At 36.1% G+C, this 526,321-nt stretch overlaps 18 protein-coding genes, 1 long non-coding RNA gene and 1 pseudogene across 32 annotated transcripts; 11 read left to right on the top strand and 9 right to left on the bottom strand.

Annotated features, from left to right (window-relative positions):
• Positions 1-7,687: 7,687 nt before the first annotated feature.
• spock2 (SPARC (osteonectin), cwcv and kazal like domains proteoglycan 2) lies at positions 7,688-51,021 on the top strand. The gene is made up of 10 exons (XM_051126297.1): positions 7,688-8,019; positions 24,214-24,259; positions 32,914-33,028; positions 34,217-34,325; positions 36,500-36,614; positions 37,325-37,444; positions 38,799-39,017; positions 45,509-45,571; positions 48,530-48,667; positions 49,038-51,021. Exons 1-10 carry the CDS (start codon positions 7,822-7,824, stop codon positions 49,181-49,183), a joined length of 1,269 nt encoding a protein of 422 aa, XP_050982254.1. The 5' UTR covers positions 7,688-7,821; the 3' UTR covers positions 49,184-51,021.
• Positions 51,022-51,807: 786 nt separating this feature from the next.
• On the bottom strand, positions 51,808-56,815 carry tysnd1 (trypsin like peroxisomal matrix peptidase 1). Its single transcript, XM_051126972.1, has 4 exons — positions 55,373-56,815; positions 55,097-55,227; positions 53,444-53,629; positions 51,808-53,158 (listed from the first exon to the last, which is right to left on the bottom strand). Exons 1-4 carry the CDS (start codon positions 56,428-56,430, stop codon positions 52,956-52,958), a joined length of 1,578 nt encoding a protein of 525 aa, XP_050982929.1. The 5' UTR covers positions 56,431-56,815; the 3' UTR covers positions 51,808-52,955.
• A 1,192-nt stretch (positions 56,816-58,007) lies between these two features.
• On the bottom strand, positions 58,008-62,176 carry sar1ab (secretion associated, Ras related GTPase 1Ab). The gene is made up of 7 exons (XM_051125155.1): positions 62,019-62,176; positions 61,216-61,289; positions 61,023-61,142; positions 60,805-60,870; positions 60,555-60,658; positions 59,205-59,336; positions 58,008-59,117 (listed from the first exon to the last, which is right to left on the bottom strand). Exons 2-7 carry the CDS (start codon positions 61,271-61,273, stop codon positions 59,001-59,003), a joined length of 597 nt encoding a protein of 198 aa, XP_050981112.1. The 5' UTR covers positions 61,274-61,289; positions 62,019-62,176; the 3' UTR covers positions 58,008-59,000.
• A 929-nt stretch (positions 62,177-63,105) lies between these two features.
• ppa1b (inorganic pyrophosphatase 1b) lies at positions 63,106-68,507 on the bottom strand. The gene is made up of 11 exons (XM_051126852.1): positions 68,347-68,507; positions 67,167-67,231; positions 66,700-66,753; positions 66,297-66,416; positions 64,958-65,044; positions 64,703-64,829; positions 64,490-64,617; positions 64,326-64,411; positions 64,024-64,099; positions 63,852-63,891; positions 63,106-63,770 (listed from the first exon to the last, which is right to left on the bottom strand). The coding sequence occupies exons 1-11, from the start codon at positions 68,483-68,485 to the stop codon at positions 63,739-63,741; spliced, it is 954 nt and encodes a 317-aa protein (XP_050982809.1). The 5' UTR covers positions 68,486-68,507; the 3' UTR covers positions 63,106-63,738.
• A 1,606-nt stretch (positions 68,508-70,113) lies between these two features.
• eif4ebp2 (eukaryotic translation initiation factor 4E binding protein 2) lies at positions 70,114-73,932 on the top strand. The gene is made up of 3 exons (XM_051126298.1): positions 70,114-70,424; positions 71,192-71,368; positions 71,528-73,932. The coding sequence occupies exons 1-3, from the start codon at positions 70,292-70,294 to the stop codon at positions 71,557-71,559; spliced, it is 342 nt and encodes a 113-aa protein (XP_050982255.1). The 5' UTR covers positions 70,114-70,291; the 3' UTR covers positions 71,560-73,932.
• Positions 73,933-76,012: 2,080 nt separating this feature from the next.
• On the top strand, positions 76,013-99,770 carry pald1b (phosphatase domain containing paladin 1b). 2 transcript variants are annotated; one of them, XM_051126575.1, is made up of 21 exons: positions 76,013-76,413; positions 79,559-79,744; positions 80,205-80,307; positions 80,471-80,650; positions 83,523-83,687; positions 83,812-83,972; positions 84,134-84,209; positions 85,853-86,004; positions 86,138-86,231; positions 86,433-86,537; positions 86,670-86,765; positions 86,881-87,015; positions 87,661-87,777; positions 87,879-88,058; positions 90,166-90,363; positions 90,434-90,574; positions 90,718-90,789; positions 91,002-91,142; positions 93,765-93,920; positions 96,922-97,080; positions 97,918-99,770. In XM_051126575.1, exons 2-20 carry the CDS (start codon positions 79,572-79,574, stop codon positions 97,069-97,071), a joined length of 2,595 nt encoding a protein of 864 aa, XP_050982532.1. In that variant the 5' UTR covers positions 76,013-76,413; positions 79,559-79,571; the 3' UTR covers positions 97,072-97,080; positions 97,918-99,770. The 2 variants fall into 2 exon arrangements, with proteins under 2 accessions (XP_050982532.1, XP_050982531.1); XM_051126574.1 differs by lacking the exon at positions 76,013-76,413 and adding an exon at positions 78,932-79,256.
• A 6,241-nt stretch (positions 99,771-106,011) lies between these two features.
• Positions 106,012-110,911, top strand: qrfpra (pyroglutamylated RFamide peptide receptor a). 2 transcript variants are annotated; one of them, XM_051126474.1, is made up of 7 exons: positions 106,012-106,498; positions 106,878-107,036; positions 107,175-107,236; positions 109,154-109,389; positions 109,729-109,826; positions 109,901-109,966; positions 110,061-110,181. In XM_051126474.1, exons 1-7 carry the CDS (start codon positions 106,159-106,161, stop codon positions 110,084-110,086), a joined length of 987 nt encoding a protein of 328 aa, XP_050982431.1. In that variant the 5' UTR covers positions 106,012-106,158; the 3' UTR covers positions 110,087-110,181. The 2 variants fall into 2 exon arrangements, with proteins under 2 accessions (XP_050982431.1, XP_050982430.1); XM_051126473.1 differs by having other exon boundaries at positions 109,901-110,911.
• Positions 110,912-112,403: 1,492 nt separating this feature from the next.
• Positions 112,404-116,010, top strand: rps24 (ribosomal protein S24). Of its 2 annotated transcripts, XM_051126625.1 has the most exons (6): positions 112,404-112,495; positions 113,158-113,223; positions 113,315-113,524; positions 114,766-114,879; positions 115,436-115,464; positions 115,933-116,010. In XM_051126625.1, exons 1-5 carry the CDS (start codon positions 112,493-112,495, stop codon positions 115,439-115,441), a joined length of 399 nt encoding a protein of 132 aa, XP_050982582.1. In that variant the 5' UTR covers positions 112,404-112,492; the 3' UTR covers positions 115,442-115,464; positions 115,933-116,010. The 2 variants fall into 2 exon arrangements, with proteins under 2 accessions (XP_050982582.1, XP_050982584.1); XM_051126627.1 differs by lacking the exon at positions 115,436-115,464.
• Positions 116,011-180,933: 64,923 nt separating this feature from the next.
• zmiz1a (zinc finger, MIZ-type containing 1a) lies at positions 180,934-347,686 on the top strand. Of its 9 annotated transcripts, none has more exons than XM_051125690.1 (26): positions 180,934-181,185; positions 223,994-224,112; positions 251,270-251,344; positions 284,113-284,165; positions 299,653-299,772; positions 306,802-306,915; positions 313,254-313,359; positions 325,830-325,865; positions 334,927-335,062; positions 335,645-335,759; positions 335,846-336,063; positions 336,380-336,575; positions 336,669-336,959; positions 337,046-337,228; positions 337,962-338,030; positions 338,139-338,307; positions 338,641-338,782; positions 338,975-339,185; positions 339,455-339,560; positions 339,667-339,827; positions 340,868-340,935; positions 341,037-341,105; positions 341,227-341,471; positions 341,731-341,897; positions 343,271-343,528; positions 344,690-347,686. In XM_051125690.1, exons 5-26 carry the CDS (start codon positions 299,704-299,706, stop codon positions 344,795-344,797), a joined length of 3,237 nt encoding a protein of 1,078 aa, XP_050981647.1. In that variant the 5' UTR covers positions 180,934-181,185; positions 223,994-224,112; positions 251,270-251,344; positions 284,113-284,165; positions 299,653-299,703; the 3' UTR covers positions 344,798-347,686. The 9 variants fall into 9 exon arrangements, with proteins under 9 accessions (XP_050981647.1, XP_050981645.1, XP_050981646.1 ...); XM_051125688.1 differs by having other exon boundaries at positions 180,935-181,185; positions 341,227-341,477; XM_051125689.1 differs by having other exon boundaries at positions 180,935-181,185; positions 284,113-284,159; positions 341,227-341,477.
• Positions 347,687-350,006: 2,320 nt separating this feature from the next.
• Positions 350,007-353,089, top strand: ppifa (peptidylprolyl isomerase Fa). Its single transcript, XM_051125190.1, has 6 exons — positions 350,007-350,247; positions 351,014-351,044; positions 351,220-351,308; positions 351,446-351,542; positions 352,300-352,375; positions 352,476-353,089. Exons 1-6 carry the CDS (start codon positions 350,107-350,109, stop codon positions 352,609-352,611), a joined length of 570 nt encoding a protein of 189 aa, XP_050981147.1. The 5' UTR covers positions 350,007-350,106; the 3' UTR covers positions 352,612-353,089.
• Positions 353,090-354,182: 1,093 nt separating this feature from the next.
• zcchc24 (zinc finger, CCHC domain containing 24) lies at positions 354,183-400,087 on the bottom strand. Its single transcript, XM_051126220.1, has 4 exons — positions 399,597-400,087; positions 396,922-397,122; positions 360,206-360,370; positions 354,183-358,365 (listed from the first exon to the last, which is right to left on the bottom strand). Exons 1-4 carry the CDS (start codon positions 399,831-399,833, stop codon positions 358,252-358,254), a joined length of 717 nt encoding a protein of 238 aa, XP_050982177.1. The 5' UTR covers positions 399,834-400,087; the 3' UTR covers positions 354,183-358,251.
• A 153-nt stretch (positions 400,088-400,240) lies between these two features.
• On the bottom strand, positions 400,241-408,323 carry wu:fj13e08 (uncharacterized). 3 transcript variants are annotated; one of them, XR_007828986.1, is made up of 6 exons: positions 408,113-408,323; positions 407,264-407,843; positions 404,316-405,257; positions 402,221-402,921; positions 400,850-400,951; positions 400,243-400,620 (listed from the first exon to the last, which is right to left on the bottom strand). XR_007828986.1 is itself a non-coding variant. In XM_051126470.1 (5 exons), exons 2-5 carry the CDS (start codon positions 407,769-407,771, stop codon positions 400,931-400,933), a joined length of 2,172 nt encoding a protein of 723 aa, XP_050982427.1. In that variant the 5' UTR covers positions 407,772-407,843; positions 408,113-408,323; the 3' UTR covers positions 400,241-400,930. The 3 variants fall into 3 exon arrangements, 2 of the variants coding, with proteins under 2 accessions (XP_050982427.1, XP_050982426.1); XM_051126470.1 differs by having other exon boundaries at positions 400,241-400,951; XM_051126469.1 differs by lacking the exons at positions 400,243-400,620; positions 400,850-400,951 and having other exon boundaries at positions 401,935-402,921.
• Positions 408,324-408,899: 576 nt separating this feature from the next.
• On the bottom strand, positions 408,900-410,623 carry LOC127175423 (peroxisomal N(1)-acetyl-spermine/spermidine oxidase-like; annotated as a pseudogene).
• A 2,081-nt stretch (positions 410,624-412,704) lies between these two features.
• Positions 412,705-416,194, bottom strand: LOC127175422 (peroxisomal N(1)-acetyl-spermine/spermidine oxidase). The gene is made up of 7 exons (XM_051126471.1): positions 415,927-416,194; positions 414,549-415,041; positions 414,247-414,446; positions 413,869-414,124; positions 413,678-413,790; positions 413,359-413,513; positions 412,705-413,202 (listed from the first exon to the last, which is right to left on the bottom strand). Exons 1-7 carry the CDS (start codon positions 416,084-416,086, stop codon positions 413,056-413,058), a joined length of 1,524 nt encoding a protein of 507 aa, XP_050982428.1. The 5' UTR covers positions 416,087-416,194; the 3' UTR covers positions 412,705-413,055.
• A 3,722-nt stretch (positions 416,195-419,916) lies between these two features.
• On the bottom strand, positions 419,917-451,017 carry rassf4a (Ras association domain family member 4a). The gene is made up of 12 exons (XM_051126453.1): positions 450,897-451,017; positions 450,732-450,794; positions 443,188-443,273; positions 443,022-443,097; positions 425,640-425,785; positions 423,703-423,773; positions 423,154-423,314; positions 421,146-421,247; positions 421,018-421,069; positions 420,805-420,926; positions 420,401-420,498; positions 419,917-420,320 (listed from the first exon to the last, which is right to left on the bottom strand). The coding sequence occupies exons 3-12, from the start codon at positions 443,241-443,243 to the stop codon at positions 420,251-420,253; spliced, it is 954 nt and encodes a 317-aa protein (XP_050982410.1). The 5' UTR covers positions 443,244-443,273; positions 450,732-450,794; positions 450,897-451,017; the 3' UTR covers positions 419,917-420,250.
• LOC127175409 (uncharacterized) lies at positions 429,021-430,138 on the top strand. The gene is made up of 2 exons (XR_007828984.1): positions 429,021-429,143; positions 429,535-430,138. It is a non-coding gene; the product is annotated as an uncharacterized LOC127175409 (long non-coding RNA).
• On the top strand, positions 444,245-446,223 carry LOC127175407 (uncharacterized). The gene is made up of 4 exons (XM_051126454.1): positions 444,245-444,380; positions 445,266-445,395; positions 445,488-445,571; positions 445,724-446,223. Exons 1-4 carry the CDS (start codon positions 444,326-444,328, stop codon positions 445,827-445,829), a joined length of 375 nt encoding a protein of 124 aa, XP_050982411.1. The 5' UTR covers positions 444,245-444,325; the 3' UTR covers positions 445,830-446,223.
• Positions 447,717-450,055, top strand: cxcl18a.1 (chemokine (C-X-C motif) ligand 18a, duplicate 1). The gene is made up of 4 exons (XM_051126456.1): positions 447,717-447,862; positions 447,973-448,105; positions 449,280-449,357; positions 449,817-450,055. The coding sequence occupies exons 1-4, from the start codon at positions 447,793-447,795 to the stop codon at positions 449,890-449,892; spliced, it is 357 nt and encodes a 118-aa protein (XP_050982413.1). The 5' UTR covers positions 447,717-447,792; the 3' UTR covers positions 449,893-450,055.
• A 1,529-nt stretch (positions 451,018-452,546) lies between the features above and the next one.
• On the bottom strand, positions 452,547-459,147 carry tmem72 (transmembrane protein 72). The gene is given in 6 exon segments (XM_051125230.1): positions 452,547-453,638; positions 454,274-454,361; positions 454,363-454,414; positions 454,530-454,601; positions 457,368-457,434; positions 458,837-459,147. Coding segments are annotated over 6 exon segments (738 nt in total). The 5' UTR covers positions 458,907-459,147; the 3' UTR covers positions 452,547-453,249.
• A 50,998-nt stretch (positions 459,148-510,145) lies between these two features.
• On the top strand, positions 510,146-518,330 carry cxcl12a (chemokine (C-X-C motif) ligand 12a (stromal cell-derived factor 1)). The gene is made up of 4 exons (XM_051125291.1): positions 510,146-510,307; positions 512,072-512,189; positions 514,489-514,572; positions 516,220-518,330. Exons 1-4 carry the CDS (start codon positions 510,241-510,243, stop codon positions 516,248-516,250), a joined length of 300 nt encoding a protein of 99 aa, XP_050981248.1. The 5' UTR covers positions 510,146-510,240; the 3' UTR covers positions 516,251-518,330.
• Positions 518,331-526,321: the final 7,991 nt, after the last annotated feature.

A 526,321-nucleotide genomic window follows, 5' to 3' on the forward strand; every position in this document is an offset into this window, starting at 1 on the left:
AATGCTAAATTTAGGGTTTGGGTAGGTGTAGACGTTAATAAAACACAATAGGTAGAACAATTAATTTCATTGTTAGTTGTATCCCTTCACATCCCTGGTGAAAAAAACAGCATATGCTGGTAGGTATGTTTTGATGCTGGTTTAAGATGGTCCTTTGCTGGTTTATGCAGGTCCTTGACCAGCAACATGACCAGCAAAAACCAGCAAAGGACCATCTTAAACCAGCAAAGGACCAGCCTAAACCAGCATCAAAACCTACCTAACCATATGCTGGTTTTGTCACCAGGGATCGGTGTTTAGATCATCTTTTCTTCTGATAAAATCAATGTAATGGCAATATTTCCATCTGCTGAATGTAAGCTTTTCCATATTCCAAGCTTGCCTAATGCACTGGTGACTTAATGTGCTTGTGCAAGTCGTGAATTTTATGAAATTAAATCTCGTAATTATTGGATTGTTGGGGGTTGAGGCGTCAAAAGTAACGAGCTGTTTTATGGATGGTAACTGTAATATTATTACTAAAATTTTATTAGTAGGTTACTGAAAAATAATATTAGTTACTAACCAGTTACTGCCCAGCACTGCACATGACTCTTTAGAAATCATTAATATGTTGATTTGGCGCTACAGAAAAATACAAATTTCTTTATATAAATAAATAAAAAAATAAAAAAATAAATCTTACTGACCTTAGGTAGCAGATATTGGGTTTTGCAGTAGAGAAGTCAGTGTTAAAATTGCACACCAGGAGGCAGTCATGAGCTTTGCTATTAGAAATCATTAAAGAAATGAAAGCAACATCTCTCTTCTGTGGTTATCACATTGGAATAATACATAAACATACAAAAGACAGAAGCATAATATGAAATATGCTGTTGCTAGCCTAGCATTTCATGCTAGGATTATTAACTTTCCCTTTCCATGCTACATTCATAAACCCATTCTATCGGTGTGTTACTGTATGATCAACACCAGGCATATGACCAGGCATATATTTGATCCACAGCAATACTTTACCTATATATAAATGTGCTTTCAAGACCTAAAAAAGCATTTTTATTAGAAGGAAATCCAAGCAGACTAAAGGACGCTGCGAGTGTTTTGACTGATGCAGGTGGGCTCAGTGTTGGTGGTCAGAGTTTGATGAAACCATGGACTGAGCTGATTTAATGGGCAGCACAGTGAGGGGAGGAGCAACAGAACAGTCCCTGGACTGCTTTGAGTAGTCAGTAACCATAGAAACACCATGCTTTTAGGAAAGAAGACAGACTCCTGTTCTGTGGCCACTGAGTCTTCAAACCATTATTATCTCCTGAACTATAAATTGTTTTGGAATGACAATATCATCTGGCTAAATACTGGAGCATTTCGTTTTTTCTGCGTGAGAGAGAAATGGGTTTGATTATTAATATCAAGAACATAACCGAGTATAGATGCACACTGTGTCTAAATAATGTGTCTCTGTGTGTCTTCATCCAAAACACTGTTCCATTTAAGATTTGATTTATTGCAGGGAGGACGAAAAGGATCCCAGCTCCCAGAGGACCAGGAGAAACTCTGATGTTGTTGGATAATTCTTGTTGAGATGTAGTGTTCTCTCATGCAGTTCCAATACGCAGCACAGCAAGTTTAGATGTAAAGTTGCACTTAAGGTTAACATAGAGAGCCGAGCCACTTATCTAGTGGACCATGAGGAGGTCAATTTCCTTTAGCGACATTATTGCACAGATGAGTAATTTATTAAAATGTCATGCCATTTAAGATTTGGCCCCCTTTGTGGGGAACCTAACCCTAAAACATCTCTGAAATCCTTCTGTCAGCAAAATTGTGCAAAGATCATGTCTGCCAGTATTGCTGTATATGGAGGAAGGCAATAATAGGCTAAGGCATTGTTTAACGCCTTCAGCGAAGATTAATTGAGCCACTTTAAAGATTATGCTGTGTGCTTCAGAGAAAGAGAACGCAGATGCTGACATTTTGAGTGCAGATTTATACTGGGGAGAAAGCACTGAAAAATGACACCTTCCAAAGAGGAACTAAGGATTAATGCTTTAAATACAGAGTAAAGAAAACATAATCCAGAGAGAATAGATTATCAGATATTATTTTTACACATCGTTCGGAATCTTTGAGGGGGATTGACATAGTGCAATGACCATATCCCTTATCAAAACTCAAAAAATTTAATTTCTATATTTAAAATGTATATTTTACAGTCACCCTTGTGCAGATCAATCATAAACACAGCTAAAAGGCTTCCTACCAGTGGCCATCACAAAACTTAACATCTTGCACAGTTTTATCACAGGTGGAATGCAAAATGTTTGAGCACAAGCATTTCAGTCAAAGGTAATTTATGCAATATTTCAAACGTTTAACCCACAGGAGAAAATCAGCCCTTATGCAACTGTTTAAAATCAGGCCAATTCCATGCAAAAAATGTGAATTTGGCAACCCTGCATCCAACACAAGCTGCAGGTATCAGATTTAACTGATCGTGGGTCAAGACAAGAGTAAGAAGAGATGACTGACAAATCATGCTGTGGATTTGCTGCTCACCAGAAAATGTGCTCATATCTGATCTTGTAATGTGCTCCCTTTATACAGGGTTCTTGTGATCGCGAAATTGAAAGTGAAAGTAAATAGGCGCTCATTCAAAAGAGATTTAAATACTTTGCATACGATAGCAGCTCCCTGATGCGTGAAAATTATATTCAACATTAGCATGATTGCGTGAGCGTGCGTGAGCAGGCAGTAATGGCCCGAAGTTCAGCAGGAGCGGGATTAAGAAAATGTCCCGCTTAGGGCTTTAATACAAAAACGCACACAATGAATGGCAACCATAGAAGGCAAAAGCTAAATTCTGGACATTTTGGGTGATTCAGAAATCGCAGCTGGAATCTTTTTTTGTCCAAAAAGAGGACATGTCCAGAAAAAAAGAGGACGTTCAGGAAATCAACACGTCTATGATTAGCTACTTTGCTCAATGCTGCAATACATTGTCAACAGAAACATTTGACACTCTCCTGAGTGCACAAATGCAAATACACACTATATCGTTGTTTGAGGTGATGGGTTTTCTTACAAATGAAGAAAACCCAGTTTATGTTCCTGTTTATGTCTTGGCCGGGATTTTTAAATTACTTCAAATGTCTGGGTTTTGGCTTCATTTTCCTATAGAGCATTTTCACAACGTGTCATCAGTCGGCCATATTGGCGGCACAGAACATAAACAATGCCACTGAACCAAATGGAACTATTATGTCCTCCTCCATATGATTTAGTGAGAACGTGGGATCTACAGAGAACAATGAAAGCAAAGCACATACATGTACATATACAATCTTAGAGATAAAGGTGCTTCACGATGCCATAGAAGAACCTTTTTTGTTTAAATGGTTCCAAAAAAGAATCTTTAACATCTGAAGAACCTTTCTGTTTCACAAAAGGTTCCAAATGGCAAAAGAAGGTTCTTCAGATTATAAAAAGGTAGGAAAGAGACGGTTCTTTAAAGAACTTTTGACTAAATGGTTCTTTGTGGAACCAAAAATGGTTCTTCTATGGCACGCTGTGAAGAATCTTTTAAAGCACCTTTATTTTTAAGAGTGTAATATATGAGGACTGTAAAGAGCATGTCAATAGGAAAACAAAGCCAAAACTCGGACACTTTAGGCAAATTTAGAAATCCTGACAAGGATATGTCCGGGAAAAAGAGAAAGAATGCTCACCCTAACCTTAAGTTTTTACCTTGAAATATCAATTTTGATGGTACACTGACTTCTAAAAATGCGAATGGTTTCTGTTTTGTCCCACGAATTCCAGCTCCCAAGTTGCAACTAAACAGTTGCTTTAAATCAGTATTAGGCTTCCTGTATGTTTATTTATTTGATGAGCAAGCGGGATAGTGTACAGTCCACCGGTCATTATCGATATGATCAATGAGATATGACAGCTTTCCTATAACCATGTTAGTATATATATGTCTATATGTCTCCAGTTACCTTTGAAAAAACTGCCACCTTGAATCAGCAAAGCCAAAACTGAGACCAAAGGTGAAAAGACATATCAGTATCACTAAAAATCACTAAAGGGAAACGTAGAAGAGTGTGACTTGCCATGCAAGGTAATGAAATCTGGGACTTTTCAGAGTCTCATTGCAGATGAAAGAATGAAATGAAGCAGGGTAAGTGTAGGATTTGCCTTCACTGCAGCATATCAGTGGCAGAAGTGACACTGCGCTGCAGTGCTGGGAAGTGCTGAGAGCAGGGAAAAACTGCACCCTGTCCTGGTCCGTGTGGTACAACATCACCTTTAAACATTGATGTTTCTTTCTTAGTACATACGAAAGGAGAAGGAGTAATATAGAGTCAGTGTGTCTGTTATGTTCTTTCCTATCTGACTCAAACAGTGCATAGTGCTGGCATCAACAAGACCTTGGGTTTGATTCCCAGGGAATGTGTGAACAGATAGAAAATAGTTCTATAGACCTTACTCACCGTAGGTGCCATGCTGAATTTTACACAGATGTAAAATGAGTTTGTGGGGGCTAGATTTATAGTCTACAATGACGTGCACTAAATGTTTTAGACTGCATGTAATTGCAAGATTTTTAATTATAATATGGAGTGTTGTTTTTTTTTTTTTGGAAGGATCAATCATGGAAAAAGCCTCTTTATTTTCTTCAAAATTGTACATATGCTTTTTCGATTAAAAAAGCCTTTTTCATGTAAAATATATATATATACTTGTTGTTGTTGTTAAATTTGCATGAATTTGCACAACGGCACAAGGTCACTTTGCATACAATTGTGTCTCAAATGCATGAATGTTCTCTTGAGTGTTCTCTTCTGATATATACACATATCTTTATATCTATATCTACAGATATATAGATAGATATACACACAACTGTGACAGATATGTAGACAATAAAGTCAGATCCCTGTCTTTAATAGAGATGTATGTTCTCTGTCATGTATATTGAGGTTTGCATTGCTTGCCTGCAGCTTATGTTCTTTCATATGAATCAGGTGTCACACATATTCATACATATATGTATGTATGAAACTACAGCAAGTGACAGCTATAGCTATGGTCAAAAATGACCACTTGAAACCCCCTTTGGGGCTTTCAGGATTGAGTTACGCTATACGCTGACATATTCACACACAGCTAAGCGATGTCATGTGTGTTCTGTCAATTGTGCTGTCAGTCACTGCTTTGTATGTCACATCTTTTTTGGTGTCAGTATCAGGGTGCATGTTTCTATCTGAGCACTTTAAGTTTCGTTCAAATAAAACATGGTATTTGCTTGCTTGCTTGGGTCCATAATAACACCCTAAAACCTAAGCTGCATTAAATATCATGCTCATAAATGGTTTCAATCCAAACACGTATTCGTGCTCCTCATTAATATGAACTGGTTGCGTTTGGGAAACAGATTATATTACTTAATATCCTGCCATTAGCAATAAAGTAATAAGATTTTCCCTTGTGCACACAAAACGTCTAATGAAACTGAAGGCCTGCTGCAAATGAAGGTGTAGCAAACCATTTTATACTCATTGTTTTGGTGCACCTGCACAGCTCTTTACAAATAGATTATTACTACATGGCAATTTGCAACAATATTACACAATTTTTTTATCAGCTGATTTATGGGTAAGCTAATAGTTGATTCAGTCTATTTAAAGCAAATTTCAGTAAACAGAAAGTAGGAGGTGTGCGATTCTAAATATGTGCAAATCAACATATAAATATAATGTTTAAATAAAACGACATTTGTGACCCTGGACCACATAACTAGTCGCGGGTATATTTATAGCAATAGCCAAAAATACATTTTATGGGTCAAAATTATGTTTCTTTTATGCCACAAATCATTAAGTAAGTAAAGACCATGTTCTATGAAGATATTTTGTGAATTTCCTACTGTATATGAAAACTTGATTTTTGATTAGTAATATGCATTGCTAAGAACTTCATTTGGACAACTTCAAAGGCGATTTTTTTCAATATTTTGAATTTAGATTCCATATTTTAAAATTGTTGTAAAGATTGTCCTATCCTATACATCACTGGAAAGCTTATATATTCAGCTTTCAGATGATGTGTAAATCTCAGTTTCAAAATATTGACCTTTATGACTGGTTTTGTGGTCCAGGGTCACACATAAATATAAAGTTTACATAAAATATTTACTTTACAACATTTTATGGTATGTCAGGCGTACTGCACTTAAAGAAAAAAAATAGTGTTTTCTAGATATCATGTGTCACTTGGGAAAATGCTGAATTGTTGAATTAATGATTCAGTGATTCACTCATAAAGACAGTGGCTATTACAGTTTCTGCAATAAAAAATTATTGTACAAAATGTATAGTTAGTATGGTAGCGTTCTATGCCAAATTTAGCCAGTAACTTGCTTCCTTAAAGGGATAGTTCACCTAAAAATTATAATTCTGTCATTAATTACTCATCCTTATGTCATTCCAAAAATGAAAGATCTTCGTTCATCTTCACAGCACAAATTAAGTTATTTTTGATGAAATCTGAGAGTTTTCTGACCCTGCATAAACAGCAACACAACTACGACATTTAAGGCCCAGAAAAGTAGTAAGGACGTTGATAAAATAGTCCATGTGACATCAGTGGTTCAACCGTAATTTTATGAATATAAATAATGACTTTAACAAGTTCTTCATTCTGTAAAGTCATTATTTTTATTTGCACACAAAAAGTGTTCTTGTAGCTTCATAACATTATGGTTGAACCACTGATGTCACATGGACTATTTTAATGATGTCCTTACTACCTTTCCAGGCTTTGAACGTAACAGTTGCATTGCTGTCTATGCAAGATCAGAACGCTCTCAGATTTCATAAAAAAATATCTTAATTTGTGTTCCAGAGATGAACGAAGGTCTTACGGGTTTGGAACGACATGAGGGTGAGTAGTTAATGACAGAATTTTCTTTTTTTTTTTTTGGTGATCTGTCCCTTTAATAAATGTGATACAGTTTTGTCAGACTGAGTGGGATTGATTCAAGGACAGCCCCCGGTTTTATTTGTAAATGAATCAGCGTTTTAAAGGAATCGGTTGATAGAATGAGCAACGAAAAACTAATAATGATAGTCTTGTGGCCTCCTACTGGAGTATGTAACCTGCCTAAATTCTCTCAGATCACAGTCTGATCATTTTTCTCCAACAAATTGTACATTTTTTTTTAGGTATTTTGATTCACCTCATTTATTTAGGTCGCAGTATAAGTCTAGATAATATATAAATGTAATACAGTCTAAGACGACTATAATATTTGCTATAACTGTACAAATGTTTATATGAATATTTTACAATATAGTACTGACGAAACGTAAAACAAATTAAACCCTAAAATGTATACGTTATAGCTACATTTTAAAAACGAAAATTAAGTGAATGTTTGTTTTAAAAACATTCAAGTCCTCATCCTTCGTTCTAAGTGGACAATACTTCTGTTTTAAAAAAACGCATGGCAGTAAAAGTGTAGAGCATATTTATTTTTCCATGGTTATTTACTGTTTTAAGTGATGATGGGCTAACTGACATCTCGAATGATCCTATAATGTAACGATAGCGGAATTTAATGAAATTCCGAGCGCGCATTCACTGACAAGCTTGATAGCAGCAGCGCTTCGCGTCTTCATCTCTCTCTCTCTCTCTCTCTCTCTCTCTCTATAGAGGGAAGACGCATCCTGTAATCAGGTCACACTTCACTGTAGTCTCAGCATCCGTCTCTCGCCCTTTAAAGCAGAGGAATCGAAACATCAGACGAGCGGAATAATGGTGTGGATGAATGTTCTGGGATGTCTTCTCGTCCCGTTACTGATGCTCGTACGGGTTTCCGTGCAGGTGGACGTTAAGAGCGGAAAAGAAGCGGAGGAAGCGGAGAAAACGGGGAATTTCATGGAAGATGAACAGTGGCTGTCCACCATTTCCCAGTACAGTCGCAAGATCAAGCACTGGAACCGCTTCAGAGATGTGAGTTAGCTTTGAGTCGATGAATGATGACATTACTTGACTCTATCTGCTTTAGCTCGTATCAGTAAGTGTTAGGAATGGTTATGTTGGACAGTGTTGCTCCTAAGACACCATTAGTCCTTCAACATTACCTCAGAAATCAATCTTCCTTTTCAAAGCAGTTGCTTTTAAGATAATAAATAGCCTTTGGAATATAATAGGTTGAACTGTTGAGGTCATGCTGTAAATGGTAGCCTACTCTTATGCTCTAAATATATACAATAATCTATCAAAGACTTCAGGCAAATCTTTAAATGTGTTTTCCAAAGGTAGAAATGCTTTGAAGATGCTCAAATCTTCTAACCCTATATATAGCCTACTTGGTAACAATGTACCATCTGTTGTTGTTTGTTTAATTAACAATAGGTTTGATTACAGAGTAAAGCAGATTGCATTAGAGTGTCATTCATTGCCCAGCTGGTGGATGTGATGTAATAATAGGCAACTTTAATAATTGATAGAACTTCACATGTATTCAGAGGGAGATTTATAGATTGATTAATCTCCCAAAGGTCACGTTGTAGCATGTGTCCTTGTACAGGTATGTTATTTGATCTTTTATTCAATAGTATTTCTTGATGAATATGCTTTGTTGGTCAAAAAACAACAATTATAATGAATATGCAACACAATCAGAACTGCATATGGTGACGATTTACATTAAGACTTCATGTTTATTTATAGTTTGCAGATGACCTACTGTTCTTGAAAACTAAAAAGGTCCTGGATTGTTTTGCTGCTCCACATGAAACATTAAACCGTCCAATAGAAGCTGTGATTTATCTCCATCAGTGTTTGGCCGGAAGCTATTTTTACCCTTCTAGAACTGGATTAAGTGTATAACTCCTTAAATGATTACGGTGGAAAAACACATCTAAGAGAACCCGGAATTTATCAAAATGTGGGAATGAAAAGATTAAGTGCGAATTAGACTGGGATTATAAATAGATGGACGTAGCATTTCTACATCAGTGGCTTACATTCAAACTAGGCCCTGCAGCAGAGTTTATATTCTGTGATCAATGGCTATTGATCACACCATCTCAAACATATGAATAGCAGAAGAGCGATGCTTGTCCAACACATGCGGGTGTTTCGGTAGAAGAAAAGAACACCAAAACAGCTTTGAGAAAACAAGTCTCAGCCCTTTCACTGTGTCTGACTCAAGCATCTAATTAAAATGCAGGTTGTTCCTGCTGTTGTTTCTTGAACTGTACTTGAGGTGACACACTTCAGTAGCAGTGAATAGCGCAGACCCATGTCATGCTGTCTGCTGTTTTGTTTGGGTTGTCATGTCATTGCACAGATGGGAAGTTCCTAATTGTGAATGATTAATGCAAAATAGTTACTTTTCCTTTTAACATTCAATATGTGCAGAATATGACAGAAGCAGAACCCCTTGAATAAGAAAATACACCAACTTGTCTCCAAGCAAAACTAATATAATGCTAGAATTTTAATTATAACTGACTGCCTTAAAATCCATTTTACTGCCAAATTCTTACCTTAATATATGCCCAACCACACACTTAATGGATTAACATAATTTGCATTGTAATTGGATATTGATTTAATGCGCTCACAAACTGTCTCAACCCTGTCGAAGCAAAACAAAGAATCAATATTAAAATGCATTCAGACATGGTTTCATATCATGCTTATTAATGTGTTTATTATTCTGAGATTGCAAGGATTCTGAGACATCAGCAGGCCCTCTGACACAGTTCAGTACCTTTTAGGAGTCGCCTGTTATCTTTGATCAGAGACAGAGATGGAAGTGATGTAGACTCTGAAAATTAATCTCTCTCTGAGCACGGTTTATTTCATCTTTAAAGTGTTGCTTGTGACAAAGGCAAATAATCCAAATTGATGTTGGCTTTTAAAGTCCTCTGAGGTTCTCGGAGCAGAATAATGATATAACTCAGGCGAACACTGATGAAAGCGGCAGAACATGAAAGGCTCATGAATACGCGCTGATGCACATATAGAGGAGTGTAATTTGACATTAATATTTCATATTCATTGTGCATTCCATTCTTGGTTGATTATAACATTTTTCATTTTTTAGATGCAGTATGAGGTCATTGTAATGAGACTGTTGTTGAAGTTCATTTACGAACTCTTAGGACGTGTCTTTGCTCTTCTGACGATTTAATTATTAATGGAAATACTCTGACGATTTAATTATAATGGAACATTTAAATGAAAAAAACTAATGTTTTCATATATAACTCTTCCATATTATGTACACTACCAGTCAAAAGTTTTTGAACAGTAATGTTTTTTAAAGAATTCTCTTATGCTTACTAAGTCTGCATTTATATGATTCAAAATACAGAAAAAGCAGTAATATTGTGAAATATCTTTACTATTTAAAATAACTGCTTTCTGTTTATATATTAAATATATATTAAAATGTAATTTATTCCTGTGACCAAAGCTATATTTTCACCGTCATTACTCCAGTCTTTAGATTTGTAATCCTTCAGAAATTATTCTAATGTGCTGATTTGCTGTTCAAGAAACAATTATTATTATTATTATCAATATTTAAAACAGTTTAGTACATTTTTGTACTAAGGATTCTTTGATGTATTGGAAGATCCAGTTATCTGAAATAAAAAGCTTTTGTAAAATATCTTTTTTTTAGAGAAAGAAATTATTGAAATTGATTTTATTTAGCAAGGATGCTTTAAATTGATCAAAAGTGATGATAAAGACATTTATAATGTTATAAAAGATTTCTATTTCAGATAAATGCTGTTCTTCTGAACGTTCTATTCATCAAAGAAACCTAAAAAATCTACTCAGCTGTTTTTAACATAATAGTTTTTTTTAACAGCAAATCATAATATTAAAATATATATTTCAAATAGAAAGCAGTTATTTCAAATAGTAAAAATATTTCTAAATTTTACTGTTTTTGCTGTACTTTGGATCAAATAAATGCAGGCTTGATGAGCAGAAGAGCCTTCTTTAAAAAAACATTAAAAATCTTACTGTTCAAAAACTTTTGACTTATAGTGTAGATGCAGGCAATATGTTTTTGTTTTGTTTTCTTCTTTTATGCTTACATGAAATATCACATCAGCCTAAGTGTTTAAAAAAACGCTACAAGTGAACTACCAACCTGCTGTCAGGCCTGTAATTCAAGGGTCCCGTAATGGTATGCGGATAGATTTTATTACCTTGTTTTGTCAAATCTATAAGATCATATGAGATATGATACCTGAAATTGAAAAGTTGACACAAAGATCTTTCAGACAATTGATCTACTTCTCCTACAGATCATATAAATCTAAAACTGACTTTTTTAAAGTGAAGCCATAGTCTGAAAATGTCCAGCCTTTGGAGAATAGTCAGGGCATGTCAAAGCTATACCGCACATCATAATTTGGGTCCATCTGGAAATCATAGTGAAATATGTCAGAGACTCATTTTAACATATTGAGTAAGCTCTATTTAAAAAGCCATTCTAAATAATAGTTTGGTTTTGGGTTTTAAAATGCTTGTAATGTTTTAAGACCTCCAAAGTGTAATGCTTTTTGGTCAAGTTTACATTCATTTCTTAAATCATAGTGACTGCTTTAGATTATATTACATTACATTCTGATCATCTGACTGAATCAGAGCCACTTTTGTTATGCTCTTATATCTATTTCCATACAAGTGGAAAATTAAATCTTATTTCATGGTCAGTATTTAAGACCAAATATACGCAAGGATGTAATAGACCGGGTCGTTTAAAATGACAAATCCCCGTTGGACATAATTACATTTCCGATTGCCTTTGCTACATTAATTCTGAAGTGAGCTATACATCAGATTTTTCTAACATTATGAACAAGACATGATAAAAATAATTCAAGGGAGAAAAAAGAAATGATGGAATGGAACAATTTAGTGCACATTTGCTCACTGGACTTTTCTTCGTAATAAACATCTTGGGTGATACATTCATGTTCATTATCTGTGAACGCTATTAGAGAGGCTGCGGGTGAACGAATGTCTAATTTCACCCCACACCTTACCGGCTGTTAAAGAAAGAATCCAGGAGTGAATCCGTTATCTGTTCGACTGAAAGTAAACAACCAGCAGCTCTGGCCAAATCTCCGGTGGCTGGCAAGCGCTCTCTTTCTCTCCCCCCCCCTTTCTCGATGTAGAAGAAGCTCATTAAAAATCAGTGCTTTCCCTTAGCTCCGGAACGCTGTGTCGGCTTGCACCTGTTATTCCTCCACTACATTTTTAATGAGGGAAAAATGTTTCAAGCCTACACTAAAAATGGTCTTCCATTTAACCATTCATTGGCATTTCATTTAAAATGCACATTGTGTTTTACAGGGTGGGTGGAGGAAGCCTGTTCGCTGTGATTGCTTTAGATGTGTCTGTTTCTTAATTTATGACATTTTCACTGTGTCTCTTTTTTGGACAGAATTCTGTCGAGGGCTTTGTTTGGCACAGCTAAGCAAGTATGTGTCCGTCGCTGATGAATGTAGTTTAAAATAACCTGGCGGTATGCAAATGCATCGATATTTGGCTGTCAAAACAACTGAGTGATCTCAACTGACAAGCCGACTGGATGTGCAGACCTACCGCAGAGAAAATCAGCGATTGGCCCGTCACAGCCTGGGTCCATCAAGATTCCAGTCGCATGCTTGTGGAGGTGGGAATGCCCTCACAACTGCCAGAGCAGCATAGCATATGGTCCATAATTACGGATAATGCAGTTTAAGATGATACACCCAAATACCCCATTAAGATCTCAGCCATCAGCAATCAGTGCACTCAAATGCAAAACATTATGCTTTTTTTTTTGGAATGCAGTCGATGCATGTTTATGCACATCTGTTTGTCACTCTCAACCCCATTTGAGAGACTCAACAGGCCGGATTGTCCGGAGAAGGAGGTCGAGGGCCTGCGAGGCAGGGGAAATTGAGTGCGGTAGGATGGCTGTTGACAAAAGCGAGAGAGGGCATTGCAGCACCACGTCTTGGCTATAGACCAGAAGTGTAGGTGGGCTTTAATTGAGTGGAGAGAAACTGGCCTTTCATCATTCTGCTCCTGGGGTCTGGGCCTTTCTTGCTGAATTGGACTTTTTATCTGGAGAGTGCAGGTGCGGTGCGTGGCATACCCAGGCTAATTTTTGGAGGCTTTGGTCCAGTTCCAGACATGAAATTGGTCTTACAACTCTTTTACCATGTATTTCCTTTTCCAATATGTGCAGTACTTTGTCACTCTTTTGACTGTTTCCTGCAGCCCTTGGGTACCAAACACTGTACTCTCTGAAAATCAACCCGACCTACCAAAACCGCCAAATAAAAAAAGGCTCTTGCTCTGGGCATCTAATTACAAATACAAGCATGACAGTGTTATTTTGCCCCCAAGAATGCTCATCCTTGATGAACATGGCATTTATTCTCAGTGTACTTTAAATAAGACATGGTTTCTGAAAATGTCCAGTTTAAGTGACTTGTTTTAAAACACGTTAATGCCTCTAGCATTAATGAGGCTGGATTAAGCCTAAAGAGCTCTGTATAGTTAAGGTGTGCAGGGGGGCAAGAACTGTCGAGGCTGTCACCCCCCTATATCCCTCCAGCATTTGAATCCTTCACTTCTTCCGTTCACAAGCAGAGAGTGCCTTATTGACTGCTTCTAGTGTCAGATTTGCTCATTTAAAGGCAGCACTTGCCTGCGCTGTATTGTTCTCTCTCACTCTTGCTTTCAGTGCTGCTGTCAGTTGGTCCCTTAGAGTCGGTGGGAGTGTTATTGACGCTGAAGAGGTTGGAATATTGAACCTTTTCTGGGTGTGTTCGAGATCATTTGATGCTTCAGATCCCATTAAGAAAGAAATACATTTTATCTTGATATGTTTTATATAATTTCTGCACTGCTAGAGTTTCTTATCTGCCATTGGTCTGACTACCATATAGTCCCACCCCAAACTCATGCCATTGGTTGGTTCAGTATTTTGGGTTAGTTGGGATGTTTTCAAAGGGGTTATTAACTGCTTTTTCTGTTCTCTGAGGTCTACTTATAAGGTTATCAAGATTTTTACATCAAAAAACATCATAATTTAGAAGTAATAGGCTATTTTCTGTCCTGCTTTTAACCCCCCTCATCAGAAAGCTCTGTTTGAATAGGCATGGCAGATTGTAGACTCGGAAGTAAACGTCCACTGCTATGAATGGCTAACAGCGTACTTTCATTCCTCATAGATGGACGCCACTGGGATTTCGGTTTAAAACACATAAACAACTCAGTACATATCAAACAATCTGTAAGAAGAGACAAAGCAATAGTGACCACGTAATGAAAACAGTTACTCACACTTTTGTTGCGACATCACTGTTGGGCCAAGACAGTTTTTTCCACAAATTGGCACTGCAGAACATCTTGTTGTTTTCAGAGCCATCTTTATTGTTTGGTTTTTGCTTAGACCTGCGCGTTCGCCTCTCTGATAAACATAATGCATGAATCGGTGGGCGGGGCTAAACAGGCAGCGATGTCAATCTTCTTCTGGGAGAGGCGGTACTTATCTACTCATTACATCATAGAGTAGAACATTCCAAAAGCTGCCGTTTTGGCAGACTGCCTTCAGTATAAGCTGTTTTTAGATTAATTACAAAGTTTTGGGTTCTGAAACTTGCAGGATGTTTTTTATAGTACAATGACTTCAAAAGTCAAAAGATCAAGGGAATTTTGGTTTCTTAGTTCATGACCCCTTTAAAGTGCCAGCTTAAACATATAATATAATATATACAACAGTTCAACGCTCAACCGATTTGTTCAAAAATACAGATTTTTCATTTCTGATTGAAATAAGTGACCATCTTTATTTAATTAATCATTCACTTGAATGATTAGTTTAAATACTGATTCATTCTGTAATTAAACAAAACTATGGCATGTTGATTCACTACTACAACAGTTAATTTGCCTGTGGCTTTGTTTGAAACGGTCTAAAATCAAAGTCTTGTGCACTAAAAATGATAACTATAAAAATATTGTTTTAATAATTGTTCTAATTCTGTAAGAATATTGATGTCCACACCACAGTAATTCCACAGTTTATTAGTTTCACAGAAATTCACATTTTCCAGCTGATGAACACTGACAGCCAATCAGAATCTTTGTGATTTTAAAGAGCTTGAGTATTTAAAGAGGTCATGAACTGAGAAATCAAAATTCCCTTGACCTTTTGACATATAAGAGGTCATTGTATTAAAGACTAGGGCTGCCCCTTAATAGTTGACTAACCATTAGTCGATGAGAAGAGATTGGTCGACCAAAATTTTATTAGTCGCTTAGTCGCAGGAAAAAAATTCCACAGGAAGTTGCGAAGTTACGCAGTCCGTGGTCACTTGCTCTTAAAATACTCCGTCATTTTTGGTCATACAGATTAAAGTAATGCATCTTTCGAATCTGTAAAGACTCTTATTTGTGTACACTCACAATAACAACAAAACGTTGTGCTTTTGTAAAATAATTAAAGCAAACAAGATTCGCTTTCTGCCATCTCGGTGTCTGTGAACTTGAGCTTGAAACTTTGAAACTCCGTGTATACTTGCCTAACAGACATGAAAAATATATCTTTTTCCCTGACACATTTATAATTATTATATATGCCAGTGTCCTGTGGCAAACTTTTTTTTGCATGCGCTTGAACGCTTATTAGGCTATGTATACAATTAAAGATTCTTTAAGATTTTTATGATTTATATGGTTTATTTATAAATGTGCGACTAATAGTTAACTAATGCTTAAAATGAACGATTACTAGTCAACCAGAAAAATCTTTAGCCCTAATAAAGACATCCAAAACTAACTTTCTTGTTAGTCTTTAAGCAGCTTATATTTAAAACCAATCTTCCAAAGCGACAGGTTGTGGAATGTGCCACTTTATGATTTAATAATGTGGATAAACATGCCTCCGCAGAAGAAGATCAACAATTGCTTTTACATCACTGTCTGTTTAGCCCCACCCACCGATTCACAAACGTAGTGTAAATAACAAGAGAGGCAAATGCAGCTCTGCACAGAAACTAAGTGATTAAGATGGCTCCGAAGACAACAAGATACATTAGGAAAGAGTGGTTGAACTTTATTTTTAATGAAGTTCCAGACCATGTCAGTAAGAACATGGTCCTTTGTTCACTTCAGATTTGTTTACAAACAAGGCCCAAATCAACACAAGATTTTCAGAAAGATTGAAACTAAAAGACAATAACAGTACAAAGTAACACAAAAAGGCAATTCATGACCCCTTTAAAGTGGCAGATAAAATAACTGCACCATGTGCTTATAATAAACAGAACATCAAGTCAGGTCAAGTCAAGTCAAATGTTATCTTCCACTGGTGTGGATGACAATATAGTTATTGTTGTAGTTACCTTTATAGTTATAATTTTTGGTGTGAACTTGGCTTTGCTCAACATTAACTTCTTATTTACTGAACTGTGTATAACACTTGAGCACTTCATTTTATTCCAGCCTGGGGCTCAAGTTGGTAAACTATGATTTATTATTAGAAGTTACATTTGAGTTGCTGAAATTGTTAATATTACAATGTGATCTCATTGTCCATCTGTGTGTTGTCCATTATAGCACATTACAGTGCTGTGTATCTGCTGGGCATCTGTGCTAGATAATTCACTTCATCTGTTTACAATGAGTCAGGCTTCAAGAAGTCAGGCAATCTCAATTTGTTACATTTCTCATGCATCAAAGTGCACACGGTAACCCCTTATGTCTCCAAGAGATAACACTAAAAGTCACCACAAGGCTTTCAGCCTTAGTTATATGTTTTCACGTAAAAGCATGAGTCAGTGACAAACGCTCTCAGGGCATTCTCTCTGAGAAGTCAGCACTGTCTTTGGAGTTCTGTCCTGGAGGAGCTGCCTGCCGCTCTTGGCTCTACAAAAACAGAATGGCAGGCCAGAGTTTTTTTCTACACGAGGAAAGCCAGGATATGTTCACAGTCAAGGGAGTAGGCTGTTAGCAGCGCTTTTGATGTGCCCGTGTGCGGCTAATCTGAAAAGCCCAGTCGGAAAAGGCCCAATGCATAAATCAAGTGGGAGGCTTGTGCTTGCCTGTCAGCTATAGCCGTGGTGTGACAGTAAAAACATAGTTGGGAAGCTTCCGATGTATAATACAGTATCTGTTTTTCCTCTTGATTTCTTGGCTTGTGGAACACGGCCGATTAAATTCACAGTCAAAGGGAGAATGGATGTGTGGGTCCTCAGCATCATGCACTGCCTAGGGTGTTTATGAACTGTGAGGAGCCTGTATGATTGCCGGCAACGTGGTGGAGTGTTGAATGCGTAGGTGTGAGGCCATTGTGAGGTCATTACCACCAGGGTCCATCCGGCTTTAATCAATTATGGAAGGCTGCTTCACTGTGCGCCTCCAACAAGGAGTAATTCTGAGCATGCGAAACATGTCAGAGTGAATCTCTAGTATGTGTGGAAACTGAAAAAGCAAAATAGTCACAGCCAAACTTAAATCCCCTCAGGGTTACAAGGCATGACATGAAATTAAAGAGACAACAAGGTGGGAGGCCATAAGCTGAAAGCAGTGTGTCAAGCAATAAAATGAGAAGAGGCTCCAAAATTAAAATATTTTGGAGTGAAATTGTTTTTTGGACAAATTACAGAATTGCATGATGAACACTATTGTTCAGTTGCGCTTCAGCGTATTAAGCACAGAACCTACTTTAATTAGGAGACTTTTTAGTAGATATAATATGACAATTTAGGATGTTCAAATTTAATGCTCTTAGTGATTCTGATTGGATGTGTGCCATACAAGATACATCACTGAAATATCTGTCTGTTTGGGGGAAATGTTAATATATATTTACGAATGTCATTATTAGGCTAATTTATTTAATAAAACTCTACAGTGTCGTGTATAGCTGTATTTACACTTTGTTATATAATAACACCCAGTTAGTAAATAGACTGATGCATGTCTCACAAACCTGAATCACACATCGTGGTCCTGATTTATTTAGAATCTGACAAATCCAAGAATTACTCATAGCTAAGTAAGGGCTGTGAACTCAGTAACAAATCTGAATGATTTACTTCCTGAGTGAGTCTGATTCTAACTTAACGGCTGATTCTTTTATGACTGACTCAAGAATTAGATCATGAGAGTAATTTTTCACAAATCAGACATCATGTAGCTCAAAAATGCTTGATGTGGAAAATGCTTAATGTGGATTATTGTAGTAAGACAGAGATATCAAAAGATCAAAAATGTTTTTTATTAATAATGCATACTATATACAGTCAATCAGATAAGCCAATAATACAAACCCAGTGCATCAAAATGCAAGTTAAAAGGATAGTTCACCCAAAAATGAAAATCCTGTCATTAATTGCTCACCTTCGTCTTGTTCCAAACCTGCATAGACAGTAACGCAACTACCACGTTCAAGGCCCAGAAAGGTCGTAAGGACATTGTTAAAATAGTCCATCTGACATCAGAGGTTCAACCTTAATTTTATGAAGCTACTAGAATACTTTTTGTGTGCAAAAAACCTAAAAATAATGACTTTATTCAGCAATTTCTTCTCTTCTCTGTTAGTCTTTGCTTTAGTAGCACCACATGCATGCACCGTGGTGCTCTTGTGAACTCTCGTCAAAGACAGACACAGAAAAGAAGAAACTGTTGAATAAAGTTGTTATTTTTGTTGTCTTTGTGCACAAAAAGTATTCTCATAGCTTCATAAAATTACGTTTGAATCACAGATGTCAGATGGACTATTTCATCGATATCCTTATTCCCTTTCTGGGCCTTGAATGTCGTAGTTGCGTTGCTGTCTATGCAGTGTCAGAAAGGAATTTCAAAAATATCTTAATTTGTGTTCTGAAGATCAACGAAGGTCGGCTTTGGAACGACATGAGGGTGAGCAATTAATGCCAGAATTTTCATTTTTGAGTAACTATCCCTTTAAGCATTTTCTTTATAATAGCTTTTTTTTATAGGAAACCTCTTAATGCAAAACGTTTTTTGCGTTACGATTATATTTTAGATCATATTCAAGAGTATTTATGCATCATCAATACGTTGTATACTGATTTTGTCATTTAATATCACTGTCTTAGGGTGTGTTCACACTTGTCATGTTTGGTTCGTGTGGTTGATCTGTTAGAGTGGTTCGTTTGAGTAAGTGTGAACGCTGCCATCCGAACCCTGGTGCGCACCAAACAAGCTTCCAAACAAACTCTGGTGCGGTTTGAATGAAGTGTGAATGCAACACAGACCAAACTTACAAACAAATTAAAAACAGGAAGTAATGGCAAGAAGCGATGCTATGCGACATGATTTCACCAAAGAGAACAAGCGGTGTATCCAAAACAAAATGAGCAGAGGACAAACGTGGAGCAGCGACAAGGTAAAGTGCCTTTTATGAGGTCTTTGTGAGTTTGCAGGTGGAGAAAATAAAATCATATACACGCAACAATGAGCACGCTTAGTACTGCAGACGGCATTAGGTGTATTCTGCGCTGAGCAGACCGATTAGTTAATGGGCATTTTGATGTCAAACACCCACATCGCCGCTTTAAGTCAAACGCATCTTTTCCTTTCGTTTGGAGTGCTCGGTGAGTTCCGTCAAAAAATCCACGTCATTCAGCCCGACAAATCAGGTTGTGAACGTATCACTATGCCTTTAGGTTTGGTATCTTTAGGTTCACTGTCAAAATTGCCAATGTGAACGCTAAGCGGACTAGGACCAAATGTATCATTTTCCTTTTTGGTCCGGACCAAATGAACCAAATGAACCGAACTACAAGTGTGCTAAGTATACTTAGTATATTAGGACTTAGTACAAACCTAGTAAAAAAATAACTGGCAGGCAGCAGAGGAAAACCTTGTTTTGCCTTCCAGGTGGAAGGATATGATGTTACATGAAACCTGTGAATTGACAGGAAAATACATGTTATAATGTACCTTTAAATGAACCTCTGCTGTCATTTGACAGTTTTGAAACTGTCACTATTAATGAACCTGTATTTTTAGTGATTTTAGTTCCCTGATATCTTTGTGCTGTGTCACTGTCGCAGATGTTTTCATAGCAGCAGCAACACTGGAGCACAATGGTACGTTCCTGCTTTTTTTTCCTCTGCATTGTGATGTAGCTGTCAAGTTTGAGTGAAAAAGACAGATCCAGTTCACCCACCAACTGCTGCTTGAACACACACGTACGCACGTATGTGTGTGTATCACTTTTCATCTTCTTCTCAGGTGCCAGTCAAATGTTCGTATGTCATATAAACATACACAGGTGTTTTGAGGGCCTTCAAATCAAAGCTGAATTTACAGAGCCCATGTTCAGACATGCCCGATAACATTGCAGAGATATGAGGGATAAAAGAGCTGTCAGTCAGCACAGGAGGGGTTGAAGTGTTCTGTGGTGTTTTTGATGAGACCGGGGTCCTCTGAGGGAAAGTCCTGGCAGCCTTCACTCGAGGCAGGCCAAAGATGAGCTGACTCCGGATACAGGAGATGCTCATCTGTGGATGGCTGCTTCCTAGACTGTGGTCAAGTGCTGCTGATTCTGAAATGTCTTTATGCTCTCAAAAACAACAAATTGTAGGGATTCCACATCCACATGTGATCATATTTTGGACTGATGCATGTTAGAATGTTTTATGTGCTAATTCATAAAATATATCTTTCATGAAAGGATTAGTTCACTTCCAGAATAGAAGTTCCTTAATAATTTGATCACCCCCATGTCATCCAAGATGTATTTCTTTCTTCAGTCAAAAAGAAATTATGGTTTTTGAGGAAAACATTGCATTTTTCTCTATATAGTGGACTTAAATGGGAGCCAATGGGGTGAAGGTACGGATACACGATATTATCGGACCAATATTAGAATCAGGTGTTAATGGCTTTAAATGTAAATATTGGCATTGGTCATAAGAAAAATTATGACCATATGTCTTGCCGATAAGAGGAATAACTGACATGTGCTCAGGGTGTGTTAGTGATTAGATCACATCAGTAGTGTGGCTCAATCTTGAAGAAAGTTTTGTATGAGTGATGATTAGATTCACTGTTTTGGATCGCTGCATTTAATCTGAGAATGCAGGTACAGAACTAGCAGCCTCCCCCGGGTCCTAATGCCCGTTCGGTGAGGAATTTTAATTCCATAGGGAGCGCTGTTGGCCCACTTCTAATAAAATAAAAGTGAAGTACACAAATAACGTTTAGGCTGTGTTTATGATTAAATAAAGTAATTGATGTCATAAAAGTCATGAGTATGTTTTGATTTAAAGGTCAGAAGCTATAGCTTACATGAACAAAAAAAAATCACAAACATGACACATGTAAATTAAATACTTTTATATATACTGATTTATTCATTAATGTGTAATCTTATATTTTTAAAACAAGTTATAAATTCTAAAAGATTTTCAGAATTTTTACAACTCTTCTGCTTTAGACATCTACAAATGTTAAATAAAAAATGCAGTAATTGATATATAGTTTATTTATATTTATTTTCAAAGCTTTAATGTACTGTCATTATGAAAGGACTTAATTATTGTTTATTTATTTCTAACAAATAAGTTCTTGTTAAAAACTATACAAAATAAAAAATAATTTGCTTATCATTTCCGCACAGGATAGACTTGTTTCCAAACAAAAGGAAATATATCGGTATTGACATCATTTATCAGCCAAAATGAGTTGAAAAAAGTTGGCGTATTGGATATTGGATATTGGATATCGGATATTGGCAAAAATCCAGTATCGTGCATCTCTAGTTGAAGGTCCAAATTGTAGTTTTAGTGCAGCTTCAAAATGCTCTACATAATCCCAGATGAGGCATAAGGGTCTTATATAGCAAAAAGATCTGTCTAAAAAATATATATACTTTTTAACCACAAATGCTTGTCTTGTACTAGTTCTGCTATGCGCGCATTGCATAATCACGTTGGAAAGATCACGTGTGGATAGTTCTTTGTCTGTGTACTTCGGTTAAAAAAGGCAGGGTAGGGTGAAAAACTTATCTGATGTTGTTTTGCAAAGGTTATTTGACTTTCTTCACTTTGTAAACACTGGGTCGGTAATTCTGCCTACGTCATGCATGTGCGATTACATAATGCGTGATGCTGAGCTAGTGCAAGACAAGGATTTGTGGTTAAAAGTATATACATTTTTCATTTTTTGTTGGAAATTTTTTGTTCATTTTTTGCTGTCTGTTTCACTAGATAAGATCCTTATTCCTCGGCTGGGATCGTGTGGAGCCCTTTGAAGCTGCTTTGAAACTGCAATTTGGATCTTCCAGCAGTTCCAGGGCTGTCCACTTTTCTTTCTTTTCGACTGAAGAAAGAAAGACGTGAACATCTTGGATGACATGGGGGTGAATAAAGTAACAGGATTTTTTTATTCTGGACTAAACTTTTAAATAAAGTATGTAATTTCTTAGCCACCAGCCGCACCTTCGTTAAAAAATAATGATTTTTTCCAAACAGGTTTCCTTTGGATGCTCTCCTCTTCTTTTAATGGTTAGTTGAGCCATTGTTGCTTACTGGATATAGAGTGTAATATTTGGGTTCCAGAAGTAAAAATCCCTGTGGGAAAAATACTTCTGAGACCAATGTTGATGAAAAAGTGACTGGACACTGTTAAGCTTGAAGAAATTTGAAGCTTTTATGAAATCTAGATGGTGATGTGTTGTGATGATGGTCATATAAATTTAGATGATGATATGTTGTGGCAATATTTCGGTTAGTCATGGCGATATTTCTTTACTCTGACTCATTTTTGCATCTTTTCAGAGAGGGGGAACACATTGATGTGGCACAATATTTTAATAACTAATAGTTTCTTATTGAGTGCACAGCTCACTTCTCAAAAAAGTGCATATTGAAAGAATTTAGGGTTGTGTTTGCATGGGTGGCTGCTCCCATTTGCATAAACTAAAGAGAAAAAATATATTCAAGAGGTTTCACCACTCTATCCATTTGATGTTTACTGACATGGACATCTAATGTTTCAGTACCCCACACAGTATCTACTTTACCAAGACAGCAAAAACTGACTTAAATAATGCAGGTATCAGGAAATCAATAACAAGGTTGTCCAGCACCAGGGATTGTTGCAGTAAAGCAATGCAGCACTGAATTTGGAGCCGCTGGTCTTTCATTTGTTTTGACAAGGTTATATCATATCTATATAGTAAAATAATAGTGATTTTAGGATGTTTTTCATTTTAATTCAGCAGAATAGATTTAGCAGTGAAGTATTTCATCATGTCCTACAAAAGTGGCTGGTATATATTCATGAAGTGGAGCTATTAAGTTAAATATGTAACGAAAATGTCATTTTTTAATGGTCTAAATTTCAGCAGTGATAAAGCATATTGCCACTTGTGACTTGTGACTTAAACATTTTCTGCTGAAAAATAATAATTTATCACGCTGTTGTAGCTGACAAAGCCAAATTCAGTCAATATGCAATTTCACCTCCTGTTTACACCTACAACTGCAAAGATAAATGACTGCTGATGAAACTAATAAGCTTGTGAACTTTACAAAAAAGGTTGTTATTATTATTAGTCAGAGTGCTGAAATATTTCAAGCGTTATGAGCACCAAGTGTATAATTATCTTAAAGCAACTGCCTCTTATATAAGGACACATGAGGGAATATCAAGGATATATTCAAAGTTTTACCCAGGAGGCGAAGAGATGTTTTTTAGCAGTTGGAACCTGTCTTTTTTCTTGATAGTTGCTCCTCAGAGATGCATCGCTCTCCCCTAACTGTCTCCTTCTCTTTTGTCTCTGATTCATCCTTCTCACATTTCACCAGGAAGTGGAGGTCAGTAGTGCTGTATCATGACTTTGCTTGTGTTTGATGTCTCTTTTAAAATGCTTGATCTAATATTCGCTATCAAAGCCGTAACCCACTTTTTATGCAAGCTAAGTTGCTTTTGCATCTGCATTTGACATTTCATTTAAGCGTTCGCATTTTTTGTCTTGTTTACGTCTCAGAATTTTTTTGTAAGTTCCATCCCTTTTTCCATTAGTGCTTTTCCAGTGCATTTCACAATTAAAAGATCTTAATATTGTACTTTTAAGTTTGGTTAATCATAACTATTCATTTCTGACTGTCACTTCTTTGTTTTTATCAGGACGATTACATCAGATCATGGGATGAAAGTCAAGGCTCGAATGAAAGTAAGTCATCTTTAATATTACTAATAGTATTGCATTATTACATTTATTAAAATGATCTTTTAGGCATTCTATTTAAGCACCCAAATCGCATTGACCTAGTTTATTTTCAATTAGGTTAAAAATTCTAGATTTTCAGAATTAGTGCCAGTTTTATGTTTTGTTTCTCGCAAATGAAGTCTGCTGTTGCCATGATGCTAAACAAGGATTTTGTTTTCTGTCAGATGCACACAAAAATCAACACAGTTGCAGTGGAGTATATTTGAGGACCAATCACAGTTCAGTATGCAAATAGATGTAAGAAAGAGTACCCAGTATGCAAATATTAGAATGATTTGAATAGATTTAAACATTTTCAACACATAAGTCGGAGATTGTTTCTTTAATTTATTTTAAACTGTATTAGCTAACCTAATTTTTAAAAAATATGTCTAGAATTAAAGTTTGAACCCAGACTGCATGTTAAGCGCTTTAATCTGAATTAATTACTGAATTAATTTAGTCAGAAATGTAACATTTAGTGTTTTAAAACAAAGCCCTAACAGTGGCGTGCAAACACTGTAATTATTATTCAACGGTATGGTTAGGCTTGACCGTGATCTGCGTATGTTTGTCACAGCAGACAGCCCTTCTTTTCTTCTTGGCTGCCAAGCGCTAATTGCTTACACAAGAGATGAGGTCATCTCCTCGTTTTGCTAGAGTAAAGAGACTGCCCGGGCACATTTGAACATTATGTCTTGATTTTTCAGTTGAAGTGAAGTCCTCAGAATGGAGGAGTCCATTAGCAAATATCTCAGGATGTAATTAATGGATAATTGCTAGTTCCACTGAAGGCCCAGTAAGAGCCCCGGAGGCTTGATTTAGCATTGACTGACACTGGCTTTGTTCCTTCAAAGCACAAATCCACTTAAGCTTCATATGTCCAAGAACAGAGGTCCATGAACCCAGTGGTCCATTTTTTTTTTTTTTTGAGCTGGCACTAAAGCTTCTTGCACAGCCGTCACTACTCCCACCACAAATCTTTTGTTTGAAACTCATTATTTGAACTCATTCCCTGTGACAATTAGGGCATTATTATCAGATCCATTTGGCAAAGGTGTTGTAGAGCAAGAATTCACACATATTACATTAAATGTGATATTTAAAGCTGAGGACAAAAGTTTACATACACCTTGCAGAATCTGCAAAAGGTTAATTATTTTGACAAAATAAGAGGGATCATACAAAATGTGTGTTATTTTTTTATCTAGTACTGACCTGAATAAGATATTTCATATAAAAGACATTTACATATAGTCCACAAGAGAAAATAATAGTTCAAAAGTTTACATCTGCATGATTCTTAATACTGTATTGTCACCTAAATGATCCACAACTGTCTTTTTTTTGTTTTGTTTAGTTGTTGAGGTCCCACAAATTCTTTAGTTTTTCAGTATTTTTGTGTATTTGAACCCCTTCCAACAATGACTGTGTGCTTTTGAGATCCATCTTTTCAGACTGCGGACAAATAAGGGACTCATTTGCAACTAGGGCCACGTTCACACAGCAGCAGAATACGGTTGTCAGTTCACTTTTACATGTTGTTTGAACATTAATGTGTGTTGGCAGTGTATGTACAAATCTACCCTATAATGATAAAAATACATGCAGTGGTTTTTAATTCATCTGTAAAAATAATATCCCCTTTTTCAAATCGAGCCATTCTCAGATGCCTATTGGTGTGGCGTCACACTGACAGAGGCCGCTCCCACGATAGTTGATTGACATGAGCATCTTAACTCAGACCCGCCTTACATCAGCTGTAACAGTCGACCTCCAGGGATGCAGGGAGCAGGGATGTAAGTTGGACAAGAATATCTCCAATTGAGCGATTGAGGTGTTGTGTTGCTGGATGTAATAATGAACATAGTGGTTGTCATTTACTGCCGATATCTGAGCCGCTGAAGATGCAGTGGATTACATTTGTTTGTGAAGGGAATGCGCCTCCCAATCTACATATATCCGTCTATGTCCGTGCAAATCATTCGTGATCCAGCTTCACTTACAGCTGAAGTGAGTGTAAGGGTTTTTTATGAATCTTTGTGATCACTTTTCCTAATAATTTGCTAGTTAGCAAGTTTAGTGGCTAACGCGGCTAAATGCGGTTAAAGTAAACAGGCTCGTCACTCCACAGAGAGAAGAGAGGGGGTGGGGCGAGCAGAGCTCAATAACATTTAAGGCAACCTCGGCCAGAACAGGATGATTTTTGCAGAGCTGATTTTATAGACTTTTCATTAAGAATCACAATAATCTAAATAAACTAAAGAATCATATCAACTTGTGGAAAATGGGCATCCGATGACCCCTTTAATACGGTTGTGTTCACACACAGTACGGTTATTTTTGGGTGTGACAACCCTATTCTATAACCGAACTCACACCCGTAAGTTTTCAGGAATTCACAAACGCATTCTTGGAACACACGAGCTGTGTGAACGGAACAGGACTGGACAGCTAGTTGTCTGTCACGTCAAACAGTGTTAGAGAGCCGCTTTGCCACACAAATGCATGTCTACTGCATGCTGCATGCTTTAATTTGTGGTTTCCGTAACTTAGAGTGATGGAGAAATGAGCTGTGTGTCATCTGAAAGTTTTATATCCAGTCTCCACCGGAGCCGCTCTATTCCATCAGTGTTGTGTTCTGCGTGTGGCTCAAATGCTCCACTTTCCACTCAAATTTAAAAGCTGCTGTCGGTTAATGATGATTTGATGAATGAATTCGCGGCTCGATTGGCTTTTGTCGGGTCAGAAAGTGATAAGACTTTCAGTTTTATGGATGTCACCATCTTTGATATTACTTTGGTCATTATTGCTATGGTTACTCGTAAGGAATAGGGGCTTGACTCCTGTTGAACGTCCATACAGACAGTAGTCGACAAAGCTACTGTAAGTTGCTGTGTGAACGGGACATTTTCAGACTCACACCTCTAAGTAAATGTTGTTGTCAGTCGCAAAAACTGACAGTGTGAACGTGGCCTATTACAGAAGGTTCAAATGTTCACTGATCCTCCAGAATGAAAAATGATGCATTAAGAGAGGGGGTGTACATTTTTCTTATTTTGACTAAATATCCATTTTTTTTTATTTAGTACTGCCATATACCCATACTTTCATTTAGTACTGCCCAAGATACATACATTTTAGAATAAGTTAAATTTACCCTGATTTTCAAATTCTAAAAATTTTCACCCCCTTAATGCATTGTGTTTCCTTCTGAAGCGTCAGTGATCATTTGACCCTTCTGTAATAGTTGCATATGAGTCCTTCAGTTGTCCTCAATGTGAAAAGATGGATGTCAAAATCATACAGTCATTGTTGGAAAGGGTTCAGATACACAAAACTGCTGAAAAACTAAAGAGTTTGTGTGACCTTTGTGTGAACTTGTGTGAATTTGTGTGACTTGTTCGTGATTGGTTGCAGCTGTGTGCATGGTGAGTGAGGTGGAGCGTGGGAAATGTAGTCCAGAGTGAAGTGCAATAGACTGTGTAATGTGAAATGGCAAGGCGACCTCTGGTGGCGAAAAGACTGACGATCAGGACCAGATTCGTAACACATATACTTATTTTTTTTAAATGTATTAAATAAAACCTATTAATCTTACCGCACCGAATGCATTTTGTCTCCTTTATGAAATAATTAATGAGGCAGTGATAAAAGAGATTTGTCCCAGGCCTCAACACCCCAAGAAACAAGATATTTCCACTTAAAAGCAGCCAGTGCAGGCATCAGTCCAATTCAGATCCTTTTTTCTTTCAAAGAGAAAAACAAGAAGCAGTTCACTGATCTTATAGTGTCACAATCTCTTGTATTTTGCAAAGAGCTGCAAGAAGTTCTGAAGGAATTTTAAAAGTAAAAGAAAATCCATTCAAAATATATTAAAGAGATTGTTATGGCCAACAAGTTTTAAGAGAGTTAAAATACTCCCTTGTTATGGCATGTTAGGAATTAGATTAGATAAATCTGCAGTGTTGAAGAAATGTTAAATAGTATCAGTTATTTACTTTATGTTGGTGTCTAATTGGCCTTGTAAGACTTTATTTATAGTCTGATATTTCAAGAACATCTGCTCTCCATGTTTCGATTTTCAGGCGTTAGACAGCTAACAGATTCCAAAGCAGCCGAAATTCCCAAAGTGCCTTATTTACAGTGTCTTCTTGGAAGGTAGCACTGGCCCTTACCTTTTTAATGAGGAACAAATTTGCATTTTACAAGTTATCAATGCAGCGGTTGTCACACAATTTAAACAAATCTATGATGTATGTATTATGACAGTAGTTTTTCTTAAAACACCAATCATGATACTTGCTCTGTAAGTCTATAAAACAAAGAGGTCCTATTATGCTTTTTCACTTTTTGAATTTTAGTCAGTGTGTAATGTGTATGTTTGGGCATAAAAAAGATCTACAAAGTAGCAAATTTTAAAGTCCACTCCAAAAGGAGATATTTAGTTTTTTAGAAACCACTTTTTAAGAACTACAACGGACGGCTCCTTTGGACTACAGCGTTTGTTTTCCGGGTGCTGTGATGTCACAACATGGCCCATTAGAATATCATTAAAATAAATCCTGCCTACGGAAATTCAAATGGGGTTGGGTAGGGACGAGGTGGGGGATTAGCCTAACTTTAGCATTGCAGCACGGAGAGCCGCTTCTGGGACGCTTCAACGAGGTGTAAACACAAGCATTGACTAAAGTGGCCGCAATCAATGTTCTTTCCTTATTTTCTGTAGCTGCTTTTTGAATAACTAAGGAAATGTAAGCATTATAATTAGTAACTTATGTTTTTATTCAATTGTTTTCATGTTAAATACAAATTAAGTCATATTAAAAGCATTAGGCTGTTTTTAGCCTTATGCAGGAGCTGGTTTCAGGCAATGAAACTAAGTATGTAAATAATTAAATAAATTAGCATGATAATTTCATGTATGTCTTGCAGGCCGTCAGGACCCAACACTAGCGTATTATTTACTCACCCTCCATGCATCCTAGGCGTATATGACTTCCTTCTTTCAGATGAATGCAGTTGGAGTTATTCATTATCCTGGCACTTCCAAGCTTTATAAGGGCTTAGACAGGTTTTTTCTTCATCAGTCCAAAACAAGTCCAATAAAGTGCATCCATCCATAATAATAATAATAATAATGTGCCTCATTTTTGTAAGAAAAATATCCATATTAAAACGTAAGAATCACTTTAATCTAGCTTGCGCTAACAGTTGTACACAGAACTTGCTGCTTTGTCAAGGGCCGTACTGAAACACCGTCTAAGCTGTTTGCCAGTCACAAAGCACTGGGACAGCTAACCAATCACAACACATTTTGTTTTTCGGAAGGCGGGCCTTCATCAAACCCATAAGTAATTGAGCTATTTGTGCCAGGCTGGGGAGAAAGGTATTGTAACAAAGGTATTGTTTACTCCCGACATCTGAGCCGCTGAAGATGCAGTTGATTATGTTTGTTTGTAAAGGAAATGTGCCTCCCAATCTACATATATCCGTCTATGGTCGCGTGAATCGTTTGTGATCCAGCTTCACTTACAGCAGAAGTGAGTATAAGGTTTGTTTTATGAATCTTTGCAGTCATCTTTCCTAATAATGTGCTAGTTAGCAAGTTTAGTGGCTAAACGCGGCTAAAGTAAACAGGCTCGTCGCTCCACAGAGAATAGAGAGGGGCGGGGCTAATAGAGCTCATTTGCATTTAAAGCAGCCTCGACCAGAATGAGATGATTTTTGAAGAGCTGATTTTGGCAAGGTAAAAAGGGTGTTGTTTTACACTACCATTGAGAATTTTTAACCAAAGTATATTATAGAGTTTTCATTAAGACCCTAAAGAATCATATCAACTTGTGGAAAATGGGCATCCGATGACACCTTTAAGAAAACGTCTATTTGTTTCTGTGTTTTTGGAGATGTGAGCTCCAAAGCTTTAGCAGCCATTCAGCACTCATGAACCCGCTGAGAGCAGCTTTACCTCAGACAGTTCTTCTGGAACAGTAAAACAGCAATATTGTGAAATATAATTACAGTTTAAGATAACTTTTTTTATCCACCTTTTTTTTCCTGTAAGAACAGGCACGGCCATCTGTAAATTTTATGGGTGTGGCTTCCGGTCTCATGTGCGTCCAGCTGTTTTTAGCTGTACAAAACAGCTCCTTTTGCAAATTGGTGTGTCTTTACCATGTATATCTTAATTATAAACACACATGTTTGTAGTGCAAACAGTCTTACTGTTTACTACATGTTGTTATTCTTCTCGTTATTTCTCTATAGCGGCTAATGAACTCAGAAGTCTCGCCCATAGGCTTACTTAAGCGATGAAGAATAAGACGGATATTTGAACATATTTTGTACATTTGCTAAAATATAATTTATTCTTGTAATGGCAAAGCTGAATTTTCAGCAGCCGTTTCTCCAGTCTAATCATCCGTGTCAGGTATATGATGTTATGAGCTGCGCACATCCTGTAAGTTGAATGTGTATTAATAGGTCAATAAAGTGTTGCCGGTACGTGAACAGATTTATCACAAGCAGATGTTTTTTTCACATTCCCAACGTGTACCTGTGAAAAGAACATCTCAGCAGCCGGTTGAGTCAACCTGTACCAGAATTAAAAGGCCATCAAGAGGATACAAAGCTTCAGTTCATTAAAACAAATGGAGACGTCTTTATTTAATCAGCGTTCGTGTTTTATTTATCAGCGTGATTGTATTTTCTCTTCTCTGTGTACCCAGCATGTATCGCGTCCTTATCTCCGTGAACCTTTCCCCGCGAGTTGATCTGATATGCTGAGCATTAAGTGGCTCTGGCTGTTGATGTGTATTAGCTGCATTAGCTCAGCCACTGGCTTTGCTTGATAGAGTCAGTAGCTCCTTACTTGTACTCCGCGATTGTAATGATCACATTAAATGCTGCCCTGTGTGTAAACAAAGGATGAAAGAGACGATGTGCCGGTGACTGGACGAGATTCCTTGGCTCTCTAAGCCGGATTTGGCATCGCTTACATATGGAGACATTCGTAATGCATTTTATAGGGACGAGCTCATAGGGCAACTGCTTGGAAGATATATTTAATGTTAAAGGAAGTGCTGATTATGGATAGATAGAGGCAGAGAGAGAGAGAGTTCTTTGTTTCTTTTTTTTACTTATAAGAGCAGCTAATCAGTCCACACTCTGGAGTTGGACTGTTGCTATAGCAACATCATTATTCTTGTGTTCTCTTTAATCTGCTTGAGCCTGTTGTGATGAATTGAGGCTTACTGATCAACCTTGCGCCGTTGTGTATAGATCGCAATAATCTGGCAGGTTTAAAATATAGGTTTCATGCAGTGAGGATTATGAGTTTGTTTGTAATATTATATGTGAAAGGTGAGATAAGGTATAAGGTGTAATTATGATGGCTTACCGAAGAACATAAAATAACATTTTCTCTAAGCGTCTCTCAGGCTTAAGCTGAAGCATAGAGAGCATTGCAGATGGACAGGCGCTTTTGAATTTGTGTAACGCAAAATTTTTATTTTGCATTAATCTCCAAAGATTTTGAATCAAAGAGTGCTTGTCATGATATGTTTCTTTTGGTGTATAAAGGAGTTTTCCTGAAGATTCATGATTAAACTTTAGGTTTTAGTTGTGTTAGAGATGATATTGCCAAATTAAATAAATAAAAAAATAAAATATGCAAAGCAAAACATAATTTTCCTGCTGCTTCTGTATGTTCAGGTCAGAGTTATTATAGTTAACTAAAACTAAAATCATAAAAAATTAGTTTAAATGAAATAAAATAAATGTTAACAAAAATAATAATAATATTATTAATATTTAAATATTAATAAATATTAATATTAAAAAGGCAACATTTTTCTTTTTAACTTTTTGAACTAAAATAACTAACACAATGCAGAATATACACTATTAAAAAAATAATAAAAATTACAACAAAATTACTAAAACTTTAAATAAAATTACAATGAAAGCAGAAAATCTAAATATTAACAAAAACTAAAATAATGTATCAGTTACTAAAATAACACTGATTCAGGTTGGCAGCATTTAATAAAATGTCTAACAAAAATAACCAGTAATAATTACATATAAATAATTTAAATATTAAATGTATTATTGGAATTGAGTGTTTTCACAACGCGTCATCAGTCGGCCATATTGGCGTCACTGAACGTAAACAATGCCTCTGAACTGAACGAAACTGGCATATTTTGCTGATTATTGTTGCAGTTATTATCATGTTTTGGGCTGTACTAATCGGTTGGACTGGGAAAAACATTTGGAGTACTACAAACTGCCAAAAGTTATAACAAATCAAGGAGAAGAGTGCAAAAAACTGTCTGAGGAACAAAAGGTTTGTGGTTGGCCAAACTGAACCAGGTTTTCCAGGGCAAGAATCTTGACAACATCAAACTACACCTTTGTTTCTTTGTTTGTTTTAAATATGCGCCCTCATATTTAAAATTACATACTATGCTTTTAGATACATTTTTATATTATTTATTCAGAGGTTGTAATATTGGAATCTCAGGGAGCATCTAAAAAAGCAAAACAAAAACAAACATGCACACAACAAATGGAATGCATAGCAGTTTATTGGTGCACATCTCTCTTCATTACAGATGTGGACACTACTAAAGATCCTTGCCAGAAGGTCAAATGCAGCCGACATAAGGTGTGTGTCGCCCAGGGGTACCAGCGTGCTGTGTGCGTCAACCGCAAAAAGCTGGAGCACAGGTGAGCCCTTCAGCTATAGGACTGTCTTCATGCACATAACAGTAATACATGACAGGATAGTGTTTGTTTTTTTAGGGTATGAATAAAATAAACTGGGTGCAATTTTAGGCACTGTGCAGAATGTAACTGTCCAATCTAGCTTTTCATTATTCATATCATGAAGAATCACATTTCTCAGCCTTTCAGGTCCAGATGATTTGCTGAGTGCTTATGAGCAAAGAAAGAAGTTACAAAAACACAGCAGCAAAAAATTTGATCTTAAAATTATGGTGCAACAAACCTTGACTAACATTTCAACTGGACCCTAGAGAAAATTTAATTATTAAAATTATTATGATCCTTTTATTTCCATAAGTGTTAGTAAATGTTCACTCACTTGTGAAGAGAAAGTCACATTTTCATAGAGGTGAAATAAGAGCAATTTATTAAAGCAGGCATGTGTTGTCAGGTGGCACATTGTGAGGTACATAGATTTAGTCCCTGGACGTTTGTTCTTTTTACAAATTTAACTTGTTCCTGAAGCCATTCCTTAGGGGGTTGGTTCTCATTGTAGCACACAACTAACTATAGAGAACATTCTGGTAACTTTAAATTAAAAAAACAGGCCAATGATACACTGTTTTTGTGCATTTGAGTGGCCAATTACTAAGCATGCCTCAGTTTATATATCAAATTGATGTATTGATGTTATTAGTTATGCCAAGTTAAAGGATTAGCTCACTTCTAGAATAAAAATTTCCTGCTCATTTACTCAACCCCTTGTCATCCAAGATGTTCATGTCTTTCTTTCTTCAGTTGAAAAGATTTTTGAGGAAAACATGCCAGAATTTTTTCTCCAGTGGGTCCAAATTGCAGTTTTAACAGGCTCTGCATGATCCCAGCTGAGGAACAAGTGTCTCATCTAGCGAAACGTTCAGTCATTTTCTAAAAACAAAAATGAAAATGTATATACTCGTGTAGAGCACTTTGAAGCTGCATTGAAACTGCAGTTTGGACCTTCAACCCATTTGCTTCCACTGAAGTCCATTATATGGAGAAAAATCCTGGAATGTTTTCCTCAAAAACCTTAACTGGAGAAAACTGAAGAAAGAAAGACATGAACATCTTGGATGAAATGGCAGTGAGTAAATCAGGAAATTTTAATTCTGGAATTGAACTAATCCTTTAATATTGACTGATGTGTTTTAGGTTGAAGCAGCAGGTCATTAGACAGCAGCAGGAGAGTAACTGTAAGCCTTGTCCTGTATCTTCCTCTGGTCCCGTTTGTGGCTCTGATGGACACAACTACGCCTCTCAGGTACTTCACACTGCATTCAACTTCCTTTAATTGTACTAAAATGAGCTGAACTGCAGAGAAATTGATCATATGGATATGATCAATTTCCCTGCAGTTTGGCTTATTGTAATACAATTGGATTTGTTGCACTTTTGTGCTTGTTCAGACTTTTTCTGACAGTAGTTTTTTTGGGTCGACTTAGGTAGCCAAAAAATGTGCTTTATATTCTCCAAATGAGTCATTCCCAGCCAGGGATCGGTTTTGCTTTGTTAAATCTTTAAAACAAAATTGAACTACTATGGCTGACAGTAGATTAAAATATTTAACAACTGCATTTAGTTCCTTTACATATAACAATTGTGTAAATCGCTGATGTATTTCTGTCACATACTTGTTAAGCATCTGAATTCCACCACATATATCCTTCTTTAATTTTGTTAAACATCCCATCTGGGTTCATTTATAAAAACATTTGCTGCTAGGTCTTTAGTGGAGAAAGTTTCCTCATGAATGCCCCCAGAACATTTTCCCAGAGAGCACACAATCATTTGTGAAAGACAAATAGGACACATCTCATTAAAGAGAAGGAAAACGACTTAGTAAGCCTGTTGTTTTAAATGAATCATTATAATAATGGCCACTTTAATATGAATTACAATGATGAATAATATCTAGTATAATATCGTATAATAGTATCAATATAGCGCAAAAGTTTAGGAAACACTGATGTAGCCACAAATATTATTTCATATAACTCAGGGCTCGACATTAAGCCTTGACATTCGGTTTGCCTTTTTTTGGCGTAAATGTAATCCATTCTGAAGCAATAGTCTCATCACTGCTCTATGAGGTTTTACTTTAATCAGCATGTTGCCTTAAATTGATTTCTAGGACACTTTTTAACTTTATGAAGGGCAGTATTTTCCTAACCTAACTAAATGGACGTGTCAACATTTATGTAAAAATTCTTACGTTTTATCAATACTTTCAGTTAGAATAATTAGACTCTGTGGTTGTTACCATTCAAATGAAATCAGTATCAACAAACTCCATCTTTCCACTGCAGAAGAAACACTGAAGCTGCATCGAAAGACTGTTTAATGAAGGTTCCATAAATGTATTTACACAGTAAAATTGCAAATAAATGTTTTGGAAAAATGCATTTTTAAATATGAAACCAAACCACCAGTAGGTGGCACCAAGTCACTGTCTTAATGAGCGAGTCATTGATTCAATCGATTCATTCAAAGGCTAATTCATTCAATAAATAAAGCAAGTGACTGTCTTTATGAATCACTCACTGAATCACTGACTCACCTGATTCATTCAAAAATGCTGAATCATTTGGTAATTAAACACGCACGAACGCACGACTGTTCTGCTGTGGTGTGATGTTTGTTTATGTTTGTTTCTTTGCGTGTGCTGTTGCGCCTATTAGTTTAGATTTTTTTTGTGATACTTGTGATATAACCTTGATACTGTCCGTTATCAGTCACCGTTTACACTGAAAATAATAAAATCAGAATCCTTCTCACCAAAGTTTCGGTGCTGCCCTAGTTATTGTTTGTTATTGATGTTTTAATCAGATTACTTGTCCGGTCAGGCAAGTAAAATTCTCTTTCGCTTGCCCTTTCACAAAATCCACTTGTCCTGGACAAGCGGACGAGCGTTAATGTCGAGCCCTGTAACTGAATTAACACCAACTAAGGTAATTTTTAAGAGTCAGATCAGGTAGAAATGAAACCTGAAATCTGGACAATGATTGTTATTTCTATTCTTGTTATTCAGTGCCATTCAAAAAAACATCTTTGTGACTCATGGATCAATCTGCTTGCACACTATGGGTAATGATGTCTATTATACCTTGTATTCTGGCCCTTGACATCCTCAAAAGTGAAAGAATTGTCTGAAGAGATTCTGGGTACTTGGGGATAAAAGAACCATTCTGTTGAATTATGTATTATCTCTATTATATCTATTTCTGACCTTGTGAGGGAAGAAATGAAGGTTGACATCAGCTTTTTAAAATGGAGATGTCTTGTCTGAACCAGCGATTTTCACTTGTCTGTAGATATAATTGTGCTCTGTCTGGGCTTAACAATTCATAGCACTGAACTGGAGCATGTGACACCGGACGAGTGTTATGGTGGCGCTGCTTATTCTTTGTGTGTTGTGTGTGTTGCACCTGAATTTAGTGCAAACTGGAGCAGCAGGCTTGTCTCACAGGAAAGGAGTTGAAAGTAAGATGTGCTGGTCTCTGCCCCTGTACCGCCACCGCCGCTCCCTCTACAGATGCGGACAGCAAACACGGTATTTATTTGTCACACACTTCCAAAAGGTACAGTTTAGTCTTGCAATGCTTGTTAAAAGGGTAGTTTAGCCAAAAATCATATACTTAAAGGGACAGTTTACCCAAAAATGAAAATTCTGTTAATAATTACTCACCCTCATGTCATTCCAAACCTGGAAGACATCTTCAGAATACAAATTAAGATATTTTTGATCCGAGAGCTTTCTGGCCCTGCATAGACAGTAATGCAGCTATCACGTTCAAGGCCTAGAAAGGTAGTAAAGACATTGTTAAAATAGTCCATGTGACATCAGTGGAATAAACTGTTAGATGAACTATCCCTTTAAGATAAACAATAAAAGGGCCAGCTTTTAAGTTTATATGATCATATTCTGATAATAATAATGAATGGTTTTATTCTAAGATTTCTTCAGATGCCATTTGTCTCTTTCACATCCCTTGTGCAGTCTGCAGTCCTTGCTCTAACAAAGGCTTTATTGATTTATCAACAGACTGTGCTGCTCTTTTTCTTTCTTTGCTGCTTGCTTTGTGAATTTCTGCTGACTTTGATTATGTCTGATTTATGTCTGCAGTCTCCGCAGGCTTTTCTTGTCAAATTCAGAAGGGCAAAAGCAGGACGATCGGTTCTTCACTCTTTAATGCCAATGTCTGCCAACACTCCCTTATCTCCTTTCACTGTCTCTGTCTTTCTTCTTCTTTCTGTCCTTAGAGAGTTGCACAGGGCAGGACCTGGCAGATCTGGGAGATCGCCTGCGGGACTGGTTCCAACTGCTCCAAGGCAACGGCAAGCAGAACAGCACAGGGAATCCTGTAGCCAGTTCTGCATCAAGTGAGGCTTTTACATTTATTAAAAGAAATGCCACAAATGCATAGTATTTTCAAACATGGACCTACAGTTGAGGTCAAAAGTTTGCATCCCCCTTTCGGAATCTGCAAAATGTTAATTATTTTACTAAAACAAGATGGATAATACAAAATGCATGTTATTGTTTATTTAGTACTAACCTGAATAAGATATTTCACATAAAAGATGTTTCAATTTAGTCCACAGGAGAAAATAATAAATGTAACTTGTTTTGTCTTCTGGGAAACATGTAACTATCTTCTGTAGCCTCTGAAGGGCAGTACTAAATGAAAATAATATGATATTTAGGCAAAATAAGAAAAGGCCTTAATGCATAATTGCATGATTTTTCCTTCTGGAGCATCAGTGAGTGTTTGAACCTTCTGTAATAGTTGTATTTGAGTCCCTCAGTTGTCCTCAGTGTCAAAAGATGGATCTCTAAATTATACAGTCATTGTTGGAAAGGGTTCAAATACACAAAAATGCTGAAAAACCAAAGAATTTGTGGGAATGAAAAGTTTTTCTGAAGAACAGCAGGAGGTTAAATGTTCAGGACAAACAAGGGACTCATGAACAACTATCACTAAACAAAAAAACAGCTGTGGATCATTCAGGTAACAACACAGTATAAGAATCAAGGGGATGTAAACTTCTGAACCTATTTTCTCTTGTTGACTATATGTAAACATCTTTTATGTGAAGTTTCTTACTAAATAAACACTAACATGCATTTTGTATGATCCCTCTTATTTTGGTAAAATAATTAACATTTTGCAGATTTTGAAAGGAGAATGCAAACTTTTGACCTCAAATGTATGATAATTGGCACTAAAAAAAACTGCTAATGAGGACCAGCAGATTCAGAGCCATTATGTCTGAATTGTGTTCTGTCCTGATGGCCATATAGCACAAGCAGCATTTTATCCACTCTGTCTGGCTGAATTGTAAAATGCAACTGAATGCTTAAGCACTCCATTTGTACCCACTTCATTTTAAAATGACTAGATCAACCATATGCCTCATCAGTTCTCTAACTAGCTATGCCTCTTTTGTTTGCAACATTTATTTGCTTCTGATTTATTTAGAAAAAAAAAACATCTAAAAGAAAAAACTTCTGCCCATGGTTTCCATAAGAGCAATTTACTCTCTTATCAGCAACATTTCAACAGTGAGTTTGCTTTAAAAAGGACGTTGATTAAATTTTTACAGCTAATATGATGCGATCAGCTGTTCAGGGAATGATGGCTCTTAGAAACCAGTTTAAAAAGTTTCAAAATGCAGAACTATTAAGCTAGTATTTCTTTGTGCCGAAACATACAGTTTGATTGTTTGTGCACAGTTGTGGACCGAACTCTTGTCGCGACCTGCAAGGACTCTATTGGCTGGATGTTCTCTAAGCTGGACACAAACAGTGACCTGTATCTGGATCAAGCTGAGCTGTCTGCCATTAATCTGGACAAGTATGAAGTGTGCATACGGCCCTTTTTCAACTCCTGTGACTCCTACCGGGATGGCAAAGTCTCCACAGCCGAGTGGTGCCTTTGCTTTTGGAGAGAAAGTGAGTTTTTAGTATCTTAATACAATTAAACCAGGCCTTAAAGGAAAATGCTGTTATTAAGTACTCACCCTCATGTCATTCCGAACCCGTAAGACACAAATTAAGATATTTTTGATGAAATCCAAGAGCTTTCTGACCCTGCATAGACAGCAATGGTATTAGCACGTTCAAGGCCCAGAAAGGTAGTAAGGACATAGACAGGTGAAAAGTCCAGGGCAATCAGAAGGGAGACACGGATACTTAGAAAATGGCTCTGTACTTGTGGCTAACACTAGGTGAGTGCTAAACGCTTAACAATACTCAGCGATAGGAGAAGGAAGTCCAAGGCTTATATAGTGTGTCTGATTGGATGCAGCTGTGTGTGTGTAATCAGCGCAATGGATGATGGGAAACGTAGTCCGGGGTGTGGTGCAACAGTCTGTGTAATTTGAATGTCAATGGAATAAGAGGGTGACATCTGGTGGTGAGCGGACCGAAGGCCACAGGCCAGATTTGTGACATTGTGAATTTTATAATAACATAATTAATTATTCTATATACTACCAAATATTCAGTACACTATTATTGAAATATGGAAATATTTTTACATTTATTGAGTCTCTTATGCAAAAATACAGAAAAACAGTTACAGTTATGTTGTGAAATATAATTATAATATTTTATATTTTATATTTTTGAATATATTTTAAAATGTAATTTATTCCTGTGATGCAAAGCTGAATTTTCAGCAGCCATTACTCCAGTTTTCAGTGTCAAATGATCCTTCAGAAATCATTATCTTTATTATCTGAAGAATCTTTTTTCGCCACAAAGAACCTTTTGTGAAACAGAAAGGTTCTTCAGATGCTAAAGGTTTTTTATGAAACCATTTAGACAAAAAAGTTCTTCTATGGCATCGTGAAGCACCTTTATTTTTAGGAGTGTATTATCATATATTTACAAAAAATCTAGAAAGAATATCTTAGTTCCAAATCCTAATAAATAGTGCCAACCCTGACTAAAATTAGATGGCATTTTAGTAAAACTGGCTAAAAACCAAAATGAAAGAATATGGCATGGCAAAGATGTTGACTAAACTGACAAAATATTTTCATTCAGAGGCAAAAAATCAAAAAAGTAACACTGGAAAGAAGTTATTTTGGCAATGAAAACTTAAAATCAGCTCTAACTGGGATCATTGCCTCAGCATTGCACATTTGTGCCCTGCACCCTGCTGGTCAGTGCCACGGTCCACAGTTTGCTCTGCTTGGTTATATCAGCGTGACAGAAGGGGGACACATGGCCGAACATCAGTGCCAGCGCTAGTCCGTGTCTGAGCGTGTTCAACACTGCTTCAGAGAGTTGGGGCTTTCAAATCTGAAATGATGTTTGAATTGGATTTGAGGGGCATATTTGGTTATCATTACAAAAGCCCAGAAGACGATACGGCATGCAAAGACCGGAGCGATAGCAAAGAGCATTTATTTTACATCAGCACACACTGGACTGGCATTAAAGATAAAGAAGACACCAATCGGTGGAGGCAGGGCTTTAGAAAAATCCATCTGTGTGCCGAAAGTTCTGCAGACTCATGCCACTAACTCATTCAGTTTGCATTGGATTAAGTTTAATTGGTTTTCTAAATATAATCAAACATTAAAGCGGGGAGGGGGACCGTATGTTTGGATTATTGTAATCCAAATCTTTCATTTTCTCTACAAACACCCCCTTTGGATAGAAAATGAGAGATGGGAGAGCTGGAGAAGGCGTAAATTGACCTTTAGCTGTTTGTGGCATGTGGAGAGAGTGATTTAGAGTTTTCATTTTGACGTGATGCATAAGTCTGGAGGAATTGCTATTCAGTGTGTGTTGCTAGGGTGACTGACAGTCAGTGTGTGTGTGTCAGCGGGGGAGAGCGTAGGTCTGTTTGCATGTGCATGTGTTTTTCGGCAACATGCTCTACATATTAATGAGATTCGTCAGTGTGTGAGTGTGTTCTTTTGTTTGAGGAATTCCTTTGAGTATGTGTGTGTTTACTTAAACCATGGAGCATGGCAAGTTTCTTGACACAAACAGGCTTATGCTCCACTGTGCATCGCACTGGAGGGGCACAGAGCTGTATCTTAGCAGTATCTTTACACACACACACACACACTAAACCAGCCTGGCTCTTGTTTGATGTGATTCTACTCACGATATGTGGCTGGGCACTCTCATCTCTCCTGGGTAGGGCACAGTTGCTTTTGGCCTGTCACACTTTGTCTTCCCCTTGTATTTCCCCCGGTGGATAGGAAATGGCCATTGCAGAGGGAAAAACAACATCAGTGTTGGTTGTTGACAGCCTGCTCAGCCTCAAACTCTCTGGGACTAAACCAGATGGGCAGTCAGACAGAAACCCGCTGCATTTTTTTAGACTTGACCTGCTCGGCCCTCACATACAGCTGTGAAACATGATCGTGTTGAAGCACTGGCGAATATTCCAGTATGTGCGGCATTGATTTATTTATGAAAGGAAACGTTCTGTCATCGTTTAGTAACCTTTGTGTCATTCTCGAACCTGTATGACTTTCTTCCCTATGTGGAATAGAAAAGAAGATGTTTGGGAGAATGTCCAGGCTGCTCTTTTCCATACAGTAGAAGTAAATGGGGACTAGGGCTGTCAAGCTTCAAAAATGACCATTGAAGTGGTTTGTACAACTTGTGTGCTACTTTCCAAGACTTCTGGATTCAGACTTGCGTGATGTTTGTGTGTGAGGACCAAAATTGTTTGATAGTAGTTGTGTGCGATCTGTATCTGAAATAATATTGTAATTTCAACTGAAAGAGGAAGACAGGGAGGGACATATCAAGCAGTCCTGCCCCCATTTGTTTTGTTTATATCACAGCTTGGGCCAGAGCAGCCATATTTGACAGTGTATGACAGCCACATCTCATCCATATCGCTGAAAAATATAGCACTCAATGTAAAATTCAAATATTTTTCCACACTATCCACTCCTTGCTGTCATGTCTCGGGACCAGAGCAGACTGTGCACGCTGCGGCAGTTCACGTGACACAGCACGAAACCAGATTTCTTTTGCCAAAATGGAAAGCAGATTCACACTGTCTGAATTATTGCCTATCCCCTATATAGTACACTACGTGGCATTCTCTGTATAGAAAATACTAACACTAACTCACTGAACAAGTGACCAATTTGCAGCTTCAGCGTCTATTTATAGTGCACGGGGCAGGATGCTTTGGATTCTAGAGGGCATTTGATTGGACAGAAAGTTTGATGAGAAACTGAGGTGAAGGGTGATGTCATCAAAATCATTGATTAATTTTAGCGGAAGTTGAAAACTAAGTTTTAAATGCTTATATGCTGTAAATGAGAATTTTGTCAGTGTTTAGGAGCACACTAGCTTATAGAAAAACTTAAAGGAGTTCCAAAGCTAAAATTTACAAATAATGTACTCACCCCACTGTAATCCAAGATGCCTTTCTTCAGTTGTAAAGAAATTATGTTTTTTGAGGAAAACATTTCAGGAATTATCTCAATATAGTGGACTTCAGTGGTGCCTGTGAGTTTGCATCCAAAATGCAGTTTAATTGCAGCTTCAAAGGGCTCTAAACGATCACAGCCGAGGAATAAGGGTCTTATCTAGCGAAATGATCATGATTTAAAAAAAAAAAAAAAGTAAAAATTATATAATTTTTTAACCTAAAATGCTTGTCTTGTCTAGCTCTGCGATGCGTGTGTGTACTCTGCGTAATCCGGGTCAATACAGTTAGGATATGTCAAAAAACTCCCATCTCATTTTCTCCTTCAACTCAAATTGTCCTACATCACTGTTTTACCTTTTTTTTTTGTAAAGGCCGTCTGACCTTCTTTACATGTTCACTTTGTAAACACAGAGTCGGTACTTCTGCAGCGATGTAGGATGATTTTGAAGTTGGAGGAGGAGTTTTTCGACATACCCTAACTGTATTGACCCGAATTACACAGAGTACGCATGCATTCAAACTCTCGGGCACCACTGAAGTTCACTATATGGAGAAAAATCCTGATGTTTTCCTCAAAAAACGTCATTTCTTTATGACTGAAGAAAGAAAAGCATGAACATCTTGGATTACAACGGGGTGAGTATCTGTAAATTTTTGTTCTGGAAGTGGACTTCTCCTTTAAGGCTGACATATTAAAAACCATAAAACTTAAATTTGTATTTCATGGGGACTTTAAAAAGATTATAGGTAAGGTTGGAAAATGTAAGCATTCATAATGTTTTTATGCATGGTGAATAAGTAAAGAATAATTGACGACGGGCCTTTGAATAATTAGAAAATAACGCACACTTGAGTTGGTGATGCAGCCACAATGCGAAGCAAAGTTTGCATTATTTTCTAATAATTCAATAGATTGGAGTCAATTATTCTGTTTATACTATGGTTACCACACCTCAAGATATTATATTTCAAGACATTCGTCCAGTTTTTATCCTTAAAACAGTAACGCGAGTTACGTGATAATATTTTTTTCAAGTAACAAGTAATGCATTACTTTTGAGTTTCTAAGAAAATATCTGAGTTACTTTTTCAAATAAGTAACGGCAGTTACTTTTTTCCCCGTTAATTGATTGACAAGTCTCCTGTCGGGAAATTGGGAGTAAACATGATGTTACTGTATTCTAGACTAAATGAATTCATCTCACTCACAAAAAACAGATTCAGTATTCCTCAAAATGAATAAAAACAGTGAAATGCAAACTCAGAATATGACACAACCCTGCAATAATTAAATATGTTAAATAAAACAAATATCCTTTATGTATTTAATCCGCAAAAGTAATGTAACGCATTACTTTCCATAAAAAGTAACTAAGTAACGTAATTAGTTACTTTTTCAGGGAGTAACGCAAAATTGTAATGCATTACTTTTAAAAGTAACTTTCCCCAACACTGATGGCGATAGTTTTCCGCAAAAGAAACAGTAAAATGCTTATGAAGTGAGTTCTAGAGATTATGTTCATGTGTTCATGTACTCATATATTGAGGCGGCAGAGGCTGAAAACACAGTGAGCGTCACGCGTATGTGTGTAGTAAACAAAACTGCATGTCTGTGCCATTCACTAACACAGACACGCAGAAATACGGCTCTTATTAAAATGCAGGGTATCGCGATACTTTTTAAGTACCGGTATATCGTGCAACACTAGTACAGTAGTAGCAACTTTACATGGCTGCTCAATCTAATGTTAACCTAGAAGAGTGTGTGCTATTGAAGTGTCTGTGCAGAATGTGGAAGCTGAATAGTAGCGCGCTCACTGCATGACAGATGGAGGTGCCGGTGCGGTCACTTGCTCTTAAAATACTCCGTCATTTTTGGTCATACAGATAAATGTAATACATCTTTTGAATCTGTAAAAACTCTACGTTTACTAGTCAACCAGAAAAATCTTTAGTCGAGAGCAGTCCTAGTCTCTTCTAATAGTGAATTTAAGTTCATCTTTGAGAGCAGTGCCATAATTACCTCGCTAGTGAGAAATGACATGTAGCTTTCAAGTTGCTAAACTATTTTACTGATAAAATCATAGTAGTGCTAACAACACATTTCTGTGCGAGTGTGTCTGTACTGTATGCGTGTGCATTTGTAAGGGAGATCAGAATTTTGTGGCAAAAACGTGTCGTTTTTATCCTGTTGTTTACTATATTTATTTGCTTGGTCAGTGTTGTGGGTTTTGGTCATTTTAGACTTGTGAAATAACTTAAGTCATCTGGTGAAGTGATATGGACATGTAATGCAGTCAAACCCTGCCTGGAACTACTTCAGCCGTGTGTTTCCCTGAAAATAAATGCAAACCTTAGAATGTTCGTCAGCCAATCAGATTCTAGCATTCAATGGTGCTGTGGTATAAAGAAAAACAAGTAGTTCTGTCCAGCTCTGAAAGAATCTCTAAATCTAAACACAATACATTTTTAAATTGGGCATATTGGTTCGTGCTCAATAGCTGTGGTCACCATTTACTTTCATTTAATGGAAAAGAGCAGCTTAGACATTATGCAGATAACTACTTCTGTGTTCCTCAGAAGAAAATTTTTTTTAAGTTTTGAATGACTTAAGGGTGAGTAAATGATGACATTTTTGAGAAAAACCTTCCTGTAATTTATTGTAAGAAGGTTGTACATTTCCACTTAGGGCATTAAAGAGAAAGCTGCAATAAAGAAAATTCCATAATAGGTTTTTAATTTTGTTCAAAACACATGCAAAACAAGTTCTGTTACTCCAAATTTAATTTACTCTTTCTTTTCATAAATTATATTGCCATAAAACCAGAGATTAGAACTATCTATTGTGCCACTTTTGAAAAGCGTGTGTGTTTGGGTGTGATTTGATTGTGCGGCTGCATGGAGAGCAGCCCTGGTGTAATGCCGCCTCATCTGGGAGTTGGTGGGGGAGCTCGTGTGAAGCGTTTGTCTGGAGGAGATTAGCGCCGGCTCTTCCCTAAAGGCACTGATTGTTTTTCTTCCACAGAGCCTCCCTGCCTGGCTGAGCTAGAGCGAATCCAAGTGCAAGAAGGAGCCAAGAAGAAACCGGGTAAGAATGAACGCTCCGCTGAGACTCATTCGCTGTACTATCTCGGGAAGAGCAAATTAAGGTGTGAAGGAGAGGTACAAAGGGAGATCCAGAAAAAGATGTTATATAGAATGTATACAACAGGTAAAAGAATGAAGGTCGGTAAAAGGAAAAAGCGAGGCAGAACGGAGGTAGAATGTAAACTCAAAGAGGGCGGCTCCGGCAGAAGTGACTCTAGAGGAGTTTCATTTAACAGATGACAAGCACAAGGCTGGGATTAGCCCCTAATCAGGTGTGTGGATTAGAGTGGCGCTCATGGCTCCGGGCGGTGCTGCATGTTTGGCTGCAGCGCTCTCAGGACTCTCCAAGGACGCGCTGCAGATGCTTCAGCCTATCAGAAGCAGCCAAAATGCAAACACTCCCTGAAGACTAAGAATAAATAGCAATGAATATAATACAAATAAATAGTTTCATTGTTATTTTGAAAGCTTAACCTATGTTTGCTCTTGGATACATTTATTATAAAACTTCAAAGGGAAAAAAATCCTCTTTTTATGTCAAAACAGGGATATAATATATAAACCTATAATATACAGTAAACCCCTTTTTCAGTATGTGATGCATATTACATTATATTTCACCCAAAATTAAAATTCTGTCATTAATTACTCAACCTTATGTTGTTACAAACTCGTAAGACCTTTGTTCATCTTTGAAACACAAATTAAGATTTTTTTTGATAAAAACTAAGAGCTCTCTGACCCTCCATAGACAGCAAGGGTACTATCACGGTCAAGGCACAGAAAAGTAGTAGTGTTAAAATAGTTCATGTGGCATCAGTGGTTTAACCATAATTTTACAAAGCCACGAGAATACTTTTAAGTATGCAAAGAAAACTAAAATAATGACTTTATTTAACAATTCTTCTCCGCGTCACCCTAAAGCTCCATTATGGAGAGTATCACAACGCAAGCGTTGTGGAAGAGAAGAAATTGTTGAATAAAGTCATTTTCTTTCGCACAAGAAGTATTCTCATAGCATCGCAAAATTACAGTTGAACCACTTTTGTCCTTACAGCGTTTCTGGGCCTTGACCCTGGTAGTACCCTTGCTGTCTATGGAGGGTCAGAAAGCTCTGAGTTTGGTAATTTGCAAATGTGGAACTCGCAAAAGAGGCAGGATTTATCACATGAACCAGTCACAGCTGAATATAACCAGTCATATCCAATCATATCGTGATGGAGGCATTGCCTCCTCTCATGTGACTTTCCCCCATTTATTCTTAATTACCCCCCACCAAACTTACCGCACACTTTAGGGAGTCTGTTAAAACTCAGTGGGCTCAGCGGAGGCAAGAGAGATGCGGACTCCTGTTGGGGACAATGTTTCTTTAGAAAAAACAAGTGATTTTTCCCCTTTTTAATGTTATTTTTTGTAATATTTGCGTTGTTTTATTTTTGTACTATGAATTTTTTTCTCATCCAATTTTTAGGAGACACTGCCTCCCTTGCCTCCTCAGAGGAAGTGCCACCCGATATATAAAAGTTGCATTTAGAAGTACATAGTACAAGTACATTACTTTCACCAGCTGTACTTAATTTATGTTCTTATAAATAAAAAAACACAAAGACATAAATAGGACAGTCAGGTTAAATTATGGGTAGGGATCAATGGAACCACCCGTGGCGATGGTTGGGATATAACATCACATCCTGAATGTTTAAAACTGGCTTTTAAAGATTTGTCCCTTAGTACACAAAGTGCATTAGGAGGAGAAGTTCACTTCCAGAACAAAAATTCACATATAATGTACTCACCCCCTTGTCATCCAAGATGTTCATGTCTTTCTTTCTTCAGTCATAAAGAAATTACGTTTTTTTGAGGAAAACATTTCAGGATTTTTCTCCATATTATGGACTGCTATGGTGCCCCGAGTCTGAACTTCCAAAATGCAGTTTAAATGTGGCTTGAAACGATCCCAAATGCAGCTGTAAACGATCCCAACTGAGGAAGAAGGGTCTTATCTAGCGAAACGGTTATTTTCATTTAAAAAAATACAATTTAAATACTTTTTTAATCTTAAATGCTCGTCTTGCTCTGCTTGAACTCATGTGTATTCTGGTTCAAGACAGTTAGGATATGTAGAAAAACTCCAATCGTATTTTCTCCCTCAACTTCAAAACTCATTTCAAAATCATCCTACATCGCTGCAGAAGCACCGACCCGGTCTTTGCAAAGTGAAGATGCAAAGCAGATCAAACACCCTTAACAAAAAAGGTAAAACAGCAATATAGGGCGATTTTGAAATTGAGGGAGAACATGAGATGGGAATTTTTTCGATATACCCTAACTGTCATGAACTGGAAAAAAACAGAGTTCAGGCAGAGTAAGACAAGGCGAGCATTTTACATTAAAAATTGTTTCACTAGATAAGACCCTTCTTCCTTGGCTGAGATCATTTACAACCGCATTTGGGATCGTTTGAAGCTGTATTTAAACTGCATTTTGAAAGTTCAAAGTCCATTATATGGAGAAAAATGCTGAAATGTTTTCCTCAAAAACAATTTATTTACGACTGAAGAAAGAAAGACATGAACATCTTGGATGACAAGGTGGGGGGAGTAAATTATATGTACATTTTTGTTCTGAAAGTGGACTTCTCCTTTAAATCCTGCATTTCATTGCTAAATAGATCATGATGATTATGTGAACATATAGTTTTTTATGACACTATGCAGTTGGTTTTTATCGCACATCATGATTCGAAGCACTGCAGACAGAAACCCAGCCCTCAACCCTCGCCAAGGTTACATTTTATGCATTACAATGAGCAGTCACTTGAGTCTGTCACATGATTTACAGCAATATGCAAACTAGATTGCAGTGTCACCCATGAAGCAATGCTCATTTTATATAGGATATGAAAATGAATGTAAAACACATTGTGCTTCTCAAAACGTGCGTCTGTTTCTCGTTTCAGATACATACATTCCCAGCTGTGATGAGGACGGCTTTTACAGGAGACTGCAGTGTGACAAGAGCAGAGGGGAGTGCTGGTGTGTGGACCAGCATGGAGGAGAGTTAATGGGCTCCAGAATCCATGGCAACCCCGACTGTGGTGAGCACGAGCACAACACACACACACACATGCTAGACAGAGGACAATGCTCCTTCTGTAGCTACAGGGCTTAGGGCTTAGATCCACCAAATCATCAGTCACCCATCTGACAGAAGACCAAGTGCTACATTCATTAGGCCAGGTTCATTTCCATTCCAAAAGAGCAGTTGTCTCACTGAAATAAAGGTCCTTAAGATTAATTACTACTGGCTGCGACGGACCTGCAGGTGATAAGAACAAATCCCCTGACTGGACATAAAACAGCGATTAAAAAGCCCAACGTCAAAGTCACACCTCCTGTTTGTTTATTGTCCTCGTGCTAAGCGCGTATTGTTTTGCCTAAATCGCTCGCGATGTTTCTCTTTCGCAGATGAGGTGGTCACGTACTCCGGCGATTTTGGCAGCGGGCTCGGATGGGAAGATGAGGAAGAAAAGGAGGCGGAGGAGAACGCCGAGGAGGCTGAGGAGGAGGAAGGGGAGGTGGGAGAGGTAGATGACGGCGGATACATTTGGTAAAACGAAATGCGTTTCTCGCCTGTTCGACGTAGCTTTCTGTGGCCCATTTCTACAGAGGCAGCTCTATCTATGACATTAAACCGTGGACACTGGAGAGTCTGTCATCTTTATACTGCACTCCAAACTGCATTGACTTGGGGAGGGAGGGAGGGTGGGGCTTGGTTAGTGTTAGATGTAGTAAGATTAAGGAACGAGTTTTCAACTGTTGGGCTTATGAATACTTGTGAAACATCATGTTTTTGTTGTAAGTGCAAGAGTTTTCTCTTGAATCAGTCTCTAGCATCTGCAAACACAAGCTCAGATTTAGGCGCTTGATAGGTGTGATGTGATGCATTCTTATGCAAGTCTTATAAATACATACTTCGTCACTATATGATATTAAGTCTGATGACGTTTTAAAGTATGTATATAAAGATAGACAGGCTTCAGGGTCTAACCTGTTTCATTAGAGATCTTCTGTCGACCATCAGCAAACTGCTTTCTTTGGGAATTGAGACTGCTGCTAATGTTTTTGCTGTTTAGAGTTTATGTAAATTGTTTTAAATGTCCTCCAAATGATTTAGCGTATATAAACAGACACAAAGTCCAAAAAAAAAAGCTAAGACTGTTACTCTGTTCTGTTCTGAAACAGTCTCTGCATTATTTCTTTGCTACATTGAAGTAGATATAGTCGTAAATGTCTTGAAATAAGTAGCCTAAGTAGCCTGTTTCTCCACGCTCGCAAACTACAAACACGACTTTAGGCTACTTGCCAGAAATACACAATGCACTTCTACAAGACGCTCCTTGTCCTAAAGGCACTATTTTTTTTCCTCCTGTCTTTTGTGTAATAATCCACCGAAACCAGAGATGGCAAAGCATTATATTTTCATATAAATTACGTCTTGATGCAGTAGCTTTCTCCCTCACCCCGACGTCCAAATCATTGTTTTCTTTGAAATGGACAGTAATAAATCCTGAGATATGCGCTCTCTGGTTTCATATGTCTGTCATAATAGAATTTGCTTATATTCCACTAGGTCAGGCTGTAATACGGTACTTCTGATGCAACACGGCTGTTATAACGAGGCAGTGTATGGATGAACAGGAGAGGCAGGAATGAGCTTTCGGAAATGCATTCTGACATATTCTCTCTCATATACCCAAAGGGACCAATCTGTCTTTGCAGATGTCTTCTAATCAGATCTTCCCATCATTTGCAGTGAAAGATGTGTTGGCTGTAATGTTCCTAGGTGTAAATCTGGTGCTGCAGGGATTTATATTTGAGGTCTGAATCTTAAAATCTACAACATGAGTATTGCAGTAAAAAAAAAAAATATCAAAAGCATCAGTTTTTAGGGTTAAATAGACTTGTTCTGGCATGATAATTCACTCGGAGCTCCACACAGGCAAGAGAAATGCATTAGATATGGTAACATCGGCAACGTAAACACATTCATCAATGTACCGCGGCATCTACGGGAGAATATAAATCCTTCAGATGTCATTGAAACGGATTTTGGCGATATTTAAATTAGTTGCGGATTATCATAGGCGGCGCACCTTGCTGGTGTGATGGAGTGGAAGGACGGCCTGCTCATTAAAAGTCAATAGTGAATGTTCTGATGTCTTACTCAGCAGTGTACAGGAGTCTGCTAACAGTGATGTTATACCACTTGGACTAGTGTATGATTGTATTGTACTGTACATGCCATTATTATTGTAAATACTTGGATTTACTGATTAGAAAACATTATATTTACGCTGAGTTGCAGTATATTTGCATTTAGTTGCATGTTTCTTTGTCCGAGTGTGTCATCTTTCTTGCCTGAATATGATTAAAGGCACTGGGCCCGAAAGTGCTGTTCTTTTGTTCTCCTAATTACTCCCAAGACTCCGAGACATGCTAATTTTCAAGTGGTACTGGAGACATGAGAAAACAAATCTTTTCAACCCACTTTTAAACATGTTTTTGTGACAAGTGCAATTTATAATAACCACCAAAAATACCAACAAAAGCAGGTTCTCAAGACATACGAGTCACCAGAGGGTTCAAAAAAAAACATATTTTAGTTTTAATGAAGGGCATGATGTAAACACATCTTTGGAATATTCACTTACTGTCTTTAAACCGCATTTAACATTAAAAGAAAAAATGTGCATGATGAAATTATAATTATCTGAAAACACGCTATTATACTCTATTATAACACTGCATTGATTTCAAACCATTGTAGGTTTTTATCTCTGGTTTCTAACTATTTTACAAAAAAAGTGTATGATGAAACACTTTTTTTTTTTTTTAGCACTGCATTGTTTTAGTGTTGGCACACATTTCATATATTAGTGATCCAGTGCAGCAAACTCCTCGGTAGCAGCTTAAAATGGTTAGAATTAGAAACAAGGAATGAAACATTTTTACTCATTTAAAACATTTTTATTTTTATTTTATTTAGATATAATGTTTAAAGGAGAAGTTCACTTCCAAAACAAAGATTCACATATAATGTACTCACCCCATTGTCATCCAAGATGTTCATGTCTTTCTTTCTTCAGTCGTAAAGAAATTGTGTTTTTTGAGAAAAACATTTCTGCATTTTTCTCCATATAATGGACTGATATGGTGCCCTAATTTTGAACTTCCAAAAGGCAGTTTAAATGCGGCTTCAAACGATCCCAATGCGGTTGTAAACGATCGGTTATTTTCATTAAAAAAAATACAATTTAAATACTTTTTATTCTCAAATGCTCGTCTTGCCTTACTCGTTGAACTCCAATCCAAACTCCAATCATATTTTCTCCCTCAACTTCAAAAATCAAAATCATCCTACATCACTGAAGTACCGACACAGTCTTTGCAAAGTAAACATGGAAAGCAGATCAAACACCCTTAACAAAAAAGGTAAAACAGCGATATAGGGCGATTTTGAAGTTGAGGGAGAACATGAGATGGGAGTTTTTCAACATACCCTAACTATCATGAACTGGAACAAAAACAGCTTAGGCAAAGTAAGACTAGACGAGTGTTTAACATTTAAAAAGTATATAAACTGTATTATTTTTATAAAAATAACCGATCGTTACGCTAGATAAGACTCTTCTTTCTCGGCTGGGATCGTTTACAACCGCATTTGGGATCTTTTGAAGCCGCATTTAAACTGCATTTTGGAAGTTCAAAATCGGGGCATCATATCAGTCCATTATAGAAGAAAAATCCTGAAATGTTTTCCTCAAAAAACAATTTCTTTATGACTGAAGAAAGACATGAACATCTTGGATGACAATGGGGTGAGTACATTATATGTGAATCTTTGTTTTGGAAGTGGACTTCACCTTTAAGAATGTATGATAAATTATTATTTTTTTAATCCTAAATCATTGTAAATGTAGAGTTATATGACATGATACAGAATGCTGGAAAGAAAATGTTTTGACCAGTCATTATGTTTACTTGCATGTATCTGATTATTAAAGGAGTAGTTCACTTCCAGAACAAAAATTTACAGATAATGTACTCACCCCCTTGTCATGTTCATGTCTTATATATTTATACTTAAATATGAAGTTTATTATATGGAGAGGAATTCTAAAATGTTTTCCTTAAACAACATAATTTCTTTACGACTGAAGAAAGAAAGACATGAACATCTTGGATGACAAGGGGGTGAGTACATTATCTGTAATTTTTTGTTCTTGAAGTGATCTAATCCTTTAAAAAAAATCAGTTCAAGGAAATTAAGCAGGATTTTTGTTCAACGTTTAAAGAAATCTCACAGAAATGTTTGGAGACTGATCAAAGCTTGCTTTGAATGCTTTGTAGTCTCCATATCTTCTTGATATCATCCTCTGCACTGTCTAAGACCTTAAACACAGCAGCATCTCCAGTTTGAGAAAAACGTCTCAGCAGGGGCTCTAGAACAGTCACTGGGATGCTGAAGTTCAGGTGGGGATATGTCACTTTTGCTGCAAAGTCTCTTGTGTTGCTTGACACGATACCTAATAGTAGAATATATAAGAAAAAAAAAACATATGAGGAAGAATCTGCCTATGAAAAATTGATTTAGTCATCAAATGAGGTCTGGAATGCTTTGATGCCAAATGGTAAGAGAGAAACATGCTTAATTGGTCACATGGTGCCCCCTTTTGGTTACAGAAGGTACTGTATATTTCAGTCTCCACTGAATGTTGGATTTTTACTGAACACCTGGTTGATATACTGATAAACAAAATTTTTTCCATGAATTCCTAATTTTTTAAAATGAAATGTGTAAATGATATTACCTAAAAGTTCCCCAGTGGCAGATCGAACCACAGCTCCACCGCTGGCTCCAGACTGCACTGCACATGTAGTCTGCAGCATCACAGGCCTTGACTGATGGGTAATAACTCTGGATAAAATCCCTGAGGTCAACGAGGGGCCACAGCTTCTCCCTAAAGCTCCATAACCCACAACAAACACATCCTCACCTAAACAAATACACAACATGAAAATAACAGGTGGTGCACATGGACAAAGTACATACAGTTGTAAAATAATATTTTATATAAAGTGAAATGGATTATTTATAATACGTTTAAATGTATTATATTTACAGAATGATGACTTATATGTATATGTGCACACGTATGGTCGACAAACAGTGAATTTAGAAGCATCATGCTTTGGTATATCATAATTATGACAAAAAAAAAATGAAATCAGTCATAGGAATTGAAATTACGAGATACTAAGTCATAATTTGAAGTTGCAATGACTTAAGTCACAATCTGACAATTGTTGTCATCATTTTAACTTTTTATGTATATTTTGTCACTTACATCATTATGACTTGCCATAATTTTGACCTGCTTGCCATAATGACATTTCAAATCATGTCATAAGTTTTACTTATGTCATAATAATTATGACTTCTCATAATTTTGACTTGCTTTGGTAAATCATAATTACATGACAAAAATGTAAAATTATGACTTAGTATCTCATAATTTCAAGTGTATGTCCTATGACTATCATAATTTTTTATTTGAAATGACATCATAATTTGACACTTCTGACTTATTGTAATTGTTGTCATAATTTTTACTCTTTATGTATATTTTATCACTTACATCATAATTATGACTTGCCACAATTTTGATTTACATGCTTTGGTAAATCATAATTAAATATAATTTGACAATTCTGACTTATTGTTGTAATTGTTGTCATAATTTGTACTTTTATGTATATTTTGTCACTTGCATCATAATTATGACTTGCTTTGTAAATCATAATTATGGTGAAGAGTTGAAATCATGAGATATTTAAGTTGAAATGACAAAGGTCATAATTCTGACTTATTGTCATCATAATTTTTACTTTTTATGTATATTTTGTCACTGACATCATTATGACTTGCCATAATTTTGACCTACTTGCCATAATGACATTTGAAATCATGATTGTCATAAGTTTTACTTTTGACTTCTCATAATTTTGACTTTCCGTGCCATAATTATGACTTTTTATCATATCATTTCAACTTTTTTTTCTTATCTCAGAATTATGACATAATGTGTCACAATTTTTCCTTTTTATTTCTATATGATTTACCAAAGCATGATTTTTTTCTTACGTGGCGAAAAATAAGCTTCCATACTTGTATTCTGCATGTAAAAGACTGGAGTTGAATATAAATTATAGTGTCAAATATCACACTGTTGCATGTAAAAGACTGGGGTTAAATAAAAAAAAAAATATAAACATAGTGTCAAATATCACATTGATACAAAACCAGTTTAGTTATCACACATATAAACTGATACACACTGGACAGAACAAGTACTTTTTTCATATGTTAATGGTATTAGACATCCACAAAAAAATCATATCTAAACCTCAAAACAAACATGGCTAAATATGAGTTTCAATTCAGCAGGTTTGTAGCACATTACCTGGGTGAAAGTATGTGGTAAACTGTGTTTTTACTGAGTCTGCGAGGGGCTCCTGAAGCTCCACCACAGCGATATCATAGGGAGATGATGGTGCTGATGAATACAGCACCTTACCATATACTGTACGAAATCTGAGGGGGAAAGTTTGGATTTTATTAGAAACCCCATGGTGATTCAAAATATAACAATACCAATAACATGTTTAACAAAGTTCAACAAAATGTCACTTCTTTAGGCCTCATAATAATGAATATGAATATATTCAAAGCTCATTACCTTCCTCCATTGTTGACTCTGACTGTAACCAAAGTGTTTTCATTCACCACATGCCTGCAGGTGAGAACCAGATTCTGGTTTAGCAGCACACCAGAACCCCACAGCTGGCCAGACTCGATCAGCGCAACTCCAGGGTAAAATTCAGAGCTTGGCTTTCGGTTTGCAGTTAATGGAGCTTGAAGAGAGCCAGTGATTAACTGAGATGACTTTTCTATCAGTGACTCCTGGATGACTCCAGCCTGTAGCATGTTTTTCAGAATCAGGTGAACCGAGCACACAAGTGTCAGCCCGATCCATTCATCCGATTTCCAGCACAGAGGTGAAACGATCAAACCCAAAAGGTAAGATCTGCCACCTTTGCTTACAAACACACCGCCTCCTTCAGTGCCAGGCAAGCAACGTGCATCAGTCAGGATCAGGGCATTCTCATCTCCTGCCAGATTACTTACTACACCTTTACTAATTGTGTTCATAAAGAGGTCTGGACAGAGACCACCAAATGGAGACCCACAAGCCATGACAGGACATCCTTTTTTAAGACTGCCACTCTTCACCCATGGAATAGTTTCCTTACAGGTGCACGTGGAAGAAGTGGGCACTTTTAAAAGTGCAAACCAACTTAAAAACCTGGAGTCTTCCAGAACTTCAGTATCCAAATTGCCACTATGAAACCCCCAGTTATCAGCCCCCTGGAAGATCTTAAGAAAAGCATCTTGAAACTCCACACAATTGATCATCATTAACAGCTGAGCCTCTTGACGGTTCGCATTGCCTCTGTCCGTTTCACACGACTGGTTGGTGCAAACGTGAATGTAATCTACATTCACTTTTATCTTTTTAGCGAACCTTTCAGAATGCAGTATTTTCGCGTGTTTCTTCATGAACTGTTTATCATTGATAAAGCGTGAGAACAAACTGCCACTGCAGACTACAATCCCAGACTGGTAATTCAGAAACACTCCACTACCGCTCATTTCTTTATTCTGAGATCCAGATGTGAGAATGAGTGGCTTCTCGGATACTGTGACAACACAGCATGTTTCTTCCACATTCTTCATTTTCAGACGTTAGATATATATAACAGCAGTAGGTTGGTTCAGTAAAATGGTCAGTTTTTGAACTAATAGCTGATGAGTTCTTGCATCTTGAAATGAGTTACACATGTCAAACGCGGCGCTGGACGTCAAATTATAAATAAGAACACGCTAACAACACAGTTTGTCAGTAACAACTATTTAGGGTTGCAAAAAATACTTCTAACCGGTTAGGTAATTTAAGAAATGTCTATATTAACTTAACGCCAACTTGATATTGGTGCATGCCTTATCCATCTGCAGCGCTTCCTTGTGTGATTTCATTGGCTTAACAGCAATCACGTGTTCGATTAAGCGTTCTCCTATTGGTTAATCCAAAGCTGTTTACATGTTGGAAGTCCGACTCTCTCGAACGATTCACTTCATACAACCGGTTCACTGATTCTTTAAAGTATTCGTTGTCATAAGAGAAGTTTCTCGCGTCAAACGAATTGTGAGAGTCGTTCCGTCCGTTTTGTAGCTAAATAAATTATGAGACATTAACCCGTTCAACAGTTCACTGAAAAGAACCAACTCCAAAGAAAGGTTCGTTCACAAATTTGGACGTCGTTTATACAGTGGACTTTGTTCTTGTGCAATGTTCTTGTTCATTCTAATGGTCACTGAGCCTACGTCACAAAGGTAAACATTTGGTATTGCCAAATAACCTTTTTGACTTCACTATGGTGTCACAATTGTTTTCTTGCATTAAATGTTTATTCAAATTGCTTTCTAGGATTCATATACACTACCAGTCAAAAGTTTTTGAACAGTAAGATTTTAATGTTTTTTTAAGGAATCTCTTCTGCTCACCAAACCTGCATTTATTTGATCCAAAGTACAGCAAAACCGTACAATTTTTTAAATATTTTACTATTTAAAATAACTGCTTTCTATTTGACTATATTTTAAAATGTAATTTATTCATGTGATTTCAAAGCTTAAATTTTAGCATCATTACTCCAGTCACAGGATCCTTCAGAAATCATTCTAATATTCTGATTTGTTGCTCAAAAACAAAACAAAACATTTATTACTATGCTGTAAACAGCTGAGTAGAATTTTTTTAACGTTTTTTTTTTTTTTTGGGATGAATACAAAGTTCGGTTGAACAGCATTTATCTGAAATTAAAATCTTTTATAACATTAGAAATGTCTTTATCATCACTTTTGATCAATTTAAAACATCCTTGCTAAATAAAAGTATTATTTTCTATAATTTCTTCCGAAAAAAAAAAAAAAAAAAAAAAAACACTTAAAAAAAAATATTTTGACTCCAAGCTTTTTAATGGTATAGTGTATAATGTTAAAAAAGCTTTTTTATTTCAGATAAATGCTGATCTTTGGATCTTTCTGTTCATCAAAGAATCCTGAAAAAAATGTACTCAACTGTTTTAAAAATTGGTAAAAATAATAATACATGTTTCTTGGACAACAAATCATCATATTAGAATGATTCCTGAAGGTCATGTGACACTAAAGACGTTAAAAATCTTACTGTTCAAAAACTTTTGACTAGTAGTGTACATATCTGTATGATTTATTTAAGAGCAAAGTACACAGCAAATTCAAAATATCTTTATTTTTGTTGCTTCAGTGAATAAATGCAAAGTGCTACAGGTGGCATGTACATAATTAGCCATTTTGAAAGATAAGCAAACATAAGCCTATTTACAAGGGTAAAAGTGACCTAGTAATATGACACATTTTCTATTGCACAGGCATATATTGAATTCATGAATTAAAAAGCCTATGTACTTTCATGCCATAACTGCAAATAAGTCACAGATGACAGTCAAAAAGTACTCATTGCACAGCCAGGTAGTTTAGTGTTGAAACAGGCTAATGTAGACACATCACTGGCACTGAGTGCTACATAAGCACAGTCTTAAATGTATCAAAATACTACATACAGATCAAACATTTGTACTTTTAGAAATATTTCATTTTAAATCTCAGGTCATTTTGATAAGCAAGCATGTATACATTGGCAATCCACACTAAATCACTTCAGACGTTTTTTCTTTGAACAGGTGGGAAATACAGAACTAGGAAAACCCACCAACATTAAGGCACTGAGGTAATGTAACATGAAAACAAAAACACTGATTCTGTATAATCTGATGATTTCACATCGGAATCATCACAGCACGAGTGATGTTCACCTGATTAAAATCCTTCACATTCACATGTTCGACGGTATGTTTACCTTTCGCGTGGTATAATATTGACACTGGATTGAAAAAAGTCTTTTGGAACTTGATGCCATCTCTTAAAATAACCCAGCTCAGTCAACTGTTTAAACAAACTGTATTTCTATCCCTGCTTTTAGAAAAGGAAACAGCATAAATTACTGCTAAGGTAAACATGACTTGCATAAGTAATTGCTACTGTAGCTTGAATGAATGCATATCTTAGATACTTCTCTATCACCACACTGAATTTTATAGGCTCCAATAATATATAACACCCCTGGTTACAAGTTTTTATTGTAAGATAAATAATGAATTAATAAATAAGGATAAACAGGATTTTGGTTTAATAAACACTCTATGTTAATCAATATATTGAGAAAGCCATCGAAAACCTTCACCATATCCTTGTCTCTTCAACACACTGCACATAAAGACTTCCATTGGCCTCAGATTGAGTTCTTTTAGGGATACATTCCCCTGTGTGAGACAAAAGATCATGTGTTACATAGAACATATACACTGTATACCACAAAATATCCTAAATATGTTTCCTCAGTGACCTACCTTTCCTGTGGTGTGTCCATAAAGTCCAAACATTCCTCTCAGTGCGTCCTCACTAATTGCTTCTGGACGGTCGATTTTATTTCCCAAAATAAGGATTGGCACATTGGAGATGGTTTCATCAGTTAAGAGGGCCTATGATTAAAAAGCAAGGTGCCCTCATTATTATTCAAATTCTGCTGTTTTTTTGATTGGTGGGACTGGAAAGAATTTAAATTAGTGCACTGAAGTCAGTGCGATGATATTCCTCTGCACTCTCAAACAAAGGTACAAAACATTCACTGGGTGGTACCCTTTCAAAAGATACTAATATGTACCTTTAAAGTACTAATATGTACCATTTAGTGGTAAATAAGGTACAAAGACGTACTTTTTAGCTTTTGTATCTTAAAGTACCTCCCCAGTGACAACTGTGTAACTTTTTTTCTGAGAGTTAGGATGTGTTCATAGTTAAACATTCATTCATAAATATCTTGTCATGAGCAAAACCCTTGATTATACACTTGAAGTCAAAAGTTTACATACACCTTGCAGAATCTGAAAAATGTTAATTATTTTACCAAAATAAGAGGGATCATACAAAATGCATGTTATTTAGTACTGACCTGAATAAGATATTTCATATAAAAGATGTTTACATGTAGTCCACAACAGAAAATAATCATTGAATTTATCAAAATGACCCTGTTCAAAAGTTTACATACATGTGATTCGAAGTACTGTGTTGTTACCTGAATGATCCACAGTTTTTTTTTTTTTTTAAGTGATAGTTGTTCATGAGCCCCTTGTTTGTCCAACACAGTTAAACTGCCCACTGTGCTTCAGAAAAATCCTTTAGGTCAACAAATTCTTTGGTTTTTCAGCATTTGACTGTATGAGTTTGCAATCCAAGTTTTCACAAAACTGAGGAACTCATATGCAACTATTACAGAAGATTTAAACGTTCACTAATGCTCCAGAAGGAAAAAACGATGCATTAAGAGCCGGGGGTGTACACTTTTGAACAGAATGAGGATGTGTACATTTTTCTTTTTTTTTGCCTAAATATCATATTTTTTTATTTACTACTGCCCTTCAGAAGCTACAGAAGACACTTAAATGTTCCCCAAAAGACAAAAAAAGTTAAATTTACCCTGGACTTTAATTTTTTATAAATTCAATTATCATTTTCTCTTGTGGACTATATGTAAACATCTTTTATGTGATCTCAGTACTAAAAAAAAAAAAAAAAGCATGAATTTTGTATGATCCCTCTTATGTTGGTAAAATAATTAACATTTGGCAGATTCTGCAAGGTGTATGTAAACTTTTGACTTCAACTGTACATATTAAAAAAAAAAAAGGTAGACTTACATCCAACTCAATTTTGGCTTCTAGTAGGCGTTCATGATCAGCACAGTCAACAAGATACACTATCCCATTTATTGCCGGAAGATAATTCCTCCAAACCCTTCTTGCTGAGAATTGAGAAAAGACAAAATCAATCTGCATTGTCCAAGATTGTTCTAGAATTTGTTTCTAAACTATTTTGTTTCTAATGTTTTTAATTCTGAAATTTAAATTCCAAAAGTATTAATCATTTAATAGTAAATGCTATATTTACCTTGAGCATGTCCACCCAGGTCAAATGTTGTGAAAGTCATCCCAGCAATAGTCAGTTCTTCAGATGCTAGCAGACAGAACAAGATACGGTACATTGTGTACAATGGTTGCTTCAACATATATAGAATTCATTTTGTAAGAATAAGCCATTTTGTTTTTGTACTTTCCTGTCAAAATGTTAACACTTCATATTAACACAGTAAAATATGTGGCACTTACTAGGGTGAAGTGTTGGAACATGTTGCCCAAGTCGATCATCTTTAAGCATGTGCAATAATGTTGTTTTCCCAGCATTGTCTAATCCGAGAAAAACTAATTTCCCGGACTTTTTATATAGTCCTAAAATAAAAGCACAAAAATTCAGTTACATGGTGTTCATCATCAGTATTTTAATATCTGGCAAATACTTTACCTAATAATTGTAACACACTGCTGAATCCTCTGTACAGCCAATCAAATATGAAAGACATTTTTGCAGCCTGTTCCCTGAAATAAAATAGCAGCAGAATGAGAGAATTGTTCCAATGCAGTACAAGACTCTGCTAACTCCAAAATAAGCTCTTTACGTAAATCTACAGTAAGCAGGTGAAAAACATCTGATCCTACGTTACTAAATGACCCAAGTTAACGTTTTGTCTCGAAGAGTGCATTTAAGAAAAGAAACGCAAACCCCACGTAGCTATTAACCAATATTCCGCACACAACATGAGCAAGAAACTATTTCTAGTTGTGGGACCTTGTCACTTGACGCCATGGATATAGCACACAGACATAGCTGTCACTCAAATGACAGCAACTCGCGTTCAAATTCAAGTGCATTTTTATACATTAATAACGGTGTTGTGTTTTTTGTATTGTAAATTAAGATAAATAAACGTTTGATCTAATATTATTGTTACCTAAATGTAACCATCGCAGTACACACAGCCTAAATGTTTAGCGCGCGTTTTCCAGAAGCACGTCTATACAGTGGAGACGCACAGTGAAAACAACAGCCAGATATGCTGAAGTTGAATGAGCAACGTAGAGTATAGCAAAGGTAAAAACGCACACAATGATGTTATAGATAAAACCTTAAAACCTTGCTTTTGGTGTTAAAAATGTTTCTGTTAAACATTGTGTCCAATTTCTATTTTATAGCCGCGTCATTTGTCATGCGTCATTGGAAATAACACAACACAGTGCGTTGTTATAGGGAAATATTCGTGTCAGTACCTGGAAGGGTCTGCTTCTGTTGTAGACCAGTCAGTCCGGTCTGTGTTCCGCTGCTAAAAAACAGCCCGAATTTGACGTTTAACCGGAACTGCGTAGCTGCATAGGGTGGTCTCAGATCGATTGTAGGTTAATGTGTTGGCATCTGGTTGCTAAACGTTGACTGACTTGCAGCTCTGGGGTTTGACAGCTAAGACTTTTTCTTTTATTCTCACCAAGGCTGCATTCATAAAAACACAGTAAAACAGTAATATTGTGAAAAGCTGTTACAATTTAAAAGAACTGTTTTCTGTTTTAATATATTTTATATGTCCATTTATTGAGTTGAAAAGCTTACATTTCAGCCATATCTCCAGTCTTCAGTTTTACATGATCCTTTGGAAATCATTGGAAATATGCTGATTTGATGCTTGAAAACATTTCTGCTGTGTAATATATATATATATATATATATATATATATATATATATTAGGGCTGGCAAATCATTAATCGGATACAAAAAAAAGTTTGAGTTTCCCTAATATATGTGAGTGTGCTGTGTGTAATTATTATGTATATAGAAATACAAGCACATTCATGTACATATGTAAGAAATATTTTAAAAAATATGTATTTATTATAATTTTTCTAGAATTTATATTTTATATAAATAAAAATATTTTGTACAAAAATAACATTTCTCTTAAATATATACATTAATTTGTGTGTATTTATATATACATAATAATTACACACAGTACACACACATATATTAGGCAAACTCAAACTTTTATTTTGGATTTATTGCCAGCTTTAATATATATATATATATGTGTATATATATATATATATATATATATGTATATATATGTATATATACATATATATATGTATGTATGTATGTATGTATATAATTATTATTATTATTATTTTATTTTTTTTAAACTCTGTTAGACTTTTTAAATCAGGATTCCTTGATAAACAAAGTTAGAAAGATCATAGTTTATTTAAATAGTTTATTTCGTTACACTATTAATGCCTTTCTTGTCACTTTTAATCAACTTAATGCATCTTTGCCTAAAATAAAGCATAATTTCATACAAAAAAATCTTACTGACCCCAGAATTTTTAATAGCAGTGGTAGTGTAGGAAAACATTTTAAACTGTTGTGTAAATTCTACATGGTAAAGCGTTAGTTCATCAAAAAACAATTTTTTGTTCCACACTTGTATTACACTGTTCTGTGAAACAGAGATTTCAGGTAGAATGGCATCTCCATTCACCATTCACTTTTACTGTATGGGGAAAAAAGACATGCAATGAAAGTAAACAAGGCTGCCAGCATAATCTGTTGTTGCACAGAACAAAGAAAGTCATGTGAATTTCAAACAACATGAGTTTGAGTAATTGACAGAATATTTAAAGAATCGCATACAGAACAAAATGTATTAAAGATAACAGTGTCATATGAGAAAAGCTTTATTAAAGCATTTGTTCAGAATCTTACAGTACCTGAGTTTGACCAGACTATTAGCTATCTTTAATATCTGTTACACAGAATATTTCACCATTATCAAATACAGCCCATCTTAGCAAGACATTGGTTAGCTCTCCTAAATGTTAATGTGAGATCAGTCCCCAAATAAGTGCCCATGTTTTCATTAAATACTATAATTCTAGACAGATAATGACATACATATTTGAAATAATGATCAGACTGGTCTGTTCACGGTGTTATGTTCTTCAGTTCTTCGCATAGTAGAACCATTTGTCAACTGAAAAAGACAACACAACAAAGTAAATATGTTACATCTTGGAAGAAAAAGTGTAAACTCAAACAAAAAAAGAAATCGAACCTGAGCTTGGAACTGGACTAGCCTCTCCACATGGGCATGACTGAAATTGAAAAGAAAAATTAGTGTGACGTCTTGACATAAGGCACCACTATTAATGCTAGAAATCTGTATATACAATTCATAAAACAGTGCATAAATTCCTGTTAATTCAAAGCAAAAACAATGTTCTTACTCCATCAACAACTGCTTTGGCTTCATCCGCCGAACAGCAGAATGGACTGTCTCCTTCTGAGACACATGTGTTCTTGCTGCATAGTAAGAGAGGAAAAAAGCAACATGACTTATGTTAAAAAAAAGGTGGAAAAGGCAAAGAAAACTCTTTATTTTAGATTATGTTGATGTGTTCCAGCAATAAACCATGTCTGCAACTTTACAGGTTATCTGTAGTGTTTGTAAATGGAAGTGCAAACCTGAAATAAAATACTATGCAAAATAAGTAAACAAATGCAGACCGCTGAAGAAACATTCCCTTACCAGTTTAGTTCTCCAGCTTTGGTTTGTTGTGAGATGAGTGCCTTCCAGAAGCCGTGGGTGGCTTTGATTGTCTCAATGGCAAAGTCCTAGAATAAACGTAGCATATTTATCTGACGAATATGGCAAATTAAAGCTTGTTGACAACACATTTCTGTATGACATACCTTGTCTTTGAACTCTCCGTTGAATGCAAACTGGTTTTCAGGTTTTCCATCAGGTACCTTGTACCTCCTGAACCAGTCAACTGTGTTCTCAAGGTAGCCAGGCTTGAGTCGATTCACGTCACTAATGTCTATATTTCACAACAGAAAAATGATAGCAATCACATAAATGCGTCTCTCTTCTAAGTCACGTAGAAAGCAACGAGGGTTACTTACTGTTCAAGTCTTTTGCTTCAGGGTCATCAACGTTGATTGCAATGACTTTCCAATCAGTTTCACCTTCATCAATCATTGCTAAAACACCCAGGACTTTCACTTTGATAACATCTCCACGACAGCACACCTGTGAAGATTAACCATTGTGGGGTTTGTTTATCTAATCCAGCTATAATTGCACATATGACAGCTTGCTTTATAAACTTGGCTTTATTTCTTAGAATATTTCAAAAGACAAACAACTGATATCTATACCTTGCTTCCAATTTCACAGACATCGATCGGGTCATTGTCACCACAACATCCTGTGTCATTGTCTTTGTGCCCTGGGTCTTCCCAAGTCTATCAGAAAAAAACGTAAAAGTTGTTGTAAAATCTATGGGGTAAAAGACGAAATGGCACATGCAATTCACATCTACAAGAAAGATTTTTAATTTCAGTTTGATTTTCGGTCTCATGAAATGAAGGAAAATCTGTACAATCGTATTTACATATTGACAAGTCATACTAAATCATACTCACACAATTACTAAAAGAATCTATTTAAAGAGAACATCAGATGCCCATTTTCCACAAGTTGATATGATTCTTTAGGGTCTTAATGAAAAGTCTATAATATACTTTGGTTAAAATTCCTCAATGGTTGTGTAAAACAACACCTTTTTTACCATGTCAAAAACAGCTCTGTTCACAGACCTGTTTCGGTGCATGTCTCTTTAAATGATAATGAGCTACTGCAGACCCCGCCCTCTCTTCTGTTTTTTGTGTATTCGGTGGTGCATTGCCATCAAAAACAAACCTAATCCACAGCTTCCTCAGTGGCTCTGATGTTGGGAGAAAATTAAGACTCTTATGTTCACTTTTAAATTCAACTACAAAACACCAAGACATCAGTCGCTACAGCTGCTTGAGCACGGAGAAAATAGCAGACAGCGTTCAAGTGACTAACCACGGAGATATACTAATACGGGACAGTCTGTCAATGGTTGTGGGCGGGGTCTGATCAATATGACATCACACTACTCAGAAAATCAAAACAGCTTGATAATTGAGACTGTTCAGGTTTTTTGGGGATTACAAAAAGTTAGCAAATTGATTTTTATCGTTGTAGGGTTGTTGTGTCTACATAACTTTTGAACTTCCATTCAAAAGTTTGAGGTCAGTACAATTTTTAATATGACGAGGTCAAGAAAAATGTTTTTATGAACTTTGTATTCATCAAAGAATGCTGAAGAAGCAATTTTCCACAAAAATATTGAGCAGCATAGCATTGCTATTATTAAAGAAATGTTTCTTGAGCAGCAAATCAGCATATCAGAATGATTTCTGAAGGATCATGTGAATGGCTGCTGAAAATTCAGATTTGCCTTCACATCAATAAATTAAATAAATTAAATACATTTTTATTGGAATATATCATAATATTTTACTGTAATCAAAATATATTTCTTTCAAAAACAATAGTGTATTTTAAAAGTGTTGTATCAAACAAAAGGTTTAAACATTTAACTAAGATTGCAGAATCAGAAGCAGTTTCTACCTCAGTCTGTTTTATTCTTTGTTTAATGTGTGATCAGTGCTTTAGAAGGCTTACTTGAGGGATTGCTCCATAATTCCAGATATAGCCTTTGTGAGGGAAAACATTGGCCACATAGCGCAAATTTCCCTTCTTCACGTCTTGCTTAATGGGGTTCAGTGGGTCTTTTGTAGCAATCTGAAAAGTAAACCATAATGTTGAATGACAGAATATTCATGCAGACACCAACTAGTTGATGAGTCATTATTCTGTTTGAATGTCAATACACAACCCACCAAAAATGTAGGCTAAAAGTCTTTTACTTTCAACATAGTCAACTGCAACTGTCCTGTAACCATTCAGGTTTTAGGTGTGTAAATATATGTCCTTGCAAAATAAATAGCCTGTTACAAAGTCCTCTTTTCTATTGTTTTATTCTGTTATACTGTGGTGTAGTTTTGTACTGCTGGTCATACCGTACCTCCATTTTTGCATTTGTCCATCGTGGTACTTCAACAACCATGTGGAAAATGTTCTACAGAGAAAATAAAAATGATTTAGTTTTTATAAAAAAGGTCTATAATAATTTAACCTTCATATTACTAAATATTCTAAAATATATTAAACACATATAATTATACTAAACATATTACTATTACTACATTATTTACTATTACTAAAATATAATGTAAAGCTATGACAATGATTAATCAAAGGTTTACACAGGTATGATATCAGAGTAGTCCAAAGTATTGAACGATTTAAGATGACACTATTTAAAGGGTAAAGATCACATTCCTCTACAGACCAAGTCCTTTCACCCAATAAAGAGCTGATATACACTGTGCTGTGCTGGATTGTGAAATAGCCAATTACTGACAAGGGGGTCCCATAAGGGAGGGGGATCTACATTGAGAATAGGAGACATATTAAATTAACATACTGTACCTGAGCTTCATCTGCATACATAGGTATGTCGTGGAATGGTGAAATGTACTTTCCATCTGAGCTCTCTGTTTAAAAAAGAAAGTTTGAATTACATAACATATTTCCGTAATAATAAATATTTCAAAGTCAGCTGTTTCTGATGTTATCTGATCAGTGTTATCTGGCTGAGCACCTAATTTCCTCTGTTGTTAATCTTGAAATTGATGCATAATATACAATTATTTGTTTGTTTTTTAAGAGCAAGAAATATATATACACCTGGGTGTGTAATAATTGAAGAGAGCATTTTTTATATAAGAGAATACCAGACTTTAGGAAATATGTTCTGGTCAAGCTCATGGATTTTTTTTTTTAAGTCGAAATATCAAATAACTCAAAACATGGAATTTATCACACCACTATTCATGTTCAAAGAAAATATTCTGCAGTTTTTCACAGGGTGTTCCACAGAAGAAAGCTTTGACGCAATCACAGTTTTAATGATTTCTGTTGATGTTAATGATAATAATCATGCCCTGTGTGCATTTAACTTGTCACTCATGTCAGAAGGAAGCTGGTGATGTCATACTGCTGCTAAGGGTGAGATGTTTAATGCACAGCTGGCAACAAAAATACACAAAGCACACCCTTTTTGTGGAAAATGTTCCAGTATATCTGCTTTACTAACTTCATCTTGTATATATCTGAGATATATCTGAAATCATTTTAGAGAACACAGTACAACAGAAAAAAAGATGTTCTATGATCATTTGTGAAAGCAACCGACTGATGCAATGAGCAACCCTGTATTTACCCGTCCTTCATTATATATTTTAATAAGCCTATGTTGTACAAGCAACGCAAGGAATAACGTAATGGTTGGTAATAAAAGCATATTATCCTTTTTTAGGACTTTCGGTTTTTACTGTGTAACCGGTATAACAGGATTACTTACTTCAAACTAAAATTAACTTTGCACAAATACATGGTTAATCAAACCTTTAAATAAAATGATTGGGTCGAACATCAACTTAATTCGTAAAATCGTTAAATTTATGAATTTTATTAGCTTTTAGGTCATAAATGACGCGAGGAAAAGCGACACGTGGGACTTGCGGCCCAGCCCCTTTTATCTTAATACACCGAACAGACCGTGCAAACTTCTCATCACCAATGCCTGAAGAAAAGAATTCATACTTACTGAAATAAACCCTGTAACTCAACGTGTTAGGGTTTCCTCTTTCTTCAATGGAGAAACTCATATTGTACTCTCTGTGTATTGATTCCGGTAGGCTGTGCGTAAGGAGGACTGCAACGACGCGCTTGAGGAAATCGCGCATGCGCAGAGACCGACTTGCGCAAAAGACCGAGTGTGATTTGTGAATCGTTAGATGGACAGCGCGAGAAGATCTTGTAAAAAGAAACGTGAAGTATCACACTTTTGTTGCGGTAGCTTTCAATTTAAAACAGACCTAAAAAAGCCCTAGCTGTTTTGCTGCTCTTGGCTGGTTTAAGCTGGTTTATACAGCCTGGTCAAGTCTTCCTTTTATTTTCTAAAGAGTTCACCTGGTTTAGCTGGTGCCCAAATCCATATACTGTACAATGTATTAAGCAGGGGAGGAAATGTATTTGCAATTGTAAAAAAAAAAAAAAAAAAATGACGGTTTTATATTGTATTTTGATCAAATAAATGTAGTCTTGGTCAAGTTTTTGAACAGTAAGATTTTTTTTAAGTCTCTTCTGCTCACCAAGCCTGCATTTATTTATTCCAAAGTACAGCAAAAACAGTAAAATTGTTAAATATTTTTACTATTAAAAACAACTGTTCTCTGTTTGACTATATTTTAAAATGTAATTTATTAATTTGATCAAAGCTAAATTTTCAGCATCATTACTCCAGTCTTCAGTGTCAAATGATCTTTCAGAAATCATTCTAATATGCTGATTTGCTGTTCAGGAAACATTTATTATTATTATTATTATTATTATTATTATTATTATTATTATCAATATTTAAAACAGTTGAGAAAAAATTATTATATTGAAAACAGATGAGTAGATTTATTTAGGTTTCTTTTGTAAATCTTTTGTAACATTATAGATGTCTTTATCATCACTTTTGATCAATTTAAAGCATCCCGCTGATTATAATAATAATAATAATAATAATAAATGTTTCTTGAACAGCAAATCAACATATTAGAAAGACTGGAGTAATGATGCTGAAAATGTTTAATCACAGGAATAAATGAAAATTTAAAATATAGGCTATTCAAATAGAAAACAGTTATTTAAATTGTAAAAATAGTTCACAATATTACTGCTTTTGCTTTATTTTGGATCAAATAAATGCAAGCTTGGTGAGCAGAAGAGAATTCTTTAAAAAACATCTAAAATCTTACTGTTCAAAAACTTTTGACTGGTAATGTACTCTGAAGCATACAGAATATATTCATTCATTGTATTCTATTTTTATTCTGTCATTACCTTTATTTTCTAATAATATGTATAATTTTATTATAGAATTCTAAAATACATCCATTTTCTAACATCTAGCTATCTTTTCTCTCTTTTATTGCAAGAAAAAAAGAACAGCAAGAAACAGCACTGCATTGAAATACAATGACAAAATAAAGGGGAAAAAAACAGTAACACCTCAATCAGTAAGAAATGTTTAAGAGATTTAACAATAAATAAAATCTCAGCAAGAAAGACATCAAATCTGGGTAACATCTTGATTTGTTTTTGTAAATAAAAAAAATAACAGTGCAACACAAAGAAACGAACAAGATCATCCCTGCCAGAAAAATACACTAATATATTTTTCAGCGATAAAAGAAGATAAATTACAACTTCTCCCAAAGAGATTTTTCATCTTTTCTCCCTGAATATGAAAATAAAAAATAATGACGTTTATGCGGGGTGGGGGTTCGTGCGACGTGATTCTCCCTTGACGTCATATCCTCCCCGCGCTCTTCGCTTCCTGCCTGGCGGAGGGAGGGGTCGGTGCTGACGGCTGGGAGGACGAGCTGAACGTGAAGAAAGCCTTGGGAAAGCGATAAGAAACGAGGGGAAAGGGCCCGAGGTTTTACCTTCCATCGGGAAAACTTATCGCTCGACTCTGATTAGCACCCGAAGCAAGTGCAATGTCGTCCAGTCGTCAGCTTAGTGAGAGCAGGGCCATCCCGACCAGGACGGTGCTGATCAACGACTCAACGCAGCTACCTCACGACTATTGCACCACTCCTGGAGGCACTTTATTCTCCACCACCCCGGGAGGTAATAACTCGCCTGAGACGTGTGCTGTACGTCCAGGCTTATATCTGCAGCCATCTGCCTGTTGTTTGCACGGAAACCGTCTAATGTTAGAGGGTGGCCTGTGTTGGCCAGGAAGCCGTAACCACATAAAAGGCTGTGTCTCAAAACCTAGCGTTCAGCCTGCTTAGACAGTTTTTTAGGGGTTGTAGGAACGCTTAATTAGTTTGCATGCAAACAGTCTGATGATGCACAAAAAGTCGAGACGTTGAAATCGACGATGACCAAAACATGTTGCCTAGGAAGGCAGGTTTCTGGGCGTTTGAGACACAGCCATGGAGTTCAAAACAAAAACAGCGCCGCCTGTGCGTCTCTCTGATCAATATGATTGGTCCACAGAAATTGATGGACAGAAAAGAACAGAACAAAGGAATGCATTGCATTAAACATATGTACATGTAGCAGTATACACCCTACCGATTGCAATCAATCAGTATTATTGTTGTGCTTTTGGTTTTATATTATTGTTTGTTGTGACTATTGATGCTAATTTAGTCACATTAATCATCTTTGGATTTCAAATGCATGTCATTGTAATGTCTACTTCGCATTTCTAAGGCATACGATTGTCATTGAATGGAAAGTTCACACAGTTGTCATTGCTTACTCATCCTCATGTTAATTTCAATCCTATATGACTAACACAACAGGAAATGTGTCAGATTGCTCCAGGATTATGAAATGTTATGCAATAAAACCGTCTTATAACAACATTTACTATGTCAATGCAGGAACCCGAATAATCTATGATCGCAAGTTCCTGTTAGACCGGCGTAACTCACCCATCGCCCAGACCCCACCAGCACACCTGCCGGTTATCCCAGGAGTGACAAGCAAGAACGTCCTCAATGAAAACAAGAGGAATGAGGCTAACAACATCAACAACCATGATGCCAAGCCAGGGCAAGGTTAGTCTTTAAAACTGACCTAACTGGAACTGTTTCCACTGGAACCTCCCTGCTTTGTGGTTGATCATCTTATGTACACAAACAGTAATAGATCTGGTTGTTAGCTCGTTTAGAGGTCATGCATGATGCAAATGATTTTTTTTTGCATGTGTGTTGCAGGTGAAGATGCTCAGTTTGAGATGGACATCTAAAGAAGAGGAACCAACATGAAGAACGATTAATTACCTGGTACCTGTGTGCCAGTGGCTTGGCTTGTAGAAACCAATGTTGTGAGCCCTCTCCTTTAGCTCTCTCTAGCTGCTGGGTGCTGCATAATCATGGGGATAAATGACTAAAAGTTTGCCCAGTGGGGCTGCTGGAGCCCTGAAAGTTAACCTGGGAGCCTGTTGAGCTCTTTTCGTTTAGGTTTCAGGGCTGCCATCAGCTGTACTTGCTTAAGTCACAGAGCAAGGGAAAAATTCTGTATTGTAAGTGCCCGGATATATTACCAATTTACCGTAACAGACTCATAAACAAATCAGCCATCAGAGATTCACTGCTGATAGTTCAGAGTACACTGTTCCAGTCGATACCCTTAATGCAGTCTATCTGGTTCACATGTAAAACTGATTTGCGCTCAAGTCAGGAAATGCAGTTAACTGTATGTACATGTATTCCCAAATGTAATTTTTTTTTTTTCATCCAAAACAATTAATGAAAAATCTTTCCCTAGTTTTATTTAAAAGGGACAACAGGATTACTTTTGATTTAAAAATGAAAGGATTCCATATTCATTCCAAGTCTTTTATATCAGTTAAAATGTTTTTTTTTTCATCTCAGAAAAATAGTTTTATAGAATTGTCCAAAAACAGACCACAGTCCTTAATTACTCAGTTGAATTTAAATATGATTACGATGCCAAACAGATTTTCTGGTTTGATTTAGAACTACCCCAAAACGAGCAGTTTCTTTCACCCTTTTAGTTGGTTAATTTTAAGTTAAATAACATCTGATCACAATTTTGAAAGACCAAACTGTTATTTTAGGTCAGAGAGAATGTTTCCGTTCAGATTTGTCCTGCTAACAGTGTGATTTCTACCTAACTTAGCATGGCGAGACACTTGAAATGTTAACATCAGCTCTGAATTTACGTCGTCTGGTTAAGGTAGACAATACCAAGTACTGTTGAACTGATCATGGGTTTAATAAACTTTATAAAACGATGACAAAAAGAGAGCTGGTCTCAGGAAGCACTTGCATTACGTACCTAACAAGTACACATCTTACGGCTCCTTTCATGGGAGAAAAATAGCACGGTGAATATTTAACGTTAATATCAGCTGTGACATCTACTGTCACTTTCCGATTACTACGATCCTTTCGAACCTTGATAATCAAATCAAAGGTAGGAAAGCACTGAAGTGTTGTTTTGGTCATTTTACTATTGTCTGTCTCACAGCCACAGAATGTGAACGATTCGTTGAAAGATGGATAGTTTTGTAGTGACCAGACATTCATATTTTGATTCAGATCAAACATCTTGAAAACTTGAATTGAATCTTTCCAATGCTCTTCTATGCATGTTCTTTTGGTCTGCTTCTTAGTCTTTAGTTCACACGTCGGATCATTTAAATGGTTTTTTTGGGATGCCAAATCTTGTGGAAGAAGGTTTGATTAATATTGAAAGAGAATTAAGCAAAGAGATTATCCAAACAAAGTGACTTACAGAGGATAAGACTTATTCTCATGACTGTGCTCCAGTCATTCTCTGAAGTGCAGATTTTTTTTTTCTCTCTTTCACATTGATCTCTTGTGCTTAGCCTCTGTATCCATGCCTTACTTTACTAAGCTGAGCAGCTGTGTCAAATACAGTTCCCTTTCATACCTTAAATACAGGATCAGTTCCTTTCCGTTTGATTTCTTTCCAACTTTCAAGTTGAGGATAAGATCAAGATATTGCTATGTTTTACTAGAAAACATTCTATTTTTGGAAACATGTTTGTTATTATTTACTTTCTTACAGAGATGGAAAGATTTGCAGATACAGCAGTGTAATATTTGTAATAGTAATGGATTGGTTACAAAATAAACACGGTTTAGGTTCGACTTTGATCGGTTGCAGTTAACTTTCTATAAAATATTCAGTACTGGTGATATCCTTGACAATTAGATGCACATTTTCATTTCTGGTTTGAATAGACTTTAGACTTTTGTAAAAGTCATATTCAAGTAATAATGATTTACAGTAAAGGGAACTTGATATACTGTCCTTCTGTAATAGATTTGTCAAATCCCTGCTTGTTTCAACTCTGAATTATGGATATTTAGATTTATTTTTTTTTATCTTTCTAAAAAAGGATCACTGCTTACTATTTCTTCATACTTTCCCCAGGTCTCAGAGACTTTCAGAAATGCATTTAGCTGTCTGTTTGATGGGATTTAGGATGAAAGTTTTATCTAATGTGGCAGAAATTGGAAACTGTATTTTCTTTCTTCTTTGAGACCCTGTTCAATTTAATTTTAATGAAATGCCAATGCCAGTGGACACTGTTACAGCAAGATCAATAAAAGTTCCTTGATATCAACTTGATTGTTTGTCTTCTCTGCCAAATGCTTGTGTATTTTAATATGCTTACAGGGATGGTTCACCCAAAAATGAAAACTCTGTCATTAAGTACTCATCCTCATGTCGTTTCAAACCTGTAAGACCTTCGCTCATCTTCGGAACACTAATTAAAGGAGAAGTCCACTTCCAGAACAAACATTTACAGATAATGTACTCCCTTGTCATCCAAGATGTTCATGTCTTTTTTTTTTCTTCAGCCGTAAAGAAATTGTTTTTTGAGTTAAACATTAGTATTATTGTCCTTTCATAAAATTACAATTGAACTGATAAGACATAGACTATTTTAAGGATGTCTTTACTACCTTTCTAGACCTTGAACATGGCATTTCCATTGCTGTCTTTGCAGGGTCAGAAAGCTCTTCGATTTCATCAAAAACATCTTAAAGGAGAAGTCCACTTCCAGAACAAAAATTTACAGATAATGTACTCACCCTTTGTCATCCAAGATGTTCATGTGTTTCAAATGTTGCCCTCAAAAAAATTGTTTTTTGATGTGTATTCTGTGTATTCTGTCTTAAGACAGTTAGGATATCTCAAAAAACTCGTATTTCCTCCATCAACTTCATAAATCATTTCAAAATCATCCTACATTACTGCAGAAGTACCTACCCAGTCTTTGCAAAGTGAACATGCAAGAAGATCAAACACCCTCAAGAAAAAAGGTAAAACAGCGATATAAGACGATTTTGAAGTTGAGGGAGAACATGAGATGGGAATTTTTTGACATACCCTAAATGTCATGAACCGGAAAAAAAAAAGCTCAGGCAGAGTGAGACAAGATGAGCGTTTGACATTAAAAAGTATATAAATTGTATTATTTTTATGAAAATAACCAGTCGTTTCGCTAGGTAAGACCCTTCTTCCTCAACCATTTGGGATCATTTGAAGCCACATTTAAACTGCATTTTGGAAGTTCAAAATTGTGGCACCACACCAGTCCATTATATGGAGAAAAATCCTGAAATGTTTCCCTCAAAAAACAGAATTCCTTTGCGGCTGAAGAAAGAAAGGCATTAACATTTTTTTTTTTTTTTGATGAAATCAAAGAGCTTTCTGACCCTGCAAAGACAGCAATGGAAATGCCATGTTCAAGGTCTAGAAAGGTAGTAAAGACATCCTTAAAATAGTCTGTCATATCAGTTCAGTTGTAATTTTATGAAACTACAATAATACTTTTTGTGCGCAAAACAAAAATAACTTTATACAACATTCGACGCGAGTCCGGCGTTCTAATATAGAACCCGGGTGCACTGCGGTTTGTTTACAAGTGGAGGAACCCACATGCATCTTTTTACTCTCCTAAACTGGCAGTGAAAACTGACATGGAAAAGAAGATATTGTTGAATAAAATCGTTATTTTTGGTTACTTTGAACACTAAAGTATTCTTGTAGCTTCATAAAATTATGGTCGAACGATTGATGTCGAATGGACTATTTTAACGATGCCCTACTAGCTTTCTGGGCCTTGAACGTGGTAGTGCAGGTTCAGAAAGCTCTCTAATTTCATCAAAAAATATCATAATTTGTGTTCCAAACATGAACGGGTTCAGAAACGACATAAGGGTGAGTTATTAATAACAGAATTGACATTTTTGGGTGAATTATCCCATTGAATGTCATGTAAAGAGTTTGAAATACCACTAGATGGAGTAGTAGGGTAAGTGTAGCGTTACTGCTCTTAGTTTGCTCTTCTGGAAGTCAGTTCTGGCTCTGGTTTTGTAAACGCTAAACTGTGTTATACTAAAGGGGGAGTTCTCAGTGTTTTCTTCTTTTGTCTCTAGCTAGAAGCCCTTATTACAGTACATGAATGCTTTGTGAAGAGAGCCTGGTTGCTTGGAAACACAAGGCAATACAATGTGTCCACTTCACACCAGCAGTTCAAGCAGAGGCTGTTTTCAATGCAATGAAAGACATTCGACACACTGGCAGTGGTGAAAATTAAGAACTTGGCCGCCGAGCAACAACTTGAGCTTGAGACGTTGCGATTAACTATTACCATTAAGTCTTGCTAACCCAGAATATTATTGTTTAAACTTATCAGTGCTATCTTATTCATACTCAGTCCCCCACACCGCAGGCTGTTCAACATTTCAGGCATCTCTGCAGCACCGTTGCTGGGAGATGGAGCTGTTACTGACTGGTGAAAAGATGAGAATCCACCCACCGACATCCTCCTCTCCCATAACATTTATTGCCAGTGAAAGAGGCAGCTGAAGGAGGTGGCCATCTCTCCTCCTCATCTCCTCCCCCTGTGTTATCCATCTGCACTACTGTATGGTGAGCCCCGCTATGCTGGATTCTCACCTGACTGCGTGTTTATGGACCTGTGAGGGGCTTTAATTGACAGGACTCAAGATGAGTGTGACGTGGACTTGGTCGTCTTCTACGTTTAATTGTCTCTCTCAAGTCCTGACAGGTGTCTGAGAGAGCGGGTAGCCAGGTGAGGTAACTTTTACGATATTTACTTTCCCTATTACCGTCAGGGTAGAAATATTTGCTCTGTTAAGTGTACAATTATGTCTTTTTGACTTGAACTTTGCTTGACATAGCTAAGTTTGATTCTTTCAGTCAGCATCAGTACTTACTACAGTGTACTACATGTGAGCTGAGTTTAGAGCATTCTGTGATAGAGAATGGGATATTGTTTTATACAACAGTTTAATTAAAATTAAAGTAAGTTAGTTAGAGTATTGCATTTTACACACTGTATTGCCAGTTAGTTTGTTATTGTTTACTCCGAAAAGAACAATGAAAGTATTTACAAAGGAAGCCGAGAATCATGTCAACATATCTGAAAGAATCAGTGTTTTGAACGAATCAGTTGAGTGAATGATTCCAAGCACGAGTCACTGGCCAACTCCTGGCATAGGCCTATCAATGTAATATGCAGAAAGAGTCACTGAATAGTTTGCATACACCTTGCAGAATCTGCAAAATGTTAATTATTTTACCAAAATAAGAGGGATCATACAAAATGTATATTTTTTTATTTAGTACTGACCTGAGTAAGACATTTCACATAAAAGACATCTACATATAGTCCACAAGAGAAAACAACTTTATAAATTTATTTAAAAAATGACCCAGTTCACATACGCTTGATTCTTAAAACTGTGTTGTTACCTGAATGATCCACAGCTGTGTGTTTTCTTGTTCTTTTTTTTTTTTTTTTTTGTTTAGTGATAGTTCATGAGTCCCTTGTTTGTCCTGAACAGTTAAACTGTCCTCTCTTCTTCAGAAAAATCCTAATAAATTCTGGTTTTTCAACATTTTTTTGTGTATTTGAACCCTTCCAACAATGACTATGATTTTGAGATCCATCTTTTCACGCAAAAACTGAGGGACTCATATGCAGCTATTACAGAATGTTCAAATTCTCACTAATGCTTTAGAAGGAAAAATGATGCATTAAGAGCCAGAGGTGAAAACTTTTCCACAGAATGAAGATGTGTATGTTTTTCTTATTTTGCCTAAATATCATATTCTTTTAAATTAGTACTGGCCTTCAAAAGCTACAGAAGATACTTACATGTTGCCCAGAATACAAAATAAGCCCCAAAAAAAAGTTTTCACCCCCCTTAATGCATTGTTTTTCCTTCTGAAGCATCAGTGAGCATTTGAACCTTCTGTAATAGTTGCATATGAGTCGCTCAGTTGTCCTCAGTGTGAAAAAATGGATCTCAAAATCATATAGTCATTGTTGGAAAGGGTTCAAATACACTAAAATGCTGAAAAACCAAAGACTTTCTGGGACCTGACAAAGAACAGCGCCCAGTTCATCTGTTCAGGACAAACAAGGGACTCATGAACAACTATCACTAAACAAAAAAACACAGCTGTGGATCATTCTGGTAACAACACAGTATTATGAATCAAATGCATGTAAACTTTGGAACAGGGTCATTTTTATAAACTCAACTATTATTTTCTCTTGTGAACTATATGTAAACATCTTTTTTGTGAAATATCTTATTCAGGTCAGTACTAAAAAATAACATGCATTTTGTATGATCCCTCTTATATTGTTAAAATAATTAACAATTAGCAGATTCTGCAAGGTGTATGTAAACTTTTGACCTCAACTGTATCTAGAATTTTCTTTATTTGCAAATATTATGTAGTTAATTTTATTAATGGCCAATAAAGACATCAGGTTTTATTATTAACAAAGGTTCTTAGTTGTTATTTTTTTTTATTTTTTATTTTTTTAATTAGGACCTGGTTTGACTCACCATATGCATTTTGAAAACTTACAGTGTGTGTAATTGTTACACAGCCACTTATGATTGTAACTCCATTCTTTCAGTATTTTCAGATTCTAAATGTGATGTTGATTGAAAGCGTAACACACATGAACAAAACACTGCGGTTGTTTTTAAACTCTTCATTTCTCAGCCTGAATAAGGATGTGCCAATCACTGGTCTCTCCCACTCACTGCATATCTGTACACTGATCTGTGCAACATTGTACAAATGCATCCCGGGGCCTTTCCCATCCATATTTAGAGATTTTTTGTTGTTGTTGTTTTTTGTTCTGTGACCGTGATACTCGGACACAACTGGAATTTAAATCAAGCCCTTGAAAAGGGAAGCATTGCTCTTGGTGCCAGCGACTCAGTATCCCAAACTTTCAATAGACCAGCCAGTTATATAAACATAAGGCAGGAATGTCCTAATGACATTCACAGAGCTATCATATATTTCCCAGTGATATCTCTCTGGCACAAAGTTGATCTTATGAAGGAGGAGGAGGGAGAAAAAAAAAGCAGAATTTGTTTAATTAACTGCATTATCGCTACAGTGCATGGAGGAGATTGGTTTAGCTTCATGATTCTGACTTCAAACACTTGCAGATTTCAGTAGATGCAAAGGCATCAGAAATCTTTCATCTTGCACTTTCTCTCACTTTTGGCTTTCTGTAATGTCTCCGTCATGGCCTTTGCATGGGCTGTCCCTGTGAATGTCTGGAGCCGCCCACACTGTCGTCTGGTTGCCAGATGTACTGTATTTCTTCGTGGCCCCCAGAAGGGTTGGAACTGCTATCCTGTCACTGTGAGAAGAGAACCAGAGAGGCACTGAGCGAGAAAGAGAAGAAAAGAGATTAGCAAAACTTCACTGGTGGTTGGAGTTAAAACAAAAGGCTTTTTATGTAAAGATTCTGCTAGCAGCAGGAAACTGAGTTCGTGTTGACAGGATTTACACTTAAAGAAAGACCTGAACCCTTGCTGAAACTAAGATGCAAAAACCAAAGGATGTGAACACACGCGGCACAGCTGCAAGACCGTAAGCCATTCATTTATCAATCAAATAACATGACAGAGATGCTTTGCACATGTAAATTTGATAGTCTGACTTACTTTTAGGTTTGTAGAACACATTCAGAGCTTCAATAATATGTTTTATTGGGGGGTTTTATTGTGCATTGCATGTGTTGGGGTTCCAGGAAATTGAATATTTGTGGTCTTGCAGCACAAAGTGTGTCTAGCTCTTTAAAAAGTGCAAATGTTAGAAATAACCCCATGTATAATGACTAACATGTCTGCCTGTTTACTTTATATTAGTCACAGTGTAAATCCTCATTCCAGCTCTGTGCAGATTATGGGTACGAGTGCCAGTGCAACTTCCCAGGCTGCTCCGTTTGCACCTACACACCGGGCTGATCACCAAGGGAACAGCATGGCTGAGCGCAGACGCTCACTACAGTCGGCGAACATTCGCAACAGCAAGGCCAAGTCCATCATCACAAACAAGGTGGCCCCTGTTGTCATCACGTAAGTGACAAGTGCAACTTGATGCTTTTTAAAACTGGCCGTAAGGACCCTCGTATGCACAAAATGTAACGCCTGTGTGTTACTCTTTGAATGAAAACAATTGTAGATACCATTATCCACCTCACTTTGACTTAAAGGGATAATACACGCAAAAATGAAAATTCTGTCATCGTTTGCTCACCGTCACATTGCTCCAAACCATATTATAGGTTTGGAGCAGAAGATATTTTGAAGAATGTAGATAACCAAAGAATTGACCACATTTTGGTTACAAACATTCTTCAAAATATCCTCTTTTGTGCTCAACAGAAGAAAAAACACAGAAGAATAGGTTAGTAAATTATGACAGAATTTTCATTTTTGGGTGAACTGTCCCTGATGTATATACAAACGTGTATTATCAGTTCGGGGTTTTTAATCTGACATTTTGATAGATGTTATGAGTGTTGTCTCGATACAGAAATAACTGCAGGGAAGAGTTTCAGATTCATGACAAGATCCAAGCCGCGAACTACTCGAAGGGAAGGATATCTGACCTGTTGCCAGAGCACTACCTCGTGCTGGTATGTTTCACTTTTTGAGTTTTAAACTAAATACTTAAAAAAGCATAATGGTATAACGTACGATCGGAAAAAATAGTAATGAGCAGGAAATGTAGATTAACGATGGAAATTTCTTGTCATTTACGATGAAATAAGTTTTATGTCTTGCTTTTATATTGTCCAGGGGGAGTTTTTTATGGTGCAGGATGTATACAATAGAGCTGATGTCTTAAATACTACAAAAAGCCACGGGGCCCCCAACTTCCGCAAGGTCAAGGGAAACTATCCCCTTTTTGGAATGGGCCAACCTAGCCTGAGTGGTTTCAAACAGGTCATCCAGAGACTGCAGATTGACGGCTGTGAGGTCAGTGAGTGTTTGTTGTCCTTGTCGAGTAGGATGAAAGGCAGCGAGGCACTTTTTATGGATACAGTTCACTTTGGGGTTTTTATTATTTTTCCTGCAAGAACCATTAGATACAGTTGAGGTCAAAAGTTTACATACACCTTGTAGAATCTGCGAAATGGTAATTATTTTACCAAAATAGAAGCGGTCATATGAAATGCATTTTATAACATTTACACAACCATTTACACAACCATTGAGAATTTTTAACCAAAATATATTACAGACTTTTCATTAAGACCCTAAAGAATCATATCAACTTTAATACTGTATTGTTACCTGGATAATCCACAGATGTGTGTGTGTGTGTGTGTTTTGTTTTGTTTTTTTTGTTTAGTGATAGTTGTTCATGAGTCCCTTGTTTGTCCTGAACAGTTAAACTGCCCGCTGATCAGAAAAATCCTTTAGCTCCCACAAATTCTTTGGTTTTTCACCATATCTGTGTATTTGAACACTTTCCAACAATGGCTGTATGATCTTCTCACACTAAGGACAACTGAGGGACTCATATGTAACTATTACAGAAGGTTCAAAAGCTCACTCACACTTCAGTAGGAAACACAATGCATTAAGAGCTGGGGGGGGTGAAAACTTTTTGAATTTGAAGATCAGGGTAAATTTTACTTATTTTGTCTTCTGGAAAATATGTAAGTGTCTTCTGTAGCTTGTGAAGGGCAAAAATAAGAAAAATGCACACACCTTTCTTCTGTTTAAAAGTTTACACCCCTGGCTCTTAACAGTGTTGGGGGGTAACGCATTACAAGTAACGCAAGTTACGTAATATTATTACTTTTTCTAAGTAACTAGTAAAGTAACACATTACTTTTTAATTGACGAAAATATCTGAGTTGCTTTTTTCAAATAAGTAACGCCAGTTACTTTTCCCCCCATTTATTGATTAAAAGCTCTCCTGTCCCCATGTTGAGAGAAATCAGGAGTAAGATGTTAGTTCTAGAATAAATGTGAACATGCATTAATTCATCTCACTCACAAAAAACAGATTCAGTATTCCTCAAAATGAATAAAAACAGTGAAATTCAACTCAGAATATGACGCAAACCTGCAATAATTAAATATGTTAAATAATACAAATATCCTTTATGCATTTAATACAATTTTATTAACCGATGTCTTTGCTGCCGACCTTCGATGATCCAGTTCAACCGTACTAATTAGCAATAATTACTCAAGGTAATCTAACATTTGTTTTCCTTTTTTTATTGCTGAAGAGTTGATATCTTTTCTTTTGCTGTCTGCTGTACAGACGTGAACTTACTTTTCTCAAAGCCTGAGGCTTTTGATGTGAAAAGGCTTTTACATTTGCCAAAAATAGAACTTTTTATATTAAAAACAAACAAGCAAGCCCTTTAAAAAGTAACGCAAAAGTAAAGTAACGCATTACTTTCCATAAAAAGTATCTAAGTAACGTAATTAGTTACTTTTTAGGGAGTAACTCAATATTGTAATGCATTACTTTTAAAAGTAACTTTCCCCAACACTGGCTCTTAATGCATTGTTTTTCCTTCTGGAGCATCAGTGAGTGCTTGAACCACCTGTAATACTCACATATGAGTCCCTCAGTTGTCCTCAGTGTGAAAAGATGGATCACAAAATCATACAGTCATGGTTGGAAAGGGTTCAAATACACAGAAATGCTGAAAAACCAAAGAATTTGTGGGACCTAAAGGTTTTTTCTGAAGAACAGCAGGGCATTTAACTATTCAGGACAAACAAGGGACTCATGAACAACTATCACTGAAAAAAAAAAAACAGCTGTGGATCATTCAGTATTATTCAGTACCAACACAGTATTAAGAATCAAACATATGTAAACTTTTGAACTGGGTCATTTTTAAAAATTCAACTATTATTTTCTCATGTGGACTATATGCAAATATATATTACGTGAAATATCTTATTCAGGTCAGTGCTAAATAAACAATAAAATGCATTTTGTATGATCCCTCCTATTTTGGTAAAATAATTAACATTTTGCAGATTCTGCAAGGTGTATGTAAACTTTTGACCTCAACTGTATGTTAGTTGTTATGTTATTATGTAGCATAAAATTAACTTAAAACCTTAAAAATATAGCTGTGAAGAATATTTTAATTGTCTAAAGAACCTTTTGAGCAATGGAATGATTAAAGGCTATTAAAGAACCATTAAAGAAATTTTGTGTTTTAAGAGTGTAGCATGTGAAGTAACTAGTTCAAAACAAACAAATGTCTATATTATCTTGTAAAATGGTGATATCTGATTAACACAAAAATTCATCCCAAGAACCCAAAACTTTAAACCCAGTGCCAGCCAGCAAACCATATTTATATTTTACAGTCACCAGTAACATCAATCTTTGTAACTGTATTAACAAAGACAAGTTATAAATGTTAACTTAAAACCATGAAAAATGACTTCAGGTATGTGCAATGGAATGATTAAAGGTTCTTCATTTAATCATTAAAGCCATTAAAGAACTTTTATGGTTTAAGAGTGTAGCACAGGGGTGGCGAACGTTGCCCCTGCATAGTTTTGTTTCAACCCTAATCAAACACACCTGAACAAGCTAATCAAGGTCTGAAGGGTTACTAGGAAGCTACAGGCCGGTGAGTTTTTATTAGGGTTGGAGCTGAACTCTGCAGGGCTGCGGCTCTCCAGTGTTCACCACCCCTTGTGTAGCATGTGAAGTAACTAGTTCAAAACAAACAAATGTCTATATTATCTTGTAAAATGGTGATTTGGTCTTGACCACCTTGACTGCTATATTTTCTGCAGATAGGCCTTCAACTGATATAAGGTTAACTGCTGTTTATCCCACAAAATATGTGAACAGGAGGTGATTTTTATCTGTTTGAGGGAGGAACCAGTGGTGTTCTTCCACTCAGATGGAGACTTTATTCCATACACTCCCAGAGGAAGAGAGAACCTTCATGAGAACCTGCATGACCTCGACAGAGAGCTCAGCTCAGAGCAAATAGAGCTCTCCATCCGGAAAGAGGTCTGTTATAGAGCAGAACTAGTTGTATAAGGAGAATCATTTGCCATCCTTTTATGGTGAAATGTTGAGAGAGGTCATAGTGTCTGCTCAGTGTCAGGTTTTAATTCCCTCATATTTTCTCTAGTTGTGTGACTTTGCCAAGCTGAGTGAAAATATGTTCTATGTCTATAATGACATCGAGCATTTTAAAGACGAACCTAAGCAGGTTCACATTCTGTCAGAGGAGGACATTCACGTCACTGAGGAAGTCTACAAAAGACCACTTTTCAGTCAGCCACTGCACAGGTAATTGCTCATTTTATGACAGAATAAAATCTGTACTGTTCAGACGTTTTGTGTTATTGAAAGAAATTTCTTATGCTCATCAAGGCTGCATAAAATAAATCTTACTTTTTAGATTCTTATAGTTCTTTTTGTTGTTTAATGATACATTTTGATGAATTTAGATATTACAGATTGCCGCTCCCTATGGAAGGGGCACCACTGGAGGAGACATTTGATGCCTTTGTTAGTATACTCAGGGTAAGATCTCTATGAATATTATATATCTTTTTTTCTCCCTCTGCTTTCTAAGTTTAAAATAACTCCATGTGAGCTCTGGTTTATTTATATCTGATGATTTGTGTCACGGAACACAATAATTTAAACCAAGCGCCAGCCAGCAAACCATATTTATATTTTACAGTCACCAGTAACATCAATCTTTGAAACTGTATTAACAAAGACAAAAGTTATAAATGTTAACTTAAAACCATGAAAAATGACTTCAGGTATCTGCTCATGATCAGGAAATGTCAAGATTTTTTTATTCCATTTTTTTATTATCTTTATTATCTCCAGTTTATTATTATCTTTTCCATCTTGATTTCATTTTCCCTTTATCAGAGTTTGACAGCCAAAAATGAATGTGTGTTCTTGTTTGAGGTTACATAAATATATGGGTCATTCTACAGAATTAGTTCAAAGTCAGGAACAAATATCTTTTTCCACATATTTTGTATCTATGCAAATTGTATAATATCCAAGGAACACATTTCTAGTAATTGTGCAGTTAATTCTCATATAGTATTTTCAGAAAGTTTGTCACTACCAAAAACACAGTAATATATAATTTAATAAGAAGAGTTATATTGACAGATTAAGATTTGCTTACATCTGCATTTTAAGTGTATTTTTTTGATACTTTATTAACATTTGTATTAGAGGTAAATCAATAACAATTACATTTTTAACAATATTTCAAGTGTAATTTATGAGATTTGTTGTATTTTGAATCAAATTTTTCTTTGTAAAAGGCAAAAGGTTGATCATACTGATTTCAAACTTAAGAATTCATTAGTTTGAATATATGTTGAATTTTAACCCACATACTAAAACCTACTAAAATATACTAAAATATGAAGAATTTGCATGATGGTACAAAAATTTAGTTTATTTCCCCCAAATAAAGGATTGTGCTCCCTTTTGTCACTACCGAAACAATGGTGACATGTTTCGGTCGTGACAATTTTGTGGGATAACACCCACAAAAACAAAGATGTCACTACTGAAACCAGTTGTTTCGGTACTGACAATATTAGATACTTTTTAACCTAGCTCAAAGATGCTAATCAGCACATGGTTAGCACAGTTGTACAAATTTTAAAACTAAATGTTGTGGAATAACTCCCAAAAACGTGTTTAATTATAGAAAACATAAAAAAAAAAACATGCACTCGGTAGTACCATGAAAAACGCAGGACACATTTTTTAACATAGTAAAAAAAGTTTAATAGTTTACAAAGAAAATATAAAATAAATATTTTTTTGAACTTCCCTTTTTTTTAAAAAAAAAACAAAAATATATTTTTTGAAACAACAATGGCATAAAATGCAAAAAATATTTCAATATTATATACAAGCTTAACATACCCAACTGAAAGTACCCACTGAATGATGATTTTATATAGATTTAGCTTACTGATATTTTAAATATCATTCTGGGTTTTAGTAGAGTATAAAAGGATCTTAGTAAACATCTAAGATTTAAATACTTAACTGTTTTTAAATGTGTTTTTTTTTTTTTTTTTTTTTTTTGGTTGTGGGACAGCCATTTTTTTGTTCATTTGGTTTCCTTTAGTTTGGACAATGTGCTTTTACAAATTCCCCCACCTTTGTGTCCACAGGAGACCCCAAACCTCTCTTTGATGCGGGACAGTTCCAGACCCCTGCCTGCAATGCTCTTCAGCTGCCAGGTGGGGGTGGGACGCACCAATCTTGGCCTAATTCTGGGAGCTTTAGTTTTCCATCACCTGCAGGGGGCATCAAAGAGCCCCAGGTATCTATAGTACACTGTCAGTACAATTTCAATTACTGTTTACCTTCTAAAAGAAAAGCACTAGTAATTAATAGTGCTGTTGTGTTTTAAGGCCTTTTCTCTGTTTAAGTTCTACTTTTTATCTCTTTCACAGGCAAGAAATACAAAAGAGTGAACACCAATTGAATTTCCAGGTGATTCAGTTGCTAATCAGTCGCCTACCTAAAGGTCAACAAGTCCTTGATGAGGTTAGTATATTAATGATGTTTGTAAAACTCTTGGTTCACGAAGTCCAATAGTCCAATTGCTTTCAAGCGTTTATTCATATGCAGAGGTAGTAGAGGTAGTAGAGCCTTTTATGTTTTAGAAAGCATATACCACATTAGGATTTAATGAATAAATGGTTTTACATAACTCATTTTAAGTGTATTTTTATGTATATACCATAGGTTGATGATGCTGTTGCCATGTGCTCTGAGATGCATAACATAAAAGATGCTGTGTATGAAAACAAACTAAAGCTGGAAGGTATTGCTGAAGATTACCAGATTCAAGTAAGTCTCGATTGAAACGTTCTTATGTCCCATGTTGTCAAATTACTATGAAATGGTTGTTTTAATGTAAAAATTAGCTTTTTGTTAAATGAAGGTCACATATTTGTGTCATTCACAAATTTTTGTTTGCAGGGAAGCAGCACAAAAGGCTATTTCCTGCAAAGAACACTCCAAAGTCTTGAACGCTATGTGTACCTACTAGTATTCAATGCGTATCTTCACGATCAGGTATTGCTAAACAAAATGCTACCATATTATTATATTTCAAAGCAGTTTTTCTGCCAATATGTGCCATTGTTATGAACATTTTTCCATTATCTGCTGTCTCTCTCTATCTCTGTAGTATCCACAGGCATTTCCTCAGAGCTTCAGTCAGTGGCTGTGTATGAATGCTTGGATCTACAGACTGCTGGCCAGCATAGATAGCTCTGAACTCTCAGCACCAGCCAGCCTAATAACAGATGGGATTCGAGTTCTGGTAAGGGCGATTAATTTTTGATTCCCAGAACATTATTTTATAATTCTATAAAAAAAAATACACCAGTCAAAAGTTTTTGGACAGTAAGATTTTTTAATGTTTTTTAAAGAAGTCTCTTCTGCTCACCAAGCCTGCATTTTTTTAAAGGAGAAGTCCACTTCCAAAACAAAGATTTCTTCAGTGGTAAAGAAATTATGTTTTTTGAGGAAAACATTTCAGAATTTTTCTCCATATAATGGACTGATATGGTGCCCCGAGTTTGAACTTCCAAAAGGCAGTTTAAATGTGGCTTCAAACGATCCCAAATGTGGTTGTAAACGATCCCAGCCAAGAAAGAATGGTCTTATCTAGCAAAACAATCAGTTATTTTCATTAAAAAATACAATTTAAATACTTTTTAAATAGTTAGGGTATGTTTTTGCTTTATCCTTAAATAGTCCTTTTCTTGCTTGAGTATATCTGATATGCCAGTCTTTCTAAAAACAAATATTAACAGCACAGACTGAATCTCATTAACATGAGATTTTCTGTCATGGCTCTTATCAGAACAGAACTGTGACCTCCTCCTTCTCATGCAGCTCAACAGACTCTCCCTAAAACATAGACATGCGCATTATGCACATAATATCTTAAATTTTTTGAAAGGTGTCCAGTGAGTTTTTAGCGACGGATCTGCTCAGCACAGCCAAGGAAATGAAAGTGGCCAATTTCAGACGTGTTTCCAAAATGGCCCTATATGGGATGGCCCAGCCAAACTCTGAGGTAAATCCTTCCTAAAGCTAATTTCAGCAGCCCAGGCTCTTAAATTGTGGCTGTGTAAAGTCTAATAATAAATAATCAAAGCTTGTTTGTGCCCATTTCAGGCTCTGGCTGTCGTCATGTCCTACCTGACAGACCAGAGGCGAGGGCACTCTACGATTCTCTGGCTGAATCTGCAGGAGGAGCTTGTGCTGGAGGCAAATGGACAAATGTTTACCCCCCGAGAGCCAGGCTGTCTGGAACAGCCTATTCCAGTCTGTGTTCAACATCCACAGCAGCTCCAGGTGCAATTCTGTTCGGGGCAGATTTGTAGCAATATGTATTAAATAAAACTGGAGGGTAGTCTTTCAGTGGCTTTATATGGCTGGGTTGGACAAAGGTACAGCATACATACTGAGTGCAATGCAGAGGTGTAAAGAGTACCTGAAAATCACACTTGAATAAACGTACAGATACCTTACAGTGAAAATGACTCCACTAGAAGTTATTAGTCACCACTTCCAAAACATCCTGAGTAAAAGTCTTAGAGTATCTGATTTTAACAGTACTTAAGTATTTTACTTAGACTAAACATAGGCTCAGAGATGCACTATTCATAGAGACATGCCAGTAAAAAATGTAACGTTGTGGAGAAGCTGGGGAAAAAGGCAGAGGCAAGGATCTATGCGCAAGTATTTTAAAAAAGTAGAACAAATAATAAACAAAATATAATGTGTAATTGCAACACTCATTACAAACATAGTGGCGTGCAGATACTAATTAAGATATAGCTGCAAGCAGTGATTACCGGGGTTCAAGCGCTTAAGGCATTTAAGCATATAAGGGAAAATACATTACATATTATTTAGCAAGGCTGCACCCACCTAAATCAGTGATTAAAAAAGCATTTTTTGCAACTCCAGGTAATTTACCATAGAAATATGTTTTTTATTGTTTATGACTATTATAGGGCCAGCTGTGGTCTGATCCCCTTAAAACTTTGCATGCTTGTTTAGAATCATCTGTCATATGTGCTCACTAGGATTCATAAAGTGCTGAGTTTTCCTTTAGGCTTTATAGGATTTGGGGTAAATTTGGACAGGCCCCAGAGTCCAGAGAATTGTAATGCAGTGTTTTTTTCCAGATTGAATGAAAAGGACTTGCAAAAGTAGGTTTTTGACATCTTCTCAATCATTTAACAAACAATTTGATTGACAGCAGTGGTTCTAGAGGCAAAGTTGTTTGGAATGAGGAGTTCTAACGTATGATACGATATCGTGCATATGTGCGAAAAACACTGCAATGCACAATCGTTTTCGCCCTTAAAAAATGCGATGTGCCACCCCCCCCCCCATTTAATAGTAGTATTTAGTATTGGGAAAAAGTGTGTGCTCGTTATAAGACGAGCCTGTTTTTATGAATGATTCAGCAGTAAAGACTTTTATATTGAAAGAAACTAAAACAGGTTTTTAAACAAGCAAGTTATTTTTACTCTCAACAACACCTTGTAAGACGTAGCCAACAAATGCACTGAGCAGCACTATCATCGGAAATCACCCTAAACAGATGAAAGGATAGTACGACAAAGATATTGCTTTCTTCAGTGGACATTTAAACAACTGTCAGTGATTTACGGCTCTGTGTATTAATTGCTGCTTCAGCTGAACGCACGTGATGGAGCTTTACTACTAATCAAAGTACCGGCTTTACTGACTAAGCGCGCCTCATAAACGCATTCGATTAATCGTGCAGCCTTAATTTAAACTAATGTTTTATGCTGAATATAAGATTGAGCTGAAGAATGAATGCTGTATCAGATGCAGATCACACTCATAATACAGTGAGTTTTTAATACAGTAATAAAATAGGTTTTCAATGAAGCAAGTCAACGTCCCTTCATTACTAGTTCTAAAGTGACGTTTTCGCATTAGTAACAGAGGATTGGGCTCAGCCTTTTAAAGTGTCAATTTCAAAATTGAATCAGTGGTGGAAGGAAGTAGTTCACACAAAAGTGGGTTTTTAAAGACACTCCGTTATTGTTTTAGTTGTTTACGTATTTACCCACTTGTGCCGTCAAACCGTTGTATAAACGCAATATCACACTTGTAGCCGCGTGATATGGCTATATATCGGCACGCTGTGATTACCTACGGCCAAATCACAGCGTGCCGATATACAGCCATATTGCACTGCTACTCGTGTGATATTGCTAATTTATTGCATGAGTAGCTAAATATTTGATCCATGTCAAGTTTTGTTACATTTTTTTTCAATTTTACATGCACATGTAGCTTTTAATTTCATCATAAATTAAGATGAAAGTGAGATGAAAATGTTTAATTTTTCACCCACAAGAATTGCTGCTGTGATCTAAGAAACTAAGGAGCTTTAGCAATATGGCCATCTCCACAGGAAATGGAGCTGGCACTGAAGCAGGAGATCCTGAGGTGTGAGAAGTGGCTGGAGGTGATTACAGAGCAGGATAAACAGATGAGGAAGTTTAAGAGTTGTCACACCATAGAGGAGCTCTTTGTCCATCAGAAGAGCATTCATCCAGGACTCAGCTACCAGCGGATTCCCCTGTCTGACTGCTGCGCACCTAAAGAAGAGGTGAGTCAGTACACTATAAGAACGGTACAGTATTTGACACTTTAGCTGAAATGTTGTTGCTCTCCCTCAGGTTTTTGACCGGTTGTTGGAGGCCATGAAGAGCAGTCTGGCTGAAGACCCCAACTGTGCTTTCATCTTCAACTGTCACAATGGGAAAGACCGAAGTACTGCAGCCATGGTCATCGCCACTCTCACCCTGTGGCACATTAATGTAGGTCATTTTCAGCTAACAGCTATTTTAGTAGCGGGAGGAAGTGAGAATTAAGGTATTCGCCCCCAGGACATTGTTTAGAAGTGGAAAATGTTTAAAATGAGCTCAAATCAGTTTCATAAACCTGACCCTGTTTTCTTCAGGGCTTTCCTGAGTGTGAAGAAGAAGAGATCGTAAGTGTTCCAGATGCCAAGTACACCAAAGGAGAGTTTGAGGTACCATGAGGTCATGTTTCTTTGAACAGCTGCCAGTGTCAACCTTAAAAGAGAAATGTTGTTAATTTTGAGCATATACATTCTGATTAATAAACTTACCTATGCAAAATAAATTAATGTATTTAATAGAAAATAGTTTCTGTTATAGATGTACATTTAAAAACATTTGATTTGATGAATTTTGACTCATGTGTGCATGTATGTGTGTTCAGATGGTGATGCAGGTGGTAAGGGTGTTACCTGATGGTCATCGTGTGAAGAGAGAAGTGGACGTTGCTCTGGATGTTGTTAGTGAGACGATGACTCCCATGCATTACCATTTACGGGAAATCATCATATCCACTTACAGACAGGTGAAATGTTTATATATATATATATATATGTATGTATGTATATATATGTATATATATATAGTACCTTTTATGTTTTTGTGTTATGGATGCATAAAGTTCAGCAGAAAAAGTTGAGTGTAAAAAAGAAAGTTAATAGGACAGTTAGTCAGTGCTTTTAGGAGCCAAGTTGAATAATAGATTGCTTCCAAATCAATTGTTTTTGTTCCCAACATAGCCTTGAAAAGTCTATAGAGATGCAGTTTTCTAATTTGTGCTGATCCACTTTTATTCTAAAGTGAAGACCTTGAAAAACAACAGTCCAAATGAGCAAAGAGCTTTCAGAAAGAATGCTTTGAAAAGCCCTGAAAATATTTGTTAGGGTCCAAGACTTGATAGTTTTATCTTTTAAAATATGTTCTAAGGTATTCATTTGGATCCCAAATATAGATGATGACAGTTATGTAACGATATGTGCGATATACAGTTCTACATCCAAGATGTATGAATTTTCACCAGTTAATCAATGTTTGTGTAATAAATAATTAACACCAAACTTCTTTAAAACTAATCAGCATGGACCGGTGAATATTTCTCATGCTACACTGCACATGTGAGAACACACATGATTTGTACTATTACTCTAATAAAACTTTATTTCAGCATGTGCCATTTTGAGAACCTGTGAAATGAAATTCACGTACAGTTCCTTGCAAAAGTATTCATCCACCTTAATTACTTTTTCCCATATCAATTTGCACTCCCTACATCCTAATGACAAAGCAAAAAACTGATTTGTGACAATTTTGCGAATTAAAAAAACAAAAAAAAAACACTGAAATAAGTACATTGCATAAGTATTCATACCCTTAACTCAGTACTTAGTTGAAGCACCTTTACAGTCTCAAGTCTCAAGGTATGATGTGACAAGCTTTGCACATCTCCATTTGGCAATTATCTGCCATTCTTCTCCTCACCTCTTCACCTCTCAAGCTCTGTCAGGTTGGATGGGGGCAGATGCACATTTTCAGGTTTGTCCAGAAATATTTGATTGCATTCAAGTCAAACCTCTGGCTGGACCACTCAAGGACATTCACAGAGTTGTCTATAAGCCACACTTGCTGTGTGCTTAGGGTCATTTTCCTGTCGGAAAGTGAACCATCTGCTCAGTCTGAGGTTCTGAATTCTCTGGACTGGGTTTTCATTAAGGCTATCTCAATATTTTGGTGCACTGAGCTTTCGTTCTACTTTGATGAGTCCCTCAGTCCCTGCCACTGAAAAACAGCCCCACAGGATGAGGCTGCTACCAGCACACTTTACTGTTTGAATGCTACTGTGTAGGTGATGAGCAGTGCGTGGATTCCTCCATACATGATGCTTGGAATTGAGGTTCATCAGACCAGAGAATCTTGTTTCTCACAATCTGAGAGTTATTTAGGTGCTTTTTTGCAAATTCCAAGTTGGTTTTCATGTGTCTTCACTGAGGAGAGGATTGAGTTTTGCCACACCGCCATGAAGATGATTGGTTGAGTTTTCCAGTGATGTTTGTCCTTCTGTGTGTTCTTGGAGCACAACTAGAGTGACCGTCAGCTTCTTGGTCACCACTCTAACCAAGGCCCTTCTCCATCAATTGCTCAGTTTGGCCAGGAGGCCAGCTCTAAGAAGAGTCCTAGTTGTTCCAAACTACTTCCATTATAGATAATGCAGGCTACATGCTTCTGTGAACTTTCAATGCAACTAAATTTTTTCTGAACTTTTCTCCAGATCTGTGCCTTGATGCAATCCTGTCACTGAGCTATACAGGCAGTTATTTTGACCTCAGGGCCTGGTTTTTGCTCTTATATGCATTTTCAGCTGTTAGACCTTTTCTGAGAGGTGTGTGTCTTTCCAAATCATACTCGTTCAAATGAATTTGCCACAGTTTAACTCCACTCGAAGTGTAGTAAAATCTACAAGTAATATGAGTGCTCCTGAGTTAAATTTCAAGTGTCCCAGAAAAGGGTATGAACACTTTTTTGTATTTCTTATAAATTTGCAAATTTGTTACAAACACTTTTTTTATTCCTTATGAATTAGCAAATTTGTTTTGTGCTTTGTCATTACAGTGTATGGAGTGTAGGTTGATGTGGAAAAAACTTATTTAAAATAGTTTAACATAAGGCTGCAACAAAATAAAATGTGAAAAAAATGAATATGAAGGGGTATGAAAGGGGTATGAATACTTTCGCAAGGCAGTGTACATTTATAATTAATCATCCATTCCTCTTTACCATCTGTGAATAGTATTTGACTTTAAACATATTCCAGCTGGTCTCAGACACTTGCGATATCAGGTCAAAATATTTAAAGGACTCGATTTAAATCAACAAGTCATACTATGCCTTGATGATTATATGCAGGTGATGCAAACACCCGGTTCTGTTCTCCCCTCTTCTGCTGTCCTTTCCTGTCATCTTCCCTGTCTTTGTTGATAAAACATAAAAATAGTTAAAAAATAAAAAATTCTGCAGACATTGAAGATAACTGAAATGATAGTCTTAAAAAATGAATGAACAGCTGATAATGTCACGCCATCAACATTTTGTCACAGACAAGAAGGAAACTAGATGAATAACAATGAGTTCACTGGCATTTCTTCCTCCTCAGATTAAGATGGCTAAATCGGAGGCTGACGCTCATTGGTTGCGGTTAAGGAGCCTTCAGTACCTCGAGCGCTACATTTATCTTATCCTCTTCAACTGCTACCTCCATCTGGAGAAGAAAGACTCCTGGAGGCGATCCTTCAGCCAGTGGATGTACCAGGTGAAGCTGACTCACTTGCTTACTTTAGGGGAAAAAAACATGTCACAAGTTTATTATTACGTAATAGTGTTTTTTAATTGACTAACTGTGGAATAACAAAAAGTAGCATGGGTATATTTGTAGCAATAGCCAACAATATTACAACAATATTAAAATTATCGATTTTTCTTTTATGCAAAAAATCATTAGGGTATTAAGTAAAGATCATGTTCCATGAAGTTATTTTTTTTTATAAATATATCAAAGCTTAATTTTTGATTAGTAATATGCATTGCTAAGAACTTTAAAGGCGATTTTCTCAATATTTTGATATTCCAGATTTTTAAATAGTTGTATCTTGACCAAATATTGTCCTATTCTAGCAGTCCATATATCAATCGAAAAAAAGATTATTAATTCAGCTTTCAGGTGATATATTCTCAATTTCAAAGTCTAGGGTCAAAATAAAAGTGAATTTCAAAATAAAGTGTATTTTTAACATTTTTACATTTTACCATCAGAGAATTCAGAGTTCGGTTACAACAGACATTATGACTTATATCTAATCTTTTCAGTATTTTAAATACTTCTTACTCATTTTATCTCATAACTTTTCTTTGTTTTCAGTTTTACGAAAAAAACTAAATGACAGATTTACTAAACAAGGCAAATTAGCATTAGAGCCCAATTCCATAAAGGTGCAGATGCGAGGGGAAAATTCTGTGGGTGATTTACTAACAGTGCGCTAATTAAAGACCACAGACACAGCCAGATAGTTTCCATAATGACCAGCGCAATCTACCAAGAGCAGCGCAAATTACCACCTGCTTTAAGATGCTGAAAATGCTTTTTAGTGTTAAATAACCAGAAATTTGACAAGTGCAGATGTTAATAAATCACGTTGCGTCATCATTCATTTTAATACTCTCCTCCCATAAATTTAGCGTCTGAAGGGGAAACTCAATCAAATGCATATTCAAATAACTGTGTCCACACCTTTTCAGTGATAATTCTTCACTGCGTGTCTTTAGTAAATCCTGACAGTACTATTTTAACGCCAAAAAACAGTTTGCGCTGGCATAAGCAGTATGCCAGTAAATCTGGCCCTAAAACCTTATTTCCGGGTTTAAATAAAAAAGTGGTCTCCTACTTACAGAGTGTGAGTTTATGTTAACACAAAAATGGCAAAAACAAGTGTCTTAATCATTTTATCAGCTTTTTCACTACAGATGACCCTGTTTCTGTTTAAGACATCAAGATAAAGTGTGCTGTTTTAAAGATATCCTCTTAAAAAGCAGTTACATAATAACTGCTTTCAGTCTGAAGAAGGATACAGGTATAACCTGCCATTCATACTCAACACACAAGCCTATCTACAGTGTAAATGTCTCTGTACCCTTGAGAAGCTGATGGGAGGACACCCATGGTGCAGCAGGCCAGTGCCTTGTGGCAAGATGAATGGCTAAACACACCTCAGGCTCAGTGTGCTGCAGCTAAACTTAGTTCTGAGTTCCATGAAACATTCATGGGAAATGTCAGTCTGTCAATATGAAGTTGTAAATGTATTCTGTCTCATTCAGAGGTTTCCTGAGCCAAACCTTAGTTTATAGCCACAGCTTTTATGTCCAGATTGACAGGGTACAAGAGAATTGGAAGACTGCAAGTCACTTATTGTTATCTTATTTTAGTATTGAAAACTATGGCTAATCTCACGATTTTCCAACTTTAAAAAGCAGAATGAGAAATTAAATAGAAATAATATCAAATATGCAAATATAATTGCATTAGGCATAAATGGTAAGATTTTAATTGTTTTTAAAAGTGCTCACCTCATTTTTTTTATTAAAAATACAATAAAAAGAATACTGTAAAATATTATTACAATTTGAAATAACTCTTCTATTTGAATTTATTTTAAAATGTAGTTTATTCCTATAATGGCACAATGAACTTTCAGTGGCACAATGAGTATTTCAGTGTTACATGATCAGAAATCATTCTAATATGCTGATTTGGTGCTCAAGAAACATTTGTTATAATCAATACTGAAAACATTTAAGCTGCTCAATATTTTTGTGTAAGCCATGTTACTTTTTGAACGCATTCTTAGAATAGAAAATACAAAAGAACATAGTCTATTTGAAATATAAATCTATAAATATCTTTTTTTGCCAGTGCTGAATAAACGTATTGATTTCTTTCTTTCAAAAAAAAAAAAATGTTTGAATGGTGGTGTATTTATTTGTTTAGATTCTACTTTGAAGAACCCTGTTCTAACATATATAGTTGAGCTTGAATTGTTATCACTTCATTTGACCACTAAACACTCTGTCCTCAGATTTACAAAGGAAAAATACAAGTTGTTCTTAAGGTAGATTGAGCTAGTACTTTGTAGGTTTTTATGAAAGCTGAGCTTTGTGGATTTTTTTGCGAGTACAACGCACCAGTTTAATATTCTGTCAAGGTCACGAAAAAGCATTTTACAGTCATCCTGCCATTTTTTAAAGAGGTAGTTCACCCAAAAATGAAAATTCTGTCATTCGACTCACCCTGTTATTAATTATACATGTTATTCCAAACCTGTAAGATTGTTCATTTTCGAAGCACAAATTAGATATTTTTGATGAAATCAGAGAGTTTTCTGACCCTGCATAAACAGCAATGCAACTACCACGTTCAAGGCCCAGAAAGGTGGTAAGGACATCATTAAAATGGTCCATCTGTAATTAAACCTTAATTTTACGAAGCTACGAGAATACTTTTTGCACGCAAAGAAACCAAAAATAACGACTTATTCAACCGTTTCTTCTCTTCATTTAATGAAGATCTTCATTAATGACTAAATTTTCATTCTTGGCTAAACTATCCCTTTAAGGGACAAGTGAGCAGCTGTGCCACTTTTGAGCCCCACTTTACATACATATATTCAGAAAATGCAAATATTGGAATATGGAATATCAATTATGACCCTTTTTATTGTTCAAGTATCTGAAATGCATTCATGAGTTGTACTGGTTTGCAGGTGGCAGCTAAAGCTGGTGTATATGCCATCCTCAACCATCTGGGCTTTTCGGAGTTTGAAAACCCTGACGACTCTCCATTGGCCAGGCTCCGTTTCCGCTGGCTCCCACACAGCGTCCAGTCTATTCCCATGCGAGGGCAACCTATTTAGAAAGGCACAGTATGTCGAACTGACCAAATACTGACTCGCATTTCATAAAAATGTGTTTTATTACAATTTCTGTCAGACTCATTAAGTGATTTAATGCATCCTGTTTTCTTATTTACGTTTTCCACTCTATCTTTGGCTTGGCAGTGTTACGTTTTGTCCTTTTAAAATATCAGACAACAAACACAGAAGACTGTTGACCTAATAAACCACACATAAATGCTAATAAAAGTTTTAATGCCAACCTTTAAAAGGTACATTTGTGCACTGTTATAAAAATGTCACCTCATTTGTATATAAAACGTCTAATTAATTGAATAATGTGTCAGTGTTGCCGATGATCATTTGCATTCATGTGCATGTAAATGGTTGTAATTAAATTACTCTTTTTATACATATTTATAGAACAGTTTGCTTTATTAAGTCATTACATAAACTGTGTTATTTGTCCATTAGAGCCATTATGTAATAATTTCTTGCAGTTAAATAAAGTAATACAGAAAAAATAGCACAGCTCAAATGTTTTGAATAGGCTAAAGTTTTAGACTGAACAAAGAGAGGTCATTGACATAATTTCTATCCTTCTAGCTCTTCAGACTTGAAATATATCTAAAACCTTCTGACAGGTTCAGGTTTCTGACGAAATTTCTGACAGGTTCTGTTTTGCTAACTGTACATTATCTGGATGAGATTGACCAATCAGAATCAAGTATCCAAAAAATACATAATTGTAGTTCATTAAAGAAATACCCAATTAGAATGCAATCTAGGTGTTAGGTGTAGGGAGAAACAATTCATGCAGTCTTAAAGGCACAGAATGTGTATTTTTTTCTTTCCCCGTGTTTTCAGGCTCACGTCTTCGATCTGTCTGTGTGTGGAGGACTGTGGACAAGGTAAAATGAACCCTGCATGGCACTCAAGAACAGTGAAGAGCCATGTGCTTTGGAGAAACTGTATCTCATACATACTGTAACCTGCCATCTGTAGCGTCCTCCCAGCATTCTCTTATTATCCGTAGCTCTGCCTCATATCATGATCATAAACAGCCCTGTAGCTTGTGTCAGGAGACCAGCGCTTCACTGGGGAGACTGAAAACTTTGTCGGTTTCTTTTTTGGATTCTAATATCTTCTCCAGACTCAACTTCTTCCAATCCTCAGTTTTTAGAGTGTCTTTTTATTCTGGCAGTTACATTAAGTTATTTTTTGAGATTTTTTTTTTTTTGCTGATTTTCCATAAATTTGAGGGCACAAACACTTTCTCGCCATCTCAGCTAAATCTTACATCAGGCTTGTGTGCTTTTTGTGTGCTTTCGGACGTGAGGCTGTGACAGCTGTTGTTTCCAGATATATCCTGCGTATATGATAAAATACGTTCAGCATCACTGTTCCAAATCTATAAGCACCTTGACACTCATAAGGCATAGTATGATTGTGTTTGTATATCATTACACAAATGGGAAAAAAAAAATATTGACAATTCTTGTCACAATAGTCATCAAACTAACAACTCTCACAACTAATGTTGTTGTCATCAGAACACATTTGGAGAAATTTAGCATTGTATCACTTGCTTACGAGTGGATTCTCTGTAGTGAATGGGTGCCGTCAGAATGAGAGTCCAAACAGCTAATAAAAACATCACGATAATCCACACACCTGTAATCCAGTAAATCAATTAACACATTGTGAAGTGAAAATCTGCGTGTTTTTAAGAAACAAATCCATCATTAAGTGGATCCATCATCAAAATCCACCAACATGTTTGTTTAGAAATGTTTTGGACAATTTTCATTTGTAAACATTGCTTAATCTGTGCATATTTCTCTCCAGATTCAGACAAGAAGTCTCTTTCACTGGAAGTAATATTATATGACTAGAGAAAGCAATGGTTGAAGTTAAAAATATCTTGATGTTTATTACAAACATGCAGCTTTTTGCTTCACAAAACTTCAACTAATAGACTAAATTTGTGTCAATTACTTTTGGATTATTGTGATTTTTTTTTTATCAGTTTGAACTCTCATTCTGACGGTACCCATTCACTGCAGAGGATCCCTTGGTGAGCAAGTGGTGTCATGGTAAATTTATCCCATTTTTCATCTACAGTACATATTGGATGGCCTAATACTTGAGAGTAAGTTTTCATTTTTTGAAAATGGAATTACTCTGTGACAGTAGTAGTGCTCAGCTCTGAATTCAGAGTTAATTTCATTGCATGAAGGAACAACTGGAGCTAAGGTTGTTTTTGGGTTTAACAGACTGTATAATGAGGACAGGACTGTCAGGAGCATTGATCAGAATGATGCTGAAGAATTTATTTTCCAGCACTGCCATACAGGCAAGGGAATAGAGAGGTAATGACTTAATCTTATGCATAATTAATAAAAATGTTTTGAAATAATACAGCATCTTTCATTTAAAAAAAGCTCAATCAGTGCAAATAGTCAGATAAATTTTTACTTAACATTTAGGTAAATCCATTTATTTATTTAGTTGCATCACTGCAGGTACAGCTGAGGTCAAAAGTTTGCATCCCCCTTTCACAGTCATTAAAAATGTTAATTATTTTACCAAAATAAGAGGGATCATACAAAATGCATGTTATTGTTTATTTAATACTATTTAATTACCTGAATGATCCACAGCTGTGTTTTTTTGTTTAGTGATAGTTTTTCATGAGTCCCTTTGTTTGTCCTAAACAGTTAAACTGCCTGCTGTTCTTCAGAAAAATCCTTCAAGTCCCACACATTTTTTGTTTTTCCAGCATTTTTGTGTATTTGAACCCTTTCCAACAATGACTGTATGATTTTGAGATCCATATTTTCACACTGAGGACAAATTAGGGATAAATATCACAGAAGGTTCAAACGCTCACTGATCCTTTAGAAGGAAACACGATGCATTAAGAGCTGGGGGTGAAAACTTTTTGAATTTGAAGACCAGGGTAAATTTAACTTATATGTCTTCTGGGCAAAATGTAACTAATCTTCTGTAGCCTCTGAAGGGCAGTAATAATTAAAAAAAAAAAAATATGAAAAATGTACACATCTTCATTCTGTTCAAAAGTTTTCACCCCCCAGCTCTCAATGCATGTTTTTTTTTTTTTTTTTTTTTTTTCTTCTGGAGCATCAGTGAGCATTTGAACCTTCTGTAATAGTTTCGTATGAGTCCCTCAGTTGTCCATAGTGTGAAAAGATGGATGTCAAAATTATACAGTCATTATTGGAAAGGGTTCAAATACACAAAAATGTGGGACCTGAAGGATTTTTCTGAAGAACAACAGGCAGTTTAACTGTTCAGGACAAACAAGGGACTCATGAACAACTATCACTAAACAAAAACACAGCTGTGGATCATTTAGGCAACAACACAGTGTAAAGAATCAAGTGTATGTAAACTTTTGAACAGGGTCATTTTTATAAAATTAAACTATTATTTTCTCTTGTGGACTATATCTAAACATCTTTTATGTGAAATATCTTATTCAGGTCAGTACAAAATAAACAATAACACATTTTGTATGATCCCTCTTATTTTGGTATATTCAACTGTATATTCATCACTGATTCATTAAGCATTAGTTAGTTGAGGATGTATTTTGGTTTGCTCATATATGCCCATATTTTTTCATATTTACATATTCTTGATCACACTAATTGATGCAATGAACAGATTTTTTTTAAGTCATGTTGAAATGTAAATGTCAATAAAGTTTTAAAAAATACAAAAAATAATGTGCGATCAGTTGCTGTCTGTTGAGACTTCTCGCTTTTGCCTGAGAAATGTCTAATCCGGTTCTTTCAGAAGACTGAAACTAATGAGAGAGCATTTCATCAGATGAATCATTTCTTTAAGTCTTCACTCCTCTGTAGTCAACTAATTAAACACCTACTTCCGTTCCTGATTTCAAGATGCTGATTATACGCATACATGTAATGATCCTCATCCATGTTAAACAATGAGAAGCACTTTCAGATCCCAACCCACAAGAGCACTTTGATCACAGATGTATTCTAATTCCTCGAAGGCTCATCAGAATACTATAGCATAATTAATGCAAGTACAAATGCTCTGCAATCTCTAATTAAACTAATCTGGGAAATGAATGTATTAACAGAACATTGCTTCATATATATATAAAGTGATTTTAATGATCTGTTCTTTTAGCTCACAAGACATCCATGGAGGTTTAGTGATACGCATCTCGTGATCCCATGCTCCCTCAGACAGCAGAGCACGATCTGAACACACTTCCACAGATGGCTTCTCATTAGTGCTAAAGTTTGCTGTTGCCCTCATACTGCTCTGTAGCAATTTGCAACCAAAGGTGATTTTCAGTCATAATACACTGTACTCTGATATTGTGTTAAATATCTAAGATTCAGTGGTAGTTAACGTGAATCATGAAAACGATAATATTTAAAAATATTATATATTATATATTATATCCACCTTATTTTTCCCATAAGAGCTGGCTACCCGTCTCATCCGCGTCCAGATATTTTTTGCTGTACAGAACAGCTCGTTTTGCTGCTTGATAGTGCAAATTTGTGTCTTAACATATTATTTTAATGTAGTATCATAATTATGAACACACTGGTTTGTAGTGCAAACAGTTTTAGCACATTCCAAAGATCAGCATTATTTGAAAAATATATTAATGTATTATAACATTTGAAATGTTTTTACTTTAACTTTTCATGTATTTAATGTGTCCTTGCTAAATAAAAGTATAATAATAAAAATAATAATAAATATAGCTGCAAGCAGTGATTTCTGGGGTTCAAGTACTTTAAGGCATTTAAGCACATATGAAAAAGACATTATTTAGCAAGCTTGTAACCACCTAAATCAATTATTTGAAAAAGCATTTTTGGCAAATCCATGTAATTTACCATAGAAATATTATGTTTTTTAACAGTAATGGCTGTAGCATCAGCTGTGGTTCGATCTCCTTAAAACTTTACATGATTGTTTAGAATCACCTGTCTCCTGTGCTCACCAGGTTTCGTTTCAAGTTTTTCTTTAGGCTTTATAGGATTTGAGGTAAATTTGGACAGGCCCCTTTTTTAAATGACCCCGTTATAGCCTCCCAAAGGGTAAATTTCAACTTTTTTTTATAATTATTGACCTAGAGAACCTAGAGAATTGTACTTAAGTGTTTTTTTCCAGATTAATAAAAAAACCTAGGACTAGTTTGCAATTAGATTTTTGACATCTTAATCATTAGCAAATGATTTAAATGACAGCAGTGGTTCTAGAGACAAAGTTGTCCGGAATGAGGAGTTCTGTCGTCTATGCAAATATTGTGCGTATGTGCAAAAAACAGGCAATGCGATATTGTCCCACCAGTGGCTGATTTCTTTCAAATTTCTCTCAGACCTTTGGGTCAGTGAGTCAAACAGGCTCACCGAGTTTTGTTCCGATCGGCCTCCGTTAACCTTGTCTAGCAGGTGCTCAAACTTCGTCTGCCAATGGCGGCTATGTTTTTTTTGTTTGTTTTTTTGAGATAAACAAATGTCCTTATAGACACTTGTGGCACTTCGGACCACGATCGTTCAAACCGATTTTCATGTTAAAAAGATAAATGGTTGCGCAGTTATAGACATTTTTATGTTTTTCCCCTTTCAAATGGCGCCAATAAAAAGTTCAACCTTTTATTGATAATTATTGACACTGGTTTTGTTCTGATCAAGTGAAAAACCTAGGACTAGTTTGCAAAAGTAGGTTTTTCAAAAAATGTGAAATACCTGAAATTTTTTCTAGGCTCACAATTGAATCTGGGATTCCAAGGATTCCAACGACATAAGACACTTAAGGCTGCGACTGACAGTTTAGGAGTTATGAGCGATTTTGTACTTTTGTTCACTATAGCGTCCATTTTTTTGGGGGGAAAGCCTTGGTCATGTTGTAGGCGATGTGAGTACTACCGTCCTTCCAAGTTTCAAATCTCTACAACTTACGGTTTGGTCTGCACGATCAGTTTTACATGGAGATCTTTGATCTGTGAGCATTCTAACAATTACAGTATGCGCTATGCGTTTGAACCCCTAATAATACAAATTTACTAACCCTAAACTTTTAACCAGTACTGTGGTTGTCCTACGGTCTTACTTACAAATTGATAATTTGAGCTTATAAAATACGTTGTTATGGGTAAAGCCTAAAAGGGAGTTTATATTATTGGAAATTTTGTAAATGCATGGTGCTTGCTATGACTGTCATATTTTTTTTTTATCCATTTTAACCCAAATTCAATAGTTTTCTGTCACTGATCATATGCTATATAATATCCATATCAAAAGAAATGTGCCACAAACATCTTACCATGTGTATTGTGGTTGATGTCGTCTACATGCAGCTCAGAGTTCAGCAGTGTCATCTTTTCATTTAATGTTTGAATAGAGTACACAGTAAATGGCTTTTGATACTAATCAAGTGCCCTATAGAGCATACCATCTTTTTTTTCTGTAAAGCTCTTAGAGTTGCACTTACTACCCTGCCTATAATAAAGACTCTGCTAATACAAAGAACCACTAATGATGCACAAGCTGCTTTTGGCGGTTGTCAGGGTTCCATTGTGAAAGTTTGACATGCTTGACTGGTTCCATGGTAATACTCACTTCATCACAGAGCCCAGTGATAAAAGCCACTCAACATATTTAAGACCTCCACCTCCACAGGTTTACCAAGGGCTGATGAAACCCTGAAGATCTTTGCCATGATAAATTTATAATACATTGATTCTCATCCGTACCTAAAATGATGCATTTAGGTTCTCTCAACCATTGTCTTAAAATTGTCCTAATACTATTTGTTTCATAAATCTAAATTTGTTTGTTCAATAAATGCACAATGCCCCATTCATCAAGGCAACATTTAAATAAAGTCAACAAACAGAAAAACAATAATCCTATAAAAGTAACTTGATAATTTATTCATGATGTAATGCACAAACACTTATCATTTCTGAAATACGTTTTGTTAAGATAACTGCATTTGACTAGTTTGGACAACATTTGAGAATCTTGTTCTTACGCAGGTTTTTAGTTTCAAGTAATTCAGAGTATTTATCACTTAAAGAGGTCATCGGATGCCCAGTTGATATGATTCGTTAGGGTCTTAATGAGAAGTCTATAACATACTTTGGTTAAAATTTCTCAGTAGTGTAAAAAACACCCTTTTTACCTTGTCAAAATCAGCCCTTTTCAAAGCGAGCCATTTTTTTGCGTTTGCCTTTAAATGCTAATGAGCTCTGCTCACCCCGCCGCTCTCTTCTGTGGGGTGATGAGCTGTTCTGTTTACTTTAGCCACATTTAGCCGCAAAACTTGCTAACTAGCACATTATTACGAAAGGTGATTTGCAAAGATTCATAAAAACCCCTTGTACTCACTTTTGCTGTAGGTGAAGCTGCATCACGAATGTTTCCAACATAGACGCATTTATGTAGATGGCCCGGCGCATTTCCTTCAAAAACGAAAGTAACGTTAATCCTCTGCGTTTTCAGTGGCTCAGATGTCGAAGTAAATGACGACTGCTGTTTTCACTATTAACTCCAACAACAAAACATCTCAATCGCTCAATCTGAGACATTCTTGTCTACTCCTTCTCCACAGTCGAAACAATGCCGGTTGGACTGTTCTCAGCTCACTCAGGGCGGGTCTAAGGTAAGATGGCCATGACAATCAACTATTGTGGGAGTGGCCTGGGTTTTTGTGACGTCACACAGACAATATGCTAAAAATGGCTTGATTTGAAAAAGGGGATATTACTTATAAAGATTAAAAAAAAATACCACTGGGTGGATTTTGATCATTATAGGGTGGTTGTGTACACACACTGCCAACACACATTTATGTTCAAACAACATGTAAAAGTGAGTTTTGCATCCAACGACACCTTTAAAAGGTCCCACATACTGGAAATAGTGTACATGCACACACACACCGTGAACACACACCCGGAGCAGTATGCATATACATATAAGCAAAAACATCTTTCTGTGAGCTCCAGGATCAAACAGACATTAATTCAAATTAATTATGGAGTAGCAGCATGTGTCAGCAGCTGTGTGTCCTCTAGAGTTCTCCACTTCTATCTTGGGCCAAATGTCCAGCTTAATTTATTCTTTCATGGAAAAAGTAATGATTTGGACAAGTTCTTGATCAGGATCTTTACTGAATATTGATTTGCAGAGCCAAACAGCCACAAGTGAAAGTGAACTCTGTATGAAGTTACATTTATGTAAGCTGTCTTATCATCAGCATATGGATTAATACTAATAGTTGAAAAAGTTGAACCCATTAAGCTGTAGTTCTTATAATATGAGATAAAACAGACTGAATGAATGAAGGAATAAAATACAACAAATACTACAACATTCTTGACATTATCTTTAACTGATTTCCAAATAATTCTTATTTATGTATGTGTATATATAGAGATATAGATATATATAGATACATAGTTTGTTCGTGCATTCATTTCGTTTGTTCATATAAGTAGATTTGTCAAGAATCAAATGGACTCAAAAGGTAAAAATATCAAAAATAAATTCATCACATAATTTTAACATACAATAATAATAATAATGATTATTATTATTGTTACTATATTAAATATTAGTCTAGTTATAAATCTAATGTTTTTATTTACCACTTTTATTCTTTGTTTGTCGTTATACTTTGTTCTTTTTTTCTGCAAAAGCAAAATAAGTGGGGTTTTTTTAGATTAAATTATTATTATTATTTTTAAGATTAAGTTGTGCAAGTGATCAGGCATTTTATACAATACATATCTTTTGGACTCTGCTAAGCACATGAAACTACAAACTTAGTGAGCTGCTTTTTATAGACAGCATGCTTGGGTGTCAAGGCGTCTCTCTAAAGAGTTAGGAAGGCGACTCACTATAGGCTATGTTTTGAGACACAGCCGATGATGTCTCACTTGAAATGCGCATCAAGGAGCTTCTGCTGCTGCTGATTCAGTGTGAAGAGCCGCGAAACGGCAGCAGAGCAACACTGACTACTCAGCCTGCGCTTTGTAAAACTTTGATTTTTTCGTCCCGTTTTTAAAGACAAGCTTTATACATGGGGGATACGAAGATTACTCCTGAGGTATTGGAGCAACTACTACAATTTTATAATCTTACTCGTCAGCAGTTTATTGAGGCGTATCAGATTCAGCCGTTGGTTTACATCCCTGAGTTACCGGCCGGTGCCAAAACTACATTTGTTATTGTGTACACGGTGATTTTTCTCCTGGCTCTCATTGGCAACAGTCTAGTTGTCTATATTGTCTTAAGAAAGCGGGGGATACAGACTGCCACAAATATTTTCATCTGCTCTTTAGCCGTCAGCGACCTCCTGATATCTTTCTTCTGCATCCCATTCACTCTGCTGCAGAACATCTCCTCTGAATGGTTCGGGGGTGAGTGTCATTTATAAAGCATTGTTATTATAAAAGTAAGTTTGTAAGGATATGCGATATGTTATTTTGCATGTTTTGTTTTCTGCTGACAACTACTTTAAAGGTTTCATTCCAGTGAATCTACTATATGCTAGTTATAAATACATTCAAGAATTAAAATGTATGGTAAGAATGTCTTAAATGGACAAAAAAGAAATCTTTTCTAGCTTCTAGTAACCTAGTTTAAAAACACATGCCAAGTTCTTAGAAAATGAATGTTTGATTACGTTTCATCGTTGGGCATTTCTTTCACCTTATCAGTGTCAAAATCTTTGATGGTTTGTATTTAGAGTTTATTTAAGCAAAACACAGTCTCTTTTAAACATGTACATGTGTGTAGGTGTGCTGGTGTGCAAAACGGTTCCCTTTGTTCAGACAACTGCTATTGTGACTGGCATTCTCACAATGACCTGCATCGCTGTGGAAAGGTACCAGGGGATTGTACACCCTCTGAAAATCAAAAGACAGTGCACTCCACAAAGAGCATACAGAATGCTGGGTAAGTAGTTTCTGAGAACCAATATCCTTCGTAGTCCCCTCACCCTATTTCAGATTTAATTCATTTTTGAAGTATTAGGTGATGAATAATTGAAATTCCACATCTGTGCATAAAGCATCTCTGTTCTCTCTCTTTTAGGGGTTGTCTGGATTGCAGCCATGATGGTTGGATCTCCAATGCTCTTTGTTCAACAATTAGAGGTACTGATCAGATTTTTTGGCTGAAATATTCCACTTGAAGCTTTCAGAACATTCAAAACATCCTCGTCCAACTTGTCGAAACATTAGTTAGCGTGCAATCTGTGGGTTCTGTGGATGTATTACTGTTACAGAAGTATACTTGGTGATTTCCCCAGGGTTAGAAGTTGTCAGGTGCCTTCTGGTCCAAGGCCAAAAGTATTTACATTATTCACATAATACTGGTCTGTTTCATAATTCATATGCTACAGCTATTGATAATGGTTTCCGTATCCTAATTAAGTTGGCTTGAGAAAGCCAACTTACTGATCTGCTATGTAAGTTTCTTCTTCTTCTGAGCCAAAACTTCGTCAGTACGTCAGTATCTCCTTCTAGAGCCTTAAAGCTACAACCACCAAACTGGGTCAGACCTTCAGACTGGTCTGAAGTTAGTTGCTATATCTTTTCTAACTGATCCAGCTTACGGTTTTTGAAAACCAGACTATCAAAACCACCTAAAATCCCGTAGACTTTCATTGAAGGGGCGAAAATTTTTATACGAAGAGATGGCACCTATGGTGCATCTAAGCCGTTTATTGCTATAGCAAAGCTTAACAGCTCCCTACTTAAAAAACAGCTAAAACAAGCCAGGAATGGCTGCTTTGGCTGGTCTCCCAGGCTGGTTTTAAAGTGGTTTTTGCCACTTATTAGCTGGCCAGGCTGGCCTTAGCTGGCCAAGCTGGGAGACCTGCTAAAAGACCAGCCAAGGTTAAACCAGCTATATTCAGACTAGACAACCAGTCTAGGCTGGTTTTAGCAGGTTTTTATGGAATTGCTAATCATGCTACATTCTAGTAACTTGCTAATCATGCTAACAACATGCTAGTAACATGTTAGTCATGCTAGAAACACGCTAGCAACATAATAATCATGCTAGCATCTAAACTGTTTATTGCTATAAAGTGAGACCTGCTAACTAGCCAATGTTAAACCAGCTATTTTCATCTTAAACCAGCTAAGACTAGACAACCAGCCTAGGCTGGTTTTTATGTTTTTTAGCTGTTTTTTTCCTGAATTGCTAATCATGCTAGCAACATGCTAGTAACATGCTAATCATGCTAGAAACATGCTAGTTACATGCTAATCATGCTAGAAACATGCTAATCATGCTAACAACATGCAAGCAACAAGCTAGTTAACAAGCTAATAATGTTAGAAACATGCAAGTAACATGTTAATCATGTTAGCAACATGCTAATCATGCTAGCATCTAAGATGTTTATTGCTATAGCTTAACAACTCCCTACTTAAAAAAACAGCTAAAACCAGCCTAAGCTGAATGACTGCTTTGGCTGGTCTCCCAGGCTGGTTTTAAAGTGATTTAAAGTGGTTTTGGCCACTTTTCAGCTGGCCAGACTGGTCTTAGCTGGTCAAGCTGGGAGACCTGCTAAAAGACCAGCCAAGGTTAAACCAGCTATTTTTTACATCCTGATCAACTTGTTAATCATGCAAACAACACGCATGTAACATGCTAATCATGTTAACAAGGTAGTAACAAGCTATTAAATGTTAGAAACATACTAGTAAAATGTTAATTATGCTAGAAACATGCTAGCAACATGCTAGTAACATGATAAGCATGTTAGAAACATGCTAACAACATGCTAATCAGGCTATAAACATGCTAGTAATATGCTAACAACATTGTAATCAGCCTATAAAAGTGCAAGCAACAAGCTAATCATGCTAAAACATGCCAACAAAATGTTAAATCATGAAAGCAATGTGCTAAATCATGTTACCAACATCAGCTATCATACTTTTACAACTGCTTCAAACTTTCAGGCAAGGCTTTCCCAAGTCAACTCAAAGTTTGTTCTCAAACTTTACTCATCTAGTTATTTATTTCAAATCTCTCTGTTTTTTTCCCACTTTGTACAGGTGAAATATGATTTTCTGTATGATCTCCATCATGTGTGCTGTCAGGAGCGCTGGAGCTCGAGTGCTCACAGGAAGCAGTATGCAACTTTTATTCTAGTATTCCTCTTCCTCCTGCCTCTTGCAGCCATGCTGCTACTCTACACCAAAATTGGTATTGAGCTCTGGATTCGCAAACAAGTTGGAGACTCCTCAGTCCTCAGTGCCATGAACCAAAGGGAGGTCTGCAAAATATCAAGGTCATTTTTTTTACTTTTATCAGTGCATGATGATAATTAATATATATATATATATATATATGTATACTTCATAGTATGCACTACTGGTCAAAGTTTGTTTTGCCATCACATTAATAAATTACACTTTAAAATATTAAGTTAAATATTAATATTAAATAAAAATTTAAAAATAGATCATTTTAAATAAGATTTTTTTTTATCTTATTTTTCCATCAAATAAATGCATAAGAACAAATTTAAAACCTTAATTATTCCAAACTTTTGGCTGGTAGTGTATAAGGGACTAAATATTTAAAAACCGCTAATTACTTATTACAATCCTCCCGCTTTATGCAACAGAAAGAAGCGAAGGGCCATCAAGATGATGGTCACCATTGTTGTGCTGTTTACTGTCTGCTGGGCACCTTTTCATACAGTTCATATGCTGTTTGAATACAGTAAGTATCTGTGCACATTATGGTCTCAAAGTGTGTGTTTTTTTCCAATTTCAGCATCCTTTTCTTCTTTCCAGGTTACCTGAACAAAACGTATGATGACATCACAGTCAATATGATTATTGCTGTTGCACAGGCCATAGGTTTTTCGAATTCTTTCAACAACCCAATCATTTATGCTTTCATGAATGAGAACTTCCAAAAGAACTGCATGTCCACCTTTTCCTTTTGCATTAGGCGGTCCAGTCAACGCGTGGATGTGAAGGACAAATCGACAAAGGACAAAGTACTTTTTTGTAAGTCTGCCAGACAAGAAGAAGACATCTCTGTCGTGCCCAGAATACATATAGACGATCAAGTGCAGTCTGCAAGATCAAACATGCGAACATCTCTGCCATTTCTGGAGGAGAGAATCTGCTGAGAGCAATAGGATGTACGCAAGATGTATTAGAGACTGATCTATATGCATATAAACTGCCGTTCAAAAGTTTGGGATCAGTGAGATTTTTAATGTTTTTAAAGAAGCTTTTTTTATGATCATCAAGGCTGAAATAAAAACGTTAATATTGTGAAATATTATTTAAATGTTTTCTATGTGAATATATTTAAAATGTAATTTATTCCTGTGATGCAAAGCTGAACTTTCATCACCATTACTCCAGTCTTCAGTGTCACATGATCCTTCAGAAATCATTCCAATATGCTGATTTAAAATCAATGTTGAAAACAGTTGTGCTGCTTAATATTTAGTTGGAACCTGCGATAGAAATCCTATAAACAATATGAACTACCATTTCTTTCTTCTTTTTTTTTTTTTTTTTAAAGAAATTACTACTTTTATTTACCAAAGATGTGTTACATTGATAAAAAGTGATAGGAAAGGCTTTTGTTGAATATTGTTAGAAAGAATTTCTATTTTGAATAAATGCTGTTTTTAATTTTTTAATTTTTTATTTTTTTTAATGCTTTTTAATTTTTTATTCATCAAAGAAGCCTGAAAAAAAGAATTACAGGTTCCAAAAAATATTAAGCAGCACAGCTGTTTCAACATTTATAATAAAGCTAATAAATTAGATTATTTGAATGATTTCTGAAGGATCATTTGACACTGAAAACTGAAGTAATGGCTGATGAAAATTTGAGTTTGCATCACAGGATTAAATCAATTTTTTTATATATATTAAAAGAGAAAACCATTATTTTAAACTATAATAATATTTCACAATATTACAGTTTTTTCAGTATTTTTGATCAAGTAAATGCAGCCTTGATGAGCATAAGAGAAAAGCATTAAAATATATTTAAAATACTTTTGAACAGCAAAAAGTATTGTTACAAAGTATTAGCACAGTATTATTAAAATTTAAAATAACTACTTTATATTTTAATATATTTTAATGTAATTTATTCCTGTGATGAATTTTCAGAATCTGTTACTTCAAAGTCACATGGTCCTTCGGAAATCATTCTAATATGCTGATATGGTGTTCAAGTAACTTTGTTTTATTATCAATGTTGAACAGTTGTGCAGCTTAATATTATTGTGGAAACTGTGATATTTCTTATTCAGGATTCTTTCAAGTTCAGAAAAACAGCATTTATTTGAAATAGAAATCTTTTGTAAAATTATAAATGTCTTTACTGTTACATTTGATTAATGCATCCTTGCAAAATTAACTTATGTCAAAAAAAAAAAAAAAAAGAACTTTTGAATGCTAGTCCAATCCAAAAGTCTCCGATACAATGACAGACCATTAAATAAATATATTTCAAAATGTTATGTTTTTCCTTTCCACCGATAAGATTTATGCGTATAGCAAGAATATATAAATCATTTTTAAATAAACTCTTCTGTCAGATACTGGTCTCATTATTGCTTATGTGTGTTTTTGTCCAGTAATTATTAATTACGTAATTACGGCAAAAGTGTAATAGTAAGTGAAATTTATTTAAATCCTGCAAAAAAAAAAAAAAAAAAAAAAAAAAATAAATAAATATATATATATATATATATATATATAATAAAAAAATATTTTTTAAAAATTATATTATTATATTATAAAATTATATTATTATAAATTATAATAATAATTTAAAATATATATATATACATATATATCAACTGACAGATCAAAACAACAGGACTGTTAGAATAAACAAGTTTCAGCTTCAGGTAAATCGAAGTACTGGTAAATCTAATATGCCTACGAGGTCATTGAATAGTGTGCGACTGACTCCTAGCTGTAGACAGTTAGAATTTCATAACATCAATAAATTGTACTTTACATTACTACTAGTTGTTTATTTAGACGTTTAAATATTCACATCTTAATTAATTAATACTGACTTAATTCAGATAATGAAAATACTTTCGTTCAAAGCAGCCAGCCGCGACTTACAATCACTAACTGCGTGAGTTTATTGGTCTGTGGGTTAATGTATTTTCATATAGCACTTTTTTTTCCTCACTGTCAAGCATTTTTCAAGTCTTATCTCTTAAATAAAAATGTTTAAGCACTTTCTGAAAACAAATTTTAAACTCAAATTTTATTTTGCATGGTTTTTCAGTCAGGCAGTAACTCAATATACTATACCATCGCTCAGGCATATTCTCGGGCACCTACGGGTCCTTCTTTCTTTTCCTCGTCCCTTAGCGAGCCGACGCCAAGATGGTGAGTCGACTGTGGACAAATGTTTATGAAATCTGATTAAATCTTCTCCATCCAGCGACATTATGTTGACATTGTTGCTGTAAAGCACAGTACATATATATGATAACCAATATATAGCGTCATTTAGAAGATATAATGTCGACAAACATTTCGCTAGATTGTAAGATGATGGTGTCTCGTTTCATACCATCGTGCTACACTTAGCAGTGGCTAAGAGGAGTAAATTGTTATCATATAGACATATATGAGTATCCGTCATGAGGTATGACTTGCAGTAGGAGATATATAACGTTAGAAAACCTAAATTGACCCCGTATTTCGTATTGAGCACAGAAAGCTAATGTAGCTAAAGTGCTAACCATGATTTCGTGCTCATGAAGAGCAAGTGTCTTTTACTGCACATCTTTCCGTCTGCATCTTTACAAGATGCCCGGGTGTCCTGGTGAATATCGCTAAGAAATACTGTTGGAGTTTTCACAGTACATGACTGTCAAATAACTGTTTAGGGTTAAATGTGGCTGTCATGACATGAAGAATGAATTGTGCTCTGGGAAATGGCTTCATCCAAAACTAACTCATAGTTTTCAGTTAAACCTCAGTATTTCAGCTGCTTCACTGTGCTTCCTCCTTCAAAAGTTTCTAACAAATGTTTCTGTTTGCAGAACGAGACCGTCACCGTCAGGACCAGAAAGTTTATGACAAACCGGCTGCTTCAGAGGAAGCAAATGGTAAGCATGTAGTATATTTTGTATGCTGGCTTGATGTAATTTATTTTGTATTTTTAGCATTTGCTTATTGCTGTTTTTGTTGTTGTTTCAGGTTGTCGATGTCCTGCATCCAGGCAAAGCAACAGTCCCCAAGACAGAGATCAGGGAGAAGCTTGCAAAAATGTACAAAACCACCCCAGATGTGGTGTTCGTCTTCGGCTTCAAAACTCAATTTGGCGGTGGCAAGACGACAGGGTTCGGCATGATCTACGACTCGTTGGACTACGCCAAGAAAAATGAGCCCAAATACAGGCTGCAAAGGGTATGGCACACATGATGCTTGTAGGATGGTGTGATTAATCGATTTAAGATCAGAAGGCTAGGATTTTAGCATGCGCTGCATGTTTCAGAGTGAAGTTTTGTATTGATCAGAAATGCAAAAGCTTAATGTTTAAGAATGAAGAAATTAAAATGGCCATAAATATTAGTACTGGATTTTTACACTTTAGTTCATATTTACAATAGTAGTAATTTTTATTTTGCAGCAATAACAGTATTTTAGTTATTTTTTTTTGTAAACACAATGTTTGAATTGTGTGGTCTTGCAGACGAGCACAGCAAACCTGCAGCTTTTTAAAATTGCAGTCTCAATTTTTATCAAAGGTCCTTTTTTATTGACCCTTGCTGTTGTAGAAAATGCTTAAATCAACAAATGAAAATTGTCATTGACGAATGCTGAAAACCTTTTTCCAAAAAGTTGTTACCTGTTCACTACGCCAAAAGTTTTTGAACAGCAAGAGTGTTTTTTTTTTTTAAATATAAAGAAGTCCCTTCTGCTCACCAAGCCTGCATTTATTTGATCCAATACACAGCAAAAACAGTACAATTTTGAAATATTTTTAATATTTAAAATAGCTGTTTTCTATTTGAATATATTTTAAAATGTACTTTATTCATGTGATTTCATGCTTAATTTTTTTGTATCATTACTCCAGTCACATGATCCTTCAAAAATTATTCTGATTTGCTGCTCAAAAAACTTTACTGTTAAAAAAGGCTACATAGATTTATTCATCCAAGGTTTCTTGGATGAATATAAAGTTCATAAGAACAGCATTTATGCAAAATAGAAATCTTTTGTAACATAAATCCAAGTTTTTGAATGGTATAGCGTACAATGTTACAAAAAGTTATTATTTCAGATAAATGTTGTTTTTTTGGATCTTTCTATTCATCAAAGGATCCTGAAAAAATGTACTCATCTGTTTTAAATATTGATACAAATAATTGATCACATTAATATCAGTTAATTACATTTTAAAATGTATTCAAATAAAGTTATTTTGAATAGTAAAAATACTTACAATTTTACTCTCTTGCTGTACTTTGGATCAAATAAATGCAGGCTTGGTGAGCAGAAGAGCCTTTTAAAAACATTGAACGTTTTGACTGGTAGTGTATGTAGAGAGATAATTTTGGTGTGGCATGAGTGTATAACAGCTTTTATAAATTAACATACTGTGTTTTATTACATGTTTTCTAAAACTTTCTTGTTTTCCTTAGCATGGCCTTTATGAGAAGAAAAAGACATCTAGAAAGCAGCGCAAGGAACGCAAGAACAGAATGAAGAAAGTTAGAGGCACCAAGAAAGCCTCTGTTGGTGCTTCTGGCAAGAAGGTAATGTTCATTTTTCGTTTTGAGTTCTTGGTTAGGATTCAGAGCACTTCTGTTTCTGTTCCCCATCATAGATGTTTGTTTCGTCATCACTGTCTTGAGTTTTTAATGTGTAACTTGTCATCTTTCCTTTTTTATCAAATGTACATCTGGATTGTAGAAGGTAAATACTTTAATAAGTAGACTAACGGCTGTGGAAGGAGAGTCTGGAGTGATCTGTAAAGTTAACTCCAAACATTTAGCTGATATGTTGATGGCTAATGCTATTGACCTGTATGTGATTGGAAGTAATTCTTACAGTCACCTCTGTTTAATCCCACTCGAGTAGTGCAACTAGTGTGCTCACTAATAGTGAAGTGCTGGACTATGTAGTAATCAGTAGAATAAGATATTTTGCAGTTGCTCTCTGAAAATGGTTTACAAATTCTTGAGGCTTGGTTTACATACCAACCATGAAAGTCCATTTCACAGAGCAATTTTAGAACCTAATAGTGTTAGTTGAAAGTTCTCATTTTTGTCCAATCTTTTGCCCTCTTTTGCCTCCCTCGGATGTTTACAGAAGTGAAAGACTTGAGGTTTCAGGAGAAGGTAGAGTGGAAATCGGCATGGTGTGCTGATGTGATCCACTTTTACCAGTTACTTGAAGTGCTTTGCATGTTCAATCCCAATGCCTCACCTCACTTGCAGATATTTAAACGATCCGGTGTTTCTAACACGGATAAAACGATATGTTTTAATTTACGTGTTTGAATTGTTCCAGTCAGCTTCTTTGACTGTTATAAATCACTACTAATTTGTAGCATGCTGTGTGTGGTTAGCATTCACTCATTTGAGATCAACTAGCCACTTGACTGCATGTCTGCAAGTTTGACAGAAGCCACTTTAGTATTTAGAAACCACCTCTCCCTCAGTTATATTTCCCCTTGAAGTGAGCTTGTCCTTGATGAACATAATTAGGGATTTTGTGTAGGTAGTTTGTGTATAATAGTTTTGTAGTTTGAGTGTTGAAATGTTGTAGAAATCTCACTGTAATGTGTTTTGTCTTTCCTCTTACAGTAAGACCTTCAGGGAAGACCATTGGCCTGAAAATGTTCTTGTACATTGTCATCAAATAAATTCTTTAAAAAAAGTGGATCTTGATGTCTTTGAGTGCTCCATCAGAAATGCAAAATTTCTGTGTTTTTGCTTGAATGTTTAGTACAATAGGACTGTAATAGTTGATACAGATGCTAAATATTCTAAAAACACTTTACAGCAGTGCTTCTCAACTCTGGGCCTGGGATGCCAGTACTAGAATGACAACCACTGCATTACAACAGCCAGCTACCTGCACTTTTAAAACCATACTACATCTGATTTCTGTGGTATCATCTGATATCTTCAGCTTAAATATATTAAATATAAATCAAATATATTTTAAAAAGTAAAATTATATTACACATTACTGTTTTTACTTTTATTATAAGAGACTTTGAATTGTTAAAAAACTACAAACTTTTGATTGGCAGTGTACTGGTTTTGTAGCCTCTTTGCAATATTACTTCCCAAAAGTCTTTATTTCGCTACTTAGGGATGTTAAAGTCAAAATAATTCTAAACTTTGTTCTTGCGGTTAACCCAGCTGAACTAAATGTGGTAAAAAATCTGGAATAATATTTACAGTTGTACCTGCCAAATGCATGTTCATTGCTGTTTACCAGTGTCATGACAGAAATCAATGGTAAAGAAATGTAATTACTATTGTAACCTAGACTAGTGCTCCTGTGTGATGCTAATGACGAAAAGAAACGTTTTCAGAACAGAAGCGAACATTTAAACATCCTTTTTATTGAAAGTGGTGCTCTGATATGCCAAGAGACATTTAGAAACATTTCACCGCTTTTGCTGTACCTTTTACGTCCTATAGGCTAAATGTGCCATATTTATGTATGATAATCACCGCAGCTTACAGTGGGCAGACAGTTTGAGCTTATTAATAAATAAACATGGATGTCTGAGAAATTAAAGAGCGGTATGTGCTTGATATTAAAAAGAAATATTAAAAGCGTAATAAGCCGCAAACTTATGCGTTCCTAAACTATCAAATACCAGTGTTGACAAGAATTTGGAAAATACATTTATACTGCTGCTATGGGCTGAAGCGAAATCACTCGTCCGCCTGAACACTGGAGCGCAAATTGGGATAATTTTGAGAAGCAACTGGGCTGGTTTTGTTAGCAGACCTGGCAACCCTGAAATACACGTAGTGACGTCACAATGACCCGCGTTCTAATGATTCGCGCCTTCAGTCTCATATATCAGTTGAATACTTTGTCGAGCTCAGCGTGTCTTTAACTGCAGGATGGAAAGGTAAGTTCAATACCGACGGTCGAGTGAAGTTTCTTCGTGAAGCTTCGTTCGGCGAGTCTGTGCTTAGGACTTCGCGGGATGCGTACGCTAAACGCAATTCCCGCGAAGGACTTGACGTGTCTGCTGCTTCAGTTGTGCCGCGAAGCAGCATCCGGTTATTGGCACGGACTGGCACCCGGTGAGGCGCTAGCACACGCTTAGAGAGTGTGTAAGGCTGGAGCTGAGGACCCCCAGGCAAACCCCCAGGCATACTTTTTTATAATCTGAGAAACATACATTCAAGAAAACAATTATTGTAACTGAAATAGAATGATATTAAAACATGACCCATACAAGATAATTCATCCTATAACAATTTAGATAAATTAACTGCACAATTTGCATTATGCCTAAACAGTTGTACTGTACAGGCACATGCGCATTTAAGTTATTTTGCAGTAATCAGTTGTTCCACAGGGTGGCAACACTGTCCTGGGCCGTTGTTTGACAGTAGAAAACGAAAGTAAAAGACGGAACAAGAAAGTAATAGCAACAGACGTTCATTAACAAGCGCGTGTGAGTGAGAAGGCATGAGACAGCTCAGTTTTAGTTTAAAAGAGTTCAGAAATATTTGTTATCGGTCATAATTTATAGGAGAATATAGAGCAGACGCTGAACATGGATGAAGTTGACTGTACGCATATGTTAGCATACACTCTGACCCTCCATAGACAGCAAGGGTCCTACCACATTCAAAGTGCAGAAAGGTACCAAGAACATAGACATTGTCCATGTGACATCAGTGGTTCAACCATAATTTTATGAAGTTACAAGAATAGGCTACTTTATGTGTGCAAAAAACTAACAACTTTATTCAACAACAATTCTTTGTGTCACCCTAGCGCCATTTTGGAGAGTACCTTGACGCATGCGCATGGTGTTGCTGATGTAGAAGAGCATGACTTGTTTACATTCAGAGGAAAGCACACACATGCGTCGTGGTACTGTCCAAAATGGCAAATAGTGTTACAAAAGAAGGTATTATGGGTTTGGAACGACACAAAGGTTAGTAATTAAAGGAGAAGTCAACTTCCAGAACAACAATTTACAAATAATTTACTCATCCCTTTGTCATCCACGATGTTCATGTCTTTCTTTCTTCAGTCGTAAAGAAATTTTTTTTGAGAAAAACATTTCAGGATTTTTCTCCATATAATGGACTGATATGGTGCCCCAATTTTGAACTTCCAAAATGTAGTTTAAATGCAGTTTCAAACGATCCCAAATGCGGTTGTAAACGATCCCAGCCGAGAAAGAAGGGTCTTATCTAACGTAATGATTGGTTATTTTAATAAAAATACAATTTAAATACTTAATGCCAAACACTCGTCTTGTCTTACTCTGTCTGGACAGTTAGTGTCGAAAAACTCCATCTCATGTTCTCCCTCAAGTTTAAAATGGTCCTATCACTGTTTTACCTTGTTTGTTAAAGGTGTTTGATCTTCTTTGCATGTTCATGCTGCAAAGACTGGTTCGGAACTTCTGCAGTGATTTAGGATGATTTTGAAACGATTTCTGAAGTTGAGGGAGAAAATACGATTGGAGTTTTTCGACATACCTAACTGTCTTGAGTCAGAATACACAGAGTGTATTGATAAGCATTTGAGATTAAAAAGTATTTCAATTGTATTTTTAAAATGAAAATAACCGATTGTTTAGCTAGATAAGACTCTTCTTCCTCGGCTGGGATCGTTTATAACCGCATTTAAACTGCTTTTTGGAAGTTCAAAATCGGGGCACCATAGCAGTCCATTATATGGAGAAAAATGCAAAAATGTTTTCCTCAAAAAACATAATTTCTTTACAACTGAAGAAAGAAAGACATGAACATCTTAGATGACAAGTGGGTGAGTACATTATGTGAATCTTTGTTTTGGAAGTGGACTGCTCCTTTAATGACAGAATTTTCTTTTTTTGGGTGAACTATCACTTTAATACCAACTCTCTATGGCAAGCCAAGAGGCTCAGAATTAAGCTATAGATAAATCACGCTTACATACAAAACAGTCCTAATAGCAAATGCCGTACAAGTGCATGAAAATTGTAAAGAATGCAGCATTTTAAGGTATTGTAGTGTTTCTGAAAAAATGTTTGGTACGAGGCTTTCAGTTCGGTATCCACACAAACTGAACGATTCGTTGGATTAATCCTATTACATTTGGACAGTAGAAGAGCTTAAAGTGTGTGAAACATAATGTTCTCAGTGCCACTGTCCTCAACAAGGTAGCCCAAATGACATAACATGTTTGTCCCACTTTTCCTCACTTTTATTCGCTTTTAAACAGCTTCTAGATGCCTGGGGGGATTTTACTTTTGAATTAGCGGCAATTTGGCGTCAACTGATTGAATTGACAACAACAAAACTGTACAACAAACTCACTTATATTAAACATAGAATGTTTAATTAATTAACAAAACAAATACAAATACACCATGCTATAGGCCTGATATAAAACAACAAATAGCTTGCACAAAGTTCAAATATAAAACACTGAAAATCACGGTGGAACCAAATAAATAGGAAACAAATGTTTAAAAAGTCTTCCAAAATCATCTTAGATAAATGGCAAAAGTCAAAAGGCCTTCCAAAGTCTAAAAATTTTTAAAGTAGGTGCTTTTGTATTTCATTTCGAAACTAAATCTTTCGCCAACTTCTTGTCTTTCTCACCTCACTCGTCAGCTCAACGAATGAAATGAACAATGAAATCCGACTCCTGCTGCTGATCTGAGATGCGACGGTTGTTCGACACACGACATTGTTCAAAGTAAAAAAAAACCCGTTACACCTCTACAATTTACATGCATTTTTGTTTTAAACGTCATGAAACAGCATTTTGTTTGTAAATGCAATTTATCTATAGCGTAATTCTGAATCTTATGGCTTGCCATAGCTCTCTGCAGTTGTGTGTTCGCGCTCTTACAGTGCATCACAGGTTTCTATTTACAACACATTATTGAGCAGTGTAGCCAATCACAGATATATCTGTTGATTTCTTGAAGACAATGGCCAATCAGAGGCATTTAAGTTAGAATCCACTCACCACTTATAAGGCTGTTTTTTTGTTTGTTTGTTTTTGTCCAGTACACACTTGTGAATCCATTTCTGACCTCTGTCCTAGAGTTTGCTTGATTGATGGTTAAATGCCATCCAGTTTTACTAAAGTCAACCTGAACTAAAGAAAGTGCAAAGCAATTGTCAGCTCATACTACAGGTTTACTATTACATTGTAGCATGTGGTTGGTCCATTGAAGATTTCAAACCTTTTTTTTTTTTAGCTATTCTCACATAATTATGGGAACTGGGTCTGGCAGAGCTATAAAAGAAATCAATTGGGGTGTGTACTTTATTACAATGTAATTGATTTCAAACAAAATCTGTATGTGTAGATATCTCCAGTCCTCATGTGTTTATGTTTGTGCAATTAATTAGCAGCAAATGTGGCACTGACCTGTTCAAGGTCTTCTGATGTGGAGGGGAAAAAAACAGGCTCTGACAGTCTTGTGCAAATGATGTCTTCAGGGTTCCCATGTAACCAGAGTAACCCAGAGCCCCTGTCTGCTGAGAGCTGTGTGTTGGCCTAGTGATTTGTGATTCATAAAAACAGCGAACCGGAGGGGGAAATCTGAGGATTTTATGCCTCTTTGTGTTCCTTCCTTAGGGCATTGCACTTCTCCAAGGAATATTTTATTGACAACACACACAGGTGCATTGCAAAGCACGTACTAAGCGTGCACTGTGCTCTGATACATACTTAGAAATATCATTGCGTGTTACGTAACATTTCTTCACACTAATTGGTCTCATTACATTTGACAATGTTGATTAAATGTTCAATGATAAAATTAAAAGATCTACTTGAAATTCGGCCGTTGTTATCAAGATTTCTTTGGCATTTAGACTGAGTTAACCCCCCCCCCAGTGTAACTGTTGATCTGGGGCTGGAATGTCTGCGTTTATTCAACTTTATGGATATTATGCAACGAGCGTGCAAGACCCGTTCGACATTTTCTGAAGTGTATTTCATTAGCATGCCTGTAAAAAGCTATTAAATATGCACATAATCACAGTGGATACCAATAGTGTTTCCCCTAAGGATCTCAGAGGTTTGCATTGCATTATAACATTTATTTGCCTGGCAGATGTCCTTACCTTTGGCAATACGCGGTAATTATATGGTGACACAGCTTATGGCTGCTTTCGAAGGCATATGATTTCAGTACAAGGCAGATAATTTGTGTTACATCAGAATCTGATTGACTTCAAACCTCTCAGACAGATTCAACAACAATATGTTACATCAAGCACAGGTAATGATAGAAATTTGGCATCATTTAATCCCTTAAGGCAAAAAATATATTTTCAAAAATATTTTTTTAAATATGTTTCAAAATATACAAAAAAAAGTTCAGAAAATATATTTGCTAAATTATGTTTTAAAGTATATGAATGTAAACACACAAATACAACATGATATATATATATATATATATATATATATATAAAACACCACCAAATTAATAAATATAAAATATTAATAAACATTTTTACTTTTTTTTTTTTTTTTTATTATATGTCTTTATTTGATTTTTACAATTTAATAATGCTTTATATAAATGAAGGTTGAAACTACATATAAAATAAATAATTTCAAAAATATATTTTCATTAAGCTTTACATTTACAACATATGTTTAGCTTTTTTTTGCTGTATGCTGAATGGGCTCATGCTAATGTTATTATATATATATATATATATATATATATATATATATATATATATATTATTATAAAGCCATTATATTAATAAATATACAGATGTATTAATATTATTATTAAATATCTTTATATGATTTTATATTGTTATAATGCTTTATATAAATGAAGGTTAAAACTATGTATAAAAAATAATTTCAAAACTTTCATTAAGCTTCATGTTTACAACATATGTTTTGCATATATTTATTATATTTTTGTCCAGAATTTTTTTCTTCTGTATGGGTTCATGCAAATGTTATTAATATCATATATATTAAGCCATTATATTAATAAATATAAAATAATAATTAATATATAGATTTATTATTAGTATAATATGAGTTTTACAATGTAATAATGCTTTATATATACATGAAGGTTGAAAGTAAATATAAAACCAAGCATTTCAAAAATATATTTCATTAACTTCACTGTTTACAACATATGTTTAGCGTATATTTATAATATATTTTGGCGAGCTTTTTTTATTTATTTATTTTGCTGTATGGGCTTACAGTAATGTTATTAATATTAAGTCATTATATTAATAAATATAAAATATTAATAAATATATAAATATGTTATTATATGGCTTTATATGATTTTACAATGCAGTAACGCATGCTTTAAATATATGAAGGTTAAAACTAATAAAATAAATCATTTCAAAAATATATTTCGTTAAGCTTCACTGTTTACAACATATGTTTAGCATATATTTATAATATATTTTCGCAGAAACAAAATATTTTTGCTGTATGGGCTCACGCTAATATTGTCGTAAGTCTGTATTTTTGTGTTTCCTTCAAAATATGTTCTTTTGTGTTCCGCAGTAAAAGGAAAAAAGCCATACGGGTTTGAAGGTGACTAAATGCTGACAAAATGCTCAGGTTTTGTTTAAACGTTTCAGAGCTGCCACTTAGCGGCGCTGTTTGCCTGGTTTTGCGCGTTGACTCTTAGTAATAATCAGTCACACATACCACACACAAAAACACATTCCCTGTGGTGAGGCTGATTCAATATTCCACCAGCTGATTTATGCAGAACAATTCTCCACAGGAATGGCTGGAGCCAGGCAGAGGAGGGGGTAAAAACATCTCAAAAAAGACTGTGGTAAAAAATAATTATCTCTGGTGTCACTGTAGCAACAATCTTTGAGGCTGATGTCAATGAAATATTGAACAGCACAATCACTTTGAATGTGATCTGAGGAGGGCTGGCGGTGGGTCAGGCAGAGCCACAGGAGCGCGCTCAGAATGTTCCGGAAACGTGGGCTGAATGCAGAGCGGGGAGCGCACCACTGTCTGCAGTCATTTAATATGTCAAAACACTCCTGCTTCTCCACGTCTGCGAACCTGGCGTGTGCCAGTTTGCTTTTTCGAAATGAACGTCACGTCTGACAATATATATAATTAATATCGCAGTGAATTATTTCTCATTTTGCCACGCTCTGCCATGTTCTTCTGTCTGTCTTTGTTTGTGGCAATAGCGGGGTTTCCTTTTGCTTTGTGTTCCACACATTGAGTTTGTCATGGTCTCGCTGCCAAGTGTGAAAGCCAGTCGTTCTCATGCACCCGTAGAAGTCTGATTTCCTCGGGCTGCTGTTTAACTCGCTTAACCGCTCAAAGCAAACGGTCAGCAAAAAGTTGCATTTTAGCATCGTCATCACATTGACCACGACCTTTTAAAGAGATTTGCATAGAAACAGAAGGTCCTTGATGACGAAAGGTGCATGCTGATGGTTGTCTTTGAGGTTGCAGATTTAATAAGAGCTACAGCGACGGCTAAACCTGAGGAAAACTTATGACTGTATGACTGTGATAGCAGATTTTTATCGCCTGCATTTAACGCCTGCTTTTTTTTTCCCTCTAGCAGTGAAACTGAGCTTATGACACACTTTACTTTGACCAACTCTTAAGTAGGTCGAATGAGTTGAGGCGTCCTTGGTGTCTGTCTCAGCGCGCGCTGAAGAACAAAACATGAGGTCTCCTTGACTTTCCTGTATTGTGTTTTCAGTTTCTGTTCACCAGCCTCTTTGCATCTTTGATAATTAGCATATTTTCCTATTCAGTCAGGTAGATATCAACAGGTATCATAACAGATTGGTTGGGTATTTTCTTAATATGAACAGTCATCATGGGGTCACTTCACGAGGGCACAATAGTCAGAAACTGTAGTAACCTTTTGTTTAAAAAGAGGATCCATGAAGATACTTGTGAACTAATGTACCATATTTTAGGTAAACTGGGCCATTAACATTAGGAAGTGTATACATTTGAAGTCAAAAGTTTACATACACCTTGCATCTGCAAAATGTTAATTATTTTATCACAATAAGAGGGATCATACAAAATGCATGTTATTTTTTTTTTATTTAGTACTAATCTGAATAAGATACTTCACATAAAAGATGTTTACATATACATAATTTAATTTACATATGTTTTAATAGTTGATTCTTAATACTGTGTTACCTAAATGATCCACACCTGTGTTTTTTTAGTGATAGTTGTTCATGAGTCCCTAGCTGTTCTTCAAAAAAATCCTTCAGGTCCCTCTAATTCTTTGGTTTTAAGCATTTTTGTGTATTTGAACCCTTTCCAACAATGACTATGATTTTGAGATCCAACTTTTCACGCTGAGGACAACTGAGGGAATCATATGCAACTATTACAGAAGGTTCATACGATCACTTATGCTTCAGAAGGAAAAACGATGCATTAAGAGACAGGAATGTAAACTTTTGAATGGAATGAGGATGTGTACATTTTTCTTATTTTGCCTAAATATCAGATTTTTTTTCATTTAGTACTGCCCTTCAGAAACCACAGAAGATACTTATGTTTCCCAGAAGACAAAATAAGTTAAATTTACCCAGACTTTCAAATTCAAAACGTTTTCACTCCCCTGCTCTTAATGCATTGTTTTTTTTCTTCTGAAGCATCAGTGAGAGTTAGTTTGAAAAGATGGATCTGACATACAGTCATGGTTGAAAAGGGTTCAAATAGACAAAAATGCTGAAAAGCCTAAGAATCTGGGGATCTGAAGGATTTTTCTGAAGAACAGCGGGTAGTTTAACTGTTCAGGACAAACAAGGAACTCATGAACAGCTATAAATAACTAAAAACAAACAAACAAAAAAGCATTCAGGTAAGAACAGTATTAAGAATCAAGTGTATGTAAACTTTCGAACGGGACCATTTTTATAAATGTAACTATTATTTTCTTTTGTGGACTATATGTAAACATCTTTTATGTGAAATATCTTATTCAGGTCAGTATTAAATAAAAAAAAAATAGCATGCATTTTGTATGATCCCTCTTATTTTGATCAAATAGCTAACATTGTGCAGATTCTGCAAGGTGTATGTAAACTTTTGACTTCAACTGCAGAAAGTTTAAAAAACAGCAATCATTTGAAACAAGGTTTTTGTAACAATGTGAAAGTCTTTACTGTCACTTTTGATCAATTTAATGCATCCTTGAGTTGATTTGTTGACATAGGAAATGATACATTTGTGTTCAGTTCACATTTACATATTTTGCCTCAGAATGAACAAATGCATTTAATGACAGATGACAACCTGAAGTCCTCATTAAAATGCATGCACAACTAAACAAAACATCTACAGCATTTTTATATCTACAATCATGTATATTTCCATCCTAGTTTTCAAGTTTAAGACTATTATGCAGGGAAACACAGTGTTAGGTTACCAGGTTAGTCTAACCAGACATCTTTTCAATACATGTAGAGTGTGTGGGCGCCCTCGCGTTCGATATCTCCTGACCACCCTGCATCTCACTGCAAAGGTTACAGCGTGCTCTCCCCACAAATTGATTAAAGGAGAGTCTCACTCAGTCACAGTATAGTGCAAACAATCCAGCGCCCATCGATAAGAAAAAGGGGCAGCCAGGTAAACTACTGTGTTCAGGCAGTGCTTTGAACACAGCACGCATGGCCTTTTCCATTTTCCGTGCCTACTTCTTAACCCCCTGCAGTGCTTCGTCTCTGTTCCTCAGCTATTCACTGTCAGTCCGTTTCTTATGTTTCCTTCACTGCACTTCAGACTTCTATTGTAAAAACGTACAGAGTAACAGTTCTGGCAGCTGTTGCTTTGAATCTTTTATGCTTTAAATCAGAGATAACAGAGCAGAGCAATACAACAGTTTTAGATCCGTCTCAGAATGCATTCATTAATCATGCTGTGGTATTTTTAGAAAATGCCAACTTTTTTACAGTTTTTATTTATTTATTTATTTTTGTTGTAGTCCTTGAATTTCATTAACTGATATTCAGTCCAACAGCATTGGGACTTTTCACCATTTGTATCACTTCTCCGTATTTACGAGTTCCAGATAAGCTGTCTGTCTTGGTAAACAGCAATCTGATCACAAAGTTGTGTAATTTATGGGCTTACAAAGATTTTGTGTATTTTGTGGGGGGTTTTCACTGACTCTTTCTGCATGTTATATCCTTACGTCAGTAGGTGATGATTTCATGAGTCTTTACGAGTGAGTCAGTGAACCACTCATTCAACTGATTAATTTAACTACACTGATTCTTTCATGAAAGAATCACGTCTTTATGAATGAGTCATTCACTCGTTTAAAACATGTCATGAGTGAGTCATTAAATAATTCACTTAACCAAATCGAATCACAAAAATAGATTCATTTCAGACACCACGGCTGTGTGTTTCTTGGCGCTGTGCTCATTCAGTGCTGTCTTTGTTTGGAATTCATTAATTCATTATGTAAATTTGTGACGTGGAAATAGAGCAAGTAAATGGCAATACTGTGTATAAACGCAACAGAGCACTTGCATTTGAACAGTCTAGTCTGAATACATTGTCTGCGGTCGAATTGAGAACAACAGCGCTCTTTCTCGTGTGATATTGCTTAAATATTGTGTTAAGTTATGCTTAGGCCATAAATCTGTCTTCTAATTATTGCAATGACTGTGAGTTGTTGATGAAAGAGTCGGAGTTGTGGTGCATGCAGCAGTAGAAGAGGACGCGTTGCTTGTATGGCAGTGGTAAGAATGACATAAATGGAGCTTTCAGCTCAGGGACTGGTAACAGATGGTCTTGGAAAATGAGGTTCTTCTCAGCAGCGCTGACGTGCACTCCCAAGCCCCCACCGCCCCCTATTTCTCTCTTTTTCTCTCATTCTCTCTTTACTGTTTTTCCCTCTTCTTTCTTTTTGCAATTTCTCGTGCTTGCTCCCTTTCATCCCTGGTGATTTTGCAAAGGTGCAAAAGCCAGAGAACTCATAGGAGTAGTCCTACATTAGATTGCTTTATCCATGCCAATAGAGGTGAAAAGAGGTGCACGGAGGGTGGGGAGAAGACGTAAAAAAGGGAAAAATAGACAGCGACAAGAGGAGAGATGCTCCTAATTGAGTAGAAAGTACACAGAGATCTGCTGTCTGCTTTTTTAAAATCTCTCTTGCACCTCAAAAGTAATCTAAAGTGTGGATTTTTTAAAAATTGTTACTGAATAATATTACAGAGACAGCTGTAAGTAAGACTTAGGTTGACTGATTTAACCAAAAAACATATAAAAAATATTGTTCTGGCTGATCCTGATCAACCCAACATGGCAACATTGGCTCAACTAATAGAATGCAGCAGTCGGGTTCTGGATGTAAATATTTCATACGTTTTTTATACAGGAAAATTGATGTTAATATATAACTTATAAAGCTGTAAAAACAAACCTACTTTGAGCCACTTGGTTGTTGGAGCCATCAGCTCATATTATTAGGGGTTCAAGCATGCAGCACTGAAACCCTACTGTAATTGTTTAAATGGCCAAGGATCAGCACGTATCTCCACAAAAAACCGTCTTAAAGGGACACCAAAATGTTTGAAAAGGACAATGTCACTTTTAGCCTGTAACTCCTGAACAGCATTGGATAGCTGTCAAACTCAGAACACTTATGTAGGAGCTCATAGCTATAAGATGGAAAAACTATAAAAATGGCTATAACTACATAACAATTTGTCCTATCAACATGAAAATCACTGTGTACTCTTGTGGTCCAAAGTGCCACAAGTGTCCATAAGGACATCTGTGTATCTCAAAAACATGGCCACCACTGGCCAATGATGTTTGAGCACCTATTAGACAAGGATAACAGAGACCAGTCAGAACGAAACTTGGTGGACCTGTTTGACTCATGGTCCCAAAGGTCTGAGAGAAATTTGAAAGAAATTGGCCACTGGGTGCGATATTGCATTTTCCAAGAGCGTAAACTGTGACTGTACACTGCACAATTTTTTTGCACGTACACATGATATTTGAATCACATGATAGAACTTTTAATTCTGGACAATTTTGCCTCTAGAACCACTGCTGTCAATCAAACCGTTTGTTAAATGATTGAGATGTAAAAATCCTACTTTTGCAAACTAGTCCTAGGTTTTTCGCTCAGTCTGGAAAAGAACACTGCAGTACACTTCTCTGGATTCGCTAGGTCAATAATTATCACGTTGGGAAGCTGTAACAGGGTCGTTTAGAAAAGAGGCCTGCCCAAATGTACCCAAAATCCTATAAATTCTGATTCTAAACAAGCATGCAAAAAAAGATCAGATCATTACCTGATCAATTACCTGATTTGCCAAAAATGCGTTTTTAAATCATTGATGATTAGGTGGTTACAGGGTTGCTAAATAATGTCTTTTTTCATATGAGATGACTTTATAAAGAAATCTGCACCTACCAAAAAAATCATGACAAGAAAATTGCACCAAAAGAACACTTTTGTGCCCACCCACTCCTATAAAGCAGTACAAATGATGTAGAGTCGGTTTGTCTATGCTCTAATACAACTTAGACCTAAATGATTGTAGAAACCTTAAAAAAATAATCAGTATCTTTAAATCATTAGTTTGATATTTCTCAATCCTTTTTAATTTGATTCATTCACACTGCTTTAAAATTGTAGTTAATTCCCTCATTAAGGCCATTTAGTTCACAGTACCTTTTTCTTTTTTTCTGATTTTCGAATACTTTTTTGCTTCAGATCAAAGTTTATAATATTGTGATTCACCTAGCAGCTGGTTGGTTTGGCTTATGGCGCATGACACTTAAACTATAGTGTTAGTTTGGGAGGAGGCAATCTGTTTTTCTAGCCAATTGAGGATGGGGGTGTCCTTCAGGTTTAAAAAACATCCCTTGGTGACTAATATGTGAATTTGAGATCCACATTTGGCATCCTCCAAAATTGGCCCGTGTCATCTATTATGCATTAAGTGGTAAACTGTTTCCCTCTTAAGTAGACTAGGGAAATTGACTCATTTATTATGTTCAGACTGGACTTTAATGCTCTCCTGTCTGGTATTCCCATAAAAACCATTGGTAGATGTCAGCTTTTTTTCTGTTGCAGCCAAGTCTATTTGACATCCTGCATGCCAATTAGGACCTCATGCCATGGTTTTCTATCACTATTCTCCTTGCTCCAGTTGAATAGAATTGAAATAGAAGAACTGAGAGGTAATAGGTACAGTTGCAGGTTTATCATGCATGGATTTGTGAGGTTGTGCGGCCAGTTCTGTCACCTGGGTCCTGGCAGCCATTCTGGCTCTTCCAGACGCAGTTAGCAGATGGTGGGGCTGTGCCTGCCCTTCTCCAGGGGCTTCTGTGGATAGAAAGAGAAACTGAGACGAATGTTTTGCCGCTGTACCTTTGTTACAGACTAGGGACATCCCCTAGCCAAGGAGTGTGTCAATGTCAATGTGTCCATATTTGTTGAAGTGCGTCAAACTGTGTGTTGGTATTTGTCCAGAAAGACCAATGAGATGTCATCCTTAATTCAGCAGCACCTCTTCAAGCGGGATGCAAAGTCAGTTCCAGGTTTTGATGCTTGAACACATGGCTTAGCTTGTAATAGTCTCTCACCATTGAGGATTGGCAGGGGTGATTACCGCGCTACCTCGTGTCAAAGCAAACAATGCTTTGACAAAGATCTTCCTGATACAACTTGAGGTTTATGAAACAAGATTTATATTCACACATACAGCACTTGAAATGAGATGGAGTGGATTTGATGGAAATATCAGCACTATATTAATCACTGGTATCCTTTGATCTGTTGTAACTTTTTGCAAAGCTGTTCAGTTGATGTCCTCTTAAATTCGATGAATGATTTACATAATTTATCAGCAGCAATTTATGCTGTAAAGCAGACATCTCTGTCTTTCAAAATGCACGTGTGTGGCCTGCAGTGGCGTTTTGAAATGAGGGTTCAAAGTCCTCACTTTTTTTTTTAATTAAATGTAAAATTTATGTTCCAGTCATATTTACCAGAATAAAAATCCATATTATATATTTAAATTAACAATGTAATTAATAGACTATTCTGTTTATTAAGTATAAATCTCATCACTTTAGTGCTTTTAGGCATTTTACATTTATTCCAAAATTATAACTTAAGGCAGTAACAATTTCAACAATATATTTTAAATCAACAATTATATATTTATCTATGGCTACGTTCACACTGTCAGTTTTTGTGATTGACAACTGCATTTACTTACAGGTGTAAGTTTTTTGATATGTTTTAAACTTAAGCTAATTTTGACGATTTTTTAAATTTGTACAAACATATGTCTGCTGTTGGCAACAGCACCTCAGGTAGCACTGAGTCTAGAGATGATGTGAAACGAACAATGTAAGTATTGCCTAAACATCCTCTTCATAATCCATAATTTGTACTTAAATAAACTAATACCGCATTGTGCAGCCATGTATGATCTGACGTCCGTTACAGCGTGTTTTCCGAGAATGTGGTTGTGAGTCCTGAAAATTTGCGGGTGTGAGTTCGGTTGCAGGATGCAGTTGTCACAACCGTAAATAACCGTACTGTGTGTGAACGTAACTGTATCAAGGACTCAAATACAGGACTGACAAACATATTATTCTGCTGTGTGAACATGGCCTATCTATTTCGTAATACACCTATTTTCGAAACATCAGAGCTCGGTTAACTCTAGTCACAGATGCAGAGATGTAATTTTAACATGCTGTTTGCTCACTAAAACCCAACAGATCATGTTTTCAGGCTATTTGAAGTTTGATTTTTGACTTGACAAAGTGGTGATATAAGTGTGCGAGTTGTTTACTTACTTTTTTATTAGTCTTCCCATTAAAGCTATTATATTGTTCATTCAGACTGATTCACGTACATGGAACGCACAAGAACACAAGAGGTGGGATTTATCACATTTATCGAAACGATCACAGCCAGACATAACCAGTCATACTTCAATGGAGGCATGGCCTCCTCTCTGACTTTCCCCCATTCATTCTCAATTATCCCCCACCAAACTCACGACATGCTCTAGTCTAGGGGGTCTGTTAAACTCAGTGGGCTCAGAGAAGGCAAGAGAGTTTTTTTTCACAAGTCCACAAACCAAGTCAAATGATATATAATTTTGCCACCTCATATGAGTTATGGGAACATGTTTTACTGGTCATTTTTCAATTCTGGGCATGAACATATGAACGTAGTCTAGACATGAGTTGCGTGGGAGGGCAAGATTATCTGTAAATAATCACCTAAATGTCAGCCTGTCCATCACACAATGCTATTTTCTGTGCTTTTTTGTAGCGGTCACTAACTGTTCTGCGGTTAGAGCTACATAACGAATCTTTGCACAGGTCGTTGTGTTTAAAAAAGGTTTGGAACGACATTACAACAGAATTTTCATTTTTGCATGAGCTGTACCTGTAAGGGCTAAGAATGTGTTATTTCATTTAAACATGTAGCTGCTTGTTTTATGTGTGTTGCTGCTGTTTTCAGCAGCAGTCTGTTGTATCGGCATCATTACCTCTACATGTCTACTGTGTCAGTTGCTAGGTACTAATATGTAAAATGTGTTGCCTTTAACCCCCCTCAGGACCTGGCAAATGATTTGCTTCAGAGGCCACGTAGGGTTGGTAGAATTCTAATCATGTGTGCTGAATCCCAAGCTCAGCTCAGGCTGCGATTCTTCCCAAACACAAAGAAAAAAAAAAGCATGAGGCATGAAGAAAACAACCCGAATATCCCCCACAGACCCCGTCACGTCTCTCATTCCAAGTAGATACATATGCTGGTGTTGCTATGTAGCAGCTTCAATGCTTTTGGTCAACAGATCATTTCCCCCTTTCTCTCTCTCAGTTTTCAAATGAATGTCTGAGTGGATGTCTTTCAATCATGCATCTTATTTTGTTCTTTCCTTCAGACCAACATTTTCTCATTCCAAGCCTCTCCTGGTGCACTGCTGAAAAGAGATGTGTCAGTGTGTGCGTCTCACCCGCTTGATTGTGCAGGAAAACAGTGTGAATGAGATCGCAGCATGCAGCGGACCGGCAGCATCTGCACTGTAAAGGACTCTCCTGGCTCCCTCTGATCGCACATCCCTGTTGTTTTCATGCGGAGAGAGGGAGTGACTGAGGAGTCGTGGCTTCAGCAGGGCCAGCAGATGTTCAGATCACTGAAGGAGGCTGGGATGGACTGAGAAACAGGCTCTGGTGGTCCAACCAGAATGACAAATTTGATTCCCTGGATGAGGGCCCACAATTTGTTGAACAGATTGCCGAGCGGTGGCGTGATTGGACGCCGTGCGGGCTGATTTTGAAACGGACTGAACCAAGAACAAGTTTTGTGCTCTCCATAATGATTGCAAAGCCTAGTGATAGGCTTGTAGGAGGACGATCTCAATCCAGAGCTTTAGCTCATGCATCAGTCTGTTCTTTTATCTGAACTGTGGCTGCTATCACATAGGCTGGCACCTTTGGTCGTCCGTCACTTACCTGCGGCCGATTATCTCCAGGCTAATCAGAGACCGAGGATTGACTGAAAATGATTCAGTCAGCTGTCAGGGATTAAGGCATCTTCATTCAACACGGTCAGGACTGTATCAAGCTACGTTTTGTGTACAAACACTCACTCATAACAGTTTTTGTTTCACAAGATCACAGTGATTGTGAACCACAGGGAAACTTCAGCACCCAGTTCTCATTCAGTCCTCAGTTAATTCACACAAAAATAGGAATTCTGGCATCATTTTTTCACCAGGATGTACTTTATACAGTCATAGCCAAAAATATCGGCACCCTTGCAGTTCTGTCAGAAAATGCAACACTTCTCTCAGAAAATTGTTCCAACTGCAAATGTTTTGGTATTCACATGCTTATTGTTTTTGTTTGCAGTGCAACAAGACAAAAAAAAAACAAGAAGAAAAGTCAAACTTGATAATATTTCACACAGAACTCAAAAAAAGACTGGACAAAATTATTGGCACCTTGTCAAAATTGTAAGAATTAGTTTTTCAAGCATGTGATGCTCCTGTAATTTGTATTTAGACACACCTGTGGCAAGTAACAGGTGTGGGCAGCATAGTAATCACACTTGCAACCAGTTAAAATGGTTCAACTCAACCTATGTGTTGTCTGAGCATGGAGAAAAGAAAGATGTGAAGAGTTGTCTGTGGATTTGAGAGTAAAAAATTGTGGAAAAACATGGACAATCTCAAGGCTACAAATCCATTTTAATGTTCCTGTGTTCACTGTGCACAATATCATCAAGAGGTTTACAGCCCATGGAATTGTAACTAACTGGAGGTGGACGGAAGAGCAAAATTAATGAAAAATTACAACGAAGGATTGTTTCAGATGGTGGATAAAGAACCCTGATTAACTTACAAACAAATTCGAGTTGATCTGCAGACACAGGGTACAACAGTGTCAGCTCGCACTATCCGTCACCATCTGAATGAAAAGGGAGGCTATGGTAGGAGACCCAGGAGGACACCACTGCTGACACAAAGACGTAAAAAAGCAAGACTGGAGTTTGTCAAAACTTGTGTGACAAAACCACAATCCTTCTGGGAGAACATACTGTGGACAGATGAAACAAAAGTAGAGCTTTTTGGTACAGGACATCATGGCACTGTTTACAGAAAAAGAAATAAGGCCTTCCAAGAAAAGAACACAGTCCCTATGTTTTGGGGTTGCTTTGCTGCTTCTGGCACTGGATGCCTTGACTGTGTGAATGGTATCATAAAATCTGATGATTACCAAAGAATTTTGGGGCGCAACGTAGTGGCCAGTGTCAGAAAGCTGCGTCTCCAGCAGAGGTCATGGGTCTTCCAGCAGGACAAATACCCTTCAAAAAGCACTCAGAAATGGTTACAAACAAAGCGCTGGGGAGTTCTGAAATGGCCAGCAATGAGTCTGAACCCCACTGAACACCTGTGGAGAGATCTCAAAACAGCAGTTGGGAGAAGGCATCCTTCAAATCTAAAATCTTCAAAACTCTCGGATTTCATCAAAAATGTCTTAATTTGTGTTCTGAAGACGAACGAAGGTCTTACGAGTTTGAAAAGACATGAGGGTGAGTAATTAACAAGACAATTTTCATTTTTGGCTGAACTGTTCGATATATTGCACTGTGTCAAAATTGATTCAGCGAGTTGGTGATTAACTCAGGGAGCTCAACTTGAGCAGTATGATTCATGAACTGAATCAGTAGATTCATTGAAAAGAATTGATTATAAAGAATGATTCACTCATTGATCCAGTATTTGATTTGAACTCTGATTGATTGATTTTGATGTCTTCTTATCAGCTCACAGGAAGACACAATTATCTGAGAATAGCAGCTTTTATAATAAAGATGAGTGTGCATAGATTTTCTCATTTGCGTTCTACATAAATATAGCACATAATATAGGGTTGGCACAAGAATGACAGTACTAATTTTGTAGTTGTTAAATTTTTGTCCATCCAGTTGTCCATGTTTGAGTGAATTGTTCCTTGTAAGTATTCCTTGAAGCTTCCTTAAATGCATTTTAGTGAGCTCAGAATGTGAAAATGCCTCATTCCAAACAAGAACCATTATAAAAGTGCATTTTCAAGCATTTCTGTATTTGTATGCCAACTGGTTTTTAATCAAATATAGATGAAATAATTTCATTACTGTGTGAACAAAATCTAATTCATTAAATGTGGAGATAAGAGGGCTTCAGAATTGGCTTTCGGATCCAATTAAATGTTCCGCTTTTTGTGCCATGTTTAATTCATAGGTGTGGGGGTTGCTTCTTTGTTGCATGGTAAACTATCATTTGCAAAATTCAAGTCATATGTCAGTAGCCCTTTCGGTCATAAATTTTGTATGCATGATGTAAGGTGCACGTTCATGCAAATTCAGTAATGGACCTTTCATTCAGTAATTTCAACACACTAATATGTGTTAGCAAATATGATTTATCAGTAATGGATGCCATTATTTTTGCTGGCAATAAATCACTGGCTCATAAATGATTTATCTGTCAAGTTTGTGATGCATTTTGCCTCTTACCAACAACTTACAGGAAACTAACAAGAGAGGCGCCAGTAAAACAAACTAGTTAAATGGGTAATTTTAATTTGAACGTCAAAAAACTGTATATGCTGATTTGTTTAGAATAACTGAATAAACCTGAATCATATCTGCAATTCAGTAATATATGTGACCCTGGACCACAAAACAAGTCATAAGGAGCAATTTTTTTAAAATTGAGATTTATACATCATCTAAAAGCTAAATAAATAAGCTTTCCATTGATGTATGGTTTGTTAGGATAGCACAATATTTGGCCGACATATATATTTGATATATTTACAGTAGGAAATACAAAATGTCTTCATGGAACATGATATTTACTTAATATCCTAATGACTTTTGGCATAAAAGAAAAATCGATAATTTTGACCCATACAATGTACTGTATTGTTGGCTATTGCTACAAATATACCCGTGCTACTTAAGACTGGTTTTGTGGTTCAGGGTCACATATATGATTGTCATTACATGTTGAGAAAAAGACGTGTCTGCATAATTTTAACTAAGTAGCAACTATTTTCATATTTGTTGAGCATGAGTATGCATTTCAGGCTTTTAGGTTTGTAATTTTGCCTAAGTGTGTTATGGATGTACATAAAAGCTGCCTGTAAATAGCACTAATTTGTTTTACTGTACATGGATGTCATTGCAGGTCTAGGCCCATGCGTTCCTGGGATCCATTTCAACATTAGGCTGTATTACTGAGAGTATAGCCTGTGTTCTGACCGTCAGGCAGGTGTCATTACCGCACTTCATTTGCAAGGTAAGTGACTATGGGCTGTGACAGTGGTGGAATTAGTAATGCGCTCCCGCTGTCATTTTTATCAACAGGGCCTGCAGGGAGGACGTGATAAAATGGATATTCCTCCCTCTGCATTAATACCCTCTGCCCCACTTTCAATTCCATTTACTTACCCGAGCACAGAATGAGGAATTTTACTATCGATTGCCAAGAGGAGAAGCAGATTCTTGCACTAACGTGTTGATTTTACTGCTGGAAAACCTCACATCTGCTGGATTAGAGAAGGTATTTGGAAAATAATATCACCATCTTACTGCAATTTTTGTTTTCTTCTTGTTATTAGGGAACAGAGGATTGTCCATGAATGTGAAATTAAATGTGAAGGAATCTCATAATACGCATCATCAGGGATTCCATTGTCTCATTTTATTGGATAGACTGGGGGTAGTTGTCACAATTACTCCAGTGAATAGGGTAGGTTTATTTTTGAATGACAATTTCTGATTGGTCACAAACTAATAAGACTAAAAAAGCTATGAAACACCACTCTTGTTATCCAGGAAAAGATACAGTTCAGTTTCACAATATGGAGTAAGTTGTCACAATTGACCCTTCACAGGGAGTTTGATTGACAGAATTTGCTATTTTTGTCTGACAAACAAACCAGACAGGAGAGTAGATTAAAGGAGAAGTCCACTTACAGAACAAAAATTTAGGATAATGTGCTTACCACCTTGTCATCCAAGATGTTCATGCCTTTCTTTCTTCAGTCGTAAAGAAATTATGTTTTATGAGGAAAACATTTTCTCCATATAATGGACTGCTATGGTGCCCCGAGTTTGAACTCCCAAAATGTTGTTTAAATGTGGCTTCAAACGATCTCAAATGCGGTTGTAAACGATCCCAGCCAAGGAAGAAGGGTCTTATCTAGCGAAACGATTGGTTATTTTCATAAAAAATAATACAATTTATATACTTTTTAATCTCAAATGCTCGTCTTGTCTTACTCTGTTTTTTCCGGTTCTCCTATCTCATGTTCTCCTTCAACTTCAAAATCGTCCTATATCACTATTTTACCTTTTTTTGTTAAGGGTGTTTGATCTTCTTTGCATGTTCACTTTGCATAGACTGGGTCGGTACTTCTGCAGCGATGTAATAATTTTTGAAGTTGAGGGAGAAAATGCGTTTGGAGTTTTTCGACATACCCTGTCTTGAGCCAGAATACACAGAGTTCAGGCAGAGCAAGACAAGACGAGTGTTTGAGATTCAAAAGTATATAAATTGTATTATTTTTTATGAAAATAACCAGTCGTTTTGCTAGATAAGACCCTTCTTCCTCGGCTGGGATCGTTTACAACCGCATTTGGGATCGTTTAAAGCCGCATTTAAACAGCATTTTTAAATGCTGAACTGAAATTTAAACATAACTGAAATGTTCCCAGGCCCATGAACGTAGTAAGGGCATCCGTAAAACAGTCCATGTGACATCAGGGGTTCAGAATCACTGAACTGAACATACAGAATCATTTGCACTGAACTGGAGATACAGTCCTTGTGACAACCTCCCCATGTGACAACTAGCCCCAGTCTCCCCTGTGTGTTTGGTGATTGTCATCACAGCAAAGTGATGCCGCTGGTTCAGCATTAGAGGCCAGTGATGCTGTGTAGCAGACAGATGCAGCTTACAAGCTGGGTGGGGGAAGCAAATCAATATCCATTGACCTCATGGTTCCTTTTCTGCTGGAGTGACTGACCACAGAACAGCACAAGCTATTTTGGACTGCCCTTGTGTTTAATACAGCCACCAATAGGAAGTCAACATTTATGAATCATAACGAGGATTTAAAAGCTTTGTTTTAGTCAAATAATGTGCACTTGAACTTCCACTCATAAAACATGTTTGTAACATGATTAATCCGTAATCCGTAATGTGCACTGTGCCACAGTGGGGTTCACATCAGAGCGTAGTTATAAATGAATTAAATGGTGAAAAGCAGTGTTTAAATATGCATGTGATGTGGAGATAGATAGTTGGGAGGTCAAACTCCTGACTACTTACTTACCATTCAATTATTCATGACAAAATGTTAAAATACATCGCTGCCCATATTTACCTGCACTTGGGTTTGACAGCGCCTGGGAACACTGTCCGCCCAGGCTGGGACTGGAGCATCAGCTGTGGACAGAGCTGTGGATGAAACGCTTTGGGGATTTGAACCAGAGACCCTGGTCTCATAACTCTCTGCCATACGCACTGCAATATTCAACATTTATGAGGTTATGATTTATGAGCTGGCAACCACACAGGTCACTCTTGTTTCTTCAAAAGCATCAGAGGAGTGTGGCGTTTTCACGACATGAGTCTAGAGGCCTCACAGGAAGCAAAACACCAGATTATTCTCTATATCATTTTGGACCCATGATATGGATAGTTCACCCAGTAATTAATCAAACACATATGAATTTTTGTCTTCTATAAGGAACATGAATTTTTTGAAAGTTTGAAAGAAGTCTCTTATGTTTACCAAGACTGCATTTATTAGTTTTATATATATATATATATATATATATATATTCCTGTGATGGCAAAGCTAAATTTTAGCGGCGAATACTCCAATTTTTAGTGTTACTTAATTCTTTAGAAATGATTCTAATATGCTGATTTGCTGTTTAAGAATCATTTCTTATTATTATCGATGTTGAAAACAGTTGTGCTGCTTAATATTTTGTGGAAACAGTGATAGTTGAACAGAAAATTGAACAGAACATTTCGGTAAAATTACAAATGTCTTTGCTGTCACTTTTGATAACTGTCATGAGTACTTGTTGAAAAAAGCATTTATTTTAAAAGAAAAATAATATAATATAACATAATATAATATAAAATAAATAACAAAATAAAAAGTAGTAAATGAAAGAATTGTAATTATTAGAAGAACTGTCCATTTAATTGGCCACTGTAAAAAATGATAATATAATATAATATAAATAACAAAATAAGAGGATGTAAATAATAAAACAATTGTAGTTGTTGGGAGAACTTTCCCTTTAATTGCTCATTGTAAAAAAAAATATAATAAATATAATATAATATATAAACAACGAAATAAGAGGTAGTAAATGATGAAAGAATTGTAATTGCTGGGAGTAATTGGCCACTGTAAAATATAATATAATATAATATAATATAATATAATATAATATAATAATTGCTGTGCAACGATTAATCGCAATTATTCACATTTAAAATAAAAGTTTTTGTTTACATAAAATGTGTGTACTGTATATTTATTTTGTATACGATGTATTTATTTATTATGCATACATGTATATATGTTTATTGATATAATCAATATTAAACATTGTATATAAACAGTGTTTTTTTTTTATATATATATCCATGCTTGTGTGTGTTTTTATATATACATAATAAATATACACAGTACACACACATATATAATACAAACAAAAACTTTTATTTTGAATCCGATTACTCATGATTAATCATTGCTACGCACCAATTATAATATAATATAATATAATATAAATAAATAATAAATTAAGAGGTAGTAAATAATGAAAGAATAATTGCTGGGAGTACTGTCCCTTTAACTAGGCACTGTAAAGTAGCTAATTGGTACAAAAAAAAAAAAACATCTAATAAAAAAGCTCCACTTGTCTGAGTTCCGACAGAAGTACAACAGAACTGAGTTATGACAAAAGTGCACCTTGTACATTCTTAATGGATCTGAAATGTATGCATGATTTAGTGCCTGCAGGCATTACTATTTCAGGCACAACAACTGACGCTTGGAGTCCCTGTGGAGAGCCTGTTCATCCTGCATGAGATTCTTCTGGAAAAAAAAAATCAGAGTTGTAAAAAAATCTTAAGCTTTTGCAGAAATCAGATCAATCAATGTTCAACAATTAGCGGTATTATCACAGCAGCGGCGTGACAGCCGTGCGGATATCCAGAGAGAACTGTAGGTGTCACTCCTGACATAGAATGGGGGCCTCGGCCGTTCAGTCGGAGCTGTCATTCCGAGTCAGTGAGCTCTGTCTTGCTGAAGAGGGCCCCAGTCAGATGTTCACTATGCATGCTGCATTGTCTGCTTGCCTGTTCGATAGGGCTGGCAGCAAAAGGTGACATCTGGTGACTAATGTGCTCCCATGTTCCCCCTCTTCTCTGGGCGGCAGATGCTCTGCACAGGCAGATAGGAAGAGAGGGGGGTGGGGGAGCGGGGTGAGCTCGAGATGGACAGGCAGTGTGACGCGTGTGTGTAATAAATGCAGTCTTTTGTAGTGCTTTTTTGCTGCTGATCTGTTGGTGGCTGGTGAAGAAAGAGAGGAAACAAACAATTAGCACGTTGAGCGCTGGTAGATCTAAAACCGGTTCAGATATTTTGGATGACAAGTTATTTATAGACAAAGCCAAAACACTAATAATAAATAGACTTTTTAAAATCAGTATTTGATGAAAATGTCTTGCTTTGACAAATCTGCCACAGTCAAACAATTTGAATGTGAAAAGGTTATTTCTTTAAAAAGCATTGCTATTTGGTGTTTTTGCCTTTTTTCAGTTTAAATATCTAAAAATCCTTAAAACTAGATTTATTTGCTTGAGAGGCACAATTTTTGTAGGTAATTTCTTGTTTTTAAAGTATATATCTTGAATGACTACTTGGTGCAAAAAAATAAAAGTTTAAGATAATATTATAAGGTATATTTGCATTTTTATTTTTTATTACATAGTTTGACTATTAATTATTTATTCCTTTCTCATTCATTTATTAATTTATTCAATAATGTATAATTATTTTTATTTATATATTTATTTATTTGTTTGTTTCCCTGAGCGGCATGGATTTTTATTTTTATTTCTTGGTTCTACTGTTTGTAAAGTATCAAGCTGAAATTACAGTGTACTAATTAAGAACTTTATTTTATTTTATTTATTTTATTTTATTTGTCCAGAGAGTACTGTTTCACTTTGGACATTGAGATTTTTTTACTAATTATATTTATTATAATTGTTCTTTTTTATTTACATATTTTTTATTTTCATTTTTAAAAATAACACTTTATTTTTTTATTTTATTTAGAGAACTGTTTTACTTCTGACATTGATATTTTTTCACTAGATAAATTTATTTTATACATATAATTTATTAGATTTGTTCTTGTTTATTTACATATATTTATTTAGATCTTTAAAAAATCATTTTATTTTATTTTATTTTATTTTATTTTATTTTATTTTATTTTATCCTGACAGAATTGTTTCACATCTGACATTGAGATTTTTTTGCTAGATATATTTATTTTATACATATAATTTATTATATTTGTTCTTATTTATTTACATATATTTATGTAGATTTTTAAAAATAACACTTTTTTAATTTGATTTTATCCATAGAATTGTTTCACTTCTGACATTGAGATTTTTCACTATATATATTTAATACATATCATTTATTCGTTCTTATTTATTTACATATATTTATTTAGATTATATATATATATATATATATTGATATATATTGATATTGATATATTTAATCTGATTTATTTAAATATATGTATATTTTTAAGACTTTTCTAATTATTTTGTTATATAGTGCAGTTCTACCTGGATTTTTACGTTTCTTGGCTCTAGTTTTCTGTGGTCGTTCTGGGATACACCTCAGTCTTTAGGTTTAACAGTGTCTAGAGATTTTGTTTCAGCAAATCTTAAAGATAACACTTCCAGGGAGCTTCTTCAGCCCCGGTCCCTTCACTACCACATATTCCCATCACGCCATGTCACCCAGACAGCTGTGCTTAACCTCCCTCTGGCCTTTCTGCACAGCTGCAAGTGGGCTCTTTTACCCCTGTCTCACCCATGAGTGGGCCTGCGAACGCGAGTACATGTGACAGAGCAGTGGACAGCTCCCATTCCGCTTCCTAACAGCCCTCGTTGTTTCTTCACCACACAGAGACTTACAGCAGAAGTTCACACAATGCCACGCTGTGTCAGACCGGCAGCGCAAAGCTGTGCTGTTTCTAGACAGCCTCCAGCGTAAAACAAACACAGAGCGACGACAACGGACTGATGAAATGTCTCCGTTGCAACATAATATTTTCTCGAGAAGCCGTCGCTTTGTAAGATACGCGTCTATCGTGGATTAAAGCGTGCAAAAATGGCACGTGTTCCACTCAGTATTGGTGATAGTCTCTCTTGTTGTCTACACAGGGGTGATTGAACTGCCTTTATGCTGATATGGCAATTCATACATTCCACAGGAAGAAGTTATTAAATGCCTTTTCATTTTAAGCTATATTGCCCTGTCTTTCCAGAGAAAATACCCGTCCTCTTTGAGATGAAAAATCTGCAGAGAGAAAATGAATTGGCAGGTTGCTTCCCCCGGGGTCTCCTCTATCAGCTAGTGCAGTGGGTGACAAAATGCAGCGCATGTGTTCCCAATACAAACCTTATTCCATCTGTGGCCCTATCAGCCAGGAAATGACATATTTATCAGAGCAGTGTGGCCTCGCAGGCAGCAGAAAGCATAGAGGCTGCTGACTGTGAAATCTCCCAGAATTAACTGGGGCTGTCCTTTTCTCCCTCCACATTACTGTTCCCTGAGGGCCGTGCCGGTTCAAAGTATCCTGCATCAAATTGCTTTCCTATTTGTTGTGCTGCATACAATTGATAACATTTGTTTTGACCGAATAAATGCTTGAAAATAATAAACGCTTTCGTTTGAGCATGCAAACTATGCCTCAAAATAAAGAAATCACCGGACCAACTGTAATCCTTTGCTATCTGAATGATTTAATCAAACAAATGTGTAAGCAAGACGTGGAATGAAAAGAGTCTTGCAGGAATTGGCGAGGTTAAAGATCTAGCACCGAGATTGAATAAACCATTACTGTCCTCAGTGCCAGGGACGAAAATGCATGCTATCAGTGCTCAAGCGTTTCAGAACAGCCAGAGGAAATTGTTATTGTCGCAGAAAACTTATGCATGAGAGTAGGGCTGGGTAAAAAAATATCCATTTACGAAAGGATATTGATTCTTAAATTCCAAGAATTGATTAGTCTAGCCTGTTTTCAGGTAATGAACATTGTAGCACAACTCCCATCCACTGAATTGCAATAAGCTTTGTGCTTTCTTACTTTTGGTATTTCAAATTCTGTCTATTTTATTACAATAGTCAAACAATGCTGTTTTGATGCTGTTTAATGTTAAGTGACAGATCACTGTTGCGCCTCAGTTCAAGAGAAGCGGCAGCATGAAATGATTATCTCCTCTACTTTAATACCAGTTTCAGCACAACATGAATAAACATGCAAAGGTATGTTAAAAGAGTACAATTTACAGAAATCTGTCTTGTCTCATGTAATCGTTCAATTAGTGTTTCAGCCGCACAAAGACGTCAGTATAACCGATTGTAAATGTCAGAAAAAAAACTCGGTGACTATATATTCATTTAAATTTTTACTGTTCTTTAATGTTTACTTTATTTTCAACAAAATCCATCAAGTTTTTATAACAGCCTCCATTGAAATGCTTGTATTTCAAAAAATGAAAACGAAACATTTGAATCTGAAGTATAGCCAAAGTAATCAATATCAAATCAAATCATGAAACATCTATTTTTGGACCATGAGGTTGTTAGACTACAGCTAACTGGTTCCATTTGAAATTGTTGCGTAACAATGTGTGCCATGATGAAATACTTATGCACTTATTTTAGTCAATGTACGAGGGTTGCCAGGTTTTCATAACAAAACCTGCCCAATTGCTACTCAAAACTAGCCCAAAAGTAAGCTTCGAAGGGGGTCCCTTGATAAAAATCGTGTTCCAAGAGGTAAAATACAAGTTTTTTGGCGGGGTTCCTCTGGTAAAATTAACATTCTAGGGGCTAAATATTACGTTATGGGGGTCGCTTCAACCCGCAGCAATAGTATAAAAGTAGCCCAATTCCGTGGACTTGGCAACAATGCAGTGAACTAAAAATTCTCAACATAGACTAACTGGAAATACATGCCTCTATACATTTATGCAAAACTGAATAATCGTACATATGTACGAATCACCGCAGTTTCTAGTTGAAATGAAACTTTTGTTCCTTTTCACACAAATTTACAGGTTCATAGCTTTGATTAATAAGCCTAATTTTCACACAATTACTCGCTGAACATTATGTTATTACTTCAAAACAATTTTAACATTCTGCGCGATTTGAAAAATGATTTTGAACGTTGTTGCCACATAGACAGCTTCATATGCATAAGTTTTCTAAATCAGTAGGTTTGCCCGGTAACTCACACGACACGGCATTGCACTTAAATGATGAAGAGCTCCGGTACGAACCCCGTAAAACTACGGTTTGACAAAACAGCTCAAACCAATTTAAAGAAGTTATAATAGCACGGCTGCATCTACAAACGTTTTTATATCACTTTTGCATTTGTTAAGACTATTAGTAGGTTTAGGGTCAGGATATTTCCAGTCCGATAGAGCGTTAACCTTTAGCAACATTCCCGGATATTTGAATTCTGAACAGTCGCAATACATAGATATATCTCAAGCAGCCTAATAAAAATGCAGCAATACAAGCCTGTACCAACGTAATAAAAACGTGCCACAGTCACGTACTGAACGTGTTTTGGCACCACTCTCTGGACATTACACTTTGAAATTGTTGCAAAACGTGCAGCAAGGTACATAATTACGGTGTCGAATGAGTGTATATAGAGGCACATATTTTCATGAGCCTGGGTTGAAAATTCTAAATAGAACAAAAATAAAAAATAAATAAAGACCAATCCTATTTTTTTTTATTTTTCAAATAAATATTTTAAATTGTAAAACAGTTCATATAAAATAATTAATATAAATATTTCACAATTGTCTATTATTTTGCAGTTCAATACAGAAAAAACAACAATAACAAATAATGGCTTGGCTGTTGTTGTTTTTTTCACACACAGTTATGTAAGTGGTAGGACGAGGTGGAGGTGTGTAAACAGATGTGGTGTCAGTGTGGGGCACAGTGCCAAGGGTGTATTCATGTGGCTTTCCTGCGTGATCAACAACAAACAGATCTTACACACATCTTACACACTCTTTCACATGTGCCACAATGTCAGTCCAAGTTCATTCCAATCTTAGCGATGTCAGTCCGTATGGTTTATTTCGGTATGTGGCGTAGCAGAATAAAACAAAGACAACAATGCAAACACACCCAAATGCATTCTGAATAGCTTGAAAATGAATTATTCACTTTGATTGATACACTCTTAAAAATACAGGTTCTAAAAATGGGTTTTTGTAGCAATTCCATAATAAACCAATAACTAAATAAATAATTCTCGGAGTGGAGAATATTTGAATTATCTAAAGAACATTTTTCCACTATAAAGAACCTTTTGTGCAATGGAAAGTTTTCTTGGATGTTGAAGATTCTTCATGGAACCATCAAAGCCAATAAAGGACCTTTATTTGTAAGAGTGTATTGTCTGGTTTTCAAGGGCGTTTAGACGGCTGATGGTTTTGTGATGTGTGACACCTTTGGAAATTGGATATTACTGAAAAGCCGCCATTGCTTTATGAGTATTTAGGGGCGACTGGCCACTGGTGAGCCGTACAGTATATTTTAATCAGCCAGGAGTACACAATGTACAGAATAACCACTGAATAGTTTCCTTTAGCTAACAAAGGGAATGGGATTAAATGGATGTTAACTCGCAGAGCACATAATATTGTGTGAAAAAGCTGTATTTGTGTGTAGCTGGTTGAATAAATCACATCTTTTCTCCTCAGTGCTATTAATCCATCAGTTTCCTTTAAGAATAAATAGCTAAAATGGGCAGTTTTCTGTGTCTAGGTGTTTTTCTCCTATCAATCTTATATATTTGTCCCATAGGACTGTAAACAAGAACATTCCACCCTTTAGTCACCGTATTAGAGCTGTAAAGTGCAGGTAGCAAGAAAACACATCCGATCACTATTAGCCTGGTAAAATCTTCTCCTGTGTAATTGCAATGTTCCACTTCAAAGCCTCTGACAGGAAGGCTGGTGTAGGAGTGAGATATCCTTAAAATAGCAATTAAAGAAGCTGAGGAATAATATGACCTCCGCTTCCCTGGGTCACAACACTGAAGAGACTGAGTATATTGAGATTCTCAGCTGTACCTTTCAGCCACAGTTCAGAGCTTTTATATCAACATCGCTGCTTCCCCGATTAACATTCTCTCGCTTAAAGGATTATTATGTCACTGCACGTCTCTATTTAGGCTGTTCATCATAAGCACGTATGGTAATGCGGCGGCAAGTTCATTTGATACGTCCAGTACTCTGCTTCCAGCTGCGCTAAAATCACTTTATTTAATGGATGTGCCAAGGATGTAATGATTAAATGCAAACTTTTCTTGCAAGACTGTTTTTATTTTCATTCAACAGTATCGATTTGCAATTGTGATTGTTGTGAACGTTAACCTGGACGAGGGTGGGCAGGAAGTAGTTAAACTCACTCCTTGCCACATTTGTCACAGTAGCATGTATGATGCTCTCCGGGTTGGTGGCCTGATTTCCATTTCGGGATGAGTCTCTGTTTGCCTGCGCTGCCTAGTAACGGTCAGATCTGGAGTGTGATTTATGTAAATCGGCTGGCAGGGGCTCATGGGTCAGAAGCGATCTGTTGTGAGACCACTGCTGGGCAACTGCACGACATAAACAGCGGGACAAGACTCTGCTATCAGAGTCTTCTGTAATAAAACATCAGGATAGAATACCCAGCACCTTCTAATTATGAATCATCATTCATTTGCATTCATTTTGAATTGATGAATTTACAATGGATAGTTTCATTGTGTCTTTGGATCCAGCTCAGAGGGATAGTTCATCCTAAAATGAAAATTACCCTATGAGTTACTCACCCTCAAGCCATGCTAGGTGTATTTGACTTACTTCTTTCAGACGAGCATAATCGGAGTTATAATAAAAAACATCCTGGCTTATCCAAGGTTTATAATGGCAGCGAATGGCTGTTGAGATTTTGAAGCCAAATAAAGTGCGTCCATCCATCATAAAACAAGCTGGTCTCATGATGAAAACGTACCTGTGGGAATGTTTTCGCAAGGCGCAAAATATGTACCAATAAGTACAAATCACTGCAGATTCCAACAGAAATGTCCACAGAGTGGTGCTAAAAGAGTGTTTTTTCACCGGAACAGATGAACGTACATATGGTACACTTTATGCGACGTTGGTTTTGTAGGTGTCACCGCAGTCCTGACTTGAAATGTCCATTAAGTGGCGCTATAACTCCTGCACTACACCTAAACCTACCCCATAGTACGAACAAAAGCAAATGTGGTGTAAAAATATGGGATTATTTTTGTGCCAATAAGAATGAACGTAACTTTATAAAACTGAACGTAACTTTCCAAGAAACGATCAAAAATATGCCACTGCAAAAGAATAAAAACACAATGAAAATGAAAAAAATGAACTCAGTCGCACGAATTTAACATGCTCTTCAAATATGCTTCATTCTTTGTTAATGATTTTCAAAGAATCGTTTTCGCGAATCATGGATTCTGAATGCGTTGCCACAGCTTTCGCTTCGCAAATTTTCGTTTGCTGTTTTGGCACAAACCTCTCGTGGGGGCGGGCTTAACAGCGAGCTACTCTGATTGGCTAATGAGCTTTTGATGGACAGTTGCTCTCTGACCTGGAAGCACGGACGGTGACGTCAGTGGCGCAATACGTCGTGCTTTGTTTATAGAAACTATCAGAACTGTTGCACACTGTACATGAATAAAACTTTTATCGATGTTATTGATTAACGTTACTTTAGCAACACGAACTTACTTCAAGCTGCCCTGAGGGACAAGCTGAGGTGGAAGATGATGCTGCTCCGTGTCTCTCCTGGGAGCTCATCTTTAGAAACTAAGAGACGACCGTAGGTGAAATACTAATAACATTAATACTTAATATAAACAAAGCACGACGTATTGCACACTGCAACAACTTTCCAATATGTGCGCCACTGACGTCACCATCTGTGCTTCCAGGTCAGAGAGCAACTGTCCATCAAAAGCTCATTAGCCAATCAGAGTAGATCGCTGTTAAGCCCGCCCCCACGAGAGGTTTGTGCCAAAACAGCAAACGAAAATTTGCGAAGCGTAAGCGAAAGCTGTGGCAACGCATTCAGAATCCATGATTCGCGAAAACGATTCTTTGAAAATCATTAACAAAGAATGAAGCATATTTGAAGAGCATGTTAAATTCGTGCGACTGAGTTCATTTTTTCATTTTCATTGTGTTTTTCTTCTTTTGCAGTGGCGTATTTTTGATCGTTTCTTGGAAAGTTACGTTCAGTTTTATAAAGTTACGTTCATTCTTATTGGCACAAAAATAATCCCATATAAAAACGCAATCACAAGCATTAGGAATGTCAAAAAAAAAAAATCACATTTCACATATTCGTAGAATCTAAAATAAAAATCCACATTTGAATGTTAAACATTGCAGTCAAATTTTAGGTGTAAGTCTGGCACACAAGATGCAATGACGATGTAGGTAGGTGTCATTGCATTTTTTTCTCCTGATGCCTTTTAAATTAGAATATAATTCGAATTTAGTTTTTCAGCCATGTTGACAGCCCTAGCAAGCATGCCGTTTTAGCTTGTTTTTCGCTCTCAACTTTTAGCTCTTTCATCGTAAGTCATGTTTTTCACAGGATTCATACGAAGGATTCTGCATCCTAAGTCCAATTTCGTGCTGGATGAGCTTGTTATGTCTGGAAAGCAAAACATTAAGAGCTGTAATCATAACTGTGTACGAAAACAATTACAAGTGCTCTCTGTTTTGCCACCTCTAATGATCATTTCTGTTGGTAACTGCAGTGATATGTACTTACTGGTATGTATTTTGCGTCTCGCCATGAGATCGGGTTGTTATAAAAAGTACTCCACACGACTGCAGGGGGTTGATAAAGGCTTTCTGAAGTGAAGTGATGCATTTGTGTAAAAAAACTATCCATATTTAGAACTTTAGAAACCATAACCATAGCTTCTGCTAAATGTCCTATGCATGTTCGCAAAAGAGTGTTGTTCCAGCAGATGTTGTAGGACATAGGCATAGCGTAAGGTCTGGTGAGAACCAAGTTTTGTTTACAGCAAAGGAAAACTAGTCACTTCTTAGCTTATATCGAAATCCTCCTATTTTTTTTTTTTTTTTTTCTTTTTACAAATCCTTGTTTTGTACTTCTAATTTATGACCGGTGTTTTGTTTTGCTCTACGTCATTTACGTTCTACGCCTACGTCATCTGCTGGAACTCCACTCTCTTGTGAACACGTTTACGACAGTTAGCGGAAACTAGAAATTACGGTTAATAAAGTTTAAATATGAATATTTGTTTTACACACACGAACCCTGGTGCGCACCAAACAAGTGGGCCAAGACTGCTAAAAAGATGGGTCTCTGTCTGCTTCCGAACAAACTCTGGTGCAGTTCAAATGAAATATGAACGCGACACAGACCAAAGACTTCTAAATGAACAAAAAAGAGAAAGTAATGACAAGACGTGATGCTATGCGTCACGATTTCACGCAGGGAAGTGAGTTGTGACTTTGTGTCATATGCATGCAACAATGAGCACACTTAGTCCAGCAGATGGCATTAGATGTTTTCGGCTTAAATGTTTTCATCATTTATGCACCCTCAAATTGTCTACCCCTATAAAGGGGTCATCGGATGCTAAGTTCACGTTTTCATGTTGTTTGAACATTAATGTGTGTTGGCAGTGTATGTACAAATCTACCCTATAATGATAAAAATCCATGCAGTGGTTTTTAATTAATCTGTAAAGATAATATCCCCTTTTTCAAATCGAGCCATTCTCAGATGCCTGTCATTGTGGCGTCACACCGACAGAGGCCGCTCCCACGATAGTTGATTGACATGAGCTCTTACCTTAGACCAGCTGTCACAGTCCAGTAACTTTCCATGTTTTGATGCCAGAGCAGGGATGTAAGTTAGACAAGAATATCCCCGATTGAACGATTGAGGTGTTGTGTTGCTGGATGTAATAATGAACATAGTGGTCGTCATTTACTCCCGACATCTGAGCCGCTGAAGATGCAGTAGATTACGTTTGTTTGTGAAGGGAATGCGCCTCCCGATCTACATATATCTGTCTATGTTCGCGCGAATCATTCATGATCCAGCTTCACTTACAGCATTTTTTTATGAATCTTTGCGATATCATTTCCTTATAACGTGGTAGTTAGGAAGTTTAGCAGCTAAACGCGGCTAAATGCAGCTAATGTAAACAAGATCGTCATTCCACAGAGAGAAGAGAGGGGCGGGGCGAGCAGAGCTCATTTGCATTTAAAGGAACAACCCCTTAGAATGAGATGATTTTTGCAGAGCTGATTTTGGCAAGGTAAAAAGGGTGTTGTTTTACAAAACCATTGAGAATTTTTAATCAAAGTATATTAGAAACTTTTCATTAAGACCCTAAAGAATCATATCAACTTGTGGAAAATGGGCATCCGATGACCCCTTTAATGCATCTTTACACAGACTGTCTCAGCCCAGAGTAAACAATTGTAATTGCTGTGTAAATGCATTTATGCCACTTTGGAGCAGCATTAAACAGACCTTTTGTCAAATGTGAATTCATTTTTCACATAGTGTATTATGTGTTAGGTTACCTTACCTCTGGGTATTCAGTTGTAAAACAACCAAGATGATCATTTTTAATCCTTCTAAGAGTTTATTACCTCAATATGATTGTTTTGCCACATTGAGGAATAGACCATTCCTTGAGATGTACTGCCCTATCAATACAATGTACACCAGGGATGCAGCTCTGTGGTTATGTCAGTGACTTCAAAGAAGTCACACACTATCTGAATGCATGTGGGTTTTGCCTTTGAGTGCAAATGTGTTTGCAACTGGGTCTGAATTAGAGGAGTGCATTGTAGTGTTGATCAGAGTGCTGTCATAAGCTTCAAGCCATTCTTATCTCCTTTTTGCAGCATGGCTTACAGTGCCTTCATTTGGATCACCAGCAAAACAAAACTGGGCAAAACAGAAGCAGGAATTAGTCCATTTTCTTTTTATCCCCTTGTGTTCAAAAATGCTAACATTTGACACAGCGAATAATTCCGAGAGGTTCAAAAGAAGCATGACATTCGCTAGCATTCTGTTCATTACCTTAATAGATTAACGATATCCAGATGATGCAGAGCTCAAGAAAAGTCACGCAGACGTTTCTTTAAACAGAGGCGAAGTGTCGTGAAATAATTAGAGCGGCGCTTTGCCGGTCCCTTGCGACGACCGATGCGACTCGCCTTGTTTTCGGAAAGCTCAATCTGAAACGACTCTTGTGAGGGTGAGCGCTTCGATACCGGTGCAGATGGTCTCGGGGCCATGTGTGCCAATGGGAAATTTAATTGCGCTGCATTTAAAAGTATCTGTTTTAATAGCAGGGTTCTGGAGTTTCCCGCTGGCGCGTTTTAATTAGTTTGAATACATTAGGCTCCTGTTGGAGCTCTACCTGCCAGGATTGATCACCGGACTGGGACTACACAGGGGCCATTTGCATTCACACCCGTTGGCCCCATAGATTGAAGCAGTTACACATCCTGCGATTCAGTGCACGGTACTTCTGCTTCTCTTTATCAGCAGCAGGTAAAAATGGAAACCTATCGCCTGATGGATTACAGCAGTTTTAAGGGTGTGAAAGTGTCTGAAAGCAGGAAAATCACACACTGAGCCGTTTGCAGGAAAAGTGTGGAAAGGTTAAATCCGTTAGCGCTGTATCCATGAAACCGCATGGCGCGTTTTTCTTACTTTTTCTCTTTTTGTTTCTTATTATCCTGTCAGATTTATTGATGTGATGATGTACCTTTGTACTAAATTAATCTTTAGCAATTGCTCTGCGATTTTGTACTTACAGCAATGACAAAGAGATTCAATTTCATATTAGGCTGATGTATATCTTTCAGCACACCGTACACCGTACACGCATATGCTGTTGATCATCAGGCTTACCTAACCCAGATGTTCCCTGAAACAGCTTTTTCCTCTTTCACAATCGTAAATTGGGTGTAGAATACAATTCCACACAAGCAGAACAGCTACGCCCTGATAGAGAACCACAGAGCTGATGCTCAAAATCCCCCGGTTTCTTATCTCCTCCAGTGAAAAGTGCACTTACAGCTCCTCAGGACCCTTACTGTATCAGTCAGCAAAAACAAGCTGACTTAGGTCTAATTTGTGTTATGAAAGAGAGAGCGAGAAAGTCTTAATTTGAAAAGTCCTGCATCATGAGCCCGCAGGCTCACACTGGCACAGACTTCATAGCCGTCAGGACTGCAGAGCATGAAACACTGTGTTTTTCCCTGCTGCTTCAATATCATGATTTCCTGTGCGTCTGTAATGGAACCACAGGCTACTTTCAAGGAAGGGTTTCTATGCGGAAGAAAGTGTTTAGTGTGATTACGGGGTCCAGGCATTATTGACTCTTTGAGAAGAAAAAGGTGGTAGTGTTTATAAGTTATTAAAGGTGTATAGGTGAGGTTAACCACCTTTGAACCAAACTTAGCCACTGAAGTACACAAGTCTTTTTGACATATAAGAGGTCATTGTGCTATAAAAATATCCTGTAAGTTTCAGAAATAAAATCTTTCTCGTTAGCTTATATTAAAGCCAATCTGGCAAAAATGTCAAATTGTGGAATGTGCCACTCTATGATGTAATAGTGTGGATAAGCACCGCCTCCGCAAAAATCAATGCCTGCTTCTACATTACTGCCTGTTTAACCCCGCCCACCAATTTGCACATGTAGTGTAAATAATAGGGCTGCCCTCGACTATTTTTCTGGTTGACTAGTAGTTGTTTATTTTAAGCACTGGTCAAATATTAGTCACACGTTTATTAATAAATCATATACATCATAATAATGAGCCTTACATAGACTAATAAGCGCTTAAGCGCACGCAGAAAGCACAGGCAGATAAAATAATAATAAATGTGTCTGAGAAAAACAGCAAGGAGACTAAATTAAAGAAGTCCACTTCCAGAACAACAATTCACAGCTAATTTACTCATACCCTTGTCATCCAAGATGTTCATGTCTTTCTTTCTTCAGTCGATAAGAAATGATGTTTCTTGAGGAAAACATTCGCAAATTTTTCTCCATATAGTGAACTTCAATGGTGCCCCCAAGTTTGAACTTCCAAAATGTAGTTTAAATGCAGCTTCAAATGGCTCTAAACGATCCCAGCCGAGGAAGAAGGGTCTTATCTAGCAAAATGATCTGTCATTTTCGAAACAAATTGACAATTTATATACATTTTAACCTCAAACGCTCATCTTGTCTAAGTCTGTGCAAAGTCTGTTTTTTCCGGTTCAGTAAGGTCAACACAGTTAGGGTATGACGAAAAACTCCCATCTCATTTTCTTCCCCAACTTCTTCTTTGGCTGGGATCGTTTAGAGCCATTTGAAGCTGCATTTAAACTGCATTTTGGAAGTTCAAACTTGGGGGCACCATTCAAGTTCACTATATGGAGAAAAATTTGGGAATGTTTTCCTCAAGAAACATCATTTCTTATCGACTGAAGAAAGAAAGACATGAACATCTTGGATGACAAGGGGTGAGTAAATTATCTGTACATTTTTGTTCTGGAATGGCTTTCTTTAACAGTGTTGGGGGTAACGCATTACAAGTAACACAAGTTACGTAATAATATTACTTTTTTCAAGTAAAGTGCATTACTAAATTTCTAAGAAAATATCTGAGTTACTTTTTCAAATAAGTAACACCAGTTACTTTTTTCCCCATTTATTGATTGACAGGTCTCCTGTCAGGAAATTGGGAGTAAACATGATGTTACTGTATTCTAGACTAAATGTGAACATGCATTAATTAATCTCACTCACAAAAAACAGATTCAGTATTCCTCAAAATGTATAAAAACAGTGAAATGCAAACTCAGAATATGACACAATCCTGCAATAATAATAAAATATAATAATAATAAAATAATAATTCAATATGTTAAATAAAACAGATTTCCTTTATGCATTTAATCCCATTTTATTAACCAGTGTCTTTGCTGCTGACCTTCGATGATGCAATTTAACCATACTAATAAGCAAAAATTACTTTAGATAAACTAAAATTTGTGCTTCATTTTTTTTTATAGCTGAAGAGTGATCTCCTGCATAAATGTACTTTTATTTCAGCCTGAGGTGAATTCATTTCACTATTGGTGTAAAAGGGCTTTTACATTAGAATTGTTTTATATGAAAAACAAAGAAGCAAGCCCTGCCCAGATTTAAAAAGTATTTAACCTAAATCACAGCAGCGTCCTTCTGTGAGGAATGTAGGCTGTCAAACATACACAACTGTTGGCCAATGATAGCAATAGGTGTTTATTTCCAAGTTTACAATCTGTTATGCCTATTCAAACAGACCATTCCTATGAGGGGGGTCAAAACAGGACAGAGAATTGCCTATTACTTCTAAATTATAATGTTTTTTAATGTAAAAATCTGACAAAATTAGCAGAAAAAATGACATGACAACACTGATTATCTGATGGCACCATTAGAAATCATATATACGCTGGTTAGCATGACCTCATTAGCTCCTGCTGGCAGATGTTGTAACTACACCATCTGTCAAAATAATCATCTTTTCTAATGACAGCCATTCAGATAAGAAATAAAATGGTCAGTAAGCAACATTTTAATTTCAAATATTTAATTTAATATTGTAATTTTTATATTTATTATGCTAACGTGTGGACCACAAAACCAGTCATAAGGGTCATTTTTTGGAAATTTAGATTTATACATCACCAGAAAGCTGAATAAATAAGCCAATATTTGGCGAGATACAACTGTTTGAAAATCTGGAATCTGAGGATGCAAAAAAATCTATATATTGAGAAAATCACCTTTAAAGTTGTCCAAATTCAGTTCTTAGCAATGCAAATGACTACTCAATAAGTATGTTTTTATATATATTTACGATCATATATATATCATTTATATCATGGAACATGATCTGTACTTAACATCCTAATTATTTTTGGCATAAAAGAAAAATCGATAATTTTGACCCATACAATCTATTTTTGGCTATTGCTACAAATGTACCCATGCTACTTAAGACTGGTTTTGTGGTCCAGGGTCACATATGTAAAATTAATATGCAATATTATTCAGTTGGAATATTAAGTTAATTTGTTTAAAATAAATTGGTTGAAATTTAGTTTGATGCTTTATAGATAGATAGATGATAGATAAACCGACTACTGCTTATGAAGCTGAATAAGGCAATAACTTTAATTCATTTCAACTACCATTTTTCTGCTCTGCCTGGTGAGCATCTAAAGGGATTGACAGGTAGAAACCACATCAAAGTCTTCTGATTTGGCTAAACAAAGAATCTGACAGCCTGTCACGTTTATTTTTGCAGTTGATTTATTTTAAGATATTTCATGACATCTAATTCACTGATATCTGTCAGATAAAGGGATATGTTCTGAGTATTGTTACACATTGAAGGCAAAATCGTGTGAAAATACACTTTTAAAAACCTTTCAGATATTTATTTTTATTTGTATTGCCATACATAGGTAAGTAGTTCTATAAAAAAGCCATAAGTGTTTTTTTGGGTGAAATATCCCTTTAAATGGAAATGGAAAATTATTGTAGCTTCATAAAATTACAGTTGAACCACTGATGTCACATAGACAATTTTAACAATGTCCTTACTACCTTTCTAGGCCTTGAACACGGTAGTTGCGTTTTTGTCTATGCAGAATCAGAAAGCTCTTGGATTTCATCAAAGATGTCTTGAGTTCCGAAGACGAACAAAAGTCTTATGGGTTTGGAACGACATGAGGGTGAGTCTCTTTAAGTTAATCAGAGTTAATTCGCTCTTAAACACAAATGATTCTACTGTAATTCTACAGGTTGCACGTCACGCTGAAGGAATTTTCTATCGCTTCCCGTCTGCTTCAACATATTGGCTGATGAGTAGACATGATAAATTGAGATCTCTAGCTAGAATTTGAAATAAAACATACATAAAACCATGAGAAATACCTTAGTTTATGATCAGACATCAATCACCGTGCAGTAATGGAAAACAGACGTGAAAAATGTGGCAGGAATATTATTATTAACCCCGTTGCCAAGGAGAGAAGTGAGTGTGCGAGATACTGAGCGTGTGTGTCCTATAACAACCAGAGCCGTTCTGAGCTTACTAGTAAAAGCAGATGTTCACCTGAGACCCTGCCAAAGATATGTGATGTAACAGGTTGAGCTGTGAAGACCCTCCTTGAATCTTTTCCCACTGGTTCCCCACAGGCCTAGAGCTGTTCAGGGCCTCCAAACCTGAACAGACTGCAAGGAGGAGTTCTGACTACTCCATTCTAATACCGCCACATGACACACAGTTGCTGTGGAAACGTGTGTGGGGTACTGGGAAGGGCGCCCTGTATGCTTTTTGGATGCTTAGGAGACCCATGTGCTCTCTTTAATGATGCTTTTTGTTCCAGTTCAATTTTAGAAGAACTACCTTATGCTTATTCACACAGTTCTTTTTTTATTTGAAAACTTTTTGAATATTGACATTGAAATCCATACCTTCCAATAGCAGGCAACAGCTAATGCAAATTTGACTCCGTAGTTCTAATTTAGAGAAAAGCCATGTTTTGTGATCATTATGTCTAACTAATCTCAAAATCATTCAGAGCTGAGGTATTTTTATAAATGAACAATGAGGATGATACCAGACCGTAGCATTACATGGCCTTTGGCAATACATGAATAAAAGAGTGTGTTACTGCATGCATAAAAAAAATCTTGTAAATTATTTCACAATTTATTGTCTAATAATGCAACATCACTCTTCTTTGTGGAAAGTATACTTTCGGTCCCTTTTTTAGAGATTAAAAGTTTCATTGCTTATATTACACTATTTTTTACAGCATTTATTAATCTAGATCATGTAAATTTATACATTTGTTCATTGTTTTTTTTATGCTCAATATTTAAAAAATTTTTTACAAATACAAAAATACACAAATGTTAATGGAGTTAGTACGATTTTAAAGTATTTTTAAAAATACCCTAACCAAAGCTGTGTTTATTTGTAAAAATATTATTTATTTATTTATTTATTATTTTTTTAAAAATCACATTTCATATTTGAAAAATTATATGTGTTTTTGTGATGGCAAAGCTGAATTTTCAGCAGTCATTACTGTAGTCTTTATCACATGATCCTTCAGAAATCATTTTAATATGCTGATATGATGCACAGGAAATATTTAGTATGTTGAAAACAGTTGTTGCTTAATATTTTTATGGATCTTTTGTTCAAATGTAGAACATTTACTTGAAATAGAATCCTTTTGTAACATATTAAGTGTATTTTATGTAACTGTCACTGATCAATTTAATGCAAAAAAATAAAATAAAAAAGAAAATCTTACTGATCCCAAAATTTAAAAAATGACCAAACAAATACAAAAAATGTGATTTAATTAAAAAAAAAATAATGTATGTAATGTTGAAGTCAACATAAGGTATGAAATAGTAAATGTAAATAAATAAATAAATAAATAATAATAATTCATTTATTTTTCCAACATTTATGCAGTGATCTTTAACCATCTTATCTCAAGGTGATTACACAAATGTGTCTGGAGTTATTTTAAAGTGTTTAAAATAAAAATAAAAAAAGTATCTTATACTTACCGAGGGTGCATTAATTTGATCAAAAATATAGTAAAAACAGTATTTAAAAAAATATATAATTTCATATTTTAAAATTATGTGTTCCTGTGATGGCAAAGCTGAAATTTCAACAGCCATTACTCCAGTCTTTATCACATGATCCTTCAGAAATAACTCTAATATTCTGATTTGCTGCTCAGGAAACATTTAGTATTATTATCAGTGTTAAAAACAGTTGTGTTGCTTAATATTTTTATAGAACCTTTGTTCAAATAAAGAACATTTACTTGAATATATACTTGAACTGTCACTGATCACTTTAATGCAAAAAAACAAACAAACAACTTATTGATCCCAAACTTTGGACTGTATTGAAAATGATAAAAAAAAAATGTAATTTAATTTAAAACTAAAATGTATATGCTGAAATTAACATTAATTATGAAATAATAAATGCAAATAAATAAATAAATAAAAATGAATAATAATTTATTTATTTTCCAACATTCTTGAAGTGATCTTTAACCAGCTTATTTTAAGGTAATTACACAAATGTGTATGAGTTATTAATATTTAAAAGTGTTAACAAAAAAAAAAAACATTTACTTGAAATAGAAACCTTTTGTAACATGTTAAGTGTATTTTATGTAACTGTCACTGCTCAATTAAAAAAAAAAAAAAAAAAAAGAACATTTACTTGAAATATACTTGAACTGTCACTGATCACTTTAATGCAAAAAAACAAACAAACAACTTACTGATCCCAAACTTTGGACTGCATTGTAAAAATGATAATACAAAAAATGTAATTTAATTTAAAACAAAAATGTATATGTTGAAATGTACATTAATTATGAAATAATACATGCAAATAAATAAATAAAAAATTTAATTATTAAGAATTTATTTATTTTCCAACATTTTTGAAGTGCTCTTTAACCAGCTTATTTCAAGGTAATTACACAAATGTGTCTGGAGTTATTAATATTTGAAAGTGTTAAAAAAAAACATTTACTTAAAATAGAAACCTTTTGTAACATGTTAAGTGTATTTTATGTAACTGTGAAATAAACCTTAATGCAAATAAATAAAATAAAATGTATTTATTTATTTTTCCAACATTTTTGAAGTGATCTTCAGCTTATCTCAAGGTGATTTGCAATAGCATTTATTTGATCAAAAATATAGTTATTATTTTAAAAAATATAATTTAATATTTTAAAATTATGTGTGTTCCTGTGATGAATGATGAAAATCATTCTAATATGCTGATTTGCCGCTCAGGAAACATTAGTATTATCAGTGTTGAAAACAGTTGTGTTGCTCAATATTTTATGGATCCTTTGTTCAAGTAAAGAACATTTACTTGAAATAGAAACCTTCCGTAACATAAGAGGTCTCTTTCATTTAACTGTGACTTAAAAAAATAAAAAAATCATATTGATCCCAAACTTGTGAACGACAGTGTATAAAAAAGGTATATGATAAGATTAACACTACCAATAAAATAATAGACGCAAACAATTACAAATAAAAAAAAAAATTCCAACATTTTCTCGAGGTGTATGTACGTAGTCGGGTTCACACAGGTGTCCAGTTAACAAGAAACATGTTCGACTAGCATTTGACAACCAGAAAGTGTTTAAATACTTTGTCGGACCACTGTATATGTACATTGTTTTTCGCTTTTCTGCAACTGCTAACTTTGTTGTATTATAAAACAGACATCAGATAAGACTGAACCACAAACTCTAGGTCGTGTGTTTCTATGCTGCTAATGTATGTCTCTCTCTTGAAAGCCTCTGTCTCTGTTTCAGACCCTTGAAGTTATGGTAAAGGAACTGAAAGACTCGCAGAGCCCTGAGGGTGATTTGTTGTTAAGGAAACCAGGCAGGAGCGTGTTACAAGGCATCAGTTCACTCCGAGCCGCCTGTCCTCTGCTGTGCGCTAGAAGAGCGGGTAATGGATCAGACCGGGGCCCAGGAGACCTTTGCCTGAATCAAACCGTTCAATACGTGCCAACACAGGCTCCTCTGCCTCCAAGCAGCAAACAGAGGAAAGAGCCGTAGACAGACACCTGATTTAAAGCTTCAGCTCTGCACATATACACTCGCCCTCAGATGTATTAGCATATAACACAGACATATTCTTTTACTCGGAGAAGAAAAACTCACCATTGGACTGGCCTGATTGATTCGCTGTGTTTGTGTATAAGAGGTTGCTGTGCTAACATGGCTTTGTTCCTTAGCCACAGAGCTTTCGTATCCGTCACTGTCCCGTTAAGACTGCCTGCAAATTAGTCTCTGTCTGCTTTTCTTTCCAGGATGCAAAATAAAGGAGTTACAAATGATGAAGTGCAGATGTATACAGAAGTGTGTTTGCCCTCTTTAGGACTAATTTAAGTCCTTGCTGAATTTGATTACCACTAAGTAGATTGATAACTCTTGGAATATCAGCGCGGCTGGCTAATCTACTGAATGCAGTTTTTTTGGACATGATGCTAAGAACACAATTTTTAGCAAACATTACATCAGGGATGGATAATCACACTTAAAAAGTAAAAAAAAAAATATATTGTGAAATACAGTAATCTGGGGCACTATGTAATGTGGGACACCTAAACTTCACAAGCTCTGTTTGTATGTTTACATAATGTTTTTATATGTCTGATTTATGTAATAATTGATGTCATAAAAGTTTGTTTTGTGGCTTGAGAACCTTTTGTATCTTTACCACCTGTAAAGGTGTAATCAATGCTGTTGTTTACATCCGAGTATCGCCAGTATGGCCGTGCATCCAGGTAACTGAACAAACCGTGACGTAAATGCAACCCTCTATTGTTTGAATTTCTTAGCTGAGATTTTATTTCATACCTAAAGTAACCTGCTCTTTCTTTATTTGCTCCGAGATGTATTTTCCACTGCGTGAGAACTTGATGTGCAGGTTGAGAGCACCGTGGTTAGTCGGACAAAGCGACAATAACGAAGTGGGTGAAACGTACATTAGCTGTGTTCATTTTTTCAGAACACACGAAACGTATAACATTATTGTGCTACGTATGTATATATACAATCATATTATTGTAAACACTTCCACTATTTAGAAAAAATCCCAGTGAGGAAATGTAATTACTGCAGTTCCATTGTGGTACAGAATTGCCATATGGTAACATGGTTCTTTTTACTGCTGGTACAGAGTGTCCATATGGCAATGTCCATATTTTCTCAATTTTCTGTGAAACTGTGTTTGAAAAAGTACAGCTATGAAAAACATCTATTCAGCCTTTCAAAGATGTGGCAAAACATCCAGATGTGAAAGAAATGTGTATAATAGCACCATTTGAAAAGCACTACAGCATGTGTCTTACTCAAGAAAAGAATCCAATTGAGAAAATGTCATGTGGCTTGAAAATTGCATGGTATTTACTTTAAATATTGCCCTTAGCTCACTCAAAAATTAAACCTTTAGGCTATCCAAGATATAGATTAGTTTGGTTTTCATCGGAACAGACTTGGAGAAATTTAGCAATGCATCACTTGCTCACGAGAGGATCTTCTGCAGTGTATCAGCTCTGTCATGAGAGTCCAAACGGTTGACAAAAACATCACATTAATCCACAAGTAATCCACACGACTCTAGTCCATCAATTAATGTCCTGCAAAATGGAAAACTGCATGTTTGCAAGAAACAAATCCATTATTAAAGGGATAGTTCAACCAAAAAAGTTTAATTACTCACCCTCATTTTTGTTCCAATCCCGTAAAACCTTTGTTCATCTTCAGAACACAAATGAAGAGATTTTTGATGAAATCTGAGAGCTTTCAGACCCTCCATAGACAGCAATGTAACTGAAATTCTCCCAGGAATGTAGTACAGATATCATAAAATAGTCCATGTGAGCTATCCCTTTAAGGCATTGTAACTTTAAAGCTTTGCTTCTGGCCAAAATACAAGTCCATAATCCAAAATAACTCTCTCTGCAGTGAAAAATCCAAAATCCACAACATATTTGTTTAGAACTATTTGGATACGTTTTTACTTGTAAACGGTGCTTGATCTGTGCATATTTCTCTCCTAATTCAGACTACATGAATTTTCACAAGAGAAAGTAATATTATGGAGAGAGAACTCATATTTTAGCCAAAAGCAATGGTTTGAAGTTTAAAAAACAAAAATCTGATAGATTTGTTTCTTATAATCATGCAGATTTTGACTTGAATCGTGTGGAATACTTGTGATATTTTTATCAGCTGTTTGAACTCTTATTCTGCCGGCACCCATTCACTGCTTAGGATCCATTATTGAGTAAGAGATGTAACATTAACAAGGGTGCCGCTATGGTTTCTGCGCACCCTGAACAGCATATTGATTTGGGCCCCCCTCGATAGAAATCGCCTTCAGGCCCCCTTTTCCTCGCTGGGCCCTTGGAATCGCCAAAACTGCCTCTGAATGCTAAATTTCTTCAAATCTTTTCTGATAATGAAACAAACAGTTACATCTTGGATGGCTTAAGGGTGAATATATATAAAAGCAAATTCTCATTTTTGGCTGAACTATTCCTTTAATATCCACAACTAAGTTTATTGTCAATTTCTTTTTGCACAAATGAAAAAGTGAAAGAAAATGTGTGCCATATTGCAACACTGTATTATAGAGGGTGCAATAGAGGCTTTAAACACACCAGATGTTTTTTTGTTTTTTTTTTAGTCTTGCGGCAGCTAAACTGGCTGTGTAAATTTAGTTTAATTAAAGTGTATTATCACATATTATAAATATTCTAGAATACTTTTTTTATTCCATGTAAACATTGTATTATTTTTAGCAAGTTTGAAAAATTACAGCTTACTCCCATGACACTCACACTCCAGTAAAAAGTAACAGCCTCACATTGTTGATGAGTAAATATCTCATACCAAATTGAAATAATATAGTGAAGGCATTACACTCGTAGAATCACATACAACAGTTTTGAACTTTCTACAGCTTAAACGTGCCTTTGAATATGGATATTATTATCTGTTAGGAGACCAGGTCACTTCCAGAAGACCACTTTAAAAGTGGATAGAGCGGCTGACATTTATCAAAAGGGCAGGAGCATTTCATACCATTAGGGCCTCTGGCTGTGTCTAGAGAGACTCAGCTAAACCAATCTAGAAACCAAATGTCATAGCAGCGTGCTCAGTCTATTCAACCTGTTTTAAAATCAAAGTGGTGAATGTACTTTGCTTTATATTGATACGGGCCTCCAACATCTGAGCGGTGTGGACCTCTCCCTGTGTTTCTCTGGGAAGAGCGTTCTTCTTTTGCCCTGAGGACGTCCTTGCCGGCTCTGTCGGGCCTCAGCAGCTATAATTCAGATGATACATGTGCTACCCGTGACCTGCCTTGCTTTCCTCCGTCTGCGTGCCATTATTACTTGGAATCTTTAATTGCTCTAGACGTTCATTCTCCAAGTAAGGGTATCTTGTTCCCAATTAAAGTACTTGCTGTCTCAGTTCTTGTATTTGGATGGATTTAGCCTGGAATGGGGCCTGGTTTCATTGTTGCATTTGTTACTGCAGTGACTACAAGGGCTCTACAAGGGTCAGAGGTCACGCTCGGCAAACATACGTCATTGGCTAAACAACCGTGTATTCTAATCACCACAAATTTTTATAGACCGTGCTATGACTCATGAAGGTGCTTACATGCTCATCTTAAATAGTCTGGTAAGGCTTTTTTTAAAAAAGGAAAGTAATACTTGTTTCTGCAAGGACTCATTAAATTGATCAAAAGTCAAAGGAAAGACATTTATAATGTTACAAAAGATTTCTAATTTAAATGAATGAATAAAAGAATTTGTGGGGGAAAAAGTATTATGGTTTCCACAAAAATATTAAGGTACTTAACTGTTTTTAACATTGATAATGATAATTAATGTTATCAAATTAGAACATTGGAATGATTTATGAAGTATAATGTGATACTGAAACTGAAGTGAAAATTCAGCTTTTTCATGACAGGAATAAAATAGGAAACACATGTTTTAACTTGTAATAGTGTTTCATAATATTACTGTTTTACTACATTTTTTGATCAAGTAAATACGGCCTTGGTGAACATAAGAGACTTTAAAAAATATAAAATAAAATAAAAAAATTTTATCCACGACATGAATAGTTATTAGTATGTGCATTATTGTTAAGAATTTCTTTTTAAATTTAGATAGACTTCTGCCACTGATAAAACTGGATTCTTTCATGATCAACATTTATTTAAAATTTATAATAATATAATATACTACAAGTTAAAAGTTTTGGAACAGTACGATTTAATGTCTCTTCTGCTCATCAAGCCTGCATTTATTTAATCCAAAATTCAACAAACAGTACAATTTTGAAATAATTTTTACTGTTTAAAACAACTGTTTTCTATTTGAATATATTTTAAAATATAATTTATTCCTGTGATTTTTATTTATTTATTTTTTTAGCATCATTACTCCAGTCACATGGTCCTTCAGAAATCATTCTATAATTCTGATTTGCTGCTCAAAAAATAACTATTATTGATATTATGTTGAATACTGAGTAGAATTTTTTGATGTTTCTTTGATGAATAGAAAGTTCAGAAGAGCAGCATTTTTCTGAAATAGAAATCCTTTGTAATATTATAAATGTCTTTATCATCACTTTTGAATGATTTTTTAAAAGATCATGTTACACTGAAGACTGGAGTAATGATGCTAAAAATTTAGCTTTGATCACAGGAAAAAATGCATTTTAAACCATATTCAAATAGAACAGTTATTTTAAGTAGTAAAAATATTTCACATTTTTACTTTTTTTTGCTGTACTTTGGATCAAATAAATGCAGGCTTGGTGAGCAGTCGAGACTTCTTTCAAACACATTAAAAATCTTACTGTTCAAAACCTTTTGAATTATAATATAATATAATATAATATAATATAATATAAAATAAAAGCCAAAAAAAAGGCTAAATTAAACAAACATGAGGCTTAAATTTAAATTCAATAGCTTAAATAGTTTAAATACATTTACAAATGTGTACAATGTGCACAAGAAAAAAGGAGATAGTCTTTTTTTTTTTTTTTTTTTTTTTTTTTTTTTTGGTGCTTCGTAATATCAAAAATTACATTATATTTGCCTCCAAAAATACATTTGCCTCCATGTCCTTTAAGCATGACGCTCTGGTTCAAAGTTCCGAGAGACTAATACTAAAAGGTAAAGGTTGAATGACACTGGAAGATCTGTCAAGATGTGTGAGGTATTAAAAACGTTCTTTTCATAATAAACTCAAGTGTGAACCTGATTGGCATTCTCAAAGAACCAAATCAGCTCTTTATCAGATGAACAAGTTTTCATAGGGATTTATAGCTCTTATGGGAGGTTGTCCATTAAACTCAAACTGGAGAAAAAGAAAGGACATAAAACGATGGCGCCGGTTGCTTCTTGAAGCCCCTCTTGCGAGGGGACGAAATACTACCCTCTGCCTTGAGGATATTAAAAATGAAATACAGAGTCATTTGCCGCAGAGGGTCAGCCTATACTGATCTGTTTTTGATTAAAAACAAGGAGCTTAGAGGCTTTCCTGTTGCCCTGATAAGGCGTCATGTCATAAGTCTGATTTTAACCGTGGCCATACGGACAGTAGTAGTGAGCTTTGGCTGTACCTTAATAATCTTCCATCTAAATGTGTGAGAACTCTCTGAACCCTACAGCATCAGGCACTGCTTTTAAGCTTACAGGTTTTGGCTTTGATGGATCTCTCTTACAAACCTCAATTTGGAAAATCTCTGCTCCTTCCCCTCTCTCTCTCTCTCTCTCTTTCCAGCCTTGTACTTTTTCAGGCTGACTCCGAGGGTAAGATATGAGGAATCCACTTTGTTTCTTAATACTTCTGTAAGCTTTTGGATGCAATGATATTTTCATAGTCCAAAGACAGAAAAGAACTCCTGACAAAATGCAATGAGGAAAAGCAATAGACTTGGGATATATTACTCTCCAAATATACTACTGTGGATATCAGGAATAGCTAAGCTGAAACTGACCTATATTTTAGCACTGTAAATGTTGAATTTTCTGCATGGGTGACATCCACAAATGCTTGCGTGGAGAAATCATGCTCCACTTTTATTAGCCTCCGTCTCAGAGCTGTGTAGATGAGCCTAAACCAACATGGGCCATGGCAAGTATGCTCGTGCTGAGGCTACATGGGACAGTTGTTGAAGTACATGAACTAGACGGGCTATTAAACCTTCTCCAGGTCAATAAACATTTATGATAAGAGCAGTCCCCTTTCAGAAAAGCCTTATTTTACAGTCTTGGTATTGCTCTGCTTTTCTCAGCTGCATTGTGCTGAACACTTTAATCCATCCAGGAGGGACTTATTCTGGGCTGTGGGGGCCACTCTGTCCCTCTCTTTCTTTTTGCAGAGGTTCAATGGCAGAAAATCCATAGCCTCTCTAAGAGGAGGAATTCCATTAGATAATAGATATGGAATCCATCTCGATTCTCCACCTTATCTTCTCTCGGGGTGAGAAATCAATACAGAAGCTTCAGCTCAACTGCCAACAATAACAATAAATTGATAGGCTTGTGAGAGAAGGAGAGTGAGGAAGAGCATTAATGGACAAAACGCCACACTCTTCATCGGCAATGACGCAAATCAAAGCGTTAATTGTGCAGATAGTCCTCTGAAAGAGTGAAGGTGGGACAAACCATGTATATAGGCTATATATAGAGTTGTTAGCTCCAGTCTTATTTTGTGTGTGAGGTGGGGATTTCTTACTCTTTATGTGGCTGCAGGTTGCATTGTTAGGCCAACAAACCAATTCAGTGTTTGTAAACGATGATGATGTTATTTTGTGGGCGGAGCCTCTCAGCTGGCAGAAAATTACAGATTTAAAGTAGCAGTCTATGAAAGCCATGGATTAAAAGAATAGAGTTTCTATTTCAAAATTCTGACTTTATTCTTGCAATTCTAAGATTAGGTCTCTCTTTACTTTCTGAATCATGAGTTTATATCGCACACTTCTGGCTTTTTTTTCACCCTCAGACTTGAAAAACTTGGTATTGTTGAGTTAAATCAAATTATAAAGTCAAAGTCAGAGAGAAAAAAGTCAGAATTGTGAGATAAAATAGTAAATGTAAGATGTTATATTGGTTTAAATGGTATTTCATGCTGTAACTGTAGGGGTAATATAATATAAACTGCGTGTGTGAATATTATGAAGACCTATTGTTTAAATTCAGTTCACATTTATGCTTTAAAAGTAGAGTAATCATAGCAGGTTTCATCCATTAGTCTGTCCGTTTAAACATCTGCGCTTAGCTTTAAATTGCGTCTTTGATGACCGTATTCTATAAAAATGATTTGCGTTCTGATTCTGACTTCCAAAGACAAAACAATATATTTTTTCTTTTATTCTATGGATTTTACCTATTTCCCTCCACTTGTTAACAGCGTTTTTCTGCTTGTCACAACTGTGACATCTACTCCAAATTTGTCAATAGGTGGTGACAAAGGACTTCAAGTTACTGAATCATTTGATTAATTAGTTAAAATCCTCTTATTTATTCAGGAACGAAACAAGGGACTTATGAGTGAATTACTGATTCATTCATCTAAACGATTCACTTAAAACCCACTGATTCAGTCAAGAAGGAAGCTGTGCTGTGTCTAAAATCACTCGCTCTTTTGCTCATTCACTAGGGAGTGCCATTTGAGTTGACTTGAACAAAAATGAGTCTGTGAATTCGGACTATGGGGGATTGTCTTTATGAGTGAATTATTGAATCATTCGACCGATCAACCGATTAGTTCAAATCCTTAGATTTACTCAGGAATGAAACAAGGGACTTATCAGTGAGTCACTGATTCATTCATTTAACTGATTTACTCAAAACCATGGATTCATTCAGGAAGGAAACTATGCTGTGTCTAAAATCGCTAGGGAAAGTCATTTTAAGCCTACCATACTGGGAAGACTCGAATGAAAATGAATGAGCAAATTTAGAGGGGGGTGTCTTTATGAGTGAATCACTGAATCATTTGACCAATCAGCTGATTAGTCAAATCCTCTGATTTATTCAGAAACAAAACATTGGACTTGTAATGAGTCACTGATTCATTCATTCAAATGATTCACTCAAAACCACAGATTCATTCAGGAAGGAAAATATGCTGTGTCTAAAATCGCTCGCTCCTTTGCTTATTCACTAGGGAGAGCCATTTGAGCCTATAGAGGGAAGACTTGAACGGAAATGAGTGAGAAAATTCGAACTATGGGGCATTGTTTTTATAAGTGAATCACTGAATCATTAGGCCAATCTACCGATTAGTTAAATCCTTTGATTTATTCAGCAACAAAACAAGGGACTTATGAGTGAGTCACTGATTCATTCATTCAACTGATTCACTCAAAACCACTAATTCATTCAGGAAGCAAACTCTGCTGTGTCTGAAATTCGCTCGCTCCTTCACTTATTCACTAGGGAGAGTCATTTTGAGCCTACTATACTGGGAAGATTTGAATGACAATGAGTGAGCAAATTCAGACTATTTGGGGGGGGGTTGTCTTTATGAATGAATCACTGAATCATTTGACCAATCAGCGATTAGTTAAATCTTCTGATTTATTCAGGAACGAAACAATGGACTTATGATGAGTCACTGATTCATTCATTGAACCAATTTGCTCAAAACCACAGATTCATTCAGGAAGGAAACTACTGTGTCTGAAATTTACTCACTCCTTCACTCATTCACTAGGGAGAGCCATTTGAGCCCACTATAGCAGGAAGACTGAGTCAGAAAATTTGGCTTATGGGGGATTAATTCGACCAATCAACGATTAGTTAAATACTCACACAAAACATGGGACTTAAGACCCTGCTTGAAAACAAAAACACTGCAGAATTTGTAATGGTTTTACTGGTTATAATGGGAATTGTATTGCTTTTAATGGAAACTGTAACGGTCCCTGTGGGTTTCTACTGTTAATTTGTCGCCTTTTATTGATGGCTTTTTAAAACCATTAAATCCTAATGAAATATGTCCCGAAACACACTACAGGAAACCATTATTTAATGGTTAATAGTTGATGGTTTGTAATGCTTTATTCAGGAGGGTAGTGAGTCACTGATTCATTCATTCAACCGATTCACGCAAAAGCTGGTTCATTCAGGAAGGAAAAATATGCTGGGTCTGTAATCGCTCACTCCTCCTCTCATTCACCAAGGAGAACCATTAGAGATCAGTATACCTATCGGGGACTGTCAGTAAGAATCATTGAATTATTAATTCAACCGATTCGTTCAAAACTAGCCTACACACCATGACTGTTCGCTGCATCATTTGGAGAAATTGGAACCATTTCCATTGACTGGAACGAAAGCCATTTAGTATTTACTTCTTGTTTATCAAAACACTGTATAAAAGTAAAATCACACCTGCAATCGTGCTGTGTAAATATCACTCAGCATTTCGAGCAACAGCACTTCTGCTCCTGTGATATTGCTTGTGTGTGTGTACAGTTAGATGCATGAATCTCTGGTTAAAGAGACATGAGTGTGCAAAGGGCGGGCTTTCCCAAGTGCTGTGTGGTTTCCTGTTAGAACTTTAGGACTGCCAGGTGTGCTGTTTGCTTCGGCTGTTGCTTGGTGACACATTCCAAACAGCGTTGACAGCAGCGGTGTGGAGAGCAACCCCTCATTCTTTTAGCGTGAAGGAATATCTAATGATATTGCAAAGATCAACCTCCCGTTACAAAGTATTTATACATTGTGCAGAATGTGTAAAGTTTTTTTGAGTATTATCAGTATTGATGCGAACCGTATTTAAATTCACCACGATGACTGAGAAACGAGCGTTGCATACCACATATGCTCTTTCTATTGACTGTTTGACAAAGAGTGTTTATTTATTCCTAATGTTGTTGCCTAGAGAAGCAAAAGAGAGTTAATAATGTACATTCTGGATGTTATTCAGCATGCATCTCACATCCTGTGATATATAGAATAAGTAATTTTTTTGGTCATGGAAATGTAGTACAATTACTTACTTATGATATAAGTTTGCTTACATTAATTGAATTGTTCTAAACATAATATATCGTAATTGTCTTTTGCACATAAATGCAAATGTGCTTGAATGATAAAAGCTAACATGAGGTGACTTTTCTTAGCATTTTAAGCTGGTAGACACCTTAGCTGATAACCACTTAGAATTAGCTGTGTATTTAGTGCAATAAACATTTATTGCTAATATTTCATTATAGACTAGTAAATGTTTTACAGGCACCCAATCTTTAAAGTGTGAAATACACTTATGTTTCACCGTCACCGTCATCTTCCAATAGTCGTTAGCGAAGTGAATTCTTTGCACATTTTTGTGCCCCCATCAGCCAATCGGCATCATCGTGACATTGTAATGCAACTCCAGAGTGAAAAGTCACATGTCATCTGTGGTTCAGGTTATTGGCTCAAACACTTGTGTTCCCATGAGCAAAGATGACAGATTTTCAATCATGTACTTCCACCTCCAGGTCCTGCACCAGCCAAACAGCTACCATTAAGATGAATGGGAATGCTAACAGATAGCTTTCTCCAGGCACATGACCTTCCTTTAAAAACACTGAACATCAACTGAATATCACAGCCATAAATCTCTAACTAAAGGCAGTGTTTCCCTTCTAACCTCACTCAACCTGCTTATATTACTGACACTTAGCCAGCAGATGTCAGTCTTTTCTGTAGTATCAATGGCACAATCCAAATGGCATTGCCCTGGAGGCAGATTTAAAGACTGAAGGGGTGAAACTGTTGGGAGAACATGTAATGGTTAAGAGAAAATGTTAATTAGGATGGACTTAATGAGAATGGCAGGCTCTCAGCACCATTGACTCAGCATTAGATGCAAGCTCTAACTATTAATGATAACATTATTCAATTTAAACTGCACTTGAGGCCTAATCATTTCATTTACATGTATGAGCAAACAGTTTAATCAATGCGTAGCCGCCGCATAGAGCGGAATCATGGTGTTTAGCTACAGAAAGAGTCACAGATACTCTGGAAAGCAATCAAAAGCCACTGCTGTGCCATTTGGCCAGTTAACTAGCGCTTTAGGAATAACACTTAAGAGTACGTGATGATATAACGGCTCATCCTAGAAATTTCAGGTCAGTCATAACGAATGAATTAGCACTCAGACGTATTCTTCAGGAGAAAATCAAAATGGAACAATGGTACGGCGGTAATATATTTAAACCATGTCATATCTCTTGCGCCTTACACAACTTATCTATTACAGCTTGCGTGGGATCCGTTAGGCAGTTCCCTTTTTCATGTCGAGCCGTGTACGGAGGGAAGACCACCCTCATTGGGAATTGAGTGCAAGTTAATTTCAACCCACACAATGACACAATCTCGAAGACTGCAGAACAGTCTTTTGTGCTGCTCCTCTCCCCCAACCTAGTCAGTGGGAGGCATTAGCATCCCTGTCATCAGTGCCTGAGAGCCATCACTCCTTTGAAGGATTAACTTCATTAGCATGTTTTCATGCCACTCGTCTTCTAATTGCCCAATTGAAGCGCCCACTTGTTGTGCTTGTGAAACATGCCTGGACTCACAAGACCCAGCCCGGGACTTTCGTTGAAGGTTATCGCTTTTGTTTCATCATCATGTGTTAGTGTTATTTGAACTTTTCTGTAGTTATTAAAGTACTCAAAAGTCAGATTTCGTTGGAGTTCTATCTAGTGGGGTTGTGTGCCATTCAAAATTGAATTAAACTCCTGAATTTGAATTGAGTTAGCATTGCAAAAGCTGAATTTAAATTTTAATGAAAAGAAGTATAATTAAACTGATTTAAAATAAAAAGAAATTCAAATAATTGTAATTTTTCACTAGAAACAGACAGATTGTCACGGCAAAATTTAAATGTTGGCTTGAGAAAACGCTATATATAAATATAGTCAAAAGTTTACCTACATCTTGCAGAATCTGCAAAATGTTAATTATTTTACCAAAATAAGATGAGTCATACAAAATGCATGTTATTTTTTTAGTACTCACTTGAATAAGATATTTCACATACAAGATGTCCACAAGAGAAACTAATAGTTGAATTTATAAAAACGACTCGGTTCGAAAGTTTACATACACTTGATTCTTAATAATGTGTTGTTACCTGAATGATGTAATAGCTGTTCATGAGTCTCTTGTTTGTCATGAACAGTTAAACTGCCCACTGTTTTTCAGAAAAATCCTTCAGGTTACACAGATTCTTTGGTTTTGCAGCATCTTTATGAATTTAAACTCTTTCCAACAATGACTGTATGATTTTGAGATCCATTTTTTTCACACTGAGGGACTCAACTATTACAGAAGGTTCAAATGCTCACTGATGCTTCAGAAGGAATAACGATGCATTAAGAGCCAGGGGTGTAAACTTTTGAATGGAATGAGGATGTGTACATTTTTCTTATTTTCCTTAAATATCATATTTTTTCATTTAGTATTGCCCTTCAAAAGCTACAGAAGATACTTACATGTTCCCCAGAAAACAAAAATAGGTCAGATTCTAAAAGTTTTCACCCCCCGGCTTTTAATGCATCATTTTTTCTTTCTGGAGCATCAGTGAGCGTTTGAACCTTCTGTAATAGTTCCATATGAGTTCCTCAGTTGTCCTTAATGTGAAAAGATGAAGCTCAAAATCATACAGTCATTGTTGGAAAGGTTTCAAATACACAAAAATGCTGAAAAACCAAAGAATCCGTGGGATTTTTCTGAAGAACAGTGGACAAACTGTTCAGGACAAACAAGGGAGTCATGAACAACTATCACTAAACAAAACAAAACAAAAACAGCTGTGGATCATTCAGGTAACAACACAGTATTAAGAATCAAGTGTATGTAAACTTTTGAACAGGGTCATTTTTATAAATTCAACTATTTTCAATCTATATTATAGATTCAAAATACTACCTTTAGAAATATTTATATACTTCAAATGTTTTCATATTTTATACATTTCATTCCATAAAATGCTCTTTATTTATAAAAGGTATATAAAAAGTATTCTGAAATACCTTTTATTGTATTTTATAAAATACCTTTTACCATCAATGTATTGTTTGTATTACAATGCAGTAAATTCCTCAACCTTTCATTCCCATTCATATTCCAGTTCAAATACTTGTTGGGGGTGTGTCCAAATCAATTGACCTGAAAGGGAGCCAATTTCTCAAAAGCACATTTTGTACAATCCTCCTATTTGTTGTGATCTGGAACATCATGCACCTTTTTTGAACGTGCCACAGTGTCAGTATCAGCTTACATGGTGTCCTAGGCAAGATATAATATGATGAAAGAAAGAAAAAGCACTTTTTAACAGCTTAGCAGTTCTTTGAAAGTGCTCCAGTTCTCCTACACATTCAATTTATTCAAATATTCATGGCCGTTTTATTCAAATGTTTAAGAGAAGAGAGAATAAAACTGTGTGAGAGATCTATTGCATCAAACATTTTCATCCCGCCAAACAGAGAGAGAGGTGTCACCCTGCCTCAGTGACCACAGAGAGAGAGAGATGGAAATCCAAAATCAAAGTAGCATGTATACATAGCCCGCGGCCCTCCTCTCATTTCCCTTATGAATCACAAATACAGACACTGCACGCTTAAACCAAAGCTCCTGCCCTCTGAAGTTCTCTACATGATGTCATGTACAGGAAGGTATTTCTCAGTCTCAACCTGTCTGCTCATGCCAGTTCTCCAGTAATACGATACACATCTAAAGGCTCTGAGAAAATGCTGGTCATTCTCAGACAAGGGCTTCATTTATTTCCCAAGAACGAGGCTCATTTTCCCGCAATGCAGTCTGGACTGCGTTTCACGCAGCGACTGAAAATTCACTCATTTCATGATGTAATTGGCACTGTGTTTATGCAACATGCAAAGAACATAAACACTAACTCCCTTTTATATTTTCACTTCTCTGTTTGTTCAACACTCTGTAATCCAAAAATCAGACTGTTTTTCTCATTTGCTGACAACCTGTGCACGCATGTTATCTTGTGATGCACTGTATAAAAATGAAACATTTTAAACTGAAACTGACTCCCGACAGATTTGAAGCGAATGTCAAAGGCTGTTAGAAAAGCTTTCGATATTAAAAAGCTGCTCATAGATGTGGTGTATCTGAGAGATTAGAGAATGTCTGATTTAAGAAGCAACAATCAATAGACTTAAAAAGGTTATGTGGATCAATGTAAAATTGTTTAGTTTGCCAGCGCTATCATTTGATTATTGCCATCTTGAAGAACAGAAAACATCTTCTGTTAAAGGTGAACTATAATGTTCCTTAACAGTGCAGGCATTGAAGTTTTATTTATTTTCATTTTTGTTTGGAGGTCAGGAGAGCGCAGCTGGGTGAATCTAGTGCCGGTCGCATGAATTTTCCAGAATGAGCCTGGCAGGGATTGAATCAAGAGGGAATTTGGCCATCTCCTAATTTACTCTGAGAGCCACTGAGTAAGTTGTTTCTCAGACAACTTGTCTCATGTCATGTAATGGGGATAATTAACAATCAGACCAAATACGACGGCAAACTTTACTCTCCGTTTTCTCTTCCAAGTTCAAATGCTAAAATTAGCCTTTAGGGAGTGGCATAAATTTATTTTTTGTGGATTTGCAATTCAAACACTTAGCCACGTACGCATAGTCATGTCTATTATAAACTGGCTAAATTAAAAATTAACATTTTGTGCGGCTGTAAACTCTCAGGGTCAAGTATACCGTGTGCATTCCAAGAGCCTGTCCTGTCCAAACGTCGCACGTCGTTTTTCGTAGAAGAGGTGAAAATAAACCTCATCCTGCATTGGCTCTTCATTAAGCTCCAAATAAACCTTAACTTAGTCTTTATGTCCATCCCCTACCTCTCTTCTCAATCCTCTTTCTCCTCTTTTTTCTTCCTTCCTACATGGCCTGAGGGAGCAGTTAGCTCTCTGAATGCTCTCGCTCTATTGTGAGCTCACATTGATTGCCTCTACCCTCTCCAAAGCCAGTCGGGCCAGTCAGCATGGGGTACAGGCTGTCTGCTTTATCCACCGTGGCTCACATTTTTCTGAGAAATAAAAGAGGGGGAGAGAGAGAGAGAGAGCCTCGGAGTGAGTTCCTCCTCCACTCCTGCAAACAGAGAACCAGATGCATCTGTTTTACCCCCCCCTTCTCTTTTTCTCCCTCTCCCGCCTCTCCTCTCAGTGGCTGTACTCTAAAGGGAATCAATAGTGTACTTAAACGGATTTCTCTTGTGTCTTGTTGTCAAATACGTTGTGCACCTCTGCCTTTCTCCGTGTGGGCTGATCTTTGTGCGCTGTGGTAACGTCTCAGCGCCGCTCATTTATATGCCCTTGATCTGCATTTCCGCTCTTTGTCTGTTTTACACTTCTGTAATATCCTTTACACCTACCCAGTTAATGGTGCTTTGGCACAGACGCTTGTGTTTCCTCTAAGGAGGTCTGTGAGGGCGATAGAGCGCTGTGTAAAGGAGCTGTAAATAATCTGTGAACGCTCAGTCTGTGTGTGAAAGCTTATGTCAGCAGAACTGAAACTCTCCTTCCATCATGTAGCTATGAAGTCCCAGCAGCATCAATCATTTCCCCTGTGATTGTCAGGGAATTAGCTGAGCTGTGGCGCTCCGTGGAACACCGGCTCACGTCAGTTCGGGTCGAAAAGTGCAGCAAAATGAGGATACGTGTCCGAATTGTCTTTTGTGTGTCGTTTCATTTGGCCTTTCATCTGAGAGGAAAGTAGCAATTAATCTAATCATATTGACACCTGCCAGACCACAATTGAATTGAGCATGCTTTTTAAATTCCAATTCTGTTGCAGAATTTAAATAATTTGAAATGCAATTAATTGACAGTTGAATGGTGACAGCGCCTAGTTTGGTTTTGAAAAAAAGTCGGTACGTATAATAGATGCACAGATATTATAATTAATATTTATGGACACGATTTATTTATTTAGTCTAACAGTATATAAATATTGTTACATTTAATATTTGATGATTTAATACATATTTTAAATTTATTAATTGTATAAATCTGTATACATTATATAATACATGTACATATATACATATATATAAAACACTTACATTTAATTATTTTTAAAAATAAAATATAAATATGAATTGCATCAAAAATCATTTGCATTTAAAAAAAAATGTTGGGTTACTATAAAAAATGCTATACATTTTGCTTAAAATGCACCCAAAATAGGTTGTAAATTAACATTTATTCATATGTTCAATAAATGATTTATGAATTAATTGCATAAATAATATTTAAATAATAAACATGTTTAAATTGCTTAATAAATGTTTTTGATTATTGCTGGTGCATCCAGCAATTGTGTGTCTGATTTTTAATTTACAACCTATTTTGGGTTCACTTTAAGTCAGCCATATGTGACCCTGAACCACAAAACCAGTCTTAAGTAGCAAAGGTATATTTGTAGCAATAGCCAAAATTACATTATATGGGTCAAAATTATAGATTTTTCTTTTATGCCAAAAATCAGTAGGATATTAAGTAAAGATCATGTTCCATGAAGATATCTTGTAAATTTACTACTGTAAATATATCAAAACTTAATTTTTGGTTAGTAATGTGCATTGCTAAGAACTTCATTTGGATAACTAAAGGTGATTTTTATTTTTATTTATTTATTTATTTATTTTTTGCACCCTCAGATTCCAGATTTTCAAAGAGTTGTATCTTGGCTAAATATTTCCCTATCCTAACAAAACATACATCAATGGAAAGCCTTTTTATTCAACTTTTTAATGATGTATAAATCTCAAATTCGAAAAATTGACCCTTATGACTGGTTTTGTGGTCCAGGGTCACGTGTTGTAATTTTTAGACAATAGTGAAGTTAAATGGTGTATTTAACCCAGCATTTTTAGAGGATGTCATTCCAGTTCAACGTCCTGTGGAATGTGGCCAACTCAGTTCAAATTCACACTCATGATTTGAAAGGGAGCCTGTTTTTCACTTCTGAATTTTGCACAACACTGTTCAACACGTTCCCAGACCTTATTAATTCTATCTTGATTTCTTGCATCTGCGTGTGTATGAAATTATACCGAGGTTCAGTCAAGCTGAAGTCACTCCACCTAAAGTCCATCCATCTTCTTGGCAGCCATCTGGTCATATTGTCTCCGAATGTAAGAGTTGAGGGCTTATCCACGAACACTAAGAACCCTTACAACAACCAGCTTTGAACTGAAGTGTGCTGTTCATTGACTGCTCGTGATTTTGTTCGCATGAACCGTGGCATCTTTGAAGGACTTCACAAAAACATGATTAATGGCCCAGAACACAGGATATTACAAGCAGCTTAAAAGGTATATCACAATAGACACCGAGGTACTCGGCATTACTAACGCCGTGCTTTGATACTGATGTTACACGGGGATATCCATCTTTGCAAAAGCCATCTGAGGCACCCGTCATCCTATCGACAAATTCAAACAGCATCTGTTAAATCACTTTGAAAGTCAGGCCTTGATAAAGTGTCTCGAGACCTTTCGGAATAAGTGCATGTCAACTAAAAGACCAGCCAATCAGAAGCGAAAAGGAAGTGTGGTTGAAACAGGAGTTGGAAAACTAATGGAAAATATCTGAAATTGAGGAAAAGCATGCTTTGACATTGACTGCGGCACTTAAATTGTCATTCGACGGATCGTGAACTCTCCTTCTAAGAACAGGACAGAAATAAATATGAATGACTGCCTGTGACCGATGATGTCATCTGCTAGATTTATCCCTGCCAACTTAGATAACTGTACAGGAGCAAGTGTCCTTGAGACAAAGTGTTCAGAGAATGGGCCCCATGCATTAATGTCAGCAACGGTGCGCTGGAGATGCTAAGGATGTCAAAAGACACTTCCAAACACTTTCTCTGAAAGCACTGGTCAAAGATTGTTAGGAAATAATTGACAGATGGCAGGGGAAAAAATCTAACACCCTATTGAGAAATATGTCACAGCGTTCCTATAATCAAAACAATGGATTCTGTGAATTGACAAGCGGTGTCAATTGTCACACCTTCAGTTTAACCAATAATAAATCACTCAAATGTATTAAATTCAAATTAAATCACTAGCACACAAGACCACAATCCTCCTGCAGTAAAAAGTAGACTTGGTGTAAAAGGAAAAAAAGTAGTTTTTCACACATGATTTATAATTTGATTGGTGATCAGGTTAATGGATGAAGGATTATTTTAGTTAACTAAAACTAGAACCGGAACTAAAACTAAAAACCATAAAAAAATACTTGATACTTGTTACTTGAAATAAAATAAACCTTAACTGAAATAAAATAGAATAAATAATAATAATAAAAAAACTTGGTAACACTTTACAATAAGGTGTTGTTAACATTAGTTAATGTATTAACTAACATGAATAGACAATGAACAATACATTTATTACACAATTTATTCATCTTTGTTAATGTTAGTTAATAAAAATACAGTTGTTCATTGTTTTTCATGCTAGTTTACAGTGCATTAACTACTGTTAACAAACACAACTTGTGATTTTAATGCATTAGTAAAAGCTGAAATTATAAATGCTGTAGAAGTATTGTTCATTCTTAGTTCATGTTAACTAATGAACCTTATTGTAAAGTATTAGCAAAAACTTTACTAAACTAATTTAGTTGATCTTACTGCAGTAACTAAAACTGAAACTAAAAAAACTATAAACGTATGTAAGAAAAAAAAAAAGACAAACTTTGACTACAATTCAAATAAATAAAAGTACGGTGCCACTAACATGAACAAACAATGAACAACACATTTTTTTTCACTATTTATTAAGCTTTGTCAATATTAGTTAATGAATTAGTTAGTCCACCATGCATTAACTAATGTTAACAAACACAACTTGTGATTTAATAATGCATTAGTAAATGCTGAAATTAACATCAAAATTAATAAACGCTGTAGAAGTATTGTTCATCCTTAGTTCATGTTAAATACTGTAGTTAACTCATGCAGTAACACTTTATAATAAGGTGTGATTTGTTAACATTAGTTCATGTATTAACTAACATGAACGAACAATAAACAATACATCTTTTACACTATTTATTAATTTTTGTTAATGTTAGTTAAAAAAACAGTCATTGTTTATTAATGTTAGTTCACAGTGCATTAACTAATGTTAACAAACACAACTTGTAGATTTTAATAATGCATTAGTAAATTCTGAAATTAACTAAGATTAATAAATGCTGTAGAAGTATTGTTCATTTTCAGTTCATGTTGAACACTGTAGTTAACTAATGTTAACTAATATGAACCTTATTGTAAAGTGTTACCAAAATATTAATAAAAGCTTCTGGTATGTCAACGATACCAAAATAACAGTGATTGTATGACAGAAGTGGGATCATATAAATCAGCAGTTTCTTTTAATGTGGTTTGAAACATTCACAGTTTGTAATCAGCATGGTAATAAAAACTAGATGTGCACATAATGTGGCATACACAGTATATTATGTATATTCAGTGTTTGCTTTCAATTAAAATGAATCTTTACCATATTGAAATAAAACGTTTGAAGTCAAATAGGGGTGGTGATGATAATTATTTTAAACAAGTACTTTAAGTTAAGTACAAAATTTGAGCAAGTGTTTTCTATTAGTGTTGCAAGAAGTTATGTAGATTGTATTAGTATCACTCTTTTGTCAGTAATTTACACAGATTTATAAACTGCTTTAATCAGTAGCAAACAAAAGGGAATACTGTATATATACTGTAAGTGTGTTGCTCAAAGTCTGCCAATATTATAAACATTAATACCTCTTAGTCATATATTGAGCACTTTGCTTTGCTCCTGTCAGGAGAGAAAAAATGTGACAAGCTGTAAAATCCCAGCCAGAGCCTTTGCATATCTCCATATTTTAGGACATAAGTCATACGGACATGCTGGAATTTTGTTGTGGTGGTGTGAGGCAGCGCAGCGTGTGCACTGAGCGATTCTATCTGATGCACTACTAGACGCTCGCTCGGCGGCGGTGGCGGCGGCCTCCCCCCGGTCAGTTGAGTCGTGCAGCATTGGCTGAGGAGAGGAGGCAGTAGATGCGCGCTGTGTCTCGGCACTGTTGGAAGAGTCATTGTTCCTTGACGTCACCACTCAGCCAAGCCTGGCGCTGCTGCTCTCAAACATGTCTTTGTTATTCAGAGCTTTCCATCGGCGAATCGCAAAATACGGAACGAGCTGTTCCTTTTATTCGCGGGAAGCAGGAGGACTCACATGGACGCGCGTTTGTTTGTGTTTGGGGAGGAGAGCAGAGAACTTCGAGTCGTTCAGACTTTCTTAAATAGAAAAATACGGATTTGTATAATTTATTATTATTATATGCGTATTATAATACTACATTATTATGTGCTTATTGTCAAACATGACCCGGTTTGTACAAATTTTTGTTTTTTGTGTCAACACAAAAATATGTAATTTTGTTTTTAGAAATGTAGAAAGGATAAAATAAAGTTATAAAAACTAAAGCATGAGAAAATCAAATAACACAAAACTCGACATAAAAGGGTCTGCTAAATGCATAAATGTACATTTAATGCTTAATTTTCACACAAAAATCGATCTTTATGTATATAATTGTGTGGGTGATGTTTACTCATAATTAGAGCCTGCAAAGAACGTCAAATTTTGTTGCAGTTCGTGTTTATTTAAAATACTTCCATATTAGTCAGACTTCATAAACAGTACGCCATAACGATAATTGCGCTTTACACACGATGTTGTTTTGATACATGTTATATCTTTCGTCATACTAAGTGTTTATCAGTATCCTGAAAAGGCATTGTGGTCTCCGTGGTTTGATTACAGTAAAATAAAGGCAAACGACATACTGTAGTATTCAAACAGCAAACAACTGGCAGTCGCGCGTAAATCCAGTCCGTTGATCTGCACACGCCGCCTGGTGTCTTCCAAAGGCGCGAGTGCTTTACGCGACTCTGGGACACATTTTGTCAGCAACCAGCAAGCATGGCTCTGTGGTAATAGAATAGCCCGTGTAATTTGACACTTCAACTTGCCGTGCACTACGTTAGTTGATTCAGACAGTCACACTAACGAAACGCCGTGCGCTTTTCTCTCAGTGTTTGTGAAGTGTGAGGGGAGAAAACAGAATCGCAACTTCAAATCCAGGAGATTTTCGGCGCCGTGCTGTGATTGGACCTGAAAGTAAGTTGTGTTTGTGTTTTCCTATGATTTTCACACCTCGCTCGCTGGGAAGGTTTTTATGCATTGCATTGAAATGAATCCGTAGCCTCCGCGCTAGCTCCAACCTCAGCTAACAATAGAGTGACTTAAAGTATCGCTAAGATGTGTACACATGTATTTCTGCGCAGGAAACAATTGCACTAACTGAAGCGTTGGCGATACGGCTTTGTGTTTTCGAAGCAAAACACTATTGAGCAATTTTTCCTGGACAGTGGCGTTCAGAGGAACGCGGAATTTGGCTGAACCGGAGAAGCCCACCGTTTACATACCGCTCAGCATATCGTTCTGGTGTGTTGCATTGTTCAGATGAAGAGGGCACTGTCATGCGGTGGACGGTTGGTTGGCACGTTTAGATGGGCACATTTGGATGCCTTGGTTGCACGAATGCGATTTAAATTCGCCGGGTCTTTTTTTAATGAGCTGAAATTATATTCTGGCTGCTTGATAAGTAATAGGAAACAAGGCTTTCAACCATGTGCTGAAATGTGATGTTTCATGCTGTGCTCTAGTAACAGGACAACCGCGTTCGGAAGCACGATGATACGTTGTAACCGCTGATACATTGTAACATCTCGTTCGAATCTTGGAATCCGTGAATGCTTCAATGTAACATTGGAGCAGACTTTGAGGACACACGCAGTGTTGGGTACCAACTGCCTATATGTGATCTGGCTTTGGTAATACGATTAGAAAATCAAGTGTTTGTAATTAGAAACCGTTACGTTTTTACATACATAATTAGATGACAGTTGACTTGTGGGTTGGATGATTGCACATGGGTTACGTTAAATACCGCGAAACGGCAGTACATCAATGTTTAATAAATTTGCTGTAATTTACTCATTGTGCGCCATTCGTGCAAAAATAAATTCAAGCAGTTCATATTGTTGTTTAATGCAGCTGACGTGCTTGTTTAACCTAAAGATATATAATTTGAACTTTATACATCTATTTACGATTCAGCTTTCACCAAGACATGTAAGGTGATGTTAAAAAAGTATATCCAAAATCCAGAAGTGAACTGATTAGTTCACCTAAAAAGTAAAAACCTAAAAATGGTCACTAATTAACTGATTTTAGACTTGCAATTTTTTAATGGGTACTACTAGATTACATTAAAAGTAATCTGGTTGCAAGATGCAATACAGTTGTCCATCAAGTGTTAATTCACATTTTTTTGTGCTTAGTAAGTGAACAAGTTGGAAATTCTGCAACTTTCAGATTTAGGTAATAAGGTTGTGTTTTCTACAAGATGCTGAATGAAGTGATTTATTGATGGTTTTTGATCAAGCCTGGCCCATGCTTTACACAGGGTCATGTTTATGCTTTTGATTGTGAAATTATTGATGTCGAATCATTGCGGGTGACTCTATTGCCAACAGTACTGCCAGAAGCCTATAAAGGTAGCCAAAGTTCTTGCTAGCAACAATTGGAGTTTACAGTAAACTATCATTGTGTTTATGAAAATAGGATTTGTTTCCTCAAAGCTAAGTTTTAACAGTAGAGTTTCTCTTTGGTGGAGAATTAGAAACTACTATTTTCCAGCATGATTCTTTAGTCAGAGTTGTCATTTGATGACTGTTGCTTGGTCACCTCTCCAGTACAGTACAATCACAGTCAGTGTTTACATGACTATGTGAGTACTGATAATGTTAAAAACTTCCCCCTTACTTCAGGGTGGATTGCTCCTGGAACAAAGGTGAAAGTACTGAGCTCTCAGCCTGCTCGTTTTGAGTTGTGGTATCGGAGGAGGTATGTTGTTAAGGCCAATTATTGTTTGCAAATGTTTAAAAATGAACCCACGCATAATCTCGCTCGATGAGTCTGCTGGGGGTGTATTTTAAAACACAGCTGATTTGCCCACCAATGTGATGTCCCCTTCTATGAGTGGCTTGACTTGTATGAGTCAGGAATGGAGAATGTGTCTAGGAGAGGAGAGGAGTTTATTTTCCTCCCTCCTTCAGACGGGGGCCCCAGGTTGAGGATCATCATTACCAAGGGCAGAGGCTTTAGCCATAGTCATGTAAAGGCACAGACAGAGCTCAAGTCATTCTGTCAACGGGACTAAAGAGGTATTGCGTAGTACTTAATTGAGCTTAATGTTGGATTAAACTTCCATAAGATCGCTGAAAAGTTGCTTTTACATGCCAAAATCGAGGGAATCATCAGTTATGTCATTTAAACGAATTAACATGGTTGAAATTGATCAGATTTTACACGCAAATTATTCAGTAACAGGTTTATTAGTCATTATTGCTCAGATCACTGCCTAAAATGCACATTTGTGTTTCTATTGTGTCTAGCCTAACAAATGTGTTCAAGGTTGTCCAGTTTAGGAGCCAAGTCTAGATGATCTCTTTTCACATTCAAATTCTTGGCATGTGTGACAAAAGCCTGCCTAATTCACTGGGCGATTTAAGGGTGGGAAACGTGAGTGATCCCGCTAGAATATTATCGTGATATTTGGGTCACAAGACCATACATAAAGGGTTCTGTTTATGAGTTGTGCATTCTTTTTGATTTAACACCAGCATTTAATTTCAGCATGAAGTGGAGTGGTGCAAAACCTTTGCCTTTAGGTTTTTTGAGGTCCCAAATGAGTGATGGAAAAAAGCTAAATCAGGAGTTTCATAATAAATTTGCTTTACCCACTTCAAAACAACTAGTTCAGATTTATCACAGAACAAAAGTTTAAGTTTAGAAACTTGAAATGCGACCTACTATGAGGCTTAGTTTATTGTTGCACGCTTGAGTGCAAACATAGTTTAAAATGATTTCATTAATGGTGTATTTCCTCTTCTTCCTCTAGAATAAGACACAATATGTTTATGACAGGTTTACATTGAACTGCTAGCACACTGTTGTAGTGAAATTGTGAAATAGTTGGACCACGATCATTCATCATAAAGCGAACAGTCGTCTAGCCACCACCCGCACACGCCCACTCTTGAACCCGAGTCAGGCTTTGTTCGAGTCCACATGCTGCACTGTGGATCATTTATTACGCTTAATACGCTGATGGCCTTTTTTAACGGTTCACATTACGTCGGCATAACCGCCTGCTCGACTTGTGCTTGCACTTTTGTTTCTGCGGTGATCGGGGTTAATGCGTTAACGTGAAGTATAGCCTCCGAACCGCAGATTATTCAGACAATAGGAGTGCATGACTTGCGATTTCCTCGCAGACTTACGGGTATGTTGCTCCGTTTCATCTCGCGGTTCGTGACCTCGGCGAAGCGGAGGGAGAGGGACTTTTGATTTTAATTACATGCATCTGCAAAGAGCGTGGCGTGGGACCGAATCTGCTTCCAGGCTGCATAAGTTGAAAGCTTGTCGGAGGCTGCCTCCGACTCTCGAGCTGACAATGTGACCGTGGATGCACTGGGATGCGATGTGCAAAGCATTAGCTAGCTGGTGCCATTCTAAGTGCTTTACCCCTCAGATAGGGACTTTCAGGCCCACACTGTCACAGGCTCATGCATGTTTGATTTGACGCTCTTTGAAAAATGAACGCAGAAGATGTCACAATGGCTGTATCCCGTTTCTGTCGGCGAGAGCAAGTACTTTGAATCAAAAATGACACCCAGCTACTCTTTTTTTCCAATGCGAGGGCTTGATATTTGGCACTATAGCACAAAATGTCCCCACCACACTGACAATTTTGCATGATCACAAGCAATTACCTTCATTTTTCGGTGCCAATAAAAAGCTCGCAGTGCTTTGAAGTCTGCCTGCCACTGTGTTCCGTGCAAATCCAGCTTAAGCAAAACAAACATATTGTCCTCAACCTGTTTTCTTTTGACTGAGGCAAATTAGTATACATTCAGTGAGCCATGTTCTCCATGCTAAACTGTGAAGTCCTTCTACTCTCTTAAAGAGATCCATCTCTCTTTGAGAAACAAATATCGGCGTTGTTAAGTACACTGATTCCATAGACTCAAAGTCAGGGCTCGGTTTCAAGTCATTGAAAATATTAGACTCAAGTAGCTTGTTGTACAAAAGCTATCTAATAGATATTTCAACACACTGAATTTCTTCAGCCGTGTTTATCTGTATGCATTTATGCAGGCTTTGCAGAAGAACGCCAATGCATCTGCGTTCATTTTATGTATTGAAATGCTGCCATGTATTCCATCATGTGGAAACCTTGGACCTTGTCACCGTGTCTGAGCTGTCTGTCTCTGTCTGCGAGCGGGAGATTTCCTTCCATCCCGGCGAGTGATCGCTGTGTTTCTGAGAGGGACTTGCAATTACGTTCAACACGGCCCGGGGGATTCATACATGTTTTCTGACAAAGTAAATTAATTAGGTTTTCTTAGCAAAGATAAATATTATTTCGCACCCAAATTTGCCTTTTACGGGAAGGAGGATTTGCGTTCGTGCCAGCCAAATGACACGCACACATAACCTTGGCTTAGACATTTGCACAAGGTGAGACTAAATGAAAGCTGAATGAAAGGCAACTACGAGATGTCAGGAGAACATGACAAATGGACGGTGGCGAATGAAATTCGTACTAGATCCGCCAAATCCCTTAGTGGCGCAGGAAAAAGGTGAATTTATATTAAACAGTAAAAATGCATTTCATTGTTACTCCCGTCTCTTTTTTTAGACACTTGGATTGATTTAGGTATTTTTTTGCATGGATATCAGGTTATGATATTAAAGTTTAAGCTGATAAGTCCAAATTATTCATTAAATGATTTTTCAGTTTCTATAGGCAGCATCTATTTTGCTTGCTTTTTTCCAGTAATATACATGCTACAACAAAGTACTGTTTTTTTTATTGAATTCCCTTGCTTGAATATGTAACTTTAACCTGTTAATATGTGATGAATCACCAATGACCCATTTCTCTATCTTAGGTTATATTTACAGCATTAATATAATCTTGACACACTATTTTTGAATGAAAAGTTCAAAGTCTTGAATCAATTTTTGACCTTTGTTTTGTTATAAATATCTTAAAGTGACTATAATTTCATATTTGTCTGGAGGTATGCAAAACTCCATGCCTATAAGTAGGCACACTTGTGAAGTTTTTATGATCAACTAGTCAATAATTATACTGATTCAGTCTTGCAAACTTCATATTAAGTAAAGCATTCAGCACACAGTTTTTTAGAGTTTGAAGATTTCGAATCTTTTTTGAAGTTTGAGTCTTTTTGATTGATTTGAGAATCAGATTATAGTGGTTGTGCTGTATGTGGTATAGAAAATAATGCTAAGACACATTGTGTTTGCTTTATTTTGTGATACCCAACTCTTTCAGTCATTGCATTCGGATTGCAAGTTCATAACTCTAGTAAAATGACTTTTTCTTGACACTGTGGATTGAGCAGCAGCCGAGCGCTACTGTTAAATAATGGCACGGGAAACACTGGTATGGTGTAATGTCATATTAATCTTGCGTAGTATGCTGTTAAAGCAGCTCATTTTCTTTACATTAAGCAATTTTCCATAATCTTTCTGTCGTATCGCATACATATCATTCAGATTTTCAGTGTTTTTGTTTGAAACCTGCTATTATGTGGATTCTGCTGCGTCAAAATCACAGAACCGCACGACCCAGCGCTTTCTTTAGCACTTATTAACCGTTCGAGGCAGATCTCCCAATGAAAATGTATTCCATCTGAGAACACACCTCTTGCTCCACAAATACACTTCATGCATCACAGCCTCCGTGCAGAGCTCATGAGGTGACAGCTGTAGGCAACAGAGAGACGTTCATGGAGTGCTAGTGCAGACTCGGCGCCAGATAGAGCATGATAAATCCAGAGCCGTGTAAGTGTGTTTGTCTGCGCGTGTATGTCCAGGCTCAAATTGGCATGCAGTGGCAAGCACCACTTCCCAGGTAAGTGCTGTGTGCCCTGGCTCTTAATGACTGTTTCATAAGCCACACTCTTGGTGGCCACTATGTGCCCGTCCCTCTTGTTCACCCCTGCGGTTCTGAACCAGACTGCTTCACACTCTTATGAGCTCATGTCTTTTAATTTCTCTACCTGGGCTGTTCAGATAAAGAGCCATATTAGAAACCCCAGAGTGCAAATATTGTAAAATGGCAGGTCTGCTGTAGTGGATTTCACTGAGCCTCGTCATAGGGGAAAAAGTAGGGTTGATTTAACGCTGACTACTTTCTTAGAAATCCAAAGCAATTAGGTTCACACAAAGTGCTCCGATGTTTATTTATGCAGTGACAAATTGAAACGGTAAGTTTTGTGTCGTCTGAATAGCACCACAATAAAGTTGTCAGCTAAAAGAGGAGCGATAAGAGTAAGTGATATCGCAAACTAAACCTCGATATTTCATACCTCATTCTTGCGCGCATCTTCTGAGAAAACAGAAGCCATTGTTGCACTGATCATTTATCATTGCTGTAATGAGATTAAACTAATCGTGTATTCCAGAGACAGCAATGATACACTGTGTGGGGCTTGCCAGGGATCATCTTCAAACAGTATTTGTCATTGTCTCTCAGTGCTTTTTAATTAACTGTTGACAAACAGCGTAAGCCTTTTGGGTGTTATGATTTAAAAGCAGTCCCATTTCAGTGCGTCATAAAATATGGTTTCTGTGAAAAACAAAAGGTAGAAAGAAACAAATATGTTTCACCGTCTAATGGACAGAAGCTCTCTTATGTTCCTTTCCAGAATCTAGTGAGCCGACTATAACCTTGAAGAGGTAGTTCACATAAAAAATGAAAACTGTCATCATTTACTTATCCACATTGGAACACAAATCACATTGTTCATACAATGAAAGTTAAAGGGATAGTTTACCCAAAAATGAAAATTATCCCACTCTATACTCACCCTTCGGGCATCTTTGTTTCAGATGAATCCAGTTGGAGTTATATTAAAAAATTCTTCCAAGCTTTAGAATGGCAATAGGTGGGTGTTTCTCTTCATCAGGTCAAAACAAGTCCAATAAAGTGCATCCATGCATAATAAAAAGTGCCTCACGTGGCTCTGGGGGGGTGAATAAGGGCCTCCTGTAGTGAATCAATCTGTTTTTGTAAGAACGTCGGTTTTGTAATACATCGGTGTTGAGCATGCGCTGCTCAGAAGTGACGAACACGAATGCGCATGCAGTTTGAAGAAACCAGAACAAAACAAAACAACGGTCACGAATTAGAAGTTCAGAATGAGGATTTGTAAAGAAAAATGTTGATATAAACTTAGAGGAGATTGGTTTTCCTTTGCTGAATTAAGGAAGCTTTGCTTCCTTTTCTTCTGTAAACAAACATTGGTTTTTACGAGACTCACCAGCGCATGTGCAACGCCGAAATCCTACGTCATCCACCCGGAGCTACTTCCGTGTACGACCAGTTGGCGCATGCTAGATTAAAGTAATTATTGGCAATATTACGTTTTAAATATGGATATTTTTCTTACAAAAACACATCGATTCGCAGGAGGCCTTTATTCACACCCCGGAGCCATGTGAGGGACTTTTTATTATGGATGGATGCACTGTTTTGAACTGATGAAGAGAAACACCCACCGACTGCCATGATAGAGCTTGGAAGTGGCAGGATAATTTTCTAATATAACTCCGATTGGATTCGTCTGAAAGAAGGAAGTCGTATAGACCTAGGATGCCTGCAGGGTGAGTAAATAATGGGCTAATTTTTATTTTTGTGTGAACTATTCCTTCAATATTGCCTTATATGGACAAAAGCAGCAGCAACGTTCTTCAAAATATATTCTTTTGTGTTCAAGGTTTGGAATGACATGAATGATGACAGTTTTCTTTTTTTTACGTCATTTTTAGGTAGTATTAGTATTAGCAACACGCTAACTCCAAACGTCATTTAAATTGATTGTGATTCGCTGCCTATGTAGAGCGTTTCAAATGGGCAGTGTTATTTTAGTATTATTTATAGTATTTATTAATATTCAGAAATTATTTATTTATTTTAATGCAGTTGAAAGTTTTAGTATTTTTTTTTTTTTTAAATATTTCTATATAGCTTTGATTTTTATTTTTATTTCCATAGTAGTAATTTTTGTACTTTAACATTTCAGTTTGTTGCCATTTCAACTATAGTTATCAATTTAGGTTTTCATCTAATAATATATATATATATTTTCAGATTAATCAGTCACTCATAATGTTTCGTGATGGTTAGAATGTTCCCTTAAAAGGCAGCTGCCTGTGTAGGCAGCAAAGTAGCTTGCTAGGTTTTGCTAAGCTTCTAAGTGAGTAGTTTTTGTAAACACATTCAATGTTTCATTAGTGGCTGCTGAGATCGTTAATCTGATCTTTCTGTAGTGAGCTTGTTGCTGATGCATAAGCAAACAGTGTTCACATGAAATGTTTTAATTGCACATTAACCCACTGCTGGCATATTAATCTGGCATGCCTTAAAGACGGCACGGCGTCCGTTACGTTCCCCCGTAGTTTTCTATGATGCCGTGGCCCTGGGTGAGACGTTGAGCATCAGAGTGAATTGTTGTTTTATTAGCTAGATTGAGCCGGTGGCGCGTTGCACGTTGGGTGCGTGTCCTCTGAGGACGGCTTTGAGAGCTCCTGACTCCGCATCTGCAGTAAGTAGTCACCAGGGACGGATGGCACATGCCAGCTCAAATTTTCACGGCGGCCCTCAGACGAGAAACAGCAGCCGGGAATAACATGCAGATCCTTTTTTTTCATCGCCATCACAGATATAGGAAAGCAAAGCACCTTTTTCAGGACATCTCGAGCGTCTAATCGATATCACTGAGCGTTATTGAGGTTGGCTTGCTGTGTCTTACCCTCTCAAAAGCTGGCTTCATGCACATGGCTGTCTGTCTAATTTTCTCTGGAATTCTTTTGACTCTGGGACACAGGAACAGAGGAAACTCAATCTGGAGTGCCCTGAGGGGTTCCTCTGCAAGAGAATTCCCACCCAGATAGTTGCCAACACCCACACAAACATTTATGTAGGTCTGTTTTCAAGGAAGAGAGCGCAAACCTCAAACCTGCGTCATGCCACAGCCATTGACGACCGCAGAAGGCGAAGCAGCTTGTTTGTTAGTGGGCAGGTGGGAAGTGTAAAGGCAGTTGAACATGTGCACAGGGGCCACTGCTTATGTGCCGCAGTATCATTAATTAGATGGCAAGTTGTAATAACAAAGAGCCGCAATGTACATGCTTACTTATTTAACACGTTGGTCCATTTTGTACTCTACATTCTTTAGAGAAAAATTAGAGGAGGAAACACTGTGTCTGAGATTAATCAGAATATTTGATTGATTTCTGAAGGACCATATGACAATGAAGACAGGTTTGCCATTGCACAACATTTTTAAATATATAAAAATGTCAAACAGTTGTCTCACAGTACTGTGTCAAATAAATGCAGCCTTGTTGACCTTACAAGGTTTTTTTTTCAAAAACATGAATATTATTATTCCAAACGTTTCACCGCTAATGTATATTAAACAGATTTATGACTAGGTGTCTATTATATTTGGGTAATTGACATTCTAAGCAATGACAGCTGTGTTTATCTCAATTTTTCTGAAGTACTTTATCTGAGTCGATTGTATTGTACAAACTTTTTGCTACATTTTTGCATGTTTGTACTAAATTAACTTGTCATACCACAGAGTTGCAAAATCTAAAAATAATTTTAATAAGTAGTCTAATATTATTTGTCAACTGTCCACTTTCTCATTTACAAAGTGGCTACGTGTGAAATTGATCTTTAAAATTCTTTTATTTAGCACATTTGTGGTGATCAGAAATCTATGGAAGGCCATTTCTGCCACTGAATAAAAAATAAAAAAAGGTAATTGCGACTTTTCCTCAGAATTGACTTTTTTTCTCTCGCAGTTGTATTATACAAACTCGCAATTGTGCGTTATAAAGTCAGAATTGCAAGATTTAAAGTCGTAATTTTGAGAAATAGTCACAATTCTGAGAAAAAACTCAGAATTGCGAGTTTGTATAAGGATATTGAAGAAAAAAGTCAAGAATTGCGAGAAGTAAACTTGCAATTACGAGAAAGTCAAAATTGCAAGTTTGTATAACACAATTCTGCAAAAAAGAATTGGAAGATGTAAACTCGCAATTGCAAGAAAAAAGTCAAAATTGCGAGTTTGTATTATGCAACTTTGAGAAGTAAACTTGCAATTGTGAGGGGGAAAAAAGTCAGAATTACGAGATGCAGTTACGAGAAAAAAATCAGAATTGCGATTTGCATAACAATTTTGAGAAAAAATGCGAGAAATAAACTTGCAATTACGAGAAAGGCAGAATTGCGAGTTTGTATTATGCAACTCTGAGAAAAAAGTCAAGAATTGCGAGGAAAAAATCTTGCATTTGCTAGAAAACTCAAAATTGCGGGTTTGTATGACAATTCTGCGAAAAGGTCAAGAATCGGAAGACGTAACCTCGCTATTGCAAGAAAAAATTGCCAAATATTGCGACATGTAAACTTGCAGTTCCAAGAAAAAATAGAGCATTAGAGTTTGTATCACCCAATTCTGAGAACAAAAAGTCAAGAACTGCAAGATGTAAACTTGCAATTGCGAGAAAGTCAGAATTGTGAGAAAGAAACTCGCAATTACCTTTTTTATTTATTAGCTTCCGTAGTAATGCCCTGTTGTTGCTGTAAGAATATTTTAATTATTATCAAGTATTAATATTTCATTAATATTTTTCTCTGAGAATCTGCTGGAATGAAATGGCCAAAAATATGTTTTGAGATTTCAGTGTGTTTTCAATAAAGAACAATGTGGTTCCAAGAACAATTTTGTCATGCCATCAAGGTCAATTGTGCTTTTTGTCTCTACATTAAAATAAAAAAGGTTTATTTAGACAGAAGAACAAGAGTGTTTTGTCTAGAATTGACCCTAATAATGAGGTGGTGTTGTTAGCTGCAGCTGGTGTCTAAAGAATTACCACACGTCACTGCCCTCTGGCTATGGTTCGGCAGCTCATCTGATATTGAATAATGATCGCGGCTGGCTTGTAGCAAACCGCCGTTCCAAGTGTGTGTCACTTTAAGTGACTTCCACAATGGCAGCCTTTTTCTCCACCCCGTTCGGTGGTGGCTTCTTTTAAAGGGTTGAATTGAGAGCGCTCGGGGTCTGCATCTGTACTAGCGTGTTTCCCGTTCTTGGCCTCCCGCGAGCGGAGGGGGTTGGCGGTGGCGGTCACGTGAATAGTAATTGTATTTGTGTTGGGTTCCTTTCAGGCTGTCGCTGTAAATCTGTTTGACTCGTCACTTTGTAAATCATTATGATGGCTAAAAGCCTTTTTATTGAATTAAGGGAGGGGGAGTTGTTCTCCTGAGCAAATATAAGATGTTTTTTGTTTGTTTGTTTGCCTCACGCTCATCTTTGGTGAAGATATCACACAGTTTTTCTGTGCTTCTGTCAGAATTGTTTCTTTAAAAGGAAAAGTTGATTTTGTGCTTGCATTTTGTTTTGTTTTTAAGGGAAGACAACCAGCGAATTAGTGCATATTTTTAATACAGATCAAGCCTCATTTGCAAATTTAAACATAACATTTTAGAAGACGTAATACAAAAAAATTCTCAAAAGAGTTGATATACAAGTTTTTAACCCTTTTTAAAAAGCAGAGTTGCATGGGATGTTCCAGATGCTGTAACAAGATAGAAGAATATTTTATAACTTCCAAACTGTTTGAAATTTGGGACAAACAGGGTGAAAATCACTAGATGAGGATTGTCAAACTCAAAGTGTCACTTACTAGCAGAACTGGTTTCGGCTGACAGAAACATGACAAAGTACATCATGTCCTGAAGATCAGCTTGGCTTGTTGTCTGATAAACATCTCCGTGCTCCTCTGCACTCCCCTCTGCCACTCGTGGCTGGCATCATGCGTGGCGGCAGGCATTTGTCACTCTGAGCTGATGTACTGTCAGTAACACGCTAGACGGGATAAGAGAACCGCGGATCTCCTTTATTCTGTTACTTGTTCGTAGAGGCAGAAAGAAAGTCATGTTTTTGAATACTCCTTTTATCTTTTCCATAAGGATGGAATTGTCAGCTGAATGATAAGTTTCTTGCTGTTAGAGATAGGGCTGTTATGAACGCAGGTTTAGATTTGAATGAATGCATGTCCTCAAGTGTCAGTTGTATATTGATACATTGAAGGCCTCAAACGGGTAATGTCAACTTTTAGGTGCAGCTACTGACGTCACGAGTGTCCTGCTTGAAGTTACTGTGAAATGCTGTTTGCAGTCTAGTTTGCTTCTGTAATCTGAACTGGATATTCAATGAGACACATTTTTTATACATCATAGAGATTTGCTAAAAAAATAGTTTAGTAGTGTTAAAATTATGAGTTTTAAGGAGTAACTAAGTGAGCATTAGATGATGGCAAAGGTCATTTTTAAGGGGTGTTCTACCAGCTTTGAAAGCTTGATTGTGTTTGTGTGGTGCACTGTAATATGTTCTTACTTCGTTTTTTAAAAAAACATCACATTATTATTCACATGTTTTACCTTTATTTTACACTGCTTTTCTGTTATCCTGAAAACAGTCTGTTGACTTCCTGGTTCCTCCTTTAGAAATTCGCAATGGGCTCAGATTGGTTAGCTGGCCCATTGTGTTGTGATTTGCTAACTGCCTAGTGTGCGTTGTCTAGAAACATCACGCCTCTTACTATAATGGGTAGTTGTGTGTTCCTGGGGGAATGGTTTGTGATGTCACTAGGGCTGGGCAATTTAAAAAAAATTAATATCTCGATATTGTAAATTTTTTACAGTATTCAGTATATATCTTGATATGCTTACAGTTGCTTTAAATACTAAAAAAACATGATTTTCTTTTCCCTCTATTAAGAAAACATGCGCATGGTTGCCAGATTGCTTAAAATAAGCAGGTAGAAAATGTATCCTTGTAACAGCGAAGCTCTGATTTGAGGATTTGAACTCTTGTTATCTGGCAACCGTACTCACGGAAGCTCGTGTAGTAAAGCTCTCACGAATGCGCATTCTTTTGGGAAAGTATTTTTGACCTTGAAATATTCGATATTCACTATATTTTCAAATTTTAAAAAATTGCGATATTATCACTAATATTCAATATATCGCCCAGCCCTAAATGTCACTAACCCAGGAAATAGGTCATTGTAGTCCCTACCAGCCATTTGCTGTAGGCCTTAAAAAGCGAATTCTGTAAAATATAATTTCTCCCTTTGCATTGAACTTTGAATGTTGTAACTTTGCAGATGTTATTTATGCTCAAACAGCCACATTACACACTAAATGCTTATGTCCCCTAAAAAAAGAGGACTTAAGCATGCACATATCCACTACCATATCCAAAATAAATAAATACATACAAATTATCTCCTTATATACAGTTTTGGAAAGGTTATGTTGGAAATGTTACAGATTACAAGTTACTCTATTTAAAATGTAACAAGTAGTGTAACTATTTCAATTACTTTATTAAAGTAACATAACAGATTACATTTGATTAGTTTGATTAGTTTTCTAAATTTCTAACAAATGTTTTAATCATTTGAAAGTTAAAGCAGGCAGTCAAAACATTACTGTCAGACTTTTAAAATCCTTAATCACTTGAATTAAGTTCATAATAATTTAATTTTAAAGCACGGCCACCACAAAATCAGACTTTAGCACCAAACTTTTTACTTTCGGATCGCTCTGAGGTTAAATACAGATTTAAAATCGAAACAAGAAAGAGTTTAATAGCTACAATGCTGTTTTTGAAATCAAAGCTATGACAGGAAACACTGGCATCTAACTGTGCCTTGGAAAAAACAGTTTATCTTAAAAAATAAAACACATACATAAATCTGAATAGGAAGTAAAACAGTTATTGAATAGTGTTTCAAACTCTTGAAAAATTGGCATCTCATATTTGTCTTAAGTAGCACAGGTATATTTGTAGCAATAGCCAACAATACATTTTGGGTCAAAATTATCGATTTTTCTTTTATGTCAACAATCATTAGGATATTAAGTAAAGATCATGGTCTGAAGATATTGTGTACATTTCCTACCATAAATATATTGATACTTGATGTTTGAGTAGTAATATGCATTGCTAACTTCATTTGGACATCTTTAAAGGTGATTTTTCCTCAGTATTTTTATTTTTATTTTTATTTTATTTTTATTTTTTTTTTCGGATTTTTAAATAGTTGTATCTCAGCCAAATCCAAATTCGACTTTCAGATGATGTATAAATCTCAATTTCCCCCCAAAAATTTGACCCTTATGACTGGTTTTGTGGTCCAGGGTCACATTTTAGAACAGTCAATCAAAAACTGTAACTGTAAACAGTAATTTTTTTTTTCTCAGTAACTGTAACGGATTACAGGTACATTTATTTATAATTAAATTACGTATCGCCATTGCATGTAACTAGTTACTACCCAACAGTTCTGATATAGTACCAATACTGTTTATCTTACAGTTCTAATCAAAAATACTATTTTAATTTCAGTTGGTTATAAGAAAAACTACTTATGTATTTGCTCCTAACTGTCTTAAAAGGTTAAACACTCAATTGGGTTCCAAGTTGACTTTACCAGAGAAAGTTGGTTGTATGTACTTTAATATGTTTGTACTCCGGGAGGGCTCGAGGTTCCTGGAAGCCTGTGCTCTGATGGGCAGCTCCACTTTTGTAGTACGAGGGAGGAGAAACTGCTGGAATTTCTCACAGTTGCCTGTCTGACAGAGTAACAACTCAAGCTGAAAACTCTTCTGGAAAATATTGATGTTGGAGGAAGTCAGTAGGCTGTCACAAGCGTGGAAGACTTCGTGTGCACGGTGATGAATGTGTCCTTGGCAAAACAATTGCATCTCCAGTGCGTTTGGAGTTTTAGTTAAACACTTGGATATTATCTTTGTGAGCCTGATTTCAGTTCAGTTCACTAGCTGTAGAATCAGTCCGGATTTTGGTCGTTTCAACAGTTTATCAGTCCTCCAAATTGGTCGTGACAATTGAGGAGAAGATTAATAATTATATCCCATTACAGTAATAGACGCCCTAAAACTGCCTCTTGGAAAGATGCAGCTCTCAAAGGAGCGTTGATTTGATCATTGGCTTAGGCTTCTGTGAATTATCTCAGAAGTGAATCTGACATTTTGTTTATTCAGTTTCCCCACAAAGTATTGTTCAGTGAAAGACAGTGCAGACAGATTGCGTTCGGGCCTGTCAGTCACAGGTGCAGTCTTTTCCGTCTCTGATAGCTAATTAAGTCGTGACACATGTTTGGCAAGATGCCCACGTCCCAATGGATTATGAAATTATTATAGAAGCCATTCAGAATAGAGGAGCAGAAAGATCAATATTGCATGTTTGCATAAGCTCATTACTAAAGACTTCAAACGCAGAAAACCATGTCTGTTGTATTATGTAGTGGTTAACACGTGGTAGACCTCTCACTCTCTTGTTGCTAATTTGCTAGCGTAATAATAAATGTAAATGATATGCTTTTAAACAAAATATACAGTTTATCAGCTTCATTTACTGACACATTCAATGTAAACAAATGAAGTTGCCTAGGACTTTAAATGATAAAATATAGCCGTGTGGCTCATATTTACTTGATTTTTGCGTTTTAAATGATGTTGCATGTGTTTTACATATCATGATTTGCATTCAAATATTTTCGATCATTAATCATGGTCGAACTGTGGCATGTTGTGACTTGTATTTGTATTTGCACAGGATCACAAAACTTCAAGCACGCTTGTTTTGCATGGTTACAAGGTTTTATTTTCATACACTATTTGTTAAATTAGTGACTGCTAATAACCATCATGATCGAATGTATAACATTCTACGTGTTTCCATTTTTACTTGTGTGACTTGTGCTCGTTGTACTCTAGGTCGACTGTGAGTGAAATCAAATAAATAAGATTGACTGGATGAGAGCCAAGACAGATTACTGGCACAGGGATTGCTGTCAAAAACATCTCCGAGGATAATTAGTGCTGTGCTCCGTAACCGCCGTTTTGGCTTCTTAAAGCCACGTTTATATACACGATGCCCAGGCCTGTTAAGTCTAGAGGGTGTGTAATAAATTATTGTGACTTTATTGCTAAGGTAAATATTAGTTTCCAGTAATTTACTCAATAATAACATATTATTTGCTAATAATGAATCAGATTATATATTGTCACCGCAATTGGAGTGATACACAGCAGAACGCCCACCAAATGTTTACCTTCTTAAGACCGGCTGTGATGTGGCTTTATAAAAGTGGTTGGTTCGCGTTCAAAACATCCTACTTGTGCACCAATGCAGTTTAAAGTCATTCTGCCATGAATAGCAGGCGGGTGTTGTGCACTTGTCGATAATTTTATCATATTTCCTGTCTGATGCGATTTCTCAGTTTGCCAAAGCTGTCTTTTAGCCCCACTCGAAGTCTTTACTGTATTCTGTGTACAGTACAGTATGATATGATCTGACACTGACGCTGCACAAAAAGAGTGCTTTTAGCTATTATCCTCAATCAAAGGTCATTTGGTTGTTGTAGAGACAAATCAGAAGCAATAACAGAATTCAGCTGAAATGTCATTGCAGATGGTAGACGAAATCGATGGATGGAGAGACGGAAAGGGTTGTACTGGCAAGGAAAGTACAGGAGCTTAGTCACAGCTTTGGAACCTAGGATTACTGTTGACGTCTAAGGAAAGCCTCGACCTCACAAGGGATTCCCCAAATCATTGATGTGTTCCACCCTGAAAACATAACTTTTTCCACTGGAAGAGAAAACATGGGATGGTTTAAAGCGTAATATTATACATCTGACTGGATGAGCTTTTTAGTGTGTTGTATAGTTTCTGCTTAGAGTCTGTTTTTAGTAAGATTTCTTAAAGTGCCCCATTTTTAAGGTTTCTAATGTTGTTTTAGGAGTCTCCTATGATAGGTTTACATGCATGCAAGGTCAAACAGCGCTTTTTGTTTTTCTCAAAATATGCATTTAGTATCACCTCTTTTTCCAGCGATTCTCAAACGATCCGTTTGAAGCAGTTCAAAGATTGAGTCTCTACTATGTACAATGTGTGTCAGAAACGATACGCCCATTGTCATTGTTTTGTATTTTGTACGCTTGATAGAAAATATAAACATGTTATTTAGCATACTTCCAGGTTGTGATTCAGTGAGTCAGCTGGTCCAAATATACTGGGTACTGCGCCATCTGTCAAAAGCAAGTGTTTTGTGAATCCTGCGTTGAACTTCACAGCATAAGAGAAGCGGTCATTAGTAAAATGACATGTTTGTAGGCGAAAGTGGGATTCAAATGACGACTCGTTCAGGTTGTTCAGAGTCGATTCTTTCTTTTGGGAGACAATAAATGTATTTATCGTGTACTTTTGGCTTTGCAACTTTGGGGGGAGGGGGATGGATGGGGCAGGGGTGCCGGTACCCAACGGTACGTTTTATTTATTTCAGTGGGAAAAAAAAGGAGTCCAAAACTCTCAATTACAACATTTTGCACAATAGGGCCCTACAATCTTTTTCTTTTCTTTTTTTCCTGATAATCAAATGAAGGCATTAAACATTTATTTATTTTTAATCAAATTAAAATTAAACCCAGATTAAACAAACAGAGGTTTACTGTTAAAATTAATACATGGAAGAAAATTTGAGTGAATAATAAGTTTAAAAAGTTTTAATAATAATTATAGAATTTTTTTTCTACAATTAAGTGGTTATTCTGGTTGTAATATTTATTTTTAGCATTTTATTGTTTTATTCAAATTGGCCAGAAATAGAAATAAAAGTAATTTCAAAAGTAATAAGAGTAATATATTTCTGTTACAAGTTAAACCATACTTTTATTTTGACAGGTTGCCATGAAGTTTCTGTGTGTATACAGTATGATACAATGCTAGTTTTCTCAAATGAAATGGTTATTTAACACGAAATGACTCACAGCAGCTTTAGAGATGAAGTTCATGTATTCATGTCGTCATATAATGAGCCGCAGAGGCCGAAAATCACTGCGAGCCTCATGTGCTTCAATATTTCTGTAGTAAACAAAACCGTGTTTCTGCCATTCATACATACAGAGCCAAGCAAAACATGCAGGATTCATATCTAAACCGTCTTTTTGCGTTTTAATATTCACAGACATCAGTCCATATTGTGATTTGAATTAAGTGACAGACCCCATTTTGATTCATTCATCCAAAAACTGACGAATTCTGTGGCATTCCACGCTACAGAGTAAATTTTTTTTTTTTTTTTTTTTTTTTTTTTTTTTTAACGGACTCCGCGATCCTATCCGCGTTTTTGCGGAGGAAAAGTTGTAGACACACGTCCAATTACAGACCGAAATGACATGCCGTCGTGTAAATAAGATAAATAACATGAGACCATTTGGTTTGTTTAATAAAATAGCAAGGCATAGACCTGTTCTATAGGAAAGGTAACCTTGAATGACTTTGTTGTGATCTGGCGCTATATAGAAAATAAATTTAAAATACAAATACAATTAACTTGACCTTCAAAGGGGGGCGGGCCACCCCCCTAATATAATGGCAGGGGAAACACTGAATATGAAGGGCAATAATCTACAATAATGGTTTTTGCTGTAATGTTGCAGCCCTATGAGCTCCTGTTTTTTACATGTATAATTTAGATACAATTTTAAACAGTTTATTTTTTTTGACTACAGTTTAAAATAGTAATTAAAGTAATTGAGTAAATTTAAGTACTTGACATTAAAGACATCATAGTATGGTTTTTATTATAATAAGGTCATTATAAAAATTTGCCTCACAAATAAAAAAAAAATGTCCCTAAATTGAAAAGTTAATTTCTGACTCTGATCCTTGCTAAATGAAAGTGTTATAACTTTTTTACAGTAAACCTTTGAACAGTTATGTATACTACTACAATTATAGTACTTTACCCTGTTTCTGCAACCTTTGAAGGGCTTCTGACTGTTACAGTGCTTTGAGATCAGAGTGCCATTATGCCCAAAATAAAACAATGTTGTTACTAAGTTTGTAACCTCAAAATCCCCATGACAAATTATGACATTATAAGCAGAGCCTTTCCTTCAGATCATTGCACTTCTTGTTTTTGCTGATAGAGGAAACCCCAGATGTTTGTAGGTGGTTTCAGTGATTCCTGAAGACAATACCCAGCTCTGATGTTGGCAGGTAGACTCTATCACGAAGGGGTTGCCAGCCTTTGATGTTATGATGCCAGGGCAGAAAACACTTGCATGCAGACACTAATTGGGCGATTGGCACCAAAGGATTTTGCACAGAGATACTCTGTCTTCCATTAGTCCGAGTGGGTGCAAGTTTGATTATGCTCACCGTAGGCATGACCTAATAGAAAATATTTGCCTGGCTCTATTTGCAATTAGACATACTGGCAAGTGTTTCCCAGTGCAGCTGACTGATTGTCAAAGATATGGGAGATGAAGCTGTTCGTTAGTCCACACACCGAAGGTATTTGTTAGAATCCTTGACCTAGGGATCTATTCTATTAACTGCAATACAATTTGTTTAGGGATGATAAATTCTAATTGTCTGGTTTATTTTAATCCTTCAATTGAAGAGAGATATCGGAGCGTAGGCCCTCCACCTTTAAGTGAGATCCGACACTTGAGGGAGTGAAGTGTTTTCGCTGGGAAGCGCATGAATGATTGATAGCAGGAGCAGAGCTGTTTAAAATCGTCCTGCTCCCTGCTTATCAATAATTCAAAGCACTTTCTGTATTTTGGTGGCACATTAAATATCAGTCACCGGTTTGAATTCTCAATTTGATTTATATCTGTCAAATACATTAGTGGTTTGTCGTGATTCTCTTTATTTAAATGAGTTAATTTTGCCCACGCTGGGAGTTATCTCGCTTGTCTTAGTTTTCTCGTTACTAGCGTTTCATGTTACAAGAGTAAAGTGTTGATTAATAATTAGGCAGCTCTTAGAAAGAAATGTCTGTCGGGAACGTTGACACAGGATCACCGACATTGGTTGAAGTTGACCATTTGATGTCTGCAAGGCAAGTAATATACTCAAAGTTTAAACATTTATACAGGTTTTTTTACTTCAAAATGTAATGTTTAATTCACTGTGTTACTTGGCATTTCCGTTACTTGGCATAATTCGTTATTTTATAATTATATATATATATATATATATATACTTTTTTTTTTTTTTTTTAGACCTACTAGGACAGTAGTGAGACAGGAAATGAAGTGGGAGAGAGAGGGGGGGCGGGAATGGGAAAGGTCTGTGAGCCGGGACTCAAACACGGGATGCCCCGTGTTAAAAGTTTAACAAAAATTGCATTTTAAGGTCCTGTTAAATACGTCCCCCCCCCCCCAAATTCAGTTTTATTTTTACCAAATTCTGTGTTTTCCATTTAATTTTCTTGATTCTATTTAAATGGTTTCATAAAATTTTAATTAAAAAAAAAAAACATATTAATTGATTTAATTAAAAATATATATTTCTTTCTTTTTTCAGAAATACTGTGTTTTTACATTTTTTTTTGTAAATAAATTCTGGTAAATATTTTCTTCTGGTAAATATTCCTTAAAATAATGTTTTAATAATTTTATTATTAGTAGTACAATCATTACATGTAGTAATATTTTTGTCACTGTTTCTTCAAGTTAAATCAAACTTCTTTTTGATGGGTTGCTGTTAAGGCCTTAAAGTTTCTGTTTGTACTATATAATATGATGATAGTTTTTTCTCAAAAGAAAATGGTAAAATGCTCATGAAGTGACTCTCAGAGCAGTTCTAGAGATTGTTTATGTGTTCATGTCCTCATATATTGAGGTGGTAGAAGCTGGAAACACTGCGAGCGCCTGTAAACGAAACCATACTTTTGCAGCTTAACATTCACAGACACTAGTCCATATTACGTTTTGATTTAAGTGTACGAACCTATTTTTGATTTATTTATCCAAAATTTGGCAAATTCTGTGAAATTAAATTTCACTTTTTTTTTCTATGACTGGATTTTGTCTGCGGAAATCATAGGCCCTAGATTATGCACAGCCCGAGGGTTGTTATTGTGACACGGTGAAGCTGATGGTCTTGTATCACTCTAGAGGGGTTGGATTTGCATTTATGATCATGGAACATTGATTTAAGGTACAATTAGTTTATTTTGTTAGACCAGAGAGTCCACGAAGAGCATTACAGCCTCATACCAAATTGTTTGCCAGGGGCAACGGTCAATTATACAGTGTAGTGGTCATTACAGGAAAGTATTTGACAGCAAACGCCATGATTGACTAATCAGAATCAAGTATTTCAGAGAGCATGCAATCATTGCTCCTGACGTGACTAAGCGCTCCTGTCTTACACATGATTTACTGTAGGGCACTATCAGGCTGTGTTCAACATGCCTTCATTTTCCTCAGGCGATACAGTGACGGTTTGACCTTTACCTCGCCAGAGGTTGAGAAGCTGGTTGCGCATGCTGATGTTTCCATTTGTTTGCTCTCGTATCCATGAGGAGCTACCAGGATCTCCTGCAAGACCAAGAGGGCTTTTACATTTTCGAAGATAAATGACGCAGCGCTATCGCGTAAGTGCTTTTTGCACTGCACGGATCCCTGACGTTAAGAGTCGGAGTCGACTTTGCTCTCATCCATTCGTGGAGACGCGCAGCGTCCGGTCCATTTGCATTAACTGGGAAACACAAAAGGATTTGAAGGAGGAAATTGCCTCTTGTAAACACAATGGCCTTTCCTGTGAGTTCTCATGATAATGTCCTGAGTGGCCTTGGGGCAGAGTCTAGAACATTCCGTTGAAGAGCACACTGAGGTCTGCCTCTGTTTGGCCTTTAGCGTGAAATGGCAGTGAGACTTGCGCCCTGGATATTGAGCCGCAGTGAGCGCAGTGGCTGGCTGATGTATACTAACAAGCTTGAATTTAACGTCAAAGCTGTCTGGATGCACAGTGCCTTGCGTGTCTGTCAGGCAGAGCCGGAGTGACTGTGGCACAGACGTTGATTTCCTGTGCCTTAGGGACCTCCATGTTGGCTTTAAGAGGAGGAATGGTAAGCAGTAGAAGTGTCCTTCCTCCTCCACGTTGTAGCCCTGATTAAACATTATTCTGCATGATTGAACATCCTACTTGAACTGTTTTATGCTGCTGTTAAAGGCATAGTTCACCCAGTAGGATTATTCTATTTGCCAAAATGTGGCTCATATTATTTTTTTGCCATGTAGTATATGTGGAACATACCTTGAGAAACTTAGCTGTAGAGATGTACAACACAAGCCATGTAGTGATGCACTGACATATAAACTATTTTAAAGAAAGTTTTGAATATTGTATTATATACAAAAATGTGTGTATATGAAGTTATAAATAATAAAAATATATATATATATATATATATATATATTAATGCTGTAATATTTTAAAAATTACATTAGTTGCATATTGTTTATATATATATTATATATATACACACACACACACACACACACACATAATATTTCATATATAATTTGTAATACAAACTGAATATGAAAAAATGTTTTAGTTGTAGTGTTGTGTATGTCCATTATTTTATAAATGCGTCTTATTGATTATGATGGGCCTGCTGTTGATGGGTTGAGCTGTAGCTTTTGGCAGTAGGAGGAGGAGAGGGACAATTTACATCAGTTGACATTAGCGTCCATGGCTGATTTTGTTATCGCCTGTTCCTCATCAGCTCAGCTTGTCAGTTTGCTGAAATATAGTCGCACTCTTGTGTCAACAGCTAATATTTACATAATCCCTTTCCTCCCGCTTTGGTAACATGCTCATCTGAATGGCCAGTGTTTAGATTAGAAGATGGCGATTCATTTTTAACGCCAGAGGCACGTCGTGAAAGTCTTGAAGTGGGATGTTTGGCCTTTTGAGAGGAGCTCATGTAGCCTGCTAATGAAGTCTGGGAAGTGTGCATATGCAAAACATGACAAAATGAAATTTTAATTTGTGTGCAAACACTCTTTGTGTTAAGCATGGTGTCAACAGTGTAACTGCTGAGCTTTAACTCTCCAGATTGCTTGGATAGATAATGGTTTTGTATGTAAACTTCCTCTGCTTGTGCTTGAGGTTTTTGCCTGTGACATGATGATTATGCTCTTTGCTGTGATTCACTCATCTATGATTTTTCCTATGGGTCATGATTGCATAAGGTCAGTTGAATCATACAGCCTGTAGTCCGCATGCTGCTCAGTAAGTCAGGGAGTTGCATCTGACAGCGGAGAAGTTTATTAGGTTTTTGTTTTTTGAATTGGTAATGCAGCCCTGCGTCATTGACACTCCTGGTGCAGTTGCACACAGAGCACATTGTGTTTTGCCTGATAAACAACCTCACAAATCGAACCACCACAGAAGTAATTCAGTGGAGCCTGTAAAAATAGACAAGAGGAAGTGCATTAATGCACTTGTGTGCCCAAATAATGAGACTGTCCAAATACCTGGAGACACTGCTCTCACCTGTCATAGGACTGGTTGATCAATGATAAGAAAGTATACTAATTATAATAACTTTATTAATAATAATAATAATTACTATTGTTGATGACACGTAAAGATGATATCATTGAAATCAGTTTTAATGCTACGTGTAAAAAAAAAAAAAAAAAAAAAAGTAGTTCACCTAAAAATTAAAATTACTCACCCTCTTTTTGTTCCAAACCCGTAAGACTTTCATTCATCTTTGTAACACAAATTAAGGTTTTTGATGAAATCCAAGAGCTTGAGTTGACCCAGCAACACAGAAGAAACGTTTTATGGCCCAGAAAGTTAGTAAGGAAGATCATTAAAATTGGTTACAAAAATACTTTTTGTGTCCAAAGAAAACTTTATTTAACAATATCTTCCTTTCCATGTCAGTCTCTGTCACCTCTCCTGAACGCAACACGTAAGGGAAGAAATTGTTGAATAAAGTCGTTATTTTTGTTTTCTTTACTCTCAAGGTATTCTCGTAGCTTCATAAAATTAAGGTTGAACCAGTGATGTAACATGGATTATTTTATCGATGTCCTTACTATCTTTCTGGGCCTTGAACCTGTCAGTTGTGTTGCTGTCTATGCAGGGTCAGAAAGCTCTTGGATTTCATCAAAGATATTTGAATTTGTGTTCTGAAGATGAACAAAGGTCTTACAAGTTTGGAACGACTTAAAGGGTGAGTAATTAACGACAGAATTTTCATTTTTGTGTCAACTATCAACAAAAGAAAAAGAGAAATCACTTGACTGCGCTAGTCGCTGATTAACTTTTGTAGCTTGAATAAAGATTAACCTGTATAGTTTATACATATACAATTTATAGTTTATGTGAAGATTGTTTTAAAATCACTTAAATTAAAAGTTGTTATATATTACAAAAAAAAATCCCTAATTTCTACACACTGCACTGCAGTAACGTTACCCATTTAAACCGCTAACTGTCAGCAATTTTTCTGCGCTTCTAAGCTTTTATTTTGACGGAAAACTCCAGCTTCTGTGGAAACAGGATTACAAAAAACGCGTCTCACTACAAATCTAGTGAAATGCTGTAATCATCTGCCGCGAAAATAAAGCATAACTGGTGGCCATTGCATTCCCAAATGCGCTCTAAACTCACAGTACATGCAATAAACAAGTTCACTGCATTCATTCACCGCGAACAGAGCCGTTCTGAGGCGAGGAAAACACAGAATCACGAACAGATTGACTCAAATGTGTGCGCTTCGCTTTGAAACGTGCAGCGAAAACAGACTTATTAAGCCATATTGTTACCTTCAGTTTTAGTTGACAGATACTGTGTCAAAGCATAATGGCCCAAAACACAATTTCAAAGGCCGTTTATGTTAGAATAAGAAGTTTAAATATATTTTAAAAACTACACTTTTTGCACAAAATGCCTGTTGGTAATATCGTTATATCACTAGTGTTTGTGTATTATATTGCTGCATATAAATGCATTTGTTTGTGAATTTATTTTGTGAATTTGTGTTAAATCTAATTGCTATGATGGCTGTTTTATTGCCAAAACTGTGAAATAATGAGAGATTTATTTTCAGCCCTAACATGTAAGGTTCATAGAGAATAGAGAGGACCAGGACACACACTCGCACTCAGTAAAGCGCTTAAAAAAGCAGGAACAGAAACCTGCCTGAAAGGACTGCATCACGGTGGCTATTAAAAGGAGTGGTGGTTGCTCCTGATAAGCTCAGTTTGCTTATTGCACAGCACAAGTGTTGGGGGCAGAGGATTATTGCCACTTGTGTATATTTCTGCTGATGTATTTTTTTTCTATCCCTCTTCAGTCGGATGGTGCATATTAGAAAAACCTGTCTGATGCAGAAGTGGAAGGCGTTTACTCTCACCTGAATATAAAGTGAGAACACTCGTTTTCTCACTTAAAACAGCCGCACACTTAAAACGTAGACAGATTTTTGTTTAACGTGACATCTGTCAAAACGACCAGATAATATTCTCACACCTCACGAAAAGCCTCGAAGGCCACACCCTCGCCTCCTCGCTTTTCAGCCACCTCCCCACATTGTGTCAGCGGCGCTGACGTTATTTACATAAATGATAAACACGGCGGATGGCTGGATTGGCAGCGTAATCCACTTGCAGTGTCATTAGGGAGGAAAAGAGAGAAAGGCTATTACGGCTCTTGCTTCATCAGTGCGTCTCTCTTAGGCCATTTATGGAGGTAATGGAAACCTCTCTCATTAAGGTGCCGCTCACTGTGGCGCTGAGAAACATCTCCACTCGGTAATTGATCTTGTTGGTCTTTAGTGCTGGAAAGTGGCCCTGAAGCGCCGCCCGCTTGCTGCATTCATTTTTCAGCTCCGTCAGAGCCGCCCTGCTGTCCAGTCACCTTCACTTCTGCTGCCGAGCACCTGCATTTGGTCTGCGCCTTTTGCTCTTTGTGTGTCTCTTAGGAAAAACCGCAGCCGTGTTTGTATTTAAAGAAACTGTTCTGTCATTATTTACTCTTTCTTATGTTGTTCATTTTCCTTGCTACACACAAAGGGGAAACAGCTGTTTTCTATACAACGACAGGGCAAAGTCATCATTCACTGATCATTTTCCCCTCCAGTGAGGTGTTAATTCGAGAACTGCTGCGACCGGATCACTGAGTCAGTTGAACTTAAAAAGATGGATCAGCGAATGATTCATTCTTTTGAACTGGTTCTTTTCAGTGAACCAGTTGATCCGGTTCAGATATGAATCAGAGTTCAACTCGCTAATTTCATCATCATGTTGTAACAATTCTTGAGTTAACGGCTTGAATTTTAATCTGTTCTTTGAACAAAGTTGTCATCTTCAGAAGACTCAAAATATAGCGCATGTGTCTTATGGATTTCATTTAAACTGCTCATTTTGAATCATAACAGCCGTGGTAAGTCACTATGGACTGTTATTTGTGGAAAATGCATGTACGAAGAAGAAAATGTGTCTTATCTAGCAAAACGATTGGTTATTAAAAATAAATATATATATATACAGTTTGTATACTTTTTAACCTCAAATGCTCATCTGGTCTAGCTCTTTGTGTACTCCGCTTCAATACAGTTAGGGTATGTCTTAAAACTCCCATCTCATTTTCTTCTCCAACGTCAAAATCGTCCTACATCACTGTTTTAACTTTTTTTTTGGAAAGGCTATTTGATGATCTTTGCATGTTCACTTTGTAAACACTGGGTCAGTACTTCTGCAGCGATGTAGGGTGATTTTGAAGTTTGAGGACAAAATGAGATAGGAGTTTTTTGACATACCCTAACTGTCTTGAACGGGAATACACAGAGTTGACGCAGAGCTAGACAAGATGAGCATTTGAGGTTAAAAAGTATATCGAGCCCTTTGAAGCTGCATTTAAACTGCATTTTGGAAGTTGGCTCGTGGGCACCAAAGAAGTGCACTTTATGGAGAGAAATCCTTAATTATTTCTTTACGACTAAAGTAAGAAAGACATGAATGACAAGGTGGTGAGTAAATTATCTGTAAATTTTTGTTCTGGAAGTGGACTTCTCCTTTAAGGTCATCATTCAGAATTGAAATCTTTTTTTTTTGAACTTTTAATAAAATTAAAAGGCTGATTATACTAAAATAACACTGCGACTTTAACCTTCTTGAAATAGAAAGCAATTGAATTTGCATTGTATTGTTGGACCTGGATGATCCAGTGTAGCAAATTATCACCTTTTGTAGAGAAAACAGTGAAAACACTTCAGTTGTAGTCTTCAGTTGCAGCTTTTTATAGTAAATAGGAGCGTGCACAATGAGAAGTGTTATACAGAAGTGCTTTATTGAGTTGTCTATGTTTCCATATAAGTGTGCTCTTTATTATCTCTGTCTTGTCTCAGTGGGTGATGTGTTTATGTATAAGTGTCTGCAGCTGTTTTGGTGTGTGTGTCAGGCTCTTGGGGGCCACTGGGAGTTGTGACATGTGTGGTGTAATAATAGACGAGTTTTTGTGATCCAAACAGCCTGCTCCGCTCTGTGACTCACTGTAGCTGGGCCTGAGGTCTGGACTTGCATCATCACTGGGATCCGCTGTGCTGTCAAGAGCACGCAAGGGATTCGGCTCTGTCCGTCAAATGAGAAAATTGAGCATTTCATTCCCTACATTTTCTGTATTGTTCAAAAGCAATCCTAGCACAACTAGCAAAAGACAAAACTATCTTGGTAGTCTGACAGTAGATCAAAGTAGTGTAGCTTTCCAGTAACAAACTACTTTTTTACTACTGGGCTGAAATCTTACATGATTTTTTATTTTTTTTTTGTAAAGAGCTGAAGGAAGAATAATATACATGCTCATCTAAACAGTTCACTCTCATATACTGCATGTGTAATTGGAAAGTCTGATTTGTTGTAGTGAATATGTTGCTTTGGAAAGTTCAATTCATTCTGAGTAGGTTGGTCTTAAATGATCTTCTATCTCACATGCAGCTTTGGAACGTCTGATTCGTAGTCAGTCACTTTGTTCTTAAAGAAGTTGTTCACTTTCAGAACAATTACACTTACAGATATTTTACTCACCCCCTTGTCATCCAAGATGTTTATGTCTTTCTTTCCTTCAGTCATAAAGAAATTGTTTTTTGAGGCAAACATCTCAGGATTTTTCTTTATATAGTGGTTTTGATGATGATGCCTGTGAGTTTGAACTTCCAAAATGCAGTTTAAATGCAGATTCAGCAGGCTCTAAACGATCCCAGCCGAAGAAGAAGGGTCCTATCTAGCGAAATGATTGGTTATTTTCTAAAAAAATTACAATTTATATACTTTATACTTCAAATGCTCGTCTTGTCTAGCTTTGCGTGAACTCTGTGCTTTCCATGTCAATACAGTTAGGGTTTTTTATGCCTTTATTTAGATAGGACATTGTAGTTGGAAGCGAAGTGGGAGAGAGAGAAGGGGTTGGGATCGGGAAAGGTCCACGAGCCGGGATTCAAACTCGGGACGCCCGCAGTGTAATGGCGCTATATGTCAGCATGCGAACCACGCAGAGCTAGACAAGACAAGCGTTTGAGATTAAAAAGTATATGAATTGTACATTTTTTAGAAATTAAATGATCGTTTTGCTAGATAGGACCCTTCTTACTCGGCTGGGATTGTTTAGAGCCCTTTGAAGCTGCATTTAAACTACATTTTGGAAGTTCAAACTGACGGGCACCATAGAAGTCCACTATATTGAGAAAAATCCTGAGATGATTTTTTTTTTCCTCAAAGAACAATTTCTTTACGACTGAAGAAAGAAAGACATGAACATCTTGGATGACAAAGAGCTGAGTAAATTATCTGTACATTTTGTTCTGGAAGTGAACTCCTTTAACAATGCTCTCTCTTAGGTAGTGTTGGAAAGTTCGATTCATTCCAGTGAACTGGTTTGTTTGGATGTAAAATTATTTGTTTGTATACTTTTATTGTTATATAAGTTGAAATGAAACCGAAGTAGCAACATAACTTTAGCATCGTGACACGTCTGAGTAAAACAGATTAAAAGAAAAAATGTGGGATGGTATTTTGGTTCTATTCAATGCTTGTTGATTGCAAGATCGCATTCAGATCTGCCTTCATCTAGTGAATTGTAATAAAAGGGCAGGTTTTAGTGGACCAAGTGATTGGAAAAGTCTTTCCTTGTGAAACGTCGTGTGTCGTGACATTTTTATTTCAAGGTCAAAAATTGAAACATACATACATGAATTGTTCTCAGTAAGATGCATTCATAAAATAGATAGGGTATATTTCCATTTCATGTTTTTTTAGGAAGATTGTCTGTTTGAGTAGCTTCAGTGTAGTTAGATGATGTTATAATATTGTAGTAAGATAAACCCGCTGTAGTTTTATTATGTGAAAGCAGTGTAAAATGTGACCCTAGACCAAAAAAACGGTCATAAGAGTCAATTTTTTGAAATTGAGATTTATACATCATCTGAAATCTGAATAAATAAGCTTTCCGTTGATGTATGGTTTGTTAGGATAGGACAATATTTGACCGAGATAAAACTATTTGAAAATCTGGAATCGGTGGGTGCAAAAAATAGAAAAATTGAGAAAATCACCTTTAAAGTTGTCCAAATGAAGTTCTTTTCAATGCAAATTATTAATCAAAAATTAAGTTTTCATATATTTATGGTAGGAAATTTACAAAATATTTTCATGGAACATGATCTTTACTTAATATCCTAATGATTTTTGGCATAAAAGCAAAATCGTTAATTTTGACCCATGCATTGTATTTTTGGCTGTTGTTACAAATATACTGGTGTTACTTAAGACTGGTTTTGTGGTCCAGGGTCACAAATAGTAGTGTACAATGTCCTGAAATATGACCTAGCACACAAAACCGAGTTGCTCCATTGCTTTTAGTGAATGTTAGTGAGCATTTTTATGCTATTGACTATTGAAATGCACTTAATTGTAAGTATTTTAGAGTGTTTCATAGAACGTTTAATTTTTCCAGCGCTCTGTTCTTCCCCCTGTGGCGACATGCTTCCATTTAGACCCTGAAATGAATTATATTTACTGTTTGAGGGATGTTATTGTTCATCTCAGACAAGCAGTGGTTGGGTTTGAACACACTCAGTCAGACCACTGTAATGTGTCTGACCTTTTGTTCCCATTGACGGATGAGGTATTGGCTCAAAGGAAAATGAGATATTTCCAGCGTTCCCTTTGACAGGCATACAAATGAACGAATCAAACAGCATGATTCCACTTAGACGGATCAGTATTCTAGCATGGTGAGCAAGAGATCATCAAGCTTCATGGAGAATATGAAAATTCTGCCTTAAAGATTTGTTGGGCTTTTTTTTCTCTTTTTTTCTTGTTCCTCCTGTGCAGCGAGCGTAGAATGGAATGATCAGAACTATTGCTTTAGTTATTCCATATAATAGCTCAATGCGCTTTATGTCCTTATAGTGTCAGTTGACGTAATAAGGGGCCGCTGCTATCATCATCAGTCACTCTGCCCTTGATAAGACCTCCGACATCCCCCTCGAGTGTTATTCATAAAGACTTGCGCGTGAATGAGCACATAGCTCTAGGCTACGTCCGAATTCTTGTACTACATATTAGAGTATGTTCTGAATTTCATCGTAACTATTGATGAAGTACGCACCGTAGGTGTGTAATATTAATGCATTCCTAGATATATGTGACCCTGGACCACAAAACTAGTCATAAGCGTCAATTTTTAAAAAATTTAAATGTATACATTATCTGAAAGGTGATCAAATAAGCTTCATTGATGTATGGTTTGTTAGGATAGGACAATATTTGACTGAGATACAGCTATATAAAAAAACTAGAATCTGAGGGTGCAAAAAAAAAAAACTAAATATTGAGAAAATCGCCTTTAAAGTTGTCCAAATGAAGTTCTTAGCAATGCATGTTACTAATCAAAAATTAAGTTTTGATATATTTACAGTAGAAAATGTACTAAATATCTTCATGGAACATGATCTTTACTTAATATCCTAATGATTTTTAGCATAAAAGAAAAATCGATCATTTTGACCCCTACAATGTATTGTTGGCTATTGCTACAAATATACCAGTGCGACTTGTGTCGACTTAAGGTCACACATGCTACTGATCAAATCTTTTTTTGTTGTTGTTGTTGTTGTTGTTGTTGTTGTTTTTTGAAAGAAAATCTAATTTTTATTCATCAAGTATAGATTACATTGCTCAAAAGTGACAGTAAAGATTTCTATTTCAAATAAATGCTGTTTATAACCTTCTTTTCATGAAAAAAAATCCTGGAAAAATATCACTGTTTTAACTAAACATTAACCAGCACAACTGTTTTCAACATGGATAAGAAGAAATGTTACTTAAGCACCAAATCGGCATATTGGACATTAAAGACTGAAGTAATGGCTGCTTAAAATACAGTTTTACCACCGCAGGAATAAATTACATTTGAAATATACACTACCAGTCAAAAGTTTTTGAACAGTAAGATTTTTAAAGTCTCTTCTGCTCACCAAGCCTTCATTGATTTGATCCAAAGTACAGCAAAAACAGTACAATTTAGATTATTTGTGTCATATTTAAAATAACTATTTTCTATTTGAATGTATTTTAAAATATAATTTATTCCTGTGATTTCAAAGCTGAATTTTTAGCATCATTACTCCAGTCACATGGTCCTTGTGAAATCATTTTGATATTCTTATTTGCTACTCAAAAAATATTTATTATTAATATTATGTTGAAAACAGCTGTGTAGAATTTTTTTTTTTTTCAATTTTTTTTTGATAAATAGTACATTCGGAAGAACAGCATTTATTTGAAATAGAAGTCTTTTGCAACATTATTAATGTCTTTATCATCACTTTTGATCATTTTGAACATCGTTGCGAAATAAAAGTATTAATTTCTATTAATTAATTTTTTTCTCAAAAAAAAAAAAAAAAAATAAAATAAAATAAAAAATTAAACCGACTCCAGGCTTTTGAATGGTGTAGTATATAATGTTGTTGAAGCTATTTCTTTCAGATAAATTGCTGGTCTTTCTGTTCATCAACGAATCCTGAAACTCAACTGTACTCACCCGTTTTAAATATTGATGATAATGATAATGATGATGATAATAATAATAATAATAATAATAATAATAATAATAACAATAATGTTTCTTGAACACCAAATCATCATACTAGAAAGATCGTGTTACACTGACAACTGGAGTAATGATGATCATAGGAATACATTTATAATTTAAAATATATTCACATAGAAAGCAGTTATTTTAAAAAGTAAAAATATTTCACAATATTACTACTTTTGCTTTATTTTTGATCAAATAAATTTAGGCTTGGTTAGCAGAAAAGAATTCTTAAAAAACATAAAAAAACTTACTGTTCAAAAACTTTTGACTGGTAGTGTATGAAAATAGAAAACCGTTATTTGAAACTGTAGTAATATTTCACAAAATTGCTGTTTATACTGTATATTGATCAGATAACTGTAGCCTTGGTGAGCAAGAAAATTCTTTTAAACACACATGCATGTAAACAAACTTTTAAACAGTAGTATACTACTAACCACTGACTTAGTTTTCCACATTTTTCAAATACAGTGGTTTCTCAGATGGTTCTTGAGCTGGTTGCACATTTCAGAACATGCATTATGTCATCCAGGTATTGTTCACCCATCAGTATTGAATTTTTTAGGATCATCATTATATACTGCTGTTTGAATACTGAAGTGTACTGTTTATTCGGACTCTAGTTCTGTTTTGGTTTGACCGTGTTTTGCTTTATATCTAGGTCGTGTGTATCTGACTGTTATCCCCAAAAAACAGGCTAAAGACAGTTTGGAGGTCTTGCCCAGTCACTCATTCCAATCTGCTTTAAAGAAGCTTATACAGGCTTTGCTGAATGGCTTCCCGAATGGGCAGATTTGCGGAGAACTGAACAATCTACGAGCAAATGAATGATTTCAAGAAAAGCGTTCTTTCTAAGAATTAATATATGGGATGCCATGTGTCATATCTTGATCAGGTTACTAATGCAGGAAAATGAATCGTTAATCAAGACACTGGGGAAGTGTGCTCAGCATGAAGCAAATTACCTGGATTAGCATAGCAAAACGCTGCATAATGTACCTTTACCGCTATGCGGAGTCTCAGTCAGAGAGAGATGCCTCTGTTAATTACAGTAGCGGTAAACAGAATGTGAATGTGACAGTGCTAAATGGAGCTGAGAGAATGGAGAAGCTAAAATGGAGTCCGATTTTTATATTCCCATCATGTTTGTTTTGAATTTGCTGCCTGAGTCTTTGACATTTGACTCGGTATGCACATGATGTCTAAATGGATGAGAGACGTTGGACTCCAGAGGTACTTTTTGACAAGTAAAAAGTCATCAGTATAACAGAATCTCCTCAAATGGCCTATAATCAAATGGTTTTAGGCCAAGAGCTGCATAGTCAAATCAGGACAAACATTAAACACTAACAACTCTCCCTGTAATTTTTTTTCTCAGCTTTAATGACATTCAAATCTCTCTCGTGAGCCACAATCAGTATATACATTTTATCATCAATATTAATATTTCTGCATTAAAGTGATAGCATACCCAAAATTAAAATTACCGTTATAAAACAGATACTTCCGGTCCTTGATTTTGATTGGTTGAGCCGCATTCGAAGCTGTTGTAAATCTACACCTTTGTTTGCTTTTGTGTGTTGCCCTTCAACCACTTTGTTGCAACCACACCGTTAATGAGGAACTACATTGTTTGGCGGAAGAATGATGTTTGTATTATTATCATTACACTTTATTTGCTCTGTTTTATTTTGTGAAACCTTACTACGTATATGCAATAAGCCGTAGTTTACTGGTAATTTTACTTTTGGGTATGCTGTCATAGCCAATATTAAGCCCCAAAAAGCGATGGTTACATTGACTTTATAAAACGGATAGTTCTGGTCCTCGATTCTGATTGGTTGAGCTGTGTTCAAAGCTGCTGTAAAATATTCTACAAACATACACCTTTGTTTACGTCTCCGTTTTGCTTGGCAACCACAACCTTTTCTGAGGAACTACATTGTTTGGTGGAAGAATAATGTTTGTATTAATATCATAACACTTTATTTGTTCTGTTTTATTTTGTGAAACCTTACTACGTGTATGGAATAATCGTTTTATAAAAGCAATAAGCCTAGTGAAGCCGTGGTTTATAGTGAATTTAACCACAGCTTCTTGGGGCTTACTGGTTTATTTACTCATCTTGTTTCAAACTCATTTGACTTTTTTTGTTCAGTAATGCCCAAAAGTTAGTTTTCAAGAATTTATTATTTTTTTAATTGAAGTCAACAAATACTTGCGTCTGTCAAACTACATCATAACGACAGAGCAACAGTATCATAAATGTAGTCCATATGACTTGTGTGCTGTTTTTCAAGTCTTTTTATGTCATATATTGGAGAACAGATATTTTATTTCATTCAAGTAGAGCAACTTGCTTGGTTTAGTTGTCGAATGACTAAAATGACTAAAATGCCCATCCCTAGTAAATGGTGTACAGGCTGTACCATAGTTTGCGATTCACTGATGTAGGACACTATTTGTAGTTGTGTGCTTGTTTGATGGATGTGCTTTTGGCAAAGATGTTTTGGTTCAAGCTAAATTTGAGGGAAATTTAAACAGGCAGTGATAGTAAATTAGTATGTTTATTCAGATATTGTCTTCATTGTAGATGATGGACTTTCCCGCAAATATATGGTCTGAGGTTTATAAATACATGCTCTTACAAAGATTTACCATTGTAACCACAGTTTCCACTAAATTATTATGTGGTAGAACTGTGGTAACTTGCTATTAGCCACTGCTGTCATCCAAAAAAAGTAAACAAAATGACAGATTCTAAAATGGTTGTTTTATTGTTTGCAACAAATTTTAGTTGTAAGAATGACTGTCATTGCTGTGGTATTATTTACAGATGGTTCCCTTGGTAATTTTTTGAGATTATGTGGATAATTTGTGTGACGTTATTGTGCGGCTCCTTTCAGAGCCACAGTCTGTTCACACTGGTGACAGATATAGGTCACTTAAACATAAATGCGAGTTACAGTCAAGACTAAAGCAAACAAGACCTGATATGTTAACGTAGCCACTGACAGACATTTTGAAGGAATATGATCATATTGTTAAGCATTTATCTTTTAATATCCTGAATATTTTCACATCTGATTAATGTATCTTAAAGAGCAGGTCATATGTTTTTTTTTAAAGTGCCCTAATATTGTGTTGGAGTCCCCTACAATAGGTTTAAATGCATCTAAGGTCAAAAAAAGCATTGTAATTTTCTCAGAATATACATTTATACATAGTCATATGTCAATGATTTTAAAACGGTTTGTTCGAAACATAAGCCTATAATTGTTCCATAAGCCTGTTCTGTTCTGATTGGTCAGCTGGCCAAGCCTGTTGTGATTGGTACAGAGAGTAGTACTTGAGCAAGTTAGCAAGCGTAACCATCTGTGTTGCCAAGTCTACGGTTGTTTTTGATGTCGCGGGTTGAAGCAACTCTAATAATGTCATATGTAGCCCCTGGAATGTCAAAATGTTTATGTTACTCCTTGGTACATGATTCTTAATGGGGGACCAAACCCCCCCCCCCACCCCCCGAAACCTGATTTGTCTAGTTTTGAGTTGCAGTTGGGTGGGTTTATACACCTTTACGTAAAACAATAATATGTGACCTTGGACCACAAAACCAGTCTTAAGTTGCTGGGGTACATTTGTAGCAATAGGCAAAAATACATTGTATGGGTCAAAATTATTGATTTTTCTTTTATGCCAAAAGTCATTAGGAAATTAAGTAAAGATCATGTTCCATGAAGATATTTAGTAAAATTCCTACTGTAAATATATCAAAACTTAATTTTTGATTAGAAATATGCATTAGTAAGAGCTTCATTTGGACAACTTTAAAGGTGATTTTCTCAATATTTAGATTTTTTTGCACCCTCAGATTACATATATTCAAATAGTTGTGTCTCTGCCAAATATTTTCCTATCCTAACAAACCATATATCCATAGAAAGCTTGTTTATTCAGCTTCCACATGGTGTATAAAGCTCAATTTCGAAAAAATTACCCTTATGACTGGTTTTGTGGTCCAGGGTCACATATAGCAAGCAAATTGTGCCCACAGCTGAAGTTTAGCTGTTAACTGTAAACACTTAACAAAACAATAATGGTGGATGTATTTGGCAAGTGCTAACATGACTAACTGATGAAACAATACAGCCTGTAAACCAAAATATGTCTAAGTTACATTCTTTATTATTAAACAAAGTATTCAGAACAATAACAGTCTACATTAATCGACACATTCCTAGGAGACAGTGGGTTAACAGCGAATTATAAAAACTATTTCAGCAAGACAGTAAACCTAAAGCTGCACTAGGTATACATCACATATTAGCACAAAAAACAAGATATTTTAAGCTCTCCCTTGAAAAAGTACACCTAACGTATCAATCGTACTTACAGGTTGTGGTTTGGAGACCCTTGTTAGTCCAAATAAAGGAGATTAGAAGTCAAAAAAGATAAAGTCCAAGTTTAGGGTCCTCAGTAGAATGACAAGCACAACAAAAGGTTTGAATTATTTTGCTGTGCTATCATGGAAAAAAAAGAATTTTATCCACTGATTCTTCACATCATCTTTCGGCAGTGAAAACGAAACAAACTTGCTTTCACAGCGCAGAGCAGCGTCTTCTCGACATGATGTAAACACACTAACTAGCGGAAGTGTTTGTGGGCAGGTCAGACTGTTCGTATTTCATGGGCAGGCAGGGATTATGCAAATGTGTCACCCAGTGACGTAGATCGGTAAGATTCGAAAATGTGATGACTCGTTAAGGCGATTTGTGGACTCTTTCTTTTAAAAGACAATATGTCTTTATGTATAATGCACTTTTTTAATTAACAACTATGCAGACTGTTTACACTGAAGGATAGTTACGTTACAAACTGCAAAAAAGATTTTTTTGAAAACCCATATGACTTGCTCTTCAAGTAGAAAATCATGTTTGCTTCTTTTATAAATTATTCTGTTATAGTAGCGGAAAGTTAAAACAGTTCTCTTCAAAAAAAAAAAAAACGAGATCTGTGTTAGATCTGGATCTGGATGGACTTTTCTCTGACAGGCATGAACATCTGGCCTGGGCATTGAATGTTTCTGCAACCAGCACTGTTCCACTTGGAGTCTGTTTGTGCACAGATATTTGAGACAAAGGGGGGTTTTAGAAGAAAATTGTTGTCTGCTTCATTGAAGGTAAACAATCATAAATAATGACTGTTTTTAAACAAGTTTCCTGAACACTCCTCCTGTCTTTTATTGGTTGATAAACAGAGTTCCGCCCCAAACTCACTCTATTGGCTGAGCTGGTGTTGCTGTGTTGGTCTGGTTGGGATTTTCAAACAAGCAGAGCAATGTTTGATAGAACCACAGGGGATTCATCCTGCGAATAGCTTACTTATTGTTGTCTCTGCATAGTAAGCTGAGGAAAGTAACACTTTTAACAATCTTTAATGGAATTGTTAATGGACAAATGACACTTTTCAGCTTAAGTGAAGTATAAAAGCAAAATGCTAGTTAAATGGCACAACATCTCAATTGGAAAACCAAAGGAAATGTTTTAATCACATCATCCCTGAAAATCTGACAAGTCCTACAGCACTAAAGCCTTTGCAGTGTACTCATTCCACTCTTAAATACAGTATTTGCTTTCTGCTATACCCCCAGGATGTTTTAGAAATGACCAATTGGAAGGAACTGTGCTCAAATCGTTTCAATTGTTGACATTTACTCTGGAGCTCCAGTTGATGATATCACTGATTTGGGAGCGAACGCTTGACCTGTTTGTTTTTTTTGTTTGTGGGGGGGTATTCCTTAGCTAATTTCCCTCTGATAAGTATCTGACGACCCATAGTGTGGCACATTATCTCCGGCTGAGGAAAACGGTTTCTTCAGAGTGTGAATTGATTTTTCTGAATGCCTGTGCGGCGCGGCACTTCAAAACGCTCACTGTTTTTTAGATTGAACCCATTTTTTGCCTTCTCTATTTGCATGTAAATGATCAATTATTGCTTTTGGCAGGGTTCTGCCACCCGACTCTTGTCTGTAGTGAGGAACTGTACTGTTTCACCTTAACAAATGATGTTTGCACTCCCGCCCCCCACTTCCATTCGCAATTATCAACTGTTTGCACTGCTGGCTACATTGATTTTTTTTTTTTTTTTCCCTTCTTCTTTCTTTCTGCATGTCATGACTCAACATTTAGTAGTCTGTTTAAATTGAATTGAGGGTGTGTTATGTGAAAATGACTGGTTCTTTCAGAATTCTGCCTGAATTTTAGGATGCAGAGAATTACGTGCATGCAGGAGCGTGTCGTCTGCAGTTCACAGCATTTAGAGTTTGGAGAAGGGTCATGGTTTTGAAGAGTTGAAGCAAATCAGTGCAATTGTGCAGGGTTGAAGAATAAAGTAAAAGGGATATTATGTCTAAATGAAAGCTTTTTATACTATTATTTATTTATTTTAATGCAAGGAAATCCTTTTGGCAAATACTTAAAAAGAAAAAGTTAATTATATGGTTAGTTTAATTTAATTTTATGTGTTTAGAATTGTTTTTTTCACAATTGTTGTCCATGAACAGGCCTGCGAGGCACTTGTCCAATGCTTGGAAAATGACTTGTGTATAGCACTTCATAAAGACTGATCACAGAGGATCAACACATTTTAAAAGCATATGCAGATGTTTTCTCTGTATCAGTAACTGTATTGACACTTCCAATAATCTGTCTCGTTTGGAAACACATGCTATTACTCAGGCATGTTTTTGAGGGCTTTTTGAAACCTCAGTGAGAAACAGTTGATACTTGATATCAGTTCGATTTGCCTTAGCGGCCTTCTTTCTTCCTAGATCTGCACATGAAACTTGATTGCAGATATGCACCAAATTTTCCACTACATTTATTTTCTCATGAATGTTTGCATATTTCAGTGATTGCCTTCTAGTGGATTCAAATATGCAGAAATGGCAATCGTCCTCTCCTGGAATGAAGCATGTACTCATTTCACAGCCTCTAATTGTGTTTCTGTAAAATGGTCAATTGTTCCACTCGCACAAAGACTAAAGTAGAATCCTCGCTCTGATCGTTCATATCGGTATATGATATAAGTTCACTCACACAAAAGAAAGTATTACTTAAGTGTGTTGAAATAACTACCTGAATACCATCTGTATGACTTACACGTCTAAAAGTTATTGCCACGTCATTGCTTTCTGATTGCTAATGTGTTTAGAGTGTTTTTTGCCTTGTTGCTATGAGGTTTTCAGTGTCTTTTGGGAGTTATTGGTCTTTGCCTTTGTTGTTCTGTTCTCAAATTGTGACTCAAAACTTCTTCTTCAATGTAAGTTTTGTCTTTTTTTTTTTTTTTTTTTTTTTTTTAAAAGCGATAGATCACCCAAAAATGACAATTTTGTTATTAATTACACACCATCATGATGTTCCAAACCCGTAAGATCTTCGTTTATCTTTGGAACACAAATTAAGATATTTTTGATGAAATTCTAGAGCTTTCTGACCTTGCATAGACAGCAACGCAAACTGACACATTCAAGGCCCAGAGTGGTAGTAAGGACATTGTTAAAATAGTCCATGTGACATCAATGGTTCAACCTTAATGTTATGAAGCTATGAGAATGATTTTGTGTGCAAAGAAAACAAAAATAATGACTTCATTTAACAATTACTTCTTTTGTGTCCTTATTATCTTTCTGGGCCTTGAACGTGGTAGTTGTAGTGGTAGAAAGTTCTGTTCTGAATGTGTGTGTGTGTGTGTATATATATATATATATATATATATATATATATATATATATATATATATATATATATATATATATATATATATATATATATATATATATATATATATATATATATATATATATGTATGTATATATGTGTATATGTGTATATGTATATGTGTATATATGTATGTTTTTTTTTTTTCGTATCAGCTGATATTGATAATAATCACAATAAATGTCACTTTTTTATTTCTTTCAAGTTTAAAGGCAGATTTTTGCTACAGTGTGAAACCAGACGTTTAATTGTGGCTTTAAACTATTCTTTATGGTCAGAACATGATGATAACTTCGTTTTTTTAATTCTTTTAATTTTTCCAGTCATTTTTTCCTTAAAATAAATAATAAGTATCTTAATAGGAAAAATAAGTATCTTAATAGGAAAAAAATATTTCTTAGTTCTGCATGTTCTAATGAGTGATATTGTTTCAAATCAAGAAATAGGTTTGTGTTGCCTAATAATATTAAGAACGCAGATTTATATTTGTTCATTATCAAAATCAGTAATAGCTGTAAAAATTGTAGCAACCTTATTTTTATATGGTGAAATTTAGTTGTTTTTGTTTTGTTTTGTTTTTGGTTAAATTAACCATTGCTCTTCCATAGCAGCATACATTTAGATCATGTTAAAACCACAAATATAGCACCTCACTACCATGGTAAAAACAGTAGTCTAAATACATTTAGTGTAAATGCTTAAATGCTATAGCATAATCATAAAATATACTTTAATTATATTCCATTACTCCTCCTTCAATACATTTATTACATGTCTATATTAATAATATAATCAAATTCGACACACATATACCCACATTTGATACCCACAGTGCTACTACAGTAAATCTATGGTAAATGATGGCGATTTGTAGATTAAAAAGACTGTATCGTTGCGCACAGCGTTTCTCCTGTTTGTCAGCGCTATTTGTCAGAGTCATTTGTGTTCTTCACTGAATTCAAGCGCTTCACATTGGATCTCACAGCGCTGTTTAGTGACCGAGCAGGGTTGCCAGGTTGTCACAACAAAACCCGCCCAATTGATATTCAAAACTAGCCCAATCAACAAAACAATCCATGGCAAAAGTTTTTAAGTAGCAAGCAGCAAAAGTTTTAAAGTAGCAGCTTGGCAACACTGTGACCGAGACTCATCAGCAAGTGAACGCATCTGCTCTAGTAAGTTCGCGCCATGCCAGCATTTGATCTTTGATCCTAGTGGATAAACGGCCCGAGTGCTGCGAATGACTGGCGCTTTTTTGTTCCACCTTCAACAATTATCGAACTCTTGTTATCGCTTATCGAGGAAATTTATATTGCGCAATAATTATCGTTATTGATATATCATCCAGCCCTACTCTGCGCACACCTTCGCAATAGAATTGCCATTGGCTAGTAAATATAAAAATCAGGTTACATGTTACAAAGATAAATTTATATGTCATGTGATTTAAAGGTAATTGCACATTTTAGCAAAACGTTATTTTTTAGTAATTAGAGCTACAATATGTCAAGCATGTATGAAAAATGTATGAATCTGTCATGTTAAATAGAATTTGTTTCTATAAAAAAATTAACAAGAATACTGATAAATCTACTGTGAATTCTGCAAATAATAATATAAAACTCAGTAAGATCTGATGAGCTGTTGGATTAATGATTTTTAATCATAAAACAAAAACAAAAAACAAGAAAGAAGTATTTACCTGTAGCACATCTATTGATATCAATAGGACTAGTGCGGAGTAAAGACGCATAGAGCATAGAGTGTTCAGGTGTAGGCGAGTGAAAATATATGTGCTAAACTTATTTTTAGCATCTAACTCACTCGCTGGCAAATGAAATCTAACAACAGAAATGTAGTTGCCTTTAATCGCATTGGTGAGTAATTAGCTCACAATGTTGAAGGTTATAAGTCTGCTCATTTAGAAATGTGCAAATGATATGCATATCATTGATGTTGTGGATCCCCTTGGTTAAGATGAGGTCTAAAAAACTGGTTCGAAACAGCTGCTAGGATAAGTTAGAGACTTGGCTCTTCTCCTTATGTCTTACTTTTGCAACTTGACCAGCACAACGGAGACTCAGTGTTCCTGTGTTTGCTCCATCGCAGACATTGCTGCACATCGTCATCCGACGATCCTGTTCTCAGCAGCTTAGAACATGTGTGTATCGTGCTCGGAGGGATGTGATGCTTGGCCATCCAATCCAGTTAGCAGCTATCTGAGCCGGGTATGATGAGAGGGCCCCATCATTATCACTTGCACATTTATGCCGCACATTACCGGTCTGACCTTCCCGTCGCTGTCACTCAGAAAGTGGCCCTGGTACCCCTGTCACAGGGTGGCCGTTCGTGCCAAGAAACCAAAGATTCTCCACCCCTATCACTTGTACAGGGTTAATAGGCACTTAATAGGCTTACCTGGCAACGTGCGATCAGTTGTGAGGTCGGTAAATTAGATTTGCCGCTGACACGTCGCACTCTACGTGGTTATGGCGCTTTTGTAATTTCACAAAGCATCTCTGTCCGTTTTTACCCCCTGTTTTACGCTGTCCTTACCCCCCAGCGAACTGTGAAGGAGCTCAGCCAGCCGTTCAGGAAACGTATCGTATTAAAGTGTGGTAACTGCTATATGTAATGAATTTTGGATTAGGAGCGACAAAGCGGCTCTATGATAACCTTTCGGAAGGACGCAGAAGGGAAGCGGGTTATAGCAGGAGTCTCTACTCCCAGACACCCCAGGGTGGCTGCGTTTGATGTCACTCTAGCTGAAAACTCCCTAGCGCAACACAAACAAAACATGCCGTACCAGACCTGTGCGGGATACATCAGTAGAGCGGGAAATGTCAGATCGTCAGGGGTGTGCGTGTGAAGTGAATTACTCTGGTTTGGGGAGCGGTCCTGAGAGGATACTCTAATTTCAAGCTCAAGGTGTAACGTCTCTTTTATTTTTTCGCAGGTGCGGTGGACCCTAGTGTAGACGGGAGCTCACCGAGGGACCTTCCCCACGGACTATATGAAGGGAGGGGAGGGGGAGGGGGGGCTGCTGACGTTACTCCCAGCTTGCAGAACACACAGGTTGGCACACCTTTAAATTTGACGTTGTTTTTCTTTAGATTTCATGGTGCAGTTCTTTTTTTTGTTCATTTTCATTGCCTGGAAATTTAGATGTTCGTTCGTTCTGTACAGCTAATTTATTGTCTTACTTTTTGTACCTTTTTGCATTTTGATTAGCACTGTTTTATGTTATTAGCATTAGTGTTCACATGCAGCCCAAATTTGTGCACCCAAGGTGTGAATACAATAGTATGCATGCAAGGTGTGATGTTCAGAGTTCACTAGGTGATACTGCAGGTCAAACTCATACATTATCTCTCATCTGTGGTTGAGTGTACGTTGAAAGCTGTGTGGTAACGGATGACAGAGTGGGACATGGAAAATGAAATATAGCTGAACCTTTAGGCTCAAGTATCCCTTCTTTGACATCAAATATTGAATATATTTCCTTTTAGCTTAATTAGAAAAATCATTAGATTACTTGGGATTAATTATTAAAATGAATTTAGGCTGTCAAAATGTAAAGAGAACTGTATAACAAAGGAAAAAAAAATCTGGTTTCATATTTTAGATTTGAATTAAAATGTATAAAATAAATAAATTATTATATATAACAGTTATAATTATAATATATTAATGTGTATGTGTGTGTGTATATATATATATACACTAAACACTATACAAATATATAAAATAGAGCAAAAATAAATAGTTGTGAAATGTATGCTTTAATATTTTTGTTATATTGTATAATACTTTGTCATGTAAATAATATATTTACATGATTTGTTGTTGTTTTTGTTGTTGTTGTTGTTGTTTTTTGTTATGCATTTATTTTTTGTGACTTTGTAAAGTGGATAACTAAAATGAAGTAATCAACAGACAAAAAGAGAAAACCGGGCTAGGATGTAACCCAGGCCGGTCTTGAACCTTGATCAAGCACAACTTTTATAATAATAATAATAATAATAATAATAATAATAATAATAATAATAATAATAAATAGCTTGTCCCCTGAAGAGCCCATGTTTCTCAGCAAGCCATTGGTAACTGCATTGTTTTCAAAGCAGTTAAAGGTAATTCATGCTCGCCTTCTCTCGTAAATGAACACGATGAATTACACTTGTGAATAGGATATTGAAGTAGAGATCGGCAAACTGCAAGCTTACCAATGTTTTCTGAAAGCCAGCACTTTAACCACAGTGGAGAGAGTGTGTGCACATGGTTGCCAGGTTGACAAAAATAACACACTTAGCAGCTATTGCTGTATTGGGCAAATGTGAACCTCTGTTTTCAGGATTAAGTTTCATTATATCAGGCAACCCCAGTTGTGTTCCTCTGTGGCCAGATTAAACTTTTTTGCCTATAGATTTCTCTATTCATTATTTTTTATAAACCTTGCACTTATCCACTTTAAATGCTGTTCTTGTATTCAAATTAAGTGCGGTCCACTGATGCTCACTTGCTGCGTTATAGATACCGAAACGGCTGTATCGATTAGGGTTCAGCCGATTATCGATACCACTTGTTATGAATATCGGTATTGGTCATTTTCAAAATCAATTTGCTGATAAAATAATTTAAAAGCATTTAGCGAGTTTTGCTCAGAGCCCTTGTTGTTCTTACTTTTGATATTAATTTAAATTTTTCACCAGACATATATATCCGTTCAGAATATCGGTAAACGGTCTACTTGATCTGTATTGATCAGTATCCACATTGGTACTTAAAAACACATATTGGTTGACCTCTAGTATTAATACCCGTGTCATCAAATCGTATCGAAGCAAACACAACCCTACTCTTTCTATGCCCTTGCAACACACTATTATCTTTGCTACAGCTCTGATGATTTCAGCAAATTTTTAATCAGTCTACATATCAGCATCAGCTGTTAAATTCTCTGAAATTCTGGTTGACCCCCGGTACTAAAGCAAAAATGTTGATAAGAAGATTTTCATGTGCTCACTATGAGTGTATGTAAATACGACTCCCATTGTCTCAAAACTCATGACAAATCACCAAACAGTAACAACATATTTCAAGCGGCTTACAACAAAGTACGTAACATCTGGAGAAAATTTGACCTTTGCCACATCGTCCTCTGTACCGGCAGCGGGTCATTCCCGTCCTCTGCCATAAGCTTCGAGATGTTTACATATCCCGTGCGATTATGCCTTTTCATGGGAGCGCGGCGAGCATAGAGGAACATGCTGGCTTGATTTGGCCAAATTGGAAGCCTGTGAGTAATATACGGCAGAGCAGAGCCGGGCTGGATGGCCGTCTGGTAGTGTTTATGTGCAGGGTAGCTGCATCTGCACACAGTCCAGTCCTGCGGATGCCTCGTACCCTGAGGCCTCCAGCACCTGCATAATGGAACAACAGAGAAGAAAGAGGAAAAGAAAGAGATCAAATGACAAGGGTTTGGGTTTCTCACTTCAAATGTTTCTTATTTTTGTGACTTACACCGGGAAAATATTTCCACAACCTCAGAGAGTTGCGCGTCGATATGATGGAGCGGCCTCGTCGCCGTTTCGTAAACATTTGTCTTATTGCGTGTTTGACCGTTCTCCCCAACGCCGCTCTTGGAAATTCGTGGAGGAAAACAAATTTCTGTTAAAACGATCGCTGGGTGCTTTACACAATGATTTAATATAGCGCCTTTTTTGTTTCCTTTTTTTTTTTTTTCTCCTCTCTCAGCTTTTTAGTCAGGGATTAAGAATTGGGGCAGGCGGGGGCAAGGAGGGAACGAGGGAAATAAATAAATATATAAAGGTGGCGGTTAATCTCGCTTAGTGCAGTGTGAACGCTGAGCAGTGCTGTGGCCTGACAAACATCTGCCTCACACACAGCCGAGCGGGATCAGCTAAAGCGATTAGCGCGCTCACGTCAGCCTGTGGAGACGGGTGCCCGTTACAAAAGCCAGAACACCAGCCTTTCCTCCCACACTCCACCTGGAACACTGACACTGCAGCGAGAGAGAGGCCCCGCTCCTACAGCAGCGCAAGAACCGGCGAGCGATACGCTACCCTTCTTCCAAAACGCATATGCTCTTGTCTGTTTTCCCCTCTCTCTGAACAAAGCAACATGTAGCTCTGAGGATTGAACAATCTGTTGTGGTACTAAAGCAGATGCTTATCACAGCCAGAGTTGTATCCGAAACTTCTTAATTAGCATGTATGTAATGAAATATGCCATTCATTAAGGTGTAATTGTAATTTTACACTTGCTTTGTACCGAGACGGCGGCCTTGATGTGATAGCAGGCGACCTTTCCATTGCTGTGTGTAAAGGGGGAGACTGGATCCTGCACATGCTTTTACAGTTAACCTCATTAAAGCAAAGGAGGGGCGATACTTCCTGAAAGGGGTCTTGACAGCTTTCTTTTTTCACTTTTTGTCCTTTTCATTTTCACTTCTTTTTCATTTCATTTCTGTTTTGTGTTCTTCACTGCAAACAATGTTTGTAATATGCATTCTTATCTTGTTTCCCAGTAAAATATCTAAATATTTCTTTAAAACAAGATAAATGTAAGTATTAAGGTCTTTCTCCATAATTTTTGGTAATATTTAAGAACATTTTCTGAAAACAGATTGTAGTATTTTGTGTTATATTAATATTTTGCACCTAATAAGTTGATCTTGGTTCGATATTTTACTTGGAAACAAGTTTATAATGCAGATTAATAATGTTTTGGCATGAGAAAAGAAGAAATGAAAAAAGAAAAGAAAGAAAACTGCAATTAAACATTTTTCTTTTCTATTTTTATTTTCGCCCAGTATAATATTGAAACATTTTTGAAAAGAAATGAATACATATAAATATAATGTTATAATGTTTCATATTTATATTTTATATTTATACAGGGTTCCCACGGGTCCTTGAAATCCTTGAAAGTTTGTGAATCTAAAAAAAAAAAAATCCAAGGCACTGGAAATTTTTTGAAAATCAGCATCCATAGATACAAGTCCTTGAAAGTGCTTGAATTTATTTTGTGCAAGAAGTTTTTTGGAAAAAATTCCGTATTATTTCCTCCGATCTGCTAATGTATTATTTCGCTAACACTTCGTGGCCTAGCTTGCTTGATTTATGTTAGTTGCGTGCATTTCTGTCAGATCTCTGTCATATGGCCAAAAATAAATGCAAAAAAAGCTTTTTTGCATAGGTGTGTTTGACACATGAAAACTGTAACAATGTATCTTACAAGGTAACACAATGTAACCTTGCTCTCACTTGAAATGTGTCCTCACATTAAGTCCTTGAATTTGACAGTATTGGACCTAGAAAGTCCTTGAAAGGTCCTTGAATTTGAAGTTAACCAAGGTGTGGGAGCCCTTTGTTTATAATTTTTCATCCTTAAAACTTTCTTTTTAAAAAATCTCAAGTTGTAATATTTTGTATTTATATTTGCTATATTAAATATTTGACTCTAGTAAAAAAAAATATATAATTTTTCGATCTTAGTAAAACTTCTCTTAAAAATTAAATGTGGAAATATTTCATAATCATATTTTATATTTGTTATAATAAATATTTTGGCTGTAGTAAATTAAAATTAAAAAGAAAAACTTTTCTTTTCAGTAAAATATCTAAACATTTAAGGCATTAAGACTGTTTTTCATAATTTTTTGATCTTAAAACTTCTTTTTTTTTTAAAAAAAAATCTCTTAAGTTTTAATATGTCAGATTTATATTTTATATTTATGTTATATTAAATATTTTGGCTCCAGTAAGTTGAAAAAAAAAAATTAAAAAATATATTTTTTCCCCTTTCTTTTCAGTATATTATCTAAACATTTTTGAAAAGAGAGAACATTTTGAAAAGGGAGAACATTTAAGGTATTAACTTTCTTTCTATAATTTTTCGCCCTTAATAAAATGTCTTTTTTTTTAATTAAATGTAATATTTCGGATTTATATTTTTTCTTTTCTTTTCTTTTCTTTTCTTTTCTTTTCTTTTCTTTTCTTTTCTTTTCTTTTCTTTTCTTTTTCTTTTTCTTTTTTTTCAGCCATAAACTGTTCTTCTTTTATACCCTCTGCCATTTCCCTCGCTTCCTTTTTTCTTCTCCCTTTAATCTTGAAGTTCAGATTCGAGTGTCCCCAGCCGTGGCGAAGGCAGCGATGCTCTGTGTGAGGTTGACTTGGTTCTCCGCCCTCATTTTTCCAACAGCATTGTGACTTGCCTCTTACATTGTGTGGCTCTTCAAACATGGCTAAGTAGCTGGTGATTTACTTTTCTGAGAACAAATTGGCCACATTATTTACGTATTCAAATATTTTAAAACGTAATTTAAAGCTTAAGTGTGTAATTTTGTAATCAAAACCTAATATATTACTCTGCTTAAGCAACCCAACCCTTAAAAACAACATTGGCCTAACTATTAGTGTGAGTTTTGGGGCAGGGCTGTCTGTTTGACCGTCTAGTGGCACAAAGAAGGAGAAAGTTTGATAACCTGTCATTATTTAGTATTAGCTTTCAAGTCTAGCCACCTTTTTTTTTTTTTTTCATCAAGACTGAAGATGTTTTGCATTGAGATGATATTTATGTCTTCATTGTCTCCCAAACCACATGATAAAGCGCCACGGTAAGAAATAACTTTGCCGGTTTTCTCGGGGCTTGTGTACAAGCCACATGGTGCGTTTGATAAAGAAAAAGGATGTCAGCACTCTTAGGATTAGCTCACACCATAGGAATTAACATCAACATCCCAGCTCCTGTAGCACCCAGGATTCACTTCTCTTTGATATCTAGCCTGCGCAGTTACAGGAGGAAAACACATCTGAGTTGAGGAACACTCCCAGTTCTATGTTTCTCTTTTCGATCTGTGGGAAGGTAGTCTTTACCTCGGTAAATTACTGTGTTCTCCGTTGATAATAGCACAGCCTTGGCCAGTAGTAGCAGTGTACTAAAACTATTTTTTCTAAAGATGAAATCTACTCATACATGGAGTATTTAAACTATAGCGAAGCTGTAATTTGAAGTAGTTAGCTGCACTCCAAGTTACTAAGAAAAAGTGACAACATTAAAGCTATTTAAAGGGACAATAACGTTTTAAATATATACACACTAGTTTGAGGGTTGGTAAGATTTGTTTTACATGTTTTTGAAATGACTTTATGTTCACTGAGGATGTATTTATTTGATTGAAGAAGTTCACTTCCAGAACAAAAATTTACAGATCAATCCTAGATGTTCATGTCTTTCTTCTGTTGTAAAGAAATTATATGTTTTGAGGAAAACATTTCAGGATTTCTCTCCATGTAATGGACTTCTATGGTGCTTTTAAATTTGATCTTCCAAAATTAAGTTTTAATGCAGCTTCAAAGGGCTCTAAACGATCCCAGCCGAGGAAGAAGTGTCTTATCTAGCGAAACGATTGGTTAATTTCTACAAAAAAAAAAAAAAAAAAATGTAAAAATTATCCTCCAACTTCAAAATCATCCTACATTGCTGTTTTTTTTTTTTGTTAAGGGTGTTTGATGTTCTTTGCATATTTACTTTGTAAACTCTGGGTCGGTACTTCTGGAGTGATGTAGGACGATATTAAAGTTTGAGGAGGGAATGAGATATTTTAGATATACACTAACTGTCATGACCGGAAAAAAAAACCAAGAGCTTCACACAGAGCTAGAGCAAGACAAGCGTTTGAGTATAAATTGTAATACAAAAAAAAACAGATCGTTTCTCTAGATAAGGCCCTTCTTCCTCTTCAGGGTCAAATTTGGGGGGCATCATGGAAGTCCATTACATGGAGAGAAATCCTGAAATGTTTTCCTCACAAAAACATAATTTCTTTACGACAAAATTTTTGTTTTGCACGTGAACTAAACCTAATATTTTGAAATTTTGAAATATTATTATTTTTTTTTTTTTTTTTATTGTATTATATCACCATAAATTAAAGGGTTATTTTTTCGTACTGTTCTCTGAGATTTTTTTTTTGGAAGCCCGTTTCCGCCACTAAATAAAAAATAAGTTATAAAGTCATAAATTTAGAATCGCGAGTCGCAATTCTGAGAAATAAATTTGCAGTTGCGTGATATAAACTCTCAATTCTGAGAAAAGAAGTCAGAATTGTGAGATATAAACTTGCAATTCTCTGAACATAGTATTTTTTTTTTTTCTCCCCATAACTAGACTGTGGAAGGAGGAGCAAACGACAGACACAGTGGGTGTGACGTCAGGCCTCAGAGAGGCTTTTATTAAACATAAAATAACCAAAAGTGTCCAAAAAGGGGTAAATAAAAGTATCCAGAGTAAACAGGGGATCTGGTGTCCTCATTGTGCTGGGGTTTCCGTGAAGGAGGGGCAGTGTTCGAGAAGAAAGGGTCCAGGTAAGGGGCGGAGTTCGGCGGCCACATGCGCTCCCCTCTCAGGTCCATGGCTCTAGGGGTGGCGGCTTCCTTCAGCGGCTATGTCCTCCTTGGCTCACGGCACTTCTGAGGGATTCAACGGCCTAGCTTCCTTGCTCGTCAGCCGTCTTAACGGGTGTGGTACTCGTCCGGACCGCGGGTCCAGCAGCTTGTTGCTTCGGCGCCGCTCGATTCCCTCAACGCTCCCTTCTTAGACCCACGAGGACACCAGCGTGCATGCACAGGGAAGAAACCGGTCTGCTGAGGAGAGGCACGCTCGCCACTTCAACAGCAGTGGTGATGAGGCTTCATTTGCGTCAGGCGTTATTACTCGCCACTTTTATTACTCGCAATTGCGAGTTTGTATCTCATAATTCTAAGAAAAAAAGTCAGAATTGCAAGATACAAACTCGCAATTGCGAGAAAAAAAGTCAGAATTGTGAGTTTATATCCTGCAATTCTGACTTTATAACTCGCAATTGTGTGTTAGCTCAAAGTTCTGAGAAAAAAAAAATCAGAATTGGAAGTTTATATGACACAATTCTGAGATAAAAAGTCAGACTGGCGAGATGTAAACTCAAAATTGCGAGGAAAAAGATAAAAAGTAGCAATTACCCTTTTTATTTTTTATTCAGTGGTGGAAACGGACTTCCATAATAATTACATAAAAAACATTATAATATAGAAGTAATAGGCTATTTTCTGTCCTGTTTTTAACCCCCTCAGCAGAACACTCTGTTTGAATAGGCGTGGTGGACTGTAGACTCAAACGTAAACGCCCACTGCTATGATTGACTAACGGCGTACATTCATTCCTCATAGTTGGATGCCACTGTGATTTAGGTTAAAAACACATACATAACAAAGAGACAAGAGCAATGGTGCCCACGTAATGAAAACAGTTACTCAAACTTTTGTTGCAACATCACTCTTGGGTCGGATATAAGTGGGATAGCATTGTCTTTTGGTTTCAGTCTTTTTAAAAGTCCCAGGTCGAATTGTGTTGCTCCGGTTACTAATGTAACCTTGGTTCCCTGAGATATGGGGCATTGCGTTGCTGAAGCTATGGGTAATTGTAAACGAATCTGTGGTAAAATGAAATAAACAAAGGACTGAGTTCATACTGATGTGGTCTGGAACTTCATTAAAAGTAAATTTCATCCACTCTTTCCTAATGTTGGGATTATAAGGAAGGCAATGCCAAGACTGTTTTTTCCACAAATTGGCACTGCAGAGCATCTAGTTGTTTTCAGAGCCATCTTTATTGTTTAGTTTCTGTGTAAACCTGCACATTTGCCTTACTGGTAAACACTGTGCAAATCGGTGGGTGGGGTTAAATAGGCATTGATGTCAATCTTCTTCCGCGGAGGCGGTGCTTATCTATCTATTACGTCATACATAGGAACATTCCAAAAGATGTCTTTTGGCAGACTGCCTGCGATAAAACTTAACAACAAAGTTTTGAGTTCTGAAACTTGCAAGATGTTTTTTATAGTACAATGATCTCTTATATGTCAAAAGATCAAGGGAATTTTGGTTTCTAGTTCATGACCCCTTTAAAGCCATAGACCTTACTGAGATAAGATGCCTTATTGAATTTAATACGAATGAAGCAAGGCTTTAAGGGATAGACTCTGAATAAAGGTCATAGATCACATAATTTTTGCCAGCTCAACTGTTAGAACTCTTATGGGGTGTTTTTTTGTTTTTTGTTTTTTCAGAAAGACTTTCGTCAGCTGAACTCTTGGTATGTTGTTAATCAACAGTACAATCCATTGAACGCCCTGTACTCTATCCCTCACAGACTTGTTTCCCTTCCTGTCAAAAATTATGACACTGCCCTGACTAAGGTCTATTATTTCAGTCTTAAGTTACATGATATTTCAGAAATGAATTTTTTATGTTGGTGCTTAAGTTGGTAACAGTTGTGCAGTTCAGTATTTTTGTGGAAATATGATTTTTTTTTTTTTAGGATTCTTTGAACAAAGTTCATGAGAACAGCATTTATGTGAAAAAGTTTTTTGTAAATCTTTACTATTATTTTTCATCAAATGATTGCGTCCTTGCTGAATAAAAGTATTAAAAAACAAAAATTAATATGACCCTAATCTTACTAACCCCAAACTTTTGAACAGTAGTGTAACTGTGTGATTCTATAATTCATGTTTGCCTCATTGTGAGTATTTTTCTAGCGCAAAAACAATAATGATCTTAATTAGTCACAGCAATTAACTTAAATTTACGCAAAACGCATCTAATAAACTAGAAAGCAGCCTAATTAAGTTGAAGTATTTTTCTACAAAAAGACTATAAAATGCTCTTCTGAGAGTTCTCTTCTGGTAATGCATTTGTGAATAATTTAAAGCAAACACAGTTTTCATTCATCTGAATGAACCGATTCACAAAAATAAACCTGAGTTCTAAACGTTTGATTTATTACCGCAGTTTGTTTGATTGTAAATTTGCGTGCCTAATATACGTCAACCAAAAACTGATTTATCACAAAAAAAACCCTACAAAACAAAGCTGCTACTATAATACATCAGCCTCGCTCAGTCAAATAATACCGCTTTGCCAAGAGTTGCCTATATACTGGCACTTTGTTGTTGTTAATGGAGGTTTGCCATCAAGTTACTTTACTGTTTTTTTTTTTTTTTTTTTCATTGTTGGCTCAGATTAAGTTCAACACCCCTTTTGAATGGAAGGTGTTGAAACAAGCTGAAATATCGCTTCTATCCATGCCAAAAGTGCATTCATGAAGAGCACTGACTGTTCAATGCGGGACAGATGTGGTGGTTCCTTTGGAAATATGTTTTTTGTGTGGAAGGGAAATGAAAGCTTAGGCTGGGATGTTCTTCATCTCACTTCTGGAGGTGAAGCAGCTGAGGATTGTGCATCTTTCTTGTGTTTATAGCGACAGCTAGCATCCTGATAAGGGTCAGAATTTGACACTGTGCCAAAGCTGTAGTTAAGAACACAGTTTCAGTGTAGCATACATTTGAGCATGCTTGTAGTCTTGTAACCTATTGATTTTAGAAACTCAGCTCACTGGAAAAATGTGTCTCTTCAAAGCTTTAGGTTATGTTTATTGTGAAATGAGTGGAAAAGTATGACTGGAGCATTATTAATCAATTCGCTTTTTGTGTTCCACAGTGGAAAAAAATGCTTGACTTTACTTTAAAAACCATCTGAAGTGATTGTTACGCATATGTTGGCATAGCAGTCAGACATAAACTTTGGCTTTGTCAGTCACTCGCCGATAAAAAAAAACCTAACATCTGAATCATTAAATGCACAGACGTGTTTGCCACCCTTGACAGGAAGCTATATGATTACAAAAGATGTTTTCTGTTAGCCTGCCAGGCCGTGCAGCCATGATGAATGAGTGTAATATAAAGTGCATCAAGAGTGGACACATGCATTAATGGCTCTCAATAATTTGAGCAATACATTTCAAATGCTACTTTCACGCAGAGCCTGATTGTTTCTGAATGATTTAATCTTGTTGAGTTGTGTCTCCCCCCCCATTCGTGTCAGTAAACAGGAAAACAATGTGCTCATTTGAATAATATCACAAATTGTGTAGTTCCTGGCAGTCCTTGTGCTGTGTCGTGTGAAGAGTGCCAGCCCTCGGGGTCTGAATGAACAAAAACAAATCACTGCATTGCTTACACAATTACAAACCTGCGTACTATTCATCTGCAAAGGATATGCGAATTACTTATCTGAATGCGTCTCCAGATATGATCTCTAACGCAGAGTGTTGCACATATTGAGATGTATTAGATATAAGTTCTCGAAGCAGATCGGTGTGCATATGCATAAGAGAAATCTGGCTGGCATAATAGGAACATCATTTTAAACGGCACCCATTAGGCCCCATTTTACAAGATGTAATATTGGTCTTGGGTGTCCCCAGAGGAAAATATGGAAAATGTTATTTTTGGGGCGTGTCTATTAAAGAGCTCTCTTGGTGTGTATCACTTTAAATGCAAATGAGCTGCATATTCCCACCCCGTCTTCAGAAGAGGGTGTAGCGCATACATCTCTGCTTTACATACCTACAGCAATAAACAGCGGTTGAAGCAACCTGAGGGCGAGAGAACCGGTGTTCACCTGTACATATGAGAAGCCAAACACACTGAAAATGGGATGAATCAACGTCCTCAGTGACTTAGATGTTGGGCAAAAAGTCTTATGTTCAGTCTTACATCCAAACATAGAACTCTGGGATTGTTTACGAGACATTGTTGACTTTACAGCTGCTCAAGCGCTGAGAAAATAGAGGACGTTGTACAACCGAAGACAACTCGCTGAAGGTGGAAACTATAGCTGTGGGCAGGGCCTAAACTATGTGATGTCACATTGCTTAAAGGAACACTCCACTTTTTTTGAAAATAGGCTCATTTTCCAACTCCCCTATAGTTAAACAGTTAAGTTTTACCGTTTTTCGAAGCCATCTAGCCGATCTCCGGTCTTGCGGTAGCACTTTTAGCATAGCTTAGCATAGATCGTTGAATCCGATTAGACCGTTAGAATCTCACAAAAAAATTACCAGTTTCGATATTTTTCCTATTTAAAACTTGACTCTTGTAGTTACATCGTGTACAAAGATGGATGAAAAATGAAAAAGTTGAGATTTTCTAGGTCGATATGGCTAGGAACTATACTTTCATTTCGGCATAATAATCAAGGAACTTTGCTGCCGTACCATGGGTGCAGGAGGCGCAATGATATTAGCTGTCGATTTTGCCAGCTGCAACTCTACATCTACACAAACTTAGTGCGTAATATCATTGCACCTGCTGCACCCATGGTACGGCAGCAAAGTTCCTTGATTATTACGCCGGAATGAGAGTATAGTTCCTATCCATATCAGCCTAGAAAATCACAGCTTTTCATTTTCTGTCAGTCTTAGTACACGATGTAACTACAGAAGAGTCAAGTTTTAAATGCGAAAAATATCGAAACTCTGGTCATTTTTGAGTGAGATGCTAACGGTCTAATCAGATTGAATGATCTATGCTTTGCTATGCTAAAAGTGCTACCGCCAGACCAGGAGATCGGCTGAATGGATTCGAAAATGGTAAAACTCAACTGTTCAACTCTAGGGGAGTTGGAAAATGAGCCTATTTAAAAAAAAAAAAAAGTGGAGTGTTTCTTTAAAGAATCAATACGGCATGTCTAGTGAGACCAATTTGGTTTAATGAGAATTAAAAAATGAGTTGTTTGTTGTTGTTTTTTTTTTTTTTTTTTTTTTTTTTTATAAATTATAGTAGGGTGGTTGTGTTCACACACTGGGGTGTGCGATATCGTCTATGATAATATCGTAATTGTTGTTTAAACTATAATTGACATTGAGTATATTGCAAAAAAACAGACAAAAGCACACCCAGAAAGTGCACACATACTCTGCATGATGTAGGTTAGACTACTGCGTGAGCACATTTAGAGTTCTAGAGTTTTCACTGCATCATTGAGTCTATTAAAATATGTGTAGAAGTCCCCTAAATTCAAGACAAGGGGGCAAAATGTCCTCTATACTTCTATCATCTGATATAGTTAATATCACATGAAGAGTGAAGTTTTTCTCCGAACATCAGCATGATGTGATATTGATTTGATGAACAGCTTAATAAACAAGAAGCTGATATTAAGTGACTTACATGCTGTATTTTTACAACAAAAAAACGTTCCAACAAAGCCACAGCAGAACTGTTTTGCATCTCTGAGCAGCACACGACAGTGTTTTGTTACAGGGTTTTGTAATCAATCAGCCATTTGAAGGAATTGGTTGAATGAATGACTCATTGAGTCACTCATGCAGTGATTTGCCATCACCTACTGGCGATTTTAGGTTTATGTTTAAAGCATACCCCCCCTCCCCAATCATTTCAAATATCAGTATTTAACTTCTTTTTATTTTAAACATCAAAACAGTAAGTTAGTTATGTTCAAAGGATTAATCACATCCACAATAAAAGTTTTTGTTTATGGAATATATGTGTGTATACTGTGTATATATGAATTATGTATATATACAAACATACAGTATATATTTTGAAAATATTTACATGTATTTACATGCATATATTTATATTCTTATAATTTATATTATATATAAATACATTTAATATATAAACATAACATATTTTTCTTAAATATATACATGCTTGTGTGTGTATTTATATATACGTAATAAATAGACAACAGTACACAACTATATATTATGTACACAAACTTTTATTTTGGATGCGATTAACCATTGCCCAGCAATAATTAAGTTCTAAACCTGTTGAAGTACCAGCATATTAGCACGCTTGGCAAAATATTGTCTAAGTATTATTACGGAAAATATTGAGAGATAATTTTTGGTCATTATTGCACACCCCTATAAGATCTAGGAAGATCGAAAACGAACATAATTCCTTTTTTTTCTTCTTTTTCTTCAGTTAATTCTTCAGTCAGTTAAAAAAAAAATCAGCATTATGGTTTGAATCGGGCTCATTTATCCAGTAAATCATTTCAAGCCATTACTGACTCACTCACTGAATCATTTTTTGGTTCTCTTGGATTTGAAGTGAAATAAGCACCATTATGGTGCTGTTAATTTTAGGTTTTGTCAGACTTACCATCATTTGTTCATATAATGTGTAATTAAAGATTAAAAATATGTGACCCTGGACCACAAAACCAGTCATAAGGCTTTTTTAAATTGAGATTTATACCTCATCTGAAAGCTGAAATAAGCTTTGTTGGGATGAGACAGTATTTGGCTACAACTACTTGAAAATCTGAAATCTGAAAAAATCAAAATATTGAGAAAATTGCCTTTAAAGTTGTCCAAATTAAGTTTTTAGCAATGCATATTACTACTCAGAAACTACATTTTGATATATTTGTGGTATGAAATATACAAAATATCTTTACAGAACATGATCTTTACTTAATATCCTAATGATTTTTGAAAAGAAAAGAAGAATCGATAATTTTGATCCATATAATGTATTTTTGGCTATTGCTACAAATATACCTGTGCTACTTAAGACCGGTTTTGTGGTCCAGACTAGATTTTATTTTGTTTTGCTTAATTTTTATTTATTTTGTAATCAACCATCTACAATTTGAAGTGATTCTTCACTTTGTTTTTCCGCCCAGACATCTAAAAGAAAAAGTTATTTGGCTCTTAAATGATTCATTTTTGGAGGCAGTGGCTTCCTAGTAGTTGTTCTGGTCTGGATCCCTGGAAGAGCTTGAGAAGTATTGGGGTGGAGGCTGAACTCAAACAAAACCTTGAATTATCAGAACATACTGTCTCATCCAGCTGCACTGATTATATGAATTTCTCTCATTTATTTGCTGGTGATTTAGGGCGTTCACGATGTTGGTGTTGCTCGCTGGCAGAACTATCTGGAGTTGATTTACGGATGCAGTCTGTTGGATAGAAAATCTGAGCCTATTATGATTCTGCCCAGACCAACATTAAAATGTGTATTTATTGCACTTCCAGTTTTTATGTGTGATCCGTAGCAGGCGGCGTGCACCAGATTGGATGCTCTCATTTGACAAACCTCCATTTTGCTTGTATCTGACAGCAGTCATCCGACGCATTACATCCAGCGTACTCGTACTACTCCTCCAATCATATATTTTCATTCTCTCCTTCCAACTCTGAGCTCTTTATAGACTCCATAAAGAAAGACAGATGTTTCAAGTTTCTTGGTTTCCCCCTACCCCAGGCTTCCCAGGTTGGGTCTCGGTGCCACCTTCGGTTCAGAAGGACCCGCAGATGTGGGCCGGCGTTCGCTCTTTCAGAACTGCTGTAACAAAGCAATTAAGGAGCTGAGATGATAGGGAAATTTTATAGTGTCAGTAAGGATGTCTCTGAATGTCTACGAGGAAAGAGGAATGTGGTACGCATTTTAAAGCAGCAGGGCATTCAAGAGCTGAATGAAAATGATTCCATCTCCAGCGAGGCTTCCTGTAGCCCCACACCTTCCAGAGGAGGAGAGCTTGAAAAAGACATGCAGACGGAGTTTAAGGCCTTTGCGCTTGTGTTAATGAAGCACAGAGAGGGAGGGAGAAGGGGCCTCTGATATGTGTTTAATTAGCAGAGGGTCTAGCTAACTGACTATTAAACTTCTGATTACAGTGTGGAATTTCGCTTAAATTAAGGAGTTCAAGAACTCTTTGAATGGAAGTGACGGCAGGAATAGGACAGTTGTTCAAATAGGTAGCTTGCTGTTTCTCGGCTCTCGTTTTATATGATAGAATTTTGTTATTTATAAGTCAGTTTATAGTCATTTTTAAACATTTGTTTTAAATTGTTCATAATATTATATTCTACATTTATATTGTAAATATTTTTTATTATACATGTATTTCTAGTAATAATAATCTAATTTTATTTATTCATTTTGTTCATGTTTTGTGACTTTTTTTCATAACAATTAAGCTGGTTTTACTTTAGTTCTTTTCTTCTGCACAAAAAAAATAAAATGATGAAAAATGATTAACAATATTTAATTAGTAAAATATTTTAACTTAGTAGTATTTTATGTTGTGCCTTACTTGTCAAAGAAAATCTCAATGCATTGTAACTGAGAGTTTATACATTTTATCGTATACTGTTTTATTTTTTATTAAATTATAATAATGTTTTTAAATGTTTTATTATATGTAGTGATATTGTATATTCATATTGTATTTTTAAATTTGTAGTAATAGTAATAATAATGATAATAATACATTTTATTTATTAATTTATTTTTAGTCGCCAAGATTTTTATTTACTTTATTAAACTTCTTTTTTGCAATGTGAAAAAAATAACATTAACAAAATAACACATCAAAGAAAATGAGAACTATACATTATATGTATATTATACAGTTTTATTATTTATTAAGTTATAACAATATTTTAAAGTGTTTTAAATATATACTAATATTTGTATATTCATATTGTTTTTATTATGTTATATGTATTGCAGTGGTAATAGTAGTAATGATGATGATGATAATAATAATAATAATGATGATGATGGTTTTTATTTAGATGTTTTTTTTACTTGGTGACATTTTCATTACAATTAAGCAGATTCATTTATGCACAAACTCAATTCATTTTTGCAGTGTGAAAAAATAACATTGTTTGAATAGTAAAATCTTTAGTAATGTTTTATGTTATTCATAACTTATCGAAGAAAATTGTCTCAATGCATTGTTAATGACAATTTACTCATTTTATATTACACAGTTTTATTATTATTTAAATGTTAATATTTTAAAATGTTTTTTATATTCGTATTGTATTTTTTTAAATAAATATGTATTGTAGTAATAGTAGTAATAATAGTATTAGAAGTAGTAGTAATAATAATAATAATAATAATAATTAATAATAATAATAATAATAATAATAATAATAATTATTATTATTATTATTATTATTATTATTTCTTTTTTTTTTTAGCACCAAGATTTTTACTTTGGGACATTTGTATTACAATTAACCACATTTTAACTCAAATTTTTTGCAGTTTTTTTTTTTTTTTGTAAAATGTAGTAGTGTTTTCTGTTCTGCCTGTAACTAATCAAAGAAAGTTGTCTTGATGCATTATGTTAACGAGAATTTGGGAGGGAAATTTGCATAATTATCATAAAATGATCATTTGTGGTCCTAAAAATGGGTTTCATTTTCTTTTTCTGGCGTAAAAAGACTTGCATACATTTTTGTAAGATTAATATGACTGCTTCGAGTTTTGGAGCCAAGCTGTAATTCTTAGCATTACGACACATTCAGCTATAAAGGTTAAAGTGTCACAAGCTATCTGCTGACGTTCTCCGATATTTCGCACATGCACAAGCACAGTTTTAACTGTTTTGAGAGGCAAATAGCTGCATGGCTGTGTGAGCTGCAGTAGATTGTTGAACCGTCCAGACCCAGATACCAGCGAGTGAGTTATTCCCTGCACCGTGACCTGATTAATTGAGAACGTCTGAGGTTGTCCGTGGGTTGTGTTCAGGCTCCAGTCACCGCCCCAACCTCATCCATCTCAAATGCTTGTGTCTAAAGGTTGGCCTCCGAACGCTGACCTCTCGCCTCAGCTGCAGACAAAAAGTCAGTGTGCTTAAGTTGATTGAATGAGAGAGAGCAAGAGAGTGAGTGTGGGATCAAGAGAGAAAGATAGCGCCCGAGCCAGCGAGAGACAAAAAGAGGCAACATTTAGACAGCTGCACGCGTAGCGCCATGTATCCGTGTCTGTCAAAGGAAGATATTTCTGTCTCCTTAGTGCGGCCCGCAGGCTTCCAAGCAGGCCATCTCGATGTCATCACCGTCACCCTGCTGTCATTGGCTAAAAAGGCCTGGCTGCGTGCGTGTCTGAAGTACAGCGTGTGCTGGAGTTAAGGGCTCTGCTAGCCCAGGCCTAATTGGAGTGCGTCAGTCAGGCTGCTTGACTCATCGAAAATTACTGGGAGCAGTGCGCTTAATAGGAAAGCAGAGAGGAATGACAATAAGGTCATGATACCACCACATCCAATGGCAACGATCGCATTCCAGGGCTGCGGTAGTTATATCTTATGAGCACCTCATGCTGACAGCGTACGCGGCGATAGACCGTCACATGGCTTTGAGAATGAGCCCTGTCATATACGTACAGTCAGGGGCCAAAAATAACACTTGTGCCAAATGCAAGTAAAAATTGGCTTTGGTGAGTACAAGAAATCACTTGCCAGTTGGACGGGTGCTTTATTAGGAGCTGCAACATAATATGCTGTTTAAAGGGGTCACCGGATGCCCATTTTCCACAAGTTGATATGATTCTTTAGGGTCTCAATACAGTCTATAACATGCATTGGTTAAAATTTCTCAATGGTACTGTAAAAAACGCCATTTTTACCTTCAGCTCTGTTCACAGCAACCCATTTTGTTGCATGTCTCTTTAAATGCTAATGAGCTCTGCTTACCCCGCCTCTCTCATTCATGGTGTAACGAGCAGGACTGTTTACTTTAGCTGCAGCTGGGAGTGCATTCCCTAGCAAAACAAAAGTAATCCTGTCGATGCTGATGGCCTGTGGTTAGTGCATCGACATATAGTGCAACTGCGCTCACAGCGACCCGAGTTCGATTCCCGCCTGCTGATCCTGCTCCCCTGTCTCCACCCAATACTTTCCTGTCATTTCTCCACTGTCCTCTTACAATAAAAGGCACAAAAGCCCATAAATATAACTTTTTTTTTTTATTATTATTTTTTTTTTAATATTTATTTTTGGTGTTTATTGATAGGACAGTAGTGAGACAGGAAATTAAGTGGGAGAGAGATGGGGGACGGAAATCAGGAAAGGTCCACAAGCCGGGACTCGAACACAGGACGCCCGAAGTGCAGCAGCGCTGCATGTCGACGCACTGCCGCCGACGCACTGTTTATATTAGTAAAGTTTTATTTTTACTAATGTAGGTCTTTTTGGATTATTTCATATATCTGGACTACAATACCAGTCATAAGATTAAATTTTTGGCAATTATGATTTATACATGAATAAATTTATACTAAATAAATAAGCTTTCCATTGATGCATGGTTTGTTAGGATAGGACAATATTTGACCGAGATACAACTATTTAAAAAAAAATCTAAATATTGAGAAAATGGCCTTTAAAGCTGTCCAAATGAAGTTCTTAACAATGCATATTAATAATACATTTTTTTTATATATTTACGATAAGAAATTTATAAAATGTGTATACAACAGCTCAAAGTTACAAGGGTGTAAATAAATAAGAAACAACAACGGAGTGTCTTTAAAAACCCTGTTTTGTGCGGAACTACTTCCTTCCGCCACAGATTCAAATCTGGCAAATTCCAGATCATCTGGCTGAGGTAAGGCTGCTCTCGGTGGGTTCGTGAGCGCTGAATGACTGCTGACGACCTGGAGCTTACATCTCCGAAAACATCGAAGCAAATTTTCAAATAGACGTTATGCTTATAAACGAACCACATATTTGAAGTCTAAACGAGTACATTCACAAATAAAAAAAAAAAAAACTCTTTAGTTGAACTACATTCCGTGACACAAAAACAGCATTATTTATACATTTTTTATGAATTTGGGCAATTACCATGACAATCACGTTGAGAAATCCCACAAGCGGAGTGATACAAATGGTGAAACAGTAGAAGTTCTGTTATCACTAGAATATTGCACTCCTCTCAGCCAATCAGATTCGAGAACCAGAAAGAACTGTGTGTATATTGTGTATATTTATGTGTATTTATTTTTCATAGGTTTTTTTGTTATTATTTTTGACAATGGAATTATTTTGTTTTGTTCTATTTTTATTTATATAAAAGTCATTTTTGTAGTCCTACTGATGTATCGGTGACAATCTGAACTGTGGGAGCGAATTCAAATCAAAGCAAAATGCTGAGAGATTTCTTGTGTCAGACTGCCAGTGCCTCTCGCATGCCGAAGGTTAGATTGATGGCCTGAACCTGCTGTTGACTTATATTTGAAGGAGCTCCCAGCATGCATTTCTCAAAGTTTTTCACTGACGTTTGGTTCTGTAGATGTAAATGTGTGGAGTGTGAACACGCAAACCATAATCGAGTGTCACGTTACATGTGATGTCATTTGGAAGGCACATACATGACATTTTTTGTATTGTCAGAAATTGAAGCGTTACGTTCGGTGCTTCCTAAAGATTGCCTCGTAACCTCGCGGCACGCATGCTTTCGCGGTGAAACGTGAGGTGGGTGTTTATGTTCTTTAGGTTAACATGGTTATCTGTGGAGGAAACCTGGCCTGCTGGCTCTGTTCTGATGAGCTGACTTCACTCCGCAGCTGCAGAAATATTCTCTCTCACTGAGCTGCAGGGACATGCCAGTATTTTCATTCCTAACTTCAGGCATTTCCGAGCTCTAACAAAGGGAGAGTGAGGTGATGAAACTAGGGTGGAAGCTGTTTTCCAAAAGCACCAAATTATTTTTCTGTGTGAGCAGTAGATGCCTATTTCCACAGAAGCTTTATTAAGGTTTGTTCAGAAACATTTCATGCGGTTTCTTTACAGTAAACATTGTTTCTGTAGATGCTTTCTCGTGAAGATTTATCTACCTGACACAAATATTCCACCAAGTAGAGAAGACTGGGAGTTCTTGTCACACAGGAAAGGTTAAATAGTGTGAAAAAGTGAAGTAAAAACGAGTGACGGCACTAGTCTGAATGCCACATCAGCACATCTATTCCCTCCATTTAACACTACTTAACACAACTGACTGTATTGGAAAATTACAAGCTCGCGCTGTTGTCACCATCTTGTTTTTAATCCTTTTGGAAACCGCTTCCCTCCTGTCTAATGCTGAGGGATCGGCCCGGAGTAACACTGCTTGCCTAAACCGGAATCCCACTCATTTTTGTCGAGTTACGCTCAATCTTCTCCCATTGACCACTGGGAAGGCTCCTGCTGAGGATTGACAGGGAGAGCCTTTGACAGGCGGATACCAATAAACAGGGAATTGCCCTTCCAGAGAAAATAGCTCTGTAATTGTTGGGTACGTTCAAGCTCGGCCGCAAAAGAAAAGGCTGGAGTGGGCCTGTGCATTTTTCTGCCCTGTGTCAGGGTTGTAGATGTGTCAGCAAGCCCCTCGCTCTTGTGCGCATGGCTGTGGCTGTCTGCTCGACTTGGCCCGCTGGTGGAGGCCCAGCTGAATGCTTAGTGGTTGGCAGGGTTGGCCGTTTGCCTGTGTAACTGGAGTTTGAATGAAAGGGGCCTTGTGAACTTTTGGGCTACTGTGGCATTTTCCAGCTGCCGAGCAAAGTAATTAAAAATCTTTAGCTATATTGCTGAAACGTGTAGAGTTACAGTGCTCGGTTTGCTAGAAACACGTTGTGGGACTTGTTTCTTGCTCTTGATTTTGTTCCTGGCTCTGTCTGGTTTCATATGCACACATTTGCACTTTGCATCATTGGATCTTTAACTCTGTCAATCTGTTTACTGCCAGTGATGCTTTTTAAATGTGTTTTTTGCACTTGTTTCCCACTGTCTTTGACAAAGAGGCTTTTTGATTTGAGAATAAACAGGTTTTTTTCTTAGACTGTAACTCATCTACAGTATCCAGGATTTATATGGATATGGGAAACTTGAAAATATTATGAAATTTCTATTATTATTATAAATACATAGCTACATTAGCTACATATATTTTGGGCAATTTTGAAGTATATGAAAATCTGTGTAATATTGAATACTATTACTAGAATTATAATTGCATGCTTTTTATATGTATATGTATACTTATAAAGTATACATATATATATATACTTATATATACTTATAAATGCAACTAATATTTATTATATTGATAAAATTCTACATTGTCATAGAACTAATATATTGTATTTAAAATTGGTTTTATTTAATTATATTATACAATTATATAGTAATAAATAATTGATAATATTAAATAAATTTAATTTAATTATATATATATATATATATATATATATATATATATATATATATAATTCTACATTGTCATAGAACTAATATTTATTTTATTTAAAATAATTTAAACAATTTTATATTAAACAGTTATATAATAATAAATAATTGATAATATTAAATAAGTGCATTTAATTTTTTTATATATATATATATATATATATATATATATATATATATATATATATATATATATATATATATATATATATATATATATATATATATATATATATATATATATATATATATATATTTATTGTGTATATATGTTATGTTACATTTCTAAACCATGGTCATGCAACTAATATTTATTATATTAAAACATTATTTATTATATTTGTGTAATTATATTAAATAAATATAATTATAAATAATTAATAATAATATTTAAAAATTATATTTAATTATATACGTTTATTATATTATATATATGCTATGGTAAAATTGTAAAACATTGTCAAGCAACTAATATTTGTTCTTTTTAGAATATTATTATTGTATTTATTTAATATACTAAATATGATATAATAATAAATAATAATTATAATTATATTTAATTATATATGTTTATTACATTGTATATGTTATGCTAAAATTCTAAATCATCTGCAAAATGTTTTTCTTTTTTTGCGTGCATAAACTCTAAAATTGGTCTGTATTAAAATCTGTAACATGGAAAAGCGTTTAACTGTTACCCTGCAGACTTACATTAGCGTTTTCTTCTACACTGATGACCCTCTTAGAGTGTATCTTGCCTACTACAGTTACTGAGTAAATTAGAGCTGCAGAAAACATGGTGACAGATGTCTTACATCACTCTCATGTGATTGGCTGTGAGTTTTTTATTGTCTGTGTGAAGTCTCATTACCCACTGCCCCTGGAAAAGAGCCTAATAAGGCAGACAACAGTCTGCAGTCTCTATTGAACTGTACAGAGAAAAATAAAGGTCTGCACCACATGTAAAGACACCTGCTTGCTAATTTGTATGTCCGCAGAATGCTCGTGTCGTGCCTTTTTTTCCAGCCGGAGCAAATATATGCTCTGATTTTGATGTGGAAAACCAAAAAAAGAGATCCCTCCAGCGGGTTGAGCCCTAAATGAATTATTCAGATCTGCATGTTGTGTGTTTTGCCGGCCCATTCTGCTTAATGGCATCTTTTATGGCACGCATCAGAGACGACTCCAGATGCAAGACAGCCTCGGCATTCCAGCTTCGTGCATTGCCTCACTGCGTGCCTGAGAAACAAAGCTTAAAATGCTGGAATTCATTTCACTTTTAGTGTCCCCTTAATAAACGATTCGCAAATCAATGGCCGCTTTTGTCATGTAATTTGTTTCCGTGCTCAGTTTTGTGATAATGTTTTGCAAGCAAGGCTCTTTGGATCAATATGAGATTGAGGGGAAAAACACAAGCCTGGCTTCTATTTTTCTCTTCAGATTTTTGGGAAATGATGCAGTTGGTGCATTATCTCATCCAGAACAATTTAGCTTCATAATGGAATGGTAGTTTTGCTTCAGATAGGACAGCAGAAGTGTATTTGTGCATGCAAATGAAAGAAGATTAATATTAAAATCTATTATAATTCTGTTTACATGCTTGATCATACACTGATTATTCTTAATGATGTGTAAGTTAATGCAAATGCCTAAAGCTAAGCTTTTATCACGTAAAGGTCATAACCGTTTAAGCACAAACTTGACACTTCAATGTCAAAATCGGGTTTTCCCGCATTGACGGATTTTCAAGTCATCAGCGCTTTGTTTTACATGTAACGGTGTGCAACACCTCTGGTAGTGCGTGTTTTCTATCTTTGTGTGTTTGTCTATGTTGTGCCTGGTCTTTCCTCAGCTGCACCTGCACTAATTGTAAGTGTGCAGCTGTGATGTGAGAGCCGTACTCCAGCTGGGAGAGCTTGTTGAGCTGCCACACAAACCCGGCGAGCTAAACACCCCAGTAAGTCCCTCCTTGACTCAGCTAATGAGTGTGGAGCACAGACAATACACCCCAATCCAACAGCCCATCTGAGCGCCACTGCAGTCCAAGAACCGGAGGAGGTCGGCTATAGACGGCTCTCAGTTTGTGCTCCGTGACCGTGAAAGTGTGGATAATCAAGCCTTTGCTGTCTCGGCCTCCTGTATCCCGACTGTGTCTTTCCTTTATTGTTAGTATCAGTCCATCTCATGGGTTTCTCTCACGCTGAGTGACTCCAGATCACTCATCCAACCTGAAGGTCATATTTTCTTCATAAGTAAATGATAGGAAGGTTTCAAGTTCATGCAAGGGGTTTTTGTATTATTTTTTTTTTAAATGTTTTAGAAAGACATGCATTTATATTTTATAAAAACAATTGAATTATTATTATACATTTTGTATGAATTATACATTTCTATGAGTTTTATTATAATGCTGGATGTTTCATCAGATGTGGGTTTCGATAACCTAATTGTACCAATTAAAACGGTAGTAGCCCATTGAAATCTGGAGCAGTGGCAGTCCTTAAGGAATAACCTATAACATCCTCGTGTCTAAACCTTATTTCAGTAAGTCCTTGGGCATCGTGTCCGGAATAACACTGGTGGATGTTCTCTGAGTAGGATGTTAATGTGCACTTCACATTTTGTCTGTTCTCAAATGCAAGTACTGTAGAGCATTTTGTTAATTAAAAGGATATGTCCAATTTCATTTGACTCGAAAACAAGAAAATAAATGAGGGGGTCACAGCGGCCAACCAGATTTGAGTGTAATTTAATAGCATACCGTGTGGAAGTTGTTATTATTTTTATTACCATCATCATTCTGCTATCCGTAGTCACTGTGACCTGACACAATATTCTGGTCGAATATCAAAAGTGGTATGTGGCTATTAGAAATACAGTCAGGAATAAACCAGACCATTAATAGTCAAAGCATGATCCCATTAGGATATCAGTAGTTTTGCTTTTGCAAAAGCTGACTTGAAATATTCATATGAAATTACAGCTATGAGGTCCGTAGGGGTTGATAGCAGGAATTCAAGCAATAAACACACCTAATAGACCCTGCGCTCCAGTCGCATGCGGAGGGCCGAGAATCAGACAGATTGTCACTTTTCCCCTTTGGATTATAAGCCCATTTATTCAGGCTCAATGACAGTTGCATGACAGGATACGGATGGCGGAGCTGTGGAAGCTGATGAGAAAGATAAAGACACAGACAGAAAGTTTTGAACGAACAGATTATTGCTGCCTTCAAGTCATGTCAGAATTATCGTATTTACGAGAAGAGCGCACACGTGTCGTAAGTGCCAGTGGGAAATCCTGGATTTTCTTTGAACCCTGACTATTTGAGTCAAGGATGTGTCTGTTAAATAATCACAGTGGGGGATTTTGCTTATTGGCTATAATTGAGCTGGAGTTAAGAATGTTGACTGTACAATTTAGTTTTTGCGTTTCTTGCTACATTAGTGCTAAAAAGGCTTCCAGTGTTTGTCTGTAAATTACATGTCTGTTTTTTTCCTAAGTATTTAATGGTGTACATAAAAGACTTTGAAATTCGCAAGATGGTATATGTTGTTAAGTCAAAGTTTTTTTTGTATAATTTCAAAATTGAAAACAAAAACAGAATGGTCTGACCTTAGCTTTGTGATATTAGGCGTTACCTGATCTCATGATGAAAACGTGGGAACCTTTTCACAAGATGCGAAATACATACCAATAAGTACATATCACAGCAGTTTCTAACAAAGATGAACACTAGAGGCGGTAAAACAGCGTGGACTTGTAATCATTTTCATATACAGTTATGACTACAGCTCATATGTTTTGCTTTCCTTTACAAGCTTGCTCGGTAGCTCAGCTGATACGGAATTGGACTTAGGATGTGGAGTCCTTGGGTGCAAATCCTGAAAAACATGACTTATGATGAAAGAGCTGAAAGATGAGATGCATGCTTGCGATTGCGTTTTTACATCACAGGCCAAGGCCGCTCCCCGATAGTTGACTGACATGGCTGTTTTACCATAGACCTGCCCTGAGTGGGCTGAGTGAGTTGTGAACTGTTCAGGTACTTTTTCATCATGAGATCAGGTTGATTATGTTACATAAAACATATCTGAATGAAACAAATCAGCAGACAGACTGAATGAGAGAGTGCAGTTTCACACTCTGACAGCAGGTGGCGCTTATGGAACAGCAGCGATACAGCGTTTCTTTGACTAATGCTGTGAAAAAAACAACGCAGCACTTTTAAATACTACATAATATACATTATATGAAGGTAAGATTAAAGGAACATACAATCTTAAAGTTTTTTCTCAGAGGTACATTCATATAAACCCCTCAGACTGAGATGAGTATTAGAATTAGAATTAGAATATATTTCATGCATTGGGAACAGTGCCTGCTACAGTATTTTCTCTTTGCGTTCATCTTCAGCATCTCTGGTGTCTGTTAACGGCTGTTTACAGTTGGTTTATTTGCCCAGTTAAAGAATTAGTTGTGTGTTATTAATAGTTCCAAAAGTTTTCAGTCAGAAGTGTATGCAGTTAACAGGGATCTCCTCTCAGTTAATGACGCTGTGTACATTTTTTTTTTTTTTTTTTTTTTTTTTTTAATTCGTCCGTTTGAAATGATATATCACCCAGGTACTACAATAAATGTGTTTTTATTTTAGAGTTACTTTTTATTTGGTGTGCTGGTTGTGACGTCATGGAACGGCAAATATTCCTCATGAATATTAAGTTATGAACAGATAGTTTAACATGATCTTTTATTGTTTTAGTGTGTTACCTGCTTGAAATGAATGTTTTTACATCTTATACTGTCAGTGCTAGGTTTTATTGACTTTTCAGCACTATTACAGGTTACTGTCACAATGGTCATAAAAATCAGTGAATTATTTTGCTGTTACAACAAAAAAATCAGCATTAAATAGACCAAGAATGTTAAAAAAAACACAGATGGCTCGCATTACAAAACTGCATTTAGCATTCAATACTTTGGGATGGTCAGTATGAATCAGTGGATCAGTTATTAAAGACAGCTTTTTCTTGTAGTTAAATTTGGTTGTTGTTTATGAAACCTATTACAGTTGCTGTTCTGTATTTTTGCTGTACTGCTTGATTGTCTCTTATACTAGCTGCAAAATGCCACAGATCGTGATGGTACATGATCCCATGTGCAGAGTAAGTCTAAGCGTGTGCTTCCTTTATTTAGCAGTGTGACATTATCAAGCTGGGAAGGTACAGAACGGGGGGATTATGAATACTGAGAAGAACATATGTAACCATGCACATCATTTACTTTGGCAAAGGATTAATATAATGTGTTCTTTTTTTAAATTCCAGATCACTTCTATGATTGATGAGGATATGTGAGTGAATTTGCCAAACACTGAACAAAGAAATCTACTGCATCCTCTGGTAAGCGCTTTGACTGATGATCCTTCACTGCTCATTTCTCCTAATGATTGTTCACCTAATCGCAGATTTGCACACATGTGCCGCTCGCATGGTGTTATCTTCAAAACAACTTTCCCGAATTAACTCGAATGGCGTAATTGGTGCTAAAAACGGGAAAGCACGCACACTATCGTGTCAGACGCTCATATTTCTTGAGCGCAGTCAAACGACGAATTTATTTAGTGTTTTTGAGCAGCAACAGAACACTCTGTATAACATGAGTCATAATTAGCAGCGGGGCCTCTCAAATCACTCGCTGCTTTGTTGTTCCCCCTTACAACGTCAGTGTCAGTTTTTTTTAATGTGATTATTAAAGGCAGGCACAATTACTGAGATGTGAGATTCTTTGAACGAAAAATAAAAAATCAGTCTTAGCAGGCAGTCGGAGACATTCGTCTAAACAGCACATGCGGTGTAAAGCGTTTCATCCCGAGCCTGTAATATGCTTTCTGCCTGGTCTTGTGTACTGATGAGACACAGAACAGCTCGAAGGTGAAAATGTGTGTTTTTTTAGTAGCATCTACATTATGCTAATGAGTTTGCGATGGGGGCGGAGCCATAAAGGCCAGATTGCCAGGAGAAGAGGGAGAGGAGAAGCCTGTAAATTATGGATGCAAACTGCCATTTCTGCCAGGGCAAAGAAAAGAGAGGCGCTAGGAGAAACCACAAGTCATGCATATCAGATTATCCTTCCTTTACCCCTCCCGCTCCCTCACTTTTACTAAATTTTCTTATCATGCTTCTTGAGCAAACTTGCACACACAATCTGGGCTGTGTATCTCCAGTCACATGAGGGCCAGAGGTGCTGACGAGCTGGAATGCTTGGCCTGGTATTTCCTGATGCTCGCACACACATGTACACAAACACACACTCGCGTAAACACACAGGGCAGGCTATATATTTGTGGACGGGTTCATGTTTGACTTGGTGGCAGAGTGGCAGAATGATGAAAGAGGATTTTACAAAGCCACCATATGGTTATCAGTTGATTTTAGAGATTTCTTTTTATTTATTATATTATATATTGCAGACAAAATGTATTGCTGTTCAAAAGTTTTGGATCAGTACAAATCAAAAATCACAGTAAAAACTGTATTATTGTGAAATATTACAATTTAAAATAACACAATTTCTATTTTTATCAGTTGTGAAGTGTAATTTAATCCTGTTCAGCTTTGCAATCACTTTTAACAGCTTTTACTTTAGTCGTCAGTGTCCCATGATCTTTATAAAATCATTATCTTATAAAACAATTCTTATTATTTCTTCTTGTTTACTCTCACTTTTGATCAATATAATGTTACCTTGCTGAGTTCTTTCAAAAGAAAAGAAAATTAAATGGCACTGTCTATGTGTATGCAGTTGAAACCAGAAGTTTACATGCACCTTGGAGTAGGTGCAAAATGTTAATTATTTTACCAAAATAAGAGGGATCATACAAAATGCATGTTATTTTTTTTTTATTTAGTACTAGTCCTAAATAAGATATTTCACATAAAAGACATTTACATATAGTCCATAAGAGAAAATCATAGCTGATTTTATAATAATAACCCTTTTCAAAAGTTTACATACACCTGATTCTTAACACTGTTGTTAACTGAATGATCCACAGCTGTTGTTTTTTTTTTTTTGTTTGTTTTTTTTCTGAAACTGCCTGCTGTTCTTCAGAAAAGTTCTTCAGTTCCCACAGATTCTGTTTTTTTTAGCATTTTTGTGTATTTGAACCCTTTCCGACAATGTCTGTATGATTTTGAGATCCATTTTTTTCACACCGAGGACAACTGAGGAACTCATATTCAGCTATTACAGAAGGTTCAAACTCTCACTTATTCTTCAGAAGGAAACACAATGTATTAAGAGCTGGGGGGTGAAAACTTGGGTAAATTTAACTTATTTTGTCTTCTGGGAAACATATAAGTATCTTCTGTAGCTTCTGAAAGTCAGTACGTAATAAAATAAAATATGATATTTGGGCAAAATAAGAAAAATTGCACGTCATTCTATTCAAAAGTTTACACCCCCGGCTCTTAATGCATCGTTTTTCCTTCTGGAGCATCAGTGAGCATTTGAAACTTCTGTAATAAAAAAAAAACGTAGTTTGTATGATCCCTCATATAGATAATTACCATCCTCGCTTATAAAGACACACTATATGTCTTATTTACAAAAAGATTGTATGAAAACTTACCATCTGCTCTGGCACGTGACAGGCAATTATTTTGTTGAACTGAAAGATTATGAATCATTTAGCTTTGTAATTGGACACAATCTTCACCAAAGGGAAAAAAAATCAGTCTATATAAAATAATTGAATAATTCCAAGGCTAATTAATTGCTGTATGCATTATAAAAACCTTTCACAAGGTAAAATCTTTAAGATAAATGATTAAACTCATTAAAGTCTTCTTAAAAAGGTCTATTTTCAACCTTCACTTTAGTTATTCAGTGATTCATTCTGTTCTGTTTTGTTCCCACCTTCACAAAACGGGGGAATTTCCGATAGCGGTAGGTTTCAGTGAGATCAGGTCAGAAGTGGGTGGATCTCTGTGAAAGTATATGTGTTTGTGGGGGAATAATGGAGCCATTCTTCAGCTCTATGGAAGCTGCTGTACAGTGGCGTGTGGTGGACATGCCAAAGGCACTGGGGTCTCCTTAAAATAGCTCCAACCCTCGAATGTCAGAAGCAAAGCTGAGACTGCGCACCGAACACTGGCCATTTGACCGAGAGCATCAAAGAAATCTTTATGAAGTCCTTGAGAATTTTTGCTGCAGTCAGGAAAACATCCAGTCGTAATAAGTTAATCATGTTTTGATTTTGATCTAATATTGAAACGTGGCAGTCTTTTGACATTTGTGCAGGAGTAAATTTCCGTATCATACCACAAACCCACAAATCTCTGTGAATGCAAGACAGCCAGATCCAGAGAGCTAGCAGGCTGCCCATCAGGATGTTTGTTTAGTAATGATTCAAAAGGTCATTTAGTTGGACTGTGGTTAGGATTATGTTGTGCTATTTTGATATAATCAGAATGATTTCATACTAAGTCACATGCTTGACATGGATTCATGATTTCACTGATTAATTTGACTGCTGCTTGCACTACATACAGTAGCTGAAAGCTCAGAGAGAACAGAAGCAGGGCTTTAAACTTAATTCAGTCTGCCCATGAGTGGCATAAGTAAACAAAACTAACTTCTAAATAAATCTGATTATTTTTTTTCATTCTTTTAGAAACCACACGTCTCTAAAAAAAAACAAAACAATCAGAAAAGTCTATGCTGTTTTTCTGAGATATTATATTAGTGGTGAACCAATGTGCTTCTCGTTTTGTTAAATTCGTTTAGCCAGTGTGTAGTGTTTCACCTCTGTCTTATTCAATAACCACTCACAATCTGGTTTTACCAGACTTTATTTTTGTCCAGTCTTTATTTTTGTCCAGTCATTGAATGAATGAATTCATTTGGGTGCAATTTTGTTTGAACCCCAAACATTCTTCAAGACCTTGTTTTATGTTATGCAGAAGAACTAACGTCATACTAATTTGGAATAACATGAGGGTCAATGATTTAAAATAAGATGAATTTACTTTATAATCAGTATTGCATGACATTATAATTGTAAAATTAGACAAATACTCAATAAGAATAGGATTTGGATTGTGCATTGTTCACTTAAGCTAGTTAACGTTGCACGGTTGCGCCATTACTACTCAGAAAGCAGGTGTAAGCTCAATTTTGTTTACATTTTCTATTGTTTGTGACAGTATTAATTCTTCATTATGTTATGGAGAAGAGCGTTGGAACTGTTGGTGTATCCATATGTATAGACAAACTTGTATTTGTTATTTTAAAGAACTGATTTCGATCGCTAGTCCCTGTAAAGTATGTCAGATTGTGGTAGTCTGTCGTGTCACTTAGAATTTCTACAAGATGGGAAAATCCTGGCGTGCATATTGTTTAGTAGATTTTTTTTTTTTTTTGTTTGTGTGCTTGTACCATTACCTGCATTGCACAAGTAGTATAACGTAAACAAATGGTGCTATTAGTGTGTGCAGCCTTTGTTTTGTCCTTAACCTTCTGCCAAAGTTGATGATGTGACTGTGGCATGGCTGTGTTAATGGTATAATAAAGTGTACTGTAGCAGTTTGAGCAACAAATGAATTCCCGGTAGGGCCACTGGTGTTACGGGCACCTTGCGTGTTTCACCCTGTGCCTAGATGAGTGTAATCAATGGCCGAATGGTTCATAAATAACATACTTGATTTCTCAGGCTCAATGCTTGGCCGTAGCGAACTCCCGCCACGACACCTCATGTGTACTTTTAACCTTGCTTGTGCAGACAGATGAGCACTGGAATCGACCCTCCAAAGGGGATTGAAGAGAGCTGAGACAAATAACATTAGAGGGCAAAAGCAGATCAGGGGAGGTTGAGTTTTCTGGATACAGACACAGCCGACTGATCTCATTCGATATAAATCATGATTTGAGATGTATCATATGTAGAAAACCTGTGTTGAGCTGCTTTGAAACTGTTGCTTAGTTTCATAACTACATCTAAGTCGCACTTTTTGAAGTGTTAAAGCTACGTTTGAAGCTATTTAAGGGAGTAGTTTAATGTCAAATAGTATGAGGTCTGAATTTGACAACTTAAATACACTACCAGTCAAAGGTTTTTGAACAGCAAGATTTTAATGTTTTTTTAAAGACGTGTCTTCTGCTCACCAAGCCCGCATTTATTTCATCCAAAGTGAAATTGTGAAATATTTTTTACCTTTTAAAATAACTGCTTTCTATTTAAATATATTTTAAAATGTATTTTATTCCTGTGATTTTAAAGCTGAATTTTAGCATCATTACTCCAGTCTTCAGTGTCACATGGTCCTTCAGAAATCATTCTAATATGCTGTTTGCTGTTCAAGACACATTTTTTATTATTATTATTGTCAATATTTAAATTTTTTTTCAGGATTCTTTGATGAATAGAAAGATCCAAAGATCAGCATTTATCTGATATTTAGCTTTTGTAGAATTATGATAGAAATTAATTACATTAAATTATTTATTAAAATTATTTGAAATGTGTTTATTTAGCAAGGATGCTTTAAATTAAGTGATGTGATAAGTGATGATAAAAACATTTATAATGTTACAAAAGATTTTTATTCTTCTGAACTTTCTATTCATCAAAGAAACCTGAAAAAAAATTCTACTTGGCTGTTAATAATAATAATAATAATAATAATGATAATAATAATAATAATAATACTAATAAATTAAGCAGAAAATCAGAATGTTAGAATGATTTCTGAAGGATCATGTGACTGGAGTAATGATGCTAACAATTCAGCATTGAAACCACAGGACAAAATTACATTTTAAAATATATTCAAGTAGAAAACAGTTATTTTAAATAGTAAAAATATTTCAAAATTTTACTGTTTTTGCTGTACTTTGGATGAAATAAATACAGGCTTGGTGAGACTTCTTTAAAAAACATTAGAGATGTTACTGTTCAAAAACTTTTGACTGGTAGCTTAAATTTACACTTAACCAAATAAAACTAGAAAATGAATGATGAAAATGACAAATGAATGATTCACTTGCTTGTTTTGTCATGCTACACCGTTAGTTGTTGGGCACCGCTACTGTTTTGAACATAGATAAGCTGCTGAAAAATGTAGATAGTGTTTGTTAGTGTTGCTACCTTTAGTTAGTTCCGTCCCAACACGGTGACCTATAAATGTCACGACTAAGGACTTTGTTAACTGACCCTTGGACGTTAAGACATGTAATGGGTCTGTAGTTTACCGCGGGCTCTTTATGTGATTTACAGCCCTGTTCCTGTCTGAACTGTAAATATTCATGTCCTTGGAGCAGGCCGAGACATGATCTCATTCGCTTCAGCCAGGGCATCTCGTGTAGGCACAGGCTCTGCAGATGTAAATCGCTGTTTACTTCATTACATCATTAGCTGTGTTTCCTTGGGCCCTGGAGAAATGAGGTGAAACACGCTGGTTACTGTGTGCCCTCTGTGCCCTGTATCGAGCTGGAGAAACCCTGCAAGTGAAGCTTATTTCCTCCATCTATTTGCAGAGGAGATTGTTTGGAGATCCTGTTGAATTTCTTGGACAAATTGAACGTGTGTGCACATCTAAATTATGGAACATTTGCCAATTTAGAAAGCCCTTTCTTGCGTTTATCATATCATTGCACCTTTATTTGCCTCTTCAGTGATTTCCGGGTGATTGGATTTCAACACGGATGGAAAGATGGCAGATATCATTGAAAGGTTTGTTCAAAACCGCTCCGCACAATAGCGCTCCAAGGTAAAGTGCTAAAAGAGAGGCTCTTGTTTATGAAAGGGGTGTGTAGGGCTTAGAGCAGGTGCAGAAGTAGATCATACTTACAGTATAATGTCTTTATTGTGGACTCCTTCCTACTAACGTGTTTGCTCTGACAAGGTGTGTTACATTTGATGCTTTTCTTTGTTTGTTTTAGGAATCAGATAAATATCGAATAGTCTGCTGTAAAAGGAATGGAGTTCAATGATTAACGTGCTTTTCTCTAAAACAACTTTCAATTAATTTGAGGAACCAAGACATGATTAATTTAACAGCATTCTGTGAGTCATTTAACATCACAAAGAAGGCTTTCACGCACCATGGAATCTGGTATGGTAATCCTGGCATTTTATAGAAAAATAAGAAGGCTTCTTGGGTTGAGATGGTACTGGAATTTGTTGCTCTGCTGCTGCCATTAATGATGCTTTTATTTTATTTTATTTTATTTTATTTTATTTTTTTATTTATATTTTATTTTACTTTTCTTTACTTTACTTTACTTTAATTTCATTTTATTTTTTTATTTTATTAAAATAATCAACAACTTGTGACCAGTTTTATTTTATTTTATTTTATTTTTGTATTTTTTTTATTTTATTTTATTTTATATTTTATTTTAATAATCATCAGCTTGTGGCCAGTTTTTATTTTATTTTATTATTTTATTGTATTGTATTTATTTTACTTTAATTTCATTTATTTTTTTATTTTATTTGAAATAATCAACAACCTGTTGTGGCCAGTTTATTTATTTATTTATCAATCAATTATTTTATTTTATTTTATTTTATTTTATTTTAATAATAAACAGCTTGTTGTGGCCAGCTTTTATTGTATTTTATTTTTTATATTTTATTTAAATAATCAACAACATGTTGTGGCCAGTTTATTTATTTTATTTTATTTTATTTTATTTTATTTAGCTCTTTATAATTTATTTATATTATTTTTTTATTATTAGTTATAAATTTCTTTCCAAATAGATATTATGTAAAGGCTTACAATCAATGAAAGATTTTATGATGCCTATAGACAGTTTAAGGCAACTTCTGCTTCCATTTTGGTGACTAATTAGAAGCATTTCATAGTACAATTTATAAAATGAGTTATTAATTTGATTAGATAATTATTGGAATCAGTAAAAACATGTCAAACATTATAAATTTCTCAGCTGAGTAATATCAGTGGTCTTGGCACAATTTTGAAAATGTTGAAAGCGAATATTCTGTTGCACATTATTAGTTGAAATTACTGGTATCAGTAATAATTCCATTATATGTATTTTCCAGATTGTGCACCTGAAAACCTGAGTGCAAGAATCTGACAAAAGAAAGACTCTCAGTCTCCCAACGGTGCGTACACACGTGTATTTGAAGTACACGCTCCGTTCAAAAGCCTCTCATTAGGAGCACAGGAAGCTTGTCAGCATGCCAGTTAAGTGTTGGTGTGAGTAGGACCAGCGTGGCCTCTTGTACTCACTCGATTACGCACCTAATCAAATCACCTGCTTGTTTATACGCTCGCTACTCCTGCGTCAGAAAAGCAGCCCGGCTTCATTCATACCGCCCGTTTTCCTTTGAGTACCTCCAAACAATATCCATAACAAGCCCAGCGGTCTGTGCCTTTCCTCCCAAAGGCAGGCTGCTGGATTTAAATTTCTCTTTCTTGTCGGCCTCTCAATCCACACGCACTGTAACATGTTCAAACTGTTTTCCGCGTGCTTTAGGAATCCTCTCATGTTCTGAAGCAGCGATTGATTTGTTTAGAGCCGGTGGCATCATAATCACCCCGCAAGTGGAGGGAGCTGACTTACATTTTCCGCTCTGTTATACTTGCGTTATTGGAGTGTGGCTTTCCTGAATGCGCTGGCTGAGAGTTTGTGGATATTGCATTACAACAATATTGTCTCTGTATGCGCTTAGTTGTTCGCCGAGAGACAGACTACAAATGGCCGGGTTGCTGCTTGTTTAAATGCTCCCAAGCATTGCTAATGCCTGGATTATCTCCTAGAGAAATGATTTAGTGAAAATAATGGCTTCACAATGGCCCCACTGCAGCAGATATGCGCACCAACCCAATAACCAGTCCTCTGAGAGAGCGTATTGATTGTGGCAATAATATTGCCCTATTCCCTTAGAAAAGAACAACAAGATATAAATACAAGAATAAAAAGCTGCTTTTTTTAATATTTGTCCCAAAGTGCTGAGCCCACCTGATGCTGAATCCGGAAACGAATGGCAAACGTGGCTTTGGAAACCCTTTTTTTTCGTTTCCTGTCAGAAGTGCAGAGATCATCAGAAATATTGGCATAACTTCACCCGGCTCATTGTCTCCGGTCGGAGCCCCTCCACCCCCGCTCCGTGTTTACGCTGAGACACTCTGCCTGCCTTAGGATCAGATATGACATCATTTCGCCACAGCTGCGGGCCGCACACGAGGCGTGGAGAGGGAACAATTGACCAGGGGGGACGCAGGAAGAGCCGACTGACCTGATTGCTCAGCTGGCCGAGCAACTGGGAAGGAAGGCCCAAGGCGGAGCCGTGGATGTGGGGAGGGGTGATGGTGGTGGACAGTGCCCCCGTCGCCCTCCCCTCCTCCTGGATGCAGCGTTTCGCGATCGCCCTGCCCTCTGCTGTTCTCCTGCCTGCCTGCCTGCTTGTCTGAGCCAAAGCAGATTTGTACATGAAAAATGATCTACAATCTCTGTGGCTGTATCAGCTTCCAGATATAGACGTTCCTGATAGGCCAAATCCCCTTTAAAGAGGGCTTTATCCCGCTCGCTGAAAAGCCACGGAGAACAGCACATTCTTTTATCTCTGCACCTCGGCGTGCTCTAAATGCGCGCCGCGACACCAATCTGTCCCGATCGGCTTGTGTTCGGTTAACGTGGCGGCGTTTAGCCGGAAAGGTTATTGTTTAAATGTTAGCGCAATCTACGTCGCATTGATCGCTCTTAATTATTAGACGCACAGCTGCTGCCTGAATACGAATCAGATGGACGTTTCATCTATGTATAGATAGACAGCTGGAAAGGGCACGATGCATATGACCTACCACATGTTCATTTCCATGTATAGAAAGAAGACAGCAGTGTACAATAACTTTGATATGAGAAACACTCCTCTTTAGAGCATGTTATTTTGTAATTACATTTCATTTGGTATTATTGTTTTTGTTTTTGTTATCAATAATCATACTATTATCAATATTATTAGTATTGTTTATATTTATTCCATGGTACCTCCAAATACTGGATTCTGATTGGCTGGCAGGTATGCAGTAAAATCATTTAATGCACAGGTAGTTCTAAGACAGTTTAATCAGTGTTCTATGTTGATGCACTGCTTTAATTAATGCACACACACACAAAGAGAGAGAGAGAGGTCGGAGATCGCAGATTGCACTGTGCACACACACAAACTTCTTGTCAACGCTTCCCTGTGATTTTTATTAATAAAACAGCCTAGATACTAGATCGTTACATTATATTCCTCAGCAACAAGGCGGTAAAATCTCTCGGTCTCTCGACTGATAGTTAATTTAAATAAATGCTACAATTCATTTAAATAAATGTGATCTTACCACACTATTTCATCTCTGTGTCTGATTTAAAGTGGGCAGAATGCTAGAGCTAACGTGCCGTAACCTATGGAAATAATTGTAATTTTTACCCATTCGGTCAAATATTGCGCTGCAAAGAGCAGTGCTCTTTGCTTTGTGTCGGGTGGTTCTTTGCCTTTGCGTCATGCATTTAAAATTCTTTATTCATGGCAAACCATTGATTATCCCTTACTAATATTAACAGTATAAAGAAGTAGTAGTAGTAGTAGTAGTAGTGTGTGGTAATTTAATTAAAATGTTTGTATTATATTTATTTTAATAATATAATATTTATATTTAATACTAAGCTTAGGGGCCCAATGAAATCAGTTTTATTTTCTCCCAAATTCCATTTTATTTTTTTTTTCCACATTCAGTTTTTCCACTTTAATTTTTCTTGAATTCCATTTTTTTTCCTACACTCGATTTTAATGGTTACATTTAAAAATATTAATCAAAAAGCATTAATTAATCAAAAAGCAAAAAGCAAAACATCTAATTAATTGAAATTATGACACTTAGGCAATTTAACAGCAATTTAATAAGTTTTGAGGCCCTATGAAATTTATTTTCTCAAATTCAGTTTTAGTTTTACCAATGTCTGTTTTCCATTAATTGTTTGGATTTTTTGTTACATTTTGTTGCACTGTTGCACTACGGGCGTCCTGGGTTCGAATCCCGACTCGAGGACTTTTCCCGATCTTTATCCCAGTTCACTTCCTGTACGCCATGATCTGTCCTATCATACCAAAGCTGAAAATGCAAAAAAAAAAACAAATGAAAATAATAGTAATAATAAATTAAAATTAAATTAAATTAAATAATATTAAAAATGGCTGAAAATCCAAAAAAAAAAAAAAAAAAAAAATAAGCAGAGGCTTCAGTATGTGCAGAAAATGAAAACGCACATCTGCGCCATTCATTCACACAGAGACACGCAGAACATGCAGGATTCAAATTTAAATAATCTTTTTGCAGCCTAATACTCACAGACACTAGTCCATATCGCATTTTGATTTATGTAAACTGACCTACTTTTGACTTATTTGTCCAACAGTTTGGCAAATTCATTGACTTTAATTGAATGGGTAATTTTTTTTTTTTTCTCCAAAATATTTCATTGCATTGCACAGAATAAAAAAATTGCATGCAGGTTCAGAACAAAGTAAATGATCACTAGTTTCAGTTTTGGGTGAACAATTTTTTTTGTAGACCCCCAGGGATATGCGTACCCATGGTTGGGTATTGCTGAACTAAGGAAGTTGTGTTTCAACCAATGTAAACCTACTTTTTATTTGAGGACAAGAAACAAAAGCCTGAAAATAGATGACAAACCAGAACGCATAAATATGGCGAGGGGCAATCGGGTGCATTTGTGTGTGCATGTTTGCGTTTGGGTTAGAGATTGCGATAGCCCTTTCCTCCTTAAGAGATATGTTTTCAGTGCAAAGAGCCGATTCCCGTGAGGCGGGTGATCCTTTTTAATGACAGGGATTCATCTGTTAGCGTCCCTCAGGCCCCACGCAGCAGTGTGCGGCGCGGCTCCCAGCAGCCCACAGAAAATGGGCGGCAGCCTCAGGAGAGCGCACCTCCTCAGCCCCTCAAGATGCCGTGTGGGAGTTTAATTATTCCTGCGGCCACAAACCGCAGCTTACGCGCTCTCATTACTACAAATGCCTTCATTCTCTGCTGTTTTTAATCATTTTTAGGCAAAAATATCACACCGGAGATGCCCGTGCCAAAGCGAGAAATAGAACTGGAGCAGAAAGCAAGAGATTGCTGTTGTGAGGGGGTTGGGTTGGTTGTGTGTGTGGGGTCGAAGTCAGGGTGCTAGCCTTCAGGGAGCAGAGAGGGGGCTTAGAGACCAGACTTTGGATTACTAACTCGACAAAAAGGACTAAACATCTATTCAGTCAGGTCCTTCTGGTCTTTAGGGCCTATCCCTGCTGCTTTAATGAACTTATTTAGACTCAGTTTACTTCATCCACCACTGCTTAGGAGAATTAGGCTACAATTTGTCTGCTCATATTTGCTTAAGACTTTAAAGTGTCACCACTTGGAGAAGCCCACTGTTTAAAAGAATAGTTTGTGTAGAACCTGATGATCCATGTTGTCCAGGAAGATTTGAGATGTTCCAGAGAACATCTTGTGCTTAAAGTGAACTGCAGATCTGAAGCTTTCATTGCTTAATATTTTTTCTATACAAATATGAAAATTTATGTCGTAAAAGTTTATATATATATACAAAATGTATAGTCATAAAAAGTCTACAAATCATACATCCATACACACACACACATATATATATATATATACACTTTTTGTGGAATTTGGAAATGTATTTTATATAAATAAATTTGTATTTATGTATACATACACTTTTTGTGGAATTTGGAAATGTATTTTATATAAATAAATTTGTATTTATGTATGTATGTATGTATATATATATATATATGTATGTATATGTGTGTGTATGTATGTATGTATGTATGTATGTATGTATGTATGTATGTATGTATGTATATATGTATGTATATGTGTGTGTGTGTATATGTATATATATATGTGTGTGTGTATAATGTGTATATATATGTATGTGTGTGTGTGTGTATCATTTTTTAATTATTATTTTTATTTAAATACATACACACACATTTAAATCTATTATAAATAAATATATACATATTTAAAGTTATTTTTAAAATGTTTTAAATATTTATATACATTTTTTTTAATGTATTAATTATATATATTTAATACATTTATAATTATATACACTTATGTACATTTAAATATTTATACACACACACACACACACACACAACACTATGTTATTTATTTTATTTATTTTTTTATTCTGTTGTGGGCAAAACATTTTTGTGGTTTCCTTTTGTTTGGTGATATGAGAGAATTTGCATAATCCAAATTGGACAGAATCTGGCTAATGTCATGCATTTGCTTATTTAATTAGTGACCTAGAAGTAGTCCAGAATCTGATATATTTGTATTGATTTTACATTATAAGTTTAAATTAAAAAAAGCATTCTGCCTATTTCTGGTTTAGAATTAGATTTTCATCTGATTTTTTTTTTCTGTCCGCAAACCACCATCATCAAAAAGCGCTCCACATGCATCCTTCTTTGCTGTATTGTTTTCACTGTTAGATGTGCCAAGAGCGTGCACTAATGTTTGTTAGTTAAATGTACTCCCAGTGAGGTAATGAGTGGCAACCCAATACGTGCTGCATTCTCCTTTTAATTACCGTTAGTCCACTAGCTGTTGTCTAATGAGGTCATGTCAGTATTGAGCCTTATACTTCCCACTGCACTCAGGAGCTTCCAGGGAGCAGACACACTGCCCTCCTCACTGGATGTGCTGTAGCAGACTGGTCAATGATCTGATTTTGTGTATTTATTCATTTCTTCTCTGCCAATCTGTTAAAAGCTTTCTGAAAGGGTTTATGTCATCTGTTCTACATAAGTAAGCACCCTTGTGGTGGTTACACTTGCAATTGGATCTGTCTGAAAGAGGCTCTTCCTTGCCTGTCTCCCGTCTCTCGCTTTCTCAGCCTGGTTGTCTCTCGGTGAGAGTGTGAGACATATTACTGGCTGTAACCCGGCTCTCAGGGGCCTGCTCTGGGTGGCTGCCGTCTGCATCAAGGGGAATTTCTGCAGACATTGTGCAGGCTCTCAGATCATTACCAGCCTCCTTCACTGAGCCTTTGTTCCCCCCCTCCGCCTGCTCGGGCGCCGAGCTGACACGCGGCGTTCTGTCGACGTGAAGACCAACCACCAAACAGCGCGTCTCCTGACGTAGCGCCGTGCAGAGGACAAGCTGACTGTCACTCCTCCGCTTGTCTGTCCCTCCTCCCCTCACTGTGTCATCTTAAATCTGTTCATCTGTTAACAAAGCATCAGACAGCTTATTATGAAGGTGTGAAAAGCAGAGAAAAAATTCCACATTCCTGCATTCAGACACTGTGTCAAAAAGCCAGTTTCAGTGAAAGCATCTAAATAATAGTGCAAATCTTCAGTGTTCCCTTTTTGCGTGCATTATACTGGGGAAAAAAAAAACATTTTGTTAATCCGTATTTTTGTCATGATTCCCAGTTAAAATATACAAAAAGATAAGCACATAATTTTAAAAATGTATATGTTGTATAAACTTTTTAATTTTTATGTGTAAGAAAAAAAAGGCTAATGACAAACAAATCTAAAATATATTATCAATATATTTATATTTAATTTTTTTGCAGTATTTTACATAAAAAAAAACAACTTTAAAATGCTCTTTCTCTGTTTAGAATAGTACTAAATATTTTGTATTTTTACAATTTAAAATATATGAATCATTTATTGATCATACTATACTATACTAAAATGTATTATATTATATATATTATATTATATTATATTATATTATATTATATTATATTATATTATATTATTATGCTGTTAAAAATGACCTTATTTATATAAAATGCATAGTATTTAAGTAAAAATATATTAAAATAAATATTACAGTATTTTATGTTAGATTAATATTTATTTTAGATGAAATGTTTGAGTTTTGCAATTTAAAATGTATTAATTATACTATATTAAATACTATAAATACATTATTATATTAGATTATATTATATTATTATGCTGTTAAAAATGTGACCTTATAATTATTTTACATAAAAATGCCTTTAAAATGCTCTCTTACTCTAGTTGAAATATTACTAAATATTTTGTATTTTTACAATTTAAAATTTTATAATTACACTATATTAAGTACAATACTATACTAAAAATACATATTTTATATTATATTATATTATATTGTTATATTGTATTATATTATATTAGATTTTGACCTTTTTTGGTCTGTGATTCCTACGCACCTACAGATTGCTGTCAGGCGCACGGAGACTAATTGGTAATTTACTTTTTATTTTTACAATTTAAAATGTTATAATTATATTAATTTAATTAATTAATTAATTAATATCGTAGAATTATACTTATTATACTAATTATAATTATATAATATATATTAATTAATTACATTTTGCACTTTTATTTAAGTTTAAATAAATATATTAAAATAAATATATTTCATGTAAGGTTAATATTTATTTAGATTAAATTTGATTTTACAATTGAAAATGCATTTTAAATGGTAAAAATCAAAACATTTTAATTGAATGAAAGAAATGAAATGTGTAATATTTATCCTAGTAAAAATAAATATATTTAAATAAATATTTGCAATATTTTATATTAGATGAAAGCCTTTAAACCACTCTCATATATACATAAATATAAAAAATACTGATAATAAGAAAGGTGTTTTGTAGTGCAAATGGATCTTTATAGAAAAGCGTTTGCATGTGTCTGGGAAGAGCAGCCTGGCCAGTTGTCTTCTGCATCCTAACTGATCGGCAACACGGGAGCTTAAGTTTCAACCTGCGCCGTGGCCCTGTGTGCTGGGCCCCTGCCAGGGTTCAGAGGTCACACTTGTGAGGCATGTGTGTGGAAGGGGGGTCTCAGTTTGGGGGCCCCCAGCTTCACACAATATGTCCGTCAGCAAATCTCTTTGTTTTCTCCCCTCTTAACCGCTCAAGTCCCCACTCTGTATCCAAGGAAATGTTGCCAGGGGAGATGAGCCTGGGTAACGGTACGAGAACCTAGGGGTATGCGCGGATGCTCTGTTTGCCTTGATAAATGCGTGGTGTCCAAGGCATGCCTGATTATTTTGCTGCCGCTTCTTTTTTTTTTTTTTTTTTTTTTTTTTTTTTTTTTTTTTTCCTCCCCAGGTCCTTTTGCCTTTGCTGCTCCTGGGGGACCCATGCATTCTGTGTACATGTGTGCACGAGCTAGTGCGTGCATGTGTGAGTGCTTCCATATGTCTAGACAAGAGTGGAATCCCAAGGGCCCCACACGTTTAGACTCAGGATATTAAATGACCTAATGGCCATGTTATTTGTGTAGGATTCATTTAGAGAATCTGGCGAGGAGCATTAAATCATAATGAAGAGGGTATGAATTTTGATGGAAGGCGGAAGGCTGCTTTGGGAGCTTGTCCAGGTAAAGCTGCGGCTAAGACTGCTGCATAAAACCCTCATTCAAAGCTCCAGGCTGTGACCTAAGCGCACAGACAAGTTTGAACAGCCAGACGTAGACACGACATGACCAGAGCTCGAGGTGCGCGCTCAGACCTCTCCGAGAGTAAGAAAAATGATTAACACCTAAACAAGACAGGACAGACATCCTCGCTCGCTCTGTTATAAGAATCAAATCCCTTTAAGAGCCCCAAATAAAACACACTTGCTGATCTTGTATAAACTTGGATGAGTAGTTTTGTCGTTGCGTTCGGATTCAACAGCGTGTTTGGGGACTGTTGCGTCAGGTGATATCTGAAGCGTCATCTTGCTGAAGTCAGAGCCTCATTAAGATAAGAGAGAGACTGCTTTTCAGACACTTTATGTAATGACTGCCTTTGATGTTCTGGGCAGGCCAGGACAACAGTCCATCAGTCAACATCTAAAGAATTTAGCCTTAAGTATGCTTACCTTTGCTCAGCATACGTTTCAAAGGCAGGGTTATTTTGAGTTTTTATTTTGTTGCAAATTTTTTTTTTTTTTTTTTTTTTTTTTTGCGCACATGGTGGTAGCTTCGTAAAATTACAGTTGAACAACTGATGTCACATGGACTATTTTAACAATTTCCTTACAACTTTTCTGGGCCTTGAATGTGTCAGTTGTGTTGCTGTCTATGCAGGGTCAAAAGCTTTGAGATTTCATTAAAAATATCAAAATCAACAATCTTACGAGTTTGGAACAACGTAGGGGTGAGTAATTAATGAAAGAATTTTCATTTTTGGGTGAACTATCCCTTTAAAAAATTACTGACCTTGGAGTTTTGAACTGCAGTGTATATATTTTTTATATAAGATGAGAATATTTAATAGTTTTTAACAAAGTATTTTTTTTTAAACTGAAATTAAAAGAAAACGTAAATGGAATTTCAGGTTTTTATGTATATATTTTGCATCTTTGCATTTTATGCTGTGATGCTCCTTTTAGGATGCTAGGGCTGCCCTCAACTAAAGATTTTTCTGGTTGACTAGTAGTTGTCCATTTTAAGCATTAGTCAACTATTAGTTGCATGTTTATTAATAAACCATATAAATCATAATAATAAGCGTTTAATTGCCTATATAACCTAATAAGCGCTCAAGCGCACAAAAATAAATCTTATATAATAATCATGAAAGTGTCAGGGAAAAACAGCAAGGTGTCACGTATCGTCAATGTGAGACGAAGGTCAAAGATAAAGTCTTTATTATATTCCACAGGTAAATCCAAAACCGGTAAATCCACAGCAGGTGGGTAAAACCACGCATACATTGATGTTCACATTAACGAGACCGGACGATAAACACAGAACTCAATGCAACTTATAAAGACAGGTGATAATGATGAACATAATTAAGGCACAGGGGATACAAGGTTAACTAATGATGATGAAACAGGAACAACCAAATATGGGCGCAAGATGGAAAAACCAACATAAACAGTCCACACGGGTGTGACACAGGGAGACTGCATTAACAATTTACAATCTTTGTTTTCGACCTGAGAGATGAAGTCGGCGACATGGACTCGTCATCTCCACGGTAGTGATGCACTTGTATGCATGTTTCATACAGATTACATAATCTGACAATATTTGTTTTCTATTTGAATTGTTTCATTTGAAGGTAGACATTTTGCTCTCTATATATATATTTTTCATGTCTGTAAGGCAAGCATACATGAAGTTTCGAAGTTACTTGCGCAATTTCACAGAAACCGAGACAGCAAAAAGGGGCATTTGGTTTGCTTTCATTATTTTACAAAAGCACAACGTTTCGTTGTTATTCTGAGTGCACACACAAAAACGTAGAGTCTTTGCAGATTCGAATTATGTATTACTCTTATCTGTATGACCAAAAATGGAGTATTTTAAGAGCAAGTGACTGCACCAGGTCCTCAATCCATATTGCATTAAGTGCGCTACCATTCAGCTTCCACGCTCCGCACAGACACTTGAATAGCGTACCTTTTTTCTAGTTTAATGTTAGATTAAGCGGCCATGTAAAGTTGCTACTACTTGCATATTTCAGATGAAATATAAGGTCAATGAATGATAAGCTAGCGTTTGGATGTCCTGTGTGATGTACTATATTACCACATAAACCAGCCGTTAATAATCTGTCTTCTGTCTTGCGACTACGCGACTAATAAAATTTTGGTTGACCAAGCCTCTTCTTGTCGACTATTAGGCGGCAACCCTATAGCATGCAAAGTTCAGCCATGTTTTTGGATACTGAATTTTATATGATTAAATAATGGGAACAACTATAAGTAAAATATTTGTAAGTTGGCTTCTTTCAAGAAAACACTGGCTGTGTTTGAGCGTGTCGACTTCTGGCTCATCCAATGGTGCGTGTTTTGGATGGAGCTTCCTGTTTGGCTGAACAATGGAGGACTGAGGGAAAGTTCAGGAAACCTGGTTTGGAAACAGTTAAGCAGTCATTATATATTCAGTTTAGTGCCGCTAGTGGCACAGAAATTACACACTGCAGCTTTAAGGCTATTAAAGTTAGTTTACAGGCCCCGAGATACCAATAATTATACATAAATGTATAACACTTATATTTAGCTCTTACATGGGCCTATCAAATTCATCATTCCTGTATTATAAGACTTTTTAAACTATTTATCTAGGTTAAGCAGTAATGCGCTGCTGTTATGAGAGTCTCAGTGGCGTGAGGCCTCTCCCTCACCCAACGTTCCTCAGCTAACAGGAACTCCCTTATTTCCTGAACTCCCCTCACCATTTCACACACACACACAGCCTCAGGTGTCACCATATCCAGAGGCCAAAAATATAAACCTATGTGTCTGTTAACATCCATGTGCTGAAACAGACTAACATTGTGCCCTTACCAGTAGCAACATAAGGTTCCAGCAGCAAGAAATGTATCAGTCCACATTGACAATACAGTCGCAGCCAATCAGTACGTATTTGATATGGAGAAGGAGATTAGACCAGTGAGATTTCACTGTGGGCTGGGCTTGGACATGGTGTGAGACTCTCCATGTTTGGTTTAAGCTTCCTGATCGATCTCTGAGTTAAGGTTGATGTTTCATTCATCAAATGAACAACCAGGTGATCGTTATCTGTTAGAAGCCCAAGGCAATGATTGAAGCTGCAGAGAGAGCAGATTAGCGAAACGTGTTTCTGTCTAGATGTTGGACAGTGTTTTCATGAGGTTGTGATCTGTTGATGTACATGTTAGAGGTTCAGATGATAGCTGGGTGAAAAGACAGAGTGAGTGAGAGGAAGAGAGCAGAGCTCTGTGACACAGGGTTGGAGACCCCTGCTCTGGGCTGATTGACCCTCTGTGCTCTGGCCAGTGGATGTTGGATTCAAAGCTCATGCTCTATTGATCCACATGAGCCCACTCCACTCACAATGACACACACTCGCACCAAAAAAAAAAGAGACTGCACAGTCAGGGAACATGCCAGATCTCTTTACAAGGATATATGCAGTAAAAAAAGTACTTTTCATTTTTTATTTTTTTTATTTTGTTCTAGTAAAATAATCACCCTAAAACAAGATAAATGAACTTAAAGCAAAACTGTCATATTAGGACTTTTTTTTTTTTTTTTTTTTAGGAAATATTTAGGAAACCTCACTAAAAGCTGTTATATTTACACTTGAAACCAGAAAACAATTCCAGTGGGGTAAGAAAAATACTTGATTTTATATTAATTCTCTTTAAACAAGTCAATGTCTTTTGCTTCTTGTTTTTTAGGTAAATGTATCTTGTTTTCAGGATGTTTTTTTTTTTGGAAAGCAAGATGAAAATACTGATTAAGAAAATGTTTGTTTGTTTTGCAGTGTCTCCATCTGATATGCATGGATTTGTTGAAATATTTGTTTTCATTTATGCTAATTGCAATCATGAAATTTATACATGATTGTGTTAGAACTGGGAGATATATTAAGTATGTACAATATATGCAATATGCAATATATATATTTTTTAGAATGTAAAGTTGTACTGATAAGTTTACAATTTTAGGTTGAGATACCCCAGGTGGGAAAACAACTAAACTAAACTAAAATAAAATATCCCACTTGATTGATTACATTAAAAATTGCAAAAAATTACGTTTTCTGAAATATTGTGTCTGAATATGCAGATGATGGGTTATTTAATTAAATATGCACTAATTTGCACGCATTTCATTTTGTTGACATATTAGACTTAAATAATTTTACAGAAGGGATTTTGGATTTATCTTTTTATTACTCAGTAAATCAGAAAATACTGACAAAATTACTTTAACAATTTTTAAGGAATAAAACTAGGAATAAGTATAAAAGCAAGCAAATTATACTGCATATAACCAAACCCCTCTTTAAAAACCTTTAGAATATAAGTAGAAATAAAACTGTAAAGTTGTAAAGGTGTAAGTACACTCTAAAAACAAAATAAAAAAAACAGGGTTCAAAACAACCCAGTGCTGGGTCAAATGTGGACAAACCCAGCGACTGAGTTGTTTTGACTCAGCGGTTAGGTTAAATGTTTAACCTACTGGTTAGTTTTATTTAACTCAGCTATTGCTTAAAAATGACTATATTTCTTAATTAAAATGAATGGTTGGAAATTAACATTTGTTAATAAGTTTAATAAATAAACATTTATTGATAAGTTGAATAAATAATAACTTAAATATTTTTTAAATGCTTATTAATAAATATTCACCTTTTGATGCCCCTAGTAATTATGTTTTGGGTTAATTTTAAACCAGCCATATTTTTAAACAATAGATGATTAAACTGAGTTTCTATATTTAACCCAGTGCTGGGTTGCGTCCCTGCATTTTTTTTTTTTTTTTTTTTTTTTTTTTTTAGAGTGAAAATATTACTGAAGTGGAGATTTTTGCAGGGACAAAAACAATTCTTTTTGAGAAAACAGCCTTTATAGAAACAAATACCTAAATACTTGACACTGAATGTTGGGATGTTTTCTTTCCACTAGCCTGAAAAAATACTTGAAAAAAAAAAAAGCCCAAAATCTCAAAATGACAGGTGCATGAAAAAACTGTGTTTTAACTAAATGTATTAATTGTTGCATTAGATTCAGAATCTACAAGAAGTTTGTTTTAACATAATCGTCTTTTTTTAAATCACACTGTGAGCCATTTTAGTCTTGTAATATTGTATATAAATAATAAACAGAATAAGAGTGCTAAAAAATCTCACAATATAAATGTTTTAGCTTCATCGCCCACCCCTAGTTGCACGTCGTATTTTTGTGTGTCTGTTTGTGCTCACAAGTGTAAGTGTTTGCCTCTGCGTGTGTGTGTGTGGTCGCACTTAAACAGAGTTGAGGGTGGGGAGAGAGGCAATAAGGGAAGAATGATTACCAGACAGGCCTCATGCTCGCTGCAGATATGCAGGCCTAGCAGTATTTTGCCTCTGCACAGTGTCAAGCATATTGATCAGCCTCTTGTAATAGAGAGAGGGCAGTGTGCAAAATCAATGTTCAATTTTTTCCCCCCTCTCTCGCTCTCTCTTTTTCTCTCTGTCGGTGTCAAACTACCTTTCTAACTTGCACTGAAGCTGATTCACATCTCTAGCTGTTTATTCTACCACACTTATGGCGTAATAGGGATTTGAATGTTCCATTGTTCGACCTTTATGCTTCAAAGACCTAAAAATGGAAAAAAAAACAGTTTAATATGCATTCGTTCATTGATAATGTGCGTGATGGCAAAGACTGGAAATGAGGTGTCTGTGTAAAACGTTACATATCTTATCCTCATGCTGCTTAAAACCTGCTTTCTTCTGCGAAACACAAAAGATTAGCATTGAAAAATGTTTTTCTACACTCCGCAGTGAAAGTCAATGGGGCCCGGGTTTGTTCAGATCACAGTCTTCTTAAAAACAATGTTTGTCCACAGAAGAAAGTAAGTCGTAGATATTTAGAACAAGGTGAGGTGAGTAAATGATGACAGACTAGTTATTTTAGTGGAACTATCCCTTTAACTAGGCTGTCCAGTGTAGTCCAGTATGAGGATAAAATCAGGCATCTTTCTGTTACGCAAGTGTTCCCATTTGTTCCCTTTTCCCCCTCTCGCTCAGCGTTTGATACAGATTATAAAAAAGATTAGGTCTGGCGTTACTGTCCCAGTCTGTCTACCATCAGAAAATAGAATTCATTTAGGTAATCCAGATGGTTTTCCTCAGTTTGTGTGTCTGGTATTTGGCCGGCAGTCAACAGCTTTTAGCAGCTCGGGGTGAGCTTTTGTGTTTGCACAGAGTGCCGAGGACTTCGACAGAGCCGTTCTCCGGCATCATCGCCGACAATGAACAAACGCACACCTGCCGCTGATCAGTAGCTATTGTTTAATGTTTAAAAAAATACGCCTCGGATCCTCTTTGTCGTCTTTTTTCCGACGCTACCGAGAGAATTGATCGATTCTTTCTGTAAACCAATTAATGGCTAAATGCACCTGTATATTATATTGTTTCTGAGGCCTGGCTGTCGATATCTATTTGGCTAATTCATTGATTGGATTCACGAGAGGGCTCATTAGCATATAGCGGATGCAAAACAGTTGATGTTGAAAACAAAACGGACGCCGCTTAATCTTTATTCACCTTTCTGTCATGTACGCTTCATTTTTCACTCTCTAGATTCAGCCCCGCGAGTCTTTGTTGCACTCATGTAAATGATCTGGCGTGGGCCGCCGTGTGACCTTATGGCAGCGCGGACCCCATGACATCAGTCAGCGCTGTTCGTCTCGAGGCTGCAGCATCTTAATGAGCGTTCGCTGTGCCAGACTTGGCCAGGCTCAGCCTCTCTCTGGTTTGGTTTGGACGGCGGCCTGTGCTCCTCCAGAAACCACCCTGCCCCACTCGCAGCCCCACCACAGACGCATGCGATCCGCCCAGTGGGATAATCTTTCCCTACTGTTGCAGCACAACGTGCTCGGAGACGCGATCCCTCTGCGAGCAGATGCCCTATCTGGAACGCTTTGGGCCCCGGCGGAGCAGGTTGGGTTGGGGTAGGGCCGTCGGGCCGGGGCTGGCCGTGTTGGATGGGCGATGATGAATGGGGCTCACCTGGTGGTCTCTGTGAGGGCTGGCAGGCTGCGCCGTGGGGGTCTCCCACCAGCCTGTCCCAGGCAGCGTGTGGCAGGAGGCAGCAGCCAGGGCCACATTAATCAAACCCTCCACCTGCCTCTTTTTCACTGTCTCCCTCGCTCTGTCTCCCTGCTCGTCTCTTTACACATTCTCCACCAGGCTCGTCGTGCAGAACAATGAGTCTTTGAACAGAGCCAGAGCAAGGCCAGGCTGTCTGACAGTGGCCATTTTACAGCTAAACCTTGGACTCTTTTTACATTCATGTACTAGGTGTTTAATGCTATTACGGCAAGGCAAACGTTCCTCTCCCCTGTCAAGCCCGGGAGCATGTATAAAAGCTGAAATAGACTAAGGTTCCTTTAGCACTTAACATCGGTAGGCCTTTGCCCTGCTCTGAAGTCTTAACAGCTTTGGCTTTCTAATGCTAGAGTTAGTGACACCTCCTTTTGAGGTCACTGAACACATAATTGGGTACTTAGTGGGGCCCGGTGCTTGGCGTGGATCACTTGAAGTTATGCTTCGAGACACTCTGGATGTGACATCCAGCGATTTGATCATTTCAGGGCTGAGCGATAAATATATTTTTTGCTGAATATCTAAAAGACAAATGTGAAATATATTTTAAATTAGAAAATATGTGATTCAATTATGTATGACATAATTTACACAAACACACATATTAGTGCTAGGCATAAAACTGTTCAAACAGTAAACCATTTTGAATTCACATAGACGTGTCATGAATTGAGAGGAGATCCCTGTTAACTGCATACACTTCTGACTAATGGTTAGAGAACTGTTAATGACTAGTGGTGTCAATTGATTTAAAACTAATTAATCACACATTTTTCTGAAATTAATCACGATTAATTGCGATTAATCCCACAGGACAGGTTTTTAATTATACTTTTATATTGCAGTGATTTCACGTTCAATCTTCAAATTAATGTAGAAGCAACATAAATAAAGTGTTTTTTATATATTTGTTTAATGCCATCTTTTTTTTTTTATGACTAAAGGGAAGTGTCACTGATTCCAAATGGTGTGTCTATGAATAAATATTTAACCATTTTAGCCTTTAAAAAATAACTTTTAATTTAAATGAACTTAAAACAATCTTCAAATAAACCCATTATAATAAATGTTATATAGCTACCTGTGCCCTTCAGCAAGAAAATATAGCCTAATTTAATAGTTATCAAACACTAAATTTTAAATTAAATAAAGATAAAGCTTTTTTTAGTTTTATTCTTTGATTAACAGATATTACAGCAGCTGGTTATTAGGATATTTTGGCTGCTGTTACTTTGTTTTTTACTTAGTTACTTAATTTTGACACCACTATTAATGACAACTAATTCTTAACCTGGGAAAATAAGCCAACTGTAAATGGCCGTTAACAGAGTTCAGATACTGAAGCTGAATGCTGGAAGCTTAGATGATTTTTTTTTTTTTTCTTCATCTTACCTCCATATAATGCATATTAAAGTCCCCATGAGATCCTTAAGGTTATCTGCAAGCTAGTGTGCTCCAAAACAATGACAAAATTCACATTTAAAAGAAATAAGCATTCAAAACTTACAGTCTCTAACTTCCTCCAATATGGATTAACGATTTTGATGACATCACCCTGCACTTCAGCTTCTCATCAAACTTTCTGTCCAATCAAGTGCTCTCTAGAATCTGAAGCGTCCCGACCCTACACTATAAATAGACACAGAAGTTGCGGCTGCAATCGGTTACTTCGATGCCGGAGCAGGGATGTAAGTTAGACAAGAATATCTTCGATTTAAATGTTGTGTTGCTGGATGTAATAATGAACATCGTGGTTGTCATTTACTCCCGACGTCTGAGCCGCTGAAGATGCAGTGGATTACATTTGTTTGTGAATAAAATGCGCCTCCCGGTCTACATATATCCGTCTATGTTCACGTGAACCCTTATACTCAGCAGAAGTGAGTATAAGGGTTTTTTTATGAATCTTTGCGATCGCCTTTCCTAATAATGTGCTAGTTAGCAAGTTTAGCGGCTAAACGCGCTAAATGCGGCTAAAGTAAACAGGCTCGTCACTCCACAAAGAGAAGAGAGGGGCAGGCAAACAGAGCTCATTAACATTTAAAGCAACCTTGACCAGAACAGGATGATTTTTGCAGAGCTGATTTTGGCAAGATAAAAAAGGTGTTATTTATACTACCATTGAGAACCAAAGCATGTTATAGACTTTTTATTAAGACACTAAAGAATTATATCAGCTTATATCAGTGGACCTTTAACCCTCTGAGGTCGGAAACGTTGTATCGCTGCTGTTCCATAAGCGCCACCTGCTGTCAGAGAGTGAATTTGTAATCTCATTCAGTCCATCTGCTGTTTTTGTTTTCATGCAGATGTTTTATTTAGCATGATTTCACAAAGCTAAGGTCAGACAATTCTGTTTTAATTTGTTTAAACTATACAATCATACATCAAAAACTGCTTGTACTACATGTAGAATGTTTGTTTGGATTGTGATTAAAATGCAGCGGTTCTGCAACTGTTTCATGCAGTCTGATTCATATAAAGGCACAGTCAGGAAAAAATGTGATGAAGCATCAAACCACCAGAATCCTTAGAAAAAAAGGCAATACCGGATTTTTGATCAAACCGCCTGGGAATAATATATATATAATTTTAGATGCAATCCTATTTCGTTTTATACATTTTTCTGTAAAATTATGTAAAAAATGTACATGGTGGCAAAGCAGCACTGGCCCAAGGCCATTTGTTGTCTTGAATAACATAAAAAAACAAAACTAACAGAACAACACTACAGCAGCAATTATCGAAGAAATTCAAAAGCCGACATGAAAAACTCAATCGTTATGAAATAAAACATAAGCAGCAACTCGTCCTAAATGATTATTTACTGCATGTGAAATTGACCGTTGTTTCCCTTGTGATTTTTTTTTTTTTTTTTTTGGGGGGGGGATCAGATGAGCACTCGAGCCTCATTAAATATACATGCTGTGTATTGAGCTGAGCAAGCCAATTAGCCGGGTTTTCTGTCGATCGCTAATAATTGCTTGCTGTTTGCAATATCACAAGACTCCACCTCTCGTTTGCCTATTTGAGGATTTATTTCTTGCCTACATACACACAGCAGCAAAATACAGTTGTCAGTCCTCTCTTAAAGCGCTAAATACAGTTATGTCCCCGCATTCTGTGACCGAATCAGCTGATTCAATCAGCTTCCATGAACGGGACTATTTTAGAGTCGCACCTGTTAGTAAATGCAATTTTCGATCCCAAACACTGGCTGTGTGAAAGTAGCCTTTGTAATGTTGTCGCAAAATAACATTTCCACTAGTCACAGGGATTTCGCATTCCTTCTTTCAAAAGGCAGCAGCATCTCAAACAGACGTTGATCTCGAATGCAAGCTGCCTCGTTCTGCAGGTGGCAGCCTGACTTCATTATCACACTGTCTGTGCGCGCATGTTTTAGAGCAGCTCCGTAGATGAAGGCTGAGATGATACAAAGTGATCTGTGTAGAAGCAGCCTCCGTGCATCAGCGTCGACCGCGCGTGCGTGTCATCTCTATCGTGAGGGTTGCAACATGGCTTTCAGACATCAGTCGAGCAGCACTGACGCTTTGATGCTAAACTGCGTCATCAAAGCTGAATAAATAGTGTTTACAGATACATCCTCACTCTTCCAGGATCAAACAGTCCTGTGTTAAGCATGTACAATCAAACTTGAAGTGTCAGCTAGCGATGACGACATCTGCAGACGAGGTTCAGCGCGCCTGTGTTTACTGCAGTCGCTAAACGAGGGCAGTTTACAAATGTGTGTTTCTTTTTAGCAGAAGCCGTTTTGAAGTAGTGCTCGCTGGTTAATCGTCTTATCTCCATGTAATTAAGGGCTAGAGTGGCCTTCCGTGCATTTCTATTTCAATCATGCCAGAGATACCGTGAGAAACAAACAGAGACGGGCCAAACGCGACTCAATTACCGCACGCAAGAGAAGATCTAAAACTGTCTATTACGGCACATTTTACGGATAAACTGTTGCTGCTAACTCATAAATTCTGCGGCTCATGCGCGACACAAATCTATTAGCGCAATTGAACGCTCTTAGATTTTTAAAGGATAGCTTTGCGAGCTACCGTTGACTCCACTGTTGTTGTGTGAGCTTGTAGACGTCTACAGATTTGTCAAAACGCTTGATTTTGATTTGGGCTTGGAAAGCTGGCTTTCCTCTCAGGAAGTGTTGTTCCTCTCCTTTTTCTATAAACAGTGGAAAAGAGACTTGAAGAATATGTCCCAGACTCACTGTTTCCACTGTAAACACTGTGCTGTTTCCATCCACAGCAGTGGCTTTCGTCTGGGTCTGCCCAAGGGCCTTTTCTTGGGAAGGATTTTCCAGGGAAGAACTTTGTTTGGATTTTATAGCAGCATTGCTAACTGCTATCCCTACAAGGGTGTGGATGTTTATGCAAACTGTTGCGTGGAGTTAATGTGTCGTCTGTAGACTTGGGTACTGAAAACCTGTTCTTATTCAGAACAGGTTTCGTTTCATTTCAAGTACTGCTAAATAATTTTTAGGAGCATTTGGTCCTGATTCGTGAGTGAATTAATGATTCATATGAACCAGTTCTTTCAAATAAATTGGTCTTAGACTGTTTTAGAATGATTCTAATGATTTTAGAGTGGTTCTTAAAGGGATAGTTCACCCCAAAAATGAAAATTCTGTCATTAAAGGAGAAGTTCACTTCCGGAACAATAAGTTACAGATAATTTACTCACCCTTTCTTCAGTCGTAAAGAAATTGTTTTTGAGGAAAGCATTTCAGGATTTCTCTCCATAAACTTCTATTGAATTTTCAAAATGCAGTTTAAATGCAGCTTCAAATGGCTCTAAACGATCCCAGCCAAAGAAGAAGGGGCTTATCTAGTGAAACGATTGGTCATTTTCTAAAATATTTACAATTTATATACTTTTTAACTTCAAATGCTCATCTTGTCTAGCTCTGTGTCGTCTCTGTGTATTCTGGTTCATGACAGTTAGGGTATGTCGAAAAACTCCCATCTCATTTTCTTCTCCAACTTCAAAATCTTCCTACATCACTGTTTTACCTTTTTTTTTTTTTTTTTTTTTTTTTGTAAAGGCTGTTTGATCTTCTTTGCATGTTCACTTTGTAAACACTGGGTCAGTAGTAGTCGGTGGAGGAGAAAATGAGATGGGAGTTTTTCTATTTACCCTAACTGTCTTGAACCGGAATACACAAGAGTTGACGCTGAGCTAGACAAGCATTTGAGGTTAAAAAGTATATAAATCAGAAAATAACTGACTGTTTCGGTAGATAGGACCCTTCTTCCTCTGCTGGAATGGTTTAGAGCCCTTTAGAGCTGCATTTAAATGGCATTTTTGAAGTTCAAACTCGGGGGGGGGGCAGGGGGCACCATAGAAGTCCACTTTAAGGAGAGAAATCCTGAAATGTTCTCCTCAAAAAACACAATTTCTTTACGACTGAAGAAAGAAAAACATGAACATCTTGGATGACATGGGAGTGAGTAAATTATCTGTACATTTTTATTCTGTAAGTGAACTTCTCCTTTAACCACTTATTCCCATGTCATTCTAAACCAGTAATACCTTCGTTCATCTTCTAAGTAAAAATTAAGATATTTTTGATAAGATCTAAGAGCTTTCTGACCCTGCGTAGACGGCAACGCAACTGACAAATTCAAGGCCCAGAGGTTGCGTCATACTACTCTTGAGAAAGTGTGTCGAAGACACGGAAGAGAAGAAATTGTTGAATTAAGTAGTTTTTTTTTGTTTTTGCACACAAAAAAATGTTTTCGTAGATACATACGATTACGGTTTAACCACTGCTGTCGCATGGGCTATTTTAACAATGTCCTTTCTACCTTTCTGGGCCTTGAATGTGTCAGTTGCGTTGATGTCTATGCAGATTCAGAAAGCTCTTGGATTTGACGAAAAATATCTTAATTTGTGTTTTGAAGGTGAACAAAGGACTGTGTTGAGATGTATGAAGGCAAGAATGTGAGCTTGCAGGTGATTGTATGGAAAGGAAGGACCGGGGTTTGATCAGGAAAAGTTACCAGAAAAATCTTGAAATCTACCAAAAATGTAGAAAAAGAATTATGTAGCTCACTATAGCTCAGATAGCTCAGATTTTCCTCTTAATGTAAATAAGTAACACATTTTTTCCGTTCTGTGTTTTCCGAATCTTTCTACCAACTTAATTGAATTCACTGAAAAATCTTCATATTCGTCGCTTAGTAGCTGCAGTAGCAGAAGTGAACCATCTTCCTTCTTTGTTCCCTTCACACTGACTCGATCTTCCACTCTCTCAGCAAGTAATTAAACCGTTGTGTTAAGAGGGGAAAAAAAATTCCCCGGTATCGTACACCAGCTATCTGGCCGATAGTAGAGGTAAACCTGTATTTGAAGCCGGGAGAGCCATTTTTATTGCATCGTATCAGCCGTGAAAGAGGTGCTAAGATGGACACTCTGTATCACCGCCGCGCCAAAAACTAATCTAAATGGAAAACACATTGTCTTCATTATTTTGCAAGTGCTGAAAGAACATTGTTGCCATAGTAACTGGCAGGGGAGGCCGAGGGCTGCTTCAGGGCCAGTGAATGGAGTACAGGAGAGCCCTCCCGAGCCGTCTACAGAAATGGCCAGTTAGTGAGTGTAAAAGTGCTGCTCACTCATGTAATTAATTTCAAGGAGGATTGGCGTGCGGGGGGTGCCGGGATGCAAGGTAACAGATTTAACATGGATACTTAGGAGCCCTTCGCCGTGAGTCAAATGGCAGCCCCGGAGCATGAGAGCGAGAGAGAAGGACAGTGTGCGGGTGTGCGGTGGGGGTAGATGAGGGAGTGTGTTTGATTAACAGCAGCGATGATGACATGCTGTTTTGCAAACATGCGGCTGAAATTGCTCGCATCCATAAAGCCGTGGCTGCCAGGCATAGCTCGAGTTTTTCTCTGGAGGATTTTTAACGAATGCCAAGAAAGCTGTTGTTTTCACGAGGTGGTACCAGACAGAGCGCACGCACATACACACACGCACACGCGTACGGACCGAAAAAAGGCTGAAGAGCTTTATTAAAAAATCATATGAGGAAAAATAGCATCAGTTCATATCACTAATGCCACGAAATCCAGACCAAATCCATCCTGTGCTTGTATTTATCTCGTCTCATATTTTGAATACCAAAAGGATGTTCTTTTCAAGCTGTTGGCTGTAATTCTGGGAATCCAAATTATAAAGGTCTTGCCAAATGGGTGGGGCTTAACCGTTTATTTTAGCGTTGATTTCAATGGCTTTGTGCGTCAAATATAAACCGTCTACTCGGTTACGGTAGGTGTTGGTTAATGATCTCCCGGTTGCCTAATGAGAAAGAGCTAACCGAGGTGGGCCGGGTGTCAGGGACGGGGCTCTTCTCCAAGAGGGAGGACAGCGGCGTGACCGCTAATGGCCGCGGCGCTTGTGTGCGGAGGCTGTTTGTCATGGCAATTCATGTCAGGGTGTAATTGGTTTACCTGGCCGTGTGTGTTGTGAGGCTTGTCTGCATAGCTAAAAACAAATTACCCACCAGTGACCTTTCGGCTACACCGACCGCCTGGCCACACAGAGGCAAACGGGTGGGGAGGAAGTAGAGAAGATGCGAGAGAGAGAGAGAGAGAGAGAGAGAGTTGGAAACAGTGTGCCATGATGGCGCTATTTCTTGGCTCGCCACTGTTTGAAGGAGAGTGGGATGCCTTTGGGGATATTTATTTGAGCCGGTTCACAGCATGCAGGTTTTAAAAGGAACAGCGTCCCTCGCAGACCCCGTGCTCTATTTGCCCGTGCCTAGATGAAGGCGACCGCTGGTTTTGAAAAGCGGCGTTTGTGCCATGCAGCTTGCGCTTGCACCACTTATCTGTCAAGAGCAGTAAAGGGGGGAGAGAGGGATGCCGTAATTCCCTACTTCCTGCATGAAGGATACAATATCCATTTTAGTGACAGCGTAGATGGGCCTCAATTTAAATCTTAATCCACGGGGGCTGAGTCGCAGTCGGCCGGATTGATTCTAGCCCGCTGCGTGTGCGACTGCGTGCTCCAGGCGACACTGCACAAGTTGATTTTCTTTGTGAACGTCTGACACTTTGCCGCCACCCTCTGTGTGCTCGTTTCTGTCTTCGCTGGCATGTACGGATGACAAAAGCACTCTAGCCCTGTTTTGTTCATGCCTTTCTCTCTTGCTAGAAGACACTTCCACATGAAGAGTGGAGATTCATTTCTTAATTGGAGAAATGCCGACCTGCTGTTCGAATCAAATTTTTGATTTTTATGTAGTGTATTTAAACAGTGTCAATAGTAAGCAATATATAAAGAGTTCATTTGCAAAAACAGATTTTTTTTTTTGATTAGGTAAAAAATAACTAACAAGTACAGCGAACTAACACAAAACATAAGAACATAACATCAAAAACATGATTTTTGAGAATTAAAAAAAAGTTTTCTGTTTTTGCAAATAAACTGTTCATATGTAAACATGTAAAAGTACATAATAGATGCACACAATCATATATATATATATATATATATATATATATATATACATGCATGCATATTTTTGCACATTTAGATTTATTTCTGTATTTTAATTTTCTTTTTTTTGTTGTTGTTGTATTTATGTATTATATAAATTATATTATATAAAATTACAGTTATACAAATTTAACATTTATCCACTGTCTTGATTTTACATTTACAAAAACGTAAGATTTTTCATGTTTTTTTTCCCTTATACTTCTTATTTTTTAGGCTCATCAGGGCTGCATTTATTTGATCAAAAATTCAGAAAAAACTGTAATATTGTAAAGTATTATTTCAGTGTAAAATGACTGTTTTCTATTTAAATATATTTTAAAGTGTAATTTATTCCTGTGATGCAAAGTTGAATTTTCAGCATCATTACTTCAGTCTTCAGTGTCACATGAGCCTTCAGAAATCATTCCAATGCTGATTTATCAATGTTGAAAACAGTTGTGCTGCTTAATATTTTGTTGGAACCTGTGATACTTTTTTTAGAATTATTTAATAAATAAAAAGTTAAAACAGCATTTTAAAAAAAGAAAAAGAAAAAGAAAAAAATCTTTTGTAACAATATATACTACCATTTAAAAGTTTGTGGTCAGTACATTTTTATTCTTTCGTTTTAGAGAGAAATTAATATTTTTATTCACCAAGGATGTGTTAATAATCAGCATATTAGAATGATTTCTGAAGGATCATGTGACACTGAAGACTGGAGTAATGGCTAATGAAAATTCAGCTTTGAATCACAGGAATAAATTATATTTTAAAATATATTGAAATAGAACACCATTATTTTAAACTGTAATAATATTTCACAGTATTGCTATTTTTTCTGTATTATTCTGATTACGTAAATGCAGCCTTAATGAGCATAAGAGAATTCTTAAAAAAAAAAAAAAAACATTACAGCTTAGTTGATTATGCTGATCTTCTTGTTAAGGGTGGTTGATCTGTGTTGCTGATCAACTTTTTCTTTCTTTTTTCCAACAGGGCCGACCACTTCTTATGCAGACAGGGCCTGGCCAGAAGATCATGTGGTAATTGTGAGTTTGATGTCAATCAATTTCAGATTGATCCCATTAGTTGTGCAATCTGAGTGTTTTCTAGGCAGAAAAACCTCTTTTCTAACCTGCTGTACTCAGTCCTCTAGCCTCCAGACAGAGTGCGTTTGTAAACAGGTGTAGCAGCTATGAGCTATAAGCGCTGTGCCATTGATCAGTTTGTTTAATTAGTGAGTGAGATAATTAAAACACTGTATTTTCAGTCAGCTGGGTTCATCACCATATTTTTTTAAACCAATACCAAATAGCAGAGTTACACCCTATTGACAAGTTCTATTCTTGGAGACTCTTCTTTTTGCCTCTAATAGTTTCTTCTCATTTAATTGGAGTTTCACACTAATTAGATTTGTCTTAGAAAACAGAAGAAAACTCTAGCACAGCAGGAGCAGCCGAGCAGGAGGTCGGATGTTGGAGATATTTGAGAAATGTTAGTCTCACTTGTGAACAGTATGTAAGCACGTGGCTGTGTTTGAATCGCTCTGTTTTTCTCATCTGTGATCTTGCTGTATAAATCAGGGCGACGACTTTTACATAATGTGCTTTTTTGTCATCAGCTTTCATTTGGATGCAAATTTACTGACATAAGTGATACAAAACAGCTGTTCAACCCACATCATATTAATATACTGTAGGAGTCTGAATACTGTTCTTTTCTGACAATATACATAAATACCTTTTGTGTGCATATTACCCAAATATTCATAGGAAATCTGAGTCTATGTATATTTTTTATGTAAATGTTTTGGGGTCAATAAGGTTTTTTTTTTTTTGGAAAAAAATGTACATATTTATTTTGCAATGATACATGAAATTGATCAAGTCAAAGTAAAGACAAAGTATTTCTATGTCAAATTCCTTTGAAGTTTCTATTTATCAAAGAATATAAGAAAAAGTATGTATATATACACTACTAGTCAAAAGTTTTTGAACACTACGATTTTTAATGTTTCTTAAAGAATTTTCTTCCACTCACCAAGCCTTGATCCAAAATACAGCAAAAGCAGTAATATTGTGAAATATTTTTACTATTTAAAAGAACTGTTTTCTATTTGAATATATTTTAAAACGTAATTTATTCCTGTGATCAAAGCTACATTTTCAGGATAATTCAGTATTCAGTGCCACATGATCCTTCAGAAATTATTCTAATATGCTGTTTAAGAAACATGTATTATTATTATTATTATTATTATTATTATTATTGTTGTTGTTGTTGTTATTATTATTATTATTATTATTATTATTATTATTATTATTATTATTATTATTATTGTTATTGTTATCAATATTTAAAACGGTTGAGTACATACACACACACACATATAATATATATACACACACACACACATATATATAGAGAGAGAGAGAGAGAGCGAGAGAGAGAGAGTTTTTTATATTGAATATATTTAAAATATATTCAAATAGAACACAGGTATTTTATTTATACCTTTATACCTTTTATTTTATTTATTTTCAAATAAATGCAGGCTTGGTGAGCAAAAGAGACTTCATTAAAAACATTTCAAAACATTTCAAAAACTTTTGACTGGTTGTGTACATATACATGTTTGCATCAAAATATTAGGCAGGTTGGGGGGAGAAATTGTAGAAATTAATACTTTTATTTAGCAAGGATGCTTTAAATTGATCAAAAGATGATAATATATTTATAATGTTACAAAAGATTTCTATTTCACATCAATGCTGTTCTTCTGAACTTTATATTCATCAAAGATACATGAAAAAATTCTACTCGGCTGTTTTCAACAATAATAATACGTTTTTGAGCAGAAAATCAGAATGTTTCTTGAGCTGCAAATTAGAATGATTTCTGATGGATCGTGTGACACCGAAGACTGGAGTAATGGCTGTTGAAAATTACAGTACATTTATATAACAGTTCTTTAAAAATTCAAAAACTATTTCTACAATAACAATATTACTGTTTTTGTTGTATTTTGTTCCAAATGAATGCAGCCTTGGTGAGCAGAAGAGACTTTATTCTAAAGCATTATAAAATCTTGACTTGTATGCATAAATGAGATCCAAGATGCACTTTATTAATCTGCACACCTATCGTATGTCAACAATCTTCTCATTTGCATCTATTTTTATCTGAGACAAAGTTTTTGCATACATGAAACATAAGTGAGACAAATAAAGTTGTCTTTTAAGTCTCTTCTCTGTAGTTATTGGCATTAGACATTGAAAAAAGCACTAATTTTTAAAACATTTGTTGAAATATGTATTATTTTTGGATCTTCTGACATAGGGGAAAGAGCTCCTGTATTTCAGTCTATGAGTGAGAGTCCAGAGCCCAGCGGTAGACGGCAGTTGCTGATGTTTCAGCACTTTTAGGGCAGGCCTGAAACAGAAGGCCGTGGAATTTCTCAGCTTACCTATTCAGCAGTAAGAGCCCTGAGGTGTCCACCAGCAGCCAAGCTGGTCCGCTGCCTGCAGGGTTCGGTTTACACCGGCCTGTCAGCTCTAGTCCTCACTCATGGTCCACAAACCCAATGTTTTGTTCTGCTGAGCTCTCAGACAGAGCCAGAGCTCTCGTCCCTCAGTTTGAAATACAGCCATTCACTTTTACCAACGGTGCAGGAACGTAAATTACACTTTTTTTTTTTCTTGTTCTGAAAAGTCTGGCCTGGAATTCCTCCTCTCTGCTGTCACCCTAAATTAGAAATCTCAGGATTTATGCATTCTTATGAAAGACTGCATTTTCTTTCAATGATACCACTGAAATAATAAATTGGTGTAGTAAACTTCCAGCATTTGCCGTGTTACTGCCAAGTCTTGAGTTTTCTCTTTTTAAAATAGTAAATTGATATGTAAATGTATGAAATCTTTGTAACTTTCACATGACAAGCATTCATCTCATGCGACTCTACTTCTGAATCCATTTGAAGGCGTCTTTTATGCTCTGAGAGATGCTCAGTAGCTTCCTTGCCTTGATGTGCATTAGTGCCTATTTTTAGATGGGAACAGTACATAAGATTCACAATCATGTGTCTCACTGTGACCTGATTTTTGAAGACTTCTGACCATCCATTCATAAGCACAGCCTAGAGTAATGAAAAATATACAGAAACAGATGTAAAACTACAGTGTATTTTGATTGGTTTTACATCAGTGATCCACAAACCATTGTCTGTCAGGTTTTAGGAAAACAAACAAACAAAACAAGAAAATTCATTATGATTTGATTTATTAGTTGATTGACTCAGTGTTGCTGCTTTTGGTCAGTATTTTTTTAAATTATTTTATTAGTTTATAGTGAAACCTAAAATTAAAAAATGGTTAAATTAATTTTCTTTTTATAATTACATTGTTGATACTTATTTGTAATTGCATAATAAAAAGCGCCAACTTTAAATTAATCAGTTTAGGGTCAATAAGATTTCTTAAAAATTATTTTTAAAATCTCTTATGCTCACCAAGGCTGCATTTATTTGATCAAAAAGATATTAAAACCTACTACTTTTTTTTTCAGGTTTCTTTGATTAATAGAAAATTCAAAAGAACTGTTTATTTGAAATAGATTTTTTAATTCAAATTTTTATTTATTCATTTATGCAATGATGTAAAAGTCTTTTATGGAAGTAATTGTGACTTTATCTCACAATTATGACTTTTTTCTCGCAATTGCGAGCTTACATGTCACAATTCTGACTTTTTTTTTTCTCAGAATTGCATGATACGAATTTACAATTCTGTCTTTTTTCTCATATTAGATGTGATATAGACTCACAACTGCAAGTTATAAAGTCATTTGTGAGATAAATTCAAAATTCTGAGAAATGAAGACAGATATAAACTCACATTTCTGACTTTTTCCACTCAGAATTGCGTGATATAAACTCACAATTGCAAGTTATAAAACGTAATTGTGGGATATAAACTCACAATTGCAAGGAAAAATTCAGAATTGCAAGATATAAACCTTGTGTCTCGCAATTGTGAGTTTATATCTCGCAATTCTGACTTTTCTCAGGATTAAGACAAATAAACTCACATTTGAGAGTTATAAAATCAGAATTGCAGGATATAAATTCGCAATTGCAAGGAAAAAAACTCAGAATTCCAAGATATCTTTGTATCTCGCAATTCTAACTTTTTTCTTGCAATTGCGAGTTTATATCGCACAATTCTAATTTTTTCTTTAGGATTGTGACATATAAACTCGCAATTACGAGTTACAAAGTCAGAATTGTGAGATGCACAGAACTGCGTGATACAAATTAACAGTCAAAAAAACATTTTTTTCTCACAGTTGACCCTTCGCAAAGCTTAATTAACAGGCAATCTGACCAATCATAATGCCGAATCCACCATTCTGTCTTACAAACAAATGAGACGGGAGAGTAGATTCATTTTAGTGGACTTAAACTTGAAACGTGTATTGACTCTTTTTGCGTTTGAAATAAAGTAAGTTCTGATGTTCATTTATGTTTTTTTTTTTTTTTTTTTTTTTGTGCTTTAAGTAAAGAAGAAAAGATAATAGGTTTAAGTGTCTTTGATCTAATGAGGCAATAATAATTATTATTATATTATAATATTTAATATAATACTATTAATATCATGACACATTAAAGAGCCACAAAATGGTATTTATTGTTTGAATTCTTAAAAATTACAACATTTTAAAGCTGAGAACTTGTTTCGTACCAGAAGTAACCTGCTCTGTCTTGTTTGTCAGCTTGTTGTCAGTTTCTTCTTTGCTTCGAAATGTATTTTTCATAACAAGATGTTGTGTACTGTTTGCCGGACATAGCAAAAGTAACTAAGGAGGGCGGGTTTTTGCGAAGCGTCAATTTCAAATTTATATCTTGCAATTCTGACTTTTTTGTCAAATTCTTTTTCTTTTTCTTTTTTCAAAATTTCGAGTTTATATCTCACAATTCTGTCTTAATAACATTTGCGTGTTATAAAGTTAGAATTACATCTCGCAATTTGGAGTAACGTGTAAATGGTGTAAATCAATTATACATTTGTGATTTAACATTTAATTTCAGAGAAATAATAGCAAAAACATAATTTTGGCTAATTACACATTGGCAAAAGTGTTTAAGAGTTTGCGGGTCATGTACAGTAGTTAAAACTGTAACAGTTGTTTTGAGTTTGTTGGTGGTGTCTTCCTCATTTCGGTTGTTAGTTAGCTACCTGAAAAGGTTGAGAACCACTGCTTTATGTTCGTAATACGATTCAACGGCAAGTGAAGGAACGTAGCAGAAGCAGCCCCACCAGTGGGAGACTTGTGCTGGTTTACTGCTTCTGCCACTCTAACCCACTGTGAGGTGAAAACGCTTCCTGGTTTATTTACACAGGGCTGTCCAGGCCTGGCACTTGGCGATCTCTGACAAATGAGAGAATCTCAGGATGAGCCAGAGCAGGGTGAGAGAAGATTGTTAGGAATGCTGGACATGCTTTTCCTCAGCCTCACAAAGACACACACATACACCAACAGCCATGCCTGGCAATCCTGGGCAGTGTGTTGATAAGAGCGAAGGGTTAAATCGTGATTTACGCGCGCGGTGATTTGTTGGCGTCTCGGGTTGGACGGACCGAGCGCCACACAGACCTGGGGAGCTCTTATCTGAGATAGCTGGAGTTTTTCACAGCTCTGGTCTTGCCCTGCGCAGTGAATCAGAGCTGAAGTGAGCAGACGCTGAGGAATGAGAGCAGAAGGGAGAGTGAGTTCACGAATCGCCCTAGAAACATCGTCTCTGTTTCCCCCCCAACGTATTCATGGCATGATGGGATTGTCCTGGGGTATCTGGTGACACATACCTGCCATTGTAGAGACCCCTGGCACCGTACCGCTGTTCAATATTTATAGACTCCAAACGCTCTCAAATATCAAATAGTTAAACAGCTGCAGACAATTTCAAAACTGGCTGCCCGTTTTGGGAAGTGCACAAGCCGCAGGGATGGTTGCCAGTGTAAAACAGTTCATTTTCTTCATCACTCTCTTTATATTGGGTAATTAATTGATTTTAAAGAGTGATGTCGTACTTGTTTCCGCGTGGTGAAGTTCAGGGTGTCTAAACGGCCGCTGAGGAGGAAAACTCAGCGATAAAGCAGTGATACACAATAAAAAGAATCCAAACTGACCCCAGATTAGTAGAAAAAGGTTATTATGTGTTGGCATCATGCGGTGAGCTGATGAAAAATGGCTGTCACATCCCCAGCCTGGCGTCAGCAGCTCCCTCGTGAGAACTTCCCCTCAGGTGAGAAATTAAAGTGGATATTATCTGTGCAGCGGCCCAGCAGCAGATCAGTATGAGGCCAGGATCCATTTTGCTCCCTGCACACAGGAAACGCTGGGTTGACATTATTTTCAGGGCGGCCATACTCGCCCTCTGTTAGTGATGTGCTTTTCATTCACCTACTCAAGGGCAAGGTCAAACCGACTGAGGTCGTTCCGCTTCTACGGAGGTGTAAAGGATTTGTGAAGAAATGCAGCGTGTGAAGAATCACAGTGTTGAATGATTTCAGATGTGAGCATTCGTGATAATACGTGTGGTTGGTGAATTGTTAGTTAACTTTTCTTGTAGCTGATATATACAAGAACGTCATATAAATGCATATACGCATGCGTATTTATTAATTGTTAATGTATGTCCACGTACATATATGTAAATGTGTAAATCTAATTATAATTATAATTTTTTTTATATATATATATATATATATATATATATATATATATATATATATGTGTGTGTGTGTGTGTGTAATTTTTATATTAGAATTATATTTGTGTACATTTTTGTACATTTAAAATATATATTATTGATCATATTAAGATACTTAAAGTAACTAACATTAAACAAAGAAGTTTAATAAATAATGCGATTATCTTATTATCTACCTTACCTTTTTAATTTAGTTTTAATGTGGTGTTCATTTGTTTGGTTGGATTGTATTATACTATATTTATAGTATATTGACATTATTATGTATGTATTATATTTAACTGTATATTATATTTATGCTTTTGTATTTATTTTCACATCTTTTGAAAGAAAATATGAATCTGAATATGGCAGTAAAGATATAATATAATATATATATACACATACAATTTTATATTTTTTATTTCTATATATGAATAATATATATATTTTAGTTTTAGATATACAAATATAATTTTGTTTGTTCTATATTAATAATATACTTAACAGTAATATATATATATATATTTTTTTTTTCTATCTTTTTTATATATCTAAATAATATATTTTATATATCAATCATTAAGACATAAGATATCAGTTGGGATCAGTAAGACTTCAAATGTTTTTCAAAGAAGTCACTTATGCTCATCAAAGCTGCATGTATTTGATCAAAAATACAGACAAAAACAGTAATATTGCAAATATTATTACAATATAAAATAGTGGTTTTTATTTTAATACACTTTAAAATATAATTTATTCCTGTGATGCAAAGCTGAATTTTCATCAGCTGTTACTCCAGTCTTAAGTGTCTCACAATCCTTTAGAAATCATTTTAAATATGCTGATTTATTATTAGAATTATCAATGTTGTAAACAGTTGTGCTGCCAAATATTTTTCTGGAACCTGTGATTCTTTTTTTTTTTTTTTTTTAGGATTCTTTGTTGAATAACAAGTTAAAGTATCAAGTATCAACCATAAATCCAAATTATTATTCTGAAATTTCAAGTAAATATTTTGGGTGATTAAATATTGTGTAAATTAAAAAGGGTTGTTTGCTTAAATTTTGCATTCATCTGTATCTAATTATTATTGCTATAATACATTTCATAAACAGACTGCATTAGCTGCTATCACCAGTATAATGGCTGACCACTAATTAAAATAGTCTGTTAGTTGAGGGCAGTTTGTGGTGGGGGTGGTCTGTCTGTACATGTGCCCTCCCCTCTCCCATCAGCTCACAGATGGGCCACACCAACCTTCTGTTCCAGCAAGGATCCCAACAGATCCAAGCTTTCAACAAATAATGAGAGAGAGAGACAGGTAGAGAAAGAGGAACAGAAAGAGCAAATTAAAGCGAGCGGGAAGGATGGGGACTGTGATATCGTGGAGGACGAGGTGAGGAGAGAGGTGAAGGGACAGAAAAGCAGACTCGAGTCAGTAGCTAAGTGCCTTGTGACCAGAATGAAACAGAAAGCCTCAGGCAGATGTAAAGAGTAAAGAAGAAAAGGAGGGGGTGGCAGAAAGGGAGGAGGGAAGCGGAAAGGGGGGAGTCGGTTTGAGAGTAAGAGGAAGGTAGAGTGAGTGAAAGAAATAAATAGAGAGCGTGAGAGGAAGAGAGAGGGAGGGCGACGGTGGGGGAAGATGGTGAGCCGGTGCGGCCGTGTTGATTGGCTTGTATGAAAACACATGACTGCAGTGGGGAGCCTCTTGCTCAGGGTGAGTGGCTCTGCTTCAGACCAAACCACATTAGATGAAATGAATCCATTCCCCAGCCTGTTAAAGGAGCGCGCAGCCTGGGTTCCGGAGAGAGAGAGAGAGGGAGAGGGAGGAGGGGCGGATTGAGTGGCAGGAGAGAATGGGGGAGAAAGAGAGGGAAAAAAGGAGAGATGGGGGCAGGAGGAGGCCAGCACACACACATATGGTGCTAGAGAGACTGCTCAGGAGATTACGGCACATTTTAGGTCAGGACAATAGAGAGCAGTGGAGAGCCTTTGCGCTGCCTTTCTGGACTCACATAACAAACGCTGCCTTGTGCTGTCTGCAGGGGCCACTGTCCAGCTCACTGCTCCTCGCCACAAACGCGCAAAATGGGTTTAGAGCACCGATGATATGCCTTTCTCTGTGTGCGTATTTCTCACAGTTTTTGGGCGTAAAATGTGTTGGAATTGGAGATTGAAGTTTGAGCTTTTGTACTTTTGATATAGAGTGGCTCTGAAAATATAAGGATGTTTGGCTTTTATGTTTAAGACAGACAGCATATGCACACTTTTCATGCAAAGAAATTCAAAAAGTTTAATACCGTAGGTTTTAAAAGTGAATTCAGTAGATACTGTCCATAATTATGAGAACTTGAGGGCAACTTGAGAGGAATATCGCTGATTATAGTAAAGTAATTTGTTTGCTGATGCTGTTTGGTTAAGTTTTGTTACACAGACGAAAGTATGGGGCCATTAAGATTCATTTTATTTTATTTTATTTTATTTTATTATTTTTTTATTATATATAATTTTTATTTTTTATTATATTTATATATATATATATATATATATATATATATATATATAATATAAATTTTTATATATATTAATTTTTATATATATTAATTTTTTTTTTCGTTTATTGGTAACATTTTACAACAGTGTCATTTGTTAACATTAATAACTAACATAACATGCATACAGGAACAATGAACAGTACATTTATTACACTGTTTATTAGTCTTTCTTAATGTTAGTTAAAAATATAGTTGTTCATTGCTTGTTAATATTAATTCACAGAGCATTAGCTAATGTAAACAAACACAACTTGATTTTAATAATGCATTAGAAAATGCTGAAATTAACAATAACTAAGATTAATAAATGCTGTAGAAGTATTGTTAATTCTTTGTTCATGTAGTTAACTAATGTTAACTAATGGACTTTACTGTAAAGTGTTACCATTTTATTTTATTTTATTGGTAACACTATAAGGTGTAATTTGTTAACATTAATGTATTAACTAATATGAACAAACAATGAACAATACATGTATTACACTACTTATTAATCTTTGTTAATGTTAGTTAATAAAAATACATTTGTTCATTGTTCATGTTAGTTTACAGTGCATTAACTAATGATAACAAACACAACTTTATTAATACATTAGTAAATGCTGAAATTAACATTAAGATTAATAAATGCTGTAGAAGTATTTTTTTAGTTCATGTTAACTAATATAGTTAACCAATGCTAATTAATGAACCTTATTCATTTTATTTTATTTCATTTTTTTTATATTTTATTTTTGTTACCATTTAATTGTTACTGTTTTATTTAATTTTATTTTAGTGGTAATTGATACTTTTATTAAGCAAGAATATATTACATAAATCATTTGATCATTGTTGATAAATTGACAAAAATCTTTAGTAAAATTATAAATGGTTTTCTATTTGCAATAAATGCAGTTTTTTTTTAAAACTTTCTATTCATCAAAGAATCCTGACAAAACCGTCATGGTTTTTTACAAAAATATTAAGATGCCCAACTGTTTTTAATATTGAATTTATTTATTTTTTTTTTTTAAATAGCAGAAAATCAGTATATTAGAATGTGATTTCTGAAGATTCACTGAAGGCTGAAGTATAATGGCTGCTTAAAATGCCACAATATTTTTAAATTTTTAAAAATAGAAAACAGTTACTTTAAATTGTAACAAATATTTCACAATATTACTGCTTTACTGTATTTTCGTCAAATGTATAGCGTTAATAAGCATTAGAAAATTCAGTAAAACTTTACAATAAGGTTCATTAGTTAACATTTAGTTAACTACTTTAGGTACTTCTACAGCATTTATTAAGCTTAGTTTATGTTAATTTAATCAATTAACATTAGTTAATGCACTACGAATTAACATGAAGTAACAATGAACGACTGTTATTAACTAACATCAACAAAGTTTAATAAATACTGTAATAAATGTGTTGTTTATTGTTCATTCATGTTAGTCAATACACTAACATTAATGGAACCTTATTGTAAACTGTTACCAAATGTTATTTTATTTTTTTTAAACTTTTTAAATATCTTACCAACCCCAAACTTTTGATCAATATGTGTACAGTAAGTGTCAATGCTTTTTGGGGCCACTATGTCTCTTAGGCTTACTTGGTGATGCTCGATATGAGCAGACAGCAGAATGTGGCACCAAACGCAGATGCGCTTGCCGTGGACCCTCATCTATTTGTCACTTAGCTGTGGCAGTCACACCAACAGGTGCTGAGAGACTTCCCTCTGTCTCTCCACCGCAGGCGGCCTGATCTGATCAGCCAAGCTGAAAGCAAGTCTTATACGTTACACCCACAAACCGCCCACAGTCAACGCACTGACCGCCTGAGGCATTTTGTGCACGAGACCTGGCTGAAATTGCCAGTTACGATCTGATTGGCTGGGGCCACCCAATGTCCTGAAGTCAAGAGTGCGCCAGTCCACTTGGAAATAAACATGAGGTTTATGAGCTGTTTTGAATAGAGAACTAATAACTAGTTTAGTTGAGCATATGAGCGACATCAAATGGGAAATGTTCAGATATCTAAAAGAAGGTGACTAGGAGGGAGCAGAAGTATATATTCTTTTATATTTCTTCTGGAACATGAAAGAAGATATTTCGAGTCTCCATTTTTTTCAAATCTCATAAGAAACGCATCCATTTGAAACAACATTGAAACATAATTTTTGAGTGAACTGTCCCTTTAATGATTTCAATACCTGTTCTGATTGGTCATTTTACATGTCAGTCACACAGATCTTTCCTGAGTAAGTGGGCAGCTCTTGGCCAGAATAAGACTGACTTAATGCTGATTGAGTTGTGAAACTTTTGTCCTGCGGGCATTAAAGCAGCGAATGAGAAGTTTACGCCGCGTGAACGAGTCAAGCTGCTTTGAAAAGATCTCTTGGTCGGATCTGAGCGTGAGCTGTAATTATGATCAGTCTTTTAAGCTTGGCCTTTTTCTTGAGTTGTGTTCCAGGCTGGTATCAGTCTCTCAATCCCTGTCCTTAACCCAAGAGAGCGACTGATGGTATTTATAGAGAGCTGCCTTTGAAAAAGGGAGTCAAGCGTGAGTGGAAATGCAAAACGCACTCATGCGGTGTGTGTCTGATTATGAAGAGATAATTCTCCCTGCACAAACTAAGTTCTCTCTCTCTTTCAATTTTTCCATCCATCTCTCAGCCCTCTGTCTGACCCCACCTTTCATAAGATTAAACAACATCTTTCCACCATGTTTTTTATACTTCACTTCCTTGGTTTTGTTTTGGTTCTGACAATATGAATTACGTCTAGTCTTGTTCATCTGATATGATTTATCCCACTGTTTTTTTTTTTGAGGTTTAGCTTCTGTATCCTGCTGTTTTTTTTTTTTTTTAATAATACCTGGATCTCAACAACTCATCTCATTTTGTATGGTTTGATGGTGTGAATTCCACAAAATATGTATTTTTTTTTTAATTTGTAAATTTTTATTTGTATTGTTTATCAGTATTTTTGTTATTCGCACTCGACAGCTTGAATAACTTTAAGTTAAACTTTTTTTAATTATACACTTAATATTTTTTCTTTTTTTCAAGATGTTTTAATGATAAGAGTGCCAAATATAATGACAGAAACACACATGCAATTATATTTAATTAATAATACAAATAACAATAAACATTATTATAATTTTCTATAAAGAATATGTGAATTGAGTTAGTTAGGTCCAAGAGCAGTGCTTCGAAATGCTTCCAGCATGGCCAAGTATCTGACTGTAAACTTTTAGTTTGGAATGACTCCATGGCCGGCTTCTGCTTCTCTTTGAATAATGAGAACAAGAGTTTGTTTTCATTGAGGTAGTTGGTGTGTTATATAACTGGTGTTTTTCCAGCCTTCATTGCCTGAGGGGTGAGAGAGTGACACAGAGAGAGAGAGGGATGCGTGATCAAGCTGTGTGGAGTTTTGGACTCTGCTTTACGGCTGTTTGACGTCATAGATCAGGATGTTCAGCTGCTGCTGTAAAGATGTTTTCATGTCATCATTGGCCTCTCAAAGCCCGTAGCTTGGAGTTTGCACACCAAACAATAGCCTCACGAGAAGGAGGAGGAGGAGAGGACTCTTTCTTAACCGCCCCCCCCCCCGCCCCTCAATGCTGGTAGCTGGAGGTGAGAGTGACAGCGGGGTAAGGAGGGAAATAGTTAATCAATAGCCACAAGGTCAGACAGGCGAGCCTCTGGTTTGAGTGTTCCCTGTTAGTGGGTTGGAGCAGAGGATTTGTAGCGCTTGTAAAGGCTTAAAGGAACACTCAGCAGTTATTTGTGGTGGTGCTGATGGTCAGGGTGGCAGGGCTGCAGTGTGTGAGAGAGAGACACCTGCTGGCCTTTGACTGTCACTGCAACCACAACCCGAATCCTGTTTGAGCATTTTGCCAAATTAGCATTGCATTTACTCAGTGGCAGAGGGATGTATCCTGAGCGATTTCCATTCAGTTAAAAAAAAAAATGTATCCATATTTGGGATAGATTTTGTTGTTGTCCAGTAAAAGTTCCAGGAAAAAAATAAAATTAAAATTAAAATGTAGAAATAAATCTAAATGTGTATAAATAAATATATATATATATATATATATATATATGTATGTGTATATATATATATATATATATATATATATATATATATATATATATTATATATATATATATATATAATTACACACACAATTTAGAAGCAAAACTGCTTAGTATATGGCTTGTTTAGAAAGAATATAGCTTTTCATTCATTTTTCAAACATATTCAGGCATATCACTGCTATTCAAAAGTGTGCATTCAGTAAGGATTGAAAATGAATAATTTCATTAATCATTTAATTAATCAAAAATGCAATAAATTGATCAAACTATGTTATTTAAATATAGAAATGCAGCTCTAGTGAGCATAATAGACTTGTTAAATGGTTGTGTAAATCTAGCAGAATAGTTGTTTTTATGCTTTGAAAGACAAAGGTAATACATAAAAAAGGATAATACATATAAATATAGATAAATACAATAAGCCTTATTGTTTACAGTTAACAATATTTTCTTATTCTGAGATAAATATGTCTATACTCTAGGATAGAATATATAATAAACTTAAGAGTTTGTTTTATTTTTATTTATATATATATATATATATATATATATATACTTATTTGCAGTGTTTCAATCTCTTGCACATTTAATGAAGACTTGAGGACTGATGAAGACATTGCTGTTCAAGAAACATTATTATTATTATTTTTATTATTATTATTATTATTATTATTATTATTATTATTATTGTTATCAATATTTAAAACAGTTGAGTACATTTGCTTCAGGATTCTTTGATTGATCCAAAGATCAGCATTTATCTGAAATAAAACGCTTTTGTAACAGTATACACTATAACATTCAGAGGATAGAAGTCAGTATAGTTTTTATATTTTTGAATTCATTTTTTATTAATTTTTTAATTAATTATAGAAATGAATACTTTTATTTTAACAAAGATACAATGTAATCATGCTGAAAATTCAGCTTTTAAATCACAGGAATAAATTACATTTTAAAATAGAAAACAGTTATTTTCAAATATTTCAAAATTGTAGTGTTTTACTGTACTTTCAATCAAATAAATGCAGGCTTGGTGAGAAGAAGAGCATTCTTTAAAAACATTTCAAATATTACTGTTCAAAAACTTTTGACTGGTAGTGTATATTTATTTTATTTATTGCAGTGTTTTAATCTCTTGCACATTTGCTGGACATTTTTGGTTCAAATGGGAGCAAGTTGTGCTTTTGTCCAACTTTGAGGTTGTGAATTCAGCACACTTCCATTATGCAGGTACCAGGCCTATGTCGCCTCATCCGTGACTTACATGCTTAAACATTTCATGCGGGCTTAAGAAAGCACTCTTAATACCTGTCCCGACATCACTTCCTGAAATGCACTGACTGCTTTAACATATATAGGGCACTATCTAACCCTCCTGAGAGCCAGAGACGCTCCCCGTCCTGTCACGCACACAGCTGAGATATTTGAAGAGAGCTTTATCAGACCGCTGCAGTGGGCGGTAGGGGAATTTTGCCGTCTGCCTGTTTTTTTTTTTTTTTTTTTTTTTTTTTTTTCCACATTTGTGCCTTGGAATTTTAAGAGTGATGGTGGTGAAGTGGCCAGATGAGAGATGAAGTCCCGACGCTCCCGTTCCTCACCAATTAATCCTTCCGCGTGTCGGCGCAGTGAGTTACAGCGCTGGCCATGGGGCCTCATGTTTATTTGCCAGCGAACGCAACTGTAAATCAGCCCGCGGTGGCTAAATTGATAACCTTGAATGTAAGGCCTGATACCTTTAACAGCGTGTAATAGACACGCTGATGGGGTTCAAGCATTTGCAGAGGTCTGATTGGAGTGTAATTGGTCACAGTTCGTCCTATCAGCACACACACACACTTTCCCTGCTCCTTCCTTACAGAGTTGTGCTGTTTGTTTTGCTAGCCTTTTTTCGTAGATCACAGTTGAACTTGTAAGAAACCGAGAGGGGTGTTAAAGTTACACTGGAGTGACTTTGTCAACATGAAAGATGGATGGGACGGCTCCTCCTCACCCACTACTGAAATGTCATCTGAGCGCTCGGTGTCTTTCAGGGCCTCGTTGAGCGTGTGTGGAGATCACAGATTTGCGCTGAAGTGCTCTCCCGTTTTTCTCTCAGCCTGACACACTCCTCTCTTTGTCTGTCCATTTTTCAGAGAGAAGAACTTTAATGGCTTCCAGGTAGAGAGAAAGAGGCAGCAGTCAAGATGAACTCGATTCCTTCGATGGACAGGCACATACAGCAGACCAATGACAGGCTGCTGTGCATCAAACAGGTGAGGAGAAAAGAACCACAGTGACACCATGATCGTCTGTCTGTCTGTCTGTCTGTTCATTGTTCCAGGGTCTCCCACTGTCACTCTGATGGGGATCTGTAGTTTTCCATTAGCTTGGCTCATATCAGGTTGCTGAATATGGTTGGAGTCTGAACCCTGTTGTCTTCCTCGGCTGTTTTCCAAGCAGCCCTATCAGCCGACGCTTGTTTTTTGTGTACACAAACACAGGCACACTACTTAGCTATCTAAATGCAGAGATGCTGTACACTTCTTTTACTTTTAAAGGAGAAGTCCACTTCCAAAACAAAGATTCACATATAATGTACTCAAAATGTACCCAAAATGCAGCTTAAATGTGGCTTCAAACGATCCCAAATGCGGTTGTAAATGATCACAGCCGAGGAAGAAGGGTTACATCTAGCGAAACGATCGGTTATTATCATAAAAAAAAATATAATATAAATACTTTTTTTAATCTCAAATCTCGTCTTGTCTTGCTCTCCCTGAACTCTGTGTATTCTGACTCAAGACAGTTAGGGTATGTCGAAAAACTCCAATCGTATTTTCTCCCTCAAAATCATCCTACATCGCTGCAGAAGTACCAACCCAGTCTTTGCAAAGTGAACATGCAAAGCAGATCAAACACCCTTAACAAAAAAGGTAAAACAGCGATATAGGGGCGATTTTGAAGGTGAGGGAGAACATGAGATGGGAGTTTTTCGATATACCCTGTCATGAACTGGAACAAAAACAATCCAGGTAGAGTAAGACAAGACGAGCGTTTGGCATTAAAAGGTATATAAATTGTATTATTTTTATTAAAATAACCGATTGTTTCGCTATATAAGACCCTTTTTTCTCAGCTTGGATCGTTTGAAGCCGCATTTAAACTGCATTTTGGAAGTTCAAAATCGGGGCACCATATCAGTCCATTATATGGAGAAAAATGCTGAAGTGTTTTCCTCAAGAAACAATCTCTTTTACAATCTCTTTAATCTTTACGACTGAAGAAAGAAAGACATGAACATCTTGGATGACAAGTGGGTGAGTAAATTATTTGTAAATTGTTATTCTGGAAGTGGACTTCTCCTTTAAATTGAGCTAATTATACTACTGTTAAAAAATGTGGGCACCATAAGATAAGAAATGAATATGTTTATTCAATAAGGATGCACTGAATTGATTTGAATTGAGTGAAAGTAAAAACATGTATAATGTTACAAAATACTTACATTTTAAATAAATGCTGTTCATTTAAACTTTTTATTCATGAAAGATATGAATAATAAGCAGCACAACCATTTTCAATATATTATACATGTATTAATTTCTCTGTAATATTATTAGTAAGGATCGTGTGACACTGAAAACTGTAGCAGTGGTCGCTGACAATTCAGCTTTGTCATCTCAGGAATAAATAACATTTTGAAATACACCGCCTTTCAAATGTTCATCAGTACGATTTTTAATGTTCTTTAAAGAAGACTCTGCTGCTCATCAAGGCTGCATTTATTTAATCAAAAATACAGAAAAAAACAGTGCACACATCACAGGCTCATGCTTTTATACAGAGTTTCTAAACTATGTTGGTAGGTATCAATGCATTGAAAGCAAACATTTGACTGATATAAGTGCACTTCATTTTATGAAAACCACTTTAAATGTTCGTACGTTTACATGTCAGAGAGGACATTTGAAAAAAACAACTATAGCCAAACTTACAAAGACAAAGTAGGTATGACCCAAGGCTATGTCTTGTGATTCTAGACTTGGATAATTGCAGAGTGCTGTGTAGGTGTGACATTTCGCATCTCTCGACAGATTTATGGAAATATTTGACATGCCAACTTGTATATTACAGACAGTTCAGCGTTTTTCATGTCCGCGCAGATTTCCGCTAGGCTTTGTTGTCTCTGCATCAATTAGGCAAGTCTTAGCGCTAATAAGATCATGTCTACCGCATGTAAGAATCCATTGAATTTCTGAGCCTATTTAATTGGTTACAAATGACACTGTTATCTCTGTTTTGCATAGCAGATTGAGCCTGATTAAAGCTAAAGACAAAACGCAATCGATTGCTGCTTATTAATAATATTGATATGTCACATTTAGTGATGTGAGAGTCGTCCATTTAGCTGCCAGGACTTTAGTCCCAGTGAGCTCAATTTAAGCATTATCATTTTATGTCCACTTAATATTTTAGTCAGTATGGAACAGAACTGGCTGTATTTGCTCCAGTACATTTAAAACTTCCATGTGTCGATGACCTCTAGCTTTGTGGAAATGCCTATACCTTGACAATTTCTGAATGTTATCTTGTTTGTGACATCAATATGTCAAAAACCTGATACTCTCTTAATCTAATAGGGGTGTTTCCTTTCCTCTCTGTCCCATTTCCCTCCTTTCATCATTCTGTCATCCTGTCACTCAATCATGTGCCTGCCTGTCACACAATCTATTCTTCCCTCAACTTTACTCGGTTGGTTATAATGACAGTGGTGTAAAACATTATGTCCAATCTCATGACTAACACCCACATGAAGCCATCAGCATGTTGTGATTGTAATGTCGATCAAACGGACCATTTTCTCTCTTGACTTCTTTGACTTTTTCTATCCGCATACAACCAGACTCTCGCACTGCCATCTGACTTTCATTTACACAGCCCTTCCTACAGAATTCCTCTGTTTTCCCATCGCGGGCTTCCTCACCGGCAGTTAAAGCCCGCACGCTGAGCAGTCGGCAGCCAATAGCTGTCAATCACACAAAATGAGATCCTCTTCTGTCTGAGAGGAGCAGACTGACATCACAATCAACTCAAGTCGAACTGGTGCATTGAACTGAATCACACGCTCACCCAGATCAATTTCTCTTGTAATTTTGTTAATTTTAACTGTATATTAAACAATTCAATTTACTTTTATACATTTATACTCATAACATTAAAGGGATAGTTCACACAAAAATGAAAATTCTGTCGTTAATTACTCACCCTCATGTCGTTCCAAACCTCAAAGACCTTCATTCATCTTCAGAACACAAATTAAGATATTTTTGATGAAATCCAAGAGCTTTCTTACCCTGCATAGACAGCAGTTCAACTGAAACATTCAAGGCTTTAAGAAAAAGTATGGAGCTTTTTTTTTCTGTTGTCTTTTCCTTGTTTGTTTAGCTTTAATTCGTTCTGCTAACTAAAGCTAAAACCCTTTCCATTCACAGTGTTTACCTTTGAATGCATGATAAACGCTGCTTGATCAGAGCAATTCTCTTGGCTCATTCTCCATCAAGAACATGAGGAGGAATTTAATGATCAGAAATAATAAGTGAAACATGGCACAGCGACTCAGTTTAATTAGACAGTCTTTCTTTTCTTTTTTCTTCTTAAGAAGAAATTATCATTCACATGGAACATGAATACAAATGTGCTGAAGAGTATACTGATACTGGAGGAGGCAGTTATTCATGGTCCATGTCCCGTGTAGGACTGATGAAATGAGCTCGTGCTCAGGGATCTCCTACGACAGATTAACCGATGAGAGAAATTGCCCTTAAGATTTCAAGATCCTGACCTTCGTTTTTTTTCTCTTTTGTCTGAGTGAAGTATTGAATGCGGTTGAATAATTGGAAGAATCCTTTCCATAAAATTTCCTAATAGAGTTTTATTTTTTTTAATGAAGTAATTAAAATTTAGTAAATGTAGAGTCATGTGTTGTACTACTTATTATTTAATCAAGTTTCCTGCACCAGAGACAAGAATGTAGTTGTTTTTATTTAAAACGTTTTTTTTTTTTTAAATTAAAGCTGCCAGCAGCGTTGAAAGGGCCCTTGCTTTAGGAAAACAGGGAACGGTGAGCAATATGCATTTAAAGTGGTAAATATAGACGAAGTATGTCAAAGTCATTTATATGTGCCAAACTTCCTGCTGCCAGCAGCCTGCTGCCTGTTTAAATCTCTAGGAGGAGTTTGTTTAAATAAAACAACTGAAAATAGCAAAAACGGCACTAAGCTTGCTGAGAAAATTAAAGAAACAGACTTCCTGTTGAGTTTCGGCCTTCATACAGAACGTTTTTGTAGGCACTGGTATGTTACAAGTGTCTGCCGAATTTCGTGAATGTATGTGAAACACAGCTTGATAGGCATTTAGTTGATATTTTATAGGTGGCGCTATCGAGCCATTTTGCCACACCCACTTCTGAAACCCATATCAGATGTAAATTTTCCACACTTTTGGCTTGTGCAACATTTCATGAGTTTTCGAGCATGTTTAGGCCCTCAAAAATGAATTTTGAAGAAAAATCTGAGCAATTCCAATAGGGTTATTTATATAATAATTATATAAATATATTATAAATTGCATTGCATTCATAAAAAAGGACCTAAGCTTAAAAAAATACCTTGATATTTCCATGCTTTCCATGTGTGTAAACAGTGTATGTGAATATTACTTTGCACTGTTTCATTTTTTCTGCTTAGCTCCTATAATTGAACTAGGAGAACAAGAAAAAAAGAGCAAGAAAATCTTATTTTTCATTATTCAGTGACTTTAAAGGGGTTCACCCAAAAAGGAAAATTAATTACTCACCCTCATGTCATACCAAACCCGTAAGACCTTTGCTCATCTTCTGAACACAAATGAAGATATTTTTGATGGAATCTGAGAGCTTTCTGACCCTGAGAGAGCAACGCAACTACCATGTTCAAGGCACGTAAGGTAGCAAGGACGTCGATAAAATAGTCTGTGTGACATCAGTGGTTCAACCGTAATTTTATGAAGCTATGAGAATACTTTTTGTGCGCAAAGAAAACAAAAATAATGACTTCATTCAACAAGTTCTTCTCTTCTGGACTAATTTAATTATGTTCTTACTACCTTTCTGGGCCTTGAACATGTCGGTTGCATTGCTGTCTATGCAGGGTCAAAAAGCTTTTGGATTTCATCAAAAATATCTTAATTTATGTTCTGAAGATGAACGAAGGTCTTACAGTTTTGGAACGACATTAGAGTGAGTCATTAATGACAGAATTGTAATTTTTAGGTGAACTATCCCTATAATACACTAATTTTGTAGTACGGTTTATCAGAAGTGTTTATGTCCGGACCTAGTCAAGCAGCATGACTTTAATGTCTCTGGAGTGACTGATCCTAACACACAGAGCTGCCCTGAGGTGGAGAAGGTCCTGTTTGGACACCGCTTACTTAGCAGGGGAAAGGTGGAGTGCTGAGATTTGGCTGCTGTTGCGTTAACACCTGTGTTGTGATCCTGCCAAAAACCCTTCATTGCTGACACACGGCTCTGAGTGCCCACCATCACAACAGCGAGCTTTCCATCCCCTCCTCTCTTTTCTAATAATCGTGCGGTCAGAGCCAGACACCAGAATGTCCGCTTAAACAAAGAATTGCCTCCCTTAAAATGGAGATTCTTTTCCACCAGCTTTTTGCGGCGAGAGGGGGAACATTTTCTACCCGCATATCCCTTATGCTGTGCAGGATTTACTCAGCGGGGTTCTGCGGCAGTAGACATTGGCTCTTTGTCAGATGAGCTCTTTGTCAACACACACACACCAAAGCCGCTCATTCAAATGGCGACCTCTGCCGCCCTCGGAAGACAATGCCGCTTCCTCGCTGCGAGCCGGGGAAGAGGAGGTGTCCGTCGGAGTATAATGGTCTTCAAAGTGCACAGTCTCCTCCTCAGAGTGCCCAAACAGCGCCGGAGCATTAAACGTGCAAAGGCTCTGAAGAGGGTGTACAGATTGCTCGTTTGTTTAAATTTCTTGTCATGTCTTGTGCGCCACCGGTCGCTGGAGAGTTTGGGTGGGGGGGAGGGCGGTCCTGAGGGGAGGATAAACAACCTCGCCGCTCAATAAATAAAAAAAAATCGTAGGGAAAAGAGAATAAGCCTCTTCTCATTCAATTCTGCCACAAAGCCCCCCCCTCTTGTGCTCGCCTTATTGGCCGGCCCTGCTTGACTATTGCTTTCAGAGGTGCAGATCTATTACATCTTAGTGGACAAAAGATGATGAAGAGTCTGGATTAGGACGTACTGCGGTGTGCGAGGAGGCCTTGAAGCACACTGAGCTCTTTGTCAGGAGGGTGGATCTGTCCCAGAATGCACAGCTGCGTTCAGACCAGGAGGCCTTGGGTTACCGGCTGGGTTCTTGCAGGGCTGTGCAGATGCACCGAGTCTAAGGGCAGGAGGAGTTGGAGCACTTGGCCAACTGAAAACGATATCCACTTTAAACTTAAAATACCACCCCTTGTCAAATATTAGTCGTAAATGATGCAGAAAAAAATCTGAATCAGTTAAGTGCTTATTTCTTTTGGTTCACATGCTCTTTTTTTATTCTTTATATATTTTTCAGAAGGTTTTCAAGTGCTTCTGTCTTTTTAAAGAAATATGCTAGAATAGAATATCTTTTTTTTTTTTTTTTCCATAAAATAATTTTGACATGTCCCTCAGCATTAAAAAATAACAGGTTTCAGAGTTTTTAAATGCAGTTTTAATATGAGTTTATTCATAAGTAATAGTTGTTGCAAAATTAATTTTAATTTTATGATATATTAAAGTTTTAATAAGCTCATATTTTAATTTAAAAAATGAAAGATAGTTTAATCAGTACTTATTTACTTGCCCTCATGTTGTTCTGTGGAACGTAAAAGATTTAAATTTTTGGTCACATTGACTTCCATTGTGCAAGTTTGGAATGACAGCAGGTTGAGTACTAGATGAGAGCATTTCCATTTTCCATCTCTTTAAGAGTGTTTTCCAAATCATCATTTTAGTAAAATTACTTTCCTAGGTGGATGAACATACTGATGCTTATCTTGAATTCCTGCATGTGAAGTTTTAGTGTCGAATATTATGATATTTATGTGATATTTATCTTGTCACGGTTTAAGTAATTATAATTATGCTTTCAAAATAATGTTTTTCAGTGATAACTTTTAATTTTTTACATGTGGTTAAGTGTTCACTTGATTTTTCCCTCTAGATTTTAATGTAATATTTGTGATTTCTTCTCTTCGAACAGCACTTACAGAATCCGGCCAATTTCCAAACAGCGGCCACGGAGCTGCTGGACTGGTGCGGAGACCCACGAGCCTTCCAGCGGCCCTTTGAGCAAAGCCTTATGGGATGCTTGACGGTAAGTCAGCAGCTGCTCAAGTCTTGTCCTCATGTCAGGGGCCAGTGACGAAGGTTAAAGCAACAGTCACGCTTCACGTGTCCCTCTTCCCACCCACCGATCTCTGTTTCTTTTATTCCCCTTCTATAACCTCTGCCAGAGACTGGGTTTTATTTTTTTTTTAGCTTAAAATACCTTCTTCTGTCTCACCATACCAGTGTTGCCAAGTCTGTGGTTTTTCAGCAGAATTGGGCTACTTTAACAATGTTGCTGCGGGTTGTTTTTCAAAAAACGTAATATTTAGCCCCTGGAATGCTAATTTTACCAGGGGAACCCCTTTAAAAAAGTAGCAAATGGGTGGGTTTTGTTGTGAAAACCTGGCAACCCTGCACCATACAGAGTCAGGTATGATTAAACTATTAGTAGGCTGAATTTTTTTCACATTTAGTTCTGTTTGGTGAAGGTAGTGATGCTAAACATACAGTACACACTTAAAAATAAAAGTGCTTTAAAAGATTCTTCACAGTGATGCCACAGAAGAACCATTTTTGGTTCCACAAAGAACTATTCAGTCAAAGGTTCTTTAAAGAACCATCCCTTTCTTACTTTTTTATAATCTGAAGAACCTTCTTTCGCCGCAAAGAACCTTTTGTGAAACAGAAAGGTTCTTCAGATGTTAAAGGTTCTTTATGGAACCATTTAGACAAAAAACGTTCTTCTATGGCATCGTGAAGCACCTTTATTTTTAAGAGTGTAGGTCACTCGCCCCGCATTCTCCATGACAGTCATTGATCATGGCATATTGCCAGTGTTTAGCACCTTCAGTCTGATTCAGGTCTCCATTCCAGGTGGTTTTCGTGGGTGTACAGACATTTCCCATTGATTTCCACTGGACTTATTTCAGCCCCACTCCCACTCTGTGATCTGAATTCCTCAGATATTGATTTACTGGGAAGCTCTCAGAATATGGTTGTTCTAGCTAGACTTGGCATCAGGTATCTTTGCTGAAATTTGTTTTTTTTTTAAAAAAAAAAGCTTTCATCATATATCCTACATTGGTGATTTTTAACCAGGGCACCACAGAAGGGCCACAGTAAGCTTTAAAATAATGAAATTAATACTAAACATTAAACTCACATCATATTTTTGAGTATATTTATTTTTATTTTTAACAGACGTACTGGAGGTAAATATAAGTTTAGATACGAAGACCTCTGAATATCATCTTGGACAAATGGGTGACCTTAAGGTCAAAAGTTTGTGAAACATCGCCCTAAGATGTTTATGCCTACAAAACTGTAGTATAAATAGTGTAAGAAATGTGGTTATACTGAAAGTTCCCAAAAAAGTGTATTTTAAATACCCTGTTGATGCACGCACTTAACCAAAAAAAAACAAAAAAGAAAGTGTGTGAAAAGGGCTGTATTTCAGTGTTTTCAATGGATGACAAAATTATACTAGACACTTTATACTAGAGTGCATAGTATATAATAGTGCCTCATTTCGGGCGTAATTTTAAATTAATCTTGAGCTAATCGTTTTGGAACTAAATGACAACTTTTTCCCAACAATAATGTAATAATTCTTTAAATACTGCTCCTAAACCTTTAAAACCCATACTTAAACTCCCATTAAGTTATTGATTGAATCCCTTTATAGCTTTTTTTTCAATTTTTAATGATGAATGTACATTACAGGTCTGGAATAATTAAGATTTTTTTTTTTTTTTTTTTTGGAGGAAATCTCTTATGCTTTTTAGAAGTAAGAACTCTTTTCAGCACTGTAATAAGAAGAAATGTTTCTAAAGCACCAAATCAGAGTATTAGAATGTTTTCTGAAGGATCATGTGACACACCAAAGACTGGAGTAATGGCTGCTAAAAAATTCAGCGTCGCCATCAGAGGTATAAATTACATTTTAAAATAGAAAAGTTATTTTAAATTTACTGTTTCTAATTGTACAAATGCAGTCTTTGTGAGCATAAGAGACTTCTTTCAGATACATTAAAAGATCTTAATTATATAATATAACTGGTAGTGTACATGTAGATTTGTCACAACTCAGGATAGTCACTAATAAAAAGGTTTGGGACTGTTGAGGGTTTCTGTGTCCGTGCGTAGCATCATTAAAGGGAAAGTTCACCCAAAAATGAAAAATCTTTTATTAAATACTCACCCTTATGTCGTCCCAAATTCAAGACCTTAGTTCATGTTCAGAACACAAATTTAGATATTTTTCATGAAATCCGAGAGCTTTCTGACATTGCATAGACAGCAATACAACTGACACATTCAAGGTGCAGAAGGGTAGAAATAAGATGTGATTTTTGTTTTCTTTACGCACAAAACATATTCTCATAGCGTCATAAAATTAAGGTAGAACCACTTGACTATTTTATCGATGTCCTTACTACCTTTCTAGGCCTTGAACATGGTATTTGTGTTGCTTTTGGGTTTGAAACAACATGAGGGTGAGTAATTAATGACAGAATTTTCATTTTTGGGTAAACCATCTCTTTAACCAATCAGCATTTTCATGATATTTGGCATGGCATTAGCTCAAAACAACCTGACTGCATCACACATTGCAGAGGTTTCTTCACCAGCGAGATTCTGCCTTTGAGATGAATGGGAATGTTAACAGACAGCTTTCTCCAGGTATTCCTAACCAACTTGGTGCTGCTGCTGCACAGCTCTGACAGTCTGAGTTTGGTTCAGCCACTCTCTCTGGAGTTTGTGTCATGTGTGTATATGACGGTGTGTCCCCAGACGCCGTCTTCACACCACACGTGTTCACTCCGAAAGGATGCGCAGTATGTTTGTGCTCTGTATATTGTAATTAATTTGTCTGATGCATTGCGGGTGCCCTCAGAGAGCAGCGGAGAGGTTCCTCTCCCCAGGTGAGGATGTAGCGGTGAGGATGGTGGAGAGATGAAAGAACTGGGGAGATAAGAATGTTGGCTGACAGATGTGGACATGTCTTACACATTTCCCCTCAGGCAGCAGGTAGCTCTCTGCTCTCCGCAGACCTACATATGGAGCTGTTCTTCCATTGTCTCCCAGCTGCACAATATCAGCACTCAGCCAAATGATAAATGACATCTCCGAACTGTCAGTAGCTTTAGCAATGACAACTTTCTCTGCTGTTCCACTGTCTTTTCTTGTCAGCCCTGCATATCTGCAGTGCTATGGGCCTCGCTCTGGAAAGAAATAAACAGCTATTGTTTTTCTTGTGTATTAGATTGCGAGTCACTGTTTGCGTGTCCTCAGCCTTTTAGCAAAACTGTAACCGAGGAGATTTGCGTTGCTCAGTGATTCCGATTTATTTATTTTTATTTTTTTCTGTTGAATCACTTTAATATTTTAGGCCTGCGTTCTGAGAAGAGAGATTATGTGGAAAAGGCTTAAGAGAGGATGCATTTCTAAACGGCAGTGGAATCTATACCAGCCCTCATGGCAGCAAGCCTGGCTGCTGCGTTTGGCAAGTGCAGCTGCAGAAGGGAAATTAAAGTTTGGCAAGAGCACACAGGCGCTGCCTGTCCAAAAATCTCAAAAAACTGGAGGACAAAAACTGGGCTGGATTTTCAGTTTCATAGATGCCATTCTAGAATCCCGTTAAGCCATTATTTGACCATTAAATCATGAATAGAAATCTGTCAGCGCAGGTTTGATTTGTGGTTTTTGTTGCACGGCCTTGGTAGCAGATGTATGACAATTTATGATTAAGAAGAGTCACGTTTGCACCCCATGTGGAACACAAATTGCACGTCAAGCGCTGGGTGTTAAGAATTGAGAAGGTTAGTAAGTGGATAAATGCAGCGCACAGCTGCAGCAGTGTCATACATGAGTCATTAAAGATCATGTGCAGCCTCGTTCAGATTTTACAGCAGATATTACAAAAGGTTGAATGCCTCTCGTTTTATATTGGTGGTGTCTTTTTTGATGGATGGAATAATGGAGAGTGAAAGGGGAGACGAAATGAATTCTTTCAAATTGAATGTTATTCAGAGCAATATTTAAACTCATACCTTTAAAATGAAAAACAGACACTTTAACCAGTGTAAACGTTTCTGGTCTAAAGTATTTAAGTGTTCCTGCTGTGTATCATTTTAATGGGATAGGTTACCAAAAATAATTTGTCTTTCTTTGTGATGTACTTTTGTGGAATATAAAATGAGATGTTTGGCAGCTGCTATTTTTCATATAATGAAAGTGAATGGTCACCAGGGGCTGAATAATGATTTAAAGGGGTAGTTCACCCAAACATTAAAATAGGGCACTATGATTTCCGCAATGTGGAAAATGTAGACGGAATCGCAGATTCCAGTTATAAAAATGGAATTTACTATATAACGCTGAATATGACGGAATTTGCCAGATTTTGATGAATAAATCAAAAGTAGTTGAGTACACTTAAATCAAAATGAGATATTGACTGTGAATATTAAGCCGCAAAAAAATATTTAAAAATGAATCCTGCATGTTCTGTGTGACTCTGTGTGAATTACTACACATATACTGGTGTTTTCTGAGATACTGACAGTCACTTCATGAGCATTTTACAGTTTCTTTTGAGAAAAACTATCACCATATCATATAAGTTTAACTTGAAGAAACTGTGACAGGAATATATGACTATGTATTATACTAGTATACATTATTTTTAAGGAGTATGTGCCATAAAAGTTATTTACCAGAAAACACAGTAAATCTTAATATATATATATATATATATATAATATTTAGAAATGCTTTTGATTATTACATAAATCATTATTATTAAATCAAACTAATTTTAAGAAAAAGTTAAACATATTTCATAGGGCCTTAAGTTATTATTTTTTTTTTTTTAACTTTTAATAAATAGCTGTTAAATGGTCTAAGTTTCATGATTTCAGCTAATTAGACATGCTTTTTAATTAATCAAATTTACTTTAACCATTTAAACAGAATTTAGAAAAAATTAAAACAGAAAATAACGGATTCCAGATTTAATTGGAAAAAACAGAATTGGGGAAAAAATAAAACAGATTTCACAGGGCCCTATGTAAATTACCCCATAATTTACTCACCCTCAAGCCATTTTAGATGTAAATGACTTTATTCTTCCAGATGAATACAATCAGAGTTATATTAAAAATATCCTGGCTCTTTCAAGCTTTATAATGGCCGTGAATGGGTGTTACAATTGAATAGTCCAATTGCACGTCCATTCAGCGTAGAAAGTGCTCCACACGGCTCCTGGGGGTTAATAAAGGCCTTCTGAAGCAAAACAATGCCTTTTTAAGAAAAATATCCGTATGGTGTAAGATGTAGGCATAGCGTGAAGGTGAGTAAATCATGGGGTAATTTTTATTTTTGTGTAAACCATCCCTTTAGGTTTTGCTCTCTTAGACTATAGCCCCAATGTCCATATGGATTACTGTTATGGCACTTTTTTTTTTTTGATAGAAGTTTGATTGCAACTTGGTCACCATTGAATTTCATTGAATGGAAAAGAGCAGCTTGGACATTCTGGCTTCTCTTTTTGTGTTCTGTGACAAAAAGTAGTAAGTCATGCAGTTTTGGAACAATATGAGGGAGATCAAATGGCATTTTTGGGTGAGCAGTCCCTTTATAAGATTCCACAGGTGAAGCCACAGTTATGTATTGTGTGCGGTAGCATTGTCACCTACCGCCTCTGTCTTACATGTGGCTTTAGGGTTTTATTTACACGCTTTTGAATTGTTCCGCGAAAGATCACAAGATGCTTTGAAAGAAGCTGGAGTTGCGAGTTCAAGGGGCCAAGTGCGGGCTGTGGTCTCTGCGGATCAGGGTATTCAGAGAACAAACACAGACGTCTGCGCACCAGTCACACGGATCTCTGGGGAAAGCTCATCAGTCGCGCCCTGCAAATATCAACACAGCCTTAACACTATTCTGCATCAGTGGAGGTGGCTGTTTTATCTTTGAATACATTATTCATGCACATATATAAATATTTGATATGATTGCGCTAAAAAAGGGAAATTGCTCTTTTATGAGTAGTTTTTGGAGAGATATTTGGTGTACAAGGAAGAGGAGGGGGCGGTAGTCGGGTGATGCGAGTATACCGCTGGTTCTCGCCTCTCTCATGGGAGTCTGGGGTAGAATTTCAAGGAAGCTTAATTGCACATAGCTCATGTAGTCTATTGAAAAATTCAATAGCCTTAATGCTAAAGAGTGTGTTTAGAACATTTCAGCTTGATTTTTCTTCAGTCTTTTAGCGGAGAACTCTGTTTGCACCTCTCTTGTGAATGCAAATAATGGACACACACATGCAGATGAACCGCATGAGGACACAAAGACCCGTTTTAACCCTCACACGGTCTCTTTCCGCAGGTTGTAAGTCGGGTGGCAGCGCAGCAGGGTTTCGACTTGGACCTTGGCTATCGGCTCCTGGCCGTGTGCGCGGCGAACCGCGACAAGTTCACCCCTAAGTCGGCAGGTGAGAACCGCTCCTCTCATTGCGATGTTTCTTCTCACTCATCATAGCTACAGACGCTCTGCCTGTAACACATTTCTCATTTAGCGATGTGACAGGAAATCTTTTAATTGCGGCATTATGCAATCGCAGCGCACGGCCATGCATTAGCATCCTTTCACTTTCCTTTGTCCGACACTCACTCATCTCCTCGAGACGTCATGAGGCGATTCGACTTGCAGAGGTTGTCTTTTCCTGCCGATTTTACACGCGGAGCCCTCGACGTGCCAGAAACACCCCCGAATAATTCATTGATAAGCCGCCAGAGTTCACTTTCCAACAATCATCCATCAGCAGAGCAGCATCGCTTTGTAATCAGCTCTGTTTGAAATCCTGACCTTCTCAGCCAAAGCTGAGTGTCCTGTTCTTGTACATTTGTCAAAGTGAATTGCGGACGGGCATCAGCCAAACAGAGATAGATGGCCGGCAAACGTCGGGGTTGAGGTGTGTGAGTGTACTTCATTTGAGAAAGGCCTGACACGGCTCGCTGTTGAGAATGAAGATAAACTGTCCATTTGAACCGTGGTTACTGTGAGACACCTTGGGCCTTCCAGAAACATTCCTGTTTTTTAGATTACTGCAAAAATTATTTTCTTAATTAATATTTTTGTCCTACTTATACTGGAAAATAGTAGTATTTTAGTATTATTTATATACTGTTGCAGTATTTACTGAAATAGCTTTAATTTTCATGTTTTCAGTTTTTATTTCAGTTTTAGTATGTGCTTATGTGTCTTTTTTAATGTCAATTTTCATTTCAGTTTGTCATTTTAGTAGTTAGAATTATTTTTTTTTTTTAAGTTTTTCATTTAATGTTTTGATTTTATTTTATTTTATTTTATTTTATTTTTCACTTAACAAAACAGTGATTATTAATCATTAGCAATAAAAAACATTATTTAAAATGTAAGTATTTATTTTATTGTATTTTTATATATTTATTGTTAATTTGTATTCTTTTTTTTAACTTTTTAATTTACTTCAGAAATTTTTACTCGAAAACAAGACAAATACAAGACAATAAAGACAGCATTTCTCTTAGTTTTTCATTTAATGTATTATTTTATTTTATTTTTTCAGTTACCAAAACAATTATTAATAATTAGCTATATACATTTTTTATATATACTTTTTAATTTACTTACTCCCAATAATTGAATTTGTTTTAAGGATGTTGGAAATTTTTACTAAAAAAACAAGGCAAAAATTCTGATTAATAAAGACAACATTTCTCAAGTTTAAGTTTTTCATTTAAATTGTTTTATTTATTTTATCGTATTTTATTTTATTTTGCTTATTTTATAAAAAAAAAATTCACAATTCACAATCAGTAACATTATTTAAAATGTAAGTATTTATTGTATTTTTATATTTATTGTTAATTTATATTCATATTTTATTGTTTTACTTTTTAATTTACCTTTTTTAAGGACGTTGGATATTTTTACTCGAAAACAAGACAAAAATACTGATTAATAAAGACAATATTTCTCTTTTTTTACTTGCGTGCTTCATTTAATACGTTTTTTTTTGTTTCATTTTTTTTCAGTGAACAAAACAATGATTATTATTAATTAACAAGAACATTATTTAAAATATATTTATTTTATTGTATTTTATATATTTATTTTTTTATTTTTGTTTAATTTTTTTTTTTTTAACTTTTTTATTTTGCTTTTTAGTTAACAAAACAATAATTAGTAATTAGCAATAACAATAACATTATTTAAAATTTAAGTATATATGTTATTGTATTTTTATATATTTATTGTTTATGATTTTATATATATATATATATATATATATATATAAGTATGTATATGTTTTAAGGATGTTGGAAATTTTTCTTGAAAACAAGACAAAAATATTGATTATTAAAAGTATTTTTGCAGTAAACAGCTGTGATAGCGGCAGTACGCTGGTAGTAACACTCACGTGGTTTGTTGTTTGATAGCGGAAATATTTCTCCTTTTCAGTGATATCTTCAACATTTCAAATCAAGCAGAGTTTATACCAGTAGTTGCATTCATAACAGCGGGTGATAAAGAAATGGCTGGAAGCAGATATGACTCAGACTTCCTCTCTCTCAGTGCATCATGGGGGCATCCATCTTACCTCTATCATAAGGGCGTCTGCCGCCCCAGACACGCAGACGACAGTGGCAGGGCTCAGTCTCATAAACCCATCCTCCGTCCCTCTCGTTTTCTGTCCTCCTTGATGCCACACACTCTTTCTCTCTTTATCTGTCTACATCCATCACGTAAACACACACCAAAAGAGCGAAAGGGGAAAAAGAGAGAGAAGAGATATGCACGTCAGGTCAGGGATTTGTCGAGAAAGTGCAGCCCCAGCGAAAAGCCAGTGACAGGCAGGATGGCGACAGAGGGGCGGCCACCCGACACCACACACCGGAGTTCAGTGTGTCTGGCGCGCTCAGAGCCAGAGAGAAGCGAGACACTCCCACATTACACGATCAATGCGCAATCAGGAGGCCGTGGAGAGGCAGTCACCGGCTGCAGGATGAATCCGTCATGTTTTGCTGTCTCCATGATATACAATGCAGCTGACACTTGGCTGTAAGGATGGCCAAAAGTCATCCACCTCCACTTAGAATTACACTTTTATTTGCCTCTCGTAAAAGAATGTTAAGTACCTGTAATGGAGAAACGCCAGAAGATGTCTTGTTAGATATAGTAAAGTTATTCATATATTTATGCTTTGAGCTCTTGTTAATGTTACATTTGAAGTTATAGCGCTATAAAATGGTCAGTTGGGTTCCTTTGTTTGTTTTTTATGTGAAATGGGCAAATCTAACATACTTGTACTGCATTAGATAGCTTAAAGTGTGGTGTTTTTTTTTTGGTGAGTTGATGAGCACACATTTACTGACAATGTGAAACAAATCTTATCAATATATTTCGTTTTTTTAGTTACAAAAAAAATATGAATCTGATAATCTGATAAAATTTCAAAACCGTTAAAAAATACTTTTTTTTATTAAGTATTAATATTAATTTTGTAAATAACGTATAAATAATAAATTATATATGAATTAACTGAATTAATATAAAACATTAATTTATACATCATAAACTTGACATAGGGAAAAAATTGAAAATGTGAAAAATGTTGTATGTAAGAATTTTATTATTATTAATTCCAAAAGGTAATAAATACATTTAGAATTAGAATTAAGTTTAAAATTATATATTAAATTAATTTATACTGTACAAAAAAAAAATCAGGAAAAAAAATTGAAAATGTGACAAATTAAATGTGAAAAACATCAACTCTATATGTGAGACTAATAATAATAATAATAATAATAATAATATACTATTATATATTTTATTTACTGTATTGTTGTTATTATTATCATCTGTAATGCTATATTTTTTATTTACTTATTATTATTATTATTATTATTATTATTATTATTATTATTGTAGAAAAGTAGCATATTCATTTTTATTTACATTATTTATTTATTGTTTTTTATATATGATTATATGTTCATATTTGGAAGTAATTAAAACATACTGTCTCATTAAGTATTAATATTAATTTTGTAAATAACATGTTTAAATAATAAATTATATAGATTCATTAAATAATATAAAACAATTTAAAAATAGAAAATGTGAAAACTGTTATATAAGATTAATTATTATTATTATTATTATTATTAATGCTATAAATAATATATTTAATAATAATTTATTAAGTTTAAGTTTAAACATGATATTTAATATATTAATTTATACTGTTAAAAAATTATTTAAAAAAAAAACAGAAAAAATAGAAAATGTTGGAAAAAAAATAAATGTGAAAACAATAATTCTATATGTAAGACTAATAATAATAATAATAATAATAACAACAACAATATACTATTATATATTTTATTTACTTATTTACTTTATTATTGATATGGTTATGAATGGTATATATTTTGTTTACTTATTTATTTACTAAATTATTATTATTAATGCTATAAATAAATAATACACTTACCATTAGATTTAAATATAAATTTATATATTAATAGTTCTTTGTGTAAGACTAATAGTAATAGTTATAATAGTATTAGTAGTAATAATAATAATAATAACAAATGATAATATACAATTATTTATTTATTTACTATTGTTTTTATTATTACTATAATTATAATCGTTATTATAGAAAAATGGCTTATTCATTTTTATTTCAATTATTTTTTTACATAGATTTTTAGGATGATTATATGTTTACACTGGAAAATTATCCAAACGTACTGACTGAAAAAGTGCTTTTTACAGTTCATTGACAAAAAAAAAGATATAATCAGTGATGGAAGCGCGTTGTGCATTATCACCATCTGATCTTCAGGAATGTGTCAGAGATGGGTTGTGTTCGTGTAGATGAAATCTAGTCTGTCGGTGCGTGCTGGTTTGTGAGTGCTGACCTCTCTGTCAGCAGGATTATCCGGCAGTATTAATCTGTGATTATGGGAATTATCTGTCCACGGTGTGTTTGCATCTGTTTGTGTGCGTGTGCGTGTGTGCGCGCTCTTACTGAGTCTGATCGTCTCTGCTTACATGCTTCTGACAGACTTTTTAACTAGGCTTTGTTTGGCACCCCACTGCCAGTGCAATAAGATAATTATTAAGTCTAAAATCTCCCTCTTTAGAGCACACAGTTGTGTCTGTAGCAAGAAACGCTAAATACCTCGTCTGAGATGCTTTTATGCAGCATATGTTAATTATACGCAGCAGCACAATTGCTTTTGACAGTATTACAACAATATCCTGTCAGTCACAACAGTCTCCTCACTTAGATCAAAATCAAGTTCGTCCCTCTGTATGTGTCACGCTGATATTTAATCGACAGCAGGTTAGTTGAGAGATTGACAGCTAATGTGTTTGTCTATTAGGACATGTTTCTCACTCGCATGGAAAGCCTGCTATTATTTTAACATTTTCCTGAAAAAAAAAAAAAAAAACTCAACTTCCCAAATCACGTGTGTGCCTGCATACAGGAGCAGAGATAGAGTGGCATTGTTCAGAGTGAGATGTTGCGACAAGATAATTGCAAGGTGTGTCTCAATTCAACTGTTTTTAAAGTCTGTTATTGAGCGGATTTGGCACAAACCGCAAAAGACATTAAGTACAGGAATTTAAACAATGCTTTGTTTTTCCCTCTAAAATCTTTATCCGGTGTTTACAAGAATTCCATAATTGCACGCTAACGGTTTTTATGTTGCTTATTGATTGTTATAATTGATAAATGATTAATATTTTCATTCATTAGCGACTAAAACAAGTTTATGCACTCAACAACCCTTATTGAACGATGGTGCCCACATTTAATTGCATTTTAGTGAGAGGTCTTTCACCATCTTCAAGTTTTTGGCCCTGTTTGTTGATTTTTTTTTTTTTTGTAATTTAGAGATCAAATTGTTTGACGCAGTTGCATGTCAAAGTAAAGTTGGCACACGGCTGTTCTCTGAGCAGCGGATTGGCTAAAGTATGAAGTTGGCCAATGGCCACACTGTGGGGTGAAACGGATCTCTCAACGCAACGGTGAGGAATGTTCCTGCTCTACATAGGAAGTCTGTCAGCAGCTTGTAAATCAGCCCAGCTGGAAGGCACGTCAGGAGAGCAACCAATCCGCCATGTCGAGGGTGACGGATCGCTTTCCAGCACCCAGCAGTAATTCACATGTCATGTACACACATGGTTTACAGAGAAGACACGAGTGCAAATACACAAGAAACTCAAGCCCGGGGACCTCCCCGTTGGTTTGATATACCGCAAACCCTGCCTACGTCTATCTGCATACAGTTCTCACTTCATATATGCACATCAGACGTTCACTGTGAAGATCAACATCAAACATCAAACATCAAAGTGAAGATCATTAGTAGGTCACAGTCACATTTACTGTCTATGAACGCTTGCTTACGGTGTCAGAATTAACAATTGCTAAGCAAAAAATGTGAATAAATATTGACTTTGCTGATTAGCTAGTTATTTGTTAAACATACATAAACATACATAAAATATAAAGTTGTTGTTTTTTAATCAAATGGAAATTCTAGAGCTGAAGTTTTTAGGGCTGTCGAACGATTAATTGCATACAAAATAAAATTTTAAGTTTGCCTAATATTTGTGTGTGTATTGTGTGTAATTATGTATATATAAATACAAGCGCATTCATGTATATATTTAAGCAATATTTACAAGTATATGTATTTGTTATAATTTTTATAGAATTTGTATTATATATAAATATTTTGTACATAAATATTTTCCTTAAATATATACATTTGTGTGTATATATACATAATTACACGCAGTACACACACATATTAGGCAAACTCAAACTTTTTTGTATGCGATTAAATGTGATTAATCCTACTTAATATATGTGTGTATACTGTGTATATTTATGTATATATAAATACACACACATACAGTATATATTTTGAAAATATTTACATGTATACATTTTTATTGACATAATTAATATTATATATAAATATATTTAATATATAAACAACTTTTTTTCTTAATACATCCATGCATGTGTGTGTATTTATATATACATGATAAATATACACAGTATGCGATTTATCGTGATTAATTGTTGCACAGCACTAATATAAATACACACAAAAATATGTTAGATTTATATGTAAAATATTTATATTTATATATAATATAAATTATATAGAAGTGTTTACATATAAATATATATTTTAAATATATTCATATATATGTGTGTATTTGTATATACATAATAAATATACACAGTGTATGTAAACATAGTGTATGTAAACACAAACTTTTATTTTGAATCGATTAATCGCGACTAATCGTTTTGCGGCTCTAGGAAATTCGTCCCAGTCATGTTTTCTTTGTTAAACAAACATTACTTACACTATCAGAAAAAGAAAAAAAAAACAATTATTTTATGTTTTTACATTACCAGTGTAATTAATATTCAAATTATTAAAGTCAAATATGAATCTCCTCAAAGTACTATTTTTAAGCATTTTACATTTATTACAAAATAATAAGTCAAGGCAGTAACGTGAACTTAACGTGCACCTATTATTTGTAATAGTTAACTTTGAACTATTTTAGAATTTTTTAGATCATCAGTCATCAAAGCTCGGTAAATATTGTTCACAGACATAGACATTTACTTTAAATTTCACCAAGCTGATTACTCACTAAAAACTCCCACAGATGATGTTTTCATGCCATTTCAAGTCTTATTTTGACGTAACAAAGTGGTTATATCTAAATGTGTGAGTTGTTTAATTTTTTTTTACATTAGTCTTTCCATTAACCCCATTAAATTCTTCATTCTAACCAATTTGCGAACACGGAATGCGCACGAACCCAAGAGGCGGGATTTACAACCAGTCATACCCTCCTCTCACAAGACATTCCCCCCTTCATACTCAATTACCCCCCCCACCCGCCCACCCACCCACCAAACTCAACGTACACTTTAGGGAGTCTGTTAAAACTTAATGGCTTAAGGGGAGGTGAGAGGAACCTGCTGGTGTCGCTTCTATATCTAATAATGTTTCTATTTAAAACTAGTGATTTTATACAGATTTATAATGTTATATTTTGCAATATTGGCATTGTTTTATTTTTGCACTGCAAATGTTCTTCTCATCCAATATTTCGAGGAGGCCCTTTGCCCTCTATCATTTTCAAGTGAGACAAAAAGTTAATTTTGGAAATTAGTTTTTCAAGCCATTCGTCTCTTTTCATCTGATGTAATCATTCAGCAACAGTTCAGTTACTTTTAGATGCTCCAGATCTAGACTTTTTGTTCTTACAGAAACAAGCAGATTTTTTCATTGTAGCTTCTAATTATGCCTCACTAAGTTAGGTTTTTGTATCAAAAACATCAGGTTATTTATAAGATTGCTCATTTGTAAAGTTCTGAAGTTGAGAGCTGCAGAGAATGAGTGGAGTGATGTGTTTGTGTTGGTGGAGGGTTATGACTCACTGCTTTGCAGTAAAAGTTAAAGGAAGCTCAAGTTCCTGTTTGAGCCAGCTTTGGCTCTTCACCTCCTTTTTCATGTAGCCCGTAGCCTTGACATCTCTCATTTTCTCTGAGTTATTTCATCCTGCTCGTAGCTTGATATTAAAGGTATCTGTCACACGCGGCGCTTCAATGCCGGCCAGGGAGACGGCGTGCGCGCTGAGGTCTTGATGCTTCGTGCTACATAGTAAGTCTTTGTGGCTGCGGTACATTGGCGCTTTTAATGAATCATTGCTAATTTGATGTCACAGTGCTTTTTTTCTGCAGCGTCAAGAAAAATCCTGCTGTTGATACAGCGTTTTTACTAGCAGATTAGGCAACGCTAATTCAAGGGCTGAAGAACAGCTATGTATTAATTCATTAATGGACGCACGCTATTGACAGCTCGGGGAAGTGCTGGATCTCTTTCTGATATTCAACACTTTTGGATGTGTGTAATTAACAGTGTTAGCAAGTGTCAAGTTAGGCACTTAGCGTTAAAAGCTAACACAGTTTCCATTAATTTCACCCTCGCACGACACTCAGGAGGGCCGCCCACCGGCCCCCGGCTTAATTAGCGTGCGCGGGCTGATGGATTTATACATCAGTGTCATGTGATTAGCTCACCAATGAACGGGAATCACCCGCTTTGATAGCAGTAATCGCGGGGCTGCGAACGCAGCTTTAACCCAATTGATCCGAGCGTGTTGTTTGTTCTCAGTCTTCCTCCGGATGATTTGGTCACGGGCCAAGATACAGCCCGTCTGCCGCGTTAGGCCCCGCCCCCTCTTTGCAAGTTTGAAATGTGAGCCGCCCATGCTTCCCCCCCCCCCCCCCCTTCCGCCCTCTGGCAAAGTGGCCGTCGCATTGCATGGATGTGTGTGTGTGCGTGTGTGTGTGTGTGCATGCGTGTGTGTGTGTGAGTGATGTTACTAATGAATGAGGGTTTTAGGCATGTGGACAACAGCATACATCTGAGGTGAGGACGTTTGCTGCTTTTTCTTCCTCTGTCTCTCTTCTCTTTCCCTGCCCCCACGTCCCTCTCTTTCTCTGTCTCTTGCTTCTTTTTTTTTTAACCCTTTTGAAACACAACGGTGCTTCCTGTTCATTTTGTGGTTTTGCACTGCAGACACTTTACAGGCTTGTCATTCTGTATGTGTGTGTGTCTGAAGTTTTCGAAGAGCTTAACCTGATTCCCCGTGGGCTACGTCTTGGAGCAGAGAAGCCAGGTATAGCAGGAGCCCATTAGCACAGAACTCCATCTGTGATTGGCTTTGCACTGGAAACCCAGAGACCGCCGCTGAATAATTGATGTGCATTGTGCAGTCGCTGGACAGGCGAAGAGAGGGAAAACAGAGAGAGAGCCCCAGACAATCAGACCGAGATAGACAGAAAAGCTCGTAGATTTCTCACGGGTTCGTCTTTGCCTGCTGGTGAAATCCCATTTTCTCTGTGCAATGAGAAGACTGCGATGAGAGCCAGATCTCGAGCGTTGGTAAGTCACGTGATGGTCGGAGTGCATGCGGGCAGGTGTATGCGTCCTGCACATGATCGAGTCTGCGTTTGACCTAGTTCCCTCTCTCCCACTCAAACGCTCACACGTAGAGGGTCAAAGTGGGTTTGATTATCTCCAGGAGGAGAGCTGACCTACTTGGGGCGCAGTGTTTTTGTCAGTCCTTTAGCGGGTTGACGTGAGCCTGGCGACAGCGTGGCTCCAGCCGGTTACACGGAGAGTCTCTTCCACCGTGCCGGCTACTGTGTGTGTGTGTTTGCTCTTTACGGGGCTGTAAATCATTGGATGGGGGAGAGGTTTTTCACATTGCATTTGAGGTTCTGTTTGATGGGCTGATTTGTGAGGGAATGAACGTGGGAAATTCTGTGATGTGTGAGGGCTCTGCCCCTGCTTTTTGTATATTTAGAAAGCTGGCTTCATCTCTTGTGTTTCTACAGCAGTCTAGGCATAATCCCTAGATATTTATAGTAAGTAGTTGTTTCTTGTAACTGCTACAGGGCGGCAGTTAAAGCGTCGTAAGGATAATATACTGCTCGAGCGGAGTCTACAGGTTCCTGTGAAGTTTTGTTAAAGCTCTCGGCCTCTGAGTACATGCTGATGGGGAAATAAACAGCAGTTTGCTGTAATGAGGATCCTGCTGTTCATGTGTGAAACTTCCTCCTCAGTGGTGAGGAGCTTTTAATAGCTCGGTGTTCTTTACCCATGTGTCGTTTTGTGTTTGCTGGATTTACTTTAAATAAACATGCAAACGTTATACCAACGCATTGCCGTACTGATGTTTTACACTAGCTACGCTAGTTTCTCTTGAGGATAAGTCAGTAAGACACCTCTATGGATTTTTGTGTTTTTTTTTTTTTAAGTGTATTTTTTAAAGGCAGTATTTGCATGTTGATTATCTAAGGTATACAATGAATAATTACTCAATTTATCAAAGTAAAACAGACTTAAACGTGTTGTGTATTGCTGCATTTACAGTAAGTTGTTTAGGTCGCAATAGATAAATAGCAGAAAACATACATCATAGGTTATATTTTAAAGCTTTAGGACTTTAGCTGCTGTTTAACTGCAAAAAGTAGACTAGCAAATGCATTTCATGAATTTTCCACAGACCCTGATAAAGTGGCATTTCCCCAGTGCAAACACTTAGCGTTGCCCTTAGATACAAAGTGGATGTAAGGCAAACATGTCAAGAAGTAGGCTGTGTTAACAAATGAAACAAACTATAAACTGTCTGATTACTGTTGAAGTTTTTTGATGGGATAGTTTGGATTTTAAATTCTGATTAGATGAGCGGTGGTCAAAAACAGTAATGTAGAAAGCGTTTATCTGCATTTTACAAAGTACTAAGCTGCTACACTGCTTGGCTGTAAACTGTCTACAGCAGTCTAGTAATTAATTATTAATAATATTCATAATTGTAAATATTGTAAGAAAAAATGCCTTGTATTTTATTACTGTTGTCACCAATTTATGTTTATAGTTATTTATGTTTATAGATAAAATCACTGTAAGGTGGAACCAGTTGCATAAACTTTGCTATGTTAAGATAGTGTCTTAAAAACTAGTTTGACCAACTAGCAGTTAACTAAGGGGTAATCAGACTTTGGATTCTACTTAGACTAATTTAAGAATTTTACAATTTTGACCAGTCTTAAAGCAAAACATTATATGACTAACTTTTAAAACTAGTCTTAACCTTTTATGCAGCCGGCCCCTAATCTATTTAATTTGATATATTTGTAGTAATTCCATAAGCATTGTATGCACCACAATTCAAAAGTGTGGAGTCAGTAAGATTTTTTTATTTTTTGAATACTCATGCATTAATTTGATTAAAAGCAATAGTAAAGATGTTTATAATGTTACAAAAGATTTCTGTTTCAAATAATTGCTGCACTTTTGACCTGAGAGAGAATCCTGAAAAAAATGTGTAATGGTTTCCACAAGATATTAAGCAGACTGTGATAATAGGCAATTTTCAACTGTGATTAGTAATAAAGGTTTCTTGAGCACCAAATTATCATATTACAATGATTTCTGAAGAATCATGTGACACTGAATACTGCAGTAATGATGCTGAAAATTCAGCTTTGCCATCACAGGAATAAATTACATTTTAAAATAGGAAACAGTCATTTTAAATGATTCTGTTGTTAAGTTAGAAATACACAGTCAATGATGTGAATAAAGATATGAATAATCATTACATCTCAGTTTTAACCATCACTGCATGAATTATCTTGTCATAAAGATCTGTTATGAAGTCCTAGAGAGAATTTCCATTAGTAATACAGGGTAGTCATAGCCTATAGAAAAAATATATTAACGGTTGAGAGCGATATGCTTGTTAATATGACTAATTTGATATTTAGATGTTTCCTCATACAGAGACAAATGTGTTAGTCATAAGAAGCGTCATCGAGATTTATGCACATTTGTCCAACTGTAATTTAAATGATGCGTCATGAGAGATTCTGTGGTGTATTTTTGGACATATTTAGATTTGTAGATGTTGGAATGCCATCTAACATGCCATGTTACTTTTAAATGCATCATTAGGTTTTTTTTTTTTTTATAATAATACTGTGTTAGACCAAGATTCTAAGATTACATTTGAGTTGCTTAGCTTGAAATATCTGACAAATGTGCAAGCACCTGGAATATTTCAGCAAATGCATTGATTTTTAGATCACTTGCTCTTCTGAGATGAGAAGTCAGTGTTTCGCACAGCAGACCGGAGCAGAACCAGGGTTAAGAACCTCGTTAAGTCCCATCAATTCAACCAGGACATCAGTTCACCCATTGATGATGTCAACTCTGCTTACTGATACTATCTTGTCTTAATATTTCTTTGCCCCCTTGAGTAAAATGTTGAATTTGAACCCTACAGAAACCACCACCTGCAGGAGATGTCAGAGTGACACAGGTACTCTTCTGTGTTCTAGCATTGTTTGGCTTGTGAAACACATCTAGTGGAGAGCTCTCTCTCTCTCTTCATCGTCACCCTGGGCATTCATTCTGTTTTTTTTTGTTTTTTTTTATTCATCCGTACGCAGTCACAGGAGATGAATCACGGTGACGCAGACGCTTTTGATGTGCTTCCTTTGTTGCGGGGTGTGTATGCGGGGGGTCATTGGCTTCTGACTGAGCATCCATACCTGTTTCACAGACGCATGGGCTGCACTGTCATCTCAGATTGTCCCGGGATTTTCTCCCGTCATCTTTTGCGAAGGCACTCCGTAGGTTTACGGCGCAGGTTTTCAGCTTTTTTCCGGACTGTGCAGCTCATTGAGCAGGAATGACGTCCCATTTTGTGGTATTTTTTGTTCAAAACAAAGCCTTCATCCGTATGTCACTCACTTCTAGGGCTGCTCTGTGTTGTATGTCAGTTCTTCTCTGTTTCATCGCAGTCATTCATTTCCATTTTAGCCGAATCTGTAGCGACAATGCACTGTGCCGTGTGCTTCGAATTCCTTTCCAATTCAAAAGAGCATCAAGCTGTTTCGATTCTCTCAAACAGACAGCAGAAAGTCAGCGAGCGCACATTGTACGAATGTTACTCCGCTGTAGGAGGCGCATTACATCTGTCACTGACAGAAACAGACAACGACGTGATCGTTTATTTATGTATTCAAATGAGAAATATCAGTTTCATCTGTTCAAGCAGCTACTCTGTGGTTGTGTTTGTGTAAATCTGTGTGAAGTGTTTTTAATCTGCCAGCATCTAACTGTGTGTGTGTGTGTGTGTGTGTGTGTGTGTGTGTGTGTGTGTGTGTGTGTGTGTGTGTGTGTGTGTGTGTGTGTTGTGCGCTGGAGAGAGTCCTGAGCAGTTATGTCACCTGGTGTGAGCGGAGGTCACTTTGTGGCCTGTTAGCCTCAGTTAGGGGTTAATAACTCCGACGTGTGAGTGTGTGTAGATGGCACTTAGGTTCAGCTCTGGCCTTAATTAATATGTGAGCCTCTCGTACGCGAGAACCTGCCCTGCGTCATTAGTTAATAGTAGTGCACTGCTTGTGCACATGCCTGCCTGACTGCCGGCCACTCAGAACAGAGAGAAGACTGTTTCCTTAGACTTCACCAGGCCATATTTACACAACCAGTGCATTTTTACAGTTTTAGCTGGAAGCCTATGTAAATTAGCCAAACTGTTTAATAAATTAACACGTAATTGGAATGAAGGAATGTGTTTGTGAACGATGGTCGTTCTTTTTTGCAATATTCCACACCTTAGTTAAAGAATTAGTTCACTTTCAGAATAAAAGTTTTCTGATAATTTACTCACCCCACGTCATCCAAGATGTTTGTCTTTCTTTGTTCAGTCAAAAAAAAAAAAAAAAGGTTTTTGAAGACGACTTCCTCAAAAAACTTTATCTCCAGATAAAGAAAGAAAGACAAAAACATCTTGGATGACATAGGAGTAAATAAATCTTCAGGAAATTTTTATTCTTGAAGTGAACTAATCCTTAAAGTATGGATATTACTAAAAAAAACACTTAAAAAAGGATAAACATTAAAAAACTTTTTTGCTGTGAGAATTTTGGCTTTGGCATGCCGTTTCCTTGTATACACCGTCATTGGCTTGCATTTTTCTTGTCTTTTCTTGTATTCTCCTCACAAACGTGCATTGTGTGTTGCGGTATTACACAAATCTCTCTCTGAAGGCTGTTGGGAAGTTCTCATTTAAGCTGCTTACACTCACTGGAAAAGACCTGCATTAACAGATTGAAGTATTTAGGATGGATAAATTTGAGGAGGAATTCGTAAAAATTAGGCTGAGACCCAATATTTTCAAATAAACAGATTATCTGCCACTTGAACTAAATTCATTATCATTTTCTGTCTTTTTTTCCATTGCCTAACTTAAAAACATTGGGTAAAATGCCAGTTTGCCTTATGTGGTTTTTGATAAAAAACGCTTTTAACAGTTTCTACAGTGGTCTCTTACCCATGTTGGTAAAGCATCTGCTGTTGGATTTCTCTTTGGTTGGTTTTATAGGTCAGGTAAGGTGCTGTGATGATCTTAGCAAGGTGAGGATGAAGGGCAGAAACAGTATGGCCATGCGGACAAGCAGGGTTGCGTATTTTCACTAAGTGGTCCAGGAAGGTCAGTTGACATGTCTGCCAATTCACTCTCTGTGGCATCGGTCTGAGACTCTCACAGACTCACAGATTGAGAGTGAGGGTGAGAGAAAAGGTCTCCGAGGACATTTGGAAATATGGCTTGTGTTATGAAATCCAGCCACATTTTATGTTCTAGACGTCCTCATGAGGTTTGAAATCTCTCTTACTTTCCAAAGCTGCACTAGTCGAAATTCCAACGTATTCTGTGAATAAAAAGTGGACAGGACATAGATTGTGGAATTCTTTTAGTGAGGTCTGGCCTTTGGCAGAAAATCAGGGTTTTACCTTCGCCAAGCATTAGACCTGTTCCAAAGCCTAGTGAGCTGTCTCCCTAGCATTTTGAAGCATCATAACATATCTAATTTTGCCAAATTTGAGGCAATTGTGCATCTTTTACCAAGCAGGTAATGTGTAGATGCATTGTGACAAGCTCAATGAAAGAAATCCAAGATGGTGGACAAAATGAGAGAAATGTTGACTGTCCTCCTTTGTCCAAACCTCCGTTTACTAGCAACATCATAATCAAAAAGCTCATAATATGGCATTGAAGCCAGTAAAACTGTGAGTTTGGCTGCAAAGAGGTGTTGGCGGAGACGAAGCGGCCAACCTGAGAAAGAGCGACAGGCAAACATTCTTGGGGCGGCTTCAGAGGTGATTTGGGTAACCGGGGGTGACCTGGGTTTCCTACATACTTGATCATTTGGGGATTTACCCTGGTCAGTTATTCAATGCCCACTAAACCAGCTTGGAGAGCCTCTTCTCTAGACAGGGAGGGGGGTTGGTTTGTGTAGTGTCTGTTTCTCTGCTCTGTTTTGCCAGAAGTCTGTAGAGCCACAGGCTGTTGTCCCCTCAGTAAGATGGTTTCTGCTGCAGTCTGGCACCTTTAGAAACGGCAGAACATGGCTAATATGAGTCGCAGAGCTTGTGTGGGTAGCATTGATCTTACAGTGTTAGCAAATGTTGCTGTCTGTTACGTTGGAGTGCTTTCTTTTTAAAAGAGTGACAAAATTGTCTTAACTATTATTTGTCATATATAGGATGTAGGGATTTTGAAGAGGGTTTACAGTTTAGTTCTTTAGCTTTTATTTTATTATTACTAGATTTATTTTTTACTTATTGTTTTAGTGCCAATGTTAATGCAGTAACTAACTGATATCATCTAAAAATTCTCAGTTTAATACAAATTTTTGTTATGTTTTAGAATATACCATATATTAAAAACTAACATGTATTTGTGATCATTCAAATTAGTTTTGAGGTTAGTTTTTCCTGGTTGTGTTTTTATGAACAACATTAACAAAATGTTTGACTAATTTTTAGTTTTTGTTAGCAACAACACTGTAAACACCACCCATCTTTTCTTCAAAAGTTATGTATTTATATTAACATTTGAAGTGTTTTACAATGACACAATGTGACACCGTACCATTGATTTGTAAACACTGTTAATGTATGTTCTCGCCTTAAAACGACTTCTTAAACTGTGTTTAACAACCGTTTTTGAATCTGCCGTGTTGTGATAAATAAGTCTCAGACTGTATTAGAGTCTGGCTGGTGTAAGCAAACCTCAGTTTTATCGTCTGGCATGGCTTTGTGAGAGCTGTGTTCTGTGGCGGTACTCGTCTCTTTCTGCTGGGATCACTGCCTGGTGCACACCGCTGTGAGCCAGCCCTGCCACCATAATGCCTGCTGACATAGACCCAACACACAGCCATGCCACCGAAATGCCCACTGCCACAGAGCTACAGTAGCCTACTGCCAACTTAACACTCAACACAACCCTTTCTGGAGCAGGTGTCTGGCAATGCAAACAGGACTAAATGAGGGAAGGGAGACAGATGAAAGGAAAGCAGAGACTGAGAGAGGCGTTTTAATACAGGGAATGAAAGAAAAATGTGATTAATGCCGATTTACTGGTGAGTAAGGATTCATGATATCGTTTGTTAGAGAAACTTTCTTTTTTGGTACTCGCTACTGCTGTTTGGTAAAGTACAGTGGGATGTACAATTTTAATAGGGGCCATGAACTGCCTTTGTTTTTTATTTTGTACTGTTCTAGGAGGTCCACTTATAATGTTATCAAGATTTTTACTTTAAAAAAGCTATTTAGAAGCTGTTTTCTGTCCTGCTTTTATCTTCCCTCAGCAGAACACTCTGTTTGAATAGGCGTGGCGGACTGTAGACTCAAAAGTAAACGCCCACTGCTATGATTGGCTAACAGCGTACATTCATTCTTCATAGATGGACGCCGCTGTGATTTAGGTTTAAAACGCATAAATAACTCAGTACATATCAAACTATCTTTACGAAGAGACGAAGCAATAGTGACAATGTAATGAAAACAGTTAATTACGCCTTTGTTGCGAAATCACTGTCGGATCCAATATAGGTGGCACAGCATTGTCTTGTAGTTTTAATCTTTTTTTAAAATCCTGTGTTGAATTGTGTCGCTCCGGTTACTAACGTAACCTCAGTTCCCTGAGATAAGGGAAGGAGCATTGTGTTGCTGACGCTATGGGTAATTATAAACAAATCCGCTGTAAAATAAAGTAAACAATGGACTGAGTTCTTACTGATGCGGTCTGGAACGTCATTAAAAATCACTCCACTCTTTCCTAAGGTTGGGATCATAAGGATGCCAGTGCAAAGACTGTTCCACAAATTGGCACTGCTGAGCATCCTGTTGTTTTCAGAGCCATCTTTATCGTTTGGTTTCTGCGCGTTCGCCTCTCTGGTAAACGTTATGTGCAAATCGGTGGGCGGGGCTAAACGGATAGCAATGTCAATCTTATTCTGTGGAGGCGGTTCTTAATCAACCTATTACATCATACATAGAAACATTCCAAAAGCTGTCGTTTTGGCGGACTGCCTTCAATATATGCTGTTTTTAGACTAACGACAAAGTTTTGAAACTTAAAGGATGTTTTTAAGAGTACAATGAACTCTGTGTCAAAAGATCAAGTCAATTTTGGTTTCTCAGATCATCATCCCTTCCGGTACACTTGTGTACTTGCACAACAGAAGCTCTATGCAGACATGACTATTGCAAATTAATTAGATGCCAATTGTTTTGAGATTCCTCCAATCTTGAGACATTTTGTTCTGATGTCGCTGTTTCTTTGTGCGTATTCACAATATGAACGCTCAATGATATCTTTTTTGTTACTGGAGCATTTTAAGAGTAAATGTGCTCAATCTTGGACCAAAACTCAGTGCATCAGTGCATCTCTATTGATGAGGGAGATCGCATTACAGTAGATGTTATGCATTAATATGACAACACAGCCCCGTGGGTAGCGGTGGAGGCGAGGATGTTTGCGTGTAGCTGTACACAGCTAGGTGAGAGGGATATTGTACGCAGCCGGAAGGTGCCGTGTTGATTAGGTTGTTTTTCTGTAAGTTTACTGGTTGAATTGCAGGCAGGAGAGCTCTAGTCTTTGTTACGTGTGGGAGGCATGCTAGGCGGGGAACAACAGTTGAAAATTGGCAGGCGGCGTCTGGCTGTAACCTGTCATATGAGCTCTAAGTTGGTCTTTTGTGAGAAAATAGCAGTTGCCAGCATGCAGAGGTAGTGATTTAGCTGGCCGATAAGCTCTCTGTAATGGCAGGGTAGAATAATTCTCATTGAAGTAGGTGGGTGATTCCAGCCTCCCGCTCCAATCCTGCTGGGACGGCTTTCACGCCTGTCGCAGAGAGGTGAGAAGCGTTCTCTTTGAAACAGACCCCTTTGATATATTTACACAAACGCGATTTTCTCACTGTAATTGTGTGTTTGAACTTGGAAGGGAAAGTGCGTCAGGTGCCGCTGGGATATTGAATAACTTAAAGCTGTTTCTTGGAAGAACTCCAGTTTGGATTCAGCAATGCATTAAGGCTTCTTGAATTTTATTCTGAAATGGTTATTAATACAGGCATTAAATGACTAATGTCGCACAAATATGAATGAAAACCAGTCGTTTACTCTAATACTTCAATCCTCCTGTGGTTCCAAACATGTTTGGCTTTCTGTCTTCCTTAGACCGCAAAGGAAGATATTAGGTCTCAGCCCTTTTTTTTCCAACCAGTGTCTGTCAAAATCAAAAAATGACAAAAAACACTAGAAGTATCAAAAACTGTTCCATACAATAACTTGTTTTAAAAATATAAAAGTTTGGAACTTGAAGCTGAGTAAGTGATTTTTGTGTGAACTATCCCTAAAGTGCAGACTGTGGTAAATAAGACTGAGGTATGTGTTTTTCAGGAGCATGTGTGCTGGTTTACGTCCCCCCAGCAATAAAGGCGCTGGAGACAGCTGAGCAGTCTTCATAGTCATTACTGGCTGATCGATTTAGAGAGGAAAGAGCCAAGACAGACGTCTGTCTCTCTGCACCAGACTCTGAGAGAGAGAGAGAGAGAGAGAGAGAGAGAGAAAAAGAGAGAGACATTCTGGACTCTTGACACCACCCTCTCTGTTCAAATAGCCATAGCAGGTTTTTTTACTCATCTACTGTCTGTGAAGTAGATTTAGAGAAGAAAGAGGGGTATTGTTCCATGTATGAACTCGTCTTGGGGGAAAGAGAATATTTTATAAAGTCCCTTGCAGAATCTGTTTGATGGCAAAGGAAGACTAGAGGTGCAGCACTGCTGAAACAGTTCCTGGCTTTTGTTCTTGTTCTGTCTGCGTGTGATACAGTTTTTTGGAGGATGTTTTTTTCCCTTCTTGTTCTCTGTGTGCACTTCTGAGTTGTTCTATAAAACAGGCACCTTTTTGATGTTGGAAAGATGATTTATAAATAGGTACATGGCTGTAATGATTTTAAATATTCTGCCAGACAAAGAATGTATTTAAATGCTATTGAGAATGTGATGAGGTGGAACATTTAAAAAAAAATCATCATCCATTTTCTAAATCTTTCTATTTTGCTATTTTTCGAATTATATATATATATATATATATATATATAAATATTATTATTATTATTATTATTATTATTATTTTATTTATTTGTTTTCATTTATTTCCTTCATTTTTATTCTATTTTATGTTATTAGTTGAATATGGGATATTTGTCAAATGTTAAGATTTTAATCCTGTCAAGCATGCAAAAACATTCATTCTAAAAATGAAATGAGTAGAACTTTAGAATTTGGCTTATTTAAAACTCAAATGATGTCACTTCTTCATGCCATTTAGAATGAGAGTTAATGCTTATTTTAAAGTAAATAAGTAGTGTGATTGGATAAATAATATGTATTATACACCAGGGCTGCCTCCTCATAGTCGACTATTAGTCAACCGTTAGTCGACGAGAAGAGGCTTGGTCAACCAAAATTTTAGTAGTTGCTTAGTCGCAGAGAAAAAAATCCACAGGAAGTGGCGAAGTCACAGTCTGTGATGGACAGATTGATAATTGCTGGTCTGTGTGGTACATCGTGCTGAACATTCAAATGTGCACCTATCATTTATCGACCTCATATATGGCTTTTCATTTGAAATATGTAAGTAGTAGCAACTGTGCATGGTACTGTATTGAAAAATGTGCGGTATTGAAGTGTCTGTGCGGAGTGTGGAAGCTGGAGTATGGAGGCACTGGTGCATTCACTTGATCTTAAAATGCTCTAATTTTTGGTCATAGAGATAAAAGTAATATCTAATATCTTAGTAAAGACTCTACATTTATTTGTGTGCACTCAGAATAACAACGAAACGTTGTGCTTTTGTAAAATAATGAAAGCAAACACAATGTGCTTTCTGCCGTCTCTGTGTACTTGAGCACAAAACTTCGAAACTCTGTGTATGCTTGTCTTACAGACATGAAAAATATATCTATAGAAAGCGAAATATCTACCTCCAAATGAACCAATTCAAATGGAAAACAAATATTCTCTGATTATGTAATCTGTATGAAACATGCAAACAGGCACATCTACTACTGATGCTGCAGTTAACAAACTTACGACTAATAGTCAACTAATGCTTAAAATTAACAACTACTAGTCATTTTTATAAAATGTGCATAAATATGTTTCAGTGCTACAAATTTGAACTCAATTTTGTTTATAATATATATTTAAGTTAAAACACTTAATGGCAGTTGTTGGTGTTTAGTGCACTTCATCAGATGTTGTGGACACACATGGTACTCTTGTCATAGAATGACTCAGCTAGTAGTGAGTATCCATCTAAATAGTGTCACTTGGAAAGTATAAGGACCGTTTGTATCAAGAGCACTTAAATGCAGTGCTCTCGTTTTAGCCATACGCAGCGTGTAGAATCGATTAGACCAGGATCTGGCCGCATGCCAGCTGCTGCCATCCCGAACCGACTCCATCACCATGGCGAGAGGCTCGTTTTGTCACCCCTCTCAGGAGTAAAGTGCTGCCAGGACACATCGCCGGCATGATTCACTATCCTCAGCACTGATTCTCATCTCCCATTTCTCGCCCCGTCCTTCGTCATCCTCCCTTCATGAGAGGGGAAGACAGGTCTTCTGTAGTAGGATCACTGCTTAAAGTGCACTGCAGATAAAAAGCATATGATCCTATGAGAAGCATACTGACAAGCTATTATAGAGGATCCCAAGCATGCTTGTACCTCTGCTGTGATTGTAGTGGCCTCTAGTGGTAAAGACATGAAGTGGTTAAGATATTGCAACACTTTTGGCATCATCCGTGCTTATACTGGGGGCTAGAGATTTGAACAAGCACCTAACTGTTAAAAAACAACAACTAAAATTGTGCAACGTGTTAAAGAATGTGCTAATACTTGGTGGTGAGTTTTGCGCCTGCTAAATAAGCAAGATTGCTGTTTAGCCAACAGGTGATTTGTCTCTATGCCAAAGATCCTTCCTGATCTCTCTTTCTCTCTGTTTGTCTCTTTCTCTCCAGCTCTCCTGTCGTCCTGGTGCGAGGAGCTGGGACGGCTGCTCTTGTTGCGGCATCAGAAGAATCGTCAGAGCGATCCACAGGGCAAAGTTCCCTTGCAGCCGCCCATGAACTCCATGAAGCCCTCGCTCTCACATGGGTCAGTACACTGACAAAACTCTGCTCTAACCAAACGCTTGCTGGAGCCTTTCCAGCACGGTTATATTTACAGTAGTCTCGCCCTTTTTTGCTTTCTTAGAATTTCCTCTTGAGGTAGAGTCCTGGTGCACTCATCCAGCACAGAATTGTTTGTTTTTATGTGGCATGTGATTTTGAAGACAAGGCTTTTCCAAGAAGCCATTGACCAGGCTTTGGTTAACAGCCCTGTAAACATGACATCACTGAAGGCTGTGCAAATGAAAGTCATTCTTACAATGTTCCAAACAACAGCAGATAAAAACATGATATCGTAACATTACTGTCTAGGTATGTCAACTAGAAGTTGATAGAGGTTGATAGATTGCCAGAAAAAAACCTGGGTGTGAAACTGAGGTAGTTCACTAGCTTTGTGAACATTTTGTGCTCTAGGGCTGGTGATTGGCCACTTTTGCAAACATTACAGCTTCATTTTCATGGAAAAACAAATGTTCTGTAGTCAGGAGGGAGCTTTTCTTTATTCTTCACTCTTTGTCAGTGTTTGATGTCCCTGATCTCACATTACTGTTTGAACACTGTTTTGTAGTGATGGGTCCTTTCCATATGACAGCGTTCCCTGGCAACAAAACGCTAACCAGGCCCCTGGCTCGTTGTCGGTGGTTACGACGGTGTGGGGAGTTACCAATACATCACAAAGTCAGGTGAGTCACACTTATAGTGTCACTGTACGCAAACAGTAATTGTGATAACGTTGATCTAATTGTGAACTCTGTTGCTTTTGATCTAGGTATTGGGTAACCCCATGGCCAATACCAACAATCCTATGAACCCTGGAGGCAATGCACTAGGGTCGGGTATGTCAGCCAACAACCCAGGAATCAACTCACCTCAGTTCCCTGGCCAACAACAACAGTTTTCAGCCAAAGGGGGATCCAACCAGGCCTACATGCAGCAAAGCATGTATGGACGTCCAGGGCACCCAGGAGGAGCAGGCTTCGGTGGAAGGTAATGTTTCAAGCATTATAGAGATCATTCCAGACAGGATGATGGGAAGTTGTTTGACAAAGTTGCTTTGCATCACTTTGGGAGATTCAATAAGCTATAGAAGAGTCTCCCATTAGTGATACTTGACACATGGTTTTAAAGCCAAGCCAATACTCAGTTCAAGGATGTTTTCCTTGAAAGGGATGATATCACCTTCTTGCTCTGCCAAAGTGCAAATCCAGGAAAGATTTATGTGGCAATCCAACAAGTTTTATTTCAATAAACAGGCCTTTCTGTTTTTGTAGACGTTAATGTGTTGTGTTTTCCTTCTGCTCAGTTACCCAGGTGGGCCGAACGCGCCGGGTGGTATAGGCATGCCCCCTCACACACGACCGCCTTCTGATTTCACCCAACCTGCTGCTGCTGCTGCAGCCGCTGCTGTCGCTGCGGCCGCCGCCACCGCAACAGCTACTGCCACAGCAACCGTGGCGGCCTTGCAAGAGACTAACAAAGACATGAACCAGTACAACCAGGTTGGTCCCTCACTGGTTTTGGCTTCTTTCCCTACCTTGGATTTCTTAACAAGTCCACTTGTTCATCTAAACTGCCATTGGCATTCTCCACAGGTCTGCTCCTCTTTCCAGATGGGGCCTACGCAAGGCTACAACAGCCAGTTCATGAACCAGCCAGGGCCCCGTGGGCCCCCGTCCATGGCTGGGGGCATGAACCCAGCTGGTATGGGTGGTGGCATGAATAGCTCCAACATGAGTGGCCCGCCAATGGGTATGAACCAGCCCAGAGGTCCAGGGATGGGGCCTTTCGGTGGTCACGGCCAAAGGATGCCTCAACAGGGTTACCCTGGACCCAGACCTCAGTCCATGCCCATGCAGGGCACAAAGAGGCCTTATCCAGGAGAGGTAAGACCACCAATGATTCAAATGGACTTTCAGAAGACATTTTGTATTGCCTATTTTTGTTGGTGAACCAACTGTTTTTTTCACAGCCTAATTATGGAGGCCAGCAGTTTGGACCCAATGGCCAGTTTCCCAACCAGCAAGGGCAGTACCCTAACCCAAACGCTTCTAGAGCTCTTCCTTCACCCAATTACCCTGGGCAAAGGATGCCGGGACAACAGGGCTCTGGCCAGTACCCCCCTACTGGGGTAGCCATGGGCCAATACTATAAGGTAAATTCATATTGCTTAGTCTTTGCAATGTTAGTAGACGCAATTTTCTTGAGGGAATTGTGTAATTTGGCTGAATTTTGAAAAGGCCACATTCAGGTAAAAGGATTACTTCACGTTATACATTTCCTGATAATTTACTCACCACCATGTCTTCAAGATGTTCATGTATTTCTTTCTTCTTTCTTTCTACGCATTATGTAATCACGTTAAAAAGGTCACACATGGTTAGTTCTTCGTCTGTGTACTCCAGCGAAAAACTCGTCCAAGTTCAAAATCGTCCAACATCGTTGTTGTACCTTTTTTGTTGTAAAGGACGTTTGACTTTCTTTGCACATTCGCTTTGTAAACACTGGGTTGGTACTTCTACCTATGTCACGTGTGACCTTTCCGATGTGCTTATGTAATGTGTGTCATGGTTATAAAGTATATACATTTTTTATTTTATTTAAAAAAAAAAAAAAAAAAAAGTCCAATTGTTTGACTAGATAAGACCCTTAATTCTTTGGCTGGGGTCGTGTAGAGCCCTTTGAAACTGCAATTTAGACATTCAACCCATTGATCCCCATTGAAGACCACTATATAGAGAAAAATATATGAAATGTTTTCCTCAAAAACCTTAATTTCCTTTCAGCTGAAGAAAGAAAGACATGAACGTCTTGGAAATGTAAATAAAATTAATAAAATATTAATAGCAACCATCTTGCTTTACACACTATGCTTTTTCCTATTTCAGCAAGAGCCATTTAATGGTCAGAACAACAATTTCTCTGGAGGAGGTTATGGGTATAATCAAGGAAATGGGGTAGGTGGTGAAATTATTGTTTTATTTTCATACACAAATATATGTAATCTTCCATTTGCTGTATATTTAGCGACTGCATTCAGTAGTCATGTGTGTCTTCGGCTAAAGCCTCCTCGGCAGGTGGTGAACTACCCACACTCGCCGGTTCCTGGAAACCCCACGCCGCCCATGACCCCCGGAAGTAGTATACCTCCGTACCTGTCGCCCAATCAGGACGTCAAGCCCCCGTTTCCTCCAGACATGAAGCCAAACATGACGTCTCTTCCTCCACCTCCAAGTGAGTCACGCAAAGAAACCCCACACAGGACCGTTTCATTGCATTGATCTCCGCTCTGTCCGTATTACAAACTCGGTCACAGTCTATCAGAATAAACCCCTGAGAACCCTTTGATCCGCCACCTGCAGCTGAGTGGGGGAAAAAAAAGTCCCATTGCACATTTATCTGAGATTCATGCATTTTTCACATCCACTCAGAGCTCATTCATAATATATGTGCTTCGGTGGGAAAGGGTGAAGCTAGGTGAAGTGAAAGCCAAACTTGAAAGCATCTTACACGCTGATACTATGTGAACACTATGAATCCATCTAATCTCAATATTTGTTCCCGTAGCCAATCCTAACGAAGAGCTTCGTCTGACGTTCCCTGTGAGAGATGGAGTGGTGCTGGAGCCCTTCAGATTAGAGCACAACCTGGCCGTCAGTAACCACGTCTTCCATCTGCGACCCTCCGTCCACCAGACGCTCATGTGGAGGTGTGCAAGTTAACCGCGATAAACGACACATGCTCAACAATGACATCCTTAATTTTTAGTGTTATTCCTGCAGAACATTTAGCAGAACACATTTAGCAGAACATTCTGCAAAACATCTCATTTTGTGTTCCAAGTTGGAACCCTATAAGGACTGTTACATTAAAACTAGAACGTTCTCTGCATGTCTTACAGATCTGATCTGGAGCTGCAGTTTAAGTGTTATCATCACGAGGACCGACAAATGAACACCAATTGGCCCGCATCCGTCCAAGTTAGCGTCAACGCCACACCCCTAACTATTGAAAGAGGTGACAATAAGACATCCCATAAACCCCTGCACCTAAAGCACGTGTGTCAGCCAGGGAGAAACACCATCCAGATTACGGTCACAGCCTGCTGTTGTGTGAGTAATCCTCTCTGCTGCATTTCAATAATGTATAGTCTGTCATTTAGCGGCCTTGTCGGAGAGCTGTTATACATCATGTGATACGAAATCAGATAACACTGATTTGAAGCAGCTTCTGTTCTCTGCCTTCCCACTACATTTGCTGGTATCAGTTTTATGCTTCACTGTCTGAAAGCTGAACGGTACAGATACTGTATCATGTAAAAGATATTCTGATGTGAAGATGCTTGCTAGCGGGTTGTTAAACGTTCGGGGTCTTGTTGCAGTCGCACTTGTTCGTGCTGCAGCTGGTCCACAGGCCGTCGGTGCGATCGGTCCTGCAGGGGCTCCTGAAGAAGAGGCTCCTTCCTGCCGAACACTGCATTACCAAAAGTAAGTAGATGCTGCATTCTTTGGAATCAGTGGATGTCTGTCACTCTGTGTTAGCATCTTCATCAGACCCTAATCTTTGCAATGCCTCTTGTCTGTTTTCCTGCAGTTAAAAGAAACTTCAGTAGCGTAGCAGCGTCCTCTGGGAATGCCACACTAAATGGAGAGGATGGAGTGGAGCAGACAGCCATCAAAGTGTCCCTCAAGTGTCCAATCACATTCCGACGGATCCAGCTCCCTGCTAGGGGACATGACTGCAAACATGTGCAGGTAAGTATCGCTGAAGTGTGCATCTTGCATCATGTTCTTGTTTTCCAAAGAAATCTAAAGATACATTTCCAGAAAAATATGATGCAACTTTTTTTTGTCAGCCAAACCCCTTTGACCTAAAATGTTTACTTGAATAATCCCATGAGATTTTTAAGGATTAGAAGGAATAAAAATTTCCTGAGAATGTACTCACCGCTGTGTCATCCAAAATGTTCATGTCTTATTTTCTTCATTCAAAAAGAAATTAAGGATTTTGAGGAAAACATTTCAGGATGTTTCTCCATATAGTGGACTAGATAATGGGAGCCAACATGTTGAAGGTCCAAACTGCAGTTTCAATGCAGCTTCAAAGGGTCTTGTCTAGTGAAGCACTGGCCATTTTTCTACAAAAAAAAAAAAAAAAACACTTTTTTTAACCACAAATGCTCATCTTGCACTAGCTCTGCAATGGGTTTTTCTTCAAAATCAGCCGAAATCATGGTTTTACCTAAAGGGTGCTTAACTTTGAAGGGGCATGTTTGCTTTGTAAACACTGGGTTGGTACTTCCGCCTGTGTCACACATTACCTTTTCAACATGATTATGTAATGTGTGAAGTTGAGCTAGTCCAAGATGAGCATTTGTGCAATTTTGATCTTCAACCCACTGATTCCCATTGATGCCCACTACATGGAGAAAAATCCTGGAATATTTTCCTAAAAAAACTTGAAAAATGAAACACGTGGGAAACCCTGAAACCTATGTTTTCTAAGGAAACAGTATATTATCTTGTTATTTTCCTTCTCGGGTACATTTTTTCTAATTTTAAGGATGTTTAGACAACTACAAACCGATCAAAATACTGATTATGATAACGATATTTACGGATTCTCACTTACTTGCATTATGTAAATGAATGTGTTTGGGGATTTCCAACATTATCAATGCAAAATGTGTGGCAAATGTGTGAATCAAAACAACTTGTGCTAAAAAACCCACAATCCCATGCCACTGTCACTGCAATTACAATGATTAAATTTACATTTAATTTTTTTGTTGCAGTGTTTTGACTTGGAGTCCTATCTGCAGCTGAACTGTGAGAGAGGAACATGGAGATGTCCTGTATGCAAGTACGTGGCAAAACACAACAAGAATTGTTTTGGGCAGCCGAATAAATATGATATGCTGTTCCTCCTGGCTCTGTGTTTTATATGTTTCTGTCTGTCCCCAGTAAAACAGCATTATTGGAAGGGCTGGAGGTGGATCAGTACATGTGGGGAATTCTCAATGCGATTCAAAAGTAAGTTTATTACTCGCACATCGAGTCACACACTTTTTCAATAAGATCAAGTCCTGTAAAAATGCACCTGAGATATGATTGTTAAATTATAAACTAAAATGATGTTGTTCCGTTCTTGCAGTTCGGAGTTTGAGGAGGTCACCATTGACCCTACGTGTAGTTGGAGGCCGGTGCCCATAAAGTCAGACATTCATATAAAGGAGGACCCAGATGGCCCTCTGGCCAAGCGTTTTAAAACCATGAGTCCCAGTCAAATGATCATGCCTAATGTGATGGATATGATCGCCCAGCTGGGTCCCGGCCCTTCACCCTACACCCCCCTTCCCCCTCAGCACGGAGGAAACAATGGCGAATATGGGGGCCAAGGTAGAGGTCAGCACCTGATCAGGCTTTCTGTTCTTTCCTTTCTGTCTGTCTCATAAAACAGTCCTCAGCATTTTACAAGCTTCATTGTTTTAGGTACACTTAATTTTTTCCTTTCAATCGTAACAGTCAGAAGAACTTAGGCCTGCAGGCTCTTAACAGGCTAATTTGCCATCCAAGCTGTCTAAATCTTTCTAGCTCTTTGTCTCTGTGATTCTGAGGTCATCGCTCCTCATTGCTGTTTCTCTGTTTTGTGCATCAGGCAATAGTTACCAGGGCCATGGAAACTTTGACTTCTCCCACAGTAACTCTGGTGGCGGAGCTCCCATGAATGACTTCATGCACGGACCCCAGCTCTCACATCCACCAGACGTGCCCAACAGCCTCATGGCCCCCGACAAGCCTCTCGCCCACGGCATGCCCGACTCGGTAAATCACTTCAAGCCCTTGAGTTTCCAAGCAACAAGTGCTTTACATTTTTTTCATTTAAACTGGGAACAAATCGCTTCAAGATACAGACCCTCTCACAGTGTCTTTACTGATACTAGATACTAGAATGATGCGTCACCCAAAAATCTCACTCTCCTGCCGTTTCAAACCCCGCAAAACCTTCATTTTCGGAACACAAATTAAGATATTTTTGATGAAATCCAAGCGCCTTCCAAGGCCCAAAAAGGTAGTTAGGATATTGTTAAAATAATCCATGTGACATCAGTGGTTCAACCTTAATTTAATGAAGCTACAAGTATACTTTTTGTGTGCAAAGAAAACAAAAACTACAACTTAATTCAACAATTTCTACTTTTCTTTTCCTGCTGACGCAGGAGACAGTGTTCTGACATAAAACGTCTCTCTCTTAGGTTGTCTATATATGGTTATATTCAGGTTCAAATAAGTAAGGCTGGGCAAAAAATTGCAAGTCATCCTTACTGTTGAAATCTTCAGACATGTTTATGAAGACCGTTTTATGTAAAGTGCGTCTTCCTCTGCATGTAAACAAGGCGCAGTGCATCAGAACACCGGTTCCTGCATCAGCAGCATTTTTTGTTTCAAACTCGGAAAATCTAAATCGCCCCAAAAGTATGTAAATTAAAGGAGAAGTCCACTTCCAAAACAAAGATTCACATATAATGTACTCACCCCCTTTCTTTCTGCAGTCGTAAAGAAATTGTTTTTTGAGGGAAAAAATTGTGCATTTTTCTCTATATAATGGACTGATATGGTGCCCCGATTTTGAACTTCCAAAATGCAGTTTAAATGCGGCTTCAAACGATCCCAAATGCGGCTGTAAATGATCCCAGCCGAGTAAGAAGGGTCTTATCTAGCGAAACAATAGGTTATTTTCATTTTAAAAAATACAATTTAAATACTTTTTCATCTCAAACACTCATCTTACCTTTCTCTCTCTGAACTCAACCGCATTTGGGATCGTTTGAAGCTTTCATTTGAAGCGTTTCATTATATGGAAAAAATGCTGAATTGTTTTCCTCAAAAAATATAATTTCTTTACGACTGAAGAAAGAAAGACATGAACATCTTGGATGACAAGGGGGTGAGTACATTATATGTGAATCTTTGTTTTGGAAGTGGACTTCTCCTTAAAGCAGTTTTGCATAGACAAATTTGTCAAATAAATAGTTTTGCAAGTCATCTTAGTTTTCTGAAGATGTATGTGCTCTGGAATCATCTGCATGGCACCTGTCTTGCTCTCTGTCTGTCTATGGCTGCCACTCGAGCTCCCTCAGTCGGAGTGCTCTACTTTATGCAGAGAGACTCATCGCTTCTCTCTCCTCCCTCCGCAGATGCCCCATCCTGTGAGCGCTGATCAATCCCATGCTTCCATGCAGCAAGGCATGCACGCATCCCCTCACCCCAACAGCCAATCAGCTCAGCCATTGCATCACAGCGGCCCCCCATCTTCCCAGCCCCCACGCCAGCCCCCGCCCCCACAGCAGCCAGGCCAAAACAGTCACCCACATGCCGACATGACCTTCAACCCCGCCGCCGACGGGCAGGCAGGTGGCCAGGGACCTGCAGACATGCCCGAGCCTTCTCTGGATGTGAGTAATCCACACTGATGGTTGTTTGGGCTTCTTTCATTTCTAGAGTCACGTGCTACTTACATTTCTTGCACAGTCATGTAAGCCTCACGCTTTCTTCATGATCTAAAGCTCTGAGCGTTTCCAAGAAGTTCTGATTGTAGGAATATTCCGGATTCAGTACAAGTTAAGCTCAATTATTTGAGGTATAATGTTGACATAACCACAGAAATTAATTTCTACTTCCATGTCGTTTTCTCTTTAAAAAGTGAAAAAATCTGACAAATGTACAATGGAATTGAACATTTGTAACTGATATTTAGCATTTGACTTAGTAAATCTTTGTGTAAAGTTATATCAAATTTTACAAAGTCTTAACTAGTGATGAGCGATATATACGGTAAAGCGCTTTGAATTATGCACAAAGTATGAATTTATAAAAAAAAAAAAAAAAAAACTGCATACTGGTACAACTGGCTAAGCAACATACAGTTGAGGTCAAAAGTCTGCATCCCCCTTTCAGAATCATTAAAAATTAATTATTTTACCAAAATAAGAGGGATCATACAAAATTCAGGATATTGTTTGTTTAGTACTGACTTGGATAAGATATTTCACATAAAAGATGTTTACATATAATCCACAAGAGAAAATAAAATCCCTTTGATTTTTAATACTGTTCTCTTACCTGAACAATCCACTGCTGTGTTTTTTTGTTTAGTGATAGTTGTTCATGAGTCCCTTGTTTGTTTCGAACAGTTAATCTGCCTTCAGGTCCCACAAATTCTTTGGTTTTTCAGCATTTTTGTGTATTTGAACCCTTTCCAACAATGACTGTATGATTTTGAGATCCATCTTTTCACACTTAGGACAACTGAGGGACTCATATGCAACTATTACAGAAAGCCCAAACACTCACTGATGCTCCAGAAAGGAAAACGATGCATTAAGAGTCGGGGGTGAAAACTTTTGAACAGATGGAGATGTGTACATTTTTCTTATTTTGTCTAAATATCATATTTTTTCATTTAGTACTCGCCTTCAGAGGCTACAGAACATACTTGCATGTCAGTTTAACATGTACTCAGAATATTTCCAGATTTTTTTCATATTCCCATTATTTTTAAGGTTCTGTGATCATTGGCAAGATTGTAACATAAACGTGTCTGTCGCTTTCCGCAGCTTCTGCCAGAACTGGCGAACCCAGACGAGTTGCTGTCATACTTAGACCCTCCTGACCTCCCGAGCAGCAGCAATGACGATCTGCTTTCCCTTTTTGAGAACAACTGACTTCCTTCAGTCAGCCTTTTAGAGAGGCCCCTAATTTGTTTGGCTGTCAGGAATCGAGAGGCACCTGAAGACTGACTCTGTACTTTGCAAACAGGAAACAGCCATCCTTTTGCCTCTTCCTCGTGTAAATATCTCACTCTTTTTCAAGCGACCTTTTCCACACATATATGGCAGCCATGTTGGTTGGCACTAAAGTGATATCTTTCAATACTAATGGAAATACATGTGCAGCTATAATCAGTTCATATGAATACGTCACACAGAACTGTGTGTGTGCTCACTAGGAAAGTATTGTAGCATTTTTAAATTCAGATTTTTTTCCTTTTGTGAAAAGAAGACCTGAATAGAATATATATATATACATACAAATATATATATATATATATATATATATATTTCTTCCTGTACCGGCCTCTGTGTGTCCGCAATCTCTTGAAGGTTTGTTCTTCCAAGCTCTACCACCACGGCTTCCCAAGTCCTCGTCTGCTGGATGTCCACACTGTTTGTCTGTCCATCTCCCTTGAAAAAAGCACAAGAGAATGCGTCAAACTGCACCTGGAAGCCTGTAAAGGAGACAACAAAAGGGAAAAAAAAGCTCATCTCGGAATCACCAGAATGATCTAACCCTCCCATCCCAAAGACTAACGATGGGAGTTTTCGCGAAAGTCCTCCAAACGCTCCCAAACTCTCACGCCGCGGGACACGAGAACGTGTTCTGTTCTAGTACACCGCAGCTTTGCACCTCATTTTGTAATGTGATTCATATGTCCAGCACCTTCAGACATATGCATCATGTTCTCAACAAATGCTAGAGGGCATCACGGCATGCATTCTTTTCCTTCTCGAGACAGAAGCGCAAACATTTCAGCTCTCTACCCATAAATATTGTGCATCTTCCGACAGACTGTTCCTCCTGTGGATTCTCCACACTAGCGGTCACAGAGCAAGAAGAAAGCAATTCACATTTCAAAGGGAAGTCAGTCTTGTGTCATCTGTCTTCTCTGTGAGTTCTCTTCATGCATGAGGCTTGGTCGTCTTAGGCCCTTGATGTTTGTACCCCTCTTCTGACAAACTGCGTACAATGTTGAAACATTCACTGTTGCCAATCGCCCCTTATGTTAGTGATACTGTTGTTGTTTTTTCCTCAATCATTTCTTCTGTTCTGTTTTAATTCAGCCTTTTATTCATGAACTGTCGTGTTAAAGTTTAATTTTACAATGCACAATATATTGTTCATATAATGGTAATTATTTTTTCTTTCTGTTGTTACAATTGTACAGAACTCTGTACATTTATCACAAGACGTCCATGGATTACCAAAGTTACGCACCCTGATTTGAAAAGGTGGCCCAAACCTATATTGACAAGCCCATTTTTAAATTGTCACCCATAGAATTTGATCAAATGTGTAATGGCTCACTTTTAGCATTTTGTTTACATGTAATATCATAGTAATTACACAGCAAACAATGAAGAAAGTGTTTTAAGATATGTTCTATATTTATAGATTTTTTTACTTTAATTCAATTATATAATTAAGCTATATATTATCTCAATACCAATTCAAATCTTACAGAAACTGTACATTTCAGTAAAAGTTTTATATCAGCAGCTCAGTGAAGGTTAACAGCGTCCATGTGTACGAGATGGATTTGTTTTTAAATCAAAATGGCCCGCTTGAATAATTGTCAGTATTTATGATATTTGTAATGACATTTCCATGAAACTGATGTTGAGGAAGGCTGACATCTGTACAACCGAATACTGTTTGGGATGTGTTTTGTTGGAAGAAACACCACCGTTTGAAACATGTTTCCATTTTAAGTTATTTTTTTATGAATTGCAATATTAGTTATTAGTTTGTTTGTTCTTTTCTGTTCTTCTTGGTGTAGAATTATGTACAAAAATGATGTTTGTCGTTGACAGCTGAAATACTTAGAACTCCGACAGGAAGACGTGGGTTCTATAGCGTTTGTCTGTAGTTCACTTGTATATCCTTTTTCAAAGATGCACTGCCACGTATTCGTTCCCACTTTGTAGACACAAATAGGCATAAACTGAACTTTAAGACTCCTAAAGTTGTCGGCTCTGAGCTGTCACGTACTATCGATGTACAGTCGTGTTGAAGAGACGGTGGGTGCTGAGGCAGGAACAGAAAGGTTTGAATGAAATAGACGGTGTGTTCAGGTGAGGGTGAAAGGAAAAAGGGGGAAGGGGCACATTAGGGATGCATGTACATATGTAAATGATAAATAGAGACACGTTAACAGAAATGTATTCATTTTCCCCAGGGGAATGTGCATTGTGTATTTAGAATTTGTAAAGCTTGCATCCTCCCATCAGAATCTAAATTGGGTAAAATGAATCTGTGTTTGTTAGCGTCTGTGGAACCTCTAAGCATTTGTTCACTTTTGTAAAATATTCATCCCACATGACTGAGGAATTTGGGGAGGGGATAAAAAGAGACACATTTGTTTTACATTTGTGTAATATTTAGCTTATGTGTATTGCTCCATTTCTTGTGTACTTAATAAGGTGCTACAGAAGATAATGAAGAAAATCCTGGGGAAATAATTTGGACGATAGGGACACGGGGCCAGGAGCGGTTCCAAAAGATTGTAACCAAAATCCAGAGTTTGTACAATTTTGATATCACGATCAGGAACAATGAAAAACAAACATGAGGTACAATCTGAGGTGATTGGCACCAAACGTTGCAGTTGTCTTTGCTTGTACATTCTGTTGTACAATCATTTCATATTCTAAACTGGTCAGAAGAAAAAAAACAACAAAAAACTAATTGTGATTTTTAGTCTTGCAAAACTGTATGTAGTTAGATGCTGTGACATCCTAATATTTATCTAATAAATATGTATTCAGATGAAACAACCTTACAGCGTTTCTGATCTTTCATTTGGTGTGCACGCATAGCTGTGAGAATCTGCTGTGGAAACCGCAGGCTTTACAGTAACTGCAAGAAAACAACCACAAAGAACAAAGCAGCAATGGTTTGCAACCACTGGGAGGCCAATGTTTCCTATGGGTAAAAAAAAAAAAAGGCTTTCTCAAGGGAGCACATGCAGTGGGGAGTTTGATTCATCAAAGTGACTTCAGTCTTTTGATTTGACTCGCTAAAAGGATTTGTTCAGAGGCATTTTTTTTACAGATTGCCCGGGTAGCTACAGGTGAGTGTAAAACACCAATTCTGTGAAAAACACATTATTAGCCTTAATATATTATTAGTTCAATATTATTAATGTTAGTTTTCTTCAAATCTGCTAAGAGACTCTAGAACATGGGTGCCCAAACTTGCTCCTGGAGGGCCGGTGTCCTGCAGTTTAGCTCCAACTTGTCTCAACACACCTGCTGGGAAGGTTCTAGTATGCCTAGTGTATATATATATATATATATATATATATATATATATATATATACCGCCCTCCAAAAGTTTGGAAACACCCCTGGCAAAGTGTGGTTTTGGACGACATCAGCATAATGATCCTTATCATTTTTTGGTGTACACATTATCATTGAAGACCAGCAATACAAATTTTCATTTTGATTACATAATAATGGCAATATATACATGTCAAAGTCAGACATGCCCCTTTGCCAGCTGTGATACCTGGTTACTGGTTTAAACTTGGCCCAGGATTTTAAAAGATTTAATAGCTTTAACAACTGATTAGCAATTAAGTTTAGAATACAATGAATTTAGGCCCAGATTATGCAGCTATATATATATATATGTGAAATGTCATGTTGAATGTTGTCACACACACACACACACACACACACACACACACAAACATGTCTGGTTTATTATCTTTGTGGGGACTCTCCATAGGTGCAATGGTTTGTATACTGTCCACACTGTATTTTCTATCCCCTTACCCTAACCCTACCCCTAAACCTAACCCTTACAGAAAACTTTCTGCATTTTTACTTTCTCAAAAAATCTCATTCTGTATGATTTATAAGCTTTTGTACCCATGGGGACCACAAGCCGGTCCCCACAATGTCAAAAATTTCAGGTTTTACTATCCTTGTGGGGACATTTGGTCCCCAACAAAGTACACACACACACACACACACACACACACACATATATATATATATATATATATATATGTACTTGTTTTTGCTACATTGTGGGGACCAAATGTCCCCACAAGGATAGTAAAACCTGAAATTTTTGACATTGTATGTTAAAAAATGATTAAAAATAGTATATGATGTTTATCTGAAAGTGTAACAATGCAAACATGTTTTCTGTAAGGGGTAGGTTTAGGGTTAGAAGTCTCACCCATAGACCTACTCAAGCGTTGAGGAAGCAGCTGAAGGGTTTGGACTTACATCACGATTCGGTCAGTTACCCCTTAACATTGTTCTGTTAATTTATGCTGTCTAAACCACGGAAAACACGTATGGAACCTGCTAAATCATATAGATAAGGACTTAAGCAGGAAAGGGTGCAACATTTCGACAAAATAAAGTTAATAGGTGGAAAAGATACGTACGAGCAGTATTAAGATATTAGCCTAATATTTCACCTACCTGACCGGAAATGATAAGAACAAACACGAATGTTGTCAAGATTCTTGCCCTGGAAATCCTGGTTCAGTTTGGCCAACCACAAACGTGTTTTGTTCCTCAGACAGTTTTTGCACTCTTCTCTTTGATTTGTTACAGTTTAACTGTAGTCTATTGTACTCTAAATGGTTTTCCCAGTCCCACCGACTCGTACAGCCCGAAACATGAGAATAAATGATCATTTTCAGCAATAACTAGCAAAAATATGCGAGTTTCGTTCGGTTCAGTGACATTGTTTACGTTCATTGTTGCCAATATGGCCAGTGGCGTCGTGAAACCACTGTATAAAAATTGAGTTTTAGTGTGATGTCCATATTTATTATTATCAGACATTTTTTTTATTTTTTATACTTTAATTATTTCCTCTTGTGAACGAAACCCTAGTTTATTCAGTTATGACTTACTGAACACAAGCTTGTGGTTCGTCGTTCCATTGGTCAGAAGGCTCTCCTTCAATAGTAGTTAAGATAAGGCAGAAATTGTGATGTCCAATAACGTGGACATTTTTACATTTTGAACATTGACGACCCTGAGAAGCTTAAAGACCACACGGTGTCGCTGTTGATATTAATTCCACCCTCTAATGGCTCTCTGTGCTTTGACCATAGAAGAACATGTCACGTGTTGTGTGTGTGTACGGTAGTGTACGCTAGTTCTAACCTTGAGCGCTGATTCTTATATGTATTCGTTGATGGGTTTTCAGCCCTACAGCAGTAATGTTACAGATGAAAAATCGTTTGAAATACTGCTCTGTCGCAGTCGCTGCGAACAGACTGGTTTCAGGTCCGCTGAAGAACCCTGTTGTCTTTATGGATATCGCAGCTGACGACGAGTTCATTGGAAGAATTATTATTGAGGCAAGTCATGATTTATTACAGCTGAATGCCAGCGTTATTTGTAATGTAACATAAATGTATGAATCAGAGACTTCCAATGAAAAGAGTGAGGCAAAATAAAGTTACTCTTCTTGGTGTATCCAGTGACTGAAAATAACTCGAGTAATGCATGTTTTCACTAGCAGTTTCTTGTAAATATGGCAATTTTTTAAATAACCCTGAACCACAAAACCAGTCATAAGGGTCTGTTTTATGATTGGGACTGAGATTTACACATCATCTGAAAACTGAATAAACAGGCTTTTCATTGATGTATGGTTTGTTAAGATAGGACATTTGGTTGAGATACAACTTTTTGAAAATCAGGAATCTAAGGGTGCAAAAAAAAAAAAAAAAAAGAGAAGGTCGCCTTTACTCCAAATGACGTTTTGATATATGTATGTTAGGAAATTTACAAAATATCTTAATGGAACATCTTTACTTTTTATCCTAATGATTTTTTGCATAAAAGAAAAATTGATCATTATGACCTATACAATGTATTTTTGGCTATTGCTACAAATATACGTGTGATACTTAAGCCTGGTTTTGTGGTCCAGGGTCACAAATAGTAATATTTATTATTAATAATAATGATAATTGTAAATTAATATTTTATAGACAATAATAATAAAAATACCATTGTGTAATAATAATCATTATTAGTAATAGAAATAATAGTAGTTGTTGTATTAGTATTATTAATATTCTATATTCTAAGGATGGATTTTTCATATTTTATTTGCAGCTTTATGCTGATGTTGTACCAAAAACAGCTGGTAAGCAAACATAGAAATTCTAGCCTAGCAAAAAGGAGAAACACTGTACAATAAAAATATACAATGTACAATTAATTTTATGTATAATAAGCATAATGTACAATACATGATTAAAAAATTCCGAGTAAATTTCATAGTCTTGTACAGTTCAGTTTTTATGGTTCTTGTCTTTCAGCAAATTTCCGGGCCCTTTGTACAGGAGAGCATGGCTTTGGATATAAGGGCTCAGTATTCCACAGAATCATCCCTGAGTTCATGTGTCAGGTAAACTATTACTGCTACTCTTCATTCTGCATTATTTATTACATAAAATGTCATCTTATCTCTTCAGTGTTTATTTATTAGTTATGAGTTATATATGTGCACCTAAGGCCGTCTAATGATTGATGTTTTGCTGACAGGGTGGAGATTTCACTAATCATAATGGCACGGGTGGAAAGTCTATTTATGGAAAGAAATTTAACGATGAGAATTTCAAGCTGAAACACACTGGACCAGGTGATGTCACTACTGTTACTGTTACTGTACCATACTTACCATGAACTGTCACAAAAATAAAGGGCTACATGTGATCACACATACATTTTTTCACAATAACCGGTTGTTAGTCACATTAGTAGCTAACAACAATTTATCCACAAATATTTAATAATGCAATAGAAACTCAGTCAATCCAGTTCTGTGGAAATCCATAGCATCTTTCTGCATGTGACTAGCCTATGTATCACAGTTCCTTGGGATCTGATTCAGCTCAATTTCATCATTACAAGACTGTGAAAATGTGCAAAAACTGCATGTGCGTTTGTTTACAGCCACAAGGTGGTAGTAAGGCTCCCTCAGTTGCAGAAATCTTCCCCTGTTGTAATCTTCAAACAAATGACCTACTTTCTAAGCAAGTCAAAGCCAGCATATCCTAGTGCATTTTTGGTGCCAGGGGGATCCTACACCCGCAAACCCTCTTGATAGATTAATATGGGCAAATAGTGTAGGGTTGTGTAATACATGACTGGATGTAATTGTAGTAGAGGGCTGAAACTTACCTAACCCAGATGTTGTCTTTCATCCAGTACCCCCTGCTGCTTTGCAAACTCAGATTTTTTTTTCATTCTCTGGTTGTTATTGTGGAACTGTTGATGGTTAGATATTTTCCCTGAATGTCTATATCATTAAATTATTCAAAGTGACAAATTTGCCTATAAAAAACATGCAGTAACTCAGGAGGTGGTCTGATTTTCTCTGTCTTTCTCGCTTGTAGGTGTACTGTCTATGGCAAACTCTGGGCCGAACACAAATGGATCCCAGTTCTTCATCTGCACTGCAAAAACAGAATGGTAGGATGGTGGAAAGCATATATAAGTTTATTTATTACCTATCCCAAGTGTTTTCATTTTTTCTTTTTATGGGATCGATGCTCATGTCGTTCTCTTTCAGGCTGGATGGCAAACACGTCGTATTCGGGCAGGTCAAAGAGGGTATGGAGACGGTCTCTTTAATGGAGTCCTATGGCCTACATGATGGAGGAACTGTAAAGAAAATCGTCATCACAGACTGTGGAGAACTCAAGTAACATCTCTTTCCCTCCCTAAAGGAGAGAACGGAGACGTCACGTTGGTGACCGACAAGTTGGGATCCCAATTCGTCGGTCACCGACGTGACTCAAAGTGACTGACTGATGGGGAACCAAGGATGCGATCAAACATTTTAACACATACATGTTTCCTAAGCACTTATTGCCATTTTAATGTCAGTCTATGGACACATTAAGGTGTTTTATGCTTACTAAGTAAGCAAATGACTCAGTAAGTATGGTGATACTGAGCCCTACACAGCAAATGTTGCTTATGGTTCCATAATGCCATGGGCCGTAAGGAAATTTATACTGTTAAAGCCTCTTTTCTTGATTTTGAAATTAGGATAAAAGCTATATGGAGATGTTTACCTTCTAAGAACTATGCCAGAGAAACCCCAGGAGGTTTTTAAACAAATAAATTACACATGAAACTGGTTTTGACATATGGAATTTCTTCCAGGATATTTGCATCCTGTGCCCATTTTTTTTTTTTTTAATGACTCAAGGCTGTTTTCCAGATGAGGACCGTCTACAACTGCGGCAGTATATCTGGTTGCGTGGCATGCTTTTTAAATCTTCCTGAGAATGATCCCAAACCTTTTTTTAGACTCTAACCAGCGACAAGATTTCCTGTCCCCCTAAAGCAGGATATGACATCCTGTTTGGCTGTGAGGATTCTCCACCTCCAACATTAAACATTCAGCCAGAATCTTCTGAACATGTTTGTACAATAGTCGCAGAGACAGTTGGGAACACGAGTTTGTCAGATGTGTTCCATTATAACTGCAGCCAGCTGACACTCACATACCCTGAAATGAAAATGAGCAGTCCGTCTTAGACGGCGTGTAGGTGTAGCTTATCACAGTAATGCCTTATGAAAGTAAATTATGAACCTTTGTGGAAAACAGTGCTCTTTCCTAAACGAAACCATATGGGGTCTGAACTCACAACTGGTTTGTTTGACTTCTCCGATTGCATTGTTGCTATAGAGACATTCTCATTCCCTTTCTGTTTAAGTCTGCATTGTTGCAACAAACTTGATATAATTTGGGCCTCCACCCTCTAGTGAAGTTTAAGGGATTTGGAATGTGTAGACCAATTACTTAAAGTTGGCTTCGAGAGCAAAGCCAGCGTCATCGCCAAGTCCTAACGTTCACATACAGCGCTCATGTGTTTACAATCATTACAAGTAATTAGGTCGAGTGAAAAAGTACACATCTGTGGCTTCAAACCTGCGCTGTTGCGAAGACCGGGCGAGGTCGAAACTAAAAGTAACGCTCTTCGGGCTGTTCCACAGTAAATGAATGTGATGTCAGAATGACAACTGTTCCCCGAGGCTTTGGACTATGGTTTTCAATTACACAAGCATCATTCCCAAGGACCGTATCTAAATAATTAATCAGTCCATACTGCCGTCAGCGTGACTGATTTAAAATGGACACAATTTCCCAACACCCAGACGCGGGCCAAAGAACATGTTGAAATCCAAAAACAGGCCGTATGTATATTTGGCACAGACTGAACAGAACTATATATCACTGTGTGCAAAAAATGAAACAGAGTCATGATTCATTTAGTCAATGTTTTAATCGAACAAACTTCTAAAAGCACAGTCTTCAGTTTTCCTAACTAACAAATAAGGCACATATCGGAATGCCGTTTCATGGACACGGAGCGACAGATTTCAGCTCGTCCCACATCCTAGTACATTCCCCTCATCGGCGCTTTCTGTCGCTCGGTCCACTCCAATATGATGACAAATATTTTACAGACATTACAAACATGAGTGTTAAATCAGTACATTCAGTAAATCTAGTAATGGTACTGGAAATCCTAGGAGTGAATAGAGGCATTTATTAATGACTAACAATTAGAGAGGTGTATTCTACAAAAGATACCTTGGCAAGAATTAAACAAGTATTAATATTAAATAAGAATACATTGCACAAACGGTTTAAAAAACATGCACATGCAAACTTCAGTCCCACACACTTGTTCGAAAAATAGTCTTTGATTTTTTTCCATTTTTACATACGAGGAAAAATATTTCGACATCATTCCTGGACTTGGCAGTAACTGGAGACGGCTAACTAGAGCTCACAGTTTCATACAGTATGGGCCTGATTCACTAACACAAGCTTTGTACGTGCAATTCAGTGTTATGGTCAATGACTGGAGTTAATCACGTCTTTTTGCCACTGTTTTGCGTCTAGAAAACACCGCAGTAAAAAGGCCCTACGACTTACAGTGTGTGAGTCAGTCTCTGTTATTTTATAAAAAAAAAAAAAAACAGCTGTTTGTGATGTTAGAACGAGTGTTATAGGTTCCTATAAATGCAAATCAAAACATTCATGCTGTATAGCAGACACGCAAAGATTCGAAACAACGCCGAAGCACAAGTATGCTCGTAAAAGGTACGGTTACTATATACCGATAACATCTAGAATAACAAAACACAAATAAAATGGCTTGTAAGGGCGTAATAATTATGTACCAACTTTTGAATAATATTCTATGTAGTCATCAATATTTTCTTCATAGAGTAGCTTCTGTTGCATATTTTATACAAAAAAGAATTGAATTGTTAAAAAAAAGAACAAAATCCTTCCATAAATATTTCTGTAGGATATAACCAACGATTATTGTAAAACATCAAAGGAAACAACAAAACTCCCAGCTCTTTTGCATCTCAGCATTTTGCCCTTTTTCACATACAAAGTTTTAATATTGCATCATAACATTTTGAAATAGCTAACTTGATAATGATGGTAATCGAATATATACACAAAACACATACTAGTATCTTTATAAGGGTAAAAACGAACAAAAATCTTGTCTGGATATCAAACTGCTCCAAAATCTTCATTATCTATATTGTTTCCAAAATACACATACCTTTAATAGAAAATAACACGTTTATACTGAAAGTGAGCTATAAAAGTCAAGTATATGTATTTCAAGACAAAAACACATGCGCAAAAAAGCACTTTGTATAGTTTTAAATGCATGTACACTCTCAATACCACAAGCTCTGTCTTTCTTTCAATAGGGGAAGCTCATTTACGTAAATCTGCACGTAAAACATTTACAAAACTCACTGTTTTCATTTTAGTCACGTATATATAGTGCAATGCAACTATTTTGCAATAACAAAGCAAATTTAATAACAAGGCCTTGATCTAGTGGTGCATTCGGTCATTGATCCCAAAGATGCAAGGGAATTGTTATGTGTAGGCTACCAGCTATGGGTGAACAGCAATGATTATGATGAATCCAAGGTAATCCTTTTTTTTTTCTTTTTTTTCCCACTGGTTATTTTCATTACGCCATTCATTACGGTGTTTATCAAAAAGCAGAGTAACTCATTCCACCCTAAATGAGGCCTGAAGTAAACCTTGGCGTGTAAGAATGTACCCACAGCGAAGCCATTAGCAACACCAGAAAAACACAGTTACCAAGAAATAACGGCTCTCAGAAACAATGATGACGTCCAAAGAACAAAGTAGCGACTTACAGAGCCTTGTTTTTATTCAACGGTGATCCAATGATTGACTCCCTGGCAGTTTATATTCCTTGAATTTCTCATCAGAAACTCAAAGTAAAATGAGCTGGTTTATATTTCAGACATCTATTCGGCTCTTTTACTTCCTCAGCATCATACATGACATTCCTTGGCGAAAATCCTGACTTCTCATAACCAAACTGTGGTAAGGCACTAAACATTCCCTTCAGACAAAATTCCTATCTTCATCTGAGTTTATCCCAATAAATGAAGCATTATCTAATATTCACCAGAAAATATGTGGACTCCAAAGATAAGTAAACAATTATACACATTGTATTTACCATGTAAATGTGTTTAACTTCATATGTACATCTAGGATTAACAACGCAACGATGTCAAATCTCACAATATCCGTCTACGACTTATCACTGGAACACGTAAAGATACATTTATTGTTCGATAATCCTGACTCGCACTCAAATATGATCGATTAGTACTTTGTGTGAGCCATAACAAGAGGTAACTGTACACACTTCCATCTTAATATTAACATCCTCAATAACACATCTCTCTCCAAAAGTCTTCTGATCAATCAAATGTACCCGAAAAACTCTTCAGCATTACTTACTTTGTCCTTCTTTTCCCTTTACAACCATATATTTGTCCACTCAGATCGAAAATGCTTCCCAAAAATCACAGTTTAAACATCTGCAGCTAATGAATAAACATACATATATGGGGTTAGGCGATTAAAAACGTTCAAAATTAAGGATTTCATTCTGAAGCATGATCAGAATGCTTGTGTAAACAACGGAGAATTTCTTTAATGATACATTTTAGTGCAAGGGTCAAATTGAAAACTCTTTAAAATAAAGGTTTTTTATGCATCTGCGCTCTCCATTTAACATTCGATTGCACAAAGGTTTCGTTGGAAAAGTGGAAGAGGGTTCTTTAGAACTTCTAAAAACTGTTTGCTAACACAAAAGGTTCTTCTGTGGCACTGCTGTGGAAACCTTTTGTAACCTTTATTTTTTAAGAGCGAAGGATGTGAATGACGCATTTTGAATTTAATCATAAAAGTTACATAATGAAATGAATTAATGACATTTTCTAGAGCAGTGTTTATGTAAGACACATGCACGCTATTTCATCTGAGATGTGTCATTCAGACACACTCTTTATCCTGAGGCAATATCTCAGCGAAGAACAGGCGTTATATGTTTTGAAATGTTAGCGCATGGACTGAAAACTCACATTTTGACCCCTGTACCAAAACACTAAGACGTTTGAAGCAGTTCTCTGGCAACAACATACATAATCACATTTCAAAGGACGGTGACGATCAGCTAGCCATGGCTTTGTTTCGGTCGTCCACTCCACAACAATGTAAAGGAGCCGATGACTCTGCATAAGCTGCAATGGTTTTGCATAGTTGCCAACAACTCCATTCAAATGCCTCCAGGGCTGCATTTAACCAACTTGACAAAAATATCTCGCATTTGGCAATTCATACAAGTACGTGAAAGATATAAACGACCTGACGTGCTAATCCGAAGCATTAGAAAGTTCTATTCTACAGTAGTTTCTAATGGCAAGAGGTGGGGTTAGACAAAACCTGTCCAGATATAAACACAGATGAAATTATCCCAGTTTAGTTAATTCAATTGCACTACGAAACGATATACAAACATAAATAAATATGTGACACAAAAGCTAGGGATGGAAAGTCCATTGTCCCTCTGTTAATTCACAGTTAATATGATGTGCTATTGACCCAAAAACTCTGCAAAGGCACACTGGGCCCTTGTTCGAGCAAACTAGCGCGACACCTTTAGTGCTCGGCACATCCTCGTAGTTCACTTGGCAGGGAGAATGAAGGGAGAGTCTGTAAACACACAATCAGGGGACGCAATGGTGAGGTAATCCACCGCGTCCCGTACGGATAGAAATACTGTCCCGAACATATTCAATCGTCCGTTATACACAATAAATGCGTTGCATGCTACTGATACACAAAGCCATTACTAGCGTTAGAGATATTTACATGAATATTTTGGCACTTTTCACTTTTTCTTGGAGCACTTGGTAGGTGAAGCGATAAGAAAGGGCGGAGATGACCTTCGGGATCCTCCTTATTGCACGCGGCGGCAGTAGTAGCCCAGGACTTTGCACTTCTCGCACAGATGCTGCGGGTGTTCCTTGCTCTGGTCGGAAACATCCAGGCCGTCGGGTTTCTCTAAAGGACGCTGAGAGGAGCAGAACATGTGAATCACACTTTGAGCGCATGTGTATTTCTGTCCACAACATCAGTCAGGTTGAAACTGGAGACTTCTTTTAGTGTTTGGCTAGACTCTTTGGAGATATGGTTTTGGAGATGAAGTATCAGGATCTCGTAGGTCCAAGTCGCAAACCGCAACGGACCAACCGCAGGGGTGTGTCAGAAATTTGTTTAGGACGGCTATCAAGAACCAATTCGTCCTTGTTGTGTTTGTAATCGCTGCCAGCAGTACATGTTTTGTTATTAAAACTTCATTTCGGTTTTTTTTCACCCCTCAATAATTTAGCAGGAGAATTCCAAGCAAGTTTAGATGCCTACAGGATTCCATCGCTCAAGACGACAACCAGGGAGAGAAGACTCTATAGCGAATCTTTGTCTTGGACGCGTCACAAAAGACACTGAGAATGTGCACGAGCCAAATCTTTTTGGCTGTTGATCACAAATAATACTTCTGCAATTATTTGTTTTCCCACCCATTGCTTTTGGAAGATCATTTTACAATCTTGTTATTCTTTCCTGTACGTCTCAGTTGCGCTCCGTGAATTACGGAAAACCAGGTTACGACGGGCCATTGGGAGGAGACAGCGCTGCAACCCGAGGGAGTGTTTGCTTGCGAGCCAAAGGCTTTTGTGAATGATAATAAGAGGAAATGTCTAATACCTCTGCGAATTAATAATTTGGCAACTTCAGCCCAATGCTCTTAATAAGCAGAACAAATTCCTGCCGAAGTCGAAAAAAAAAAAACCCAGGAAGCTTGGGAGGACTTTATATAATACCTCTGCTCCATGTCTGCTCTCATACTGTAAAGATGTCAGCCGTGTTCCCTGTGCATGTCGTTAAATATGAGAATGATAAAAGCAGGGATCTCCGGACGCCTGCCTCTCGAGCACGTTCTGGCTCAGGCTTATGCAGCAGTGTGGCATTGGCACTACTGAGATACTTTCTCTTAATCGTCCGTCGGGAGGGGCTGGAGATATAAAATACTTTACGGCGTACGATCGGGTGTATTGAGCGATTTCCATACTGCACTACTTGGAAGAATGATTTCCATTGTGAGAGAATAATAAAAACAGAAATTTTCATATGTTTGCTTGGGTTTCAGGGAAAGGCGGCCAGCTGCAAACCCTTAAAGGCTTTTTGATATATATTGCAGTGCGCTGCACATCTCGCACGCTTACTGCAGGAAACATGTTAAGTAGGTGAGACTGAAAAGCTAAAGAATTTGCTTGTCAGAAGGGAATTAGCCATAATACTCTGTCCTGTGGAAGAGTTGGCCTTTCTCAACAGCTGGTTCCTTCGCTACGACGGCTGCTAATGCATTTGGATGCAAAACTACTTGTAGGGAAGGTAACTGCAGTGAATGCTTCCTCCCGAGAACTACTAAAACATCCATTCACATGCTTACTTGCCTAGAACCCATGTAGTGCCTCTTTAAAAACAAGGTTAACCAGCAAGTCTACAGAATGCTTTAATTCTTGCCTTATTGTGTATACTACAAAATAACAACCTAAAAATGTGTTTCATGTGGAAGTACTGTAGTGGGTCACCACTTTTAGTTGAATTCAGTGTTCAGCGACTTCCTGAAAAATGACCCCTTCTTGAGTTCAAGGGGTATTTGGGTTAGACGGATGCCTTGAGTTTGTGTCTCAGGTTTCAAGGGTACCTGCTGGGCCCCATCCATAAGAACTTCTTGGAAGTTTACACCATATGTGCTTACTCACTTAACTGACAGATTAGAAAAACCTGCATGTAGCGTTTTAGCAATACAGTATCACATTATATGAGCTGTTAAAAGACAGATACCGTACCTGTTTATGAGGATAAACATTGATATGGCATTTGATGCATTCCTGTCCCATGTTGGCCCAGGAGTTTCCACTCATCCACTTCCTTTTGCACTTAGGGCACTTGTATTCACCAAAGCACCTCTTCTTGCCTTGGTATGGAGTCAGTCCTTCGCCTTTGGGTCTTGCCTGAGAAGACATATCAGAGACGGTGTCTGATTAATGAGAGTTAAGCTCAGAAGAAATACATTCATCCGATCAGCTGAAGCAGTTTTGACTTTAGTGCAGCTCGGAAACAATTTGAAGCTTCTGTGGATTGCCAAACATTTGTATAAATTTGTGACTGACCAAATTTTATGCAAATAAGTAAAGCATTGCACACAATCTTTGATGACAATACTCTTCTGTTTTTCTTTAAAAACGTAACAGCTGGTGATCATCATGCAGTTGTATTGTATAAACAGCTTTGACATTTTTATTCAGTTGTAGATCAGAGTGGAAAATTGAATATTATTTTTGAGACCTTTAACTTATGATTATCAAGCAAATTAATTCTGGGAAGTTGCACTTTAGGGGTGTGCGATAATAAGGCGATGGCATGCTGTTGTGCTGGTATTTTATTTAATAGTAATATTTGAAATCATTTTAGGGAAAAAGGGAAAATAGACTTTAAATATAAAGCTAAAATCGCCAGTAGGTGTCATTGAGTCATTCATTCAACCGATTTATTCAAACGGCTGATTCAGTAACAAAACACTGTTGTGTGTTGCTCAGAAGCTGTTTCCATCACCCTGTTTTTATGAGCATTTTTAAGTATTGCATCAGAAACAAGTTTCGAACAAAAATTCGAGAAAAAAAAAACAAACAAAAAAAACCTTTAGTTCGCCAATTTTTTTTCAGCTTACTTGAGGTGGTTTTTGAATTGTGCGAAAAAGGGTTAATGCTAATAATGGGAGATGGGAAAGCATTTTGCAAATAAATTCCTCCATGTGCACCAAATAAGTCATGTGACTTTGCACTATGGGACGGGATAATTTAACTAACCAGCAGACCGATCTCATTGCACAGCTCCTACTTTTCTTATGGTGCTTTTCCACTGTGTAGAGTGTTTTTCAGTAGCACCTCGGCTGAGGTTCCAAGCGAGCTGTACCATTTCCAAAATGTAACATGTAAACTCTGCTGATCAATGATTGGCTGGAGAGAATCAAAATTTGAACTTAGAAAGTTAGATTTAAATCAGCATAGCCAGCGAACAATCAAACGCAACTTTTTTTAAACAAAACGCATCTTTTTTTCTTAACAACCAAAAAATAGTTGTTTCGTGGTCTGTTAAGGAAGTACAGACGTTCCTCTTGTTGACAGCCAAGGAGCCAAGTTGTACCAAGCAGTAAAAAAAAAAAACATTAGTGATATTTAGTGGCAGTTTTATCAGGAACAGTGTTGGGGAAAGTTACTTTTAAAAGTAATGCATTACAATATTGTGTTACTTCCTAAAAAAATGTAACTAATTGAGTTACTTAGTTTTTTTTTTCCTTAGCTAGACTTGTCTTGCTTATTTGTTTTTAATTTAAAAAAGTTATATTTTTGGCAAATTAAGCAATAAAAAAGTGATGTTTATCTAAGTCATTTTTGCTTATTAATATGGTTGAATCGGATCATTGAAAGTCAGCAGCAAAAACGCTAATTAATACATTGGGATTAAATAGATAAATTATTGCAAGTTTGACATTCTTATTTGGAAAAGTAACTCAGATATTTTCTGCTAAATTAAAAAGTAATGCATTACTTTACTAGTTACTTGAAAAAAGTAATCTGATGATGTAACTTGTGTTACTTGTAATGCGTTACCCCCAACACTGATCGGGAAGTGACGATTTTGTTCTCTTTGACTCATTGGATGGAAACTTATGGTACTTATGGTGCTTATTCGCAAATGTTTTATGCGATATTCCATTTTTGCGAAGAAGTTACATTCACAACTTTGGATGAAAACCCGGTTTCAGATACAAAACAGTTCTGCTGTGGCTTTGTTTGAAACTATTTTTACAAAAAAAGAGCAAAAACAGGAACTGGTGTCTGAAATGTAACCAAATTAATATTAACTTCTTATTCACTGGACTGTTTTATTAAATCAGTGTCACATTTCCAATTGTTCTGACAGGCCTATATGAAAAGAACTGTACGCTTTGTGTGATATTAACTATATTAGATGATTATATAATAACAAGTCATAAGGGGGTATATTTGTCACCTTATCGTGAATTTTGGGGAAATTCTAAATGTATTTTAATAGACTAAATCACGCAGTGAAAGTGTAAACTCTAAATATGCTCTGGGCGTGTTTTGTCAAATTGCACATTGTTGAAACAACAAATACAATATTATCGTAGACAATATGATAAAAATATGAATGAGCACTTGCACAATGTGTTTAACCAACTAAAAAAATTTTCGAAACAGTACGAAAAATATGAATTTAGTATAAATTTAGTAAAATATGAATAGCACAAAATAAACTCATCAAAATGGCGAAGTCTTTGTTTGAAACATTGTGCACATATACATTTTCTTGCTGTTAAATAGAAAAGAAATTCCGTAGCAAACATAGTGAACAAAAGAAATTACTAATTACTAAAGTATATAGGACAGGCTTTTTGTTTCTTATACAACAGAAAATATTTTCACAAGGACTTTATTATGGGAGTAGTTTCAACAAAGTGAATCAGCGCTTACATCAATATCTAGGCCTTTACAACAGCAAAAGAAAAGGCTAAGTTTTTCCCTTGAGCATCACAAACATCATTTTGGTCAAAGTTTGTCCAAACCAAATACGCACAAAACGTTTAACTCAAGTCTGTCAAACTCTGTCACCACTGATTCTATGCTGCACTGCAAAAACAGAAAAAACATCTTAACAAAATGGTGATACTTACAGAGAGCTGCTAACTTGAAATGTGATGTGTTTTTTTTTTCTCTTCTAAACTGAACAAGATGCTATGTGTGGTGTGGCAGACTTCTGCTGGAGAGTTCAGACTCCAAACCACTACACAAATTCGAGAACTCTGTATATGGGGAATTCTAATGATTTTAATTATGTAAGTGAATTCAAACCTCAACAGATAATTACGGTGTGGTCTCAATATGCTTTTTCTGGTCACAGAGTGTACATTGTTACATACTCCCTGCTTCCTTTTTGACTCAGCTCGGCTAAAAAGAAAACAGGAAAGTGGCTAGTAGTAGTGCACTATGAGCACATACTCTACGATTTTTACCGAATTGCTGTGACACTACACAGGATTTAGGATGTGAATCCATGCATCCAACTGTGTGTAATCTTGCATAGCAAATCACTGGCTACCGGAGTGTTTATTCCACACGGTTATGGGGATACGGAGGCCTAAAGCTGCTTTACTGGTGAGAGGATTTGGAAATGAAGTTCCAGGTCCCATATGAGCGAAAAAGCAGTGATATCATTTATTAGCATCTGCTCCCATCCACCCAGAGCCAACTGGCCAACTGACACACTGCATGCAAAAAGCTCTCCTCCCCAACCTTAAACACTATGAGTCAACCCTGTCAATAGAACTCTTGACAACAGCTGGAAAGCATGACCGTTGTGGCTGTTGTTTTGGCCATACTTTCAAACTTCATAGAAAGTCTGACGCAAGGCCATCCCTATGATGGTGCCAGTCCCTATGCTATCGTGATGTTGGTGGTCTGGTGTGGGTGAGGTCCTAAATTCGGAAAACAGGCAAAACAATCAGTGATATCTGGTGTCAGAACCACTGCTTTCCATCACTGGTTTTCTTCAAACATTTAGTAATTAACTCAGCATGAAGTTCGATTTTCATGTCAAAGACTGCCCCATGGCCTGAAACTCAGGTGTGTACCAGATGAGCTGTTTTTGAGAATAGTATTAGTTCATGAGTGGACAGAGTTAAAACTTCATATCGTATTTCTGTACATCAAAAGGAGGCTATGCCTCAAATGCCATCAAACCTTTTTACAAATATGCAATACATATTTACACAGTATACAATATATTATATATTTACAGGCTAAAAGATGTCACTATAGGCCTATATAAATTTTAAAATGTATTATTGCATTTGAAAAAAAATCCTCGCTTTACCGGAAATGGCGCATTTCACTGACGAAAATCTACGAAACACAGTATTAGACCGTTTTCCAAGGCTGCATGATATATTAACTCATTTAAAATTATATATGCATAATAAAGCATCATTCTATTGTGAATACACAAACGGTATGATACAAGTAAATATATGCAATGTAGGTTTATGCATTTGAATTATTTACACGATAAAAGTTTAAACCCTCGCTCTGAGTTTACACGTTTTGATGTTTACATATTCAAGAAATGACAGTGGCTGTACTATTTCTGTCATTAAGAAAAGGCCAAATATTAAAGATTAAGAGGACATTTGAATTAAATGTTGTTTAGTCAATTTTAAACAAAGATTAGATCGCATGGTAAAGTGTAAAAACATTAGTCAGGTCATTGGCACCCTCTGCATTCATTTGTTGTAATGCGTAATGTACATTATCTCTGTTGTTTATAATACATTATGTATTTTAACAGTTTTGTTGAATAATACCATATGATTACTTGCTTTTGATTAGCGCTATCATTTAATCACAAAATAAGTTATTGTTTACATAATATATGTATGTGTACTGTGTATATTTATTATGCATATATAACTACACACACATTTAGTATATATTTTGATAATATTTACATGTATATACATTTATATATTTATATTCTTATATTTTGTTATATATAAATATTTTTAATATATAAATAAAATTTATTTTTCTTAAATATATACATGCATGTGCTTGTATTTATTTATATATAATAAATATACAAAGTATACACACATATATTATGTAAACAAAAACTTTTTTGGATTAATCGTTTGACAGCACTAATTTTGATACTATATTTGAACCAATTATTGTTGCTTCATTGATATATGTATTTTAAGTCATATTAAAGTATATTGTTCATATGGATCTATTTTTATTATCACAAAAAAATCTATTATATGATAATTACTTGATTAATCGTCAGATAATCGACCAATAACTCATAATAATCATTAGTGACAGCCCTATATGGCTGCTCAGAATTTAGTTTTGCCATCACAGGAATAAATTACATCTTCAAATATATTCAAAAAGAAAACAATTATTTTAAATTGTAAAAATATTTCACAATAATATCGTTTTTACTGTATGTTTAATCAAATAAATGCAGCCTTGATGAGCATAAAAGACCTTTTTCAGCAACATTAAAAAAATCTTCCAATCTTTTGACCAGTAATGTATATACAGTATATAGGGTTGGAATATAAACATGGGTTACCTTGTATGCTAAACAAAAACTGTACCACAAAGCAAATAGTGGGCAGATCTCCTCGAATCGCAACTGGACAAGACCGGACAGGTACTCGTAAGTTACGGCATCTCTACGAGAGAGATCTGATCAGCAGCCTCGAAGAATTCACAAGTCTGTGAAAAAGGCTCTATATATCCAGCACTGCAGAGGTCTCTGGGCAAGCGCCAGAGGACACACATGATATTCTGTTTACAGCAGTCTGACCTATTTTGGTTGTGTTTTTAATAGATTTTAGACCAATAGAGCTACACTGGCAGTGTGAAGGAAACCTGGTGAATTTGACATTTAGACATTCTGTAGCTCACAGGGAGAAGCTAAGCTTTCTAGAGCACAAATGGAAAGGAAATACAATTTTAACAATATTTTGTTCAATATGATTAAAATAACAAAATTAAAAAGATGGATTTTTTTCTTTAAATAAATGACAGAAAATAAACTACTTGTTGCTCATTTGAAACACATTAGTCTTGCGCTAACCACCACATCAGAAATCCACAAACCCACAAACCCAAAATTGATCATCCTATTGTTTTAACTCTGAGAATATTCCTCCCACAAAATAAGCAATTGCTCAAAACAAAACACTTGTTTTTATCCAAATGCAACAATCTCAGAGGAAATAAGGCAACGGAGAGTACGCTCTACTTACAGTCACCACCAGGGAAATGACAAACTAATGGCGTTGACTGTAACGCCACAGTCTAAACACATCCTGACCAAAGCCTGTGTGTTGCAGATTTGTGTTTACACAGTTCTACCCAGTGCATTGCTCTAGAAGTAATGTGACCATTTTAACCCAACCCGAGCTTAATGGACACAGCAGGTTTGTGTAAATCAATCTGGTTGTTTGTCCAATGAAAACACAGCTTAAGACAGGAAGGGAAATCGATAAGAGCAACAGTGAATGAATAGCTGATGTTTGATATGTCTCTCCCATCCTGCAGCAAGTCAATGTTTACTTCAAATGCAATATGCATTAGCTTTAAGAGGGTTTTTGAAGAAAGAACCCTCACTATCCAGCTGTCCGAGGGAGTTATAAAGTTATTTTTTGGAGCAAAAATAGACAAAACTAGCCACTCGTCATAAACACGTACGCACAAAATATTTACTGCCTGTCAGCACTTAGTAAGGTGAATCTTGTTCCACATTGTTAATCCTAGCGGCCTTAAATGACAGCGGGGTCACTCAGCAGAAAATTTCTAAGCTTGCTGAATGCTTGAGACATCGAAGAGATCGAAGAGATCGAAGTATCCAGTGACTGTAAACACTTATGGTGAAAGGGGATCAGATCGAGCGTCTCCTCTCACCATCCCTCCAGCTGTGTTCCCAATGGAGGCTGAAAGAGGAGGGGGGGGGGGCAATCTGGCTGTCCTAGCAGCAGAGCCAACCTCCCCGCAACAGGACAAATACCACAGCACGGCAGTCATCGCTCACAGCTGGAGACGTTCCTCCAATCAGGCCCTACAGGACTGAAGGGGGAAGGAAATCAGAAGCAGATGGGTTCCACACTGGTATAACATGAGAAACTCTAAAGTCCCTTTTCAGACCAGCCCTCTGTTTTCAATTAAGACTATATAGATTAACAAAAGGGTGCCAGAGGAGAAAAGTGAGAGATAGGGATTCAGTGTTTGGAAAGAGATAAGACTTAAAGGAGCGGGAAATGGTACGAAGGGTCTGGTCGGGGGCGAGTTCACAAAAAGAACAGTGCATTTATAAATCACTTTTGAAACAGATATTTAATCCACTTTTTAAAGTAGGTAAATATACACCACCAAACGTTTTTTTTTTTTTTTTATGTTTTTGTTGTTGTTGTTTTTTAAAGTTTTCTGCTTACCAAGCCTGCATTTATTTGAGTACAGAAAAAAAAACAGTAAAATTACTCCTTCAGCATCACTTGATCCTTCAGAAATCAGTCTAATATGCTGATTTGCTGTTCAAGAAACATTTTTATTAGTATATTATGATTATCAATATTTAAAACATTTATCTGAAATAAAAAGCATTTGTAACATTATACACTATACCATTTCTATTTCAGATAAATGCTATTCTTCTGAAATTTATATTCATCAAAGAGACCTGAAAAAATCTACTCAGCTGTTTTCAACATAATAAAAATAATAATACATTTTTTTGAGCAGCAAATCAGAATATTAAAATATTTCTAAAGGATCATGTGACTGGAGTAATGATGCTTAAAATTCAGCTTTGAAATCACAGGAATAAATTACATTTTAAAATATGTTCAATTATAAAACAGTTATTTTAAATATTTCAAAATTGTACTGTTTATGCTGTACTTTAGATCAAATAAATGTAGGCTTGGTGAGCAGAAGAGAATTCTTTAAAAAACATTAAAAATCTGACTGTTCAAAAACTTTTGACAGGTAGTGTATCCAAACTGCATCTCTGCTTGGTGCTACAAAAAACAGTGCAATAAATCAGTAAAGAAAAAAAAAATGGTTAAAATGAATAAAAGAATAAAACAAATAATCTTCTGACAGAAAATGTACTTTAAAAATTCACATTCACTTTTAAAGTGATAAAAATTCTAAAAGTCACCTGATGACATTTTTCAAAATATTCTCCATAGTCTGTATAAAACTGTTGTGTAATAGCAGTAAAATAGTTATATGGACGTGCTACAGGGTCTTGCCATATGTTTGAGAAGGAACGTAAATCTACAGAGGCCACAAATTCAATAATATTGTACCACATTTAACTGTTTTTTTATGTTATTTGTCTGTGTGCAAAATGGAGGAATTCTTGGAAGGGTGACTATGCAGTTTAAGAGAATTCTTGGAGGTAATTGAAAAAAAACCACTGCTTTGGCCCGGGCTGCTGAAGTTTGGTTTTGCAAGGAAATGCATGTCAATTCTCGGGGCAGAGAATCAACAGGAGACTACAAAAAATCCAAACACTTCTCTTTTTTTAAGTCTTCACTTGCCTGCACAAATGCAGTACAAAACAGTTGTGCATAATGTTTGACTAATCATGAGACCTGCATAGTCTTTGATAGCTGTCCTTCCACAAACATTCCATTTCATGCCTCTTGTAAATATCACCCAAAATTTGTCTGATTTAAGTAAACATGAACTCACTGAACTCAGTAAACACTGATAATTGCTGGGCAGAATATTTTCCTTCACATACACACACAAAAACACACATGTACAGTGGCCACAAAAAATATTTGAAAACTTAAACGGCATAGAAGTTTTTGCATTAGTCAGCAAAATATTAAATGACATTTAAATATTTTAACTTAAAATTTAAATATTGCATTTTTAGATTCCAAATTTAAGAAAAAAAAAAACAGATTTTCAAACATAGATAATATAAATATAAATAAATCACAGAATTTATACACTTTGTGGTTGTCGAACGTTAACCTAACTTCATGCATTAACATAAAATCACCATAACACCAAAATTAAGTAAAGTTAGCTCTTGGCCTTGCATCATTTTATTGTATTATTTATTTATTCTAATTTTAATTTTTTTAATAGATAATATTCAGACATTTAAGATGTGACTTTACCAAATACTTTACTTAAATAGGTGTCAACCCAGCGTTTAGTACATGTAAACAGACGTGAACGTACCAACGCGTGTTACAGAGCTCTAAGCCATTAGCATCACAATGTGAGAACGGATCAAGTAAAGCTCTGTCTGGCCTGGATGAGGAGATTCAGCCAAGGCCAAGACAGAGCCTGCAGATGGCCTTTCCCAGAGTCCCACACACAAGAATGATAGTGTGGAGCTCATCAGCTGCGTCTGTGTGCGATTTCCGGAGCACTGCGCGAACGGCCGGACTTGAGCAAGCATTCCAGTCAGGTGCACGCTGGTGTTATTTATTAATCCCCACTAGGGTGGCTAAATGAGGCTAGTGTTTTCTTGGGTCTCTCCGTGTCCTTTTCTTGTGGGTGCAGCTGTCTCTTTTTACGCCCGAAAGGCAAGGACAGCATCGCAGAGACTGACAAGAGGGAACAGGTGTGCTGTTAAATGATAAATCTCTCCGCTCACAATGCCTCAGTGTTACGAAAAACAATCCAATCACGCAGAGCCACTGACAGAATTTAAGGAGAAATTAGAAAGCAAGAAAAGTTGATGTTGACAGGGTATGGCTTTAGTTGCTGACCTGGGGTCAACCTTGACGTTTTTTATTGATGATTGGTGTTAGAGCATCTGAAGTAGCTGATACTGGATCTGTGTTCATAGAGAGAAAGGGCAGGAAGCTGCTAATCTCCACAAACTAGTCATTAACACCTCCGCACTATAATGATGTCACCGGTAATGTCACTTTACAATAAGATTCAATTTATTAAAAATAGTTAGTGCATTAGGTGTCATGAACAATCAATGAACAATACTTTAACCTCATTTATTCATTTTATTGTATATTATTTAATAATTTTTGTTTAATATTTTTTTTATATAACATAAAAAAATTAACTATAAATTAACGCAGGGTTAAAAACTGCGCTGGGTGGAATATGTATAAACCCAGGTAGTTTTGACCCAGTGTTTGGATTAAATGTTTAACGCAACCTTCTGAATAGTTTTATTTAACTCAACTATTGTTTAGAAATGACTATATGGCTGGCTTAAAACCCAAAATAGGTTGCAAATTAAAAATCCGACACATAATTACTAGAGGCATCAGCAATAATCAAAATGTGACCATTTCTTAATAACCAATTAAAAAAATATATTATTATTTATTCAACTTAACCAATAGCTGAGTTAAATAAAACTACCCAGAAGGTTGGGTTAAACATTTAACTCAAGCACTGCATCAAAACAATCTAATCGCTGGGTGGGTTTGTCCATATTTTTTTTAACCCTGGATTTTTTTAAAGAATGTAGATGTAATGAATGGAATGTTGAATTTGAACATGAAATGTTCTAAACACATAATCTTACTTTTACCTTGTATTTTTTATTAAAATGCCATAACGCCATCATCTTCTACACGCTAAAAAAATGCTGGGTTATTTAACTAAGCTGCTGGGGTATTTTTTTCTACCCATCTGCTGGATTGAGCATGTCTCCGACGAAAGCTGAGTTACAGTCAGAACGCGGGCTGTTTGTTTCCTTTACAGGAGAGAGCGGTTCTCAGCACCGCTGTGCACTTCTTCTGCAAATTAAAGGTTTGTAATACATTTTACTTCATTTATAAAATCTTTTACTCTGCTGTAAATTATATTATTTTACACAACGCAACAGGGATGAGATGTCAGTCAGCCACGTCAGCAGCGGTTGTTCGTTTCACATAATGGAAACACCTTTTGCTTTGCATAACAAACTGATTTTATACATTATAATACGGAATTTTATTTAATTTGATGTTAAAATATGTTCTCTAATCTCATTACTGATCGTTTATAGGCAGGTTATAGAGTCAGTCACGTTCTTTCAGCTACGAGTGAAACGCGAGGCGGCTGTCTAAAATTCGCAGGCCCCCCAGCTCAGATTTTGGTGACGCACCGGCACGAGAATTAGCACTATTTTGGTGAAAAGTGGTTACAGAGAATGGTTGAATATACTTAAATTAAAATGCTACTTTTAAATGTTATATTTTTTATTTCTAAAATTATTGTTAAACGAGTTTAATGGTATGTAATATTGTAAACTATGCTGTATTCACCCAAATAAATTCAATTTGTCCTATATTTCTGTCAATAGGTGTTCTTGCTTAATAATAAACGTTCATCTTTTGATTATTGCTTATTATATAATTCTGAGTGTGATTTTAATTTCCAGCCCATTTTAAGCCTGCAGCAAAAGAATTTTAAACAATCGTTGACTTAAATAAAACAACCCAGCATGTTTGGTAAAAACTTTTAACCCAACCAACTGGGTCAAAATAACCCATCATGTGTTCTGTCCAATATTTACCCAGCGCTGGGTTGCCAAATAACGCAAGTTAGGTTGTTTTTAACCCAGCATTTTTAGAGTGTAGATGTAATAAATGCTGGGGTGGGGGTGTATGTTTTTGGTTACGTCATTTTAAAGTTGGTGAGAAATTAAAATTAAATGTTCTAAACAAAAAAAACACATTTTTTGACCTCATATTTTTATTAAAATGCCATAACTCGCCATAATCTTCCACTGAAATGACAGTTTGCTCCCCACCTTACATATTCTGTTTTTCGATAATCTGTTTCACATCACTATACTGAAGAAAATATTTGTTGCTGCTTTAACAAATTGAATCTTTTTGTATTGCATTGTTCACCAAAACAAAATCAGACACACAGCAATACTGCAATTCAAAAACGTTTGGCAAAAACAACTAGATGCTAATGCTACTCTCTTAAGCAAATACCCCTGGACCTTACATTCCTTGAAACAACTATTTTGAATTGTGCAACCAACACATGTCAGTGGTCACTAATAATCAGTTTAAAAATTCAGATGCAGATTCTGGCCCTTTCACTCTTTTCTAGGTTATTACAAAGCTAAGCAATGTTTTCCAAGTATTCCAGATAGTGCTGGACTGCTTCCTGGTTTTTTGGCGTAGGCCCCTGGAGTTTGGCTGCTCCCTCTGCCAGCATCTGGAATCCATCAGTATAAACAATGGAGGCCCCGGTGCTGGAGCCTCTTGCCCGGGTCCCATGGGACTGCACTCCGCACAGCACAGGAACACCAGTCCCACCAGATACAACGTGCTCAATTACCCCACATCGAAGTCGAGGGGAAGAAAACTCAACTTTCTGCTAATCTCTGTTTGGTTTGGCCGGGATGCAGAAGAGATTGATTCGCTGATAGATGCCCAAACACACACAGATCAAACTTAGCCATTCCTGAGGGTACAGTCTCTACACCACTCTGTTTACTCTGATAATTAGCTGCAAATCTTTTGATTAAGATTCCTATTGTTCAGACTGTTGTAAATGAGTCACACACAATGCACTATGCACACAAACACGACAATTCCTCTGCCAAACGTTGAGGTGATGGGAATCGCAGCGCTCAAGTGTCCCCTGACCTCCATTTTCTAGAACTGAAACATATGTTATAGATTACACTAAACAACAGACATTTGGCCAAAGTGAACAGCAATCTAACACTTGCTCTGAAATATGTGGGTTTACAGAATCCTTTTGGGCAGGGGCGTCAAACATATGGCCCGCAGTCCCAATACACAGCCCGTGGTGAACTCTAATCTAATTTCAAAAATTAAATTATGATGAAAACATTCCAAAATATTTATTACATCTGTATGATACATTCATAATATTCTATTTTTTACAGAAGAATGGATGAACCTGTTACTTGTGTTGTGTTATAGCAACATAAACTTTTTTTCCCAAAGCCTCTACATCTCTCACTTTACACATGAAAATGCATCTGTAAGTGACAGAGAAGGGATTTTCTGGGATTTTCTCAATCACCACTGAAAAATTATTAGACATACTAATACTATCATCTACAATAATATTGTAATTGTTATTTAAACGTTATGCGATTTGACATTATCGAGTATATCGCAAAAACACTAACAAAAACACACCCAGAGTGCACGTATACACTATGAGATGTAGGTTAGACCAGTGGTTCTCATCTCCAGTCCTCAGGGCCCACTGCTCTGCACATTTTGTATGTCTCCCTCATTTACCGCACCTAATTCAGATCATCAGCTCGTGAGGAGAAAGATCCATGAACTGAACTACTGTAAGTGCGTCAGATTCAGAAACATACGCCAAATGTGCCCCAAGGACTGGAGTTGAGAACCACTGGGTTAGACCACTGCGCACATTTAGAGTTCACGCTTTCACTGTGTGATTTAGAATTAAAATACATTTAGAAATCCCCCAAAATTCAAGATAAGCCGGCAAATTTGCCCCGTATGACTTTTAAATGTCTTTTACAATTAAATCATCTGATCTGGTTAATAACACATGAAGTGTATAGATTTTTCTCCAAATATCAGCACAAATGCATGTCATATTGATTTTATAAAACAATCCAATTAACAAGTTAATATTAACTGACTTACATTTTAGACACACTAGTTCTTGTTTTTGCTCTATTTTTATTCCAAACAAAGCTGCAGTAGAGCTGTTTCGCATCTGCAACACACGACGCGTTTCGTTACTAAATCAATCAGCCTTTTGAACTAATCGATTGAATGAATGACTCAATGACTCACACATGCAGTGATTTGCTGCCACCTACTGGCGATTTTACCTTTATATTTAAAGTACATTGTTCTTTTCTCCCTCAAATTATTTCAAATATCAATTTTTTAAACATCAAAACATTAATTATGCATTTGTAACTGCAGGTTAGCTGCAGGTTAGCTGCATTTATGTCCTCCTGCTTTAAACAGCTCTGTGTAAATGCATTGAAATGCCACTTAAGATGAAGATTCTGTGCCACCTCTGCATTACGAACACAAATTTTGTTGATACTGATTTCATTTTATTGGTAACAGCCCTATAGTGTCTCACTATTAGATTATATGTATTAAATGTAAGAATTCGACATAAAAGATAATGCATACATTTAATTAGATTGGAAAAAATTGGCCTTATACAGGTAAAAACTTACTAAACTAAAATGTAACTTAAACTTCTTGAAAAAGTGCATTAGTTAACTCCTGCAAACTAATCACTGCACTGAATATGAAGAATATCAAAAGCTTTGGAAGTCAGCTGTCCACGGCAGTCCTAAACCTGCCAAAATACCAGCACAACAATATGCTCAGCAAAATACAGTTATCAATAAAATACAATGTTGCTGGTCTGTTTGACATAAAAGCAGGTGTGTAATTTTGAAATATATATATATATAAATATATATATGAGCACCTTCAATGGGTTCACCAAGGTTTATCAAATACAAAAATATATATACATCAGCCCACATAAAGTGCCGCTTAGCCCAATTTGGCCCGTGACCTAAAATGAGCTTGACACCCCTGCATTAGTGGTATAAAGTATGGTCCGCTCACTTGCTTGAACATGTTGAGATTGCTGGCAGTGGGAGTTGGCATTTCATAGATTCCAGACTAATATAGCTAGACCAAACCCATATATACTGACCAGTGTGAAAGAAACAGAGGATGCAGAGGTAGGCAGCCCTCATACTTGGCCTCTAAATACTAAGCTAAGTGTGAGAGTGTGTCTTTATGCTAAATCGAGCTGGAGAACATTCACCTATTTATTCGTGCAGATGTATTTAGAAACTCCAGTAAGTTAAGTACCACTGGCGTTCGGTCAGTGAAAGATGTACAGATCTCGCCAGACGCAAATATTATATAGGATTATGTACAAATATTATATATAGCTGTATAGGAGTTTATAGTTGCACAAAGACAGACATTGCTCGGGACCTTAATTTGTCCACTAGCAGCTGCTCCTTCCGAGCAATGACTGCTGAGATAAGCATTCTTATCTTCAACAGTGCTAAATATAAAAGCTAGCCATTCACAATCACTGCAATACAACATTTTGCAATGCTTAACTAAAAAAAAAGAAAGAAAAAAAAAATGTTTTGTCGAGTGATAAAAATAAATGTTTCTATCGATATCAATAATCGAATTTATCTCAGTTAAGGGTTGTTCTCCGCTTACTTGCTTGCCCTAAATTCCTTTCAAAAAATGACTGCAACACACAACCTCAAGAGAATTATTACTTTTATAAAAGGTGGAAACAGATATAAGACAGAAGGGACAAGTATTCAATTAAATAAAAACAAATACCCAAGTAATGTAGTTCATACCCTTAACTGTCAGCTGTTTCTGGTTGCCAAGCACCATAACAACACTGTGTATTAATATAGATGGAATGGCTTTGGATGTAGCTCATCCGGTCAGAATTTATAGCCGGAACTATCAGTCTTCATTCACATATATAAATACGGCTTAAATAATCATTACAAATAAGCTGCTGTGGCCTTCATAGCTGTTTTGCTACAATGACTCATTAAGTAGGTGTTTTACCAGACATCCAGAGGTCAGTGTGGATCAGTCAGTCTCTGAATGTGACACCCACCCAAGTAAGTTGATGGACTATCCAGGGTTTCTGAAAAGACTTCACGGGGCAACATCCTCAGCAAAGGCTTGTGCAACATTTCCAAATAGCTTTCCAGTCATGAACAGAAAGTAATGATAGTATAAACTTCTCCAAAAACTCAAAACAAAGGATTTTATAGCAAAAACAGCAAAGAGCTCAGTACTGCAGCCTACACTCAAGGCTGAATAACATAACACTCAATAAATCATTTCTTGGGAACCAGCACTCTCCTTATTTATAGCCAATAAAATTGCATTCAGTCACACAAATAAATGAACTAGTTATTAACATACCACAGTACTTGCTATGTTCATCTCTCCCCCATTTTCAGAAAGAAAACACAGAAGATTTCCAAGAACCCTGACCTGCCAAAATTGCACATAGATGACATGAGGTGATATGTAACATACAGCAACATTAATAATGACAATAACATGTCAACAAGCACAATCAAAGAGACATGAAACAGGAAATGTACGCAATACCCCGCAACATTACTCACACAGACACTTTATTCGAGGTGAAAATGTAGTATTGACTGTTCTGTGTCAAACTCAAAGAGGTTTATACTTAGGGCCCTATAAAATCCATAATTTTGTCCCAAATTACATTTAATTTTTCCTAAATTTAGTTTTTTCCCACTTTAATTTTCCTAGACTCAGTTTTAATGGTTAAATTACAATGTCTAATTAAGTAAAAACAATGAAATGTAGATTATTTAGTTTCAGCAATTTATTAACAGTTTTACAAAAATAAATGTTTGAGGCCCTATGAAATGTTTTTTTCCCCCCTTTCAAATTCAGGTCTATTTTGACCAAATTCTGTCAAATCTATGTTAAATTTTAATAATCAAAAGCATCTCTAATTGATTGATTTTTTTTTTTTTTTTAATATATAATTTTATTTATTTATTTTTTCAGAAATACTGATCTTGTGTGTTTACGTTTTTCTGCTAAATAAATTCTGGTAAATAATTTTTTGGCAAATATTCCATTATAAATAATGTTTTAAAAATAATTTTATTGGTGGTGGTAGTTCTATCATTACATCAAGTAACATATTCCTGTCACAGTTTCTTCAAGCTAAACTTTTTTTTGACAGGTTGCTGTGAAGACCTTTAAGTTTCTGTTTGTATATAATATAATGATACTTTTTCTCAAAAGAAATGGTAAAATGCTCATGAAGTGACTCTCAGAGCAGTTACAGAGATTATGTTTATGCGTTCACGGACTCAAATATTGAGGTGGCAGAGGCTGAAAACATCACAAGCGTCAAGCGTGCTTCAGTATTTGTGTAGTAAACTAACTGCGCATCTGCGCCATTCATTCACACAGAAACACGCAGAACATGCAGGATTCATATTTAAATAGTATTTTTGCACCTATTCACAGATACGCATCGCATTTTGATTTAAGTGTACAGACCTACTTTTGATTTTTTCATCCAAAATTTGCCAAGTTCTGCAACATTCCGTGTTATACGGTAAATTTCATTTTTATGACTGGATTCCACAATTCGCATTTTCTGCATCACGGAAAGCATAGAGCCCTATATATCTGAAGAAAGCTATCTGTTAGCATTCCTGTTCACATCATTGGCAGATTTTCGGCTGGTGTAAGCAATTTGAAATCTGCCTTTTGTTCACGAGTAGCTACTCAGTACGGAGAAAGAAAAAAAGAAGAACAAGAGCCTTAAACAACACCTGCAACTGTACAACTCTGAGTTCAGTGACATAGTTAAAATGTATAAAGCATGTTGCTTGCAAATTATAATATTTAATCAGAATACACTGCTACTTCTGAATTACAAACAATGAAGCAGTAGAAAGGACCATTTATGCATAAAAATACTATTTCAAGCTCACAAAGTCTACTGGCAAAGCTGAAGGCATGGACATATCCACAAACTGGTGTTAGGCAATCATCTCAGCACTCAACTGAAACTGGTGACAGACAAATAGCTGGCAAACCACTGATATTTTTCAAGTAGGCTTATCAAACACAAGCATTAGCCATCATGTGGGTAAACACTGTAAGTAGGCCTGTACTGTAGATCAAAACCTGAATCCAGGACCCAAGGGAGTCTAATCTTGAAATAACATTGAATTTCCCCATTCAAATTTAGTCAGAACAAATGTGGGCTATAATGAAGGCCTTTTCTCCGCACACTGTCAGGCAAGACGGCTCGCTGTGCCTGTTAGACAGGAGAGTTTGGCATTCCTCCTCTAATTAGGAGTTCATTACACACAGTCAAAGCAGTGTCAGTGAGGCCACTAACCTCTGCTGCTTTTAAACTAGGCTGATGTGGCTCATGTCAGACATGATTTAACATTCAGGGCACTTTGTTGTAATGCCCTCCTCCTTAAGATATACCGCAAATGACAAATTAGCTTGTATCTACAGTAGGAGTTGGTAAGATTTTTGAATGTTTTTGAAATAAACCTTTTATTCACACCATGGCTACAATTTATTTTATCAAAAATAAAGTAAAAACAGCAATACTGACTAAGAAAATTTCAGTATAAATGAACTTTTTTATGTTACTATTTTTTAAAATGTAATTTAATCCTGTGATGGCAAAACAAAATTTTCTGCAGCCATTACTTCAGTATTCAGTGTCACATGATCCTTCAGAAATCATTCTAATATGCTGATTTGGTGCTACTTAATATTTCTGTGGAAACCATGATACATTTTTCTGAAGATTTTTCTAAGAATTGAAAGCTCAAAGGACAGCATTTATTTGAAATAATTTTTGTAAGAATCAATTAACCTTTGTTGTCACTTTTGATCAATTTAAAGGAAAACTCCACTTTCAGAACAACAATTTATAAATAATTTACTCACCCCCTTGTCATCCAAGATGTTCATGTCTTTCTGTCTTCAGTCATAAAGAAATTATGTTTTTTGAAGAAAGCATTTCAGGATTTTTTCCATATAATGGACTTCAATGGTGCCCCGATTTTGAACTTGCAAAATGTAGTTTAAATACAGCTTCAAAGGGCTCTAAAAGATCCCATCCATGGAAGAAGGGTCTTATCTAGCAAAACGATCTGTCATTTTTGTCAAAAAACAAAAATTTGTATACTTTTAAGCACAAAAGCTTGTGTAGCACTAGCCTTGGGATGCATGTCCACGACGCTACGTAAGTTCATCATCTGTGTACTCCAGCTCAAAAAGGTAGGATATGGTGAAAAACTCCTTCTCATTTTCTCCTACAAATTCTGAATCATCCGACATCGTTGTACCTTTTTGTTTGTAAATAGTGTTTGCTTTGTAAACACTGGGTTTGTAGTTCCGCCTACATCACACGTGACCTTTCAACGTGTTCTGCAGTACGTAGCGCCGTGGACGCGCATCTCAGAGCTAGTGCTACACAAGCTTTTGTGCTTAAAAAGTATACAAATTTTTATTTTTAGGAAAAAATGACCGATCGTTTCACTAGATAACACCCCTCTTCCGTTTAGAGCCCTTTGAAGCTGCATTTAAACTGCATTTTGCAAGTTCAAAATTGGGGCACCATTGAAGTCCATTATATGGAAAAAAAAAAAAAATCCTGAAATGTTTTCCTCAAAAACCATAATTTCTTTATGACTGAAGACAGAAAGACATGAACATCTTGGATGACAAGGGGTGAGTAATTATTTGTAAATTGTTGTTCTGGAAGTGCACTTCTCCTTCAATTAGTTAGTTCGCCCAAAAATAACATTTCTGTCAATAATTACTTACACTCATGTTGTTCCAAACCCACAGTCATTTGTTCTTCAGAACACAAACACAAAGATATTTTTGATGAAATCCAAGAGCTTTCTGACACTACGAGAAAACGTAAACATTTCTTTGTGTGCAAAGAAAACAAAAATAACACCTTTATTCAGTAATTTCTTCGACGCATGTTCAGAAGAGTACCACGACGCATGTGACATGAAAGAGAAGAAATTGTTGAATAAAGTCATTATCTTTGTTTTCGTTGTGCACAAAAAGCATTCTCGTAGCTTCATAAAATTACGGTTGAACCACTGATGTCACATGAACTGGTCTATGCAGGGTCAGAAAGTTCTCAGATTTCATCAAAATATATCTTAAATTGAGTTCCTAAGATGAATGAAGGTCTTATGGGTTTGCAACAACATGAGGATGAGTAATTAATGAGAATTTTCTTTTTGGGTGGAACTATCCCTTTAATGTATTCTTGTTGAATAAAAGTATCAATTTTCTGATAAAAAAGAGAAAAACAATAAACTCAAATTGTTTTCACATTATACAAATCTTTCAGAAGAATCATCCATATTTACAAGGAATCATCAATATTTACAAGAAAAGTATTTTGCTTTTTTATCTTTTCTGCATCTATAATTAAACTGCTGTGGAAGTATTTGCATTGTTCTTCTAATGATTAATAATCCAATTAGCGAACATAGAAACAGTCTAGGCCAAAACCATATTTCTGCAATTTCCTGGAACCTGGAAAAGATGTAAATAATCCAATTCATCTAGAAGACATTAATGTTGGCTGCGCCTACAACTGCATAATTTCTCACATATTGCCGCTTCAAACCGACCTGCTATCGGTAATCGAGAAGAGATCGAGAGAGATGTAAACAGACTGTTCTGAGAGGGCCTGCACACTAAGAGCTGTTTAGTCTCCTCTCAAGCATTGCAAGCTTCATTCCAGGTCATTTCTTTCTAGTTTTACAGGAAAAGACATCACAGAGACACGTGTTGTTGGCTGTGTGCTGCAACTGCTGATTTAGTGTTATAAATGATGCGCTTCCTTATCACAGAGGCTTGTCAGTCAAGAGAGTAATCAAATTATGAGTGACATTTTATGAACCAGAGGTTATGGGAACTGCTCTTGCTGTCAAGGGTTCTTTTGTTTGATGTTGTAGAGTAGAAAAAAAGAATTTCTATGAAATTCTTAAGCACTTTTCTTGCCAAGACACTGTGATGAAATACTGTCCGCACAGAAATAAGGCAGAACACAACTAATGAAATATCCGATATCAGTTTCTCAGTATTGATGCTATACTGTCTCATTCAGTTCTGAGAACAGCATCCTGGCAGAATACACTTCAAAAACATCATCCTCAATCTGAAACTGAATGGCTGTAATACAGGTACAGTAAGCCCTCCATCCCCTAAAACAAACCCACAGCATGTTTACTTATCTTAGCAAACTAATATGAATCATATCTGAAATCGCTTGGCCTGGATTACCCTCTAATATCTCTCAAAACATTATTTTAACTATGTTATTAATAAAACTGAATCTGGGCTAACAGGTTCAAATTGGTGTTGTACTTGAAAAGAGTACGGGTGGGAGTTTTATTTATGAATGAGCACATTGTGTTCTTCGGTTTCTCAGGAGAAGGTTTTCTCTTGGCCCGATGTGTAGATAAATGTTTTCTATGTATTCGGTTTCACTGGAAAAATGCTAGGGGTTCGCATTAACACTAGCTGGCATTGGCAAAATATCTCATGCAGATAATGCTGACGTTTCTGTTAATCAGTTCTGATCGGGTTCGAAATTTTACATACATTCGTTCTCTTAATGCAGTGTGCGGTCCTTGAAAACAGATGACACGTGAGATGGGAATTGTAGACTGTATTGCAGTGTCATAGCAACAGTTTTACACAAACCGTTGTCTCAGACTATGACACAAGACCCTCAACAGCTCAATTCCCAATAGTGACTGTGTCTTAAAATGTCCCTGCGTTATTTCCGAAAACGTTCACATGCTAAAGACCCTTGTAGTATCTGCAATGGTCAAAAACCCAATTCCCAAGGATCTCTGTGCCAGCCCGGCTAACACTAACGACTTGTACAGCTGCAAAATGGGATTAAGTTACCGAAGCAATGAATGACATGAGCAGGTTGATTGGCTTGTGTGTAAAAAGATCGAGGTAATGTATCTAAATGTTTCCATCTTATTTCAGAGCACATGGTTGACATAGCGAAGAGGACATTATTGCACCACTGTTTTTTTCATGCGAGAAACACGTTTTTCTCTTCGGCTGAAATGCATGTTTGTTTCTGAGTACTGGCTGTGCACGTGTGAGCTGTTTTACACTGTGGTTTGTCGCTGTATCATCATGCTATCTGTTTATCTGACTCCGCTATGATAGCGGCGAGGGATTTATTGTGTAGTAAATATCCATGTAAACGCATGTCGTTCCTCGGATGAGCTGCTCTCGGCCGTGTCCAGAGGAGAGGGCTGTCTGTTATGTCTCCAGCCATGGAGATAAGCTCTATCTGTTTACATTTCAGCCTGTTTCACTGTCTTCTCTCAGATAGCCTCACCAGTTTCTCTCTCTCCCACACACACAAGCACTAAAACTATATATACTAACTCTGAAAAGAAGTACCCACATTAAAGGTGGGCCCAGAAAGCATAGTATTTGGTCAACTAGAAATGTATGACCAAGATATGTTTGCAATGAATTTTAGCGTATGCATGAAGTCAAGTTCACACAGGTGTCCTAGCAGAGTAACCTTAGATATAGTTCATCACATTAAAATGATTAGTTCACTTCCAGAATAAGAATTTCGTGATAGAGTACTTATGCCGATTTTTGGAGGATTTTTCTCAATATAGTGGACTTTTGTGGGACCCAGCAGGTTGAAGGTCCAAATAGCAGTTTCAGTGCAGCTTCAAAGGGTTCTACATGATCCCAGCCAAGGAACAAGGGTCTTATCTAGCTAAATGATTGGTAATTTTCTAAAAAAATGTATATACTTTTTACCCACAAATGCTCATTCTGCACTACCCCAACCTTCCGCATTACATTGTCATGTTGGAAAGGTCACACGTGACGTAAGCAGAAGTACCGACTCAGTGTTTACAAAGCAAACATGCAAAGAAAATCAAACGCCCTTTACAAAAAAAGGTAAAACAATGATGTCAGACAATTTTGAAGTTGGAGGAGAAAATGAGATGTAGTTTTTCACCCTATCCTAACTTTTTGAACCGAAATACACAGTCCAGTATGATTATGTAACGCGTCAAGTCACGCAGCATCTGTGGTTAAGAAAGACCAGCATTTGTGGTTAAAACATATATAAATTTTTATTATTCTTCAGCTGGGATCATATAGAGTCCCTTGAAGCTGCATTGAAACTGCTATTTGGACCTTCAACGCATTAGGTCCCACTGAAGTCCACTATATGTAGAAAAGTCCTGGAATGTTTTCCTCAAAAACCTTAATTTCTTTTCGAACATCTTGGATGACACAGGGGTGAGTAAAGTATCAAAACATTTTTATTCTGAAAGTGAACTAATCCTTTAACTATGGACTTGTTCCACCATTCCACCAACACTGGACAATGTTTGACTTAATTTCGAACAGTGTATCTATTGTCTTTCTTTAAAATAAATGCCATTTGGTTTGATATTTTGACATTTAGACATGACTAAATATCCAAATAACTTTTGGGAGGCCGCTCTAGAACTAGGAACCAGCCAGATTCAGTGTGTCAGAGAAGGACTGCATCAGAATGGAAGGAAGATCACAGGTCAGACTGTAAAAACATTCCCATGCTGCCCTTCCCCCCTCACTCATTCTCTCCCTCACACCCCCACTACTTCCCTGAGCCCTTCCAGCCACCACAGTGACTCAACACAGGCCTTCCAGCACGCTACAACAGCCTCTTTTGTATGTCCTTTGTACCGGTCTCAAGAACCAGCACACCACAGCATGGGTTTAACTCTGTCCTTCTGTCATTCTTACAACATCAAGAAACAAAAAAATAAATAAATACAGTTAGACATATTGTCGTATCACAGATCTGGAAATAAAAGTTTAGTTTCCATTGCCTCCAAGATGATGTTAGTAATGTGTCAAGAAACAGTCAGCCATTTGAATGACCAAAAAATAAGGTATCATCATCATCATCATCATCATCATCATCATCATCATAATCCAAGGGGGAAAAAAAACAGGAACTAGATCTGCTGATCTGTGCTTGCTGAAAAAATTATTATTGATGGTTCTATGTAAATTAAAAGTTGCATTAAATGCATGCAACAATTTAGAATGCAAATAAATTGAGAAAAGAAGACCAATCCTATTTCACAGTGCAAACACTGCAATGACATCATCATCATCATCATTATGATCAACTATGCTGACTTTCTAATGTACCTTGCTGTTTAGGAGTTTGGGATGAGTAAGATCGTAATGTTTCTAAAGAAATTTTCTTCTGCTCATTAAGGTTGCATTTATTTGATCAAAAATACAGAAAAAACAGTAATATTGTAAAATATTATTACAATTTTAAATAACAATTTTGTATTTTAATATACTTTAAAATATAATTTATTTTTGTGATGCAAAGCTGAATTTTCAGCATCATTACTCCAGTCTTCAGTGTCACAGGATTCTTCAGAAATCACTCTAATATGCTGATTCATTATTAATGTCATAAACTGTGTGCTGCTTAATATTTTTTGGAAACTGTGATACTTATTTCAGGATCCTTTGATGAATAATAAGTCTAAAAGTACAGCATTTGTTTTAAATAGACATCTTTTCTAACAATATAAGTCTTTACTATTACTTTTTATCCTTGCTGAATAAAAGCATTAATTTCTATCAATTACTGACCTCAAACTTTTGAACAATAGTGTATATTTTTACAAAAAAAATCTATTTTACATAAATGCTGTTCTTTTTTTATGTTTTATTCATAAGAGAATCCTGAAAGAAGTTTCACAAAAATATTAAACAGCACAACTGTCTTCAATTTTGATAATAAATCAGCAAATCAAAATTTTTGAAGGATTATGTCATAATAAAGACTGGAGTAACGACTGTAGAAAATTTAGCTTTGCATCACAGAAATAAATGATATTTTAAAGTATACTTTTGGGTACCTGGCTTAAATGTTTCAAAGTCTCCCCGATAATTTGTCAGCCTGCAGAATGATATCCTGTCATGTTATAGACTCCTTCCAAAAAACACAGCTGACTGTCTTCAGTGTTCCTCCATAATAACAGACTCTATTGCTAAAGAACATAAGTCCAACAGGAGATTGCCTGTTCTGTGATTAAAAAAGAAAAAAGATCTGTGGTCCCTGCTTGTGCTGCAGTCAGCATCCCAGTGGGTGAACAATACGAGCTGACTTCCTGACCCCTACGTCTGGGGATCCTAAAGACAAACAATGGGACCCTTAATTAACATCAGCCATTCCCAGCACTAGGCCCTTCCTGACGGTCCCGATTCAGACCTGAACACAAAGCTTGCTGTGTTATTCCTCTGACACCATCTTACTGTGCTCGTGCGCCCTGGCCTTCATTATGAACACTGACAGTTAGGCCTCAGTAATATTCATTTTGAATAGAAGACTCTCTTCTTCAGCCCTTTCGCATCCTGAGGTCAAAATATGAGCGATGGCATTCAGTATGGAATCCAGTGACTCTGGTGAGAGGGATGGATCTGTCAGGGTTATCTGTTTATATGATACGATGAGCTCATGGTTGTACATTATCTGGTCTTCTGAGCTGGGCAGGATGTGTTTCCATGCTAGATAAGGACAAACAAATGGCCATTCCGCTGAAGTTATTAGGTTGGTACAATGTAATCAAAGGAACTTGTAGGTCGTACATAGTCTTGTAACAACAAACAACCGCTTGGTAACAATACCAGTGACCTTGTGCAGGTTTATGATGGCTTTGACTATGGTTTAAAAGTTAGTGGCACACTATTCACAGAAGGTGACTTCCTGTGACTAACCACCGGACAAATCTTAAGTGCTTACATCAATTTAAAGGGATAGTTCACCCAAAAATAACTTTCTTTCTTCTTCAGTACACAAAAGAAGATATTTTGCTACCACTTTTATTATATGTACAAAAATCACTGAGACAATTCTCAAAATCTCTTCTTTTGTGTTCCATACACTCTAAAAAATGCAGGGTAATTTATTCTAACCCAAATGCTGGGTTCAGCCCGTTGGGTCATTTTATTAGGTTATTTTTAATATTTTTACTCAGGTGCTGTTGTTTTTTTTTTGTTTGTTTGTTTTTAACCCAGTTGCTGGGTTCAACTTGTTGGGTCATTTTATTGGGTTATTTGTAATATTTTTTACCCAGGTGCTGGGTAGTTTTTCTTTAACTAAGTTGCTGGGTCATTTTTAACGCTGGGTTGTTTTTTTCTACCCAACCGCTGGGTTAAGCCTGTCTTTGACGAAACAACCCAGCTGCTGAGTTTGAGTCCTCTACAGGAGAGAGCGGTTCTCAGCTCCCCACGATTTGCACTTCTTCAGCTAAATAAAGGTTTGTATACCTTTTATTTCATTTATAACGTATTTTCTGTGCTGTAAATTGTATTATTTTCTGCAACGCAACATAAGAACAAGATGTCAGTCAGCTGCGTTAGCAACGGTCACTTTGCAGGATTTAAACGCCTTTTGCCTTGCATAAAATAAATGGATTTTATTCGTTATTGTACTGAGATTAATCTTAAAATATGTTCTCTAATGTCAGTACTGTTTGTTTATGGGCAGTTTTTGGAGTCAGTCATGGCATCTTTCGCAGTTAACCCGACGAACAGCAGTCCTTCACTGGCTCAGATTTCGGCGACACACCGGCATGAAAATTAGCGCTATTTCAGTAAAAAGCGATTAAAGAGAATGGTTGAATACACTAAAATTTCAATTATATAAATGTTACATTTTTATGTCTAAAATGTTTGTTAAACGAGTTTAAATATATGTAATATTGTAAACTATGCTGTGTTCACCCAAATAAATTAAATTTGTCTTGTATTTTGTTCATGTGTTCTTACTTAATAATAAATGTTCATCTTTTGATTATTGTTGTTGCCTCTAGTACTTCTGTGTGTATTTTTATAAGGTCCAGTCCATTTGGTTGTATTTAAAGATAGTTGACTTAAATAAAATAACCCCGCATGTTTGGTAAAAACATTTAACCCAACCCGCTGGGTTGCCAAATAACCCAAGTCGGGTTGTTTTTAACCCTGCATTTTTTAGAGCATAGAATAAAGAAAGTCACATAGCTTTGGAACGAAATGAGGGTGAGTAAATAATGACAGAATTGTGATTTTTGGGTGAACTACACTCTTAAAAATAAAGGTGCTTCACAATGCCATAGAAGATCCTTTTTTTATCTGAATGGTTCCATAAAGAACTTTTAACATCTGAAGAATCCTCCTGTTTCACAAAGGGTTCTCTGTGGCCAAAGTAGGTTCTTCAGATTATAAAAAAGTAAAAAAAGATGGTTCTTTAAAGAACCTTTGACCGAATGGTTCCTTGTAGTTCTTTCTATGGCATCGCTGTGAAGAACCTTTTAAAGCACCTTTATTTTTAAGAGTGCATTCTTTTACAAAATCAGGCTGGTCTCAGAAAGAAAACACCCAGAGAACCAAATGCAACCCAGATGAAACTAAAACTTGCAGAAAATCATAATTGAAAGCCCACAAATCATGTCATTTTTAACCAGCAGATTGTATAATATTAGTGCTGACATCCACTTCTTATATTTGTTTTCTTTCATTAACTGTTCTCACAAAACCAGACATGACCACAGCCTCTCACTGAGAAATGATTGAACTTTTTACGAAGGATTCTGGACAAATAAAAGTTAATGAAAAGATAATTACGACGGATTTATTGAATAATTACACTCAAAACTCTGGTCCCATCAGTGGTGGGTTGAACATCTTAGTCTCTTTATCCAAGCAATATTCCCTGTTTGCACAAAGCACGAATCCCTGTGATTGTTTTGAGGGTCTTTTTAAGACCGAGAATGCCTTTGTGCCCTTTAATTTGTTCTCATTAATCTCTTGAGGAGAACATGCTTTAAAAACACACACAAACAGAACAACTCTGAAGCAGAACACCAGTCACATTTGCGGTCTTCACATTTCTAAATATGACAACAGATCGCAACTCTCACTTGAAGAGATGTTATCATTATCCTCCTCTGACTGTTGACATAAAGGTCTCATGCAAAGGGACATCTACAGGCCAGAAAGGGGGAGGTGCATTTGCTGTTGTATCAGCAAAAGTCAGAGGAAGAGTGCTATTCTCTGTGCACAGAACACAAAGCAGCTGGCAGGAAACCCGCTTTTCATATTCTTTTAACTTTGATTTCCGTTTTGAGGAAGTGTGTTAAGTGTGCTCTCCCTAGTGCTGGCCTTCATCAGCTGACTGTTTCCAAATCCTGACAAGGACTTCTCTAATCACACCATCAGCGAAACCGATGCTTTATTAAGATGTATACAAATAAAGAGACACCCTGTTTTACACCCAGTCACTGTCTATTGCACTTTTTACAGATGCACTTACATTTATAATTCAGAAATATATCGTACTGTTGTATACATTCCTTAGTGAAAAATAAATATACTAAAGTGTATTTAAAATACATTTATTTCATGCTCAGTATACTTCAGATACATTTACATATTATGTACTTAAAGGAGAAGTTCACTTCCAGAACAAAATGTACAGATAATTTACTCACCCCCTTGTCATCCAAGATGTTCAAGTTTTTCTTTCTTCAGTCGATAAGAAATTATGTTTCTTGAGGAAAACTTTCCAGAAATTTTCTCCATATAGTGGACTTCAATGGTGCGTCAAAATCGTCCTAAATCGCTGTTTTACCTTTTTTTTTTTTTTTTTTTTTTTTTTTTTTCGTAAAGGCTCTTTGATATTCCTTCACTTTGTAAATACTGGGTCTGTTCTTCTGCAGTGATGTAGGATGATTTTGAAGTTGTGGAAGAAAACGAGATGGGAATTAAACCGAATACAAGTTCACACAGACTTAGAAAAGACGAGCGTTTGAGGTTCAAAAGTATATAAGTTGTCAATTTGTTTAGAAAATTACAGATCGTTTTGCTAGATATGACCCTTCTTCCTCGGCTGGGATCATTTAGAGCCATATGAAGCTGTATTTAAACTGCATTTTGGAAGTTCAAACTTGGGGGCACCATTGAAGTCCACTAAATACAAATAAAAAAATTTTCCTCAAGAAACATAATTTCTTATCGACTGAAGAAAGAAAGACAAACATCTTGGATGACAAGGGCATGAGTAAATTATCTGTACATTTTTGTTCTGGAAGTGAACTTCTCCTTTAATGAAAATACTCTGCAGTTGTACTTTTAGCATATTAACTGGTATATTTAAGGTCTGCTAAACTAATTTTGTACTTAGTTCACTTTAATTGTGTATAAGTAGTGCTGAAGTCCAACTAAAGATACATTAAAGTGGAACTATTGCAAGTATAATTTAGGTACACTTTTAATATTTTGCATTTAAAGACCAATATTATTTAGAGATCATACAACCCTCATCAGTAGTGACATTACAACATATTTACACATTAAAACATATGTGCATTGTGCACAAGTAGTACACTAAATAAAGTTTACAAATACAATTTTTTTTATCTCAGTACGTCCGAAGCAATATGTCAGTAAATCTATCACTTTTTTTACGAGCGTTGCTTTTACAAAAGTTTGAGGTTGGTAAGATTTTTGAATGTTTTTGAAAGAAGTCTCAGAAATCATTCTAATATACTGATTTGGTGCTTAAGAAACATTTATTATAACTATCAAAGCAAAAAACAGTTCTGCTTAATATCATTCAGTAACCATGATACATTTTTTTCAAAAAGTTTTAAAAGAAAAGCATTTATTTAAAATAAAAATCTTTGGTCATAATAAATGTCTTGAATACTAGCTGAATGAAAGTTACTTTAAAAAAGTTAAGTTGAAAAAAATCATACTGACCCCAAATATTTCCTGAACTATAATTATACTGTTAATTTGCTTTCTGATTATTGACTTTAAAAGTAACTATATTTATAGTCAGGTTTAAAAGAAATGAATCATCATAGATCAAAAACACTTTTATTATTGTACATAATTACGCTATACATAAAAACAACCAAAACACATGTGGCCCGTGAACATGAGCACTAAATCTTTATTGCAACATCAGACTTGTTGTTTCCCAGGACAGCAGATTGACAGGCTGTGAGAAACACTGAGCAGCTGGTCTGGACTAACATAAATGCAAACAGATTTATGAAGCAACATCACAATCAGATTCATTTACTAAGTGCAATTTGCGTACAATAACATCAATCTCCGTTGAACAACTTTGGAGCTGAGTTTCTCTGTAATAATGCCAGCAAACTCAGTCAATGGCAGACTAGTATTCTAAAAACTATTTTTTCTTTTCAGTAGAAGCATACTGTATATGACTTTTTGAGATTTTCAATGAAACAACACTAAATTTTAAACTAAAACTGTTGATGGTTTCACTAATTCTAAACACTGACAATCAGTTTAAGCTGGATTTCAAAACTGAAAAGACTGATTATAAAGACAAATATTTCTGAAGCAGTTTTACATCGTAATACACCATTACCAGAAATGTTTGACAGCATGTTTTGGTGCAAAAGGGAACCAACTCTAACTCAGTTCATAATTCTTTCTAGATTTAAACAACTGCCTGATTAATTGCCCCAAAAAAACAGATAAAGATAATATATAGTGTACAACCAAAGGTACACTTCCGCAGAGGCCACATCTGACCAAGAGTCTTGTGATTTATACCGTGTCACTAATAGTATGTGGCTTTTGATAGTCATTAAAAGTTTTCTACTTGCACCCTTAGAGCAACAGAACTGTCAAATGACTAAGTACACACTATATATTACAAAGCATTTTAACAATACATATTCACAGCTCATTACTCGAGCCTGACATAGTTTCTGATTGAAAACGGACTCGCTTATGTATGCAGTTACAGCTATTTATTTGTTTCTATCAAGGAGCAGGAAATGCATTGTCATTTTGGCTCCCTATTAGAGCCATGTTTATGTAATTATCTCAGCAAGAGACTGAGGAGAAGGTGACTGTCTCCTAAGAGCTCAGTGATTGCCTCTTACATCAGAGTGTTTTCCTTTCACAGACGAGAGCAGTTGTAATGGAAGTTTGTCTCAAACAAAGGTTTCTTGTCAAACGAAATTACACAACCCCAGGCTAATGTTTACAATTTCACTATCTTACATAATGATAACAGCAACAACAAATCATAAAAGCTTTAACGTTCTGACCAACGGCAGACAAACTGCTCTGTGAAATAAAATATGCAAGTTCACAAAGGTGTTCACTTTTGGTAGTAATGAAGTTGGCAAACTGTTAAGTGCTAGGGTAGATTTCACTCATGCTGATGATGATGGGGCTCCATTTGTTCAAAATAGCCTCTAGAGTGTTAAATCTGCCACCTTTAATCAATAGACTTAAGTGGTGCAAAACACTTAGAGGAACTAAATAATGCAACATAAGGGCAACATTTGTGTTACGTTAAAAAGAAAAAAGACTTGAATTGAAAGCTCGTTCACAAACTGTGATGAGAAATTACAAAATAGTCAAAAAGAACTATATTTTAACTACACTGACTATTCCAGAACGTCAACAAACCTGTAAAATTCCACATTAATTGAATAGTAAACAGGGTTTGACTGTTAAAAGCTTCTCAAAAACAGAACATTGGGACACTGGAGGAAGACGAAATAAGGCTATATATATATACACATTCCATTGCCATGATTACAATTTGAACAAAAGATGTATTATGTCAAAAGAATAATGAGCGCTCTGTATGAAATCAATGGCATTCATGTGTTTTTGATTAACATAAGAGAATCTACAATTTTCCCATCAAAGGATATGCAGACTACAGACCCCAGCTGAGTCTACTCTACTGTATCTGGTTTATTGCTGAACTTCAGTATGCAGCATAAATCATGTCAATGAAATTACTGACAAAAAAGTTCATAAACAAAAGGTGTTTTTTATTTTCTAAGCGATACTGAAGACGAGATGAAAAATACACATGCTGAACTACTTGGTTTCAACAATACTGTTGACAAAATATGATGAGAAACACACTGCAAGACATTAAGTGTTCCTAAAGACCAAAAAATCTAAAAAAAATATTACTGTTTTAAAAAATGACTGTGATTTCAACGGTAAAAATGCAACAGTAAGAACCTATTAATTGGTCAAGGGTAATTTCCCCTACTATGTACAGTGAAAAACTGTTGCTTAGTTTTTTATTATGAGTTGTGTACATTAAGGTTGTACGTTACGTCTAATGTTAAATTAATGTTTATTGCATTATTTCAGTTTCATGTGTGTTATCATGGTGGTGTTTGTGTAAATGACACTGTGCACCTTCTATATATGTTAGAATTTAAAAGCTGCTTGTGATGAGCTTTGGATCATCATGTGACTTTCTCATCGCCACCTGCTTCTGGTGGTTGTCAGTGTATTACAAAGGTACAAAACAGATTTCAGTACTTTCATAGGTTGGTATATTAACATTTTATCAGTTAATAAAATTATGGAATATATATGTAAATTTAAGTTAAATGCATAAAACCTAAAATGTTGTTACCATATTTTTATACAGTAAACTTTTTTGCCGTACATTTTACGGTTTTGTTTTTTTTTACTGTTTAATAATAGTTAAGTTGCATGAGCTGAGGGAAAACAGTTATTGAACTGCAATAAAATACAGCACATCACTAATAGGTAATGAATTACACCCTACATGAGATTAATCGCATAAATCCACAACATAAATGTAATATTACAGCTTACATTACATTAAAATGAACGCACAAGTCAACCTGAACTAACTTACATGCAAGTCAGAGCATGTAAATCACACTGTGACTATGCTTTTTCCATAACAAGGCACTTATACAAAGACAATGAATAACTAAGTAATTCGTAATATTGGCGTTCAGGATTTCATAAGGACAGTTTTCACATGCTCTTTTTGTTAAATGTAGATTCATGTTTAAATTAATACACAAAATGTGTATTTATTTGGTTTAATTTAGCACTTTCTTATCAACTAATGTCTTATTTTTATTAGCCAAACACGCCATGTTGAAGTAAAATTGGATTAAAATATTGTATATAATATGACAAAATATTTATTAGATTTAAAGGATTTTTTTGTTGAAGAAATATTTAATATTAATAATATTTAATTAATTTCTCAAATTAAAATACTACGATTAAAAAAAGTGTAAAAAAGAACAATAGCAGTATGTTCTGTATGATTAAAGATTTCTAGCTTGGTTTGAGCAATAAAACATCCAACATCCCATTTGTTGCACAATGCCACTGACACGACACATCAAGCAGGGAAACTGTAGAAGACAGAAACATGATTGTGACCCTGTAGTAATTTCTTCTTACAACAAAAGGCATTCTTTTCTTCACCCTGTACCATGTTTCGACGATTTCCTAACAAGACTCACATTGATCGGGTGAGGGTGGGAGTCAGAATACTTGCAGTGAATGACATCCAGTGTCACTATGAGGCTGTGACACAAAAAAGGGCATTGGCAATAGGGATGCATTGCAGAGGACATGACTCACAAGCTGAGCTTACATGCAGGGCTCTTACAGTTCTACAAGCCGCATTCCAGCGCACACATTTTCCATGAGGAAATCCCACCGCACCTCTGTACGCGGGCAGATTGAGCCTCAACGACTGAAACAATCAGATATTCAAGTGGCATAATATAAACAAGAAGAACTGGGCCATGGCTTTTTGAGGTCTCTGGAATTCTGGGTAATGAATGACAGGGCAAAAATGTTCCTCCGTTTAGTCGAGCTTGTTTACATAACTCTCACTAGCTGCCCCTGGGCAGAGCAGAGTTGGTCAAACAGCTGCCTGCTCAATGGTGTTCTTTTCTAACTAGCGCTCCCTGTGGAGCTCCGCTAGGGCCAGAACCACTTCCCCTAGGTGACATATGCGAACTACACACACCAGAAGACATAACCACCACACTTCCTGCCCCCACGCTCGGCTCCAACCGAGCCATGTCATTCCGAGACACCCCCGCCACAGCCAGCTTTGGTACCCGGAACGGCTGTGTTTTGAAACTCTGCCCCTGCCCTGACTGGGGAAGCTTGGCCCATTGCGCCGGTCTGCTGGGAAACGAACGGAGACCTAGACGGTGCGCTGGGAGAACGCATGAGAATGTGATTCTCAGCGTTGGCTTTAGATCACAGGTCCCACTGTGCCCTGTGAAGTCAAATCCTCAGTGTTTGTGTTGGCAAGGAGCATGTAGTCCTCTGGACAGGACAAACCCTTAGTGGGGACCAGCTTACCCTGGAATTCATTTCCTTTGAGACAAGATCAGACTCACCACGTTCATCATTTTTCAACTGTCCTTTCTGGCAGGAATCAAGGGCGAATCGCTGCGTCCGGACGAGCGAATACGTGGATGCGGCATATAACAAATGGAAAGTAAATCACAGAAAGTGAGACCCCAGGGGGAGGTAAATTGCAGCGGTGTTGAATTGAGTAGGTGTGGACACTATCGGGGGACAGGACTTTTCTTGTGTTTCCACTGGCATTCACACAAGCAACTGAAATTTAAAACAGGACAGTACTGACAGTGATTTACTGACTGGTCTCAGGCTTGTATTATAGCCTGTGGTGTTTTGTCCTAATAAAACTCAGCATTTGGTCTTTTAGTATTTGTTTCTCTAAGTTGTTTAACATGAGAGCGTGATATACCAACTTAGTGAAACCCATTGTGTAGATTCTTATAGACCAGGGGTTTCAGACATTCAGAGCAAAGCAAATCTGAGTATTTTTAGGACTGTCAAAGTTAATCTGCTCTGGAACAATATTTATTTTGAACCACACAATATAAATGCAGCTGAAATGAATTGAAAATATGTCTTTTAAGGTTTACACATCTAATATTACTCTTATAGTGGACAAAAAGATATAGTGGGGGGAAAAAAATACACTAACGGTCAAAAATTTTTGAACAGTAAGATTTTTAATGTTTTTTAAAGAAGTCTCTTCTGCTCAGCAAGCCTGCATTTATTTGATCCAATGTACAGCAAAAGCTGTAAAATTTTACTATTTAAAATTTAAAAAATTAACTATTGTCACTATTTAAAATAACTGTTTTTTATTTGAACGTATTTTAAAATGTAATTTATTCCTGTGATTTCAAAGCTGAATTTTTAGCATAGTTATTCCAGTCATATGATCCTTCATGATCATTCTTATATTCTGATTTGCTGTTCAAAATATATATTATTATTATTATTATTATTAATTTGAATGTTGAAAACAGCTGAGTAGATTTTTTTTTAGGTTTCCTTGATGAATAGAAAGTTCAGAAGAACAGCATTTATCTGAAATAAAAATCTTTTGCAACATTTATAAATGACTTTATCATCACTTTTGATCAATTTAAAGCATCCTTGCTAAATAAAAGTATACATTTCTATCATTTCTATAATTCACTATTAAAATAGTGTATAATGTTACAAAAGCTTTTCATTTTAGATAAATGCTGATCTTTGGATCTCTCTATTCATCAAAAAATCAGGAAAAAAATGTACTCAGCTGTTTTAAATGTTGATGATGATGATAATAATAATAATAATAATAAATGTTTTTTGAACAGCAAAGCAGAATATTAGAATGATTTCTGAAGGATCATGTGACACTAAAGACTGGACTAATGATGCTGAAAATTTAGCTTTGATCACAGGAATAAATTACATTTCAAAATATATTCAAATAGAAAGCAGTTATTTTAAACAGTAAAAATATTTCACAAAATTACTGCTTTTGGTGTATTTTGAATCAAATAATGCAGGCTTGGTAAGCAAAAGAGCATTCTTTAAAAACATTAAAACTTTTACTGTTCAAAAACTTTTGACTGGTAGTGTAAAATGTCAATATTGTCTAGATGATATTTTTAATAATTTGCACTGGCTTCAGCACAGTTACAATATAAGGCCAAAAATAATCATCTTTGCAATCAACAGCTTCATAATATCATGTTCATGTTAGATACATTATAAATGGGTCTTCATGCCTAAAAACAAAATGTTTTTTATATTTTAGATAAAGAAATCATAATGTTTGGGGGCCCCAAGAATCATTCAGATTAATCCACAATTACTTCATACCATTGCTACAACTACAGTTCAATCTGTTATAGGCCTAATGGCACATGAGCAATATTTTCCATCACCCATCCGGGACAGCAAACACCCTTATAAAAACAAACATCAGTGTAGTTCAGTGCACCATGTTGACAACGTCAAAGGAAAAGTCTGTAAATTACCTGAGCCGTGCACAAAGAGGTGGAGATATTTTATCATGATAGGACTTTTAGCAGTCTGCAGGGAACCCTCATCATCTTTCATAAAGGGAGGTTTGCCACTTTAATCCCACATCTGGTCTGCATTACCATTCCTTGCAGCTCTGACTTGAGTCTGGGCCTGAACAAGAACCTCACCCTGTCTCTGTGTCCAAAGACTATAAAACACTAAAGGCTTAAAATTAAAGATGACACTGTCTCCTTCACAAATACTTGCATTTTATCTATGTTTCTGGAACTTTTGCAAGTTTAATGCTATTTTTTAGTCATGAAATCAATATTGGAATGAAGAAAGCGAAAGATAAGACAAGAAAACAAAAAAAACACAGTTCGACATTAATTCTACCCCATTTGTGTTTAAAAGCAAATTATATTAAAAACCCTGGGCATATTTTTTCCTTGTAATGAGGGTAAACACTATTCTGAGAATGCTGTTGCAACAGCCGAAACCAGACAATTAAAGGTCAGGGAGTGGTTTCTCATGATTTCCTAACAGTGCACATAAGCAAATTTCAATCACAAACATGTCACCTGTTTATCTCGAGGGCAAAACATTCTCACTCTGGCATCTCTGACTTTTGCAGTATTTCTTGTCTCACTAAGCTCATTCATACCACATTAACTTGAACATCTGTTTAAATGTGTTGCCTTGTAAACATACCATCATGCACCCATACAAAGCCACTACTTTATGAAGCTTTTAGTTACATTTGCTAGAACAACAAAGACTAATATCACCTGTGAAACACATTTCTGAAAATGACTACATGCCTCATTTCCTGCTGAACACATTTTATGTGTGATATGTTAACGTTTTTGTTTTTATCGAATGATGTCACTGTCAGACACCAGAGAAATTTAGACAAAAAAAAAGAAAGAAAATCAGATGATTTTTTTATTTATTTTCAAACAAGACCATGCCCACTGTGGCCTTGCGTTACCCCTCAACGCTCAGCACAGTAGCGCTCTGAATTAACTTGACACACATGACTAAAAAGACAGAGAGATGCCTGTTTGACAAGTAGGTCAATGAAGCAACATGTCTCTCTTTCTGTCTCCCCAGGGTGTGCAGAGATGGTTGGCTGCTTACCTGCGGGCAGTCTTTGATATAGTGTCCCTTGTTGAAGCAGAGATGGCACAGGTAGTTTGGTGGAGGTCTCTTGCTGGGCTTGCGTGGCTCAGAGGACAGGGAGAGGTCGGAGAAGTGGTCCGTTAGAGAGTTCAGCCCGTCCACTATGTTGTTAAGAGAGCCGTACGGGGACACGCTTTTGTATAAACCATTATTCAGGGCCTGCAAAACGTAACAGAGTATTGGAAAATTTGTTTATTCCAATGTGCTTTTTAAATAAACTCTACAGGCTAAAGCCACAAGCAAAAATTAAAATACGACTATGTATATAATCAAAAACAATGTCCTCAATTATGTGGAACTCTATTAGCCATATTAACTAATAAATGAGATTTCTAATTCAGCATCAGTTCCTAAATTGGGGCGACATAATCCACTAAAGCCAGTGATAAGTACAAGATTTGCAATCAGATTGCCATTTAACCGCAGAGAGTACAGTAGATAATCAAACACACACTACAGACGGTTTGGATGGGAAGATGTTGCTTGAGTGATGTCTTCCTCTGGTTATGGTTTGGAAGGTTATGTTATTGTTGAAGTCCCATGTTGGACAGTCCTGAAACTTTATACTTGGCAAGTGCAGATAACTGTCATCTAGTTCTCAGCATGCCAGGACAATAAACAGTTTCTGCACGTATCTCTCAGACCAGTCTGTTTTCATCAGTTAGATCAACTCTGAGTGCATCAAATAAGCTTTTTTAGAGCTTCTTTTATAGCTGTACATGTGACGTTCATTTTCCATCCTCGCCGGTCAAATCCAGCTGATATTCATTCTTTGTGAGAGAAACACAAACCAATTTCTCCTAAATTTCTGAGTGTGTCTGACAAAAGATCATGAGTTACATGAAATTAGAAATCTTTAGACGTGTTTATTTTAAAAAATAATAATAGGCCTCTAAATTGAGTATTTTGAGTTATGACCAACAGACAGTGAAGACTAAGGTGAACAAGGAGTGTATGAAAAGGCAATGGAAATTTATAGAGTTTTGCGTAAACAAAAAAACTAACAAACCACACAGCCATGTTTTAAATGTCAAATTTTAAATGTCATGGAAATACAAAAACTACGATGATCTGTGGTCTGATTGCATTCATACAATTATCGATTTTCATGCAATAATGGAAACGCAATATTGATTGTAGCTGTCAAAAAGGAATTTGGCTGTGTGTCTCCTGAGGGATGCAGCCCTCACACATATTTACACCAGTTGAGGACATCTTTCCTCACCCCTTCTCACAGCTGGAGAGCCAGTTAGGGGGGGTCACTCTTAACTACTGCTATTCACCACAAACACACACATAATACAAGTTAACACTTTTTTAAAAAAAAAGTGTAGATTTGGTAAGTTACGCAAACAAGAATTCTAGTTGCAAGCTTCCTTAGATGTAAATATTTAACAGATTGATTTTAGGCCTCACAGAGAAAAAAAAATGCTCTTTGTGTAATACGGGAATTTTAAAAGCATTCTTAACCCTCCACATATGAGAAAAAGAAAAGAGAGAAAAAGAAAGAGGGGGAGGCAGAAAAAGAGAGAGAATTTGTCATAATGTTTTTATTAACTCTGATTACGAATAAAAGTTTTGCCCTTCCTCAGACTTTCCACTAAACATCAACACTTTACCTCTTTCTCAGCCACAACACTGTCATTACATCATTTAAAAGAAAATGCATTCATGTGTTCAAGCTTCTGGAAGTAATTCTCTCACTTAGAAAAATAAACTAAAGACTACAAAAAGCTTCAACAGACTTTTAGTTCCAAGTGCACACCTTTACCATATAAGTGTCATAAATATTGTATTTAATTAGAAAAGCATTCCTAATTTTAATAATAATGAAAAACATTGTTTTCTTCTTATCCAGGTTTTATGACAACAGTTCTAGTAAGTATAAATATAGCAATGTAAGTAGTTACCAAAACAAGGCCTACATTAATCTCACTTGAATCTTTAAATATTGAATCTTTCAAACATATTTATGAATTTTCCTTTAAAATGTTCTCTCCTTTTTGACAATGCAATTAAATCTAGTTATTCAGAGAGGAGATTATATTTACATCTTTATGTGATAAAAATAATACAGATTAAGTGTCATATGTTTTAAGCAACTATTACAAGCTCATCAAATGAGCATCATGTTTGCTCAATTATGGCAGCACACATTTTAGGCCTGTATAGATCAGTAAGCAATCATTAAACTCAGACTTCTGATTTAAAGGACCTCTACATGTTGAAATTAATCAGCACATTAAATGCAAGTAGTCTTATGATCAAAATAAGAAACTTTCATGGATGACTGCCTAATTAGGCTGTACACGTGCTGTTACAAAATACAATAAACTGAGTGTGCAAAGCTGCACGCTGGCACGATTTTAACGAGCCTTCAAACTATAAACACTTCGCATAGTATTGCAAAGAAATAAATTCATGCAAAATGATTCAAGTTTCAGAGTCTTGAAAGATTACGTACGTCGCCTAAAGCATTCGTATATTGTAGCCCAGACTAGACGCGCTCTATACTGGACATGCATAGTCAACTGCACTTTACATAATAAATCTTATTCCAGTCGCCAGGGACCGTTATCTCCATGAACTTATCTCCGACCAAATCGACTGTAAAAGGAGAGAAAACGAGTTACCTCATTCCTCTGCAGCTGAAAGAAGTTGTTGAGATAGTTGGAGTTGAGAGAGGAGCTCAGGTCATTGGCAGGAGTTTTGCTGTAGTTCAGGTCCGGATGGGAAGAGTTGGGCTCGGGTCGGAAGGCATCGAAGGCACTCGTCTGATGCGTGTCTTGTAAAGAAAGGTAAACCCAGTTGAGAAGCTGTGCAGGCTGGTACACTGAGGTACTGGTGTCTATAGCAGACAACAAGCTCATGTTGTTACTGTTACTTTTGGAAAAGGCAAACTTGTTCAGAATCTACTGTGAATGCGCCGTCCGGTTTTCCACACCCAAAAAAATCAGCGCTTCTCTCTCTTCTTCCAGCACAGACCCTATTCCTTCGCTGGGATCCGTGTCCCAGGTTTATAATCACACAGAAGTCATTGCTCTGATATGTCAGAATAAAAAGTTTTAGCCCGCTGTCCACGGCCCGTTATCTCGCTTTATTTGCTCTGTTACAGCAAGGAACTCATTGAATATTCATATTGCGTCTGCGCGCGTCATTGTCTGACACAGCCAATCAGAACGCGCTGTTTAACATATGCTTTTGTATGAAGCGACAACCTGTTGATTATTGGCTACTAGCTAATTTCAACAGAATATTCATAATTATCCCGGAACGTATTTAAAAAATATACCTATCGCTTAGTTCGTATTTTCATATAGCCTAAAATTATTTTAAACGAGGTCTGAATATGCAGTTCCTACAGAGCAGTTTTAGCAAAGTACAATCTATATTATAAGCATTTATCGTACATTAAGTGTTTTACTCCCATGCTTAATATAAGGGGGTAAAACACTGAAAAACCTTAGAAAATCCCCCTACAATACAACTTAACGGACATCGGTTCACACTCAAGAGGTTAGGGCTATATGTGAAACTAAACACCTTAAGGAAGCCAATTGGCTGATGTAAGCAAATGGGTTTATTTATTTAACAACAGGGGTGAGATTCTTAAGTGATGACCCACAAACAGATCGCAGGGAAATGTTCTTGAAACACCTGGAAAAAGACCAATCACACCAAGTATTAGTTTTAGAATTAGGCCTAACATTCGTTTTCAATTTAATCAATCTATGAAAATAATACTAAGAAGAAGAAAACGAAGAATGAAGAAGAAATAAATAAAACCAGAACACAAAGGCTGCATTCTACTCGACCAGATGGGTTTTTAAATAATCTATAGGATTCTCACACAGCAAAGCAACAAAACAACAACTTATTAACTCACCTGAGGTGTGTTGGTCTGCAAGCGCAAACTGATAAGTGCTCCACCTTGTGGCGTTGTTGATGTACTCACTTGCATTGCACTTCATTCATCTACTGATCTTAACTGAACCAAGAATGCATCTGGGATTCAGTTAGATGCATAGCATTCATATAACTGTAAACATTTGATTACATTTTTGTAATTCAAAATGTTTAATGCATAACATTTATACAATGTCTATGAATTTAACATTGTATCTGAATACATTATATAGTTAAGGTCAGAAGTTTACATACATCTTGCAGAATCTGCAAAATGTTAAGTATTTTACCAAAATAACAGGGATCCTACAAAATGCATGCTATTTTTTATTTTGTATTCACCTGAATAAAATATTTCATAAGAGACATTTACATATAGTCCACAAGAGAACATATTAGTTTTTGTAAATGTAATGGTAAATTTAACTTATTTTGTCTTCTGGGAAACTTCTGTAGCTTCTGAAGGGCAGTACTAAATGAAAAATATGATATTTAGGCAAAAGAAGAAAAAAATACACATCTTAATTCTGTTCAAAAGTTTACACCCCTGGCTCTTAATGGATTTTGTTTCCTTCTGGAGCATCAGTGAGCATTTGAACCTTCTGTAATAGTTGCATATGAGTCCCTCAGTTGTCCTCAGTGTGAAAAGACGGATTTCAAAATCATACAGTTGTTGTTATAAAGGGTTCATATACACAAAAATGCTAAAAAACCAAAGAATTTGTGGGACCCGAAGGATTTTTCTGAAGAACAACGGGCAGTTTAACTGTTCAGGACAAACAAGGGACTCATGAACTATCATGACCTACTCGTGAACATGAACTATCACTTAAAAAACACACACACAAAGCTGTGGATCATTCAGATAACAACATAGTATTAAAAAGTCAAGTATGTAAACTTCTGAACAGGGTCATTTTTAAAAATTCAACTATTATTTTCTTTTGTTGACTATATGTAAACATCTTTTATGCAAAATATCTTATTCAGGTCAGTACAAAATGAAAAACAACATGCATTTTGTATGATCCCTTTTATTTTGGTAAAATAATTATCATTTTGCAGATTCTTCAAGGTGTATATAAACTTCTGACCTCAACTATATTTACATTGTACAATGTAAGATAATTATTCAAAGATAAATTAAGTTCAAGTAATTAAAGAAACCATATTTACAATACACACTAAATCAAACTTTTCAGCAGTACGGTCACTATCATTACAGAATAAAAATACTAAAACTGTACTTGTTTCTGTGTGGGTCTTAAGGCATACACTGGTAGCAAATCACCACCATATGACTGTGATCTTTGCAGACAGGGCGACTGCATTCACTACAGAACTTGCTCACTTTTCTGTCTCTTCCAGATGGACAGTAATAACATCTCTTTCTTATTCTGTTCTGACAGCTCTGTTCTTGGAGTTCAGAACTGACAGCTGACAATGATGTGGGCATCCCACATCTGTCCATGGCCTCAAGGATGTTCATGGATAATCCATGGCTTTCTTCTCTGCGCCTGTGAATCTGAGGCAGTACGAGCTCTTTCACCAGCTCTTTTATGAACAACCGCTGGGTGTTATGACCACCTCCCATGAAGCTCGGGTGCTGAGCAATGAAAATGGAGTGGGAGTTTACAATGGCAATATCCAACATGTTATACCAAAGCAGCATAGGCCATCTCTTTGTTTGGCGCTTGCATGTATATTTTTCAGCCATTTGCTTAACATTGCTGACTCCTCCTTTGGTGCGGTTGTAGTACCGGATGACCTCTGGCTTGTTTTTAGCACTTGTTTCATTCAATGCTTTGCTGGTATGCATTGTACTCAACAGAATCACTGCCTTTTTTAGTTTTGGCACATAGCTCGCCATGAATACTTTGCCACAAAAACCAAACTCAGAGGTATGTGGTGCTCGTAACTTGGATGGCTTCATAATCGGTGGCACATGTGGGTTCTTATGGTGAAGGGTTCCAACCATGGTTAAGCTGTTGTCAAAAAGCTTCTCAGCCAGAGGGACGCTAGTGAAGTAGCTGTCCATTGTGATGTTGAGACCTATCAAGAGAAATAAACACATAAGGTCATTAGGTTACACAATAACAATGATGGTTTGGCACAAGCACTGTGGTATCTAGAAGGCTGCTGGTTTGATCCTGTTTTTAAGGAAAACAGTTAACCCAAATTGCCTGAAATGGAAAATATACTACTAGTGGCTTTGGATAAAACTGCCTACACTGCCATTCAAAAGTTTGGGATCAGTAAGATTTTAAATGTTTTTTTTTTTTTGTTTGTTTGTTTGTTTTGTTTTGTTTTTTTGCTCATCAAGGCTGCATTTATTTGATTAAAAATCCAGAAAAAAAAACAGTAATATTGTGAAATATTATTTCTAAGTAAAATAACTGTTTTCTATGTAAATATATTTTAAAATGTAATTTATTCCTGTGATGCAAAGCTGAATTTTCAGCATCATTACTCCAGTCACTAGTGTCACAATATCCTTCAGAAATTATTCTAATATGCAAATTTATTATCAATGTTGAAAACAGTTTTTTTTAATTGTTTTTTAATTTTTTTTTTTTTTTTGGGAACCTGTGATTTTTTTAATAAATAAAAAGTTAAAAAGAACAGCATTTATTTAAAATAAAAATATTTTGTAACAATATAAACTACAATTTAAAAGTTTGTGGTCAGTAAATCTTTATTTTTGTTTTTTTGAAAGAAATTAATACTTTTATTCACCAAGGATGTGTTAAATTGATTTAAAAAAAAAAAGTGATAGCAAAGACTTTTATTTATTGTTGATCTATAAATGCTGTTCTTGTTAACTTTTTATTCAAAGAATTCTGAAAAAAAGAATCACAGGTTCCAAAAAAAATAAATAAATAAATACAGCACAACTGTTTGCAACACTGATAATAAAAGTAATAAATCAGCATATTAGAATGATTTCTGAAGGATCATGTGAAACTGAAAACTGGAATAATGGCTGACGAAAATTCAGCTTTGCATCACAGGAATAAATTAGATTTTAAATATATTCAAATGGAAGCCATTATTTCAAAGTGTAATAATATTTCACAATATTACTGTTTTTTCGATCAAGTAAATGCAGCCTTTATAAGCATAAAAGAATTCTTTAAAAAATACTTTTTTTAAAAAAAAATCGCACTGATTGCAAACTTTCGAACGGCAGTTGCTGCTGAATCTTCAGTACAATGGCAGAAGAATGGGAGAATGGCACACAATCTTTCAAAATTCATTTCGAATTCATTCTAATATGCTGATTTGGTGCTTAAAAACATTTTATATTAGTATTGAAAACAGTTATGCTACTTAATATTTTTTTCCTTTTTCTTTTAGGATTCTTTGATGTTTAAAAAGTTAAAAATGACAGCATTTCTTTAGAAAACATCACTGATTCACAAAAACTTGTGGAGAAAAATGTTTACCTTTTTGCTGAAGTCCATTAGACAACCTCAGGACTGCGTTCTCTGCATGGTTCTCCTCTGTCTCCTCTCCTGGTTGTCTGCCAGCATGGATGACACCATCAATGGCGTAGGGGACCTCAGCATCGCACATCCAAAAGATTTTTATGCCACTCTTGGTAGGACAACTTGGCAAGTGTTGCACAAACTTGCATCTTCCCTGGAATGGCACGAACTGCTCACCCACAGTGACACAATCCTGAGGAATGAACCTTTTCCTACAGTTGATCATGAACAGGTCCCACACATTTCGGAAGGCTGCCATGTGGTCTGATGCCTCTCTTGCCATTCTGGTTTTCTTGTTATCAAACTGCAGGAATCTGTGAAGGTCTTGATATCTGCGAACAGACATGGTAGCTCTATAAACTGGGTTCTGTAATGGATCCATGAACAGTTCCCGGATTGGGACATCACAACTTCTCTCCACACCGATGAGAAGGCTCAGACCAATAAAGGCTTTCAGCTCTTCTTTAGTGATCTTTTGCCACACTTTGCCTTTAGCTAATCCTGCTCTTTGTCCACCCAAGTTAGTACATTGCAGGATCTCATCAATGATGTCTTCACTCATGAAAAGTTCCCAGGCATCTTTAGGTGTCTTTACTGAAGACCCTGGTGCAGGCCCTGGACAGCTCTGTGAGGACGCCACGGTTTCACTCGTTTCAGGAGGATATTTGGTCCAATAAGAGTCTCCTTTACTCCATCGACTGAAGCGATCTTCGCTTTCCTCATCACTGGATTCCTCAGATGAGAACTCGAAGTCTGTTAAGACAGTTTTCTGACTCTCTTCTGGGCCATCACTATCAGAGATCTCAGATTCCAAATCAGAGGCAGCAATGGATTCATATTCTTCTCTTAGTGTATTTGTAACCTCAGCCGCAGGCTTTTTAAGGCACAGCGTGGACAAAACTGTAAAAATACAAACACACAAGCACAAACAGTTGTAGTGTCATTATTCATGTGAATTATGCTTTTAGTACATAACTTACATGATTCAACCGTAGCACATACAGAACATTCTCCTTCCTCTTATTCCATATAAACCCATGTAATCCAACACACTACTGATTGCTTTATGCTAAAATTATTATTTTTTTTTTTAAATTATAAATTTTAAAAGATGCCATTAACATTATATATATATGTATATATATATATATATATATATAAACATGGAATATTTGTGTTGTCAACATTTTGATATGAACATTCCCATCCATACTAGGAATCTGCTTATTCAGCAAAACTAAGAAGTGGTCAGAATGTACAGCATTTGGCCTCCCTCTGGTGGAGAAATGTTAAAAGAATAGCTCATCCCAACATTTACTCACTCTAATATTGTTCCAAACCTGTATTACTTCCATTATTCTGCAGAACGCAAATTTGAAGAGTGATTAAACTATTTTTCTCCATAAAGTGAAAGTCAATGTGAAAGTTGATTTTCATCGTATGGCCAAAACCCCATGAAAACACATGAGATATTTTTAAAAATGTCTTCTTTTCTGTTTGGGAAAAAAAGAAAAGAAACCCAAACAGGTCTAAAACAAGATTAAAGTGAGTAATTGATGACTTTTACTTTTACTGTTCAAAAATTTGAGGATAATAAAACCTATTTTTTCAAAGAAATTAATATTTTTATTCAGCGAGGATGCTTGATGTTACAAAAAATTTTTATTATTTCAAAAAATGCTGTTCAGTCGAACTTTCTAGTCATCAAAGAATTTTGAGAAAATGAAGCACATTTTCTCAAAAATATTAAGCAGCACAACTATTTTTAACACTGATAATATGAAATGTTTCTTGAGCAGCAAATCAGCATATTAGAATGATTTTGGAAAAATCACATTACACTGAAGTTTGGAGTAATGGCTGCTAAAACATTAAATAAATAAAAAAAAAAACAACGTGTACAGAACATGGGTCATAATACCAAAATTAGCTTTATTTCCAAACCATTGTCATTCTATCAATGTCACTCGAGCAAGGTTTTTCACAGTGTTGATACTTAATCATACACACTTAATTCTATACCGATTTGTGATATCTTCTCTATGCAACATCTGATTCTTCTGAGCTGAAACATTTCTTTGATGTCAGAAAGAGAATTGAGACTTAAGTCAGTAAAACTCTAATTTTAATGCAAGCTTGCTACAAAAAGCTGCTTGTAAAACACAAAATACGTAATAAGCAAAAGTGTTGTCTATTATAAACCACTGGACAACTACATGAGTAAACTCTACACACTTCAAGAGTGGAACAAGCTCATTCATGAGGATGAGGATGGGGATGATTCTTTCAAACCACCATAAAAAAGCATAGATAAAAAATGATTTCAGTTAATTTCAGTCAAAAAACCTTCTTAATCAAATAAATACTAAAAACACATTACAATAGGACATAGTCATCCTTTCAAAGAAGGAATGAAAATTTAGCCCCATGTGCCGATACACATCACAGGCCCTACTCGAGATGGTCTTTCATATGCAACCTGTAACTGTACCCATATCTGTACGCTTTACCACACACAGAGCACTGAAAAGGTCTCTCCTTTGAGTGGGTCCGTTTATGTTTGTTAAGTATGTAAACACGTTTAAAACTCTTCCCACACTCGGAGCACATATAAGGTCTCTCTCCAGTGTGGTCTCTCTGGTGAACCCTCAAGTCATAGACGTCAAAAAACCTCTTCTCACACTGGTTACATGGAAAAGGCCTGTCACCGGCATGTCTACGCAAGTGTATTTTCAAATAAGAGGGCTTGGCAAACTTCATTTCACACTGATCACAAGCGTATGGCTTTTGTCTCCTGTGAATTTTCATATGATCCGTGAGAAGATCTGACCGCTGGAATTCTTTCCCACAGGTTTCACAACTAAACTGTTCTTCTTTATGCTGTTTGTTGGATGTTTTGCCTTTACCTGCTTTCTCTGGATGCCGTGTGGCGTTTCCCTGCATTAAAGATTTCATTCCTTCGCTTGACACACTGAAATTCATTTTACTTGGTGTAATTTGTTCTGCCGGCGCTGTTGGTTTTCTCTTTCTCGACGTTCTTTGCTTGTCTGCACATTTTTTTCTTTTGCTTAATGAATCAGTTCTTCTGTTCACAGGTTTATGTGGAGAAGAGTGTGTGTTTGTTGTGATTTCAAACTCTTCGTCCATCTCAACTGGAGGCATTAGACCAGCTGGTAAGATTTGCAGGCCAAGGTCCAGAAACTCCTCTTTAACATTGCCCTGAGAACGAGGAAACGTTCCTGGCTCGTTCACATCAAGCAGTGAAGAGTCATCTTGATCAGGCTCCACTTTAACTTGTATTTCTGACTTAATAAAGTCTGACTGAAAGGTCAGTGAACTGTCATCTTCGCTTTTTAAGCATCCATTCATAAAGTGATGGGAAACTGCTTTTGCAGACGACAAACCTTGATCCATTTTTTACAAGTCTTTGACTTCTGATGCCCAACTGTACTAGATCTTCTTCTTCAGACTGGACGTGAATGAGAACTGTAAGAAAACAGCAGATATTAATACTCTGTTCATCGATGTATTTGCTGTTTTTTTTAATATCTAAATTACTTGTGAGTTTGCATTTTTATCTATGTATCATCATCATGCAATTTCAGTTTGATAAACTAAAATAACCATAAAATACATTCGTGGTAAATAATTACTGCACAAACTTAACTGCAAAAAATGACATTTTTTTGTTTAGTTCTGATTTGTTTGGGTAATAAATAAAAAGTAATGTTGCAGTTGCATGACACACCACTCACCAGTTATTTGCTTTCAGAGAAGTTACTTTCATTGTTGACTAAAAGACAAGCCATATTTGCGTCGCTCAATCGTCTTCTTCGGTGGCTTTAGCAACGAGTTGAGAAGCAACTACATATACTCATATCGCCACCTACGGGACGGGATTGACCACATCAATTTTAGGTAAATTCTGTGTTCAAAGAACATTGTTTTACCTACACATTAAGAGAGTTCCGGTTTTATGCCAAATTCTGACCCCCGTCAGATTACTACCGCCCTAGTATTGGTAGGTTTAGCGTTGGGTGTGGGGGAGGGGTTAGGATTAGGCAACTCAGGTAGCGATTTCAAGTAGAGGGGGTAATAATTTGGCAGGGGTCGAAAATGGGCACAACACCTGTTGAACAATGTCCAAATATTTTAAGTGAATAGTAGGCCTGCTATTTAAGAACTATTTCGATCCTTATCTCAGTTAAACTAGAAAAGTCATTTTATTTATTGTAATATAAATTAAGTTTATAAAGCAACAAAAATATATATATATATATATATATATATATATATATACTCACTTCATAAAGTGTTAGAAGATATGTTAAATATAAAAATATTTTAAGAACACAAAAAACTATTAACATTTCTGCGAAGTACAAGCATTTAGTGAAATTATTTGAAATGTTGTGACACCCACAAATCAATATTGGCATGTTGAACATTTGTCATGCAATACAATCATAAATCATTATATTTAAATTTAAGTCACAAAATCCCTCAGATATCATGAACATGACTGTCAGTCCTCATTCTTCAGATCAGATGGAATTTTTATTTCTGTTCCTTTTATAAGGCACAAAATCCCTGAAATCTCATGAAAATGTCAATCTTTCTCACTTTTCAGAACAGGAGGACAGTTTTCAGAGTTTAGATGAGAATGACCCAGAGGCAGGACTATAGTGAGATATAAGACGCTCTGCTTCTCTCCAGCCACTCAGCAACACTCCATGAACTGTAGAGAAGAAAGACCTGTGTGTGGCTTCTCCTGCAAATAACACCTGCAAAGACTGCAAAAACAAAGTGTCATTCATGTTCAATTAATAATTTAAAGAGCTTTTGAAAGTAAACGGAAAATTGTCTATATCCGGGGTGGCGAACTCCGGTCCAGGAGAGCCGCAGCCCTGCAGAGTTCAGCTCCAACCCTAATTAAAACTCACCTGCCTGTAGCTTTCTAGTAACCCTTCAGACCTTGATTAGCTTGTTCAGGTGCGTTGGATTAGGGTTGAAGCAAAACCATGCAGGGCTGCGGCTCTCCAGGACCGACGTTCGCCACCCCTGGTCTATATATTTCATACTTCTATATAAAGAAGAGTGAAATCTAGCTGCTTGAACAAACATTAACAAAATGAGAGTAGCTGTACCTTAGAATTTGAGCCTTTCAGCGGCAAGGGTTCAGCAAGGTTTTCTATGTCGGATCCTGAGCAACCTTTGGCCACATAGGTGTAAGATCCACAGGAATAGGGATCATGGAACCACTGAGATCTTAAAAGCTTCCTTGGTGTAAGAGTTGGATTTCCTGAAAATTATGAAAAAGTTATTTATTTATTAGTTAATTTTTTAATGTGATCTGATCTGTACATTTCCAGGAATTAAATTCGATTTTTAATCCCACATTTTCAGTGTGGTCTCAGACTTTTGTGCCCCATCAAATGACCTTTTGTACAAAGTAAAAATGTTACCAGTAAATATGCGCAGGAGCTGTGTGACACTGTGCAGCACTTCATGTTCAGACAGAGTTTCCATGTACTCAGATTCCCACCCTGCGATCCATCCACAGAGCACCGTGTCCATATCTGTACATCAGAAAACAAATATCATGTTTAAAATGGCATAAATTGCAGTATTTAAAGTAAAATCAAAAATTATGTTTACCTCTCTGTGGGCTTTAGCACAGTGAACCTAATCAACTTTCTAATCCAGGACATCTTTACATTAGAAACAACATCAGCAAGATGTGTCTCATCCTCCCATATGAGGTAAATCAATTCACAGTCTTCATCCCAGAAAGGCTGCTCGAACTCAAGAAAGATCTTGTTGTTGGTCCCATAACCCATTCTCTGGATGGAGTGCAATTTGTGCAGTCCATCCTGTAAAAGTCTTATACATGCCAAAGGCTCCCAGGCGTACATTATCCATCGTGTGAGTTCCACTGACACAGCACTCCACCTTCAGCAGTGTGTTTATCATGCCTAGTCTTAGTGCAAAGTTATCCTGGTCCTCCTTCCACTCCTCTGGGGCCAGTCATTCAACCTCTGCCTTGACAAACTCTCCAATGCTTGGCAGAGGTTCTCCACCACTGTCATAGAACTGCTGACTCCTCTCCAGTAAGTTTATGTAAAACTCCACCACTGGCCCCATCATCTCAGGCCCCAATTTCCAACCTAAACTGGTAAACCAGTTGGGAACAAACCGTCGATGATGAACACCAAAATCAATGGACTGATTTTCTTCAGACATTGACTCTTTGTTAAGCAGCTGGTATTCACATGCCAAACGAAACACTGGGTTTTCCTTCGATGGGCCATGGATCCAGTTAGCGCCGATCTCTACAATGTTATCACCTTGAACAAATAGAAAAAAAGTGAAATGCATGTATGGAGAAGACAAGGCATATGTTGGCAGACTATATAGAATAAGCTGCCACATCTGCCCTTAAGCAGCCTATTATAGGCTGTTCGGCAAAATGTAAACAGTAAAGCAAAACATGAATAGTAAAAAATATTGTAATTGTATAAATTTGTAACATTTACAGCATGTGATAACTTGCTCCGACCTGACATTTACAAAAATACTTTTGTCCTCAGAACACAATTAAACCTTTTAGTTAAAATGTACTTTAATATTTCTTGACCTATTCCAGTACGGTTGTATTAGGTTCACAAGTTAAACCAACAGCTATAGACAAAACAGAACTATCCATTTTTACATGCTTATTTTAAAGCACTATAACATAATGCCTGTGCATACCTAGTCTGCCCGTTCGTATTCTTCCACCGCTTCTTGCAGTCGCTTCTATGATATGTACATTATGAAAACCATGTTTTAGTAATTTCTGAGCTACCCCTGGTAAAAAAAAAAAAAAAACAGCATATGCTGGTAGGTATGTTTTGATGCTGGGATGCTGGTTTAAGGTGGTCCTTAGCTGGTTTATGCTGGTCCTTTGCTGGTTGATGCTGGTCCTTCACCAGCAACATGACCACCATAAACCAGCAAAGGACCAGCTTAAACCAGCACCAAAACATACCTAATCAGCATCCCAGCATCAAAACATGCCTACCAGCATATGCTGTTTATTTCACCAGGGACACCAATTCCCAAATTGCCGCATCCGATTATAAATATTTGAGAATCACGAATTGAAGGTTGTGCCATCGAATCTGTTCGTGAACGACAGTCTAATGGAGGACTCAGCTCAGGACAGAAATAAATGTTTAGTTCAGCTGAGGACAGCTCAACGCTCCTCCCCTACTCATGTGAACTGTACTTGACTCCAAAAAACTGTACCAAGACTCATGCTTCATTTATTCTATGGAACTATTTCAGCCTGGAAGGTTTCCATATGCGTAATTTGCTGGTGTGACGGCTATAACATGTCTCCACCACTTTTTTGGTAATTTTTGTCTCACTTTTTGAAAGCTACTGAAAAATGGCTTGCAGAACAGTACAAAACAAAGAAAAAATATATCCAATTCGTCATTCTTCAAAACTGGAATTGATATGTAGCATCTGAAAATGACAGCGTTTACATTTACAATATATATATATATATATACTTGACTAATAAAATACATATTTCTCAACACGTTCTGAATGACCTGTGATCTTTGAATTGTAGAAAAACACGACATCTCTTCAGCAACCTCTTTTTCATAAATAATCAGGCTATTTTTTCACATTAACCATGCAACCTGTGTCCTAAAGTTTCGTTCTTTAAGGACAAAAGAAGGGGAAAAGTCTTACCCAAACTCTATTAAGAAGTGAGAACTTGTGAGTGTTGTAAGTGCAAAAAGTAAAGGGGAATGTGGTACAATACTAGTGTAACATTTGGGAAATGGGATTTGGAAACACACATAGGCAACAATATACAAATAAAATGCTCTGATTACATAATATACAACATTTATATGAAAAGTAATATAGTATGTGGTCATAAATTGATCTTTACCAATAGGCAATTTCATTTAGATTTCATAAGTTTAAAGCAATGACACCACATAAAATGTAATTCTACTAGTATTCATTTTTCCAAATAAATTAAAAAATTAGAGTTGTATATAAACAGCGTACTTCAACTGTTAGATTTTCCAACCCATGAATACCAGCTGTTTTAATGCTTTAATACATTACAGTACATTACAAATTTTGCATTTTATTATACAAACATATCAAGGGACACAAGAAATTACAAAACTCAAAGATTTTCTGTGAAATAATTATATTGAAAAGAAAAATCTGAAATTTTCAGATATGATTAGAACAATTTGAATGATTTTACATGATCATAAACGTTTGAGAGTTTTTAGATTATAGAAACTGAATGAATGGATAGTGGAGATAATAGTCAAATTTCTATGAAGAATTTAATTAGAAAATATATTTACACTTCATAAAGTATTATGAGAAACTATAATAAAAACTTCTTTTAATATCACAAAAACATTTAACATTTGTACAAAGTACTGTCATTAAGTGAGAATTCTGTTTTTATTTAAAAAAAATCATTATTTGCTGTTCAGTTGACAGAAACTTGAATGACATGTTGAACATGTGCCATGCAGTACATCCATGATTCTTTAAATAATTTAGCAATTACTTCCAATATTTTATTTCTATTCCCTAGATAAGGCACAAAATCCCTGAAATCTCATGAAAATGTCATTCTTTCTCACTTTTCAGCACAGGAGGACAGTTTTCAGAGTTTAGATGAGAATGACCCAGAGGCAGAAGTGTAGTGAGATATAAGACGCTCTGCTTCTCTCCAGCCACTCAGCAATGCTCCATGAACTGTAGAGAAGAAAGACCTGTGTGTGGCTTCTCCTGCAAATAACACCTGCAAAGACTGCAAAAACAAAGTGTCATTCATGTTTATAAGACATCAAATAATAATTAATAGAAGTGTAAGAGTAAAGAGAAAATGTCTATATATAGCATACTGCCTATGAAGAATAAAATCTAGTTGCTTGAACAAACATTAACAAAATGAGAGTAGCTGTACCTTAGAATTTGAGCCTTTCAGCGGCAAGGGTTCAGCAAGGTTATCTATGTCGGATCCTGAGCAACCTTTGGCCACATAGGTGTAAGATCCACAGGAATAGGGATCATGGAACCACTGAGATCTTAAAAGCTTCCTTGGTGTAAGAGATGGATTTCCTGAAAATTATGAAAAAGTTATTTATTTATTAATTTATTTTTTTAATGTGATCTGATCTGTACATTTCCAGGAATTAAATTCGATTTTTAATCCCACATTTTCAGTGCGGTCTCAGACTTTTGTACCCCATCAAATAATCTCTTGTACAAAGTAAAAACGTTACCAGTAAATATGCGCAGGAGCTGTGTGACACTGTGCAGCACTTCATGTTCAGACAGAGTTTCCATGTACTCAGATTCCCGCCCTGCGATCCATCCACAGAGCACATGTCCATACCTGCACATCAGAAAAGAAATTTCATATTTAAAATGGCATAAATTGCAGTATTTGAAGTAAAATCAAAATTATGTTTACCTCTCTGTGGGCTTTAGCACAGTGAACCCAATCAACTTTCTAATCCAGGACATCTTTACATTAGAAACAACATCAGAAAGATGTGTCTCGTCCTCCCATATGAGGTAAATCAATTCACAGTCTTCATCCCAGAAAGGCTGCTCGAACTCAAGAAAGATCTTGTTGTTGGTCCCATAACCCATTCTCTGGATGGAGTGCAATTTGTGCAGTGGAGGAGGAGGGCTCAGAAAAGTGCTCTGGTGCTTCTTCAGGTATCCTGTAAATAAAATAGCACTTCAGATGAGTTATTTACCAATGACCAATCCAATAATGTTGAATAATAAATGTCAGAAGCGAAACGTTCACTAAGCCGATAAGTCATGCCAAACCTATACACACCCAGTGAGACGGTGACAATAACATGGTCTGCTGCAAATGTCTCTCCATTAACACATTCAATCATAACAGGAAATGATGTTCCTGTAGTTTTTGGTCCATTTTTGGTATAGTTCCAGTGAATGCACTTCACTGGCTTGTTGTACAAGACAATATCCTTGGGAAGTTCCTTCATCATGTGATCAATTAAACCTTCATAACCTCTAGAAGGAAAAAGAGTGGACGAACATGTTTAGTTTACAACTTTACGAGGAAATGGACAATTGAGACACATCAAAATGTACAAGAAAGGCTCTGAGATTCACCCTGGGAAAGTGCAGTCCAATCCTGGGAGAGTTTTATACATGCCAAAGGCTCCCAGGCCTACATCATCCATCGTGTGGGTTCCACTGACACAGCACTCCAGCTTGAGCAGTGTGTTTATCATGGCCATTTTTACCGCAAAGTTATTCTGGTCCTCCTTCCACTCCTCTGGGGCCAGTCGTTCAACCTCTGCCTTGACAAACTCTCCAACGCTCGGCAGAGGTTCTCCACCAGTGTCATTGAACTGCTGACTCCTCTCCAGTAATTTCATGTAAAACTCCACCACGGGTCCCATCGTCTCAAGCCCCAGTTTTCGACCTGAACTTGTAAACCAGTTGGGAACAAACAGCGGATGACCACCAATGTCAATTGCCTGGTTTTCTTCAGACATTGACTCTTTGTCAAGCAGCTGGTATTCACATGCCAAACGAAACACTGGGTTTTCCTTCGATGGGCCATGGATCCAGTTAGCGCCGATCTCTACAATGTTATCACCTTAAACAAATGGAAAATATAAATGTGATGAATCTATGGAGATAACCATAATTTTTCACAATATTTGAAATATTCAACATTGATCACATAGACTTCTTGTGGCAATATGCATAAATTTAGTAAGTAAAAAACAAGAAAACAGCAAAACATTGAAGATAACAACAGATATCACACCATTATTTGTGGCCAAGAAGTACTGTAGTTAATAAACTGTATAAATTTGTAACTATCCCTAATCTGACATGTACAAAAAATACCTTTGTCCTCAGAACATGATTCAAGCTTTTAGCTAAAATGCACTTTTATCATATAGTTGACCCTTGCCTGACTATATTCTAGTGTGGGTTTTACTGGGTTTACATTAACCCAACAGCTATAGGAAGAAATGGACTTTAACTCAAAAACTTGACTCAAGGTCCCCCCAGTATAAGGTAATATCTGGCATTTTGTACTGCAATTATGGCAAAGCTGTTTATTTTGTCATTCCAGAAATTGTAATAATTGTTCATAAAATAAGTAGCTGAGGCCCCTGGTTGAGACCCACTGATGTAGATAAAGTGCCTCATTTACAATTTTTTAACTCGTACAACCAGCACAGTTAAGCTCCGCCCACGAATCCTGTCGTTACATGTTAGCTGCAAAACACATTTGTAGAGTACAACTACATATCAGAATAATTATACACACGGTTAGAGACTATGTAAATAAATATGCTAACCCATTTTCATGTAAGCCTGTCATAGGACATGATAGAGACCGTAAGAAATTCATCAGATGACGAAAATAACGCATAACAAATATAAATACAAAAGCTAAATCTCTCCATCATCTGATTTCAGACAGATAACAGATGTAAATATTTTAAAGCAAGATGCCTGTGCATACCCAGTCTGCCCGTTCGTATTCTTCCGCCGCTTCTCGCAGTCGCTTCTATGATGTGTACATTATGAAAACCGTGTTTTAGTAATTTCTGAGCGACACCGATTCCCGCAATGCCGCATCCGACTATGTATATTTGAGAATCAGTAGCTGAACGTAACGCCATTGAATCGGCTCGCGCACGACACTCTTGGAGGACCAAACTACAGGTTCCGCTCAGCTGAGGACTTCAGCTCAACGCTCCTCCCCAAACTTCACTTGATCCACGAGTACGTAACGTCACCTAGACACTTGTCTCAGTCATTCTATGGAAATGTAACTATCTGCATGGTTCGTCTGTTACTTTAATAAGGTGTTATATTGACTCCACGCGACGAACGACGTCCTATAAAGCGGAAGTTCCTTCCGTTTACATTGATTATAAACACTCGATACTTAATTTAATATTTTTATTTTATTATTTTTAAATATATTTGCCTTTTTTTTTTTAAATCGCTATATTATTACGGATTTTTTGGCTTGACTTTTAATTTATATATGTGACCCTGGTTCACAAAAACAATCTTAAGTAGCACGGGTATATTTGTAGCAATAGCCAAAAATACATTGCATGGGTCAAAATTTTTCTTTTATACCAAAAATTATTAGGATATATACAACTTCATTTGGACAACTTTAAAGGCGATTTTCTCAATATTTTGATTATTTATTTATTTATTTATTTATATTTTTTGCACCCTCAGATTCCAGATTTTTAAATAGGCTAGTTGTATCTCCGCCAAATATTGTCCTATACTAACAAACCATATATCAATGGAAAGTTTTATTTAGCGTTTAGATAACGTATACATCTCAATTTAAAAAAACTGACCTTTATTGACTGGTTTTGTGGTCCAGGGTCACATTTATTAACCCTTTAAATGTCAACTTTAACATTCTCTCATGAAAACAACGACAGGTCTTGAATTTATACTTAACATAATCTATATTAATAAGCAAAATTTGTAAACCCAACGTCCAAATTTTATTGTACAGCCCTTTATTTTACAGTCTAATAAATAGTAGGTGCTACACTGATAAGGCACAACTGTAATTGTAACATAGTAACTGTTTCTCGCCAGAAGGGGGCAATATATTACTACTAAATTAATAGGTTGTTCGTTAGCAACCGAACCGGTTACAAAGGGTAAACACAGCAGATAAAATCGTTTACTGCAGTCAAGTCGTACAAAAGGCGACCTAGTTTCCTAGGTTTCCTGAGATAAGTGCTAGAAAGTAGTTAAAAGCTTGTATTACTAAGGCCAGAAAAAGCCCTGCATTGTTCTCAAAAATAATAAATATAAAAATACATTTCATTACATTTCTGTTGTCATTACAAATCAAGTTATTAAATACAAAAACATTGTAAACTACTTACAGATCACAACTAACTTATCATTCAACAGAATGATGTTATGTGGCATTAAAGACTGACTGGCAAGTGAACACATGCACAATGTTTATTTTTTCTCCTTGTGCTACTTGTCCAGGAAATGGGAACCACCTCGAGTAATGTCATGTTCCTTGTTCCCAGGATGCCTCCCACTGTGTAACATGGGCACTTGAGCCAGAAGGCACTGACTTCATGTCTTAGTCTCAATAACATGAGCTTTTATAGCTCGTGGGAACCGACTCAGTGCAAGGGTCACTCAAAGAACAATGAGAAATGCTCATTGTGAACACGAGGGAAACAGCACAACATTTTTTCTCAAGCAATAAAACAATGATTTGAGATAATGAAATGAAGCACTAAGAGACTTTATTGTAAGACAAGGCTCGTGAGCATTAGTTTTAAATATAATAATAGCAAACTGACTTTTAATATTGTCAAAAGTCTGAAAGTTATTAAAGATGTCATGAATTAAATATTCTATACACTACCAGTCAAAAGTTTTTGAACCTGAAACCCTATTGTAATTGTTAGGATTTTTTTTATTATTATTCTTCCCTAGAACTGATCGTGCAGCCCAAACCGTAAGGCCTAGAGAGCTGAAACTTGGTCAGAAGGTAGTAGTCACCCTCGCTACTCAGGCGCAAAGAACCGGCCCAATCGGCCTATAGGTGGCGCTACAGTGATCAAAAATGCAAAAATGCTTATAGCTCCTAGACCGTTTGTCATAGACTCACAAAATTTGATATTTGGAATCCTTGGGTCAAGGCGATAAAAAGCCTAAAAAATCAGATTCGCTCTACGGGGCCCGGTTTTTCCGCCATTTTGAAGTAAATTCAAAACCTACTTTTACGAACTAGTCCTAGGTTTTTCGCCCGATCGGAACCAAACCAGTGCAGAAATGTTCTCTGGACAGTGAATATCAATAATTATCAAAAAAATGTAAAATTTTGACTCATCGTTGCGAAAGGGCCCCAAAAAGTTTGTCAGGTGGGGGGCCATTTTTACTAAAATGACTATAACTCATGAACCAAAAGAGATATCTTCACCAAACTCGATACACATGTGTATAAACTCAATCTTTGGACAAATACAAAAAATTGCACAGCTCTGCCACTTGGTGGCGCTATAAGCCTGAAAAAACATAAAAATGACTATAACTATGCAATCGTTGGTCCGATCGACCTGAAAATTGGTATGCAGTGTCTCTGTCCAACGTGCCATAAGGGTCTATGAGGACATTGGCGTATCTCAAAAAACATGGCCGCTATCGGCCAATGAAGTTTGAGCACCTATTAGACAAGGTTAACGGAGGCCGATCGGAACAAAACTCACTGGGCATGTTCGACTCATGGCCCTAAAGGTCTGTAAGAATTTTGAAAGAAATCGGCCACTAGTTGGCGCTAACGAGTTTTATGGCTCTGTAATCACGTGGTGTTTCACACATCCACACAATATGCATATCATTTGATAGATCTCCTCATGATGAACAACTTTGCCTCAAGAACCATTGCTGTCAATCAAACCGTTCATTAATTATTCACAAATATGTTAAAAACCTACTTTTGCGAACTAGTCCTAGGTTTTTCACTCAATCTCGATCAAACCACTGCAGCACAGTTCTCCAGACTCTCTAGATCAATAATTATCAAAAAAATGTTGAATTTTGTCCTTTGGTTAGCTATAACGGGGTCATTTAGAAAAGGGGCGTGGCCACATATATTCAAAAGCCTATAAAACCTAAACAAAAACTCAAAACTTTACAAAAGTTGGAGAAAACATGTGTCAGATGACTCTTAACAAGCATGCAAAGTTTCGCGAAGATCAGACCATAGGTGGCACTATAACAGTTAAAAAGGCTTCAAAAACACAAGCTGTGTATGGTAAATGGCTTCAAATGGCTAAATAAATGCTAGTATATTCACATAAACACTAGATCTCCATATCATTTGATAGATCTCCTCATGATGAACAACTTTGCCTCAAGAACCATTGATGTCATTCAAGTCTTTCATTAAATATTCACAAATATGTTAAAAACCTACTTTTGCGAACTAGTCCTAGGTTTTTCACTCAATCTTGAGCAGACCACTGCAGTAATATTCTCTGGACTCCCAAGATCAATAATTATCAAAATAAAATTGAATTTTGTCCTTTGGTTAGCTATAACGGGGTCATTTACAAAAGGGGTGTGGCCACATCTACCCAAAAGCCTATAAACCCTAAACAAAAACTCAAAACTTTCCAAAAATTGGTAAGAACATGTGGCAGATGACTCTTAACAAGCATGCAACGTTTCATAGAGATCGGACCATAGGTGGCGCTATAAGCTTCAAAAACACAGGATTTTTGGTAAATGGTCAAAATGGTCATATATTCAAAATAGATCTTCATATCATATGAAAATCTCATTTGTTCATAGCATAAAGGCCTTAAATGCTCAAACACTAGATCTTCTATATTTTATCATATTGACAAAAGAAATTTTGAAATTAATACTTTTATTTAGCATATTTATACATTTATAATGTTACAAAAGGTTTTAGATAAATGCTGTCCTTGATTTATTTTAAAATGTATAAAAGGCAATATTGTTACTGTAGAAATGTCAGGGGTGTTCTAAGTTTAACAAAAACATTGCACAAAACATACAATTGTTTTATAGAGCATAAGTGCATCATACAATAACATTCTATGTAATTTGTAACGCCTGAGAATTGTGGGTAAAAGTACTTACAGTTGTTAATTACTAGTTACCAGTAGCCTATGCTGTTTATATACCAGTTATTGCACGCATATCTTCACCAAAAATGAATAACCAAAAACTGGCAATTTGTGTATCACTGCTGTTGACTATACATCAGAGAAGATGCCTCTGATCTAAACTACAGACACATTTTCTCACACATAATTTGCGGGGTTAGAGATGCCATCCAATTTTTGCAATATCATTGACCTCAGTGCACTGTACCTGTGAAAAACAAAAGTACAACAAGGATTAAAAATACACTGTTATGTTATTATAGGAACACAAAATTTTGTAAAACTCACTTTCTTGTTAGTTTTAAAATTTCTCTCTCTTCCTCCTCTTTCAACTTCTTGATGAAACTGTCCAAAACAGGCATTTCAAACTTAATATACTGCGCAACCTGTAAGACAATGCATTATTGCATTAACCACTGAGATGTTAGCATAGAATATTCTGAAAATAGCACAGAGAACGTGCACATATGCATCAACACTTTCATATTACAATGAATGTTGAGTCTGCAATAGAAATATCTGTACTATTGTTAGACTGCAGGACAGGATCCTAAAATTAGACTTGATATGTAGCATCTGGAAGTGACATTATTGTTTACTGCATCTATATTTGAACAACAGAATGCAAGTTTGCCAGGGTAAGCACGTTCTGAATGACCTATTGTGAACTTTGAAAAATACAAAATGCTCACATCATATGTAATCTCTTCACCAAGATCCTTTTCCATAATAAATATTCTGGCGATTTTTTCACATGGACCATGCAACAAACGAGACACCAAAGGATATTCCGTGTCCTTAAGTTTTGTTCTCTCTAAAGGCAAAAGATAGGAAAATACATAATGATTATAATCTGCAGATCAGTTTACTTTTCTTAAGAAATAGGTTAAGTTGAAAAGCCTTACCCCCTGATTGATGGACTAGGTAGAGACCAAACTCATCTCCCTTATTCTCAACCTGTACAAGAGTACAGAAGAGGAAATTATCAAAAAGTAAATGATTGTGGGATTCAGCTGAATAAGGGAAAACTTACCCGAAACTTATTAAGAAGCAGTTTAAGAACGTGCTGTGTTGTCAAAGTGCTGTTCACTCGCACATTAGTCACAGACCCATACGATGGAGTAAAAACTGATGTCTGCAAAGTAAGTGTGCAAAAAGGAGATCAATTTCAGTTGTTTTAGTTTTTAATTGTGTGTGTTGAATGTTTAATAAATTATGTGACACACAATTAGTGTAGAATTTGGCATCTGATATTTGGAAAAAGTTGTGTAGGCTATAGTAAAATGAATATGACACTTTATCATTGCCAACAGAAAATTACATTTCTGTTTCATTCAGATATGCTTAGCAGGCAGTTCAGAATAAAGCAACAATAAATTATAGTGCACAACTGCTGTAAAAAACCATAATAAAGGAAGAAAACAAAAGCAGCATTGGCAGAAACAAAACATTGTGCTGCTATGTGAGTTCATTTTTAGGTTTATTTCCTTTCGTGTTTCCTGCTGTTTTATATAATTCTGTACAAAATGATGTAAACTGTGTTAGGTTAAGACCAACACATGCTATATATTAATGGTTATTGAAAACATTATGTTCACTAGGTGATGCATTCTTTTTGCTATTTTTTATGTAAATATAACCACATGAACTTAAAATCAAAATAGTTGTAAAGCCAAATTGAGGTGCATATAGCAGGAAAATTAGCATATGTCATAAACATTACTTTTCTCTATGTACACCATGAGTCAAAAGTTTTTGAACAGATTTTTAATGTTTTTTGAAAGAAGTCTCTTCTGCTCACCAAGCCTAAGTACAGCAAAAACTTTAACATTTTGAAATATATTTATTATTAAAAATAACTGTTTTCTATTTGAATATATTTTAAAATGTAATTTATTCCTGTGATCAAAGCTGAATTTTTAGTATCATTAGTCCAGTCACATGATCCTTCAGAAATCATTCTAATATTCTGATTTGCAACATTTATTATTATTATAATTATGTTGAAAACAGCTGAGCAGAATTTTTTCAGGTTTCTTTGATGAATAGAAAGTTCAGAAGAACAGCATTTCTCTGAAATAGAAATCTTCAATTTAAAGCATCCTTGCTAAATGAAAGTATTAATTTCTATAACTTCTTTCCCAAAATAAAAAAAATAAAATAAAAATAATACTGGCCCCCAAGCCAAGTTACAAAAGTTTTTTATTTCAGATAAATGCTGGTCTTTGGATTTGTCTATTCATCAAAGAATCCTGAAAAATGTACTCAACTGCTTTCAGTATTGATAATAATAATAATAAAAAAATAAAAAATGTTTCTTCAACAGCAAATCAGAATATTAGAATGATTTCTGAATGATCATGTGACACTGAAGACTGGAGTAATGATGCTGAAAATTTAGAAAATTTTTGATCACAGGAATAAATATTTTAAAATATATTCAAATTGAAAACAGTTATTTTAAATAGTAAAAATATTTCATAACATTACTGCTTTTGCTGTATTATGGATTAAATAAATGGAGACTTGGAGAGCAAAAGAGACTTCTTTAAAGAACATTAGAAATCTTACTGTTCAGAAACGTTTGTCTGCCCACATCTGCAGAGGCACAAAGCCAGCTCATATGACCTTTGAGGACCATTTATGAGAGAGGCAGGTGACAGTCGATAATAAAAGTACATGGTTCAGCCAAGGGGAAGGCCTGCACAGGAAAACACTGCCTCTCAACACCTGCATCCATCTCACAACACCGATGTACAACACAAACACTTAGACGAAGGACACTTCCTATCACAGATGCTGCTGTGGCACTTTATGAGAGCACAGGCCCCTTGCCAGGCACAAAGCGTGTTGTCTTTCAGTGACCACTATTGTACTATTGTCCTCACATTGGAGCATGGAGGAGTTCCAACTCCAAGACGCTGCCCTGCTGATCTCTAGGTGAAAGCTTTATAGATAGTCACAGTTCAAGTGCACTAAGGTTAACTGTGTTTTTTTAAATTAAAGTAAAAACATCTTAACACAACAGTTGTTTAAATTACTTTGTGGTTGTAAAAATGGCCGTTGATGGAGAAGCGGTGTCTTTTTATCCTCTGCGTATCAGCAGCATTGTGTCTTTTGGATCTTCTTTGGATATTCACAAAGCTTGCGTCACTTCTCGTTCTCAGCAGCTGAGGAATGTCCTCCTCAGCTTCATCCACACCTGAAGCAGAACAGCAACCAGAGACGAGAACAGGCTAAAAATCTAGATATGAGTGGTGAACATCTACTCCCGGTTTCACAGACAAGGCTTAAGCCTAGTCCTAGACTAAAATGTAAGTCTGAGCTGTTTCAACTGAAAGAAACTTGCACTGTCTGATCTTAAAATATATCAGTGCCTGTTGTTGTTTGTCTCAAGATGCAGTACTGTTTTCTTCTAAGGCATGGTTATAAAAATTACTTAAATGGCCTAATTGAACTATGACCTAATCCTGACTTAGGCTAAGCCCTGTCTGTGGGACCAGGCCCTAGATATGCATTTAGTTCCTAATTGATTCCTGATAGATTTTCCTAATTGTGTGTGGAGAGATATGGATCTTTTTCATACTCACTGGGTACAGGTGAGGCACTGATTTTATTGTTGTTGGGTTCTGAACAAAGCCGGTGTTCAACATTTTCATTCCTGTAAACAAAAACAATGCAACTAAAATACACAATGGAAAACTAAGCTTCATAAAAATTATTTCATAGAAGAAAACATTACATTTAGTATGTCCATCTCATGAGATCATACTACATATTAGATTTATTGTGTATTTATATATAAATGAAAATAGAAGATTTGAAATCAAATTTTTGTTAGTAATGTTTGGGACATTGGGACATGTTACTAAATATTTGTGATTTTATTTTCTAGTAATAAGCCTTATTGATTTTACATAAGCATTTGGTTTGTTTTACACTATTTTAGATATAATATAATATTTTATCAATATTTAATACAAAATGTAAGAATTTTCTCTGTCTTTTTATATATTATTCATGGAAGGTGCTAGTGTTATTTTAGTATCACTGAGATATTGTTAGTAGTTAGATGTTTGTAGTTTGTAGATTGTTGTAGTTATAATTAATATTATGTTGTAATTCTTTTTTCATTTTGTTATGTTTTTGTTATTATTATTAGGTCTTTTTTATATGTCTATATATATATTTTTATTTTTTTATGTTTATTAAACTAAACAATTGTTTAAATATTTTATTTTACTTCATGTAAATAAAAATGTTTTATTTATGGTTTTAGTTTTACATTTAGTTAACTACAATAACTCTGGAAAGTGCCAGCAATTAATTAATGCAACTCATGTAAATATATTTTACTTTAACTGATTTTCTATTAAAAACAACTGGAATCTTTCATTGGAAAAATAAATCTGATATCTCTGATTTATTTGTTGATGCTATACAATAATTAGTTTTTGTTTCACACTATTTTAGATATTGTATAATACTTCATCAATATTTAATACAAAATCTAATAATTTTCTCTATCATTTTATATATTATTCATTGAATGTGCCAGTGTTACTGTATTTTAGTTGAGATCACTGAGTTTTTAATTAATATTATGAACTATTTATGATTTTGTTTTGATTTAAAGTTAAAGTTTTAGTCATTTTGTTTTGTGTTTTTGTTATTTTTATTTGTATTTTTATATATATATATATATATATATGTGTGTGTGTGTCTATATAGTTAATTATTTAGTGCATTAAATGCATTTTAATATTTTATTTTATTTTGTTTTATTGCATGTAATAAAAAAATATTTGTGGTTTTAGTTTTACAATTAGTTAACTACAATAATGCTGGAAAGTGCCAACAACTTATTTTTACTTTAACTTTTCTAATACAAACAGTAACTGGAATCTTTCACTAGAAAAAGAATCATCTGATTACTCTGATTTATCTGTTGTTGCCAGACAATAATTGACTTGTATAAACTGACAATCTTCTTATGCTCACGTGCTGAATCTTTTTGCTCACATTATCAAATCAAGGTCACTACAGCTTTGAACATTAGAGCTGATTAAAATTTCCATGATAGAGAAGAGTGCTGCACGTGAGAATAAGACATAGCCCAGGACTCTGAATAACCAGTTCCTCTGCTGGTGAAAGAGCAACACCACACAAACCACAGTTTTCACTAAGTTTCACCCATATGCCAAAATGTTCCTCAAAATAAAACTTTCTAATAATGACCACAGGTCACCAACCCTACAGAATTAGAGAAGTGCATCAAATTTCAAAGTAATAATTTGTTGGCTTTTAGGAAAAGTATACGGTATGATCAAATCTGAGCTGACCGAGAAAGATAAAGGAGCAGCCATTTAACCTACATAAAACGCTCTACACCCATATCAAATCCTGGCTCATGACTTGAGACGTCTGTGACTAGGTTAATGAGAGAAGCAGATGGAGTTATGACCTAATGAAGGAAAGGACACATTTGGGTGCGGTGTAGCTTCAGCTTTCAGGCTGTTCCACCCACCTGCTGGACTCTGAGCTCTCCGACCTCCACGCACTCGGGCAGGCATAGCGAAAACGCTCGTTGAAATCGTACATTTGAAGTCTGATTGGCCTCCTCAGGCCCCAGGAGATGTTAAGTAAACCCTCCACGATCAGCTCGCCCTCTTCCTGCAAGCAATAATAATAATAATCATTAACTCTTTTGTCAGATGGAGGAAATCCTGCTGGCTCATGTCTCAGCTCTGTTTCAAGTGTACGTGCTGGATAGGCAGTTGCAAACCGCAGATATTCAATTGGAGGCGGTGAAGTTATGGAAAGTTACTTTGGGAGGAGGACAAATACACACGTAGCAGATGGTTGATTCTGAACAATGATGTGCTTTCAGTTCAATAATATTCACTGTCAGTTCATTCAACAGCAATATATACAGTGGTGCTTGAATCTCTGTGAACCCTGTATAAATATAACCCAAAGGATCATCAGATTTTCACACATGTCCTTAAAATTGACAAAGAGAATCCAGTCAAACAAATAAGACAAAAATATTTATTGTCATTTATTAATTCAGGAAAATGATCCAATATCTGTGAGTGGCAAAAGTATGTGAACCTCTAGGATTAGCAGTTCATCTGAAGGTGAAATTAGAGTCCAAATGTTCAGAGGTGTTTTCAGTCAGTGGGATGACTATCAGATGTCATTGTCTGTCCTGTTTTATTTAGAGAACAGAGATCTATCAAAGTCTAATCATGTTTGTGCACGTGAATCATGGCACACACAAAGGAGATCTCTGAGGACCTTAGAAAAAGAGTTGTTGTTACTCATCAGGCTGGAAAAGCAAGATGTGTAATAGTCTGCAAGGACCCCAGAGTCACTTCTAAGCAACTAAAGACCTCTCACATTGGCTAATGTTAATGTTCATGAGTCCACCATCAGGAGAACACTGAACAACCATGGTGTTTTGAAGCCACTGCTCTTCAAAAAAGAACATCACTTTGACACTTTTTTTTTATCTGAATTCTTTTATGAATACAAAGTTCGAAAGAAATCAAAATCTTTAATAACCTTATCAGTATTTTCACCGTCACTTTTGATTGATTTAATGCATCCTTCTTTAATAAACATTCTAATTTATTTTGAAAAAATACTCCTTCGAAAGAGATATATAACAATATGGCATCACCCTGAGGTTCTACACTTTTTAAACTGGAAATCAGAAGACTAAGACTGGAAATTACAAAAGATACATTTGAGGTCACAAGTTTACATTCACCTTGCAGAATCTGCAAAATGTTAAATATTTAACTAAAATAAGAGGGATCATACACAATGCATGTTATTTTTTATTTAGTACTGTCCAGAATGGGATATTTCACATAAAAGACACATATAGCCCACAAGAGAAAATAATAGTTAAATTTCTAAAAATGAAAAAAGTTTACATATGCTTGATATGACTCTTAATACTGTGTTGTTACCAGAATTATTATTTATTTATTTTTTTTATAGTTTGTGAGTCACTTGTTTGTATTGAACAGGTAAACTGCCCGCTGTTATTCAGAAAAATCCTTTAAATCCTAAAAATTGTCTAGTTTTTCAGAATTTTTGTGTATTTGAAGCATGACTGTATCTTGACTGTATGATTTTGAGATCTATCTTTTTACACTGAGGGCAACTGAGGGACTCATATGCAACCATTACAGAAGGTTCAAACGCTCACTGAAGCTCTAGAAGGAAAAAGCATGCATTAAGAGCCAGGAGTTCAAGAACTTTTGAACAGAATGAAGATGTGTACATTTTTCTTATTTTGCCTACATTTTTTTTTTCATTTAGTACTGCCCTTCAGAAATGACAGAAGACACTTACATGTTCCCAGAAGACAAATTAGGTAAATTCACCCTGATCTTCAAATTCAAAAAGTTGTCATCCCCCAGCTCTTAATGCATCGTTTTTCCTTGGAGCATCAGTGAGCATTTGAACCTTCTAGTTGCATATGAATCCCTCAGTTGTCCTCAGTGTGAAAAGATGCACCTCAAAATCATACCGTCATTGTTGGAAAGGGTTCAAATACACAAAAATGCTGAAAAACCAAAAAATTTGTGGGACTGGAACAATTTTTCTGAAGAATAGTGGGCAGTTTAACTATAAACAAGGGACTCATGAACAACTATCACTAAACAAAAAAAAACACAGCTGTGGATCATTCAGTTAACAGCACAGCATTAAGAATCAAGTGTATATAAACTTTTGAATGGGGTCATTTTTATAAATATAACTATTATTTTCTCTTGTGGACTATATGTAAATGTCTTTTATGTAAAATATCTTATCCAGGTCAGTACTAAATAAAAAATTACATGCATTTTGTATGATCCCTCTTATTTTGGTAAAATAATTAACATTTTGCAGATTCTGCAAGGTGTATGTAAACTTTCGACTTCAACTGTAAATAGATAGATAGACAGACAGACTGCATGCAGATTCTTTCAAGCAGAAACGTGCCATTTAATCAGTCTTAATCCTATCAAGGCCTAAGTCAACAAAGTAGATAAGTCGTTTCCGCTTGGATGCAAAGCACAATATTGTCTTAATACTGCATTTAGCAGAGCTAAATATACCACATAGATTAAACCTCAACATTTAGGACAGCTGCTTAAAATAGCTGGTTGTAGCAGACACATGAACAGTGTCACATTTTTGTACAATTAAAAGATTTAACCTAATTTGATGAGCACCTTTCTTAACTCATATATCCATATATCGTTGGTTTTTAGCTGAAGGGTGAATCTGAGGTGACAAAACACAATTCACAATAATTAACGTCTTATGTTATTGTCACAGCTGCATTTCAACTTAAAACCCCAAACTGACACATTCATTCAACAAACCACTGTGTAAACAAATTCCTTTCTGGTGACATTTAGATGGAAAAACTTGTGTTAACATTTCATTTCATTCCTAAGCTATTTATGTTCTAAATTCGCAGAACGTTATTTAATTTCAATTGTTTAGTCCTCAACAGGAGATTCTTGTGATTCCTTAACTAAATAATCATTCAACACAGTCACAAAGCAAGATAGAGGTCAGAGCTGCAGCCCACCAGACTTTTCCCCAATGGATCTCTGAGGACCTGCTCATCAACAAAACCTGTGACCAAAATAAAATATTGTAATGGTGTTGGCAGCTGTTGTAATTGTGGGTGAGTGCAGTCAAGTGTCATGTAGGTGGAGGGCTGAGTGCTCCCAGGGCCTCATTGTTACGGCAATGTAAACATTCGGGGCAGCTGTGGCGGGGTCCCATTGGTCAGCTTCCTCTCTACTCTCCGTTCAGCACACACACTCTTCCTGTCAGGCATGCAAGGTCAAAGCTTAGCTAAATTTAGTGCCATTAGCCTTGGCTTATGTTCCTTTGCTGCTGTGGGCTTATAAAAGGCGGTGAGCTGCCTCCAAACCAGATCAAACCAAACACAGTCTCAGACACAACCTCTGCACAACAATCAGCGCTGTGATTCTACAAGCTTGTCCTACAGGTAGGTTTCAGATATTTGATTTACTAAATGATCTATGTTCATTACAACTAAACATTTCTTGATTTTCTTGATTTTAAACTTTTTTAGAATATCAAAATGTTCTTCACAATAAGAACATTTTAATTTAAGAAAATGTGTTCTTTTAAGAACTACTCACTAAATGGTTCTTTTGTGGCATTTCTTTCCATTGCACAATAGGTTCTTGACAATGGAATAAGGTTATTTAGATTCTTTAAATGTTCTTTACTCTAAAAAAAAATGGTTCTTTTAAGAACTGATCACTGAAAGTTTCTTTGATGAATCAAAAATTGGTTCTTATATGGCCTTGTAGGGAAAAAAGAGTGTAGATACAGAATGCATGAATAACAAACTGTCTCTCATCTTTCTCCAGGATGAAACCCACAAGTTTACTCTTGTCTGTTGCTCCTCTACCGACAATAACAGAGTCGCACGAGGACCTCTCGCAATCCCTGGAGGAATACATGAACTCCATCAAGGAACTTGCCCAGCCTGCTTGTGGCCCTTTGAGGATATCCAGGACTCAGAGGCGTAAGCCTGTTGGGAAACATGCTGGTTCTACATCAGCGTCACGCAGCTCTTCCCGGGCTCTGCAGCCCCGCCGCGCTTCCCTCGGTCTGGACGAGGTCACACTGAGGTTTAACAGTCAGGTGGACCGCGGCACTAAAGATCCACTGGACTGGTTGTTTGCGCAGACGCACTTACAGTCACACGGAGAGGATTTGCACAGGACTGACAGCGCACCTGCTGCTTTGTGGTTACTCTAATGAGCCAAAGCATAAAGACATGCTAATGGAAGGATAACACTGAACGAGTGGTGGATGAACTCAGTGAAGGATCTCATGAACTGAACTTCTTAATTTATTGTCTGAAAAGACTTTTTGTACAAAGATGCTAATGTTTACATGCTGTTAAAGTGGTTTTCTATGTTATGTTTTTTAAATAAAATTTAAGAATGTTTTTTAAAAATTTAAGAATGTTGTTTGTGTCCTTTACTAAAATGTCTATCAGTCTATCTGTCTATCCGTCTATCTATTTTTCTATCTATCTATCTACAGTTGATGTCAAAAGTTTACAGACCTTGCAGAATCTGCAAAATGTTAATAATTTTACTCTCTTACCAAGATAAATTTTTCACACTGAGGACAACTGAGGGACTCATATGCAACTATTACAGAAGGTTCAAATGCTCGCTTATGCTCCAGAGGAAAAAACAATGCATTAAGCCAGGGGTGTAAACTTTTGAACAGAATGAAGATGTGTACATTTTTCATATTTTGCCCAAATATCACATTTTTCATCTTTTGGTACTGCCCTTCAGGAGCTACAGATATTTACATGTTTCCCAGAAGACAAAATAAGTTTAATTTACCCTGATCTTCAAATTCAAAAATTGTATGCATTGTGTTTCATTCTGGAGCATCAGTGTGCATTTGAACCTTCTGTAATAGTACCTGTGTGTGTGTGTGTGAGAGAGAGAGAGTGTGTTTGTTTAAAGCTGATAAAAAATGCTATTGATCATAGTCAAACAAAAATGTATGATTTCACATTGATCACATGATGCACTTGTAATGGTAAGACGAGAAGAAAAAGTAAAAAAAGTGCATAATGAATAATAATATTACCATCAGCATTTACAACATGACATGGCACTTCTAGCTATCTATCACTGACATAAGCTATTCTGAATACTTTCATTTTGACAGATCAGGAATGGCTTCCACAATACTATCCCTTCAACAAATTATGCAAATAAAACAAGTCCAGAGACTAAAATACAACAGTAATATTCTTTGTGGTTAGAACCACATACAGTAAACTTTCATTTTAGGTCCTCAAGGCAAAAGATGATGTTTGTGAGAAATACTGTAAACTTACCAAACCAGACATAAAAATCTGTCATTATTTACTCAATGACATTCTTCAAAATATCTGCTTTTTTGTTCAACAGAAGTTAGTACAGGTTTGGAACAAAATTAGGGTGAGAAAATTATGACATTTTTATTTTGTGGGTAAACTATCCGTTTAAGTCCAGTTACAAAGCTAAGAGTGACCTCTGTTGGCTGCATGTAATTTTTAATTGTACAGCACTGTTTAAACAAAACCAGCAGAGGGCGCTCAATGTACTGCCTGATTCTGACCTGCTGTCTGAGGACATGGAGGAAACATGTTGGTAAGAAAAGTAGGTCATACTTTATTTTATGGTCAAGTTCTCACTATTAACAAACCATTAACTACGACTTTTGCCTCAATAAACTCCTAATTTGCTGCTTGTTAATAGTTAGTAAGGTAATTGTTAAGTTTAGGTATTTGGTAGGATTAGGGATGCAGAATATGTGCTTTATAAGTACTAATAAACAGCCAATATGCTAGTAATATGCATCTAGTTAACAGTGTGAATTGGTGCCTATACTAAAGTGTTACCAAAAAGTGTTTTCTTTAGTAGTATCATCATCATGAATCGCAAAAATGTTGCAATACTTAATGCAGAATAGTTGATTTTAGCTTCATTTCAGTGGCTTCTAGTGTTTTCCACCCATTTCCATCACAATAATCCCAACATAAAAAAAAACTTATTCACTGACGACTAATAACAAGATAATTACACAGTAATTACATAATTATTACAAGTCTATTACTGACTGTACAGAAAGGACTGGTAAAACAATCGAAAATGTGTGTAGATATGAATTTGTCTGTTTATACGTAGCACATACAGGTTATGTCACAAAAATTGCTTAGAAATCACAATTTTCATTCATTTATAGACCTACTTTTATTCAGACAAAACTTTGAGTAACTGTGTCTTTCAAAGATGTGATGCACAAACCTGGTGAAATGTCAATTCCACTGATTAGTTTTTCCTTAGTATATTGACTTGTGCAAACACTTTTCCAGAATTGGTTCTGTAAAGTTTCATTTTTAAAAGCAACATGTACAATCAGATGCTCAGCGAACAGATTGTGGGTGGTCACTGCGTTCTGCGGAACCTGAGACAAATCTCTCATCTCATGTCTAAACAGACACCAAGAATTAATATGACCAAAATGTGATCTTGCACTAAAGTATTTCCGGGTCACACTTTATTTTAAGGTCCAATTCTCGCTATTAATAAACCATTAACTATGACTTTTGCCTCAATGAAATCCTAATTTGCTGTTTATTAATAGTTAGTAAGGTAGTTGTTAAGTTTAGTAGGATTAGGGATGTAGAATATGGTCATGTAGAATAAATACTTTATAAGTACTAATAAACAGCCAATATGCTAGTCACATGCATGCTCATAGGTATCTAGTTAACAGTGTGAATTGGTTCCTATACTGAAGTGTTACCAAAAAGTTTTTTTTCTAGTAGTATCATCATCATGAATCGCAAAAATATTGCAACACGTAATGCAGAATAGTTCATTTTAGTTTCGTTTCAGTGGCTTCTAGTGTTTTCCACCCATTTCCATCACTATAATCCCAACATGAAAAACTTATTGACTGATGATTAATAACAAGATAATTACACAATAATTACACAATTATTACAAGTCCACAACTGACTGTACAGAAAGGACAGGAAAAACAATCAAAAAAGTGTGCAGACTTGAATTTGTCTGTTCATAAGTAGCACATACAGGTTATGTCACAAAAATTGCTTTGAAAATCAAAATTTTTATTCTTTCATTCTACTCAGACAAAACTTTGATTAACCGTGTCTTTCAAAGATGTGATGCACAAACCTGGCGAAATGTCAATTCCAGTGATTCGTTTTTCCTTAGTATATTGCGTTCTGCGGAACCTGAGATTAAATCTCTAAAGTCTAAACAGACACCAAGAATCAATATGACCAAAATGTGATCTTGCACTACAGTATTTCTGGTCACACTTTATTTTAAGGTCCAATTCTCGCTATTAATAAACCATTAACTATGACTTTTTGCCTCAGTGAAATCCTAATTTGCTGCTTATGAATAGTTAGTAAGGTAGTTGTTAAGTTTAGTAGGATTAGGGATGTAGAATATGGTCATGTAGAATAAATGCTTTATAAGTACTAATAAACAGCCAATATGTTAATAATAGGCAGGAATTATTAATAATAAGAATTGGTCACTATACTGAAGTGTTACAGAGTTTCCTTACAATAACCTCTAGATGGAGCTGTTATGAACAGTTGATTAAACTACACAAATTTACCTCAACAACGGTTACTCGGCTAGCCGCTGACCAACTTGAAAGTCTTTAGATGTTACGTAAGGTTAAAGGTAAAATATCATGTTTTTAAAAGTCCTCAAAAATAAATCGGACACTGGTAAATCATCTTCATTTTATATATTGTATTTCATTTTTAATGACCATCACTGGAGATAAATTTTTTTGGGTTTAGATGAACCTACCTACTTACTCCCTTCCTTCCTTACCTATGCATTAAAAAAACAATGCATTTAGAGCCAGGGGTGTAAACTTTTGAACAGAATGAAGATATCATATATTTTTTTTCATTTAGTTCTGCCCTTCAGAAGCTACAGAAGATACTTACATGTTTCCCCAGAAGACAAAATAAGTTAAATGTACCCTGATCTTCAAAATCAAAAAGTTTTCACCCCCTGGCTCTTAATGCATTGTGTTTCCTTGGGACCTGAAGGATTTTTCTGAAGAACAGCAGGCAGTTTAACTGTTCAGGACAAACAAGGGACTCATGAACAACTATCACTAAACAACAACAACAAAAAAACACAGCTGCTGTAGACCATTCAGGTAACAATACTGCATTAAGAATCAAGCGTATGTAAACTTCTGAACAGGGTCATTTTTACCACCAGAGGGTTTGCAGAGTCTGATTCTGACCTGCTGCCTCAGGACACAGAGGAAACATGTTGGTAAGAAAAGTTTTTTTTATTAGTAGTGTCATCATGAATCATAAAAATGTTACATGTAATGGAGAATAGACGATTTTAGTTTCATTTTAGTGGCTTCTAGTGTTTTCCACCACCCATTTCCATCACAATAATCCCAACATGAAGAACTCACAGATATACACATTACTGTTTGCACTTTATATTACAGTACATAGTGTACTGTCACTGTACCTACCCAATAAAGTTCTGTAATATGAGGTAACTTCATGCACTCTTAAAAAAAGAACCTTAAGTATCCATGGAACATTTCAAACGCAGAAAAGGTTCGTTATAGTGGAAAAAGATTCTTTAGATTTTTAAAATGTTCTTCAAAATGATTCTTTTAAAAACTGTTAACTGAAAGGTTCTTTAGGGAATAATTGCACAATAATTACACAGAAATCACACAATTATTATGTGCATGACCAACTGTACAGAAAGGACAGGAAAAACAAAATGTGTTGAAAATGTGTGTAGACATGAGTTTCTGTCTGTTGTAAGTACTACACACAGGTCATTTCACAGAAATGTCTTACAAAAGTGGAATTTATAGACCCACTTTTGCTCTGACAAATCTCTGAGCAATTCAGATGTGATGCACAAACCTGGCAAAATGTCAGTTTCAGTAATTAGTTTTTCTTTGGAACTTGACATGTGTAAACACGTTTCCAGAATTCTGAATATTCTGTAATATCCAGTAATTCTCATTTTTACACGCAACATGTACAATCAGAAATTCTGTGAACAGATTGTGGGTAGTCGCTGCATTCTTTGGAGTCTGAGACTAATCTTGCACTAAAGTGTTTCCTTACAATAACCTTTAGATGGAGCAGTTTGTGAACAGTAGGTTAGGCTGGTTAAACTAGACAAATTTACCTCAATGGCAGCTACTCGGCTGGAAAAGGTATAAATATATCACATTTTTTTAAAATTCCTCAAAAACAAATTGGACACGGGTAAATCATCTTCATCTTATATTTTGTATTTCAGTTTTAATGACCGTCATTGGAGAAAAATGATTTTTGGGTTTAAATAGTGTAGTTACCTACCTACCTACCCACTCCCTTCCTTCCTCATTTACTTATTTACAGTTGAGGTCAAAAGTTTACAAACACCTTGCAGAATCTGCAAAATGTTAGTTTTTAAAAAAATAGTTTTTTATTTAGTACTGACTTGCATAAGATATTTCACATAAAAGACATTTACATATAGTCCACAAGAAAAAATAATGGTTGAATTTATAAAAATGACCCTGTTCAAAAGTTTACATACGCTTGATTCTTAATACAGTGTTTTTATGTTGTTTGTCCTGAACTGTTAAACTGCCAACTGTTCCACAGAAAAATCCTTCAGGTTCCACAAATTATTTGGTTTTTCAGCATTTTTGTGTATTTGAACCCTTTCCAACGATGGCTTTAAAAATCTGTGCTGGTCTTGAAAAAACAAATATTCTTTGCAGCTCTTGTTACTTTTTATCTGGGGTTACCTTTGTATTCCTGTTCTCACATTACTTCACACAAGTAAAACAACGTTGCTGGTTCAAATCCCGTAAGAACTATCATTATGGGGAGCTAAAGCATGGCATACCCGGCATGAATACTTACACGACGAGTCTCCTGCAATCCATCACAGTTACTCACTTCCTTTCAGCACTTTCCCTTTCCCATGAACCTTTAGTCTTTATCTTATGCAATGTCTTTCAACAATATCTGTACTTATCTGTTCTATCTCTCTCTCGTTCTCTCTCTCTCTCTCTCTATACAGATATTATCACATGGTAATATCAGTTTATCCTCACAATACCTGTGACTCAGCCTCATGTGATCATCCTGAATAAAAGAAAAACTACTTTTATGAAATGCCCCCTACAGGCAATTACTCAGTTACTAAACAGTTTTTTTCCACTGCAAACATGTCATCATTTAGAACTTTGCCAAAAGAACTTTCCCCACCATGTCCCTTGTTAAAAAAAAAAGGATGTGTAACAGCAAACTGTAGAAATATGTGAGCATGAACTGTCTTCATTTAGTCACATAAGACTTTTAAGTAAACCATTTACTCACACAGATAAACAAAAATACAGCCAAAGGCACATACTATAAAAGACCCCCACACACACACATAAAAACACCCAACTTTTATGGTCTTCCAATCTGCATTATGCACAAACATGGCAAATTTATGAATAAAGCACTTTCTGTTCCATTTATGGCTTTAGTTGCAAAAAGTAATATATTATGCATATAAAGTGTTTTCACACACAATGACTAAAAAGACAGTTATTTTAGACACTACGTATGTCTGAGCAGTGGAAAATCTCTTTACTTTCAGTATCATATCTGACTGAGGTTAAATTTACCCAGACTTGTTCCAAAAACACATGCAGCCAGGAAGGGATTTCCCAGAAACTGTAACAGATCCAACAGATCATACCAATGTGACAGACTGTCCTGTTTGACAGAGTAGACAAACCTCCTATTAAAAACACTTCACTTGTTGAGATAAAATTGGAAACAATTAGGAGTTTGTTTGTACTCCCAGTCATATTCACTGACAGAAACAGCTTGTAAATAATTTGTAGATAGTTTAGGAAATAATTACACTTCTTCCCATGACCTTGCAAATGCTATCAGTGTGAAAACGGATAAAAATGCTTGTGCACTAGCCATGCATGTACATATATTTGTGTTTTCACTCAAAAATAATGATTCATAAATATAATCACATCATTTTTTTTAACAAAGTAACAAAGATTTTGAATTTTAATTTGTCCTACAACAATATAATAAGTATTTCAGAGCAATAAAATAGTGATAGCGCATAATACATATTTCTAATGATGTTATAATAATTAGAATTAGGGCTGGCAAACAATTAATAAAAATAAAAGTTTGAGTTTGCCTAATATATGTGTGTATGTGTGCAATTATTATGTATATATAAATACAAGCACATTCATGTATATATTTAAGAAATATTTACAAGTATATGTATTTATTATCGTTTTTATAGAATTTATATTACATACAAATAAAAATATTTTGTACATAACATATTTCTCTTAAATATATACATTAATTTACATATATATAATAATTACACACAGTACACACACATATATTAGGCAAACTCAAACTTTTATTTTGTATGCGATTAATCGTGATTAATCGTTTGCCAGCCCTAATTAGAATAAAAAAAAAAACATAATTTGTTGAGTCAACTTAAAATAATTTGTTACCCTGCTGCCTTAAAATTTTACGTTCAGTCAACTCAAATACGTTTAGTCAACTTGAAATGTTAAGTTGTACTTGTCAGGCATTCACCACGGCCACCCTTACCTGCCACACCACCCGGAGCACCGCCCACTCGTTCCTCATCACCGGAGTTTTGATCACACACACCTGAAGCTGATTAACTCCACCCTTTATATAGAGCACTGGTTCCATTTGCACTTCGTCGGGTCTACCGTTCACACCTCCTACGTTAGCTCCTGACTTTTCATGCTGTTCTTTTGGACTCTGCTCTCCGTGTTCCGGCTGGACTTATTGTGGCTCTATATCAGACTCTTATCTACTCATCAATACCAGGACTGTCAGCTAAGCCATTTCTCTGCATTTCAATCTACTGCTCTGTTCATCCTTTGCTGTGAAAATAAACCTCAAACTCAACTGTTACTTACCTCTCGTCTCCTCCTGTGTATGTGTGTGTGACAGAAGACCCGACCACTAGGAAGATGAGCACCGAAGCACCAGCCGCAACAGATCCGTTTTTAGAACTGGTGAATGCCATCAAGGCGGCGTTAACTCCCACTCCGCCGCCGCCGCCTGCCTCAGGATCTCCCATGGCTGTACCCGCGAAATTTGCGGGTGAGGCGACTGAGTGTAGCGGTTTTCTTCTACAAGTCAATCTCTACATCCAGATGCAACCACAACAGTTCCCCTCGGAGAAATCGAAGGTAGCCTTCCTCACATCCCTCCTCACTGGTAAAGCTCTACAGTGGGCCAAGGCTATTTGGAATGCTAACAATCCCATTATAAACTCCTACGAACTGTTTACTAATCATTTCTCCGAGGTATTTAGCACAGCTACCGGTACACTCTCCACGTCAGATCAACTCTTCCGCTTACGTCAAGGGTCAACCGATGTCAACGAATACACGCTGCACTTCCGCACGCTGGCGGCGGCTAGCGGTTGGAATGAGGTAGCCTTGCTGGGGGCCTACCGGCAGGGTCTTAACCCGGAAATTCGTGCAGCGATGGCCATATATGACGACAGCATCGGTCTGGAATCCTTTTTACAACGTACCACCCGTGTTGCTCAGCAGCTAGCCGCCTGCCAGCCAACGGTAACCGCTCCTCAGTCCGCCTCGGTGGTTGCCAGCTCTCCAGTACCGGAACCAATGCAAGTTGACTCCACACGGCTCTCACGCTCCGAACGGAATCGCCGAATGTCTCAAGGATTATGCTTATACTGTGGTCAGCCAGGACATCTTCTCCGCAACTGCCCCATCAGGCCCCCACGTCCGGTGGTGAGTACTATCCTATCGGATATTGAAACAGCCAAACTCACTTTGTTATCTGCAACCCTTCTAATCGTTCTCTCCCTGTATCTGCCTTGATCGATTCAGGCTCCTCCGGCAACTTCATCTCCACGAAATGCTTAAAGGAACTTCATCTACCACGCCATCGTCATCACCAGATTTACTCTGTAACAACAATTCAAGGAAAACCACTCGGGCGTGGGGTAGTACGTTATTCATCTCCATTCATCACTCTGCAAATTGGATTATTTCATCACGAGGATTTGAGGTTTCTGGTACTGGAAGATGCCACCGTCGATATCATCCTGGGACGTCCCTGGTTACAGGTACATCAGCCAGAGATCCACTGGGATCCATGCGACATCATCCGCTGGAGCCCGAAATGTTCTACCCAGTGTATGTCTCTTCTACCTCATCCACGCAGTATCCACACCACTGTTGCCTCTACCCAGATTGAAAGCCCAGAACCGGTCATTATGCCAGAGATCCCAGCGGAATACAGGACGTACCAGGATGTTTTCAGCAAGCTAGCAGCCACCCAATTACCACCGCATCGGCCATGGGACTGCGCCATCGACTTGCTGCCTGGAGCTCAACTACCTAAAGGAAGGATCTACCCCCTGTCCATCCCGGAGCGCCAGGCGATGGAGAATTACATCACAGAGGCCCTAAACCAAGGATTCATCCGCCCATCTACGTCACCGGCCGCTTCGAGCTTCTTCTTCGTGGGTAAGAAGGATGGAGGTCTACGTCCGTGCATTGACTACAGACAGCTGAACTCTCAAATTATACAACAACCTTATCCGCTCCCCCTGGTTCCTGCCGCCCTCAAAGAGCTTCGTGGATCCCAGGTGTTCACGAAGCTGGACCTGCGGAGTGCCTACAACCTCGTTCGTATCCGTGAGGGAGACGAGTGGAAGACCGCCTTTATAACACCTACTGGGCACTACGAATATCAGGTTATGCCGTACGGCTTATCGGTCAGTCCCTCTGTCTTCCAAACGTTTATGAACGAGGTGTTCCGGGAGTTTCTCCATCGGTTCGTGGTGGTCTACATTGACGACATCCTGATTTACTCCCGGAACATGGCCGAACATCGCCAGCACGTCCAGCAGGTCCTACAAAAACTCTGTCAACATCAGCTCTACCTCAAACTGGAAAAATGTGAATTCCACAAGTCATCAGTTCAGTTCCTAGGCTACAACATCAATTCCGAGGGCGTGCTTATGGATCAGGGGAAAGTTGATGCCATCCAGAACTGGCCACAACCTGACAGCATCAAGGCCCTTCAAAGTTTCCTGGGTTTTGCTAACTTCTACCGTCGCTTCATCAAAGATTACCGCTCCATCATAGCTCCTCTGACCTCCCTCCTTGTGGGTAAGCCGAGACGCCTCACCTGGGACCCAGCTGCCCACGAAGCATTTCAACACATCAAGAAGCTCTTCAGTACTGCACCTTTATTAAATCATCCCGATCCCAACCTCCCATTCACCGTCGAAGCGGACGCTTCCACCACTGGAGTAGGTGCAGTACTGTCCCAAGCGGTCGGTGAGTCCTCTATTCTCCATCCCTGTGCCTTCTTCTCCCGTAAGCTGTCACCGGTGGAGCAGAACTACGATGTAGGAAACAGAGAACTGCTTGCTATCAAGCTGGCCCTGGAGGAGTGGCGACACTGGCTGGAAGGCGCTGTCCACCCCTTCACGATCATCACCGACCACAAGAATCTCCAATATCTCCGTGATGCTAAAAGACTAAACCCGAGACAAGCACGCTGGGCCCTGTTCTTCACACGATTCCGCTTCACCATCACCTACAGACCCGGATCCAAGAACATCCCCGCAGACGCACTCTCACGTCAGACTTCAGCAGACCTGCACACGGAATCAGAACCTATCATCCCACCTCATCTCATCGTCAGCCCTATCATATGGAATCTCGACCAGGATATCCACCAAGCCACTCTCCAGGAGCCAGCTCCGCCGGAATGCCCAGAAGGTAAGATCTACGTTCCTCGCTCCCTACATCACCACCTTCTGGGCACAGCTCACGGGTCTCCGGGCTCTGGACATCCAGGCAGTAAGCGGACCCTCTCGCTTCTCCAGAACCGTTACTGGTGGCCTAGTATGCGCCGTGATACCATCAGGTACGTCCAGAGTTGCTCTGTCTGTGCCATGTCTAACTCTCCCCGCATGCTACCCGCAGGAAAACTGGTCCCATTACCCATCCCGGAGAGGCCCTGGTCCCATCTTGGAGTGGATTTTGTCTCCGACCTACCCAGTTCTGAAGGTAACACCTGTATTCTGGTGATTGTTGACAGATTCTCCAAGACCTGCAAATTTGTACCCCTTAAGGGATTACCTACCGCCATGGAAACGGCAGAACACTTGTTTAATCAGGTATTCCGCCACTTCGGTATTCCTGAGGAGATTGTGTCGGACCGGGGCCCTCAATTCATTTCTCATGTATGGAAGGCATTTTTCAAGCTGCTTGGTGTCACTGTTAATCTTTCTTCTGGATACCACCCACAGACAAACGGTCAGACAGAGAGGAAGATCCAGGAGTTCGGACGTTACCTCCGGGCATACTGTCATGAAGATCAGCACAGCTGGAGCAGGTTCCTCCCGTGGGCCGAGTACGCACAAAACTCTCTCCGCCAAGATTCCATAACACCATTCCAGTGCGTACTCGGTTATCAGCCTCCGCTGTTTCCCTGGACGGAGGAACCCTCTAATGTTCCAGCTGTAGACCACTGGTTTCGGGAGAGCGAGAGAGTGTGGGACTCGGCTCATCACCATCTCCAGCGAGCGGTATGCCGTAACAAACTCTTCGCTGACGCCAGACGCAGGACTTCACCGACCTATCAACCCGGAGATCAGGTCTGGCTGTCAACCCGGGACCTGCGGTTACGGCTGCCCTGTCGCAAGCTGAGTCCCCGCTACATTGGTCCCTTCAAGATCCTGAGGCAGATCAATGATGTCACTTTCCAACTTCAGCTCCCTCCCAGGTACCGCATTCACCCCACGTTCCATGTTTCACTGCTTAAACCGTTCTTTCCATCTGCCACAGAACCCCCGGGAGCTGAGTTGGAACCCCCTCCTCCTGAAGTCCTGGATCAACCCTCCATCTACTCGGTCAGAGAGATCCTGGACTCACGTCGTCGGGGAGGTCACCCAGAATACCTCATCGACTGGGAGGGGTATGGACCAGAGGAATGCTCCTGGGTGCCTAGAGACGATGTCCTGGATCCCATGCTACTCGCCGACTTCCATCGCGACCACCCTGATCGTCCTGCCCCTCGCGGTCGTGGCCGTCCTCGGCGTCGTGTTAGGGCGTCGGGAGCCGCCCCTGGAGGAGGGGGTAGTGTCAGGCATTCACCACGGCCACCCTTACCTGCCACACCACCCGGAGCACCGCCCACTCGTTCCTCATCACCGGGTTTTGATCACGCACACCTGAAGCTGATTAACTCCACCCTTTATATAGAGCACTGGTTCCATTTGCACTTCGTCGGGTCTACCGTTCACACCTCCTACGTTAGCTCCTGACTTTTCATGCTGTTCTTTTGGACTCTGCTCTCCGTGTTCCGGCTGGACTTATTGTGGCTCTATATCAGACTCTTATCTACTCATCAATACCAGGACTGTCAGCTAAGCCATTTCTCTGCATTTCAATCTACTGCTCTGTTCATCCTTTGCTGTGAAAATAAACCTCAAACTCAACTGTTACTTACCTCTCGTCTCCTCCTGTGTATGTGTGTGTGACAGTACTAAGGCACAACTTAGATATTTGAGTTTGTTAAACTTAAAAGCTGGGTTTGTTACCCAGCTGCCTTAAAATTTTAAGTTGAATCAACTCAAATATATAAGTTGTCACCTAGTACAACTTAAAATTTCACGTTGATTAAACTTTTTTGAGTTGACTGAACTTCAAATTTGAACGGCAGCCAGGTAACAAATTATTTTAAGTTGACTGAACAATTTCTTTTTACAGTGTATGCATATCATAATACACATTTTTCCTAACGATTCATAAATATAATCATATTTTTATTACATTTTTATTATAAAATGGGTTATTTCCCTATTAAATAACTAAGTTGCCCTACGATAACACAATAAGTATTTCAAAGCAATAAAATAATGATAGCGCATAATACATATATCTAATGGTGTTATAGTTCATTCTGGGATAGGTTATGCATAAAAATGCAGCCAATCATGTGTCATTTAGGCCCACTTAGCCAGTGATTTTATGAACGGCGCACTTGGATTTACTCCAATGTCCCATATCTGTATTCTAAGACAATAATCTTTTTGTTTTGCTGTATCCCACACTCTGACTCAACTCTTGGTCAGATTAGCTCTATTAATCAACAACCAAGAAACAAAAGATTGGATTTAGATCTGCAGTTAGTTTCACTTTCTGTGATCCAACATACCTCACGAACACGAAGCTGGAAGCTTTTTCCTTCGTGGTAGCAGTTGTAAGTTTTTAGGAGGGACATAATGTCAGACCTGAAAAAAAAGACATGATTTTACAACAAGGGCTTTTAGTTAGAATGCATGTTGCTAATGTTTAGTGTGTATCAAAAGTGGAATTCTTACTTTGAAATTACTTTCTCCTCATTCAACCTCACATAGGAGTTCTTGTCTGGGTCCATAATGGGGTTTCTCAATAGAAAGGCTTTCAGCTAGAGATAAGCAAAACAATGGAAGAGAAAGCAAGGAGAAAGAGATAAAGTTAATTACATCAAAGAATAAGTGAGTGATTAACAGTGTACAGAGATATACTTTGTGTTATGTGAATTTAAGAAGTATTCATTATCCAGTTGAACCATTAATGTCAACATAAATCCTGTGCAGGAGGACCAAGTGAAAGTAATCACAGGAATATGAGGAAATCACATGGTCCTACAGTTAACAGAGCGTCATCCTGCCGTTAAGGCTTGCCATGACATGTTTTCAGACCTTCTGAAAGGTCACATGAAAGTAATACTTATTTTGACTGAATTTTTTTTTAAAATCCTTCACACATCTGTTTTTAAGATTAATACAAATCATAGTGAATGCATCTGACAAAGTCCAAAAGAAAAGAAAAACACTATTAAACTAACCCATATGACTTTAATTGTTTACTGAAAATAGTTTAATTATTATAAATATAAATATAATTTAATTTACATGTACTTACAGTGTCCTTATAGCATACCTACCTAAGAAATTGCTGGTAATATAAGGTAATTACATGGGGTAGGGTTAGATTTAGGGGTAGGTCAGGGTTAGTAGCTAATTATTACCTAGTTATTGTAATTGCTATAATAAGTGCATGAGGAACAGGACTGTAAAATAAAGTGATACCATGTTTTTTGTGAAAATTATTTTCAGTCCACATATTAAACTGTTCCACATATTAAACTGTTATATGGCTTCAGAAGTCCTTCAGCAGTGGGAACAACATGGGGGTAAGTAAATAATGACATGATTTACTTTTTTGGGTCTAACATGAATTAGAAATTGCTTATATCCTGCATAATTGTACATGCAACCAAGTTTTTAAAGATTCTTGCAGTAGTGTGTTGTTGGAAATGACTTTCTATTATCTGTGCTCAAATGGCCTGATCTCGTGGGAGAAGCGACAAAGCACTGGAATTTCCAGGAGTGGCACAAGAACTGGGAAGTCCCTCAAAGAGAGTATAAAACGACAGCAAGTCACTGAGCACTGACACACAGAAACACTTTCATCATGACGCTGACAGTGCACGCTTTGCTGGCTTTCACCCTCAGCATCTTTCTAACAGGTGAGTGTATCAGAACAGATGAACTACAGTAGCTGAAATAAAACAGTAACTGAGCACCTGTCGGGTTATAACTGAGTTGGCAAAATTCTACTTAATTAAATCATCTTACATCTCTGCAAAACTAGCTGTAAAAGTTTAATTATAAATATATAATTATGATAATTTAGTTCTTTTAATTCTTTACTATTGTTCATAATTTTTGAAGGAAGCTTTTGAAGAAAGTCTTTTATGTCTTTTACATTTCACCAAGGCTAAATATATTTAATAAAAATGGTAAACCAGTAATATTTTTAAATGTTTTACAATTTAAAATATTTTTTTAATGCAATTTATTTCTGTAATGGCAAATCTGAAGTTTCATTACTCCAGTCTTCAGGGTCACATGATATGTTAGAAATTATTCTAATATACTAATTTGGTGCTCATTAAAGTTTTTCGTTTTATTATCACAGTTGAAAACATTTGTGCTGCTTAATATTCTTGTTAAAACAGTAATATTAAAAAAAAAAAAGATTCTTTGATTAATAGAAAGACTATAAAAAACAGCATTTATTTTAAGTAGAAATATATTTTTAGGTGTCCTTGTTGCAGTGTAATTATGTATTTAAATACTGAGTAATATTAATTAACTATACTTACTATGTGGTTAGGGTAAGGATTAGAGTTTTATTATAGTAAGTACATATGACGTGTAACAAGGACACCCTTAAAATAATTTTTTATCAAAATCCTTTGTATCAAAGCATTTATTGTCACTTTTGATCATTTAAATGCATTGCACATTAAAATTAATTTCTTTTAAAAAGTACAAAAATCTAACCCTGAACTTTTTGGATATATCATGGCTGTTTAATAATTTCACTTTTTCTGTTTTTCTAAATACAGTCCAAGCGGTGGAGAGTCAACATGTTCCAAAGACTTGTGAGTGTCCACAGGTCAAAATGAGAGTCAAAACACCATTTTCAGATTTCAAAGTCACTCCAAAAGGACCAAACTGTTTACAGGATGAGATCATGTAAGAAGTTCACATAAATGTTACTTCATAAGATTCTAAATGCATCTGCACCGTTGGGTTTACTTGTTCTATTATTCTCTTTTTTTCATCAGAGTCACACAGCAGAAGAATAATAAGCTTGTGTGTCTCAGTCCAAATGGTCACCAAGGCAAAAGACTGCTGAACTGTTGGCAAAAGTAAGAGAGTGTTATGGCTGAATGAGTCTCTAAACTATAAACTACAGCACAGTTAATCCAAACTCCACTCCACACATCTCCAAATATGATGGCAGTCTGCATGTCTTAATCTGCTAAGCTTGATTCTACTGTTTTTTTTTTTTTATTCCCAGGACGCAAAAGGATGGCATGGACAGCAAAAAATGCATACGCCAACAAAAGCAAAAGCCAGGGAAAAGAAACAGGAAGCATGCTAAATCCAGGAAGGTCACATCTTAAGTTCAAATACTAAAGACACTGAGGCAAACAAGAGATTCACAGGAGAAAACACTCTTCAAAGCCTGTGCAAAGTGCTTTAGCGCTGCTGTACATTCATATGCACTAAGCAAGTCAAGGATATAAGAAAAGGCTGAATTCAGAGGAGTGCACATGTGTATGGAGGCCAAGGGACGACATATAATGAAGACATGTTACAACAGGGACAGCACCTAACCTTGAGGTGTTATACAGGGATGAGTTGAGCAATGCTATGCAGGTCTAATGTACTGGCCAATTCACAGTTTCTTATAAATATGTGTTTAATGACCATGTGAAGAAAATATGCTTTTTTTTTTTTTTTTTTTTTTTTTTACAGTTTATAGTTTAATATATAACAAACTAATAAAAAATTAACTAATATGCAAAAGAACTTGTGTGTTTCTCTACTTTCTTGTGTTCTCATCATTGTTTAGAAAGAACTGATTTCTGTGATACACTTTTTAAATTACAAGTTAAATTTAACAAGATGTCTAATTATGTGACTGAAAGGTTCTATCTTTATATCTTACATGTATTTAATATATAGAAATAATTTAAATGTAATAAATAACATAAAAAATCTCTTTCTGATTAATTTACAGAAATACCATAATGCAAACAAAGTACGATGCCGAAATGTTAAATCATGCCTCCATGCCAGATAATTAAGATCCAGCCCCGGACACCAGATCCTGTAAGAAGATATCTGTTTTAACAGAACAACTAGTCAGTAAAATTGCCTAATATCCAATGCCCATTAACAGTGAGTCCTGTCTGGTACCAAATATACCCAAAACTCTATTAGTTGACTAAGCAAAGCCAGTGAAGGGCAGAAGCAGGAGACAAAGCGATGATGGTAAAAAGGAGCAGAGTTTATTAAATAGTCTTAGTTGCATTTGTCTCAATCCTCAGACTTTGTCTGACCAGCACAAATCTAACAAATAGTGTTATACCAAACTGCTTCACAACATCCCGTAAACCTTGAATCTCCATAAACATTCCCACGTATCCCTTATTCATGAAGACAAACAGCCCTTGAAACCACAGTCTAAACAACAATGGAAGAATAACACAAAAAACAATAATATAATGTAAATGATTAATCAATCAATGAATCAATGAAATTAGTATATAAATAGTTAAAATGATTATTATAAATGATAATATGATTAAATGGAACAATAAAACGATTAAATGATAAATGGCTATAAATGCATAAATTAAGAATAAATTAATATAAAAAGAAAGAAAGCAAAGCACAACACAAATGTATGGTTGCTCTCTTCATGCAAAACACAAACTTTTTGCATTTGAGGATGCTCAGATCCTTCAGAAGGTTTAACTTACTATCATGGTTCCCACAGGGTTCAAGACCTAAAACTGTAATTTCTGTAGTAAAATATCAGGTTTTCTACGCTATAAAAAGTGTAATGCAATTTCTGAGGAACTATTTATACCTGAACAAAGCATTAAATATTACTTTTGAAGGTATAACCTAATGCAGGTAAGTTGATTCAGTCATTTTAAATAACATATAATATAATATATAATATCATAGATATTTTTGAACCCAGTTATTACTATAAATCCATTAATAAAAGTCATGGAAATTATTGTAAACTCATTGGTCAAATGTGTGGGAACACTTCAGTCTGAACAATTAATCCTAAATGGATACAGAAAAGCATATGATCAAAAACAACTTTTCTGAACCATATAACCACTGATAGAACAATAGCATTCCAGACTACAAAACCAACATACACAAGGTATTGAGAAATCACCTCTCCTCTTGAAGCTTTTACCTGAAATCATGTGACTCTGATCCTGCTTAATATGGCAAAACAGGAAACGGGTTAAGGAGGGAAAGTAAGGAAGACCAAGAGTATAATTCTGTGCAAACACACTCGAGAGACACTCTTGTGAAGGACGCAGCTTTATAGAAATGGCTTTCAGAACTCTGCAAGCAAGTGTCTGCCTACTTCTAATCTCAGTCTGCCTAGACTTCATCAGAGGTACAGTAGCATTTAAATACTTATCAGGACAGTTTACAGATTTCTGACAGATACTGGTCATGGATGTGATGTGGGACAAATGGTTTTGACGTTTCTGGATTTGTGTTTAGATAACAGGGCTGCTGCAACAACCCTTCGAGAAAAATGTGAGTGTATTGAGGAAACTGACTCAGTGCAATGGAGAAAAATTAAAGACTACAGGATCATACAGAAAAATCCTCTTTGCAACAAGGTTCAAATCATGTGAGTAAGAAAGCATCATTCCCTTTCAGGGGTATCTGAATGTGTTGTGCTCCCTAAGATTTATGAGACAGGAGGATTTTGAGTGCAGCTCCAGAAAAAAGCATACCTTGGCTTTGATACACTGTCAGAGAAAGTGTTTGTCTAAAATCATGTCTCAATTTGGTATTTCCAGTTGCGTCACACCTTCCACAGATTATTTGCTTCAAACTGAAATTCTGTCATCATCTATTGCCCTCATGTCACTCAAAACTCACGTGACTTTCTTTTATGTGAAACACAAAAGGTGTTCTTATGTCAGTGTTGGCAAGATGCAATTACGATCGTTTTGCCGTCTTTAAAAAAAAAAATTAGCGTTTCGTTCTGGCTACTTTGTATAGGTTTCTATGTAAGTCCTGGTACTTCTGATTGGGCTGAGGCTGGAATTTAGCGAGTTTGAAGTAAAAGTATTTGATGGACGTATACTATGTATCAGGAGCATTCACTCAGTATCATTTTCTAATTTTTGACCAAAATGGCCTTTAGCTGGTTTTGCATCTAAACTCTTTGTATATATATATGTACACACACACACACACACACACATATATATATACATATATATATATTCTAAAAAATTCAGTCTTTAACTGTAAGTCTGCAATAATTAACATTTTGCAATCCATATAATTGTTGACAGTGTGTAAGGATATTACACATGTCATGTTGAGGCATATCACGAGTTGGGATAATTAACTGGGTGGGAAGCTCAAAGCAAGGATACAGCAAGATCAATTTTGCATCATATAAGTTTCATTTGAATTTAGGCATGAGTGGGCATGATAAAACAAATAATACCACTAAACTCTGATGCCAGAATACCAATGAATACCAATAAATGATTTACCCCTCACAAAGTACTACTTTAGCCTCAGAGGACACTACACATAGAAAAAAGGAAGAAATATGAAATGCAAAACTAAAATATCTCACTTTACCTGTATTTACCTTATGTATAAGGCTTAAGTTAGTTTTTGTAAAAATACATTTGCAAAGATTAAATTAATTTGGGTATAAGACTTTAAATTAATTTTGGTCAGAAGGGTAGTATGTGTAAATTCCTCTGATCAAATGTTGCTTCATCTTATAGCTTGCAGTGGTTTACACATATTTACAAACATGCTGTTCTCCTCCACAGATTACAGCTGTCAGGTAAACAGTCTTGTCTAAATCCAAACTCCAACCAGGGGAAAAATCTGCAAGATTGCTGGAGAAGGTATGTGAACAAAAGCTTGATTTCAAAAACTCACACTGCCACTTTGTGGCAGAAGCAAATACTACCATAAAAATACTAAAAAAAATACATTCTAAAGACTCTCCTCTCTGCATACCATATAGCTACAAAAGCTTTGACTGCGTATTAATACATTAAAAATATTGGCAATCGAATACATAAAAATACTGACAATGTTTTAAAGTAATATGATCTTCTTAAAAATATAAATAAAAAATACTTGTTATATGTACTAGAAGCATTGTGTTGTACAAATTGTATATAGTTGCTGATGCTTTCAGGGATTTTTGAATCATGAAAAATATGGTCTCTAGTGAATTTTAAGTGTTGGCGTTGCCATTAATGGTGTGCATTGATTTAGCGCTGAGAACATGTGTTTTTGCTTGCTCAGCTTTGCCGGCCTCCCCAGTAATTAAACTCCTGTACTGTTCTATTGTCCAGGATTAATTTCAACACACAGAAGAAGAAGATCTGTCTCAAGAGGAAGAATGGGCCAAAAAAGCCCAAGAGGCAGTAATTCAACAATCTTTACCTTTGCTGTGTAGAAGGACTATGTGCCTCTGTCATTTATCCTGCCTGTCCTTGATTTGCACAAATAAATGATATATGTATGTAGCTGTAATTTTATATATATTTTGTACTGCTGTTTTCTAATAAAGCCTTAGAAAAGTTTTTGCATGGTTTTGTGCAGTTGATGTTATGGTAGCCATATCATTTTATGTCCATATTTGAAATAAAACATGACATTTAATTTTAAAAGTACAAATTTCACAAATTATCTAAAAGTGTCCCAACTGATCTGTATTCACCAAAATATGATCAACAAAAAGCCACTATTCAGTGAAGGAAAAGAATTTGAATATTCTATGAACTAACCCCACCTCTGTCTATGACCATTCTCATTAATTATTAAATATGCCACTTAAGTCTCATGGCAAGAAAGGCGTTTCAAGAAAAAAAAAAAAAAAACACAATCTACTGTGTCTACCAGAAAGAATCCCTCTTGTGCACTAGACTGATTTAAAAGGGGTCATGTCTAGAGATGCTCTCCACCTGCATAAAGAAATGACACTGTGAAGCCCCCCCTTACCCACCCAATCCATTACTGCAAACCAGCTGTGACTTTCAGCTGCAGGAATATGTCAGGCATAAAGTCCTTAACCACACTTTCTATATGACTATTTTGCAGAAGTTGGACTTCGAAAAGACACAGGCAAAACAAGTTTCATACAGGCTATTTTTATAAAAATAAAACATGTACTACATATTATAAACAAATATCAAAATTCTGACACATCTGGTGCAGATGTAGTCTGTTGGTTCACTCAAACACAGTTTGTTTTGAAAGGCACGTACCTGAGAACACTTTCAGAAGAAGCCTAGGTTGCCTTCAAAAAGACAGCAGTACATACAGCTCACCTGCAGAATTATTGAGGAAAAAAAAAAACTACTCAGATGAAGCCATACTCTTGTCTAGAGAACATATCTTTTCTTTTTTATTTCCCTGCATATTGTCCTTACCATCTCATGAAACGCCTTCCCTTTGTAAAAGCCGACGGAGCCCAGCTGTTTTGTAAGACACAACGTCTTATCTTCCACTCCACTCTTCCACTTCACCCTGCCGCTTCCTCGGGGAATAGACGGTCAAAATAACGCTACTCGTTGAGAAGACCGGCAGCTGTGTAAACCAATCATACACGCCGCTGCTTACAAGAGCCAATCAGAGACGTCCGCGGGCGGGAGTCTTCTGCGGTTGCCCTGGGAAACGCTGAGACCGTTCACACCATTATTAGCATGTCTGTGAGATAATTATCATGAGTCTTGCGATAACCACGAGACAATTAAACTGCAAATGAAGGGTTGCCGTTAAACTGCATTCGGCCCACCTGTCATATTACAACTTCATTAAGCTGTAGGATTTTAAGCATTTGAAGCTTTAGTTCAAATAAAATGTGTAAGGATTAACATGTAAGTACGCGTATACAGGCAATGCTAAATAGTTTCCTGTTTTTAGCTCAGTCTGAGCAGACCATCTAGGAAAATATGATACCGAAAGGTCGGATAAAATATTTGAGGAAGTAGATGCTTTGAGCTGCCAAGACACTTCCCCAATGGGAAGACGGATTTGTTTCAAAAGGGAAATGATTGTATTACTGCCAAATATGGAAACAAAGTAAATACTTAACACTGTAAACCCATAACCCTATTTAAATACTCAAAATATTTCAATGAGTAAAGTTGTTTACTGATAAGTAGGCTGTAGTATCTGATAGTAGCTTCTCAGCTGTGAACTTCACAAAGTTCTGAACCTACATGGCTTTCTTTCTTTGTAATATATTTTTAAAGAGGTAACCAAACCGTTTTGGTAACCATGAGGAACAACATGAGGGTGAGTAAATGATGACAGAATTTTTATTTTGGATAAGGTTAGCTAGCTGCAAAAAGACTGATGTCAGATTTAAAATATCATTGTTTCAACTTCATTTGAATGGGCTTAAATTTAGAGAAGATAATATTATAATGTTAAATATGGAAAGGAGATTATCACTCTGAACCATACACTGAATAAACGTAACTTCCCACAGAAGTATAAAACTGCACTTCTGCTATTCATCTGCGTGAAGACAAATGGAAAGTATTGAACAGGGTCCAAGTTCACTAACGGGAACATTAATCATCTTAATAGTAACTTCACCCAAAACATCTATATAAAACAAGTCATAAATGCTCCTACTTACATTTTGTAATAATATAATTTCATCATCCAAGCACAGGGGCTTATGGGTATTCCCCATTGTCTCTATTTTGTTTTGGGGAATTTTTCAACCAAAAAAGATTAAGGAAGGTAGATTTTTCAGTTGAATTTGCTATTTGGGTTTGTAAGTCTTGTTCTTGTGGTTCAGAAAGCATTATTGTCTGACCCATTGATGCTTATAGATTTTTCACTCCAGTTCTTTTGAACAGTGCCCATCTGCGACTCTCCATTAGCAAATGGAGAGTCACACAAATTAGCACAGTTAGACTCACAACACAAGTGCAACAAATTTATTTACTTTAATTGAATATTCTTCCGTCATGAAAAATACACATAATTGCAGCATTTCCTATATGCGAGTATTCAGGATGTTGAAGTCATCCATACAGGTTAATGGAGGGGAATAACGCCTGGGGGGTTGCTGTCCAGTCTTTAGGCTGAAAACCCTCTCGTCTGGGTCAGTATGATGAATGGACTCTCTTAATTGTATTGACGTATGGAGACTGAATGCAGGAGATCCAGGCCTAAGGTTACAGAGTGGAATAAAAAGCAACTCCATGGTTGACAGTGGTTAAAGGTTGTTTCAGGAGCTCAATCTTATAAAGGAAAGATGTTAAAAACTGTCAGCATGCACATGCAATCTTTTTGATTACTCAATATTTCTACAGTGTATTTGCTTTTGATCTGCTGCCATTGCCCAAAAAAATTAATTGTGTAAAAAGTCATTTTAAATATATATACAATTTCATTGTTCAGCAAGGATGCATTAAATTGACCAAAAGTGACATTAAAGCCTATATTGTTACAAAAAAAATCTAATAAACACTCTTTTAAACTGCATCCATCAGTTTTCACACAAATATTACACAGAACGTTATCAGTGTTTTAACACTGATAAGTAATGTTGCTTGAGCACCAAATCACCATATTATGATTTCTGAAGGATCATGTGACACTGAAGACTGGAGTAAAGACTGCTGAAAGTTTAGCTTTGCCATCACAAATAAGTGAACAAAAAAGATAATTTCTTTTGAATAATTGGTCAGATTTTGAGGATAGGCAACCTCTCACCTAGCACCTCATGCCTAAAATGATTTATAACATCGGAATGTATCACATTTACAATCTAATCATGGGTGCTTTATCTGATGTGGTCTCCTCCGCTTCCACTTCATGGTATTCTTCCATTTCAGTATCATTATGTCTGAGACTTTCAATGAAGTGCATGTTTCTTGTGTCTGTTTGACTGTTCTTGCGTTGGTCATTTTTCACTGTCTGAGCCCTGTCTGTGGGGCCATGCAGTCGGCTATTGCTAGGAAAAAAAGATGCTCTTTTGCCTGAAATGACGTGCAAGACAGAGAATGTGTGCTCAGCGTCCTCCCTGTCTGTGACACAGACAGAAGACAGAGCCGGGTCTCCATACGATACCCTGGACTCTTTAGGCGGATCTGACTTTTTCTTTTTGCTCAGTATGAAGTTAAAGAATCCAGTCACTACCAGCATAATTCCTGTAAAAAAAAAAAAAAAAGACAGTTTCTAAATTCATGTTAACCTGTATGTCTATCCATAATACTTTTGGGGGTATTTTTACAGACTATTTGACTCCCAATCAAACTCTTTTATATTATTATTACTAAATATTATTAAATATTATTACTCACAAGGTCTCACAAAGTCCAAATAAATTGATTTAAAATCATTTACAGAACCAGTAAATAAAAAAATCACTTCACCTCTGTGCACCAAGCCTGCATTTATTTGATCCAAATAAATTTGATTTAAATAAATTTGATTTGTGCAGCAATTCAGAACATTAGAATGATTTCTTAAGGATCATGTGACTGGAGTATTAATGCTTTAAATTCAGCTTTGAAATCACAGGAATAAATTACATTTTAAAATATATTCAAATAAAAAACAGTTATTTTAAATAGTAAAAATATTTCAAAATGTTACTTTTTGTTGTTTACTTTGTATCAAATAAATGCAGGCTTGGTGAGCAGAAGAGACTTCTTTTTTAAAAAAAACAAAAAAACAAAAAAACATTAAAAACTTTTGACTGGTAGTGTATATGCTAATGTATTCCTAAACACTGGTACAAAAAATAACTTCTAACTATAATTTATATAATAAAGTGAAGCACCTGGTATTACAGCGTGCCATACAAGCACTGGATGCAGGAAACACATTAAAGACATCATTGTGTAGTATAGAAACTTCTGAAAACCCCCCGACTTTGGCCAACTTCTTCCAAAGAATGAAAATCTTCCATGTGGGGGGACAACTCCAAGCAAGAAAAACAGATATGAATTACTATAATGCATTGATTAAAACTGCAATAATACCACAGATGATCACGTAACAAGCACATGATTCCTTTATAATTTGATTGAACGTACGGAAGGCACATTGACAAGAGAGCATCAATGAAATAGGCAACTTCAAAAAGCATGACCACCACTGAGGAGAGCCTGTAGGAAATACAAACAAGAGTAAAGCTGTGGTTTATAAAATATCTAACTTTTTGTTAGTAAAAAAACAAACAAACCACAAAACAATATAAATAGTTTAATAAGAGATGCCAAAACATACTTAAAAGTAAAAATTAAGTCAAAATATACTCTGTTTACTTCAATAACACATGTTCTTGGTTTTATTATTAATGATTTTTCAAATGTAACTCTCACTTTTAATGGCCTAAGCCATTCCTGAAAATAAAATCTTGAAAAGTCCCACCTTAATTCTCGCCATAATAAAATAAAATGGACTGTGAACATGGACTAATGTTGACTTTAATCACTTCACCCCCTTTATGCTTTTTTTTAGATATTCATTACCGTTTAGCAGTTACTTGATCATAAACTTCCTGGCTGTTTATGGTATTCTGGTGTTCATGCATGTGAATAACCATTTTATGTTTAATCCCAATGGAAATATTTCCTTGTTGTTCATGCAGAACCTCTCTGGTTTGGCTTTGAGCCCAGAAAAATCAGATAATCTGGGACAAGAGGCCCATTTGCCTCCATCTGCGCATAATTCCCAAGAGGCGCTACTGTATTGCCTGCTATAGTTAGAAAAGGAATGACTGTGGCCTTTAGTGACTGTGGCCTTTAGTGACTGCGTTCCTAAGGGTGATGAGTCGTTGCCTGTTTGTTTGTGTAACTAACTTTGATTATGATTCCGTTCAATTGTTTATGATAACTCTGGCCAGAGTCAACACTAGGACTGACCTAGATACCATACTATGTGTGCATAATTCTTACAATTAAATTGGTAAAGAGCCTGAACCATTGTTGTTTATTAAAACTAAAGCCATAAAAAGATTTTTTTAAACTTGAAATTTATATTTCAAATGGAAATAAAATTGAAATTAAAAACATAATAAAACTGACTAAAACAGACAGAAAACAGATATAGTAATAATTCTAAGCCTTTAACTAAAATAAAAAGGCAGCAGCTATTTGCACTAAGTGTAAATAGCAATCAGAAGCTATTTACACTAAGTCAAAATAACATATTTTCTTAACGATAGATGCTATTTACATTAAATGCAAACAGCAATGAATGCTTTTTACACTAAATGAAAATAACAGTATTTTATAGTGATATGCCATTTATACTAAGTGCAGATAGCTATAGATTCTATTTACACCATGTTAAAATAGCAGGATTTTCTGCCATTTATACTACTTATTGCAAATAGTGGCAATTATCTGCACCTCATTATTGTACTACATTATAAAACAGTATTAAATAATAACATATTGAGTGTAAATTATCATTTTAATTCAAATTATTCAATGGATGCCACCTTTTGGGACAATACAAAGCCCTCTTTAAGCCTACCCTACTTTTTATTAAGACTACCCATACTTTTTATTATATCCTTAATTTCTCTTGATAACAAATGCCTTTTCCGATGTGATATGAGATTTGAAATGGAGAAAAAAAAGGTTCGGCAAAAGGCAGATTCGAAGGTGGGTAGATCACGTCAACATTTATGGAGCAACAGTTTTTATGTGAAAATGAGTTTGTTTTAAGATCTTCTAAATGTATGAGGCTTTTTACCCCACACACTGGGTAAACATGGGGCAAAAGGCACACAGTATTGATACAAATACTTTAGCTACAATAATGTTTCTGAAGTTAATACTTGTTCAAAACAATCATGCAAAGTTTGTACAAATTTATTGTACAAATTAATTTTTGTACAATAAATATACTGTCATTAAAATATGTTAATATAAAAATATATTTTAAAATTCAGAAACAAAATCATTTTAAAAAGTAAAGATTCTGAAAGCTTTGAAGGAGATCCCATAATCATTTAATATAGATTTACAGTAGTAACAACTAATTATATTTTATTACATATGATTAATATCATGTTTTTAAATAGATGGTTTCATTCTAAACATTGTGATTATCTCTAAGATAGAAACCCAGCATAATATATGGCATTTACTATCGGAATAAGCCCGATCTCAAGACAATTTGTACATATTTTACGAGATGGTTAATTCGTACGCATTCGTAGGACCTCAGCTAAAACGTACGTATTTTACAAGTTGCACAATACGTATGAATCTGTACAATTGCCCTACACCTAACCCCACCCCTAAACCTACCCGTCACTGAAATCATACGAATTAGCCACCCCGAATTGGTCGTGAGATAGCTTTATCTGAATCTAACCATATCATATCAACAAATAAAAAAGTCAGCCGCCTATTAATTATCATGTTAATTAGGCTGCTGTGTCTTTTGTTTCAACAGCAGGGGCGTGTTTTACCCAAAATACTTTTACATATTCTTTCGCTATTTAAAAACTGTTGCTTTAATTGTCTTAAACAAAACTCAAAATCGTTCAGAAGATCTTTGTCTCAAAATATATGCATTCATTTTAGCGATTCTCATTTGCTACTTAAATCTACAACATTAAAAAAAAAAAACATCAAAACTGAAGGTTTGGTGTCATGTGGTTTAGAGGAAAATAATATCAAAGGCACCTATTACCCCTGGGGCCTTTAGTCCCATTGTACCCTACTAATATATTTAGGTACTAATATATACACTTTAGGTACTAATATGTACTTTTAAGGTACTAATATGCACCCTTCAGGTACAGATGTGTACTTTTTGAAAAGTTACTGCCTCAGTGACAGCTTTTGTACCTTTTTTCAGAGAGTGAGTAACAAGGTGCTACACCTCCCATAGCAGCTCATTTTGATACTCACAGGAGATAGACCGCCAAGCTGTTGAACTCCCCATGTCTCTGAGTCTCTATACCCACTGCACAAAGCACTGACAACACAAACACTCACATTAAAACTAAACCTGCAGAAATCCTACACTGTCAGAAAAAAAGGTACAGTCACTGTCAACAGTGCGGTACCTTAAGGTACAAAAGTGAAAAGGTACAAATATGTATTTTTAAAGTACTAAAATGTACCATTAAGGTACTATGTACCATTCAGGGGTAGGTAAGGTACCTTTTCCCTTTTGTACCTTAGGGTACCGTCTCAGTGATGGTGACTGTACCTTTTTTCTTACAGTGCAATCAACAGAAATAAAATCAATACTATACGATCAAATCAATATTATATGAAATAAATGAATAACAATTCGGTGTGTTTTAAATGTAATATAGACATACAATTTGCAAAAGCAGAATTTGAATAGCAGACATAACCTTTGGACTTTTCACAAAAATGGGATGCAATTTTATTGTGGCCACTAGATGTCAGATTTGCCACACACTACTGCTGTGCAAATTAACCTAAGGCCAGTATTGTGTTGGCTTTGAAAATAATGTACAATGTACAAACCATAAATAAACTGAATAAATATGAGAAAAATGTGCAGTACCTTGTGCAATGCAAACCCTATCTTTTAGTTATATTCAAATTATTCCACATTTTAAAAATTAGATTTTTTTATTTATTATCATTTGTAGAACATTAACAATAGCAAGCAAAAACATTTAATGAGTTATGCATTGCACACTGTCCGAAAAAAAGGTACAGTTCTGTCACTGGGATGGTACCCTAATGTACAAAGTGAAACGGTACAAATTTGTCTTTTTAAAGTACTAATACGTACCTTTAAGGTACCAATTTGTACTATCAAAGTACTAAAATATACCTTTAAGGTACTAATATGTACTGTTTAGGGATAGGTTAGGTACAAAGATGTACCTTTTCACTTTTGTACCTTAGGGTTCCGCCCCAGCGACAGAACTGTACCTTTTTTTTTCTGAGAGTGTATTAATATGGATCTAATATGCAAATAATCCCTTATTTAAAAAAAAAAAAAAGCTTGGTTTTAAAGTTTACTACTTGTTTAAAACATTTGGAGAATGATTGCAGTAACATTTACCAGTGTTTGTGTAATTGTTGGACTTGACATATGAAATTTCAGTTACATGTCATTCATCCCTACTCATGGCATTTTTTTTTAAATATACATTTAACCTCAAATAAATGAGCCATTACCTAAACAATGGAACAAATTTTCCTTTGTTTCCATCATTTTAAGGTTATGTTGGGTAATGAGAACAAAACGCACATTTCAGAATTCTAAACATCAGTCACAGGGTAAAATATTGCAATGGTTGCAATGCTATACATATATTTTATATTTAAAGCTTATGTATAGTACTTTCAGTGCAACAACGGCCTACAAAAGAGCAAAGTTGCAATCCTACCTGCAGCAGTCGAGATGCCAAAAATTCTGCAGGCACATTCCACTATAACCCACAAAACTGAGCTCTTCATGGCCGAAATCAATCGTTCTTTTTTCCTTTAGAACATTTGCTGATAGTTAATGCACTCTATTGATAGTTGCAAGAGGCTGTTAGAACTTTGTGCGAGGACGGCAGCGCCATGGTTAGAAATCTTCTCGCCTGAGCAGGAGGGTGCCGTAGGCTGTGTCCCAAAGCAGATTTTACCCTAGTAATCAGCCTAACATGGAAACTAAAACCTAAACACTGACCACCCTCTGCTTGTTCCCACTGCATTCCACCTCTGCTCAAGGTGAGGGGACAAAACAACAAAAACTTACAGTTAAAGATTACCTGACTAGGTACTTGCAAAGAGCACAAATAAGGCATGTACCCTGAGGAAAGACACAAACACACACACACACACACACACACACAAAGCACACACTTTTGGACACAAGCCTGTTGCAGGACACTTATAGGTTATGAGCAGTGTGACCTTCTTGAGGAGGTATTCCACCCTTTATCCTTTTACAGCTGCTGAGGGACATATTCAAATTAAATTACCTTCAGCCAATCAGCTAATTAATCAAAAAATGTCCTTGGCCTAGGTCAGATGTGTTTTTACAAAGTAAATGTACATGGAGGGAGTCTCAAACGTCTGCTCGATAAGGCCTGTCCTGAAGCGCATGATTAATGGTGGAGAAATCAGGAGTACTTTCATAGCCCAATCCTGACACAAGACAGATGTTAATCATTCTCCAGCAGATGCACTGAACAGACACCATCTCTTCCAGTCTTTAGTTACCTGTGTCAAAGGTCAGACTTTTCTCAGTCATAATAGATCACAATTGATTAGAACCACAATGCGCCCGCATGACGGCAGGACACAGTGAGGGTCTGTCTAATTAAATGTGATCACATGTGACTACAGTATTGCTAGGAGTTCAAGCTACACTGGCATTACTTGAAACAGCACTTTTTTGTTGTTGTGTTGTTTTTTTTGGTTAATACAGTAACTGATTCATCATGCTTCATCATTTTATTAAACTGAAAAAAATGATAAATAACATCAGAGTGCCAAAGAAATATCAGAAACTAGTATATACAACTGAGTTGAATATTTTAAATAATAATAACAATAATAATAGTGTATTTTTAAAAAATATTTTATTGTCATAAAATAATTATCTTTAACACAATTATTATTATTATTATTATTATAAATATTATTATTAAACATCTCATAATTTTGTTGTTATTGTTATGCACATATTAGTATAATATGATGCTGTTATTTTCTAGCTATAAACAAAGTTAAATACAAAAACTAAATAGACAAAAATTAGTGATTTAAAAATACATATACTACTTTAAAAAAAAAAAAAAAACGACACCAGAATGGAAAACAGGGTTAAGTTACTATTTTTAAAAATAATACATATTTTTAATTATATTAAATAATAATAATAATAATGACAATAATAAATATTTTTAAAATATTTAAATATCAGATATTTTAAATAATAATAACAATAACAGCATTAATAATAATAATAATACTGTATTTTTTTTATAATTGTCTTTAACAGTTATTATTGTTATAAATATTATTATTAAACATCTCATAATTTTGTTGTTGTTATAATGTAATTATTCTTTTTAAAAATAAATATTTTATTAATAATAATAATAACAAATGTTAAAATATTATTCTTATTATAATAATTATAATAATTATTATTATAAATATTATTATTATTAAACATTCCATAATTTTATTGTTGTTGTTAATTTATTAATATTATTATTATTATTTTAAGATTGTTATTTTCTAGCAATAAACAAATAAATATAAAACTAAATAGACCAAATTTAGTTATTTAAAAGTACTATTTTTTAAAATAATAATAATAATAATAATAATAATAATAAATGTTTACATATTAAATATTTATAATAATAACAATAATAATAATAATAATAATAATGTATTTGTAAAATATTTTATCCTAAAATAATTATCTTTAAGAGTTATTATTATAATATTATTATTAAATGTCTCATAATTTTGTTGTTTTTTTGTTATTAGTACTATTATTTGATTTTGTTATTTTCTAGTAATAAACAAAAATAAATACAAAAACTACATAGATCTAATTCAGTGATTTAAAAATACATATATTATTTTAAAACCATCATAATGGGAAATAGGGTTAAGTTGCTAAATTATACTAAATTATTCATTCTTTTTTCTTTTCTTTTTCTTTCTTTCTTTTTTTTTTTTTTTTTTTACAAAAATGATCAAATTATGACATTTATTTTATGTTAAATAATATTAATAATATTAAATATATCTATTAAATATATCTATATCTAACAATGCAAAATCATGTGTTTTGTGTTAGTACTTTAAAAATAAGTCGTAGGACACTAAAATGCACCATATCGTGGAATGTGCATATACATATACACTTGACAGCCATTACAACATAACTGAGCACAATTGTACAGAGATTCATGGTCTATCAAACAGACTGTCAAAATCATAACTTCCTCTGTGCAGAGTCTCTAAGGCTCAGTGCCTGGTTGGCCAACTCATCCTTTAAGAAAATATATCCTGAATGTTCATAAATACGCAGAAATAACAGGTGATGTGGGAGTAAGTGGGGCAATAGTACAGATGGTAAATGTAAATTCTTCAGGTTCATGTGACCTGGACATTTGGAGGACAAAAGAGGGACTCCGGAACAACAGATGAAATGACTTCAGTTCTCAGTTCACTGAGGTCCTGGAGGAGACATTATGTACTATATACATCTTTCCATCCAGAATGAAATAGGCTATCTTGGCAAACACTTGGAGAGTTCTGCTCTAATTTACAACTCTGATATCCAGTTGACTCCTACTAAGAGGAAAAATGTAAATCCTCCAACATGAGAACAAGGCTACCTTTGTTTTCTGCCTGGATCAACTGTATTCCAGATTAGCTGCATATTATTCTAGGTGTGTGTGTGCATTTTTGTGCAATTTTCTTAATTCAGGCTGTAAATTCACAGTCACTGACCACTAAAAACACGTTTAATAGCTTGATCAAAAACTTAAGCCTTCACAGATATGGCTTGTATGTGTTTTCCTAACATGTCTAACAAATAAAATAACAAAACATAAAATCACAAGAATTACAGTCAGAGATTTTCAATGTCTCAGGCATTTGGAGGAGTTTTAATCATCTGTCAGGGGAAAGTCCAGCAAGTTAGGAAAGCAACCTGAGACTGATGATCTGTGCTGTTTACTGTAGTGGGTGTAGTTTGAAAGCCAGAAGAGCTTCATTTGGAAATACTGGTCTCTGTGATGTTGAAAAAGGCCTAACCCCAGTTTACCCTAGTTTATTATGTTGATTTTGTTAAGACAGCATAATAGTAGTATTGTCTCCTTGCGATGAATTGATTGTGTCATTTGTTTGTTGCTTTGGATGAATGTCTGCTAAATGAATAGATGCAAATATAAATTTATCCACACAATGCATCTCCAGCTATGACTCTCTTTGTGAGCTCACAGCAAATTAGCGTTGTTATAATTCATGCAAAATAAAACCCATGCATGCAACAAATTGTCATAAAATAACTGCACCACCAGGTCATCTTTTAATCTTTTGCCAATTTTTATTTCTAGACTATGATAAACAGCACAAGAAAAAAAATAATATCATCACTTTAGGTGAAAAACTGCATATTACAGCATGTGCACTATGAACAAATAGAGTCTATGCGGCTACCGCACTTTGTAGTTCTAAGAACTCAGTTCTAGTAGGAACTAGCCAGCATGGTGGTTCCATTTTTTTCTGACTGCATTCGCACCGGCAGCAGGAACTCTGAAGCAGCCAACAGCGACGTCTTTATTCGCGGCATTTACAAACGACATCAACCGGTGAATGGCGGACACCGTGAATGGAGCTGTTTTTGTTAAATGTCGGGGGTTTTGTGATAACGGAGATGGAATATAAACGCACAATTTACGCGATTAAAGGAGTACAAAAATCTTACTTAACTACCTGTGACACTTTGCAGTGTCACCATCGAGGCCTAGAAGACAAAAGAACACAGTATGGTGCAGAGCCTTGGTGAAAAAACCAGCATATGCTGGTAGGTATGTTTTGATGCTGGAATGCTGGTTAGGTAGGTTTTGATGCTGGTTTAAGATGGTCCTTTGCTGGTTTATGCTGGTCCTTAGCTGGTTTATGCTGGTTCATGCTGGTCCTTGACCAGCAACATGACCAGCAAAAACCAGCAAAGGACCAGCTTAAACCAGCAAAGGACCAGCATAAACCAGCAAAGGACCAGCTTAAACCAGCATCAAAACCTACCTAACCAGCATTTCAGCATCAAAACATACCTACCAGCATATGCTGGTTTTTTCACCAGGGAGAACAGTTGGCTAAATGCCGTTATCGGTGTTTCCCATATTCGTGGAGTAAGTATTTTTACAGGACCTTTTAAAAATGCTGGGTAGGCGGTGTTTTGTAAGCATTTGGCCAATCAGCGTACAGTTAACTTACATCACTGGTAGTTCCTGTTCATCTTATTTTAGCGTATAACCAGGCGTGGCCATTTGTAAATTTTAAGGGTCTGGCTTCCAGTCTCCCTGCTGAAAAAAAAAAAAAAACAATCGACACCATCACAAAATTTGTAATGGTTTTATTGTTTATAATGGAACTTGTATTGGTTGTAATGGAAACTGTAATGGACCCTGTTGGTCTCTACTGGTAATTGGTCGCCTTCTATTAGTGGCTTGTTAAAACCAATAAATCCTAATGGAATATCCCTGGTGAAAAAAACAGCATATGCTGGTAGTTATGTTTTGATGCTGGGATGCTGGTTAGGTGTGTTTTGATGCTGGTTTAAGCTGGTCCTTAGCTGGTTAATGCTGGTCCTTTGCTGGTTTTTGCTGGTTTATGCTGGTCATGTTGCTGGTCAAGGGCCAGCATAAACCAGCAAAGAACCAGCATGAACCAGCAAAGGACCAGCTTAAACCAGCACCAAAACATACCTTACCAGTATCCCAGCATCAAAACATGCCTACCAGCATATGCTGTTTTTTCACAGGGGTGTTCCAAAACACACCATCAAATTTTAACCATTAAAAGCATTAAAAAATGGTTTTAATGGTTAAAAGTTGATGGTTTGTAATGCTTGTAATGGTATTTGTAGTGGAAATCATTAGAATTTTCTGTGATGGTTCTATTGTATTTTTTCAGCAGGGTCATCCGCCTCCAGCTATTTTTAGCTGTACAAAACTTGTTTTGCTGCTTGATATTGCAAACTGGTGTGTCTTATCATATTATTTTAATGTATTATCTTAATTATGAACACACTGGTTTGTAGTGCAAACATTTTTACCATTTACTGCACCAGTTCCAACGTACAAGCCCCCCGGTCACCATTTCTGGGGGGGGGGGGGAATAAAATACATCATCAGATTTTAAGTGAAAGGATTCTTGTTGCCGCTTTCCTTCCAATGCATTCAACAAACTCACAAACATCAGTGTGTATTTAACAAATGTCTTGTTTTGCTAGTTATTTATTTAAATGTCTGAAACATTATTTTTATGTGGTTGAAAATACTGAATCATTGTGATATTCGTTGTGAGGCTGAAAGTACTGAGCATGTGTATGTCTGGCTCAGTGCAGACAAGGTGCAAAAGCATGTTTGAATTTAGCAGTGAAAGTTCTCAGTACACCGGTGATCATCCGCATCGAATGGTTAAAATTGATGCATTTTGGGGGGGTTGAAATAGGTCAAATTGAATCTGAGGTGGCACAAATCAGATCAGAGGGGTGCCCCTCGGGTGAAATCGCATTTGTTTTACCTTTTCACGTTTAAAATCGTATTCCAGGGGTGGAGGAATCGGCCCTTCATATCATTGGAGGGGGAGCTTCAGAACCTCATAGTCCTCACTTGCCCTCACCGGGCCTGTTCTGCACGTTGTATTCTCCTCGTTATTTCCCTATAGCGGCTAATAGGCTTACTTCTGAATTGAAGAATAAGGTGGATAGAACTGTTTTAGACCCTACTCTGAAGTAGGAGCTAATTTGGGCTATGTTTACACTAGCGTGTTTTTGTTTATATTTTTTGCTATGGTTCACCTGTTGTTTACACTACTCTGGTGTTTTCGACTCTGTTTTAGTCTGAAAACTCTGGGGTTGTGTTTCATTGTAAACAAACCAAAACTGAGACTTAGGCTATGTTTACACCAGTGCATTTTCATTTTAAAATGTATAACTTTTGCTACGGTTGCGCTTGTCGTTTACACTACTCCAGCGTTTCAGACCCTTGAAAACGGAGACTTTTGAAAATGCTGCAAACCCCGTTTTAGTTTGAAAACTCTGGGGTTGCGTTTCATTGTAAACAGACCAAAACGGAGACTTTTGAAAATGATGGCATGGCTGCCCACATTCGCTCTGCGTATCTTTGATAACCATGTAAACAATAACATTATGCTCATTGTTGAATCCATAGATATGTATAGGTACAGGGGTTTGGACGATGAAATGAAAACACTTGGTTTTAGACTACAATTAGTATGGTGTCGGCCCTCGTTTTGCAGCCAATACATCATCATTTTGTCTTGAGAATGACAAATACAAGTCCTGCAAACTAGCCAGAGTGATTTTGAGCCATTCATCTTGCAGAAAAGTGGACAGGTCACTAAGTGATACTGGAGTAGGAAAACATTTCCTAACTTGCTCCTCTAAAACACCCCAAAAGTGGCCAAATAATATTCAGATCTGCTGACTGTGCAGGCCATGGGAGATGTTCAACTTTACTTTCATGTTCATCAAACCACTCTGTCACAAGTCTTGCTGTGTGTATTGGTGCATTATCATCCTGATACATGGCACCACCTTCAGGGTACAATGTTTGAACCACTGGGTGCACATAGTCAACCTTCACACTCTGCTCTTACTGGTGGAATATGCAATCAGTGGATTGCCAGTCAGACTGGCCACCAGTCTTCGCAAACATAGCCATGAAACCCCCAACACTATATTGACCAGCCCCTGTAGATGCCACACTCTAGGCAAGAGACACGTCCCGCATCTATGGGGCATCTGCTTATACATATTTATAGTTGTACCTGCATGAATGGTCATGTGACGTTGTTGGTTTCTAAAATGCCAGTGTAGACGAAGATCATTTTCATTTTAAAATGAAAACGCACTAGTGTAAATGTAACCTTAATTCCCCCAGTTCCTAGAACAAACATGGTGAAAAGTACTGAAAAATTGCAATGTATCTGAAGTAGCAACATATTTTTTTAATTGTGACATACGTTTGCATAAAACAGATTACTGACCAATAAAATATGTAGGGCAGGTATTTAATTCTATCCATCGGTTGTCGATTGGATGGAGATGATCTGAATGCAAGCTTGCAAGCTGACTGAATGACAGCAGTGTGGTTTAAATGACTGGAAAAGTTTGTTTTGAGTTGAACCAGTTGTGGCATTTTGATTGAACGTAGGTCCAAAAAAAAAAAATGTGTGCATGGAAGAATCATTCATAATAAGATCAACAAAATGCATTTTGAAAATAGACAGGATGAATTTTCATTTCATGCCAACCTTATGCCGTTATGACAACGAGAACAAAACAACACAACAGATAAATATCAATTACGTGTTTATTAAACCAGAAATCAATATACAGAAATACTTGACATTCTGGTTTTGATTTGCATCTATGGCTGCAACCCATGTCTGGGTTTTGTCTGCAAGGACACAGTAATTTTTTTCAGTCAGACTAGAACCACACTGAGCTGTGATGCTGTAAAGACTGACCAGTGCTGTCTAATACAAACACTGCGAGTCAAAGTGACCCCTAATTCATGCACGTTCATCACATTTACGGGCCTTGAAATGATTTTTACTCATTTGGCCCATTCATATATAAACACACGCTGGGTGTGAATGACTCCCATAAGGAATGATATATGAATTTTGATGGCCTTTTGAGGCGCTTGATATATTGCTTTACCTCAGCAAGCAAAAATCTTATCTTTAGTGAAGTACAAACATCACATATGACACAGAGCCATTTGTCTTGCTGGCAGACATCTGACAGACCTTTTCTGCAGCAAATCTACTGCAAATAATTTAATGGCGACAATGGTGTTAATGAGCTTGATAAGGTGTCATGGTATGGCAGTCAGTTATAACACAACATTTCATCAGACGGCCCAATGTGTAATTGTGTTAATCAAATGTGAGGGATCGCTATGAGCTGTTGGAATTTCCCAACCCACTGTTGTAATAACAAAAGGTCAGAACTTTTGCAAGCAGTGGTTAATCATGTTTTGTAGAAATTAAGTTAAAATATGATATTTAGATTAAAAAAGAGGTGATTTGCAATACGTTAGGAAAAAATGCAGCTGTAGATGAACCATATTGTTTAATGTGTGTTCCTAAACTCCCCCTCGTTTTCCATTCTATAATGAGATCTTTGTCATGGAGCTGTTATTCATCACGGTCTACTGGGGTACATTTAATCTTGATTACAATGGCAATTTTATCTTGCTTCGTAAACATCTCCTGAGACGTATTCTCGTTCAACATCAAACTTCTCTGCGTTCAGAAAGACCTTTGCTTTTGTTGCAACATGACGTGAAGAAAAAGGTCATTTTTCAGACGGTTTTGTACTTTGAGTAAATATTATCAAGATGATTGATCACGAAAATACTGATCACATGCACAAAGGCTTTGTCCAAAAGATGGAAAAGGCCTGTGTTTGCAATTTAGCATTTCAGACTTAAAAGAATAATTAGTTTTATTTTATTTAATTTTAATATAAACTAGGGCTGGCAGTCAATTAAAAATTTTAATCTAATTAATTTTAGATCTAATTAAATTTTTTAATAAAAATGTTTAATCTAATTAATTACATGATGTTTCGATTAATTAATCTAATTAATCACAGAATAAATTTGACTTTGAGATATTTTTTGTGACAACTGAGAATGTATCAAGTAGTCATTACAAATTGTAGCTTTTGAAAGAAATATTTCATTTAATTCAACATAAAATTTATTACACATGAACTATTAGGCTGCAACTGCCTAACGTAAACAATGGAACATGAAAGAAGATCATTTGAGAAACATCTCAGTATATAAGTCATTGGTAACCAAAACAGCTTTGTTATCAACAGTTTTCAAAATATCTTCTTTTATGTTCCACAAAAGAAAGGTTTGAAACGACCTGAGGGTGAATAAATTATTACAGAATTTAATTTTTTGGGGTGAACTATCCCTTTAATGGTTTTTTTTTTTTAGATCAATTTTTTGTATTTTTTGCCTTTATTGTGATAGGACAGATCAGAATTGAGAGGAAGTGAAGTTGGAGAGAGAGGGGGGTGGGATCGGGTGCTCGAGTCTGGATTCGAACACGGGACGCCCAGAACACAATGGCATTGTATGTTGGCGAGCTGCCCACAAGGCTATCACTGCCGACCCCTTCAATGTTTTTATTTATTTATTTTTTAATATAAAATGATACTCTAAATAAAAAAAAATAAATAAATCTGCCAGCAGGTGGCGGCAAATGTCTTGTTTATGAGACATTCATTCATTTATTCGATTCATTCAAATGGCTGATTCATTCAGGAATTAAGTATTGCTCTCTCTCTCTCTCTCTCTCTCTCTCTCTCTCTATATATATATATAAATATGAAACAAAATACATACAGGAGCAGTTTTTGCACCAGTATAGAGTTGTTGCCCTGCATCATATCTGTCAATAGTTAACTATATGAAATGTAAGATGACGTACAGGTCTGGGGCAGGGCCAGGTTAACTGTGTTAAAATATCTGAATCGCATTTTTTTTAATAACTAATTAAATTAACACGTTAAACTGACAGCCCTAATGTAAACACTACTGCATAATTTCTAACAAGAAATGAGCATTGTAGTCACTGAATGTTTGCTTAGTCATTTCTGAAGCTCATTTGTTCAAGATCATTAGACATGACATAACGTATCTTAAAACCTGATCTGAAACCAGTTTCATTAAAAGGTTCCTTCATACAAAAACACAACATTTGGTTTCAGACAGTCAACTTGCAATCTTTGGAACTTTAAATCTAATTCAAGTGAAAACACCCAAGCTTTACGCCTTGAGACACACCATTAGTCAGTAATTTCATGCATTTAGCAAAGTTGATGGCAACACTGACACTATGTGGCTGCAGGGGAAATTGCATTTTTGTTTTTTTGAATGAGTTTCATCAAAGCTTTGTGTACTGCACTATATTTAGACTCCACTGGTTTAGTAACAGTAATATGTTTCGTGTGACCATTCATGTGAAAGGATGCAGGAATAGGGCTCATTGACCTTCACCTTTGGAGGGAGATGATAAATGAGGTCAGAGGAGTGGTGGCATCGGCTGATGACAGGAGGAGCATCAGTGGAGTCTGTGTAGCTTCATGTTGAAAGGAGCCACAAAACTCCAGCCCTGAGTCAGAACCACCATTTTGTAGTCTATTGCTGTGATCTTCTCCAAAATACAGCTATATTCTAATAAGAAGGTAGAGATCATAACTGATCCTGGACTAAAGAACCTATTTCATCTCTGCTATTTCCCAGCCAAGTGGATCACAAAATAAATTACCCATGAGTTTCTCATGCTCATCAAAGCTGTATTTATTTGATCAAAATACAGAAAAAAACTGTACTATACTGTAAAATATTATAGCTTTTTCTAATATCGGTTTACTATTTTTATATACTTTAAATTATAATTTATTTCTGTGATGCAGCTCTGAATTTTCATCAGCCATTACTCCAATCATTCCGTCAGAAATCATTCCAATATGCTAATTTATTATCAATGCTGGAAACAGTTGTGCTGCTTAATATTTTTTGAAAGTTGCGATACTTTTTTCTTTGATTCTTTGATGAATAAATAGTTAAAAAGAACAGCATGTATTCAAAATAGAAATCTTTTCTAACAATAGAAGTCTTTACTATCACTTTGTATCAGTTGAAGAGATCATTGCTGAAGAAAAGTATTAATTTCTTTAAAAAAAAGAAAGAAAGAAAGAAAATGTACTGACCCCAAACTTTTGAATAGCAGTATATAATGTAGCAAAACATTTCTATTTTGAATAGACACTGTTCTTTTTAACTTCTTATTTATCAAAGAATTCTGAAAAAAAGTATCACAGGTCCCAAAAAATATTAAGCAGCACAAGTGTTTCCAACATTGATAATAAATTGGCATTTCTGAAAGATCATGTGACACTGAAGACTGGAGTAATGATGCTGAAATGCTTCACATGAATAAATTACATTTTAAAGTATATTAAAATAGAAAACTGTTATTTTAAATTGCAATAATATTTCAATTTTATTTTTTATTTTTTTTTAAATTAAATAGACTACAGCCTTGATGTATATGGATATGGATATGGATATGATACACTAATATCTGAAGTGCACACTTTAACATAATTACAGTATAGGACAATCATACCTTAAGTATGCACTTAGGATATTAATAAATATGTTTAACATGTAATATAATTATCATAAAATGTCCACTTAAACTGAAGTGATTGTTCATGCAAATCATGAAATAAAATAAATTGGAAATAAAATTAAACAAAAATACACACACAAACAATAAAATAAATGAATAAATACATAAATATTTGATGTTATATATGAATATGATATGAATAATTATGTTAAACATTTTATTCATATCTTAAGTTTAATTAAAGTATATAGGACAGTCATAATAAATATGTTTAACGTACCATAATTACCATAAAGTCATAGTTCATGCAAATCTTAAAATAAAACAAAATAGAAATAAAATTAAACAAAAATACACACAATAAATAATTAAACAAACAATGTAAAATAATTATATTAAACATCTCTTAAGTGCTTAAGTCATATCTTAAGTGCACACTGTAATTTAACAATGTGTGCATGGTGGTGAGTCTACTAAATTTAAGTAATATCTTAAGTGTGCACTTATGATATTAATGAAATATGTTTAACATGTACCATAATTACTAAAAACTGTATCGCACTCCTTTGTATCAGGTGTATCAGGACTGTCTGCACACTAGATTGGCCCTGTGTTCAAATTCCTGTCATTCATTAATAAAGTTAAAGTCAAGTCAAGTCAAGTCAAGTCATTTAATCTCTGGGTGATCCTGGGCTTTAGTGAGTTACTGGCCTGAGCCCCTCTCATTATTTCTGATTGCTCCACTCTTTGTTCCTCTGAGCAGTGCTCCATAAAATTCTATGAGTTGAGATACAGCCTGACAACCATGGTGTTTTTGTGGGGCCCTTGCTGCACTTCAGCTGGATTAGAAAAAGCCGCAAGTGGATGACTGCAGAGCCTGCAATGCTGATGAGTATGTCCTTGTGAAGGACGCACAAGACTAATACCCTGCAGCTGGGATCTATTAGATCACCATATAAAACAAATTGGTGGTGTTTTATCAGCAGTTTTGACAAGAGCAAACATCGCATGTCTACTGTATTGTATGAATCTCCGCTAAACTTTAAACTAGCACATTTAGAGGTTCTTAGGATCCAAGAGAGAGCCAGATGAGCGCTTGGGGTGCACACACGTGCATATCACGGCTCTGATTTACTCCAGTTTAAAGGAGTGCACCACAACTCCTCCTCAACATCCCTGAAGGTTAAGTTGAAGGACACCAGGGGAATTTTTTATACCATTTGACATCTGAAATGTTCCCTGTCTGTAATAACAAGGGCTGCTCCTGCACCTTCTGACTTTGTGGTTATTTTTTGCTCTGATTTTGAAGAACGCAGGAAATCATTACAGTTCTTGCGCAAGATGGCAAGCTCATCATTATGTCAGTCTGGGCTTTGCTTTAAAATGAAGACATCTGTTCTTCTGACAAATGGAATAGAAATGATGGACTCAAATAAAAGCAAGCACAATGAAAGTCATCTTACAGTAATATCATTTATAATTTCATACACTGGTGACTGCAGAAAGTAAGCAATTACTAACAACCTGAATTGCACTTTATGGAAAAAATACAATATATAAGGCAATTGGATATATATAGAATAATGCAAAACATACTATGGGGTCCAAAAGTCCAAGACCACCCTTTTTTGAAATACGGAAACAACTAATTCTCTCTTTTTCACACTCTCTCTCCCTATAACAAAAGTGAAAACATCATGATAAAAAAATATATATAAATTATATCTAAAATTATATTTTATTAATATATTAATTATATATATAATTTTTTTTTAAAGAAAATACCAAAAAAAATTTTTTTTTTTCAAATAAAAAAACTATTTTAAATTTTTATAAAGAAGGAATCATTTGTAATAAAAAAGAAAAAAAATTAAATAAAATAAAAAATGGGAAATAAAACCAATTTAACTACTGGACTTTTAGGCTAATCATTTCCAGACATATGATTCCAACACTAAAAGGTGAAATGAACACCGCAGTAAGGTTTTACAAATTTATGTTTTTCGAAAGTCTTCTTTTCAGAAAATGTGTGTATTTCACCAAAGTCATTTATACCTGATGCTTCATCTAAGGAAAACCGTGTGTGTCAAAGGAGTAGCATCAATCTCTCAAAAAAAGGAAACAGAGGGGAGATTCTAGCCGTGAGGTGAACAAATAGGTTTTAAGAGCCCATAGATCTTTTCTCTCACTGTGGTCGTTTTTCTTGAGAAGAATTTTGTGGAATGCAATATTTCACTGAGCCAGAAGCTGCACTGCAATACACTACCTATTAAAACTATACCTATGCGTTTCTTAAAGAAAAGGAAATCATTTCACAGTTTAAATGAGAAACAGCACAGTATTAGCAAGATGGAGATGTACAGAATTATGCCATCCATATCCATCAGATACAATCTCTGTAGGCTACATTTCAACTTTTGTTTGAAGGCGTTTGAGAAGAGAAAGAACTTTGCCATATGTTTCTGGAATAGAAGAACTGTAATAAAAAAATGAGGTTTCACTCGCTTTTCTAGTTCTCGGGAAATGTGTGGTGGTGTATTTCTGAAGAACTATTAATGTAGGACTAGCAATTATATACAGCAAAGAAATATTGGAATGTGTCTGCATTGAATCCCATCAGGCTGAATAACTTTAACAAGTGGATTTTAAAGAGATGTTGCATGTTTAGTCTCCATTGCACCTCGTATTGCTCCAGTCACATTATAGATAGTGGTGATAAATGAGTCAATTAGTTGTGGGCGGACTTTTGGAGTCTTGGATTAAAAGAGAGTCATGGAAGACTGTAATGAGCCAGGCTTCTGTCATTGGACTGATTTGTCAGGGAGATTAATGAGTGTAAATGAACAGCTTTTTGTGTGGAAGAGTGTAATACAGCCCAGCAGTTTAATTGCCATCAACTACAGATATCAGACAAAAGAGCTGCTTCCACAAACAAAAGCAATGATTAATATGCATTTATTAAACAATCCACAAATGAAATGTAGCTGTAATTTGCAGGTAAACATTTATCTGAAAGCTACACTGCCCCCTTTTGGAGACTTTCAGAATGGTGGTGCTCTCCAGTGAACAGCATGATATACAGCATCATTACCATTTGCAATGTATTACTAGCTCAGCAGAAAGTTGATTAGGACCCATGTGTACAAGATCTCCTAAACCATAATTCACCTGCGAGGTTGCCAAATCCCTGTCATGACAATTATAGCTGTAATCTGTAATCATGTAACCAACTGTTGCACCAGTATTACATCTTTATGTCTCAAAACGGCCAGTGCACATGAAGAGAAAACACTCTCTCGTAACCCACATGACCTTGAAGTGCTATACCAATAAAGTCAGTATGTAAGGAACCTCCCGGGCCATTTTTACCCACTTTGTTTGGCTGCAAGTTGTGAATTTTATGGATCATGCATGAGCCAGACTGGAGCCCGCTAAAGTCAGCGGCAGCTGGCAGTCACCAGCACAGTTGCTCTGCCAGTCTAGCTGTCTTTGGAGACTCAACATTTCTGAATAGAGCTCAGAGAATTCTGTCATGGCTCAGCGGTGGTCCAGAATTCAGAACGTATGCAGCAATTAATCAGGATTTGAAAGGTAATTTACCAGACTGCTTTACTGCTTCACCCACACAATGTATTAGGCTTAATTTGCTTCCTGTAAACCTAGTGTGACTTTGCTCAAAGACAGTTTAATGGTAAACAGGATGCATTATGCTCCCAAAAAGTTATAAGACAAGAGGTCAGAGGTAATGTTAAACAATATGTCAGAAAAACCCATGCAAATGAATAAAATAAAATGTTGGTTAGTTATGAAACCACAGCATGACTTTGGCATCACGCCACACTTGACAGAACATTTAACATGCTAATACCCAAATTTAACTCAAAACGGCTGCAAGCCTTCGTTTGCAAATTCGTTAGAAGCCTGAAAAACCAAATGCAGGCTATGAATCCATAATAAAGCATTTTCCCCTTAATGACAAGAACAGTCAAAACCAGGGTTGCCAGGTTTGCGCAACAAAACCCGCCCAATTGCCACTCAAAACTAGCCCAATCGCATTTTGAGGGGAGTCCCTTGGAAAAATCGCCTTCAGGGCGGTAAAATGCACGTTTTTTTCATGGGGTTCCCCTGCCCTGGTACAGTTCGCATTCCAGGAGCTAAATATCACGTTATTGGGATTGCTTCAACCCGTAGACAATAAAAACGACCCGCAGCAACAGTGTTAAAATAGCCCAATTCTGTGGGAAAACCACAGACTTGGCAACACTGGTCAAAACCTACAGTGTGAGCAGTGACAAATCAATGAAAAATAAAGACTATGGTGTAGCCTAATGAATGAAGACTTATTGAAGAGTAATAAAGACTTTGGTAATAAAACATGACTTACACTAACAGTTAAAGAGAGCAGGTCATATGGGTTTTCGAAAAATATATTTTTTACAGTTTGCAACGTAGCTGTCCTTCAATGGAAACAGTCTGCAAAGCTGTTAATCAAAATAAGTGCACGATAAAGATATTGTCTCTCAAAAGAAAGCCAACGTGTTATTATATTTTAAAATCTTCTGCCTGTTACCAATATATGTCACTAGGTAATACATTTGCATAATCCCTGCCTGCCAACGTAATACCAACACTCTGTTCTGCCCACAAACACTTCCACGAGTTAGTGTGTTTACATAATGTCAAGAAGACCCTGTGTTCTGTGCTGTGAAAGCAAGTTTGTTTTGTTTTCATTGGCGAAAGATGATGTGAAGAATCAGTGGTTCAAATTCATAAAATAAAAATCTTTATTTGGACAAGCATTTCCGAACCACAACCTGTAAGTACGATTGATACGTTATGTGTGCAGCTGTGTACAACTGTTTGTGCTAATATGTGATGTATACCTAGTGCAGCTTTAGGTTTCCATGTAAACCACTATATTATTGCCTTACTGAAATAGTTCTGATAATTTGCTCTGAACCCACTATTTCCTAAGAATGTGTTAATTAATGTAGACTGTCGTTGTTCTAATTACTTTGTGTAATAATAAAGAATGTAGACATATTTTGGTTTACAAACTGTTGTTTCATTAGTTAGTCACGTTAGCACTCAGCTAACATATCCACGGTTTTTGTTTTGTCAAGTGTTTACAGTTAAGCAAGCTAAACTTTAGCTGTTTTGGTGCATGCTTTGTCAATGGTAGCCAGGGTTGCCAGGTTTTCACAACAAAACCACCCAACTGCTACTCGTAACTAGTGTTTCGAGGCGGTTCCCCCTAAAAAAATCGCATTCTGGGGTGTAAAATACACAGTCTTTTGTTAGGGTTCCCCTGTTAAATTCGCATTCCAAAGGCTAAATATGACGTTATTGGGGTTTCTTCAACTGGCGGATATCAAAAACGACACTCGCTAAATTGCTCCAGTACTCCTCTCTGTACCAGTCACAACAGGCTTGGCCTGCTGACCAATCAGAGCAGAGCAGACATATGGAAGGGAGGGGTTTACAGACATTACGCTCAGAACGGATCGAACCAATCGCTAATAAATCACTAATAAATGACTTTTTTAAGAAATGCATTTTCTGAGGAAAAAAAAAAAAGACCTTAGATACATTTAAACCTATTGTAAAGGACTCCAGCACAATATTAGGACACTTTAAAATACCATATGACCTGCTCTTTAAGATCAAAGCAGAAATGGTAGTTTTACCATCCTAAGTCTAAGTATATGGTTAACTGGCTAAGTGACAAAATCTAAACTGAAGACAGCAAGAACCAGAAGAGGTCTGGTAACCTTTTCAGCTTAGGCTCTTAAGTTACAGAAGAGATTACGCAAACATTCATGTCAAAATAATGGAAAACACCGGGCTTATAAAAGGTGTTTGGGCACAGACCAAGTGTGCTGCATGGCCTTCATTACACTATTCTCTTTCAGGGAGTTCTTTAAAAATGAACTTAAAGAAGGAGAGGATTCATCAGAAGAGGATGAATTTCTCATTTCGCCTTTGAGTTTATGTCTGGAAGCAACCCTAGATTACTCTGAAGGGAGCTGTTGCTTGATCTAACCCTAACCATAGCGGTTCCTATTCTCTATGACAAGGTCATCTAATATGATTTGATTTTCTTGGACAGCTTTACATTATGTTTAGGGGAATACAGCTGAATGAAATGTCACACAGAAGATGTTTTCTTTGTCTGCTATAACTTTGTAATAAATAACAAATGTTTCAAAGCTTTAAAGTGCAGGTTTTTGCCATATATCCTAACATTTTAAGTTCTGAGAAATGCTATGGTTCTGTCAAGAGACAGACAGGAAATGTCACCGCATAAGCATGAATCGTAGATGAAACGTGACAGAATTCATTATGTCCATCTTGAGCACTGATGCTTCATTTGCCATAGACATTAAACATCCACTGTTCTTTACTATGAACTTCACAAATATTGTATGTTAGACTCCTTAACCCTGTATGACCTATCCTTAGGTTTGCTGAATGGAGTGCAAATTATGTCTCCTTATTCTTCTAGCTTACACTTCATAATATTTCTGTTGTATTATATTACTATGTACTGTTCAGGTTCAAGGCCTTTCCTTTCCTTTCAATCATTTTATGAATACCACGACGAAGACTTGTAAAGTCATCATTCTGCATTGTGTTTGGGAAAAGCAAAAATCCCAAAGGTCTATAACCCTGTGTGCCATGAACATTGATGTCCTAGGCATAAAATATAATCAGTCTTACAATCAAAACAGGAAACTAAATATGAATGACTTGACAATAGCAGTGAGCGGCTTCCTCAAGAGGACATCTTTCTGACCCTGAAAAGGCAGTGAACTGTGATCATAAACGTGGTGGCCATCAACATTTGCTTATGATGAAGTAAACTGAAAATATTTCCACAGAATAAGGTTACTTACACCCATTCTCCAGAAAACAGATCATTACTCACAGATTTTTGATTTCATGCCCATGTTGGGATTGCAAACTTAAAACAAACAAACAAACAAACATACAAACAAAAATGACAGTCTGGCATCCCATTTAACTCAGTAAAGCAAACATGAGGGAATGACTAAAGAGACCCCTGAGATTTTTCTAGCTGTTAATAAAGTGTTTTTTGGAAGGCACGCCGAGCACACTATAAAATAGACATTTTTAAATTGTTATTTGATTAGCAAATACTCTTATGACTTCTGAGTGTTGTAATTTGTAGTCCTAAATGGCCCTATTAACCTAGTATTTGCACTTTGTTGGAACATAAATTAAGTTTTTATGCATTTCCTTTATTTTGTTTAGAACTTTCAATTATTGAACTTATTGTACTGGCGAACCAATAATATCCCACAGGCTGATAATACGGCAGAGCCAACAGCTACAGTAAAATTCTTGTTTTCACAGACGGAGGACTGAACGTGCCAGAAAAGAACTCCCACCTGCAATATAAGTTTGAATACACGGATTTAAACACTGACAGGATAAATGGACGGGGAGCCAAAAGAAACAAACAGACAAGAACAAGCGCATAGAGACAAGGCAGTGGTGTGGCCATCCGCAGCTCATCTCTCACACTCCTGCAGAGTCCCGCTGAGAAGAATGACAAACAAAAACCCATAAAGATGAGCCACTGGGGCATTAAACCTTATTATTACACATGGTATAGATAAACATTGGCCATGTTCTGCTGTTATTCCAATGTCAAAGTAAAGGTTTATTCCTGCAGCCTATAGACAGCGGTTTTAATGTTACCACAGGAGCCCGATGTCTTCCCACAGAGGAACAGGAGTCCTGCAAGGCTGTGTGGTCATGTCAGCAAAGCTTTGATTAAGATTAAATGGTGTTTTCAGGTGATAATTTGTATGTATTGATTGAAACCAGATGATTTTTAAACCACATTCAACAGCTGTAAGTGTTTTAAATCACATCTGAACTGCCACATCGTACTTATCAAAGTCAAAGAGATTTATTCACAGTACCTATTTGAATATAAAGCCCAGTTAATAGCATATTTATAGAGTCTAGACTCTTTTTATAACCGAATTCGAATAAAAAAATCACAACTAATAGCATATTTATAGTCTAGACGCTTTTTATATCCGTAAGCCCAATTAGTTACAGTAAATATTCAAAATGTGTTTCAGTTAATATTATTTAGTGTTTACGTTATTCCAGATGTGATAAACTGTAGTGTTAATACCTCATGTGTGTGCTGATTCTGTCATTAAATGCTAAATGACTATAAAATGTTTGTAAACAGAAGTAACAATGCAGACATTTCCATATTAAGTCTCTCTGACAAATGTTCTCCATCTGTCTTATTTGGGATGTCTGCTGACGCACTTTTGCCAAACACTTCTTAGACAAATCCGACATTGCATAAAGTTTTGTCTCCTTCATGGGAAAACTACTCTCTTTTGAGTCATGAATTCTGCTGGACTGTGATAATGTAATGATCAGCCTGTCACACGCTATGAATGGAAAAACACAAAGGGTTTCACGCTTAAAATATTTAAACAAAACTTTAGACTGACAAGCCACAATATCCCATTCCTCTCCAGTACTTTACACGTGATTTGGACTGCTTCAACACTGTAAAGACACTTTAAAAAACACGAGAACATTTTTTTTAAAAAAAGCATGGAACACCAATCCATCTTACATAAATCTGTGGGAAAGGTTCCCAGATTTGCAGTTTTAAGTTCGATCTGTAGGCTTATTGGAAAAATGTGCTTCTCCCTACATTTTCACAAAAAACAATTCACTGCTGTGTCCAGTTGAACACTAGAATCAGTAAAAAAGCCAACTGATTTCATTCCTTGTTGCACAAATTGATTACATTGTAGATATTGATTACTTTTCAGACAGTTCCACATACAATACTGTTACGAAAGTGCCATAATGAACTTTTACCATAATGCAACAAATAATCAACTCCGTATGTAAACTTGCTTGGTAGATCACCTGGTACAGCATTGCTCTTGCAATGTCCTGTGAAACTTGAGTCAGGGTGATAAAAAAGGTCAAAGGCTTGCAGAAGAAAGCTAAAAACAGCAAATGTGTTATCTCCAGTGTTAAGGAAAGTTACTTTTAAAAGTAATGCATTACAATATTGCGTTACTCCCTAAAAAAGTAACTAATTATGTTAGTTACTTTGGTCACACTTTATATTAGGTGGCCTTAACTACTATGTACTTACATCAAAAAATAAGTACAATGTACTTATTGTTGTCATATTGTATTGCAGAACACTTTTGCTTCTATTAGGTGGGATACGGTTAAGGTTAGGGACAGGTTTGGTGGTATGGGTAGATTTAAGGGATGGGTCAACAGTGTAATTATAAATGTAATTACAGAAATGAATTACAGATGTAATTACATATAGCTATTTTTAAAAATATAAGTACAACGTAAAAAAAAATTTATGTACACAAGAAGTGCATTACAAAATGATTAATTTAAATTTAAGTACGTAGTAGTTAGGGCCACCTAATATGGGACCGTTATTTTTTATGGAAAGTAATGCATTAGATTACTTTTGCATTACTTTTTGAATCTGGTTAGGGCTTGCTTGTTAATATAAAAAGTACTATTTTTGGAAAATGAAAAAAATCTTACATAGTGTGGCTTTAAATACAAGGATATTTGGGTTAATATTAAATTATTGCAGGTTTGTGAAATATTCAGAGTTTGCATTTTACAGTTTTTATTAATTTTGATGAATACTGAATCTGTTTTTGTACAAATGAGATCTAAAACTAGATGAGTAAAATTCAGATATTTTCTTGTAAATTTAAAAGTAATGTGTTACTTTACTAGTTACTTGAAAAAAGCAATCTGATTACGTAACTTGCATCACTTGTAGTGTGTTACCTCCAACATTGGTTAGGTCATCTCAAATTTCCACTTATTGGTTAGGTGTAGGGTAGGGTTTAATAGGTGTTGCGATAGAGCTTTTAGTGTCTGCTTTGATACATACAACAACCAGCGTTATATATAGTGTTGCCAAATCTGCGGTTTTCTGGTGTAAATTTAACACTGTTGCTGCAGGTTGTTTTTGATGTCTGTGGGATGAAGCAATCCCAATAATGTAATATTTAGCCCCTGGAATGCTAATTTTCACCAGATTCACGTTCATCTGTTTCAGAAAAAAAAAAAAAAAAAACAGAACACTGAACAACTAAATATTTCACTTTGAGAGTCTTGCGAAAGTGCAAGAAGCAACATAATATCATAATATCATTTTTTTTTAGAAAGGACAACACAGGCATGTATTTAAAATGATCCTGGGCTGATTAAATCTAAAAGATGGACTCCAACTTTAAATTAAATTTTAGCCTGAATCTGGAGTGCATTTGAATGCACTGCAGGATTTACTTTCCAAATAACAAATTCTAGGTTTTTCCAAAACAAACCTTTTTAAGACGCACCAAAAGAAAATGTGCTGATATTTCACTTGTAGACCCTTTCTACCAGTGCTCACCTTACCAGTGCACCAGGAGGCCCCCCTGACCTGTGTCCTGGCCCTGTGGCCCCTCAACCCCTTTGAATAATGGCCAGGGATCCCTGGAGGATGTGAGATCACAGCCTGCAGGATGTTAGTCATTAACAAAGACCCAGTGCTCCACTCGGGGACCAGGCCTAATTGTTTTTCTCTCACCCAGGTTAAGAAAGGCACAGCTGGTCCATGCAGATACACAATAATTTATGGTTATATGAATGCTGATTGCAGTTTGGAATCTTTATTGTTCTCATTGGTATTTGAAGATGCGTAGACCTGTTCAAGAATGTAAATCTATCTATCCATCTATGGCTAAATTAACTTTAGCATTAAAGCGATTAATTCTAGTGTTTTACTGAGACAAAATTGTATAGACTTTATTGGTTATCAACCATAACATGAAGACCATCTTCTGGAAACCATGAAAATAATCTGTCATTGGTTTGTGCAAATGTGGTTTGTGTACCACTTTAATCTTTGAGATCCACAATAATCCTCTTGTTAAAATGAATAAACCTCAACAAATGAGCAAGATGACAGTTCCGCCCAATAATGAGGTTTATTTATACATGTGGTTTTTATATGACTATAAAACAGCCAGCAGTCATGCTCATCCCACCCCGATGTGATGAAGTGCTCAACCTCTTCCCATGGTGCCTGTTTCAAAGCCACACTGTCTGTGCTCTGAAACTTTATATAGGCTATATAGTCTCCAATAGGCCCCTAAATGCTGCTTATAAACCATTGAGTGACATCTATACTTGAAATGACAAGATCTTTGATCACTTTTAATGTCTTTTAAATGGTGTGCTGAGCTGTGAAGAACTAGAAACAACGAATGACGGCGATGAAGCACACTTTCACATACTCCTCCAGGAGATAAAGCAAGTGAATGTTGTCAAGGATGCTTGGTTGTTTACAAAAGAACAAAAAAACATGGCATTAACCATTCAGTGATGAGATGAACCCTCAGGATTTGGTTCAATGACTGACAAGACGCAAAGCAGTAGTGGTGTTAAAAGCTTGTCCCTTTCTCCAAGCTGTAAAACGATCAGATTCTGACAGATCCGCTCTGAGTCAAAGACAGGAGAATGTTAACATCTCTCAGTCTCTTAGCATTCCTTTCCCCCTTTAAATGTGGTTTAATGGCTGACCCCGCTGACTGCTCCGGCTGCCAGAGTTTACGGAGGAAATTGAAGCCTCGCTGTGGTTCACAAACAGAGGATTCTCTCTGTGACACCAGCAGTTTGGGATCTCCTTTTTCAAGCCGTGGTGGAGTCCAAACACCTCTCCAGTTGCCCGGTAAACTCACTCAGCCAGCCAATACTCCAAACCACAACATCTTGGAAACGTTGAACATTCATTTTGGATGTTCATCGTTGTGTCTGTTATGTCGAATAAATTTTACATCATTGCTCATTCTTCATCTTCTCTTGCCAGGAGTGTAAAAATACATTTTGAAAAGCATCTGGCAGGTGGTTAAAGAAAAGTTGCATATTTAGTGATTTTCTGAGCAATGATATGTGCATCTATCTAAACAGAAATCAATTTTAAAGAAACTTACTGAGTGAGAGATTAAGCATATTAAATAACTTGTATATTAAAGAAAGAGACAAAAGCACACAAACAAAAATAAGAAATTTTCCTATACACTGCCGTTCAAAAGTTTGGGATCAGTTAATGTTTTTTTAAAGAAGTCTTCTGATCATCAAGGCTGTGTTTATTTGATTAAAAAAAACAGGAATATTGTGAAATATTATTGGAATTTAAAAAAGCGGTTTTCTATTTTAATATATGTTAAAAAAGAATTTATTTCTGTGATGCAGATATAAATTTTCAGCATCATTACTCCAGTCTTCAGTGTCACATGATCCTTCAGAAATCAATCTAATTTGCTGATTTATCAATGTTGGAAACAGTTGTGCTGCTTAATTTTTTTTTTTTTTTTTTTTTTTTTTTTTTTGGAACCTGTGATATTTTTTAAGAATTCTTTAATGAATAACACGTTAAAAAGAACAGTATACATTTTTTTTCTTTCTTTCTTTGATAGAAATTAATACTTTATTCAGCAAAGATGTGTTAAATTGATAAAAGGTTATAGCAAAGACTTATATTGTTAAAAAATATTTTCATTCTTTAAATAAAAAAAGAAAAAAAAAATATTAAGCAGCACAACTGTTTTAATAAATCAGCATATTAGAATGATTTCCGAAGGATCATGTGACACTGAAGACTGGAGTAATAATGCTGAAAATTCAGCTTTGCATCACATAAATAAATTCTATTTTAAAGTATATTAAAATAAAAAAACACTATTTTAAATTGCAATAATATTACACAATATTACTTTTTTTTTCTTCTGTATTTTTAATCATACAGGTTTTCAAAAATGCAGACTTTAAAAAACAATAACAAACAAAAAACAAACAAACATACAAATAAAAAATACAAATCTTACTGATCCCAAACTTTTAGGATATTTGAATGATTTCTGAAGAATCGTGTGACACTGAAAACTGGAGTAATTGCATCACAAATAAATTATATTTTAAAGTATATTAAAAACTGTCATTTTGAATATTTCATAACATTACTTTTTTGTTGTTGTTGTTTAAATAAATGGAACTTTAATGAGCATAAGATACTTCTTCAAAAAAAAAAAATAACTAAAAATAAAAAAATATGTATCATATTTTATTTATCCTGATTTAAGTCAGTTTTTTTTAACACAACAGCTTTTTTTAGCATTAGTCTAAAACAAATTAATAAGGTGCATGCTTGAAACAAACAATAATAAATAAAAAATAAATTTAACAGGTATTTTGACAACTTTGCTTGTTCTGTTTGAGCGAAAGAGAACACATATGAAACAGCAGTTGTTTCTGGAGAGGTAAAAAGTTCCTCCATAATTTTAGCACACTTAAATGTACATTGGTTTTCATTTACATTGCCTACTTGTATAAACACTTATAACATATTCCATCATACTCCTGCCAGCTGCACAAATATGAATTGGTGGACCTTTAGGGAATATGAATTTCATATCATGCGGAGTCATAGCATCAGCCACGGGTCAGAGGTCTTAACCCAGCCAAACGACCGTTTTCAAGTCTCTAAACGGCAAGAAGTGCTTTCTCAACTGCTTCTGGTAAATTTTGGTTCTCGGATGCAATGCATGGAAAAGGAATGTTTTCCTTGGATTTGAATAAGTAAGTTGTAAATCACTCAAAGAGTTACACTACAGTTGTTTTTAGGTTAAGTGATAACAGTAAAGTTTATTCAGAGCGTTGTCTCAGCGGTTGTTTATATAACTGTTTGTCAAACTGTAACTCTCGCCAGCATCAACAGAGAAATAAACCACTACATGAACTGCTCATAAAACTGAGTTACTTATAGAGTTCATTTTAGCATAGCATCTTTAATCACAATTGACAATATGACACGTTTTAAAAATGTGAGACTCAGAACACTGTATGATAACATCTAAGGTTAAAACCACATATGAAACATCTGCCATCAGGTTTTTTTTTTCAGTGTATTCTATGAAAATGTGCTATATTAAGAATCCAGTATTCACTTGTTATGTGTTAAACAGATCCTAATTCAGACACTGAACTCGTTTAAGGTCTCCTGTGATAAAAAAAACAACTTCTTTCCTGTACTGGTTTACCAATCTCCGCTATCAGCGCTCGTCTCCTTAAAGCCTTGTCATCAATATCTGTGTTTATGTAGGCGTACGAAAAAGCGCTCTTTTACCAAAGCACTTGTCTTGTTGCCTGTCACCAGGTGGCAAGTTTATCTGAGATGCATCTGGAGATACAGCTCAGGCTGTCACTGTGCCCCGAGCACATGTCATTCTGCAGCCTCTGGCCCACAGCTTGGTCACAACCGCGAGAAAATGGCTGTTGGGTTTAGTGAGCTTTCACAGGCCTGAACAGCAGGGAGGCATGCAGACACACACACACTCAGCTGCTGCTCATAAAGACCTAAATAACCTGTGCTTTCAAAATTGCACTCATAATAAAAGATAATTATGAATGCAAAAAAACATAAAAGGTTTCCAAAAACATGCCAGCTCTTGAATAGTAAACAACAGTCTGCTTGATTCGTAAAAACTACGGTACGTCAATAGTTCTGTTGGAAAATTTACAGCAATTGGCTGTTGAAACAGGAACAGCTTTAACACAGATGACAGATGATTGCTTAGCAATCAACTTAATAGGAGCAGTATTGTTCGATTTTAGCTCAGCTTTGATGTATTAGATAACAAATCATTGCTGGAGAAATTGAAATGTTATAAATGAACTTCTCATGCTGTATATTGGTTTAAAAGTTATCGGACTAGGAGACACTTTACTAGATTTACTAACAGCTTGCACCAGTGCAAACTGTTTTTGGCGTTAAAATAGTACTGTCAGGATTTATTAAAGTTGCGCAGTGAAGAATTAGCGCTGAAAAGGCATGGAAACAGTTATTTTTGCGCCTTATTGAATATGCATTTGTAGGAGTTTCCGTTTCAGACACAAAATGTGTGGGAGGAGAGTATTAAAATTAATCATGCAATGCAATTTACTAGCATTTCCGCTCGTCAAATTACTGGTATTTGTGCCATTATTTAATGCCCAGAAAAACCATGTCTTAAAGCAGGCGGTAATTTGTGCTGCTCTTGGTAGATTGCGCTGGTCGTTATTGAAATGATCTGGCTGCATCTGTGTTTCTTAATGTGCGCATTGATAGTAAATCACACACAGAATTTTCCCCTCCAATCGGCGCTTTTATGGAATTGCACACTAACACTAACTTGCCCTGTTTAGTAAATCTGGCCCAATGTGTATTTTATAATGGAATTTGGAGGGGAAAGGCCATCAGCTTCTGTACACCGTTCATTGTATATGACTCACTCTAAACTGTAATAGAAGGGCTAATATTATAAGAATGCACAAAACTTTAGGTTGGCCACTGGAGAAGGAAAGGACAATTATTTCCTTGCTTTGTTTTATAAGAAATATTTCAGTGTCTAGTTCCTAATTTCCTGTGGTATCAACTTTTTTATAGTAATGCTAATCATAATTTGAACAAAATACATTTTGTTTGGGTCAAAATTATCTGTTTTTCTTTTATGCCAAAAATCATTAGGATATTACGTAAAGATCATGTTCCATGAAGATATTTTGTAAATTTCCTACCATAAATATATCAAAACTAATTTCTGATTAGTAATATGCATTGCAAAGAACTTAGTTTGGGCGACTTTAAAGGCAATTTTCTCAATATTTTGATTTTTCTTGGCCAAAAATTGTCTTATCCTAACAAACCATACATCAATTATTTATTCAGTTAATTAAAAAAATGTACCCTTATGACTTTTGTTGATTTGTGACTCTGGATTTTGTGGTCCAGAGTTACAAATCAAAATATATAAATGTAAATCAGAATATAAAGACAGCAAGTCAGAATATATCAATTTAAATTGTGAATATATAGAAGTAAATTGGAATATTTATTTATAAATCAGAATATATAAAAATAAATCAGAATATAAAGATAAAAATCTGAAAATATGAAAGTAAATCAGAGTAGATTTTTATAAATCTGAATATATAAATGTAAATCACAATATGAATATAATAATCTGAATATATAAATGTAAATTATGAATATATAGAAGTAAATCAGGATTTTTGAATAAATCTGAATATACAAATGTAAACTAGAATATAATTATACAAATCTGAATATATAAATGTAAATTGTGAATAGACGTAAATCAGAATATTTTTTATAAATCTGAATATATATATGTAAATAAGAATATAAAGATAAAAATCTGAATATATAAATGTAACTTGTGAATATATAGAAGTAAATCAGAATATAAAGATAATCTGAATAAACAAATGTAAATTGTAAATAGAAGTAATTTAGGATATACTTTTATTAATCTGAATATATAAATGTAAATCAGAATATGTAGATAATAACCTGAATATGTAAATGTAAATTTTGAATAGAAGTAAATCAGGATATATTTTTTATAAATCTGAATATATAAATGTGAACCAGAATATAACTATAAAAATCTGAATATATAAACGTAAATTGTGAATAGACATAAATCAGAATATATTTTAAAAAATCTGAATATATAAATATAAATCAGAATATAAAGATAAAAATCTAAATATATAAATGTTTGTATAAAATGTATATTAGTGTATACTTAAAACACGATACAAGATACATTTATTATTAATCCCCTTTGAAATAAATAATTTTACTTCACTCAGATTAGTAAGATTTATGGTCGAAAACAAGAAAACTGTTAACCTATTATTATTTTCATTATTAACATATATCATCTTGTTTAAAACATGTATTTAAAACATATAAACAAATTTATATTTAAAACAATGTACAAATTCAAAGCATTTTTCTGTTCAGCGAATATCTAATATATAGTATAGCTAATAATAATATAGCAATATATAAAATAAACCAAATATAATTGACTCTTTGTCTTTATAAGCAGATGGTTTTTATATGAAGTTGCTCAATATAAAACACGTCCCATCATCACTCAGTGTTTATATTACAGATTACTGGCAAGTAAAAAAATGTTCAGGCTATGACACACGCAGTCACTGTTTTTACCATTTGTCCTGCTGGATCTCAAAGTCGGATTCATAATCTACCTCACATAAACATTATGATTACTCAGACTGAGCTTTGCATAACAAAAAAAGGAAGTATTTCTAATTCAGAGCAGGACCTTTGTTTCATTCATGCGCATTGTGCCTTTGAATACTGCGTATTAGAGAATTTTCAGGGGCTGTGATCCTATGCAAACACGTTTTTGCATAATGTTTATTATGTGTTAATGGGATTCAAGTCAGCGCAGCTGAAAACCAGTCCCGCTTTTCAAAGGCAGACCTGCAACTGAAAACAGCATATTATTTCAGAAGTACTTGAGCATTATAATGTGCTTGAATAGAAATGAATCAGAGGTAAATTGAATCTAAAGATCTGTGTGAAATAAAAGCAGGGGGGGTGAAAGAAATGCCAAAAGGAAGAAAAGAAGACGGCTTATTTTACATTCACCCGAAGCGCCCCAAAAACGCACATCCAGCCTACCGCCACAATGGACGCTTTTGTGACGCAAGTCAGGGGTTAACAGAATTCTGTCAGCATCCAGAGACGACCCCTCTCGATGCACTGGAGTGCTTTCCCTGCATTTCACTCCGGTGTTCTTTATTCAAACCTAACAAGCAGGGCTCTTTTTGTGTGCACCAGGCCAACACCAACACCCTTTTCAACAAAGCCTGGCCAGACAGACACATTTCGCATGCTTTCTAAGGCATTAAAGAGCCAAATAGACATAATTCCAATTCAAACTCAATTCAAACTTCAATATAACAAAATCAATTGAGAAAAGAGGATTTTGGAAAACCTCACTCTGATTTTACATCAACTCTTTTGAGGTTTGTACACCAACATGAACATCTATACCGTGCGTTGTACAAATCGAAATTTGTGTGGTTGTTATTACACGGCACTTTTCAGCATATGTTAGCCTTTTCAACACAAACATAGGCTATGTAATGTATGGTAAGTGAAAGTAAGGGTTTTTGCTGAGGCCAGTGGTCTTTCTCATTGAAAAGGAAGGCCTTTGTCAACACCCTCTGCTTGCCAACTGGCACTATAATCCTTTCAAGACATGGGAACATGACAGGATTTTTAAGCTGCTTCTAAAGCAAGAGAGCGACTGATTGCAATGGAACGCTAAGCTCTTTGTAGACGGTTTTGCTCTACATGCTTCATTGGTGGCAAGAACCGTTGAAAGCACTCCTCATTGCTTGGGGATTTTTGTCATTGTAAACATGTGCAATGTTGTAGTATTTATTTGGATGCTTTTTTTTGTTTGTTTGTTCTTTAAGAGCAAGCCTGCACATTGCATATGATAAAATAAAATAAAATAAAATAATTACAAAATATAAAGAAAATTGTGAAATATGTGGAATGTATAAAATACGTAAATAATAAAAAAAAAAGTATAAATGTAATGTAAATAATAAAAAATAAATGTATAAATTATATGGAGATAATAAATCTCTAAATGTATTAGATATATGAATATCATAAATAAATTAACTTTATTAATGAATAAGGACTGTCAAACGATTAATTGTGATTAATCACATACAAAATAAAAGTTTGAGTTTGCCTAATATATGTGTGTGTGCTGTGTGTAATTATTATGTATACATAACTACAGACAAATTAATGTATATATTTGAGAGAAATGTTATGTACAAAATATTTTTATTTATATATAACATAAATGTTATAAAAATTATAAATATGTATACTTGTAAATATTTCTTAACATGACACAGTACACATATATTAGGCAAACTCAAACTTTTATTTTGTATGCGATTAATAGCGATTAATTGTTCGACAGCTCTCTAAAGCTAAATTTATTCGACATATTTCAAACCTTTCTGTCATCAGACGGTTGAAATATTCCATGTATGTGTCATACCTAGTCAGTCTTGGTGTGTGGTGAAGTTTCCTCAGCTTCATGGTCCTGTTTGTGTAGCCTGTGGTGGGTTTACGACCTCTGGACCGGAAAGGTTGCCGAGCCCGGTCCATGTGGCCGTGTAATGATGGGGTAACTTAGAAAGTTCACTTATTTATGGCTCCCTCCCTCTTCCCTATGATGGCCACTTCAAAGAGCACCTGCAGGGAGGCAAATTGGTGTTAAGTGGAGGACCTCCTGTGGATGCTTGCCCTCTCCATCATGATAAGAACATGGAGAAATCTGGATAGGATTTTATGGAGACCTGCCACACAGGAGCAGGAAAGGCTCTGCTCATGCCAGAACACTGATTCACCCCGAGCTGCACACACAGCTGGACACCCTACAGATACGCCTGCAGGAACGGCCCTTGCTGGTGCCCTTAACTCTTAATTAGAAGAATTACAGGCTTTTGCCTCTTTTAAACCCTGAATACATCCAATCAAATGATCTGGAGAGCAGATAAAGTAGATAAGCAGGAATTCACGCCATGAAATATAACAGTGAACAATGAATGAATGCTACTTTGATCAGCAGGAAATACTTAGGATAATATAAAAGAATCATTTTATATAACAATATATAAAACATAAATGAGTTAGCATCTAACAAGAAATACAAATGTTAAGTCAATTATGACATAATATATTGTATGTAAATACAGACAGGTAAATTAATTTAGATTATTTTAAGAAGTCTCTTCTGCTCACCAAGCCTGCATTTATTTGAGTAAAATGTTGAAATATTTTTACTGTTTAAAGTAACTGCTTTATATTTGAATATATTTTAAAATGTAATTTATTCCTGTGATTTCAAAGCTGAATTTTTTGCATCATTACTCCAGTCACATGATCCTTTAGAAATCATTCTAAGTTTCTGATTTGCTGCTCTAAAAACATTTATTATTATTATTAATTATGTTGACAACAGCTGAGTAGAATTTTCTCAGGTTTCTTTGATGAATAGAAAATTCAGAAAAACAGCATTTATCTGAAATGGATTTTAATGGATTTATCTGAATTATTTGTAACATTCTAAATGTCTTTATCATCACTTTTGATCAATTTAAAGCATCCTTGCTACATAAATGTATTAATTTCTATCATTTCTTCCCCCCCCGCAAAAAAAGGTTTAGATAAATGCTGATCTTTGGATCTTTCTATTCGTCAAAGAATCCTGAAAAAAATGTACTCAACTGTTTTAAATTTTGATAATAATAATAAAAAAAAATGTTTCTTGAACAGCAAATCAGCATATTAGAAAGATTTCTAAAAGATAATGTGACAATAAAAAGACTGGAGTAATGATGCTAAAAATTTAGCTTTGATCACAGGAAAAAATTACATTTTTAAAATATACTCAAATAGGAAGCAGTTATTTTAAATTGTAAACACATTTCATAATATTACTATTGTTATTGTTTTTTCAGAAGGAAATCTTATAAAAAAAAAACATTAACAAATCTTACTGTTTAAAAACATTTGACTTGTAGTATGTGTGCCATATTACAATTGTTATATAATAATTATATAATAACAACATACAGCGTAAACTAATTATATAATGTTATATAAAATAATATAAAACATAAACAACATATTAAATTATAAATTATAATATATAAAACAAAAGCCAATTAAATAAATTTAGCATCTAATTAGATGTGTAAAGTTTAATTAAATTAAGAATTACCATATTGCATGTAAAATGAATTTAGATTTTATACATAAATATTGTATAATAATTATATAATACCAATAATATACAATGTAAAATTATTAACGTTTTTGGTTGTGCACTTAAGTAAATATAACTGTAATCTAATCTATCCTTACTTAGGTATTATTATCTTGAATTACTGCCTGTATGAGTGATCTGTTACCCTGATTATTTTCAAAAGGAGTCTGTTTTACCGGAAACCCAATTTAACTTGGTAATTTCGGATACTAAAATATCATTTCACAGCATGTCATGCAACTAAACTCCAGAACATTCAGCAAACTCATGCCTTAAATTTGCACAGCAAAATTGGTGATCTGCTGATAAAGTGTACAATAACACAAGCGCCTGAAACCTGAGCGTGTTCACGTCAGCAAGATGATTACACACGTTTACTGCCTCTCTCGAGGCTGAGAATATATGCTGGGTGGCTGATAGTCCCTAATGTGTCTTTCCAAGCCACCCAGAATAAAGTCTCCTCAAAGAAAGAAGAAAAGAAATGACTGCGAAGTTAATTGAGAACAGAGCGCGGCCGGAGCGACTAATCAAACACAGCTCTGGCAACAACCTTCGCTCAGCTGAGTCCAAAACATTCTCTGCCCCCATTTCTCTTTCTCTTTTACTCTTTTCATTGACTCAACCAAAGTTCAGCCCATCACAAAGCTGGCCAGGCATCTGTTGAGTAACATAACCAGAGAAAATTTCTGCAGACTGTTGAGAAACAAGCAGAGTAACAACCTCAAGGCTATTATATGTTTTATTGCCATAAAAAAAAACAAGCAGTGCTCCTGTATGAGGCACCTGTGTCCTGTACGAGAACCACAAAAACCTGAGGGGAACATTTACTCACAAGCACTCAGATTATGTAAACACAAGTCACCAAAAGTCACATGGCAAAGGCCAATGAATCATAACAGCCATTAAGAAACAAAGGTCAAGCAACTGAAAATCAAAGTCTCGTACTATAATTTAACATCTGCTCTCTGCCAAAATGTTCACTATGTTTCACCCTTAGCCTAATTAATCAGATTAGACTTCATAAATGTTTTGTTTTTCAAGTCATTTTTCACCTCTAATAATGATTTTTTTTTCCTGTTATGTACACAATGAAAACAGGAGAGTTTCCTGCTCGCCGTGACTGACAGCTAATGCCTGGACGCTGGAGCATCTGCAATCCTTATTAAAAGCGCCTTCTCCGTTTGAATCTTTGAAATCAAGACGAAAATGTTGTAAAGTGTGAACAGATGTAGATTTATGGTGCAGACGGGGCTTGTAAATAAAGTTTAAGTGTCAGCTCTGAGAAAGAAAGGTTTGATGGACAGCAGCATGTCTTTAGTGATGGCCACTGTGGTGTGCTCTATGCGAGACTCTTTTACCTCTTCACTTCTACTGACTTCGCGCTGACACATGCTGATCCCATTCACAGAGTAAACAAGAACTCTCTGTGGCATTAGTCACGGTCTTTTACCAACAGATGACTGAATTCATTAAAGTTTCTCGCCTGAGGAGCTGCAGGATTGAATCTTTACTTGATTTAACTGTTTCAATTACTATTACAGTTTGAGTCATATATTTCAATATCTGGGGAGAAAAGACACCGAAGGAAGACAGTTATGTTGCAGATGAGTAAATCTTTGAATATATATCACAAAAAGTGTCCTTAGCAGGCAATAAATCATTTATTTTACTTTTATACAGGTCACAGCAAGCCATTTTGCAATGAGTTTGTCCGTTCAATGTAGACTAATGGGAATGAAAATTAATTCATTTTGCAGACACAAAAACGACTGTAGAATGTCTTCAACATTTTGAAGAATTTGTTAATTGTTTCTGTGGTAACGCTTTAGTTTAGGGACCAGATCTCACTATTAACTAGTTACTAACTAGCATTCATACTAACATATTGCCTGTACTCATAAAGCACATATTAATGACTTATTCTGCATGACCATATTGTAGATCCCTTAATCCAACCCCATACCTAAACTTAAAAGCTACCTTATTCTAACAGCTACTAACTAAATAAGAGTTTATTGAGACAAAAGTCATATACTGTAAAAAATAAAAAACACAATTAGTTGAGTCAGCTTAAAATAATTTGTTACCCTGCTGCCTTAAAATTTTACATTCAGTCAACTCAAATAAGTTTAGTCAACCTGAAATGTTAAGTTGTACTCAGTGTTAACTTCGATATTTGTGTTTGTTAAGCTTAAAAGCAGGGTAAGTAACCCAGCTGCCTTAAATTTTTAAGTTGAATCAACTCAAGTGTCTAAGTTGTCACTTAATTTAACATTTCAAATAGAATAAACGTTTTTTGAGTTGACTGAACTTAAAATTTTAAGGCAGCAAGATAACAAATTATTTTAAGTTGACTCAACAAATTGTTTTTTACAGTGTAGTTAATAGTTAGTTAATAGTGAGAATTAGTCTCCAAACTAAAGTGTAACCATTTTGTCAGTACAATAATATGGAAGTCAATGCACTAAACTAAACTAAACTACAATAAAATAAAATAAATAATAAAAACATTTTATAATTATTATTTTTATTCAATTTTTGTGTTTGCTACAAAAGTAAGAGTTCATACGTGAGTAAATGATGACAAATTGATGTAAAAAGTACCCTGTTCAAACTGAATTATTATTCATGGAATTAATATTCATATGTGACCCTGGACCACAAAACCAGTCTTAAGTAGCATGGGTATATTTGTAGCAACAGCCAACAATACATTGAATAGGTCAAAATGATCAATTTTTCTGTTATGCCAAAATCATTAGGATATTAAGTAAAAATCATGTTCCATGAAAATATTTTTGTACATTTCTTACCGTAAAAATATCAAAATGTAATTTTTGATTAGTAATATGCATTGCTAAGACCTTTATTTGGACAACTTAAAGGTGATTTTCTCAATATTTTGAATTTTTGCACCCTTAGATTCCAGATTTTCAAATAGTTGTATCTCGGACAAATATTGTCATATCATAAAAAAACATATATCAATGGAAAACTTATTTATTCAGCTTTTAGGTGATGTATAAATCTCAGTTGTTTTGTTTTTTTTTTAATTACCCTTATGACTGGTTTTGTGGTCCATAATGAAAAAAAAAAAAAGTAAAATGAATAGTCCTAATTATTATAAATAAAATAATTTATTAAATTGGACCAGAAAACCAGCCATAAGTTTTTTGTTTGTTTGTTTGTTTGTTTTTTAATTGAGATTTATACATCATCTGAAAGATGATATTTGGCCAAGATGCAACTATTTGAAAATCTGGAATCTGAGGGTGCAAAAAATCGGAATATTTAGAAATTCGCCTTTAAAGTTGTCCAAATGAACTTCTTAGCGTTCTAATCAAAAATTAAGTTTTTATATGCTTCATGGAACAAGATTTTTGGCATAAAAGAAACATAGATCATTTTGACCCATACAATATATTGTTGGCTATTGTTACAAATATACCCATGCTACTTAAGACTGCTTTTGTGGTACAGGGTCACAAATTACTTTTCTTGTGAGATAACACATCTGATACTGATCTACAGTGAAGTGCTTAAACAATGTACTTTCAACTCTTAAAAACTCTTTTTAGGGTTTTACAGAATTTCAAAGTGATCTAATCAGCTAAATGTAACTACAAGGCATGATAAATATTATACACAAGAAACTGACTATTATTAGTATAAGAGAAACCAGGGGAAAAAATGAATTGAAATATAAATAAACTAAACACTCCTCCCTTAAAGTATATATTTTTTATTCATAAATTGTGCCAGATGAGGAAGTTCACTTACTGGTTTGATAGATATCAGAATCTCTGAGGAATCACACTGGAAATCATCTTTAAAAGTACACCAGAGAGCTGACATGAAGCTGTATGCGATCAAAAAGCAAACATTTACATTTACATTTATTCACAAAGCAGACACTTTTTGTCTAATCCAAAGTGATTTACAAGTAAGGAATGCTACAGACACATAGTATGAATCCTCTTAGAGAGCAGCCACTCCATAAAGACATTTTTGTCATTTTCCAACTCTTTGTGGCTCACAGATCCATGAAGAAAGACACTTAAGTTCTAGCCACAGTATAGCGGCACCCTGTCTGCACGTCTGGGTCACACTTCACCTAGACTCGCTCCGCTGCCTCTGTAGTGCCACCACCTCAATCTACCAGTCAGCAGCTTTTAAGAAGTCACAGACTGATCCGTGATCCCGAAACATCCTTACAAGTAACTGCTGTGACCTTCTTTCAAACAAATAAAAGAGCCGTCTAGTCGTAACCTTCTCTCCTGCTCTCAGAAGGGGATTTTAAGCAAGAAAAAGTTCTTGTTCAGAGCTGCCTGAGGCACATGTTGGGCTTTTGTGGTTTTAGGTTTCAGTGACAAAATAAACTTGTCTACACTGTCTGAGCACGCTTAATATTTATGAATGGGCAAGACTGTAGTTTGTGTTCTTTGCTGTGACTATTGTTTCTCATTTCGCTGTCAGTCGTGCAACATTCTTCTGAGTGTTTGTAAAAAACTTATGACTCATTGCAAATAACTTATCAGTAACATGCTTGGAGCTATCAAGATATGTTTCAACAATATTATTGCTTTACTGGCAAACATACAAGCTTTGTGTTGTAACCCGTTATGTCCTCTCATTTTGACTGCTGTCAGGCCAGGCCTCTGTCCTGTTCTTAACCCCTGCAAGCAACCCTGTGCATTCCGCTGTTTGATTTAGAGAAAATTAGGAATCTGGTCTCATATAACAGGATGCATCGTTTCATGACTGCAGCGGACAGGCTTTCAGTGCAACGGGGCAATCAATGTCCTCTCTGCAGGCAGGCCCTCTGGGTTTGGTGCTGTTGATTGATGTGTGCAAAAGATCCCTCTGCCCTGATCTACTCCCACAAAATGCTCTCCACACCCCACTGAGTGTCCATAACCTGCTGACTATCTCTGTCATCACTCTGACAAAATCCAGCTTTAACACAATGTAAAACTGGAATACTACATAAACAAATATATTCTAATGACTTAATGACAATTAATTTGTGACAATTGTGAAAATTTCTTCTTTATTTGATGCTATTGCAGTCATAACTGTTTATTTATAAAGACTGTTTATTTATAAGTCTTCAGTGGCTTATGTAATTGTGAGTCATTATGGCAATCATATGAAAGATTACTTCAGTGCCTGCTTTGGCTTCTTTGTAAGCCAGGTGGCAGGTTCTCAGACAGTGCTAAAGCATCCTGCCAAAATTCAGGCTTTTACGGGAATTCTAATTCTGCACCAGCCCTCAGTGTTGGGCAACCACTTATAAAAAGACAAAAAAAAGAGACAAAACAACAAATGAAGACTCACGGACATAGGAATGAATGCAGGATGAAAGCAGTATTCTGAAGTCTTTTAAAACATGAAGAATATACAAACAAAAAATTACATAATATTAATATACAGCCTAAAATAGTTTTTATATCTGGTTCAGAATTTTAGGGCCTGTAAGACTTTTTGATCATACTTTATTTTAAGGTCCAATTCCCGCTTTTAAATTGGTCATCGGAGTTCACTTTTACATGTTGTTTGAACATTAATGTGTGTTGGCAGTGTATGTACACATCTACCCTATAATGATAAAAATCCATATAGTAGTTTTTAATTAATCTGTAAATATAATATCCCCTTTTTCAAATCGAGCCATTCTCAGATGCTTGTCGTTGTGGCGTCACACCGACAGAGGCCGCTCCCACGATAGTTGATTGACATGAGTGTCTTACCTCAGATCAGCTGTAACAGTCCGACCTCCATTGTTTCGATGTAAGTTAGACAAGAATATCTCCGATTGAGTGATTGAAGTGTTGTGTTGCTGGATGTAATAATGAACATAGTGGTCGTCATTTACTCCCGACATCTGAGCCGCTGAAGATGCAGTTGGTTACATTTGTTTGTGAAGGGAATGCGCCTCCCGATCTACATAAATGCGTCTATGTTCGCTATGTCTAAGAGTTTTTTTATGAATCTTTGCAATGGCCTTTCCTAATAACGTGCTTGTTAGCAAGTTTAGTGGATAAATGCGGCTGAAGTAAACAGGCTCGTCAATCCATAGAGAAGGGGCGGGGCGAGCAGAGCTCATTAACATTTAAAGCAACCTCGACCAGAACAGGATGAATTTTGCAGAGCTGATTTTGGCAAGGTAAAAAGGGTGTTGTTTTACACTAACATTGAGAATTTTTAACCAAATTTTTTTTTTTTTATTAAGACCCTAAAGAATCATATCAACTTGTGGAAAATGGGCATCCGATTACCCCTTTAACAAACCATTAGCTATGACTTTTGCCTCAAACTGCTAATTTGCTGCTTATTAATAGTTAAGTATTGGGTATGATTTGAGATGTAGAATATGGTCATGCTGAATGGACTTTATAGTACTAATAACAGCCAATATCTTAATAATAGGCATGCTAATAAGCAAAGTTAATAGTGAGAATTGGTCGCTATACTAAAGTGCTACCGACTTTTTTTAATATGTTGATAAGTTGATAAAAAGTTCAAAAGACTTTTACATTGCTTACATTTTTTTTTTTTTTTTTTAATTCTACTTTGGATGCTCAAAAATAATTAAATGAAGAAAATTTTAAATACATTTTTAAATAAAATAAATAAATGTATCTCTTCCAAAAACATTTTTTTAAATTGTACCAACCCTAAACTTTTGTGCGGTACTGTATATATAAGGAACTTTTAATAGTTATATGGCTAATAACTGATATATTCTACACTATTTTGCCAAAATGAAAAATAAAACTAAACAGTTCAGTCAATTCTATACAAAGTGAATATACCCTAGTAAAAAGTAATAGATTTAAAATGCATTTATTTTACACTAAGTATAGTTAAGTCTATTAACATATTTACTGACATATCGCTTGAGACTTACTGATATAAAAATTGTAATTAAACTTTATTTGAAGTACTACTTGTGCACAATGCACATTTCTTAACATTAAGCCTAAAACTACTATATGGATGTTTTAATGTCACTATTGATGAGTATTGTACAATCTTTAAATAACATCGGCCTTTAAATGCAAAATATTTAAAGTGTACCTAAAGTACACAACAGTTCCACTTTAGCACAATCAAATATACTTCAGTATATCTTTAGTTGATCTTTAGCACTCCTTTCACAAATTAAAATGCATTAAGTACAAAATTAGTTGTTCCAATTTAGCAGACTTTAAATATACCAGTTTAGTATACTAAAAGTACAACTGCAGGGTATTTTTATTAAGTAGATAATATGTAAATGTATTTGTAGTATACTTAGCATAAAATAAATGTATTTTAAATACATTTTAATATATTTATTTTTCACTAGGGTAGACATCTATATTTTAGAATAACATTTTAGGATGTCGTTAGAATATGGATGATGTTAGAATGTTAGAAGAAATTTAAATGTAATAAACATCAATCACTGATTTGCTATCAGTATACACTATCATGCATCCTTAGCATATATAGAATGAAATAATTAAAAAGTCCTAAAAGTCACATTTACAGTAAACACTTCTGACTTCTAAGAGCTCTTTTTGCTTTTTAAACACCACCAATCAGAATTCAGGTTCTCCAGATCTTCCCATGGGTTACTGATGTCGAGAACTATTGGAGCACTGCATTGTCTTTACTATCAAGTGAAGAATTGATGCTTTCTGTGTGTCAGCAGTGAAAGGCTGTCACTATTTTTCGTATGGTTCTGCTCCATCTGTTGATTGGCCCAACCAGTGGTCAAAGCAGGAAAAATTTTGTGACACAACAGAGGAGGTAAAGAGCAGGCACAAAGGCACAGCCGGTTGGTCCCTTGCCACTTCAAACCCACAATGAAGCAGCAGAAGTGCCCCCCACTGTGCTCGATACCTCAATGGCTCCCTCACCCCAGGATGAGTCGTGCATGTGAGCCCTAATCTGGAACTTTAAAGCTGCACTCTCATAATGTGTTCAGCCAATTGTTTTCTCCTAGGACACATTGGTATGTTGTCTCGCATGCTTCTTAAGATGGTGAATAAATACTGGAAATCTGGATACATCTACAACTCTATGTCATTAATTACTCACCCATGTTGTTCCAAACCCGTAAAACCTTCGTTCATCTTCGGAACACAGATTAAGATATTTCTGATGAAATTGAGAGCTTTCTGACACAATGTAACCAACAAGTTGAAGGGTCAGAAAGGTAGTAAGAACATTGTTAAAATAGTCCATGTGACTTCAGTGCTTCATAAAATTATGGTTGAACCACATGGACTATTTTAAGACAGCTTTCAGATTTCATCAAAAATCTCTTAATTTGTGTTCTGAAGATGAACGAAGGTCTTACGGGTTTGGAACGCAATGAGGGTGAGAAATTTATGACAGAATTTTCTTTTTTAGGTGAACTATCCCTTTAATTAAGCACTGCCCTTCAGATACTTACATGATTTTCAGAAGAACAACAAATAAATAAATACAATAAACACAATCATCCAAAGGTTTACACCCCCCGATTCTTAACGCATCATTTTGTCGTCTTGAGCATCAGTGAATGTGTGAATGTGTTTGAGTCCTTCAGTCGCCCTCAGTGTTAAATGAAGGGATCTCAAAATCAAATAGTCACTGCTGAAGAGAGTTCAAATATGCAAAGGATGCTAGAAAACCAAAACGTGTGCAGGTTATATATTGACTATGGAGAAACTAAATAAACATTAACATGTAATTTTTATAACCTTTTTTATTTTGCTTATGACCTCTTATTCTTTTATAATTAATTTAGCATATTCTGCAAAGGGTATGTAAACTTTTGAGAAAAACTTTATTTATAGCATATCTAACTAAAAACAACACCACCACCACCAATTAAGGATGCTGAAGGAATCGTAAACTATAAAAGTTCTAGAAAAAAGAAATGATAAACACGAACAAGTTATAGATATTACCATTTATGGAAATATTGGCTAACCAAAATCAAACCAAGAAGGATTCAGCAAAGATATATAATCTGGTCTACCAAAGAAATGTGAGAATGTTATGGCACTTTGGTCTTTTTGATGTGCAGTGGTGTCTGACTGTGTCCGATTGTATCGTATTGAAGATTTATGATTCAGCCAGGCATCTGAGTGCGGTTGAACAGTTGTGAACGATTATGGTGAACAGTAAATCTCAGCGCCGCGTTCATGCTTCAGGGGGATGGAGCAGGTTTGTCATGTTTTTTAGCAAAGTGTAGCAAATGCATTGCACAGAGAGGGTAAACTGAGATCGGCTAACAGACCTACCCATAGTCATCTTAACAGATGCCTCGTGAAACAATCACCACCACACCTAGACCTAATCTAGCCTACAGATTCAGATTTGCAAATGTACTTTTGACTGATAAATCCACTTGTGATTGGTGTCGGGGATTTATGTCATGCCCTTTAAACTCCAGTGTTCTTAGATAACTAACAGCTTCTCTAAACCTTACTCTCTTGAATTGTGCAATAGATTTACATAATAAAGTTGGCAATGTGTCAGAACCTTCTGAATGAATTTCCACTTACAGATCATAGAGGGCCATTTATCCCTGACAATTCTGTACTAACAGGATATTGTACTTCGATAAAAATGGCAGGGACATTACTTGCAGATTGAGCAATGCTTGAGAACAATGTTTACTGGCATTAGCGTGAGAGCCCTGCATGTTTTGATTAGCTTTCTTGCTTAAACCACAAGCTTGTTAGAGCAAAGACAGAATGTTAACAACGGAGATCGAATCATCAAGCCAAAATGCTTTACGTAAGCTTAGAATATTCCATTGATATTTAGAGATTCATATAAATTCACAAGTTCCAAGGGAGATAAATGGTTGTTTCAAACACATTTCATCATATCAAATTATTAATGTGGCACCGCATCCTGACGGCTTTATACGTTGGCCTCAAATTCAAAGGATAAAGTTTGTTTCTGTACGCTATAAAATCCTATAGTGGCATTTATCATTGATCTGACACCAATACACAGAAACTTCCTTTACAGAAACAGTTCAGCCAAAAATAAATATTCTGTTATCATTTATTTACCATCATGTCTTTCCAAACCCATATGATCTTTCCAACCCCATATGAGTTTAATATAATGAAAATGAATGAAGATTAAGCATTTAACCACCAAAATAAAAAAGCCTCTTTAAACTTTATAGAATTAGTTGATATGCAACACACTGTTGTTCAAAGTTTAGGGGGTGGTAGATTTTAAAAAAAAATATTATTATTAATACGCATTAAATTAGGATGCATTAAATTAATTAAAAGTGAAAACAAAGAGTCACTATATATATATATATATATATATATATTTGTGACCCTGGACCACAAAACTTAAGTAGCACGGGTATATTTTGTAGCAATAGCCAAAAATATATTGTATGGGTCAAAATGATAAATTTTTCTTTTATGCCAAAAATCATTAGGATATTAAGTAAAAATCATGCTCTATGAAGATATTTTGTAAATTTCCTACCATAAATATATCAACACTTAATTTTTGATTAGTAGTATGCATTGCTAAGAACTTTATTTGAACAACTTTAAAGGCGATTTTCTCAATATCTCTATAATATTCCCACATATTGTCCTATTCTAACAAACCAACGGAAAGCTATTCAGCTTTCAAATGATGTATAAATTTCAATTTCGAAAAATTGACACTTATGACTGGTTTTGTAGGTCCAGGGTCACATATTTTAAATAAATGCTGTTATATTTAAGCCATCTTAAAGAGATGATACACCTGAAAACTGAATAAAGTCGTTATTTTTCTTTACCTTGCGCACAAACAATATTCTCATAGCTTCGGAAAAATTAAGGTTGAACCACTGATGTTACATGGAGTTTTTTTTTCAATTTCCTTTCTACGTTTCTGGGCCTGGGAACATTTCAGTTACATTGCTGTTTATATGGAGGGTCAGAAAGCTCTTGGATTTCATCATAGATATCTTAATTTGTGTTCTGAAGATAAACGAAGGTCTTATGGGTTTGGAACAATATGAGGGTGAGTAAATACTAACAGAATTTTCATTTTGGGGTGAACCATCCCTTTAAGTCATTCAGAAAAAGGTGTTATTCAAAGACTTTTCGGTTTGAAAAATCTGGAATAACATGAGGATAAGTAAATGATGACAACTAATGACAACTAACTTATTAGACAAGGTCCAGTTCCATTGCAGAACTCTGAAACGGGAGGACATGGACTGCAAATGTGATTCAAATGCTGTAATTTACCGAAAACATATTTTTAACAAAGAAAAAAGAAGAACCAAATTTTTAAGCGTCAAGTCAGATTTCTTAAAAGTGTGGTAAGCATACAGACTACATTATTTTACCACTTTAAGCAACAGAGACCTTTTCACAAGGGATGATACCAAAGAAATTTAGTCAGTGAATCACAGACCGCAGCCAAAAAACAATATCTTTCTACATTAACAATGATGAGAAAACAGTGGGGAAAAAGCCCTCCACACACCCTAAGCTTTAAAATATCTGCTCTTCTGCCATTATTTTGTGACTGTGTATGACATAGTTGTCCTTTCAAACCTCTATAGTCATTTTTGCGGTGGCGGTTAAACATAAAACGCTACATGCAGATTCTAGACGGTACGTTGTGTCCTGTGGGACAGCGTTTCCCGCTCAACCCCCTTGCTAGATGCAGATGTTGCTTAGATTACATTCTGATTACATCTATTGAACAGAAAATGTAGCATGGGGTTTAATTGCAATCTCTGCAATTAAACAGCATTCAGGTGGACTCATTTAAGTATGACTAATGAGTGGGGTGAATTTCATTTGTTGTTCTAATCATCTTTGGTTTAATCCATCCTGCTAGTGAATGCTAACTCGACTGACATCATGTGACATAATTTTGGTTACCACATAATTTCAACTCATTCCTTGTTTTCTTAAAAAAAAAGACAACACAAGAATCAAGATTAAAAGAAAACAGAGGCCAACGTTTAGAGGATTTAAAGGAGTCCACTTCCAAAACAAAGATTTACAGATAATGTACTCACCCCCTTGTCATCCAAGATGTTCATGTCTTTCTTTCTTTAGTCGTAAAGAAATTATTTTTTTTGTGGAAATCATTTTAGCGTTTTTCTCCACATAACGGACTGATATGGTGCCCCGATTTTGAACTTCCAAAATGCAGTTTAAATGTGGCTTCAAACGATCACAAATGCGGCTGTAAACAATCCCAGCCAAAAAAGAAGGGTCTTATTTAGCAAAACGATCGGTTATTTTCATAAAAATACTACCATTTATATACTTTTTAATGGCAAATGCTCATCTTGTCTTACTCTGCCTGAACTGTTTTTTTTCCTGGTTCATGACAGTTAGGGGATGTCGAAAAACTCCCATCTCATGTTCTCCCTCAACTTCAAAAGGCAAGACGAGCGTTTGAGATTAAAAAGTTATTAAACTGTATTTTTTTAATGAAAATAACCGATCGTTATGCTAGATAAGACCCTTGGCATTTGGGATCATTTGAAGTCGCATTTACACTCTTAAAAATAAAGGTGCTTTAAAAGGTTCTTCACAGGGAAGCCACAGAAGAACCATTTTTAGTTCCACAAAGAACCATCTCTTTCTTACCTTTTTATAATCTGAAGAACATTCTGTCGCCACAAAAAACCTTTTGTAAAGCAGAAAGGTTCTTTAGATGTTAAAGGTTCTTTTTGGAACCATTTAAACAAACAAAAAAAAGGTTCTTCTATGGGATCATGAAGCACCTTTATTTTTAAGAGTGTAAACTGCATTTTGGAAGTTCAAAATCGGTGCACCATACCAGTCCATTATATGGAGAAAAATGCTGAAATGTTTTCCTCAAAAAACATAATTTCTTTACAACTAAAGAAAGAAAGACATGAACATCTTGGATGACAAGGGGGTGAGTACATTATATGTGAATATAATGTTTTGGAAGTGGACTTCTCCTTTAAATGCACAATGTGAAGTTTGTACTTTCTAAAAGCATCTACAACATTTTTGTTAAACCCTTAAGCTGTTTAAATAATCAGATACAGTCATTTTACAGTTTAGGGAGTCCTGTTTGTCATTACCACAAAGCTATAAAATTGAAAACTTTACAAGGAAAAGGTGTGTTAGTGATTTTTTTAATGCTAAAATCATCATCATGTGGTGTACCATAAAAAAAGTGACTAAAGTTTACAGATTGGCCCCATTTTTATGAAGAAAACAAGGGTCAAGGGGAAATCACATTTTGTGGTATTCAGCATTATGCCACAAACACTATCAATTCAGCTTAACTTGTACTGAACCCAGAATAGTCCTTTAAGTGATCCCTGCTGGAAGATTGTCTGCACAAACACTGGCTGTGAGATAAGTAAATATGTGTGAAACATCTGCTCTCTCTTCATTCAGATCTCTCCGTTTGCTCTCATTCCCCTCGATCAGCTGATTTTATTCATCCCAACTCATCTTCATCAACTGTAGTTGCCATAGAGCCAATGACAAAGAACAACGTAATGTAATTTCCCTCTCTCAGCACAAAGAGCAATAGCAGATGTTGTGCACACAGTCCCACACAATAGTTAAACAGCTATTCAAAGCTGTAAAACAGTGAAGAACATAACAGGATCGACCCGAGAAAAGCAAAAAAGGGACAGCAAGAAATAAGAATCTCATTCAATCTGCTCTTAAGTGATTTCTGTGGCAGGCTGGAACTGATCCTACCGTTTATCTATAAGCTATCAGCGTTTCGGGTCGTCTAGTCCCACTCAGAGGTGCATATCTACAGCCAGCCCCCTCATTTCCATCTCAGTCTGACAGTCAGAGATCTGTGCGAGATGTACAGGACAAACAGCGCAAAGGCATCCTGCCGAGAATCCATTCACGAGCCTGCCCTGTGACTCATTACCAACATAAAGGAAGAAAATCATGGGGCACATTTACAATCTGTCTCCCATAGAGGGAAGACTGGGGTTAGTTGTCACATGCAGATGCTGTATCTCATTAACTATAAAGTTTTGAATAAAGAGTCCAAATTCTTTTTCTAATAGTTGTCTTGTTGTTTTCACTACGCGTCATCAATCGGCCATATTGGCGGCACAGAATGTAATCAATGACTGAACAAAGCTTGCATTTTTTGCTGATTGTTGCTGCTGAAAATGGTCAATTATTGTCATGTTTTGGGCTGTACTAATCAGTAGGACTGGGAAAAACAGTTGGAGTACTACAGACTGCCAAAAGTTCTAACAAATCAAGGAAAAGAGTGCAAAAAACTGTCTAAGGAACAAAAAGCTTTTGTGGTCGGCCAAACTGAACCAGGATTTCCAGGGCAAGAATCTTGACAACATTCGTATTTGTTTTATTCATTTCCAGTCTGGTAGGTGAAGTATTAGGCTAATATCGTAATTAATACTGCTTGTATGTATCTTTACAACCTATTAACTTTAGTCTGTCAAAGTATTGCTCCCTTTCCTGCTTACTACGTCCTTATCTATATGATTTAAATGTTTCCACACATTTTTCACTGTAGTTTAAACAGCATAAATTAGCAGAACAACAAATTCAGTAATACATTAACCGTGCAATCCATGCTGTTGTTTACATCTGAGTATCACCAATACACTCCAAATGGGTGTATTTCGCAGTGATGCCATAGAAGAACCATTTTCGGTTCCTCAAAGAACCTTTCAGTGAACAGTTCCTAAAAGAACAATTTTAACAAACATTTTAAAAATCCAAAGAAACTTTTTATACTATAAAGAAACTTTTCTGCATTTAAAACGTTCCATGGATGTTTAAGGTTCTTTACAGAACCATTGATGCCAATAAAGAACCTTTATTTTTAAGAGTGTATGGCCGTGTAACTGGGTAACTGACCAAACCCTCTATTCAAAACAGTCTGAAATTGGAAAAAATATAATCTCATCATATTTTAGCTGAAATAAAAAAATGAACACAAAACACAGATTCGGGCAAAAGTATACATACAATGAGATTTTAACCAAAAGGTTGAACAGTGTGATTGAACAGGTTGAAGGACATATTTCATAAATGTCAGGTTTAACAGCTTGTTATATTTTTATTGGGGCAGAAGTCACGTGATTTATATGTTGCAATTTTATTAAAGTTTTTACATTTTAGATTTTTCAGTTAACCAATTCTTTCATTCTTGTTTAAGAATTCCAATTAAAAAAAAATATATAAAAATATTAGAACACTGAAGGCATTGAATAGTCTGTGACAACTTACCCCATCTAGTGTGACAACATGCCATGGTTGTGTTAAATAAATCTTGTTCCTGCACAATAACAGTGGAAATGTTCAATATCTTACTTTAATGTATGTACCTACACCAAAAGTACCTTTCAAAGATATTAGAAACATTTATTTACAGTAAACAGAACAGTGTGATAACTAGCCTCTGTATCTACCATTTCAAATTCTATAAATCAAATTATTAAAAGTTCAATGGGTTCAAAATCACTGTGTTCTTTTAAGAGGATTGACATTATGAGTTCCACACAGAGATTTTTTATTTGGCCACACTGATGGAACGGAACAGAACAATATGAGCCATAAAGAAATGCATCAAAAACAAAACGTCCTTTAGCCAAAACACTACTATGAAGCTGAATTAAAACCACAAAACTCCAGCTGTTAGCAACTTAAACAGTCAATTGTTTCAATACAAACTAATTTTGTTAAACACAACATTGACATAGATATGGTCACCCTGGTGGCTGGTATGTCTGGGTGGGACTCCATCACTCTGCAGGCATATGGGGGGCATGGAGTCTGCAAGGCTGGATTTATACCCTAGAAGGCTCATCTCGTGTCAATGATAACACTTCTGGTTTCCCCTGTTGGCTGCATGTTTACTTAACTCAGGGGTACTCCACAGCAAGAGCCTCAACGCTCCATGTGGGGGGCGACTAGGACGGGCCAAGATCTGAGGATGACCTGACACCTCTTGTAAATGGAACTTCCCTCATTACAGTCAAAAGGGTTAATGAGCTTTAATCCAAAATTACTTAATGAATATTCCTTTTCCATAGCTTTGAAATGCTCTATTGTGAGTAATGAGGTTCTAATAGATTAAGATGATTTTTTTTTTAACAAATAGCATCTTTAAGATGCAATGCTTGTTAATAGCACATTCAGAAAAAGTAGTTTAAGAGTTCATTCTGGTGAGCCACTTCAGTACAATCACTTCATTCCTCACAAGCTCTGCACCGTAAAAAAAGTTATATTGGTTCTATGCAAAATAAACCAGAATATTACCATCGCAAAGGAAATCCATCTGCTATTATTCAAAAACACACAGCTGGTCTATAAACCATTGAACTAAACACACTAATGCCTTAAACTTTTCTGACAGCTCCTTAAAAAATCCTTAAAATATGTATAAACTAAAATATGTTTAGATATGTAGAGATTGCACTATTTATGAGTGGATTACACTGTAAAATATACATATATATATTTTTGACTTTGTAACTAAAAAAAGATTATTTGATTATTTTGCAAGAAAATACAATTTCTATATCAAAACATTTTATTCATTGTGCTACTTGACATTCGTTTGGAATTTACTAGTAATTTCCGAGTTAAAATATTTGTACACGTTAGTGTAGTTATTTAAATAAATAAACAAATAAATAATTACACTATATGTGACCCTAGACCAAAAAAACAATAAAGATCCTTTTTTTTGAAAAAAAAAAATAAATAAAAATAGATTTATACATTATCTGAAAGCTGAATAAATAAAAAAGCATTCCAATGATGTATGATTTGTTAGGATATGACAATATTTGGTCAAGATACAACTAATCCGGAATCTGAGGGTGCAAAAAAAAAAAAAAAAAAATTGAGAAAATCACCTTTAAAGTTGTCCAAATCAAGTTCTTAGCAATGCATATTACTAATCAAAAATTCAATTTTGATACATTTATGAAAGGAAATGTACAAAATATCTTCATGGAACATGATCTTTACTTAATATCCTAATGATTTTTGGCATAAAAAGAAAGGTCGATAATTTTGACCCATACAGTGTATTTTTGGCTGTTGCTACAAATATGTCCGTGCTACTTATGATTGGTTTTGTGGTCCAGGGTCACATATATTACAATTAAAAGATTATATTGTATGTTATGGCCCAAACTGTTTATGAAACATGTACTAAAATCATACAAATCACACAGACTAGCAAAAAAAAAAAAAAAAGCAGGCTCATACAGAATTACATAACACTTCCATTCCGTTTTTCATTACATCTTTCCTTCAGATGCTGCCTAAGCATTTAGACTGAGTTTTGCAGACAAACATAGGGCTCCTGATCTGATTTATTAAAGTGAGAATTAAATAACTTTCTACTTCCATCTCTCGTTATCCATTGGCCAACTGGGAATGTGCCTGCAGAATCTCAGGGTGGGTGTGAACTCTCCCACCAGTGGCACCTTGTAAAATGACATCTGCATTCACCTCCGGGCTTTTGAAAAGAGGAAAGCTGAGCACTCAATGACTTTAAAGGCATTAAAAAGTTAGTTTAAACACACAGTAACTAAGACAGAATGACAGCAAGAAAACAGAAACAAACATTTCTGCATTTTTGAAAAATAGGATAAACAAATCAAAGGGTCTTAAGGCTGAACCAAAAAGGCGTCAGTCTGACATAAAATCTGGACTGCTCCATCACTTACTAATTTGTCTCCAGTGTAACTGACTGTGAGAGTGATTAAATGCGTGCCAACACTTGTACCCCTCAGTGCATTGGCGCACATGGGCAACTGAGCAGCTGGTTTGACCCGGTGAGCTGAGTCTGTTTAGAGTCCTATTACACGAGAGCTCACCCCTCTCCTCTGGAGCTTCATTACACGACAAAAGTCTAGCGCGGCATAGCTATATCCCTGGAAACTGAGAACACATCTGTGTCCTGTTATACGAACTAATACACCCCCTCCCCATCAACGTCACCCCACTCTGATTTAACTGGAAGGCTTGGTGGAAAGTTCTGGCCCAATATAAAACTAATTGTTCGCTCTTTTTTTTTTTTTTTCACTTTTGCTCTGTTTCCTCTTAGGAGTGAGATGAAACAGTAACCGATTTATTTATTTATTGAAATTAAGTAATATTTGTTTATTGTGCTAATACAAGGGATGCAATTTATTCATTTCCAAAACAGTCATTAGGAACATAAGCTGGTAATCAGTATCCATGTAAACTGGACTATTTCAGTCTATAGAACTTGGAGAAGCTGGAGTTCTGCATCTGTTGGCCTTTAGTCATGGTAAACTCTGTAAATGATTTGGTGGGTTCTGTGGTTGAATTCAGGAAAATAAAGAAATACACAATAATGATATTCAATGCAAGTAGATAAAGACTTTTAAAGCTAAATGACATTTCCAATCTAGCTAAAATACTACAATAAGAAATGAATGAATATTCTTTTATGATGAATATGTTTTCAATTTTTGAAAAACAAAAAAAGCGTCTAGACAGTGTAACTAAGCAGAGGCTGTAAAAAGTCTACTAAAAGGCTGAAATGATTAAAAAAGTTAGCACAACTAGTTATTAGCAATACTGTTTAGAAATATTAAACAAAAACAAAACATCAAATCAAAGTCATTGTGCAACCAACGTGAAAATGTTAAATCAAAATGTTCTTGAAAAGTTATAAATGTTACACTTCTAAAAACTTGACACTATATTTATAAAATGTTTTATAAATGCACGCTCTTGGGTCACAATATTCATAATCACAATATCCATCACCAAACTTCAAATAAATCAGAAATAATGAATAAAAATAGCTGCTCCGTTGAAAAAGTGAGTACTTTAATTTGGTGCCAGAAATGTAATAGAGGCTATCTGTAGTGCCAATAGCTGACAAATCATCGTGGGAACACCCACTTTCTCCTTTTGAAGGTGGGGGGGGGACCGGTGGGGGTGTCTGGAGCAGAGCCTGTGCGCAGATTTAACGCAGAGACCCAGTTGCTGCTGTCACAGTTGCTCCTGGATTCTACATTGTGCGGATCTCTTCTTCACACTGCAAACATGGATCTGAAAGTGATCGTAATATTCGCTCTGATGGCGGTCGTCATTCATGCACCGGTTTCAAATGGTGAGTTACTGTTTAATAGATACTGTGCAAATGTTTACGATATTTTTGCATTGCGCGTAAAGCTGGGATGCATGTTATGGCACGCAAGTTTGCATTCCGTTAGGTTGCACTCGACTGCAAACTTCAAAATATCAAAGGTTTTTACGGATTGTAACGTGCACCTGTATAAGAAACGACGCGTATTTCATTGCATTAACGCATTTCCATTTAAAGTGTAATGAACGGTTTATTTATTTTTGTTTCTAAAACTTACACCAGTTGCTTTTATATTTTAATTTCACGAAACGTACGTGGTTTTCCATATAACAAACTGACACGCATGCGGTTAGGAGAGCAGAGAAGCCACTGGCACGGCGTTGATTAATGTGTGTATTTGTCGCCGTCTTTGTTTTCTCTTAATTACCCACAAATTAGAGGATAAAACAGAACCGCAGAGATAGCGCCAGTCTTTACTTCAATCGAGCCAGTGCGCACGGCTCTAACTATGGCTAGCGTGTTTACATGACAATAAGAATAGATTACTAGAGAGGTCATTAGCATTTTACAAGTGGACTAACGTGGATAGAGCTCCGTTAAGTCGCAGGTACTTAACACCTTTGGGCTCTTGTGAGTGGGCAATGTCCGTTAAAGTATTTGCGTACGTGCGCCGCACAGTCTTCACATACAATGTAAAGCTGCCCGAGCTGTGAAGTCTCTGCTTCCTTGAGCGTGTAACAGGTCTGAGCCAAATGGAACAATAATCCCAGCACCGGCATACAACTCAGTCGCTTTAATGTGCAAAAAGGCTATTAAAATAAAGTATTTACATGCGCGCACGTTCCAATTCATACAGGCAGTTTAATTGGCATTTAGTTAATTTAAAAGTGCACTAAGCATTTCCCATTAAATATACTCGCTTGTTTTATAAATGCATACTCAAATGTCTTGTGTATATATAATAACTTTTAAGTTTATACCTTATAATATGTGACCCTGGACCATAAAACCACGGGTATATTTGTAGCAATAGCCAAAAATACATTATATTGGTCAAAATTATTGTTATAATTATTATTTTCTTTTATGCCAAAAAGCATTAGGATATTAAGTAATGATCATGTTCCATGAAGATACTTTGTAAATTTCCTACCGTAAATATATTAAAACTTCTGATTACTAATATGCATTGCTAAGAACTTCATTTGGACAACTTTAAAGGTGATTTTAGTTTTTTTTTTTTTGCACCCTCAGATTCTAGATTTCCAAATAGTTGCATCTCAGCCAAATATTGTTCTATCATAACAAACCATGCATCAAGGGAAAGCTTATTTATTCAGCTTTCAGATGATGTATAAATCTCAATTGTAAAAAAACGGACCCTTATAAACTGAATTTAGTAGGCTTTTTCATTACAATTACAATTTATAGAGCATACAATCTAAAAGCCAGGAGAGGGAAATGCATCCTTAGTGTGTCTGCATATTGTGCTGGTTGCTATTAGAGTGTTGCAATACTAAATTTGGAGCTTAAAGGATTACATGATGGATTTTGAAAATTAACCAAAATTTTAAGTTTCATTTTTAGTCAAGGATGCTGTTTTGTTGTACAAAGCACATCTGGTGTGTGATCCCAATTAAATACCAGGCAAAAAGTGATTTGCATTTGTGTAATCTCTCATCAAACTTCATTGTGATTGCGTCCAGTGCTCACATGCACCGAATTAAAAGGATCAGAGCAACAGCTGAATTGAGTTTCTCTTTCCTTTTTCTCTTAATTCTTCTCCAGCCAAGCCCATCAGCCTGGTAGAGAGATGCTGGTGCCGTTCCACAGTCAACACAGTCCCACAGAGAAGCATTCGCGAGCTCAAGTTCCTCCATACACCCAACTGCCCCTTCCAAGTCATGTGAGTATCTACACTAAACTCTCTCTCTCACTTTCCAAGCTCGGCCTCTGATGAGGTGTCTGGCTGACCCAGAAACACATCACTTCACCCCATCAATCTCCAAATACTGAAGGGACACTGAATGGGGCAGGAATTGGCCTCCCCTGTCTGGCATTATACTGCTGGACAGGCTCTCACAATTGCACACATCCAGAGGGAAATGCTATAGGAGGGGGTAGGACCTTTAGGCATGGATGCATTCGTATTTTGTACAGGAAAACAGCATCATAGGGGTCCAAAAGAGTTCCTCTTCGAGGTCTTTCTCACACATGTAAAGGGGTTGAATGATGTGCTTAGTCACACACCATAGCCTTGCATGCTGATGAGAACTGTCCTCCCTGTATGTTTTCACCTCCGTTGAGTGAAGTGTTCAAAACAGCTGCTTTATTTGGATTCCTAACAAAGATTAATGGCAGTGGCATGTCAAACTCCATTACAAACCTCACTTATTTTCCATACCATAAAGGCGTAAACAAAAGCTTAAACCATGTCAAAGGGTCAGCGAGAAAAAAAACAGCTGGTCATACTCAAAACTGGCAAACCGACCAACGATTGACACGAATGCTAAAGGCAAAGCCCTGGAGAGCAGATCAGAACCTGATTCCCAAAGCTCAAGAGCCCTTGATACTTCAAATCTGCATTGATGAGTGATGCCGGTAACACTATCTACCAGTGTTTGCTGTTGGCCTTGGCTTGCTGTGAAGTAATTACTACCTGCTGTTCGCAGTCCAGACCCTCTCAAACTCCTGCTGACTAGATCGAGATAGAGCAACAAATGCCAGGCTCTGATAAACTGCTGCTACTTCAAAAGAGCCAGCTAACCAAATTAGAGGAGATCTGTGAATTGAAGATAAGAACTGATTACTTTAAATTATACAGATATGAAGATGTTGGACGCATACTTTAAAGCTAATCTTGTCTCTGAAGAATGTTGTCATCCTCGTAAAATTTTCAAGGATTTGTGTTTTGTAGTGGCATTCATTTGTGGGACTTTTAGGAATGGGTTACTCACAGGATTATGAGAAGGACAATGACTAACAGATGCAAGTTAACCAGACCGTTTGAGTGTGCGATGAAATATAATGTTTGCCAGAACCACAGGTTTAAAGAGATTAATGAACATTTCTTAGAAAGCATTTACAGCATCAGTACACATAACCAAAGCAGACCCAAAAAATGTATTTAAATAATAACAATAATAACAGTAATTATTATGATATTCAACTATAACAATTTTCTTAAAAAAGGTTTCATTTTTATAATAACTGATTTTCAATATTAAAAACACAAATACAATCTAGTACTGAAATATATATATATTTTTTTTAAATGTCAAAATCGTCCCAAAAATTAACTTGTTAGGGCTGCAAAATGATTAATCGTGATGAATCGTGATTAATCGCATTCAAAATAAAAGTTTATGTTTACATACTATATGTGTGTGTACCATGTATATTTATTATGTATAGATAAAAATATACACACATATGTATATAGTTTAAATAATATTTGTATGTGTATATATTTATATTTGTATATAATTTAAATCTAAATATTTTATATATAAATCTAACATTTTTGCTTAATATATATGTGAGATATGTATGTGTGTATTTATATATACACATAATAAATATACACAGCACACACACACATATGGTACGTAAACAATTTTATTTTGAATGCGATTAATCATGATTAATCGTTTTGCAGCCCTACTTACATTGCTAAAATATATTTATTGTTTTTTTGTATTGTTAGAATCCAAAATTTTAATCTGATTCGGTTTTAACTTACATAGGAAAGAGTTTAATGGTTTATTTGTGTCAGTTGTAGCCAACTGAGAACAAATGGTTCACCTGTGCTGACAAGACACCTATAATCTAATCTCTTTGCTGTGAGCTACAAGGAAGCGTATGATAACAATCTGCCAATCTGTTAAAACCTGTAGGGAAGACGGGAACACATATACTCATGGTGATGAGAGATTGCAATGTAATATCACTTACAAGAGAGAGGAGTGACTGAGAACTAACTGCTTGGCTGAGCTTGAATGCACAACTGTTCTGCTATTGTATAGCTGATGCTGACTATGGGGTTTCTATTGTACCGCATTCAAAATCTACTCACAATGGGCCCTTGTAGCTTTATACTTAGTAATGATTGATTGCTTATACTGCAATTTAAATGTCTAAAATGCTCAAATTTCAGCATCAAGATATTATATCTATATACTCAAACTTGCACTTTTTCCCTGCAGTGCCAAACTGAAGAACAACAAGGAGGTGTGCATTAACCCAGAGACCAAATGGCTGCAACAGTACCTGAGGAATGCCATGAACAAGTAAGGAAACCCTCTTGACAAATGGGATAGGAAATACAGGGCCACACACAATGTGTAATTTGTCTTATAGCGTTGTTCTCAAATGCCTTGCAGAATCACTTTCATTCCACTTAACCAAATTACACTTACTTATCCCAGACGAAATGTTGCACTGCATCAAATATCAAAGTCTCAATGTAATAGTTTATGTAATAAACAAAAAAAACACACATTGAAACACTGGTCTTACCCGTTTCTTACGTATCCCTGCATGCTCACAAAAGCCATTCCCAGTTTCTTTCTTTTGACTCTTTCTGTCCGCTTACAGCACTCTGAAATATTTATCTTAAGTTGATGTGCGAGATTAGCAGCTACTGCCTAGCAAATGAAAAACATGTTCAGGCTTTGTGGCCTTGCCTTAATAGTGCCTCCGCTGATTGTTATCGTGAACGTCTAAACAAAGCAAAACAAGTTTTTGTTGTACTAAATCATGAGAAGAAAGACATTTTCCCACATTTGATCATGAGTTTGATGTATTAGATCAGGGGACCGGTTCCCTTCGCCTTTCATTTCACTGCCAGCTGTAAGATTGTCATACACGGTCACTGAATTTGTGGGGGGTGGGTGAATATAAAAGGCGTTTTGGATGGTGGGCAAACCAGTCATTGGCGTGTTTCTACCTGTTAAACAATAATCATTGTCTAAAGCACGGAAAAGTGTGAACTGTCCAGTCTGCACAACAAAACACTCATAGCCAGAGATGAACGATGGCTCCTTGGGGCTGAACACCCATGAATGGCCGCTAGACGCTAATGAGCACATACTGTGCGATCATTAGTACAGCTCAATAAGGGAAAAAGGAAGTTGTACATCTGCAGGTAGTAAGAGAGGGTTCTGCCATCTGCAACACCTCCAGTCAATGAGCTACAAAACAGATCCATCAGCTTAAATGTTCTGGTCATGTGACTCATGTAAACTTGGAAAAAAAGCTGAAGTGTGTAATTAAAAAAAAAAAAAAAGGTTTAGTATAGGGACAAATTCTCACTATTAACTAGCTTATTAGCATGCCAGTTATTAGCATATTGGCTGTTTATTAGTAATTATAAAGCACATATTTCTACCTTACTAACTATCAAATAAGCAGCAAATTAGGAGTTTATTAAGGCAAAGGTCATTGACAATGGTTTGTTAATAGTAAGAATTGGACCCTAAGTGTGACCAAAAATACTTTTACACACCTATCAAACATAATGAACTGAGATAACTCTAAGTAAGCCTTTGCAAATAAATCACTAAATAATCATTACTTTTGTCATTATTAAATTTGGTGACATTGGTAACTCAAACATTACACATTGGTGGTTTTTCATGTTTCCTGAGTGTTTTTTTTTTTTTTTGATAAATCACAGCCTCAGCACATAAAACTAACCACATACTGTTACTAATACAAACTAGCTATAAAAACAACAGAGATGTCTGTTACATTCTTGCCAGAAGCATAATTTTGGTTTATTGTTGTAATCACTGTGGAGATTCAGGCTATTTAAAAATGACCTGCTTCTCTTCACAAGTCATGAAGATATTTAGTTAAAACAAATAGTCATTAAACTCTCCAGCATTATGGTTTGACTGTTTTCTCATGGTAATGTTTTGCTTCTTTTCTTGCAGAATGAAAAAAGCCCAACAACAGCAGAGCTAAGAAGTCTGCCAGATGACGAGAATCTGACAGCCCACCGTCACAGATATGTACCATATAGTCCTCTGGCATGCTTGCTGACCCAGCACTTAACCTGCCAAATATGCATCCCCAGTAAATGACTCGACAAAAGACCACCAGACCATCGTCGCCACCCATGTAGTCTCCTCTGTTAGCGCCAAGTGCAATTATATATGTATGACTGTGTTTTTTTTTTACGTATGATATGTATATACAATGTTTTTTTATATATCGTCTTAAAAACAGTAAAGAGATATTTTTGGAGTCGTGTTTGCTCCTTGTTTGTTGTGTTATGTTGGGTTAGGCAGAACGGCATTGAGGTATTTTGGAGCAAACATTAAAAAAATATAATCTTTAGATTTAGAAGAAACCTAATGTGACTTCACATAAGCAGGACTGAAGTTCTGACACCTCTCATATGCATGCAAGTGCTTTGACACAAAACGAAGGGCATTGATTTTCTATTTCATATGTATTTTATTAGTTCCTAACCTAGATATCTTTAACAGTGTAAACTGCATGTAAACGTTATATGGCATATATGAAAAAAACAAAGTCGTCACTTGTTTTTGTTTTTGGAAAGGCAGGGTTACGTGGCCAAACAAACATGAAGAATTTAGTCCTTGTATAACCCAAACGGTTTCTGAATGACTTTGAGGAATGTAATTGGTTTTACCAGAAGGCATTCGCACAGCCATAGAGTCTTTTGCAAAATGTTAATTGACCGATCAGAGTGTGCGTAAGGAGCTCGGCGTCACAACATACTAAATGTTGCTTCACGTTTAGCAAAATTATGTAACGAACAGAGACAGTTGTGCGTCAGTTAACCAAGAAGAAAAAAAGTAGAGGTTAAGAGTGTACTAATGAGCTAATTCATTCATTCAACGACGATAAAAGAATTTAAACTATGGTAGGCATGATAAAAAAAAAAAAAAGAAAAAACAGCAGTGTTAGTGGAACATCTGAGGTAGACCTTGAGGCAGAACTAATTGACATAATGACTACCTATATATAACAATGCACTTTATAACCCCTTGTGACATTTACAAAAAAAAGCTGATTCTGAATGACGTCCATTACGTAGTGAATAGTTCTAGTGCTTAATGTTTTCTGTGTTTAGACGTAGTTATGATTGTATTGCCAAATTTATTAAACATTTGTATCTTCAGCATCATATTTTATTACTTTGAGTGGGTTTATTTTATACTTCTGTGGAATATTTGACAAGTATGCTTAAGAGCATTCAGATTGATTATTCATTTAATCATCAACAGCAGAAGCATAACTGACATGTACATAATAAATACATGTCAATAAAAATATCTGATCTATAGAGGCACATAAATATTCAATCAGAGGTTAAATCTCAGAATCTCCCTAGTGAAATTATTTTGAACACCTACCTACGTGTTTTTCTTGGACAACTGTTTTGTCTAGGAATACACATGTGAGCACCAAACCTATAGTAAGGTATGCCAATGCCTCATACCTCTCCAAAGGAAATTAGTGTATGGAATTTGTGTTACATTACTGCCAGTTTCATAATATTGAGTCGTTAAAAGCAACCAGACCTCACAAACACAACCCTCAGGCACAAAATCTATAAGGAAATATAATGCCTTTACATGCTCTGTCTCTACTGGAGTCTGTGTACAGGATGAGGGGTTACAGCCCCCCCGCCAGTACAGTACATCTTGCAAAAATATCATGCACTCTTTGAAGCGCCATTTCAGAATGTGGTTAAAGACATATTATTAACAAAGCTTTTCTCACTCAAAACGTCCCAGTGCAGTGATGCCAATACATAAAACATTTCCAGGATTGAATGGAAAAGTAAGGGTAGCTATTTTATATTCCATCAAATTGCCAATATTCTCAACACTGTAGCATAAGTAACTGTAGCATATACTGTCCTTCCACTCTTTTTTCCCACTTAATGTGAAGGTTACTTCTGTGTATATGGCAGCTTAAAGCACATCTGTTGTTCTTTCTTTTGTAAGTCTGTATATTGATTTGATTTAGTCCCTTACGTGTTGATTTTGAAATAAATCATTATGAAGAATTCTGTATTAAGTTTTACTAATGGATGCGAATGAGTCATGTCATGTGTGATTTGGTTCACACCAAAGGAAAAAGGTCACCTGTCGCCTATTTGTCTCTAACAATTAGAATCTAGATGTCAAATGAGGAAAAGGGAAATTAAGGTTTCGAATGGGGGTCACGAATCGCGGGACGACTCAAAATTCACACCTTGATTTAACACAGCTCTTATAAATAATCCAGGTGGCACTTTTTAGATTTACATGAGACATTGAATGACTTTTCACCTGTGCAAACATCCGCTGAGGTTTGGTGTAAAATAAAATATTTGCCTTGTACATTTTACAAGCTGTCATTTTCAATTTCCCTTAAAAATTGGAAAAGAAACCCAATAAAAACCAAACTGTACCCTTACTCTCAGAAGAAATAATCTCTTGCACAGCAGGGGAAATTCAGTCATATTACAACTTCGTATAGCTGTCAAAGTTAATTTTCACAATAAGGACAAAATAAATTAATATCGCTAGTCATAGAATCTGGCACAGATCTATTATGAAACACGTATGTTTTGATATGGTGCAAGAAAGATTAAATCAATTTATATTCAAGGTACTAATTCAAAACAGAAATTTAACAGATAATCCTAATAGAATTGTATAAAACCACACACATCATAAAATGCAAACCTCATACACTACCAGTCAAAAGTTTTTGAACAGTAAGATTTTTAATGTTTTTTTTTTTAATACTCCTCTGCTCGCTGAGCATGCGTTTTTTTGTTCCAAAGTACAGCAAAATCAGTAACATTTTGAAATAGTTTTAAATAATATTTAAAATAACTTGTATTTGAAACTATTTTAAAATGTAATTTATTTCTGTGATTTCAAAGCTGAATTTTTAGCATCATTACTACAGTCACATGATCCCTCATGTGAAAAAAAAAAATATTATTATCATTATTATGCTGAAAACAGCTGAGTAAAATTTGTTCAGGTTTCTTTGATGAATAGAAAGTTCAGAAGAACCGCATTTATCTGAAATAGAAATCATTCAGATATCATCACGTGTGATCAATTTAAAGCATCTTTGCTAAATCAAACAACGACAAAAAAAAAAATACTGACTTCAAGCTGTTGAATGGAATCCTGAAAAAAATGTACTCAACTGTTTAAAAAATGTATTATAATAATAAAACATGTTTCTTGAACAGCAAATCAGCATATTAGAATCATTTCTAAAGGATCATGGGACACTGAAGACTGGAGTAATGATGCTGAAAATGTAGCTTTGATCACAGGAAAAAAAATACATTTTAAAACATTAAAATAGAAAACAGCTATTTTAAATAGTAAAAATATTTCACAATATTACTGCTTTTGCAGAAAGGCTTGGTTTGGTGAGCATAAGAGAATTCTTAAAAAAAAAAAAAATCTTACTGTTCAAAAACTTTTGACTGGTAGTGTATATAAGGTTTATAATACTTACAAAACAGATAGTTCAAGCACATTAATAATGAAATTATTAATCAGATTACCTCATGTTATTATAACTTATTTTAAAAAGACAAACGGAATGCGTGACTAAACAATATCATGTGTGATATGTTTATGAAAACTGTAGAATGATTAATTACCAAAAAAGATGACAAGTCAAAGATGTGGAACATAAACTAAAACAAGTTTCTTTGTTATCCTTACAGTAAATAAAAGCTTCAGAGTTAAGTGGAAAATTATAAGTTTCAGTTAAACATAACTTCTGACACCAATTTCACAAAAGCCACAAGCAGCTACTTAAAGGCTAAATTTGATGTTTCTAAAAGGTCATACTAGTTGTAGGAAGTCTCCAGGGATCAGCTGATTGATTCAGCAGAGGATGAATTGAATCAAAAGTTTTAAATTGGAAATGCAGAACCTCAAGGTTGCCAGAGCAACCGCATGTAAGAATAAAACATCAAGCTGCTTTGGACAAGCTTGGAAATTAGGACACTTACAGTTACAATTGAGAAAATTGCTTTCTCAGACTTCATGATGAAATCAGGGGCAAAAATAAACAGAAGTCCTTCAGACAAGCCAAAGCAATTATTAAACCATAAGGAATGTCAATCTAAGCACTTTCCAAAACCTTAAAACCCCATGTGTAGTGAAAGTGTGTGACTTTTTAATAAGCGTGTAAGATTATTAATCAACTGGTCAACTCTGACACACTTTTATATACAACAACTGTTTTTTTTTTTTTTCAGATCTACAGTCTAAAATGAAAATTGAGTGTAAAACATTGAGGATGGCACATTTTATAACCTGTCATCACCTATGTGGAATAAGTTACAGTATTCAAAGAAGAACCTACAAAGATATCATCAGTCAGATCAGTGGTTTGTGTTGCTGTGAAGACAGATAAGATGAAGTGAATTATGAGTTGCAGTTTATCTTCGCCGCAGGGGATAAAGAATGTGCTTCAAGATGTGATACAAATATTGTTGCCTTATAAACACACGCACACGTCGGGTTTCCATGTACTGTATAACGGGGACATTCCATAGACGTATACTGTACAAACTGTATTTTCTATCCCTTTACCCTAACCCTACACCCAAACCCTACCCATCACAGGAAACTTTCTGCATACAGAACTTCATTCTGTATGATTTATAAGCTTGTCTCCTTACAGGGACATAAAAAATGTCCCCTCAAGGTCAAAATTTACTGGTATTACTATACTTGTGGGGACATTTGGTCCCCATAACGTAGTGAATACCAGGAACACACACACACACTTACTTTAATACTTGTTTAACACAACAGTCAAAATAATTTAGGATAGCAAACACACTGATGTAGTCCTAAGAAAACACAGAATAATCAGTCACTCTGAACAGAAATTAAAATTTGAATGCACAGAACAAAGTTCCATGAAACAAAAATAAAAAGTATATATATACAGGGCTCAACGTTAAGATTTTTTTTTTACTGGCCCGGTCTGGCCCTACCACAAAAAAATTAAATGGTTGCTGTTGTCATTGTTTTAGACTCTTATCTTTTATTTTAATAAATGACACCAAAAGTTTAAATACCAAATAAAATTGTACAATTCTCGATTCCAATTTCGATACCACACCTAAACCTACTAGCCTAACTAAAGTCCAAACATTATTGTTCAAACACTTTTTAATTATTATTAATATTTAATATTAATATAATTAATATTAATATTTTTTCTCTTAGCGTCCCTGGCCTCTGTTAACGGATGACTACAGAGTTTGTAATATTTCCACACACATGACATTTTGAAAGAAGATTGCATGCAGTTAGTGTGCAAGCCCGGAATAAGAGATCGGCTGAAATATATCCGGTCAATCGGTGCATCTGTCTCCACTGTATAAATTCAGTATGTACTGATCATTGTTAAAGCTACAAAGCTAGTAATTTGAAAGCTATTTGTCCGTCAGAGATGCGTCTCTCTGTGATGGCTTAAAATTTTAAATTATCAAGGTTAAAAAACACGTAAAAATGATCAACTTTAGTGAGGACATGGCAGTGGCCCGATGGGGCCAGTGACATATTCGTCAACTGTCCTGAGCATCTTTGACACTGGCCCCAGGCCATCGGACACTCCTTATTGTCGAGCCCTGATATATATTTGTAACTTGAAAAGGAAAGTATAAAATGTGTATTATGAAGCATAAAAAAGTGGAGAATGGCATTGGGAGTCAACAACAGTTTGTCAAATTCAAGTCAACAAATCTTTTTTTACAATCTATATATCAATACATTTCTAAAAATAAGACCAGTGCACCAAAACTATTGAATTCGTTGCCAGTTAATCAGCAAATACTAGTAGTTAGTAGCCTAGTAGTTACCATACACTTACCTTTTGTTTTTAATGCATGCATACACCTTAAAGCGCATCATTAAAGCTATTACGGATAAGACGCTGTAACTATTTTTATTGTGAGAACCCACGTAGGAGGGGACGTTCTCGCAACCTTGCGCAACGTTCCCTAAAAGTTCTCTAAAGGTGACGAATGTCCCGAACATTTACAGAACACTGGAGACGTTCCTAAAACGTCCTCTTTTGGTTACGAAAGTGCTGGAGCTCAATGTTCCTTAAACGACTTTAGGGGGACGTTCCATTTTGGTTATTTTTTGATCACATAAGAACGTTACAAAGAGGACATTTGGGACATTAACAGAACGTTCTCATATGGTCCTCCTTTAGTCATATAATAACGTTCGCAGTATGAATTTAGGAGGACGTTCTATATTGGTTATTTTGTGGTAATATAACAACGTTATAAAGAGGATATTCGGGACGTTAACAGAATGTTCCCATATGGTCCTCTTTTAGTCATACAATAACGTTCGCAATATGACTTTAGGAGGACGTTCTATATTGGTTATTCTAAGGTCACATAAGAACGTTATAAAGAGGATATTCGGGACGTTAACAGAACGTTCTCACATCGTCCTCTTTTAGTCATACAATAACGTTCGCAATATGACTTTAGGACTTAGGAGGACGTTCTATATTGGTTATTCTAAGGTCACATAAGAACGTTATAAAGAGGACATTCGGGACGTTAACAGAACGTTCTCACATCGTCCTCTTTTAGTCATACAATAACGTTCGCAATATGACTTTAGGAGGACGTTCTATATTGGTTATTCTAAGGTCACATAAGAACGTTATAAAGAGGACATTCGGGACGTTAACAGAACGTTCTCACACCGTCCTCTTTTAGTCATACAATAACGTTCGCAATATGACTTAGGAGGACGTTCTATATTTGGTCCTCTTTTAGTCATGTAATAACGTTCGCAATATGACTTTAGGACGACGTTCTATATTGGTTATTCTATGGTCACATAAGAACGTTATAAAGAGGACATTCGGGACGTTAACAGAATACCTTCTCACATCGACCTCTTTTAGTCATATAATAACGTTCACAATATGACTTTAGGGGGACGTTCTATATTGGTTATTTTGTGGTAATATAACAACGTTACAAAGAGGACATTTAGGACGTTAACAGGACGTTCTCACATGGTCCTCTTTTAGTCATACAATAACGTTCGCAATATGACTTTAGGAGGACGTTCTATATTGGTTATTCTAAGGTCACATAAGAACGTTATAAAGAGGATATTCGGGACGTTAACAGAATGTTCCCATATGGTCCTCTTTTAGTCATATAATAACGTTTGCAATATGACTTTAGGAGGACGTTCTATATTTGGTCCTCTTTTAGTCATGTAGTAACGTTCGCAATATGACTTTAGGAAGACGTTCTATTTTGTTTTTTCTATGGTCACATAACTATGTTACAAAGAGTACATTTACGACATTAACAGAACGTTCTCACATGGTCCTTTTTTAGTCATACAATAACGTTCACAATATGACTTTATATATATATATATATATATATATATAAGTTTATATATAAGTTTTTTTTCTCATTTGGGACGTTAACAGAACGTTCTCACATGGTCCTCTTTTAGTCGTAGACTTTAGGAGGACGTTCTATATTGGTTATTCTATGGTCACATAAGAACGTTTAAAAAAAGGGGGGCATTTTGGACGTTAACAGCACGTGTAAATTTAATTTTTACAATATGTACAATGTATTAAACCAATCACAAACGTCCTGGGCGGCATACTGTGGAGGGAGGGATCCAACTGTCCATCCCAACATCCGTTGATCCATACTGAGGCATTTTTTTTTTCTTCACCAGCTGAGAGCCTTCTACGGTGAGTTACCTCTGCTAAATTAATTATCTATCATGGAAAGTTATTTTAATAATAGTTTTTTGAAAAAGAAGTACACGTTTCATTACTAAGCTAATATTGTGAACATATTTTGCTAAACCAAAGTAAGTATTAAAGTTTAGCAACATGATCTCATGAGAATTCGTATCTATTTTATGTAAAACGGGGTTCTACAAAACGTACAGTTACTAATGTTTGCATAGACACTGAAATATACTTTTGTTTACAGCATTAAGGCAATGAAATCGCGGCATTAACATTTTTATTATATTTGTTGTCATACCAAGGCAATATGTTTTCAAATGCATTTATTAAATTAAGTTTAGTCATTTGCTTAATATGAAAAAATAACATTTCGATCGGTATGATTTCTGCTGTCAACTCATTTCGAAGAATACAATTTTCAACAAGACTACAAACCCTTAAAATTAATAACATTTCTGCAATTATTTAACATTTTTTATGAAATATTTATTTTGTTTGCCGTGGGACATAAAAGCCATTTTCTCCAACATGCTGTGACTGAAAAATATAACCATAAACAAACCAAAAACGCAACATAATAACATAAGTCAGGTTTATTTGTGCTTTGTAATCCAAGTCTTGTGAATTCATACAACTGCGAGTAACAAATCCAAATTCAACCCTTTATTCAGCGATCTTCATTCATCCTCAGCAACGACCGTATAAACATCAAAGCCCGCACTGATTCGTTCGTCCAAATTCAAAATTTACCACTTCAATTAACTACGCAGTAAAATCGAACGCTCATTGGTCCTCGCTTGCTTCGTCACAGATTGCGACAGCAGTGTTCCTGTCTAGGTGTGTTTGAATGATGCACGCTTTCACAAAGTGAATCAGGGAGGATAGTCTGGGTAATATTTTTAGCGATTAAAAACTTAAATTGTGCTTTGTACCTCACAATAAATTATTGTATTTCACCTGCGGCGGCAACGCAGCATCATTTGGACTACTTTTGGTAATGTTTTTGACATTTTTGCAGTACATTATTGGGATTGCACTTGTCTGTCATGGTTTTATTTATAGCCTAACGTTACTGTAAGAAATGGCTGTGGTTAGGTTTAAAGGTAGAATGGGATTAGCGTCCCAAAATATTTTTTTGTAATCGTATGTTGTTACTAAAATGTTTCTTGTTTCTTGTATATTTCTGTCTATTACGTTTCATATGTTTTTATATTCGCTATTATATGGGTATGTTTGGGTTTAGGCGTAGGTTAAGGGGTCTAAAAATCTAAATTGCTTGTCAATAATGTGTGTGTGTGTGTGTGTGTGTGTGTATATATATTATTAGTAACGAACATTGCAGTGAATGCAATGTTTTCATACTGTGCCCCTTTCTGTGCTTTCCAGACCTCGCCATGTACCCTGCCCTCTTCATACAGGTTGTCATGATGTCATTACAGAAGGTAATGACATCAGGCTTATCTTGCAAAAAGGGTTTTCAAATTTGCAGCAGCTGACAGGCCAGAAAAAGGGATCATTGTCATGTTATAATGTGATACATTACCAGTTAGAAGTTTTTGCACAGTAAGATTTTTAATGTTTTTATAAAAAAGTCTCTTCTGCATACCAAGCCTGCTTTTATTTGATCCAAAGTACAGCAAAAACAGTAACATTTTGAAATATTTTTACTATTTAGAATAACTTTTTTTTTATTTGAATATATTTTAAAATGTAATTTATTCCTGTGATTTCAAAGCTGCATTTTTGCACCTTTACTCTAGTCACATGATCCTTCAGAAATCCTTCTAATATTCTGATTTGCTGCTCAAAAAACATTTATTATAATTATTATGTTGAAAACGTCTCAGGTTACGTATGTAACCCTGGTTCCCCGAAGGGAACGAGACGCCGCGTCGAAACGCTAGGGGAACGCCTCCAGCGTGATCGCGCTCTGAATCACGTGTAGAATCAAACCAATGAAAGAACGAGACGTCATAGGCGGGTGACGTCACTGACCAGGAAGCATAAAAGCACGTGCGCCAGAACGAGCGTCAGCTTCCAGGAGAGAAGCAGCGCTCGCAGGGACGCAGGAGGATGGCTACGAGACGCGGCGTCTCGTTCCCTTCGGGGAACCAGGGTTACATACGTAACCTGAGACGTTCCCCTTCAGGAACTCGAGCCGCGTCGAAACGCTAGGGGAACGAGATGCCCACGCCGCCAGACTCCCAGTCCCTGCCTAGGATGTGCTAGGACGAAGGACCGAGGAACCCGGGAGACCCG

Source organism: Labeo rohita, chromosome 13 (genome assembly GCF_022985175.1).
Source record: "Labeo rohita strain BAU-BD-2019 chromosome 13, IGBB_LRoh.1.0, whole genome shotgun sequence".
NCBI classification, from domain to species: Eukaryota; Metazoa; Chordata; class Actinopteri; order Cypriniformes; family Cyprinidae; genus Labeo; species Labeo rohita.

Bases quoted from the DNA above. Each gene is read 5' to 3' on its own strand.
- spock2 (XM_051126297.1), top strand. From the start codon at position 7,822: ATGGTGTGGATGAATGTTCTGGGATGTCTTCTCGTCCCGTTACTGATG. The intron at 33,029-34,216 runs GTGAGCCCTTCA...GATGTGTTTTAG, and splicing joins CGCAAAAAGCTGGAGCACAG to GTTGAAGCAGCAGGTCATTA. The intron at 48,668-49,037 runs GTGAGCACGAGC...TCTCTTTCGCAG, and splicing joins CCATGGCAACCCCGACTGTG to ATGAGGTGGTCACGTACTCC.
- tysnd1 (XM_051126972.1), bottom strand. From the start codon at position 56,430: ATGAAGAATGTGGAAGAAACATGCTGTGTTGTCACAGTATCCGAGAAG. The intron at 55,228-55,372 runs GTAATGAGCTTT...TTTCCCCCTCAG, and splicing joins AGAGTCAACAATGGAGGAAG to ATTTCGTACAGTATATGGTA. The intron at 53,630-55,096 runs GTAATGTGCTAC...GTATTTGTTTAG, and splicing joins TACCACATACTTTCACCCAG to GTGAGGATGTGTTTGTTGTG.
- sar1ab (XM_051125155.1), bottom strand. From the start codon at position 61,273: ATGTCTTTCATATTTGATTGGCTGTACAGAGGATTCAGCAGTGTGTTA. The intron at 61,143-61,215 runs GTAAAGTATTTG...CTTTTATTTTAG, and splicing joins CAGTGTGTTACAATTATTAG to GACTATATAAAAAGTCCGGG. The intron at 60,871-61,022 runs GTAAGTGCCACA...TCTGTCTGCTAG, and splicing joins TGTTCCAACACTTCACCCTA to CATCTGAAGAACTGACTATT.
- ppa1b (XM_051126852.1), bottom strand. From the start codon at position 68,485: ATGCGCGATTTCCTCAAGCGCGTCGTTGCAGTCCTCCTTACGCACAGC. The intron at 63,892-64,023 runs GTAAGAACATTG...TTTCAATTTCAG, and splicing joins CCAAAGCAGTTGTTGATGGA to TCATGCCCATGTGGAGAGGC. The intron at 63,771-63,851 runs GTTCGATTTCTT...TGTCTTTTTCAG, and splicing joins TAGTCCAGTTCCAAGCTCAG to TTGACAAATGGTTCTACTAT.
- eif4ebp2 (XM_051126298.1), top strand. From the start codon at position 70,292: ATGTCGTCCAGTCGTCAGCTTAGTGAGAGCAGGGCCATCCCGACCAGG. The intron at 70,425-71,191 runs GTAATAACTCGC...ATGTCAATGCAG, and splicing joins ATTCTCCACCACCCCGGGAG to GAACCCGAATAATCTATGAT. The intron at 71,369-71,527 runs GTTAGTCTTTAA...TGTGTGTTGCAG, and splicing joins TGATGCCAAGCCAGGGCAAG to GTGAAGATGCTCAGTTTGAG.
- pald1b (XM_051126574.1), top strand. From the start codon at position 79,210: ATGCAAAAACCAAAGGATGTGAACACACGCGGCACAGCTGCAAGACC. The intron at 80,651-83,522 runs GTCAGTGAGTGT...ATATGTGAACAG, and splicing joins TGCAGATTGACGGCTGTGAG to GAGGTGATTTTTATCTGTTT. The intron at 90,790-91,001 runs GTACCATGAGGT...ATGTGTGTTCAG, and splicing joins ACACCAAAGGAGAGTTTGAG to ATGGTGATGCAGGTGGTAAG.
- qrfpra (XM_051126473.1), top strand. From the start codon at position 106,159: ATGGGGGATACGAAGATTACTCCTGAGGTATTGGAGCAACTACTACAA. The intron at 109,390-109,728 runs GTCATTTTTTTT...TTTATGCAACAG, and splicing joins GAGGTCTGCAAAATATCAAG to AAAGAAGCGAAGGGCCATCA. The intron at 109,827-109,900 runs GTAAGTATCTGT...TCTTCTTTCCAG, and splicing joins TCATATGCTGTTTGAATACA to GTTACCTGAACAAAACGTAT.
- rps24 (XM_051126625.1), top strand. The intron at 113,224-113,314 runs GTAAGCATGTAG...TTGTTGTTTCAG, and splicing joins TGCTTCAGAGGAAGCAAATG to GTTGTCGATGTCCTGCATCC. The intron at 113,525-114,765 runs GTATGGCACACA...TGTTTTCCTTAG, and splicing joins CCAAATACAGGCTGCAAAGG to CATGGCCTTTATGAGAAGAA.
- zmiz1a (XM_051125688.1), top strand. From the start codon at position 299,704: ATGAACTCGATTCCTTCGATGGACAGGCACATACAGCAGACCAATGAC. The intron at 299,773-306,801 runs GTGAGGAGAAAA...CTCTTCGAACAG, and splicing joins GGCTGCTGTGCATCAAACAG to CACTTACAGAATCCGGCCAA. The intron at 313,360-325,829 runs GTGAGAACCGCT...TGAACCCTACAG, and splicing joins GTTCACCCCTAAGTCGGCAG to AAACCACCACCTGCAGGAGA.
- ppifa (XM_051125190.1), top strand. From the start codon at position 350,107: ATGTTACAGATGAAAAATCGTTTGAAATACTGCTCTGTCGCAGTCGCT. The intron at 351,045-351,219 runs GTAAGCAAACAT...CTTGTCTTTCAG, and splicing joins TGTTGTACCAAAAACAGCTG to CAAATTTCCGGGCCCTTTGT. The intron at 352,376-352,475 runs GTAGGATGGTGG...GTTCTCTTTCAG, and splicing joins TGCACTGCAAAAACAGAATG to GCTGGATGGCAAACACGTCG.
- zcchc24 (XM_051126220.1), bottom strand. From the start codon at position 399,833: ATGAGCTTGTTGTCTGCTATAGACACCAGTACCTCAGTGTACCAGCCT. The intron at 360,371-396,921 runs GTAAGCAGCCAA...ATGTCTTCTCAG, and splicing joins ATATCAAAGACTGCCCGCAG to GCAAGACCCAAAGGCGAAGG. The intron at 358,366-360,205 runs GTACGGTATCTG...TGCTCCTCTCAG, and splicing joins ATGTTTATCCTCATAAACAG to CGTCCTTTAGAGAAACCCGA.
- wu:fj13e08 (XM_051126469.1), bottom strand. From the start codon at position 407,771: ATGGATCAAGGTTTGTCGTCTGCAAAAGCAGTTTCCCATCACTTTATG. The intron at 405,258-407,263 runs GTAAAGGCAAAA...GTATTTTTACAG, and splicing joins ACGGCATCCAGAGAAAGCAG to TTTTGTCCACGCTGTGCCTT. The intron at 402,922-404,315 runs GTAAACATTTTT...TTCTCTTGATAG, and splicing joins TAATGGACTTCAGCAAAAAG to GTCTCAACATCACAATGGAC.
- LOC127175422 (XM_051126471.1), bottom strand. From the start codon at position 416,086: ATGGCGTTACGTTCAGCTACTGATTCTCAAATATACATAGTCGGATGC. The intron at 414,447-414,548 runs GTGAATCTCAGA...TTTTCCTTCTAG, and splicing joins TTGGACTGCACTTTCCCAGG to AGGTTATGAAGGTTTAATTG. The intron at 414,125-414,246 runs GTGTGTATAGGT...TTTTATTTACAG, and splicing joins TATTGTCACCGTCTCACTGG to GATACCTGAAGAAGCACCAG.
- rassf4a (XM_051126453.1), bottom strand. From the start codon at position 443,243: ATGGACCCAGACAAGAACTCCTATGTGAGGTTGAATGAGGAGAAAGTA. The intron at 421,070-421,145 runs GTAAGTTTTCCC...ACTCTTGTACAG, and splicing joins TGCTTCTTAATAAGTTTCGG to GTTGAGAATAAGGGAGATGA. The intron at 420,321-420,400 runs GTGAGTTTTACA...TGTTTTTCACAG, and splicing joins ATTTTAAAACTAACAAGAAA to GTACAGTGCACTGAGGTCAA.
- LOC127175407 (XM_051126454.1), top strand. From the start codon at position 444,326: ATGACGCTGACAGTGCACGCTTTGCTGGCTTTCACCCTCAGCATCTTT. The intron at 445,396-445,487 runs GTAAGAAGTTCA...TTTTTTCATCAG, and splicing joins TGTTTACAGGATGAGATCAT to AGTCACACAGCAGAAGAATA. The intron at 445,572-445,723 runs GTAAGAGAGTGT...TTTTATTCCCAG, and splicing joins CTGCTGAACTGTTGGCAAAA to GACGCAAAAGGATGGCATGG.
- cxcl18a.1 (XM_051126456.1), top strand. From the start codon at position 447,793: ATGGCTTTCAGAACTCTGCAAGCAAGTGTCTGCCTACTTCTAATCTCA. The intron at 448,106-449,279 runs GTGAGTAAGAAA...TCTCCTCCACAG, and splicing joins TGCAACAAGGTTCAAATCAT to ATTACAGCTGTCAGGTAAAC. The intron at 449,358-449,816 runs GTATGTGAACAA...TCTATTGTCCAG, and splicing joins CTGCAAGATTGCTGGAGAAG to GATTAATTTCAACACACAGA.
- cxcl12a (XM_051125291.1), top strand. From the start codon at position 510,241: ATGGATCTGAAAGTGATCGTAATATTCGCTCTGATGGCGGTCGTCATT. The intron at 510,308-512,071 runs GTGAGTTACTGT...ATTCTTCTCCAG, and splicing joins TCATGCACCGGTTTCAAATG to CCAAGCCCATCAGCCTGGTA. The intron at 514,573-516,219 runs GTAAGGAAACCC...CTTTTCTTGCAG, and splicing joins CTGAGGAATGCCATGAACAA to AATGAAAAAAGCCCAACAAC.